Source organism: Bos grunniens, chromosome 7 (assembly GCF_055505025.1).
Source record: "Bos grunniens cultivar Pamir isolate PY7600 chromosome 7, Bosgru_T2T1.0, whole genome shotgun sequence".
NCBI classification, from domain to species: domain Eukaryota; kingdom Metazoa; phylum Chordata; class Mammalia; order Artiodactyla; family Bovidae; genus Bos; species Bos grunniens.
In genome coordinates this window covers 60,315,082-60,793,848 of record NC_141171.1, presented here as the reverse complement: position 1 = coordinate 60,793,848, position 478,767 = coordinate 60,315,082, and the positions used below count along the sequence as shown (strand labels likewise).

The following is a 478,767-nucleotide window of genomic DNA, read 5'->3' as shown; positions in this document are numbered from 1 at the left end:
TACATTTGCTCTTTTAACATATACTTAGCTATTTGAAAGTAGATTACAGAGTCATGATCCTTTACACCTAAGTGTAGAGTTCCTAAGAAATGAGACATGTTTAATATTGACCCAGTTTTCTAGGCCAGTCTATTCAGTTTCATCAGTTACCCTAATGTTTCATAATTTTTTTTTCCCCGAGTCCTGTCATGGATCCAACAAAAGGATCATTTATCTGCTTTGGTTTGTGTGTGTAGCATTCTTTAACTGGGGACAGTTCCTTACCCTTTATCTTTTGTGAGTTTAGTATTTGTGTGTATCCATGTAATGTTTCCTTTACTTGCCAGCTGTGTTCACTGAGGGCCTAGAAGACATGATACTGCAGTCACAATGAGTACTAAGACCTCAGTCTTGATTTCTAAATACTAAAAACATGGCTGCTTGGAGAAATGTCTGACTTCAGGGCTAGAGCAGAGAATGTACAAAATGAACCTGGAACTTACTATTGTGGCAGAGAAGAAATCTCAACAAGTGTTGGGTATGGGTTGGAAGGACACAAGACTCACTTGAAGGGTTCTTACTGGCCAGATCTATCACTTACATTATCAAAATAATGATAGCAAGTTAACTTACTGAACAAGGACACATGATTTCCATATTGATATAGAAAATGAGAAGGGGGAGTACGAAGCTAATAAAAGACGAATGATACATTAGAGAAGGCATTTAGCTAAAAGTAGCAAGTACAAGTTTGATGAGAGTAAACCTAAAAGTGCAGAATTGAGTTTATGTAAAACTTAATGATTTTTCAAAATTATGTGCAGCATGTCAGTTTTCTGAACTGTGTGAAAAAGTTACTGTTGTTCCCATTGGGTGACTGAGGACAGTGGGACTACCTTAGGCAAGACAGCTCAGTAAGTTTTGCAGAGCAAAGACCTAAACCTGATAACCTTTAGTTTTTCATCCTGTTGAACCGTGGTGTCCCTAAAAATCTAATATAGCACTTCATCACCATTTTAAACCCTGAGATTGGTAATGTTATTTAGTGCTATATGCCAGTCACTTTTCTAAGCACTTTACCTGGATATGCCTAACTTGCAGCTTCCCCTAAGGTAAGTTGTCTCCATTTACTTTTGAAGATAATGAAAGTAAAGGATTGGAGGGGGTATTTACGTTACTATTGGCTTCATAAGTGAGAGCTAAATATACCCCTTATAATTTATGGTCTGTGTCTTAAATGAGTATCAAACAGGATGGTAGTGTAGGAGGAGATAAAATCCAAACTGATAGGTTTTCATAAACAAGTCATCCCTTCAACTGTTGGGGCTATTAGTCGAGTCCATGTTTAGGACCAAATACTAAGTAGGATGCATTAATAAAGTCTGCATTCTACTGAATAAGAAATTTGATCAGGTTATTTTTACCTATGGTAAATATTTCATTTATAGTTTTGGAGCATTTCCATGTAATCAGGTTTATAGAGGTATGCTATTCTAATGTATTAGTATATTCACTGACAGGATTTTCTCACCCTCTAGTACCATAGTACATTTGTAGTCTGATTATTTATGGAGTAGAATGTATTAGGTAGAAAAATGTGGCCCTTTCTCACCATTACCATATTAAGTCAGCCTTACTAATGCAGGGATGTGAAATAGTTTGAATAACCATTGGAAACAATTTTGTCAGGCAGGCATCCATTGGTTCTCTGCCAGTGAACAGTGACACAAATCTTGGTGATGAAGTGCTATATTAGATTTTTAGGATTGGAAGAAAGGTGGGAGGTGGGTATTTTTAGAAACTGCTCTCAACAGTTGCTAAGTAAATATTTTTTCACTAATTGCAAAACTGGTTTGCACTATGCTAACATGCGATTCCATTTAAAGTGTAATGTTTTAGTCTCGATATAGACAGTAAAAAGAAAGAAATTAGTCTCTAGATAGTGTGTGACCACCAAAAAACATGAAGGTTAATACAATTTTTAATATCCTTGACTATACTCCCCCTTTGCAAAATGGTGAAGAAAGTGTTACTGCTTTATCTTGAATTTTATATGATGGTGTAATTTTTTAAGGTTGCGTACAAAATTTCGAGTTTTGTACAAACAATAGGGGTTAATATGGCACCCCACTCCAGTACTCTTGCCTGGAAAATCATGGACGGAGGGGCCTGGTGGGCTGCAGTCCATGGGGTCGCTAGGAGTCAGACACGACTGAGCGACTTCACTTTCCTTTTTCACTCTTCCTGCATTGGAGAAGGAAATGGCAACCCACTCCAGTGTTCTTGCCTGGAGAGTCCCAGGGACGGGGGAGCCTCGTGGGCTGCAGTCTATGGGGTCGCACAGAGTCGGACATGACTGAAGCGACTTAGCAGCATACTAGAAAATAGATTAATGTTTAAGAAATATTTAATGGGTTTCTTAAGTGCCAGGCACTGTGCCACACCCTGGGGATTCGGGTATTGACAGTTCACTTGAGACTGCGATATGGGATGTTAACCAAGATGGATTCAGTACTAGTGGTACAGGTGGCACGGTCAGAGAGGATAAATCTCTGAATTGCATCTTGAAGGATGAAGCAAATACCTGAGGGAAATACATAAGTCATATGTAATTTTTTTAAGCAAAAAGTTGAAATTACACAGAAGTTTAGGGAGAAGGCAAAGTTCCGTGCAGCCATGTCCTTATCCAGATAGTTAAACAAGCCTTTGCATGACCATTAAGGAGATCTGAGAACAATAATAAGATAAATGACCTTAAGTGGTAGAAGCAGAGGAGGGCGCTAAGTTGTGAGAAAGTCCAAGCAGCAACATGTAAGGAAATGCGTTGGGCCACGTGGGTGGTCGACAGGATGGTTTCAGAGCAGTGCCAACAGTAGTAGAGTTTCTAACTAATTCCCTTGCGCCAAGTCCAGCCCACTACAATGTTCGTGCACAAAGCTAACAGTTGCTTAGGTAACAGGGTCATGAGTTAGTGGTGGTGAGGACTCCAGGTTCTGTTGTATATTAAAGCAAGTCTTGGTAGGATTTTAAGGTTGTTAATCTGTTCTTGTAAGATAAATACTTTGTAATGTCTTAAAATGCCACTTGTCTAGTTTTTATCTTTAAAATGTGCTATATCTTCAACAACATCAAGAAGGAAAATGCCATAGTACACAATGTACACATTGTCAGCCAGGAGAATATTAAGTCTTTTGGATATTTTGCTGCTTGTGACATTTGGAGGTACCCAGCCCTGGTTTTTGTCTCTAGATAGTACACATGGAGTGATAGCAGGCTAAGATAGAAAGATAAGAAAATAGCAGTACATGGAAAGTTAATAATAAGGTCACTGAATCTTGAAGCGCTCTGATCTCCCTTTGAATAATACCCTGTTCAAGGTTACAGAGCTGATTAGCAGCAGAGCTAGGAAGGAATCCAGCTGCTTCTCGTCACCACTCCACGTTGGTGACATGGTGACCGAAAAACTGTTGGTAAATTAGAAAGCTTACCCACCATTCCCAGTCCGTTTATCAGTATACCACTGGTTCCACATAGCAGTTTATCTAGTTTCTTTGTCCTCACATCTTGAGTTAAAATTGGTGACTTAGTGACTGAGGTAGTAGAATCTCTTTACGTTGAAAATTTAGGGAAGAAATTTGATTTATACATCTTATTAGGACTTCACTATCTAAAACAATTATCCACAAATCCTTTAAAGCCCTCCAGGAGTGCATGTGTGCATGCACACACACACACACACATTTGCGCTCACGTATTTTGAATAGCTTTTAAGGCCAGCAGTGCCCCAAGCCAGAGATACTTGGACTCAACTGTTGATCTGAATGTGATGAGGGTTGAGCACAGAACTTTGGGGTGACAGTATAAAGAATAATGAGTTACTGAAGAAAAGTGGGGAGCAGTCACAAAGGAGGACATCCAGAAATTCATCAGGATCATATGGAGGGGTCAGGAAGGAAGCTGCATTGTTTACTAGTCAAGGTACTTGGTGTTGCTTGCTGCAAAAGACAAGGTGTGGAGTAATGACTTTATGCAAGGATAAGTTCTCTGTGAGGAGAGAAGCCTTCATCCTCCCAGGTTGATGCATCAGGGGCCAGATGCTGGAGGCACACTAGCAGTGAACTGCCTCAGCAGGATTGACATGTATCACTTTTCCCTACAGACCATTGACCAGGACTGGTCAGGCTCAGTCTATCTGCAGAGGAGGCTTATAAACTCTGGGGCACAAGTTGTTTGCAAGTTCTGTGATGGAGAAACCTGGGTGTGTCACCAGACTCTGGCCTCTGTACTCTCAGGTATCCAGGCTATATCTTCCAGGAAGCCAGAACTGGAGCCAGTAAACTCTGATGGCTTCTCTGGCATGGGTTCCTCGCCTCTCTTCAGGGCTTGTCACATAGGGAAACAAGCCATGAAGTCACTGTTGCTAGGAAATACATAAACACAGCAAGAAATAAACTTGCTGAGGGTTTAGCATTGCAACTTTCCCATAAATGACCAACAGCTGTTTGCCCTTTTTGGGAGATATATCCATGTTGGCATAGGAATAAGGAAGAAGAGTTTGTATGCATCTATTCTCTTAGAAAAGGGGTTTCTTGTAGAGCAGAAGCCATAACTTTTTTCCCTTGTATTCCTAGTTTGGGCTTGGCTCTGGTAAAGCATCTGCCTGCCAATGCAAGACTCACAGAAGATCCCAGGGTCAAAAAGATCCCTGGAGGAGGAAATGGCAACCCACTCCAGTATTTTTGCTGGGATAATCCCATGGACCGAGGAACCTGGCAGGCTACAGGCCATTGGGTTGCAAAGAGTTGGACACCGATGAGTGACTGAGCACATATGTACGAATTCCTAGTTTAGTACAAGATGATAGTTGGTAAAACCGCTGTTGAATATTAATGAAGACTCGGATAGTATTAGCTTTCTTTCAGCAGTAGAATGCTCTTGATTCATTGAATTTGTGGTCATTTAAAACCTGCATTATCTCTTTTTCCAAGATCTGTTGCCAGGCCACATCTATTTTGGACGTATGCAAAAAACCCCTATCTGCTGCTGATTTTAGATTCAAAGACTTAAGATGACTCCACCATTAATCAATACTACTCCCAGAAGAGATCAGGAAGAACTCACCAGATTAATAGAATTACCATATCCCTAACTGTTAAAGGAATTTAACCAGTACTTGATCTGGGGTGTATGTGTGTGTGATGTTGTGTTTTCAAGTGGTCAGTGTTGCAGGCCTACTTGAATCTGACAACTTTAGTTCTTTTTTTTCCCTCCGAACTGTGCTGACTCTTCAAGTTGACGTGAAAACCGAAGTCCTTTCTTATGTTTGCCTAATGCTTGCTGCTGCTGCTAAGTCGCTTCAGTCATGTCCGACTCTGTGCGACCCCATAGATAGCAGCCCACCATGCTCCCCTGTCCTTGGGATTCTCCAGGCAAGAACACTGGAGTGGGTTGCCATTTCCTTCTCCAGTGTGTGAAAGTGAAGCCACTCAGTCGTGTCCAACTTGTAGCGACCCCAGGGACTGCAGTCTACGGGGTTCTGTCCATGGGATTTTCCAGGCAAGAGTAATGGAGTGGGTTGCCATTGCCTTCTGCCTAATGCTTAAGAACCTGCTATTCCTCTACCCCTTCTTTCCTGAAGTCCGTGAAAGATGACTTGAAAACTTATTTGGATGTGTTTAATATTGGGCTTCAGAGCCCACACTGAAGGTGGCTTGTTACTTTAATAATATTGTGTACCTAATGATTTGCCACATATAGTGTGTGAGAAACTCACCTGTGGCTTTTGTGTAACCTTAGGTTCAAGATTCATGCATTGCAATGACTGAGTGTCAAGACTGATTAACTGTGTCTACAAATGAACCTACTATTTTGCCTCCTTAAACCTATTCTTTCAATTGTTTAAAAAATCTTAAAAAAAATCTTTGGCTGTGCCAGGTTAGTTGCTGCATGTGGATTCTTTAGTTGCTACACATAGAGTCTAGTTTCCTGACCAAGGAATTGAACCTGCCCCCCTCCCCACTCCACCCCCACCCCCACATTGGGAGCTCGGAGTCTTAGACACTGGACCAGCAGGGAAATCCCTAATTCTCCCTTGAATGGAAACTCCCGAACAGCCCTGGGAGCCATCTTGACTCATCTCTCAAGTCCATCTCCTCACTTTCCTCATTGGTTCTGCCTAAATTTGGCCTGTATTATCTCTCCTCTGAACTCTTAGATTAGCATCTAATATAGTCTCCTTACCTGGAATATAACTTCTCCAGTTCACTCTCCACTCCATTCGTGAGTGTGCCACCCCTTTCCCCCCTTACTTTCAGGATAATGACCAAACTCCATAATCTGTCGCCTGCTCATCAAGCTATTCAGCCTCATCTCTTGGTTTCTATCCCCAGCCCCAGTTTCCATCCCAACACCCTACACTCGAAGTTTCCAGCATTCACTGTGCTTTCATATACTTCTCTGTGCTAAAAACGCCTTCCACTTTTTTCTCCAATATGTCCACTTGTTCAGTTCAAACAGCCCTAGGAAGCTGTGGCACTTAGTGAGGAACTGGGGCCCACACTCTAACTGAGCAGCTCTGCTTGCTATTGTCCTTTGAATAAAAACACCTGGACAGATGCCAGTCAGAAATTTTACATCATTCCTTTTTCTCTTTGAACTCCTGTTTCCATTCCTTTTTCCCGACAGGATTTTATCATGCAAGCAATTCATTTTCATGCCCTGCTGTTTTTTAATGATTGCCATGTTATATTTCTTTGAAACAAAAATATGCATTTTCAATTTTAATTTCTTGTGACCATAACCTTGAAGTGTTATTTCTTCTGGTAGAGTTGCCATTACAGTTATTACACCTAATTGATCACAGTCACCTAAGTGCATTTTGATAACAATTTGAATATGGAGAGTTAAATGTTATTTATTGAGAAGGATTAAAAAAAATTTTTTTTTAATGTTTATTAGAAGTCTTCACAAAATTATATGTAACTGGAAGACGTTTTGTTATTGCGGTGTCACTCAGTTCTTTGCAATCTTTCCAAGATACATGCCTAAATCACTTAAAGATCTTTTACTGAAAAGTGAAAGTGAAGTCGCTCAGTCCTGTCCAACCCTCAGCGACCCCATGGACTGCAGCCTACCAGGCTCCTCCATCCAGGGATTTTCCAGGCAAGAGTACCGGAGTGGGGTGCCATTGCCTTCTCTGCTTCGTGGGTTGTTATTGGTGTAACTCACTTCTTTGCAATCTTTCCAAGATACATGCCTGAATCACTTAAAGATTTTTTACTGAAAAGCAGTGAACAACTCAGAACTTTCTTCAATGTTGTACCATGGCAACCTCTTTTCTCTAAGGCCATTCCCCTGAAGGAGCTTCTAGAACAAGGAAGAAAAGTTTTACAGTATGCCTACTGATTGGAGGCTCATGGGGCTTCTCAGGTGGCTCAGTGGATAAAGAATCCACCCGCAGTGCAGGAGACATCGGAGATGTGGGTTCCATCCCTGAGTTAGGAAGATCCCCGGGAGGATGGCATGGCAACCCACTCCAATATTCTTGCCTGGAGAATCCCATGGACAGAGGAACCTGGTTGGCTACAGTCCATGAGGTCTCAAAGAGTTGGACATGACTGAGCATGCACACAAGCACATGGAGGCCTATGAGAGTGGAAACTTCCAGGGCAGGGCTCCCCTCAAGGTCTCAAGCCCTAAGCCCACAAGGGGTCACCAATAGTTTCCTTCTAGCTCTCACTTTACTCCTTTGCCTCTCCAGGTTTGAATCTCTGCATCTGGTGCCTGAAACTCTCTTGGTCTGAGTACCTGGATTGTATTCTTCCTCCCACTATTAACAATCCCTCTTCCTGAGCTGACTATGCAGGACAAAGATTCAACTGGTACAATTAGCAAATCAACTCTAATCTAAAATGATGGTGCTGACAACATCCACAAAAAGATGGCCTCTGCCGGCTGGCCTACCACATTCACTTCCCAGGTTCAAAATGATGTGCCTTTTAAAAGACAAGTTTGCTGAAAGCGTTCAGTGTCAGCTTTGTGAGCCATTTACAATCAGCTCTTACACAATGTAGGAAGCTAGCAGGCTCTACTCAGTTCACTAAACCACTCTAGAAAATTGTGTGGTGCTGGCCCCAACTTGCCTCTGTTAGCGTTTTAGTTCAGGACATTAGCTTTGGTTTTGAATCTGAGCCTACTTGGATTCGTGCCTCTTTCTGACCACATTCATTACCTCAGGTTCCACCAGGGCCCTCCTTTTGGCTCACTCCCATTTCTAATAAAGATGGAGTCACAACATCAAAGCTGTGTACATTGGTGACTTCCTCCAGGTTTAACCTTTGCTGTGAAACAGAAACCAGAATCCTCTGTGTTGTTGGAAGGTGGCTTGATGCCTCAGAAATAGCACGGAAGCTGATGGGAGACAGAAGACCAAAGTTATACTCTCTAGTTACAGTTAGACATAACTTCACTCTCACCCACAGTTGCCCCGGTTAGCCTTCCTTCACCCCCGACACTTACTGTATCTAAACAATTGGATACAGTTTTTCACTCTGTTTTATCCTTCTACCCAGGATCAAGGGAAAGGCAAAAGTTGTGCCATATTTTGCTACAGCAGTGCCAAGCACACAGTCAACTGTGTCCTCACTATCTCCATAAGCCCATCATCAAGGCCTGGGCTGGGGGGCACAGGCTGCTTCCCCAGGTGGGACCAACCCAGCTGGTTTCCACAGCTCTTGGGGCGGGTGTGGGTGAGTCACAGTAGCCACATGTCTGGGCAGCACTTAGCCTACCTGTCTGGTGAAGGAAATGCTGAGGACACCTGGGAGAGCCCATCCTGCCCCAGGGTGGCTACCTAGAAAAGCCTGCACTCCCAGTCCCGAGGCAGATGATAGAAAATGGGCCAGTGGACCAAGGAAAAGACATGCTGGACAACCATGGCCCACACCAGGGTGGCTGAGGAGGCCCAGGCCCTGCCCTCAGACAATGGTGGTCCTTCCAAAGCAGAGACCCATCTGTAGACAGGGGCTGGGAAAAGCAGTGTGGATGGTCATCTCAGCGCTGAAATCTCAGATTCGAGTGTGGCTTCTGGCCACACAGCCTACTAACTGTGTGTGTGTGTGACTTTAGGCAAATCATTCAACCTCTCAACTCTGAAGAAAGGGCTGATATCTGTCCCCTGGGCTTTTGGTGAGAATTCAATGACATTTTGTAAAACCCACTTCAATATAAAGGTCTCTGCAGATGTCTTTCATTGGAAGGACTTGCTGAAGCTGAAGCTCCAATACTTTGGCCACCGAATGCAAAAAGGCAACTCATTGGAAAAGACCCTGATGCTGGGAAAGATTGAGGGCCAAAGGAGAAGGAGGCTGTAGAGGATGAGATAGTTAGCTAGCATCGCCAACTCAAAAGACATGAATTTGAGCAAAATCCTGGAGACAGCAGAAGGACAGAGGAGCCTGGCATACTGTAGTCCATGGGATCTCAAAGAGTCAGACACAACTTAGCATCTGAACGACAAGCAGATGCCTAGCTGATAGAGTTGGAGGCCTTCCAGCCAAAGTCAAATTAAGGGCCTGAGGCTGAGAAGTGATGTTCTCCTGAGAGTTGAGGAGGCAACAGAGAAACTCAAGGGGGTGGGTTTAGGTGAAGGAGGGGCAGGAGGAGTAGAGGAAGGTGCCTTAACTGTGGGGGGTCTTGAAGACCAGGTTGCAGAGACAGACTTCTACTCTTTAGGCCACAAGGACTCCTTGAATGTGTCTGGAGAGGGTAGGGATGCCTTCAAAGCACTGGAATGCAGAGCGGTACTATATTTTCAAGTGCAAGTTTTGGCACTTTTCCTTGGGGAAGTGACAGGGGAAACGAGGACAAGGCAAACCATGAGCCTACCTGGGCCACACCCACAAGCAGGGATCAGCTTCATACTTCACCCCCGGGGGAGGTAAGAAGCCAATGGGTGGCCAAGGTTTCACTCCAGGAGTCTCTGGCTCTGAGCTCCCAGGAGGCCCAGGCCCAGTTACACACTAGGCTCTCTGGTGTAGAGCTAAAGAACCAGGAGCCTCTGGCCCTGCCCTGCCATTTTTGAAGGAGAGAGAACAGGCCAGAGTGGGAACTTTAAGTGCACAAGTCACACAGCAGGCAATCACAAATGCAAAAGCTCCTCCCTTCACTCCAGCCCCGACCCCTGTAAATCACACCCCGCTCCACTTGCTGCCCCCACAGCCAGTGGGATCCCACGCCCACCCCAGGGAAAGGAGGTAAGGGCAGCAGCTCTCAGAGCAGGAGAGGAGGGTGTTGCGCTGCCTGTCATGGCCTGCCTGTCTCCACCTCATCTCTCCCTCTGGCTACGGGCTGCTGCTGCTGCCATGTCGCTTCAGTCGTGTCCGACTCTGTGCAACCCCAGAGACGGCAGCCCACCAGGCTCCCCCATCTCTGGGATTCTCCAGGCAAGAACACTGGAGTGGGTTGCCATTTCCTTCTCCAATGCATGAAAGTGAAAAAATAAAATGAAGTTGCTCAGTTGTGTCTGACTCCTAGCGATCCCATGGACTGCAGCCCACCAGGCCCCTCTGTCCATGGGATTTTCCAGGCAAGAGTACTGGAGTGGGTTGCCATTGCCTTCTCCGCTGGCTACGGGCAGGAGCTTCTGATAAACCTTGCTGGGCGACCTTTGCCTCCTTGGAAAACTAATCACAAGGAAACTGCCCATGCTTGCATTCTGTGTTCTCCAAAAGCCTTCATGCTCTCTGTCCAGAGAAGCTTGGGCCGCTCCTCACCCACTTTCCAGCCTGTCCTGGTAGCCTCCACACACAGGGAGGCCTTTCTCCTCTCCGCCACGCTGGATGCAGTCACGGTCCAGCAGAGAAGGTGGAGTAGGGAGAACAGGCAGTGAATGAGCCTCGGGACTCGCCTCTCGTGGCCCTCCTGCAGTCTCCTCCCAGTGCAGCAGCAACAGCCTAGTTTCCCTCTACAGATATCCAGCCATTCACATCAGCCCCCAATCAAAACCCCACCTCTGTCTGTGTGAAGCCCAAGTTTACACAAGCCCTGCCCTCAGGCCTTCTGACACCTCCCTGACCTCATCTCTGTGGCTCTCCCTTAACCTCCGTTTCCCTCCTCTCAACCTCTCACTACCAGCTTCTCAGGGAGAAGGCCTTCCAGGACCATTCTCTTGGCAAATGCAGATCCCCTTTCATTCCTCACCCCTCTCCCTGCTAACATACTGGCTGGGCTTCTCTGATGGCTCAGTGGTAAAGAATCTGCCTGCAACGCAGAAAATGAGGGTTTGATCCCTGGGTGGGGAAGATCCCCTGGAGGAGGAAATGGCAACCCCCTCTGGTATTCTTGCCTGGAAAATTTCATGGACAAAGGAGCCTGGTGGGCTACAGTCCATGGGGTCTCAAAGATTTGGACACAACGGAGCATGAATGCAACATACTGGTTATTTGACTTAAAATTCGCACTGGCTATTTTACTCATCATTGTAAAGTAACAATCATCTCAGCCCCAGCTATGATGACCGCAACATGAGAGCAGATGTCCTGTCACCACTATATCCTTGGAATGCAGTCCCGTGCTCGACCCACAGCAGGCCCTCCACGAATGCCTTTGAGCAAGGGGATGCAGAAATTAATTAAGAGAACACCATATGCTATTTTGCCCTCCCAGGCAGGGGAAGTTCCCTCCTGGTTATGGAAATCCTGAAAAATGCCAGATGTGGACTTTTGTAAGAGAGAAGGGGCCAAGCTGTGGGTCAGGATCTTAGCTGATAAAACCACCGAGTGCAATCATTCACTCCCCAACCCCATCCAAACACACTTTTATATATATATTTTTTTACAGAGCGCTTAATCCGCCCCTTTGGACCCAGTTGTCACTCTTGACTGAATTATCTCCAGTTTTTTCTTTTTTTTCCCGCATCTTTTTAATCATGGGTTCCATAAAAGGTACAGATCTGAAGCCTGCAGCTTGGTGAAATTTTACATGTACACCCACCTGGGTGACCACCACTCAATTCAAGATCTGAGCCGTCTCTCCCTCCGCACGAGGTCTCCCTGCGGGCCCCCACCCTCCTGACAATAGAATACAGCATGGCACTTTTGTGTCCAGCTTCTGCTCAGCATTGTATCTGTGAGGATTTCCTACATTCTCCTGTGTTACAGAAGTCTTTTTAATTATTGTTATCGCTGTTTATATTCCTCTTCACGGCTTCTTGAGTGTGGATTACACGTTGTTGTTGTTTTGTTGTTTTTTGGCCGCACTGTACTTCATGCCATGTCTTAGTTCCCTGCCCAGATTGAACCCCTGCCCCCTACAGGGGAGGCTCGGATTTCTAACCACTGGACTGCCAGGGAATTCCCTTGAGCATAGATTTTAAGATCTGGACCAAGTCTTTCATTAGCCTCACAAAGGACATGTGGAGCCCCCCACACTGGCTCAGCCCTCTGGTCTCTGGCTTTTCGTGGACACACAGGCTTGAGAGAGACTCAGTTGCTCTGCTCCAGACTTGGGGACCTCATCACAGACCATGGGAGGTGGACCAGTGTTGTGGGAAAGGGCTTGGGCCTTGGAATCAGGTCTGGGTTCAAATCGCTAATCGTCACTTCTCGGCATTGTGACCTTGGGTGAGTCCCTAAACCTTTGTTTCTTTTCTTTTCTTTCTCTCTCTCTCTCTCTTTTTAAATATTTGTTTATTTATGTACTTGGCTGCATCAGATCCTAGTTGCAGCACTGAGGATCTTCAGTCTTCGTTGAGGCCTGCGGATCTTTAGTTGCAGCATGCGAACTCTTAGTTGCAGCTTGTGGGATCCAGTTTCCTGACCAGGGATTGAACCAGGGCCCCCCTGCCTTCGGAGCACAGAGTCTTAGCCATTGGACCTGCAGGGAAGTCTCCCTTTATTTCTTCTATTCAACTGTAAAATGGAAATATAATTACATTACTGACTGTGGCACTGCTGTGAAGATTAAAGAAAATGACGTGTGAGTCTGGTGCTCAGGGCATTGTAGACGCTTGATAAATGCTAGTTGTTTTTATTACTGCTCACACCACCTGACGCTCGTCCAGAGCTGTCTACCAGGATCTTTGCCCCACAGGCCAAACTGTAGCTCTTTCCTGGCCCTCACTCCTCAGCCCTGCTGGGCTACCTGCTCAGGCTTCAAGTTTCCCAACTTTCAAAGTACTTTTATAAATTGGGACAGGGAAGCAACCGGAAACCAGAAGGAAGAGGAGGAAGGACACATATACGTTTACAAGCACCATAATGAAAGCTTTGTATCCTCACTGGCTTAGATTCATTATCAGGTCTTTCTGGCAGGACTTTGAACTTGAGCTCCGCAAAGTGCCGAGTAAAGAGGTAGCTTAAGTGCAGGAGGCAGGTAGCAATCTGAGATTCAATCTGCCCCCCACCCCTCTAGGGAGATGCCTGGGCTGCTCCCACCCACCCAGGAGGGGCTGTTGCCTCCCAGCTAGAAAGCTGTGGTCCCCACCTACATGGCCACACACGGAAGGGGCTGGGCACGTTATGGGGTTCCCAAAGTCACCCCATGACTCAGCTCCTGGGGCTCCCAGCCTGTCCACAACACACTGACATGGCACACACTGTGGCTGTGTCGAGCGTGCCTTGGGAGTGCTTAGTCACGCCACCTACCATCCGAGATGACTTAGGAACCATCCCGAAGGATTGATAGCAGTGGTGGTTCTAAATAGTATTTGAGATGGGCCACAACTGACAGTCCCTCAGTCATAGATTAAGTGGGACTCAGAGTGTCTTCAGAACCCTTGCTGTCTTTGCTGGTGAGGTCAGGGACATTGGTGAGCGCTGAGCCCCTCCACCCTCAAGGTCCTCCTTGCAGTGAGATTCTGGAGCCACGCTCCCGGAGAACGCTCACACTGTCCCTGTGGCAGTTGCCCCACAAGACACACTGCAGCATGCTGGCAGCCACTGCACAGCAAATAACAATATGATAATAATGAACATTTGTTGAGTGAGTGATGAATCTGCAGCAGGGGCTTAGTGCCTTGGCGCATTTAATCCACTCTGCGATTCTGTGAGGTGGTACTCTGGGTTGAATTGTGTCTCCCCTAAAAGATGTTGAATTCGTAACCCTCCGGTACCTGGCAATGTGACCTATTTGGAAACAGGGTCACAGTGGATGATGAAGTTAAGATGAGATCATAGGCTGGGCCCTCATCCAGTTCAACCAGCATCCTTATAAAAAGGGGAAATTTGGACACAAAGACTCACACACAGGGAGGTCATGTGGAGACGAAAGCAGAGATGGTGTGATGAGTCTAAAAACTAAGAAATGCCAAAGACTCTCAGCAAACCCCCAAGAGCTAAGAGAGAGGTCTGGATCCAATTCTCCTGCATAACCCTCAGAAGAAACCAACCGCGCTGACACCTTGATTTCAGACTTCTGGCCTCCAGATATACACCTCTGTTATTCAAACCTCCCAGTGTGTGGCACTTGGTTACAATAACCCTAACAAATTATCACAGTAGAGACTGAGGCTTGCCCCTCATGGGGCTTTAGAGAGTTGGGATGATAGAGGATCTGAGGTGGGGCCAGCAGAGCTCCCGAGGGGCTGTCTGTGCCCTGCCAGCTGGGCAGGTGTCCCCCTCTCCCTGCCAGTGGGGGTCCACTCTTAGGAAGTTTCACACCCAATCCTGGTGGCTTCTCTCTGTTCCCTCGCATTCTTAAGGCCTAAACAGTGAAGTCAGTGACTGGGGAAGGGAGCTGCTAACACAGTCCAGAGGCTGCAGTAGGGAAAGGGAAGGGCCTCACACCCACAGCAGGAGGGTCTGGCTTGAGGATGGGGGAGCTACCACAATACCCTTTCCTTTTTACTCTTTTACTCTTCAAGATCCTAAATGGACCTCTGGTGTAGGCGAAGACCCTGACAAGGCCACGGAGTGGAACAGCAAGAGCGCAGCCACAAAAGGAAAGTGTTGCCATGTCTAGAGGATGCGGTGAAGAGGGAGTAGGTGTGCCTGAGTCCAACTGTGTTTTCTTCACTTATTGGCTAGGGGAAGTTGGTCTGATTTGGCCTCAGTTTCCCCATCTGTAAAATGGAAATAATAATGTTATAGCCTTACCTTATAAAATAGTGGCAATTAAAAAAAACCCTCACTTAGACTCTCCTGGTGGTCCAGTGGCTAAGACCCCATGCTCACAATACAGGGGGCGTGGATTCCTGGTTGGGGAACTAAGATGCCACATCCTATGCAGAACTGCCAAAAAAAAAAAAAACAAAAGCAAAAAAACCTCACTTAGCACAGCCCATGGACATATTAAAGACACAGTGTTATTGATTGTTCTAATGATTGTTACAGGGATGACCCTGAACCAATCCTGAAAATAAATATAGTGTGGAGGGAGCAAGGTCTCCTGTGTCCTGTATAGAGAGGTAGAGCATGGGGCACCAGCTGCCAGGCCTGGGTTCATGCCTAACTTAGTCCCAGCTCCTTGGGTGATCTTGAGTGAGGTTGAGGGAGGCTGGGAGGGCCAGATTTTAGCTCTTGCAGCCTCTGAATTAGGCTGGAAGAAGGAAGGGGTCCCCGTCAATTCTCAGGCGTACATCCTTAGTGCCAGGGCTGTGCTAGCACCCGGGGCTCTAAACAGCTACTTGGCTGTTGCTTGTCTTCCTCAGGGTGCCAGAAAGAGCAGGGTTTTCCGGGAGTCATCATTTCTGGGTTTGACGTGTTCCCCAGATAGGGTGTGCTGGGAGGGGCAGATGATCTGGGCTCTGGTCTTGGCTCATTCTGGACTGGCATTGGAAGACTTGGGCCTCTATCTGCCTGCTCATAAACCAACTGATGGTTCCTTTTGGTGATGAAATTTTGGATGTTCTTCCATACCTCAAACGACAGGAGGTACTCACTGAGTGACTCCTAAGTGCCAGGGGCAAAGGTTCCCACACACTTCATCCATTTACTCCTCATAGCTCTAGGTAGCTGCCATTACTCTCCCGCTTTGCAGATGAGGAAATGGGTGTCTGAGAGGCAGGTAGCTTCCCTGAGGTCCCACAGCTAGTAACTGGCAGAGACGGAACTTACGCTTTCGTAGCTTTCTTCCAGAACTTATTCACCGCTCCAGCCCTCTGTTCTCCATCCTCACTCACCATGTGTCACTGGGGCCACTCCCCTGAGCACATTCGCCAGAAGTGCCTCCTTTTTGAATAATTTTTGAAGATGGCATTAAGAATAAGGTGGGGGGACGTGGTGCCACAGCCGTGACTCATTATGGAGAGAAGGCAGTCAAGGGACGGTGCTGTTTTAATACGCGTACTGCCTCACCAGGTGTGGGCACCACTCCCTTCCTGCCCTCCCCCACCCCCCTCCACCCTGACCTGAGCACCAGCCACAACCCTGCCTGGCCTGGGAAAAGTCCCAACCCTGGCTATAACTCGGGCCCTCTTGTGTCCAGGGTAAACCCACCGCTCCCGTTTCCCAGGACCAGGCCTTCCCTGAACCCTGGGGTCTCAAAGCTCCTCACCTGCTGCCTGATGCTGTATGCTTACCTGCCACCAGGCTCCTCTGACACCCTCTGAGGCCTTCATGTGTGGGCTTTCTGGAACGGTCTGCCTAGCCTGGAGGCATGTCTGGTGTTCGGACCCCTGGACTCCCTGTTTGGAGTCCAGCCCTGCATTGAGCAGTCTCTCTACAGCAGGGTTCCCACAGTAGGCTTCACAGTGGGTCCAATCTCGTTCTACAGCACCCAGTCCAGACCCACCCTGTCAGCCTGCTCTGTATGCTTGGCTCACATTTTGATGTGTTGAGAATGCTATGAAATGTTTGAATGGACCAACACTCCCTGGGCTGGCCTCATGTTACACTCTTTCCATGCCACTTCCTGGAGCCACCGCCACAAGAGTATGTGTGGGCATCCTGGCTGGTCACTCAGGACTCCAAAACGACCGAGAAGAGAAGCCATGCCCTGGGCTGATTGGATCTGCCTGGTTTCTATGATGACGAAGCGGGTGGCTCTGGAGCATGTGAGCACCCAGCAGAGCGTGGCTCTGGGAAAGCCTCTCTGGCCCTCACGGGAATGTAAACACACTGACACAGCAGCCCAGAGGCCGGCACAGATCAGAGCTCTGGCCAAAGGGCGCTAGAATCCGCAGTTTGGTTTCAGGCTCTGGTGTCTTCAGCCCTCGACATGAGAGAAGCTCATAGAAAACTCTGGAGGAAAAGACCTGAGATTCTTCCTCTAAGGATATTAAACACACACATAACAAATCGAACGCTGCAAGTGAAAATGTGTTTTCTGAATTACTTGCCACAATTTAAAAATATTTCACATGGAATCTGGATTTTTGTCTTCTGTTGAAAAATTGGAAACTCTGGCAACATTGGGACTGGGCTCTTGTGTGGAAAAATTAGCAGGAGCCGAGGAAAAATTAGCTTGTGTGGAAAAATTATCAGTAATTAGACTCTCTCCCCTGGGGCGCCCTGACCACTGGTTTCAGGCCCCACCCAGGCTGGGTGTTCTGCAAATTAGCACTCTGGCTTAGCTCTTCATGCAGGATCATTTTAAACGTGACCCATTCTCCTTCTATCCAGTCCTCTTCCCTCTTTCTGTTATCTGCATTCTTCCACAGGTAGGTGAATTTCTTTTATTTAAGTCCCATGTAGTCCGGCTGTCAAAATAAGTCCAGTAATTTGAGGAAGCCCTGCGTACCCTTCCTGCTCTTATTCATGCCCAGACCACATGAATATATTGAGGCTCTGGGAAGTCCTGATATTTCCCAAAGCATCCCCAGACAGGGAGTGGGTGCCTCCTCAGACAGTCCCTGTGCCTTTGGGCAGCTCCCTCCGCCCACCGCACCCCTGCCTGGTGAATGCTTTGGCATCTTCTCAAAGGCCTGGGCAGGTCTCCCTAAGCTGGCTGAGGAGCACCTGTTGATGTGGGGGATGTTGCCTGTTTGACTCACAGAGAGACAGAGACAAAATGAGAGCAAGTGATGAAGAACTTCAAACTCAGAGCCAGTGAGTCAGCGTCTCACCCTCAGCCTTTTCCTTGATCTGGACAGCCCCTCACGAGCCGGACTGATGCCAATATCCTAAGAGTTATCAGTAATTAGACTCCCTCCCCTGGGGCGCCCTGACCACTGGTTTCAGGCCCCTCCCAGGCTGGGTGTTCTGCTTAGGTGGGAGCGCTGACTCAGACACAAGCCGTGCCAGTGCCCAAAGCAACTCTAGAGATCTTCCCATCCTATCTAGTTCTTTCATGTCAGCTAGAATCGCTTGGCAATGGCTTCCTGGAGAAAACTGTTGATTCTGAGTCTGATTCAGCGCTCAGCTCAGTGAATAGATACCCGCAATCCACTGGTATCACCTGCCATGGTGGGAAAAGAAAGCGTGGTGGGTTTGCCCCAGATTAACATCCTGGCTCTGTGGGTCAGTTCAGGGGTCCTTCCTGGGGTTGGGGGCAGCTAGTGAGAGGGAGCTGGGTTCAACCGTTAATAAGGAAGCCAAGGCATGAAGGAGACAATTGTGGGCACAACCATCTGGTAGCACATTGTCCAAGCCAGCCTCAGCCTGCCTGCCACTCCCACAGTCTCCTTCAGCAGCAGTCATGTTGGTGTCACGTGATGCCTCCCCCCACCTCCCTGGTTGCAGCTGACTGGACCGTGGGTGGGGACCCAGTCTACAGTCTGATTCACCAGCCTTTGAGGTAGCTTGGTAGGAATGGTAGGAAATTAACTGCACCATTCTTTTTGGGGAACAGGAATTGAAGACAAAGTAACAGTTGACTGCAAGACCCAAAGCTGATCAACAGACAGAAGTGCAAAGAGAGAAGCTGCGTGAGGTTAGTGATATACCCTAGAGTGACAACCTCCCAATTCCTGCAGCTGACACACCAGTTATGGCAGTAACCATGGGTGAGGGTGTGGGAGGGCAAAAGCCATGCTTGCTGGTTTATCAATAATCAGGGCCCTATAGGGCTTCCCTGGTGGGCCAGTGGATAAAAATCTGCCTGCTAATCCTGGGTGCGGGAAGATCCCACATGCCACGGAGCAACTAAGCCTGTGCACCACAACTATTGAGTCTGTGCGCTAGAGCCTGCAAACCGCAACTACTGGAGCCTGTGCACCTAAAGCCTGTGCTGCACAAGAGAAGACACCACCATGAGCCTGTGCACCGCAGTGAAGAGCAGTCCCTGCTTGACACAACCAGAGAAAACCCATGCGCAGCAACCAAGACCCAGCACAGCAAGCAAGAAAGAAAACAATCAGGTCCCTCCAACCCACTGAATCTGTTTCTGACCAAAGGGGTTTTTCTTTCTGAGAAGGATGGCTTGTCAGGGTGGGCTCCAGAGGGCAGATCATGGGTGGGTTGATTAAAGTGACAGCCAACTTCCATTAGAACTCGTGCCAGACTCATTCCTGGGCCACTGTGGGCAGAGCACACTCTCTGTGCACCACCTCTCACTCCCAGGGTCTAGTAAATCTCTCTTGTGGGTGGGGAATTGGGCCTTAAGAGAACATGTGCGAACTCATCAGAGGCTGCAGCCTGGCTCTGCTGCTAAGCTGCTAAGTCACTTCAGTTGTGTCCGACTCTGCGACCCCATAGACGGCAGCCCACCAGGCTCCCCCGTCCCTGGGATTCTCCAGGCAAGAACACTGGAGTGGGGTGCCATTTCCTTATCCAATGCGTGAAAGGGAAAAGTGAAGTGAAGTCACTCAGTAGTGTCCGACCCTCAGCGACCCCATGGACTGCAGCCATCTAGGCTCCTTCATTCATGGGATTTTCCAGGCAAGAGTACTGGAGTGGGGTGCCATTGCCTTCTCTGGCAGCCTGGCTCTAGCCTTTCATTATTTCAATAAATATTGAAGATGAGCAGATAAGAGGCTGGGCTTACCAGCCAGATTCCCTGGATATACCACTTACCAACAATAAACTTTGGCTAATTCACGTAAACTACCGGTGCCTCAGTTTTCTCAGCTGTAAAAGGGGGGCAGTGAGGGCCCCTGACAGGGATCCTGTGAGGGATTAAAGTAGGATGGGCACACAGTAGGGCTATTTAGTGTTAGGCCCTGTGCCGGGTGCTGAGGGTACCAAGTGGATTTGGCTCCTGCCCCCACGGAGCATAGAGTTTAGAATTCAGTGGCTGCTGGGGACTCCTGCCCACTTCTGACCTCCATGCTGTGGGGAAACTGGTCTTTTCTGGGCCTGGTCTCAGCCAGCCCTGGTGAGGCTGATATCGTGCCCATATGTCTAGTACTGCTCTGCCCTTCCACCCAGCCTGGCTGGCAGAGCCCATGCTCAAGGAGAGGGAGGCATTCAGGGTTAGGGATAGGGTTTAGGGTTAGGGTTAGGAAGAAGAAGCACTAACATCACCAGGAGCCACGTGGGGGTGGGAGTCCTTCTCCTGAGTGACCACTGTGTAGTAGATACATGCATATAGACATCCCTGTAGGCATTTCGTAGGGCTGCAATAACAAATTACCACAAACTGGTGACTTGAAACAACAGGAATTTGTTTTTTCACAACTCCCAAGGCCAGAAGTCCAAAATCCAGATATCAGGTGGGCCATGCTCTTTCCAAAGCCTTCCGGGAGAAATCTTCCTCGCCTCTTCCAATCTGGTAGCTTCTGGCTTGTGGCCGTAGGACTCCAATCTCGGCTCCGTCTTCACACAGCTTTCTTTCTGTGGGCATTTGTTTCGTCTCTGCGTCCAAATCCCCCATAAGGACAGCAGTCACAATAGATTTAGGGCAACCCTACTGCACTATGCCCTCTTGATCACATCTGCCAGGACTCTATTTTCAAGTAAGGTCAAATTCACAGCTTCCCGTGGATGTAAATTTTAAGGGGACACTATTCAACCCAGTACAATCCCTTAGCTATCATCTGTCAGAATGCATTCAGTATTATTTCCCCCATTCTACAGATGAGAAAACTAAGGCACACACCAGCCCAGGGCCGTACGGCAAACCCAGGTCCCTGACCTACAAAAGACCTCTGAGTCTGCAATGGCGACCAGATGCTAGGTTGCTAGAGAAGAGACTGGAGCTGCACTTACGAGGAAGAAGGAAGCAACAACAGGAAATTCTTAGGGCAACGTCCAAGGCTGCTTATCAGCCCAGGGACTGGACTTCAGCCTCCCAGCCCTCTTCCCTTCTCTTTCCAGGCCCAGGACCCTCAGCCCTTCCCAGCAGCAGGCAGGAAGCAGCTTAGCCTGATACTCTGCTGAGATCTGGGCTGTGCTGATCTGGCATGAATAAGCCAGCAGCAGCTCAGGAGGCAAAGCTGGAAGGAATGTTTATCTGGGGCCAACAGAAGGGAGAGGGCTGGAGCCCACAGCCAGAGCTGCTTGTCTGGGAAGGGCCCCTATCTCGTGTGTGTGTGTGTGTATGTGTGTGTTGACCAAAGGCCCTGTTGCCTGTGCTGGGGCCCTGCCAAAGCTTGGACAGCTGCTGATTCGGATCACAGCAGTGTGCTCATCAGGGAAGGGCCCTTAGAGAGATCTCAGTGCAGGGGTATCAAATAAATGACAGGTCTACCATCAGAGGAGATAGTTGGATGGCATCACCGAATCAATGGACATGAATTTGAGCAAACTGCAGGAGATAGTGAAAGATAGGGAAGCCTGGGGTGCTGCAGTCCAAGGGGTGGCAAAAAGTCAGACACAACTGAGTGACTGAACAACAACCATCAGATTTCCTTCCTCTGAATCCTCCTCAACACAGTGCCGCATCCAGAGCTATTATCTACCAACTGGATCTGACAGAAGGGTTAATAGCTGCCCTGTGGTTCCAATCCCAGACTCAGGAGTCTGAGCCTCAGTGATTCCTCTCCAGGGCATTGAAGAGCCTCCACCAGATTCTACAGCTTGGAGAGAGAAGTGGGCCAGTTCTCCCGATCCAGACCCCAGGCTCTTTTTCCTGACATCAGACTTATTACATAGGGTGACACCCAAGCCTTCCTGTCTTCCCACTCCCTATGAATCATTGCTGGTTGCTGCCAAGAACCAGGTTTCACAGCTGCTGTGCTTGCAGCCCTGGCACTGGCTTCTGAGGACAGCTGCTGCTGCTGCTGCTGCTGCAGGGCGCACCCTGCCCCCAGGACAGCTGGTCTGTGTGCCGGGAAAGCACGGAGTGGTGCTGAGGTACAGGTAAGAGTCTGCCCAGTCCAGAAAGTTCAAGGAGGAAATTCTGCGCAGAAGAATCAGCATGTGTAAAAGGATCTAACAGAGCTGAAGGGAGAAGGGGGGTGGGCGGGGGGTGGAGGAGGACCTAGAGGTAGCAGCCAGAGTCTTGGCTTTAATGACATGACTCCATTGTCCACGGGACCTGGGTTCTGGTCTTGGCTTAGCTACCACCTTGCTGCAGCTCTTGGAGCCCCTGCCCTTCCAGGCCTTGGTTTCCCCATCTGTAGAGTAAGAGGGGGCTTTTTTCTTTACCTCTGGCTCAGTGGTAAAGAATCTGCCTGCTCTACAGGAACTCCAGGAGATGTGGGTTTGATCCCTGGGTTGGGAAGATCCCTCGGAGAAAGGAATGGCAACCCACTCTAGTATTCTTGCCTGGAGAATCCCATGGACAGAGGAGCCTGGCTGGTTACAGCCCATGGGGTTGCAAAGTCAGACACGACTGAGGCGACTGAGCACATGTACATAAGCACAGTAAGAGGCAGGATCCAATGCTTCTATAGCCATTCCTGACTTGTCAGCGGCCACCAGTGCCCTCCTCACTGTCCTGGCTGGGAGCTGGCCCAGTTGTCCCTGGGCTTCTGCAGGAGCAGGATGGGGAGAGGGACACGATGTTCTTCTCATCTTTGTGCCCTGGGGCAGGAGGCAGCTTGGCACAGGGCACCAGTCACCACACACCTCTCTGACCCTGGTGAGTCACACACCTTCTCCGGGCCCTTTCCTCCAAAGGGCAACAGACCACTGGACCCAAGGCCTTGGCAGCTGGTGGGGTGGTTGGAGCCGGGGGATGCCTGCGTGGCCAAGGAATGTGTTTACTTCCCCCCATGCTGAGAGGAAACCCAGCAAGGCCCCTGCTGGATTCCTTCCCAGCCAGAACAGCAGGACTTTCGGCCTCCTCCCCAGGCCGGCCACATGGTTCTAAGCAGCACTTCCCACCAGCCACTTTTCAGGACTATCCCGCATCACTTTATCCTTCCACAAATAGAAAACTGGGCCAGTCGGGGCCACCCACTGGTTTTTGGTCCTTGCCCTGGAACCAGGACCCTGCTCTCCCCTAGCTGTGTGTCTAACCACTGTGGAGCCCTCACAGGTGCCTTGCCCTCTCCGGCCTCAGTTTCCCCTTTCTCTTATGCAGGGGTAGGACTAGGTAAGCTCTGAGGGCCCCTTCAGGCCCAGGAGTCAGGGGAAAGTCCTGGGGAGGCTGATTTGGGGGCTGTGAGCCCAGGCTGCCATTCATTCACCAAGATCTCAGCACGGAATGTGCCACGTTCCGTTCTAGGTGCCGACAAACCAGCAGCAAGCAAGACAGATGCAATCCCCGGCACCAGCGACGGAGATAGGCATTGACCAGACACTTAAGTGTGTTGAGAAGAAGACTCCATATGAATAAACTATCAGAGTGGTGAGAGATGGCGGGTGGTGGTCAGGGAAGTCTTTGTCCTGGAGGTGACATTGAAGCTGAGATGCAGGGGAAGAGATGGTGCCCGTGTCATCAAGAAAGGGGCAGAAAAGAGCATTCCAGGCTGCAGGACTCGTCTGTCTGAAGGAGTGAGGAGGAAAGACTCGGTAGGGGACATGCAGACCAAGGTGCTAACTTCACCATTAGAGCCCCTGGGACCCTAGAAAGGACGCTTAACCTCCCCTAGGCTCATTGTCATCATCTTAAATTAGCCAAAATATCTAACTTGCAAGATACTCACGAGGAGTTAATTACATAGCTTATTCCAGGGCCTTATGAAGAATAAGTACTCAATAAATGGCAGCAAAGTATCTAGTTATGCCCTGTGTATATATGATTTATAGCTATTGTCTGGTTATATTTTGTAATCCATTCTTCTGTTTTTCTTTATTCCTTTGTTCCTAACTTTGCACTTTCATGCTATATTTTACATATTTCTTTAAATTTCTATAGAATAATGGGAACATTATTATTATTACTAATAGTAGTACCAATAATAGTAATAAAATGAGAATGTGGGAGAAAGTACGTAAGCTGTTATGCAAATAGGAGGAATTCTTATCACATATTCCAAATGTCTCAAACTTCATTGATATATAATACACTGCATCACAGAGTCAAAAGCTGCTTGCAAACCTGAAGCCTCACCCATGTGCGGGGAAGCTGCGGACACTGGGTCTCTTTTCTCATGGGGCTCTGGGAAGTGGCATAAGGGATACACTGAACACAGGCAGATCCTGTGAGGAAAGGAGGGAGTCAGACATAGAAGCTCTGGGCCCTGTGAGCACTGTCAGCAGGACTCTGGTTGACCCTCCTGAGGGAGAAAATTGGCTGTATGCAGATTGAATGAATGAAGATGAGGAAGAATTTTCTAACACATTCCTAACAATTCAATTCCAAAGATGAAATGACTTTGAGAGGTAGTAATTGTGTGAGCTGTCCTAACCCTTTAAGGAATGGATTCAAGCCTTGGATGGAAAGATGGTATTTTTGAGGGGTGGTGGAGGATATGGAAAATTTGGAAGAGATAATGCCATCAGTTAGGAATTGATTCGACTATAGGAAACAAGTTAAAAACAATGGCTTCCCAATATGGATGCTTATTTCTTTCTCTCATAAAAGTATAAAGTAAAAAATATAAAGATGGGAAGTCCAGGGCAGTGGTGGCTCTCCTAGCTAGTTCACATCCACCTTCCCTCTGGTGCAGCATTCATCCTAGTGTTACAAACAGGTGGCCATCATACCCACACTCCAGGAAGCAAGACTGAAGAGACAGAGAGGTGAACAGACAAGGAAGGAAAAACAAAGGAAGACTCAAAAGCTGCCACGTCTTATCTGCCAGAACTTAGTCACACGGCATACCTAGGGGCAAAGGGCCTGGGAAATGAAATGTGGTCTTTATTTTAGGTAGCCATTAGCATAAGCATGTGTACTCAGTCATGGCCGACTGTGCCACCCTAGGGACTGTAGCCCATCTGGCTCCTCTGTCCATGGAATTTTCCACTCCAAGAATACTGGAGTGGATTGCCATTTCCTCCTCCAGACTGGTGTCTCTTGCGTCTCCTGCTTTGGCAGGCAGACCACTGAGCCACCCGGAAGCGTTAAGTCGCTTCAGTCGTGTCTGACTCTTTGCCACCCTATGGACTGTAGTCCACCAGGTTTCTCTGCCCATGGAGATTCTCCAGGCAAGAATACTGGAGTGAATTGCCATGCCCTTCTCCAGGGGATCTTCCTGACCCACGGATCAAACCTGTGTCTCTAAGGTGAAGCCCCTTAGGTAGCCATGGCTGTAGCTAATAAATCCTTTAGAAGAAGGAGGGAATCAAGGCTGAGGAGCAATCAGCATGTTTCTGATATCCTTCAGTTCCAAAAGCCCATAAGCTTGTGATTCTTGACCTTGTATCACTGTAACTAAGGTCCACTTTGGACCCAAAGTGCGTATCTGAATGGAATAGGATGGGCTAAGACTGCTAAGGGAAGGCAGGAAGGATCATAGAAAAGCTGTATCCGAGAGGGAGCTGCCGCTCTCTTTTTCACGCTGAGTGCGGACTTGATATGTGGATCCTCTCTCCAGGGACCCAAGAGCTCAGCAACCTACAGAGTTGCCTTTCCTTGAGGTAATGAGACATTCTGTAGTGTGTGTGGTCCTTGTGCACGTTGGAAAAGAATTTCCAGAGATGAGGCGGAATGAGAGGAGAACAAACTTTATTAGAGTGGGAGACGCTGTTAGAACAGTGTGCTGGCTCAAGGGAGAGCGGAACCCTTTTGCAGGCTAGCAGCCAATTTTTATAGTCTCAAGACAGAGAAAACTGCTACCAGAATGGTGGCATAAGGATATCCAGAAGAAGGTCATCCTAACCAGGTGACTGGTTAGGATGCTATAGGGTAGATAATAGGGTGGGTATTTTACCTCATATTGGGTCAGGAAACTGGCCAGTTTTAATTCAGAGGCTCATGGCAACAATTGCTGTGGGGCTTAGTCGGTTCCAGAGATTTTTATCACGTGACCTTCATACAGAGCTTCCACACCTGTGACCTTGGTATATGGCTCCACATTGTTGGCTTTCACAGGTGGGCGATTTACAAAACACACACTTGAAGGGTGTTTCCAGGTCTGTGCCAAAATGGGGGTGAAGCTGCGGTCCACTATGTCAGGAAACAGCACTGGATTTCACTGCTTGTGAAGGGATCCAGTCTGGAATTTAGAATCAGGGGAATGCTTATCTCTAGCTGGGCTCACATGATTTTCTTTCTCTGTAACACATCAGATAACATAGTGGCCCTCTGTTGTGTGTGCTGGCTTAGCATGATGACTCCCCTTCCTTTGGTAGCGTCACCAGCTTTTATTCGGGGAACACCCCATTCCAACTCCCCACCGCAGCTTCCAGTGCGTGTGGTTCTGCTGAGGCTGGTTCTACCTCCTCTTCTCCTCCGGGGAGGGCACGATGTGCAGGCCCGGCTAATTGAAGTCACAGTGATTGCTTCCTGAATTGGATTATGATTCACTCTGGGATATTTACATGACACCCTTGAGACTTTTGCTGATATTATTGAAGAGTGGGAGAAGTACATGCTTTCCACTGGGGGTGTTAGGCTGTAAGACGCAAATCTGAAGTTGCTGGTGGCCATCTTTGCACTTTGTAGAAAGAGCTTGCTTGAGAAAAAGGGAATGAGGCAACACGGAAGATGGCAGCAACACATTCCTGAGGATGTGAGTTGAGTCTCTGAGGCCAGGCCAGCCCATCCCTGAATTTCCCAGTATTTCCGTAAATTTCCCTGTATATGAGTCCATATAGTCTCTCTCTCTCTCTCTCTCTTTTTTTTTTTTTTTGTTTAAGCCAGTTTGAACTCATTCCCATCACTCACAAATGAAATAGTCCTCAGTTATATACTAACCAAACTACAGTTCTGCCTGAAAGTAGAGATACAAGTTTTGTGATTAAGAATGCTAAGGTGCCAAAGATGCTAGATTTACCTGCTGCTCAGTTTCTTTCATAGGAAATATGTTGGGAGCTAATGAGCACGCCAACTGTGGCAGAGTGCCTGAAAAATGATTGCCAGTGATTCCTCTCATCCCTATCCATGGCTGCCACTCTTCCCATTGGGTAGTGAAATCGATTTTTCTCCTCTTAAACCATGAATCTTGGTTTGTTTTATGAGTTGCTTTGACCCATACAATGTGATTTCAGGGATGCTGTGATAGTTCCAGGCTTAGGTCTTAAGAGGACTGGTGGCTTTGGCTTTTGCTCTCTTACAACCTGAGCTGCTATATAAAGAAGTCTGGCTAATCTGCTAGAGAGATCATGTGAGAGAGCAGGTCTAGGCAGCCCCAGATGTTCTAGGCACCACAGTGGAGACACTAAGCATGTGAGGGGAGCCATCTTGGACATTTAGCCCCAGGCAAGCAGAGCAGAGACAGGAAGTGTGGTACATTCCTAATGACATTACTTGAGCCTCTGGATTTAGCCATGCCTGAAGGCAGTCAGTCCAGTTGGATGCAGCTGAATGCAGTAGCTGAAACTCCGATACTTTGGCCACCTGATGCAAAGAACTGACTCATTGGAAAAGACCCTGATGCTGGGAAAGATTGAAGGCGGGAAGAGAAGGGGACGACAGAGGATGAGATGGTCGGATGGCATCACTGACTCAATGGATATGAGTTTGAGCAAGCTCCGGGAGTTGGTGATGGAGAGAGGTCTGGCGTGCTGCAGTCCATGGGGTTGTAAAGAGTCGGACATGACTGAGCGACTGAACTGAATTGAATGCAGTAGACTGAGTAGTCCCAACACCAAATAGAGACCAAGTAGAGCCCAGATGAATCCACCCAAACCTAAGGATCACAAGAAAGAACAAATTGCTGCTTTTTTTTTTTGACACGAAACATTCGGGAACTTAGTTCCCTGACCAGGGATCAAACCCGTGCCCCCTGCTGTGTAACTGTCAAGTCCTAACCACTGGACCACCAGGAGACTCCCTCAGATTGCTACTTTGAGTCATTAAGTTTTGAGTCGGTTTGCTACACAGCGATAGCTGACTGAAATGCCCACTTGAGCAACTTCAAAATATCAGGATGTGTTACTGGGTGTTGTGTTTGAATGAGGGCCTTTTTGAGAGATGGTGGTGGGAAAGGTCAAGACTACGGGTCAGATGAATGGAGCTTGAGAATTGAAACTCTAGGACGATGAGGAGAGGAACTCTGCTTTTCTGTGGCTGGGAACTCAACTGGTGGGAGAGAGAGGCCAAGGTGAAGGTTTCAGCTCAAGAGGCTGACTGGCGGTGGATGGGAAGGCGAGTGCAGAGGGATGGTCATGAGACCCTGAGGCTGGTCCTGAGGCTCTGAAATCACAGATCACTGGGTCCTTACAAGGTTAGAAGGCCCAGGTCAGGAGAAACAAGGGTTACGCTTCAAAAAAAAATTTTTTTGTATTATTTTTTAAATAGCATCCACCATCCAACACACACTACTGTTTTTTTTTTTAAATTTTTGTATTGTTTTATTTTTTAAATAGCATCCACCATCCAATACACAGGTTTTTTTTTTTTTTAATTTTTGTATTATTTTTTGAATAGCATCCACCATCCAATACACACTACTTTTTTTTTTTAATTTTTGTATTGTTTTATTTTTTAAATATGGGTTACGCTTTTAATGCTTCTACCCTCTTGTGTTTCTTTTTCATTATCCTGTTTTATTTAGGATTTAACCTTCTAAATCATGTCAAATCCCTTTTGAAAGTGGGTGGGAGGCAATGGCTCACAGTCTTCTGAGAGCTGGGATTAACCCTGGAACCCAACATGAGGGACCAGAGCTGGCAGACAGCCCCCTGACTCCACTGGCTCTTCTTGAGAAAGGCCCTCAGGTGTGTGAATGTGTGAGTGTGTGTGAGTGTATATGGGTACAAGTTGTGTGTGTGAGTACTTGTGAGAGTTGGGTGAAAAAAATGGGTGTGTGCTTGTATGTGCTTGAGAGTATGAATGTTTGTGAGTTATGCGTGTACACAAGTGTGAGTATGAAGAAAGTTGGGTGAAACTGGATGTGCATTCATGTGTGCAAGCGTGTTTGTGTGAACGTGTGTAAGTGTGATCATGAAATGTGTGTGTTGGTGCGATATGAATGTGTTTGTGTGTATCAGTTGGGTGCGATTTGGGTGGAAATGCGTGTTAGTGTGAGTGTGTTGAGAGCATGCTGATGGGAGAACAGAAGTGTATGAGTGTGTGTGGGTTAAGTCCATCCCCCATCATAGCATCAGAGTGATCAGAAAACCTAGTTTTCTGGATTGGTTCACAGACAAAGAAAGTGCTGGGTGTGAGCTGCTTCTAGAACCAGCCCCCTATCCGACCCTGTGACCCTTCCCCGACAGATTGTCCCGGCAGCTTCCCCGCCCCCATCCCCACCCCCGGCCCCCCGCCCTTCCTCTGCCCTTGTGGCCTCCTTCCGCATGCTGATCACAGCTGGGCATCCCCACCTCGCCCCTGCACCACCCCGCCCCAGCCCCAAGGCTGCTCTGCCCCTCCGGGGGTAGGAGAGTGATGAGGGGTGGGCCGCCCCGGGGCCGAGATCCAAGAGAATGCCGCTGCGCCAGAGGCCCTTGTGAAAGTTTTTCCTGACAGCAGTGAGGCTGAAAATCCCCAGGCCTCCGCCTTCGTGGACTGACGAGGTCAAGGCTCCCTTGCGCTGGGATCCCGCTCTCTGCCGCCCTCTTCTGGGCGTCCGTCGCCGGCGGGCGCAGAGGGGAGCAGGCCTCGCACCGCACCCCACCCTCTTCGCTGGGTTTAGGGGGACGCTTTCCAAGGCCTAGGATCCGAGTTTATTGTCTCTTCGATGCTTATTGCAGGTCTGACACTCGCTGGATGCCAGGAAGAGAAAATGAATGTATACATTGGCTCGCTGCTCGAAGGGGAAACTGAGGCCCAGGTAGGGGAACCCAGTGAGCTGGTTGCTCATACAGAATGCAGACTATCAAGTGCCCAAGGCTTGCCCTCCCGTAGCTTCATAGATACGGGGAGGCGGGCGAGTCCCTGCCCTTTCCTACTCAGCATGAACCTTTCTCAGCTCACTGGCTGGGCTGTCCTACTAATTGGAGCAACTGGGCCAGACTGGGGAAGTGGGCGGTGAGGAGAAGAACGCAGCCTGCCTCTTCCGGGCGCCCAGGCCAGTCCTACAGCGACTTTGCTGAGCTGGCGGCCCACGCCCGGGTGCACAATGATGCTGACACAGACACACCCGGGAGCCTGAGGGTATGTGTGTGTGTGTGTTGGGGGAGGGGGAACCTAGGCGCGTCCACCCCACCCACTGCCTCTGCTATGGAGTCATTATCCCTCGGGGTAGAGGGAAACACCGAGAGGCCGAGTTGCCAATGGCCACTCCAGGTGTCCAAGCCTCTCCCACCAGACCCAGGAGCTCCCCAGGAGGGCTCGTTTGCTCTCACGGGCTGCCCTGGGCGTGTCCCTCCAGTGAGACAGGGCCACCTGGTTCCCAGCCTTGGGCTCCCAGAGATAGCCCACTCGCTTCTTTACTAGTTACTCAGTGCAGCAAAGTGGGAAGCACAGAGAAGAAGAAAGAAAGCAAAACCACCTGCGGCACCAACCAGTGATCAGCCCCACTCCCCAAATAGGTCCATTCACTCTGCTGTTGCCGGAGTCTAAATGGATTCCTCCCCGTCCACCTTCTCCAGGACTGAACCTCTCCTTCCTGACCTCTCTGGGCAGCCTCACCCAGTCCACCAGCCACTGTCACTTGAACCCAGATTGTCCCCACCTCAAGGATAGGCCTCTGTGGCCTCCCTCCTGTTTTGTCCCTTCCCCCATTATGCCTGCCTCCATGATGGCCCAGGGGCCCTGTGGGGCCGTAGGGTCTAAGATCTCATTTCTAAGTGAGATGACTGGGTCAGCCACTCTTCTGCTGTGAAACCTGCCCTGGGTCCCAGGCAGACAAGAGAAGTTCTCAGATAGATTAGCTTGGCCTTCAAGGCTCCACCAATCCTGCCTAAGGCCACCCCAGCCATTATTCCTTCCCTCTATAGGAATGTTTAGTTTCCTTTTTGCGCTGGCTTCCCCTGATGTTTTGTGATCTAAGTGAGCAGGAGCTGCGTCCACTTTATTTCTATGTCCCCAGTGCTTAGTTGAGGGCCTGGCACGGTTGTGGCCTCTCAGTAAATGTTCACCGGAAGGAACGTAACTGATTGGGGTTAGTAATAATAAGAAGCTTTTAGTCAGCATGTATTATGTCCAGGCATTGTGCTGTATGCATTACAAGAATTGCTCGTTGTCCTTAGAACTACTTTCTTAGATGATGGTATTATTTTCTTTACTTATTTATATTTTGGCTGCACAGCTTGTGGGATCTTAGTTCCCCCACCAGGATTTGAACCCAGGCCTTTGACAGTGACAGCACAGAGTCCTAACCACTGGACTACCAGGGAATTCCCCAAGGTGATACTATTATAATATTCATTTTCCAGATGAGAGAACTGAGGCTGAGAGATACTAAGTGATTTGATCAAAGTTACATTCAGGATTCCACCCAAGCCCGTGACCTGCTGTCCTAGACTGTTGGGTTTGTCTGCTCCTGCCTTGTAAGCACATTGGCTTCCTACTCCCTTTTCCCACACTCCTTCGTCTGGGCCCAAAGGCTCTTCCATTCCGCCTTCTCTTCAGGCTCAGCCCCAGGGCCTCGGCAGTGCAGGGTAAGGCTCTGAGGAATGGTTCTGTAGCGAACAGGAACACCTCTGTCAGAGGTCTCGACAAGATCCAACAGGTCAATTTTAGGTCCTGAAACAAGTTTCCGACATGAGCTTGAACTGATGCAGCACTGGAGAGATCTGGCCTGGGAATCTCAGTCCAGGCACAATTCCAGACTCTGTGTGACTCTGGGCAATGAGTTTAGCCACGCTGGGCCTCAGCTTCCACATTTGTACAATGGGCATGAGAATATACACTTCAGTGTCTGGGAAGATGATCTGTAAGCTGGCACGGGAAGGCACTTCATAAACTACAAAACTGCTAATGGAGGATGAGGGGATAGTGTTGCCTTGTGGGACTGGGATTGTCAGTGGCCTAGTTTAGAGGCTGGGAGAAGGGAGAGGCAGGCCAGATGCTGCCCAGACACAGGTTTTTCTGGTTAGGATGTGCACAGGGGGTGGAGGGAGAAGTAAAAAAGGGGCTGGTGAAGGTGGCAGGGCCTCTGTCGGGAGCTGCTGGGGATCCCAGAAGAGATGCTGAGTCACTCCCCTCTTCACTTTCCTTCTCTTTTTAACGTCTTTAATTGCCTTTTTCTGCTTACAAAAGCAGTGTATGCCTGTTGTATAAAGTTCAAACAACACCAAACTAATAAAGGTAGTTTCCTGTTCATGCTCCCCAGCTGTAAATGCTGTTGACATTTTGGTGTATGTTCTTCCAGATTTTTCTTTTGATAAATAAATAGATAGGAATTTCTATATTAATACAAAGTCATTTTCCTTGAAGATAATTCAAAGCAGGGCAGAACTAGAGATTGTGTAGTCCTTCTCATACCCTTCTCAGAATCAGTCACTATTAACAGCTCTGTAGGTATCTCCTTGAACTTTGTATGAGCATTTATATCCATAAGAGGGCATGAATGAGGAGAGGCAGTAACGATTATAGACACAACAGCCAAGACTGCCAGGGTACAAGTCCCAGTCCTAACAGTTACCAGCTGGGTGCCCATGGGAAAGGCATCTAACCTCTCTGAGCTTCATTGTCTTTCTCTGTAAGGTGAGAATAATGATAGCACCTTCTTCAAAGTGTGATGGAGAGAATGAAATGAAATAAAGCATGCAGTGCTCAGCATAATACCTCAGTGAAGATTACTATTGCTGTTGACACACCTAAAGAGAGTCATTTTCTCTCCTAGGAAATTAGGATCATACCATGCATACTGCCCTGTTTGGTTTGGAGGCAGAATTATGTGGAAAGATTAGTCACAGGGATCCTGAAATTTACACTGAAGACAAGAAGTCTTGCATTTAGAGTCAAAGCATTGGTTGCATAAATGTAGGATGGAAGAAACCTAGATTTCCCAAGCTGAGTCACAGCTACCTCTGTGATGTGGCTGTGATGTGGGCTTGCATCAGATGTTGAGCTTTCCAAACAAAGGAGGTGATGGGTTTTCTGTAGCCTGGGCTTGTTGTCCACCTGAGGCTTCTGATCCCTTGAAGGTTTTTGCAGGCCTTTCCACATACATCCAGCTTCCTTCATGGTAACTTCTGCTTTAAATGTCTACAACTTCTCCCTCCCAATCTCACCTCCTTGGAGCCTCCTTGTCTTCTTATCTTCCCAGACTCAGGGAAGGTACCAAAATCTGCCGATTTGCTCAAGCCAGACCCAGGAATGGTGGGGGCATGCTTTATGAGGGTCCCTCCATCCTGCAATAGCAAGGAGAGATAAGAAAGCCTTTCTCAGTGATCAGTGCAAAGAAATAGAGAAAAACAATAAAATGGGAAAGACTAGAGATCTCTTCAAGAAAATCAGAGATACCAAGGGAACATTTCATGCAAAGATGGGCACAATAAAGGACAGAAATGGTATGGACCTAATAGAAGGAGAACATATTAAGAAGAGGTGGCAACAATACACAGAACTATACAAAAAAGATCTTCAAGACCCAGATAATCACGATGGTGTGATCACTTACCTAGAGCCAGACATTCTGGAATGTGAAGTCAAGAGGGCCTAAGGAAGCATCACTAGGAACAAAGCTAGTGGAAGTAATGGAATTCCAGCTGAGCTGTTTCAAATCCTGAAATATGATGCTGTGAAAGTGCTGCACTCAATATGCCAGCAAATTTGGAAAACTCAGCAGTGGCCACAGGACTGGAAAAAGTCAGTTTTCATTCCAATCCCAAAGAAAGGCAATGCCAAAAAATGCTCAAACTATTGCACAATTGCACTCATCTCACACGCTAGTAAAGTAATGCTCAAAATTCTCCAAGCCAGGCTTCAACAGTACGTGAACCATGAAATACCAGATGTTCAAGCTGGATTTAGAAAAGGCAGAGGACCCAGAGATCAAATTGCCAACATCTGCTGGATGATCAAAAAAGCAAGAGAGTTCCAGAAAAACATCTACTTCTGCTTTATTGACTATTCCAAAGCCTTTGCCTGTGTGGATCCCAACACACTGTGGAAAATTCTGAAAGAGATAGGAATACCAGATCACCTGACCTGCCTCCTAAGAAATCTATATGCAGGTCAAGAAGCAACAGTTAGAACTGGACATGGAACAACAGACTAGCTCCAAATTGGGAAAGGAGTACATCAAGGCTGTATATTGTCACCCTGCTTATTTGCCTTATATGCGGAGTACATCATGAGAAATGCCAGGCTGGATGCAGCACAAGCTGGAATCAAGATTGTCAGGAGAAATATCAATAACCTCAGATATGCAGATGACACCAACCTTATGGCAGAAAGCGAAGAACTAAAGAGCCTCTTGATGAAAGTGAAAGAGGAGAGTGAAAACTAAGAAAACTAAGGAGAGTGAAAACAACATTCAGAAAACTAAGATCATGCCATCTGGTCCCATCACTTCATGGCAAATAGAGGAGGAAACAATGGAAACAGTGACAGACTTTATTTTGGGGGGCTCCAAAATCTGCCTCCTTCTCTATGGTCTGACAAATCTCCCCTGTGTGTCTCTTGTAAGAGCAGATGGTGACTGCAGCCATGAAATTAAAAGATGCTTGCTCCTTGGAAGAAAAGTTATGAGCAAACTAGACAGCATATTAAAAAGCAGAGGCATTACTTTTCCAACAAAGGTCCATTTAGTCAAAGCTATGGTTTTTCCAGTAGTCATGTATGGATCTGAGAGTTGGACTATAAAGAAAGCTGAGCACCAAAGAATTGATCCTTTTGAACTGTGGTGTTGAAGACTCTTTAGAGTCCCTTGGACTGCAAGGAGATCCAACCAGTTCATCCTAAAGGAAATCAGCCCTGAATATTCATTGGAATGACTGATGCTGAAGCTGAAACTCCAATACTTTGGCCACCTGGTGCAAAGAACTGACTCATTTGACAAGACCCTGATGCTGGGAAAGATTGAAGGCAGGAGAAGAGGATGACAGGGGATGAGATGGTTGGATTGCAACACCAACTCGATGGACATGAGTTTGAGTAAGCTCGGGGAGTTGGTGATGGACAGGGAGGCCTGACTTGCTGCAGTCCATGGGGTCCCAAAGAGTCAGACAAGACTGTGGGACTGAACTGAACTGAACTCTGTCCTGCCTCCGATCCTTCCAGAGTCCAGTGGACCCTTGCTCACATACATACCTGCCTCCCTTCACCTCCCTCCTCTGTCAATGTGCAGTCCTTCTGCCACCCCAGAGCTAGAGCCCCATTTTAAAGTTTACTTTGATCTTATCGGATAGGCATTGTGATGGATTGAATGGTGGCACACCAAAAGGTAATTCCACACAGTAATTCCTGCAATCTGTGAATGTGACCTCATTTGGAAAAGGGATCTTTACAGATGTCATTAAGTTAAGGATCTCGAGATAAAAAGATTATACTGGATTATTCAGGTGGGCCCTGATTCGATGATAAATGCTCTTACAAGAGACAAACAGGGGAGATTTGTCAGACCACAGAGAAGGAGGCAGAGCAGAGCAGAGTGACATAGCCATGAGCCAAGGAATGCTCCGAGTCCCCAGAAAATGGAAGAAGCAAGAGCAAACTCCCCTAGGATCTTAAGAGGGAACCTGGCCTTGCCAACACCTTGATTATAGATTTCTGGTCTCTAGAACTATGAGAGAATACATTTCTATTGTTTTAAGTCACCTAGTTTATCATAATTTGTTATGGCAGCTACAAGAAACTAACACAGGTAAAGTTTTCAGATCATTCAAATGTCAAAACAAAACAACATAATACGTAAATATGAGAAGTCTTGCTTTTCTAAGTAACCATTCTTTATTAAGTTCTTTTGTATTTTTCTAGTATTTCTCTATGCAGATATAAGGAAACATGAGAGGGGAATACATTTTGATTCCCTTCCCTGGTTTGAGTGATCTTTTCAAATGTATACCTGACTATATCACTCACTGCACTTAGATGGGACCCAGACTATCCACTCAGCCTGGCCCTGTGTTCCCCAGCCACGTCTTATACACCCTCCTTCACTCTAGGCTGTAGCCTTCCTGGTCTCCTTCTGCCTGAGCCTTTTTTTTTTTTAATTAACTAATTAATTAATTCAGTGGTGCTGGGTCTTAGTTGTGGCACACAGGATCTAGGATCTTTGATCTTAGCTACAGCGTGTGGACTCTAGTTCTTGGACCAGTAATCGAATCTTGGACCCCCTACATTGGGATCCCAAAGTCTCAGCCACTGGACCATCAGAGAAGTCCCTCACCTCAGAGTCTTGACACCCATCCTTGTTCCTGCCTGACCCCCACCCCCTTCCACCTCAGTGTCTTCTGCTCATCAGATCTCTACTTAAATATCAGCCCCATCCCAGCCCCCAGGGCCCTCCCCCACCTTCCAATTTAAAACAGCTCTCCTAATCCTGCCACTTCTCATTGTACCACTGTCCATTTTCTTCCTTGAATTTGTCACAATAGAAAATTAAAGATGTGGTGGCTGATTTGTTTGTGTCTCTCTCCTGCTCCAGATTGTAAATTCATGGAGCTGAGATTTGTTTTAATCACCCTTCCATCCTGGGCACCAGAAACAGTGCTTGGCATGTGGTAGGTTCTCTGTAAACATTTGTTGAATACATAAATTAGTACTAAAGGCCAACCACTTTCTGGAAACTGTGCCATGCATTAAAGAAAGGGCCTAAAGTAGTGAGTACTGCTATTTTCTTGGAGATGGTTGATTGTTTTTATTAGGCTCTCAAAGGACGTCCTGGACCCCAAAGAAGGGGTCTTGATTGTGCAGGCATGGAAACAAACTTAAATTCAGTCTCAGAGGCCCACTGGGAACCCTGGGCATGTTTGTCTTGGAGGAGAAGAAAGAAGCCAAAGCCACTGTTTGTACATCATGTGTCAACTACAAATTGGCACTTACCAAGAGCATCACCAAGGACTGAACAACAAAGGCATTTGCCATCTGCCTCTACCGAAATTAAACTCATGCTGCTACAGCTATTGACCTTCAACAATCCCTGAGGGAGTTGAGGGTAGAGAGAGACACTCTGTGCTCCAGGGAATCTGGTGGGACAGGTCTTGAAACAGATTTTATGATCTCAATCCTTGCATCTCCTCACATTTAAAGAAGCACTAAATCTCTTCATGGTGACATCAGATCCTTATGACTAACAAAAAAAACTCATTGTAAAATGAGTATTTCTTGGTATTGAACTCCCCCCTCACCAAGACCCTGTATATTGGCCTTCCCCCACTGCCGCTTTGGAGCAGTCTCTCAGAGCTGAGATGCTGCCTCCCAGGCTGCATCCTCATTTTGCCCCAAATAAAACTTCACTCACAACTCTCAAGTTGTGCATCTTTTTTAGCTCACATCTGTGGGCAGCAAAGGAGCTAGGGAAAATGACAGAGCTTTTACTCCAAGAGAAGGACTTCCTAACGATCCCTGCTGATCAAAGACGAGGCCTGGCTGGTAAGATGGTGAGGTCCTTGTCACTGGAGGTGTACAAATTGATGTGCATGCCCATCTGTCAGAAATTGTGGCATGAGCAGGCCAAGGAAACAGTTTTGGGATTTCAGAGTGGTATATGGATTAAGGCAAAGGGGACAGTTTCTAAATTAATATAGCTATATTTCTTCCAGGCTCCCACAGACTGGAGTGCAACCAACATGGCTCTTGATGTCCCCAAAGTGAGGCCACTTGGGTGCCATCCCCATATTTTACATAGAAGGAGCAAATTCAGACCAATCCCCTTCCTGCCGGGTTGATTTTCATTTTGCCTGCTTCCGTGACCTGGAGTGGGGCTGTCTAGGTCTGAAATGCCCAGACAGGCCTGAGTCCCCTCTTCTGGCCACTCTCCTTTCACAGCAAGGAGATTAGCTTGCACAGGCTGCCAGTCAGGCCCGTAGGACTCCTGGAGGCATGCAACCTTCCTTGGACTAGACTGTCTTCCTCTCGGCTTCTGGCTGGATCCCTCAGAGTCAGAGCAGTCCTTTTCACCTCCCTTGTCTGCATCCTCGGACCATGTGTTAGTCGCTCGTGTCCAACTCTTTGCGACCCCATGGACTGTAGCCCACCAGGCTCCTTTGTCCATGGGATTCTCCAGGCAAGAATACTGGAGTGGGTTGCCATTTCCTTCTCCAAAAAGCATCCTCAGACCATAGCCTGTAGCAATTTTGGAGTGCCCTTCTTAAAACAAGGATCAAGTGAGATCATGAGAGGAGAACTGTTTTGAGATGCAGCGTGCATATGTGCTAAGTCACTTCAGCCGTGTCTCACTTTACGACCGCATGGACTGTAGCCCACCAGGCTCCTCTGTCCCTGGGATTCTCCAGGCAAGAATATTGGAGGGGGTTGCCATGCTCTCCTCTAGGGAGATCTTCCCCACCCAGGGATGAAACCCACGTCTCTTCTGTCTCCTGCATTGGTAGACGGGTTGTTGACCACTAGCGTCACCTGGGAAACCCCCTTTTGAGATGCAGAATCCTATGCAAATATGTTAGATAATGGTCATTGATAATAACAACAAAAAGTCCTTCTTTCTAAGTTAGCCTGTCTTTCCAGGTTGGGCCACAAGAGGGCACCGCCTCCTTCTTGCGTGCGTCACGCCGCCTTCTTGGACACGCCCCCAGGAGGCACCTGGTCCCCGCTGCCCTGTCAGTAAAAGGAGGCGCCGGTTCTCACTGCTGGAAGATCTGTCACCAGACGTGTCAGGGGGTGTCAATTCCTGCTTCCCACAGGACAGAGGCCCATGGCTTGTCTGGGCATGTAGGGACGTATTTGAGAGAGTGTTAACACGTTATGGCTGTGTTCAGAAGTGGTCTCGACGCTGAAATTCTGGAAGAGGAGCGCGAGACCTCACACCTGTGTGTGTGTGTGTGTGTGTGTGTGTGTGTGTGTGTGTGTGTGTGTGTGTATGAGAGAGCGAGTCCTTCTCACAAGGCGGAGTTCTCTCGTTGTCTCGTTCACTGCTGTGTCCCCAGCAGCAGGCGCATACGGACGCCCAGTCAAGAAGGCTGGCAGAGGTAAATGGAGAGGACACAGCTTTGCTGGACATTTGCTGTTGCTCCCACCCACCCCTCCATCCACTCCGGGGAAATCTCAAACCACGGAGCAGAACCCGCCTGTGGGAGTCAGGAAGCTGCATCTTAGCGATAATTCCCCAGGGGTGTGAGGGAACGTTCTAGAAGGACTTCAGCAGGACCAGGCCCATGAGTTTGGAGAGGCCCCAGTGACTGATGCTCCAAAGCTGAACAAGAACAGGGTGTGTCGTTGGGGCGTGGAGTGTGGTGGACGGCTGGGTGGTGGCGGGGGAGCTCTCCCTCCGGCCTGCCTCTTCCTCGTCCCTGTGGCTCCCCAGCTGCTGCCCTGGGCCTTGTGGGACCTTGGGCTCCTCTGCAGTGCGGCACAGGCATGCAGGCCTTGTTTTGGGCCTCAAAGGAGCATCGAGGGGAGGCCCTGGGCATCTGGGAATCAGCAGGTAGGAAGTCATGTTGATTTTCTTCCCCCTCAGAATGTATCGGAGTTTGGAGGGTCAGTGCCAAAGGTAGAGAAGTGTGTTTAAAATGTCCGCACAGTTGGGCATGATGCCTGTGGTGCAGCTGATATTGTATTCACTCTGATTCCTGGCACCGTGTGAGGTGTGATTTCAGAGTCTGTCTCGCCTCCTCCACTTGGTCAGTCACACCTTTTTGGGACTGAAAGGGAGAGGCTGCTGCGCAGCCAGGCTCCTCAGCCTGCGCCTTGGCCCCTGCCCGAGGGGACCTCACCTTGTGGGACGTTCTGCCTCCCCTCTCTCTTTGGTGGGTGTTCTCAGACACAGCCTGGCACCTTCCTGGAGCTTCTGATGTGGGTCCTGGTTGCTGTGTAGCTGGCCCCTGGAAATGTCCAGCAGTGTGAAGTCACCTTAGGGTTACCTCAACTGGGGCTGTGCTGTGGGCTGGATTGTGTCCCCCCACTGTGTTCATGATGAACGTCTTAACTCCCAGTACCTTAGACTCTGACGATACTTGGCGGTAGATCTTTAAAGAAATAATTCATGTTAAATGAGACCTGAGGGTGGGCCCTAATCCAACAGGACTGATTTCCTTGTCTGAAGAGATTAAGACACTGACATGCACAGACTGAAGACATGGGGAGAACACAGCTGTCTACAAGATAGAGAGGCCTCGGAGGAAGCCAGTCCACCGACACCTTGCTCTTAGACTTGCAGAGTCTACAGCTATGATACAATAACATTCTATTGCTTAAGCCGCCCAGGCTGTCGCACTTTGTTACGGATGCCCTAGTGAACTAATACAGGCTGTTAGGCTGCCTTCACCTCCCCTCCCCTCCTCTCATGTTCCCAAAAGACACAGGACACAAGTCAAGAGTCTCACACTTTATTATTAGTCACAGAACACAGGAGGGACCACTTGGGTCTCACTGAAGGTTTGTTTTACCATCTGCCCCAGGGGAAGCCACAGGAGACAGCTCTACCAGCCAGACCAGGCCAAATGGGAGAGAGGGGGCAAGGGCAGGTGACAAGTATAAACCCAGACTTGATTTGACTCAGTCTTACAACTTGTCAGCTGTGTGATGTTAGACAAGTCTTTTAACGTCTGTGTCTTGGCTGCCTCACCTGTAAAGTGGAATAAGTGATAGAACCTATCTCACTGAGTTGGTGTGAAGATTGAATGGGACAACGCTTGTGAAAGTGTTTAACACAGTGCCTGGTAAGTTGCAAATACTCAGTAAGTGGAAGCTATTATTATCATTTGGAGCAAATCAGGTTTCTTCATGGTCAGGCCAGCTCCAGTCTCTGAGGAGGAGAGGAACGGGAATCTGATACTTTGTAAATTGTCTGCAGCATGGCCTGTTAAGAGAGACAGCCTGATACATAAGTGGGAGCCACCTGGTCCCTGGGAACATGGCTACTAGACCCCAAAGTAAGGATCCTGGGGTCATGGCACCTCTTGCCTCTACAAACTCCATAAAAAGCACTAGGAAGACTTTGTGAAAAGTTCTAGTATTACACCCGGACCACATCAGGTCTCTGGCATTCAGCCAGCATTTTCTGCATCTATTCAGATGTCTCCCTTTTAGTTTTTATTTTTGTAGTTTTTACTTTTGGCCGAGTCACTGAACTCGGAACAGATCCTGGCTCTGCCTAATGCTATCTGGGTGACCAGGGGCTGGTCACTTCACCTCTCTGAACTTCACCATCTCACTGACCTTCAGGAGTTTTGAGGACAAAGCCAGGTAATGTGAGTTAAATTAAACTGTAAATGATGGAGACATCATTGGTAATGAAATGATGGATGGGTCTTAAGCTGGTTCAGAAGGAGTCTGTGTGTGTGTGTGTAGGACAGCCCAGTGTTCCTGGGTTCTCCAGGGTTGTGGCAGGCGTCACCACAAGAGGGCAGTCTGAGCTCTTTTGTCTTCTCTACCTTGATGAAAAATTACAAAATTTTTCTGTGGTATTCCAAATCGAACTAAAACTTACAGATTTTGTTTACGTTAACTGATTTGGTGAACTTTTAAAATAAATTCTCATATATTTATTTGTTTATCACTAATGTGGATTTGATATTGTGACCCCACCGGCACCACTGCTTGGCATGCTGGAAAGTGAGATGGGGGTTGGCGGAGGTGGAAAGAGACACAAGCTTTATGGTGTCCTGGTTCAACCACTGCTCAACTGAGTGTCTGGACAAATTTCCCAAGAGTAGGACAGAGGTGAAGTTCCCATTCCAGCCTCACAGGATGTTGCGAAATGGACAAAATGGAAAGAAAAGCAATTTAAAGGTCAAGAACACAGTCCTCAAGTCCTCTTACCTCCAGTGCATGGCCTTCCACGTGACCTCATGCCGTGCTTGAGCCCAAGTCCCGCGGGGGCAACTTGGGGTGGGAAGGAGGCGAATCCAGCTGTTAAACCATGACCTCAAGAACAGTATTTCCAGGAATCCCCATCTTAGCATCTAAGGGATTCCTGGGAAAACTGGACCGTGAGGACAAGGTGAGAGAGTGGCCTTCAGCACCAAGGCCCTGCCATATCCCTAAGGACAGCTGGGGTTTTCTTCTGCATCCAGCCCCATCTGCAGAAGCCAGTGTGGCCACCATGTCTGGCGGGATGTGGATGATTGCTTCAGGGGAGGGGGTAGTGACTGGAACTTCAGTGGCCCTGGAAAGTACCTTCCTGTAGTCAGAGGCCATGTTGTCAACCAGAAGTCATCTGGTAACACCCCACCCCCCGCTTCAGTTGCCATGGATTGTGTGTATTCCTGAGCGTCCAGCCAGAGGGAGGGTTCTACTCGAAACCACCTGGACAGTTCTGGTTCCCAGTCTCTGTTTGGCACCTTCCTTACTGGTGACCTCCAGCAACTCACTTAACCTCAGTCTTCCCCAATTATAAAATGGGATGGTAATGGACCTACTTGAAAGGTGAGATAAATACAATGGTGGGAGGCGGGAAGAAGAGGAAGGAAGTCTATAGGATTACTGGAAAATGTCTCAGTCTGTCTTTGCTAAAAGTGACCCAGGATGTAAGGACAAGACTAGAATAGGATTTATTATGTTCTCCTCCTGCTCCCCCAATCCCAGGTTCCCAAGTCACACGCAGTGGGTAAGAACATGAATCTGAAGGCAGACAGATTAGGTTCCAAGCCCAGCTCAACATAGTTTATGTGTGACCTTGGGCAAGTTGCTTACCTGAGCCTCTGTTTTCTCATCTGGAAAATGGGTCAATAAAATCCACCTCCCAAGCTTGTAGGGAGGTTAAATAAAATTGTGCTTAGCCCAGTGGTTTTCCTCTGCTATTTCTGACTAGTCTGAAGCCCCTGAAAGGGATCAGATATTTGGGAGATGCTTGGATTAGTTTAGGCAACACCTCAAAGAGTAAAGAGCTGGACTCAGAGCCCAGGACCTTGTCTTTAGTCTGAAAGATTTTTTAGGAATTGACCAGTTCACAAATGATGAAGTGTTTCAGCTTTGGATCAATAGCAGCTCTCTAGGACTTAGCATTAAGAAGGATTCTGAAGCCGCATCTGAATGCTTTAAGAAAGGATACCTTGACTGATTAGCCATGTCTGCCATGGGCTCAGGAGAAAGCAGAGTCAGGGTACTGGGTAATGGCCACCACTGAATGCTCCAAAATCTCATATTACAGATGAACAAACTGCGGTGCACAGAGGAGTCAGGACTTGCCCAGAATCATGAAGCAGATAGTGACACAGATGGGACTCAAGTCCAGTGCTTCCTCAGCGGACATTCTGGAGAATGGAAACACTCCCGTCCTTCCTGGTGCCTGCAGGCACCACACCACTTACCACTTCTGGCGACGGCTGCAGAACAACTTCTCCCTTCCCGAGCTACAGTGCTTCATCTCAGACTCCCAACTGACCAGAGATGCAGCACTGCACCTCAGGCTGGGAGACAGGACGCCATACCGCTCTGCACCAGGGGCCGAAGACAGGGAGTCCACCCTAGACAGGAGAAGGGGCATTAGAGGGGCCTCGGCTCCTCCCTCCAGCTCCTGCCCTGGAGGCTGCTGCAGCTACCCTGGGTGTGCTTCCTGTCCTCAGCCTGGCATTTGAGCCCTCTGGGACCAAGCTTCACCCTTCCTTTTCTTTTTAAACAGTTTCATTGAGATATAATCCTCCTATTCAAATTACACAATGAAATGGTTTTTTAGTTCAGTCACAGAGTGGTGAGTTGGGTTTCCCTGATGGCTTAGTGGGAAAGAATCTGCCTGCAGTGCAGGAGATGCAGGAGATGAGGGTTTCATCCCTGGGTTGGGAAGATCCACCAGAGGAAGAAATGGCAAACCACTCCGGTATTCTTGCCTGGAAAATTCCATGGATGGAAGAGAGCCTGGCGGGCTACAGTCCATGGGGTCACAAAGAGTTGGACACGACTGAGCGTGAATCCAACAACACAGAGTGTCACAAGCATCACTACAGTTGAACATTTCATCATCGCAAAGAACCCTCTACCGCCCCACCACCCCTCACCCTGGGTGATGGTCTACCTTTTTGACTCCATACCTCATCTTTATGCTTGGTGTATCCCAGCCAAATGGCACATTCATGGTACTTTATATCATCAAACATTTGCTTCAGCCTCCCACCTGGCTTCCCTTGCTTCTGCTCCCGCCAACTTCCCACCCATCCTTCCCAGCCATCCTCTCAGAATGATTTCTCAAAATGCAAATGTGCCCATATTTCTCCTGGGTTTAAAATGGGCAAAGGTCTCCTTCTGGCTGAATTCTAAAACCCTTACAAAAGGCTATAGGCCTGCGCTATCTAGCCCAGCTGGGCTGTCCCTCTTGGGCCCTTGCCCTCTTTTTCCACTCCTCCAGGGAGTCCTGTGCCCACCACCTTGGGGCCCCCAGGAACCGTGTTACTCCCTCTCACTCCCCTGCCCATCTCTTCTTGGTGGGATGAGTCTCTACTTAAATGGCCACTTTTCCTGTGAAGCCCTCTTTGACTTTTTCAGACATCAGAATTCCCTGGTCCACATCCTTTGCCCTCTTTCCCTCTTTTTTAAAAGTTTAGTTATTTGATTGCATTAGGTCTTAGTTTCGGCACGTGCAGTCTTCATGCGGTGCGTGGTTGTGGCATGAGAGCTCAGCTGTTCGGTGGCATGTGGGATCTTAGTTCCCCGAGCAGGAATTGAACCTGAGTGCCCTGCTTTGCAGGGCAGATTCTCCACTACTGAACCACCAGGGAAGTCTTCTCTGCCCTCTTTCTCATCCTTTATTGCATTGTGATGGTAGATGCTTACTTAATATGTGTTGTCCGAGTGAATGAATCATGTTCTTCAGCCACATTCTCTCCAGTGTCAGAGCTCTTTGCCTCTGGGTCTGACTGGGGTAGAACTCCAGTTCCCTGAGGACAGCACCCATGTGTGTTTGTGGTGGGGATCCCTGGGCCTTGTGAAGCCCTTTGTACATAGTGAGGGACCCCAGGGAGTGCTGCTGGTAGATGACTGAATGGCCATGTAGATCATTCATTTTCCTCTTAAGACCTGCTTAGGTGGGAACCTCTGAGTGAGCAGGCAGAGCCCTGTACCCCCTTCTCCTGTCCCGCCAAGATCTCAGGGCAGCCCTCCTACACTGCTGATACCACTGTGATGGCCTCAATGCTGGATGACATGTACTTTCAGGGATGTCTAAAGGGCGGAGGGGGCCGGCAGCCTTTTCTCAAGGCTGGGAGAGAGCAGGAAAGCACTCACATCCTTCAAAAATTAGTGTCTCTTATGCCTCGGATGGAAATCTGACATCAGGCCCCAAACTGCAGAGTGTTTTCCTTTGGTCTGCCACTTGGGGCAGGTCAGCCCCTCTATGGGGTATTCCCACCCAAAGAACTGCCTTCCTCTAGTATGAGTAGGAACTTCTTCCAAACTGCATTTGGCTGGGGAGTGATTCCAACAACAGGACCCAGCCTGGGGGGTCCTGGACAGCCCACAGTCTTTCTACTCCACTCTCGGACTGCTCCCACTAGTTCTGCAAGAGGAGATGCCTGGCCTGGCCAACGTGGAGTTTTCAGTAAGAAGCAGGGAGGGTCGTCCCCCAGAAATGAGCCTTTGCTGTTGGGAGGCCAGCTGATAGGCCAGCCCCTGCATTCCTCCGTGCGGGACTCTTTCCAAAGCTCTTTCACCTGACCACTTTTGGCTTCTCACAATTTTGCTGCATATGTGGCCTGAGCACAGACTTTGGAAAACACAGTGACCCAGGCTGTTCCCTGTCAGTTTGCTTCCAGTCCTTCTGTTTTCCAGGGGGAAAGAGCCTCGGTTTGGTGCTATCATGTCTCTGACACTTTTCAGGCTCCTGTTTATCTCCCTCAAGTCCAGGACCTTCCAAGCCATTGCTCAAGGGGAAAGAGTAAGAGCACCGCTGCATATTTACTGGCTCTCTTATCTTTATTATCTCCTAATTATGGACAGTGTTTAGTTTCCTATTTTAGGTATTAAAAAAGACTCATCTTAAAATTTAAAATCTTATGATTGTTTGCAGATATGGCAAAAGTTAAAAAGGGGGCATCTAAGGGAAAAAAAGGGGGGGGTGGCATCTGAGTGCCTGCCATTTGAAAAACCGCCCCTCCATGTTTAATCTGCAGAACAGCTGTGCGGTGGTCAGGGGAGGCTTATCATTGCACATGGCGAGCCAGGAAGGGGAGGAGACGGTTCCAGGGTCACAGCCCTGCTTGCACTAGGGGAATTGGTGGCTATTTCCAGCACACCCCGTTGGGCTCAGAGTATTGCCGCAAAGATAGCAGCTCTCCTGGGTGCAGAGACAGGAAATGGATGAGAGGCAGTCCCACGCTCCTGTGGGAAACTCTGACACAGGGCCAGAGGTTGAGGCCTTTGACCAGGGGAAGGTATTTGCTTCCGTATCCTCTGTGGCTGTAGGTTGCCTGGTTCTGTTCCTTTGTCTCTAGAAAGACCACAGTGACGCTGATGGTAAAAAGAACGATCATGTTTTGAATGTTTTCATTGTGCTAATCCCCATGCATCTCAAGGTTCCATGAGAAGGGGATTTTCTAAGGGCACAGAGCTAGGAGCCCAGCTTGGGTTCCTATCAGAACAGCCACCTCAGGATCATGACTTTTAACCTCCGTGCTGAACATTTCCTCCCCTGACTACTATACCAGTCTATCAGGGTTGAGGACAGGGTCTAACCATTTCATCCATCCATTTAGCAAACCAAATGCGTCTTCCACATGCCGAGGGGACAGGCCTGAATCTGATATGGTCCTTACCTTGGAGGAGTGCAGTCAGGCTGAGATGGAAGGATAAATGCCCTTGGTGAGCTGAATAGGGCACAGACCCAAGTGGCCTGAGAGAGAGCCCAGAGAGGACTGCTGAAGGCTTAGGTTCCTCCTCCCTGGGGGAGCTAGGAGGGCTTCCTGGAGAAGAAGGTGGTGCAGCTGGATTGGGAGGAGGGCAGAGGTGCAGGAAAGATGTCATTCTGCCGCTCTCTGGCTCCAGGAACTCCTCCCTTGAGTTTTGCATCCTTGCTGGGAGGCAGACAGAGCTGGCCTTGACCCCATTTCTCTTTCAAATGAGGCCCCACTGAAAAGGGGGTCTATAGCTCTCCTGTTCCACTTACTCCACAAGAGGCCTCTCCTTGCTCTGGGTCCCCAGTCAGGAGATGGGTCCCACTAGGGAGACTCAAGTGGTGTGATCCCTTCTCACAAGCACCTGTCACTGCCTCCCTGTTTCCCATTCCATCAAAAGAGGCCATCGAACAGGTGGCCTCACAGTCTTACCTGGCAGAATCTTACCTGGTGCTGGCTGTCCACATCCTCCTACTCCCGGAGGACGGACTGTTTTTTCTTCCCTGTTCCCCACTGTCTTCAGGAAATGTCGCTTGGCCCCGGGGGGCAGCCTGTGTCTTCTGTCGGGAAGCTCTGGGGAGCCTGGGAAGGAGAAAATAAACAGTGGCTGTCTGGATTTTCTCGCCAGGCCTGAGCGAGGAGACCTTCCTGGCTCCTTCCCTTATATGGCCAGGCTGCTCTGGGCTGGGAGCCTGCCGCTAAGTGCCCCCACCCCCCGCCGTCTCTGTGGGCGGGGGGCCACCACTGGTCACCTGGGACTCTGGTGCTGCAGAGGCTGGGCAGGGCTCAAGACGGAGGGCAGGACCCAGGACATGTCCCTGTGGGCCCTGCACAAACTGGCCAGCTATTGTGGCTCTGGGCTGCTTAGGGTGAAGCAGGTCGGGGGGGCAGGGGGAAGGGATCCACCTGGTTATGACTTAACCCCCAGTGTGACCCTGGCTGAGCCCTTTCACTCTCCAGGCCCCTGTGTCGAATAAGCATAGGGGAAATAAGAATTAGTCCTCACAGTCAGTCTCATGAGGTGGGAGCTTTTGTATTTTCCATCTTACAGGTGGGAAAACAGGCTTCAAAAGACTAAGACCACAGCTATCCAGTTAAAAGGAGAGCAAGGCAGGATTTGAACTCAGGGATGTCTAACTTCAGGGTCTGTGTTCTGAATGGGCTGATTGCTAAGGCTCCTCTTGGTGATAATTTCAACTGCTCACACATGCCATATGGAAAAGGGATTCTGCTGGAGCTGCTCCCCAGGAAGATCGGGGGGGGTCCCAGTGCTCAGTGATCTGGCCAAAAGTTGACTGTTCCATTAAGCCACGCTGGCAGAGGCTGCAAGTCATTCCGGAGCACCACACATAGGGCCTGGTGCAGACTCAGGGCTCAGGACAGGAGGGCTATGGGATCACTCAATGAATGAAGCTCAGTAGTCACATCTGTAATATGGGCACAATGTCCTAACTCCCTGGCACATTCTGAGGATCAAATAAAACAACGGATGAGAAAGCATAGAGATGCCACTTTTATGATGGCGTCCTCTCAGTTCACAGATATCGTCTCCCCTCTGAAGTGCCTGTGTCTCAGCCCCAGGGCATTGTCTCCTAAGTGACTGGTTCTTGCTCAGTCCAGCTGTGGACCGAGATTTGGGGGTAGATCTGCTCGGGGTCTGGCAGCAGTGACCGGGTGACCGTGGGAGAGGTTGCTGGAGGGGAGGGAGGGAAGGGAGGTGGGGCTGGTTTGCTGGAAACAGCTCAGAAATGAGCCTCGCATAAGCACGAACATCCTGTGTGCTCTTGAGCTAGCCCTGGAACCTCCCTCAGCCCATCCATCATCATGGCATTCTTTGGGACCCAGGCCCCCTTCCCGGGGCCCGGGGGCGGGGTGAGGGGACCCAGGAGGCCGACCTGTCAGCATGGCGGAGAGACCACAGCTGGCTGCTCTGCAGGCCTGCTCAGTGTCGGAGCCGACAGCATGGGGGAGGAGGCGCCTGCAGCCCTCCTAATCCAATTTGTTTGGACCCAGTCTCCGAGGTTCATTTGCTAGTGAATGAGGGCCAGGTGTGTGCGCTGTGCTGGGGCGCACGTTTGCACGCACGTGTGCGGTGTGCAGAGGTAAACAGGTGTGCTGTGTTATATAACCCAGGCCTGGGGCACCCTGTGTCTTTGGCATATCAGCTCCTTCTCAGAGTCTTGCTTCCTCTGTTCACTTCCAAGTCTTCCTCTTTTTTCATCTTTGTGAGATCTGAGTGGAGTCCCTTCCCCACCCTGGGCCTCAGTTTCTCCACCTGTCTTATGGAGCTGGTCCCTAACCCTGCCTGCTCCACGAACAGCTGTAAGCGTGGGAAGAACATGATGGATGGTGAACACAACCGCGTGGGTTTCTAGAGCTTCACAGTGTTCCAAGCACTGTGAGTCCGCACACACACCTGACCCTCTCAGAGCCCTGAGAGCTGCTTCTGTTATCAGAGGCTGACAACCCGAAAGCCCAGCATCTACCTGCTTTCAGAATCCGACCCCGTTTACTCCTTTCCAGGGAAGATGACCACCATCCTTACAGCTCCCTCAAGTCCTTTGGTTTTGGTAGCATGCAGGCTCTGTGTTTGTTGGTTTGTAGGGAGCATGGGATGGGGGTGGATTCTTGGCTCCTGGTGGATTTTCCCTTCCTTGGTTCCATTTCTTTTCACCTACAACCCCAACCCAACAGCCCTGACTTGTCCTCAGCCCGTCAGTCAACAGGGCCTTCCTTGTTAACACTTCCCATTCTGAGGCCTGCTTTCATGGTCATTCTGAGGATGGGATGGGGAGTTTATTGCCGGCGTGGTGTAGAGGGGAGGATGTGGGTGCCAGTGGGTGGGGAGGGGTGGCACTCACAGTTCTGTGTCCTGGGAACCCACTGCCTGCCCTCCTCGGGTCCTCAGGAGGCCCTTCTCTGTCAGTGTGAGGGTTGAAAAGGGGTGGTTCCCACCAGCCAGTGCCCTTGCCTGAAAGGAACAAGGTTGCCCCCATCAGAGAATGTTGGGTTGCCTGTGGGTCCTGACCAGGCTGCTGGGCTCCGAGGGATTGAGGATGAGCCTGTGCTGCTGCTGGGTCCTTAGATGCCTCAGGCTGAGTCTGCTGGGATATTCCAGGCCTCAAGGCGTCTGTCCTTCTGTCCCTGCTGCTGCTGCTAAGTCGCTTCAGTTGTGTCCGACTCTGTGCAACCCCAAAGACGGCAGCCCACCAGGCTCCGCCGTCCCTGCGATTCTCCAGGCAACAACACTGGAGTGGGCTGCCGTTTCCTTCTCCAATGCATGAAAGTGAAAAGTGAAAGTGAAGTCGCTCAGTCGTGTCTGACTCTTAGCGACCCCATGGACTGCAGCCCACCAGGCTCCTCCATCCGTGGGATTTTCCAGGCAAGAGTACTGGAGTGGGGTGCCATTGCCTTCTCCGCCTTCCACCCCTAGGCTGCCATTCTCTGCAATGCTTGCCCGGCTTTCAAAGGGGGTCTTCTGAGGAGCTCTAGGCTCCAAGAGCAAGAGGGGCTGCCTATCCTTTTCAGTGCACCAAGACCCCATTTGCAGAAGTGTGGGTTTGGAAGGAAATTTCCGAGAGGCCCCGGTGACCAATGCCCCCACCTCTAGACTCACCCAGGGATAAGGAGCCATTTAGGAGTAGATGGAAATTTGTCGTTAACGCAGTAGCCAAGACTGAAGGGACAGCCCTGGGGCCACCTGTGACCACTTCCAGCTGCACAAGGCTTGCAGCCTGCAAAATGCTCCCCCCATAGCTTTGGAAATGCTCAAAACCCCTGCCAGAGGTAGGAGTGACTTCCTTGCTTATTGAGGTTCCAAGAGGCTCTGCAGTGTACTCAGGTCAATGCCTGGTGAGTATCAGAGGTCAGCTTGACCCCTGGGCTGTTCACTCTCAACCCAGCTCTTCCCTGAGCTTGGGCCACAGTCGGCTGGATGACCACAAGACAGAGCTCACGTCGTCATAGATGTTGCAAAAGGCCCTGTGCCCTCTCCTGGTCTTGCTCATTTCCAAGAAGTCCGAGGGGCTGGGAACAGGCCACATCTGCAAGCCAGATGGCACTATCCTGGGAGACGGCTGAGGTCGGGGCCCCATGTGAGTACACCCCCACCACCCCACGCCAGTCTTCTCTGAGGGGCTTCCTTACCCACAGCTCCCCTTCCTCGGCTCCCTCACCCAGGTACAAGTCCTCTGGCCTGTGTTCTCCTTGGGTTCCAGGGCCCTAGGGTTTCCGGCATATGTCTGGGGAGAATTGAGAAGACGCTAGCCCTGGAGCCCGGCAGACCTCTGTTTGAATTCTCACCCATAGCACTTTCTAGCTGTGTGATCTCGAGCTGGTGGCTTTGCATCTCTGGACTTTGGCTTGTTTGTGAAGGTCAAATGAGGTGGATGTCAAGTGCAAGTGCAGTTGCTGGCACATTGTAAGCCACAATGAGCAGCGGCAGCTTCCATTATGAGCCCACAGTGAGACACAGGCACGGGAGCAAGAGAAGCAGGAAGGATGAGGGCAAAGGTCCAACGTGGCATCTAGAGAAGATGTGGAAGCTGGGGTGGGAGCTACCGTGTAGGGCCCCTTCCCATGTCCCCTCCACCGTGCAGCTTCTCTGGGCCTGTGTTCCCAGAGCACCCTCCCACCCCCTTGACAGCCCAGCTGAGTTCACCAGCCTCACACGCTCCCCACTTCCTCCCCAGGGAAGGTTGCTGCCTGGGACTTTTGAGCAAGGCCTGGGAATGCAGTCTGAGGCTAACACAAGATGAAGCAGGAGAAAGGGAAGACAGGGAAGGAAAGGAGCCCAGCCCCACGGCCTACAATCCCAAGCCCAGCCTTGAGTAGCTTGGGCTCTGGGAGGCTGGGGGAAGAGACCAGGGTCCCCGAGACTCCCCGTCACCCTGACTTTCCAGTGTGAACAGACTGGCAGGACAGTGACAGTGGTGAGAGCCACCACCCACCTACCGCACTGGGACATGCCGTAATCGTAACAGTGGCCTGTACGTGTTACAGGTGACACACTGGGGGTCTTCCATGTGCTCCACACTTGCTAAGGGCTTTATTTTACACAGGCTTTTCTCATCCTCACCATTGCTTATGAGTCAGGTACCATTTTTGTCCTGTTTTGTAGATGAGGAAACAAGCTTTCACGAGTTATAGCAGTCCCTTGAGGTCACATGGTTAGTAGGCGTCAAAATCAGGGTTGCCAGCTAGCTTGTGTTTTTCAAGCTCCCCTGTAAGACCAGACTATTCATGGAGACAGCCTGAGTCAGTGAGTCAGTGTCTTAGGACATTCCGTCAAATGTGTGTTATGGAAAGCATCCTTATGGAAAGGGGGCTGTGAGCAGAGAGCACATTTTCAGTGTAAGTGAAGGCTCTGTCAGCGCTGGCAACGTGTGTCTCTGGAAACAGGGGACTTCCCACAGCATTTCTCCCTTGTATGCGGTCTATTTGAAGAAAATTCCATGATAAAGGAGTTAGTTCTCCTTTCTCTCCTGTCTACTTTGCAAAGAACTGAGACCTCCAGGGTTCCAGTTTGCTGGGCTGGGTGATGTTTTCTGGAGAATACAAAGGTTGGTTTCTTCTGGAAGGTTTTGGAAGGGAAGAGCAGCAGGTTAGGTACCGGGTCTCCTGTAGGCATGTTGTGTGATTGTGGGCCTCACTATGATGTGGGGAAAGGACTGGACTCTGGCATCCAGAGTCCTCCTGGGGTCACAAAAAGGGAGATGGTTTGGTTCCGCTCCCGCCCCCACCATTAAGGAATGCATAGATCTCCTTGGGCTGAAAGGCACAGGGCTGCAAGGGGAGAGGCTGGAATTCCCCTTGCCCCCATCTTACCCCATGCTCAGCCCAAGGTGGGCCCCAGGGACCTGGGCCTCAGGATTTTCTGCACTAGGACATGAAGTCTCAGAGCATTAGCGCTGGAGGCTCCCTAGTCGTGTTCCCACAGTTCAGATGAGGAAACTGAGGTGTGGAGAGGAGAAGCAACAAGCTTAAAGTGATGCAGCCCATCAGAGGCCCAGCTGGGACTGACCCCTTCCACTCACTGAAGAATCCTAATCTGTCAGATTTTAACAAAGGGGCCCTGGGAGGGAGGTGGGGGAGAGGGGGGCCTTTATGTTCCTTTGGCTTTGAAGATGGAATAATCATGACTTCCTTTTCTAAATATCTTTTGGCCCTTTCTAGAACCAGATGGCGGATGTTTGGAATTTATGTTGTAAATAGTGTTTAAGAAGGGTGTGGGGGGGTGCAGATGTGTTACTTTCTCCAACCACCAAAAACAAGATCTGCCGGAGGGATGAGGGGGAGGGGGAAGGGGAGCTGACTGAGAGGAGATCTGGGGAGAAGGGAGAAGTGAGGGGGAAGGAAGAGAGGAGGAGAGGGAGAGAAAAAAGGAAGAGAGATTGATGGAGTGAGAGTGAGAGCAAGACAGAGAGAGGGGGAGGGAGGGAAGAGACAGCAATGGGTGAAGAGGGAGGAAGACAGAGGGCAGGTGGGCAAGGGAGATGGGAGAGGGCTCCCTGGATGCAGGCTCAGACAGGCTCCATCTTGAGTTCAGGAGCAAACCCTAGAGTTTTCTAAAAATAGTTCCGCCTTTCCCCCAGTGGGGCTGGCAGTGGGGACCCAGAGAGGCACGCTTGCCCTTTTATGGTAAGAAAAATCCAGATCCTCCGAGGGAGCTGGGCTGGAGCCTGTAGATCTGGATGAAACCCAGTCCTGGGGTCTGGGGTGGGACCCGGCTGGATGGAGGTTGTGATCTGGTGGGGTTTCCTGGCCTGGGTAGCCCCACCCTCTGTGAAGAAAGAGCTGAGGAGGCCACCCTGGGGTCCTGGAGTGCAAGGGTTCCTAGAGACATCTGTTCCACTCCATCTCCCCTTTGGATAGAAGAAGAAACCAAGTCTCAGAGAAGGGCGGAAGAGCGTGGGCTCCCTGTGTGGGGAGTGTTAAGTGTCGAGTGGGTCAGTGCCTAGGTCCACATGAGATTGGCTCGTGTGCCTGTCATCCTGGAAGGCAGTGTGGTCAGTGAAAGCGCTGGTCTGAGTGTCAGGAGACCTAAGGCCCACTGCCACGTGACTTGCTGTGTGACTTTGCGTAGTCTGCGGAAGCTCTCTGGTCTCAGATCTCTCACTGGATTGATCATAAAAGCCTTCCCAGTTTTTTGCTTCTCTGGGAATTCCAAGGCTGGAAAGCAAAGCTAGGGCATAGAGGATGCTGCTCCCAGCAGAGGGGGATCTGCAGGCTACTGTTTTTTTCTGCTGTTCCTGGCCTACTTCTGTACCAAAGCAAAAGCTAAGATGGCTTGAGAGAGCGGGGAGGCACTCAGGAGACTGAGGCAGGTCATGGATGAAATCTCTGACCATCCAAGCTGGTTGGGTCCAGCCCCTCACCAGGCACATTGAGGTCAGAGAAGACCCTACCTCAGGTCATATTCAAGGTCATGTGGTGAGTTAGGGCAGAGCCAGAAACAGAACCTAGGGCTTCCCCTCCAGCCTTGGGCTCTCTCATCTGTAGGAGTTCCCTATCTGCAGCAGCTGACAATTCTGAGGACCGTGTCTGGCCAGGGAAAGCACCCTCCTGGGCAGAGCTCCCAGGACTGAAGCTGTGACACTATCCTCTGACTACCTCCTGGAGACAGTTATATCCTGGCAGGGCACCTGCCTTTTCTTTGTCTCCCTCCTTGGTGGGGAGACCATACCATAGCCTCCATCTCTGGCTAGAAGGCAGGGAAGAGGCAAAGAAAGATGCATAGGGCTGGGTGGCCTCTCTGGCAGTCTGACCTTAGGCAAGTCTCCTTCCATCGTGGACCTCAGGTCCTGCATCTGTAACACGAGGAGATGGTTTTGATGCACTTAAGGGTCCCTGTTGGCTCTAATAGGACTTTTATGCTATGAGTTTAGGATTCAACACGAGGAGTGTTTACTAAGCATCTCCCAGGATCACCAGGGTGAATGAGATGGATTTAGTAGTACTCTGTAGCTTTACAGTCCCTTAAGACCAGGCCCCAGTGTCCAATAGTCTCAGAAGAACTGATCCTGGTACCATCTGTCCTTCTGGGAAACTTGGCTGATTCTCTGACCCCAGCTTGAACCCAGAGCTGAAGTAACTCTGGTCTTGAGTGTCCAGGAATGCCTGCTGGTCTCATTATCCCCTTGATTTTGCCCTCCCCGTTGCCCTCTCCCATGTGGAGTCCACCTCCCCAGGCCCATCTGGGTCCCTTCCCTCTCTGCTCTGCAGCCCCATCTCTCCACCCTGGTCTTCCTGTGATTCTGCCCAACAAGGATGCTTGCTTTCCTCTCCCAGCCTCCTGTGACAGCCTCTCCCTCCCCCCAGTAAGGGGAAAGGAAAGAAAAGGGGACAAAAATAAAGCATTTTGTTCTAAATTGGAATCTTCCCTGTGACCCTCCTGGAATTTCCATGCAGTCTCTGTGGGGCGTGTGAACAGGGCCCCCAGGGATGCTGGCCCCCTCTGCCTCATTCCTGCTGGACAGATTGTTCCCTGGGGACCTGATCTCACAACCAGGCTCCAGGTCTGTCTGGTCAAGCCTAGTGCTCTCTGAAAAGGGCAGAAGGCAGCAGAGGGGTGGAAGGAAGTGGGAGGAAAGGGTGGGGGGTGTCCCTAGAGGCCCCTATGTGAAGTCAGGGCAGAACTGATGTCATGCCCAGCTGGGAATCTGACATCCAAGCAGCAGGGGCGGTTCAGCCCCACAAGACTGTCCCAGGGCCATTAGGGCTGTAATGTGAAGTCTCAGGCTGCTGGTGGGAAAAGCCATGAGGTCCAACCTCCTCTAATGCTGAGTTCTAGAGTGTCCCTGCTAAGCTCACATACCTCTCTGGTGACAGGAAGGTCACTGCTTCCCAATCACCTCATCTCTCTGTGGACAGACTGTTGAAGACTTCTTCCTAATATCCTGCAGATACTTGCCTCTCTGGGGCTGCATGCCCTGTGTTTTCAGGCTGCAAAGAACAAATTCCTGATCCCCAGAAAGCTCTTCAAATCTCAAAGATGATGACTGCAGCCCTCGGGCTTCCTAACCCCCCAGTCTCATATTTGAATTCTCAGAGTCAACAGTGCCCAAATTCCCAGGTCTCTCTCCTCCCCTGGGGCTCTTGGTCTGATGGTATTTTGGGGGAGGGTACAAATCTCCCTCCCAGGAACACTTCTTCCATCTTCTGGAGCTGTGGTTTCTGGTGATCAAAGCCACTTCATGACCAGATCTTCACCACTTAGCCAGCCTCAAATCATACAGGGTCTTGACCCACTCTTGGTTCCAGCCAAGTGGAACCAACAGCAAACCACTTGTTTGCTGTTCTTCTGAAAATGTTTTTCTAGTCCTGCCTCCCCACCTTTGCAGGCAGAACCCCCCTGGGGTGCCGTCTTCTCTCACCTCTGTCTGTCCAAAGTGTGCCCCTGCTACTCTGACCACCCCTACCCCAGGTTTTTCTTCCCTGAGAGTCTGAGTGTCCACTGTCATACAAGGGGTGACGGGAGCTGTCCTACTTCCATCCCAAATCATGGAGCATCTCACCCTACAGGGCCCAGAGGGATGGACTAACTTCTGTGTTGGCTGTAGAGCCAGGGCCAGCGTCTTAGCCTGTTTCTTTCCCTTTCTCCCCATCTTGTTCAGCTTATTTCATCAGATGCCCTCAGACACAATGGAGTTGTTGGGTCACATGCCTGAGGTCCGGCAGGCTCTGGGCAGACTGACCAGTGACCTTGGAGCCCAGCAGCCCTGCCAGGGTGGTGTCATGGCCACTATGGACGGCCTCCCAAGGCGGCAGCCTGCCTTTGAACACTTCAACCTGATCTGTTTCCCTGAAGGAGGAGCAAGGTAGGGGCAGGAGCTAGAGGCAGCCGAGCAGTGTCCCTGCCAAGCTTGCAGCGTCCAGTGTGTTTTCCATCTCCCTCGGAGCCTGGCTTGGGTCAGAGGAGGACCTCAGAGGAGGGCACCCAGGCCTGTGGCTGGAATGTGCACTCTCAGGGATGTGCAGGAGTGAGGCGGCTTCTTCCTCAAAGAACCGATGAGCTGTGCTAGTCAGGGGCAGCCCAGGACTGACCAGGCCCCGGGGGCACTCAGCCCACAGTAAGGTATGCTCACTGGTGAGAAGCACTGTCTGAAATTTTTTGCCCCTGAGCGGGCATGGGGATGGGAAAGGGGGGCTCTGTTTTTATCTTACTGAGGCATCATGCTTCAAATGGCCCCCTTCCTAAATGCCAAGACTTTTCCTACTAGACGAGTACAACCAGAGGTAGATTTTGCTCACAGACTAGTCGGGACAGTGCTAGGGTTTCTGTGCATGGGTTCTGGAGTCAGCCAGACCTGGGTTTGAGCCCCACCTGAGCCTTTTATAAAGCTGTGTGACTTTGGGCAAATGGCTAAATCTCTCTGAGCCTCTGGGTTTCCAGAGGGATCATGGTATTTACTTCAGAGAGTGCTGGGTGGAGAGCTGGCTGCTTGGGAAGACTTGATATATAGTTATTGTTATTTCTGAAGGAGCAAGAGTAGATTATCCCCCTACGTGGAGGGTGGAGTTGAGGCTTCATATGGCACCTCCTCCCACCTAAAGAAACTGCCTTTTGTCATCACATTTGGACAGTTATTTATTTATTGAGTACTATGTGCCAGTCACTGATCTAAGGACTTCATGAGTTGTAACTCATTTAATCCAGATGATTCAATAACCTAATGAGGCTGGTACTCTTACCTTGCCCAAGGTCACACAGCTGTTATGGGGCAGATCTGCGATTCAAACCCAAGCAGCCTGACTCCTCTCTGGCACCTTTAATGGCCAGCCTGCTGCATCTTGAACTGCGGTGTTGGAGGAGACTCTTGAGAGCCCCTTGGACTGCAAGGAGATCCAACCAGTCCATCCTAAAGAAAATCAGTTCCGAATATTCATTGGAAGGACTGACGTTGAAGTTGAAACTCCAATACTTTGGCCACCTGATGTGAAGAACTGACTTGTTTGAAAAAACCCTGATGCTGGAAATGATTGAAGGCGGGAGGAGAAGGGGATGACAGAGGATGAGATGGTTGGATGGCTTCACTGACTCAATGGACATGAGTTTGAGCAAGCTCTGGGAGTTCATGATGGACAGGGAAGCCTGGCGTGCTGCAGTCCACAGGGTCGTAGAGTCGGATACGACTGAGTGACTGAACTGAACTGAACTGCTGCATCTTAGCTCACCCTAGCAGCGCTCTGACCAGCCTGGTCTCCTTATCACCTGGGCATGGGGATTCATTCAGCCCACACTGGAAAGGTCCCTGGCTCCAGAGTCAGCCTCTGTTTTCTCATCCAAACAAAAAGGGGCCTGATGAGTGGGTGATCCATGGGCCACGAGAGTGGGTGACTCATGCGGTGCATTCCTGTTTTGAATTGGAGAAAAGGTTTCTGGTGATGAAGCACTGTCGCCAACAAGCCTCTTTTGCAAGAAGGGAGGGGGCCGGTCTCTGTGGGGTTTCACCATGTGTGGTGAAGCCCCGTGGGGCCAGGGTTGTCTAGACAGGCTGTTAGGAGGTGGCAGACACCGTGGGCTCTTTCCCCACCCCAAATTCCTGCAGACTGTCGCAGGCAATCTCCAATTGGCCCGAGGCCCCTGCGTACTGCTGGGCTGGGGGAGGGCCATGTGGGCTGTGCCCACCCCCACTCCAGGGCCTGCAGGCTGCCCTGCAACTTGGTGCATGTAGGGCAAGTTTCTAAATACCCACGTGGACAGTAGTGTTAAAGCACTTCTGTTTTTTCCTTCTTAATTATACAAATTCAGTAAGAACAAAGTATATAACAAGAATTCAGGTAATTTCAAGGCTTGTCAAGGAAGGGAATGCTCACCTACTGCTGGTGGAAGCTGTGACATGGATTGGCCACTTTGGAAGATAATCTGGTGCTTTCCTGTGAAGTTGATAGGCATGCACACCAGAACCTAGCAATCCCTCTCTAAATATGAACCCCAGAGAAACTCTGGCTCATGTGCTTCAGGAGATGTGGACAAAAATGGTCATAATAACCACAATTGGAAAAAGCTTTATCATGATCCTTTGCACAACCCATGGCCCTGAGCCCCAGGGCCTGTTTAGTTGGGAAATCTCTGTTGAGGCAGGGCCCAGGCGGAGCCTGGAGATGAGGACCTCAGAGGCTATCTTCTCCCACCCTCAGGGCTCACACAGCGAATAAGTCACAGCCCCACAGGTCAGGGGTGGCACCGGGACTGGAGCTTTGTATTCCTCAGGGCTGTGTGTGTGTCAGCTGTTCCCTGGCACAAGCCAGCCTGGGAAAGGGCTGACTTTGCCCAAAGAGCTGTCCTGTGGCTCCTAGGGACCAATAACAAGCAGACCCTTTTCTTTCTTGGCAGTGGTGGAGCTAAAGGAAGAGCGATGGCCTTGGAACTAGAAGACTCAGGTTCAAACTCTAGTGTGGTCACCCACTTAGCCTCGGTCTCCTCGAGAAGTGGGATTTCTCATCCTCGCACTCAGAGGTGTCCTGGTGGGCAGACTACAAGCATGCACTTTGCAGAGTGGGTTCAAACCCCCTCCGCCAGTTCTAGCGGTGTGACTTTGGGTAAACTCCAGTGGTTTTTTTCCCTATGGATTAGGATGGTGGAATGATGCTGATCCTGCCCCAGGGTAATCCTGGGAGGATTAAGTGATAATGCAAGAGAGGGGGGAGATTCCCTGTACACATTCATGAGGTGCTTTGGAGGGTCTCCAGGAAGTTATGGAGTGTGGTGTCCAAGGAGCAGGGCAGGAGGTAGGAGACTCCTGGGGACAAAGGGGCAGGAGCAGCGGATAGACATACTGTGTCCAGGTTAATAGTTCACCGGTTGTGTGACCTCATGCGAGCTACTTAACCTCTCTTTCTCAGTGTCCTCATCTGTGCAATGAGAATAATTGTTGTCCCTACCTTACAGGGTTGTTGTGAATTACTGTAATTTGTGTAAAGGCCTTAGGCCTTTGCCGTCGCAATCGCAGTGTGATTCTATCCATACCACCTTGCTGGCAGAGGCTTGTTGTGCTGTAGTTCTGCCATCAGCTCTCTGTGTGACCTAAAGCAATACTCTCTTTTTCTGGGTTCAGTGACCTCGACTATGTTTGTAAGGGCCTCGAGCTACTTGACAGCACAGCATTCTCCAAACTCCATACACCTGGGGTTTCCTGGAGAGGCTGGAGTACAGCTTCCTGCCTCAGCCAGGATTCTGTCAGCTGATGAGTGTGCAGTGCTTCAGACACCACACTTTGGGACACATGACCCACAAAATGCCCTATTATATATGCGGAAAATGAGACTTCACCTAGCCCTTTACACATTTCAAGCTGACCCCTCTCCTGTGCCTTGTAACCTCTGACCTCTGACCTCACCCCTCTTGCCTCTTTCCAGACCCTGTTCTCACTTTAGCAATTCAGGGTGCTCCCTGGCCAGTCCTCACTCTCACTTCTCTCTAAATATAGCTAAGGTTATCTTGCTTCACAAGAGGACTAGGGCCCAAATGTAATGAACATGAGCCCCATTTATACTGCTTTTAGGCTTCCCTGATAGTTTAGCAGGTAAAGAATTTGCCTACAATGGAGGAAACATGGGAGACGTGGGTTCGATCCTTGGATTGGGGAGATCCCCTAAAGGAGGAAATGGCAACCCACTCCAGTGTTCTGGCCTGGGAAATCCCATGGACAGAGGAGCTTGCTCTTAGGTACATATGTCCCTCACGCCTTAGGACAGCCAAGTGAGGTCAGAACAGAGATCATAGCTGTTCTATAGACGAGGAAGCTGAGGCTCAGAGATGGCAAGTGACTTGCCCAAGGTCATGTGTTCTGTAAGTAAAAACAAGCCAGAATTGGACCCAGGCAGTTGGTTCCAGAGTCTGCTTTTGGACTGTTGTGGCCTCGGATCTTGTGTAACCAACAGTGGGAGGTGAAAGTGCTGGGCAGGCTGACACTGGAGGACTGTGTCCATTCTGAGCCCTAGATGTGGCCAGAGCATATTCAGAAGAGCTGTGTCTTCCAGCCCTGCCTCCCACATTCCCCATTGCAAGTCCTCTGCTTTCCTCTGAATCCCCTGGCTCCACCACCTCACCTCACTGAAACTCTCTGCTGTCCCCAACTCCCTCCAAGATCCTGAACCCTTAGTACACTGAATTTAGAGACTAGCACCTTCCCCAGCAGAGGCTGCCTTGGGGCAGGCTCATCCTGAGGTCTCAGGGCTGTGGGCTGACCCTTCCCTTGGCCAAGCCTGCAGTCAGAGATGCTTCAGCTCTTTCCACCTCCTGAGGCTCAACCTCCAAGTACATCCCTGGGCTCCAGGTGTCAGCTTGGCCCCTAATCCTGTTGTCAAATGGCAGACTTAGCTCAGGGCCTCCTGGGGAAACTTCCCAACACCAGCTGCCCTCTAGGCTCAAACAGGGCTCAAAAACCACGTCCTCAGAAGCACAGAGACTGTGTTGTCTGATGGCCTCACAGTACAGATGGGAAACTGCAACCCAGAGAGGGTAGGGTGTCTGCCTGGGGCCACAGGACCAGGCAGTGAGAAGCAGAGCTGAGGCTGGAGCTTGCCACCATCCCCCAGCCACTGTGCCCTACCCACTGCGGCCTCTCAGCCAACACCCTGGCCTTCCAGCCTCGCTGCCTGTCTGCTGGAACCTGAGCTAACATAGCTTCTCCAACAGCTTTGTTTCTTGAAACCATTATTTGAAAACAATTTTACTTGCCAGAAGCCCCAGGCTCTTAGGGCTGAGAAATCAAACCTCATAGACAAGGAAGAAGCATTGTCTATAGCGAAGTCAGCAAGATGGGCCCAGACTCGGCTACAGTGGTGATGCTCAGATGGTGGGACATCGATGCCATCCCCTCCCTCTGCTCCCACCCCCTGCATTTAACCACAGCCACAAGGAGTCCCCAAAGCCAACAGGATCACAGATCTGCACATCTGGTCAGGGCAAGATGGGTGCTTAGAGATCATCCAGTCCAGGCTCTGCACAGATGCGGAAACTGAGGCCCAGAGGGGATTAGCAAGAGACCAAGGATCAGAACCCCGACGGAGCATCCCCTGGGGGTCTCCGGGGGGAGGAGGATACCACAGAAACACCCCCCCCAACACACACACACAACTAGACTCACAGACCCCTGTCTGCCACTGGTTCTTACCTCTCTTGGGGTCCATCCAGGTGTGGCTCCTTGTGGCCTGGAGACGTGGGCCAGCCCATTTGGGGGATGGTTGGAGGTATCACTGCTTCTCAACTAACTTCACTGGGCCTCTGTTACCCCTCACTGCCCCTGCCACAGGGGCACTTTTAAACAGCTGGCACTGGGCCCCCCTCCCCTTAGCCCCTTGCCCGCTGCTCCCTGGCCGCAAAGACCCCTCTGCCTTTTACCTTATATGAGCTGAAGAGGCGAGCCCGGTGTTGGGGCGAGGCGGGTGCTGAGTCCTCTCCGGGGCCCCCATTGGCCCAGGCGCCTGCCACGTGACTGCCTCGCCTTGACCTGCCCCCGGTGCCGAATGTTGCTTTTACCCCCTAAGGAAGGAGTGGTTGACAATTTTCATATTTCTTCTAAATTTGGAGATTTCAGACAATGCTGGGAGGCTTGGCTCCAGCTGCCAGAGGCCCATGTGGAAGTCATTAAGCTGGAGAAGGGGGGCTGGGGGGAGAGCGGGAGGCAGGGAGAGGAGGAGGAGGAAGGGGGTAGGGGCCAGAGTTCTGAGGGTTGCCAGTTGTCAGCCTGGGAACATGAGCAAACTCCCTGGGAGCAAGCTATGTGTGAGAATTTCCTCCCTCTCCCCTGGCCCCTGTGTCCCAAGGCTGGAGTGGGAGTGCTGAGATTTTTTTCTGGGAATCTCTGGCAGGGAAGATACCCGTCCTGACTCCTGGGGTCCAGAGGGTGGTGGGAATGGCAGGGGATAGGTGACCCCGAGGAAGTAAATCCTCTCTCTAGAAAGTTGGGACGCTGGGGGGCCAATCGCATCATTGTGCAAAGAAGGCTGGCGCCCCAGAAGGGTAGGGCCTGCCCTGGTCACACACGGGGCCTGCGACCGGCAGGAGAGGGAGTCTGAGGACCTGCCTCTAGGGCTCTCCTTCCCCTGAAGTCCTAGCCTAGAGAAATGCCTGTCCTTCGCCCTTTCTCATTATACTCTGGCCATCAGAGGCTCTTAGACAGTCCTTAACATTTTTCATGCCTCAGTGCCTTTGCATTGCAGTCCTCTCTGACAAAAGTGCTCTCTCCCTAATCTTCCCATGGCTGGCTCCTCCTCCTGCTTCTGGCCTCAGAAGTCACCTCTGGGAGAAGCCTTGTCTGGCCATAGTGTTAGTCTCCATCGCTGCCTCTGCTTGCTGCCTTCCAGGGCTGTGCCTATTTCGTATGTATCTACTAAAGTAGTTGCTTTTCATCTGGCTCTTCCCAGAGAGCACGACTCCCCTGGGGAGGGTGAGTCCCCAGGCCTCCTGCAGTGCGGGCGAGGGACCGCCAGGAAGATGTCTGTGGAGCCAGCAGCCGTGGGCAGAGGAGCGAGATGTCTGTGGAGCTGAGGCCGGTGGAGGGCTCCTCCCAGTGGCCTTGTTGCTCAGAGCTTCCTTTCTGTGGTGAGGCTGGCTGGACCCCAGTCACCTTCATTCAGACTCTCATTCATGGTCCCCTGGACCCCTGGCCCACACGGGGCTGCTGCCCTCCCCTTCCCTTTCTTGGGGCAGGATTACCTCTAGAATTCCCTCAGGCCGTCTTGCGTGGGGCAGCTAGGTGGCCCCAGGGGTGTGGCATGCTGAGCCCTACACTGTACCTGGTCTTAAGAGGCTCCTGGTCTAGTAAGAGGGTCTTCACCCCGACTTCGTTCCTTCTGAGGAAAGAAATCTCTTCTCGGGAGCTTGTGTTTGTTCCTCCCTTCGCAGTTTCTTGGCTGTGAGGTCTGGGTGCAGTTGTTTAGCTGCTGCTCTGTGAAGTGGGGAGCACAGGGCCTGCCTTTTGGTGTTGCCGTGAGGGTCAGGTGGGGTGCAGTCCTAGGGGATGGGCCAAGTCTGGAGCACTGCCTCTGCTGCTTCCCACAGCGGGTGGGGATGGGAACTGTGTTTAACATCTGTGACCCCCACTTTCCTCCTCTGTAAAATGGAGCCAGAAGCAGCCCTCACCTCCCAGGGTTGCTGTTAAGATGAAGCCAGACAGTGCTTATGAAGGGGTCAGTCCTGTGGGGCTCCAGAATAAGTGCTCAGTAAATGCCAGGTATCTACCCCACACCTGACACATAGCAGGCTTGCTATTCATGTCATCTGCTTCCTTCCTGAGCCAAGAAGATGGATGCCATTCACACGTGTGCCCCTGGGGTGTAAGACTGTGGCGACGAAGGCTTGTCACCCCCACCCTCTACCCTGCTCAGTGTTTCGTCTGACAATCCAAAGCACCACCAGAGGACCCCAGGGAAAAGATAAAGCCAGCCCGATGGAGCCATCAAAATTATGGAATGTCCACTTTGGAAGCTGTGAAACTTAATTTATGCTTCTGTTACTTCTGCTACTGTCACATCAGGATATTACATCAAGACGGAGAAGAAAACAGAAAAATAATCAGTGTAAGTCACGGAGAGACCCACTATTTGAATACTCACGAACTCTGTGCTTGGCCAAGCATGAGTCGGCCACCCTTGTGAGCCAAGTTTCCTTTATCAGGAAGTCTTTGACTAGAGGTCAGAGCAAGTATTTGAAATGACCTGGAGGCAGATCCTAGGAGAGGAGGTGTCCCGGAGCCATAATATCTCAAGAGACTAACTAAATGGCAGCCGTTTGTGATACAGTCTCCCCAGATCTGTCTCAAACATTTTGGAAACCATTTCTGCTTGCTCTCATGCCCTCTCTTGGGAGTTATTAGTGCCTTATGTCTATTAACCATTGTGTGATGTGGCTTTTCTCTCCACACTGTGGCGAGGCAGCCATGAAACCCCTCCCTTCCCAGGGGAAGCAGAGACTCTGGCTTTGTGAGGAGGCCAGAGTGAGGCATCTGGGGAGGTGAGGGCAGCTTCTTGTTAGGGGCTAAGAATGAGAGTGTCTGGTGAGTTCCCTGTCCTCAGAGGGTGTGTGCTGTCAGGGGCAAGGTAATCCCTAGTGGGAGGCGGAGGGGCCTGGAGACCAGGAGATTCGGGAATGGAGCAAAGCTACTCCACCTCTATTGGTGATCAAAGAAGAGGTTGAACTGGTGCAGTTGAACCTGAAGGAAGATGGGGTTTAGACCTACATCAGTTCAGTTCAGTCGCTCAGTCGTGTCCGACTCTTTGCGACCCCATGAACCGCAGCATGCCAGGCCTCCCTGTTCATCACCAACTCTGGAGTTCACTCAGACTCACGTCCATCGAGTCAGTGATGCCATCCAGCCATCTCATCCTCTGTCGTCCCCTTCTCCTCCTGCCCCCAATCCCTCCCAAAGACTTTTTTTGGCGGGGGCATGTGGGATTTTAGTTCCCAACCAGGGATTGAACCTTCACCCCCAGAGCACAGAGCTTTAACCACTGGACTGCCAGGGAAGTCCCAGGAAGGACTTTTTGAGTCAGTGGATTTACTCAAGGAAGAGATGTACTAATGGGGTATCTTGATAAATTGATGGGTCAGAGAACTCATCACTTTACCAGGACAGCTAACAGACTGAACGACAGCTTGACAAGTCCCTTCCAGCCCTTAGATCCTGTGAGCTTTATCTCACACCTCATGTTCTCACCCCAACCTGTCCCTGACCCCTAGCCCTTATTTGATGCTAATTTGGCCCAAAGGCAGAGCTCAGAGGTGAGCATTTGGGAAACATGTTTTCGAACATTGAAAATCAAGCTCGTATGTTTCTGTGATGAGCATACAACTTTTGTTTCATTGACCGAGTTTGATTCTGAGAGGTAATAAACAATTAGTGAAGAACTGCTTATAATTGTCATCAAACCAATTTTTAAAAAATACATGTATTTTAAAATATTTATTTCACTTACTTATTTGACTGTGCCTGGTCTTAGCTGTGGCCGTGGGATCTTCACTGTGGCATGTGTAATCTTTAGTTATGGCATGCAAACTCTTAGTTGCGGCATGTGGGATCTAGTTCCTGATTAGGAACATGGAGTCTTAGCCACTGGACCACCAGGGAAGTCCCTCAAAAATATTTTATAGATAGCGGCCCACAACATATTACTGAGGCTAAAGATCACAGTATAGAAGAAGATATATGGAATAATACCATTTAAGTAAAATGACGTGTTTGCCAAACTGCAATGAGATACCACTTCACACTCTTCAGGATGGATGGCTATGATAATAATAATAATTATCACCACCACCAAAACCCATAGATACTTAGACACTTGTTCACTGACCTCTGTAGCAGCATTAGTCACAATAACCAAAATGTGAACACAGCTGAAGTGTCCATAAATGGATAAGTGAATAAACAAAATGTGGTTCATGCATACAATGTAATGTTATTCAGCCATAGAAAGGAGCAAAATTATGGTACATGCAACAGCGTGGGTGACCTTTGACAACATTATGCTAAGTGAAATAAATCAGATACAAAAAGGATGAATACTGTATGATTCCACTTATATAAGGTATCTAGGAGACAAAGTCATAGAGACAGAAAGAATAGTGGTTGCCAGGCCTGGGGGGAAGAAGATGGGGAGTTAATGTTTAATGGCTGTAGAGTTCCTGTTTGGGATGATGAAAACGCTCTGGAAATGGATAGTGGTGATAATTGCACAACACTGTGAATGTACTTAATGCTGTTTAATTGTACACTTAAAAAAGTTAAAATGTTCAGTTTTATGTTGTGCATATTTTTACCATAACAAAATAAATGATGTATCTGTGTGGAGGAGTAAGTGTGGATGTAGCAAGATGCCCTCCTGGAGGTTAGGTTTGTGTTTCGACTTGCCTTAGTCCACAGACCAGGACAGAGGGTCATTATGAACTGCCCAAAGGGAGTATTTCTGGGAAAGGCAGGGAGAGAGGGACCTAACAAATCTTTTGTGCTGATCACTGGGGAGGGAGCGGCTGTAGGGGAGGGGCAATGGTGTGGTACAGTCCTTTGAAATTTCTGTGACTCTGTGGCATATGAATGCTGTTGGAAAATGGGACAGATTTGCCCTGTTGAAGGGCCCTAGGCAGTTGGCTTGGAGCCCTTCCCTGGTCTAGGGAGAATATTAGCTTTCAACTCTGTAGGCCCTTTGGGGATTGTGAACTTGACCCACAGTTCTGGATGCAACTCACCAGGAGCAGCTTCTGCTTGGACAGTCATATCCTTCTATCATGGTCGACACATTGATATAGCACCAGGTGGGGCTCATGACTGTCTATACCCCCAAGACACCTGTAAGGGTTAGGGGACCACTGGACTGGAGAAGGAAGTGGCAACACACTCCAGTGTTCTTGCCTGGAGAATCCCAGGGATGGGGGAACCTGGTGGGCTGCCGTCTATGGGTTCACACAGAGTCGTACACGACGGAAGCAACTTAGCAGCAGTAGCAGCAGCAGGGTGTGTAAGAGAATGGTGGTAAGAGCCTCTGGGAGAATGGCTGCATTGTGCTTTGCTTTGTGGGCTTACTGGCATATGAGGCCTTGAACATTTAAAGTCTGAGGAGCAATTGGGCCACAGTAACCACAACCTGAATGGTGCAAAGGAACTGCCTGTGACACATGTGAGTGTGTGTATGGTTGCACATGTGTGTGAAAATACACTGTTAGATGTTTGTAAGAATATGGGAATTTGGGTGATTTTGTCTTACTTCATTGTAGTTTTCTGTTTTTGATTTTTTTTTCCTGATTTGCACTGAGGTGATGAATTTAACTAAAGGGGTTTAGTTATATTCTATATTCTATTATATATACAGTTATTATAATATAAGGACTTATATTTTTATTTCTATCTAATTTCTTTTTTTGTGTGTTAAGAAGATAGAATATATTAGTATGTAGTACTTTTCAAAATTTGTAAAGATTTATTTTTGAAAATAACTTACTTAAAATATATTTGTTTAAATAACCATGGAGATCAAACCAACTCTTAGTCCATGTTTCCCCAAGGAGAAGGGCACTAATCATGACTGCTAATGAAAGGGGTCAGTTTTTTGTAGAAGCCAAGAGCAGTGTGCTCATTGTTTCACCTGCTTGCCACAGAGCAAGTTCAGGTTCACTGCCCCTGTATGAAAGGGTTATGGTAACAGAGGGCAGTTATTGGAGATAATTTCCAGACGGGAGCAACATGGTTGGTGGGATTAGGCGAAATTACTTTAATAGTCCCCTCCAGGCCTCGGCTTAAGTTGACTTTGCTTATCCATCTCTCCCCTTTGCCACAGAGGCCCCCTCCCTGCTCCCTACCCTCACCCCGCCCGTGTCTCCACATCTGACACTCCTCAGCAGCCCTCAGGACTGCAGGCTGACTCCAAGCCTTTGTAAACCACCGGGGATTATTAAACAAATCCTATAATTAGAAGCCAGGTTTCCTAAACGAAGTGAAAAATGTAACGTTACCCTTTGTTTGTTCACTGGATGCTCAACGCATGTCCCATGACCCAGAGGAGCTGTGACTTTGGGTTTCCAAGAAGCCTTAATAAGGTAATGTTTATAAAGTTCTTAACTTTACAACTCCATCAGAGCACAACTCTGTGAAATGAGGACAAGCTATAATTCCGAGATATCTGCCCCACTCCTTGCCCAGTGGTAGAGAATGTTGTTCCCTTATGTGATGTGTGGAAAGCCCTAAGGCTGGGATTGAAGGAAGTGCGTTCTGGTCTCAGCTATGACACTGAACTGCTGTGTCAGTCCCCTTCCCTCTCTGGACTTGTGTTTACCCTTCTGTAAAAGAGAGGTCATGATGAGACCTTCTTGTTTTAAAAGTCTCTTGTCACACTGACATTCTATAGTTTGATTGCTGTGTTTCTCTACCACAGGGTTGTAACTCAAGAAAGAATTCTCCAGATTTTACTTCTCTTCTCTGGATTTATCAAAAGGACTTGGTAATGTACCTTGAACTGGATAAATTGGTTGGGGTTGGAAAGACACATGGATGTATCCTTTTGTGCCTCAGCTTTGAACCCTTAAGGGCCTCTCTCATGAGATAAAGTACATTAAAAATAGTGTGAAAATGACTTGCATCATAAAAAAAACTCTTCAAAGGAATTCAAACTGGTCAACATGAGGAATAGTGGAAAGAACCACTGTTCTGTCTGGAGCTGGTAGGCACTATTCAGTTAACATAATTCCATGGTAACATTATATATAACTGACATTTATTGAGTTCTTTCTATTAACCAGACTCTGGGCCAAGGGTTTACATCCATCCTCTCAGTTAATCTCATAGCAAATCTGCGAGATAGGTACTTTCTCATGATCCTCACTTTATAGATAAGAGACAGAACCTTGAAGAGATGAAATAATTTGCTTGAAGAAAATAAGTGGTTGGAGCCAAGACTCCAGAACCTGTCATTGATCTTTGTAAATCCACTGCCTGTATACTTTTGATCTAATTATGGTGCTTGTGGAAGCAAGTATCATGATGAAACTTCCACCACACTGTGTTGCTGAGTGATTCTGATGAGCAGAGCCCACTCAGGCAGCCTACATAGGACGTGCAGATGAGAAAGGCGCCTTTCCTGGGCCAAGCCTCCAAGAGGATTACTTGCTACTGCAGCACAACTTGGCCCATCCTGACTGATACTACTTGTCACAGAGAGAGGGATCAGCTTTATTCTTTGTATTCTCAAGAGCAAATTTGTCATCAGCAGATGGAAGAACGGGGGAGATAGACATTTTTAAAAGAAGTAGAGACTAATAAGAAACTGGGAACGTCTGATAGGAGTATACTGAGACGCCAGCAAAATGACGTGCAAGGTCCCCTTGAGCCTGTGATTCTAAGAAATGGTCTAAAAACAAGATTCGTAAGTGATTCTGGAATGACAGGGTCAGAGCTGGCTCTGTGGTTGAGATAATAAGATAGAATGCAAAGGAATCCCAATATGGAAGACAAAAAATTATGGACATAGTTATGTGACTCCTTGACTGAAGAGCCAAAACCAGTTTTTTCCAAGAGCACATGATGTGGAGGTGGGGGGTAGGATGGATGGAGATCACGGTTAGCCTGACCTTTGAACTCTTTCCAGCGCTGACTCAGAAAACATATCCCTTGGGCACCGAGCCCTCTCTTCAGACGCATTTCCCTCGAACGTAGGTTTGTCCGTAGAGCATAGCCAGGCTGTGTCAGAAATGACCTGGATGGCTTTTGGTGCTCTGTGTGCACTGCCTAATGACAGGGTGCCCACTTCTAACCACAGCCTACATACAGTGCTCATTCCCTAACGGGCAAACGTTAGGGTTGGGTGGGGGTCAAAAGCGGCTTTGGGAGCCCGGCCTTTCATCTCAAGCTCTGCCACCCTTTTACCTACTATATGAACATGGGCAGGTTATTTCCCTTCCCTGGGCCTCAGTTTCAACTCCTGTGAAAATCTTTTTTTTTTTTTTTTCTTTTTATTCTTTTAATGTATAACCTCCTGTTAAATGTAGAAGTCTAGTTTCTGGTGTTTTCAGTCATCTGTGTTAACTTGGAAATGAGCATTTCAGATAGCACAGTAGGGTAATTAAGCAGAGATCTTAGGGAAAAATCTGAATTCTCACTGTTCTGCCTACTTATGAGAGCTCCTGTGAAAATCTTACATTTACATAGGATTGATGCCAGGAATAAATAAAGCCCCAGATGTAAATGTGCTTTGTAAACTGTAGAGTGTGACCAGTTGAGAGGGGTATCACTGTTACCACTAGTACAACTGCTTGCAGCATCTGCCTGGGTGCTAGGCCTGGACCACCTCCGGCTCCCAGGGTCAGAAAGCTTGGTGCTATCTTCTAACAGCAGAAGAATGGATGGGGCTTCTTTCCTGGGAACCAGACTTTGGAAATAGATTCCACGCTAGGCACTTCTTCCTCTTTCCCCACAAATACAGTATTTATGAGAACTGACCTTCCAATGGAAATTTGGCAAGATTTCACATTCTGGAGACATTGTACCTTCCTCCACATGCCCTGAGGGCTGAGGTCATGGGCTTCCCAGGAGATGCAGGAGTTCCCACGGATACAAGAGGTACAGGGGACTGAGAAGAGAGGGGCCCATCAAGACCCTAAGTCACAGGCTTGTCCTAAAATGTTGATACTGTTACCTCTACCATCCTCTAAAAGAATATGAGCTCAGGAAATGTTTTAACTGTTCACTGCTGTACACCCAGTGCCTAGAACAATGCCTGGTACATAGTTGGTGCTCAGTATATATGTGTTAAATGAAGGGAACAAACCCTTCTCAAGACTTCTTAAGGCTCTTCCTTGCTCCTACCTTGAAGGTCACAGCTCCTAGAAACTTACAGAGCCTCCCAGACAAGGTATGCAAACCCCCACTTGGTGCATCTTCTCAATATTGTCTCCCAAGAGGCTCAGACCACAGGGACGAGCTTCTGTTGAGAGGCCTGGGTTGAGTTCACTGCAGCTCTAAGAGCCTGCAAGTTTTGCAGGCTGTTTTCTGGTCTAGGGAGGCAGGGTGGGGACAGAAGCCTTGGCTGTGGCCATCAGTGCTCCTTGCTGAAGAGTGAAGGTGATGGATCTTGGAGTCTCTGCCTGTCCCCCAAATGCTGCATAGTGAGTAGCCTTAGGGTTTCTCTCTTTTCTCAGCAGATCCTGCCGTGGTCACAGCGGGGCCCAGACTCCGGAGTCAGGCACTTGAGAAGCACATATGAATAAGGTGTGTCCAACGCCTGCAAGAAGCTTCCGCCTGATGACTCTTCAAATCAATATTGAAACGAAACCCTCACAGGCAAGACCTCATCCACAAATTTGTGGGCATACAGGTATACTCCAAAACCTGGGCAACAAAAACAGCACTATCTGAGCCAGTAGCTGAAGCCAATATGTAAGTCAGACTTTGGTGAATACCATCCACTATTAGCTGTGTTGGGGGGAGCAGGTCTTTGAACCCAAGCTGCAAGGGAAGTGCCCCCCTCCCCCTGCCTCTCCCTCCCAGGACTCCTCTCCCATTAGCAGCTGTGAGACACCACTGCCTTCTCTGCTCATCCCCCACAACACAAGCTCCCTCCGCCTCTGGGGTCCAGGCTCTGGGAGACTGAAGAGAACATTTCTCACCCTTTTCCTGCTTCCCCTGGAGGATGGGGCTTCCCACCCAAAATAGGTGCAGACCCACCCAGCAAGAGGAGGGGCTGACAGTTGGCGGGGAGGAAATCAGAACTCTGGATTTTGTAAGTCCAGACGTCCTGTAAACTCTGACCAGAGTATAAACATCCCCTGGGACTGAGGGGAGGATATGCTGGTGGGCAGGGGGCCCGGCGCCTCCATCTGCCCTGAGGACAGGCTGTTTATCCCACATCCTTCACAGGCCCCCTTGGGCTCCTTCCTGTCTCTGTCTGGGCAAGTAGTGGCAGGCAGGATGGCCTGCCTGGAGGCCTGAGGCCTCAGACGTCAGACTCAACTTCTCTGGGTTGGAAGAGAACTTATAAAGCTCAAAGAGCCCAAGTCCCTGTTTTTCTTGAATTTCCCTCACAGCTGGTCTTCTGGCCTCCACTAAAACACCTCGGCTAATGGGGAGCTCACTCTTTCCCAGGGCAGTCCATGCTATTACTGGCACTCTGGCAGCTGAAAAGTTCTAGAAGAAAGTGCTTCTAGAATTGTTTGGTGTGACCTGATTGAGCACAGCTCAGAATAATGTGTAGCATGGCCATTCACTGAGCCCGCACTGTGCCGGGTGCTTTAGGTTCGTTTTCCCATTAATTTTCCCTCCCCTCAAGGAGGACACAGGCTCAGAAGAGTTAAGTTACTTGCCTGAGGTGACTCAGCTGTTTTGTGGTGGGGCTGGGATGCAGTTGCTATAGTTCAAAGTCTGTGCTTTAAATATTAACCTATTCTGGTTCTTCCTGATCAGAAAGCAAAAACAGCACACATATCACAAAAACACCCATACAACAAACACAGTCACACACAAACCAATCACATTACTATAAAAGCAACCCAAACTAGCCAAATCTTAAGTATCTATTGTATGCTGGGCAAATCATAATTTTTATGATAAAGCCATTTTAACAACCCTATGAGGCAACTGAGGCTCAATGAAGTTAGAGAAAAAAATGGACGTGGCAAGCAAGTGTTCAAGCACCATTTCTGAAGTCTGCAATTACCACTACACCCTATTGCGTGATAGGAGGAGACTGAAGTATAATGAAAGGCAAAACCTTTATCGCTGTTATTTTCAACAACTAAAGCTCTGAAAAGTGGGATGTGCAATCTCAGAGACAAATGATTGCCCTACACTGGAGGTGTCCAGCAAAGATGCTTTAAAAGGAGCTCTTACACTAGTAAGGGCTAACACAAGATATTCCCCAGTGTCAATCTGCAACCCAGAAACACAAACTTGACATTTTCAAGGCTGGATCCTGGGTGGAAGAGTGGCCTTGGCCACCCAGTCCCAGAGCACAAGCCCACTCTTAGAATCCTACCCTGCCTCCACTCACGTTTCCTTGACTGCCCCTGGAAACGGAGGCATTGGCTCCTGGCCTGGGCAGAGGGTCATGTGGACGTGGTGGGCCTTCTGCATATCCCAGTGGCCGCCCATTCACCCAGGCCTTGCCCTTTTTTGAGAACTGGGAGCTTTCTGGCTGGGTCTGTTCCCACCAACAGCGTTCCCGTCCAGGGAGCTTAAAATAGTGCCTCTTGGCTGGGGCCCTGAAGCGAGCAGTGAGGGAGGCATTTGTGCAAATATGGGCCTGGGAGAAGAACTCCTACCCCGAGAGGGTGGGGGATGGGGTGGGCAGCTCGGCAGGAGAGCCAAGACCTCCAGTGGAGGATGCGCCCTCTTGGCCACAGCCCCCTCCATCTTGCAGCAGAGGCGCCTGCTCGTCTCCTCCTGCCTCCCCTGACCTTACTGGGTCCACTTGGGCAAATCTCTACACTGAATCCCACAGGCCTTCCTGGCTCAGCCGAGGCTCCAGGGTGGGCCCTCAGGGAACAGGGACCTCTGCATTCTTCTGCTGGTTCTATCCTTGTCCCCCTATCACGATGCCCTTCCTACCCAGGAACATCCTAGGTAGCAACATTTTTTAGAAAAAAATTATGCATTTAGCTGCACCAGGTCTTAGTTGTGGCATGTGGGATCTTTGGTTGCAGCATGCAAACTCTTAGTTGCGGCATGTGGGATCTAGTTCCCTGGCCAGGAATCAAACCTGGGCCCCCTGCATTGGGAGGGTGAAGTCTTAGCCACTGGACCACCGGGGAGGTCCCCAGAAGCATTCTTTGGAAGGCCCAAGTCAAAACTTGTTTTAATAATCACAGTGACAACTGCAGCTGCCACTGATTAAGGGCTTGCTTTTGTCAGGTGCTCTGCTAAGGGCTATAACATGCATTATCTCGTTTGGTCCCCACAACCATCCACTGAGAGCCAAGTTACTATTATCTGTACTGTGCATGAGAAACTAAGTTCAGAGATGTCAAGTAACTTCCCTGAGGTCACACAGCTCTGAAGTGGCAGAGGCAGAATTAAAACTCAGGTCTGTCAACCTCTGAACTCTGATCTCCTGGGCTGCATCTCCTCCTCTGGTTCCCCGCTGCTCTGGCCTCCCATGCTCCACCCCAGCATTACCACCCTGTGTCACATATATATAGCTGTTTGGATTGAATGCGTCAGGTATTTAGTGAATGCCTGCTATGAGCCAGGAATATTGCTGGGCACCAGACCCATAGCCTGGGAACTCTTAGATCCCTATGAGGACTGTGTTTGGTCTTGGGTTCAGTGACCGCCCCAACATGCACGATCTGGTTTGACAATGTCAAAGTGTGGCTGAGGCAAGCATAGCCCCTCCTCAGTGACCAGCTGACCAGTTGGACACTTCTGCCTCCTTGCTGACTGTGATGTCCCTCTCCTTCCTGCATAGCAGGAAACAGCATGCATAGGAATCAAATCTGCTTTGAATCCGCTGTGACTTTGGGCTCTCTGAGCCTCAGTTTCCCCATCGGTAGATTCGGGATCAAATTAAGACTTCACCACAGGGTGGTTGGAAGGATTTAATAAAGCAGTGCATGTGGTACTTCCCTGGCGGTCCAGTGGCTAAGACTCCATGCTTCCAGTGCAGAAAGCGCGGGTTCAATCCCTGGTCGGCAGACTAAGATCCCATATGTTGAGCAGTGTGGCCAAAAGATTAAAAAACAAACAACCACAATGCACATGAAAGACTTATCACTGTACTAGGTGGTCTAAGTGGAGGAAGAAATGGCAACCCACTCCAGTATTCTTGCTTGGGAAATCCCATGGACCGAAGAGCCTGATGGGCTACTGTCCGTGGGGTTGCAAGAGTTGGGCGCGACTGAGCAGCTGAGCGTGCATGCATGCAGGTAGTCTAAGTAAGTAGAATTAAGCAGCAGCTATTATTACTTATTGTTTTCCTGAAGATTACGTTGTCCTGGTGCCAGAGGCCTAGGGCCTAACACATGGTAGGTGCTCCAAGTAAAGGCAGCCACTCACACAGCAGACAGAAGCCACCACCCGGCCCCTGCCCCCTCACTCCTGGCTGGTTGTATGTCATGCAGTTCCTGCTCTGATCTGGAAGGTGTCCCGGGCACTGGTCCTCATCAACGCTAGGGTTGCTCTGGCGGCCATGGCAGGCACAAGACTTTTACTTACCTGGTTCCCTTGTTTTCATCCAGGGAAAAGGAGTGGCTGACGTGAAAGTTCTGCCAGGGTGTGCCTGCTCCTCGGGGACATCTGGCTTTCTGGTGGTGCCACCTGGCGGTGAGTACAGAACGCTTCTAGCTGGGCGGCCTCCGAGGGACCTGGTAGCTCTGAGCACGACCATTTCCTGTCCCTTGCTCTCCAGCCCATGTAGCCCTTCCCTCATTCCCCTGTATTGATCACTGACTGTGAGAAAAGACCTAAGGGGTCCCTGTGGGGTCTCTGTTATCATGCCTCCTTCAGGCTTGGCTCTGACCTGGAGGGTAAGGTCCCTCAGGGATCAGCCAGGGTTCATCCTCAGGATATCCTTCAGGTCTGATGACCTCTCAGTGGTTTCTAGAAACCAAAGTTGGAAGAACGGGCCTGCTTCCTGGCTTGAGCTGGCCCAGGAATGGGAAACCCAATGATGGTGACTGGGTCCATCCTTGACTCCTCACTGTACCTGCTTAAGTATCCACAGATCCCCCTCCCCTCTCTGGGGCCACCAGAAGGACTGGCCTGGCTTCTCGGTTCTCTGTCTTTTTAAAAAGTATTTGAATTTATTTATTTGCCTGCATCAGGTCTTAGTTGTGGCATGTGGGATCTCTAGTTGTAGCATGTGAACTCTTAGTTGCAGCATGTGGGATCTAGTTCCCTGAACAGGGATTGAATCCAGGCCCCCTGCTTAAGAATTAGGAGAATAAATTGTGCTCGAACCAGCCTTACTCAGCTGTGCACCAAAATGCTGTGTGAGCTTGGGTAAGGCCTGTCCCTCCCTGGGCCTTGGTCTCCCTGTGGTAGAATGGTGATGGGGCAGGTGATGGGTGAGGAGCCCTGTAGTTCCCTGACTGGGGCCTTGGTAAGGTGCAGATTCCTGGGACTGCCTCATTAGAACTCTGGGGCCGGGACCCTGGAATCTGCGAAGTTGGAAGCTGAGGCAGCCAAGCCCTGTCTTTGGGAGATGAAAGCCCGCAGTGTGTGTTGCTGGCAGGCAAGAAGAGTGTGGTGGTTTCAGGGGTCCTGAGAAGCTGAGGAACCCCCTTGTAGCCCAATCCCCATCTTTTAATTTCTCCCTTTCTGTGGATGCAGGGAGGGCCCCCCCAGCTGCATATCTGTGGGACCCCACCACCAGCAGCAGCAGAAGCAGAAGGGCAGCAAGAAGGCTGCATAGGTTACAATCAGCTTGCCCCCATCCTTTGCCGCCTCATGCTGGCTGTTTCACACGTCCAAAGGACAGTGGTGTTGGGGCTGGGGCAGCCTGGGATGGGACTGGGGGCCTTTGTTGCTTGAGGAGGTATTTTCAGAGTCCCCCTCCCTCTGGAGTTTCCAGTGATAGAATAGAGCCCTGTCTAGTATTTGACCAAATATGGTGGTATCTCTATGAGCTCGAGCCTCAGCCAGCTTCTCAGTTATGCTGTGGAAACCTGCCCCGGACAGATTAATCTTGTGACATTCAGGAGCGCCTTGCACCCTGCGTTCTTCCCCTTGGCGATTCCTGTAAATGGCCACGAGTGGCCCCAATAGGACGGTGTAGTCCTGGAGCGTGCTGTCTGTGTTCCTCCCCTGTGCTCTTCACACCCCCTTCACCTCCTCCTCAGGGGAGCTTGCTTGCTCGCATTCAGCTGGGCTGCTCACTTGAGGGGAGAGACCCAGACTAGGTACATCCAGCACATGATTCTTAGACAAGAGGACCCTGGGGTTACCTAAGCTCATGAAATTTTGGCCAGAGCCCATGAGGTCCAAAGCTCTCAGCCAGGAGGGTGGGCCCAAAGAGGTAGAAAGGAGAGTTGGCTGGGCCATGAGAACTGTGCTTGCTCTAATGCTAAATAGAACAGCAAGAATTGATGCTTTTGAACTATGGTGCTGGAGAAGACTCTTGAGAGTCCCTTGGACTGAAGGATATCCAACTGGTCCATTCTAAAGGAGATCAGTCCTGGGTGTTCATTGGAAGGACTGATGCTAAAGCTGAAACTCCAATACTTCGGCCACTTCATGTGAAGAGTTGACTCATTGGAAAAGACTCTGATGCTGGGAGGGATTGAGGGCAGGAGGAGAAGGGGACGACAGAGGATGAGATGGCTGGATGGCATCACTGACTCGATGGACATGAGTTTGAGTAAACTCCAGGAGTTGGTGATGGACAGGGAGGCCTGGCGTGCTGTGATTCATGGGGTCGCAAAGAGTCGGACACAATTGAGCGACTGAACTGAACTGAATGTTCCCAAGAACAATTACACTGTTATTGTACAGTGATAGTCTTCATAATAAACAGCTATGTTTATTGAGCACATGCTACATGCCAGGCACTGTGTCAGCTGTTGAATGTGGCTTATTTCCCTTACTCCTAGTAACAACCCCTAGAGGTTGTTCTAGACACAGGGGAAATGAGACTCAGAAAGATTTCCAGGAGAAATGGGCCAGGCCACCACTGATTCTTGGGCATGGCTCCCATTTTACAGAGAAGGAAACTGAGGCTGAGAGAGGATGGAAGTCACAAGCAGCCACGCAGAGACAGGCCCTTGGAGTGGAGACCTTCTCTACATGAGGGGGAGCATTGCATCCAGAAGGCTGGGACAACCAGCCATCAAGTCCTCACGGACCTCATGGACTTGGCCCTCGTGAGAGCACACAGATTCAGAAACATGTTCACAGCAAGCTTGAACTGTGCAGAAAATATGCCAAGAAAAGCAACATGGGGGGTGGATAAAGCCCTGCCCAGAGACCAGGTATGAATCCCGGCTTTGGCATCCCTCACTCACTGTATAATCCTAGACAAGTCCCTTCTTCACTCTGGCCTCAGTTTCCCTGCCTGGGAGCTATGGGGGTGCCGAGGGCCTCTGAGCTCACCTGGGGCTGGCTGAGGCCGGGGTGCCTGAGGCTGTCTCCCTGGGAGATGGGGCCTGTGTCCTGCTCCTGGCCAGCGTGCTCCGAGGACATTTGCTGTCCTGACCAACGGACAGCCTGTCCCTCCTCCACCCTCGCCCCCTTGCCATCCCCCAAACTAACGAAGCTGATTGTCTTAGGTAGCCCTGTGGGTGCTGGCTGGGCGGCCGGCCGCAGGCCACAGGCGGAGGTGCCACCCGCCAGAGCCCCACCAGACACACAGGGCATTGTCCCTCAGTCAACAGCCCCTGGGCACCTCAGCCCGGCTCCTGGCTTGCCCCCACGCCCCTCACCGCCTGCCACTGCGCCAGGCCCGCCAGCTGGGAGTCCAAGGTTCCCAGGCGATGACGAGCCCACCCACCCACTCCCCCGGCAACCCCCTGACGAGCTATAATTGCTGCGCTGAGTCCTGTTGCTGCCATTCTCGTGGCGGAGGCATCTGGGGTTCCAGGCGGGCGGCAGCTGCAGGCTGATCGCCTGGCTTGCAGGATGGACTGGCCGCATAACCTGGTACGTGGCGATTCCCCACCCCACCCCCACTCCTTTTTAGGGCCTGAGTGTTTTTTTTACTTCTTCTCCATTGATTAATGGCCACCTCTGTTTGGCTTGGAATCTGCAGAGGCGAGTTCTCCCTCTGTCCTGTCCCCCAGGACGAGAGAGAAACAGAGACTGGTCTCAGAGCCTGCAGCCATGGCCAGCGGCTCCGGCTCCTGAGCTGGGTGCAGCCTGACTACACCAAGGCCCTTTCAGGCCAAAGGCAACTGAGGAGATCTTGGCAATCTCAGTTATCGGGGTTTTTCCAGAATCTCTCTGTCCTGAGATCCAGGCTGTGTGACCTTGGGCAGGGCCTTCTGTTTCTCTGTTTCCCATCTATAAACGGATGGAGGGAGATGGGTTCTCTTCTGAATTTCTCTGAGTGGAGAGCCAGGGTTTAAGAATGCCATGTGAGCAGCTCAGATGAGAAAGCCTATTGTTAGGGAGATGTCTTTCTGTACCAGTGACTTGAATCTGTCATGGATTTGGTGCCAAGAAATGGTTCTACCAAGAGGGGCTCTGCTGAAACTTGTTTGCAAGGGTCAAGACTGGCTGGGTAGGCAGGAGAGATCAGCATGGGCCATGCGGGTGGCGGGGTGAGGGGTACAGGGCAGGTAGGCTCAGGGAGGAGATGAAGTCCCCTCTGGAGGCTTCTCCCTTCTGACCAGCCCTGACTCCCACCCGAGTCCTGGCCGTCCTCTCCCAGCTTCCTGTGGAGTCTGCATTCTGCTGGGCACCCAGGTCCTCTCCCAGGTGAATGAGAGGCTTTCCTGATGCTGCTTGTTGTGCAGGGAGGAGTGGACAGCAGCGGGTGGGGGGGGACAAGGGGTCGGGAAGGCAGATGGTTGGGGCGTGGAGGAGTGGAGAACCAGTGTCATGGAGTTCATCAGGGGTCTTTGGCCGTGAACGGCACACATCACCAACTTCATCTCCTGCCCTCACCTCCTGTCCACTCTATTTCAGCCCCACTGTTTCCTTTCAGCAAAGTTTTAAGCCACTGAAAGTTCCTCTCACATGGTTCCCTCCCCCACCTCTACACCATGTTTAGGCTCCCTCTGCGCACATCTGCCTCTGTCTTATTCTTCAAACCTCACCAGACTTGCCCCCTTCCCCAGAAAGGCTTTGCAAGACCACCCCACTGCCACCAGGCTAAGCGGGTGTCCCTGTGTGTCTCTGACCACACGCTGTGTGGCCCCATCCTCACCCTGCTGCTAGCGAGGCTTAGGTGCTTGTTTCTTCTTCACCATCTGCTTTCCTTGCCAGACTGCAAGCTGCAGACGGGCAGGGCTGGTGGCAGGCATTCATTCACTCAGCAAATGTTCACTGAATACCTAGTGCCCAGTACTGTGCAGACATGGGGGACAAGGCAGTATGTGGAAACGGATAGAGTGCTGGCTCTCACGGAGCCTGTGCTTAGTGGGGGCCTGACTTGTGAAAGGATCACATGTACACTGGAAGACAGTAGTCATGAAGGAGGCATGGGGTGCTGAGAGCTCAAGAAGGTCCACAGAGGGCTCCCTAAGGAAGTGACACTGGAGCCAAGACATGTGGGGTGACTGTAGGAAGCAGCCTGTGCGAAGTCCTTGTGCGAGAAGAGGAAGGTTCGAGAGAAGGCCTGAGGCTGAAGCATGGGTACAAGAGGAAACCAGGTGTGATTTGAGGAAGGAGAACACAGCAGAGGTCTGGCCTGGGGAGGTGATGTTAGTAGGTTGGCATTCCAACCTATCATTGGGCAGGTGTGGAGAACTGATCGGAAGGAGCCAGGGGGAGATGGGGAGATATGGAGTACCAGGTAGGAGGCTGCTGAGCTGTCCAGGAAAGTGACAGGTTGGTGCAGGTAGAGAAGTGGATGGGTGGGGAGGTTTTTAAGAGGTGCAACAGGATTTAGTGATGAATGCGGCATGCACATGTATCAATACAGGTGTGGTGGGCTGGTGGGACCAGGCCAGGGCTTGACAGGTGGCTCCCCTAGGGGCCTTTCTTCTTCCCTCCTCCTTCCTTGTGCCCTGAGTCTTGGCCTAGGCAGTGACCTGTCTCTCCCACCTTTGACCTGTGGCCTTCCTTCCCAGCTGTTCCTTCTCACCATCTCCATCTTCCTGGGGCTGGGCCAGCCCAGGAACCCCAAAGGCAAGAGAAAGGGGCCAGGGCGGCCTGGGACCCTGGCCCCTGGGCCTCACCAGTTGCCACTGGACCTGGTGTCCCGGGCAAAGCCCTATGCCCGCATGGAGGAATATGAGAGAAACCTGGCGGAAATGGTGGCGCAGCTGAGGAACAGCTCCGAGCCGGCCAGGAGGAAGTGCGAGGTCAACCTGCAGCTGTGGCTGTCCAACAAGAGGAGTCTGTCACCCTGGGGCTACAGGTAGGCCAGGCCAGGCAGCCATGGGAAAGCTTTGTGTTGGGGGCTGGCGGGGATGCCCTGCCCACTCTCCCTGTCAAGAGTGAAGACCTTGGATTCAGAGGCTTAGGTGTGCATCCTGGCTTTGCCTTTTACTGGCTGTGTGGCTTTGGGCAAGTTACTTAGCCTCTCTGAGCCTCAGATTCCTCAACTATACGTAGAGGTGACAGTCGTATCTACTCCGCTGACTTGTTAAGAAATGAGACATCTATGCCGGGCTCTGATGTTGTGCTCTCCAAGTCTCCAGGGAAGGGCCTGAAAGGCCTTCCCCTAATGCCATGTCCTCCAGCTCACAGTGCCTTGTACACACCGCTGGTTACAGCACCTTCAGGCCGTGCTGAGTTGGCTGTGTGCACATCCATCCCTCACCTAGATGGGACCATCCCGGTGCCTGTATCAGAATCATCTAAGGATTCTCACACCCCATCCAATCAAAATCTCCAGGGATGAGGCCCAGCAAGTGGCAATTTCTACATCTCCACATGGTTAGGATACACTGCTGGGCTTGGGTATCAAGACCCGCTGCCCCTCGGGGACAGCAGTGGTGTCTTACCTTGGTTGTAGCTCCACTTCCCTGCACAGCACCTGCCACACAGAACGGGCCACGTGTATATGTGTTGATTAAATAATAAAGAAAAGGACTGACCCTGAGGGGTCCTCACTCACGAACCCAGGCCAAAGATTTTTAGCCACATGATTTATATCTTGAGACTCTAGAACAGTATGTTCATAGGACTTTCTGTGACAGTGTAAAGTCCAATGTGGTAGCCACTAGCCTCATGTGGCTCCTGGGCGCTTAGAACGTGGCTAGTGTCACTGAGGAGCTAGTTTTGATTCTTTTAAGCTCGAACAGCCCCATGTTGCTAGTGGCTCCCATACCTGGAATGTGGCAACTGAAAGGGTCTGTAAAGACCCTCTGAAGCCGGGCTTCTACTTTGCTGTGCCCTTGACCTTCTTGGGGATCTTATGAGTATGTAGGCACTGATTCAGGAGGTCTAGGGTAGGGGGAGGTTCTGAATTTCTAACAGGCTCCCGGGCAATGCCGACGCTGCAGGCCCACAGGTTCACTGCCTGTCCTCCACATGGCACATGCTTGCTGTGCAGTGGAAACCTGGGCCAGGAAAGGCAGGGGCGTGGTGATGGGTGTCGGTTTGTCCTTCCCGCAATCTTCCTTCTTTCTGCCCTGTGCTCTCTCCCGCGTTCCCACAGCATCAACCATGACCCCAGCCGCGTTCCTGCAGACCTGCCGGAGGCGCAGTGCTTGTGTCTGGGCTGCGTGAACCCCTTCACCATGCAGGAGGACCGCAGCATGGTGAGCGTGCCCGTGTTCAGCCAGGTGCCTGTGCGGCGCCGCCTCTGCCCGCCGCCGCCACGCTCCGGGCCCTGCCGCCAGCGCGCAGTCATGGAGACCATCGCCGTGGGCTGTACCTGCATCTTCTGAGACAGCACTCCCCATACCCCCTTGCCGAGCAAGGCGATGAAAAGTAAAGGCTGTCTTTTGTAAAGCAAGACTGTTTTTGCTCCTTGTGGCTCTGAAGCCAAAACTGGGTGGGAGGTAGATTTCAATCAATGTGGAGGAAGATTTTCCATCACCCAGAGTTCAACACTGAGATGGGTTATTACGAAAACTACATTCATTTATACCATTTAAGTGTTAGTCGCTCAGTCGTGTCCGACTCTTTGCAACCTCATGGACTATAGCCTGCCAGGCTCCTCCGTCCTTGGAATTTTCCAGGCAAGAATACTAGAGTAGGTTGCTATTCCCTTCTCCAGGGGACTTTTCCCACCCAGGGACTGAACCTGGGTCTCCTACATTGCAGGCAGATTCTTTACCATCTGAGTCACCTAGGAAGTCCTTTCTACCATTTAGGACAGTCAGATACTTTCTTTGCATTTGTAAGCCTTTATTTCAGTCACGTTATTGGAGCTTTATTAGTAGAAACCTATCTAGGAGTGAACAAGGGCTGATTCTCCCCGATGAAGTCATGGGCCATTGCAAACAAGCCCTTGCTGCCGGGGGTGGGGGGGAGGGGGGTTAGGGGGGTGGGGGCAGAGGAGGGTAGTGTGCAGCTGGGGGTGGGGCAGGGGGCAGGGGACTGAGACTTTGTGTTTCTAATGCAGTGGTTCCCAGGTGATACTGACGCTGCTGGTATGGGGACCACATTTTGAGAACTGCTGGCTTATACCAAGAATCTTTTCTGATCAAAAATGCAGTGTGGGGACTTCCCTGCAGTCCAGTGGTTAAACTCTGCCTTCCAATGCAGGCGGTGTGGCTTTGATCCCTGGTCGGAGAATTAAGATCCCACATGCCGTGGGGTACAGTCAAAAAGTTTAAAAAAAAAAAAAGGCTGTATGGACTCACTTGTCCTAAAGCCCCTGCTAGCTTCTAACCCCTGGATGCTAATCCCTTGCCTGACCCCATCCATTAGACCCTTGCAATCAAATCCTCCTGTGCCCTCCTAGCCCCTGAAGCAAATCCTGAATCAGCTGTTCTAGGGGCTAAAAATACCTAGGCTCTCTGAAGACAGCTGAGGGGCTCAGGCGGTGTTTTCTGAAGGTAAGAATAGCTGGCACTTTAGAGTTAATTTTGAGAAGACGGCCAACCGCCAATGTAGAATACTTGGCTGCTCAAACTTCAGTGCCTAAAGCAGCCTTCGTTCTGAATGTTTTCAGGGTCTAATTCATGAAAGGGCAGTGGTTAGGTATGTGCCTGTCTGGGCTGGCAAGTAACTTACCTTTTTTGGTATTGTTCTAGAGTGGATACTGGTTAAAATTACCCTAGGAAGCTTCGGCCTGGTTCCAGACACATGGAAAATAGACTTCCCGTGCCAGCGCGTGCTGATGCCTTTTCAGCAGCCGCTTCTCCTCCCTGGGGGGTGGCTCTTCCCTGTGGCCCCTGCAGTCTGCTCTCCAGGCCTTAAGACTTCAGCAGCACATGAGGGGCCTCCAAGGCCTTTTTGTGGGGTAAGGGCCTGGGAGCCCCCCCAGGGTGCCCGGGGCATAGGGATCGGGTGAGGAAACTTCTAATGTGGGTGGGACTGCCTGTCCTCCTCCTATGAGAACATCAGACACGCAGAGGCTGGTGCTCAACGAACGCTCATTAATTTTATATGGATGTTGCCTTTCCCTTTTTCTGGGCTTCAGTTTTCTCAATTGTGAAGTAAGCAGTGGGATTTAGGGATCTCCAGGGTCTTCTCTGGTTTTACCATTCTGTGACTTAGGAGCCTGGCCTCATGAGCTTGGGCTGACAGTTGGCCTTTTCCAGTTCCCTGGTTTAAGGGCAGCAATGGGAAGTTCAGGATCTTTGGAGAGCCAGGTCTACACTTTTCCCCCAACTTTGTGTGCTCTAAGTGGGTTTCCTGTTTTCCACTGTCTGGTGAGAGACTCCCCCTCCACAAGAACAGAGGCCTCATCTAACTCCTTCAGAGCTCCATCTCCAACATTAGGGCAAAATAGAGGTGTAGGGATTCGCGAATGAATGCATGCACTCATCCACAGAAGCCTCTAGGGGGAGCCCATGATCTGCCCTTTGTTCCTGTTGCTTCTTCAAAGGTGGGTCAGTAGCAAGGCATTCCTCTCTCCCTCACTATTCCTCAGTTCAGTTCAGTTCAGTTCAGTCACTCAGTTGTGTCTGACTCTTTGCGACCCCATGAATCGCAGCATGCCAGGCCTCCCTATCCATCACCAACTCCCGGAGTTCACTCAGACTCACGTCCATCGAGTCAGTGATGCCATCCAGCCATCTCATCCTCTGTCGTCCCCTTCTCCTCCTGCCCCCAATCCCTCCCAGCATCAGAGTCTTTTCCAATGAGTCAACTCTTCACATGAGGTGGCCAAAGTACTGGAGTTTCAGCTTTAGCATCATTCCTTCCAAAGAAATCCCAGGGCTGATCTCCTTCAGGATGGACTGGTTGGATCTCCTTGCAGTCCAAAGGACTCTCAAGAGTCTTCTCCAACACCACAGTTCAAAAGCATCAATTCTTCAGCACTCAGCCTTCTTCACAGTCCAACTCTCACATCCATACATGACCACAGGAAAAACCATAGCCTTGACTAGACAGACCTTTGTTGGCAAAGTAATGTCTTAGCTTTTGAATATGCTATCTAGGGTAGTCATAACTTTCCTTCCAAGGAGTAAGCGTCTTTTCATTTCATGGCTGCAGTCACCATCTGCAGTGATTTTGGAGCCCAGAAAAATAAAGTCTGACACTGTTTCCACTGTTTCCCCATCTATTTCCCATGAAGTGATGGGACCGGATGTCATGATCTTCGTTTTCTGAATGTTGAGCTTTAAGCCAACTTTTTCACTCTCCACTTTCACTTTCATCAAGAGGCTTTTAGTTCCTCTTCACTTTCTGCCATAAGGGTGGTGTCATCTGCATATCTGAGGTTATTGATATTTCTCCCGGCAATCTTGATTCCAGCTTGTGTTTCTTCCAGTCCAGCGTTTCTCATGATGTACTCTGCATATACCCACCCCAAATTCTACCCTCTAACCACTCCTCCCCACAAAGTGCTGAGATTTTGCTTGGGTTACCTGCTCTAGGGGTGGAGTCTAGGGGGGAAGTTTTACCTGTCTATTACTTGTTGGAAAAGACTGATGCTGGGAAAGATTGAAGGCAGGAGGAGAGGGGGTTGACAGAGGATGAGATGGTTAGATTGTATCACTGACTCAATGGACATGAGTTTGAGCAAACTCCGGGAGATGGTGAAGGACAGGGAAGCCTGGTGTGGGGCAGTCCATGGGGTTGCAAAGAGTCTGTCACAACTGAGCGACTGAATAACAATGTTGCACCCAGGACTACCGAGGTGGTGTGACCTCTTTCCTGTTTCATTTGGCAGGTTGTAAGGCTGTCTTTGCAAATGCTGTCTTCTCCCAGAGAACTCTGGGCCCATGGGGCCTCTTTCCTGGCCTAAGAAGGCTAGGGTGGGCTCTGAGACCAAGGTTTCCTGCTGGTTTCCACACTCCCTTCTGCTGCCTTCAGGAATCTCTGGATTTTCCTTATAGGCAGAGAGGTAGTGGGATCCAGCTGTCGTGTTTGGGCTTGTGGAAGAAGGTAGTGTAGGCATCTTGGCCTGTTTTTGTTCTGAGCTGTTCAGGCCTGCCTACCCAGACAAAGGAAGTTTCTGAGGACCAGTGAGCCCCACTGCAATCAGGCTGAGGATCAAGCGAATCTGTCCTGGTTGGCCTCTTCTGTGCACATAGCCTGAGGGATGCGAGGCTTATTAGGGACAAGTCTGATATTGGCCTTGGTCCTCCAGCCTAGTACCAGTGGTCATCAGTTACACCACGACAGCCCACAGCATCCTTATTTCAAACACAGGCCTTGACAAGAAATCATTGCATGTAGATTTCACCAGACCTGAGAGGAGGGGGAAGGAACAGCCCCATCCTGCATCTGGCTGACCTCCCTCCAGCACTCTTTCCACCCCTCTGATCTTGTATTCTGGAGATCACCTCTTCCTCAGGGCTGTTCTAAGCTGATTTGTTTAATCTCATCCCTTGTGTCCCAGGTACTGGTCTAGTAGCTAAGTCCTGAGCCATCTGCACGTGGTGTTCATTTGACCACAGGAATTGGTTCAGTAGGGGCCCAGTGAGCCCAGAGCCAGACTCTGCTTCAGGGGTTGTGAGAGAAGACCCTCTGGCCCTGGGAGCTGTTGGCGGCCATCTCTGACCACGAAAGAAATGATGACGCTGGCATTGCACTACACTCAATGCCTGCCCTGTGCCTGGACTTTAATAAGACCCTTTTATTGCTTAGGCTAGTTTGAGTTCGGTTTTTTACTACTGCCACAACCAAAAGTATTCTTACTGGTGTGTCGGCTTCCTATTTCCTATAATGACCAATGAGTGCACGCTATGTGCATGCACTTCAAAGGCACCATCTCTTTCACTACCATCACTTCCGCATAGTAAAAGCAGCTTCAGACGAGTTTGGGCCTCTGCTGCTTTGAAGGGTATTTTGTCCTATACTGAATTCAGTTAACTTTTAAGGAGAAGCTCTGGATTTCAGTTCTATGAATTCATCAAGAGACTGGGCAAATTTGTTCCTCACTTTGGGCTTTTATCTCCATCTCTACAAAAAGAGGGAAGTTAGCTGGATGATCTCTGGGACTCTTCCTGTTAGGAATTTACAATGCCAATGTCATTTGGCAGTGTGGTATCCTCATGGGGATCTGGGCCTTCCTCAGAACCAGCTTTAGCTGGTCTGGATAGGACTTGGGCATCCAGTCTCCAGCAGACTTCATCACAGCGTCCCTTTTCTCTTCTGGGTAGATATTTGGGGGGTGAGGCACAACTGCCTTCCACCAGCTGGGAACTTGTCTTCTTATAAGACAAGACTCTTAATGGACAGAATGGTTGTTTCTTCCAGTTGCCAAGGAAAAAAGTGTTCCTCTTCCTGTGGCCTGATATGTTTCCCTTTTTCCACTGGTTGCCAGGAGGCTCAGAGCTAGGCTGCCAGCTCTGCTGGGGTAACCATTTCTTCCTTGTATACTTCCCGGCATCTCCTTCAAATGCAGTGTTGTTTAAAAACTTGGATGGTGTCTAGTTAAAGTTCTTAACTAGGTACTTGCATCTAGGAAGCCTACCATAAATAGGAGCTATTATCCTGTCTTATTTATGTTTTCTCATCTTCCCTCTATTTGTAACTATCTGGTTACATATGTTTCATTGGAGGTGTTCCTTAGGTGCCTGTTGGGAGTAGACAATAAAGAAATTGGATTCAAAGTTTTCTGCCTTATATTCCCTACCACGGTTATCACCGTCTTCTACTTAGAAAACAAAGTCAGAAGCAGCTTAAGATGGACTTTTATTTCTTAAAAAAAAAAATAAATAAGTGAATACATTGGCTTGAATGTTCTTCCTCTTCTTTTACTCTCCCCCTTCAAAAAAAAAAACAAAACACCACTGTGAGAATCCTTAAGATGGAAAGGCAGAGAGTGGGTCACCAGGACCCACACTGGAGGCAAAGGACACTCCACACAGGAGGGGTCAGAGAAGGACTCTGTGGGTGCATGTGGCTTATATGATCTTGGCTGTTGTGAAGGGAGTCCTTCTTCAGCAGAGGCTGGACATTTCCAGCTCTCCTCGGAGCCCTCACAGCTCAGTCTTCACCTTATGCATCAAATCCTTTTGGTCAATCTTGTCTAGGTCCTGGTACCAGCGGTTGAAAGCCAGCAGTGCCACGTTCTTGGCAGCCACAGCCGTCACCTCCACGGAGCTGGCCGCCCACTCCAGGGCATTGAGGTGGAAGAGCTGGTCATGCAGTGTGAACCGTGGGAGGGGGGTGTGGGGGCTATGGACGGGGTGGGCCTGCCACTCGGCCGTCTGGACTGAGTAATAGGAGCGAAAGAGGGTCTTCAGCTGGGACCGGAGGAGGGGCTGGGGGGACTGGACTCGCCAAACAGCGGCCTCCTGAGGCTGCTTCCGCCGGAAGCTGGCTGAGATGTTGACAGGACAGATGTTGTCCAGGGCACAGAAGAAGCTGGGGAAATCTGTGGTAAGGATATTGGCAAAGGGGAAAAGCTTAGGGTCGGGGAAGCCAAAGTAGGAAGAGTTGAGGTAGCCATGGACCAAGGAGACGACGGTGGGCTGGAAAGAGCCCTGGACGACATCGATGGGTGGGTCGAATCCTTCAAAGGCGATGGTGCTGCTGTTGTCCAGGTGCAGGGGGGTGGCGATGACCACTATGTCATAGTTGTCAGAGCCCGTGCCCGCCTCATTCTCATACCTGACCCGATACAAGGGTTTCCCCTCTGGACGGAGAGAGAAGAGAACACAAAAGTCAACTTCTTTCTTGGCTTCTACCCACTTATCTGCTGTCCAGGGCCTAGCACCGAGGGGACAAGACCCTGGGTGCAGCCGTGCCGTCCAGCTGCTGTGTCAGTTTTTCAATGCTGGTATGGTGGCAGGGCGAGCCCTGGACCGGAATCAGGAAACCCAAACTCTTTCTCTGGCTGTGGTGCTGACTAGCTAGGGAGCATGGGCAAGGCTGTGGCTCAGAGTCCTCAGTGGTCAAATGAATGGGGCTAGATGAGTGCCAAGTCTCTGCTTTCTGCTCTGACATTTTAATCAGGACAACAGTGCCCTCTGGTGTCGCTTGGCAGTGCTGGGACCTGCACCCCAGCAGAGGAGTTTTAGGGATAGAGGAGGAAGTGTTCATTGTATAGGAAGGGAGTGGTTATGGCCCCTGCTCTGTCTATTTACCTGTTGGCTGCAGGGTCACAGTGGTCACCGTGGCATGGATCACGTTGGCCTTGGTGAGCTTCAGCAGACCAGAACAAACCAGCTTGTTGCCTCCCTCCACAGACCACAGGCTACCTTGGGCCCCCGCTAGAGACATGGCTCCTGGGCAAAAGGGGAGGGAGGGTGATCAGTGGCTTCTCAACCTCTAGGCAGTGGGGCTGGAGAGGCCAGCACCATCCTACTCAGGCCTCTGTCCCAGGCCAAGACTCCCCCCAACTCCCGCAGGGAGAGACAATACACAGAGATAGATACGATAGAATTCACAATGTTGTAAAGTAAAAACATTATGCTCAGTGCAAGAGCCCCTATAGAAGAACACAGATTGTATGATTCTATTTAAATAGACTGCCCAGAATGGGCAAATCCACAGAAACACAGAGCAGATTTGTGGTTGCCTAGGGCTGGAAGGCTAGGGGATGTTGGGGGAACTGATGGCTACAGGGATGAGTTTTGAGGGCAGTGAAAATGTTCTCAAATTGATTGTGGTGATGGAGACACGGGTGTATGTGTGTGCACACTCAGTTTCTCAGTCATGTCTGGCTCTTTGCGACCCTGTGGACCATAGCCCACCAGGCTCCTCTGTCCATGGGATTTTTTTCCAGCGAGAATTCTAGAGTGGGTTGCCATTTCTTCCTCCAGGGGATATTCCCGACCCAGGGATTGAACCCATTGCTTCTGCATTAGCAGGTGAATTCTTTATTGCTGTGTCACCAGGGAAGCCAGATGGAGACAAAACTCTGACTGTTCTGAAAGCCATTGACTCCTACATTTTAAATGCGTGCACTGCATGATACATGAATTATATATCAAAGGATACCTACAAGGTGCTGGGAGAATGAGCAGGGTCATCTTGCTGAGGGGACACTAGGCAGGACCAGAAGGCTGGGAAGGAACGAGCAGCGGCCAGAGGAAGAGTATCCTAGGCATGTGGGAGGTACTTGTTAATTATAATTATATAATTATAATTCATTTATTTAGCAAAAATGGTCTGAGTGCCTATGATGGTCAGCACTGTTGTAAGGATTTCTCAGTAAACAAAGGGGAAAGATTCCCATTGGGAAGCCTGCATTCGAGTGGGAGGAGATAAAATAAGTCAATTCAGTAGCCTGGTAGGGCAAGGGGACCAGGACTCCTGGGGGTGGGAGAGGTTATGCAGCTTCAATGAAAAGGCAACATCTTCACAGAGACATGGGAAGCAAGAGTTTACTATGACTGCGTCTCCAGGAAGGTTCTTCCAGGCAGAGGGATGGCCACACAAAAGCCTCAAGGTGGGAGAGTACCTGGGACGCTGGAGACATGGCAAGAAGACCAGAGTGGCTGGTCTGGGGTGCGTGAGTGGTGAGATGGTGAGGCCTAGACCACAGGGCCCTGCAGACCACTGGAAGGACTTTGGATTTTCCCTGAAGGAAAGTAGGAGCCATTACAGTCTTACACGCAGGCCTGTCAGGATCTGTCTTTTGTTTTAAAAGGATCATCTGGGTGAGGTGTTGAGCTTGGAGGGGCCAGGGAGTGGGCAGAGGGTGGGGGACCTGGTAGGAGACTTGTAGCAATCCTGGTGAAGGATGCTAGTGCTTAGACCAAGGAAGAGGCATTGCTAGGAAGCAGTCAGGTTCTAGGTATACATGGAAGGCAAAGCAGATGGGATTTCCTGACATATGACACAAAGGGTATGAAAGAAAGCAATGATTCAAGGTTTTGGCTGGAGCAACCGAAAGGAGTAATTACCAGCCAGCCTATGGGGAGGCTGGGAGGGGCAGGCTTGAGGGGAAAGATCAGAAGCTCAGGTTTGGGTGCACTGAGTCTGAGACGCCCATTAGCCGTTCCAGTGTGGACACAGGGTGACGGCTGACACATGAGCTTGCAGTTCTGGAGACAGGTCTGGGCTAGAGGTCATGTTTGGGAGTCAGGTGGGTGGAACTGAAGCCCCAAGACTGGCTGAGCTCACCAAGGGAGGCTGAGTAGTTGAGAGCAGAGGAGGACACAGGACTGAGCCTGGGCCTTCCATGTTAGGAGGCAGGAGAGGAGAAGAACCCAGCCAAGCAGGCCAGTGAGTGCCTGTGTAGTTCCTTGGCCTTGAATGCCCCTCCCCAGCCCTCACCGCCCCAATAAAATCCTACTGTATCTTTCAAGGCCCAGAATAGTTACCACACCTTGGGGAAGATGTGCCTTGATGTCTTTCTTGGGCAGATCTGTGTCCTGTGCTGGAAGATGGTGGGTGATATATGTGCCTGCCCACCCCAGTAATGAGCTGGGAAGATGCAGTGCTCTAATAAGTGGAATCCCAGGGGCCCAGAGGTCTTAGCGGGGCAGATTATGAAACCAATCCAAACAGGAGTGGCAGAAACACCCCAGACCTGAGATCTGAGCTTCCCTTTCACTGTGAAGTGAGGTGAACACCATCTCCTGCCAACTGAGAGGACGGATGCCAGAATCAAAGGGTGTTGGGGTGATGTCATGTACTGAGTTGGGTAAATGTAAGGTTATTACAAGGAGGGCTGGGGAAGGGCAGGTGGACAGGCTGAGGGCTGGAGGCTTACCGGTAAAGGCGGGCATCGCTGCTGACTGGCCGTAGCTGGCCCGCAGAACGGCGGAGACTACGTCGTCGATAAAGCGCTGGGTGACGCCCACCTGGAGCAGGGACTCAGCCACGGAGCGCTGGGTCATGTTGACGAAGGCAGATTCTCCCAGCGAGTAGAGCAGTTCCTCCACACCCGAGAAGGCATAACCGTGGGCCTGGTACTTATAGATCCTGGGAGACATATGGACCCAGAGCTCTTGTGCAGAAAGGCCTTTCTGCTGACCACCTGCCGCTGGGTCACTGCACCTGGGGGCCCACCCCTCCTCTCCATGTAGGGGTGGGAGAGGAAGCTTGTTATGTTACCTTGGCCTATTTGCTGGCTATGGTGGGCCCGTCCCACCTGAAGGGACAGCCCAGAGGGAAGGGCAAACACTTTGGATCCCACCAGAACCTGGCTTCACATGGTGGCTCCTCTGAATGACAATCATATCACCTCTCAAGTCGCTCCCTGATGAGGTTGCAGTCCTCTTCTCACTCAGCTGGGACTGCCAAGCAGTGGTCCATGCCCACCCCCACTGACATATCCCCTCTCCAGCAACAACAGCTCTTCCCTGGCTTCTAGGACCACACTGGACCCCATGGCAGCTGCTTTATGCCAAAGTTGTCACCCTCTCTGCTGGCTTGGCCTGTCTTCCCCTGTGTCTTGGTCCAACGAGGCTCCCACTCACCCCCTCGCTAATGTCTTCTTCCCCCACGACTCTCCCCACCTTGAGGACTGGCATTTGCCTGGAGCTGTCGGCTGATGGACTTTTGGATAGTGGCCTTTGGAATGTTGCTTCTGCTCGGGCTGTTCTGTAAATGTGCCGGGTTTGGTTGTTGACAAGAAGCCCAAATGGAGGTATCCAGAAAGCAATTAGAGACTGCTTAGGTAGTGGGTCTGGAACTTAAGGGGAAACTGGGGCTCACAGGTAGAGGTTGTCTACCACAAAAGGGAGAACTTGGTGCTGGGGGGTTGGATAAAATTGACAAGGGAGAAAAATATATGAAAGAGGAAAGAGAAGTGAAGAACTAACTTTGGGGATACCTGGAGAGTACAAGGAAGAAGTGCCATAAAAAAGCATAGTTACAGGAGTGGGAAGAGCAGAGAAGTGCCAGAAACCAGGAAGGAGGCCTGGAGGCCATGAACAAGTGTCTGATCCTGAAGTCTCTGCACCTAGGCCAGAAAACGGAGAACCTTTGGAAGGACTGACTGTCGGGGAGAGCTGGGGACTAGCCTGGTGAGTGAGTGGACTATGAGGGGTTGACAGAGTGACAACAGGATACTTATCCTTCTTATTTGGAGTTGATGCGGAGGGGGCTGGGGCATAAGGAGGAGGAACTGGTAAAGAAAGGTGTTTGTTCTAGATAGGCCTGGAGGACAGAAGAGTTTGTAAATGGTGGTCCACAGGTTGCTTGTGGCCTGCAGGTATGTCTTATTTGCCTTGTGAGATGAACTGGTTGCACATATTGAAAAACTAATCTCACATACAACTGGATTTCCAGTTTCTTCTGAAAAACCGGAATTTGCCCTGTAAGGCTGGCATTCCCACGTGGCCACAGGGGGTTTGAGCAGAGGGCTAGCTGCCCATTCCGATAGGGCCTGGCTCTTCAGGACCCCTCACTGCTTATCCTTCCCTTTCACTAAACTGCTTCATTTATTCATACCCCAGGCAGGCCCTTGAAGGTGGCTGAGTTTGCAACCCATGCTTTTTTTTGGCCAGAGCACAAGGGATGTGGGATTTTTTAGTTCCCTGACCAGGGATCAAACCCATGACCCTTGCACTAGAAACACAGAGTCTTAACCACTGGACCACCAGGGAAGTCTTGCAACCCATGCTTTTATTTACCAGTTTAGCTAAGGGAAAGAGGATGCCAGTGTGACAACACGAGAGACAAGTACCGCTGTACTAAAGTAAGTCCCTTCCTGATGCTGGGGGTGTGCTCAGAGCCTGGGTGGAATTCTCACACCCAGTGAGTACCTTTTCCATTTTGACAATGTACAGTCAAGTTGGTTCCTTCTGCACCTCTTTTCCTCTCTCCCTCTGGAAGGCCCTCCCCAAGGCTCTGCCCAGCCCTACCTCATGAACTTCTCCATGACCTCCTCCACCCACATCTGCAGTCTCAGGAAGCTGATGCCGTAGTGCCACCAGAGGCGGAAGAGGTTCAGCAGGTACCAGTCTGTCTCCTCCAGCACGAAGTTCTCCCCATTGAAGATGGCGCTCCTGCCTCCCACCTCGCGCCGGTGCCGCAGCCCTGAGGAGACAATGAAGAGGCCCTTAGGTCCCCTACAGAGGCCCCCCTGAACCCCAGGGGAACCTAGCAATGCCAGAAGCTTAAATTCAGGGCCATCCTGAAGGATGGCTCCACTAAAGGGAATGTGACACTATGTTTGGTGCATCTGTGCTGCTTGTTCAACAACAGTAAACAGTGTGCTGGGGAGATGTCTGGCCCGCCTAGTCAACAAAGAAATGAAAATTAAACTCATATTCCGTTTTAGATGTTTTCCTAACAGGGATCCACTCAGCCATGAGTGAGGGAGATTCAGTCGTCATCCTGGATCGTCTAGGGGCTGAGAGCCACGGGGCTTGCTCTGGAATGGTGGCCCGGGGCACCAAGGCCACAGGGAAGAAATCACAGCTCCTGATAACCACCTGCACTCTACAACTAACAGAGCACCGAAGCTTTGGATCTCACTTCATCCTCTCACAGTCTCGGGAGAGGCAGAACAAGAGTCAGTATCCCCCAGGTAAAGATGGATGGATGGAAAGTGAGGCTTAGAGATTATAGGGCCTGCCCTAAGTCATGGACTTTTCTTTCTTTCCCTCCTATTCCTGTCCCTAAATCACAAAGTTCCCCTACCCAGACGCAACCAGTAAGTATATTCCTTCACCATCCTTCTAGAGATATTTTGTGCCAACACTTATAAATGTGTACACATCTGTGAGCTGTCTCTCCCTCCACCCACCCCCATATACTATTAATATACACAGTGGCCTGCACCTTACTGACATGTGCATCTTAAGAGAGTGTTCTATACCTGGGCATACAGGACTTGGCTACTGAATAGTCTGCTGTGTGCTTAAACAATATTTAGTCTCAGATCCTAGTGGATGGGCAGGTAGAATATTTTCAACTTTTTACTATTACAAACAGTGCTGTAACGAGTAACCTTGTGTGTCTGCTGCTCTGTACATCTGTGAGCACACTTACGGGATCACTTCTGAGAAGTGGAATTTCTGCATCCAGTGGTACATATATTTGTGGTTTTGACAGATGCTGCTGGGGTTGAATCTCAGCTCTCTTGCTTATTAGCTGTAGGGCCTTAGCCCAGGTGTATGAGCCTCAGTTGCCTTGGGAGGAGATATAGCACCCATCTTGCAGGCTGGTAGGAGGATTAGAAGTAATGTCTATGTATGACCCAGAAGGATGCCAGGTGCTTGGCAAGCACACAGCATGTGGAAGCCGTTATGATTATAGATTACTGAGAAGCAGTAAACTGATGGGGAGAGAAACTAGTCTGGGGGTGGGGCTGTCAAACCTGAATTCTAATCCGGGCTCTGCAACTAACTCACTGTGTAACCTCAGGCAAGTTCCTTCCCCTCTCTGGTCTCAGCTGCTCCATCTGTAAAATGAGGAGATTGGGCACATGACCTTCTGGCCTTGACCATCTGGGTCACCTGGGAAGGGCCCGAGGGCTGCCGCCAGCCCAAGGATGGTGCACTCACCCAGCTGCTTGACGAAACCCTGCATGTGGAGGCTCAGGGAGTGAAAGGAGGCGGCGCCACTCTCATAGTGCTGCTTGTTGACGGAGATGGTGGCTAGGCGGCCGCCCACGGTCCCCTTCTCAAACACGTCGATCTGCACCCGGGGGCCAAAGTGCTGTTGGAGGAAGTGGGCCACAGCAGAGCCCCCGATTCCAGCTCCAACCACAGCTGTCATCAGGCCCAGGAGGCAGGCGTGGGGAGAGACAGAGCAGGGGTGTGAGACTGTGGGTCACTCCTTCTCAGTCTCCTGGGCCAGTGGTTTCCTAGGTACTCGCATCTCATAGGCTTCTAACATCTCAAAAAGGAAATCTGTAGACTAGTGCTTAGTAAAGTGTTAGCTTCTCAGTCTTTCCGACTCTTTGCAACCCCATGAACTATAGCCTGCTAGGCTCCTCCATCCATGGAATTCGCCAGGCAGTAAAGCTATCAAACAGCAAAGTACAACCTGCAAACTACCACCTACTATAACCCTTATTTTATAAAGAAAAAGACAAGTTAGCAGCAAGGGGGCAGGGAAGAATCTCAAAATTTATTTAAGGGAATAAATCTAGCTTTATACAAACTCATTGAAAGTCAAAGTGAAAGTCACTCAGTCGTGTCTGACTCTTTGCAACCCCATGGACTGTATGTAGCCTGCCTGGCTGCTCTGTCCATGGAATTCTCTAGGCCAGAATACTGTTCCCTTTTCTAGGGGATCTTCCCAACCCAGGGATCGAACCCAGGTCTCTCACATTGCAGGTGGATTCTTTACCACCTGAGCCACCAGGGATATTTTACTATGAATTGGTGAATACCTGGTCACTGCCAGGTAATTAGGTTAGATTAGTATTAGGAATTCACTCCTTAATCCAGGGGTTGGCAAACTACAGCCTGAGAGCCAAATCAAGGCAGATTTCTGTTTTTGTAAGCTGAAGCTTTATTGGAATGGAACCATGCACTTTCTTTTGCTTATTGACTATGGCTCTTTCATGCCAGGCAGAGTTGAGTAAAGTTGGAACAGAGGCTATAAGCACAGCCTAAAATACTTACTCTCTGGCATTTAACTTAAGAAGTCAGCCAACCCTTGGTCTATTGCAACTTCTCACCTGACACTTAAGTCATTTCCACATCCATGTTTGCCAAGCCTCGAATGCACCCTGTGACAGATAACTAGTCACTATATAGGGCACTCTATTCCACTTTGGACTCTTGTTATAGTTTCAGCTTTTTGACATCTTTTTGGGTCTTACCTACTGTCTTTACTTCTCCTCCTTCTTTCCTTAGTTAGTTGCAAACTTAGTTCATATACCACCAATATTCTGATCCAAGTCACTGAGAAAAGTGTGTTACTGGTCAGGGCTCTGAGGTGCTGCTAGGAACCACTGACCAAACAGATAGTAATCATTACACAGCACTGAGAGGATAGTGAAGCAGCTGTGAAGCTACTGAGTTGGACAGCCATGCTACCCACAGTTTTTGCCCACCAGGTATCTAAGACACAGCTTTCCTCTCACCTGACAGTCTAGTAACATATCAAAGAGAAGGAGATTTGTCCTTACTAGACCCATGTTGGGCTTTCCAGGTGGCACAGTAGTCAAGAATTTGCCTGCCAATGTAGGAGGTACAAGAGACGCACGTTCGATCCTTGGATCAGGAAGATCCCCTGGAGGAGGAAATGGCAAAACCCACTCCAGTATTCGCGTGCGCACGTGTGCACACGCACACACACACACACCCACTTGTTGGACCCTAAGACTACTAACTCTTGTCAAGAAGGCAAAACTACAAGGTTCTTTATGATCTGGTCTCCATTTACTTATTCCATGTCCTGCCTCAGCCTTGCAACACTCCACCTTTTTGTCTGCCTCAATTTCTTTTTTTGGCCATACCATGCAGCATATGGATCTTAATTCCTTGACCAGGGATAGAACTCGTGCCCCCTGTAGTGGAAGCACAGAGTCTCAACCACTGGACTGCCAGGTTAGTCCCCTGCCTCAGCTTCTTTTGCTGTGGAACAGACTTCGCCCTGTCATGCCTGTGCCTTTGCCCACGTCGTTCCCTTTGTCAGAAACGCTCTGTTGTCTTTTGCCTTGCTGACCTCTGTGGCCCTTATATGTCATTCTTAGCTGGCTGGCCTGACCTGCCTAAGACAACTGTCCCTCCTACATATTCCCACAGCATACTCTCCTTACCCTGGCCTGGTCCATGGGACACTACTCAAATGATCTGTCAAGGACTGAGGGTCCCTATGTCCCCAGATTCTGGCAGGCAGTAGAGCTCACTATTGCATTTTGAAAGAACAAATTACTTCTTTATTCTCAGTGTTTACAAAGCCGCTTCCAAGGACACCCTTTAACCTTTTAAACCAAGTGCTTCCCACCCTTTCCATTTTTGACAAAGCCCTGAATTACCCTTTTTTTTTTTCCCCCCAGAGAAATTGCTATCAGAAGACCTGGAAGCTGCCTAAAGGCTATAGGGAAGCAGAAGACCTCATCTCACTAAGAAATGGCTCCTTCAACACCAATGACCTGACACCTGCTCTCTAGTCTGTGGTAAGATTTGCTGGACATAGAATGAATGGAACAGAGAGGGCCCTGTAGCAATGTAGATTGGGATCCTGGAGGATAGTGGGTTTTACCAGTGAGCAGAAACCCATTCTCTGCAGAGAGAACAGCATAAGCAGGGGCCAGGTGGAATTCTGGGGGACTTTTAAGGGTCTGATGCCACACCGAGGTGTTCAGATTTGATCATGAAGCAGCCTGAGGGTTACAACATCTTAACAGGAAGCCCCCCATTCCCATTGTGGGCAGAGTCCAAGCCACCGAGGATGCACAGAGGCTCTTATCAGAGCAGTGAGGAAAATTAAGAAAGTTGCAGGAAGCTTGGCATTGCCAAATCTCTTGCCTTGATGATGCCTGGGGTGAAGTGGGTAGGACCAGCTGGAATGAGGCAGGCAGCAAGTTCTGCATTGGCAGAAATGGTTGAGCTGTGAGAATGTCCTACCCCTTCCTCAGTGGTCACTGGTAAATGCCATGCTCTGCTGCCCTTTCTCAAGAGATGCGGGAGCCCTGCACATCAAGACCTTGCCTGCCTCATTCTTCCCCATCCTTCAAAGCCTGGCTCCAAATCCATCTCCTTCATCAAGCCTTCTCTATCCACTCCAGCTCTCAGGATTCTCTCTCCTCTGAAAACCCTAAATGTTTAGTCCTAAATTGATTTCTGGCACGCTTCAGCCTGTCTTAATCCTTTATGGCCTGAGCTGGGGTTTGGTAATGCAGACCTTAGCACTGCACTGGCCCCATTATGTCTGTGGTATTCCTATGGGGCAGCCCTCCCTCCCAGTGAGAGTCACTCCTCTCCCACACCAGAAACCCAGCATCTCTGTCTACAGGAATCTGATATATGAGGGACTTGAAAATCTTTGATTCATGTTGAATTAAAATGACAAATGTTAAGAGAAAAAAAGTATAAACAAATATGGAATGTTAGTTATATACATGATGAAGTATTTAGAAGTATGTCCTCATGTCTGCAATTTATTTTGAAAAGCATTAAAATCTAAGATGGATTAATGGACATGTGATAGGTCTGTGATAAAGCAAATATAGTAGCAGTTTCTTAACAACAGAATCTAGGTGCTGGGTAAAGAGATGATCAATGTGTAAGTCTTTAAACTTTGGTCTAGGTTTGAAAATTTTCAACATAAAATGTTGGGGGAAAAAAAGCAAATAAATAAGAAGACTGCTGTGAAAAATTCCTCATTTTGTCATTCAACAAATCTGTCCCCAGAGGACTTACCATGGGTTCTGTCTCTCCTAGAACTGTCTCCTACCCTCCATGAGGTTTTTGGCTTAGATGTTGCTTCTAGGAAGCCCTCCCAGAGCCCACAAAGACGGGTGACTGCCCTTCCTCTATATTCACAGTCTTTCTCAGCCTCAGCACTAACTTCCTTGTATTGTGCAGTCTCTCCTCCTCCGGACAGGAACTATGAACCAGTGCCTGCTACACAGACGACCCTCAATAAACCTGTGTGAATGACATCATCCAGACAGACCAGAGTCCTGGGGGCACCTGGCAAAGAGCCAGGTAGAGGGCAGATACTTAACGCCCCTGAACCTTCTGGTGAGATCAGTGACCAGTCCTGCCCCAAGGGTCTTTTCTGCCCCAGGTAGCCCTGGACACAGGCCCACGCCTCCCTCCCCATCAGCACCTTGTCTACTGCGGTCCCCTTCCTCGCCCAGTCGCAGTGCCTCGGCTCTTCTCCACCCAGCTCCTCTCCCGAGGACCCCTCCCTCGTCCAGCTGCCTTCCCCTTCCCCCATCCAGCTGCTCCCGGCTGACAACCCTTTTCCCTCGCAGCCCTCCCCAGATCTGCACCCCACCCAGTCCTTCCCGCACCGATTTTACTGGGCCGGGCATCGCCTGTAGCGGCGGCAGCGAGGAGCGCGGCCAGCGCGGCGAGGAGCCGGGCAGCGTGGGCCATGGCGGGCAGCGATGGGGGCAGCACGCCGGGGCTCGGGCACTGGAGGGTTGGCGCTGGGCTCCCCGCCCCGCCCCAGCGCCCAGCTGGCTGTTCCGCCTTCCAGCCTCGTTGGTCACAGCTTCTTATTGGACAAGCGGCAGTCCCTCTTCGGCACGAGGCCCTCATTAGCCGCATCTCTCTAGGGGCAGGCTCTGTCATTGGCAACTTCTCCGTCCCGCCTCCTGGATGCGGTTTCCTCATTGGCTGGCTTGTCTTGCTCCGGCGCAGGTGCGCGCGCTTTGGGTACTCAGCATCAGGACCCGGGCCCAGCTCCGGGGAGATTGATGATAAAGAACTGCAGCTTTGACGATCTCCGTTCAAATCCAACCTCTGAGCGTTAGTAGCTCTGTAACGTGCCTTCTCCGTGTCCCATACAGTCTCCTGCTCTACCTTTCTAGGTGGTTGTGACAATCACGTGAAATAAGGCACGTGAAATCACTTGGCAGTGTCTGCAAGTGCTGGAGATTGCTGACCAACCATGCAGCCAGGATGGCTAGACGCTCTGCTGTTAGTTACCACGTGTCTTTGCGGCTTTGACACAGTTTGTGTCTCTGCCTTCTACTTCAAAAACAAAAGGTAAGCGTTTCATCCACTCTTAGAGGGGAGAGGAAAGGTAGAAAGGAAGAGATAAACTCCATTTTCACTCTCTAAGGAAACAAAAGCAGCTTCACTATGGCTAGTTAGCTACAGTATAAAGGACAGATTTCCTCTCACAGAAAATAAAATTGGGGATGAGTTTCAAAATAAAATAAGGAAAATTCGTGTGTATTCAGTCAGATTATGGCTAAGAATAGAAATAGAAAGGACTCTGTGAAGAGTAAAAGGTCATAGAGCTGAGATTACAGCCAACTTTGTGAGTCTTAACATGGCCAAACTGGATTATTAGTAAAATGGTAGATGAATAAATATGCATTTCTCATAAAAAAAAAAACCCCAAAAAACACTTTTTGGTAATATTTATGTTAAAATGCAAAACCAGACTCAAGATACTCCTTTAAATTACTATGTTTTCTTTTTGGCCTCACTCTGTGGCATGTAATCTGCATTTCAACTTGTGCCCCCTGCATTGGGAGCAGTCTTAACCACTGGAATGCCAGGGAAGTGCCTTCCTTAATCATCTTTTAAAACAAGCATTCGTTGATCGCTTTGTGCCATGTTCTCTTATGTGCTAACAGTATGATCCATGCAGTATTTTTTTAATAGGGTAAAATCATATTAAAACTCAACTTTGCTTTTAATTTTAGTTAAGTAAAGTAAACGTTGCTCAGTCATGTCCGACTCTTTGTGATCCCATGGACTGTAGCCTACCAGGTTCCTCCGACCATAGGATTCTCCAGGCAAGAATACTGGAGTGGATTGCCATTTCCTTTTCCAGATCTTCCCAACCCAGGGATTGAACCCAGGTCTCCTGCATTGTAGGCAGATGGTTTACCATCTGAACCAATTTTAGGGTCCTTGGTAATTCTAGATTTTACAGCTCTTTTCTCCTGTTAGGAAAAAATTCTTCCAATCCCACAATACCATGTGTATCAAAGTTGTAGGACAAATTCAAAATAGCTGTTTAAGAGGAAAAGCAAGGAGCCATAATTCTGGTGGCCAAGGTACTAGTAGTGAGACTGGGAGTGGGGTTGGGTGATTCCATCAGTTATTTATTGCTGCATAACAAACTACCCCAAAACTTAGTGGCTAAAGGTAACACTTTTTTTTGCCCATAAATCTGCACATTGGGCAGGACTCAGTGAGATGTCATCTGTTCCATGTGATGTCAGATGGGGCTGTTCCACTGGGGACTGGAAAGTCCACTTTCAAAGTGGCTCACTAAGGTGGCTGGCAGGTTGGTGCTGGCTGTCAGCTAAAAGCTCAGCCATGGCCCTTGGTTCTACTCCACTGGCTACCTGAGTTGGCTCTTTGGTTTGATGGCCAGGTATCAAGAGTGAGCATCCAGAGACAGGAAGGTGTGGGTCAGAAACCAGCAGTGTCACCTCCCTATAATCTACTGGTTCAGATTCAAGGAGATTTCAAAGCTGTTTTAAAACCTCCAGTGAATTTGAGAATGGAAAAGAGTAAGGATATACTTACCAACTAGCTCTGGGATTGTGAGAAACAATGGATTATGGAGCCAGGGTGGGAAGAATGATGAAAATGCAAAGCCAAAACTACAGAAAAGGCTGGCTACAAAGAGGGGCACTTAGCCAGGAGGCTGGGTATGTGGAAGCCAGTGGAGAAGCAGAGGTAAAGACAAGGCTAGGCAAAGGTTGGGAAGAGCACGTGGAAGCAGGCAGCCACATGCCAGTAATTGGATTGAGAGGATGGTCAGAAGTTCTGCAGTTCGAGTAAAATGATTAAAGCAGGTAAGATGATTAGAACCAAGAAGCAGGCACAAGAATATAAGGCAGTGCCAGACAGAAAGGCAGAAATAAATAGGAGTCTAGATTGAAGAAATACATAGAAATTAGAAGGAAGCAAGTCAAGGAGGTAAAAAAACAGACAAGACTTCAACACCAAGGCAAAATGACTGCACTGCATCCACTGGCCTGGGCAGCTGTGAGACCCCAAGTTCCCTCCACTGAGCGTCAACAGGTCGGTCAGCAATCAGTGAAGTGACCATGTCAATACACAGTATGATTCTGGCAGACAGTAAATACATGAAACGCAGTAATTTCAATTAAGGTTTTATTAACGTTTCTGAAGATTATATTTCACCTTTGTCTTCTCTGATTTTGCTTTAGTGTTTAAGGATGTTTCTTCATTTATTAAATCCTTTGCCATGAAAGAGCACCACGTAACTTATGTCAGTACAAACTGAATGATTCTTTTATAGTGGTAAGGAAAATCCACCAAAGATTCATAAAATCTAAGTACTAAGACACCAAGGTCCCTCTTCACATAAGCCAAAGCTTCCTTACACATATCATCTACATGCCAACAGTATCTTTTTACTTTACTATCAAGATGAAAATAAGAGAGCCGAGACCACCTTATTTCTCCAGTCTAAAAATGTACACTTCCTCAGTATAGTTTAAACAGACACACATAAAAAACAGAAGTTGAAAGGAAAATAATTCACTGTGACTGATTAACTTAAAATTATTTTTTTATAGTCAAGCACCAGTCTTCCCCTTCCCCTAGACTTTAGGCAACTATGAAAACAAACAAAAAACAATGTGTATAAAAAGCAATAAAAATAAATATTCGAGGGCCTACTGTAATAGGCAATTTGCACATTTCATTTAATCCTCGTAATAGTTTGAGAATTGTAACTATTTTACAAACATGGAAGCAGGCTCAGAAGAGTGAAGTGACTAGGCTGGGAATTATGTTCGAGTTGATGCTTACTAAGCATATGCTCTGTTATGCTGTGCTGGCTCCTGAAAGCCTTTCCACTTTTTGAGATTCTGTTACAGCTCCAGCTTCTAAATTTATACTTTTAACTCTGCAAAACTACTGAATAATAGAAGAATCTAAAATTATTCTCAATCTACTTGCTAAAACAGGAGGTTGCAAAGAATACTGAAAAACTCTTCAAGTAATCAGAACATTCCACACCTAAAATTATGGTTATTCTAATTCATTTGTAATGAATAGCTAGTGATCCAAGAACAAATGGAAAATCATAATTGCCTCACTTTCTTATTGTCACTATTTGTCATTCTCAAAGGAATGAAGGCAAAAGAGAAGAGACAAATTCCCATTGTGAAATCTGACTGCTCATTACATTTACAGGATGTACTTAGTGGAATGCCAAGAGGTTCTGGTTTTAAAATCTCACCACCAGTCTTGTTTGCATCTTAGAAGTATGCATTTGTTTTTTAAAGTGTCTAATCTGGTGGAGGTGGTAGTACCCATTAGGGGATGGTTTTGAGGATGCATCTGTGTCGTGTGCTGAACTATCTATGATGTCTAAGAGGCTGTTTCACCACCCCACAGAATGGGGTCATAGATTCTAGAAGAAATGGATTTATTTTATGGGAAAGTAACTTAAACCTAAACCTAACAACAGTTAATTGTCTGTTGGGGGTATATTTGCATGTTCATTATAGAACTGTTTAATCTTAAACACTGAAGTTAATATCTAGTTGTTTCTTACTTAAGTTCTCACTGAAATTTAGTTTACTAGTTTTAGAGATTTGTTTTTTTTCTTTGAGTCCAGTCCTAAAAAGACTGTTTTCACACATAGTCTGAAGAAACTGAAAGGGTAAGAATAGATCATTAAGGCGGCTTCTAACATTAAAATATCTATAAAGACCTCCTTTCTAATGTTCGATTGATATATACATCATTCATTCACTAACTCATTTACTGAATAAATTTTTTATAGAACACTATCTATAAGACTGAAATAAAAAATATACACATAGGCTCATTACCTCTAGGAGGTCAGTACATAAAAGGGGAGCTAAATGTTTACATGTGACATAAGACAGATAAAAAAACTAGGATATAAAGCTAGTTAATGTAAGAGAGGTAGTGAATTGTGAGTACCCCCCCAAAAAAAACCCCAAAACAAAAACTCCAAGCCCATTATAACTAAATGAAATGAGGAATCATAAGAACCTAACATTTTTTGGTCCTGACCGCCTCCCTACATAATCTAATCATGGATCACAAGATAAATCTGACAAAGTGGCAGAGGATTTAAGGGCCAGTGGAAAGAGAAATTATGGTAAACTACTTGCATAGACCAGTTTAGGTCATTAGCTGTTGGCGCTGCCTCAATTTCCCTGAAATGATTATACACCCAGGGAGGCTGAAAATAATTTGAAGACAACTCAGTAAGGAAAGCACAAGGTTTCTTGGCCAGACTTGCTTGCAAGGGACCTGGTATCTTGATTTCTTGCCAGTCTCTGTCTTCCAAGTCTTTCCTGGGGCCTTAGCCTTGTAAATGGGATTTGAAAAGGGAAATGAGTGTGAATATGAAGTCCACCTGGCAGAAACTATAAGGACAAAAGACGGTTAGAAGAAAAATAAGATGAAAAGAGTAGGCTCTGAAAATCTATGTGCATAAAAATCAATCCAAATGATTTAAATTCATACAGCTATAAAGCTTTATCATTTCAGTACCCAAATGTTAAACCAATCCCTACCACCTCCTCTTCCCACCAAATTCAAGATCGTATTCAATTTCTGTTATAGGGACCAGAAATGAACGTTTAGTTGAAAACACATAAACATACAACTCATTTCCACCTTTAAAAAAGATTTTGGATTGAAAGTCATCAGAGTACCAATTTTAAAATAATTTTCTTCAACACATTTTGATAAGGCCACAGGAACACTTGTCACATTGTTCAAATGCCCAATGGCAAGACTTCTGATGAGACCAAACAGGTCACATTAAATCAATAGAGTATCTCAGAAATAAAGCCAATATGACTAAATCCAAAACAGATCACATGAAGTACCTCATGTACAATACGAACCTAGTTTAATAAATAAAGGAATCACGGTGACTGCACTCTGGGAGAACATGCAGTTTCTCTGGGCCCATTCATAGTCTTCTCTGAGACTCTACTGCCACTTCCACCTGGGCAAGTCTAATGGTGCGGCCATGAAGCTTGTAGCCATCTTGCCTTACGAATGCCACGGTGCCAGGCTGCACCCCAACACCAGCTGGCACGTGACAAATGAGTTCATGCTCATGAGGGTCATATTTGTCACCGATGGGTGTCATCTTCTCCAGGCCGTGTTTGGCGAACACACTTTTCAGCTTTGCTTCTAAAAGTGACAATCCTCGGAAGATCTTCTCCAGAGTGAGCTTCTGGTCCGCAGGCTCTGTTTCTTCAGAAATACACTCTGTAGTCTTCTCCAAAATGTCTGCAACCTCCACCAAATCCTTACAGAAACTCTGAATTCCTACAGAGAAACCAGACACTCTTACTGTTTGTGAGGAAATCACTGTTCTTGAGAGCAGAGTTTGGGGAAGGCTCAAAGAGGTGGCTGGTATACTAGGTACCCCAGGAAATGCAAAGATTGCCACATGGGATTCGAGGATCATCACCAGTGATTACCCTCGCAACCAAACTGATGAGCCAACATTTCTCTTAAAACACATACATCTAGGAAGCCGCTTAGGAGATGGGGAAGATCGTTAGAACCCAAGAACTAGGTAAGACTATGTACAAAAGGTTCAGAAACGTGTCTTTTTAAAAACTTGACTTAGTTTTATATGCTTGTTTTATCTATGGGGTGAAGGACAGGGAGGCCTGGTATGCTGCAGTCCATGGGGTGCAAAGAGTCGGACGTGACTGAGTGACTGAACAACTCACCTTTACATATATTTTGAAAATTCCTGCCTGTCTCATTTGTGCTAAGGCATGCATTCTCAATAGGAAGAAGATGTTCATTGATGGGGGAATAATAAAAGAGGAGTTGACAAGACTGTACTAAGGAGGAGTAAAGGAGTGGTTTATTCTTGAGGATTAGCTAAACAGGAACAGGAAAGAAATATACTCCATAGATGAGGTAAGTCTCTAAATGCCTGCTACAAAGTTATATCTTATTGTTTGTGAGGAAATCACTCTGTTCTGTCCGCTGGAGACAGGCCACCAAGCTTGTCTAATTTTTTTAGAGTCACATAAACTTTATAAAAGTGAACTCAGTTGTTGAGAAATCTCATTACTTTCAATGCAGCATTCTTCATTTTTCTTAATAGAAATGAAGGAATATCATTTTTGTGTGGTAACACAAAAGCCCTGGTAGGAGCTGGTAAGGGGCAAAGGACTTTGTTGATCTAGTTTTAACCCAGGGACAAGTTTAAGGCCCTGTATCAAAACACACAGCCAATAAGAGAGATAATGACAGAGGAGAGACTTCCCAGGTATGTACTGTCTGGATGGAAAGGCTGCAGTTTGCTGAGCCCTGATAGTTGGAAATATGCGACTAAAACTTGGATGAAATATCAGAAACACATTTGGGGGTCAGTACTGAGTTATTTAGGAATACAATTTCAGGGTTAGTATTTATTCAGAGTCTTGAAACATGGTATCTAAAGCACTGAATGAGAATCAGAAGGCTAAGCCAAAGGAACGGCGTTGGATGGGACACGAATGGAGCGAATCTTGTGTATGAATAGCAGATAAAATCCAGAGAACAGGAAGGAGTATGAGTGATACAAGGGAAAGAAAAATAGATTAGGGATCAGGGATCAGTGGATTCATATCTACATCTGACATCAAATAACTTTTTCTAGCTTGCCTGTAAGAGGAGACTGGACTAAATAGTATCCAAGGGCCCCTCGGGCACTCCATTCTATGTGCAGTAAAAGTATAATGCTCCATATTAAATTGTGAGTATAGCAAGTCATCACAGATTACCTTTTACCCTTGAATCTCTGTTATTCAATTAACAGTTTCATGAACAGATTTGGAACAAGATGTGGTGCATTTAGGAAAAGATTTCTGAGAGACTTTGAAATGAACCAAGAAGATGATTCAACGCCATCAGTGAAAAAACAGATTGATCTAGCACAGCCATCAGGGTTATCTGATTCCATGTGGTCTGAGAGCCTCTGAGTTGTAACTGAGCAAGCTGTAGAACACTGACAGTAACACAAATGATTTTTGTCTCTAGTTGTGAAAGTTGTCTGGTAATTAATAGTTAATTATTACATTCTGGATATAGACCAGTTTTGCTAAGATGAAGCAAATTTTAGTATTTTCTTTGGATCCTTTTCTGAACATCTTGATGATTCACTTCACTTGTTCATTAAAGAGTTAAACAGAATTGCCTGTACAGGCACTAGAAAAACTGTACATGCTTGAAAAATAACAAAAGTCTGGTGAAAATAAAGGCAAACATTATTTCAGCAAATGGTTCATTTTCCAACATTCCCAATAAGCAGCGCAGAAAGCCTATGGAATAGAGGAAGGGTATAGTATAGGTTGGTTAAGGACCCAGATGTATTTTTTGCTAAGTTCAGTGTGCAGAACTGCTAGTAAGTGCCCTTAAACTAAAAAATATTTTTATTATTAATAAATCTCTCACCAAATATCTTGGCATCTTCTACACATCTCTGGGTTCGCCTTCTTATATTTTCACTGTCAGCTACAGCTCTCTGGTATCTCACCTGAGCATCAGAAGCAAAGTCAAAATGATGAGAAAACAAATGCTTATTGGTAGAAAAGAAACTTTTTGCTTATTTTACAAATTTTACCCTTGGTATAGATTTTTATTAAAACAAACAAGCAAAAACATTAGGAGTTGTATAGGAATCTTGTATCAGCTACTCCAAATTCCCAGAGAAGCAATCTCTGTTTACAACAGTTCTGATAGGCTGTCATTTAGGCTGCAGTTTGAATCCGTAACAACTGTTTTCAAGCTCATTATCTTCAGAAAAAGCTTTTTCTGAAGTCTTCACCCAACACTGCGACCCTCCAACTTTCTTTTGTTGAACTGAAACTCTAGGACAACCAAGAGTAAGTTTTTAAAATATGTCATCTTGGGACTTCCTTGATGGTTCAGTGGTTAAGACTCCATGCTCCCAATGCAAGGGACCCAGGTTCGATTCCTGGTCAGGGAACTAGATCCCACATGCTGCAACTAAGACCCAGCACAGCCAATAAATATGTATTAAAAAACATATGTCATCTATTTGAAGGCAATTATTTAGCCTCTTTAGTGTTTTTTTCTTTCATTCTTATAATCCCTGGTTCCTTTCATTATTCTCGTAAGACATACTCTCTAACCTCATTGCCCTTTCTGGGTGGTCCTGCTTTGGAATTACTCTATTTCTCAAAATCTGTCAGTACAGTACTGGCACATTAAGCCAGATAGAGTCTGATTGGCAGAATAAAATGATAAATGACCACATTAATTCAACAAATATTTACTGAGTGTCTACTACATGCCAGGGATTGTACCTCCATTGAAACTACCAAAATATCAGATATCTAAGTCCTGTGACACACCAGGAAACTGAACAAAGATGAGTATCCGTAGTCGGCAATGTTTTTGAACTACTACAGATTATTTTGCTCAGTATATCTAACAAGAGGGAGTAAAGAGCTAATTAGAGGAAACAGTTTAAAAAACTGACTTAAAAAACTTTATGTGAATATTTAAGCCAGAGAGATGTGACTACAGGTAACATAAACAGATAATAGAAAATATGATATATATTTCAGACGATATGAACAGATAATATAAAATCTACCTACTGTTAAATCTTGGACTTCCTTCTCCAGTTTAACAGCTTTTAGCTTTAAGGCTCGTTCTGCAAGAGAGGGTCCCAGTTCATCAGGGGGGTCCTCAGAATTGCAGTCTTCACCAGCAGTTCTCTGAGTGGCAGTGCTGAAAGGATGCAGCCATCCCCTAGCCATGACAAACAGCCAAAGTTACAACAAAGTTCAGAGACTGGAATGCTTCCCAGATTGACTCTCTCTAGACAAAGTGCTTTCAGTTTCAATAACACCACAAACACTTATAATGTGCTTGTGAAGTGCCAGATACAGTTGACAAGATTTTATTAAATCATCTTTTCATCTCACAATATGTGAGATAAATACTATTATCATTCCTACTTTATAGATGAGAAAACCAAAGTTCAGAGAGGCTTATGCCCTGCTCAAGATCACATTGTTAGTATACTGTTGAATCAGGATACTGAGCATCAGGCAGTAGAAATAGCTGGAAGTGGGGATACAAAAGTCAGCAAGAGAACACCAAATTATAGTACCTAGAACCAGCAGAACAATGCCAGAAGCAAGAATTCAAAACAAAAAGCCATACAGTTCAGGTTCAGTCTCTCATTTTATAAATAGGGAAAATTAACCCCAGTAAAGGTACCTTATCAAATTGGAGTAAGGCCTAGAATTCTAAAGCTTTCTTGATATACAAGAAAAAAAAGTTTGTAATGCTTTTACAAGCTCTAAGTAAAAGGCTTTTATAGAAGAGAATTTGCATTAGGAGAAAATGAGTTGGGAAATTACCATGTAAAATCAAATCAATCAAAAACTTACAAAACATTTACTATATGTTGTGGACTGTGAACAGGTGAATGAAATAGATCATATAGATATGTAGTTCAGTTTACACAAACATTTTAGAATAGGGGTTTGTAGATTTTGGATTGCAGCAGTTTTGAACCCCCTGTTCAAGGAAGTTTCCATTACACCTCCTGGGTCCTCATAATTTAACTTGAAGTAAAACCATCAAGAAAATCTGTGGGTGCAAAAGGTCTTAAAAACAAATAGTTTATTTATATAAACTGGCATATACTGAAGAGTGGCCACTAAGGTGAAATCTAAATGAACGCTTAGTAGGGGTAAAGGAGTTTAGTTCAAGAAAGGGAAGAAGGAACCATCAGTTTAAGTGTGTGGTCAAGATTACTTTTTATCTTTCATGCTAGTCCTGAATTCAGTTATTATAATCCTATGTCAAATTATACATGATTACCAATTTTTAGTTCAGAAAATGTGGTCATCAAACAGGGTGAAATAGATCCTTCCTCCTAAAGTCCTAAAAAACAACATTTATCCAATTAAGAATAGGTCAAAATATCCTCAGGGCCAGTTGAAGGGAACATGGCTAGGGCCCAAATCATGAGAAAGAGGGAAGTTGTGGTGGATTCATTCAATTGCTACTCTTTCAGAACTGGAGTGGGGAAAAATTTTATTAGAAGGAACCATTTTGCTCCCGATCACTTCCCTACACCAAAAACTGCCAAAAAGATTAGGGGAAAAAAGCTTGAAACCCAGAATTCAACCTCTCATCCTAGTGCTGGGTCAGGTGTGTTATGGTAAAAAAGGGGACAAATAGTTATGCAAAATTTTTGGATTTCACCCTAATTTACTTTTCAGAGATCCAACCTTATCCATCCCCCTACTCAGCAATTTTTATTTTTTCTGGTAAAGAAACTGTCAACAGGGAATCGTCCCTGAGAATAACGAACATTGGTCACTAATTAAAAGGGCCGATTCTACAGCCCTGACTGGTTTTCAGTCTGAATTCCACCACTTCATGGGTATTTAAGTTTGGAGACATTACTCAAAATTTCTAAACCACAGTTTCCCCCAATTAAACGGGAGAATAAAAAGAACTACCCATAGTTCTGCAATCGGCAAGATAAGTGATCAAAAAAAGCTGCTGCAATGATAAAAGCAGCAACCAGAACTTAAACTCCTGAAGGCAGGTGGAAGGGCCGTCTGGCAAAGTCCAACGCCCTCCTTTTTCTTACAGGAAAAGTGAAGCTCAGATATTGGTTCCTCATTATGTTCATTCAGGGTGCTAGGAAAAGAATCCCGTCACCTGTAAGCGCCAAAGCTGGAGAAAGGGGCGGGAAAGGCACGTCCCCAGTTCAGTCGGAAGAACAATTCCCACCTCCGAGGGCGTGACCTCGGATCTTCCAACGTACGTCGGCCAGACAAGGAGGCGCGGCTGTGAACCTCAGTTTCCCGCTCTGCAAGATGGGGCCGTGAGCGCCCAGTTGTAGAAGCCGAGAGGCTAGAGGGGTCCCCGCGTCCTCCAGCCCCAAACTGCCCCTTCAGATCGCTCGTCCCTCATTGTCCTCAAGTTCCCAATCCCCACCTGCCTCGCTTACCTGCCCTCGGACGCGGCATGGGCGGCCAGGGGCTGCATCCGCCGACGGACCGCCCACAGGAGCCTGGCGGCCATGTTCCCACCTCGGCTTACGGAAGCAGCGCATGCGCACTTGCCCCAAATGACGAGCTACGTTCGCTTCAAAAACCACGCTTCCCAGCAGCCTTCGCGGGCTTTTTTCTCTTAGGGCCCCGGATGGGAACGCCACTTGTTGGTTGCTCCTGTGCAGTTCCCTACCCGGTCTTTAAGCAACGCAACTCTTCCGGTCCCTGGCGTGTTCCGCGGGTAGGTTGGTTTCCTGTGGCAAGGGAGTGGGTTCAGTGCTAGGCGCGGAATACGCGGCGACCACAGGGAGTAACACTTGTGCCCTCAAGGAGCTTACATGAGGTTTTACACAAGGTGCAAACACCATATGAGGTCAAAATATGACCCTTATTTAAACGCGAGGGGCTTGGCGTTGCGGAACCCTAGAATACGATATGACCTAGTGTGGGGCGTTTTCCCAGGGGAAATAACGTTTGACCTGAAAGCGGAGTAACGAGTAAATGAAAAGAGAAGGCAAATGGTTCAGGTAGAAAGAAACAGCATCTGCAAAGTCTTTTTCGTCAGTTCCCCCTCCCCCCTCGACTTACTGTGATTCGAAATGTGTATTTTTTAATTTCTCCTCACTAATGTGTACACTCCATTAGGGCAGAGATTTTATTTTTTCTTTTTGGTCTGTTCATATTTAATAAACAGTGGAACAGTGTCCTAGTGTAGTTGTTCAAAATCTTTTTGTCTAAAGAACTTGAATGTTACAGTGCCATTACGAGTTTAAGGGGCCACTGACCGTAGTGTGGAGGAGATTGGGTCTAAGAAGTGGGGAAACGAGCTGTTGGACGGGTCCATGCAGGGAAGGGGTGTGTCCTGTCCTGGGATTACCTCACCAGAGAGACGTTTGTAACCACCTTATCTAAAATAACTACTATTTTAGGTATATCCAGCAGTTTGTTTTTGTTTTTAGTGTAAGCTTCATGAGAGTGTCTGCCTTGTTCACAGCTGTGATTTCTGACATCTAGTACAGGGGCAGGGGAGCCTGGTGGGCTCCCGTCTATGGGGTCGCACAGAGTGAGATACGACTGAAGTGACTTAGCAGCAGCATGTACTGCTGCTGCTAAGTCACTTCAGTCGTGTCTGACTCTGTGCGACCCCACCAGGCTCCTCTGACCTTGGGATTCTCCAGGCAAGAATACTGGAGTGGGTTGCCATTTCCTTCTCCAATGCATGCATGCAAAGTTGCTTCAGTCGTGTCTGACTCTGTGCGACCCTGTTGACAGCAGCCCACCAGGCCCCTCTGTCCACAGGATTCTCTAGGCAAGAATACTGGAGTGGGTTGCTATTTCCTTCTCCGGTAGATGTTCTAGTATTTGTTAAATGAATTAATGAAGTTGGATGGTGTCAGTGGAGATGGGAAGAAATGGATGAATTTTAGATTTAGTATGGAAAATTGACAGGTTGTGAGTTGTGGATACTTGGAGTTGCCAGACTAGTTACTGGATAATCCTTAATGTCAAAAAAGTTTTTTAAGGAAGGAGGAGTGTGCCTTCTTCTGAATCTTCACCTTAGCGTGGCTCGTTCGTACTGTAGCTGTTTGAGTCATAGTTTTTCTCTGCTTGTTTGTGAGTTTCATAAAGAGAAAGCTGGAGTCTCCTTATATTCTGTCCAAGGCCTGGCTCAAATGTGTTATAATCAGCAACCTTCTGTTTCCTTTTGACCTTAGGAAAACATGGGTTAAGGAGTGATCATGATTCTCTTACATAGGAGAAAACAGGCTCAGAGAGGTTGGTGAACCTGCTCAAGGACCCCCACTGAGGATACAATGATACTAGAAATCTAATAATCTAAATGCTTTGCAATACTGGGGAGGATGGAGCTTCAAGTCCACCTTAGAACCATGGCCCTACCCTTTGGAAAAACAACCAAACCAGAAGTGGCATCCACGCTGTAGCCATTTTGTTAAAGCGTCTGGTAGCTAAGTTACACCAGGTGTGCTGCATCCACTCATTAGGTGCTTGTGTGCTTCTGAATGCTGCACTGCGAAGGAGGGAGGACATGAGTGAAGTAGAACCTTGGAACCAAGAGGAGGGGGATTCTAGGGTCAGACTCCATGTATTCAAATGCCGACTCCACCACTTCTTAAATGTGGACTTGAATAAATTACCTAACTTTTCTGGGCTTCCATTTCCTGAACTGTGAAAACTGGGATAACAGAACCTATTTCACAGGGTTTTGGTGAAGATTAAAGGGAAAATACCTAGAGAAGTAATTAGCATCAGCTTTGGCTACATAAAAGGCAAAAGTAAAGTGTGGAGCCCTTTGCTCAAGATTACTGAGTGGGTAACAGAGCAATAAACCAAGCACAGAGCCCTGCTAGGCATGGGGCCCTCTGTGACTGCACGGGTTGTATGTCTTGTAAGCCAGTCATCGCTAACAGTGCCTGATGCATGGTGAGTGCTCAGTAAATGTTAATTATTAATTTTGTAGGGTAACCCCTTCAAAGAGCCAAGATCTATTGGTGGGAAAAGGCACTCAAAATAACTAAAAATAACTGTAGGAAAGAATGTGACACACATCACATACACAGTTGAATTGCTGGGTGCCATTCCAGGATCTATATTTTAAGGAAGAACATTGGCAGTGCAGTTTATGTGAGCTCCATTGTCATTGAAGACACTCAGGTGGAATTTGGATGAAAGATGTCAATTATGGATTGGTTACCTTTTAGCCTTTAATGGTTGTTAAAACCATGTGAAAGTCATTTCTTTAGCGGAAAGGACGCAAAATTTGAGTCAGGTGTTTCTTATCTAGCTAATAACCACTATGGCTGAACCTTTCCTATTTCTTGGACAGTGTGCAAGATGCTTCCTGTGTGTTATCTCATTGAATCCCCCCAGTAGTCTTGGGAGAAGAGTAGCATTGTTAACATGGTTTTCACAGGTGAAACAATCAGAGGTCAAAGTCACAGCTGGTAAATGGCAGAGGCGGAGCTCAAGCAGCCTTGTCTGGATCCAGGCTTATCAGCCCTAAGCCTCATATTCTGCCACTGACAGCTGGGTGCTTTTGGTCAGGTTATTTTACTTGCTTTGGTCTGCTGCTCCCTCAGAGGGTGATACAGTTTGGGTGAGGCTCAAGTGTGTAAAGCCTTAGGTAAGTAAAGTGTGTGCAGCCCAGAGTGTCCAGAGGCTTCTCTAGGATTTCCTTTCTTTCCCCTTGAGTTAACCTTTGAGCTTTTGCATTTAAATGATTTTTATCTTTATTGGAGGGAAAGGTGGTGAAGGCCTGTAATGGGCCTACAGTGTTGATAAAGTAATGAATGGCACAGTTAGAAGACTGCCTGGGACTTGAGGTCCCTGCTCTTCTATAAACATATCAAATGTTTATAAACGGTTTAGCACCCCTGTGGCATAAATGAGCCACCATCCTCTTGGTTTTCTGTGATAGGTTTACTTGATAGTAGGGTTGAAAGGGTGGATGGTGGGTCTCCAAGTGCGAAGTAAGGTTAAAGACATAAAGAGTATCACCTGGATATCTGATCATAGTAATCATAGCTCCCAGAGCCTGAGTGCCGTATACATTATGTAGGGAACTTCATTGATAGCAAATGATCCCACCTTACAGTGCCTGCAACATTCTGTGGACATTAGAAACCTGTGTTTCTGAGTAGCACTGTGAGCTTAAAATATGTCAGCTGCTGAACTTCTTGGCCTGCTAAACTCCTCTGTGCCAGATCTCTGATTTGAAAACACTCAAATCTGGGATTCTAGAATCTGTGTCATGAGGAATGATTGTAGAATTTGCATAATCTCTGTAGTTTTTGTTCACTTCATGCGAATAGGGATAATGGTATTGATTTTTCAGCCTGTTTTGCCTAGAGATTGTCAGTAAAGCCCAGTGTGAATCCATTTGGCACAGGTGTTGTCAGATGATCAAGTCCCATCTCTCTGTACTGCACCACTGATGCCTCAAGACCTTCCTTTTTCCTATGGACTGGGAATGGGATGCTGAGAAGGGGATGGAATGGCTTATTCACATGTGCTTTCATTTTTCTTCTTCAGAGAGGAAGGCAAAGACATTCAACAAAACCTTACAACTGTAGAGATTTCTGTCTCCCTCCGCCCCCATTTCCACCCTCTGTAAAGTTATAAGGATGCCCTCTATTTCCCTTTTCTACTTCTTTTCTTCCCATATACCCTATAATCATGCAGACAATAAAGGTCTTTGGGATGGCCAGAGAGTTTGGGCTACTTCCAGTCTTCTGATGTCTCCTTGTGAAAAGGCTTCGCCTTGGATGGACAAGGTGTTATTTCCTTTGGATGAAATCCTCATCTTTTTTCTAGGTCTTCTTCATTTCCCATTCCTGAATAACAGAAAAACAGGAAAAAAAATCGGTTTGTTGAATATTCAGATGTAACTTGCAGGATGAAAACAAGGTAAAAACATCCTTGATTTCTTTCTTTTCCGTATCCTCCACATCCTCAGCAGCAAGTCCTTCTCTACCTCCAAAACCAGCTACTTCCTATCACCTCCACTAAACTTTTCTAATCTCTCGTCAGAATTCTCCTAACTGATCTCTCTATCCCCCCATCCATTTTCAACATAGTAGCCAGAATGGTCTTTTAAAAATGTAATTCATACCCCAGAATTCCTTGGTCCAGATTTGCCAATGACTTTCCATTATGTTAGAATAAAATCCAGAGTTCATCCAGTGGCCCATAAGGATCAAGGAGAAGCAAACTCTGGCTCATGGATCAAATCTGGCTCACTACATATTTTTGTATGACCCATCAGCTAAGAATGGTATTCAGATTTTAATATTTCAAAAAAATTTTTTTTCACGACACCTGAAATTTATGTGATATTCAAAGTTGGGTCCATAAACAAAGTTTTATTGGGTCACTGACATGTCAGCCACTTCTTTACATATTGTCTATGACTGCTTTCCTACTATGATGGCAGAGGTGAGTGGTTGTGAAAGAGACCGTGTGGTCCACAGAGCATCAAATATTTACTGTCTGGCCCTTTCCCGAAAAAGTTTGCTGATGTCTTGTCTAGGTGGTCTGGCCTTGGGCTGGTTACTTCTCTTATCTCCTGTCCTAATGCTCAGGTATTTGTTTTCAGGTCCACACTTTCTTATCTTCAATTTTGAAACCAGACAGCTCTGAGACCAGAATCTTTTTCAAGTGTTTTGGCACAGATTCAGTGGCCTGGCCTGACCTGATATGAGGTTGTTTGAAGTCTGTTTAATGTGCTGTGAATGTTTGTGTCTTGCTATAGAATTATCAACATGTTTGCTTACAGAGTACCTCCTGAGAACTTGGGGTTTTTCATCATATATAGTATATGCACCACATTACCTTTCTAAAATTCAAAAAGTTCTGGAACACAGCTGGCCCCAAGTTTCACTCCAATCTCATGGAGTGAGCTGTTGACTGGGAGCTGGAAGAGATGGGTTTGCATCCCAGCTCTCTCGGTGATGCCCTGCGTAACCCTGGGCAAGTCCCTTTACTCAGTTTCCTCACCTATTAAACGGGGCCTTTCTTGTCTCAAGACATACTGTAGGTTCAGAAACCAAAGCTTGGTAGAATTATGTATTAAGAAAGAGTAAATAGCTTCCAAAGGAGATTTGAGGGTCTTGCTTTCTGAGCAAAGTTTGAGTTTTACTGCATGGATATATTGGCAAATCTCTGTCTTTCTCACTAGCTGGTTTTTTTTGTTCTTGGTGAGGTTCTATAGAAAGGAAGCTTCCGGGTCTCTGAATTTTGATTAGCCAAAGTGTCATGGTACCTTGGCTTTTTGTAGCACCCTTCCTTGATTGGAGTTTATGATGGATGGGCTCCTCTTCCGTAACTCGGAAACACAATTGACAGGGAGAGGTTGCTCTGGGACATTGTTCTGGGGTTTATTTGCAGTTTCCTGTTGATGACAAGACATAGTTACACTGGTGAAGTCTAGTACTCACACAGCCTGCCCTTCAAAGAATGCCAGTAGAAGACATTGTCCAAATATGTCAGCATCAAACAGGGTAAGGGGTGCAAAATACCTGAGGGCCTTGGAATAAATTTATGATTAAATGACTAAAATTACTAAAGTTAAAATATCTGAATCCTCACTGTGCACCAGACATTGCATAAATTGTCATAGTTCATTTAGCTTTTTCAGTATTTAAAGCAGATGCTTATTATATTGTTACATTTTACAGATAAGGAAAATGAGAAGGTAAAGTCACTGCTCAAGGCCATAAAGCTGGTGAGTGAGACAGCTGGGATTTAAATCCCACAGTCCTGTCTCTTAACCTCTCTTCTGCATTCCTTCACGTTTTTTACACTGCCTTTATTCCTTAAAATTTTCAGGTGATTGCTTAGTATCTTGCTGGATGTAGTTCCTTGAATGTAACATACCAATAGTTAAGCCTGTAGGGAATTTAGAGAAAACTTTGTCCAAAGGCCATCACAAGGATCAAAAGTGGAGGGAAAAGCTCTGTGGAATGTGAATGTCAGGGCATGCTGGTGGGAGGAAGCATCTGGGATGAGGGAACCACTTCTACTCCTCCACCAGTCCTCTGTGATTCTCGGAAATTGTTTTGTCCCTCTGAGCTTTTCTGTAAATGAGGTTGGAAATGACCCCATGGAGAGGAAGTGTAGGAGTAGAAGAAACTGCTCTGGCTTCTGAATCATGAGGTGTGGCCTGACCTTGGATGACAATAGGAATACTGTTTTCTTGTCTAAAAGCAGGTATAAACATTTATTAATTTGACAAGCATTTATTGCACTTCTACTATTTTTCAGATGTATATATGTACATACAAACTGTGGCTAAGTGCCATGAAGCAGAATAACAGATGGGACTGTTGGTAATTTAGACCAGTGGTTCCCAAATGGGGACAGTTTTGTCCTTCCTGGGGATGTTTGGCAATTTCTGGAGACATTTTTAGTTGCCATAACTGGGCATGGAACTCCTGGCATCACATGGGTAGAGGCTGGGGATGCTACTAAACATCCTACATGCACATGACAGGGCCTATACAAAATTACTAGTAGTCGTGCTGGGGTTGAGACACCGATACAGACTGAGGGCCCTGAAGAAATCCCATTCAGCATGAGGGTTGCTGGGAGCATTAGAGGCAATGGATGCAAAGCCCTGAGGATAGGGCCTGGTACACAGGGGATCCCAGGAGGGGGCCTGTACCAATGGCTAAAGCAAGCCTCTGGAGTCAGACTTCCTGGGTTTGGGATCCTGTAAAGAATGCTCAAACTACCGCACAATTGCACTCATCTCACATGCTAGTAAAGTAATGCTCAAAATTCTCCAAGCCAGGCTTCAGCAATATGTGAATTGTGAACTTCCTGATGTTCAAGCTTGTTTTAGAAAAGGCAGAGGAACCAGAGATCAAATTGCCAACATCCGCTGGATCATGGAAAAAGCAAGAGAGTTCCAGAAAAACATCTATTTCTGCTTTATTGACTATGCCAAAGCCTTGACTGTGTGGATCACAATAAACTGTGGAAAATTCTGAAAGAGATGGGAATACCAGACCACCTGACCTGCCTCTTGAAAAATCTGTATGCAAGTCAGGAAGCAACAGTGAGAACTGGACATGGAACAACAGACTGGTTCCAAATAGGAAAAGGAGTACGTCAAGGTTGTATATTGTCACCCTGCTTATTTAACTTCTGTGCAGAGTACATCATGAGAAGCGCTGGGCTGGAAGAAGCACAAGCTGGAATCAAGATTGCCGGGAGAAATATCAATAACCTCAGATATGCAGATGACACCACCCTTATGGCAGAAAGTGAAGAGGAACTCAAAAGCCTCTTGATGAAAGTGAAAGTGGAGAGTGAAAAAGTTGGCTTAAAGCTCAACATTCAGAAAACTAAGATCATGGCATCCGGTCCCATCACTTCATGGGAAATAGATGGGGAAACAGTGGAAACAGTGTCAGACTTTATTTTTTTGGGCTCCAAAATCACTGCAGATGGTGACTGCAGCCATGAAATTATAAGACACTTACTCCTTGGAAGGAAAGTTATGTCCATCCTATATAGCATATTGAAAAGCAGAGACATTACGTTGCCAACAAAGGTCCATCTAGTCAAGGCTATGGTTTTTCCTGTGGTCATGTATGGATGTGAGAGTTGGACTGTGAAGAAGGCTGAGTGCCGAAGAATTGATGCTTTTGAACTGTGGTGTTGGAGAAGACTCTGGAGAGTCCCTTGGACAGCAAGGAGATCCAGCCAGTCCATTCTGAAGGAGATCAGCTCTGGGATTTCTTTGGAAGGAATGATACTAAAGCTGAAACTCCAGTACTTTGGCCACCTCATGCGAAGAGTTGACTCATTGGAAAAGACTCTGATGCTGGGAGGGATTGGGGGCAGGAGGAGAAGGGGACGACAGAGGATGAGATGGCTGGGTGGCATCACTGACTTGATGGACATGCGTCTGAGTGAACTCCGGGAGTCGGTGAAGGACAGGGAGGCCTGGCGTGCTGGGATTCATGGGGTCGCAAAGAGTGGGACACGACTGAGCGACTGAACTGAACTGAACTCCCATTTAGCTGAGTGACCTTGAGCATGTACTTTGACATCTGAACCTTAGTTTCCTTGTCTGTCAGATAGGGTGAATACACAATATTGCCTCATTGGATTGCTATGAAGATTGTGTGAAATCGTACAGGTTAAGATGCTGCACTAGCCTGTGGTAATTTATCAATACAAGTTTGTTCTTATTCAGTATAGTATATTATCAGTAACCCCAAGGCCACTTCTAAGATTACATTCAGGATAAAAAGTCAAATAATGGTGCTTCAGTGGAGAGAACACAGGCCAGAGAACTTGCTCCAAAGAGTCCCCTTCACAGGTGTACCACTTATGACATGTTCCCTCTCAGGGTTTTAGCTTTCTCATTTGTAAATAAGGATAGCTCCTACCCCTCAAAGAACGATCACGAAAGCCTGTAGCACGTGAGGGGATTAAGGAGCAGCTCACCCCACTCTTGTTCTTGCTGTTGACGGAGAGCCCCAGGGCTGGGCCCCCTGCCAGGGACTGCTGCAAGCGCTCCTTCACAGTCACCAGCCGCAGCTCCAGGTCGATCCGGTGCTCCTCCTTTGCCCGACACTGAGCTTCGAGGGTGGCCAGAGCCTCTTCAAGAGCCTTTAACTTTGCCCCTGTGTCCAAAGACATCTATGAGAAATAGCTGAGCCTGGCCAGAAACATCAGGGAGTTTGGCAGCCCCACAGGCCATAACGTGCCTTCCCAGAGGGCCTTTCTAGCCTTACTTCTGGTTAAGGAATGGACTTGGGACCTGCAGTTCTAGCTCCGTGCTGGGTTTTGTGATCTTTATCTGCCCACTATCCATTTCCCCATTCCCCTCTCTTTCCCTATAGATTGAATGGGGTTGACCTCACTTCCAGTTCAGGAGATTGGCATATAACTTAGACCTGGCCCATAATTGTATCTCATTTTCTGGTCACAGTGGTTAAAGTGAATCCTAAGGTGCTTATGGGGCCCATTGGGAAGAGGAGCCTCTCTTGTGGAGTGGTTGCCTGGACTGTGTGAGGGCTAGAGTTGTGAAGCCTTTATACTACCATGAGGGACAGAGAATGAAACCAAAGTAGGGAGAGGCAGAAGCAAGAATTAGAATATGCTTCCTGGTGACATCATTTAAGTTCCTGGACTTTGCTATACCTGATCACTTAAGTTTCCAGTTATGTTTTTCTTTTCATTTCTAAGCCGGTAAGTTTTCTGACTTGTAACCAAGAATCAACACAGGGCTTTACACTGATCACAAGACCTTGCTAGGATTTTGCTGCTTATTCAGTTTAAGCCAACAAACCTGTGTTAGGAGTTTGCTTGTGTCAGGAGGTGTGTTGCATCTTAATAGGTTTAAAAATTAGTTCCATTGTTTGCCCTGAAAGAGGTTGCACTGGAGGGTTTTCTGGTAATGGTGATTCTCTTTATTCATTCATTCAGTAAATATTGAGTGCTTGTTAGGTACCAGGCCGTGTTCTATGCCCTTGAGATATATTAGTGAACAAAACAGGGAAAGATCTTTGCCCTATTGAACTTATAATTGTGTGTTTATATGTATGTGTGTGAGAGAGAGAACAATATAAATACAATAAGTAATCTGTTAAAAAGTTATATGCTATAGAAAACAATTGAGCAGGACAAGTTGGACAGTCAAGTCAACCTGCTTCAGACTCTAGTTCTGACTCTTAGAAAGTTCTTTATATTGAAACCAAACTGTCTTCATGTGTCTCCTTCCCATTGATTCTGGTTCCTAACCACATAGAACAAGTCATTAAGCCAGAAGTTCTCAGTTTGAGGTTTGTGAATTCCTAGGCAATCTGTGGCTCTGGGTGCACTTGAGCTCCTGAAATTATTTGCAACATTGTGATTTGTGGGGGTTTTCTCCCTTAGGAAAGGGTCCATAGGTTCCATCAGATTCTCTTGGGGCTATGTGACCTTGAACATATTTTATATAAGGATAGGACTTCCATTTCCCTGCAACATGTTCAGAAACCTCAGTCTGAAAGTGTGCTGAACTGCAGCTATAGAGAGAATTCAACAGAAAAATGGCAGAAAGTGGGGCGTAGAGGAGCCCAGGGTATACAGGGCCTGCCGAGGTCATGGTCCTGGGTTTCAGAAGGGGATACTGGTGAAGTGTCACTGTCCATTACTCTCAGCGCCTGGACCAATGTTTCACACATTTGGGTCCTTAGTACATAGCTGTGAATAATGAGTTAATGTGAGGTTCAAAATGATATCTCTTCCTTGATTCTAAAGCACACTATGTTTTTCATGTTTTAAATTTTCTAAAATCAGATCTCATTTTACCACATTAAGTATATACATTTGTGTTACTTTTTCATCCCCTCACTCTAAAAACAGTTACTCAATCAGTGGCACTTTCATTAGTCAGGAGAGATGGTGATGGTGGTGGTGGTGAGGAGGAGTAGAAAGGGGAGGAGAAACCTACCTGTTCCTGGTAAGAAGCCAGGTGGCTAGTACTAGGAGAGGTGTCAAAGCTCAAGTGTGAGCCCCTCATATGCTCAGGGCCACACCCCATAGATACCTGGGTTGTTCCGAATGGCTTCCTTTAGTTCCCTCTTTTCCTGCCGCAGCACCATCAGCTCTGTCCGGATTGTCTCTTTCTCTTTCTCCAGCTTCTCTTTTTCTACCAGGTACCTCCTGGCATCCTCCTCAGCTCGGTTCTTACCGTACTTATACTGATGGGCACCTGCAGAAATGAGGCAGGAAAAGGTCCTCAATTCTGAGCTCTGGTGAGAGTACTTGGGTGGTGCTAGCTTCTCTCTCAGCCTCAATCTGTCCATAAAATGGGAATATTTAGGTCCATACCCCTAGATATATTTAGTGTGAAGGAGAGGAAACTAGGAGCCAAAGGGAGGCCATAGTGCACAGGGGTGAGGAAGAAGGGCTTTGTTGTTGTTAGGTAGCTAGGTTGTGTCCAACTCTTGTGACCCCATGGCCTGTAGCCTGCCAGGCTCCTCTGTCCATGGGATTTCCCAGGCAAGAATGCTGGAGTGGGTTGCCATTTCCTTCTCTTGGGGATCTTCTGACCCAGTGTTGAACCTGCATCTCCTGCTCTGGCAGGCAGATTCTTTGCCACTGAGCCACCAGGGAAAGCCCTACAAGGGCCTTAGAACCAGACAGATGAAGGTCTGTGTTTTCTTTTGCCCATTACTGGTTGTGTGGCATCAGGCAAAGTGGATGTGGTGTTTTTGTGCCTTCTCCTAGCTTTAGTTTCCTCATTTGTCAATATGGATATCAATCAGATTTAGCTCTTGGCATTGTGATAAGGTTTTAAAGAGATAATTCACGAAAAGTGCTTGGTAAATAGTACCTGGCAAATAGAGCTTAGTAAATGTTAGATAATAATTTAAAATAGATTTTGTGATGTATATATATTTTTGTTTTAAAAGGGCATTTTTATAGTTAACTTTCAGTGCATAGAGGATAGACAGCTACATGTAACACAGATCTACAGAGAATTGAGACCTGGGGATAAAGTCAGGCATTGCCTGTTTTATTACTGGGAAAAGGAGGGGGGCAGGGGGAAGAGAGACCTAGTATTCTACTATAGGCTTTACACTATGGTGGGCAGTAACAACAAATTATTATGGCAAAAATTTATTGACTGCTTACTATATACTAGATAATTTATCTGCATTTCTATTTAATCCTCACAAAAGTTACTGTTATTTGCTCTGCTTTATTGTTGGGAAAACTGAGGCGCAAGAGGTTAGGTCTCACTGCTAATGATGGGAGAACCCAGGTTTGAGCTCATGTCTATCTGACTCAAGGATCCATGCTATGAAATACTGCCAAGCTTGAGCAAGGCCATAGTCTAACCTCTTAGTGAAAGTTTTATTTATTTATTTTTTTATGCTACAGTCAGTCACACATAGTCCTTTGTAAGTGGGTGTGGAGCAATTCCCACAGTTTGCTGGTAAATGGGGGATCTTGTCTCTGTAGCTCCGTAGGGATTGCAGTGGTCACCCATGGCCTATTTAAAAATCAGTTCCTACTTTAACTACTCTACAATTCAAACCTCATTATAAATAAAGCATGGAGGGCTGAGAAGGGGGCGCATGGCTCCCTGTACTTCCCAGCTATACAATAGCATCCCAAAGGAGTTGGCTTTCAGACTTTTGGATTTTATAAACTGGTAAAATTTAAATAGGGATATCCTGATTCACTTTACTGTACACTTGTAACTAACACCACATTGTAAATCAACTATCAGATCAGATCAGATCAGTCGCTCAGTCGTGTCCGACTCTTTGCGACCCCATGAATTGCAGTATGCCAGGCCTCCCTGTCCATCACCAACTCCCGGAGTTCACTGAGACTCACATACTTCAATTAAAAAAAAACGTAAAAAAATATTCACAGAAAAAATAGGGATACCAACAAAGGACTGTCAGCATTATATTGTTGACAATATAAAGACCTTAAAACTACCAATATTATTATTATTGCCACTGTTTAGCAGAATAATATTTTAACATCAGAAGTTGGACACAAATGTAGAATAGTCATTTATATTGAGTAGAATTAACTTTATGAAAAACTTCATGCACTATGCTTATTTTTCTCATTTCATTGCAGATGAGTGAAAACTTTCTTAATGGACCAAACCAGCAAGTAGACTCGCCTTTGGGAGCCACCATTCCGAGCCACCTTGCTGTGTCAGCACCGCGGAGAGCGGCTTACCTCACACCCAACCCTGTAATGCTTGAGTGTTAAAGATTTTCATCCTCTGTAAGTGATGAGTTGATTTTCTTTTCTACTTTCAAGATTTTCTCCTTGCTTTTGGCTTTAGCATTTTAGCATGATGTGTCTTTTAGAAATGGTTTATTTGTTGGTTGCGCTGGGACTTGGTTGCTGCGTGCCTCTGGTTGTAGTGAGCAGGGCTGCTCCTTTTTGCCGTGCATGGGCTTGTCATTGCAGTGGTTCTCTTGTTGCGCAGCACAGGCTCTAGGTGCATGGCAGGCTTCAGTATTTGCAGTGCAAGTGCTCAGTAATGGTGGTGCCTGGGCTTAGTTGCTGCACGGCATGTGCAATCTTCTTGGACCAGGCATTGGATTGAATCCGTGTCCCCTGCCTGCATTAGCAGGAGGATTCTTATTCACTGGACCTCCATGGAAGACCTCCAGGAAGTGTGATGTGTCTTTTGTGGATCTCTTTGCCTTTATCCTACTAGAACTTCACTGAATTTCCTATATGGTAAATTAATGATTTCAATAAATTTGGCAACTTTTCAGCTATTATTTCTTTTAATATTTCTTATGCTCCTCTTTTTCTTCTCTCCTTCTAATACTCCCTTTATGTATATGTTAGTACTCTTAATGGTGTGTCTCACATTTCTCTGAGGCTCTGTTTATTTTTCTTTGTTCTTTTTTCTGTTATTTTAAATGCAAAATCTCTATTGATTTATCATGAGGTTTACTGATTCTTTTGCCAGTTCAAATGTGCTCTTGAGCCATTTGATAGAACAATGTCATCTTACTTGGTTTTTTTTTTTTTTTTTAACCAACTGAAGCTCATACTTCATTAAATTTACTTAGAATTTATCCAATGTCCTTTTCTGTTGCAGAGATACCACATTACATTTAGTCATCATGTCTCCTCAGGTTCTTGGCTGTGACATTTCTCAGACTTTTTTTCCCCAGTTTTATTGAAATAATTGACATAGCACTGTGTAAGTTTAAAGTATCGGCTTCCCTGGTGGCTCAGATGGTAAAGAATTTGCTTGCAATGAGGGAGACCTGGGTTCGATCCCTGGGTTGGGAAGATCCCCTGGAGGAGGGCATGGCAACCCATTCCAGTATTCTTGCCTGGAGAATCCCATGGACAGAGGAACCTGGTGGGCTACTGTCCATGGGGTCTCAAAGAATTGGACATGACTGAGTGACTAAGCACAGCACACTGTGTAAGTTTAAAGTATACTGCATAATGATTTGACCTACATAAATCATGAAATGATTACCACAAGTTTAGTGAACAGTCATTATCTGTGTAGATACAAATTTAAAGAAATAGAAAAAAATGTTTTTCCTTGTGATGAGAACTCTTAGCATTTACTCTTTTCTCTTTCATATGTAACATAGAACGGTGTTAATTATATTCATCATGTTGTACATTACATCTCTAGTATTTATTCATCTTCGAACTGGAGTTTATACCTTTTGACTGTCCTCATCCAGTCCTTCTCCCCATACTCCCTGCCCCTGGTAGCCACAAATCTGATCTTTTTCTATAAGCTTGTTTGTTTTTGAACTATTAATGTATTGAACCTACAGTATTGTATATTAGTTCCTGGTATATAACATAGTGATTTGATATTTCTATACATTTTAAAATGATCACCACGATAAGTCTAGTTACCAGCTGTCACCATACAAAGTTATCATGTAATTGTTGACTATATTCCCTGAACTGTACATTTCATACCCATGGCTCATTTATTTTATAACAGGAAATCTGTACCTCTTAATCTCCTTCACTGCTCTCCTCCCCCGGCCCCCTCCCCTCTGGCAACCCCCTATTGTTCTCTGTATCTATGACTTTGTTTCTATTTGTTATGTTTGCTTGTTTTTTTCAGATTTCATGTATAAGTGAAATTATATGTATTTGCCTTTCTCTGTCTGACTTATTTCACTTAGCATGATACTGTTTAAGGCCATCTGTGTTCTTGCAAACGGCAGGACTTCACTCTTTTTAATGGCTGAGCAGTATTTCATTGTATATATGTATGTCACATCTGTATCCACTCTTTTTGTCTGTTTTTTTTTTTTAATTTTTACTGACATAGTTGATTTAAAATATTGTGCTTCAGTTGTACAGCAAAGTGACTAATTATACACATACATATATTCATTTTTTATCAGATTCTTTTCTCATATAGTTATCACAGAGTATTGAGTAGAGTTCCTTGTGCTATACAGTAGGCAGGTCCTTGTTGGTTTTCTATCCTCTCTATAGCTGTGTGTGTATGTTAATCTCAAGCTCCTGATTTATTCTCCACCCCCCATATTTACCCTTTGGTTACCATACATTTGTTTTGATATCTGTAAGTCTATTTCTAGTTTGCAAATAAGTTCATTTATATCATTTAAAGAAATAGATTCCGCATATGAGTGATACCATATATTTGTCTTTTTCTGTCTGACTTCACTTAGTGTGATAATCTCTAGGTCCATCCATATTGCTGCAAATGGCATTATTTTGTTCTTTTTTATGGTTGAGTAATATTCCATTGCATTTATGTACCACATCTTTTTTATCCATTCCTCTGTTGATGGACATTTAGGTTGCTTCCATGTCTCTAGCTATTGTAAATGGTGTTGCAGTGAACACTGGGGTCCATGTGTCTTTTTAAAATTCATTGGGGTCCATATATCTTTTCAAATTGTTTTTTTTTCTGGATATATGCCCAGGAGTGGGATTGCTGGATCATATGGTAGTTCTATTTGTAGGTTTTTAAGGAGCCTCCATACTGTTCTCCATGGTGGTTGTACTAATTTACATTCCCACGAACAGTGTAGGTGGATTCCTTTTTCTCCACACCCTCTCCAGCATTTATTATTTATAGACTTTTTGATGATGTTTTGATTTGCATTTCTCATATACTATGATGTTGAGCATCTTTTTATATGCTTTTTGGCCACCTGTAGTGTCAGACTTTATTTTTTTGGGCTCCAAAATCACTGCAGATGGTGACTGCAGCCATGAAATTAAAAGACACTTACTCCTTGGAAGGAAAGTTATGACCAACCTAGATAGCATATTGAAAAGCAGAGACATTACTTTGCCAACACAGGTCTGTCTAGTCAAGGCTATGGTTTTTCCAGTGGTCATGTATGGATGTGAGAGTTGGACTGTGAAGAAAGCTGAGCACCGAAGAATTGATGCTTTTGAACTGTGGTGTTGGAAAAGACTCTTGAGAGTACCTTGGACTGCAAGGAGATCCAACCAGTCCATTCTGAAGGAGATCAGCCCTGGGATTTCTTTGAAAGGAATGATACTAAAGCTGAAACTCCAGTCCTTTGGCCACCTCATGCAAAGAGTTGACTCATTAGAAAAGACTCTGATGCTGGGAGGGATTGGGGGCAGGAGGAGAAGGGGACGACAGAGGATGAGATGGCTGGATGGCATCACTGACTCAATGGACGTGAGTCTGGGTGAACTCCAGGAGTTGGTGATGGACAGGGAGACCTGGCGTGCTGCGATTCATGGGGTCGCAAAGAGTTGGACACTACTGAGTGACTGAACTGAACTGAACTGAATGTCTTCTTTGGAGAACTATTTAAATCATCTATCATCTTTTGATTGCATATTTTTAATGTAATGCTGTGTGAACTATTTGTATATTTTGGAGATTAATCCCTTGTCAATTGCTTTGTTTGCAGATATTTTCTCCCATTCATTCTATGGGTTGTCTTTTTGTTTTGTTTATAGTTTCCTTTGCTGTGCAGAAGCTTTTAAGTTTAATTATATCCTGTTTATTTTTTTTTAAATTTTCATTACTCTAGGGGGTAATGTAATCTTCCAAAAAGATACTCCAAAAAGATATTGCTGTGATTTATGTCAAAGAGTGTTCTGCCTATGTTTTTCTCTAGGAATTTTATAGTGTCCAGGCTCACCCTTGGGTCTTTGACTCATTTTGAATTTATTTTTGTGTATGGTATAAGATAATATTCTAATTTCATTCTTTTACATGTAGCTCTTCAGGTTCCCCAGCACCACTTAATTGAATAGATTCTATGCTTCATTGTATGTTCTTGCCTGTTTTGTTACAGACTAATTGACCAAGGGTGTTTGGGTTTATTTCTGGGCTTTTTATCCTTGTTCCATTGATCTATATTTCTGTTTCTGTACCAGTACCATACTGTTTTGATTGCTATAGCTTTGTAGTATAGTCTGAAATCAGGGAGCCCTATTCCTCCAGCTCCATTTTTCTTCTCAGGATTGCTTAGGCTATTCAGGGTCTTTAGGGTTTCCATACAAGTTAAAATTTTTTTTTTTGTTTCTATTTATGTAAGACATGCTCTTGGTAATTTGATAGGAATTGCACTGGATCTGTAGATTGCCCTGCACAGTATAGTCATTTTGATAATATTGATTCTTCCAAGAATATGGTATATATCATTCCATCTGTTTATGTCATCTTTGACTTTTTTCATCATTGTCTTATAGTTTTCAGAGTATGGTCTTTTGTCTCCTTAGGTAGCTTTTTATTTCTAGGTATTGCATTCTTTTTGATGCAATAGTAAGTGAGATTGTTTCCTTAATTTCTCTTTCTGATTTTTTCATTGTTAGTGTAAAGGAATGCAAGAGATTTCTGTGTATTAATTTTGTATCCTGCAACTTTACCAAATTCATTATTAAGCTCTAGTAGTTTTCTGGTAGCATCTTTGGGATTTTCTATGTGTAGTATCACGTCATCTGAAAACAGTGACAATTTTACTTCTTTTCCAATTTGAATTCCTTTTTATTCCTTTTTCTTCTCTGATTGCCATGGTTAGGATTTCACAACTATGTTCAATAAAAGTGATGACAGTGGACATTCTTGCATTGTTTCTGATCTTAGAGGGAATGCTTATAGCTTTTCACCATTGAGAATGATTTTAGCTGTGAATTTGTCATATATAGCCTTTATTATCTTGAGGTAAATTCCATTTATGCCCACTTTCTGGCGAGTTTTTATCATAAATCAGTGTTGAATTGTGTCAAAAGCTTTCTCTGCGTCTATTGAGATAATCATATGGTTTTTATCCTTCAGTTTGATACTATGGTGTACTACACTGATTGATTTGTGGATATTGAAGAATCCTTGCATCCCTGGGATAAATCCCTCTTAGTCACAGTGTGTGATCCTTTTAATGTATTATTGGGTTTGGTTTGCTAGTATCTTGAGAATTTTTGTGTCTATGTTCATCAGTGATACTGGCCTGTAGTTTTCTTTTTTGTGGTATCTTTCTCTGGTTTTGGTATCAGGGTGATGGTGGCCTCTGATGTTGATCCACAGAGGGTGCAGCCTTAGGCATATACGGTCACCTTGGAGGACAGTGATCTTAGCAGGATTTTCTTCCTGATCTCTCTGTTACACTGCCTGCCTCTTGGTATCATATCCAGCTGTTAGGTTCCACTAATTGTCTGCTGATTGTTCTATTGTTTTTGATAATGCTTTGTATCATCATTTGCTCCACATTCTATTCCCACTAAAGTCAGTTCTTTTGAAGGAGAGCTTTGGAGTTCAGTGTTTTTTTTTTTAATTAATTAATTTCTTTATGGCTGTGCTGGGTCTTTGCTGTGTGTGGGCTTCCTCTAGTTGCAGCAAGTGGGGTCTGTTCTCTTGTGGTGCATGAGCTTCTCACTGCGGTGGCTTCTCACTGTGGTGCACAGGCTCTGGGCTGCGTGGGCCTCAGTAGTTGTGGCATGTGGGCTCTAGAGCACAGGCTCAGTAGTTGTGGCGTGTGGGCCTAGTTGCCTTGCTGCAGGTGGGATCTTCCAGATCAGGGATTGAACCCATTTCCCTTGCAGTGGCAGGCAGATGCTCAACCATTGAACCACCAAGCAAGTCCCTGGAGTTCAATGTTTTTATGACTTGCCTTTCTTTTTATCCTGGGCACAAGTCTCAGAGTCACTGTTCTGAACAGTGGCCTGCTTCTCTTAGAGTGACATCTTTGTTTCGTGAGCTGGGTGCTGGGTGGGGACTGTTATCTCTGATCTTCTAAACTTGCCTCTCCTAGTGTGGAAGCCCTGCCTTATGAGTGATCTGGGGTGAGGGCATATCCTTGGCCTGCCCAACCTTGAGTACAGCATTTGCCATATGAATGGAGTCTGGGAGCACCCTACTTGTGGGCTGCACTCATCTGTGATTTAATGTCAGTAGTACATAATTGGTGGTAATAAGAAATGCTGGTGACTTGATCTTACTGGGGAGATACTGCTGCTCTTAACTGGGAATGAGAGGAGAGAGAGCCCTGTTTTCTTGTCCACAGCTGCCTAGAGTAGAGATTCTGCCTCACTGAGTTGGGAAAGAGGTAAAGGAATGGGTTGTGGCTCAGATGTCACAAAGTCTCAGTGTTTTAACTGAGATTTAGTAAATTATCTAGAGTAAATCTTCACTTGCCATATGCCCTTAGGACAGTTTCTGGAGACTTTAGATGACTGTTTTAGCAGTCCTCACTGGTTATGGTCGTTTTCTGGGAAACAGGTCTGTGGAGCTTCTAATGCCACCGTTTCCTCAGTAGTCCCTCAGTTCCCATGATTTTTGTGTTCTTGTGTTTGTGTCCTTTTGCCGTCCCCTTCCACTGTAGACAGGGCTGACCTGTGTAACCATTAGGATGTGGCAGAAGTGATCACAAAAGCCAGTCCACGAAAACAATGCAGCTTCTACTCTGTTCCTCCTTCCTGGGTCACGTGCTGTGGGGGAAGCCAGCTGTCTTGTCATGAGGACAAGCAGCCCAGTGATGAGGTCCCCATGGCAAGGAACTGACGCCTCCTTCCAAAAGCCAGCACAGACTTGCCAGGCATACACATGAACCACCTTGGGAGCAGATTCTCTAGCATGTCAAGCTATCAGATGATTTCAGGTGACCAGCTGGCTTCTTGACTGTGACCTCATGAGAGACCCTAAGCCAGAGCTACCTAACTCAGCTGTCTCGGAATTCCTGATCCATAGAAACACTGACATAACACATACTTATGTTTTGAGCTGTGGGATTTTGGGTAATTTGTTATGTAGCAATAGGTAATTAATACACGATCTTGGGTAAAACCTTTCTCTCCTGTTCTTGTTTCTTCATCTGAAAAACATTGCTGGGCTAGATCCATGGTTTCCAACCATCTTTGAGGAGCTGTATGATTTCACAATGATGGGTAACAGGCTACTGTGTGGAGTAAAAGGGAAGCCAAGCAGGTCTCTGGACTCCAGGAAAAGCAGCTCCACTTTTTCTCTTTCTTATAAACTGAGCCTCAGTATAAGATTTGATATGAAGAATTTTTTTTATCTTTGTTCTAGTTTTTTTTTTGTTACATTTTGTGATTTCTTCGATCTTATTTCATGCTTATTTCAATTCAGTTTCCCATTTTGAAATGGGTATTCCATAAGGCTGTGCATTTCTAGTGTCCACAAGCATAGAGCATAAGGAATGTTATAACAACCCTTTAATTGTTCAGAGAGGAAACTCTGGAGAGGGGAGGGACTTTTCCAAAGTTACATAGTAGTTTAGTGACCAAGTAAGGAATGGAATACAAATCTCCTGACTCTAGAAGAGATCATCTGTGCTAATGAAGTGGACTTCCCTGGTGGCTCAGTGGTAAAGAACCCACTTGCCAATACAGGAGAAGTGGGTTTGATCCTTGGGTGGGGAAGATCTCCTGGAGAAGGAAATGGCAACCCATTCCAGTATGCTTGCCTGGAGAATCCCATGGACAGAGGAGCCTGGTGGGCCTACAGTCCGTGGGGTCAAAGAGTCAGATACAACTGAGCAAATAAACAACAATGATATGGAGTTATCATAAAGTATTTTAAAAAATAAATCTTCAAAAAGCAAAGACTAGAACTTGACTCTGTTCGGGTACAGGGGGAAGAAAGTAAAAGCAACAGAAGACTCTTGGGACATGCTGTCCTACAGAAGGCTGGCTTGCTCATAAAGATAAATCATACAGGAGTAGAAATGTATGTTGGGAATCAAAGAGACCTTTTACCATAGGGTTTCCGACACAGTTAGTCATTACTTTGCAGTGTGGCAATCAGGCAGTTCAACAAACTTTTATGAAGTGCTAGGCAGAGCCTGAGCTGGGACACAGAGGTGAATTCTCTCTCTATATATATGTGGGTTTATGTAGTGTTAAAATTTTAAAATAATTGCTAACATTAAAAAATAAGTAGATTTCTGGTTTGTTTTGAATAATTGGCAAATCTGAGCTGGCAGTGCTGCCTGGGGGCCTTGGCTGGAGCTGAGTGTTGGCTGCCCCTAGAGCTGGGGCCTGAGCACTGCAGTTTCCTTCAGTCTCCCCCAACACATTCCTGTTGTTTTCCCTCTGAGGCCTCCTGCTCACTCTGCTTGTGCTGTTATTTTTCTTAAGAGTATTTTCTTACACCTCTCCTTACTCACTTACCACATGACCCCTGGAAGGATCTGATTTTGAGACCCCCACCCCACCCCGCCCTGCCTCTGTCCTAGACATTCCCCTCCCTTCCTCCCTTGCACACAGAACTTACTGGAGGCGTGGCGCTTGACTTTGACCTGTGGGTCCACCCGATGGGACTTCTCACTGCAGGTGGAGGCGTGGCGCTTGACCTGGGCTCCAGGGGGACGCTCAGGCTCCTCGTCCTAGGTGGGAGACGGAAGGAGAAGATAAAGCATGGGTGGGCTCTGAGCCCTCAGTGATGTGCACTTGATGGCTGAGTGCTGCCTGACCTCTGAGGTCTTGGCCTTACATTTTTAGTTGTGTGCAGTCTTCAGCAGTCTATAAACCACTTGCACTGGCAGTGTTACTTGATCCTCATACCTTCCTAAAGGCAACCCTAAACTGGAATTTCTGCTGAGTGGAAAATTAGGAAGTCTCAAAAGACTTTGGGTGACCATATTTGATTTACCATAGATAATTTTGTCAGTACATCAATTGGATGTATAAATTTTCTGAATTGCTAAAATAAAGTCTTAAGTTAAAAAAAGTCAAAGTTGAGATCAGCCAGTGATAGAAGTGGCATAACTTAATAGACTGGTTATACATTTTCACATGAAAGAGTAGTGAGAACACTCAACATCTTGTCAAAGCTCAGGAAACCATGAGTGGAATATAATAGTCATATAATAATGATATTGATAATAGCAGTATTATTTACCCTCATTATAAGACCTTCCAGTGTTTAGGTACTGTGCTGAGCTTTTTCCATAAAGTATTTCATTTAGTTCTTGAAAGACCTAGAGGTAAGAGCTCAGATGGTCACCTAGCACTGTCCAGGGCAGGGGTCCTGGCCTGCAGACACATCTGCTTTCCTTGGCACCTTGATTCCCTCTCTCTGTGCATGAGCTGTGAGGCCTGACTCACCAAACAATGCCTAGTCAGAATGTGGTCCTCTTGCTCTCCCGTGGCAGGAGGAGGCACAGGGCAGATTGTGGAGCAGTATGGGTCATGTGATGGCTACAGAGGCCTTACTGTAAGTTAATAAGCTGGCGTCTTCTTGGTTTAGTGAGCAAGACAGGGAGATTGTCCTGGGAACTGAAGCCCAGACTGTGGATGCCACCAGGTAAAGGGCTGTGGGGGCAGCCACTCAGTTATCATCCACCTGAGACAACTACTGAATCAGTCAGTTCACAGAGCTGTAACAGGGGTGGAGAGCCCCAGCCTGCTCAGACTGGAGCAGTGCTCTGTACCTTGCAGAGCCCTCTCTTCTTCCTGGCTAGGGGCTCTTTCCTCCACACTGCCCAGCCTCGTGTTCCAGAGATTCTCCCAAGCCACAGTCTGGGGCAAGAAGGTCCCCTCTCCCCTACCTTCCAGGTGCTGGTTAAACAGAAATGATTTCTCTGAGGCAAAGGAATAGGGAAGGAGAGGGGGAGAGCTAATAAGTGGCCTTTGCCATGTCTCCCAAAGAACCAAGGGACCATACCTGCATCTTTTCATAAGGAACATCATCATAGACTCGGGGCTCAGGCCACTGATCCTGGCAGGATCTTGCATATCTAGAAAATACAAGGGATGATGATGATGATGTGACAATGATACTTATGCAGCTTACAGTGCTTTCCTGTCCACTTATTTGATTCTGGCAGCAGCTTTTAATGGAGGTCAGAAAGTTAGTGATAGCAGCCATGCCAGGCAGCACTGTGCCACTGATGTGTTTAGAGCTTATAGGCAGGGATGCATGGGATTCTCACAATCCAGGAAGCAGGTTATTCATCACCTCCATTCTGTACGTGAGAAAACAGAGGATCCAGGCTGGCAAGCAACCAACCCACCCAAGCTGTTGCTCATGATAGAGCCGTAATTCGAAGCTGGCACTTATAATGCAAACTCTGCAGATGAGCCTCATGCCTGCCCAGAGGCTCAAGGGTATGGGGACCCTAAATTTCTATGGCATGAGAGCAGAGCCCAGGCCATGGTCCAAAAGAGCTTCTCCTTTCTGGCTCATTCCATCCACAGCATCCTCAACCCTGAGCCTCCTCCTTTAACCAGCTTCTCTCCTCCTGCTGGAAGAGGAAGGCACCCACTCTGACTTCCCAAGGAAGCAGTCTTTCTCAGCCCATCCTCCCTTCCCTCCCAATCCGCCTCTGAGAGGGAGCTGAGATAGGAAAGGTTGTAGGCAGCTTTGGGGGGCTGTGGGGTACTGGCCCTTACAAGAAGGAGTTGCGCCCTGCACTGACGATGCTGGTTAGGGTCTCCACATCCACATAGTCATAGTGCAGTGCTTCGGGAGTGACTTTGGAGCCCATCTCCACTAGCAGCAGCCCAAGCCAGCGGCCCATGTCCTCTGAGCAGCTTGCCTGAGGGAGAGAAGGCATAAGCTGAGTTCACTGTGGCACATTCAGGGTCTCTGGCTACCCACTCACTTCAGCCAAACCCATATACGTATAGTATCTGTTTGGACCCAATACTTAGGGATCCAAGAGGAGCAAGACTAGAACACTCATCCAGAAAACCAAGTTTTCTGGGTAAGAAATAGAGACTCCCTCCCCAACTACCTCTCTAAAACATATAACCTCACTCATTATCCTCAGAGCCTTCCAGACCGATTGGATAGGAAAACAAAATTTAGGTGTTCTCTGAATTTTTTTTTAATATTTGCTTTTTATTAAATGAGGAGGCCATTTATCACATAACCCACATGTTTTTCTTGTATCATAAATGCCAATTATATATAATATTGTATACAGGAGAATCTCTAAGAAGTTGCTGGTCAACTAAACACATGTTTTTATTTAAAGAACATTATCATAAAATAAAATATATAATATATATATTAGAAAACTTATGAATTTTTGCCTAACTAAAAAAGTTATGACAGTTTGATTCCACCTGTTTGACTTAGTATGAATAGAATGCTAGATTTCTAATTTTAAAAAATAGATATGCAACAAGCAACAAAGATTTGCTGTAAACTACAGTCAATATCTTGCAATAACCTGTAATGGAAAATAATTTCAAAAATAATATATGTGTATATATAATTGAATCACACACAAAAAGAATTCTACTTTTTGAAATTTAGGAATGTTTATCTTTTTGCCAGTTTTTCTAAATATTCTATGGACATCTAATAACAACATATGAGATGCAGACTTTTAAATATATTTGTGTAGGATATAAGATTAATATAAGCTAATGTAAATAGAAATCTATTATGTTTAAATTACTAATGACATCATTCAAGATGCTCCTATTCTTATTTTTTTTGCACTTGATAAATACTCTCAGAGAAATGTTAAAGAGCATCATCATAAAACCAAGTTAGCACACAAAAACTAGAAACTTGAATTTAAAAAGCACAGTTTTTGCCAGAAAGCTCTTTGTGAAGAGAAAGGGAAAGCTTTTTCTGAAGAAAAGTAAAAGACCCATCTCAAGCTATCAAAAGTAGAAGTGACTTACAGAATCAATATTTCCTTACATTTAATAACTGAGAGAGGCAGTGGGTACTGGGCAAAGAAAACAATACCAAGAGGCTGGGTCTTAGTTGTAGGAAAAAAACCAAGAGGCCATCAGTCCTCTGTGGAGCTTCAGGTGAAGCATGTGACTGCCCTGGCCTCAGTTTCCTTATCTGTAATATGAGGGGGTAGTTTTTAGGTTTTCCTCCAGTTATATTTTAAATTTCTAAATAGCTGAAGGATTGACATGTAAAGAGAGATTCAGTGTATTCTGTATGACCCCAGAGAGGAGGCCTGGTGTCAGTGGGTAGTTAGGAAAAATGAGTGGGTGAAATGAAATCACATTGTCAGTCAGCCATTTGTCCAACAGATGTTAATTGAGTCCTTACTGTCCCTCATTGAGCCCAGTACTGTCCAGCCCAGGATTGCTGGATATCAGGCTGGGTTCTGGAAAAACAAAAATATGCAGAACAGGTGTAGTTGCTTCCCACACAGAGTTTTAAGATTTCAACTCAATATGGAGAGAATCTTTGTAAAAATTTAGTTGCTTGGTGGGAGGAGCAATGGTTTATCTGAGATGAACAGTCACTGGTGGGAAGTAAATTGTAGAGAGGTTTCCAAAATTAGATCAGAGTTAGACTAGATGCCTTTCAGGCTTGGGACTATATTTATAAGGTAGAATAAACAAACCTTGGGTCTAGGGTTGCCAAATTTAACAAAAATGCACAATTCTCTTAAATTTGAATTTCAGATAAACAATAGTTTATTAGCATAGGTATGTCGCAAATATGGGATATACTTGTACTAAAAAGAATTAGTTATCGTTTATCTGAAATTCACATTTAAGTGGGTGTTCTATAGTTTAAGTGGCTACTTGGCGACAGTTGGCTCATTTTCCCTCTTCCTTAGTCCCTGTAATGTCAATAAGGTCCCCTGGACAAAAGCCAACCTCCAGGCCAGAGCTCCTCTTAGCTCCCACCCCTAAGCTATTTTCTCTTCTCACCTCTAAGATAGCGACCTCCTGCCGGTTGTGTAGGATCCTGAAGGCAAATGGGTGTCTGGGCCCAAAGCCTGGGGCCACCTCACAACCGCGGAGGGCAATGGCGTTCACGTGGGTCCGCAGGTCTGTGCGGTCCTTATGGAAATACAAGGTGTTGCACTTCAGGCGGCACCAGCGTTCCTTCCATCCGTGGTTCACCAGCACATTCAGATAACCTGGGAGGGAGAGACCAGCGATGCGACCTCCTGACAGTCCTGGGGGATACAAGTCAGGGTGCAGGGACAGAGGGCCTGGGTAACTCTTGTACTCTAGCTGGAGAGAAAGGCCTTCTGGGTCCTGAGTCAGCTCATTCCTGGTCTGTGACCTCAGGTTTCAGTTTGTTATCTTTGAACAGGGGACTGATAATCATATTTGTACATACCTGCACAGCCTTCAGACCATACCAACCTTGATGAAAAGGACAGAACTACTATATATAATGAATGAAAGACACAACTCTTCCTTCTGCCTTTCCGCCTAAAGTAGCAAAAACTAATTGCGGAGGACAGAAAACAATGGCTGATGCTGACACCTGGTGGCAGATGTGGGAACAAAAAACATGTAGCCAGGATGAAGAATTAAAAACAAGTGAGGGGCAGGCTGGTGGCTGATGACTTTAGAATTCCCTTTAATGTTTTAGGTCTTAATTTATTTTTTACCATAACAGTGTCCTCGTCCACTTACAAAATATTTCTTTATATCCATGTTCTTTATATATAATGTTCTTTCCAGGTTAGCAGAATATTATCGTTTACCTAAAACACATGATTTTTTTTATTGGATTCCAGTACATGGAACAATGGGTTTAGATGAACAATGTTTCTTTTCTTTCAAACTACTTTTAATTTGCATTTTATGTGTTTACAATAAAGTCCTTAAATATTTTTATTCAAGAAATATCCTTGTAAGACTGGACCATAACTCAAACACTTGGTATATTATATTATATACTGGGAAGTTAAGATACTCTCCTCTTGTCATAGCAAAGGAAACTGAGGCCCAGAGATGGGCAGTGATTGGCACGAATGTCATAGGGAGCATAGAAATAGGACAGTTGGTTGACTTTTCCTTCTGTTAGGTGTCAGGGCCTCATGGAGGAGAAGTGGTGGATGGGCATGGATTATTGATGGAGTGGGGGGTTAGTCGTCTAGGAGGATTCTATCCTCTGCCTTAGGAATGAGGTAGATTAGGCCTGGAGGGTCTTCTGGCTTGGCCCCATCAACAGGGTCTGAATTCTCTGCATGCATGGTACCCACCACAGCACGGAACCTCCTCAGTAGAGGACGCCTGCAGGTCATCAGCCAGTGCCTTCTTCTTAGAGAAGCTGATGATACGGGTGATCTTGCGGCCTGCAGCTCTGCTCATTGAACCCTTCAGCTCTGACAGGCTGCTCTTCTTCCCTTTGCCTGTTACCGTGGAGATGGGTTAGATGAGGGGAGGGAGCCCCAAGTTCCAGATCCACCTGCCCCTAGCCTTCCCCCCAGCCTTTGAATCTGCATACAAGGCCTAGCCCAGTATGGATAGTCGAGGTCACATCAGCTAGGTCTCCAGAATGGTCAGGACCTGATCTGCACTGCGTGTGCTCATGGCAAGGCCCCTCCCAGCTCTAGCATTTTCCCACCTGAGCCCCCAGAGGCTCCTACCATGTTCACGGCCCAGAGTGGAACAGCTGTCACCCATGCCTAGGCTGTCAGAATCCGAGGTCTGCTTCTCTTGGGACAGCCTCTGGGGAGGAACACAGACAGCCCCCTGTCAGAGGCACACTCAAAGTCTCCCTTTCTTGGTTCAGTCTCCCCTTGACCCCTGTACATGAGGATTAGCTAAAGAAATATTTGTCAGCAACTGTCATACTGGTATGAGGAGGACAGCTATGACTTAGGGTGGTTGTGTCTTCCATTTATTTGGAAGTGAGGAATTCAGTCTATTTGGGGAGTGAGAAATTCAGTATAATAGGCTGAGATTAGAATCCTGGGAGTTTGGACCATATTTGGTAGGTGATGGGGAGGTAAGAAGGTATTTAAGTGGGACAGTGGTGAAGTTGGTCTTGTAAGCCCCCCAGCTGCATCATGGGAGATGGACAAGGAGGGGGCAAGACTGGAAGCAAAAGGGGCAGTACGAATGTCATCCTGGGCAATGTGAGACTTGATAGGAGGGTGAGCCAAGCACTTGTGAGGATGAGGAAAAAGATGAGCTGGCATTTTCAAAACAGTCGTAACAGGACTCGGTGATCAGTAAATGTGAATGGTGATGAGAGAGGAATCCATTACAATTCTAGCTTGGATGAGAGAATGGCAAAGATACCACACACACACACACACCCCACCCCCACCCAGCCCATGGTAACAACTTCATGGTCAGCCAGCAGTATTTTTACTTATTATGCCAACTTTGGATCAGTCATTCATTCATTCCTATTAAGGAGTGGGATAGAATAGTCAAGATGGGCCTTGGAAGAAATGATGTCTCTCCTTAGCTGTGGGGATATGGGAAAATCCTTTCATCTCTCCAAGCCTTCTCACTTGAATTACCCTCCTGTCAGTGGGCTGCTGTGAGGCACTAGGGAACTGGCACAAGTGAAATTGTGAGGCCAATTGTTAGAAGTTGTCATTTCTAACATCTGTGTGATATGTGACTGTCTCACTTTAAGAAGCTAAACTGTGCCAGCCAGACTCAGGACAAGACTACAATGATACCTATCCACTTAAAAAGGTGAACTTACAGAGCTCTGAGGCCCCTAAACCTTTTCTGGGGATACCCCAGACCAGGCTCAGGGATGCTTTGCTATAAGCATAGTACTAGAAGGCAGGGGAAATGAGAAAGTCTGTGCATTCTCTCAAGTTTCCAAAGGTTGGAAAAATGGCAACTGTCAGAAATGGGACAGAACTGTCAAGTATAAAGAATCACCTCTGTAAATTGTGAAACAGAAGTTGTGGCTCCTGTTTGTTCTGTGATGATGTACAGATGTTAAGGTTTTCATCAAGATAGACAGCAAATATAAAGAAACACTGTGTGCACTTTGGAATTGGCTTGATGATGATGACAGCTCAATCACAGGAGTCTGTGGAGAGAGAGCCACCAGTAACACGTGCTCACTCCCACTCTTCTCCAGAAACGCCACCTGAACATTTTAGCTACCCTCCTGCTGTACACTCAGCCACCGGTCGGCTGGCTGGGTGTGATCAGCTAGCTCTGTTCTTATTATGTGTGACTTTGGGCAAATATCTTTTTGCCATGGCTTCCTTTTCTGAAAATGCAGTTCATCAAAGAATTATAGAAATTAAATTTGGTACACACACACAAAGCATTTAGAACAGTGCTGGCCACAGTCACATTTTCTATAATGCTAGCCTTTATTATGTCGTGCGAGACCCTTATGTGGGGGTCTTAACCTCCCTTAGGATTTGGGGCTGAGTCCCATGATCACCCACAGCACCTAGTGAAACATAGGCTTTTTAGCATGTATTTGCCGGTGGCCTGATAGAATGAAACGACTGCTTCATTTATGTCCCAGTGGACACTCCTTGTCTGACTGACTGATTCCAATTTGGTGTTCATGGCTTGGTTCAAACGTGACCTCTTCCTGTCCTGGCAGGGTAGGCACTCCCTCCTCTGGCTTGTGCTGCACCTTGGACATGGGCATTCATGAATTCAGTAGACGTTTATTAAGTGCCTGGTCAATGTCTGGCTTCACCAGCAGCCTGCACGTCCCTTGGGACAGAGCCTGTGCTGAGCTCCCACTGTCTGTCTCAGAGGGACCCTGTGAAGACAGAGGTACCTTGTCCAGGTCCGCCTTGCACAGGAGGACTGGGGATCTGGGCACGTCTGCCCCCTCAGTGCCCCCGACGGGTTTGCTGACCTCTCGGATGACCTGTGGAGAGGACACACACTGTGAGCAGGTGGCAGAGGTGCTGTGGAGACAGCAGCAAGAATGAGGCCCAGCAGAGCGGTTGGGATCACTGGGTGGGACACAGGTTGACAGGGCCTCCTGCCCCATGTGTAGGGCACATCAGGATCTGAACAGGCTTTCTCCTGTGTCTGTCCCTTGAATTGAAAACGTAAGGAGCTGGGAGCCTAGAGGCTTGGCTTCTAGACCTGGCGCCATTACTAATTAGTTGCATGGCCTTGGCAAAGCCATGTCCCTGCTCTGGGATTTCATTTCCCCATCTGTAACACGGGGATGCTATGGGTCCTCTGCTACCTCCTTGGGGGTGTGAGGACCAGTGAGATGATGGGTGTGAAGGGCCATGTGTATGCCCCGCACAGGCATGAGGAACTCACTTCTGTGACATGTTGGAACTTTACAACAACCTGCAGAATAGCCAGGATTATTCTCTTCATTTCAAAGATGTGGAAACGGAGACCCCAAGGCACTCCCCTGCGGCCATGCAGCACAAGCATCCTGATCATGAAATAGTAACAGACCGCTGCTGCTCATCTGTCAGGTGGCTTTGCCTGGATTATCCCCTTGTATATCCCCACAGCAGCCTTGTGGGGTGGGGTACTTTGGTCCCCAAATTACAAATGAGGATGATGAGGCTCTGCCCTACTGTTTGCGCTAATTGGGGTACCAAGACAGGCCTCTTTAACTCCAAGTCTAGGACTTTTTCTTACCCAACCACAGTCCCTTAGGACAGAGCACTCCCCTCACCCCCACCCCAGCAGGCAGGTTGTCTCTCTTCCTTCCCCTCCTGAGACAAAGGCAGTAATGAGAATCAGTAAACATCCCAGTGGGAGAGCTGGTTATCACAGGAAGGAAGAGAGGATGGGGAGGGAGGGAATGGGGGCTTTGGTTTCTTTGTTCGGAAGATCAGAGGTGGAGAGGTCTGCTGTAAGGGCCTGGGGGTGAGGGCTTCACCATCACCGTCACAGTAGTTGCTGACAGTTACTGAGGACTTGCTGCTTGGCAGGCTCTATGTCAGGTACGCTCTAGAATGCTTACAAGAGCCATTTTATAGAGGCAGAATCTGAGGCACAGGGAAGTGAAGTCCTTTGCAGAAGATCACATAGTCAGTAAATGCTGCTTAGGTCCGGGACTTGAACTTAAGGTCTGTATAGCACCGAAGTCTTCCCTCGTCAACACTATGCCATCCTGTCACCTTTGGGCTAGATTTCCTTAGATTTTCCTTGGAATTGGATTCACTTCCAATTCTGGTCCGAACCACTGGTGGTTGACCTTGGGTGAGTCACAGAAGCTCTTGTGCCTCAGCTTCCTCATCTATAAAATGGGGACAATATTAGTCCCACAGTGAATAGTAAATGAAGTCATGTGTATAAAGCTCTTACCACAATGCATGGCACAAAGTAAGTGCTCAGTGCATGGTAACTCTAATTGTTGTGTAAGATGCAGGAACTGGGTCATAGGTGGATCTTATAAGTATGCACATTTCATCTAAGATAAAGAATTTCTCCTTTATTAAAAAAAAAAAGGATTAGCCTGTCTAATGATAAAATCAGCTTCTTCTATAGGAGGTCTTAAGCTCTCTATTCCTGGAGATATACATTGCAGGTAGGATAAATGCACAGTAGGCATGTTAGGGGATTCACATAGCTAGAAGGAACATAGGTCTCTAGGCTGAGGTCTGTCTCCTGGAGATATCCGAGGCCCATTTCCACATAAAGCCCTAGCCATGTGAAAGGTACTGATCCTCTGAGCCAGGCCTGTTCTTCCAGTGACAGGGGCCCACCCCACTGAGGGCTGGGCCTGGGGAAGAGAGGAAGGAAGGGAGGGAGGGAGGGTGGAAGGGTGGGTGAAGGGCACAGGCCCTCCTGTACCTTCAGCCACTCCTCAGCCTGCTCCCGGCTCTGCAGGGCCAGCACCAGGACTTCAGTAGCCCCCTGGGAGAAGCGCAGCTCGTGCCTCTTGTGCCGGCTGTCCTTGGGCACATAGATGACACTGCAGACATCCAGCGCTAGCCTCAGATGCGGCTGCCGGTCCTTGGAGCTTTTGTAACACTGGACAGGAAGAGAAGGGGTTAGGGCCTCCTGGAGTGGAGAGTGGAGGGAGGAGACTGAAACTCAACCTACCCCAAAGAGACCTCCCCGCCCATCCCGACTGTGGGCACTGCATGAAGACAGGGCCTGTGACTGTTCACCACAGAGATGAAAAGCCTGGGAGGGGCATCTTTGGGAAAGCTCCAGATCTCAAGGGCTACTGAGCGGTCTCAAGGGTCACAACTACTTATTTAGGAAGAGGCAGGTTTTAGCACAATACCAGGAAGACCATTCCAGTCTAAAGAACCAGAGAAGAAACAGGCTGTCTTGGGAGGAAGCCAGCTCTCTGCTATTAATGGGCTACAAGGCAAGAATGTGGGAGAGAGTTATAGCAGAGATGGAGGGTTGGGCTTGGGAAGTCCATAGTTGATGAATAATGATTCTCACTTCCCAGTTCTTACTATGAGGCTCACATTACCTTGATACCAGAACCTGACAATGACATTAAAAAAAGGAAAGTCATAGGCTAATGTCTCTCGTAACATAGTTATAAAAACTATAAACAAAATATTAGCATATAATATCCAGACATATAAAAACCATATTGCATAGAGATCAAACTTATTCTAAGAGTGCAAGAGTGGGTTATCGTTCAAAAACTAACCATGTAATTTATTGTAGGACCAGAAAAAAGGAGAAAAACCACATGTTTCAATAGAAGCAGAAAAAATATTTGATAAAATTCTGTATTCATTTGTAACATAAACTCTTAGAAAACTCTTAGAGGGAAACTTGCTTAATGTGATAATAAGGAATACCTACGAAAAAACCCCAAAAGCAAACATTAGCCTTAATGGTACATTATTGAACTTTTTTTGAGATCTGGATTGAATACCTACCAAAAAACCCCACAAGCAAACATCAGCCTTAATGGTGAATTATTGAACTTTCCTTTGAGATCTGGATTGAGACAAATATGCCTACTCTCACCACTTCTATTTATATCACACTAGAGGTCCTTTGTTGTTCTTGTTTAGTCACTAAGTTATGTCCAACTCTTTGTGACCCCATGGACTATAGCCCGCCAGGTCCTCTGTCCATGGGATTCTCCAAGCAAGAATACTGGAGTGGGTTGCCGCTTCCTTCTTCAGGGGATCTTCCTGACCCAGGGTTTGAATGTGCATCTCCTGCATTGGCAGGTGGATTCTTTACCACTGAGCCACCAGAGAATCTCCACTGGAGGTCATAGCCATTGCAGTAAGTCAAGAAAAAGAAGGCATAATGTGTGGAAAGAAGTATGTCATGATTCTTGGCCTGATTCTGACCTGGGATGAACTTTTCATTGCTCCAAGGTGAGAAGAGGTCATGTTTCAATGCATACATGTTTAGTAAGATGCCAGGCTTCAGCAATACGTGAACCGTGAACTTCCAGATGTTCAAGCTGGTTTTAGAAAAGGCAGAGGAACCAGAGATCAAATTTCCAACATCCGCTGGATCATGGAAAAAGCAAGAGAGTTCCAGAAAAGCATCTATTTCTGCTTTATTGACTATGCCAAAGCCTTTGACTGTGTGGATCACAATAAACTGTGGAAAATTCTGAAAGAGATGGGAATACCAGACCACCTGATCTTCCTCTTGAGAAATCTGTATGCAGGTCAGGAAGCAACAGTGAGAACTGGACATGGAACAACAGACTGGTTCCAAATAGGAAAAGGAGTACATCAAGGCTGTATATTGTCACCCGGCTTATTTAACTTCTATGCAGAGTACGTCATGAGAAACACTGGGCTGGAAGAAGCACAAGCTGGAAATGAAGATTGCCGGGAGAAACATCAATAACCTCAGATATGCAGATGACACCACCCTTATGGCAGAAAGTGAAGAGGAACTCAAAAGCCTCTTGATGAAAGTGAAAGTGGAGAGTGAAAAAGTTGGCTTAAAGCTCAACATTCAAAAAAAAAAAAAAAAAAAAAAAGCTCAACATTCAGAAAACGAAGATCATGGCATCTGGTCCCATCACTTCATGGCAAATAGATGGGGAAACAGTGGAAACAGTGTCAGACTTTATTTTTTTGGGCTCCAAAATCACTGCAGATGGTGATTGCAACCATGAAATTAAAAGACGCTTACTCCTTGGAAGGAAAGTTATGACCAACCTAGATAGCATGTTAAAAAGCAGAGACGTTACTTTGCCAACAAAGGTCCATCTAATCAAGGCTATGGTTTTTCCAGTGGTCATGTATGGATGTGAGAGTTGGACTGTGAAGAAGGCTGAGCGCCGAAGAATTGATGCTTTTGAACTGTGGTGTTGGAGAAGACTCTTGAGAGTCCCTTGGACTGCAAGGAGATCTAACCAGTCCATTCTGAAGGAGATCAGCCCTGGGATTTCTTTGGAAGGAATGATGCTAAAGCTGAAACTCCAATACTTTGATCACCTCATGTGAAGAGTTGGCTCATTGGAAAAGACTCTGATGCTGGGAGGGATTGGGGGCAGGAGGATAAGGGGATGACAGAGGATGAGATGGCTGGATGGCATCACCGACTTGATGGACGTGAGTTTGAGTGAACTTCGGGAGTTGGTGGTGGACAGGGAGGCCTGGCGTGCTGCAATTCATGGGGTCGCAAAGAGTTGGACACGACTGAGCGACTGAACTGAACTGAACAGGTAAAGAGGTGTCATTTTTCCCCAGAAATTATGTCCATCCTTATACTTACTTTACTTACTTTGGAACTAAAAGTGTATTTCTTTTATGAAATGATAATGATGAGACATGATAAATTAAAAAAAATGTTTCAAGTTATATGATAACAAGTATTACATGGGCTCAGTTTCAGAAAAGACAGATGTATGGAAATGAGGGTGGAAGTTTATGCATCAAAACTTAATAGTGGTTAGCTCTTGGTCAATGGGATTTTTAAAAAAAAAATCATTTTTCATTTTTTTTTTCTAGGTTTATAAGTAAATACATTTACTTAGTGAAAAACGATAAACATTGTTTTAAAGTGATAAAAAAAATCATGTTTTGGAAAAACAAAACTTGGTAAAGTCGATCAGTTCTTCACGTTTTGTATTGTTTGTTTTTTTTTAATTCTGCCTGGGTAGGAGAGCTCTGTTCTCAGAAGAACTGTCCTTTGAGCCTCTGTGCACAAAGCAAACCCAGAGGAACAGAGGCAGGCACGCCTGCACGCACACACACATATGCGCACACACACGCAAGTCCATGTGAGGCCAAGAGGCTGTCGTCTGTGGCCACTCACCAGGAGCTGGTCCTCCTTGATGACGGTCAACTGCTTGGCCCACTGCCCGAAGCGCTTTTTCCGCAGCAGGAAGGCACATATCCTGCAGTCCCTCACCAGGTGCATGGAGGCCTCCTCTGAGGGCCACTGGTGTGTGGGCTGGGGCCCTTTCCCTTCCTCCTCCTCCTCATCGTACGACTCGTAGGAGCTGCTCATGGCGTCAGAGTCATTGTCTGCAGGAGCCACAGGAAAGGACCTGTCCCTGTGCTGTCACCCGGTGTGGGGGGAGGTGGGCCTTCTTACTCTTCTGCAGATATCCCTGCTCTGGGGCCCAAGGGGTGGGTGTGAGGTGTGATCCTGGTAATGACCTAGCTCCCACACGGGCCCTGTGTCTTTCAGATTTACCACTTGCTTTGTGATCTCAGTGACTTTACCTCTCGAGGTTCAGTTTCCTCATCAATGAAATGGTCATAATAAATTATAATACCTACCTCACTAGGCTATTTTGAGCAGCAACAAATGCAAAACGTTTAGCTGAGTGTTTGGCACTCACTGAGGGCTCAGTAAACATCAGCTATTGTCTTTATCCATCATCTTTGCATCTGTTGTCTCAGGTCATTTTCATGGCCCTCAGCAAGTCCCTGTTTGATACAGAGGAATCTGGAGGCTCAGGGAGAGTAAATCACTTGCATAAGGTCAGTCACCAAGAATCAGGGCAAGGGCTTCGTCGGGGGCTCCTAACTCCACTCAGCAGTCTTCCCACTGAACCCCAGGATCACTGAGAACAAGGGCTTTGAGGCCTCTGTGGTGACCCCAGGGAGTTGAGGGGGGCAGTGGGTATGGGCACGCCAAGGTCAGGTCAAGGTTTGCTCTCCCTGAGGACAGACCTGGACTGAACGTCCACCCAGTACTTACAAGAATTCTTCAGCTCCCCGTTCATCCTGGTGGCGGGGTAGCTGCTGTCTGCATCCTCATAGTAGCCGTCCATAAGCGAGTGGGCTGGGCTGCAGCCATCTGTGGGGTTGGCAGAAAGAGCAGTACTTGGAGAAATGCAGGCAGACTCCAGGTGCCAGGGCTGGCAAAGATCTTGGACACGGTGTCCTCCTCGGGAAGAGGGAGTGGAGCTTCTAGTCATTGCCTGGCCAGAGTGTGGGGCCTCCTCTCCGTATCTCATCTGCCTTAGACCACACCTGCCCCCTATGCTCCTGTCACCCAGAATGGCCCTACCAGGCCCTGTCACACTTCCAGGCCTGTGTTCATGCTCTTCCCTGTGCCCTCTTAGCAACAGCTAGAAAATTCCTACTCAGCCTCCAATACCCAGCTCAAAGATCTTTCCTCTGACCTTCCCAGGCACAGCGTGGTCAGCCTCTCTCCTCTGACCCCAGAACACTGGTATGTGTGGGTGTGTGTCGTGGTCACAGTTCCAGTCACTGGACTACAGGGCGTGGTGTGTCAGCACCTGGGCCCAGACCCCCTTTCTGCTTTGCCCTTGTCTCTTCTTCCACCTCAGCCCCTCTGCTCACTTCTTAATGCATCCACTCCCTCCTCTCCTTCTAAACCTGCAGAGGAGGAAGTGGACTAGAGGAAATAACAATAACACATACAATAGTGAATATATACAATACATACAATAGATGCTAATGCTGAATTTTGGTGCTTTTCCCATTCATGGGAGTCAGTATAATATAGGAATGGAGGTATCCTAAATTGTATTTTTATCACAACTACCAAGGGTCTTTTAATTTATTTTTCTTTTCCATTATTATTATAAGATACTGAATATAGTTCCCTGTGCTGTACATAGGATCTTGCTGGTTATTTGTTTTGTATTTCCTAGCTTGATCTATTAAATCCCAAACTCCTAATTTATCCCCTTCTTTCCTCGTTGGTAACCACAGGTTTATTTTCTATGTCTGAGTCTGTATCTGTTTTGTAAATAAGTTCATTTGTATCATACTTTAGATTCCACATATAAGCAATATCTTCAGGTATTTGTCTTTCTCTGATTTACTTCACTTAGTATGAAAATCTCTAGGTCTGTGCATGCTGCTGCAAGTGGCATTATTTCATTCTTTTTTCCTATGGCCTAGTAATATTCCATTGTGTGTGTGTGTGTATGTATGTGTATATATAATATCTTTACCCATTCATCTGTTGACGTACATTTAGGTTGCTTCCATGTTTTGGCTGTTGTAAATAACACTGCTATGAACATCAGGGTTACATGTATCTTTTCTCTTTTCAAAAAATTTATTAATTTGTGTTTGGCTGTGCTGGGTTTTTGTTGTTGCCCTAAGGCTTTCTCTTGTTGCAGTGGGCAGGCTTCTCATTGCTGTGGCATCTCTTGTTGCAGGGCACAGGTTCTAGGGCATATGGGCTCTGTAGCTGTGGCACACAGGCTTAGTTGCCCTGTGGCATGTGGCATCTTCCAGGATCAGGGATCGAATCTATGTCCTCTTCATTGGCAGGTGGATTCTTAACCACTAGACCACCAGGGAAGCCCTATGTATCTTTTCGAATTAGAGTTTTCTCCAGGTGTATGCCCAGGAGTGGGGTTGCTAGATCATAACTCTTATTTTTAGTTTTTTGAGGAACCTCCATATTTTTCCCTTAATGGCTGCACCAACTTACATTCATTTGGGGTCTTTTAAAAAATGCAGATCCCTATGGCTGACTCATGTTGATATATGGCAGAAATCAACATAATGCTATAAAACAATTATCCTCCAATTAAAAATAAAAAGGAAGAAAAAATTTAGATCCCTGAACTATATCTCCACAGATTCTGAGTCACTGGTGTGGGCTGAACTGAGGAATCTGCACTATGGAAAAACCTATTTAACTGGATAGTTTTAAACATATGTAAAAATAGAAAATGTATGGAATTCCAAGGAATCAGATTTTTTTTAACATTTAAGATTATTTTAATACGGATGGTCTCTGGAGCATACTTTGAAGCTCAGTGGGTTAATGGCATGTGCTTTGGGGTTAATGAGATCTGAGTTCAAATCTATCTCCATTATTTACTGAGTGACCTTGGAAAGAAAACAGTTTCTCTGCATTTCAGATTCTTTACCTATAAAATTGACATGAACAGTTCCTACCCTGGATTAGTGATATAATGCATATGAACTCTCAGTATAAAGTCTGGCACAGAAAACATCTTAGACAAATGCTAGACATCATTATAACTATCTTGATTTCTGTAGTGCAGGGAGGGAGGTATCAGACCCACTTCACAAATGAAGAAACTGAGGCCACACACTTTTCTAGTGATAGAACCTGGATCAGAACTGAAGTTGCTAGCGCAGGGGACAGGTGCCCACCCCCTCCTCCAGGAAGCCTGCCTGCTTTCAGACCAACTTGCTCTCACACCACGCTGTTCATCAGAGCACTGCTCTGGGCTCTCAGCCCTACTGTTTTTCTGAGGATGGCAGCACTCAAATTCCCAGTGACTGGGATGCCCAGTTATATCTCTCAAGTGAGGCTCACAGCCTGCTTTTCCCAGCAGACATCCTGAGGTCTCAGATGCTAGAGACATCCCTGTGGGGTGGAATGGGGTACTCAGGCCAGGAGTGAGGGTGGGAAAGGAGGAGGCGCAGGTGGGAGAGGGAGGGAGCACCGAAAGCCCTCAGACACCTGGCAGGCTGGTGAGAGGGGAAGGATACTTCCTGTCGGGCGTGGCACCCTCTTCCTGGACAAGGTCCCTGGCCTTTCCTGAGGCACTCCCTTCCCTCCCACCCCAGGATCCCCACTGCTCGAGGAGGCAGCTTCTCTGCCCCATCTGAGCTCTCTGGGGAGGGGAAAGAGCCTCACCCAGCTGAGGGCTTGTCCTGGGATTAAGGGTCTAGCAGCACTTCATCCCCTCCTTCTCTGTCCTCAAGTGGATAAAATAAAGTCAGCTGCTTCACATAAACAGCTGCTGGCAGTGACATAGGTCCCAAGTCTGAAGAGGGCCATGGATCACCTGGTCCAAGTCCACCATTTCACTAGTTTTGTTTAAACTAGTTTATTAATCATAAGAATAATATATCATAATAGCCCGAAGATGGAAACAACCCAAATGTCCATCAACTGACAGATGGATAAACGAAATATGGTATATTCATACAATAGAGTATTATTTGTCCATAAAAAGGAAGTACTGATACATGCAGTGACATGAATGAAGCTCAAAAGCACTATGCTGAGTGAAATAACGCAGACATAAAAGGTCACATATTGTATGATTCTGTTTAAATGGAATATTCAGATGAGGCAAATTATAGAGACAAAGCAGATTGGTTGAGAGGGGAATAGGAAGTGACTGCTTACTGGGTATGGGCTTTCCTTCTGGACTGACGAAGATGTTTGGGAACTTGATAGTGGTGATGGCTACACAACACTGTGAATGCACTAAACGCCAGTGATTGGACACTTGAAAACAGTTGGAGTGGTCAGTTCTATGTCATGTGTATTTTACTACAACATGATGAAAAGCACAATCACTACAAAAGAGTGTGAATGGGAAAATATGTTCCCTTTCACCCAGATTTCTGCTCATTCATTTCCTATAGGAAAATACTGTCAAGAGTTTCTTGCATATTCTAGAAAAACTGTTAAATGCATGTGTGAGTACCCTATTTAAAAGCAAATGGGATCATGTTATATGCAGTATTCTGATTTTTTTTTTCCAGTATGTATCCTGGGATTCATTTCTGATCAGCACAGACAGACCCGTCTCATGTAGTTTTTGATGGTTGAAGAATATTCCTCTGTGCTGCCAAATGATAGGATAGATATCTTATGCAGGCTCAACTACACATGGTGCATCACCCAAAACCGTAATACAGTTTCTTGTATGTGATGTTAAGTCCCTATACCCAGGCCGCAGCACTCGTGACCTTCCACCCTAATACCTTGATATGTGTGCATCTAGCCCCTCTTTCTTATTTCAAGGGTAGAGGAACAGAAGCCCAGAGAGGGGAAGAGGCTTGTTCAAGGTCACATAGAACTGGGTCTGGAACCCCAGCCCCTGAGCCCCAGGCCATGCCTACTGGCCCGCCCACCCAGGCTGTCACTGGAGAGGTCAGGGTCTCCCACGCTCTTCCCCAGTACGTGGGTATGGCGGAATGGTGCCAGGCTTGGCGCTTTAGCCCCAGCAGGACACACAGGAGCTTCAGGACAGGAGCCTTCTCCCCCTCACCCCCAACCCTCAGGGACCAGAACTTACTGTGGGAGCTGATGTACTCAGGGGACTTGCCAGGTCCCAGGGGAAGGGCCTCCTCATAGTAGTCCTCAGGCGGAGGCCTGTTGGGGAGTGGTGGAGGCAGGTCAGCTGTCTGAAAGAGGACAGAGGAGGTGTGTGAAGACCAGAAGACCAGGAGAGCATGGGGAGCAGGGTGACAGGGAGGGGCCTGGGGGTGAGAGGGACAGGAGCTCCTAGAAGGCAGGATGCAGTCTCTGAATATGAAAGGACATGCTGCTGCGGCTGCTAAGTCGCTTCAGTTGTGTGCAACCCCATAGACAGCAGCCCACCAGGCTTCCCCGTCCCTGGGATTCTCCAGGCAAGAACACTTGAGTGGGTTGGCATTTCCTTCTCCAATGCATGAAAGTGACAAGTGAAAGTGAAGTCGCTCAGTCGTGTCCGACTCTTAGCGACCCCATGGACTGCAGCCCACCAGGCTCCTCCGTCCATGCGATTTTCCAGGCAGGAGTACTGGAAGGACATGATGAGTGGTCAACAACTGGTGCCATTTATGGTGGTGATGATAGTGAATTATGCAGTCAACAGATAATGTTTGATGTGATTTGGGCCCCCTGCTCTAATTTCATGGCCCCAAAGGCTGGGAACTTCATTTTTGGTCTGTGATCCAGACCTTCATTTTTGTAGGTGAAAACTCAGGCTCAGAGATGGGAAGTGATCTGCCACACAGCAGAAGGGAGGAAGGCAAAGGCCATCCATCTTGTGATCCAGAGCTTTCCGCATCACTCCTCCTGTGCTTCTGAAATCAGAAGTTGGGGTGGGCAAGTCCTTTGGGCCTGAAGGGACAGGTCAGTTTACCACATTATCCCTGCTCGGCACTGGCACAGTGAGCTCATCATCATGAATCATTGAAATGTTCTCACAGTGCTGTTTATGCCCTTAACCATCACACTGAAGAGAGAGTAGATCTCTCATGGTCAAGAGGATCCCCAGCATTAGAGTTTAGAGTTTCTCTACCTCCTCCAGAGGAAAAGAGGGCCAGAGAGTGTAAGAACTCACGTGTCTCAGAGATGGACTCTTGGCTGGCTCAGGACTGGCTGCTTTGCAGGACTCCGCCTCATCCTCTGGCATGTCTTGAAGGCCGCTCAGGTCACAGTCTATGGGGAGTCGGGCCATTAGGACAGAGTAGGTGGAGGATGAGCACGGCAGGGTGAGAAGAGGACTAGATTTGGGATCAGGAAGCCCAAGCACCCCCTCCATTAGTAATCCGGGGCAAGTGACTTCATCCCTCTTATCCATAAAGTGGTCACAATAATCCCAGTGTTTCAGGGAATCAAATGGGATAATGCAGTTTGGTACAGTGCTTTGGAAGTTTTCAAGGGTTATTTAATGAAGGCACGGTGTTTTCCCAAAGTCTGTCAGTCCGTGAATCCTCTCATCTGACCCACAGCTTTCTCCCTGTGTTGTATAGTGCTGTTCTCCCTTGGGATAGATCAGGGATTGCACACACCCTGCACGAGGCCTGGCTTGGCTGCTCCCATATGCTAGGTGCCTCTGCTAGTCCCTCACAGCTCCATTTTCTGCTGAGCTGCCAGACCGCTCAGCTCAGAGACCAGGCAGCTACTAAGATGGATGTTAGCAGCAGACGAGACAAGGCCCTGTTGCCAGCATTCTTCGGCCTGTGTGTACATCCCTACCCTTCCTCAAATCTAGGGGATGATTTCCTGTAACTATGGATTTTGACTAGACTTCAGACCTGGCAGGGCCCAGAGAGGCAAAGGGACTTTTCTGAGGTGACTCAATTTTGTAATGTTAGAGCCAGACCCAGATGCAGGGGACCCTTCTAGAGACTGAGCTGGTGGACATGCATGATGCACATGAGCTGGAAGGACAGATTCCAGCTGAGGTCAGCAGAGAGTAGCTTACCAAATTCTTCGAAGAGGGACTCCACGAAGCTGGGCCCAGAGTGGAGGTCTGCTGTGTTCACATACAGGTAGGAGACTTCTTTGGCTGTGAGGAAGGAGGAGAGCAGGCCAGCAGTGAGGGGCATGGGGGCCAGGACTGCTGCTGCTGCTGAGGATGGCTAGTCCCCCCCGCCCACTCAGACTTCTGTCCTGCACAGGACACAGCACTCAGGTAGCAAAGCATGTGCTTATCCTAAATCATCTCCAAAGCTTTCAAACTTTGTTTCCTTTTTTCCATTGTTATTGAGGATCTCCTTCTCTGAGTGAAAGGATGCCCAGAGCCCAATATAAAGGACAAAGTAGAGGCGCTGCTCTGGGGACAGCTGGGGGCCAGTCGGCAAACTGCTGCCCCTTTCTTTCTCCAGCAGTCCTGTGAGAGTGGCTGAGGACATTGTCCATGGGAAGTGAGGCTCAGTTTCAACCAATGGTGACCCCCCCCGATGTCACTCAGACCCCTCCAACCCCGCGGGACAGGACACAGCCCCTTTAGAGTTTACTGAGCTCTTGATTTACACATACCATCTTGTGCGCTCACTTGAGGTTGGGGAAAGGCTGGAGCAGAGGAGAAAGCTTTGCTGCTGAGAACACAGTGAGGCAGAGAGTCTGTGGGGAGTTAGAGGGAAGGCCCGAGTGGAGATGGAGGGGCAGGCATACTACCCATAAAGCCAAGAGGGAGTGTGTGAGCGTGCATCTGAGTGCAGGACAGTGTGATGTGTATGTGATACGTCTGTCAGAGTGTGCATGAGTGTTGTGCATATATGCTATGTGTATGTGATAAGTGAGTGTGTTGATAGAACATGTGGGGTATGTTATGTGTGATGTGTGTTTGTTACTGTGTGAGGTCTATGTGAGAGCATGTTGTGTGTGTGAGTGTGTGGTAGTGGTGTGTACATGAGTGTGTATGGCATGTGTGTTGTGTGAGTTTGTAGAGGGCCAGGGGTGGAGGAGGACCAGGAGCACAGCCAGGGCTGTGGTGGACGAAGCTTGGAGTGCATGGGGACGCTGCTTAGACCATGAAGAGAGCTGAATGGCCATGCTGTGAGGTTTCCTTCCTCCTGCCAGCAGGCCCTGGGGAGTTACTGAGGGTTCTTGAGAAGCTCTGGGCAGCATGCTGACGGCTACCTGGGAGGGGCTGCAGGCTCTGCAGGATGGAGGCCACGGCCATCTTCTTCTCCAGAGTGGTGTCACTGAGGTACTCGTGGTCCAGGAGGCTGAGCAGCCCTGTGAGCTCGGGGAGGAGCTGCTCCAGCACTGAGGAGGAAGCCCGTGGAGCACAGTCACGGCTGTGTCCAGGGTGTGGGCCCCACCCCCACCCTGCGGGACCCGAGGAAGCAGGAGCCAGAGGACAGGGCCCAGGGCAACACGGAGACCTCAGAGGCCCTCACACAGCTGTCCCAGCGCTGGCCACCAGCCTCCCTTGGGAGAGCCCTGCTCAGTTAACTGTGACGTTTTTCCGGCCTCCCTGCTCCCCGCTTCTCCTCCTCAGACCTCATCTGGGCTTGGCCTGAGGACTGAGCCTCCCAGGTAGTTTGAGCAGAGGCATCGAGCCCTCTGTTTGTCCCAGCCTGCCCTCTGCTCTGCAGGCCCAGGGTCCTTCCTCCCTGAGCTCAAGGGTCAGCGGAGGTCCCAGGCAGGAGCTCTGGCCGTCCAGGACACAAGGCAGGAAGGAAGCCTTCCTGTCCCATCAGTCTATACACTTCAATCTCTGGAACCTTCTGTTTCCGGTGACTTGACAGGAGCCAAACTAAACATTAACCCTTCCCACCCCTGGCCAAAAACTCTTGTTGCTGTTCTTTTCTCTATGCTACACTAGTGTTTCTCAGACTTGAGTGTATACAAGGAATTACCAGGGGATTTTGTCAAAATGCAGATTCTGACTTGGGAGGTCTGGTGTGGGGCCTGAGATTCTGCATTGCTGACGAGCTCCCAGCTAAAACTGACGCTGCTGGTCTGATACCACACAGAGTTGCAAAGCCTAGAGCACAGAGTCCTTTAAAAAGACTGAAGCATACCAAGACCATGATGTCATCAATGTCTCTCTGTCCCAAAGCAATATCTTGGGACTTGGTTTGCCTTAGAGCCAAAGACTGACTTCTCTATAGAAGTAGTATTGTCCCTCTTTGCAGCTTGCCAATCACTTGTGCCTAATAATATGAGCTCACGTGTATTGAACAATTATTTCCAGCTGTGCTAATCCCTTTCATACATATTGTCTTATTTAAATCTCAGGCCATGTATTTTATTATCTCCATCACGTGGAGGATGCAGCTAAGGCTCAGAGAGGTTAAACAGCTTCTCCAGGGCCGTACAGCCAGCAGAACCTCAACAGAATTTCCTCACTTTGTACTTTATACTATAGCACTTACATTGCTTTGCAGTATTTTATAGGGCCCTACCAAGTTGAGATTGGTCTGATGGTCAAGCCCATTTTTTGGTTGAAGAAACTAAGGTTCAGAGAAGGTAAGTAACTTGCTTAAAGTTACATGGACAAGTAGAAGAGTCAAGATTTAAGCCCTGGTCTCTTGACTCCCAAATCCACGTGCTTCTCCCCACTAGGACCTTCTGAGAAAGAGGTGAGACTGACTTGCAGCTACAGGTCGGGTTGTGTAAGAGGGGCTGTAACATGGAGCATGACAGAATCAGTCCTGGAGCCAGATTTCCTGGGTTCATGTTCAGGCTCTGTTATTCATCAGCCATGGGACCTTTGGCAAGTTGCTTAACCTGTATGACTCAATTTCCCCCTCTGTAAAGGGGAAATAACAGCACTTGCCTCACAGTATCATGTATGGGAAGTGCCTGGCCCGTACATAGTAAATCCCACCCCAAGTCAGCTATGAATACTGTCACTGTAGTATCTGCCGTGCTGATCTGTGCTGTGAGGTCTGCATGTCTGTCTCAGGAAGAGGGGAGGCTGTGGGCTCTGGGAGGTGTGAACTGTCAGTCTTAGCTTCCTTAGCATCTAGTTCACCTGCTCAGACTGGGTGCTCTATATGTGTTAGATGAGAGAGGGAATGGAGAGATGACCACGTGAGGACTTTTTAAAAAACAGAAATTTTATGTACAGAGAGTAGCACTCATTGGAAAAATATGATGATGTAATCTTTCTGTGCCATTCCAAAATCACCCCAAATTTGTTGGAAATGAGCTTGAGGCTGTTACTGACAGCCCCTACCTCGTTGGCTCTCTCTAGCGCTGGGCTCTGAGTAGGGGCTTTCCATGCCATGTTTTATCTCATCCCTGCAGCACGCCTGTGAGTAGGTCCTCCAGGATACCTATTTTCTAGGACCTGACTCTCAAGCTGAGGGGGACCTGTGAGATGGTAGCACAGCTCAAAAGAGGAGGAGCCAGGCTGATCCCAGGTTTGCATGATTCTTGGAGCTGCTGTGTGGTACACCTCCAGGCATCACTCCAGAGCTCAAGTGAAAGGAGCTGGCACCCTCTGAGGTGCCACTGGGCAAGGGTTCTGGAAGGGAAAGGCTCTCTCTTTGAAGCAAAAAATTGTTTAAAGTCATTTTAGCCAGGTTTTAGCTTCCCTGGTGCTCAGATGGTAAAGCATCTGCCTGCAATGCAGGATCCCCCGGGTTTGATCCCTGGGTCATGAAGATCCCCTGAAGAAGTAAATGGCACCCTACTCCAGTGTTCTTGCCTGGAAAATCCTATGGTCGGAGGAGCCTGATAGGTTACAGTCCATGGGGTCACGAAAAGTTGGACATGACTATAGATGGGGAAACAGTGGAAATAGTGGCTGACTTTATTTTTTGGGGCTCCAAAATCACTACAGATGGTGATTGCAGCCATGAAATTAAAAGACGCTTACTCCTTGGAAGTAAAGTTATGACCAACCTAGACAGTATATTTAAAAGCAGAGACATTACTTTGCCAACAAAGGTCAGTCTAGTCAAGGCTATGGTTTTTCCAGTGGTCATGTATGGATGTGAGAGTTGGACTGTGAAGACAGCTGAGTGCCGAAGAATTAATGCTTTTGACCTGTGTTGTTGGAGAAGGCCCTTGAGAGTCCCTTGGACAGCAAGGAGATCCAACCAGTCCATCCTAAAGGAGATCAGTCCTGAGTGTTCATTGGAAGGACTGATGCTGAAGACGAAACTCCAATACTTTGGGCCTCCTGATGCGACGAGCTGACTCATTTGAAAAGACCCTGATGCTGGGAAAGATTGAAGGCAGGAGGAAAAGGGGATGACAGAGGAAGAGATGGTTGGATGGCATCACCAACTCAATGGACATGAGTTTGGGTAAACTCTGGGAGTTGGTGATGGACAGGGAGGCCTAGCATGCTGCAGTCCATGGTGTCGCAAAGAGTCAGACGTGACTGAGCAACTGAACTGAAAAGACTTCACTTTTTTTTTTGGCCAAGTTGTATCTGTTTTGGAGGAAATCTTTTCAAATGGAAACACAAACCTCTTTGGCACCAACAGACACACCAAAAGTCAGTAACTCAATTCCAAAATATTTCCTTATTTACTCTAATTTTGTGCCAGTCTGGCCACTTGGGGAAATTAGAAAATGAAAAAGATACTGTTCTGGGGTATCACTCTCTCTCTCTCCCACTGTATTTCTCCTCCATTCCTGTCATACACACAGACAGACACACACACATATTAGAAATTAATTTGTCACCAGGAAGGCTGTGGATGTGCTATAAGGAAGGCACCACAGGGTAACCATAGGAACTTTCCTGTGGCCTGCAGCCGTGGTTCATGTTTGAAAATCTCTGACGCTGCTCTGCTATCATGCAGGGGTGTCAAGGTTACAGGGTGCAGTGGCTGTTTATCTCTCTACCAGTGGTTGTGAAATTTTCTGGCCTCAATATTACTGTACAATTTTAACAATTATTGAAGACCCCCAAAGGGCTTTTGGTGTGAGTTGTATCTACCAGTATTGGCTTTGCATGCATGCGTGCTCTGTTGTCTCTGACTCTTTGCTACACTATGGAATTTTCCAGTCAAGAGTACTAGAGTGGGTTGCCATTTCCTCCTCCAGGGAATCTTCCTGACCCAGGGATTGAAGCCAGGTCTCCTGCATTGAAGGTGGATTCTTTACCACTGAGCTACTGGGGAAACCAGTATGAGTTTAACATCACTTAAAATTGAGAATCAGATCTCAATTAGGATTAGATCTAATAGAGTGCCTGAAGAACTATGGACGGAGGTTTGTGACACTGTGCAGGAGGCAGTGATCAAGACCATCCCCAAGAAAAGAAATGCAAAAAGGCAAAATGGATGTCTGAGGAGGCCTTACAAATAGCTGAGGAAAGAAGAGAAGTGAAATGCAAAGCAGAAAAGGAAAGATATAGCTATTTAAATGCAGAGTTCCAAAGAATAACACACAGAGAGAAAAAAGCCTTCCAGTGCTCAATGCAAAGAAATAGAGGAAAACAATAGAATGGGAAAGACTAGAGATCTCTTCAAGAAAATTAGTGATACCAAGAGAACATTTCATGAAAAATGGGCACAATAAAGGATTGCAATGGTATGGACCTAACAGCAGCAGAAGATATTAAGAGGTGGCAAGAATACACAGAACTATACAAAAAAGGTCTTCATGGTCTAGATAACCACGATGGTGTGATCACCCACCTTGAGCCAGACATCCTGGAATGCAAAGTGAACATCATTACAAACAAAGCTAGTGGAGGTGATGGAATTCCAGTTGAGCTATTTCAAATCCTAAAAGATGATGCTGAGAAAGTGCTGTACTCAACATGCCAGCAAATTTGGAAAACTCAGCAGTGGCCACAGAACTGGAAAAGGTCAGTTTTCAGTCCAATCCCAAAGAAAGGCAATGCCAAAGAATGTTCAAACTACTGCACAATTGGACTAATCTCACATGCCAGCAAAGTAATGCTCAAAATTCTCCAATTCTATTGAATTCACAATTCAATAGAATGTGAACCGTGAACTTCAGATGTTCAAGCTGGATTTAGAAAAGGCAGAGGAACCAGAGATCAAATTCCCAACATCCACTGGATCATTGAAAAAGCAAGAGAGTTCCAGAAAAACATCTACCTCTGCTAAAGCCTTTGAATGTGTGGATCACAACAAACTATGGAAAATTCTTAAAGAGATGGGACAATACCAGACCACCTTACCTGCCTCCTGAGAAATCTGTATGCAGGCCAAGAAGCAACAGTTAGAACTAGACATAGTTCTAACAGACTGGTTCCAAATTGGGAAAGGAGTACATCAAGGCTGTATACTGTCATCCTGCTTATTTAAGTTATATGCAGAGTACATCATGCGAAATGCCAAGCTGGGTGAAGCACAAGCTGGAATCAAGATTGCCAGGAGAAATATCAATAACTTCAGATATGCAGATGACACCACCCTTATGGCAGAAAGCAAAGAAGAACTAAAGAGCCTCTTGATGAAAGTGAAAGAGGAGAGTGAAAAAGTAGGCTTAAAACTCAATATTCAGAAAACTAAGATCATGGCATCCGGTCCCATCACTTCATGGCAAATAGATGGGGAAACAATGGAAACAGTGAGAGACTTTATTTTCTTGGGCTCCAAAATCACTGCAGATGGTGACTGCAGCCATGAAATTAAAAGATGCTTGCTCCTTGGAAGAAAAATCTATGACCAACCAAGACAGCATATTAAAAAGCAGAGACATTACTTTGCCAACAAAGGTCCATCTAGTCAAAGCTATCATTTTTCCAGTAGTCATGTATGGATGTGAGAGTTGGACTATAAAGCTGAGTGTTGAAGAATTGATGCTTTTGACCTGTGTTGTTGGAGAAGACTCTTGAGAGTCCCTTGGTCAGCAAGGAGATTCAACCAATCCATCCTAAAGGAAATCAGTCCTGAATGTTCATTGGAAGGACTGATGCTGAAGCTGAAACTCTAATACTGTGGCCACCTGATGTGAAGGACAGACTCATTGGAAAAGACCCTGATGCTGGGAAAGACTGAAGGTGGGAGGAGAAGGGGACAACAGAGGATGAGATGATTGGATGGTATCACTGACTTGATGGACATGAGTTTGAACAAGCTTCAGGAGTTGGTGATGGACAAGGAAGCCTGATGTGCTGCAGTCCATGGGGTCACAAAGAGTCGGACACTATTGAGCAACTGAACTGAAAACTGAGAAAAGCTTGAATTGAAAACATTGAAAAAATTGAAAAAAATACATAGTCACACATCCCATTAACCTTGAAAGCTACCACACTGTCACACATCATATAGCCTTTGGAAAACTCTGCTGTGTACCCGTAAGAGAGTGAGAATGAAGAGGGCATGTAAGGTCTCAATACTATGTAAAAGTAGGTGACCTTAGGGGTACCCCTGGAAAGCATCTTGGGGACCCCCAAGCATTCCTGTCCCCAGCCACATCTTTCTGAGAATTGCTGTCCTTCAATAAATGATCTCAGATTGCCAAGCCTTTGTATTCCTTAAATCAGTCTGTCTGTTTCTCCCTCCTTCCTCCTCTTCCTATCTCCCTCTCTTTTGTCTGTGAGGTTTTATCTCACAAATTTCCTCTTGCTGCTATCAGCAAGTGCCTCTTGTGGCAGCATTCTGGTTTCTAAAAGCTCTCCTGCTTCTAAAGTGAGGACAGGTAGTCTCCGAGTGAGATTCGTGCATTTAAAAACACGAGTTTAAGTACCCAAGCATTATAACACCTTTTTTTGCTTTTGTTTTTCCTGGTACTCGATAGGATTTCTAACATGGGCCCTTGACTTCTAAGTGTTTTTTGTTTAACTGATCTGTGATCACAAAAGTCCAAATAGAGCAAAGGAGGGAGCTAAGTAAATCTGGGAGTAGCACATGGGGAGTGAGGAGCTGCTTCATCCTGGTGGCATTGGTTTCTGGAGCCTGTTACGAAGTGGTGGGCAGCAGATGGTGGAGGGAGCGTGAGCCCTGGGAGAAAGCTCAGCCTGTAGCTTTAGTGGGCAAGAACCATTCATTGAGCTGAGTAGTTACCATTATGCTGGGCAGTTAACACACATCATCTCATTTAATCCTCGCAAACTACACAGGTGTCTGTGTTCTATGAGGGAGGAAGCAGAGGCTTAGAGAATTGAGGTCACCCAGCCAGTAAGTTGTAAGGTCAGGCTTTCTGACTTCAAAGCTTCCATTTCCCTGTGACTCTTGAGTCCTCTATCAGAGAACTTGGGCTCAGAGAAAGGGAGGCCAGGTTGGGGCAGGGAGGAGGCGGATGGCCCCTCAAAGCCTGCTTGCTGAGCTGGGTCACTGGGGGTCTTTATCTGGAAGTCCTCTCACTGGATGAGTGGGAGACCCTTATTGTGGGGCTGAGATCCTGCTCAGTGGGTCTTTCTCCACTGAGCCCACTGAACTTTAGAGCCCTAACTATGTCGATCTCAGAGGAAAAAAACAAGTGATTCAAGCTTATACCTGACTTACCAGCAGAATGTCATCCCAGGGAGAAGCTTCTACATCGTGGTTACAAGAAAGCTTTTGGCCAGTAATAGAGTTTTGCCAAGAAAATGCACTGATCATAACAAATACCCTCTTCCAACAACACAAGAGAAGACTGTACATATGGACATCACCAGATGGTCAACACCAAAATCAGACTGATTATATTCTTTGCAGCCAAAGATGGAGAAGCTCTATACAGTCAGCAAAAACAAGACCAGGAGCTGACTGTGGCTCAGATCGTGAACTCCTTATTGCCAAATTCAAACTCAAATTGAAGAAAGTAGGGAAAACCACTAGACCATTCAGGTATGACCTAAATCACATCCCTTATGATTATACAGTAGAAGTGAGAAATAGATTTAAGGGCCTAGATCTGATAGATAGAGTGCCTGATGAACTATGGAATGAGGTTCGTGACATTGTACAGGAGACAGGGATCAAGACCATCCCCATGGAAAAGAAATGCAAAAAAGCAAAATGGCTGTCTGGGGAGGCCTTACAAATAGCTGTGAAAAGAAGAGAAGCGAAAAGCAAAGGAGAAAAGGAAAGATACAAGCATCTGAAGGCAGAGTTCCAAAGAATAGCAAGAAGAGATAAGAAAGCCTTCCTCAGCGATCAATGCAAAGAAATAGAGGAAAACAACAGAATGGGAAAGACTAGAGATCTCTTCAAGAAAATTAGAGATACCAAGGGAACATTTCATGCAAAGATGGGCGCGATAAAGGACAGAAATGGTATGGACCTAATAGAAGCAGAAGATATTAAGAAGAGATGGCAAGAATACACAGAAGAACTGTACAAAAGAGATCTTCACAACCCAGATAATCATGATGGTGTGATCACTGACCTAGAGCCAGACATCCTGGAATGTGAAGTCAAGTGGGCCTTAGAAAGCATCACTACGAACAAAGCTAGTGGAGGTGATGGAATTCCAGTTGAGCTCTTTCAAATCCTGAAAGATGATGCTGTGAAAGTGCTGCACTCAATATGCCAGCAAATTTGGAAAAACTCAGCAGTGGCCACAGGACTGGAAAAGGTCAGTTTTCATTCCAATCCCAAAGAAAGGCAATGCCAAAGAATGCTCAAACTACCACACAATTGCACTCATCTCACACGCTAGTAAAGTAATGCTCAAAATTCTCCAAGCCAGGCTTCAGCAATATGTGAACCGTGAACTTCCTGATGTTCAAGCTGGTTTTAGAAAAGGCAGAGGAACCAGAGATCAAATTGCCAACATCCACTGGATCATGGAAAAAGCAAGAGCGTTCCAGAAAAACATCTATTTCTGCTTTATTGACTATGCCAAAGCCTTTGACTGTGTGGATCACAATCAACTGTGGAAAATTCTGAAAGAGATGGGAATACCAGAACACCTGATCTGCCTCTTGAGAAATTTGTATGCAGGTCAGGAAGCAACAGTGAGAACTGGACATGGAACAACAGACTGGTTCCAAATAGGAAAAGGAGTATATGTCAAGGCTGTATATTGTCACCCTGCTTATTTAACTTATATGCAGAGTACATCATTAGAAACGCTGGACTGGAAGAAACACAAGCTGGAATCAAGATTGCCGGGAGAAATATCAATAACCTCAGATATGCAGATGACACCACCCTTATGGCAGAAAGTGAAGAGGAACTAAAAGCCTCTTGATGAAAGTGAAAGTGGAGAGTGAAAAAGTTGGCTTAAAGCTCAACATTCAGAAAACGAAGATCATGGCATCTGGTCCCATCACTTCATGGCAAATAGATGGGGAAACAGTGGAAACAGTGTCAGACTTTATTTTTCTGGGCTCCAAAATCACTGCAGATGGTGACTGCAGCCATGAAATTAAAAGACGCTTACTCCTTGGAAGGAAAGTTATGACCAACCTAGATAGCATATTCAAAAGCAGAGACATTACTTTGCCAACAAAGGTTCGTCTAGTCAAGGCTATGGTTTTTCCTGTGGTCATGTATGGATGTGAGAGTTGGACTGTGAAGAAGGCTGAGCGCCGAAGAATTGATGCTTTTGAACTGTGGTGTTGGAGAAGACTCTTGAGAGTCCCTTGGACTGCAAGGAGATCCAACCAGTCCATTCTGAAGGAGATCAGCCCTGGGATTTCTTTGGAAGGAATGATGCTAAAGCTGAAACTCCAGTCCTTTGGCCACCTCATGCGAAGAGTTGACTCATTGGAAAAGACTCTGATGCTGGGAGGGATTGTGGGCAGGAGGAGAAGGGGACGACAGATGGCATCACTGACTCGATGGATGTGAGTTTGAGTGAACTCCAGGAGTTGGTGATGGACAGGGAGGCCTGGCATACTGCGATTCATGGGGTCGCAAAGAGTCGGACACGACTGAGCGACTGAACTGAACTGAACTGTTCTTTAAAGACAATAAGGACTCTCCCCCCAAAGCTAGCTTTCAGGTGTGGTGAATACAGATGTGCCTTTGAGAGTACCTTCGTCTTTAATACCGTAGAATTCAAACCACAAGGATTTAAGCTATCAAAGAATTTAATTTGGAGAGAAATCATATACGTATAATGATGCTTATGACAAATGGTCATACCTCTCCCAGGGTTTTGCTGGACCTCCTATCTGAGAGTCTCATTTAGTAGGCTCTATACTAGGACCCAGGAATCTACATTTTTAAGGAGTATTCCAGGTGATTCCAAGGTTAAACCTCTGAAAAATATGCCACCAGAAAACCTACTAGAGGGCATGTCCGTGAACATACAGACTGTGGGAAGACCTCCCTCTTCCTTAAAAAATTGTCATTAGACATCTCTTTCTGAAACAACTGAGTGAAGGTGGGAATAAGAGCCCCTGCAGACGACTGTAACTAGCTGGAACATGAAGTCTTGCTTGGGAGAGCACAGTGATTAGGGCTTTGGGGCAAGACCTCTGAGCTGGACTTCTTGTGCTGCCACTTCCGAGTTGTACAAAGATGGGCACATTAGAGAGCTCTGAGCCATGGTTTTCTCATGTGTAAAGTGAGAATACTGGGGTCCCAGCCTCCTAGGCTGGGGTAACTAGGTTAAGATTATGCTTGCAGGGCACTTTGTTCGGTGCTGTGCCTGGAGCCATCAACAGGGCCACATTATTGTTGTTGCTGCTTCCTAATATTCCCCAGAATTGTGCACATCCAGAGTATTGACCAGATAGTATTTAGTGACAGATTTGCTATAGTTGTGGTAACAGACTTTGTGAGGACATGTCTTAATCTGTGCCTCAATCACAGTAGATGCCCAACAAGCATCCATTCATTGAATATTTTGATGACCCAGTCTAACACTCTGATTTTAAAGATGTGGAATGTGAGGGTTCAAGAGTTTATGTGACTTAGCTACAGTCACACAACTAATTGAAAATAAGAATATCTAGTGTTAGATTTACACTAGGTTTGATGCTTGTATGTCATAGAAGAGTGGCTAAGAGCTCAGGGTATACAAATCTGGGCCCCCACCCAGCTCTGCCATTTTCTGCTTGGGGAAACGTCTTAACTTTTCTTAGCATTCAATTCTTCATCTGTAAACAGTGGGGGTAAAACAGTAGCTTCTGCGCATGATTGCTATAGAGATGAAATAAAAAGATACATATGGTGCTCAGTGATCTCAATGGCATTCTCTTCATTTGTGTAACTCCCCAACAGATTCAGGTGTGCTAGGCACAAGGGAAGGGAGTTCTCAGGGCAGGAGGACATTGTGGGATTCTGTAAGCACCCTCCTCCCCACATGGACTGTTCATGGCCCTGGGCCTGACACTGAGCGTGTGTGGTTATGGCAGTTGGAGGTGGTAGAGCCCCTTTTGGAGAAGGCAATGGCACCCCACTCCAGTACTCTTGCCTGGAAAATCCCATAGACGGAGGAGCCTGGTAGGCCGCAGTCCATGGGGTCACTAAGAGTCGGACACGACTGAGCGACTTCACTTTCACTTTTCACTTTCATGCATTGGAGAAGGAAATGGCAACCCACTCCAGTATTCTTGCCTGGAGAATCCCAGGGACGGGGGAGCCTGGTGGGCTGCTGTCTATGGGGTCTCACAGAGTTGGACACGACTGAAGCGACTTAGCAGTAGCAGCAGAGCCCCTTTTCTCAGAGTGCTCCCCTCCCAAGGACTCCCTCCATGCCATGTGGAGGGCCAGCATCTTTCAGCTGGAGGGGCAGTGATACAGCCCAGAATCCTGTCCCTGCCATCCCAGGAAAAATCTCCACTAGTTCCTACCCCACCCACCTCCCATCTTTGCTCCTGGTCCAGGTCATCTCTGGTGTCTGTGGGCAGACGGGGCATCAGGACAAGGTTTCCTTTTATGATTAGATTTTATTTAGAACCATGAATACATTTCATTGATCTTGTTTGGTTTAGTTGAGCCTTAGGGAGGTACAGTGAATTCCAATCAAGAAAAACCAGGGAGAAGTAGTCTAATCATTGTTATAAGTCTTCATTTTTTTTTTTTTTAACCAGGTGGGACAGAGAGGGGGCATAGAAATCCGAGTTGATAACTGTTCACAGGGATGCAAAAAAGTTTGTCAAATAAAATTAGAATCCTACTTAAAAATTTATCTAAGGTTATACCACTCTGTGCTTATTGTTCCTGGTGAATACCCAACTAAGACTAAGATCAGTTTTCTGTCTGCTCCTCCACCCTCCCCACCTAAGTGAAAACAGTATGAGGTGGTAGAGAGCAGAAATTTAAGCCACAGGAAAAAAGCACTGCCACCTGTTCCCAGGACTGCATCCCTGGTGCAGTCTAAGTGAAACCTTGAAGCAAAAGGCCTCCATTACAACCAGTATGGGCTCCCAGTGCAAAGAAGGTCAGATTTATTTAGAGATCTGAAAGGTAAAAGGTCTAATTTCCATGACAAAAAGCAAGTAAATAACACATCTTCAGCAAGCCACAGGAATAAGAAACCCTGTTTGGGTTCCTACCTAGTCAGCTGGTGGGCTCTTTGACTTGTGATCTCATTGCCGGGCACCTTTTAGTCTCTGAAATTTACAAAAATGCTTGGAAACAGCTTGCAAGTTATAATCTCATTAAATGCAAAGCAGTAGGAGGAAACCAATTTCTCTTTTCCCCACTTCACTACTTGACAAGCCTCTTTAGGACAAAAACAACTCATACTTCTTTGTTATCAAAGTCAGAGAAAATGCAAACAATGTAGTTGAAAAATGAAAAATAGGAAGAGTTGTCGGAATGTGGTTTTATGATGTTAGAGATGACATTTAGTAAACTGTTTTAACAGCCTAGCATGTCAATGAGGTATGACCCATTATAGCAGTGGGGAGTTAACTCACCTTAGAAAGGAAAGCAGTATACTTAGTAGAGGTGGTCTCAACAGTTGGGTAGGAGGAAGGAAGGAAAGAGGAGACTTTACTGTGGCCTTCCAACCCTGCATGCCCTTCCAGACAGACCTTTCTCCAGGCTGCTTTCTGCTCTGTTCCTCAGCCTCTTAACCCCAGGTCTCTGCATATGTGGTTCCCTCTTCCTGTCAGAATTCCCTTCTCCTCCTAACCAGTAATGGCCCCCTCCAGCCCTCTACTCACTCATGACTTTCTCACAGACCTACACTGTCCTCCTGACCACATACACTCCCTCTATTTTATGCTGTCATAGCATCACTCTCCCTGTGGTAATTCTTGTGGTGAAATGTTACGCTTTTCACTGGCTCTCTGGATGGATCCCTGGATGAAAAACTTGAGGATGCAGAACCCATGGGACTGACTGTGAGGGAATTGAGTATCTGAGGATTTTGGTGTTGGTGAAGGTCCTGGAACCAATTCCCTGCAGATCCCAGAGGATGGCTGTATTTAAATACGTATATCTCTTATTAGCATCTGGTATATCTCTGATTAGCATCTGTTTCCCCCACTTGAGCCTTAACTTCTTGAGGGTAAGAATAGGGCAAGCTTTTGCTAGTGCCTGACATAGAATACATGCTTAAGTATTTGTGGAATGAGTAAATTCTTGAAGCAAAGTTTTCTTAAGAGTTGATAAAGTCCAACAGCTAGTTATACAAAAGCTATGACAAACCTAGACAGCAAATTTAAAAGCAGAGACATTACTTTGCCAACAAAGGTCTGTGTAGTCAAAGCTATGGTTTTTCTAGTAGTGATGTATGGATATGAGAGTTGGACCATAAGAAAGGCTGAGTGCTGAAGAACCGATGCTTCTGAACTGTGGTGTTGGAGACAACTCTTGAGAGTCCCTTGGACTGCAAGGGGATCAAACCAGTCAATTCTAAAGGAAATCAATTCTGAACATTCACTGGAAGGACTGATGCTGAAACCCTAATACTTTGGTCACCTGATGCGAAGAGCTGACTCATTGGAAAAGAGCCTGATGCTGGGAAAGATTGAAGGCAGGAGGAGAAGGGGACGACAGAGGATGAGATGGTTGGATGGCATCACCAACTCGATGGACATGAGTTTGAGCAAGCTCCAGGAGATGGTGAAGGACAGGGAAACCTGGGTGTGCTGCAGTCCAGGGGGTTGCAAAGAATTGGACACGACTGAGCGACTAAATAACACTGACAACTAGTTAATGTCTAGGTAACCATGTTTGGTCTCATGGTGACTCAGGATAATAAAAAAGATGCTTGAAAGAAAAAAAAAACAACAGGTAGCAAAAAGCCCAGGGTACAAAAGGGAGCAGAAGCCCAATTTCTCATGTGGCTAAGCTCCCCAAACCCTGTTTGTTTGAACTTGTACCCCTCGTGTGAATATGGTTTCCAGTTGGTTTAGCGATGCATGTTTTGTAGTTTGTGGATTTTAATCCTAACATAGTAACATTAATATAGGAACTATGTGAGTTCAAGTCTTATTCCCGTTTTCTAGCTGTATACCTTTGGGATAATTACATAACTCCCTGATGTACATCATTGGTGACCTGTGAAGCTTATCTACCTCAACAGTGAGCCCTAGTACAGTGAGAATGTGCCTAAAACAGTGTCTGGCACACAGTAAATACTCAGTACATGTTAGCTGTTTACATTATTCTTCCTTTACTATTATATGTTATACCCTGCTTTAAGCGATTTACATGTGTTCTTTACATAATTATGAATTTTGGTAAATTCTTAATGAAATTCATAACTTAATTCTTACAGATGTGGGAACTGAGGACTGCAGAATGGGAAGAATCCTGAGGCCATTTGGAGATGCCTCTCCCAGTGCTCCTTCAGAATGCTGCGTGCATCTATGCTAAGTCCTGCATTAACTCTGCAGAGAGGCCCCCAGCCACACAGGTGAGGCTGAGGGAATTGACCCCTCACTTCATGGGTACAGAAATGCTTCATTCCTCTGCCCGGTTTCTTCCAAGTTATTGCAGATCTACCCATCTGGGGCCATGAAGATGTCTCACTTCCTTCCTCTGAATTTACAAGCACTTCACGGAGTCCAAATGAAGGCCAAACAGTGGGCAGGACGTTGGAGGGGACCTCACTGGTTGGACTAGCATTGTTGATCACTAAAACAAATACATCCTGTTGTCCTAGAGCATACAGGGAAGACCGTGGTTCATGTGGGCTGGGAAAGAATAGAAAAGGAGCAGTAAAGAAACCCAGCTGCAAAGCCAATGCCTTGTGCTGACTGCTTTCCAGGAGTTAAATATAGCTCCTGTGTGAGGCAGGCAGAGGGTTGTCGAGGTCACCTTGAAAGGCTTTTGTGTGTGATAAGTACAGCTTATGCAGGAAACAGAATATCCTTTATGCTGAAGAGAATAGTACAGTTTGACTCCTTGGGAGAGAAGCCCAGAATCCTGAGGGAGGTGGAAAAGAAGAGTGGAGGATCTGGGATTTGGTAGGAGAACCGACTCTTTGGAAAAGACCCTGATGCTGGGAAAGACTGAAGGCAAGAGGAGAAGGGGATGACAGAGGATGAGATGGTTGGATGGCATCACTGATGCGATGGACATGAGTTTGAGTAGGCTCTGGGAATTCGTGATGGACAGGGAAGCCTGGCATGCTGTAGTCGATGGGGTTGCAAAGTCGGACACGGCTGACCGACTGAACTGACCTGAGGAGAGTATCTGGTTTGGGTTCTGACTCCTCCCACTTGCTAGTGTGGAATTGGGTAAATCAGCCCCTCAGAGCATCATCTTCCTGTTCTGGAAGAAGGGATTTAGAATCCTTGTGTGTGGGAATCCTTTGTGGGAGGGGAAATGGGCAATGGTGGGGTAAGGGTTTGTAAACTGTGGGGATTCTTACTGGGGATCCTCTGTGGCACAGTTCTGTGATGTACTCTTGTTTCAGGAAGGTAAAAGGTCAGGGAGGTGGCAGGTCAGTGGGGAAGCAGGTTGTGGGGATGTTTTGGGGTGACTGTGTTCTGGGAGGTGGGCCAGGGTGACAAGCTCATGGAAGCCCTGCATCTTAATGGCCTTTTGAGCAGCAGCTCTGCCCATGTCTTGTCATCCACCAGGACAGCTCTCATTCTGAACACCTTGTTTCTCAGCCCTGGATGGCCAGGGAAGTGGTAGTTCCCCCTCATTAAGACATTTCCAGACAAGAGTGGGGTGGGGCAAGGAAATAGCTTTTGGCAGTGGGGCTAGATTCTCCCAGAATTGTTCCTTTGTGTGCAGATTCCTCCCTGTTTGGCTCACAAAGGAAATGGTTCCAGGAGGAAGTGGAAAACTGTGACACACACATGCTCAGCCCTCACACACAAGATGGCAGCTGTTTCCGCTTGGTGGAAGTCCCTACCGTCTCCTTCACTGAATGGGGTGGCTTGGGATACCGGATGATAAAGGCAGGGTGTGTTTTTGAGCTCTTAAGTGATGTTCCAGATGTTATGCTAAGCATTTTGCATGGATTACCTCATTTAATTCTCATAATGGCCCTGTGAGGTAGTTACTGTTCTCACCCTCTGTTTTATACATAAACCAAGTGAGGCTCAGAGGCTCAATTGTTTGTTTAAAGGCACATGGCAAAAAGAACCTAGACCTAAGTCTAGGGCCTAAACTCCTAACTGTCGCATCATAATTCTTTCTGGCCACCTTCTTCTAAAAGAGGTTCCCTATCTCTGAAGCTTGGTAGAACCACCAGTGAGCCACTCATGACCACTCCCCACTAGTGTCCCTTCATAGGATGGGTGCCTAGTCTGAGGCCTAGATGGAGCTGGGCTTGCCGTTCTGAGAAGTTTGAGTTTGAGAAGCTATCTTACAGTTGCCTGCAACAGACACTGAGGATGTCTGGCTAGGGGTTTGCGAATAATGCTGATAATAATAAAGATAGTCAACGATGACAGCGAACGTTTATTGAACACATTTTACAAAGTGGGCCTAGCACTTACATTTCTTTAATAAATTAGGACCTCAAGTGGACAAAAATTGGATTAATCCTAATCGTTGTTTCGTGAGATACTGTCATCATTGGTCCATGCATGCTTCATTTTTATTTATTTATGTAATCAGTTATTTTTGCTAATGTAGTAAGTACCCACAAGTCCACCATTCAAAGCGGAATCCTGGATCTAGACAATATCATACATCTAACTATGATCTCATGCTTCTGCTTACCCTTTCGCAGTCTGTCATCCTGAATGCTGTATTCACCACATCCTTGTTTTCCCTTATAGATTGCAACTAGATTTACCCATAAAAATTTTAGTTGTTATAAAAGCCGGGAGAAATATCAATAACCTCAGGTATGCAGATGAACCACCCTTATGGCAGAAAGTGAAGAGGAACTAAAAAGGCTCTTGATAAAAGTGAAAGAGGAGAGTGAAAAAGTTGGCTTAAAGCTCAACATTCAGAAAACTAAGATCATGGCATCTGGTCCCATCATTTCATGGGAAATAGATGGGGAAACAGTGGAAACAGTGTCACATTTTATTTTTGGGGGCTCCAAAATCACTGCAGATGGTGATTGCAGCCATGAAATTAAAAGATGCTTACTCCTTGGAAGGAAAGTTATGACCAACCTAGATAGCATGTTAAAAAGCAGAGACATTACTTTGCCAACACAGGTCCGTCTGGTCAAGGCTATGGTTTTTCCAGTGGTCATGTATGGATGTGAGAGTTGGACTGTGAAGAAAGCTGAGTGCCGAAGAATTGATGCTTTTGAACTGTGGTGTTGGAGAAGACTCTTGAGAGTCCCTTGGACTGCAAGGAGATCCAACCAGTCCATCCTAAAGGAGATCAGTCCTGGGTGTTCATTGGAAGGACTGATGTTGAAGCTGAAACTCCAGTACTTTGGCCGCCTGATGTGAAGAGGTGGCTCATTTGAAAAGACCCTGATGCTGGGAAGGATTGAGGGCAGGAGAAGAAGGGGATGACAGAGGATAAATGATTGGATGGCATCACTGACTCAATGGACATGGGTTTGGGTAAACTCCAGGAGTTGGTGATGGACAGGGAGGCCTGGCGTGCTGCGATTCATGGGGTCACAAAGAGTCGGACAGGACTGAGAGACTGAACTGAACTGAAACTTTATTAAAAGGGCATAATGTTATTGGTAACTTTTTGTGACTTTTTTCTTACTGTGATACTGCTAAGATTTATCCATATCGTTGCCTGTCATTGTGTTCATTTATTGTGCTGTATGATACTCCATTGTGAGGATATTCTCCATGGCTAACACTCTGTGCCTATTATGTTTATTTCATCTTTGCAGCAACTGCATATAGTAGGAGCTCTTCTTATCTCAGTTTTACTGACAAGAAACTAAGGCCTAGAGAGGCTGAAGAGCTTGCTGGAGGTCATAGGTGCCAGGTTCACATCTTTCTGGCCTTCACTGTTCGCTGTGTTTTGGTGTAGAGGGAAAAACACAGGAGTTGGAGCCAAAAACCTAGGGCTCAAGCTCCATGCTTACTGGCTGTGTGGGCTCGGGCAAGTTGCCTCTATGTCCTCAGCATTAAAGTGGAGTGATGGTAACTGCTTTATCTCTCAGGCCTGTTGTGAGACTCAAACCTGACAGTATCTGTGGAAAGTGATAGTAAACAGTCTGTAAACAGAAGTTTTTATAAATTGGTATGTTGTGATTAATGATCACATTAATGATCACATGTGTGTCATCTGCTCCACCTTTTCCTCAATCAAACAACAGAATGTGTGTAGGATTCAAGACATGAGCATCCCTATTCAGAAAAGCAAGGGTTAGGTTGACAATCAGCCCATAGAAACCTTCGTGTGATTAAAGAATTATAAAATTATCAACAGAGGCCTCAGGCTGCACTAATGGGAACAGTGTATTTATCTTTGTTCTGTTCAGTAGAGTTTAAAAACTTTTTTTTTTTTTTTTTTTTTACTATTTATTACCTATTTTCAATATCTGAGCCCCCACCCCACTACTGTTTGCTCGTGGTGTTTCCTTTGCATGTCTTGTTCTCCAGCTACTATACTGTATGACCCCGGGCAGGTTACTTCACTTTTCTGAGTCTCCACATCTGAATAATGGGGATAATAATAATTACATCTTACAGGGCTGTCATGAGGGTCCAGTGAGGTGTTGTATGAACTGCTTAGAACAGTTCCTGACACATACCAAACTGACTAATGTCATTATTTAAACTCTCCCCTATTCCCTAGATGGTGCCCATTTATTCTTTGAGAATTAGTTTAGAGGCCACTTCCTCCAGGAGGCCTGTCCTGCTCTTCTGGACAAGTGAGGTTACCTGTTAAGAGCCTCCAGGGCAGACAGTTCGTTCAATGACCTCCATTAAAGTGTGAACTGTGAGAGTAGAGATGCTGCCTGATTTAATATCTGCTGCTGCTCCCTGGTGCCCAGTACCGTAATGGGCACAAAGCACATGCACTACAGAGAGATTAACTAACAGCCCAGAATTCAGAGGAACAACCACAGGTTAGGCAGAGGGCTGCTAATTCTGCCTGTGACAGCCTTCTCCAAGAGCAGAAAGGCTTACAGCGATGGGGGAAGAGGCAAGAGGAGGCAGACTTGTTCCCTTGGGCTCTGGAGGACAGTCCAGACCAGCGGTGGCAGCTCCCAGACCATATTATTAGGTCCACTATATGTAGGAACTTTCCAGAAATTTGAACTAAGAAGAGAGCCAGCTATCCCTTCCAAGAGGGGCTGAGTCTTGGTGGACTGCCTCTTGGCAGGAAGGTGGGGGTGAGTTAGTATAGTGGGTAATTGTGACACCGGTGACTACGGTGAGAAGCACACAGAATCACACCTGGGGTTTGTCCTTCCTAGCCCAGCGACCCCGGGCAGGTGACATCAGTTTTCTCATCTGTGAGGCAGAGGTAATAAGACCACTCATGTCGGAAGGTTGTGGTGAGCAGAAAGGGAGATAACGTAGAAAAAGTGTTAAGCTCTGTGCCAAGCACATATGAGACCTCCTACAAAGGTTGGTTGTTACTATTAATGTTGTTGATGTTAGTAATCACAGGGGATTCAGGTATCTCCCAGAGTTTAGTCTAGATATTCTAGGTGGGAGGCTAAAGGTTCTGCTCAGAATGGCCACCCTGCCTGCTGCCCAGGTGGTAAGTCCATCCTCTTCCCTCTCTTCCTTCCTTCCTTCCCCTTGCTTGCAAAAGCCTTCCAGTGCTAACCTTGGATCATGTTCTGGGCCAGGCCCCTGTGAGTGCAGCCCACAGGGAGCCGAGCCACCCCTGGGAGGCTTTGGGAGATGCCCAGAGTGATTTCCTGCCTCCAGAGCTGGGGGTGAGATTGAGAAAATGATGCTTAAAGGTCCCGGGAATGACTGTCTTGAGTCTTGAAGAACCCTGGACAGATGTCTCCTCTGCTCTCCCATGAGATCAACAATTCTACATGCTCTCTTTGAAAGTGGACGGAGTGTGAAGTTTTCTGTTTTTCTGTTCTTAAATAGGAAGGTGAGGTAGTCTTACGAAGTTTGCTGCTCACATGCAGTATTTGCTGCAGTTCCTAACTGGTCTCCTTTCTCTAATCTCTCCCTTTCTACTCTAATGTGAGCTTTAATTTTCCCTAAGTGGCAACACACAGCATAACCCCCTCCTGCTCACACGGCTTCAGAGCTCCCCAGGGCCTAGACACCAGTTTCCTTTGTGACTCAGATGATGAAAGAGCTTCCTATGCTCCCTATACTCCCTGTGGTTTATTCCCTCTGTAATTCCATCCCTTTCCAGGATGGGCAGGCAAGAAGTGAGAGGAATCCATCCTGATTTTTAAAGAAAGGTGATCATTTAAAGAAAGGAGATCATTTATAGAAGTGTTGTTTAAACATTGGCTTTTTTTTTTTTTTAATTGTGTGCTTCCTGCATGCTGACTGCTTTTCTTGCAGAAATCCAATTGTCCCCCATAGTCAGACAGGAGATTGTTATCTCCATTTTTAGCTGAAGAAACTGAGACCCGGTATTAAATAGAAGGAGCAGAGGGGATTCAAACCCTGGCAACCTGACACCGCAGCCAGTGCACTCGGCTCCCACAGTATGCTGCCTCTATTATTAGTTACCAGTCACAGCCACAGTTGTGGACCTGGAGGATAAAGCCCTTCTTGAGGCCCCATTTACCTCTGCCTGCTTCTCTGGGCTGTAGGCACACTGACCAGCCTGTGCTCTGAGCACGGCTTCTGTGCCTCTCCCCTTCCAACTCGCCATTGTCTCTACTTAGAATGCTAATCCCCCAGTGTTTCTGAGGTTCCTGGCTAAAAAGTGTCCCTTGAGTCTTCTGAGCCTTTATGTATTCTCTTTGATGGACACTAACCAGATATGACTTCATGTCACAGACATTGGTGACAGTCTTAGTTTTTCTGCCTCACTAGGAGGTTTGGGGTGTAGGAACCCTATGCTTCCCCGTTACCCCTTAGAGCTGGTTGCTGGCTGGAGGTGAGGAAATGCGATCGGTCCCTCTGGCTTCCCAGCACACCCCTAGATCAGTTTTCTTTTTGCTTCAAGTAAAGCTTTAAAAAAAAAAAATCCCACTTGGTTTCATGTCGGCTGGATCTACCCTTTGCAAACTCTTCAACAAGAATGGGCAGGAAGAATAAATATTTATTCTACAAATGAATAAATCTGATTCCATCTTCAAAAGAAAGACTTAGTATAAATTATCATAATTTCTCCATTCTAAGATTTCACTGATTTAAAGATATTTTATCTATTAAATAATAGTTTTTTGAAAAAAGAAAACAGAAAAAATGAACAAATTGATGTAGCAAATTTACAATGTTCTTTCAAAAGTATGTTTGGTATCAATGAAATATTTTTAAGAATATGGTCCAATTCAATTTTGATTTTTTTCTTTTGATTCTGGTGGTCTCAGAAAAAAGTTTTCTAAGCCTTGAGTAGATCACCATGAAGCATAGGCAGGTGTCAGCGGTGTCCCAGCCCTGAACCCCTGGGGTTGCTGGGTCAGCAAGGGCATGTAAAGCCAGTCATGTACCAGTGGCAGCCCTGAGGCCCCCAAGGCCAGTGGACAGGCTTTCTCCCCAGCAGAACTCTGTGCTCCACTGACATCTCTTGACCAAGTCAGTGGTTCTGGGGAAAGCTGACTGGGAGTCCCTCATGTGATCTGAGGCACAACACCACCCCTTGAGCCTCCGTTTCCCCAGCTGTAAAGTGAGAGGCATAAGATTAGACAGGCGGTTTTCAAATGTTCTGCAGATGGAGCTCTGGGGTCTGGGAGGCTTCTTTGGGGGCTGCCTTGGGAGTAGGAAGATGGAGTGGACTGTACTCAGTATTTTCATTCCTACTTCCCCCAAAGCAACTCTTTGTTTAAGATTTTATTTGCAGAAGGATTCTGAGGCTAAATGCAGTTTGAAAAACACTGGTAAATGGCATTCTGGGGCCTTTCCAAATATTAGTCTTGAGTACGTACTCTTGAATGATCTGAGGACAGGGCTTCATTCCTCGGCCTGGACACACCCTCAGAATCTTTCTCACCACAGTACTCTAGGCAGACACTCCCAAACTCGACAGATTAATTCAGGGGTTGGCAAACTTTTTGTGTAAAAGACCAGATAGTACATATTTTAGGCTTTTCAGGCCACATGTGGGCCTCTGTTGCAACTACTCAACTCTGCTCTTTTGGCAAAAAAGCAGCCTTAGACAAAACAAAACGAATGGACGTGGCTGTGGGCCAGTACAACTTTATTTACAAAAAGATGTGGGGGTCTGGATTTGGTCTAACAGCCAAGGTGTACTGCTACCCATGCTGTAACCAACACCTCGACCTGACAGGCGAAGAAACTGAAGCCCAAGGAGGAGATTCAAGTCAGGATCCCTGTACCTTGGTCAGCGAACATGCGTTCAGCGCTCCACACTGCTCACTTAGCCACAACCCTTACCCTGATTTGGACTGTGGGCATCTGAGATTGCATGATTGAGGGAATGGTGCCCAGAAAAGACACGTGCCCCACTTATCCCCTCTCAGGAGATGAGTTTTCCCCTAGGTTCTTAGAGGGCTATAAAAAGCTCCTGAGCTTGCCTCCTGTGGGACGTTCTGTCAGTAAATTCCCCAGAGCTGGAATGACTGCAATGTGGTGCCACATTCTGCCCCCTCTGCAGCCTGACAGCTGTGCAGGGAGAAGAATCAGGGCAGGCAAGCTCTGCACCTCCACCCCCACTTGGGGTGTGGCTGGGATTCCCCGAATGGAATTTTAGGTGGAGGACAAAACCCTGCCTGGGCCCTCCTGGGGCAGGATCTTTGCCAGTTCCAGGAGGATGAATGTTTCTTGAATTCTAAACACCAGAACTACAAGGGCCATAGTGGGAGGAGTGTGAAGGGTAAGAAATAAAGTCTCACACCAGCTGCCTGGTTGTACCATTCACTGATGGAAGCTGTCCCTCCTGGAACTGTTTAGATTCCCTTTCCCTCCCCTGCTTCCCACCTTGAAATCTTCACCTATTAAGTCTTTGTGGCTTATCTGGCAAGTCCTTCACGTAATAGACCTGGGAATGCCTCTCTCCACTGGACAAGCAGTGGCGAGCATGGTAAAAAACTTAGGTTTGGAGGTGGGCAGGGCTGGGTATATAAATTGACCTGTCTAGGCCTTACGTCTTTTCATCTGTAAAATTGGGATATTAAAAAAAAATACATGTATGACACATTTTAAAGTAGGTACTGAAAATAAATTACAGTAAATAAACTTAAAATGCAAACAATGGCAAAGTCATGATGAACATTCCCATCGAATTCTGTTGGGAGGTGTGGTGATGATGAGACTGCAGGGCTCAGAGAAGATAAATATCACAAATATATCAAAAACTTCAAATTATTGTGCATTCACACACTGACATGGGCCACAAACATGCTTTCACAGGAACTGTACTTATCAGTCTACCAACCAGATTTTGCCATAAACTACAAAATTTTTAACACAAAGTTGTATTGACATCTTTCTAATTCATATACATGCCCTAGCTGTGATTTTAAAAAATAGAAACTACACATTGTACAAATACTCTCCCCTCACAACTGCTGGCAACATTTTTGGATGGAATTTCTCCCTCAATAAAATTAATGGCATATTTTATACACATGAAAGTCAAACTGCATCAGCTTCATGATTGTTGAGAGGATTAAATGGCTCAATGTACATATGTAAACTGCCTGACTCATGGTGAGTGCTCAGTTGGCAATTATTATTAAACATCTGTTACATGCTAGACCCTGGAAATAAGATGTAGAGACAGTCTCACAGCACAGGCTTCATATATACACAGAGGAGGCATTTAAGCTAGTACAATACAGTATTCTAAGAACTGAAACTGAGGAGGGTGGTGGTAACCTAAAGTCAGAGGGAAGGTCCAGGGAGGATGTGGCAGATCATTTTCATGGAGGTGATGCTGAGCGTTCTCTTTCAGGGAGAGGGGAAAGCAGAGGCATCTTTTTAACCTCAGTTTTTGCATCTGTCTAACTGGGAGAATGTCTCAGCTGACCAATTCACAAGGCTTTACCAGAGTTAAGTTATTGAAGAGAATCTCAAGGCTGAAAGGGTCCTAGAGAAAGGATTTTAGTGGTTAGTTCTCTGTTTGAATATCCCTGCTATTACACAGGTTCCTTCTGGCCCAGAGTGACCGCGCTGTGGATGACTGCTGAGTGAGAGAAACTGTATGACTGCCAGAGTTGCCCCAGCTCTAAAGGAAGCACTCTGATGAACAACCCCGACACTACGTGGGAATGGACACAATTGGCAAATGTGAAAAGGTTTCTAGAAGTTTAAAGCCTTATAAAAATGTATGTACCTATGTTGCAGAAGTGAGTGGCTGAGCCATTCACTAGGACATGGTATTTCTGCTTCTATGTCCAGATCCATTTCTCTGCTGGCACTGTGTGCTTGGTACATTTATTGTAGGTTTGTCCTCTCAGGCTAGAGTACGCATACCCTGGGAGTCCATGGTGGAAGGCAGGGTGGGGTTAGGGAAAAAACCTTGAGAAAAACACGGTATGTCTCTGCAAGTCCACTGCACAAAGATTTTTTTGGTGGGGGAGTGTGTTTGTTCAGGTATGTTATGGATGATATTAGAAATTTGTTTGGCTTTAGATAAAATGAGACACTTCAAGCTTTCAGAAGCCACTCTGGGTAACAGACCAAACCCTAGAATTTCACTTGGTTGAAAAGTGTGAAAGGCAGTGCTGGAGCAAGTAATCAAGGGAGGTGTTTGAGCAAGGTCAAGGGTCCTGATAAGCCTGTGCATGAAAACAGCAAGCACGTCAGACTTACCTGTGAGCTCTGCAAAAAGTACACATTCCCAAACCTCATTCCAGACCCACTGATCAGACCTCTGGGGGTATATTTTCAGTAGGATCCCTGGAAGATGATGATTCTTCCAGCTGGATTCAAGAACCACAGCTTTAGACAAATAGAGAATAGTTCTTACAGGAGGCTGGAGAGGTGTGAGGAGAAACAGGAAGCTCTTACAGGAGATGACAGGATATTGAAGAAGAAGCCATCCAAGATACATTTTTCAGTAACAGTTAACAGAATTGGGGGTCTGACTGCAGAAAGGGTGAAAGCAAAGGAAATGATGAATAATGACAAAGTCTATGTTTCTGTCCCTAAAATAGGAATCACTGAAATGGAAAATCCTGGAGCTGAAAGTGGCCTTACCCAGCTCTACTCTGTGAACTTTGTATTTTTTCTTTTATTTATTCATTATCTCAGCAGACATTTTTTTGCACATATACTACATGCAAAGCATTATGTTAGATGCTGGAAAAGAATCGTGAACAAGGTAAGAAGGACCCTGCCCTCATAGAGCTCACATTAACAGCTAATTAATTCCTATAATTAATCATTACTGTGAAGATGGCAAAGATCTTGCAAAGATGGGCACAATAAAGGACAGAAATGGTATGGACCTAACAGAAGCAGAAAGTATTAAGAAGAGGTGGCAAGAATACACCGAAGAACTATGCAAAAAAGATCTTCATTACCTAAATAACCACGATGATGTGCTCACTCACCTAGACATCCTGGAATGTGAAGTCAAGTGGGCCTTAGGAAGCATCACTATGAACAAAGCTGGTGGGGGTGATGGAATTCCAGTTGATCTATTTCAAATCCTAAAAGATGATGTTGAGAAAGTGCTGCACTCAACATGCCAGCAAATTTGGAAATCTCAGCAGTGGTCATAGGACTGGAAAAGGTCAGTTTTCATTCCAATCCCAAAGAAAGACAATGCCAAAGAATGTTCAAACTACCCCACAATTGCACTCATCTCACACGCTTGCAAAGTAATGCTCAAAATTCTCCAAGCCAGCCTTCAATAGTACACGAACGGTGAGCTTCCAGATGTTCAAGCTGGATTTAGAAAAGGCAGAGGAACCAGAAATCAAATTGCCAACATCCACTGCATCATTGAAAAAGCAAGAGAGTTCCAGAGAAATACCTACTTCTGCTTTATTGACTATGCCAAAGCCTTTGACTGTGTGGATCACAACAGACTGTGGAAAACTCTTAAAAGAGATGGGAATACCAGACTACCTTACCTGCCTCTTGAGAAATTTGTATACAGGCCAAGAAGCAACAGTTAGAACTGGACATGGTTCTAACAGACTGGTTCCAAATAGGGAAAGGAGTATGTCAGGGCTATATATTGTTACCCAATTTATTTAACTTATATGCAGAATACATCACGTGAAATGCTGGGCTGGATGAAGCACAAGTTGGAATCAAGACTGCTGGGAGAAATATCAATAACGTCAGATACGCAGATGACACCACGCTTATGGCAGAAAGCGAAGAAGAACTAAAGAGCCTCTTCATTTAAGTGAAAGAGGAGAGTGAAAAAGTAGGCTTAAAATTCAACATTAGAAAACTAAGATCATGGTATCTGGTCCCATCACTTCATGGCAAATAGATGGGGAAACAATGGAAACAGTGAGAGACTTTATTTTCTTGGGCTCCAAAATCCCTGCAGATGGTGACTGCAGCCATAAAATTAAAAGACACTTGTTCCTTGGAAGAAAAGCTATGTCCAGCCTAGACAGCATATTAAAAAGCAGAGACATTACTCTGCCAACAAAGGTCCGTCTAGTCAAAGCTATGGTTTTTCCAGTAGTCATGTATGGATGGATGTGAGAGTTGGACTATAAAGAAAGCTGAGTGCCAAAGAATTGATGCTTTTGAACTGTGTTGTTGGAGAAGACTCTTGAGAGTCCCTTGGACTGTAAGGAGATCCAACCAGTTAATCCTAAAGGAAATCAGTCCTGAATATTCATTAGAAGGACTGATGCTGAAGCTGAAATTCTAGTACTTTGGCCACCTGATGCAAAGAACTGACTCATTGGAAAAGACTCTGATGCTGGGAAAGATTGAAGATAGGAGGAGAAGGGGACGACAGAGGATGAGATGGTTGGATGGCATTACTGACTCAATGGACATGAGTTTGAGTAAGCTCTGGAAGCTGGTGATGGAGAGGGAAGCCTGGAGTGCTGCATCCATGGGGTCGCAAATAGTCAGACACTTCTGAGCAATTGAACTGAACTGTGAAGATGGTAACCAGTGAAAAGTACAGAGTGCTAGGGTTAGCTGTAATGGGGATGTAGTGTGGGAGACAGGGAAAGATTGTTTTGAGGAAGTAATATTTGAGCAGATTGCTAGGGATGAGAAGGAAGGAGTTAACCAGGTAAAGATACAAAGGCCATTGTGAGGAGAGTCCACAGTAAGACAGGGGCAGGAGCCCAAAGGGAGCTGGTAAAAGGCAGGGTGGTCCTTGAGGCCACACCACAATTGTAGTCTGTATTTTAAGAACAGTGAGAAAACCACTAAGCAGTTTAAGCACAATCAGATCTATAGATTTAAGTAACTGTCTTTAATTGTATCAGGCCCTCTTCTTCCCATATTTTATCCACGAGCATAGATAATTCATAAGTCCCATTAAAAGCTATGATAGATATACATTTGAATAAAAGATGAATAAAAAGTAAAATATATACATCTACAAGTTCTTTTCTCTATAGTTTTCAAACGGGCTATGCCTATGGAAACCTCTTGAGTGACAGTTGTTCTAATTTACTACTGTGGTCCCCATAGGAGCCATTCTAGGACTCCCCAGTCTGTGTCCACTCAGCCTCTGCTTCATTATGTCTCTGGGCACCTCTTACTCTGTCACTGAATAGCTCTTTTCATTTGTTTGCTTCTTCCACATTGTGCTCCAGTTAGTCTCTGTTTAACCTCTTGTATAGCCTTCTGAAGAGTCTTTCTAATACTCTTCTACAGGACAGCTAGTTTGAGAAATGATCGCATATCCCCCCCTTCAAATTTAGTTTTATTCACAAACAGCCCCATTTCCTTCAATAACTCCTCACATTGTTGTGTTGTTAATAGAAAAAAAGAGAAACAGGAAGGGTGATTTGATTTGGTGGTGAATAAGATGAGTTCACAATTGGGTCACTTGGAGGATGAGTTGACTTCCAAATGGAAATATACCAAAAGCAGGAGTCAGTGCAGGAGTGGAGCTCGACTCATAGCTGAAGATAGACACTGAGAGCAGCCCTCAAAAGAGGCTTGGTTGTCTGTAGCAGTAATGTAAAGATGAGGCAAGAGTCATCATGCAAGAAAAATTGAGCTAGAGAAAAAGATGGGAAATAACAATTAATAAGGGCTTCCCTTGTGGCTCAGCAGTAAAGAATCTGCCTCCAATGCAGGAGACGAAGGAAACATGGATTTGATCCTTGGACTGGGAAGATCCCCTGTAGGAGGGAATGACAATCCACTCCAGTATTTTTGCCTGGAGAATCTCCATGGACAGAGGAGCCTGGCAGGTCACAGTTCATTGAGTCACAAAGAGTCAGACACGACTGAAGTGACTGAGTATGCATGCAAGCACCTATCATGGGCCAGGCACTGGTTGCTGGGCAAATATTACCACATTGCTGCTGCTGCTGCTGCTAAGTCGCTTCAGTCGTGTCCGACTCTGTGCGACCCCACAGACGGCAGCCCACCAGGCTCCCCCGTCCCTGGGATTCTCCAGGCAAGAACACTGGAGTGGGTTGCCATTTCCTTCTCCAATGCATGAAAGTGAAAAGTGAAAGTGAAGTCGCTCAGTCATGTCCGACTCTAGCGACCCCATGGACTGCGCCTACCGGGCTCCTCCGTCCATGGGATTTTCCAGGCAAAAGTACTGGAGTGGGGTGCCATTGCCTTCTCTGATTACCACACTGCAGTTTCCTAATCCTGGGTGTCATTCTTCCTGCTTTGCAGCTAAAGGAACAAGACTTAGCTGGGTCACTTGCCTTAGAGCAAGAGAAGCCCTGAGGCTATGAGCACCTATAACAGTGGGATTGGAGGCCGTGGGGAAGGAGAGACAGAAAAGACTTCTGGCAGATGGATGGAGCAGTGGTTATTTAACATAGGTTTATCTGATTCCAAAATCCATGCTTTCTCCATCTTTGCAAATAGGAGAATCCATTTAGAAAAGAGCTGCAGGGAAGCCCAGGAGATGGGAATAAGAAGAGGTGAAAAATTAGACAAAATAGAAGCTGCTTGTGACTTTTAGGAGTGGGCTTTCATCAGAAGGTGTGATTGGAAGTAAGACTGCAAGGAGGGAAGGAAGTGTATGGGGAGAAAGAGGAGACTGTGGCGGTGGGGTTTTATTTTTCTGTTCAATTGCAAGGTTTTTTTTAGAAGGGTAAGATGGGTATGAGGAGCTAATGGTATCCCCAAACAGTTATTTTTCTGAACCTAAGATCAGAATGAAATAATGATAAGCTCTTGGCAGAGATTGGACAGGGAGGGCTTACTTGGCAGGGTACTCACTCATGTGAGCAGTAGAGTTTGAAACTGATATTTGAGGGAGAGGCAGAAAAAAACTCTGAGTGGGACAAGGAAATGGAAGTGGTGCCCAGTGACCAACAGAGGCCTCTACAGAGAATAGGGTAAGGTTAAATCCTATGCATACACCCAGTGCAGAGTGTGGCTAAAATCCAAGTAATTATATTTGATAAATGTAATATCTGTCATTTACTGAGTGCTTCCTAAGTGCTAGCTTACATGCATCACCTTTCCCCACAACACTCCAAATGAAACTGGTATTCAGAGAAACTAAGTAATTTACCCAGTTCATACAAGATCATACAGCTAGAAAGCTATGGTCAAGACATAAGTTTGTCCATTCCCTGAGCCATTCAGCTGTACTGAGTCTCCAGGCTAACAAAGATGACTTTATGAAACATGTTTGGAAGAAAACATGGGTGTGTACTCCTTTCAGAAGAACAGTAATTGATAGGAGTAGAAAATGAACTCAGATGTCAGGGAAGAGGTATGGGAATTCACAGCCTGGGGGACAGAAATTGGGCAGTGAGTCACAGAGGGGACATGGAGGGGAGCTCATTGTAGGAATGGCTATGGGCTGCTTGGCCAATGGAAGCCACAGATAGGGAAGATGTGACTTTCCTAGTACAGATGTCAAAGCTGGTCCACCAAAGGCAAGACAAGATTGGGTTCTTCTAGCATCTCTTGAATGATAAAAATCTCATTTAATGAGATAGGGTGCTCAGGGCCGGTGCACTGGGATGACCCTGAGGGATGGGATGGGGAGGGAGGTGGGAGTGGGGTTCAGGATGGGGAACACATGTACACCCATGGCTGATTCACGTCAATGTATGGCAAAAACCACTACAATACTGTTAAGTAATTAGGCTCCAATTAAATTAATTTTTAAAATCTCATTTAATGAAAAGCAGAGCTTCAGATTATGTCTTAAATTATAATCTCCCAGAGAATATATATAATTCAGCAAAAGAAACTCCCATCTTGGGTTGAATGCAACTAGTTGAAAAAGAACTAGTTGTGAAGTAGAAAGGAAGGGAACTTTGGTAAAATTGATTGCTTCATATGAGCTAGGCATATCAGAACCGTGGGCATTAAGAAGGGAATGAGGGAGAATTTAGACCAAAGACTTAAGCAAAGATGGCTTGAGAACACTACAAAGTTCACAAAAGCAAAATTGTGAAGATACAACTGTAGTCAGTAGGTACGAATAATAGCATAAATAAGAGAAAATAGACATGTTGACCTATAAATATTTAGTCACTCAGAAACACTTGTCAGGTGGTTCTGTTATTGCATGTCAGAGATGGAGTTTCAAGAGACAAGGACCATGAAAGAGCTCCAGGATAGAGAGATTATGACATAGCCCCTGTCTTTGAGTTGTATACAAAGTTGTCTAGCCCAGTTCTTAAAAGAGAGTAGGAACTCAAAAGTGTCCTCAGAGTCAGACCAGCTTGGGGCCAATAGAATTTTATTATGTTAAATGTGATTTAAAAAACACAGTTATTACTGTAACTAGTGTTTATTGAATGGGACTCATATGGTAGGCATTGTCTGAAGTATTTTCCATACATTTAATGACAACCCCATGAAGTAGGTATCATCAGTATTTTATCTTTATATTTTATCTTTATGTGAGGATAAAGAGTTAAGTGATTGGTTCTGTAGAAGGTGGTGTCCATAGTCATTAGTCTATAGTGAAGGTGTTACTTTCACCAGTGGCTGATTCTCTTTGTATGATGTTCATGAATTGGGGAAGTCCTGCTGGAAGGAATTTCCTTATAATGTAAGGTAAGTCATTTCTGTGTCTGTTACTGCATCATATGAATCCTCCTTTACTCATGGGAAGACACATCCTGTTAGAAGAGAAATCCTACTGCTTAGGTTTGTTTTCATTCTTAAGTCAGTTGACTTTGATCCCGAGCTTTTATGCTGTAAGATCTGAATGGTATGGTTGTGGTGTGATGGAGGTGCCTGGACCTGCGTTAAGAAGATGCGGTGTCCAAGCCCTGTTCTGTTCTAGGGCTTGGGCAGGTCACACGCCACTGTGGAGTCAGCCAGCAGCCAGTTTAAGATCAGGACTTAGATTCAAACCCAGCTCTGTCTCTCACATGATGAGTGACTGTACAAGCTAATGGCAGTGCCCTAATCCTGCTGTTACGGATTGAACTGTGCCCCTACCTCAGATCCATACACCAAAGTATGTAAATTCTAACCCCCGGTGTGACTGCATTTGGAGATAGGGCCTTTAAGGAGGTAATTCAGGTTAAATGAGGTCATAAAGGTGGGCCCTAATCCAATAGGACTGATGACCTTCTAGGAAGAGGAAGTGATACCAGCAATCTCTGTCTCTGTCTGTCTGTGCACAGGGAAGAGGCCATGTGAGGACAGAGTGGGAAGGCTGCCATATACAGGCCTGGATGAGAGGCTTCACCAGAAATCTACCCAGATGGCACCATGACCTTGGACTTCTAGCTTCCTTAACTGTAAGGAAATAAATCTGTTGTTTGAGCCACTGAATCTGTGGTATTTTGTTATGGCAGCCGTAGCTGACTAATACACTGCTAGACCTGCCTTCCTGTGAGGTAGGGATTAACAATGGTACCCAGTCATAGCCCTGTCCCATTGCTTGTTCCAAGAGAAGCCATGAAAAGAGCTGAGCATGTTGCCTGGCTCATGATAATACCCTGATGATTTCAGTTGTTACTGTTATTAATAGTGAAGTGTGGCTTCCTTCCCTGGGCATGACAGTCTCCCTCCTCACACGGTAGGTATGAGGGTGAAATGAGACCTGTGATTCTTAAAACCTCCCTAACAACATTACTTTGCCAACAAAGGTCTGTCTAGTCAAGACTGTGGTTTTTCCAGTGGTCATGTATGGATGTGAGAGTTGGGACTGTGAAGAAAGCTGAGCGCCGAAGAATTGATGCTTTTGAACTGTGGTGTTGGAGAAGACTCTTGAGAGTCCCTTGGACTGCAAGGAGATCCAACCAGTCCATTCTGAAGGAGATCAGTCCTAGGTGTTCTTTGGAAGGAATGATGCTAAAGGTGAAACTCCAATACTTTGGCCACCTCATGTGAAGAGTTGACTCATTGGAAAAGACTCTGATGCTAGGAGGGATTGGGGGCAGGAGGAGAAGGGGACGACAGAGGATGAGATGGCTGGATGGCATCACCGACTTGATGGACATGAGTCTGAGTGAACTCCGGGAGTTGGTGATGGACAGGGAGGCCTGGCGTGCTGCGATTCATGGGGTCGCAAAGAGTCGGACACGACTGAGCGACTGAACTGAACTGAACTGATGACAGAAGAGAGTGCTCACACCCTCCTGGGGATATGGGCACAGCAAATTTCCACCAGAATGATTTGTAAAGACTCACATTTTATCTTAAAAACCCACACAAATTTTGTATTCTAGTTCATATGCAGTTGTGTGTGCTTTAATTCCTACAGTTTTTGCAGTAATTTCTCAGGGTAGACCACTGAGTTTCTAGACAGATGACCTCGTCCTGTGTGCGTCATTCACTTCACTTGCATTTGAGGACGCCTTTGCAAGTCACGAAGCACTGTTCTGATGTGAGGATTTAGTGGTATGTATCTTTCAAAATCAGCATTACACCTGTTCAATTTGGGGTGCACTATAAAGTGTGCTTCATGTTGTTAGTGAACTACTCGAGCCACTGTTAGTGAGCACCGACTGTGTGCCAGGCAGTGCTGTCAGCAGGGTGGCTGCCCAGATCCACTTCCAGCCTTCCTGAAGCTTACATTCTGACAGGCTAGGTAGACACTGAACACGTAGTCAGATAACTGACTCTTAGAGGAATGGCACATCGTGACGAGAGCTATGAAGGAGAGAGAAAGTAGGCTAGGAAGGCCTGCAGCAGGGGAGAGAGGCAGAGCCCTAGAGCATTCTGAGTACTAACAGATTCCTGGGGAAGTCTGGCATCCTAGAAAGAGTGGTCTGGAAGCAGCCTTCTTTAGTGAGGTATCAGTTTTTAAGCATTTTAAGCTGGTCTGTCAAAGGAGGGCATAGTCTGCTTTCTACAACTCTGGGTAGGCTAGGTATGGATTTTTGTACTGGGGATTTTGTACTGGGGACAGGGTGGTATTTAGTACCATGTGGGGTGTGATGGGGTGGAGGGCAGTGCTGTTTGCTTTAAACATACAGTGTGGGAGATGGGGATGGGGGACATTAGAGGCACCTCTGCTGTCTTTTTCTCTCCCCGGCAAGTGTGTATGCTCTGTGCATACTTGTCCAGGAGTCAGTTAACAGGTAAGAACTGCTTTATAGATGAAGCCCCCCCATTTTCTGCCTGACTTTCCAACTCCTAATAGGAAAGGGTTGATGCAGCACTTGTGCTAGAGATGGTATGGGTGGGGAAGCTGTCCCCAGCACCTTGAATTGGAAGTTTGGGGTCCCCTGCAGCCCTCTGAACTCTGGCTGTACCCGTAAGAGGAGTGCGGGGAGGTTACCATGACACCTGCCCCCAGTGCCCTTCCTCATGGCTTCCACACCCCTGGCCACTCCTTTTTTCCCCTTGGAGGTCTCAGTGCAGCAAACAGGCAGATGGGGGAAGCGTGTAAGATTATGTAGGGAAGGGGAGGAATTTTCCACTAATAATAATAACAACAGCAGCAAGAATAATGATACTTGTCATGTTGGCAGCACTTGCCAGTTTACCAAGTGCATTCACACTTGTGGTCTCCTCAGTTTCCAGAGGTGGGGCATTGTGACACTGGTGTTCTGGTTCCCAGCCTTTGTCACTGCCCCCATGTTCAAGCAAGCCACTTTTTTTTTTTTAACAGCTACAAGCCCATTGAGGTGTCCAGGCCTTTATTTAAGCATAGCTTCCCATGAATGCGCCCCCCACAAATGCTCTCTCTATGCTCCTGTTGCAGTTTGAACAAGCACCCCCACCACGTCTGTGAAACTTTCTTAAATACTCTTCAACTCTTCAAACTGTCCAGGTAAGAAGAGGTCTCAGAGACAATCCAGTTCAACCTTGTCACTAGCCCAGAGAGAGAGGGTGGGCTAAGGTCACAGGGCTTATCAGGCTCAGAGCCAGGGCTGGGACACCCATGCAGGCACCCACAGGCACTCCTGCAGCTCCTCCTCCCGACACCCTGGGTCGATGCACACACTTCTGTCTCCTGGGGCTTTTCAGCGTGTGAACAGTAGGGGCTTAACCCGCCCCGTTGTTTTCAAGAGTGTGACTTGTTAACTCTATTCTACCCTTGGTGGAGGGGGTTGGGATGGGGTGAGAGGAGCTTCTCTTCCTCAGGAGTTCTTTTTGGGATCTTTCATGAAGTTAAGGCTCCGAGTGTATGAAAACTCTGGTTTCACACACTGGAGGCAACTCAAGTCCGGGACAGGAGTCCCCCTAGCACACCCCTAGCAGCCCAGGCACAGGAGGCACCTGTCCACACAGCGCCGGGTCTTCGGCCCCCAGCTTCTCCCTTCCTCCTCGCCCCCACACTCCTCGGCCGGCCCAACCCGCTAGTCTCTGCCTCCTCCTCTCTGGCTTTTAGATCGCGCGGTTCTCCCCTTACCGCCCTGCAAAGCAACAAGTGTGGGCGCCGCGTTTCTTCTTACCCCGGCCTCGGTCCATGGCGCCGGCGATAGGGCAGCAGGGCGCGGTGCCTCCGGCGGGCCTGGCAGCAGTCGGCGCGGCACTCTGCAGTCCGGCCCCGGCCCCGCGGGAGCGCCCTCCGCGCGTCCCCTCCCCCGACAGGATGCTCGCCCGGCGCCCCCGCCCGCCCGCGCCCGCCCGCGCCCGCCCCTGCGCTCGGCTCCCGGAATAGACCCGGAGCCCGCCTGGCCCCCTGGGCCTCGGGTGTCCCTCATCCCCACACACCCTTGCCACGCCCTGCTTTTCACAAGTCCTGGCGCCCCTCTGTGGAGGGGCTACTAGAGGACCCACATGCCGGTTCACGCTTCCTTTCATGCCCGTACCCGCGTGCATCGCACCCCTGCCCAGACCGAGGCACTATTGAGCTCTGCTTGCATTCCGCTAGTGACGAGAAGCTTACTACCGCACTTCTAGCCGGGTCCATTTTCAGATTGTCCAAACTGTTAGAATCTGTTTTTCAACAGTAGAGTCAAAAATCTCTGCCTGCTGCGGCCACACATTTCGTGTCTTTGGGTTTATCTTCTTCATTAAACATGTCTTTCCTGAGCACCTTCTAGAGCCAGACAGTGGACCAGACACTATGCCAATAATGGTGTAAAAGAGGAGTGAAATAATAAAGATCTTTTAAAAATGACCTAGGAAAAGGAGAGAAAGGATTGCTAAAAGGTGGGCAGTGGCTTGGGACACATCAAACTTTTGAGGTCCCCAGTGTACTGAATCTTAAAGAATGCCAACATGGAGTGTTAAAAACTGTGGAAATGAACACATTTTTAGCATAGAAGGGCAATGCAATGTTAAGTGTGCTCTTCCTTAAATAATTACAGGATGTAGAGAAATATTGCTATGACCAGCAGCAGCAGTGTGGTCAGGAATGGGATTTAAGTTTAAAGCTGTGTGAAGAATGTCAGCATCTTTCGTCCTGTTAGTGTGTCTCTGTGAAAGTAGGTCCAAACCGATTATAGTGAAATGTCTAAGGCCAAAAGTGAACTCAAGGCTTAATTCTTCTTCTAAACACTTCTCCTCCCCAAGATAGGCCAGACCACAGTTTGAAGTTTTGGCTAGGCCGCTCCTTTACATAGAACATTCTAGCATTGGGACCATCCTGCTTTTTCCTGGACTGGGAATATTTCCTCCATTCCCAAGTTGAAATTAGTGCCCTTGCTTCACCAAATTGCATCAGTAGTTTGTTTAATATATCTGTGTGTGAGCCCAGAGGAAATATGGTGTAGTGGAAAAACAATGGGATTGAAGCCTGAAAACTTGTGTTTGAGCTCTTGCTCTGCTGCTTACGAAATGTGTAACTTTAAGCCTATGAAGCTTGCTTGCTCATCTGTGCTATGGGAAAACTCATACTGACCTTGCAAGGTTTTGGGGAGGGCAAATGACATGATGGTACAAACCCACTTTGTAAACCAAATAAAGCTATAAAAATGTGAGCCATTATTATTTTCCAAGTTCCTCTTTGTTCTTGCCCACTTTTCCAGTTTGAAAAGGTCAGTTTAAATTCTAAAGCAGACAACCAACAATTTATAAGTGAATTAACTTCTAAAAGTTCACTGTTTTAATTCTGAAACACTTGAAAACAAGGCTATAAATTGTAGTTAAGTTCTCAGTCTAGCTCATTTACTACTTTAAAAAACACAATATTTCATTTGAAGTAAATTTTAAAAATGTATAAAATGCAACTATTGCAGGAACAGATGGAGGGCTTAGAAGCTTTAAGAAATTTTTAGACTGGCAGTTTATCAGAGAATTGGAACAGAAGAATAAAAGCTAAAGGGAATTTATATGCACCTATGAAATGGTATATGGAATGAGATTAACTGAGCTAGGAAAGATGTAAAATGGGAAATGTGGGCTAGGAAAGATGTAAAAATGGGGTCTAGGAAAAATGTAAAAATGGGAAAACATAGTCTGTGCAGTTTTCCTAAAGATTAACAGTAAGAAGTAGCTGTGAAGATGTAGTGGTTCTGGTTTAATAATTACCCACAGTGCCCACTAGGTGGCACTGTTGACTAAATTGACTACAGCTTGGTTGCTGGCTGTTTGTGGCTTTAGAACAAGGAATAACTACATATCTTTTCTGTACTTTTTCTTTACATAGGCCCATAGACACCATTAAAAACTACCCCTACTTTTGATTAGTCTACCTAGGAATATTTGTTGCATTCTGTGCCAGTTTCTATTGGGAGAACTACTTCCCTGTGGCTCAGACGGTAAAGCGTCTGCCTGCAATGCAGGAGGCCCAGGTTCGATCCCTAGGCCAGAAAGATCCCCTGGAGGAGGATATGGCAACCCACGCCAGTACTCTTGCCTGGAAAATTCCATGGATGGAGGAGCTTGGTGGGCTATAGTCCATGGGGTCGCAAAGAGTCGGAGACGACTGAGCGACTTCACTTTCAATGCTAAGTAGAAATGATCTCCATCCTTTATGAGTTTCCAATCTAGTAGAGGAGGTAAATATGCATAAAATAATTTAATTAAAAATTATTATGTGATAAGTACCAGAGGAAATATAAAGTGTTCTTGGAATTCAGTAAGATGAAGCAGGAATTTCTTACTGATCATGGAGACAATAGTGGATGACAGACACTTGGGTGAGCCTGTAATGAGGAGATAACGTTACAGACAGAGAAAACAGTGAGAGCAAAGACATAGAGATAGAAAACTGCAGGATGTGTCTGCAAAGCAGTTTGGCTTGGCCAGATTATAGGGTATCGGGTGGGCGGTGCTGGAATGGGGATGGAGGTTGTGGGTGCCTTTGCCTGGTTTTCTCCTCCCCTTCCCCCTTCCCTGTGTGAATGCAGTTCTCTGGAAAGGATTTTTAGGATCTGCCTCATATATTCCCTTTTCTTATTGCTGTAGTAATTCCCTTTTCTTATTGCTGTAGTAAGTTTTCCAGGTTTGCCTGGTGCTTGTCTAAAGAAGTCTGTGTGAAGAGTTCTAGCTCTGTAAAAAGATATCAAATTTGGTCCCACTGAACAATTCCAGGAAAAAAGCTTTCAGCTCCCACATGCTCTTAGTCTTGTGAAAACAACTGATAATCCCCATTCTCATTCTTAGCTTATCAGGTGGAACTGGGAAGCCCAAGGAAAGAAAAATTTAGAGGCTAAATGTTCTTTGTCCCAGTGAGAGAAACATACTTTAGCCTTTTAATCTGTCACTTTGCCTCTAGGTCTGCTTCCATCATGGCTACCACAGCGACCATTCCATGGTTCTAGTCAGATCCTCCTTAAAAGTATTTGATGGCTTTCCTTTGCTGTCAGTGCAGAGTTCAGATTCCGCATTATAGTATCTGCGGTACGTTCCTCTCTCAGCTCCAGCCCGCCATTCCACAGAGTAGTGATCTCAGGAGACCCTGGGAAAAGTAAGAAAAACCACCAATTGGGGTTCAGATCTGGATTCTTGAACTGACTCTGTTACTATGTTACTCTCAGTTCTTCCATTGGGTCAGTTCAGTTCAGTCTCTCAGTCGTGTCTGACTCTCTGCAACCCCATGAATTGCAGCACGCCAGGCCTCCCTGTCCATCACCAACTCCCGGAGTTCACTCAGACTCACGTCCATCGAGTCAGTGATGCCATCCAGCCATCTCATCCTCTGTTGTCCCCTTCTCCTCCTGCCCCCAATCTCTCCCAGCATCAGAGTCTTTTCCAATGAGTCAACTCTTTGCATGAGGTGGCCAAAGTACTGGAGTTTCAGCTTTAGCATCATTCCTTCCAAAGAAATCCCAGGGCTGATCTCCTTCAGAATGGACTGATTGGATCTCCTTGCAGTCCAAGGGACTCTCAAGAGTCTTCTCCAACACCACAGCTCAAAAGCATCAATTCTTCGGCGCTCAGCCTTCTTCACAGTCCAACTCTCACATCCATACATGACCACAGGAAAAACCATAGCCTTGACTAGACGAACCTTTGTTGGCAAAGTAATGTCTCTGCTTTTGAATATGCTATCTAGGTTGGTCATAACTTTTCTTCCAAGGAGTAAGCGTCTTTTAATTTCATGGCTGCAGTCACCATCTGCAGTGATTTTGGAGCCCAGAAAAATAAAGTCTGACACTGTTTCCCCATCTATTTCCCATGAAGTGATGGGACCGGATGCCATGATCTTCGTTTTCTGAATGTTGAGCTTTAAGCCAACTTTTTCACTCTCCACTTTCACTTTCATCAAGAGGCTTTTAGTTCCTCTTCACTTTCTGCCATAAGGGTGGTGTCATCTGCATATCTGAGGTTATTGATATTTCTCCCGTCATCAGTGTTTAAATTCCTACTTCTCTCTTTACCTCTTCTTGGCCCCCTAGACTGCAAGCACTATGCGAGTGGGTGTTGTGTCTTACTTGTTGCTAGATCCCTACAGCCTAGCACAGTGTCTGGAAACTATTAAGTGGTAGCAAGTATTGTCAGGTGTCAGTGAATAAATGCTCTAGGACTCAGGAGGTTTCTATTAATGCAGGTGTCTTGGGGCGTGATCTCCTTTATCCTCTGAGATTGTTTATTTGCTTATTTATTTGTAGAGGAAAATGAGATAGCAGTGATGTGTTCTGGGAGCATTGCCTCTCTGCTTCCCTTCCCACTGCCTGCCACTATGGACGTGCAGCCCAATCCATGGGGCTTCTCATTGGCTCAGGGCCCCACTCCCAAACTCATTTGTGCAGGGTGAGCCCCAGAGCCCCTTGCTTGAGTGTCTGCCCAGTGCTGGTCGCTGGATGAAAACCTCTCTTGTTCCACTCAGCACAATGTCACCATTATAGCCCCTATCCAGGGAAATGACACATGGCTGTTGGTCCACCCTGGGCCCCAGAAAGCAGATAGAGGTCTGAGTGGTGGCTACCGGGGAAGGAGAGTTTCATGGCTGGATGAACACCTCTTCTTTTGTTGTACTTTCTGGTTTTTGTTCCAAGGCACCAGGCTCCTACCTGCACCCAGGCCACAGGTTTGGTGTCAGCTGTCACAGAGCCCAGAGCACTGTTGTGTCACTGGAAAAGGAGCGTTTGTTCTTGTGCCCCAGTGCTGCACATCCCCACCCCTAGGATCCTTCAGGAAAAGAGCTCCTTAAGTGAGGCTCACAGGCAGAAGTACCCTCAGGACCAGTCAGGGGAGGTGTGTATGTGAGCCGACCAGCTGGAAAAGCAGAGCACGCTTGTTCCATCTGAATGCCAGGAGCCAGCAACTCAGTGCAGTGTGGCCAGCTCTTCAGACTTTTCAAGAAAACCCAGGAATCCAGATTTCAGCTTTTGATTTTAAAATGTTGGTAAATAGTCCAATTGTTTTAAAACATTGGAGGGGCCAACTAAAATACCCCTGTGGGCTTAAAAGTGGCATACAGGAACCCTGAGAAAAACTGTGGGCCCATGAAGACTTCTAGAGAGTCTGTCCAGCTGGTGCCTCTACCTGGGGGCCAAGGTGATGCCCATCCTTTAACCCTGCAGCAGGGACTAGCTCTCTTTTGAAAGGGTGCACTGCCTTTTCCCTCTTCATCTCTAGCATGCAGGCTGATGCCAGGGTACAGAGTGCAAAGTGCAAAGTGAATTTCTAAACCTTGGAACTAGAAGAACTTTAGAGCTGAGAGGAGCCCAGGACTTTAGCCAGGCTGGTCCCTTTGTTTGTCCAATGAGGATTGAAGCCAAAAGGGGAAGAAAGCTTGCCTGGAATCACAAAAGATCTCAGAGGCAGAATTGGGGAGTGGTGCCAAGGGCTTTAGACTTCTGTGACATACAGCTGTGAAACCTTGAATGAATTATGTATTAAGGGCTGTTTCCTCATCTGTAAAATGAGGATGAAAGTAGTACCCAGAGGATTAAGTGAAGTTTGTAAAGTGCTTAGTGTAAAAGTACAAGTTATTGTAATCAACGTGCATTTCCTCTGGAGACATTGTCAGACGCTTATGGAAATATTAAGGAACACTGAACTCTCAGCCGCACATCCAGGCTGCCCCCTGCAGGGAGTTTTGTGTAAGCCAGACCATTGGAAATGGGGTAAATTCTGCCAGCTTCCTCCTTCCCTGTGGGGACACCTGATACCCTCGGATACGAGGACTATGGCGCTTTCAGCTCCTGTTACCCACAGAATCTGAGAAGGGGTAGCAATTTGTAGTTATGTTTTTAAAAATTAAATAGTGCTGTTACTTTGTCAGAAGGACAGATTGCTTTCTCCTGATTCAAATAGGCAAGACCTGAGTCTTGGGCACATTTCTTTTGTATGACAATAAAGTCTTTATCCAAAGGAGGGCTTTGGGAGCAAGAAGGCCTTTGGTCCAGGTCCTACAAGCACTTTTCATGACTGAGGCACGTTTTGACTCCTCACAAGTGCTTCCCTAGTGAGTCACATGGCCTATCTCTTGTTCCTGCAGGAACCGATATAGGCACTACTGAAACTGGGATCGCGTGATTTCCCTAACACGGCAAAGCTGACGTTATTAATTCACTCTGGGAGTCAGTGTGTTTGTCACAACTCCTTTGATGCAAGTGATATAATAACAACTCAAACCAGCTAAAACCAGAAAAGGAATTAATAAATTATTAACTCAGAAGGTAACTGGGGATTTGAAAGGTGAAGTTGGATAAGCTCAGATTCAAGAACACAAAGCGGTTGCTACTTTCTTTCCATCTCCTGACTCCACCCTCCTCTGTTCAGTTTTCATCTTCCGGTGGTGTCTCAATCTGTGGCAAAGAAGGCCCCAAGGCTCGAGGTCTGCACACCTTTGCTGGTGGGAATTCAGGTAAGGGTAACGCACCTGATCTAAGAATGAGGGAGATGCTGAGAAACCCCCTCCGCCGCCCTTGCAGCCAGGTACTGTGCCTGAAGCACATCATTCAGTCCTTACCATCTAATGAAATAAGTGCTGTTCCTCCTGTCTTGAAAGTCTCATTTCATGTGGTGTATTAGTTTGCTATTGTTGTTGTAACAAAATACCACAGGCTGGGTGGCTTAAACAATGGAAATTTATTTTCTTCTGGTTCTGGAGGCTGGAAGTCCCCAAGCCAGGTGTCAGCAGTTACTCTCCTCTGAGGCTTCTCCCCTTGGCTTGCAGGTGGTGACCCTCCTGCTGCCTCATCACATGGTCTTTCCTCTGTGTACCTACATTCCTGGCATCTCTCCCTCTGTCCTAATCTCCTCTTCTTATAAGGACACCAGTCAGATTGGAATCGGGCCCATCCTCCTTCCTCATTTTGACTTGTCACCTCTTTCAAGGCTGTATCTCAAATACACCCACGTTCTAGGGAACTGGGGGTTAGGGCTTCAACATAAAAATTTGGGGGGGATACACTTGAGCCCATAACCCTCCAGGTAAATGGACAGGCTGAGGTTCGTACTCAGGGAGGCTGAGTCTAGCCGTGGTGCTGTCATGTTCCAGCCACAGGTCACAGTGGTGCCCAAGTAGGCAAGTCTTCACAACGCAGAGCAGCAGAGAGAGGGATGGGTCCAGTGAAAACCGTAGCAAACAGGAAGTTCTTGGACATGATGTCCTGGGAACAGGCTTGTGGAATATGCGAGTTTTGGCTCCCTGAGGTGGGGTGGGGTTAACTCGGCCCTGCTTGATTGTCAGAGTACTTGTGTTTTCTTGTCCCTGAAGCATCTTCAGATTTTTTTTTCCTTTGGTTTCCTAGAGAACAGTCATCATGAAGAGACTGAGGGGATACATGTCTTTCCTCTGCTCTCACTTATGTCAAAGGGAACAATAATTTGCAAAGTGTGGAATTCAGGCTCGTGGTGAATATGTAAGGTAGGTTTAGATGTGACTCAGGCCAACATATTTGGAGAGTTATGAATTGATCTGAATTTGTATTAAAAGCATAAAGTTGGTCCTTATTTGATACTGATAAATAGAAAAGTCAGGAATGAATCAATTGAAAGAAAAGTATCACATAAATAGCATTAAGTAAATATTAATAAATGATGAAAATTGTGGAGGTGGTGTTTGAGTGACTAAAATTTGGGAAACACTAGGACAGTTTCCCCCAAGGAGGAAACACTTCTGGACATGGGCATAGATGTGACCTTAATTTTTGACCTGATTCATCTGTACATTTGGCCCTCATTTACCGCAAGGACACAGGCGCGACTGCAGGCCTTTGGTTTTTCTGCCTGTGCTCCTGTGCCAAAAATCACATCAGAGGCCAGGTGAAGAGGCATGTGGATGCTTGGGTGATAGAGGCCAGCCCTAGTCGTCACGGCTTCTGGATTTTATTTATTTAGTCTTGCTCTAGGGCTTCTGAATAGCTTGGCAGTGGCTCACAGCTCTGTACGTAAAAGCAGATGTTTATCACTATGTGATCAAGAGTTTTAGCAACTTGACATCTGATGTGGAATGAAGTATTTAAAATTTAATTACACATGGGGCATTAACAGAGTTGGCGTAACTCTGCAAACTCACTTCATAATTGCTGTGAATTTTAGCAGGGCTTTGTTGCCCTTGAATTCCAAGCCCTTCTTCTCCACATTTGGCTCTGTTCAGTGGCCAGCTGCAGCTGCTGACACCATCCACAGCCGGTCCTCGGGTTTCCGCACCAGGTGCCTCGTGAGGACGAACAGCTCTGGGCGCAGGAGAGCTGGCGGCTTGTCTTGTTCTGCTCAATGCTCAATGGGCCTGTCTCTGTGGCTGCAAAATGCAGCCATTGCCTTGTCTTTAAGCTCTAACCTTCTGTGATTTCTGTGGCCCCTATTTTGAGTTCTGCTTTATTAATGTAAGGTTGCCCTCCAGTGTCCAGAGAAGTCATGTGCACAGGGAAAGGGCTCCCTTCTAGAACTTCAGGAGGTCAGACACAAAATGTTGCCATCCCTCTCCAAAATAGAAGGATGGTTTAAAGCAGCACTTCTCAAACTTCACTGTGTGTGTGACGCACCCGGCGGTCTTATTAAAATATGGGTTTGGATTGAGTAGGTTGGAGTGGAGCCTGAGATTCTGCATTTGTCACAAGCTCCCTGGTGACTCCAGTGCTGCTGGTTGGAGACCACACTTTGAGTAGCTAGACTTAGAACATTTCTGCCTGCTTCTGGTAGGTACAGCCACAGTGCAAGCCAGACGATCTTCACGTAGCCTGCGTGACTTAGAGGTGTCCTTCCAGGCCCGTTGCATATTCTGGTCTCTGCCTGCCCCCCAGCTCCCCTTCCTTTGCGTCTCTCCCTTGTATTTTAGTTCTACATACATCAAGCTCTTAGTCACCTCAGTGCCTTTACATACACTGCTCTCTGTGCCTAAAACGCTACCATCCCCGCTTTTCCCTTGGGCACTTCGTTGTCATCCTTCAGTCAGAGCACTGCTCCTGTCTTCTTCCCTTTTTCTGTTCACTTGTTTACAGTCTTGTTTCCTCTTTAAGACTAGAGCTGCATGAGAGCTCACCCCGGACTTGTACACAGTTGCGTCCTTAGTGCTCCTGCCTCACAGCAGATGCTCCAGAAGCAAATACTTTCTGAGTGTGTGTGTAGCCAGGGGGCAAGGAAACATTCTTGAGTTTCCTTTTATACATTTTAGCCACCTGTCTCAAGGGGCTGTGATGGGGGTGATACTTGGAGGAATCATAGAATGAGAAGTCAGGAAAGGAGCTCCTTTTAAGCCACATTTCATCATCATAGACATCAAAATGTGAAAAAAAGTTTATATCTTAGAATGGATATAATAAAGTAACGTTTCTTACTTATGTCACAAAAAGAACTTCATAGAACTTCTTGTAAGGTGCATTGTGATTCTCTGAGGGGAGAGAGTGACTGTGGTTGAAACCGTGTGATTGCTTAACCCAGAGGCCATTCCCCATCTGCCCTGTCTTTCTTCTTTACCAGCAGGGCATCAGCCTCCCACTATTGAGTCTGAAATGCAAAAAACAGATAGCAGCTGTTTTTGCTTCAAGGGCATGGGCCTGTTTTGTAGCTCTGCCAGCAGAGCCTGCAGAGAAGCCTACTGAGGACTTCTGGGAAGGTTTGTCTGCTTAAGAGAGACACACAGAGGGAAATTTCTGTCCTGTTTCTCAGTGTGATTGTGGGAGGACACAATGCCTGGCACCACAGCAGCCTCTTCTAAACCTGAGGAATCACACCTGAGGATGGTGGAACGGAGCAATGCCAAGAATCTGGGCGCCCAGCAGTATCACTGAGCTGCTGAATCGACTAGCCCTGCACCTGGGACCTCTTTCTAGTTGGCAAGGTAATGTGTTCTCATCGTTAAAGCCACTTTTAAGAAGGTACTTTTAAAAAAATACGTATTTATTTATTTAGCTGCATCAGTTCTTAGTTGCAGCATGCAGGATCTTCATTGTATCATCGGGGGATCTTTTGTTGTGGTGCACAGATTCTCTGGTTCTGGGGTGTGGGCTTTCGAGCATGTGGGTTCAGTGCTTGCGGCACTCAGGCTTAGTTGTTCTGAGGCATATGGGATCTTACTTCCCCAATCAGGGATCAAACCTGCATCCCCTGCATTGCAGGGTGGATTCTTAACCACTGGACCATCAGGGACATCCCTAAGAAGGTACTCTTTACTTGCAACTGAAAGCATCCTACCTGATAAGAGTGGTTGAACTGATTTCTTCAGTCAGAGAGGTAGGAATTGGCTCCTGGCACCACCACAGTTATTAAGCATCCTCTTTAACGCTGCTTCCTCCTCTATGAGATGCAGGTAAGAATAATGATACCTCTTGGGTTGTTAACAGAGGCTTAAATGAGATGATGGGCGGAAAGTCCTTAGCATAGAACTTGGCACATTTCATCAGCTATACTGCAATACAAAGTAAAAAGTTTAGTAATAAAAAAGAACTTGGCACACTCTTGGTACTTAATAATGAGGAACTATTACTATGATTATTAAATTGAAGTATAGTTGGTTTACAATATTGTGTTTTGGGTGTATAGCAAAGTTATTCAATTATATATATTATTTTTTATTCAGATTTTCATTATTGGTTATTACAAGGTATTAAAGTTGTTCCCTGTGTCATACAGTAAATCTTTGTTCCTTATCTATTTTATATAAAATATGTATCTATTAATCCCAAACTACTATTTTTCCCCCAACTCCCTTTCCCTTTTGATAAGCTTAGGTGTTTTTTAAAATTATATTTGTGAGTCTGTTTCTGTTCTGTAGATAGATTCATGTGTATTATTTTTTATATTTCATATATAAGTGATATAATATTTGTCTTTGAGTTCCTTCACATGTTGTGATATTCTCTAGGTCCCTCTGTGTTGCTACAATGGGCAACATTTCATTCTTTTTTATGACCGAGTAATATTCCATTGTGTTTATGTACCACATCTTTTTTATCCATTCCTCTGTCTACGGACATTTAGGTTGCCTCATGTCTCTAACTATTGTAAATGGTGCTGCAGTGAACACTGGGTGCATGTGCTTTTTTTGAATTATGGTTTTCTCTGGATATATGCCCAGGAGTGGGATTGCAGGATCATATGGTAATTCTACATTTAGTTTTTAAGGAACCTCCATACTGTTCTCTATCGTGACTGTGCCAATTAACATTTGCAGCAACAGTGTAAGAGGGTTCCATCTTCTCCATGCTCTCTCCAGTGTTTATTATTTATAGATTTTTTGATGATGGCCCTTCTGACTGGGGTTAGGTGGTATCTTGTAGTTTTGATTTGAATTTCTCTACTAAATAGTGATGTTGAACATCTTTTCATGTGTCTCTTGGCCATCTGTCTTTCTTCTTTAGAGAAATGCCTGTTTAGATCTTCTGCCCATTTTTTTGATTGGGTTGTTTTTATGCTGTTAAAGCCTCATGAGCAGTTTGTAAATTTTGGAGACTAATCCTTTGTTGGTCACACTATTTGCAAATATTTTCTCCCATTCTGTGAGTTGTCTTTTTGTTTTGTTTATGGTTTCCTTTGCTCTGCAAAAGCTTTTGAGTTTAATTAGGTCCCAGTTGTTTTTGTTTTTATTTCCATTAGTCTTGGAGATGGATTGAAAAAGATAGTGCTGCAATTTTTGTCAGTGAGAATTTGCCTATATTTTCTTCTAAGAGTTTTATACTGTCCAGTCTTACATTTAGGTCTTCAGTCTACTTTGAATTTATTTTTTCTGTATGATACTGAAGAGTATTGTGATTATTTATTTATTTATTTTTCCCATGGAGCTGTCCAGTTTTCCCAGCACCATTTATTGAAGAGACTATCTTTCCTCCATTGTATAGTCTTGCTTCCTTTGTTGTGGATTAATTGACCAGGTATGCATGGTTTATTTTTGGGCTTTCTGTCCTGTTCCATTGATTTATATTTCTGTGGGGTTTTTTGGTACCAGTACCATACTGTTTGGGTTACTGTAGCTTTGTAGTATAGTCTGAAGTCCAGGCACCTGATTCCTCCCGCTCTATTTTCCTTTCTCAAGATTACATTGGCTATTGAGGGTCTTTTGTGTCTCCATATAAATTAAAAATTTTTCTAGTTCTGTAAAAAATGCCATTGGTAATTTGATAGGGATGACATTGAATCTGAGATTGCCTTGGATAGTACAGTCATTTTGACAGTATTGATTCTTCCAATCTAAGAACATGGTATATCTTTCCATCTGTTTGTGTCTTTGATTTCTGTCATCAGTGTCTTATAGTACGAAGGTCTTTCATTTCCTTAGGTAGATTTATTTCTAGGTATTCTTTTTGAGGTGGTGATAAATGGGATTGTTTCCTTAATTTCTTTCTCATCTTTCATTGCTAGTGTATAGAAGTGTAACAGATTTCTGTGTATTAATTTTGTAACCTGCAGTTTTACCAAACTCATTGATGAGCTCCTGTAGTTTTCTGGTAACATCACTGGAATTTTCTGTGCATAGTATGCCATGTACAGACAGTGACAGTTTAACTTCTTTTGCAATTTGAATTCCTTTTGATTTTTTTCTTTTCTGATTGCTGTGGCTAGGACTTCCAAAACTATGTTGAATAAAAGTGGTAAGAGTGGGCATCCTTGTCTTAGAGGAAATGCTTGCAGCTTTTTGCTGTTGAGTATTATGTTAACTGTAGGTTGTTGTATATGACATATATGTTGTTGTTTATTTGCAAAGTCACGTAGAACTCTTTGTGACCCCATGGACTACAGCACTCCAGGCTTCCCTATCCTTTACTGTCTCCCAGAGTTTGCTCCAACTTATGTTCATTGAGTCGATGATGCCATCCAACCATCTCATCCTCTGTCACTCCCTTCTCCTGCCCTAAATCTTTCCCAGCATCAGGGTCTTTTCCAGTGCATCGGCTCTTCATATCAGGTGACAAAAGTATTGGAGTTTCAGCTTCAGCATCAGTCCTTCCAATGAATATTCAGGGTTGATTTCCGTTCCATTTCTATGGTTTGATCTCCTTGCTGTCAGAGAGTCTCAAGAGTTTTTCTCCAGCACCACAGTTCAAAAGCATCAATTCTTTGGCACTCAGCCTTCTTTATGGTCCAACTCTTACATCTGTACATGACTACTGGAAAAACCATAGGTTGGACTATACAGACTTGGGATCTAACCATAGCTTTGCCTTTATTGGCAAAGTGATGTCTCTGCTTTTTAATATGCTGTCTAGGTTTGTCATAGCTTTTCTTCAAAGGGTCAAGCATCTTTTAATTTCACGGCTGCCGTCACCATCCGCAGTGATTTTGGAGTCCAAGAAAATAAAATCTGCCACTTTTTCCATTGTTTCCCCATCTATTTGCCATGAAATGATGGGACGGGATGCCATAATCTTAGTTTTTTGAATGTTGAATTTTAAACCAGCTTTTCACTCTCCTCTTTCACCTTCATCAAGACGCTCTTTGGTTCCTCTGTGTTTTCCTGCCATTAGGGTGGTATCATCTGCATATCTGAGGTTATTGATATTTCTTCCAGCAATCTTGATTCCAGCTTGTGATTATGTTGTGGTATATTCCCTGTAAGTCTACTTTCTGGAGAGTTCCTGTTATATGTTAAAAGGTTTTTCTGCATCTATTGAGATGATGATATGATTATTCTTCAATTTTTTTTGAAGTGTATCACACTGATTGATTTGTGGATTGAAAAATCCCTGCATCCCTGGGAGAAATCCCAGTTGATCATGGTGTAGGATCCTTTTAATGTATTGTTGGATTTGGCTTGCTATTATTTTGTTGAGGATTTTTGCATCTATGTTATCAGTGATATTGGCCAGTGATTTTCTTTTTTCATGGTATCTTTGTCTTATTCATTGCTTTTAGCTTAGTGTTTATCTTGGCAATTCAGTTGTCTGGTTTTGATTGGTTCCTCTTTATAGTTTCTAGTTCATTGTTACAGTAATATGCATTTCTGTTGATAATCTTTCTTAATTCCTTTAGCATTTTTATTGCCTCCTTCTTGAACTTGGGATCTAGTTGACTGGAGAGGTCTGTTTTATTGTTTTGTTGTTTCAAGTGATTTTTCTTGTTCTTTTTGTTTTTAATTAATTAATTTATTTTAATTGGAGGATAATTACTTTGCAATATAACAATGGCCTCTGCCATACATCAGCATGAATTGGCCATAGGCATACATGTGACCCCTCCCTCCTGAACCCTCCTCCCACCTTCCTGCCTACCCTATCCCTCCAGGTTGTCATAGAGCACTGGCTTTGGGTTCTCTGCATCATACATCAAACTCCCACTGGTTATCTGTTTTATATATGGTAATGTATATGTTTTAATGCTATTTTCTCAAATCATCCCACCCCTTTCTTTCTCCCACTGTGTCCAAAAGTCTGTTCTTTATGTCTGTGTCTCCTTTGCTGCCCTGCACGTAGGATCTTTGGTACTATCTTTTTAGATTCCCTTCAGTTCAGTTCAGTTGCTCAGTCGTGTCCAACTCTTCGTGACCCCATGAATCGCAGCACGCCAGGCCTCCCTGTCCATCACCAACTCCTGGAGTTCACTCAGACTCAAGTCCATCGAGTCAGTGATGCCATCCAGCCATCTCATCCTCTGGAGTCCCCTTCTCCTCCTGCCCCCAATCCCTCCCAGCATCAGAGTCTTTTTCAATGAGTCAGCTCTTCGCATGAGGTGGCCAAAGTACTGGAGTTTCAGCTTTAGCATCATTCCTTCCAAAGAAATCCCAGGGCTGATCTCCTTCAGGATGGACTGGTTGGATCTCCTTGCAGTCCAAGGGACTCTCAAGAGTCTTCTCCAACACCACAGTTCAAAAGCATCAATTCTTCGGCGCTCAGCCTTCTGCAAAGTCCAACTCTCACATCCATACATGACCACAGGAAAAACCATAGCCTTGACTAGACGGACCTTTGTTGGCAAAGAAATGTCTCTGCTTTTGAATATGCTATCTAGGTTGGTCATAACTTTCCTTCCAAGGAGTAAGCGTCTTTTAATTTCATGAATGCAGTCACCATCTGCAGTGATTTTGGAGCCCCCCAAAATAAAGTCTGACACTGTTTCCCCATCTATTTCCCATGAAGTGATGGGACCGGATGTCATGATCTTCGTTTTCTGAATGTTGAGCTTTAAGCCAACTTTTTCACTCTCCACTTTCACTTTCATCAAGAGGCTTTTAGTTCCTCTTCACTTTCTGCCATAAGGGTGGTGTCATCTGCATATCTGAGGTTATTGATATTTCTCCCGGCAATCTTGATTCCAGCTTGTGTTTCTTCCAGTCCAGCGTTTCTCATGATGTACTCTGCATATAAGTTAAATAAACAGGGTGACAATATACAGCCTTGACGTACTCCTTTTCCTATTTGGAACCAGTCTGTTGTTCCATGTCCAGTTCTCACTGTTGCTTCCTGACCTGCATACAGATTTCTCAAGAGGAAGATCAGGTGGTCTGGTATTCCCATCTCTTTCAGAATTTTCCGCAGTTTATTGTGATCCACACAGTCAAAGGCTTTGGCATAGTCAATAAAGCAGAAATAGATGTTTTTCTGGAACTCTCTTGCTTTTTCCATGATCCAGCAGATGTTGGCAATTTGATCTCTGGTTCCTCTGCCTTTTCTAAAACCAGCTTGAACATCAGGAAGTTCACAGTTCACGTATTGCTGAAGCCTGGCTTGGAGAATTTTGAGCATTACTTTACTAGCGTGTGAGATGAGTGCAATTGTGCGGTAGTTTGAGCATTCTTTGGCATTGCCTTTCTTTGGGATTGGAATGAAAACTGACCTTTTTCAGTCCTATGACCACTGCTGAGATTTCCAAATTTGCTGGCATGTTGAGTGCAGCACTTCCTCAGCATCATCTTTTAGGATTTGAAATAGCTCAACTGTAATTCCATCACCTCCACTAGCTTTGTTTGTAGTGATGCTTTCTAAGGCCCACTGGACTTCACATTCCAGGATGTCTGGCTCTAGGTCAGTGATCACACCATCGTGATTATCTGGGTCGTGAAGATCTTTTTTGTACAGTTCTTCTGTGTATTCTTGCCACCTCTTATATATGTGTTAATATATGATATTGGTCTTTCTCTTTCTGACTTACTTCACTCTGTATAATAGGCTCTAGGTTCATCCACCTCATTAGAACTGACTCAAATCTGTTATAGTTGAGTTGTATTCCATTATGTATATGCACCACAACTTCCTTATTTATCCATCTGCTGATGGACATCTACGTTGCTTCCATGTCCTAGCTATTGTAAACAGTACTGCAGTGAACATTGAGGTACATGTGTCTTTTTCAGTTATGGTTTCCTCAGTGCATATGCCCAGTAGTAGGATTGCTGGGTCATATGGGAGTTTTATTCCTAGTTTTTTAAGGAATCTCCATACTGTTCTCCATAGTGGTTGTATCAGTTTGCATTCCCACTGTCAGTGTAAGAGAGTTCCCTTTCCTCCATACTCTCTCTAGCATTTGTTGTTTGTAGACTTTTTGATGATTGCCATTTCAACTGGTGTGAGATGATACCTCATTGTAATTTTGATTTGCATTTCTCTAATAATGAGCAATGTTGAGCATCTTTTCATGTGTTTACTAGCCATCTGTATGTATTCTTTGGATAAATGCCTGTGGAAGTCTTCTGCCCGTTTTTTGATTGGGTTGTTTGTTTTTCTGGTTTTGAGCTGCATGAGTTGCTTGTATATTTTGGAGATTAATTCTTTGTCAGTTGCTTCACTTGCTGTTATTTTCTCTCATTCTGAGGGTTGTCTTTTCAGCTTGCTTATAGTTTCCTTCATTATGCAAGAGCTTTTAAATTTATATTATTTTAAATAAGTCCCACTTGTTTATTTTTGTTTTTATTTCCATTCATAAAGGATCTTGCTCTGATTTATGTCAGTGTTCTGCATATGTTTTCCTCTAAGAGTTCTACAGTTTCTGGTCTTACATTTAGGTCTCTAATCCACTTTGAGTTTATTTTTGTGTATGGTGTTAGAAGTGTTTTATTTTCATTCTTTTACATATGGTTAACCAGTTTTCCCAGCCCCACTTGTTGAAAAGATTCTTTTCTCCACTGTATATTTTTGCCTCCTTTGTCAAAGATTTGACCTTTGTCAAATCCACAGGTGTGTGGATTTATCTCCAGACTTTCTATATTGTTCCATTAGGCTGTATTTCTGTTTTTGTGCTAGTATTAATGACTGTAACTTGGTAGTATAGTCTGAAGTCAGGCAGGTTTATTCCTCCAGTTCCATTCTTCTTTCTCAAGATTGCTTTGGCTATTTGTGGTCTTTTGTGTTTCCATACAAATTGTGAAATTATTTGTTCTAGTTCTGTGAAAAATACTGTTGGTAGTTTGAGAGGGATTGCATTGAATGTATAGATTGCTTTGGGTAGTATAGTCATTTTTACCATATTAATTCTTCTTATCCAAGAACATGGTGTATCACTTCATCTCTGTGTTGTCTTTCTTTCATCAGTGTCTTACAGTTGTCTGCACACAGGTCTTTTGTCTCTTTAGGTAAATTTATTCCTAACACGGCTGAAGCGAATTAGCAGCAGCAGCAGCATTCCTAAGTATTTTATTCTTTTTTGTTGCAATGATGAATGGGATTGATTCCTTAATTTCTTTCTGATTTTTCATTGTTAGTACATAGGAATGCAAGAGATTTCTGCGTATTACTTTTATATTCTGGGACTTTATTCATTGATTAGCTCTAGTAATTTTCTAGTGGCATCTTTAGAGTTTTCTATGTAGAGAATCATATCATCTGCAAACAGTGAGTTATACTCCTTTTCCAATCTGGATTCCTTTAATTTCATTATCTTCTATGATTGCTATAGCTAGGACTTCCAAAACTATGTTGAATAATAGTGGTAAGAGTGGGCACCCTTGTCTTGTTCCTGATTTTAGAGGAAATGCTTTCAGTTTTTCACTATTGAGGATAATGTTTGCTGTGAGTTTGTCGTATATGGCCTTTATTATGTTGAGCTTTGTTCCTTCTATGCCTGCTTTCTGGAGAGTTTTTATTATGAATGAGTATAGAATTTTGTCAAAGGCTTTCTTTGCATCTACTAAGATGATCATATGGTTTTTATCTTTCAGTTTGTTAATATGGTGTATCACATTGGTTGATTTGCATATATTGAAGAATCTTTGCATCCCTTGGATAAAGCTGACTTGATCATAATATATGATCTTTTTAATGTGTTGTTGGATTCTGTTTGCTAGAATTTTGTTAAGGATCTTTGCATCTATGTTCATCAGTGATATTAATCTATAATTTTCTTTTTTTTGTGGCATCTTTGTCTGGTTTTGGTATCAGGGTGATGTTGGCCTCGTAGAATGAATTTGGGAGTTTTCCTTCATCTGCACTTTTCTGGAAGAGTTTGATCAGGATAGATGTTCAGATCAGATCAGATCAGTCACTCAGTCGTGTCCCACTCTTTGCGACCCCATGAATCGCAGCACACCAGGGCTCCCTGTCCATCAGCAACTCCCGGAGTTCACTCAGACTCATGTCCATCGAGTCAGTGATGCCATTCAGGCATCTCATCCTCTGTCGTCCCCTTCTCCTCTTGCCCCCAATCCCTCCCAGCATCAGAGTCTTTTTCAATGAGTCAACTCTTTGCATGAGGTGGCCAAAGTATTGGAGTTTCAGCTTTAGCATCATTCCTTCCAAAGAAATCCCAGGGCTGATCTCCTTTAGAATGGACTGGTTGGATCTCCTTGTAGTCCAAGGGACTCTCAAGAGTCTTGTCCAACACCACAGTTCAAAAGCATCAATTCTTCGGCACTCAGCCTTCTTCACAGTCCAACTCTCACACCCATACATGACCACAGGAAAAACCATAGCCTTGACTAGACGAACCTTTTTTGGCAAAGTAATGTCTCTGCTTTTGAATATGCTATCTAGGTTGGTCATAGCTTTCCTTCCAAGGAGTAAGCATCTTTTAATTTCATGAATGCAGTCACCATCTGCAGTGATTTTGGAGCCCCCCAAAATAAAGTCTGACACTGTTTCCCCATCTATTTCCCATGAAGTGATGGGACCGGATGTCATGATCTTCGTTTTCTGAATGTTGAGCTTTAAGCCAACTTTTTCACTCTCCACTTTCACTTTCATCAAGAGGCTTTTAGTTCCTCTTCACTTTCTGCCATAAGGGTGGTGTCATCTGCATAACTGAGGTTATTGATATTTCTCCCGGCAATCTTGATTCCAGCTTGTGTTTCTTCCAGTCCAGCGTTTCTCATGATGTACTCTGCATATAAGTTAAATAAACAGGGTGACAATATACAGCCTTGACGTACTCCTTTTCCTATTTGGAACCAGTCTGTTGTTCCATGTCCAGTTCTCACTGTTGCTTCCTGACCTGCATACAGATTTCTCAAGAGGAAGATCAGGTGGTCTGGTATTCCCATCTCTTTCAGAATTTTCCACAGTTTATTGTGATCCACACAGTCAAAGGCTTTGGCATAGTCAGTAAAACAGAAATAGATGTATTTCTGGAACTCTCTTGCTTTTTCCATGATCCAGCAGATGTTGGCAATTTGATCTCTGGTTCCTCTGCCTTTTCTGAAACCAGCTTGAACATCAGGAAGTTCACGGTTCACATATTGCTGAAGCCTGGCTTGGAGAATTTTAAGTATTACTTTACTAGCGTGTGAGATGAGTGCAATTGTGCGGTAGTTTGAGCATTCTTTGGCATTGCCGTTCTTTGGGATTGGAATGAAAACTGACCTTTTCCAGTCCTGTGGCCACTGCTGAGTTTTCCAAATTTGCTGGCATATTGATGTTAGCTCTTCTCTAAACATTTGGTAGAATTCACCTGTGAAGCCATCTAGCCCTTGGCTTTTGTTTGTTGAAGATTTTTGGTTACAGTTTTGATTTTTGTGCTTGTGATTGGTCTGTTCATATTTTCTATTTCTTCTTGGTTTGGTTCTAAGAATTTGTCCATTTCTTCTTCCAAGTTGTCCATTTTATTGGCATGTAGTTGCTCATAGTAGTCTCTTATGATCCTTTGTATTTCTTTGTTGTAACTTCTTTTTCATTTCTAATTTTATTGATTTGAGTCTTCTTTTTTCTTGGTGGGTCTGTCTCTTGCTCTTTTAATTGGGAATATTTCCTCTTTTTCACTTTACTTAAATTTATGTTTGTGAATTTAGGAAAAACAGTTATCTACTGTGGTCTTAAAGGACTGTTTTAAGGTGGAAGTGTCCCTGTGTGGACTGTGTGAGTCCATTATTTTTGGTACGAATGCCAGCCATGTCTTTTTCGGAGTGGAAATTATTCCTTTGATAGTGGGTGTGATTGGTGTTATGGTAACTAGTGTGTGCACTGGAGAGTGTGGGGAGACCTCTGCTTAGTTCTGTGGCTGTCACAGCCCTGTCGGGGCTGGAGTCTGCTCTCCTGTTGTTGAAGTAGAAGCTCTGATGATTGGGTTCAGTAAGGCTGCCTGCCCTTAAGTGCATGCTCTTTCCCAAAGGATTTGAGTGCTGAAGCAAGTGAGGCCCATGCTGTCACAGAGAATCTCCGCACCACCTGTGCAGGTGTCCTTGGTTTTGCCTAGGAGCAGCCCAAGGCCATGTTCCTTTCTCCATTGTGGTTTTCTGAGACCTAGTGTTAGGCAGGTACTGGGGGCCAGGGCATTGTGGCTGCAGGAATTGAAGTGGTTGTGCTGCCGTTTAGCACCTGGGCTGTCTCGGTGATAGGACTCTCCCAGGGCTTGTCTACCCCAGATATGACTCCAAGCTGTGGTGTGAGGTAGGCAGGACTGGATTGCTCCCACTGGAAAAGGAACAGCTGCGTTCTCCTCTCCAGGGTCTACTGGGGGGTGGTGTGACTGTGGTCATGCCATCTAGTGCCCACCAGCACAGCGCAGGTGATGCTGGACTTGCTCTCGGGCCCACTCCTCGAAATGGCAGCCCTGATAGTTGGCTCTGACGTCAGTCTCACCACTGTCGTGCCCGGGCTCACAAAGTCTACCACCACTGGAGCTGCTTTCCTCTGTAAGCATGCTGACAGTGGGGGTCTTATGGTGGACTGTGCCCCTGTGGCAGGCACTGACAGTGGAGGCCCAGACCACACTCCAGGTAATCTCTGCACAGCTGGACTGAGTCCTCTCCCAGGAGCCATCTGCTCAAAGCCAGGCTTCAGCACCTAGCTGCTGTGCATACTAGCAGCCCTGCCCAGATGGCATTTTGGGTTGACAGTGTGAGGTCATGGTGGCCATCAAGTGCTGGTCCCTCTTTCCCTGACTGCTAGCAAACCAGCAGACACACACTCCTTGCAAGCAGAGACCAGGCCCCTTCAGCTCCCTGTCTGTTCTGGTAGACTTCCCAGCTGGCAAAGGTGGTTTCCAGGGTGAGAGAACCTTTCCTCTTTCATAAGTACCCCCCAGGGGTGCTGGCCCCTTCCTGATGCCTTATTTTTCTTTTTTGTCCTACCTGGTTGTATGGAGATCTTTCTTGCAGCTTTGGTTGTATAAGAGCTCTTCTGCCAGTTTTCAGTCGGTCTCCTTTGAGAACTGTTCAACATTTAGATGTATTTTTGATGCATATGTGTAGGGAAGTGAACTTCATGTTCTACTCTTGATCTCCTCTTGTGTTTGTCAGTAACTGCAACACTGATTCAGATGAAGTCAGGTGTAGGGGTGGGTGGTTTCTGGCTTACTGAGGATGAGAACTCTGATACTGTGCTTCCCCATCTCTAGGTTTACTACCTTTTGGAAATCGTCAGCTCACCTGGGTCTTACTACCATTATTTTTTTTTATCATAGAACACTATTCATTATTGCAACAACCTCTTCCATCCTCTAGGACCCTGCATTCTGCAGGAAACAGTTTGGGTAATGCTTACCTGGTCAGACTTTCTTATCAAAGGAGAAACTGAGACCAAGAGAGGGCTTCTCTCTGATAGTTTTATTTTGAAAAATGTGCATGGTTCAGCCTCTCCCCATGTCACTCATTTCCACTCACATGAGAAACAACAGAAGGACACAAGTCTGGGTTGAAATTATGTGCATTTATGGGAAACAAAGATATTCAACAACAATAACAAAAGCCCTTCAATCTCTCCAAGTTCTCAACCAGCAATAATGAGGCAGTTTCAATGATTGTGTCTGGCTGGGGTCTTTTCTAAAAGGGTCAGGGCAGTTGAGACATTGGCCAAAAAGAGAAGATGCAGAAAGGGTGGACGTTCTAAATGAGAGTATATTAGACCTCCCTTCTGGCCCTTCATCCTTTCACCCTTTCAGGTTACAGTCTCCTCCCTTCGGTCTCCTTCACCTTCCTCAACTTCACTTAGATGCAGTCTCTTGCAGAAAGCTGTCCTTGGTCTGCCCCAGCTGCATCTGCTTTCTTAGTAACATCACATACACTTTCTAATGCTGTCTCCTATCACTTTCTGCCTCACATCCATCATGTTTGAGTACATGCCTTATGACACCCATTTTTAGTAGGCATGCCCCTGAGATTGGGCCCCAGGTTGATCATTCTAGTATTCCCATTGCCCTCCCACAGTAAGTGCTCAGTATACAGCAGGTGCTCAGCATCAGCAGGTGCTCAGTGAGGGTTTGCTGAAGTCAGTCCTACATTTGCCACAACACATAACCTCTTGAGAGTCATAACTGTCATTTCCACTTCTTCATCCTTCCTTCGTGGTCTGACTCAAGCCATCTCCAGGAACAGATCTTACCATCACCAACTCATGGTTACAGATTTGGGGAGGGGAGGAGAGATGGTTAAGCTTTCATCCCTGTTCCAGAAGGCAAGGAGGCAGGAAAGGCAGCCACTGGGGAAATCAGGATGACTGTGAGCGACGTTGGCCAGTGCTCCATTTTGGAATCTCATAAGCAGTCATTCTTCAAAAGTTTCCCCCATGAAGCATGGCCAACTTTGCAGTGGGAGCCAAGGACTGGTGGGGGTATGGTTGGGTTGCTCTGCCAACCCAGAGACCAGACAGCATAGGCCAGGAAGCTTTCTTTAGGACGTGGTCTGGATTACCTTTGGAGGTGTGTGTTAGAGGTTGTCTGTCTAGTTGTTCGGTTGGAGCCGTGGTGGGAACATTAGCCCTGTGGCGAGTTGTCAGGCACATAGATTGTAGTAAGGCTGAAAAATACAGGCTGCGAAAATGGGCCTCTCCTCCTAAGGGGGAAGGTCCGGAGGTTCTGGGAGCAATGAGGGAGGGTCCCAGGGGTCCTGCAGCCCCGGCACTAACAGGCATCCCGCTCTGTCTCCTGCTCCTGGCTCCCACTTTCTCCCTCTGGTTCTTCACGTAGGGGCCAGGCACGGGGCCATGGGAAGCAATGATGCAGAAAAGGGAAGTGCTTTTTCTTTTCCTACCATGAGTCATAGATTTGGACTAGAGAGAGGTGAGGATCAAGGATAGGAGGATTGAAGAGGCGAGGAGAGGCCAAGGCCCTATCCATTTCTGTTTATTTCTGTAACGAATAGACGTGAAACCCACATTTCTAGCTGCATCACCCCCAGACAGCACTGAGGTCCTAATGGGGGGGGATAAGAAAATTCTTCAGGGCTCTCAAAGGTGTTCAGTGACTCGGGGAGAACGCTGTGGATCCCCCTTGAGAAGGGCCCCTCTGGGGCCAGTGAAGTGTGAAAACTGCACGGTCAGCATCGTCCCTGGAGGTTGGGGGAAGAGCCGAGAAGCAGAGAGAAGAGAGACTCCTTCAGGCACCTCTTTCAGGAAAGAGAGTTGGACCCTGGGGGACTCAAGTCAGGACAGATGTTTCAGTATAAAAAGGCTCCCCAGTAAAAGGATGGGAGTCCCCACAAATTCCTTCCCAAACCCCATTGCACTTAAAAAAGAGAAAGTAAGGAGCATAAAAATATCTTGATGATGTGGGCTTGCCTGACGATACAGAAAAGCAAGTCTCATGGCAGGCAGTGTGTCCCATTACACAAGAGGATTATACCGAGCTTCAGTATAGAGATTTTACATATATCTTTATATAAATGCATATATATTTATAGAGCCTCTGCCTAGAACAGCCGGGCTTGCTTCTTGAGTTCATTCCTCTTCCAGAGGGCCAGCCGGTCAAACTCGGAGATGGTCATGCCAAAGACCTGGTAGAACTCTTCCTGGGACAGGTGGCGCTGGAAGAAGAGGGGAGGAGACAGAGAGGGAACAACTTGAGGACGTGAGAGGCAGGTAGATGCAGGAGTGGTTCCTGTACGTTTCCTCTGGTTCTGCTGTGCCTGGCACAGTGCCTGACCCACGGAGGGTGTGTGATGAGTATGTCGAGTGGATGGCTGTGTGAGTGAGTGTTTCCTGGGAGGGACCCCTGTAGTTGATCTGGCTGGAGAGGCTTTCTCTACCCAAGACTCAGGCGGGACTTCCGCTTCACCTGAGTGCCTCTCGGTTGGCCTCCCCTTTCTGCATCCCTGCTCCATGCATTGTGTCCAGGAGTGTGTATGGAGTAATGTTACTGCTGTCTACTTTGGACAGAAAAGGAGGCATGTCCAAGATTTTAGGGTGTATTTCCTCTTAGTAATAAGTTTACCAAAAAAATCTGGAAGGTTTTTCCTTAGGTCAGTCAATGAAAAAAAAATTTTCTCTCTCGATTTCTCCATACCATACTCTTTGTTATATGAAAACAAGTATGCCACATAATGAAACATTGTTCTTCATGTCTTAGTGGGTTTTTTAACCCCTTTCTGCCTGTCCTTTCTCCTGTCCCTTCTGAGCAGAGTTGAAAGTTGATACAACTTTGATTTCTAAGCTTTGAGTTAGAAATATATGGCACTTAAAATGTGGCAAAATGTAAACAGTTGGTGAAGGATAAATGGATCCTCATTTTGCTATTCTTGAAACTCTTCTGGAGGTCTGAAATTTTATTTTTTAAATAAAATTTATGATTTTGTTTAAAGAGAGAATTAGATGGCCTATGTCCTGCCTGAAAGCTTACTGCATTCACTTGCTCTTGTTACCAGTTATATTAGCTCATCAGGTATTGAAGGAAATTCAATGAGAATTATGTGTACAGCCACATAACACTTAGCCAATTCTCTGGCTTGTTGGCACTGTGAATGAATGTTTTTGCCACATTTCCAAAACTTTCTTTAGGTAAAGGTAACTTTGATACTTTTGTTAGATATTGTTGGTTATATATCATACTTTTGTTAGATATCACTGGTTATATATCTGAGTTGATTTTTGGGTACTCTATTGCATTTTTATCATGCTCATATGTACATTCACTCTTTTCTCTTAATTCTTCTGACCACCTTGAAAACCAGGAATTATTTCTACCCAATTGGAAAGTGAGAAAAGCAAAAGTCAGAGAATTAAAATGACTTGCCCAGGAGGGAGGGGAGATCACTAGGCAGGTAGCAGAACTGAGTCTAGGGCTCCTGATGCCAAATGCAGTGTATGCCCACCACCCTCTTGGTCAATTTCAAAAATACACAAGAGAGAAAATAGCACAGTGCACACCCATGCCCCTCACCCAGATTCAATGACCATCAGAATCTACCACATTTTCTCTTTCCTCTCATTAAGTCTCTTAACTCTAGATACTGCCACTTCACTCCTACATACAGCAGTTGGCATCTCAAAGCATACTGGGTATTTGCTTTCTTACATAACCACAACAGCATGGGCAAGAAAAAATGACAATTCCACAGAATTACCTAATACTTGTCCACAATAAAATTCCCCTAATGGTCTCAAAAGTATCTTTTTAGAGCTGGTTTGTTTGAATACGGATTCAGACAGCACCCACATGTCACATTTGGCTGTTAGACTCCTTCAGACCCCACCTGGCTAGACAGTGTCCTTCTTTTGTTCTGCTATTGACTCGCCCAGATCTGTTTTACTCTCACTGAAGTGCTGAAAATATGTGGATATGAGAACATTCTCTGCCCCTTCCATAGTAAAGCCTGAGGGGAACTGTAATTTAGTCTAATCTGTTTTTTCTGTTGTTGGAGAGTGATGGTTACTATCGATTCTCTAGCTGGCTTTCGCCACTGTGTTAAAAAATCTTTAACATAGTATAAAGGAATTAAGCCGAAACTACTCAAGTAGCCACTGTAGGACACGCTGAGGAATCTGAGGCTTTCTTCTCTCTGTTGAGGGCCACATGGAGTCTCCTTTCTCCTGAGTTCTCAGAGCATTTAATGGCAGCCTGTCCACTTGACATCCATCACAGACTTTAATGGATGAAGATTATGTGCCCGGGCTTTAGAGCCAGGCAGATATGAGTGTGTGACCTTGGACAGGGTACTTCCAACATCACTGAGCCTCAGTGTCCTCTCGTGAGAGTAGAAGCATGCCAGTACCTGCCCTCATGGGTCCTGTGAGGATGACAGATGATGAGGGGCATGCTCTTGGCACAGTGAATTACTGGTGCAGGGATCTCTTCACGTGTCTGTCACACGATGTGGCCTGGTCTCCGTTTCCTTTGATTTCATCTCCTCCTCCTCCTCCTCTCTCCTGGGCTCACGTGGCCCCAGCCACACTCACCTCCTGCTGTCCTCCAATGCACCAGGTTCACTCCTGCATCAGGGCCTTGGTGAGGGCTGTTTCCCTGGCCCAGAATGTGCTTCCTTTCTATATAGGCATGGTTTGTACTTCAAGTGTTTGCTCAGATGTCATGTTTTCAATGAGCTCTACTCAGACCTCCCTATTTAAGCCTGCAACTCACCCCTCCAGCTCCCAATCCCCCTCACGCTGCTCTCCTCTTACTCCTTGCCCTCAGCCCCGTTACCTCCCAACACACTATTGTTTCCTTATTATTGTATGATTTACTATATGTCTCCTCACATGAGAACACCAGCTCCAAGGGGGCAGTGGTCCTTGTTTTGTTCACTGATAACACTGCAAGGACCTAGAGCAGTATCTGGTATATATAATAGGTTTGGAAAAATACTTACTGTGTGAATAAGTATCTATACTCTGAGCTCCCTGAGGACAGGGGGGTCTCCTTCAATGCCCACCCTGAACTGCTGCTGCAGGGTTTCTAGCCCAGGAGTCTCAGCTCAGGCTACGTATCAGACATCCCTGGGAACCTGCGAAGAACACTGATGCCTGAGCTCCTTCCCCAGATTGCAATTTAATTGGACTTGGGTGGGACCCTGTACTAGTATTTTTAAAAAGCTCCTCAAGTGATTCTTAGAGAAGGTTGTGTTTTCCTGGGTGTCTAGGAGCAGAGCATTTGGTCATCCAGGATGAACCAGGCTTGTGAATGTTTTCATCCCTAAATGCTGGCTCCTCTGAGCTGCCGAGGGAGCTGTCCCTGTCAGCACTGGCAGACACTTACGTGGGGAGAATCACTGGCTTCTGTTCCTGCTACCCCAGCCTGCTAGAGCTGGAAGGACTCACCGAGCATCCTGGCTGCCCACACCCCCGTCCTACGGCTTCAACCCTCTACTCTGGGCAGATTCCTTAGCTGTCAGGTGAAGGGTGTCCCAAGAAGTGCTGAGCCTCCTCTCTTACAAGCCTGCATTCAATTCCACAGACATCTCCTGACCCTTCTCCTAGTCCAGGCCCTGTGGTAGATGACAGCGTGTCAGACAGAGGAGATGGATGGCTTGAGCTGATGCAAAGGAGAAAGGTATTGGGTCTGTGCTCTGGACACAGGGCTGGAGGAGGAAGAGAAGGTCAGTGACACACCCTGAGGAAAGCTTTGGGGAGGCTTTGGGGCACAGGCGTCACTAGAATGGAGCCCTGAGAAGTGAAGGGGCTGCTGAGATGGAAAGGGTGTTCCAGGGAGAGGCAGGGAGGGAAAGGGCAGTGGATGCTTCTGGAGTCGGTGTAAGCAGGAACTGGAACTCCACGCCCAGTAGACTGGACGGCTCCAGAGCCCAAGGCCATGTTCAGGCCTCGTCTGTTCTGTATCGCTTGCTGTTGCTCCTCCCTCCTTGTCCATCTGGACCCGCCCACCCCAAGTCCATCCAGTTCCTCCCTCTCCCTGGAGGCCTGTGTCAGCACAGCCAGCCTGGTCGTCTTCTCCGAGTAACAGCACAGAAACTCTGGAGAGCTTTCTACTCAGTACACTGCTGGATTCCATGTCAAGGGCTCCTGTGTACTGTCTCATGTATGTCACTTGGCAACCTGAGGGAAGCATGACAATCACCCCGTCTTATAGAGGAGACAACCGAGGTTTGGAGATGGGCCAGTTCGTCACGTGGCCAAACTGTCCACCCAGGGATGGCAGCATCAGAGTTGGAACCTAGGGAGTCCTGCTCGAGACTTGCGTATATGTTTACCCTCTGCAGAGAACTGTCCCCGTCCTTTCCCACTGCAGACACTGGTTTTCTATACCGTCCTAAGTAACGCCAGTGCTGTGTTTTTTCTTAGCACACAGGCTGCAGGCCCTTGAAGGGCAGGAACCAAATTCAGCTCTCCTCTTACATCTGCAAAAGTATCAGCCCAGTTTGGAGACACGCTATAGCTGTGCACTACAGATGCTAACTGAATCAAGAGGCTGCACAGAACAGCAAGGAACAGCCTGGGCTAAGGAAACCAGGTAGGAGTGTCTGTTTTTTCAACCAGCTGTGTGACCCCTATGTCATTCATTCTGTCTGTCCCTCCCGAGCTGGGTTAGACCGGTCAAATTCTGCAATCACTTCAAACCCAGAGGCTCCTGCTCAGTTTTCTGTACCTACCTCTAAACGCGTCCGGTCCACATCCTTGGGCAGTCGGTTTCTCCCTCTTGTGGTCACCAGTAGCAGTTCGTAAGGGTAGATCTGAGGAGAGAGGAGGGGGTGTTTGCAGGCTGGGTGAGGGTGGTGGCTGCGATCCCTCTTCTATCCAGGAAGGGCCAGCGATTATCAAGTCTGGAGGAAGCACTGGTGCGTCCTCTTTGGGGTTTCCTGGCAGCCTCAAGGCGCCGTCTCCCAAAGGCAAGGCCCCACAGTCCTTGGATACTGCCAGGGATGAGCGTGGTGTGTGAGCAGAAGGGCTCCTGCATGTGAATGTCTCATATTTGTGATTGGCAAGCCTCCAGAAACGTCTCCGAGGCCTGGGGGAACTGTCTGGTTTCAGGAGGCAAGAGATGTAGGGCAGGATTCAGGGAAAGTGCCCAAGCAGGGACCGGAAATGCTAGTCCTGAGAGGACCCTTGGGCTTTTTTGTTGATGTTCCCTTCCCTGCATAGACAGTGCTGTCATCTTCCCGCTCGTCCCCAGTGTGGCAACTTGCAGGGTCCCAGAGACCCCCAGGGTCTATGTGTCTTTACCTTGTACTCTGCAGAGAGAAAAGAGACACACAAAAAGTAGAAACCATCAGTCTTTGCTTTGCATCCCTACACTGGCTTCTTTTTTTTTTTTTCCCTTTCACTTTTCTTTCTTTTTAAATTTAATTTTATTTTTAAACTTTACAATATTGTATTAGTTTTGCCAAATATCGAAATGAATCCACCACAGGTATACATGTGTTCCCCATCCTGAACCCTCCTCCCTCCTCCCTCCCCATACCATCCCTCTGGGTCGTCCCAGTGCACTAGCCCCAAGCATCCAGTATCGTGCATCGAACCTGGACTGGCGACTCGTTCCATATATGATATTATACGTATTTCAATGCCATTCTCCCAAATCATCCCACCCTCTCCCTCTCCCACAGAGTCCAAAAGACTGTTGTATACATCAGTGTCTCTTTGGCTGTCTCGTATACAGGGTTATTGTTACCATCTTTCTAAATTCCATATATATGCACTGGCTTCTGTTATAGAGACCCTATCCTTATTGAATTCATCCTAAATCAAGGCTGGTTTGAATACAGTGGAGAAAGGGGTTGGGCTGATCCAGGGACAGGTTTTTAGAGATATTTAGAATAGAAATAAGAAGAGCCTGGGGGCCATGAAGCAAATGGGTGAAGTCCTTCATCTTCCAGGGGGATTCCTCCAGGGTTTGATGTGGACCTGCCTGAGCCTGCTTACTGGAGCTGGATGAGGCCGGTGGAAGAGCATCACAGTGTGAGGTTCATGGAATTTTTTCTGGGAACAATGTGTCTGGCTTTGAGTGTTTCCCTCCACCTGGGGACTGGCAGGCAACTCCAGCTCAGCAGTACTGGGAGAAAAGCAAGCACTCTGTGATGGCTCTGGGAATCCAGATGGGACAAATGGGCTGGAGATCACCCAAGGCCAGGGACCTGAGAGGATGAGGGAGGAGCAGGGGAAAAGGGAGGGAATGGGAAATGAAAGGGAACTCGGGGTTTAGATAGAGCCCAGGGTGGGGCCATAATCGTTTGTCAAGTGGGCAGTTGTGAACAGCGCATTGTAACGAGGTCCCTGTGAAGTCCCAGGAGAGGCCCACACTCACCTCGCATGCCCCAGTTGACGGCGTTCATGCTGTCGTAGTGGAATAGGTCTGCGCTGGGTGTCTGCAGGGGAGACAGAAGCAGGGCTGGCCTGAGGTGGGCTCACCTCTGCCTCACTCAAGTCCTCACCCGTCTCCAGAAAGTGGACTGGAGCTGGTGGGACTCAGCGCTGTCTCAGAAGCTTCAGTCTCAAGTTGGGATGATTTAATTTGCTGCCGTGTGCCTAGTGCGTAGGCCTGGCACATAGTAGGCACTCCGTAAATAGTCATATGCTGGTGAACTGCAGCATACACTTTCTTTCATTACTCAAGTATCATTTTTTCTATGAGATCTACCCTGACAACTCTATCTAAAATTATAAGTCGCCCCTTCCCCAACTCGCCACCCTTCTTGTCCTGCTCAACTTCCCCCTTTTTTCCCATAGCACTTACTACCCTCTGCTGCTGCTGCTAAGTCGCTTCAGCCGTGTCCGACTCTGTCTACACAGTGTGTATAAGGTGATTTGCATACTACGTAGTCCTACTTGCTTTCTGTTTCTCTCTACAAGAATAGAAGCTCCAAGGGGCAGGGGTTTTTGTTTGATTTGGTCACTGGTATTCCAAGCACCCAGAGCAATGCCTGGCATACATAAATGGCTTTCAGTATAAACATCTGTTCATGAACAAATGTCCAGGCTCTGGGCGTGTTGAGGACAGGGTCTGTCTGTCCCCTGCTTGGGAGAGGGGATGGTATTAACACCAGCCATCTCTCTACCATGGAGCTCTGATCCCTTTTGTGTGCTTAACCTTAAAATTGTCTCTCATACAGTTAAGTCTCCCACTTCTGTCCCTTTGCAGTCTCTTCTCTACACAAGGGGGAGCCCATTACAAATCTGAGTTGGATGGTGCAGCACACCCACGGGAAACCTTCTGAGTCTTTACCAGCGCTGGGCCCTAATGACACCTGTCTGGCTTCATCTCCACGCTCACTCCATCCCCGCCTCGTGTCCTCTCCACCGAGGGACTCTGACACGGTGCTTGCCTCTATTTGGGTGGTTCTTCCTCATCTTGGACAGGTGAGGTCGTCCCTCCCTGCACTCAGGCCTTTGTTTAAATTCACCCCTCTCTGACCTTCTCCAAATACGCGTGACTGTTAACTTCAAGTCACACATGCACTTACAGGTCATCTGTCTCTCCAGCTAGAATGTGAGCTCCACAGGAGCAGCAAATATGTTCACCGTAGGATCCCCAGCATCCAGAACAGTGCTGGCCCTGTTCAGGGCCAGACAGTAATGAATGTCTGTCTTAATGTCCCTTCCCTCCCCCCATCCCTTGTCTAGTCACAGAGCCTCTCCTTTTGCCAACAAGCCATTTTCATTCCCTTTCAGTCCTTAAACAAACTCAGCTTCCATGAAGGTTTTACGCTGTAGGATATCTAAGAGTTCGGAAGGCTCCAGGCCACAGCAGGTGAGTCAGTCAGGTCAGGCTGTGAGGTCAGCTCAAATCCTGGCTCAGCACTTACTGGGAATGAGAGCTCTAGCAGGTCACTGCACCTGTCTGAACCTCCGTTTCTTCATCCACAAAATAGGTTATTAAAAATAGTAAGTACCTTGCAGGGTTACAATGAGTGAGTGCTCAGCATGGAGTAATTGTGCCATAAATACTAGGGGCTCCCAGGCCTCCCACGGGGGCTCTTTTGTCAGTGCACCTCTAGCCCCAAAGCCTCTGTCTAGGTTTCACCCGTTTGTCATCACCCACGAGCGGGTGCAGGAGCTGTGAACCGCTTGGGGAGAATGTCCCCAGTGCATCCTCTCTTACTTACCCTGTGCAGCCCGTTTCTTCTGTAGGCAGGCAGGGAGGCAGATTTAGAGATGAGGGGATCTGAAAAGGAGCCGAGACAATTACCAGAAGCCCCAAGCCAGGGTTCCCTCTCCCCAAGGTCATCTGGGCAAATGGCCAGTGTTACTCCCACTTCCATGGGAAGGGGCATGGACAGGGGCCGCCAGCTCCTTCCACTGCTCTCCAGGCTTACAGCTGACCATCTCAGGGGTGCCTCATCCTGGCAGAATTCAAGGCCCCCCCGAAGTACCCACTCACAGTCTTTTGGCCTTAAATGCTCGCATTTACACTCCTATGATGGACCCATGTGTCCTGGCTACAGGGTGGCTCTGAACATAGGCCCTGGGATTGGAGTCGAGCTCAGAACTCAGACGGGCAGGCTCCCACATGGTGGAAGATGTGTATGCTCTTTCTTTCTCTCTGGGAGCCATTGCCCTGGTTCCAGAACCAAAGATTAAGACCCACCATCTGACAAACTATGTCAGATGAGGACTGTGCTGGAACATCCATGCTGTATACTCATCACAGCTCAGGGGGCCCTGCAGCTGACTCGGCTCTGGCCCTCACACAACATGATGGTCTGAAGGTAGGGTGGGCAGGACGTACCACTGTCGGCCAGGTAGTGGGACCGAGGGGCTGCAAGAGAGAGAAGTTGGAGATCAGTGCTCATGTTGACAGACAGAAACAGCTCTCATTCCTGGGCCACCCTGGCCGGCAGGTCGGAGGGTGTCTTCAGTGCCTCTTCCCACCGGTCAGTTTCTAACTGCTGCATCTGCAGCAGGTCCCCCCTCCTCAGGCCAGCATGCAGCCCAGCGCAGGTGCTCTGTGATAGCTGCCGCACAGATGCCATTGATGGAGCTAAATTTTGACCAGCTCTGATAGAAAAATGTAGAGCCCAGAGCCAGGGGTTGAAAACAGTGCCCCTCAGTGGTCAAACAGGAAAACAGCTCATCAGTTCATCCCGGCTCTGCCATTAATAGATACCCAGCTTCAGATTAGTAAATCATGCTTATCTGTAAGACAGGGAAGGACAGTGTCTCCTTTATAGGGTTCTTGTGAAAGATATAGGGCACAATACAGTAAATATCAGTACAGTGTCTGACAGATACAAACCCTCCATAACACTGGCTTTATCAGCATCACTACCACTGTCATCTTTGACCTCACCTGGAGTCAAGGTGCAGTGCATACAGCCAAGAGGGGAAAAAGCTTATGGCCTGAGTCACTCTGTGTTGGGTCTGACTTTGGGCAAGGGCTCTCTCCTCTATGAACTGGGTGGTAATAATCCCTCTACATTCTGGGTCTTTGTGAGGACCAAGGCTATAGTGTATCTGCAAATGCCCAGCACACTGGATTGTAATTGGTACCTTTGTTTATCCATCAGGTATTGACCTGAGACAGGATTTCCTGGCAGGACTGAATCCCACAGGGGTAAGTAAGAGATGAGGCAGGTAGAGTTCTGTGTGGGTCCAGGAATAGGGAGGAGCTTACACTGAGAGACTCTCAGGGCAAAATGCTTGAACCAAGCCTCTGATTGTACACTTCCAGTGATGGAAGGCTCAACTACCTCAAGAGTCAGCCCCGTTTATCTTCAGACTATTAGAAGAGCTTTTTCTTTCTTTACATGGCACCTGACTGGAAGTCACAGCTTCAGATTGACCCAAAGAGGCAGAAGTGCCTCCTCAGGTCAGGGCATGGTCTTTAGCCTGTATTCTAGACCCCGGTGCGGCTGTGTAGGAGGTTAGATTCACTTAGGGAAGAACTGATGGGGAAGAAAGTGCCCCCCCGCGCCGCCCCCAGCAGGCTCCGGGGCAGTGCTTACAGCCATTTAGGGACACATCGTAGCCAGCTGTGTGCAGGGCCTCCCGGCTGCTGGTGGAGCTCCGGGGCGGGGTCCAGGGGTCTGCATAGGAACTGGACCTGGCCTTCATCTCTTCCTTCAGAATCAGTCTGCCAATTCCGCTCTGGAGCTGGGGGTGGGAGAGGAGGAAGATGAAGTTAGAAGGAAACAAAGAACACTGAGCTGAAACAGGCTTGGGAAGGGCTGAGGGACCAGACTCTATAGAGTGAACCTCTCACATTTTTTGCCTTCCCAGTGTCCCTCTACCTTCGTAGCATCCATGTTTTCTTTTGGGGGACTTCATTGGTCAGAGTGGGGCCCTGGTGGTGGGCACAGAAGTAAGACCCGGCCAACAACAGCATTGCGGACAATCACTGTCCACAGTGATTGGTTCAGCGATGGACAGATGGCACTAGCTAGGCCAGGGAGAGCCTTCCTGGGACTCTTGGAGTTGCTGGCACCCATTTTTAAAAAAGACATTTTTTTTGGTGGGGTGGGGGGCGGTGAAAGTCACAAACATAAAATTAACCATTTTAAAGAGACCACACAATACAGTGAGTGTCATTTAGTACATTCCTGATACTGTGTAGCCACAATCTCCACCTATTTTCACATCATTTTTATCATTTTACCCCAAAAGAAGACCCTCTACTCATTAAATGATCACTCTCTTTCCCCCCTTTTCCTTCTAGGCCTTGATAATCACCAGTCTCTGTTCTGTCTCTGTGGATTTAGCTCTTCTGGATATTCCATATAAGTGGAATTGTACCCGTATGTGGGCTTTTGTGTCCGGCTTCTTTCACTAAGCGTAGTGTTTGCAGGGTTCATATACACTGTACCATGTATCAGCACCTCATTCTTTTTTTAGCTGATACTCTGTCATATGGATATGCCACATTTTGTTTATTCATTCGTGAGTTGATGAACTTTTGGGCTGCTTCCACCTCTTGGTTATTGTGAGTGGTTCTGCCATGACCTGCGTGTATGTTATTGAGTACCAGTTTTCAATTCTTCTGGGTATTTACCTAGGAATGGAATTGATGGGTCTGTGAACCAAGAACATCTCCTGCCATATCAATAACAAAGGATGTTGCAACCATCAAACCAACCTCTGCAGCCGCCACCCCCCCCCCCACCCATGCACCCTGAGGGGATTCAGAAGGGAGTAAAACAGGATGCTGGCCCTAGATAGTTAAGGTACATAACAAATGAATCATTTCAATGAGCCCAGACTCTTGCATCTTCCCATACATAGAAAAGGGCTAAATTCATTAACGCGAGATGTTTGTTTTTTCCTTAATTATAATCTTTTGATGTTTGACTATTTTTTGTCTTGTTTTACAGAAACTCCTTTATCTCCTGGTTCCTCCCTTACCTTTTCAGAACTGTGCCTCAGAGATATCTGAGAGCTTAGGTCCTTAGTGTCTGCTGAATAAAACATAATTCTCAACTTTTCAGTTGCATATATATATATTTTTTGTCAACAGTTTTGGCAGCCACAGAGGGACCCAGAGCAGACTTTTCTCCTCTGCCTGAACTCTAAAGGCTCCAGAGCCTAGGTACCAGCAGAGGATTCTTGGGCCTGTCTGCCTCCTCAGAGTCCAGATGAATTTGGGTGAATCTCTCCTGCTATTGGGCTTCCCTTGTGGCTCAGCTGGTAAAGAATCCACCTGCAATGCGGGAGACCTGGGTTCGATCCCTGGGTTGGGAAGATGCCCTGGAGAATTCCATGAAGTGTATAGTCCGTGGGGTCCCAAAGAGTTGGACATGACTGACTTTCACTTCACTCTCCTATTATTGGCTGATGATCCTAAGTTTTATTCAGTGGTGTTAAACTCCTCACTGGAAGAGAGGTAGGTTATCCTTGAAACTTAGTTTCAAGAAGAGGTACCTGGGTTATCCTCTGTCTGAAGACACTGTGAAGACTTTTTGCCCAGTTTAGACACTGAGCGGGTTATCCTCAGTTGAAATACTGAGGAGACTTGGCTCAGTTGTAAGACCCTGAGTAAGGTTGGACGCAGTAATTATATAGACTGGCTTGTTGTTTTTCCTTGAATTGGATGCTTAGTAATAAAAGTGAAGATATTTCATGAGAGCTTTCAGCTCAGAAGGAACATCACCTCCTGGCCGGCAATGGCTTTCTGAGGAAACTGAGAAACTTGTGGGAGTGACAGAGCCAAGTCCTCACACCGTGCAGCTGTACCTATAGGGTAACTCACGCTTTTTAATTAAAAACTTGCTTTCCATGGACATGCAAAAGAGCCGACCACTCCATACTCCTAGCACCCTCAGTGGTCTCAGGCTACTGAAGGGAGAAACCAAAACACAGGGCTAAAAGGACTCCAGGCTAAAATCTAGAGGGGTTAAGCTCACACCAGTCATCATTAGTGACTTTATTTGGACAAACTGACCTTGGAATGGGGAATACAGCTTTCAAAACAAAAAGAATAAGGATCGACAGGTTGCCAGCCTCTAAGACCCCAGCCAGATTTCTGCATGTACAAAACTTAATATTTACAAGTACTTACTTCATTAGGAACTGAAGGAACTCTTGTCCTGAAAATGACTAAGGCAGGGGGTGGGGAGGGCCTCTTCTATTGAGTACACAGTTAAATTAAAGAAAGCCATCTTGATAAAACATCTTTACGGAATTCTGACCTTAAAGAAACAAAAGCCCTTCTAGGGAGAACTTGCATTTCTGTCCCCGTGTCTTTGAGATGTAAGTATTCTACCTGATTTTCTTAGGCATTTTGTGTATGTGTCATCAGTGTGGGCTGTATTCACATTTCTGATTTTTAGAAACTTGCAGGACAAAGACAGTTGCTTTTAATTCTCAAAAATGGTCTGCTGTCTAAATGATATTTAGTCTTTTTCACAAAGAGCAAGGCCATAGTAATCTGAGCAAGCAAATTTAATTTATTCCAACTGTTATTTATAAACTAGTAAGTTTATATTGTAATACCTGATTCATAACTAAGTTTTTAAGGTGAAGCTAATGTAAATATACATATACATTACATGAGGTGTGTCTACCTCCAGAAAATACTGTCAAAATTAAATTTATAAAAGAACTATTTAATTAGCTTAAAAGTAAGTGGTTACAAATTAAATACTTCTAAACAAAATGCAACTGGCCAGAATGAATTTCACGTTCATTTAGGAAATATTCAATATTAAATTAATACCTGGTATTAAAGCTAACTTAAGCTTGCTGGTTTAATAAGACAGACATTTCTTACTTTTGTACCAAGCTTTACTGAAGGTCAGTAAGTTCATGTTATTTCTGTTGCAGCATTTGTCAGCAAAAAAAAATTAGTATGATGATATTTTTGCAAGTTATAAAAATAAAGGTATATGAGATTAAAGTTTTCAGGTGAACCCTTTAGGAATAATTATGATTTGGGTTTTTAACTGCTTTTGAACTGTGTTATTGGAGAAGACCCTTGAGAGTTCCTTGGACTGCAAGGAGATCCAACCAGTCCATCCTAAAGGAAATCATTGGAAAGGCTGATGCTGAAACTCCAATATTTTGGCCACCTGATGCAAAGAACTGACTCCTTGGAAAAGACCCTGATGCTGGGAAAGATTGAAGGCAGGAGGCGATGGGGAAGACAGAGGATAAGATGATTGGATGGCATCACCAACTCGATAGACATGAGTTTGAGTCAGCTCTGGGAGTTGGTGACGGACAGGAAGCCTGGTGTGCTGTAGTCCATGGGGTTGCAAAGAGTAGGACACGACTGAGCGAGTGAACTGAACTGATGATTTGGGTATATTGATTTAAAATAGTTTCTGCAGATTTTTGGTAACTTAAGACTTTAGAGTTTTTCCTATTAATTAAAAAATTTTTCTTTCATACTGGAGTATAGGTGATTTACCATGCTGTGTTAGTTTCAGATGTATCGATAAATGATTCAATTATACATATATCCATTTTTCAGATTCTTTTTCCATAAAGGTTATTATAGAATATTGAGTTCCCCATGCTATACAGTAGGTCAAAAGGACAAAACATTTCAAAAACAAATACAAATCACTTATAGAAAAAGAATCTCACACAACCTGTCAAAAGCAGTATTCCAAGAAAACTTTGTTCTCTTAACAGAGAGAGGAAGCAAATCCAGTCTTGTACCAGCCTACCTCTAATAGTAATATGCAGTTACCTGTATTTGTTTTTGAAATTGTCACTTTGGTTAAGTAAGTATTGTTTCACAGTGATCTATGATCCTGTTTGGCCAAGCGTTTTGAAACCTTTGTGATATTTTTGACAAATTTCCCAAAGAACAAATTCTAACTGAAATTATTTGATCCCTAGCTAACTCTGGGATGCTTCAAAGAAATTCTGAGGCATCTCAGAAATTGCTATTTATTTGGTATGTTATTAATAAATCAGGGGTCTCCAGCCTCTGGGCCATGGACTGGTACCTTCTGTCAGATCAGTGGTGGCCAGATTAGAAATAAAGTGCATAATAAATGTAATGTCCTTGAATCATCCTGAAACCATCCCCCTGGTCCATGGAAAAATTATCTTCCATAGAACATTCCCTGGTGCCAAAGGTTGGGGACTGTCAAGGTTAAATTGTATGGCTAAATATCATTAATATAGATATTCCAAAATTTATATGGAATTCCTGAAAATCTGATATGTCCTACTATAAAGCTATAAGCCATAATTCTAGTTATCTTAAAATGTTCTATATCACAGAAATATCCAAGTATCTTGTGAGTTATAATAAGTCAGATCTTTAACCTTGCCAGTTTAAGTCTTGTTGTTTATAGACAATCACTGTTTTACTCTGACACTTCTATAAAATGAAAATCTTAAAAAAGATTCATTAAAAATGACATTTGATAAGCATAAGTTTCTGATAACTTTTAGATCATACTCCTGAACTGGGTAAGAAATTTAAAAACGAATGGAAAACCTAACAACTTCATCAAGATTAACAGGAATTAATTACATGGGACTGAATGATTGATAAATATGATTGATAATTTTATGACTTTTTCTGATATTTACTGATTTTTAATTTATGTTTTCCAGAAAAACTTTCCTCTTACACTATGACCTACAGCAAGTTGATAAAGTATACCTTTGTAAACAAAGATGAAACATTTACCTTTGTTTCTCTACCTGATCCTTCCAGAATTTGGCTTTTCCAGCTGGATTCCCTGTGGACTTGATGACTTGTTTTGACCAGATTACAACTAGTTATACTAATTACTCTTTTAGTTTGTTCTTTCTTGTTGTTTTCAAATTATTTATACTTTGTGCCTCTCTCTGGTGCACAATCAGTTTATTAATGTTACCAGCTGTATTGCTTATATTCTGTTTTATAAGATTGTTATCTCTTACATTACCAATGGGTAATCAAGCCTCCAACAAATTTAATGTTATCTCAAGGCAGTTGATCATGTACATAACTGTACATACAATAATTGTAATTGTGCAACTCTAGATATGGGAAGAAGGAACAAGGGAAAACATTTCCTGGATCATAACAGACTAGTAAGACACATGACCCAGAGACTTTTAGATTATCAGCAGGACCCAATCCAAGGAAAATCAGCACATTCAGTGGCCTGTCAACAGAATCTTTGCCTGATCTAGGAATGCACCTTCCTGGCACCAAGGGACAAAATCGGTCATGCAGTACCTCCCAAATTGGTCAAATTTATTACCAAGAGGAAGCACTGTGAGCAAAGGATGTCACCTGCCATATCAATAAACAAAGGATGTTGCTGCCACCAACCTCTGTGGCTTGTCTCAGTGGTATACCCTGAGGGGGTTCAGGATGGACAAAAACAGGATACTGACCTTAGACAGTTAAGGTGCAAATTAAGGAATGATTTCAGTGAGCCCAGTCCCTTGCATCTTCCCATACATAGAAAAGGGCTAAATTCATTACCTGGAAATGTCTGTTTTTTCTTTAGTCAGCAGCAATCTTTTGATGTTCAACTTCCTGATTTTTTTTTTGAAAAAAACTATATATCCTGGCTCTTCCCTTACCTCTTTGGAATACTATCTCAGAGCTATCTGAGAGGCTGAATCCTGGGCTTAGGTCCTCAGTATATCTGCTGAATAAAACATAATTCGTACCTTTCAGGTGGTGTGTGTGTTTTCCGTCGACAGTTCCTGTTGTAATTCCTGGAACTTTGTGAGGGCCACAGACTCCCTCAGCCGCTGCACCACTTTCCATTCCCACCCCCGATATACAAGTCACTGGTACCCACTGACCACCTGATGGCAGGAATAACCTACAGCTAATCCTACCAGCCGACTTTTCTGTTATGCCAAGTTTTGCATTTCTTTTTTTCTATCATAGTTTGAATTTGGTTTCTGTCCCTCACAAATGAAAAAACCCTCAGCGACATACCATGGCAGCATCTCATTCAGTGGTGTGGCCTGCTTACCTTGTGCATACTGCGGTCAAAGTCGTCCTCCTCTCCTCCAGATGAGAATCTTCTGGCTCGGGGCACTGCCGGAAAAGACACCTAGGATCAGCCCCTGCCCTGGGGAGAGGGCGTCGGGGGCAGCACAGCCTTCACAGGGGGTTTCTGCTTGGCGCTGCCACTTTCTAGATGGGCGACCCCTCACAAGTGCACTTTGCCTTCACCGTGGGCCTCCCGGTACTGAGACGCCCAGTGTCCCTTCCCGTTCTTAGGCTGGGAAGCGCCGGCAAAGCTAACAGCCCAGACAGAGTTAATAAACCACGATGTGAGGACTCTTGCTAACACTGGCAGGAAAGGTGTTCTCTCTGCCAAGGGCAGGGGGTCAGCCTGGACCCGCCAGAGCTCATCCTGGCATGAGGACAGTCAGCCTGAGGCTGGAGCCACCCAGCCCTGAGGACTGCTCGGGTCCTGGTGGTTCCCACCCACCTCTAGATCCAGCTGTACCCCAGAAACTTCCAGTCACCTGACCCAGGAAATCCTTGTTTCACCTCAAGCCATTTGGAGATTTTTTTAAAATATTGTTTCTCCTTTTTTTGTGATTGAAAGAGTCTCATCTAAGATTCCCCTCCGAACACTGTCTCCTGTGGACACTGCCCACTCCTCCTCTCTGGGTTACATCTGTGCTTGTGTCTAACTCTTTTCCAAATGGAGAATTCTTTGAGGGTAGGGCAGGGTCACCTCTGAGCTCCCATGAAACTGCTCAAATGGACATTCATTACTAAAGGTACATGCTGAAGCAAAGTGGCACTTAATGACAGCTCCTCCCCATACTTGAAAGAAACACCCTCTGGTGGGCTGGCACCTTGAGGACCATGAAGACCCCCCGCCAGGTGCCTATGAGAGCCTTCCATTGCCCACAATCCTCTCTTTTCCATTCTCTAAACCATTTTCCACCTACAGCCAAAGTGGTCTCTTAGAAACATAAATCTGATCACGCCACCACTTTTTAACAACTTCCTACTATTTTGGATAAAGATCAAAATCTTTAAGGCCCTGTGGTATCTGGTCTCTCACCCCCACCCTCGCCCTTCCCTCTCTGAGCTCAAGGTTAAGTTGACAGGCTTTCCTTTGCTCCAGTAGAGCCCATCCTCTGATCCTGCGTCTTTGCAGCTGTGTTTCTACATCCTGTAGGCTTACCTGCTCCTCACCCTTCCTGTGGCAGCCGAGGCTCTGCATTTAAGAAGCTTCTGTCATCTTCCAGGCTGCATGACACTCCCCTGCCATCAGCTCTCTACCTGCTGTACCTCACCACCCTCTCCAGTTGGGGCCTATGTCTTGTCTACAAGGCCAGGACCTGCTCTCGTTTGCTTTCCAGTGTCTCCTGAAGGCCTATGACTGCCCTCAGTACGTGTTTGCTGAGTAAATGCATTATTGTGTGAAGGAATGGCGACTGTCTGTCCTAGCCCTCTGTGTCCCTGGCGTAGGTGACAGGCCTCTGGTCCTGGCTCCCTTGTGGAGGGGGGTGGTACCTTTGGGGGACCCGTGGTAGGTCCAGTACTCAGACTCCGTCACATAGTAGGGGTCTGGCGAGTAGGCTGGACTGTACTTAGAGGCCTGGCTGATGTCTTCACTTGTTTTGCTCTTGGTTGCTGTCGACAAATCACCTGCAAAGGACCCGGAGAGAGAGCTTCAGGGAGGCTGATGTCCTAGGAAGAGTGTCTTGGACACACAGTCCCTTTTCACTGGGCTCCAGCCCAGGGGAGGGAAGCCACATCCAGGCCAGGGTCTGGGACATGGGTGTTAGAGCTGGAAAACACTGAGGTCAAGCCTCTCATTTCACAGTTGGGAATCTGAACACCTGAGGGGGAGAGCCTTGCTTAGACCACACAGCGAGTGAGACCGGAACTGGATCAGAATGAACATGTCTCAACAGTGGTTCCCTCTCAACAGTGGTTCCCACTCTGAGCACAGGTAGGAGTCATGAATGAAGCGGGTTACAGTGCAGAGTCGTGTAGGCTACACGGTTAGTATTTCTAATTAAGGAAGTCTAGGGCAGGGGAGGGGTCGGGGTATCTGATTGGTAAATAAATTTCGGGTGCAGGTGGTCCACAGGCCATTCTGTAAGAAACACTAAATGGATGAATGAATGAAGGCACCCTCAGCCCCTTTCTCATCCACACCCCGTCTCCAGGCCTTCAGGCATGTACTCCCAGGCCATGGTGACAGAGAACAGCTTAGAGCAGTGGTTCCCAAGCTGGGCTGGACATTAGAATCACCCGGAGAAACTGTTACAAATACACAACTTGGATTAAGTCCGGGGTGGGGCCCAGGAACCTGTATGCATCCCACGTGATTCTAATGGACCTCCAAGTTTGAGGACAGATGCCTGGGAGCGTCACTCTCCCAAGGCCCCTGCATTTGACAAGGGTTACTCTGACCATGGACCTTAGGACACCAGCCAGCAGGGAAGGATAGGGGTGAGGGGAGGTGAGATGGTGGGAAGGACAGAGGGGATACAGGCCTTCCTTGCCCTTTTGAAATGACACCAAACCCCACCCAAGGCCACCATGAGTGAGCAGCCAACACAGACTGAGTTGGATCCTTGTCAGCGTCCCTCTCAGTGGCCCTGCCGAGCCACCTGCACAGGTTATTAACTGCCCCTCCCCTTGCCGAGCCCTCTCCGCCCCTGACCATACCATGCCGCTTGTAGATCGGGGGTTTCCGGTAGATGTTACTTTCTCCAGCTGCCAGACAGACCAGGGAGGGACAGTGAAAAGGAGAGAGAAAGACAGGAGAACAGGAGACAGCAGTTGGTCAGTCGGTCCCAGAAGAGAGGTGCTTAGCAGCTTCTGAGGCTTTTCCCACTCCTCCCCATGGACTTCCTCTTCTAAAGGTGAGCCTCCAACCTCATCCCATCCGGTTCCAGGAAAGAAGAGGGGAAACGGGGCGGATGGATTCAAACGGGGCTGAGGCAGGGGCTTGGGCTGGCATGGTGGGCATGCAGGTAAAGGCAGGCTTGTGCTCAGCAAGACTCCGTGCGGGAAGGTGCCCCCACCTCCACCCGGCGGCCATGCCTCATTCCACATGGATGTCCCCAGAACCTTTCAGCCATGGTTCCGCACTCTCCACCCCCACCCTCCACCCAAATAGACCAGATGAGAACTTTCTGGGGCAACTGAGAATGGTGTAGAAGAAACGGCAGGACCAACTTCTGGGAAAAAGTGGGTGGGCAGTGAAAACCTGGGCTCAGAGCTGGGAGACAGGGGCCTAGGCCTGGCTCTGCTGAACTTACTAGGGTAAGACCTTTTCCAAGGGCCCCCACCCTCTGCCTTCCTCTACCTTCCCATCACCTTCCCTCATGCTCACCACCTCCAGCCACTCTGGCCTGCTGCAGGCAGTGTTTTAGGGCCTTTGGACTGGCTGTTTCCTCCACCCAGGATGTTTAACCCTGGGATATCTTTGGCTTCAATGTCACCTCCTCTAAGAAGTCCTTCCTGACTGCCTCACCTAGCCCAGGCTCCTCCACCCCGTCACTTGACCACAGCGCCCTGTCTTTATTTCGTTTAGCACCCATCTCCTGAAATTATACTTTTACTTATTTGTTTACTTATTTATTAGCTCTCTTCCCACATTAGAACTTAAAACACCCTGAAGGCAGGGAGTGGGCTGGTTTGAGCACAGCTGCACCTTCAGGATCCAGAACAGGGCTGGCTGTCCGGAAGGAACAACTCAGACTCCAGGAAGCTAAGTCCCGGGCCTGAGGTCACGAGCTTATAAGCAGCAGAATCAAGGATTCAGTCCCAAGAGTTTTGGTGCAAAAGCCCATGACCTTTAGCACGGTTACTGCCACGTCCCATCACAGCCCTCAGACCTTCTAGGCACTTCCCTGGACTGCTTCCTGGTGGTCCTGATCAAGGTTGGTTCTGTCTTGTGAATGGGCTAAGGTTAGTGGGCGTGTTGGAGCTGGAGGTGGGCTAGTGCAGGTGACTGGTTAGGGAGGGTCCCCAGCACCCATTTCTCCTCGGTGCTGGTGACCCCGTGGAGCATGCACCCATGCTGGGAATTCCAGGCTGGCAGCCTACCTGGGATGTGAAAGTGCTTGGGAGCCTGGTAAGAGGTCGGAGTGGAGGACCTCACATCTAACTGGCTATGGTATGGAGAGCTCCGGCCACTCTCGGGCCCTGGAGCGCGCAGGCAGTGGTCCCCAGAGAGAACAGAGGCACAGAGAAAACAGGCATTAATGCAGCGGCGGCAGTGACGGCAGCAGCGAGGTGGCGACGGCAGGATGCGGGGGTGCTGTGCTCTCATGCACGCGTCTGCAGAAACAGGCTTGGCCCCGCTGTCCTGCTTCACCCCCAAGTCAGATTTTGTGGGTTGTTAAGAACCAACAGCACTGAGTGTCTTTGCCCCTCTTAGCGCCCCAGCTGGGCCACTCCCTTAATCGCTCTGCCCACTTCATCCCTAACCACTGAGTGGCCCTTGGTTGAGCCAGGCCACTCTGGTCCTCTGGTCCTACCCTCTGGATGGGACAGGACAAACGACGGAGGTGCAGGCGTCTTCTCTCAGCCAGGGCGGCTGGGCGGTCTGCCACTTCCCCTGCCCCCAACCCCAGCAGCGCACCACCCACCTCCCGCGGCATCTCAGTGCCACATATTCCCTCCTCTTCCCCTGCCAGGGGCATCGGCGGGGACTTGGCAAGGCCTGGGTGCCACAGGCCTCCCGGGAACCATGCTGCGATGGAGATGTCCCGTGGAACCCCATGCTGTCTCCACAGCTGGGGACATAAACCACGGTGCTGTCCCTTGGCTTTTCCTGTCCCTTTGGGGGCTTCCCCCTTCCTTACCGGAGCGGTAGTAGTGATGAGGTGAGCGGGAGAAGGTGGGGGACATGCCCTGCCTGCTGTAGGTGGGGGAGTCGATGTATCCTGGGCTGGAGGCCCGTCTCTGCCGGAGGTCCAGGTTCTCATAGATGTCCTGAAGGGGAGGAAGCAGGGCCATGAGCAAGACCCGCATTAGGGGGGCCTGGAGCCAAGGGTCCGGCAGGCAGCAGGGGGAGTGACGTGACTCTGGGATCCCTGGGGGCTGAAGCACGGTGCTACCCTCCTGAATACAGACGCCCCCTCCCTGGGTGACGCGCAGCCCGAGAGGCTGCAGTGGCTTCTCAGGGCCTTCACTCGCTCCCACACACCCTTGAATACAACCCGTAGGTCAAGTCCCAGGGATCTGACCGAGGATCACAGAAGCGTTAGGGAGGCCATCCCTGGAAGGAAGGTTCTCCCCGCCATCTCTGCCCTTAAAGTCACTGCCACTTCCTCCAGGTCATGCTCTTAACTCTCCCCATCTCTGCTCAGGTTGTGGGAGCACCTTTGGAGGCTGTGCAAGAGCTAAATCAGGAGTCTGCTTGGTCAGCATAAAAGGACACGATTCTAGAAAAGGTCTCCCGGAACCAGCTTAATTACCTGGGAATAGGGAGATAAGGTTCCCAGCGACTTGGAGGCGAAGTTTGAAGGCAGCCGTGGAAGGAGCGAAAGGAGAGAGGAGGGTGAGAGGGAGGGACAGAGAGTGGTTACACGGAGCAGAGAGAGGCCTGCAGCTGCCCCCCAGCCCCCCACCCCGGATAACACTTCACCTGCCAGATGTCAGCGGTGCTCATGGGTGGGAGGGAACCTTGAGATCCTGTCCCCAAGAGGGGACGAGGGGGCTCGGGGCCCCTCAGGAAAGGATCGGTAGGGTCTTCACTGGGACCCCAGCTTCCCCACTGCAAGCTCAGGGCCAGTCCATGGCCCTTCCCTGTCCCTCCGTCAGTTCACACCCCCTCTGTGGTTCAGAGGACAGGGCCCAGGGCAGGGGTCCCAAATGCAGGGCCAAGCAAGAGCCAGGCTGGTGCCATCAAGGCAGGAGTGGGCAGGGAGCAGGAAGCTGGGGATGGAAGGCATTGCCCGTAGAGGGGATGGCGCTCAGCTCCAGGGCACCCAGGCCAGCCCCATGCTAACACAGCTTCTTATTTCCAAGACAAGACAGAAGAGCAGACACCTATGTGAAATCTCCTAATGTCTAAATGTTGATAACTAATTTACATTTTTAAAAGACACTCTGTGAGTGAAACAAAACACATCTAGAGCTGGCCTGTGGCCCCCTGTTTGCCATCTCTGGCTTCAGGAGACTCAGCCTCTACCAACTGCTTGGTTTCCTTTTACTGGTCCATTTCAGAGGCCAGAACTCAGAGAATCTCAGCCCTGGGCTCTTAAACCAAATGAAACCCCATCCTCCTTAAGAGAGGAAGAGGTCAGCAGCGAAGTGGGGACAAGGCCAGGACCCCTTCTAAAGTGCCAGACGATCTCAGCGCAGGGGCCTGGGATGGGTTGGACACCTCCCGGGATGTCTGCTGCCAGGACCTCTGGTAGTAGGACCACTGCCTACCCCAGAGAATGCCTTCTCCTGTCCAGCAGCCATTTAGTTATTTCAAAACCCTTCTGATGCTGCCTTTTTATAAGAGTGTCTCTTGCCCTGAGCATAGGCCAGGGGCAACACCCAGAGAACCTACCTAACCAGGGTTTATAAACTTAATTGGCCTCTGAGCCTGGCTGGTGATGAGAGCTGGAGGCTGTGTATAAAACCTCTCCACTGTAAGAGGAAAAACAGCTCAAGCAATAAGTGGTCACAGGTTCTTGGCTTTAATGTTGGGGTTCTCAGGGTGTAGTGGAGATCAGAGAGAATTGGGGAGCCGGTGTCCTGCCTACAGAGGGTGCTGCTCCCTATCTCCAGGTGGTGGAAATACTGGGGTAGTGTTGCCAGTTCTGCTCTTTCAAGAAAAGCCAGATTTTGGATGAAATGGCTTGATTTTTAAGTGTTGACTATAAAAACCAGTTTAAAAGAGTCTGGGGGCCACCACTATGGAGGCCTCAGTCTCTGTGATTGAGGGGCCTGGGGACCCCGTGGGCTCTCCTCTCCTCCAACGGCCCCAGAGAGAGGGCGAGACCCCGTACCTCTCCATAGCCACACCTCTCCAGCATCTCGTCGGACGTGTATCTGGAATGAGGCTCGTAGGAAATGAGGTCAGGGCGTTGTACCTCGTAGATTGACTTAACCTTGGGGAGAGCTGCCAGGTCTTTGTAATTAAGGATCTCATTATCCACTTTAGCCTGAGGAAGAGGGAAATGGATAGGAAAGAAGCAGAAAGATAAGCGGGAAAGGAGAGTGGAAATAAAAGCCAGGCACAGAGGGAATGAGCCTCTTCAGTTAAGATGGAAGACTCAGAAAATGTGAAAATAAGACAGGTCATTCATTCCACCCGGGCTGATGGTCACTGAGCACATGTGTGTGCTGTCCTGTGCTGTACAGGAATGACCTTTTCTAAATGTTAGGTCACTTCTGTGAAAGAAGGGTCAACATTGTTCCTATTTTTTAGAATAAAAAATTTTTAAACTTGTATGGAAACACAAAAGACCCTGAATAACCAAAACAATCCTGAGAAAGAAAAACAAAGCTGTAGGAATCAGGCTCTCTGACTTCAGACTATACTACAAAGATACAGCAATCCAAACAGTTTGGTACTGGCACAAAAACAGAAATATATCAATGGAACAGGACAGAAATGCCAGAAATAAACCCATGCACCAATGGTCAATTAATCTACCACAAAAGAGGCAAGAATATACTATGGAGAAAAAGTCTCTTCAATAAGTGGTGTTGGGAAAACTGGATCTACATGTAAAAGAATGAAATTAGAACATTCTTTAACATCATATATTGTTGTTGCTGTTTAATCCCTAAGTCAAACTCTTTGTGACCCCAAGGAGTGTAGCCCACCAGGCTCCTCTGTCCATGGGATTTTCTAGGCAAAGAAATCCCATGAGTTGCCATTTCCTTCTCGAGGGGGTCTTCCTGATTCAGGGATCAAAACTGTGCCTCCTGAATTGGCAGGTGGATTCGTTATCACTGAGCAGCAAGGAAGCCCAACATCATACATAAACTCAAAATGGACTACAAACCTAAACTTGAGACCAGATAATATAAAACTCTTAGAGGAGGCAAAATACTCTTTGACATAAATCATAGCAATATCTTTTTGGATCTACCTCATCAGTTCAGTTCAGTTCAGTCGCTCAGTCGTGTCTGACTCTTTGCGACCCCATGAACCGCAGCACGCCAGGCCTCCCTGTCCATCACAAACTCCCGGAGTTCACCCAGACTCACGTCCACCGAGTCAGTGATGCTATCCAGCCATCTCATCCTCTGGCGTCCCCTTCTCCTTCTGCCCCCAATCCCTCCCAGCATCAGAGTCTTTTCCAATGAGTCAACTCTTCACATGAGGTGGCCACAAAATACTGGAGTTTCAGCTTTAGCACCATTCCTTCCAAAGAAATCCCAGGGCTGACCTCCTTCAGAATGGACTGGTTGGATCTCCTTGCAGTCCAAGGGACTCTCAAGAGTCTTCTCCAACACCACAGTTCAAAAGCATCAATTCTTCGGTGCTCAGCTTTCTTCACAGTCCAACTCTCACATCCATACATGACCACTGGAGAAACCATAGCCTTGACTAGATGGACCTTTGTTGGCAAAGTAATGTCTCTGCTTTTGAATATGCTATCTAGGTTGGTCATAACTTTCCTTCCAAGGAGTAAGCGTCTTTTAATTTCATGGCTGCAGTCACCATCTGCAGTGATTTTGGAGCCCCCCAAAATAAAGTCTGACACTGTTTCCACTGTTTCCCCATCTATTTCCCATGAAGTGATGGGACCAGATGCCATGATCTACCTCATAGAGTAATGAAAATAAGAGCAAAAATAAACAAATGGAATCTAATTAAACTTAGAAATTTTTGCACAGCAAAGGGAAATCAAACAAAACAAAAAGATAACCCACAGAATGGGAGAAAATATTTGCAAATGAAGTGACCAATAAGGGATTAATCTCCAAAATACATGAACAGCTCGTATAGCTGAATATCAAAGAAAACAAAACAAACAATAAAAAAATAGGCAGAAAATCTAAGTAGACATTTCTCCAAAGAAGGCATACAGATGGCCAAGAGGCACTAAGAAGGTGCTCAACATCGCTAATTATGAAAAATGCAAATCAAAACTACAATGAGATATCACCGCACACCAGTCAAGTAGCCATCATCAGAAAGTTTACAGATAGTAATTTCTGCAGAGAGTGTGGAGAAAAGGGAACGTTCCTACATTGTTGGTGGAAATATAAATTGGTATAACCACTACAGAGAACAGTATAGAGGTTCCTTAGAAAACTAGAAATAGAGTTACTATACGATCAGCAATCAGCAATCTCATTCCTGAGCATATATCCACAGAAAACCATACCTCAAAAAGATACATGCAGCCCAGTGTTCACTGCAGCACTATTTACAATAGTCAAGACATGGAGACAACCTAAGTGTCCATCAACAGAGGAGTGGACACACACAGTGGAATCTCAGCCATAGGAAGAAGGAAATGATACCATTTACAGCAACATGAACAAACCTGGAGGTTGTCATACTAAGTGAAATAAGTCAGACAGAGAAAGACAAATACCACATGATATCACTTCTATGTGGAATCTAAAAAAATGATACAAATGAACAGACTCACAGACTTCAAAGCAGACTTATGGCTGTTAAGATAGAGGGGAGGGACAGACTGCAAGTTTGGGACTGACAAGTACTCACTAGTAGATGTGGAATGAATAGTCCACAGGGACCTACTATATAGCACAGGGAACTCTACTCAATATTCTGTAATGGGAGAAGAATCTGAAAAAGAATGGATATGTGTATATGTACAGCTGAGTAACTTTGTTGTACACCTGAAACTCACGTTAATATTGTAAATCAACTATTCTCCAATATAACATAAAAATTAAATAAAATATTATTCCTATTTTCCAGATGAGGAAATTATAGCCCAAAAGATCCTCTAACTTGTACCACTTAGCCAGCAGGGCTGAATCCAGCCTTCCAAGCCCACACAGTGAGGGCATCCTTGAAGAAGATGCTGAAGATGTAAAGACAGAGTTAATCATGACAGTAAAACTCCAGCGAACATGTGATGACCATCTATAATAAGCCAGACTGCATCCTAAGTCCCTTCTGTGGATTAACTGAGTTAATAGAACCCCCAGCTCTAACAGTACGTACTAATATTATCCTCATTTTTGCATAAGGAAACAGGCACAGAGAAATCAATGAACTCGCCCAAGGTGACATAGCTAATAAGTAGCAGTACTAGAATTCAATCCCAGGCAGTCTAGCCTGGGAGCCTGTCCCCTGCACTGGCCTCTCCTGGCTTCCCGGGACGGTGAGGTTGCTGCACTCAGAGAGCTGCTCCTCGCACTGAACTGAAGCGAGCCTCTATCAACCACCTGACTTCACCTGAGTGCAGCCCCCAGGAAGCACAAGGGCTGAGGGACAGCTTCCCCTGCTGGGGACAGCACCCGGCTCATGGCGCCCGAAGCCATGTCCTTTCTGTGTCTGCATCCTCCAGCCATTACCTGTTTCTGGCCACCCGGTTTCCACTGTGGTCAATCAGAATCTATCTCCCGAAACCACTGTGGCTTATGAGGTCCTGAGGTGAGGTAGATTAAGAGAGAATCCAGGGAGACTATATTATTGTATAATATTCTCCCAGTACCTAGGGGGTGGAAGTCTCAGGAGTCAAGACTTCCATAGAGACAGCAACTTTCATAAAGACCTTAGGACTGTTGACAATTTAAACACTTCCCAAGGCCCTTCCACTCCTCCATCCCATCCCATCCCGCTGCTGTCTGGGCACTGTGCTGTTCATTGTCTGCTCAACTGAGACTCACAGCCCACTCCTCCTGGCCCTGCTCTGAGCTCTGAGGTCCCACGGACTGTACTGCAGGCGCTCTGGTTGTCAGCTGGGTTTGGTCAACAGGGGGCGCCCGCAGGTTGACACTGAGTGGAGAGAGGAGCTGTGTATGTGTCTGCCTTGCGTGGCCCTGCCTGCCTTGGTGGACTTGACTCCTGTCCTGGCTGCTCTGCCACAGCTCCAGCCTGGCCAGTCCTTCCCTTTAGGCCGGGGTGGCGACACTCTTCTGCCACAGTAGGTCTCACGGGTGCCCTGGCCCTACCCATGCTTCTGTACATGCTCCCTTCACACTTACACCCCCTGAACCATGCCATCTCATTTCTGCTAGACCCTGCCCAGGTCAGATGCCCACGTCTGAACCAATCTGGGGGTGTGTGGGCAAGAGAACCTTATCAGGAGACTCCACTGGCTGAATTAACTGCTGCCTTTTGTCCTGGGATGCTAGATCTTGACCTTGAGAGCTCTTGGCATCTTACAGACTTGTCAATATCAGAAGCATCCTAACATAATTAGCTGGAAGGAAGGAAGGATGAGAACACACTGGGCTGGGGATGATTCTAGCAGTCAGTGGGGAGTGCAGCAAAGTTTGAAAGAACCTGCCCCTCCAGGTTCATGGATCATCCTAATACCAAACCTCCAAATTTATGGACATGAAGCCAATACTTGATCTTTCTGCCTATTATGAAATGCCCTAGAAGTGGCTGAATGGATTCTTCCTTGAATTTGGAAACCATGCTTTCAATGGTCTGACTTAAAACAAGGCTCACATGACAAGGGCAGTCACTTCCCAGAGCAGCTGGAGGTGACAGCAGGGGAATACAGGAGGAGAGATACACAGGCCGGTGCTGGGCTGCCAGGGGTGACTGGTCTCCGTGGATAAGCCCCCATTTGGAGGACACCATGGCAGGTGCCCCCAGCTCCTGCTGTTCATCTGGAGTGGGGCTGCTTCTCCAAGGGGCAACTCTATGAACTCAGAACTCCAGGGTGAACGTCATCAGGGCCTAACTTACATCACAAAGTTCGGGGGCTCCCCAGGGAGGGGACAGCCAGGGGCCAGTGGCATTCTGTGTCCCTGTGTCTGTCTGAGCTCCCATATCCTGGTAACGCTCTTCTAGAGACATGCTCATTTTTGTCAGTGACCTTCTCACCCTGTAAGCCCTGAAACTAAGCTCATTAATCCTACTTTGGTTTGACCCCATTCACAGCACCAGGGGGACTATTAGCTCTCTTGTTCTGGACCGGAATCTCCAACGAGGACAGCCTGTGATCAAAGTCGCTTGTCTTTTGTGGAAGCCATATGGCTGTACTGACCCATATTGAAGTTGCAGTCAGTGGTAACTCACATCTCTTTTTCACTTGAAAAGAGGACAAAAGGAGAGGAAATAGTCTCATCAATGGACGTTATCCAGGGATCAAGGAGGAAACAATGGGGGTCTGGAGTGAAATGATGATGAAGCAATGGTGGGCTGCTGGCTGTCTCCAGAGCTTCTTATGGGGAGGGGGTTTTCTGCTCTAGGCCACTTCCCTCATTTCTGGTCTTCGTGGCCCTTTGACTTGAGGAAGGCTGCAAGGCTCTGGAATCTGGGGTCTGCTGACTGTTGGGCCCCGTGGCTACTGACTGCAGTCTGCTCTGGATCGGCCCACCCCGACCTCTGTGACCTCACTTCCGTCTACTTCTCAGGCCTGAGCTAACTGTTTCTTCCTCAGGAGTCTTCTCCCAAATGATCCTAGGCTGTCAGGTCCCTCTGTTAATCTGCAGCATCAGCAGAGCACCCTGCACGTTTTCTTATGAGTACTTATTAGAGTGCCATCCTATTATCTGTGGAATTACGGGGTCAGTGTTACGAGGACAGGCAGCAGGTGAATGCGGTTCACCAGAGCCCAGCCCTTAGGCCAGAGGGGACACTGAGTACCTATCTGCTTAATGAATGAATGAATACATTACACATCAAAGGGGCCTGTGAGGTCATCTAACTCAACCCTTGTCCTTTCTGCCACATCCCTGCGAATGAGGGGCCTCTCCGTGTTTGAAGCATCTGGGGCTGGGAACTCAGACTCAGGCATGCAGTTTACTCCACCCCTGGACTCCTCACATGATCAGAAAGCTCTTCATGTTTGCAGACCCTTTACAGCCATGTTTCCACATTCCTATGGCTTCTTCCTCCTGTCTGCCTCTTTACCACACACCATCATCTCCACATCAACATCCCACCCAAGACCTACTCCAAATACCACTGTGATCCAAGCTTTCTTCTTGCCCTATACGATCCCTGTAACTATTACGAGGCTGTGGGCTCCACAAGGGCAGGGCCCACGTTGTCCCTGTGCCCTGCTGCATCCTCAGGACCTAGCACAGAGCCTGGCACAGGACAGGCACACATGAGATACCAGATGGATGGAAACCTGACTGCCAACTTTGCCTGTCTTTAGAGACTCTTTGGGGCTTTCCTGGCAACTCAGCAGTAAAGAATCTGCCTTCAATGCAGGAGACGTGGGTTCAATCCTTGGGTCAGGAAGATCCCGTGGAGGAGGGCATGGCAACCCACTCTAGTATTCTTGCCTGAAGGATTTCATGGACAGAGGAGCCTGGCGGGCTACAGTCCATGGGGTCGCAAAGAGTTGGACATGACTTAGTGATTGAGCACGCATGCAGAAAATCTTTAGTTACCAGGCCCCGGGGAAGAAAAGGGGTTAGTGGCTGCAAAGTGATACATACGCAGATGACTCGGTTGGGTGACCCGATGCTAGAGCCAGGGGGTGAGATGGAAGTTTCAGACGTCCGCCGATGCTGTGGGAGAGAGGAAGGCAGAGGGTGAGAGGCTGTGCCTGCCGCTTGGTGGGGCGGGGAGATGGGGTGTAGTTCTTTGGGACACATTAGTAATACTGCTAAAAGCACTCTCTAGCTCTTTCTGTACTACCTCTTTATAGTCTGCCTTTTAAATCAATGTCTGACTGTGAATGAACATGGAAATGCACAGGACCTTACATGGTTGGACAGAATTTGTTTTTCAAGTATTTTTAACTGGCCTGTTAGATAGTAGTAAGAGTCGCTCAGTCGTGTCTGACTCTTTGCGATCCCATGGACTGGAGCCCACCAGGCTCCTCTGTCCATGGAATTCTCCAGGCAAGAATAATCTACTCATAAAAACTTGTCATTTTGGCTTATCCCAGTCAATAATGTGTTTACTTTAAGTGGATAGAACTGCTTAGCCTCATTCTTTAGCAATTTGTTTATACAAAAAGGAAAGGTAGGTTAAATGTCGCATAATTTGCACAATATGCTGATTCTTTTTATAGTGTACCCATTGCAAAATGACATCAACCTAAGTGAGAAACTTAAAAACTCTTTCTCTGAACAATGGCAATGATGGATTAACGGCTCCCTTAACAGAAAGGCACTGTGTTCATCTTTGGTGTGTTTAAACGAGTGGTAGCAAGTGTGGTTAAATAGTAAACAAATTGGAAATCAAGGTTCACTGTTAAACTATGTGATTTTAGGCATCTCGAATTCCTGATCTGTGAAATGAGGGGCTTGTCTTAAGGACTGCTACACTCCCTTCAGGATCTCTCATCCTACAAGTTAAAGCCACTAGGGAAGCCCCTAAAGCATTCTAAGTTGGACTACATGGCACTGGTTCCCAAACGTAGATCATGGACTAGTGTGTCTCTGGGGAGATGAATTTAGGAAAAAATTTGATAATACTGAGTCATAGAGTGAGAGAAATGTAAAATTCTATTTCAATCCTCTTGGTTAGATTAAGGAAGAAATCTTAATTTGGTCCTAATACATTTCAATAACAATTGCTAATTCTGTTCCCCAACTCTCTCCCCCACCGTTTTTTTTAGAAAAAAGAAAGTACAGGCAACATGATTAGCTAAAATTTCTAGAGTTATTCTTCCAAAATATTTCATTTTCAATGAATTTATTTTAGGGTTGCCTTCTATTTATAGAAAGCAATACTGATTTTCCACTGGGTGATACAAAGTCTCATTTTAAAATAAGTTTGATTAACTAAAAAGGAGTAAGTGATTTCAAAAAAAGAAGTACATGATTATATAAGTGGTACACAGATATAGCAAAAAGCATCAGGTTTGTAGACAGGTAACTTAAGTTTGAGAAATGCCAACAAAGAGAAGGAAATTGTGGAAGAAAAGGACAAATATGTCTTCTTACACCTTAAAAAGGAGAGGCCTTGGAAGAAATTGGGGAAAAAACTCAACAGCTCAAAAAAATTTGCATCAATAAACCAGCTCTTTCACAAATGGAACAGACGAGATGGCAAAGGATATAGTTTAACCAGCTGGTCAGAAACTGTACACACGCATTTTTAGTTGAGATTCCAGCAGGTAACTTTCACAGCGTCCCTACAGCCGAGTTAATACCGGGGGACCAGGGTGGAGAGACACTTTAAGAGGTCATCGGGGGCCCCCAACACACACCCCAGGGCTCCTCTCCACAGCATCAAGGACTAAGGAGCTGTGCCCCACCTCCCCTGCAGTCCTAGGATCAAGAACCCAGATTCATGGGCCTTCCTGGTACTTGTCAGCACACGGTCATTCAGAGGGACACAGGACCTCAGCTGCTCCAGCATGTGTCTGGGGAGGCTGGCTGTGCTCCTGCCTGGCTGCATGACTGCTGGACAGTCACCACCCTCTTTAAGGCCCTGGTTTTCTCACAAGCAAAGTAAAGATACAATTCCTTACCCATCTGCCCTGCGGTATTAAAACAAATCAGAGGGTGGCTGTGAAGACGCCTTGCAAACTGTCAACTTCTGTGACAATTTTAATCACTATTATTAATGAATGACTTTAGGCTGGGGAAAAACCATGGCATCTGTGCCTCATAGATGCCACCATCCTGGTGAGTAATGAGAAGGGTGTAGCCTCGCCCCAGAAACATGAAAAACTCATATTCATACAGTGCTTTACAGTTTTCAAAGTGCTCTCACATCCAATGTCTTAATCCCTTCAAAACCTCCATGAGGTGGATGTTACTGTTAAGGAAATCCAAGGATACAGGCACACATTTGAAAGTGTGCACACTAAGGTGTGATTCTCTAGCAAAGTGCAGTGCCTCCAACCTGGGACCAGAAGTAACTGGTTTGGTATTATCACCACCTTTGCTTACCTTTAACTTCTTCTCTGCCCGGGCTGCCTGCTTGCAGATGGGGTGCCAGACCTCAGAACCTAAGGGACCAGGAAAATAAAAATTTCAGACCTTTCACACCCATCAGAATCCTGGGTTTCTCCTCATGCCCACCTCCATTTACTCCCCTGTCAGCACATGTGCCTGACAGCAGCCAGGAGGACCCCTTGGTTTTCCTGGATCTCAGCTGCAACGTCGCTCCAGCCACCCACACTCTCTCTGCCTGTCCACGCCCTGCCCTCCCCAAGGTCCACATCTCATATGACATCCTGTGAAGCTTCTTACCTGCCAGCTGCGAGTGACTTGGCTCTCCTCTGTGATCCGTCATTCTCTGTATCATTCCCAGCACATATGGCCTTAAAACATAGTAGCTTGTGGATTTATCACCCCAACTAAATTAAGAGATCCTTGTGGGTGGGAGCTGAGCTTACTTCATTACTGGGTCTCCCACAGCATCCAGCATGGGGCTTTGCTCTCAGCAGAGGCTCTGTACATGTTCGTGGGGTGATGAGATGAGTGGACGATTGGCAGTGAGTGACACATAGCAGGTGGTCAATAAATATTTGTCGAATGAATGAATGGCAGTGGAGGTGAGATAAAGGGACAGCCTGTGTGAACTCCAGCCTTCCTCTCTTCAGAGACTTAGGGCAGTCTACCAGAGCTATCACGTTCAAGGGGAGGAGGTGTCATGATGCACATTCTGCTTCAGAGCAGAGTCTTGACCTGCTAAATCCTAAGAGACTTCAGACTTCTCAAATTTAGTATATTCGGCTGCCCATGTTTTCTTGTGTAGGGGGAGTCCAGTTGGCCAGGCCCCGACCGGACAGGCCTATTTGGAAAGGCATGAGCAACAGGTGGCCAGTCACGTGTTAAGAAGCCCCAAATATCACACATTCCCCAAAGAAAGGACAGGTGTCCTGGATTAGAAGGAAAAATAGGAACATGTTATCCCTCTGGTGCCACTGTTCCTGTAATCAACCCTAAAAGGAAAGGAGCCAGCAAATGGCTAGATTCCTGAGCTCCCAGATGGCATTTGTTTGTCTGACTTTGTTTTTAGAATATCTTTTCCATTACAGTTTGTTGCCTGGAACCACTAGGGCTGGAGACTGAGGAAGTGACAGCGGGTAGTGTAAGGTTGAACAGTGAGGTGGAGACAGGAGGGGCCCAAAGCAAGCAGCCCTCCTGGGCTCTGCTCCGTCCCAGTTTCTTCATCTGAGTAACAGTGAGGTAGGCTTTGGAGGGTCTCAGACGTTATTTTCACCTCAAAAATTTGAATTCCAGGGCCAGTTTTGTCACTTGAGGGATAGGGATCTGATTCTTGTTTGCTGATGTTTGCAGGTGTCTGCTTGCTGATGCTAAATGGTTCTACATGAGTGTATTTCCTCCCAATGTAAAGTGCAATGGCTCTCGGAACCCAGTAGGGGGACTCTGGGTCTGCAGCTGGAGCCAGCGATCTTAGGGTTGTGTCCATTACCAAGTGATGGGTGGGGACCCCAGCTTTGGGAATAATTAGAGACAGCATTTCCGGGTCCTCTCTGAGTTGCCTCTGAATCCACCAGGGGTTGTTTATTGCAGTGGCTCTGGCAGGAAGCACATGTTACAGGTCATTGTAGGAAATGGATGAGGGGGACACAGATGTCTCGGAAGGTCATGAGATTAAGTGAGAGAGGCACAGGGAAGGTAAAGGGTCAGACGGAGGTTCTCACGGGGGGAAATAAAGCGCAGAGGGAACAGGTCAGACTGGATGATCTCTGCAGGCCACAGACATATCTGTTCTGAAATAAGGCCGAGCCGCAATTGGCTTCAGCATTCTGCATACAGGAAAGCAGATTTTCATAAGTAGTGTGTGTGTATGAAGGGGGAGGGAGGGATCAAAAGGAAGAAATAAACTGTAATTAAATAGTTATAATCTTTAAAAATTAAAAACAATTTTGAAATTTTTAAAAATCAGAAGTTTGGGTTTTGGCAGTATATCATTTAAAGAGGGAAGGGGGACTTCCCTGGTGGTCCAGGGAGACTCTGTGCTCCCAATGCAGGGGGCCCGGGTTTGATCCCTGGTCAGGGAACTAAATACCACATGCCGCAACCAAGACTGGGCCCAGCCAAACAAACAAATTTACATATATATATAATATAAATAAAGAGAAGGGATTTGCTGGAGTTAGTGGCAAACTTAGATAAATGAAGGTAAGAAAAGATGATTTGTTCATAAAGACCTCTGTGAGATTATGGTCTGCATATGTCATCAGTCAATAGCTTTCTTCCTAAAATAGTACCTGATGCAGATGAATGAATGACTGGTTGGAGCCTGTCTTTGTATTTTTTTAAAAAAGAGAGACAGACTGATATGTGCCCACAGGATAATGGTGACCAGGATGGTGAGGGGACCCAAAATTAGGCCTTAAAGCAGGGTCTTCTCCATGGAGAAGAGGAGACGTAACAGAAAGGAGGAAAGGACTTTTGAATATTTCAAGGCCTCTCCAGGGGAAGAGAGATTAACTTGCTCAGTGAGTCTTACAAAGTAGAACAAGGATTAAGGGCAGGGGAGTGGGAGGTACAAGGTACTGGATATAAGACAGGATCAAGGTTGTATTGTACAAGACAGGGAATATAGACAATATTTCATAACAAATGTAAATGGAAAATAGCGTTTCAAAATTGCATACAAATGAATTAAAAGACTTTCAAAAATTGAAAAAAAAAAAGTATTAAGGGCAGAAGTTTCAGGGAAGGAAAATTTAACCTTTAAAGACTGAATGGGTTCACTCAGAGAGTGAGCCTCCTGTCCCTGGCAGTATTCAAGCACACATTGGGTATATAATTGCTCAGCAGGGACATTTTTGAGGAGACACATCATGTGGTCCTAATAGATGTTTATTATCTCTCCAAACCCTTAGAGATTCTGCTTCCAACTTAACAGGCACCTCTGTACAGAAAAAAAAAAATAATTTTCCCCATTCAACAATCTGGACAAGAATGTAGGTTCTGCAAGAAGCAGGATTCATATTTGTTTTATCTATGGACAAACCTGAAGGAACCGCAGATTCTTAATAAATACTGAATGAATGAAGAAACAAGAGAAACATGATACTCTATTTTAGGCCGTTGAATTCTCTGAACTGGACTCAGAGATTTGGACAACTGGTATAGTCTAAACTCTGATATGACAGCTACAATTCCAGATTGAGTGTCTGTAAGATTTAGTAGATTAGGGCTTGTTAAAATGGGACCTGTGGACCACCTGTCCAGCAGCCTGGTGAAATGCAGAATCCTGACCACTCCCGCCCTGCCCCCAAGAGTTTCTGAAGTCAATTTTCTAGAGGGGGGCCTGGGAATCTGCAGTTTAACAAGCTCCCTAGGTGATTTTTGATTCTAAATTGGGGAACCACAAGGCTAACTATCAGTTAATACTTCAAATCTGTTCCCCTGGAATGTCATGGGGTAAAGAAACCAATGTGACATGACAGAACTAACTTGCAAGACTTCAACACTGTTAGTAAGACTAGTGATGTCACGAGTCACTCTCTCATCCTCCGAGACTATCACCCACAATTCCAGATTCTGCAAATGTTATGGAAGTGAAAGATTAGCTATTTATGATTCAGCTGACTCAGAGTCAGAAATCTAAATCTCTAAAACTGTCCCTCAGCCGAGCAGTAAGGCTGTTCTGAATCCCTAGCAGAGTCAGCATTCAGTCTTACCTCTTTGACTGGTTACAATACACCTCACCCCTGTAACATTTTGGCTTATTTAAGCTTTGGGGACCCACCCACATCTCTGCCAGACGTGTAAGTTCAATTTGTCAACACCTTTCTTTTTTTGCATTAGTGGAGATTTATAAAACCCAAAGCTGGAGCTGGTGCCACAGTCTTCCAGAAGCCCAGCCAGGCTTATAGATGCAGCAGGGACCGAAACTGGCCCAGCTGAAGGTTCTGTTTGGCAAACACAATGTTTTTATTTTAAAGTATTTTTGCATATGAATGCCCTTAGACCCTGCAGGAGGCCAGGGACCCTCCCTGCAGTCTGCCTCCCTGCCCTTCTCACTCATTTAAGCAGGCATTTGAGATTTCAGCCCCTGATCCCAGCCAGACTGTTAGGTTCCTTCTCTGATTGTAACAAGTGAGGTTTCTGAGTTCCACCTTTATGTTAGAAGCACTATTTCTGTGAAACAGCCTTGCTAGGACCTTAGAAAGGCTCCTTTAAAATCCCCACTCAGATGAACAAGTATGGCATATCCATAAAATGGAATATTATTCAGCTGTAAAAAGGAAGGAGACACTGATACATGGTACAATGTGGATGAACCTGGGAGACATTATGCTAAGTGAAAGAAGCCAGACACAAAAGCCCACATCTATATGAAATACCCCAAATATGCCATCTGAAGACAGAAAGAAACTGGTGGCTGCCAGGGGCTCAGAGGAGGGGAAATAGGGAGCAACTGCTTAAGGGCTGCAGGTTTCTTTTTGGGGTGATGACAATGTTTTGGAACTAGATTGAAGCAGTGGTTGCACAGCATTGTGAATGCACCAAAAGCTACTAAGGTGTTCACTCTAAAATGGGTAATTTTATGTATGTGTAGACCATGGGGTCGCTAAGAGTCAGACACGACTGAGCGACTTCACTTTCACTTTTCAGTTTCATGCATTGGAGAAGGAAATGGCAACCCACTCCAGTGTTCTCGCCTGGAGAATCCCAGGGACGGGGGAGCCTGGTGGGTGCCATCTGCGAGGTCGCACAGAGTCGGACATGACTGAAAAGCAGCGGCAGCAGCAGCATACTACCTCAACTTAAAAAAATTCCCCATGCCCACCACTAGGGGACGCTTCTGTAGACCAAAGGACACTGTTCACTTATTACTAAGGGTTCTAGTTTTATCAAGAGGAGAATGGGGAGTCAGCCCTTTTGCGGAATTTGACATGTAGTAATAACAACTGAGTGAGTGAGTGAAAGTTCCTCAGCCGTGTTGGACTCTTTGTGACTCTTTGCCACTGTAGCGCACCAGGCTCCTCTCTGTGGGATTCCCCAGGCAAGAATACTGGAGTGGGTTGCCCTTCCCTTCTCCAGAGGATCTTCCCAATCCAGGGGACGAACCCAGTTGTCCCTCATTGCAGGTGGACTCTTTACCGTCTGAGCCACCTGGGAAGCCCACTAACAACAGGATCATCATTATAATCTTGGCCACTGGGAAATCTTCACCATATATGAGGCAGTTTATACATTATTTAATGTGATATTCCTCAAAGGTTCAATCCTGGTTATGACACCTACTAGTTTCATTGCCTAGAGCAGGGCAGTGACCGCTCCGTGCCTCAGTTTCCCCATCTAGAACATAGAGACGGTTATAGTACCCGCCTTGTACATCTGCTGTATGGATTAATGTGTTAATACGTGTAGAGCACTGAGAACAGTGTCCGCCAAGAGCAGGCACCATGTAAGTGTCAGTTGTTGCTGCTGTTTTTTTTTTTTTGGTCAAACCCCGTTGGCCAGGATCTAGTTAGGGTGAGGGGAAGGCAGTAATGGGGAGACCTGAAGGGGGTGGGTGGTGCTTTACTCTCCTCCTCCCAGAGCTGGCGCCTGGCTGGGCGAGGGGCACGCAGCAAGCAGAGGGCTGGTTGGGCAGGTGCAGTCACTGAGCAGAAGCCTGGCTTGGCGGCCAGCACACCTTCTGGAAGGCTGGGCTGGTGCCCAGGGACGAGGGCACTGGGGAGAAGTGGAAAAGACCAGTTTGCCTGGGCTTGACATGATCAAGTAGGCCTGAAGCTTAATAAAAAGTTTGAAGGAGGAAAGTGCTTGGCCACCATGATGCTGGTTGCCACAGAGGCAAGCAGGCAGCACAAGGCAAAGAGAATGGGTGGCCTGGAGGCGCCTAGTAACTCACAGGATGCTAACAATAGTAACAGCACTGTAATTCAAGTGTACTGAGTGCTTCGTCTGTGGCAGGTGCTAAGTAGTCTTATTATTCTTATTGTTATAAATAGTACTTAGAGACTGCCTGTGCCAGACTTTATGTTACATACTTTACAACAATAGTAACTGAGTAAAAAATAATAATGATCACTAACATACGCTGAGCCCTATGCTAGGTATTGATAATGATGATAATATTAACAGCAGCCAGCATTTATTAGTCATGGCTGGGGGGAATGGCCCTTTTGACGTGACTGGGTGTTTACCACGAGCTTGGGCTGGTGGTGGCAGGTTTGATGGGATGGCTTTTCTGTGCACTTGTTCATTTAATCCTCACCAGAGCCTGGTAAGATAGGGCCTGTGGTTATCAGTGTTTTCAGAGAGGGAAACTGGAGTTTGGAGGCTTAGATGTTTTCCCTGATCGCCTATTGCTGCCTCCCCGCCGGTGTCCACATGTGCCCAGAGCTAGGCTCCCTGGCATCACTTTGGGGCTTCTCTGCTGAGCCGGGCAGGAGATGCTGCCTCACTGCTCCCACGGTGCCCTGGGGGGGCCCTGGTGCTGGCCACACCCTCCTTCCCCTGACAGGCAGGCAGGCAGCCTGGATCTGCACAGGGGAAGCTGCACACAAAAGGAACAGGGAGAAGACCCACCTGCTGCCCCCTGTGCACCCCTCAACCCAGCTGGGCTGCTCCTGGATACTCCCAAGTCTTGTGAGCTCATCAGTCCCCTTTTACCTGACGTCATTCGAGTTGAGTTCCTGCCACCTAAGAAGTCCACACCAATAAAACATCTCATTGAGCTAAAACCCGAGTATCTGACAAGTTCTTGACTTCCCCAGCAGGCAATTTTGTTTCCTAGAAAATAGAGGAAGCAACCAGGGAAATTGCTACTCTAGACCTAATTCTGACCAACATGGACAAATTGGCTGGTGAAGTTGATGTGACATGTAACTGGCGAGAAAATGGCCACGTCGTCTCGAGTTTGTGGTGCAAGGAGCAAGTCAGAAACAGACTATACACGTACAAGTCTTAAACTACCACGCTATAATATTTTCTATATGATTCAAGATGTTTGGTAACCCTAAACATCTAAAAAAAAACTACAGCTCATCAAAAATTAAAATGTACTCTATTTAAAATGAAATATGCTTCGAGGACTCAGACTTGAGGAAATATCAATTTAGTACAGTTAGGCTATGTTTGAAGAGTCTAAAATTATGTAGCAGGATTGGGGAAACATAAGATTTAAAGTTTTTAAGCATGACTCCTACAACCTAAGCTGTCAGTAGAGAGATTCAATTTAAAATAACACTGCTAAACTACTAAATTATAGCAACCAATGTTTCATTAGTGCTTTTTAAAGTGTAGTTTGATGAGATGTGGAGACGATGACAGAGGGCTGGTGTTCCAACATCCATCATGATGGGCGGCCCTCTCTTGAACAATCTATGAGCTCAGGGCACCTCTTATGAGGTACTTGTCAGAGGGAAATGAGGCCTCAGCTAAATATCAAAGGCTTCTCCAGCTGAGCCAGAAAGACACACCTCCTCGTACCAGGACCTTATATCATCTAAACTGGAAAAAAAAAAAAAGTTATCTGAAACAGAGTAAGTTTTCCAAGAGAAGTGTATGGTGTAATTACCAAAGCGTTCAGGGCTCTGTTTGGGATTTGCATTAAAACAGAACTAAAGCTTTTTTCACTTTACTTTGAGCCATAAACAGCTCTGAAAAGTTGATAAAAGCCACACACCCTATCCTTAGAGAAACGCACCCATAAGCAAACTCCAGCAGGCAATGTCAGGGGGTTTATTGAATTCAGAAGGCCAACTGTGAACCACAGGTTAAGAATTCTGATAATAAGTGGAAAAAATGCCTCTAACAAAGCAAGACAGGCTAGCTAACCTTGGCTCAGAGATGTAACTTTTCTAAACTTTCTTGTTCTCTGAATTGAAGATATGAATGACTTTCAATTCACAGGGTTTGAAGGATAAAATGAGATACTGCATTTAAAACTCAGAAATGTGCTGGCACACAGTAAGTGCTCAGCAAATGTCAGCTGATGGCATTTATTCTTATTCTTGTTAGGACCTACGATTTGTTACAGTATTTTCCTTAGCAGCAAGATTTGTCCTAGGATTCTGTGAGTGATTTCCTGCCTGGTGTGCTTTAATTAAATATACAAATGGTAGCAGAGACCTATTTAAAAACATACAGCTGAAATCCAATGTTTCTAGTGTTATTCTCTGTCTCAGGTCCTCAGAAAAGGAAAGCATTTAGTGTAGACAGAAGGAGAGAAAAAGGCCCATCTTTCCTTTTTCTGGGGCACAGGCACAAGAATAAGAGCAAAATCTATCTCCTGAGCCCCATTTTGGGTTTAGAAAAACTCCCTCTAATCTAGCAACTGTATGCAACTTTTGTGATATTTGTATAAGTTTTGCCCATAACCCGCAGCATTTTGGCAAACATTTGCTGGACAAAACCGGTGACCTGATTTCTTGGTGAAGTCCAAATGAAGGGTTTGGACAACAAACAGATTAGAAATCTGGCATCTTTACAAAAAGACTTAAAAGATGAATGCACAACAGAACGTGAAACAAATGAAAGAAAACTTGCTCTTGTCCCCTGGGGCCCCGGAAGTTCTTATCCAGACAGATGTCAGACCTCTCCCAATTAGAGCCCATCAGAAAGCCATCACACAGTAATTAAAACACAAACTGACCCAAATGTCCTCCTGAGTAACACAGTTGCCAGTAACATAGTGCCCTGCCACGGGGATGACAAGACTGGGTTTATAAGCTTTGCAGGCTTCCTAACCCACCCTCTTATGTGCACACTGTTTTACAGGGCACTTAGCATTCTCACATTCACCCTGTCCTTTAATATTCTGGAGGCCCTCGCTTGCTGTCTGTGCACAGGGTAGGTGGGCCTGTCTCGGTTTCTCCACCACATAAAGCTTCCTCCCGTTTGGGCCTTTGCACCTGCTGTTCTCTCTGCTTCCACACTCTTCCCTCCCCTCTGTACCCTCCCACCTCCTACTCAACATCAAGATCTGGGCTTGAACGTTCCCTTCAGCAGCAGAGCTTCGCCAGACCTCCCAGACTAGATGAGGAGCCTTATAACATACTCCAGTTATTTCCAAGCTTCCCCGTCACAGTCTTATCACAGCTTGTCCCTGGATGTTTGCACTTCTGTTTGATTAAGTCAGTCTCCCGCTCTTGATAGTAAACTCCACCACCGAAGCCAGCACCCTGCCTTGTTCATCTCTGGGCACCCAGCACATAACAGAGAGCCTGGCACAACCATGACCTCAGTGTGAATGTTTGAATGAAAGACAGTGACAACTTCCTCATTTTACAGGTGAAGGAAGAGACCTCAGACAAGGAAGTTATTCTCAAGGTCATAGCTCCTTAGCGTAAGTGCTGATGCCTGGACCCAGGAGTCTTCTGAACTGGTCCCCACCACTCCTGTGCTGCCTGGGAGGACAGTGTTCTTGCCATTTCTGGGAAAGATCATTTTGAGTCTTGGTACCCTGCCCAGGGAGAGTGTCTAAGGCGATCACAAGCCCAGTTCCCAGTGGAAGCAGAAGCCCCTGGTGGCTGCCACCTCTAAGATGCCCATAAGCCAAGTCAGCAGGACTCCAGCAGTGGATGGCCCAGACCCTCTCATTCCAGGATCACTCAGCATCCCTCGAGGCAGGTCCCTGAATGCCCTGCAATTACTCCCACTCTCTCAGGAGCCAGGGAAGTAGGGAAGGGGATAATTAAGGAGGAGGGTGACAAACCCTTCTTTATCACCAAGAATATCTCCACCTCCTGGAGACATTTGTGCACTCTCTCTCCTGATCACAAAGTTACTCACTTCATCACTTAACTCTTTCAGCAATCTGTGAAGTTCTGGTCTAATGCAGGGCTTGGAAGATACTGGAACAAGAGGATGTAAGCTCCAGGAGGGCAGGGGACTTACTTATGGCCACATCTCCAGTTGTTAGAACAGCACTGGATACATAGGCGGTGCTCAATAGGCATCTGCTGCAGGAGGGAACTAAGAGCTCCCTGCATGTCAGGACCCTGGTGGTGGTGGTTTAGTCCTTAAGTCGTGTCCGACTCTTGCGACCCCATGCACTGTAGTCTGCCAGGCTCCTCTGTCCATGGTTTCTCCCAGGCAAGAATACTGGAGTGGGTTGTCATTTCCTTCTCCAGGGGATCTTCCTGACCCAACAATCAAACCCACGTCTCCTGCGTTGGCAGGCAAATTCTTTACCACTGAGCCACCAGGGAAGTCCAGGGATCTTACTATAGGCTATATTATAGTGACTGTTACTACCTCCTTTTACAGTCTAGGAAATAAGGGTTTAGAGTTTTTAAAGAGGTCAAAAACTTACTAAACAGCGGAGCCAGGATTCAAAGCACCAAATGGGCAAATATCAGCATTGGGAATTCAGACAGGAAAGGAGGGATCTTAATTTCCAGTGATACAAACATGAGGCCAGTTTCAATACTAGCAAAGGGCTTCACCAGAGAAGGGTGAGAGGAATTTGTTGTTGTTCAGTTGCTAAGTTGTGTCCAACTCTTTGCGACCCCTTAGACTGCAGCATGCCAGGCTTCCCTGTCCTTCACTATCTCCTGGAGTTTGATCAAACTCATGTCCATTGAGTCAGTGATACCATCCAACCGCCTCATCCTCTGGGGAGGGGAATACCATGCAGCAAACTTTCAAACCAAGCGCAAAGTCTAGATTCTCGGGGCCCATGAAGATACCATGCAGCGTGCTGAGACTCACATGGGCTTCCCATCACCTAACACGGGGTACTGCAGTAGGAACCACTTAGGGACCCAGGCACTGAGGGACCAGTGCTTCTGGAAAGAGGGAGCCTAGTCCCTGCAGGCACCTGAGTAGCTCTCAGGGCCTGGGTCCCAGGAGGCAAGATGGGGAGAGCTCTGGGGCGGAAGTCGTAAGGCCAGCTTCCCCACCTTTGCCCCTCAAGTTCTCATGAGAATCTCTTCTTCTTTCTGGGGCTCACTTTTCCCTTCTATACAATGAGGACGGTTACTTCACAGCCTAGAGTGACTCCTGGGGTCTATTCACCTCTAACACCCGTATGACTGTACATACACGTCAGTGGTTGTAGGGTCAAAGCATCTTAGAGACGGTCCCCTTGCCTAGTCCAGCAAGGAAACCATGTTTTAGCTTTCCTAGCAGATGGTATGAGATTCCGCTGAATAGCTCTGGGCTAGTGGTTCTCAACCCAGGTTGATTATGCCTCCTGGGGCAATGTCTGAGATATTTTTGGTTGTCACAACAAGAAGATGTACATTATGCATTTAGTGGGCAGAGGCCAGGGACGCTATTGAACATCCTGAAATACACAGGGCAGTCTCCACACCAAAGAATGATCTGGCCCCATATGTCAACAGTGCTGAGGTTTAGAAACCAGCTCTAGGCAAAGGGGATTCATTACATCTTGAGGCAACTCCTGGCGTGGGCATGTGTGGCTTGGACAAGCTTGAGAGGAAGCTATGCTCCTCATAATAGCCTTTCTGACCTTCCATTTGCCTTGCGAGGAAACCAGGAGGAAGGTGTCTCCCAAAGAAATGCCCTCCCCAATATGACTATTCAAACATCTGCAGATGGCTAGCACAGAAATTCAGCCAACAGTGATCAGCAGTCGAGTGAGTGCATGGGGGTCAATGCCAGGGCTGAGGGGCCAATGTCAGAGGCAAGGCTCTCAGGGAGGTGGCCAATGGCTCAATGCAGGCTGGAGGGGACCAGGTGCAAACAGAAGGCTCAGGGGGTTCGGGGGGGACTAGTGAGCTTGGGTGGGGGTTGGGGACATCTGGGGGGCTTTAGAAGTGGGCAATGCCTCTAACTTGGCCTACAATAGTAGGAGCTCTGCGAGTGAAGAGTGGCTACTTGGAGGCACCAGGACCATGAAATCATTTGAGGGTGAATACCATCCCTGCCAGAAGGCCCAGCCTAGCCTGTCCTGCGGAGAAGGCAATGGCACCCCACTCTAGTACTCTTGCTGGGAGACTCCCGGGGACGGGGGAGCCTGGTGGGCTGCCGTCTATGGGGTCGCACAGAGTTGGACACAACTGAAGCGACCTCGCAGCAGCAGCAGCAGCCTGTCCTGCCCTCCTCTCTCACCTCCTGCTGCACCCGGCCACACTGGCTCCTCTCGGTCTCCCACACTTGCCATTTCTTTACCCGCCCTCCCGCACCCCCACTGCCAACCAAGAGGCCGGCAGATTCTATGCCCTTGGGTTGGTTAATTCCATCCCTCCCTCTTTGCCCAGTTAACACTCACTCCTCCTTGGAACCCTGGCCCCTCATCAGGGACCCGCCCAGCTGCCCCTCCCCACCCCATCATGTGCTCTCACAGTTCACACTCCTTCCCGCCATACAACTCATCACAGTTGACTGTTATCTGTGTGACTATTGACCACGGTCCACCTGCCCTGCGGACATCAGAGCCATGGGTATAGGGCTGGAACTCACTGTGGACCCTTCAGAGTCTGCTGGTAGGTATCCGGGAGTTTTTGAATGGATGAAGGAATGGTTGCCAGTTGGCTCTGGCAAGCTGAAGTGTTGAGCTTATTCAAGGCAGATGGAGTCCTCACTAAGAGTGTCTTAAATACTAGGCTGAAGTGTTTGCATCTAACTAGTCAGCCCAGAGGTCTCCCAAAGACCCCTCAACAGGGCTCTGCCAAGAACACTGATGCCTGAGAATGATGGACTGGGCAGAGGAAGGAGGACTGAGCAGCGCCTGGAGACTAATGGGGAGGGGGGCAGGACTCCTGGGGCCAGACGGCTGGACCCTGGGAAGTGGCAGAGGAAAAGCAGCTCTGATTAGCTTTTTGGTGACTCCTGGCTCCCTCGCATTCCTTTTGGTCCTTCCAGAGAGGGGCGACCAGGCAGTGGCCGGGTAATGCTCTGAGATGTGGAGGGAGGGGTGGGAGAGGGAGGCGGCGGTAGGCGCTGTGATGGTGCAGACACTCTGCAACCCTGTCATCCTCCTGTTCTCTGACCCCTTGGCCTGAAGGAGCTCAACCTCCCACCCTGAGGCAGAGCCAGGGGAGTCTGCTCAGAGAGAACTGCCAGGGAAGTGGGCCAGCCGAGCAGCGGGGGGAAGTGCACAGGGACGGAAGGCAGATTACATGTCACTTCACATTAGCCACACCGGCAACTTTCCTGAACCACCCAGAGAGGGCCGAAATAATCACAGAGTTGAGGACAAGCCAACAGCACAGACAGCACCGGGACGGAAGGAGGCTCTCTCCTTTCCAGTCATAAGCGGAGAGGAACGCCTCCCCAAGGGTCACATTTGCTTACCTGTGAGGTACATCTCCTCCCCCTCGGTGAACATCTGGTGGCAGCGCACACATCTGGCGCAGGTGGGGTGGTAGTGCTTCCCTCCCGCCTACGGGAATAAAAGATAAAAGAGGAGGTCAGCGCTGTGGCTGCCATCCAGCAGGGCAGGTCGAGTCTAATGTTTCCTGACTCATTAGTGTCAATGGCTTCTTCACGGCCCTGAGGCTGGCTGGGATCTACCCAAGGGAGTCCCCCAAAACAATCTACACATTTGCCAGAAGCTTGGTGATTCCATACCATGGGCATCTGAAAGCTTTCAGCGGACCTGCCTGGACACCGTCATATCTATTGCAGCAACGGAAGGGCCATTTGGAGGCCTCTGGTCCTACTGCCTTATTTCCTGATGAGAAAATAGTCTTACTTTGAGGACATCTCAGCATTTCCCCAACAATAGGCCCTTACTGCCAGTGGTTCAAGACATGTTTTAAAGGGATCCTCAGGTTTAATAACACTGAATTCATGGGGGAAAAAAAAAGAGAGAGAGAGATTTCCTTTTCAATCCTCTATCTATTCTTTTGATTTTTTTTTCAAGGAGAAAATATCAGTTTGGTCCATAAGGTAACATCTATCCAAACCTTACTAATCTACCTTTTAAGGCATGAGAATAGGTAAGAGTCTTGAAGCTTCCACTAGAACACCACTTTTTAGTTACTGGCAACATGGCAAGTGATCCTGGTTTTCCTATTATGTTACACAAGTTTTCTTATTTGCAAGAGAGCCAACTTGAAGATAAGATAAAGCATTAGGTAAGAATGAATACATGAGGCTCATCAGATCAGATCAGTCGCTCAGTCGTGTCCGACTCTTCGCGACCCCATGAATCGCAGCGCGCCAGGCCTCCCTGTCCATCACCAACTCCCGGAGTTCACTCAGACTCACGTCCATCAAATCAGTGATGCCATCCAGCCATCTCATCCTCTGGCGTCCCCTTCTTCTCTTGCCCCCAATCCCTCCCAGCATCAGAGTCTTTTCCAATGAGTCAACTCTTCGCGTGAGGTGGCCAAAGTACTGGAGTTTCAGCTTTAGCATCATTCCTTCCAAAGAAATCCCAGGGCTGATCTCCTTCAGAACGGACTGGTTGGATCTCCTTGCAGTCCAAGGGACTCTCCAGAGTCTTCTCCAACACCACAGTTCAAAAGCATCAATTCTTCGGCGCTCAGCCTTCTTCACAGTCCAACTCTCACATCCATACATGACCACTGGAAAAACCACAGCCTTGACTAGACAGACCTTTGTTGGCAAAGTAATGTCTCTGCTTTTGAATATGCTGTCTAGGTTGGTCATAACTTTCCTTCCAAGGAGTAAGTGTCTTTTAATTTCATGGCTGCAGTCACCATCTGTAGTGATTTTGGAGCCCAGAAAAATAAAGTCTGACACTTTTCCCACTGTTTCCCCATCTATTTCCCATGAAGTGATGGGACCGGATGCCATGATCTTCGTTTTCTGAATGTTGAGCTTTAAGCCAACTTTTTCACTCTCCACTTCCACTTTCATCAAGAGGCTTTTTAGTTCTTCTTCACTTTCTGCCATAAGGGTGGTGTCATCTGCATATCTGAGGTTATTGATATTTCTCCTGGCAATCTTGATTCCAGCTTGTGCTTCTTCCAGTCCAGCATTTCTCATGACGTACTCTGCATATAACTTAAATAAACAGGGTGACTATATACAGCCTTGATGAACTCCTTTTCCTATTTGGAACCAGTCTGTTGTTCCATGTCCAGTTCTAACTGTTGCTTCCTGACCTGCATACAAATTTCTCAAGAGGCAGATCAGGTGGTCTGGTATTCCCCTCTTTCAGAATTTTCCACAGTTTATTGTGATCCACACAGTCAAAGGCTTTGGCATAGTCAATAAAGCAGAAATAGATGCTTTTCTGGAACTCTCTTGCTTTTTCCATGATGCAGCGGATGTTGGCAATTTGATCTCTGGTTCCTCTGCCTTTTCTAAAACCAGCTTGAACATCAGGAAGTTCACGGTTCACATATTGCTGAAGCCTGGCTTGGAGAATTTTGAGCATTACTTTACTAGCGCTCATAGGCATGGCAAAAATGGTGAGAGGGCACAGGACAGACACATTTTGGGGGCTCACTGGGCAAATGAGACCCACAAAGCCAGGACCTGTCAGGAAGTCTCTGACCCCCAGGCCAGTCCCATAACTACTGTGCTTGGGAGCCTCTGCCTCAATCTGGCATTGATGAGCCCCCTTCCCTATTCCCACTTTGTTTCCCTACGCATCATTTCAAGTGAAAATGGAAATGATCTGAAGCCGAGAACTCCTTTCTAGGTGGAAGAAAGCACCTCGGAGAAGGTTGTGACTCAAGGTCCCAATGGAAGCCAGCAGCCACGTGGGAGCTGCTCCCCGGAGGGCAGACAGTCCTGACACGACAGCCTAACTGAGAGTACCTGACCCATGAGGGCCCTTCCCTGGTGGCTCGAGAACTGCTGTATGGAGGAGCTTCAGGCAGCAATGGGGTTGGAAGGTGGGGCTCATTTTGAAGGTGTATATTTCAGGTTAGGGCAAAGTTTTTTGGGGGGTATGTTGTTGCTGTTGTTTAGTCGCTAAGTCGTGTCCGACGCTTTGCGACCCCATGGACTGCAGCATGCCAGGCCTCCCAGTCCCTCACCATCTTCTGGAGTTCACTCAAGTTCATGTCCACTGGGGCAGCGATGCCATCCAACCAACTCAGCCTCCCTTTTGGGGGGATATGCTTGGGGCAAATTGATGGATACTGGGGTATTGTTAAAGGACCCTTCCCCAGCCATCACTTGGTCTGATGCTAATAGGCTCCTTCCAATTCAAAAATTGTAGGGACTTCTGGCCACCATTGGTTAAGGCTTTGCCTTCCAATGTAAGGGAGGGGGTGGGTGTGGGTTTGAGTTCCATGACTGGTCAGGGAGCTAAGATTTCACAGCCAAAAAGCCAAAATATAAGAGCAGAAGCAATACTGTAACAAATTCAATAAAGACGTTAAAAATGGCCCACATCAAAAAAATCTTAAAAATATTGTATTATAATTGCATAATGCTGAAGGCTTATCCCCAAATCTTGTGTGTGTGTTTGAGTCGGGGGGTAGTTGGGCATGGGTTTATCTATTTGGGAGATACTTGATTTATTCTAAAAATTAAGCAAATGGACGGAAAGGGCAGGCTTTTTAAAAAAGAAAGAAAATCCCAAATCCCCCTTTTTTTTTTTGCCATCTTGGTTGTTTGCATAGCTCCCACTAATGAGAGAATGTCCTTATTGTCACCAAAGCAAACGGTGTTCAGACTCTGGAAGGACCTGCTATTTTCCCAAGCTGCGATGTCGTGGGACTGATTCTCCCACACCATGACAGGGATAATCGTTTTAATTAGTAGTCTCTTCCTACTTTGTGTCTCTTTATCATTTCAATTATAGATCTGTTTCTAGAATGGAAACAGTGGGTTGGCAAAACTGAAGCTGGCATCTTCCTAAATGTCACACCCCAGCACCCTGCTCTAGCCGAAAGAGGCTCTGTGCACATCTCAGAAACTCTGCCAAGGATGGCACGGAAGCCACCTGAGGGAGTGGGAGGGAGGCCACATAGCCGCTGGTGCCAGCACAAGGGGAACCAGTCAGGGGGATAAGATGAGACATTCTGTTAACCAGCCAAAGTCCAGAACACAGTGTTCAGGACAAAGAATCAGTAGCTGGAAAATGGGCCCCCTTGGCGAGGACTGAGAACCACAGCAATGTGAGGCAGGCAGCATAGGACCCCAGGGCTGTGATTCTCCCCAGCAAGGACACAGACCAGCAAGAAAGGAGTGTGGTCAGTGCTCAGCATGCTGAGTTCTGTCACTGAGGAAGGGACTGTGGGCTGGGAAGGGGACACGGAATTTAATTAAGTGCCTACTGTGTACCCAGAAACATACCAGGACCCATAGCAGGAGGCTGTTGTTTTGGTCTGGCCGACAGCCTTCCTCCAGAAACAGCATCAAGCTTTTCCTGGGTGGGAATGACTACCCGTTCCCCATGTCAATCCATGTGGTTATTCCAACACTATGCTCACAGTGACTGGTCTGGAGACGGGCCTGAGGTTCTCCAGTGAGAGCCAGTCCCAGGATGCTTGCTGAGCTATTAGGAAAGAGAAAGCTCTCCTTCCACTGGAAATGCTGGCAGACAGGATGGAAGCCTAGAGTGACTGGTGTCCGATTTCCACATCATACAGGAGAGAGATAAAGCCAACCCAGAAGAAAGTTGCACCAAGAGGGCAAGATATTCGAACACATTTGTGTGAGTGCTGGATCCAGCTGTGCCTGAAGCAAGGACGACTCCTGGGTTTTTCACTATGGGAGTTGATAAATTTCCTTTTTGGTCTGAGGTAGTTTCTGAGTATAGTTTCTGTACTTGCAACCAAGACAGTCCTGACTAGCTATAAAGGAAAACACACTCCTGTGTTTGTCCCTTACTCTCAGACCACTACCACACTCATACTTCTGACACCAGATGTGTGGGTTTTTTCCTCTCCCACACCAAGCAGTTCTCTGTGACACCAGCTGAGTGTCCTGTAATTTAATTGATTCTGATACTCTACCTGGACAGAGTGTCAGACCCCACAGGTTAAGGGCTCAGACCCGTCTCCCCCACATCACTGTCTCCCCCAACCCTAATTTAGATAACAGTCGGTAAGTCCCAATTGTCACTTATTTCTGACTGACCAGCATTAAACTGGGGTTCCCATGACCCCCATCTAGGGTTTATTAATTTCTTGGAATGGCTCAAAGAACTCAAGAAATAGTTATGTTTACTGGTTTGTTATAGAATGATAGAGATGAACATTCAGACAGAAGAGGTTCAAGGTATATGCGGAGGGGCACGGGGCATCCATGCCCTCTCACTGAGTACCACTCTCCCAGAACCTCGGGTGTTTACCCACCTGGACACTCTCTGAACCCTGTGCTTGCGGGATGTTCACAGAGGCTTCTTTGTGTCGACAGGATCATCATTAACTCAAGTTCTAGGCCCTTTCTCCTTCCCAGAGGATGGGAGTCGGGGCTGAAAGTTTCAAGCTTCTAATCATGGCTTGATCTTTCTGGTGACCGGCCCCCGCCCATGAGTCGCCTCATTAGAACAAAAGATGCTCCCATCGCTCAGAAATTTCTGAGGGGTTTAGGAGTTCTATGTTCAGGAACTGAGGTCAAAAACCAAATGGTAGAACAAAATATGCTCCTCATGTTCTTATCACTTAGGAAATTACAAGGGTTTTAGGAGCTCTGTGCCAGGAACCAGGGGCAGAAACTATTATATATATTTTCCATGATTTCACACTGGCATATATATCTACTAGGAGTTAAATAACAGTAGTATTCTCCATTGATAGATAAAGACTCTAAGACTCAAAGAAAGACTTGCTTGGTTTCATGGCTAGAAGAGATAAAACTCGAATTCAAATCTGTTTAACTCCAACTGTGTATTTTCTTGACATCCCACTGTGTCAATGGCCCTGGAGAACTGAGAGCTGTGGGCACTGGTGTGGAATACAGGAGGCTGGAGTCCTAGGTATCAGCTCTGTCTTTACCAGAAATACAGCATATGACTTTGGAAAGAACCACATGTCTCAGGCCTCACTTTTCTCATCTGTAAAGCAAGGAGGGTGAACTAGTTGACTGGCAAAATTCTCTTACAGATCTAAGGTAAAAAAAAAAAAAAAAAATCAATACATCCAAGATGCTAATGGAGCCTCATACAAATGGAATCAATGGAAACCCAGTCACAAGAGCTGCCCAAGAAGAGGGGGCTCCAACAATGCTGAATGACAGTAACACTTGGGGGAAAGACAGGTGCTGACATGATTTCAGAGCAGCCTGGAAATGCTGGGACAAATTCCTGTCTGAGGCTCTGGCCCTGCGTGTAACTGAAGTCTCTCCCTTCTGGAAAGAAAAGTCTGCTTTTATGATTTCTCAATGACATATGCCAGTGACATATGGATTTGTCTGGTGGTGAAAGTAAAGTCTGATGCTGTAAAGAAAAACATTGCTTAGGAACCTGGAATGTTAGATCCATGATCAAGGTACGTTGGAAGTGGCCAAACAGGCGGTGGCAAAAGTGAACATTGACATTTTAGCAATCCGTGAAAGTGGACTGGAATGGGCGAATTTAATTCAGATGACCATTGTATCTACTACTGTGGGCAAGAATCCCTTAAAAGGATTGGAGTAGCCCTCACAGTCAACGAAAGAGTCTGAAATGCAGTACTTGGGTGCAATCTCAAAAATGACAGAATGATCTCTGTTTGTTTCCAAGGCAAACCATTCAATATTACAGTAATCCAAGTCTATGCCCCAACCACTAATGCCAAAGAAGCTGAAGTTGAACAGTTCTATGATGACCTGCAAGACCTTCTATAACTAATACCAAAAAAAAAAAAAAGATGTCCTTTTCATCTTAGGGGACTGGAAGGCAAAAGTAGGTAGTTAAGAGATACCTGGAGTAACAGGCAAGTTTGGCCTTGGAGTACAAAATAAAGCAGGGCAAAGGCTAATAGAGTTTTGCTAAGAGAATGCACTGGTCATATGCAAACATCCTCTTTCAACGACACAAGAGACAACTCTACACATAGACATTACCAGATGGTCAATACCAAAATCAGACTGTTTATATTCTTTGCAGCCAAAGATGGAGACACTCTAAACAGGCAGCACAAAACAAGACCGGGAGCTGACTGTGGCTCAGATCATGAACTCCTTATTGCAAAATTCAGACTGAAATTGAAGAAAGTATGGAAAACCACTAGGCCATTCAACTATGACCTGAATCAAATCCCTTATGATTATACAGTGGAACTGACAAATAGATTCAAGGGGTGAGATCTGATAGACTGCCTGAAGCACTATGGATGGAGGTTCGTAACATTGTACAGGAGGTGGTAATCAAAACCAGCCCCAAGAAAAAGAAATGCAAAAATGCGTAACAGTTGTCCGAGGAGGCCTTACAAATAGCTGAGGAAGGAAGAGAAACGAAAGGCAAAGGAGAAAAGGAAAGATATACCCATCTGAATACAGAGTTCCCAAGAATAGCAAGGAGAGATAAGAAAGCCTTCCTAAGTGAACAACGCAAAGAAATAGAGGAAAACAATAGAATGGGAAAAACTAGAGATCTCTTAAAGAAAATTAGAGATACCAAGGGAACATTTCATGCAAAGATGGATACAATAAAGAACAGAAACAGTATGGATCTAACAGAAGCAGAAGATACTAAGAAGAGGTGGCAAGAATACACAGAAGAACTATACAAAAAAGATCTTCATGACTCAGATAACCACGATGGTGTGATCATTCACCTAGAGCCAGACATCCTGGAGTGCAAAGTCAAGTGGGCCTTAGGAAGCATCACTAAAAACAAAGCTAGTGGAGGTAATGGAATTCCAGTTGAGCTATTTCAAATTCTAAAAGATGATGCTGTTAAAGATGCTGGGAAAGATTGAAGGAGAAGGGGACGACAGAGGATGAGATGTATGGATGGCATCACTGACTCAGTGGACATGAGTTTGAACAAGCTCTGGGAGATGGTAAAGGACAGAGGAGCCTGGCATGCTGCAGTCCATGGGGTCACAAAGAGTCGGATATGACTCAAAGTCTGAATGACAACAGGCCACTGACCCCCGCTACTTGTGGGTGCCCCTGCCCACAATTCTGCAGACCTGACAAGTGGTTCTCCTGAACGTGACCGTGTCCCACACCCCACAGCTTTTTCTCAGCCTGCATATCACTAACTGCTCTTGCAGAATCTGCCCAACGCTCTGACTTACTTTCCATCTTTTCTGGAGTTCTGTCCTCTCACCACCTCTCCCCAGTCTCACCCAATCCTGCATCCCTCAGCGCTCCTCCTCTTTTTCTGACTTCTCAGTCTCCTTCTGCACTCCTGCAAGCTGCCACTCCCCATGTTATCTTCAGCCCTCTCCTCTTTCTCTAAGAAATCCTGATGACTCCCAGGGTGCTGACTATTATTCAAATCTTAGCATTTTGGAGACTGTTCCCTCCAGGCCTGAGCTTTGTCCCTCACCTCTGGTCCACGTTCTCATTGTCCTCTTGAAAATTTCCTGGTGTTTCCACCACACTCCTTCCCAAAGGGAATTCACGTGTTTCTGCTCAGATCAGCCTTTCCCTGCCATCTGCACTTCCGCAATGGCAACACCAGACTTCCTCTCACCTGGGCCTCACACTTGGGTTCAACCTTTGGCCTCTTCCCCTTTGATGGCTGCATCTACAAGCGGCCCCATGGTTGCAAAGCTACTGGAATTCAACTTCCACAGTGTTGCAGACAGGCTGGTTAACCCTGCCACTGCCACAGTACCTCCCAAGCCCTTGGGGGGTCGAGGTCTTCTTGCAGGTCTCCTGCTTCCAGTTTCTTTCCTTTAAATTTAGCCTGTGGACATCATGTTCTTCTCCCCAAGGCGCAGCTTGCAGCAGGTCACTTCTGCTTGGCCTTTCCCCAACCCTCTGCTATCCTGTGAATTCCAGACGTCTCGCCCTGGTATCAGGCCTCAGAAACCTGGGCCCAAATCCTCCATGTACTTGTGTTTCATGCTTTTTCTCCACATTGCACTCCTACTGCTCCTTGGAAATGCCTGATGGCTTATCCACTCTGTGCATTTATCTTATTCTCTGATTCCCTATAGTCTCTTAATGGAAATCTTACAGTGTTGCTCTTTGGTTTAAAATTCTCCAATGAATTTCCACTGCACTTACTATAAAACATAAACTCCTAAACAGGCCTATAAAGCTTGATATGATATGCCCTTTATGATCTACTCCATCTTCCTCTAGCTCTGATTTATAGAACTCAGCCACACTGGCCTTCTTCTCTGTTCCCTGAAAGGGTCAAGCTCATTCCTCCTCTAGCCCTTCACAGGGCAGCTTCCTTCTCACCCTCAGGGCTCAACTACACTGCATCTCCTCAGAGTCCCTTCCTGGCTGCTACACTTTCTCCCGAGCTGAGGCTGTAGGATCCTTCTCAACACACTGCTAACTCCAGGCAACCTCGGTCTCCCAGCCAGCTTTGTCAGAATTAATGATTCTGTTCATAAGCCCTGACCCAGTCTGTTGTCCCTCAGCCACTGTCAGATGAGAAAATGTGGAACTAGAAAGGCAAAGACACTCACCCCAAAATCTGAGCATGAGTAAGCAACTGAGTCAATATTAGCACCCAATTATTTGTACTCTTAGGCTATTGTTTTTCATTTTTTGAGATTTGAACAAAATCTGTACTTTAGTTATTAATACTGTATCACATGCTAATTTCCTGTCTTCTTAACCAACAATATTTCTTTATGTTCTCAGAACTGGGTTAGGAGTTTCAAGCCTCATTCAAGTTATTTTAATCACTAAGATAATTAATTTTCTAGACTTTTAGCTGTGATTCTAGATGCCAAAATACATGAAACTACATCAAAATTTTGAGTAAATATAAATTAGAAAGCTTTTGTATACATATATATAAATAGAATGTATAATAGAATGTATATATTTCAGAAAACTTTAGAATTTTTGCCTAGCAAAAGAATGTATGACATTTCGATTCTACTTGTTTGACTTGGTATGAACAGAATACTAGGCCACTGCTTTTCATTTGCACCAAACTCTTTCCTGCTTCTGACTCCTCAAGGTGGGTGGTCCCAAGGCATAGGAAGACAACTGCCTGGGCCCAGAGTGTGGGAGGGAAGGCCAGGAAGGCCAGCGAATGGGGGCTCGGGGAGGGGCTCAGCATGGGTGCTGCAGGTTGTCTGTCACTGGCAGAGCGAGCTGTGCATCAGAAGCAGAGGAAAGTTGTTGCCATGGTGATGGACCAGCCAAAGAAGGGCTTAGGGAGCAGGCTGCTAGACAAGCTGGTTCATAAATCAGCACATTACCGAATGCTTAAAAAAATAAAGGCTCTATCCTTTAGGCAGGGCAAAGAAGAAAATCATAATCATCACTCCCCAGTAATCTATCTGGGTCTGAATCCAGAGAAACAACTGATATTTCCAACACGACATTTTTTGAACAAGGAGTAATTTCGTCCAGCTTCTCATTTGAGGGGTACCTACAGAAGCAGGGTTATCTGCTCAAGGTCATGTAGCAAGCTAAGCTGAGGTAGAGAAAGCAGAGGAGGTAGAAGCTAAGGAAAAAGGGGTGTGGGGTGACTTTCCCCTTCTTCAGGGATGACTCTGTGGGGTCATAGGCCACCTGCTCAATCATCTTCACAGGTACTTGTACCCACTCACCTCCAAGACCCTGCCGCTGATGTATCGGTCACAAGTCTCGCACTTAATGCCAAACTGGGAGTGGTAGTCAGACTCACAGTACGGAACGCCATCCCTGCAGAGGAAATCCACACAGGAAGAGGAAATTAGGGGGGTCCGCGGGGGTGTCACGTGGAATTTCCCAGACCCAAAGATAACTGTGACTGGACCAAGATTAGAAGCACTCAGGTAGCTGTTCCAAGTGCAAAAACTGCCCAGACACCCCTCAGATCTACAGGATCAGACAGTCCCTGGGGTGAGAGGGCTGGGGAACCTGCATCTTGACAAACTCCCCACGCATGCCTGGAAAGTACTGTTTGCTGTTGGCTGTGAGGGCCCCTGACTCTTCTTCTTTACTCTCTCCTCAGATTTTCCAGACCTAGTCTCTTCCTTTTACCCTAAAGGACTCTTTTAAAAGGTCATTTAAAAAAAAAGCTTCCATTTAGAATAGGTAATATCTGCATTTGGCACACTGCAAAGCCACAAGGGGAAAAGTCTGTACCCTCCTCTCAGTCTCTCCCAGTTTCCCTTTCAGGAGGTCATCAATGTGATCAATTTTTTGCATATGGCACCCCACTCCAGTACTCTTGCCTGGAAAATCCCATGGACGGAGGAGCCTGGTAGGCTCCAGTTCATGGGGTCGCTAAGAGTCGGATACGATTGAGTGACTTCACTTTCACTTTTCACTTTCATGCATTGGAGAAGGAAATGGCAGCCCGCTCCAGTATTCTTGCCTGGAGAATCCCAGGGACAGAGGAGCCTAGTGGGCTGCCATCTATGGGGTCGCACAGAGTCGGACACGACTGAAGCGACTTAGCAGCAGCAGCAAGGGTTCCTTTTCTAACAAAACACTGGTACAAAAAGAATCATATGACTATGCTCTTACAACAGTAGAAAACAGGAACCCTTGCCCTCCCCAGTCATCTCCTAAGTGCTCAATCTTGCCCAGTGCTTGTAACTTACTGGGCAGTAATAAGATTATTGTTAGTTATTCTTACACTATCCCCTACTACAGTAGCCATTGATATTTACTGCTCGGTATGTGTTGGGCTCTCTGATGGTATTTTACATAGGTTATTTCATTTAATACTTGCAGCAGTCCTGTGAGGTTGGAATTAGTGGTCTTCCCATTGTGTGGATGAGAAAACCCAACTCAAATGATCTAGTGCTGGTTCAAATCCACATGGTCTGGTTTCTCAGCAGGCTGTCATGAGAATTAAAGGATGTGGCTCCAGGGCTCAGCAGGGCACCTGTCCTAGGGGGATCCCCATGATGGCTGACAGGAGTCCCCAAAGGATGTCTGGGTTCAGCTTTCAAGGGCCAAGGTGGGGATGACTGGGGGCATCAAAGCGCTCAGCCCAGCTCGGGCCCGGCCTAGCTCTAAGGCCCAGATCTGATGACATCTCTCTGAGGTGCCGATGACATCTTCTGTATGGGACAGAACTCGCTAACACGCAGAGAGGCCTTAGACCAGGCACATCCATGCTGCTGCCCTGTGGGTACTGCTGGGATCCCACCCTGGGCAGCAGGGCTGTCAGTGTTTCCTGAAGGAGAGGCAGCATTGAGGACTGGTGCTCAGCAAAGTCATGAGGTGACACTGTTGTTTGTGGGTCCATGAGACAAGCCTCCCTCACCCTCAACCCTTTCACACTCTGTGGGGTAGGAGGGTAACCCTGCAGGGGGATAAAGTCATTTGTCAGGAGGTGGGTGCAATGAAACAGCAAAATTTGGGTATAAATGCCAACACCTCCTAATTTGGGCCCAGGGAATCTGCATCTTGACAAGCTCCCCATGCATGCCGGGGAAGCACTGTCTGCTGCTGGGTGAGGCGACTTTGGGAATTAGACATACATGATTCTAAAAAGAGGCAGAGTGTAAAAATTAATATTTACTGGGTATTGATTAGGTACAAAGCACAGATCTCTGAACCCTATGAGGGTTCTTCTTTTTAGCCCTGTTTCTATAAATGAAGAAAACTGAGACTCAGATAAGCTGAGTCTCTTGCTGAGGTCAAGTGGGCTGGGCTTCTAACTTGGGCATCAATACCAGAGCCGGCGCTGCTAAGCACCTTCCACTCTGCTGGCAGATGGATGAAGAGCCCAGAGACCAGCTGCAGAGGCCTAAGGCGTGGTAGATAATCTGGGTTGGACCTGCTCATAAGGAGCTCTGAGCAAACCCTTACTGCCCCAGAGAATTTGGACTTGAATTCACAGACTCAAGGACTCCTGGCTGGCATCTCATCAAGGGAACACCTTACTTGGCAGGCACAGAGATGCATGCCAAACTCCCACTAATATGTGTTCAAAGCGCTCGGGCTGTGACCTCAACTCACCTCTGCAGCCTTGGACTTCACCTGTGCACACACCCGAGTTCCAGCAAACAGGATGGATGTGGCCAGCAACTCCCTGCCCTTGCTCAGGCTGGGCATTCTGGCTACAAGCTCTCCTTTGCATTTTCAAATCTTATACCCCTTTTCAAGGTCCAGCCCAAATATTACCATCTTCCATAAAGCTCTCACATATTCCAGATACCACTTCTGCTAGTTAGAAGTGAACAGTCACAGCCACAGCCTGTGGCTTAGACCTCTGACACAGACAAGGGTTGTTTGGCTAGTACCTACCTCCCTTTTTGATAGCAGCAGTACCTTGCCTGAGTTCTGGGAACCAGCCCTTCCCACTCACAATTACAAAGGGCTGCTCTCTGACTCAAGGGTTTAGATCCTTCTGGCCAGTGATTGGTCAGGGATTGTCATGTGACCCAGTGGAGGCCAAATCAGAGGCAGTTGTGGGACTTTTGCTGGAGTTCTTGGGAAAGAGGCCTCTCTCTCTTTGCCAGGTTTATGAAGCTGCTAGAAACAAAGCTTGGAGTTGTTGGTAATCATCTTTGCTACCAATTGGAGAGGTCCTGCTTGAGAATGAATCAGACACAGAGAAAGGCAGAGCTGAGAGAGACAAGAAAGACTGGGGAAAGGGTGAGGCTTCTGAAGGGCTAATGACAGCTTTAAGCCTCTGGATTCAGCCATGCCAGAAGCCAGAATGCCACTGGCCTTTCCATTTCTATGAGTCAATAAACTCCCATTTTTGCATTCAGGGAGTTTGAGTTGGGTTTTCTGTCACTTCTGATTGGAAAGGTCTTAAAGAACAGAACTTCTCTTGAGCTCTGAATCACATGTACCCTGGAGTCATCATATTTTATGCATATAGCCTGTCTCTCTTATTTCTTGGCAGCAGAACCATGCATGCTACAACTTTAATGCTTACTACATCCTAGCATCAGGTCAGAGAGTGATACTAGAAAATGTCTGGATCAAAGTGTAAAAAGTTCTGAGGGCTAGTGGCCCTAATTTTTTTTTAGGTACTTGAGTGTGTAAATATGGTCATAAGGCCCTGGCACAAGGGGCCTTGTCTAGTGTTCAGTGTCGGGGCTAGGCCGTCTCTCCTGACAACAACTCTTATCTCATTTCAGTCAACAGCTGTATTATCGACTTTGGGTCAGGCATTGTGCTAAGGCTGCAGTGAATTAAACAAAGTCCCACCCTGGTGAGGACAGACACTAAATATAATCACTGTGGCAATAACTTCCTGAGACTCAGTTTCTGCAGCTTTTCAAATAGGGGTTAACACCTAATGGGGGTAGTCATGGGGCTTAATGTGATAACTTGTACAGAGCAGTTATTACATTCCTTGTCCATACTAAAAGCTCAATAAATGACAGCTAATATTATTATCCTTATTAAAAAGGTAACATGGTTAAATATACAATCGGAAATGGTGTTGACCTACCCGAAGGAAACCAATAGGGCCGCTGAGGGCCACTGGGAGGGCCAATGTGGAGGGCCTGTAAGAGGTGGTATGAAGCCAGTTCTGAGGGGAGGGTATGGGACCTGAGACCAGAGGAAGGGGAGGAGCAACATGCTCAGAACAGAGCAGAGCATCTCAGAACAGAGGAAGCACCGAGTGAGGGCCCAAGGTGAGTGGGGTGCCATTTGTGGCAGGAGTGTGGCAGCCGGACAGAAATGGAGGGAGATGCTGCTGGTGACTCAGGCCAAGGGCCATGTGGGGCCAGGCCTGGGGCATGCAGAGGTCAGGCAGGCGGGGCGGGGAGAGACCTACTTGCTGATGTACTCCCCAGTGAGGATGACACTGCAGGTCTGGCATTTGAAGCAGCTGACGTGCCACTGCTTGTCCAGCGCCAGGAGCGACTGGCCATGCTTGATCTCCTCCTTGCACCCAGCGCAGTCTGCAAAGACAGGAGGACCCGATGAGCAAAGCACCTTGGGCTCCGGGACCCTTGCTGTCGTCTCGCGCCTGAGTCTAGGCAACCCCTCCTGAATGCTGGCTTTTCTGTAACTGCTCCCACCTAGGTACCAGCGCCAGTCGAGACTGTGTCAGGTAAGCGAAAGGCCAAAGGCACCCTGGCCTCTTGACAAGGGGTACTGGTGTGAGGGAAAAAGAAAGACCTCATAGGGTTCCTCCAGAAAGTTCCTTGCTGGTCATCCTGACCATGGTTCATCCAGAGCGGACCCTGAACTGCTCCTAGCCTGTTCTCAAGTTGCTAACAGAGCTCATGCAACTCTCTGTGACCTGGGGACCTGCAGCATCAGTGTCACCTGGGAAATTGCAAATGTGTAGAAATGTGGGCCCCATCCAGATCAACTGAATTTTTATTTTTAACTATTTTATTTTTATTGAAATACACTTGATTTACAACGTTGTATTCATTTCAGGTAACAGCAAAGTGATTCAGTTACACACACACACACACACACATATGTAATATATTTTTTGTCAGGTTCTTTTCTATTATAGGTTGTTACAGGGATTAAATATAGTTCCCTGTGCTATACAGGTCTTGTTGCTAATCTATTTTACATGTAGTAGAGTGTATCTTTTAATCCCCAAACCCTAATTTATCCCTTTCTCCTTTGTTAACCATAAGTTTTCCTATGCCTGTGAGTCTGTTTCCGTTTTGTAAATCATTTGTATTATATTTTTAGGTTCCTCATATAAGTGATATCATATGATATTTGTCTTTCTCTGACTTATTTCACTTACTGTGATAATCTCTAGGTCCATTCATGTTGCTGCAAGTAGCATTATTTCATTCTTTTTTATGGCTGAGGAATATTCCATTGTATATATACACCACATCTTCTGTATCCATCATCTGTTGATGGACATTTAGGTTGCTTGCATGTCTTGGCTACTGTGAATAGCACTGCAATGAACACTGAGGGGCATGTATCTTTTTAAATTAGAGTTTTCTCCAGGTAAATGCCCGGGGGTGGAATTCCTGGATCATACGATAGCTCTATCTTTTGTTTTTTTGAGGAACCTCCATATTGATCTTCACAGTGGCTGTATCAATTTACATTCCCACCAACGTGAAGGAGAGTTCCCTTTTCTCCACAGCCTCTCCAGCATTTGTCACTTGCAGATGTTTTCATGACAGCCATTCTGACCCATGTGAAGTGACACCTCATTATAGTTTTGATTTGCATTTCTCTAAAATGCAAAAAGTTTGAGCAACTTTTCGTGTGCCTGTTGGCCATCTGTATGTTTTCTTTGGAGAAATTTCTATTTAGTTCTTTTACCCGTTTTTTTGGCTGGGTTATTTTTTTCATATTGAACTGCATGAGCTGTTTTATATATTTTGGAAATAGAGCCCTTGTCACTGAATTTTCTCAAGATCTCCAAGCACAGCAGAGTTTGAGAATCCCTGCTCCAAGCTTAGGTTCTACTTTTTCTCACCTTTAGGCTCACATGCTCAATGGTTTGTGATTTGTGTGCTTTTGGTTAAACCTATTCTCTTGCCTAGCACCATGTTCAACACACAGTAAGAACTTAGAGCAGATGTGCTGAATGAGCAGCCCTCCTAGCCCCCAGGCAAAGGATATAACTTACCACGCACACCTCCTCCCTTAGAGTCCAAAATGCAGTACTTGGATGCAATCTCAAAAACGACAGAATGCTCTCTATTCATTTCCAAGGCAAACCATTCAATATCACAGTAATCCAAGTCTATGCCCTAACCAGTAACGCTGAAGAAGCTGGAACGGTTGAATGGTTCTATGAAGTTGAATGGTTCTATGAAGACCTACAAGACCTTTTAGAACTAACACCCCAAAAAGATGTCCTTTTCATTATAGGGGACTGGAATGCAAAAGTAGGAAGTCAAGAAACACCTGGAGTAACAGGCAAATTTGGCCTTGGAATAAGGAATGAAGCAGGGCAAAGGCTAATACAGTTTTGCCAAGAGAACACACTGGTCATAGCAAACACCCTCTTCCAACAACACAAGAGAAGACTCTACACATGGATATCACCAGATGGTCAACACCGAAGTCAGATTGATTATATTCTTTGCAGCCAAAGATGGAGGAGCTCTATACAGTCAACAAAAACAAGACCAGGAGCTGATTTTGGCTCAGATCATGAACTCCTTATTGCCAAATTCAGACTTAAATTGAAGAAAGTACAGAAAACCACTAGACCATTCAGGTATGACCTAAATCAAATCCCTTATGATTATACAGTGGAAGTGAGAAATAGATTTAAGGGACTAGATCTGATAGATAGAGTGCCTGGAACTATGGACTGAGGTTTGTGACATTGTACAGGAGACAGGGAGCAAGACCATCCCCATGGAAAAGAAATGCAAACAAGCAAAATGGCTGTCTGGGGAGGCCTTACAAATATCTGTGAAAAGAAGAGAAGCGAAAAGCAAAGGAGAAAAGGAAAGATATAAACATCTGAATGCAGAGTTCCAAAGAACAGCAAGAAGAGATAAGAAAGCCTTCCTCAGCGATCAAAGCAAAGAAATAGAGGAAAACAACAGAATGGGAAAGACTAGAGATCTCTTCAAGAAAATTAGAGATACCAAGGGAACATTTCATGCAAAGATAGGCTCAATAAAGGACAGAGATGGTATGGACCTAACAGAAGCAGAGGTATTAAGAAGAGGTGGCAAGAATACACAGAAGAACTGTACAAAAAAGATCTTCACAACCAAGATAATCACGATGGTGTGATCACTCACCTAGAGCCAGACATCCTGGAATGTGAAGTCAAGTGGGCCTTAGAATGCATCACTATGAACAAAGCTAGTGGAGGTGATGGAATTTCAGTTGAGCTATTTCAAATCCTGAAAGATGATGCTGTGAGAGTGCTGCACTCAATATGCCAGCAAATTTGGAAAACTCAGCAGTGGCCACAGGACTGGAAAAGGTCAGTTTTCATTCTAATCCCAAAGAATGGCAATGCCAAAGAATGCTCAAACTACCACATAATTGCACTCATCTCACATACTAGTAAAGTAATGCTCAAAATTCTCCAAGACAGGCTTCAGCAGTACATGAAACGTGAACTTCCAGATGTTCAAGCTGGTTTTAGAAAAGGCAGAGGAACCAGAGATCAAATTGCCAACATCCGCTGGATCATGGAAAAAGCAAGAGAGTTCCAGAAAAACATCTACTTCTGCTTTATTGACTATGCCAAAGCCTTTGACTGTGTGGATCACAATAAACTGTAGAAAATTCTGAAAGAGATGGGAATACCAGACCACCTGACCTGCCTCTTGAGAAACCTATATGCAGGTCAGGAAGCAACAGTTAGAACTGGACATGGAACAACAGACTGGTTCCAAATAGGAAAAGGAGTATGTCAAGGCTGTATATTGTCACCCTGCTTGTTTAACTTCTATGCAGAGTACATCATGAGCAACGCTGGGCTGGAAGAAACACAAGCTGGAATCAAGATTGCTGGGAGAAATATCAATAACCTCAGATATGCAGATGACACCACCCTTATGGCAGAAAGTGAAGAGGAACTAAAAAGCCTCTTGATGAAAGTGAAAGAGGAGAGTGAAAAAGTTGGCTTAAAGCTCAACATTCAGAAAACGAAGATCATGGCATCTGGTCCAATCACTTCATGGCAAATAGATGGGGAAACAGTAGAAACAGTGTCAGACTTTATTTTTTGGGGCTCCAAAATCACTGTAGACGGTGACTGCAGCCATGAAATTAAGACACTTACTCCTTGGAAGGAAAGTTATGACCAGCCTAGATAGCATTTTCAAAAGCAGAGACGTCACTTTGCCAACAAAGGTCCATCTAGTCAAGGCTATGGTTTTTCCAGTGGTCATGTATGGATGTGAGAGTTGGACTGTGAAGAAAGATGAGCGCCGAAGAATTAATGCTTTTGAACTGTGGTGTTGGAGAAGACTCTTGAGAGTCCCTTGGACTGCAAGAAGATCCAACCAGTCCATTCTAAAGGAGATCAGTCCTGGGTGTTCTTTGGAAGGAATAATGCTGAATCTGAAACTCCAGTACTTTGGCCACCTCATGCGAAGAGCTGACTCATTGGAAAAGACTCTGATGCTGGGAGCAATTGGGGGCAGGGGGAGAAGGGGACGACAGAGGATGAGATGGCTGGACGGCATCACCGACTCGATGGACGTGAGTTTGAGTGAACTCCAGGAGTTGGTGATGGACAGGGAGGCCTGGCGTGCTGCAATTCATGGGGTTGCAAAGAGTTGGACATGACTGAGCAACTGAACTGAACTGAACTGAACAAACCAAACATCTGCCTCCCCAAGCAGTGAGGGTTAAAGAGTCTGATGAGGTTGTTCCAGAGCAGAAAGGCACCCTTGCTCTCCGTTTCCATCACCCTGGATCATGCACTGAGGCCAATAGCATGTAGGGGGGCCCAGAGGCTGCTTGTTGCTCAATAACGTCTAGGGAGGGGCAGGAAATGGAGGCAGGTCAGAGGTACTTGGGAGATGCTGGGAATTCAGGCTTAGCTGACCGGATGTCCCACTCTGGAGGAGGAAAGGGTCAAGGGGCAATGTTTACCAGAGCACAGGCCCCCTTCTTGGCACCAAAGGCAAATGCACACTTGGGAGCAGTAGAGGAGGAGAGAGACACACAGCAAGTTGGGAGAGGTTGGCTGAAGCTCTCTCATCCAGCTCGAAGCCAGTCCTGGAGAAGAGATGAGGCATCTGTGCCTCTAGGAAGGGGGTGTGTCCAGCAAGCTGTGGAAAGTCTGGGCCCTGATGAAGTGTGTGTATGAGTCAGCTCCCATAGTCCACGCCTTTTGGCTACACAGCACCTTTCTAATGTCTCTTAGCACAAGCTGGGGGCAAGAAGGTCTCCCATTGCAAAATGCTTCAAGTCCCAGGGCTTCAAACGGGGGCTGGTAGAACAGATTTAGGATTTCTTTCTTTTCCTTTTTTTTCTCCTGGAATAAGTCAACTTCCACTCCATCCCAATCACAGTCTTTGGAATGTCATTGTTTAGAGGTCAGTACCCCCTCTTCTTTTATAGATAGGGCCTCTGAAATTACTTGTCCATGCTCTGTATAGGAAAACCCGAGGGCTCAGGCATCTGGTCCAGCTTTCTAGGCCATAGGTGCTGAATTTGTGTCTCTGTGGGCTTTCTTGATAGGGTTAAATGATTCCACAGAGGCTCAGAGTTCACATCAAAGTCCCACCCAGCACAGTAATCCTCAGCATTCTCAACAGGTGGGCATCTTCCTCTAAATCACTGCCTTCCGGGGTAAGCAGCTCACCCCCTCTTGCCTCTGGACAGGTATGACTGTCATGATGGCCTTTTTAATATGAAGCTGAGGCCTGAATTCTTGTGACACCCCCTCTTTTAAGCAACCAAGGATTATCTACCTCTTACCCTAAATGTGTTTCTTCAAATCTTTTATGACAACTACAGTTTCTCGCTTCTCCTTTATCTCCTGCACTTCACTTTTCCTTGCTTGACATGGTCTGAGCAAATTCACTTGTAGATTCCATGGAGATAGAGAAGTTACTGGCTAACACCACCATTGTCTATCTTTTCAATAAACCTTACTCAAAGAGTTGCATCCTTTTGTGGCCACAAAAGAGATGAGCTCCATCTCTTTAAGTTGCAGTGACACATCTGATATGAATTGGCATCTTGAATTAAAATTTAGGAGATGGTACAGTATAGTGGTTAGGTTGAGCTGAGAGGTTAGAGTGAATGGAGGGAGGCTGGCCAAGGGGAGAATCCCAGCTCCCCAGCTGATTACTTGTGCAACTGTTCAGGTCCAGCTTCTTCATCTGAACATGACTGGTGTGAAGATGAACTGAAGTCAGGCCTGGAAGGACTTTGCACAGTGCTGGGCATGTATGTACCCAATAAGTGGTTCTTATCATTATTATTCCACATTCTCATGGTTTTTAACTCATACTCTGTACATTATCCAATCTCTGATATGAGGTCAGAAGCAGTATCTCTGATGTAGGGAAGGCCTGCTAATTCCTCCAGAGAATTCTGGCACACCTATTCCACTTTTTTTTTTCCATATTATATTGCTCATCCTCCACTCAACTGGCTTCAGATGAAGGATCTTTACCAGGATCTTTTTCTCCCCTCTTCTTCCAACTTTTACTTATGACCAACATTGGAGCTTCAGACACTGCATCCGGGAGCCCATGGAGCCGGTGTAATAAGCAAGGTCAGGACACACCCTGTCCCAAGCTGGATTCTGCACAGCCAGCTGTCCACTCCATTCCTCATACGTTCTTCTTTATTCCAAAATTACCACCTTCAGCTGGCAATAAGCACGATGCACCTGCTCCTCCTAAATCCCTCCGTTTACTGGAATCTCTGAAGACCCCAGACAGTTATTTTTAGCTTTTTCTGACTGTGTCATTCATTACAGCAAAAATAGGTGGGTGTGTGCGTCATAGCAAGCTCCCCACCTTGTTTTAGGCAACTAATCCAGAAAGACAGGACCCTTCCTCTTAGCAAGTCATGTCTCTGGTATAGGGTGTTAAGGGAGTAGGCTCCAAAGCCAGACTTGCCTAGGCTCACACTCTGGTCCCATTACCATTATCTGAGTGACCTTTGACACTCTTAGAGTATCTGGTTTCTTATCTAAAAACCATTGCTCTTGTCTCCCTCATAGAGTTGTGGTAATGATTCAGTGAGATGTTTAGAAAACTTAGTGCAGTACCGACAATAGTAATGGCCAGTCAATGCTAGCAGCCGTGATGGCAGTAGTTTTGGTGGTGATGGTACTACTGCGCTGATTCTTTGCAGTGAGGTCTGTGCAGTGCCTGGCACTAGGAATAGTCAGTCAGTGTTAGCAGTGGTGATGGCATGTTGGTGATCATGACGGTGGTGATGGCAATGGTGCTGGTGATGCTTCTGCCCCCGATTCTTCTCAGCGAGGTCTGTGAAGAAACAGTTCTCCTGCCTGTGATAAGTAACATGATTCCCATCTCTTAACAGTTCCCAAGTATTCTTGATCTCTTCTGAGTAGATACAGATTCTGCTTTTCCACAGTGTCTTGACATTCCAGGAATGAAAATTCACACTCCTCTGGCTCAAAAATACAGCAAGCTTTTCGTCCTTAATTTTCCTTTTCCAAGCTATGTTTGTCATCTTAGCACTCTTTTGAATCTTGTTTCAGTTTCCTCCATGCTCGGGGGACTCAGAAGCCTTTCCAACCTCCCCTCGAGTCAGGAGACCACTTCGTGTTTGCAGCATGGACAATGACCACCTTTGGGGAAAGAACATTTCTCTGAAACATATTCCCCACAGATCCGCACATTGATGTCTAGACTTCGTGAGTAGCAAGAGGAGCCATGATCCTCGGCATTCCCCTGGAGACTGCCCACATGCTCACTGTTCTTCTGTACTGATTCTTCTTTCCCTTCTTCCACCTCCTGATCTGAAGAATTATGGTGGAGACATTTAACAGCCTCTCCTCGTGGACATGCTCCCATGCAGGCCTCCCACACGCAGCTGAGGAAATCTCCCACCTGCCTGAGATCCCCAGGGCACACAGTAACACACAACACAAGCTGAGTGAAATAACAGCAGATTCAGGAATTTATTCTCAGTTCTCCTCTGGCATGTTTTCTAGATTAGACCACCAAGCCAACAAAACCCCTCACTTTATATTTAGAGAGCAGTTTACACACTATGATGTATGTTAGTCTGATTGCTGAATTTGCTTTCCACCAAGTTGGGTAAACTGAGCCACAGGGAGGCTGCATGACAGGTATGCATCACACAGAAGGAACACAGCCTCCTGACTCCAGCTGGCTTCTCTCTATGGCCTCACACGTGGTCTCACTGGTGTCCGGGTACCTGAGCAGCATGGTCCTGTGGTCCTGCATCCCAGCATTCCAGACTTGCTGTCATTCTGGATGATGCTTTCAAGCAGTTAGGAAGGATAACTGTGTGCACTCAGCCTTAGCCACCTCGAGATGGAAACCTGCTCAGAGCAGCAAATTTTTCTTGATCCCCACCAAAGACACTGAAGGAAGGTCTAGGAACAGGTCTGAATCAACTGAAAGGAGGGAAGGATGATGGAGGGAGCACCTCCTCCAACAGGCTCCCTTGCTATTAGAGCCTCTGGGAGCTGAGTCCTGCGGACTTGGGGGAGGTGGTTCTATGCTCACCCTCCTCGAGTGGACACAGCCCCAGCATGCTGATTCTGCTGGTGCTGTGGCTGACAGCCCCTACATGGCACAGTGATGCAGCACAGGACGCTAATGGGCTTTCACTGATTCTGCTGACAAGGCCAGTGAGAGTGTCCTGTAACATGAAAGAATGCTGGAGCCTAACCTGGCTTTGGAGAAGGCGATGGCATCCCACTCCAGTACTCTTGCCTGGAAAATCCCATGGATGGAGGAGCCTGGTGGGCTGCAGTCCATGGGGTCTCGAAGAGTCGGACACGACTGAGCGACTTCACTTTCACGCATTGGAGAAGGAAATGGCAACCCACTCCAGTGTTCTTGCCTGGAGAATCCCAGGGACAAGGGAGCCTGGTGGGCTGCCATCTGTGGGGTGGCACAGAGTCGGACACTACTGAAGTGACTTAGCAGCACAGCAACCTGGCTTATGAGACCCTGGGTGTGTGTGTGGGCACATGCAGTGAGGGGTCTGAGAAGGGCGTTTTGCAACAGTGATTTAGATATCTTACAGCTAGACAAGCTGGAATGGAATGGACATTCCACAAATTAGAATGACTGTTCTAAGGTACACCTCTGATTCTCAGCTTCCCTCCATGCCCCAACCTGTATTTTAGTGATAGAACATGACCTTTATGAGTAGTTCTCAGTTTTAGGAGCAGTGAATGAATCATTCAGGAAGCTTCTTACGGTCATATATTTCTAGGTCCCATTCCTATAAGTCCAAAATGGGCCTAGAAATCTGTATTTTTGCCAGTTTTGCAGTGAAGCTAATGCTGCAGTCCACAGGACACACCCTAAGAGACACTAAACACAGCCCTTGTGGCTTTCTCCCATATTCCATCTTTTGCTAGGATATGTCTGCATATAGTCTTTTGGGGAATTTTAAGAATTGAGAGCCACTGGTGGAAAACACCTGATCAGCTCTGTTGGGGTGCTCCAGGCAGCATGGACCAGAGGGGAGACAAGCAGGCCCGCTCATCCCAGGAGAACCACCCAAGCGGCTGAAACATGGCCCAGGCCATCCCTGTTTACTGTTGGGCAGCCTGTTTTTCCTGCATTTGTATGTAGGGAAGCTCATGAGTCTGGGCTGTCTGCCAATTGGGTCATACTTCAGGAGTCCTCCAGGGTGGGAACTGCCCCCACTTCCCTCCAGGCTGCAGAGGGAAATGGTCAGTGAAACTGGGACAGGGGAGCCCTGGGAGATGTGCTTGCAGACGGGGAGGCACCCAGCGGGGAAGACTCACGGCTTGGTCCGCGGATCTTGATGGGCTTACTGCTGGTCATGGACTGGGAGCATGTCTGACACAAGCATTCCTTCCCACTGAAGGTCACCTTGTCTCCAATGGGGAAAGGCTTCCTGTGAGGAGGAAGAAGAAGAAATTCAACACCTCCTCTCCAGAGGGCTGTGTGTCTATAGGTGACTTGACGACATGTACTTGAAGATCTCTGGTAGCACATACAGAGTACCAGCGACATTCACAGGCTGTTCCCGAGGCAGAGCCAAACCACTCAGTCAGGATCAGGACTGGAAGGAGATCCAGTTGGGCCATTTACATGATTTTTAAACATTGGGAAAATCACAACACTTATTTGAGCTTACATTTCTCCTCTATACAACGGTGGTGGTGGTGGCTTAGTTGCAAAGTCGTGTCTGACTCTTGTGACCCCATGGACTATAGCCTGGAAGGCTCCTCTGTCCATGGAATTCTCCAGGCAAGAATATTGGAGTGGGTTTCTATTTCCTTCTATACAATAAAGAGGCTAAAAGCTCGTCTCAGGTGTGCTTCCTCCTGGAAGGATGTCTTCCCAACTTGACCTATCCCTGTATGTCAGGCAGAACTCAATTCAATTTGCCAAAATGTCTTCCTTTTACTCCCCAGGAATCTTAGACACCCATAGAGAACCTCTTCCTCTGCTCATCTGCCTTTGAACAGTTGGGAGTTCCATAGCTCAGGAATCTCAAGCTTGTCCTGTCCTGCCTCCCTAACTAAATATAAACTATTTAGAACCCTCAGCACAGCCAATCCCATCACACAGCAGCTCTTGCTCATGTAGTCTAGAATGGCTGTTAACATGGGTTCTGAGCACACGGCCCTAAGCCTGCCGTGGTTCTACTGCCCTTACATTAGCGACATGAACAATGGAGCGAGTGCTGGGGAGGGGGGAGCTGTGCTCTTGTCACAGCCCAGGCACTCACTACCGGTAAAAGGACATGGATCATGACCTTGAGAAGACACCTCACCTCCATGGGGCTTCACAAAACCTCCACTTTATACTATATGGACCCTACTGTGCAAACTTCCAATGGTTCTGGCATTCTAGGACCTAAGGCCCAGGTTTTAAGGGCTGGATGAAAGAATGAATGCCACTGAATGATATTTTCTTAGGCACTGTGCCATTAGTCTCAATCAAAAACCCCAAGTGGTTAATAATTCTAACTGGTAACAAAGAGGTGGTTATTTTATGAGAAGAATAACTGATCTATAAATTACTTTCCCTATTAAAAAGTACATACATATACTCCAATAGTGCTTTACTTATGACTTAGAGCAGTCCATTAAATGTTAAAATATTGGTGGACAGGGTTGAGGTTTTCTTTATTTTTTGTCTCCTTAATATGGTATTTGGTATCCAGTGGGTCTTTAAGGTACATTTGCTAAGTTAACAAGTGATGGGGATGCTTGGGGTAGGGAGGAGGCAGATGGTGAGCTTTCCATCACCTATCAAAGGTCTTGAGAATGGAGAGAGTAACATGGAAACATATACACTACCATATATAAAATAGATAGCCAATGGGAATTTGCTGTATGACTCAGGGAACTCAAACCAGGGCTCTGTAACAGCCTAGAGGGATGGGATGAGGTGGACGGTGGGAAGGAGGTTCAAGAGTGGGGCGGGGGGGGACATAGGTATACCTATGGCTGATTCATGTTGATGTATGGCAGAAACCAACACAATATTGTAAAGTATTATCCTTCAATCAAAAATAAATTGTAAAGTCTTGAGGAGGTGGATGATGAACATTAAGATAAAGAAAAGAATAATAAAATCAGACACAATTTGGAACCAGTCACTGAGCAGGTATCATCTCATTTATTTTCCTGAAAACCCAGTGAAGTTAGACTGGTTTTGGTGCCCATTTTACCAATGAAGCTGAGGCTTACAGAGGTGGGGTCACCTCCAGGGTTGTGGAGGAAGGCTATAAATAGACATCCCAGGACCACATGTGGCTGAGGATGTGAGAGCCTGAGCCAGACCTGTGGATTCCACACTGAGTATTGAGAGGCCATGGCACTCAGTGGTTCCTTTGGGGCCTTTTGATGGGAAAAAGGAGACTTGAGTGTAGGGGCTCAGATCTTTACTCTGCCTTCATCTTGGGACAAACTAGTGTTTTGTATTAGACCACATCTAACAGACAGGATTCAGCTGTTAAATGTTCAAAACCATTTGCTTGTCAAGTCCTCCCACCCCTGAGATTCTAGGAATGAAAGTGTTCACCTCGAGATCTGCCTGGGAAAGGCCATTTCTTCCCTTCCCCAGGGACTGAGGCAGGGGGCCCCAGCCCTCACTGGCCACCCACTTACTTGCACAAGCTGCACACGAAGCACTTGGGGTGGTAGGTGCGGCCCAGTGCGGAGATGACCTCGCCTGTGATGAAGTCCCGGCAGCTGTCGCAGCGGGTGCCGTAGAGCTGCTGGTAGTCCTGCGTGCAGATGTACTCCTGGTTCTTGAAGAAGAAGCCTGACTGGGCTAGGCCACAGCCACACACTTGAGGAAACAAGGGGGAAATAAAGGCAGGTGAGTCCAAGGAAGGGTCTGCGAGCAGGAGGCTCTTGCTGGGGATGAGGCTGGAGGCTGACTCAGTTACAAGCGACCAGAGAATGGTGACACATGGGAACTCACGGGCCTCTGGGGCCAGTGCTTCTTAAAGGATTGTCTGAAGATGACTTGCAACAGAATCACCTGGAAAACTTCTGGAGATGCAGCTGCCGGGGCCTGAATCAGACTCTCTGGGGTTGCAGAGCCTAGGCACCTGTATTTTTAGCACAACTCCCTGGCTGACCCTGATGCGCACTGACACCAGCCATGTTGTACAATCCTCTTAAGATATAGGCCATGCGGCTCACACAATGCAACACAGCTAGTGATACCATGATTTAATAAAAGAATTATTCAGTTAAAAATTACCTGGGCATTTCCTATGTGCACGAGTCTGTGCTAGATGAAGACAACTTAGAATGTCAATGGGATATATGATTTGAAGATTATAATCTGTCCGCATCATACTTTATAAAGTCTTTTGGGATATCCTGGTGGACAAGATGAAGTAATGTAGGACGGATAATAGAAGAGCACGTGGACATAATTATAGGTGTCTGAACAACTAAATCATGAGGGACCCCCTCCCCCAAAGGACTTAGAAATGTGGGGAATGAGATTTCCCTCTGAGAGTTATGAAATCAACACATAATGGGAAGAGCAGAAAGAGGCTAAGTTTCCTTCAAGATACCGAATGACTCTCAGGGCCACCAGAACTGCTGAGTATATTGATCCAGTTAAAACAAGGATGGGTCAGCCAGGAAAGGACCAGTCAGCAACAAAGGAAAGCAGCCGGAGAGCTCTTTCAAATCCCCCTCGTTCAGAGTTTGCATTCACCCTTGTCTGACAGTTTGACTTTCTACATAGGTTGCCTTTGGGAAGAAGCAGCTGGTCAGGGCAATGTGAACTGATACAACAGAGAGTTACAGCTCTTGTTTACGGTAATAAACAGGCACTTAGCTTTAATACATCGGTTTCCCAAAAATGTAGTTAGCCTGACTCAGCTTTATCAAGGACCTGGCCTGGACCGGGTGACATCACCCCAGTAAATACCCTCTCATTTTTAACAGGCAAAGTTGTTTTTCAAAAGCAGCTTGGTTAAAGGTAGGAGGGACTTCCAGGTGAATGTCAGAAGTATTTCACAAGTGTTTATTTACTCTGAAGGCCAGAGGTAGGATTAAAGGGCCAAGGTGAGCGAGCAGGGCAGCTTCAAAGTGAATTCACATGTCACAGCACCAGGGAAAACAGTCTAGGTCAGTGACAGACTCTACTCTGGAAGTCTGACGACCTGGTTTCTGGTCTTGTCACTGCCACTAACTCCCTGGGTGACAATGACCTTGGCTGTCTGTAATCTGGGGCCTCTGTTCACTGCTATGCAAAAAGCAGAAACTGGACAAGAAATGACCTGAGATTTTCTTCTGATATTGACATCCTGTGAGTCTAGAAGAAGGAGAGCTTTATTCAGGGCTGACTATGTGTCTAAACACTTAAAACTCTGTATGAGGTAGAGCTGGAGGCCCATAGAGACCAGCGCTCTGGGCTGGCGAGTGGAGGAGGTGGTGGTGGAGGTAGCAAGTGGGGCAGGGTCCATCTTTCATCAGCATTCATGAAAACTCATCACATCAAACAATGCCTGGTCTGGAGGGCAGGCAAGGCCAGAGAACAGGCTGTTCTCGAGTGTGCAGGTGGCAGATCGATTGATGGCTGTGGAATTAGTTAGGTCATGGCCTATGACATCCCTGGAAAGAGCTCCTGTTTTTTCCCTTCTTTTCTCTCCTTTGTGTCCCCTGCCAACTCTACTCCCAGAGCCACCTCTCCCAGTGGAGAAAACCAGGAGGCCATACAAAAACTCGGAACAATCAGTTCCTTCGTTTCCCCCAAGGAGCTGAAGGAGGAAGTTTTTGGTAGAAAGGATGTAAGAGTTGATAAGAATCCCAGGTTCCTGGAAATACAGTGGGGAACACGACGTGGAAGGTAGGCTGGACCAGCATGACAGATGTGTTTGAGCCTGAGCAGAGGTCTTCATTCAAATAACAAGAAAGGCCACGGGAAGGGTCTGCAGTATGGAAGTGACATGGAATTAATATATCCAGGGCAGTCATTATTTTGTGAATCAAAAAATAAAATCTTATAATTAAAAGAAAGACCATATGGTCTGACAATGGGACAGAATATGAGAACTCAGAACTGCTTCAAGAAAATAAAGAATGAAAGCTCACTATAAATATAATGCCTAGAAGAGGCTTTACACCCAGCCTTACTGTGTTTCAGTGGAAAACGTACTATTTTGAGGGTCACTGGATCTTCCTCCATATTTCTATTCTAGCACTCAGGTGCTGTGTGACTTTGAAAAAGTGACTTCACCTCTCTGGAGTTCAGCTGCCTCATTTGTAAAATGAGGGAGCTATGTGATAACTGAGGACACATCCAGGTCTAAGAGTCTAGGATTCTGTCATATAATTCTGTTGATTTTCAACTTTTCAAAAGAGACAGTTTTATGGACTTTCAGAGTCCTTTCAAAGCAGGTCCCCTGAGGGGGATTTCACTCATTATTTTAGACATTTAAATTGTGAAATATACATATAGAAAATGTAATAAATACACTACACTGTATACTGTACAGTGTAAACAAGAAACATAAAATACACCCCCAGGTATCCATTAGTGAACTTATGAAACATTACCAGCACCTTGGAATCTTGTTCATCACCCTAAGAATGCCTCCTCTCCACACTCCTTTCCCGAATCATGAGTTTATCAATCTCTTTGCTTTTCTTTCCAGTTTTACTACCTTTGCTGCTGCTGCTGCTAAGTCACTTCAGTCATGTCCGACTCCACAAACAATATATTGTTTAGTTTCGCCTGTTTTTGAATTTTATACAGATGGAATCATACTGCATTAACTATTCTGTGTAATTTACTGCTTCGTTCTCTCAGTGTTATGGTTTTGAAATTCATTCATGTCGATGCACCTAATTGTGGTTCTCTTGTTTTGCTGTGCTGTATTCAACTGTGTGACCACATCTGCTGCTACTGCTAAGTCGCTTCAGTCGTGTCTGATTCTGTGAGACCTCATAGACGGCAGCCCACCAGGCTCCCCCGTCCCTGGGATTCTCCAGGCAAGAACACTAGAGTGGGTTGCCATTTCCTTCTCCAATGCATGAAAGTGAAAAGTGAAAGTGAAGTCACTCAGTCGTGTCTGACTCTTAGCGACCCCATGGACTGCAGCCCACCAGGCTCCTCCGTCCATGGGATTTTCCAGGCAAGAGTACTGGAGTGGGGTGCCATACCACAACTGGTCTATTCCACCTGTCCTAGATACAACTCCTTTACAAGTATCAGTACATGATTTACAGATCCTATCTTTCATTCTGTGTGTTTACTTTTTACATTCCTGATGATCTACTTTGAAGCAAAAGAATTTTAAATTTTGATGATGTTTATTTTTCCCCAGTTGCTTTCTTTGTTATCACGTCCAAGAAGGCTTTGCCTAACAATGTCATGAATATTTGCTTCTATATTTTGACTCACTTTGAGTTGATTTTTGTGTGTGGTGTGAAGAAGACTCCAATTTTACTTTTTTGTGTGCACATATGTTCAGTTTTCCTAGCATCATTTGTTGAAGACTATTCTTTCCCTATTGAATTATTTTGGTTGTCTTGATAATATTCAGCTGGCCATAAATATAAGACTGTATTTTTAAAATTTAATTATTTAATTGATTTTTGGCTGTGCTAGGTCTTGCTTCTCTATTCACGATGAGCAGGGTCTACTCTCTAGGTGCAGCGTGTAGGGCTCTCGCTGCAGTGGCTTCTCCTGTGGGGCACAGGCTCCAAGGCATGAGGGCTTCAGTAGTTGCAACACATGGGCTCTGGAGCATAGGCTATTATAGAGCACCACTGAACAACTGGGCTCTACAGTATGGGCCCAGTGGCTCCACGGCATGTGGGATCTTTCCAGATCAGGGATCGAACCCGTTTCTCCTGCACTGGCAGACAGATTCTTTACCACTGAGCCACCAAGGAAGCCCAGGGCTTTATCTCTGCCTCTCATTTCTACTTTCTATGATCTCTATGTCTATTGTTGTACCACACTGTTGTGTTTATTGTAGCTTTGCAGTAAGCTTTTAAAGTGGGAATTTTGAGTCTTCCAACTTTGTTCTTCTTTTTAAAGATTATTTTGGTTTTTCTATGTCTCTAATTTCACATACATTTTAGAATCAGTTTGACAATTTCTGCAAAGAAGTCAGTGGGGATGTTCATAGGGATTACATGTGCTATGAACTGAATAGTGTCCTCCCCCAGATTTGTATGTTGAAGCCCCAAGCCATAACGTGATGGTATTTAGATAGGTGGCCTTTAGGGGATAATTAGGTTTAGATGAGGCCATAGGATGGGACCTTCATTATGGGATTAGTGCCCTCATTGGAAGAGACACCAGCAAACTTGCTCATTCTCTTTCTCATTCTCATCTTCCCTCCTTCCCTCCCTCCCCTCCACCTCTTTCCCTCCCTCTCAGAAAATGTGAGGACACAGTGAGAAGGTACCTGTCGGCAAGACAGGAAGAGAGCTTTCCATAACCTGACTATGCTGACACCGTGATCTTGGACTTGCAACCTCCAGAATTGTGAGAAAATACATTACTGCTGTTTATGTCACCCAATCTTCATTTTGTTATGGCAGCCTGAGCTGACTAAGATAGCACCAGGTTCGTAGACTGACCTGAGAATATCGCCATCAAAACAAGATTTCTGATCCATGAACATGGTATATTTTTTCACTTATTCTTTAATATTTTATAGCTTTCAAAGTATAAATTTTATGCCGTCATTAAATTTATTCTTATGCATTTTATTTGATGCTATTGTAAAGGGAATTGTTTTCTCATTTTTATTTTCAGATTGTTCATTCTAAGTATATAGAAATACAACTAATTCTGGTAAACTGATCTTGTAACTTGAAATCTGATCAACTTGTTCCTTCTAATAGTTTTTTAGTGCATTCCTTGGGATTTGTATACACAAGATCATGCCATGGGCAAATAGAGGTATTCTTACTTCCTTTTCAATCTGGGTGTCTTTTATTTCATTTTCTTGCCTAACTGACCTACCATGAACTTGCAGTATAATGTTAAACAGAAGTGGTAAGAGCAGACTTTTTTTTTAATTAATATTTTTGATCTCAAAGGGAGGCAGTCAATCAGTCTTTCACCATTAAGTATGATGTTAGCTGTCGGTTTGCCTTTGTTCTTGAAAGATAGTTTTATTGAATACATAAATTTTTAGGTACTTCTTTCAGTACATAAAAATATTATTTCACTGTTCTCAGATTTCCTTGTTGCTACTAAAACTTTAGCTGTCAGCTTATTTACCATTCATATGCAGATATCCTGGCTCTTCTCTCTGGCTACTTTTAAGATGGGTTTTTTTTGGGGTGGGGTGGGGAGGGGAGGTTGTTTTTGGTGATCTGCAGTTTCACTATGATGTGTGTAGGTAGATTTCTTTTATATTTTCCTACTGGGATTTATTAAGTTTCCTAGATTCAAGGATTTATGTCTTTCAACAGTTCTACATAATTCAAAGATGCTATCTCTTCAAATATTGTCCTCCTACTCATGTCCTCTATTATATCTCTGTAGAACTTTGATTAGATATATGTCAAACTCTCTCACTATACTCTCCATGTATAAACTTCTCTTTTATTTTTACCACTTTCTTGTATTTCTGGGCTGTCAATATATACCACTCTCTTTACTGAATCTTCAAGTTTATTGTCTTTTCAACAACATCAGATCTGCTATTTAATCCATACACTGAGTTTTAAATTTTAAATACTATACATGTTTATGTCTAAAAGGTATATTGTTCCTTTTTCAAATCTGCTGTTGTTATAATGTATTGTCTCTTGTTCATTGTTTTTGCTGGCTTCTCTTACTTGTTTAAATGTATTGAAAGTAGTTATTATACAATGTCAGAAAACGTCAATCTAAAGTCTCCAAGGTTTCCATTCTATTCTCCATCATTCTGCTGGCTTTCTCTCATTATGATTGGTGCATTTTTTACTGGAGTTATTCATTATGATAATAATGTTATCTGTAGAAACTCTTTGAGGTCTAGAATAAACCTCACCTTTGCCAAGTGTGGGATCACTTTAAAATTCTGTTTCACTTTTAAAAATGTCAAATGTATAGCATGAAAATAGAATGTGAATCCATATAAAGAGTGGGTATGGTTAGACATTTTGTTACAAATTTCCCTGTCTTATACCCAGTGCCTAAGTTGGTACAGGAAAGTTTCAGTGCTGTTTCCTTTACTGGTTTACTTCTCATCCATCTATACATTGGGAGTAATCTTTAGTAGGAGGAAATTTAGTTTTACTCAGAGGTCTCCTGTTAGAATCCTATGTTGGTCAGGCTCTAGGCTTTGACTTTTATTCTCCATGATCCATGTAGCTGTCAAGGTAAAAGCTCAAGGTCTTCAAGATTTAGCATAAAACATGAGGATTAAATCTGGCATTGGCAGTCACACCAGAATTTCTGCTTTTATTTTATTTTTTTTCACCTCTGCAGATTCCTTCCTTTCATGTCAGCACAGTTGTGCACTTTAAAAGGGTTCTAAAAGAAATTCATAGAAATTTAGGGTTATTTAGGGTAACTAATCCTTATACCATTTACTGATGGAAACAAAAATACTCTCCAAGTAAAGCTGACATTGAAAATATTCAGAAAATGATAAATTTTTTGGTCTGAAAATCTCTCTTAAAAGATTTTCTATTATCTCCCTATAGTAGACTGTCAAAACGGCCAAATTCTTCATTTCTCTGTATTCACATTATTGAAATCTCATGTTGCATCTCCTCCCACAAAAATCGAAGTTTATTTTCCATGATCTTGAATCTGGGTTGGCCATTTGACTTGTTTTGGTCAGTGGGACATTAACAAGTATAACACAAGGTGAGGCGCAAAACGGTCTTGCTTACTAAAGCCTGCTCTTTTGTCACATTTAGAACTCAAAGACTACCATGCAAATGAGTCCAAGCCAGTCTGCTGGAGGACAAGAAGCCATATGGAGGTACTCAGGTCAACAGCCTGCCAACCACTGCCAGCTGACCCATCATATCATTACAATGAGGTGAGGAGAGATAAGCAGAGCCAAGTCAGATTGGAATAACTGCCCAGCCAACCCAGAGAAACATGAGCTAAATAAAAGACTGTTTTAAACTATTAAATTTTGCCTTAAAGCAAAAGAACAAACACAATCTCTTAAGAATATAACTGTAGATTCATAGCTCAAACCTCCTTATAACAATTTTATTGTTATTACTCTTTGTCCTGTCTCAGTTTCTGGGGATGTAAAAATGGTCACACACCAAGATACTCTCTTAGGTCAACTAGTACTAAAGGGGTTTACCAATTCTCAATATAAAATACCAACCACACAGAACTTTGCCAAGATGGAGTAGAAGGACAAGAGCTCACCTTCTCATGAAAATACCAAGACCACAACTAACTGTTGAACAACTACCGAAAAAAAACCACTGGAACCTACCAAAAGAGATATCCTACATCCAAAGAAAAGAAGAAGCCACATCAAGATGGTAGGAGAGGAACTGTTGCTAAGTCGCTTCAGTCGTGTCCGACTCTGTGCAACCCCATAGACAGCAGCCCACCAGGCTCCCCCGTCCCTAGGATTTCTCCAGGCAAGAACACTGGAGTGGGTTGCCATTTCCTTCTCTAATGCAGGAAAGTGAAAAGTAAAAGTGAAGTTGCTCAGTCGTGTCCGACTCTTAGCGACCCCATGGACTGCAGCCTACCAGGCTCCTCCGTCCATGGGATTTTCCAGGCAAGAGTACTGGAGTGGGGTGCCATTGCCTTCTCCAAGGAGAGGATCAATCATGATCAAATCAAACCCCACAGCCCCTGGATGGGTGAATCACAAACTGAAAAACAATTATATCACAGAGTTTCTTTCACAGAAGTGAAAGTTTTGAGCCCCACATCAGGATCCCTAGCCTGGGGGTCTGGCATCAGGAGGAGGAGCTCCCAGAGCATCTTTTTTTTTTTTCTGAATCATCAGTTTAATTTCATGAACTGGTCACATGTGACACATTGCCAGACATCATTAAAATTTTTAGCAAATTACACTGAACCACTTTTTTCTAGATGATTATTTAAAAATTTTTTAATTTTATATGTAGATAGAGTTAACATCTATCCTTCTGAAACTCTTCAATATACCACACTAACAAACTGGAGAATAAAAACTTTATGATTACCTCAGTAGCTGCAGAAAAATCTTCTAATAAAATTCAACACCCACTTATGATAAAAACTCTCCAGAAAGTGGGCATAGGTGTAAGCTTCCTCAACACAATAAAGGCCACATATGACAAACGTACAGTTAACATCATATTCAACAGCGAAAAGCTGAAAGCATTTCCTCTAAGACCAGGAATAAGACAAGGATATCAACTCTAGTCACTTTGATTCAATACAGTTTTGGAAGTCCTAGCCATGGCAGTCAAAGAAGAAAAAGAAATAAAAAGAATCCAGATTGGAAAAGAATAAAACTGTCACTGTTTGCAGATGACATGATACTATACATCAGATCAGATCAGTCGCTCAGTCGTGTCCGACTCTTTGCGACCCCATGAATCACAGCACGCCAGGCCTCCCTGTCCATCACCAACTCCCGGAGTTCATCCAGACTCACGTCCATTGAGTCAGTGATGCCATCCAGCCATCTCATACTCTGTCATCCCCTTCTCCTCCTGCCCCCAATCCCTCCCAGCATCAGAGTCTTTTCCAATGAGTCAACTCTTCGCATGAGGTGGCCAAAGTATTGGAGTTTCAGCTTTAGCATCATTCCTTCCAAAGAACACCCAGGGCTGATCTCCTTCAGAATGGACTGGTTGGATCTCCTTGCAGTCCAAAGGACTCTCAAGAGTCTTCTCTAACACCACAGTTCAAAAGCATCAATTCTTCGGCGCTCAGCCTTCTTCACAGTCCAACTCTCACATCCATACATGACCACTGGAAAAACCATAGCCTTGACTAGATGAACCTTTGTTGGCAAAGTAATGTCTCTGCTTTTCAATATGCTATCTAGGTTGGTCATAACTTTCCTTCCAAGGAGTAAGCGTCTTTTAATTTCATGGCTGCAGTCACCATCTGCAGTGATTTTGAAGCCCAGAAAAATAAAGTCTGACACTGTTTCCACTGTTTCCCCATCTATTCCCCATGAAGTGGTGGGACCGGATGCCATGATCTTCGTTTTCTGAATGTTGAGCTTTAAGCCAACTTTTTCACTCTCCACTTTCACTTTCATCAAGAGGCTTTTGAGTTCCTCTTCACAAAATCCTAAAGATGCTACCAGAGAGCTGTCAATACTATAGCTCATCAGTGAATTTGGTCAAGTTTTAGGATACAAAATTAACATGCAGAAATATGCATTCCTATACATTAACAATGAAAGATCAGAAAGAGAAATTAAAGAAATAATCCCATTTACCATCACATCAAAAAGAATAAAATACCAAGAACTAAACCCAGCTCAGGGGACAAAAGAACTGCATTCTGAAAGCTGTAAGATACTGAGGAAAAAAATCAAAGACGACACAAACAGATGGAAATATATACCATATTCTTGGATAGGAAGAATCAGTATTGTGAAAATGACTATACTACCCAAGGAAATCTACAGATTCAAGGCAAATCCCTACTGAATTACCAATGACATTGTTCACAGAACTAGAAGAGAAAAATCTTAAAACTTATATGGAGACACAAAAGACTCCTAATTGCCAAAGCAATCTTGAGAAAGAAAAATGGAACTGAAAGAATCAGGCTCTGTGACTTCAGACTGCACTACAAAGTCACAGTCATCAAAACAGTATGGTATTGGCACAAAAATAGAAATACAGATAAATGGAACAGGATAGAAAACCGGAAATAAACCCATGCAGCTATGGTCAATTAACTTATGACAAATTGACTACACAATATCAGAAAGACAATCTCTTCAACAAATGGTACAGTGAAAACTGGAAAGCTACATTTAAAAAGTGAAATTAGATCATTCTTTAACACAATACACAAAAATAAGCTCAAAATGGATTACAGACTTAAACATGAGACTGGACATTATAAAACTTTCAGAGGAAAACATAGGCAGAACATTCTGAGATAAATCACAGCAATATCTTTTTCAATCCATCTCCCAGAATAATGGAAATAAAAACCAAAATAAACAAATAAAACCAAATAAACAAACGGAACCTACTTAAACTCAAAAGTTTTTGTAGAGCAAAGGATGATCACAAACAAAACAAAAAGACAATTCACAGATTGGGAGAAAATGTTTGTAAATGATGTGACTGACAAAGCATTAGCCTCTAAAATTTATAAACAGCTCATGATGCATAACAGCATCAAAATAAACAACTCAATCAGAAAATGGGCAGAAGACCTAAATAGACATTTCTCCAAAGAAGACATACAGATGGTCAAGAGGCACATGAAAAGATGTTCAACATGTCTAATTAGAGAAATGCAAACCAAAACTAGAATAAGATATCACCTCACACCAGTCAGAATGGCTATCATCATCAAAAAGAAAAATCCACAAACAATAAATGCTAGAGAGTGTGTGGAGAGAAAGGAGCCCTGCTACACTGTTGGTGGGAATCTAAACTGGGACAGTCATCATGGACAACAGTATGGAATTTTTTAGTTTTGTTTTTTCCTTACAGAAGGAAAAATAGAGCTACCAGATGACCCTGAAATCCTACTCCTGGGCATATATCCAGAGAAAAACATAATCCAAAAGGATACATGCACCCCAGTGTTCATTGCAGTGCTGTTTACAATAGCCAAGACATGGAAGCAACCTAAATGTCCATCAACAGAGGCATGTATTAAGAAGATCTGGTACATATATATAATGGAATATCACTTAACCATTAAAAAGAATGAAATAATGCCATTTATGGCAACATGGATGGACCTAGAGATCGTCATACTGAGTGAAGTGAGTCAGATAGAGAGGGAGAAATATTATATGACACTCTTAAATGTGGAATCTAAAAAGAAATGATACAAATGAACTTACTTACAAAACAGGAAGAGAACCACAGACTTGGAAAACGGAACTTATAGCTGCCAGAGGGAGGGGTGGGGGAAGGGATAGTTGGAGAGTTTTGGATGGACATATGTACCCTGTTTTGTTTAAAATGGATAGCTGACAAGGACCTACTGCTCAATGTTGTGTAGTGACCTAGATGGGAGGTGAGTTTGGGGAAGAATGGCTACATGTGTATATATGATTGGGTCCTTTCGCTATTCACTTGAAATTGTCACAGCATTATTTGTTAATGGACTATACCTGAATACAAAATAAAAGTTTTTTTTTTTAAATGCAAGAAAAAAGTATTGTCAAAATGACTATACTACCCAAGGTAATCTACAGATTCAATGCTGCTGCTGCTAAGTTGCTTCAGTCATGTCCGACTCTGTGCGACCCCACAGATGGCAGCCCACTAGGCTCCCCCGTCCCTGGGATTCTCCAGGCAAGAACACTGGAGTGGGTTGCCATTTCCTTCTCCAATGCACCTAAGTGAAAAGTGAAAGTGAAGTCACTCAGTTGTGTCTGACTCTTTGCGACCCCATGGACTGCAGCCCACCAGGCTCCTCTGTCCATGGGATTTCCAGGCAAGAGTACTGGAATGGGGTGCCATTGCCTTCTCCGATGCAATCCCTATTAAATCACCAATGGAATTTTTCACAGAACTAGAACAAAAATATTTAAAATTTGTATGGAAACACAAAAGACACCAGATAGCCAAAGCAATCTTGAGAAAGAAAAATGGAGTTGGAGGAATCAGGCTCAGACTTCAGACTATACCATAAAGCTATAGTCATTGAAACAATATGGTGCTGGCACAAAAACAGAAATAAAGATCAGTAGAACAGGATAGAATGTCCAGAGATTAACCCATGTACCTATGGTCACCTAATCTAAGAAAAAGGAGGCAAAAATTTACAATGGATAAAAGATAGTCTCTTCAATAAATGTTGATTGGAAAACTGGACAGCTACATGTAAAAGAATGAAATTAGAATAGTCCCTAACACCATACACAAAAATAAACTCAAAATGGATTAAAGACCTAAATGTAATGTTGGATATTATAAAACTCTTAGAAGAAAACATAGGCAGAACACTTTCTGTCATAAATCACAGTAATATCTTTTTCAATCCACCTCCTAATGAAAATAAGAACAAAAATAAACAAATGGGACCTAATTAAACATAAAAGCTTTTGAGCAGCAAAGGAAGCCATAATCAAAATGAAAAGACAATCCTCAGAGTGTGAGAACATATTTGCAAATGAAGCAACAAATAAGTGATTAATCTCAAAAATACACAAACAGCTCATGTAGCCCAATATAAAAAAAAAAATCAAATAAAAAAAATGGGTGGAAGAGCTAAACAGACATTTCTCCAACAGCACTAATTATTACAGGAATGCAAATCTAAACTACAATGAGGTGTCACCTCATACTGGTTAGAATTGCCATTATCAAAAAATATACAAACAATAAATACTGGAGAGGGTGTGGAGAAAAGGGAACCCACTACTCTGTTGGTTGGAATGTAAATTAGTGTAGCCACTGTGGAAAACAGTATGGAGGTTTCTTTAAAAAATTAAAAAATAGAACTACCCTATGATCCAGCAATCCCAATCTTGGGCATATATCCAGAGGAAACTATAATTCAAAAAGACACATGTGCCCCAATGTTCACTGCAGCACTATTTACAATAGCCAGGATGTGGAAGCAACCTAAATATCCATTAACAGAGGAAACAAAAAAGAAGATGTGGTAATATATACAATAGACTATTACTCAGCCATTAAAAAGAACCAAATAATGCCATTTGCAGCAACATGGATGGACCTGGAGATTATTATACTAAGTGAAATAAGTCAGGCAGAGAAAGACAAATATCATATAGTATCACTTCCACACAGAATCTAAAAAAATAATATAAATGCACTTTTTAATAAAACTGAAACAGACTCACAACCTTAGAAAACAAACTTATGGTTACCAAAGGGGAAAGGTTGGGGGGGGGGTGGGGGATAAATTTGGAATTGACATATAAACACTATTTTGAGTTTGGAATTGACACATGCACACTACTATATTTAAAATAGATAACCAACAAGGACCTGCTGTATATCACAGGGAACTCTACCCTATATTCTATTATAATCTAAATTCTAAATGGGAAAAGGCTTTGAAAAATAAGATATATATATATATATATATATATGCACATATATAACCGAAGTACTTTGCTTACACTTGAAACTAACAAAACATTGTAAATCAACTATACTCCAATACAAAATAAAAATTAAAAAGAAAACCACATAATTAAAATATATTCCATATAAGCTTCCATAGATAAATTAAGGAATATGTATATGAAATTTATTTGCTCAGTGAAGAGTCCAGTTAGATCCTGGGGAAAGAAATCTGGGACTTTACTTGATGGCAGAGGAAGTCAATCTCAGATGCATGAGGCTGAGGTTAGTAGTACACACCAAAATGAAAAGATCTGACGGTTTCAACTGACCTTAAATTCAATATATATCAGTGGTTCCTCAGGAAGTTAACTTAGTATCAGTCACATTAAAGAAATGTAGTCCTTGCTGTATTTGGTAGACCTTTAGGAATGATAGTGACACACTGGAAAGAATCAGGGAGGAAGACTCTAGGATGATTACACAAGTTGGAATCAATTCAGACGAAGCCCAGTTTCAGGACCTGCAATATAATCGGGTGTGGGAGAGGCTTGACTGCAAGCATGTGTAGGGCAGCCATGGGGAAAAGCAATCACAAAGAGCTCATAAAACCCCATGAGGACAAATCTAAAATCAGCAGTGGAAGTTACGACTTAGAGGTCAAACATGCCCTAAACCCAAAGGCCAGTCCAATATCAGAATGGCTTCTCTGTGGAATAAGAAGCCTGGAAGGAAAGTTCAAAAAGTGGAGGCTGGAGTGGCATTAGTCAGGGACATGTGGGAGGGAGGGTGGCCTGCTTTGAGAGGGCCCACAAGGCTCCTTCAGCCCAGTTCCTCTTTTCCTGCCACTAGTGAGCCTTCTTTGGGAATGCTTAGCTTGCTTGAGCAAAGGTTTAATGAATTATCCATGGGTAAGCTGTCACAATTAGAGGTTACCCAGCATCTTGCCTGGAGAATCCCAGGGACGGGGGAGCCTGGTGGGCTGCTGTCTATGGGGTCACACAGAGTCGGACACTGAAGCGACTTAGCAGCAGCAGCAGCATCTGTCTGCTCCCAAATTACAAACCTTACTGAAGATGTATCTTCTCCCTTGTTAAACCTCACCTCTGAGGACTCTCACCCTTATCTCAGAGCCATGCCAAATTTTAGCCATGACAGTTTTGCCCTTTCATTGGCTCTCAAATTGATTTATAGGCACAAACCAGGAGTCTTCTCACATGTGTAAAGTAAGCTTGCAGGATTGCCATTTTCCTTCTGGGTGAGCACTTCCACTCCAGGATCTCCAGGCTCCCTCTCCCACCCTGTATCCCACATCCCTTACTCTACCCTCTCGTCTCATGCCACACTGCTGAAGAGAGAATTCTTATAGCCAGCTCAAGGAAGGTCTTTTTAGGCCTCTGTAGGTATCTTAACTGCCTATGTTTGTTTGTTCTGCCTGCCCTGTGGCATGTCCTGTGGTGAGAGTACGGCCAGGAATCTGAGAAGGCAGTTGGGAGACTGGGCCTCCTACCTTGACAGGTGAAGCATCTGATGTGGAAGTGGTTATTGTGGACACGAACCACCTCCCCTTTGCAGGTGTCTCCACATCGGTAGCACTGGATGACATTGGAGCTGCCCCGGGGACTGTAAGGATTCTGCTGATATGGAACTGTAGAAAGAAACAAAGAGATCACCATCCAGAAGGCTCTTTTCCTTTAAAAAGTCTGCCATAACACACGATTATAATATTAACTGGCAGAAAAAGCAGAAAGGGTGAGCATGATTAGCAAAGTACCTTTAATACATCATTAGGCTGAGTATGCCAAGCTAAGAGATCTTTAAAAGGTGAGTGGCATTAAGACAAGAGTTTATAAATCTACTTAAGCAGGCAGAGACTTCTGAGTGAACATAACCTTTTCTTGTAATAATAGAGCCCAAATTCACAAATGAAAAATAAAAGACGAAGTAGAGTATTGCAAGATAAATGATCCAGAAATACCATTTCTTGGGAGATCTCTGGATTAATACCAAGCTCCAAAGGGAATTTAGGTCTTGCCATTGACTCATGGGTCTTGAGGAAAGGGGTGGCTGACTGCCTCCAACTAGTCTTTCTGTTGAGCAAGTTCCAGCTCTTCTCTGCCTCTCAGTTTACACATCTATGAAATGAGGATGCTCAATAGCGGCTGACTTTCTGAAAAAAAAACGGCACTCAAGTTGGAAGGAGGTTGATGACGTGACTTACCTTACAACTTCCTTTGAATAGCACTTTCCATAACATTGAGAACCTTGTCAAATGTGTGTAGTTGGGGGAAAGAGCTGGTGGAGACTATAAAGGGGCTGAAGTCACTGGGATGGCAGTGCTATGGTCAGCATTTGACGATACTGTAGACCTGCACTTGCCTTTTGAGGCTACTGATCTCTTGCTTAGACTTTCTCATAGCTCCTTTTCTAGATTTTCTTTCCCTGGAATATACTTTGCATGGCCACTCTATAAACTGGTCATCTAGTATTTAATAATGGTAGGAGCCTGTCTAGAACACAAGTTTCAGGGTCAGAAGGGATATTGATAGCTGTCTGGTCCAACCTCTATATATAAACTGTTGAGACAACTTTGGGAGTGAGGAACCCAATCTTCTCTTTTGGAGGAAGCCCCTAGGGGTCCTGGGGAAAGAATCACTCAACTCCTCAATTCTTACTCAAGGCTGAAGTAATTGTCCACAAATTTATGCTCATATCCTATTAGGAGAAGGCTCACTCTTGTCCTAATTTTAAGGATGACCACTTGATTGGAGGGGAGGGGAACTGGTGTCCGTCATTTAGACGTGTAGACTTTCTGGCTAAACTCTGAATAAGCATAAGTTAAAACTGTACTCAAAGAAATTTTTAACTGCCAAGGAACCTAAAGAACACCTAGATCAAGGGTTCTTGACCTTGTGTGGTAACTGTTTTGTCTGTTTATTGAAATTTGAGTCTTTTATTCTTGGCACATGGAGGACTACACGTAGTGTCTTGCTTGACAATGAAACGTGAATGAAAATTGTGTGTCACTTCCAACTGGAAGCCCTGGGAGCCAGTATGGGATCTGCCATATTGCCTTTCCCATAGCCCAGCGACCAGTGATATCCCAGATGGTGTGCAGGGTGCAGCAGCTTGGATTCCTGATGGAGAAGTCCTGGAGCAGAGCTCTAAGCTAACCCAGGATGAACGTCGATCGTGAGCAAGGAGGAATTTTTGTTGTCATAGCCTCTAAGGCTTTTTTTTTTAACTGCAGCATACCCTGATACACCTGATATCTAATATTTCTAATGAAACATAAAATTTGGTGTTATACACATTATACTATAGTTTTCTTCAGATTCTCAAAGATGATCTCCACAACTGATCTCATGTTCCTTACACTTTTTGAAGACAAGGAACAGAAATGCCGGACTTTCAATTACCTCCCACATCTTGAACCATAAGTGCACTGAAGGGCAAAAAGCTGGTGGATTATCCCTGAAACTGCTAATACTGACAACTTTTATCTGAGGTGGGAGAATAATATCTTTCCTACAGTCTTTTTCTCAAGAAGTTTATGCCCTTTATTTAAAGTTTCTTTTTCCTGTCTTAAATTTAAGACAAAAGTTAAACAAGTTAGCTAGTTAACTAAATCATTAATTAACTCAGAAAATGAGTTAATACATGTAAAGCATTTAAAAAGTTCATGAAATACTCCACAAATATATTTCAGGGCTCCACTGGTATCTTGACCATCATATCCTCCCCAGAGCTCAGAGCAATCCTTTCCCACTCCCATAAGGTCCACAAACATTCTCCTTGGTCTTATTATTTTTTTTTGCTTCTTTTTCTAATTCCTGCTCAGTGTCCCCTGAAAAATATTTCATTCTCCCATCTCCCCCAAATTTGTGAGAAAAATATAGATTCTGTTTATATAAGCAATGTAATGATCTACTATTGCTGAGGGAAATAAAACTGTGAGTCTGAAAATAAAATAAGAAAAAATAGTATCATCACCACCATCAATGATGAGAGCTCTTGAAAGGATCCAAAAGTTCCTCCAGAATCACTACACAAATTTCATCTACCTCTTCTCTGTTTTTTAAAATGTTTAATCTATTTTTTTTCGTAGTCAACAAAAGAGTCCAAAATGTAGTACTTGGGTGCAATCTCAAAAATGACACAATGATCTAGGTTTGTTTCCAAGGCAAACTATTCAATATTACAGTAATCCAAATCTATGCCCCAACCACTAATGCTGGAGAAGATGAACTTCAACGGTTTTATGAAGACCTACAAGACCTTCTAGAACTAACACCAAAAAAGATGTCCTTTTCATCGTCAGTTCAGTTTAGTCGCTCAGTCGTGTCTGACTCTTTGTGACCCCATGGACTGAAGCACGCCAGGCTTCCCTGTCCTTCACCAACTCCTGGAGCCTACTCAAACTCGTGTCCATTGACTTGGTGATGCCATCCAACCATCTCATCCTCTGTCGTCCCCTTCTCCTCTTGCTTTCAATCTTTCCCAGCATCAGAGTCTTTTCCAATGAGGCAACTCTTTGCATGACGTGGCCAAAGTATTGGAGTTTCAGCTTTAGCATCAGTCCTTCCAATGAATACTCAGGACTGATTTCCTTTAGGATGGACTGGTTGGATCTCCTTGCAGTTCAAGGGACTCTCAAGAGTCTTCTCCAACACCACAGTTCAGAAGCATCAGTTTTTCAGCACTCAGCCTTTCTTACGGTCCAACCCTGACATCCATACATGACTACTGGAAAAACCATAGCTTTGACTAGACGGATCTTTGTTGGCAAAGTAATGTTTCTGTTTTTTAATAGGCTGTCTAGGTTGGTCATAGCTTTTCTTCGAAGGAGCAAGCATCTTTTAATTTCATGGCTGCAGTCACCATTTGCAGTGATTTTGGAGCCCCCCCCAAATAAAATCTCTCACTATTTCCATTGTTTTCCCATCTATTTGCCATGAAGTGATGGGACTAGATGCCATGATCTTTTCATCATAGGTGACTGGAATGAAAAAGTAGGTAGTTCAGAGTTAGGCTGGAGTAATAGGCAAGTTTGACTGTGGAGTACAAAATGAAGCAGGGCAAAGGCTAACAGAGTTTTGCCAAGAGAATGCACCAGTTATAGCAAACACCCTCTTCAACAACACAAGAGATAACTCTACATATGGACATCACCAGATGGTCAATACTGAAATCAGATTGATTATATTCTTTGTAACAGAAGATGGAGAAGCTCTATACAGTCAGCAAAAACAAGACTGGAAGCTGACTGTGACTCAAATCATGAGCTCCTTATTGCAAAATTCAGACTTAAATTAAGGAAAGTAGGGAAAACCACCAGGCCATTCAGGTATGAGCTAAATCAAACCTATGATTGTACAGTGAAAGTGACAAATAGATTCAAGGGATTAGATGTGATAGAGTGCCTGAAGAACTATGGACGGAGGTTAGTGACACTGTACAGGAGACAGGGATCAAGACCATCCCCAAGAAAAAGAAATGCAAAAAGGCAAAATGGTTGTCTGAGAAGGCCTTACAAATAGCTGAGAAAAGAAGTGAAAGGCAAAGGAGAAAAGGAAGGATATACACATCTGAATGCAGAGTTCCAAAGAATACCAAGCAGAGATAAGAAAATCTTCTTAAGAGAGCAATGGAAAGAAATAGAGGAAAACAATAGAAAGGGAAAGACTAGCAATCTCATCAAGAAAATTAGAGATACCAAGGGAACATTTCATGGAAAGATGGGCACAATAAAGGACAGAAATGGTATGGACCTAACAGAAGCAGAAGATATTAAGAAGAGGTGGTAAGAATACCAGAAGAACTGTACAAAAAAGGTCTTAATGACTCAGATAACCACGATGGTGTGATTACTCACATAGAGCCAGACATCCTGGAGTGTGAAGTCATGTGAGCCTTAGGAAGCATCACTACAAACAAAGCTAGTGGAGGTGATGGAATACCAGCTGAGCTATTTCAAATCCTAAAAGATGATGCTGTTGAAGTGCTACACTCAACATGCCAGCAAATTTGGAAAACTCAGCCATTACCACAGGACTGGAAAAGGTCAGTTTTCATTCCAGTCCCAAAGAAGCAATGCCAAAGAATGTTCAGACTACCACACAATTCTGCTCATTCCACTTGATAGCAAGGTAATGCTCAATATCCTTCAAGCTAGGCTTCAACAGTATGTGAACTGAGAATTTCCAGATGTACTAGGTGGATTTAGAAAAGGCAGAGGAATCAGAAATCAAACTGTAAACATCTGTTGGATCATAGAAAAAGCAAGGGAATTTCAGAAAAACATCTACTTCTGTTTCATTGACTAAGCTAAAGCCTTTCTGTGGATCACAACAAACTGTGGAAAATTCTTCGTGAGATGGGAATACCACTTTACCTACCTCCTGAGAAACCTGTATGTAAGTCAGGAAGCAACACTTAGAACTGGACATGGAACAATGGACTTGTTCAAATTGGGAAAGGAGTATGTCAAGGCTGCATACTGTCACCCTGCTTATTTAACTCATATGCAGAGTACATCATGAGAAATGCTGGGCTGGATGAAGCACAAGCTGGAATCAAGATTGCAGAAGAAATAACCTCAGACATGCAGATGATGCCACCCTTACAGCAGAAAGTGAAGAGGAACTAAAGAGCCTCCTGATGAAGGTGAAAGAGGACAGTGAAAAAACTGGTTTAAATCGCAACATTCAAAAAATGAAGATCATGACATCTGCTCCCAGCACTTCGTGGCTAATAGATGGGGAAAGAATGGAAAGAGTGACAGACTTTATTTTCTTGGGCTCCAAATCACTTTGGACAGTGACTGAAGCTATGAAATTAAAAGATGCTTGCTCCTTGGAAGAAAAGCTACAATGAACCTAGACAATGTTTTAAAAAGCAGAGACAAAGGTCTGTCTAGTCAAAGCTATGGTTTTTCCAGTAGTCATGTTTGGATGTGAGAGTTGAACCATAAAGAAAGCTGAGTGCCAAAAAATTGATGCTTTCAAACTGTGGTGTTGGAGAAGACTCTTCAGGGTCCCTTGAACTGCATGGAGATGAAGCCTAAATCCTAAAGGAAATCAACCCCGAATATTCATTGGAAGGACTGATGCTGAAGCTCCAATACTTTGGCCACCAGATATGAAGAGCTGACTCATTGGAAAAGACGCTGATGCTGGGAAAGATTGAAGGCAGGAGAAGAGGGCAACAGAGGATGAGATGGTGGATGGCATCATCGATTCTATGTATACGAGTTTGAGCAAACTCTGGGAGATAGTGAAGGACAGGGAAGCCTGGTGTACTATGGTCCATGGATTTGCAAAGAGCTCAATATGCCAGCAAATTTGGAAAACTCAGCAGTGGCCACAGGACTGGAAAAGGTCAGTTTTCATTCCAATACCAAAGAAAGGCAATGCCAAAGAATGCTCAAACTACCGCACAATTGCACTCATCTCACACGCTAGTAAAGTAATGCTCAAAATTCTCCAAGCCAGGCTTCAGCAATATGTGAACCGTGAACTTCCTGAGGTTCAAGCTGGTTTTAGAAAAGGCAGAGGAACCAGAGATCAAATTGCCAACATCCGCTGGATCATGGAAAAAGCAAGAGAGTTCCAGAAAAACATCTATTTCTGCTTTATTGACTATGCCAAAGCCTTTGACTATGTGGATCACAATAAACTGTAGAAAATTCTGAAAGAGATGGGAATACCAGACCTCCTAACCTGCCTCTTGAGAAATCTGTATGCAGGTCAGGAAGCAACAGTTAGAACTGGACATGGAACAACAGACTGGTTCCAAATAGGAAAAGGAGTACGTCAAGGCTGTATATTGTCACCCTGCTTATTTAACTTATGTGCAGAGTATATCATGAGCAACGCTGGGCTGGAAGAAACACAAGCTGGAATCAAGATTGCCAGGAGAAATACCAATAACCTCAGATATGCAGATGACACCACCCTTATGGCAGAAAGTGAAGAGGAACTCAAAAGCCTCTTGATGAAAGTGAAAGGGGAGAGTGAAAAAGTTGGCTTAAAGCTCAACATTCAGAAAACGAAGATCATGGCATCTGGTCCCATCACTTCATGGCAAATAGATGGGGAAACAGTGGAAACAGTGTCAGACTTTATTTTGGGGGGCTCCAAAATCACTGCAGATGGTGACTGCAGCCATGAAATTAAAAGACGCTTACTCCTTGGAAGGAAAGTTATGATCAACCTAGACAGCATATGAAAAGCAGAGACATTACTTTGCCAACAAAGGTCTGTCTAGTCAAGGCTATGGTTTTTCCTGTGGTCATGTATGGATGTGAGAGTTGGACTGTGAAGAAGGCTGAGTGCCGAAGAATTGATGCTTTTGAACTGTGGTGTTGGAGAAGACTCTGGAGAGTCCCTTGGACCGCAAGGAGATCCAACCAGTCCATTCTGAAGGAGATCAGCCCTGGGATTTCTTTGGAGGGAATGATGCTGAAGCTGAAACTCCAGTACTTTGGCCACCTCATGCGAAGAGTCAACTCACTGGAAAAGACTCTGATGCTGGGAGGGATTGGGGGCAGGAGGAGAAGGGGACAACAGAGGATGAGATGGCTGGATGGCATCACTGACTCGATGGACGTGAGTCTGAGTGAACTCCGGGAGTTGGTGATGGACAGGGAGGCCTGGCGTGCTGCAATTCATGGGGTCGCAAAGAGTCGGACAGGACTGAGTAACTGAACTGAACTGGACACAACTAAGTGACTGAACAACAACATTTATTTATTATTTTTGGTCTTTTGGCCACACTGAGCAGCATGCAGGATGATTCCTGGACCAGGATTGAACCTGGGCCTCCACAGTAAAAGCACTGAATCCTAACCATCTGGCCACCAGGGAATTCTCTCATCTACCTCTTCTAATTGATCTCAACGTATTTCTCAAGAACCAGATTACAAGATCAATTAATTTTTTGTGATTTGATTTTCTAGGAAGATTGTTTAGTGATCCTGGTTTTCAGTCAAAACTCAATCTTTGAACGATTCAGATAAAAGCCATAAAATCAGAGAGGTGATGGATTGGGAAAACAGACCTTTGGGGGCAGAGTAGCCTTGTGCTCCCTGCCCTAACTCTACTGCTTCGTTCATCATGAGGGTGCTGTTTCAGTGATCCTGACTATGACTGGAGTCCACAAATGTCTGATATTTATAAATAGTCCCATAAACAGAAATGCATGCATTCACAGTCAAATAAATAAATTAAAAAAAAAAAATGGGACATCCCTGGTGGTCCAATGGCTGACTCCAAGCTCCCAATTCAGTGGGCCCAGGTTTGATCTCTGGTCAGGGAACTAGACCCCACATGCCATAACTAAGAGTTTGCATGCTGCAACTAAAGATCCCGCGTGCCCCAACTAAGATCAAAGATCCCACGCTGCAACTAAGACCTGGCACAGACAAATAAATATTAAAAAAAAAATTAATACATGCATCATTGGTTCAAGTTCTTCCAGATTGCTGATGTAAGCCGTGACTATAAATGGGCAGCGGATGTGTAAGATTTGAGCTTCCAGACATTTTCTTATTTAGACAGTGCCAGTAGGAACTGTAGGGGTCAAGGGAAGTGCCACTGAGATATGCTACATCTGCTCTTGCCCTGGAAGCCACCTCATTTCCAGTAAGATTTTGTTGTACTCTTGGTTAAGTCAGCAACTTAATCTAATCTTATTCTGTGAGTGTATGGGGGGTGGGGGCGGGGTTGTCATTTCTTCCTTCCAATCTGTAACACCCTCTGAAACTCTAAAATTTTACTGTTGATTTTCTTCTGGCTATTATTTCCATTAAGTTTTATTTCAGAAAGTACTAAAATTCAGTCATGTGATTTATAACATTTATCTTATGGGCCAATAACTTTGGAATTCCAAATTGACTTATACATGAAGTTTTGAGCTGCTTCATGCTAGGAACTGCCTATCTTTTAAAGCAACATTGGAGAGCAGGACATTAGCTCTTCAAAGCCTCAGAGGACATTAGCTCTTCTCACTTGTTAAATAATCCATGAAGTTAACAAGTTTAGACATATGGGTCATATGACATATTTCTAAAAGGCAGGAACCTCTAGCTTCCGTTTTATGCTACTTGGATACACTTTGTTATCCAGGAGAGACATTTCCAATTATTGGTTCCTAAGCAGTGATGTCCAATAGAATTTTCTGAGCTATGAAAATGTTCTGTATCTACACTGTCCAATGTAATAATTGTTAGCCATATGTGGCTGCTGGGCACTTAAAATGTGGCTAGTGTGACTGTGGTACTGAATTTTTAATTTTGTTAATTTTAATTAATATAAATTTACATTGAAATAGCCTCATGTGACCAATGGTCATCAAATTGGACATTTTTGCAGCCTTACAGTTTCACAAATGGAATACCAGGCATTAAGAATGAAGAAAAAGAAATTAAACTTGGTTGAATCCTGTTTATACAAAAATCACATGTACAAATTAATTTAGGAATACCACCTCACACTTAAATTATTCCTTTATATCCCTGAAGAGTTTTAAAGTTGTATTTAAAAAAATATTTGCAATAAGAACCAGTTACACGCAGATTCACCCATTCTGAATTTGATCTGCATACTACAGGTTCTGAGCAGAGAAATAAATACTGATTTTTTAAAAGCACATTTTCTTCAGGCACTGTAAGACTTAATCTTAAGAACAATTAAGATGAAGATTGTTCTAAAATTAAGAACAATCTTAATCTTTCCAAGAATGAAAGAGAATCAGTTGTCAATGGCTGTCAGAATAATTTTTTAAGAAAGAAAATCAGCTGGTCAGTACCTATGAGATTAAAAATTAAGGTTCTACATGCTTACCAAATCTTTAGTGTTCTATGAGAAAATACATCTTAATTCCACAACTAAATTTGTGAGTAAAGCTCTTTCCCAAATGCTACCAAGGAAGTTTAAAACTGCTAGAGCTAAACAACATACTGGAAAGGGAGGGGTGACTGCCCCTCAGAAGTTAGAACAGGAGCACAACAGTTGAACACAGCAGGAGACAAATTGCAGCGTCCGGTTCCTCCTGGTTCTTCCTTGCTCCCTGTCATTCCTTAGTCCACGCTTCTCTCTCTGATAGTACTGCTGGGGGTAACCCGGGTTCCAATCCCTTTCTGCGGTCATCTAGTTTTCTACAGGATTGCAAAATCTTCCAACTTTTCTGGCTTCAATTCCTTCCTTAGTTGTCAAGAAGATTGGACAAAATGATTTAAAGTATCTCTCCCATCAAAAACTGCTTCTGTCTCTGTGTGTTCTTTTCTGTGCCTCTCTCTTTCCCTCCACCTTTTCTTTTCTCCTCTAACTGGTCCCACTTTTAAACTAGACTGTGCTGCCTGTTATCAGATTTATTAGTCTCTCTTAAAAGCAGATAATGGCATGATTCTTCTTTCATAAATAACACAACCTAAGTCAAATGTTCTCTCTACTGATGTGGCACCGGCACACATTTTTTTTCCTCTCCTGAGGGTCACTTGATTTTGTGGGTAAAAGTGTTCCCACATTCTAACTGAGTCATCTTTAAAGCAATCTTTAAAAGATATTATAGAAGCACCTATGTAATGCTGGGGTATAATTTAAAGAGTGACAGAACTGGCATGGAGATAGTATAACAACTGTGAATAACTGGCTAGAGGTGTAATAAAAACAGTGGAGCTTCTGTCTTAACAGTGAAACATCAAGCAGAGAATCAACTGGTTCAGCAATGAGCTTTCCGTAGCCCAGGGCCCCAGAAAACAATCGAGTGAGGCAGCTGGCATGAGCTGCCCAGCTCCCAAAGTACCCTTAGTGTGTTAACAGGTATTCGCTAAAGACCCAGGAGGAGACTCAAGTGAGGATCCAGGCATTTCACAGGTAGAAAGCTATCTGCCTGGGTCTGGATATAAGAGTTGTCTGGTAGTTCAGAACAGGGCCCTTCGGTTTGATTTTGGAGTTGAATCAGAATGCATGCACCAATCCTGTTTCCTCTAGTAAGACCAGAGAGACGCGGGTTCCCTGTGTGGCAAGGGGTGCTAAGAAGCTAGAGGCACAGAAGTTAAGAGTGTGGATGCTAGAGTCAGGAAGGCTGCGTTTATGGCCCAGTCCTGCCACTCACTCACTGTGTGAACTTGGCCAAATCACATGACACTGCTCTCAGTCTGCTCATCTCTAAAGTAGGAATAACTCTGGTCCTTTGTGAGTATTAAATTACCTAAATGATACGCAGATGCTTAGTACGCTGGCTGGCATGTCACTTGGGCTCCGTAAGGTATAAGCAATAATTAATATTAAAGAATCCTCAGGGCTTCCCTGGTGGCCCAGTGGTTGGGAATCTGCCTTGAAATGTAGGGGACACCAGTTCGATCCCTGGTCCAGGAGAATCCCACATGCCTTGGAGCAACTAAGCCCGTGCATGACAACTGAGCCAGTACTCTAGAGCCTGTGAGCCACTACTGAAGCCTGGAGACTGTGCTCCACAAGAGAAGCCACTGCAACGAGAAGCCTGCACAAAGCAACAAAGATCCACCACAACCAAAAAATAAAATAAATAAATAAATAGACCTTTAAAAGAAAACAAAAAAGAATCCTTAGAGTCATGTACCCCAACTGCTATTCAATGCAGGAGTTCTTTCTAAGTTACTACGCCTACCAGCTTGCCACTGAGCTTTGCTTGAGCATTATTAAATCTGTTTTTGGACCAGTCCAGCTTGGGCAAAGGTTTTCGGGTTTTCCCTCCCTGCTGACTGTCAAGAGAAAAGCCCTTGGCTGCAGCCCATTCCACTGCAGGCACCTCCTTTTACCTCCCCAATCTCCAAGTTTTCTCTGTTTATAGGTTTCTTTGAGCTGCAGAGGTGGGTGGCTGACATGCTTTTGATATATCCTGCAGAGGAATGTGTGAACTGGGTGTTTCCTGTAGTGGGAATGAGAGGTTATGATCTATGTTGTCGTGGGGTGGTGTATTTTGGGCGCATCTGCTGTTTCCAGGGGGACGTGTTAGCGTGCTTGTCCTCTGTGCATGCTTCGAGTAAGTGAGTAATTTGTTTGCTGAAAACTCCGATAGGGAGACTATGAGAGCTGCTTTTGGTAACCCCTTAGGGTCAAGCATTTGTCATGTGATTGTGTCATTAACATCTCTGTTCCTCCCACGAACACCTGGAACCAGACTCTAAGCACTGAGGTTTAATATTACAACAGGTGAGCTGGGGGTTAGTGTTCCAAGATGCAGAAGCATAGGAGGGAGTTTGGAATGGAAGGTATGCATGAAGAAAATGGAAGGGTAAATGAGTAAGGATAATAACAGCTAATATTTAGAGAGTGGTTACTCCAATAGGAACTGTTGCAATTTACATATGTCAGCTCACAGAGTTTTCCATAATTCCAGAGGAGCTATTATTATCTTTATTTTACAAATATATTATCTTTATTCTACATATTTTATTATCTTTATTTTACAAATGAGGAAACAGAGGCCCAGAGAGCTGAGGTCAGTTGTCCAAGGTCATACAGTTAGTAAATGGTAGAGGCAGGATTTGAACCCAGGCAGTCTGACTCTAGAACCTGTGTTCTCACTACTGAGCCCTACTGCCTGCCATGCAAAAAAGCCAACAGCCGCTGCCTCTAGGGAGAAATCAGGCTTTGGGGGAGGTAAAAAGGCACCTAATTTCTTTCCCTCAATAGCAACCACCCATTACTTAGCTAAATATTTATTTGTGTGTGTGTGTGTGTGTGTATGTGTGTGTGTGTCTATATATGTGTATATGTGTATTTGGGCTTCCCTGGTGGCTCAGACATTAAAGAATCTTCCTGCAATGCAGCAGACCCAGGTTTGATCCCTGGGTCGGGAAGATCCTCTGGAGAAGGGAATAGCTACCCACTCTGGTATTCTTGCCTGGGAAATCCCATGAACAGAGGTGCCTAGAGGGCTACAGTGAATGGAGACACAATTGAGTGACTAACACTTCCACTTTTTTTCATATGTGTATTTATGCATATATAATGGCCTAAGAATAATGATGGCGGGTACTAGAGTGCAGATCAGGAAACCAAGAAGAGTCATCCTGAGTTTCTGGCAGATGATAAGGAAGCTGTGATTGCTGTCCCCAGGCCAGGGGGTGTCAGCCTTGAGCAGCTTCCCTGGCGTGGGCAGGTACAGCCTGACAGGTGTGCGTTGCGGGTACCCTGGGACAGGCAGGCTCTGCAGGTGCCAGCAGCTGTGGAGAACAGAGGCAGGCACCCTCTGGGAACCTCACAGATGGCCCTGCCCTGGCCACAATTTCCGGAATCAGCAGGTCAGTAAAACAGTCTGTCATCCCAAGACGATATTGTAAAACCTTTGCTGCAACGGAAAGTCCTCCAGAGCCTCCCTCTGCCAGGCTCCTCAGCATGTACTGTGGTCAGAGTGAAGCTGGCAACACAGTTCATACCGCTTTCTCCAGCAACATGTTGTCAGGACATGTGTCAGAACCACATGCTCTTGGCCAGACAGACTGCTCTTGCCTGGCAGCCAGCTGCCACGCTACAGCGACAGCAGAGAGGATCTGGGCTAGACCCGGACAGCCATCCCCAGGGCGAGCATCACGGGCCAAGAGGCTGGAGCTGCAGTCCATGAAGGGATGGATGGATAGATTTCTCACTTGTGAGTGAAGTTAACTCAATAAAATGAGAATGGCATACTGGTTATTCATTCGCAAATTTAGAAAGTCGGCTCAGGTATAATGCCATAGAGTTAACTTTTTCCTTTTTTTTAACTTTTTACTTTTTTAAACCCCAAACTGTGTACTTTCAATTGAAGTCAAAGATTAAAAACAAACAAACCAAACTCAATTCTTCCTTATAACCAACTTGGTTCCTATTTCAAGACAAGCAGAAGCTAAGTTTGGGTTGGTTTGCCCCTCTGCCCTCGTGCTCACTTCCCTCCCCTCATCTTGTTCACTGGGGCTGTGTCCCTGCTTTGGCTCAGAGGGCAGGTAGCACACAGCCTCTTTCTAAGGACTCAATGAGATCTGTGTATTCTCTTCTTTCCCTGAGATCCTTCTCCGCAGTTCTGGGCCAGGGAATCAAGTTTGTTAGCTGTGGGGTAAAGGAGCCCTTTCTCCCCTCCCTAATTCATGGTTTCTTCAGAATATTTAGCTTTGTAATAAACCCTTCCTGTTCTAAGGGCACAGACGTCTGAGATTCAAAAGCCAGGAAGCGACCCCTTTTGTCTCTGCCTGCTGTCCATCCAGTCCCTGAGGCAGTACTCCCAGAATGAAGGTCGGGAGGGGGAAATACCAGTTAATGTTTCAAAAATATCATCTTGCCACACTTGGTCATGGGGTTTTATGAATATAATATACAGAGCTGTGTAAGAATGACTGAGGAACAGACAAGATTTGATGGAGAAAGGGGAAAAATCCCAGCCTGTGGTGGTTATCCCACTTTGGAGTGGCTCTTGTTAATCAACACCAATTCTCTTGTCACTGCTGACTCTGTCCTCAATACCTTGACCAAGCCCCTAGTCAGGGATGCTGAGGAGCCGTGAAAATAGCTAACAACAGCTAACATGAATTAGGCAAAAAATTACTATGTGCCAGGCCTTGTGGGTCACACCTATCATCTCATTTACTTTTCACAGCCACTCCATGAGACAGACACTATATGATCGATCTTGTATTTTATATATAGGGAATCTGAGGCACGGAGAGGTCAATCTGCTTGAAGCCACACCACATGTACACGGGAGTTAGGGTGCAGATAGGCATCAGGAGGCCTAGGAGACGCTCAGTTTTCTCTCCTATCCTCAGGGCATCCCCAGCAGGGTCTCCTCTGCGCAGCAAGCCTCTCCTGAGAGAAATAAGGGGATCTGCCAGGCACCCCCAACAGGGAGAATGGTACTGCCCTGTGCTGTGGCCTTGTGGCACCCTCTCCTTATCTGAAAAATACTATTTGGGTTTCGTCTGGGGCCCTGGAAACCATGTTGGAAATAGAGGAACTTCAGGAAGCCAGCGATTGTCTTTGCACTTTGAGTGACTCAGTCCGTTGGCCTCTGGGCCAGAGGTTTAAATACTTATACAATGTTTACTCCCCGAGACTCTGGCAGGCCATCAAGCTCTGAAACGTTATGGGGAAATCCAAGGAATAGCAGCTGTCACCTGGGTTCCCCTTTATTTCAGGTTTTTAGTATCACAGCAGAGAGCACAGAGAAAACATCTATATATCTGGAGGTTTCTCTCCCCAACCCCCGACTTTAAGCTATGAACCCTTTATTGAAATGATGAGCCGGCCACTAGGCTATATTGATTCTATTCCAAACCATGCTTGGAATGCAAACACACGATGACCTGGTGGCCATTCAGGGAAATCCCCCACACCAGGGCTGCCCGGCTTTGGATGTGGCTCCCAGACGAGGTTTACTTGTGAGGCCTGGTGTTGTTTTTTCAATCCTTCCAGATCACCATGGTTCCTACCTCTTCCTTTTGCCTCACCTCTGGTCAGCTTCTCTCCTATGTTGCCACGTGCTTGAAGGCTCAGGTGTGATTCCTGCCTAGGGCTCCAGAGGTGCTGTGACTGCCTGCAGGTAGGGCCTGGAGAGCCATCTGCTTGGAATCCCCATCTCCCCAGTGTAGCCCCCAGGGCACTTCTTGCCCCATCTCATCACATTCACAGATACAGACTTGAGGCTCAGAGAAGGGAGGAACTTGCTCAGGGCCCCCACCATGCTGGCCATACCAGGACCAGCAGGAAAACACCTTGTTTCAGATCAGGGACCGTTTGCAGGGCAGGTCAAAATGAGGTGTAGGTGACATAGGTCAGGTAATACTCAAAGGCAGCCCATGCAGCCTCAATTCTGAAAAACACAGGTCTCCTGGAGACCAGAGACCTCCTCTTTGGTATCTAAAGTGCTTGTCCCATTGCTCAAAGCTCCACAGGCTTCCCCTATTGGCCTCTGCAGCCATCTACTCACTGGAAGCCCCTCCAGCATGATTACCACCAGAGGGGCTCCACTTGCAGAATTATGACCTGCCGGTCAGGCCCTCTCCTCCTTTCCCAGGGCTGAGAGGATGGCGTGCGATCATTCTACTACATGCCATCTCCTTCCCTCCTCCCTCCCACCCTCTCTTCTCTTCCTCTTTTTCCTTCCTCCTTCTTCCTCCCTCTCTCCTTTTTTCTTTCTATCCCTCTCTCCTCCTACGATTTTTCTTAATATCTGGAGCTTCCCTGTCAGAGGGAACCAATCCCTTCTAGTCTTTACTCTGCCATTAACTCTTGGTGAGGTCTCAGGCAGTGACTCCCCAATTCTGGGTCACTGTTCTCCCATCTATAAAGTAAAAGGGTTGTATTTTGTCATCTCTCCGTTTCCTTTCAGATCCAGTAGTCTATGCCTATTAACACAGATGCAACACAAAACATCTTCAGGGGCTGGGCATGTAAAGTCAGTGAAACACCATCCAAAGGGTTCAACTGGAGACACTGGGCCACCAGAAGGGGAAGAAGCTACTGGGCCCCAGTGGGTTATTGTTATACAAAAACACGTCAAGGTCCCAAAGAGGGCTGTCTGTGGGAGCTGGATTCTGCCTGTGGGCCACCCAAAATGTAGGATTTTGGATCCCTGCATCCAGATGGATAGATGACCACAAAGTCACTTCCAATTACCATTGAGAGAAGTTACATGCCCACTACATGCCTGAAGGATCTAGAGGAATAGAACATTCCTGAAATGAGGTCTTGCAGAGCCCCAGGCTAATTAAGGGAGCACCATGCAAGCATGTCACTCTCAAGGTCTTAACGACATTACTCAGGGACAAACAGAGGTTTTCAAACATTTTTTTTGACCATGATCCACTGGAAGAAATTAACTCTAAAAAGTGACTGAGTACACAAACATGGGACATAAATGTCTCACAAACAAAGCTAATTCTTAGTATATGTAATACGTACTAATATTTTCTTTTCCTCCATTTTAATACTTTATGCCATTTCATTAAAAAATGTTGTTTGCAACCCAATAATATGTACATGATCAGAGGTGAAAGGAATGATAAAGATTATTCTAGGTTTGTGGGGTCTAATATGGTAGCCATTTATTTTATGTGACTATTCAAACTAAAATTAATTACAATTTAAAGAATTTTAAAATTCATTTCCTCAGTCACACTTGACACATTTTAAGTACTCAATAGCCACATGTGGCCAGTGGCAACTATACTGGATAAAACAGGGAAAAAAAAGTTTTCATTATATGTTGTATTAGATATCCCTAACCTAAATCTCTTGATGAAAGAGCGAAAGAGGAGAGTGAAAAAGTTGGCGTAAAGCTCAACATTCAGAAAACTAAGATCATGGCATCTGGTCCCATCAGCTCAAGGCAAATAGATAGGGAAACAGTGGAAACAGTGGCTGACTTTATTTTCTTGGGCTCCAAAATCACTGTAGATGGTGACTGCAGCCATGAAATTAAAAGACGCTTACTCCTTGGAAGGAAAGTTATGACCAACCTAGACAGCATATTCAAAAGCAGAGACATTACTTTGCCAACAAAGGTCCATCTAGTCAAGGATGGTTTTTCCAGTAGTCGTGTATGGAAGTGAGAGTTGGACTATAAAGAAAGCTGAGCGCTGAAGAATTGATGCTTTTGAACTGTGGTGTTGGAGAAGACTCTTGAGAGTCCCTTGAACTGCAAGGAGATCCAACCAGTCCATCCTAAAGATCAGTCCTGGGTGTTCATTGGAGGGACTGATGTTGAAGCTGCAACTCCAATACTCTGGCCACCTGATGAGAAGAGCTGACTCATTGGAAAAGACCCTGATGCTGGGAAAGATTGAGGGCAGGAGGAGAAGGGGACAACAGAGGATGAGATGGTTGGATGGCATCACCAACACAATGGACATGGGTTTGGGTGGACTCCGGGAGTTGGTGATGGACAAGGAAGGCCTGGCATGCTGTGGTTCATGGGGTCACAAAGAGTTGGACACGACTGAGTGACTGAACTGAATCTAAATCTCACAGTCTGGCCCAATGAAGAAACCAAGGCCAGGGTCCTTCAAAGAAATATATCTGAAGGTGTGGATATATGGGTTGGCATCAAGTGGACATAGTCTCAAAAATGTCTGCCAGGGGTCACAAGAAGAATTCGGATGAAGAATGGGTCCCCTGCAGATTTATCCTCATTATAGGATTTACAACTCAGAGTCCATCCTGCAAGGTGGTATACCAGAGCATTAACTTTCACAGAAAAACAGAAGCAAATTTTCACTGCTTGATGGGGCTTTTACGGAGCAATTTCTGTGAGCTTGAGAGAGAATGGGCTCTGGAACCTGTTGGTACTGGGTTCAAATCCAGGCAGGTTGGATGAAATTTGGCAAGGTGCTATGTCCCTGGGCCTTAGTTTCCCCATCTGTAAAATGGTGATAATAATGTCTACCTTTCAGAACTTTTGAAAGGAGAAGTAATATATTTATAAAATGCCAAAACATCGTCTAGTATATTGTAATTGCTAAGTCAAAGTTTTGCTATAATAATAATGATAATGACAATTGTGGTAACAATTTAAAAATGCTGAATATTGTGGAGAACTAAAGATAAACACATCTCTCACTGCAAAGGAAATTCCAGGGATGGAATAGGGGAGTTTTGTAAAAAAAATTGTATCTCTAATGCTAAACCCAGTACTTGGTACTAGTAGGCACTCAACTCATACTTGCCAAGTAGATGAATGACTAAAATATATCCCTAAATACTACAATCTCAGGTATAATTGGATAAAGGAATCAGAGAGATCCAAACATGAAGTGCTTAGATTCTCATGAATTATTTCTGATTGGGTAGGGGAGGGGAGGGAAAGAAAAAAAATTGGAGAGATATCATTTCTATATTTTTTTTTAGTAGGTTGTTGATACATAGTAATGAGATGAAGAAGTCAACATACACAGTAACCAAGAAAAAAGAGAGAAGACAAAGACCAAAAATAATAGGAAGAAATACAAAGAATATACTTTCTTCTGAGATTAAAAACTTTTTTAAAAGCAAAGATCCTCCATAAAAATCAGCGAATGAAAGTTGCTTTTTTATCTTTAGGAAACAAAGCATCATTCAAAGTTTCAAACTGAATTTGTATGGTCTGGGGAAAAGAGGGGAAAATGTTTACATTCTGTGTGTATCAGCAAGTAGTTCTCAATTATTGTTGGTCCATGTATCATGCCCTACAAGCTGCTTTTTTTTTTTTCCATCCATAAGTGTAGTGGACATCTGCTGTTTTGCCTTTTCAGCATCTGCTGTCTGCTTTTTCTGGCAACATAACCTCTCTTTCCCATGGGGAACCCATTCTGTGGGGCTTGGTGGGCTGAACCTGTTCCAACACCGATCAGCAAGTAGACCAGTCTGGCCACCCAGAGAACCCCATCTTCTTTCCATGTGATTGGCTGACCTCATCACCTCTGGGGTTTTTCTACAGGGGCTCTTGGAGAAGCCATCTGGGTTGCTAAGTCAGGAGGAGGCAGTCTGAGGCCCTTGGCCCCATCCTGCCTTCAGATCAAGAGAGAGCATTATACAGATGGAGAGAGTGAACAAGTCCCTGATGTATCATTTGAGTCTGTGGATAAAAATGGGCCTGAAGCCACTGTACTTCTGAACTTCCCAATTATACAAACCTATATAGTTCAGTTCCTTTTTTAAAAAAATGAGTTCGTTTGAGTTGGGGTTTCATCAATTGCAATGAACTACTTTATGTCCTCAGTTTTCCATCAAAATAAAAATCTGCTATTAATTTAAACAAGCATTCCAGGAGCACTCCATACTGGATCTCATGTATCTAACATAGCCTGTAGCATCTTGCTGAGGAAATGATGAACCAGGCGGCCATGGTCCCTGTCCTCACATGACTCGCACTCCAGTGGGGGAAATGTTGGGAAAAGTGCTGCAGAAGAGGAAGAAGAGGCCTGTAGCAGACACGAATGATGCCATCCCAATGGCCATTCCTCTCTTCATCTGCTAAGGGAACCTCTCTCCTCTGCGGGGAACCCATTTTTGCTTATCATCCCCTGAGCATTCATGTCTTTCAGGAATGGCTGTGACCTTTCCTGGAGTCAGAGAAGGAACCTTGATTGGTGAAAACAGATTCTAGTACTCTCATTCCTTTGCCAACTGATTAACTTAGGCAAAGGCATGTACACATTCCTGGCCAATGAGACATGAGGGGAGGTCGGGTGGGGGTCCTGGGAAGGTTTTCTCCCCTCTTCCTGGCCTCTGGGATGCTGGAACTCCAGCCCTGGTGCCTATGGTGAACTCTACAGGGAGCCATCTAAGATAGAAAAAATCTGGGTGTCTGAGGATGATGCTCAACCTCTGTACTAACCTGTCTTGGATCTGTCCCTCCTCGGACTCACTGTCCTATAAAATAGATGTGTCTAGATTGTTTAAGCCACTTTTAATTGGGAGCTGCCATTTGTTGCTGCAGGCACTCTATGGAACTAAGGCTATGCTATGGGGTCATCGGAGCCATCAGGGAAAGCCTCCTGAAGCCACTCTGAAGATGGGCAAAGCTAGCCAAGCAGGGGCGGGGGGTGGGATGTGAGATGAAGTGGTCTTAGAGCAGAAGTCAGTGGTGGAAGCAAAAGTGGAACACATTCCATCATGGTGCTTTTTGCTATGGGAGTGTTTCTCAAACTGACCAGCTAACCACCTGCTTCAGAATGTCCAGGGGTTGGTGGGCGGGGGGAGATCGGCATGGATTATCAAAATGCAGATCCCTAGGCACTGCCCCAGACCTACTGAGTCAGACTTTAAAATTTAAACAAGCTCCTCTGAAGAGTCTTGTTCACTAAAGGCTGAGAACCCTTGGGTCAGTGACTAGAAGACTCATACAATCTTTGGCACTGAGATGAGAATTTTAGAAATCTTGATATATTAATTTGTATCAAAGTGCCATCATAGAGAATGTACCAATATCCTTCTGAGTATTACAAAGTATATTTTCTCTGATACGTTTGCCAACCTTCACAAACATTAAAAAAAAGTCAACTGGCATTGAAATAATGTCCTAATACAGCTAGAGTAAACACACATTTAATTCACTCAGCCCTGGCACATGGTTTTTCTTTTCTAAAGTTGTCATTTCTTTTAGGAAGAGCTGTTTCTGATCTGTTATTAGAGCCACCCCCATCAGGCAGAAATGCACAACACAGGTGGTCGTGCAGACAGGGAGACAAACAAAGGTATTTCCCCTCTCTCTTTAGTGTATTCTGAGGAGTGTAGCTGTGATGTCTCAGAGCCAGCTTGCCCAAACCAAAGGCAGTCCTTCAGCATGATAAGCCCTGAAATCCTTTGTTGGCCTCCCCACATCCACTCTCATGGTCCACCCATCACCAAGCTGTGCAGATGAACCCCTCACACAGCTCTGCCATTCAGCTCATCTTCATCTCCATCAGCTCTGGCCCAGTGACAAGCATCTTTCCTCTGGGCTACCACAGTGGCTTTCCTACCATACCTCTTTTCTGCACCAGTGGTTCTCAACTCTGGGGCAATTCTCCATTCCTTCTTGACTACACCTGCCAGGAGTCATTTGTCAATGCTTGGAGACATTTCTGATTGTCACAATTGAGGGGTGTGTGTGTGGGTATGATACTGACATGTAGTTGGTAGAGGCCAGGGATATTGCTAACTATCTTGTACAACATAGCTCCTCTCCAACCCAATAAGGAATTATCTGGTCCTAGATAGTGTCAAAGTTGAGAAATCCTGCTTTAGATGTATCCCTTACACCCCATAGACCTCAGGTCAAAGGCCCTTCTCTGACTTACCTTCACAGTACAAACCCTACTGTTACTGGTTCTCAGAGTCCTGGGTACCCTCCCTTGACTGTATTATTTTCAGTATGTATTGATATAACAAGTTGTGATTATTTGCTTATTGTTTTCTCCATTAGACTCTAAGCTTGATAAAAGCAGGGATGCTGTTTATCGAGCTCACTTCTCTAATCAGGCCAAGTACAATATCAGGCACACAGCACATTTATAATAAACACCTTTAAAATAAATGAACTTACTTTGTGCAAATTCATGTGCAATCATGGAACACAACGGTTAGCATAGATCCTGACTGCTAGAAAATTACATTCTTGTAAGGACTCTTTGAAAGATTCATATTTAAGATAACTGTTTTGAAGTATAAGAAAATCACAACGGCAGCAGGTTGGAGACTCTCTGGTTTCAGGATTCCTATACACCCCTGAAATAGTATTGTGAACCTCAAAGAGCTTTTGTTTAGGTGCTTTGCATCTATTGATATCTATCATATTAGAGTCACATCGAGAATTTTTTAAAAAACAAAAAAACAGAAGCACACATTCCATTAGCTGTCAGTGGTGACTTCATCAGACATCACCTCTGGAAAACTCAACTCTATCCTCCTGAGAGACAGAGAGTGAAAAAGGCAAAACACTTCTTAGGATGGTTACAAAAATGGTATTGATCCTGTGGACCACTCAGAGGGCCTCCAGGAGTCTCAGGAGTCCCTGTAACATGTCTGAAAACTGTTGCACTATAGGAATCCTAATGTTTTAGAAATAACTTCCTGCTGAGGAATCAGGGCAATTGATTCCTACTCAGAAATGGAGTTGGTCCTTACAAGATGGAAGGCATGGGGACACCAGCAGAGACACACTCCTCTTCTGCTGATCCAGTCTACAACTATAGCAGACAAACTATGGCTCGAAGATCAATTCTGGTCCACTGCTTGTCTTTGTAAATAAAGTTTTATTGGAACATTGCTATGTCTATTCATGGATGTTTTGTCTATGGCTACTTTTGCGCTAAGATAGCAGAGTTGATAGTTACATCAGAGCCTGCAGGACTTACAAAGCCTAAGAGACTCGCTATCTGGCCCTTTCTAGAAAAAGTCTGCCAACTCTTGTTCTTTAGAATATTTACGAAGGCAAATGCTTCTGTCAAAAATAAAATTGATGTTGAATGACATTTCTCCAAGTACCCCTCTGCCCCTAAATTGGACTGGGCATTAGTGAGTGAATAAGGAAGGTGAGAAAGAACACACCTCTGTCAGGTGGGATAAAAAGGCCATCAGCTTGAGACCTTTGCTTCTAATCCTCCAGCACACTAGGAGACTTAGGGCAAGTCATCCCAATCTATTTGGGGATGCTGAGGGGGATGGGCTACACGGGGAAAGCATTCCCAAGAGTCAGAGCTGCTCAGAGATGAAATGAGCTGCCTTTCTAGACAGTGAGTTTCCCGTATGTGGAAGCTGGTTGAGGTTGGAAGGATCAGATTGACAGGAATCAGATCTTTGGGAATCAGATGGGTGACTGTATCAAATCAGGGAACACAAACTCAGTGCTTCAGGGGTAGGAGGTCACATAAATGAGTGAGTGGACTGGGATGAAGGGAGTGAAAGATGTGGCCAAAGAGGCATGGTTCCTACTCTATTTCAACTGACCCCTGCCGTATGGGGATATTGGCTTGGGGTAACCAGAAATCTGGATTTTAAAGTCTGGATTTTAAAACCTCTTTGTGTTTATAGTTTGGCTCAAATACCCAAAAATAAAGAAGAACAGTACATGAGTCAAGTAAAACACATGTATGGATCATTTTGTCACCCAGGTCACCTAGATAAGATAAACTTCAGGGCCTTTCCTAGCTTAAATATTCTTTGATACTAAGAGAATAAAAGAAATCCCTTATATTTATTTATTTATTTTTAAAAATTTTCAGTGTGTCTTGACATCTTATTTCATGCACATTTCTGTATTCAAGAGCACAGTCAGAGCTAGAACCCAGGACTTCTGATGCCAAGTCTAGTGCTCAAAGCTATGGCTGCAGGATCCACTATGCCAGAAAAAAAGACCTGAACTTAGCAGAGCAGACTGGGTGGAATGAAATGGAAATGGGCAGTGAGGGCGGAAGAGCTAACCAGGCTGAGTGAACAGGGAGAGAGCTTAGCAGCAGGAGGTACAGTAGACATGACCAGGGCAGCATGGACTAGAAAAGACAGTCCATCTGATCCCCAGAGCAGCAACTTCACCCAGACCTCCCCTTGATTTCAAAGGTCCAGGAGCTGATGGATTCCTGTTTAACTTGAGCTAGTTTGACCTGAGTTTTGGTTACTCGTGATCTAAGAGTTCTTGCACAATCTTAAGGATGGATTAAAATGTTGTGCTACTGTAGTATAAAAGCAGTCTTAGACAATAAGTAATGAACGGGCATGGCTGTGTTCCAATAAAACTTTATTTACAAAGATCAGCAGTGGGCCAGAATTTACCTTTGAGCCATAGTCTGCTTATCCATGCTATGGAATCATTCACTGGTCTAGTAGAAATGCTACTATGCTGAGTGTCCTGAGGCCATGTATATTTCAAGGCCAGCTCACAGGTTATTTGGCTGGGTTATTAGACTAGATGATCTTAAAGATCCCTACACACCGTGAGATTCCAGGATGCTTTGATTTTTGCTTAAATCCTTTAAGGATTTAAAGGTAGACTGTAATTCAATCTATGTTGGGAACAGAAAGTCTCCTCCAACAAAATGCCTCCAATCATAATTACCAGCTCTATAACTGAGCATATGTTGATGGAAGCCTCCATTCATACCGAGCCAGTTAAAATGCACGGAAGGGACAGCTAACAGATCTCTCAAGTTAAGAGTCCAGGCTGTTAATTACTTTTGTAAAAGAAATATATAAACATGCAGATGGCAACTGTAGTAAATATGTTCATCTACATATAAATACCAAAATCCAGCCCACTCCTCCAGGCCTATCTCATATGCAACATACTTAGAAAGACTTACAGATTTCTTCCTCATCCCCCCTCCATTATCTCTCTTCTTTAAAATCTCATGGCATGTACTTCTTATGACTAAGCAGTGGTTCCCAAACCTAAGCATGCATTAGAACCCTGGATGTCTTGTCAAAACTCAGATTGCTGGGCTCCACTACCAGGGTTTCTGATTCAGGATATTCAGGGCTGGGTGAGAATATGGATTTCCAACCAGTTCCCAGGTGATGCTCATGCTGCTGGTTTGGGGACCACGTTTTGAAAACCATTCACCTAGAGCACAGTCTACCCTATGATATCATCACTTTTGTGCTTGCCTTATTTCTCTAGCAGACTGTACATTACTTTAGGAGGGATACTGTTTATATTCACAAACCCTGGAGAGTATTCTGTAGGCTTTCAAATTGTGGTGCTGGAGAAGACCCTTGAGAGTTCCTTGAACTGTAAGGTGATCAAACCAGTCAATCCTAATGGAAATAAACTTTGAATATTCATTAGAAGGACTGATGCTGAAATTCAAGCTCCAATACTTTGGCTAACTGATGTGAAGAGCCAACTCATTGGAAAAGACCTTGATGCTGGGAATGACTGAAGGCAGAAGGAGAAGAGGGTGACAGAGGATGAGATGGTTAGACAGCATCACCAATTCAAGGGACATGAGTTTGAGCAAACTCCGGGAGACAGTGAAGGACAGGGAAGCCTGGTATGCTGTAGTCCATGCGGTTGCAGAGTCAGACACAACTAAGTGACTGAACAACAACAACAATTCTGTGGGCGCTTCGCAAACATTTAGATACAGCCATGGGATGAGTTGAGGAGTTACGTTTTTGGCTAAGGTACACCTGACAGCTGTTTCCTACAATAGGAATTTATGGAGACCACAAGGAAAGCAAATGCAACAGACTTGTTCTCAAGAAGTAACCAGTAAAGGAAATTTCTGTGGCTAAACCATGCTGTAATAGAATTCAAAATTCCATCAAGTTCAGTATTCTGGTGGAAGACCAAAACCCAAATGAAATCGATCAAAGAGTTATACAACTTTTCCTATACATATTGCAGTTCTAGGTACGTGTTTGCCTAAGGAGAGTGAGGTGGGAGTAGATAATGATGAATAATAGAAATACTTCCCTGATAGCTCAGTTGGTAAAAAATCTGCCTGCAATGCATTAGACCCCGGTTTGATTCCTGAGTTGGGAAGATCCTCTGGAGAAGGGATAGGCTACCCCACTGGAGTATTCTTGGGTTTCCCTTGTGGCTCAGCTGGTAAAGAATCTGCCTGCATGTGGGAGACCTGGGTTTGATCCCTGGGTTGGGAAGATCCCCTGGAGAAGGGAAACGCTACCCACTCCAGTATTCTGGCCTGGAGAATTCCATGGACTGTGTAAGTCCATGGGGTTGCAAAGAGTAGGACATGACTGAGTGACTTTCACTTTCACAGGTTACCTAAATACCCCTTATAGGAAAATCAAGGAAAAAACATTTGCTGGGAATTAGGATGTGGCGGTATTTGGAGGCAGGGTCTTTAAAGAGGTTATTAAGTTAAAATAAGGTTGTAAGGGTAAGCTCTAGTCCAGTATGACTAGTGCCCTCATAACAAGAGAAGATGAGGACACAGACGCACACAGGGAGAAGCTGGCCATCTACAAGCCAAGGAGAGATGCCTCAGAAGAAACCTTGATCTCAGACTTCTAGTCCCCAGAGCTATCATTAAATATATTTCTGTTGCTTAAGTCACTCATGTGTTAAAGGTTGTGATGGCAGCTCTAGGAAACTAATACAGACTCCAAATCATTATTTTAAATAGTATAGAGATATAAAACCTCCCAGGGCATCAAGACCATGCAATGCTCCTGGAGTGGAAAGTGCCCTGACCAATCTACTCCTAGGTTAGGCCCTAATATCTCCAGCCTGGAGGATCCCAACAGGTCCTAACTGGTCTCCTTTGCCCACTCACTTCTCTACACAGTCGCCAGAGTGATGCTTTCAAAATGCAAATCCAATGATGCTTACCCCTGAAGTGCTGAAGCGCTCACCACACTTCAGAGCATTTAACACCATTTAATGGCTTCACTTGGCTCTTGGGATAAAGCCAGACTCCTTGCCATGGTTGACAAGTGCTTGCATGGCCTGGTCCCTGCCAGCCTCCCCCATCTCCTTTCCGACCCTCCTCACCTCCAGCAGTAGATGACAGCCGCCTGGCTTTTCTTGTCCTTCCAATGCACCCTGCTTCCTCTCAACACTAGGAGACTCCCAGTCCAAAACAGACATGACAGAGGTGCTTTCACATGCAGATGTGTTGCACGTCCTGGAAGATTCATCTCAAGGCAGATAGCTTTCAGTCCTGACTGCTCTTGCCCCACTGCCTCTTTTAGGCTAGTCACTGGTAGAGACTGTCTCAACAACAGCTAAAAGCACTGTTTACAATAGCCACTGGGAAATAATCCAAGTGTCCATCAACTGAATTCGGGTTAAGAAGATGTGATGTGTGTGTGCGTGTGTGTGTGTATAAATACAGTGGAATATTACTCATCCACAAAAATGGAATGAAATATTGCCACTTGCAGCAGTGTGGATGAATCTAAAGGATATCATACTAACTACATCAGAGAAGACAAATATTTCATGATATCACTTACATGTGGAATCTAAAAATACGATACAAATGAATCTATGTACAAAATAGAAACAGACTCACAGACATATTATAGAAAGTGAATTTATGGTTACCAAAGGGGAGAGGGATGGCAGTGGAGGGGAAGGATAAATTAGGAGTATGGGATTAACAAATACAAGCAGATACTATACATAAAACAGGCTTCCCTAGTGGCACAGATGGTAAAGAACCTGCCTGCAATGCAGGAGACCTGGGTTCAATCCTTGGGTTGGGAAGATCCCCTGGAGGAGGGCATGGCAACCCACTCTGGTATTCTTGCCTGGGGAATCCTCATGGATAGAGGATCCTGGTGGGCTACAGTCCATGGGGTCGCAAAGAGTTGGACATGACTGAGCGACTAAGCACATACATAAAACAGAGAAGCAACAAGGATTTACTGGATAGCACAGAGATCTATATTCAGTATCCTGTAATAACCTAAAACGGAAAATAATCTGAAAATATATATATATACCTGAACCCCTTTGATGTACTCCTGAAATTAACACAATATTGTAGATCGAGTATAATTCAATTAAAAAAAAATTGAAAAGTGAGGGGAGTAGTAAACAGTAAAAATGTACCAAGGTGTACAAGGGTATCCTTCCCAAACTAGGCATGGGTGAATCCTGTGATGGGTACCATTCATCTGGGAATTGTAAAATGAGCTGAAGGGTGAAATTCTGGGCCTGTCGGCCAAAACGAGTCACCTGCTCTGACGGGCACGATGAAAGGGCTCTTTCTTTCTGGTCTAGCTTGCTCACTGCCCTTCAAGACACAAAGAGAAGAGCAAAGATTCTATCCTATGGTTACTGTCCTGTGTCTCTCTTTATCGTCATTTAATTATAGAGACCACGCTTTCTGAATGATACTGAAACACATGACTGGACGCATGGCCTAACAATGGGATGAAAAATTTGAAATGAGGACAGTTGTACATAAGGACACTAGAGGCACAATGAATGGACTCTTTTTACCTCGTCCCATTTACCTATAACCCAAATAAAGCTAGATTTGCCTTGTGCTCAATTTCTGTGCACAGCTGTATTAAATTCTAATGACGAAAAGAAACATATCTAACAATCCAAAGCAATAAGAAAAAACAATTCAAACATTTGCTGGATTCTCTTTCAAAGAAAGTCAAGGGAGAAGGCATCTATGTAATAACTAGCGAAATAGAGGTTAACTGAAAGCTTCTCATTCATTGCAATAATTATATCACAAAACATGAGTCAAGGGAAACGAGATCACTCCACCTATTTTACAGATGAGAAAACTAAGGCTCAGGGAACTGAGATGGTCCCAGACTCCAAATCAAGACTTCCGACTCCTAGTTTAGTGAGCTTGCTTTTCTACACTTGTGCACACACACACCACCAGACTTCCTTTCCACCATTCTGCATTATAAAATACTTTTAAAAAATTTCTTGACACTAATGGCAGCAAAAAATGATGATTGTCAATATGAGTTCAAGAAATACTCAGAGATTCATTGACATTTAATTCCCAAACCTCAGCTAAGTGTGGCACCCAGACAAGAAGAAACAAACATCAACGAACCATACACACATTTTCACTCTTGCAACCTCTCTAAACTAGATTAATGCTTCATAAAAAAAAAAAAAAAAAAAACAACCTACCAGAATACCTCTTTTCCAGCCAAAGAGGCATTCTGTCCCCAGTCGACTCTATGAACCCTGGGACAATAATTAACATGTGGGCCAAAGGCCCAAACCCATTGGCACAGGACAGATTCTCAGATGAGAAACAGAGAAGCCCCAAATCCCACTCACATAAAGGGCTTATTGACACTGGTAGAAAGAACACAGACTACAAGGGAGACAGTGAGGCAGAATTTGGGCTATAGAGGAAATGGGTGGGAGGACGGGGTAGACTTCTTCCCTATTTCAAAGCCCCTTAGATTTTCACCAGAGCCTTTTCTAAGTTTACACCCTCCATTGGACTTTGCTCCTGGCTAACAAGCATTTCCCCACAGCACAGAATGATGTCACCGAAGCCAAAGTAATCCAGGTCTGCTAACACATTCCTGTGGTAAAATAGAAGGTTTTGGAGAGCTCCCGTGGACAGATCAGCTCAGGGTGATGTCCAGGTGCCCTGTACTTGGGGCTGATGCCCAGGAGAGAAACCACTTCAGTGGGGCAAGGGCATTCACATCCAGAAAGCCCCCAAAAGGTGATTTGATTATTAGAAGGGGAGAGAGGAAAGCAATTAGGGCTAAAAGGCCATGTGATGGACCAGAGGTCTGAAAAGTGCTGAGTAGGAGGATGAATATGGAGACAAGCGTTCATTCCACCTGATCTTGGGCCCTGTGCTAGGCGTGGGACACACAGGGCCCTGGAGAGACAGGACAATTCCTGTGTGATAGTTAAGTTAGCCTGTGTGTGCTTCAGACTTTTTTCAACATGTAGATAAATGTAGAGCTCTTAGGTTATAGCCCAACAGACTCATGAATAGAAAGTGTCCTAGCCTTCCTAAGGACAAGATATCCTAAGATTTCCTTGAGTCCTTTGACATAAAAAGCTTTTTCTTATTGAGTATGCTACAGTGATACTAGCCCTCCTGATACCCACCAAGCCCCAGGGAAGACCTGGCTCCAAGCGGAAAGTCCCAAGTCAGAACTGCTGCTGCTGCTGCTGCTTCTAAGTCGCTTCAGTCGTGTTCGACTGTGTGCGACCCCAGAGACGGCAGCCCACCAGGCTCCCCCGTCCCTGGGATTCTCAAGGCAAGAACACTGGAGTGGGTTGCCATTTCCTTCTTCAATGCATGAAAGTGAAGAGTGAAAGTGAAGTCGCTCAGTCGTGTCTGACTTTTAGCAACCCCATGGACTGCAGCCTACCAGGCTCCTAACAGGTTACAAAGTCCATTTGCTAATGCTAATACCATCTTCGTTGGTGCAGTTATTTATTGGGCAATATTTACTGGGTAATTCCTATGCACCAAGGACTGGAGACATGCTGGTGAATAAAACAAGCACGTTTCCTCTCTTTTGGAAGTGCATAGTTCCACGGGAAAGATATGCATCCCTGGTGGCTTAGTGGTAAAAAAATCCACCAGCCAGTGAAGGAGATGCAGGTTTATTGGAGATGCAGGTTTAATCCCTGGGTCGGGAAGATCCCCCAGAGAAAGAAATGGCAACCAATTCAGTATTCTTGCCTGAGAAATCCCATGGACTGAGGGGCTTGGCGGGTTACAGCCCACGGAGTTGCAAAAGAGTCGGACACGACTTAGCAACTAAACAACAAGAAGCAACTAAAGAAATAGATAATTCCAAAGTGTGACAAGTAGAAAGAAGAAATGAGTAAGGCTTGGGGAGAGGCAATCTGAAGGTAAAATATTTCATCTGTGACTGTAAGCAGGCAAGGAATCCAGCCATGGAAGACAAGGGGCAAGAACAATGCTGATGGGGAAACAGCATGTGCAGAGGTCCTGAGGCTGGAAAGTGTGTGGTGAGTTCAAGGAGGCCAGTGTAGCTGGAAAATCAGGGCCAGGAAGAGACCTGCACAAGACCATCTGAAGAGGAGGCTCTTGAAATGCACAATATCTGAGCATTCACCAAGCACTTTCCCAGGTGTGATGATAGTTGAAATAGTCCTTTGTGGTAAGCAAAGATGAATAGGATAGGCCCACTGAACTGATGAGAATATCAACAGATGTCACTGAGTTGGTAGGAGAGCTGAGATTAGGAGTCAGTTCTTCTGTTTCTAAGCCTAGGAATCCTTCATACACAACACACACATACACACACACACATAAATGAGTGAGTGAAAGTCACTCAGTCGTGTCCGACTTTTTGAAACCTCATGGACTACAGTTCATGGAATTCTCCAGAATTGCAGAATACTGGAGAATACTGGAGTGGATAGCCTTTCCCTTCTCTAGGGAAAGGGTTAGGTTGATCCCAACCCAGGGATCAAATCCAGGTATCCCACATTGCAGGCGGATTCTTTACCAGCTGAGCCCCCAGGGAAGCCCAAGAATACTAGAGTGGGTAGCCTATCCCTTCTCCAGCAGATCTTCCTGACCCAGGAATCGAACTGGGGTCTCCTGCATTGCAGGTAGATTCTTTACCAACTGAGCTATAAGAGAATAATTCAGTGTAATTTACAAATAATGAAATACATACATCTTAAAAACAAAAAGTTTTGACAAATACATAAACACATGTAAACAACATCTCAGCCAAGAAAGGACACATTAACGTAATATGGAGATAATTTGCTGTAACCTTTTGTGACCAATCACTCCACCCCCAAACTAGAGGCAAACTCTGTTATGATTTCTGTCCATATAGATTAGTTTTGCCTGTTCTTGAACTTCATAAATGGAATCATCCAGTATGTGCTTCTTTTTGTCTCGCTTCTTTTACTCAGCTTTTTTTTTTTTTTGAGATTCATTCATGCTGTGGCATGTATCAATAGCTGCTTTTTTTGTTTTTGTTTGTTTTGCTGAATAGTATTCCATTGTGGAAATGTAACCAGATTTGCTTATCCATTTGTCCACAGACGAACAGTCCAATTGTTTCCAGCTTTGGGATATTATGAATTAAGCTGCCTGGAACATTTCTGCACAAAACTTTCTGCAGATTTATGTTTTCACCTCTCATGGGTGGAGTTGCTGGATCTTCATTTTATTGTGTTGAGTTTTTATGAAACTAACAGTTTTCCAAAGTTGCTGTACCATTTAACATTCCCACCAACAATATATGAGAAACTTAAGCCATTTTTATGGGTGTAAAAAGGTGGTTTTAATTTGCAGGACTGATGCTGAAGCTGAAACTCCAATACTTTGGCCACCTGATTTGAAGAGCTGACTCATTAGAGAAGACCCTGATGCTGGGAAAGATTGGATGCAGGAGGAGACGGTGATCTGGTTGGATGGCATCACTGACTCGATGGACATGAGTTTGAGCAAGCTCTGGGAGTTGGTGATGGACAGGGAAGCCTGGCATGCTGCAGTCCATGGGGTCACAAAGAGTCGGAACAACTGAGTGACTGAACTAACTGAACTGATGACTAATGATGCTGAGCACCCATTTGTATATATTCTTTTGTAAAGTGTTAGAATTTCTTGCCAATTTTTGCCGCTTTTAGTGTTCTGAGAAGTCACTGCCTACCTCCAGATCATAAGATAATCTTCAATATTCTCTTCCAGAAGCTGTACAGTTTTAGCTTTTCATTTATTAAGGTCTAAGACCTATCTCTGGAGAAGGCAATGGCACCCCACTCCAGTACTCTTGCCTGGAAAATCCCATGGGTGAAGGAGCCTGGTAGGCTGTAGTCCATGGGGTCGCTAAGAGTCGGACACGACTAAGCGACTTCACTTTCACTTTTCACTTTCATGCATTGGAGAAGGAAATGGCAACCCACTCTTGGGTTCTTGCCTGGAGAATCCCAGGGACAGGGGAGCCTGGTGGGCTGCCATCTATAGGGTTGCACAGAGTTGGACACGACTGAAGCGACTTAGCAGTAGCAGCAGCAAGACCTATCTCAAATTTTGTGTATTGACTAGTGATGGACAGGGTTATCAAGTATAAGGTATAAGGACTCCTTTATTTATTTATTTATTTTTTTTACTTTTTATTGTGGTGTAACTTGTATAAAGTGTATAAATCTTCAGTGTAAAGGTTAAGAATTTTACATTTGTTTATATCCATGTAACCACATTCAGATCATTGGAGGATTCCTTTTTATTGTCAAAAATATTAGCCTCACTATGTTAGTAACAATTAGTATTTAAGTAACAATTATTTTACCACATTGATTTTCCTTCTATGCATGCATTTGACAGAATATCATGCATTTGCATTTTGGTGCACATATGGATGTGTAAGCTGCAGCAATAATGCTCTGACTCCGCAGTGGTCTGTTGCTTGTAGCTGTAGAACAAATGCACTATTCCCTACTGACATCGTGCTCCTATTTTCAAAGAGCTTATAGTCTAAGAAGAGTGCTAGGAAATGCACATGAATAAAGCTGTTGAGTTACAGCAAATGACCCATAATCATAAGAATGTTTTAAAACAAGAGTTCGGGACTTTAGAAGAGGAAATAAAATAACTTCAGGAGTGGAGGAGAGGAAGTTTTTAGCCTAAAGATGGCTAGAATTTTGATAAATGAAGATAATTATATGAGGTAATTGCCTATGAGAAAAAGGGTAAAATAACAACAGCAAGTGCCTTAGTTAGGGTCCTTCCCATTGTAATTTACAGAAACCCAAAATTAGTTTAGGCAAAAAAGAGAATCTGTTGGTTCTTACAAGTGAGAGGTCTCTGGGTGGGGTGGGCAGCCTCTGCATTCAGATCTAGCTGGATTCAGAGGCTTTACCATATAGTAAGAGCTATAACTTTTTTCAAACAACTTCTTCCCACATGCCGGACAGGAATGCCCACTAGTATTCCAAGAGCCTTAGCTCAGCAACCTTAATGGAATGAATACTTTTTCCTAGTATTTCCCTATACAATTCCAGCGAATACTACGGTTGACCTCCCTTGGGTCTAATGTCCATTGATGAACAAATCCTTGTGGCATAGGTAGATGGGATACCCCAATTGGCTGGTCTAGGTCATGTGCCACCACCTAGGGGAGGGGCAGAACACAACTGACAGCTCATTTGTACTCCAGGGAGTTAGGGGCAGTTCTTGCAAGGAATCAGAAGCAGGGATGATAAAACACGCTGGACAGACAATTCGGCTATCGCACCTCATTACAGAGGAAGGGGGGCTTTGAGCAGGAAATGTGAACAGGGAGCAAAGTAGGAGGAGACTTCGCTTTGCGCCTGGAGGCCCTGGCATGGATACTGCCCTGTATATTTTTTCTCAAGTGGAGAGTCTCTGACCTGAGTATCAAGAGCTGTCTGCTCAACAGACCCTAGGGCAGCTTGTGCACCCTGGCATTTAGTGGTCACATGAGATGAGTCAGGTAATCCCAGAGTATGAATTATAGGCTGTGCAGAAAACAAAGCCACAAAGAGGATGGAGCCTTCTAGAGTCCTTTCTGGGTCTATCTTTCCAGTGTAATCCTTATCATATTTAAGGTGAAATTCTCTTATAGTTACAAAGATGAACTAAGCAAGAGAGATTAAGTATTTGTGTCCTCCTTTTAGACTTTCAAATTTAGAATTTCAAAGCTGGAAGAGACATTAGAGATTATGTGGCATAAGGATCAGCAAACTGGCCCACAGGTTAAATCCCCCTCCACCTTTACCTTTGGAAATAAATTGTGACTCAACTGCTGCCGCATCCATATGACCACATATCATCAAGGGCTGCTTCTATGCCTCAGACACCATATGGCCCGCAAAGCTCCAAATATTTACGACCTGGCCCTTTACAGGAAAGGTTTATCAATTCCTGGCCTGGTATGACTCTCTCCCTATTCAATTAAGATTGTCTTCTTCAACATTAATCTCATTCCTGGCTCACACTTGGATCAAAAGAGACAATTCACAGAGAGTTTAGAATATAGTTTGACATATAATAAATAAATAAAATTAAATGTTAGTGAAAGTCCTAGGCTATCAATACCTCTGTTCCTCTCTCCAATGGAATGATTAAGCGGTGACTGGTCCTATCCATGCCATGTGCTGATTAATTTGTTTATTGAAAAGGGTTTTTTCCAACACATTCAACTGCATTTCATTAATTATTACTGAGTGTGTGCTAAGCATCTAACACCCATTCCCTCACTCTGCCCTCCCCCATCCCAACCACCTTGAGAGGAAGCTGAAGCTATGGGGGTAAAGAAAGTCACAGAAGGTTGCACAGCTAGTTCGTGGCTGAGCTGGAACATGAATCCAGGCGTTTTGACTCCACAGCTCAAGTGCTTATCAAATACACTATCGAAGGCATCTCACTGTGGTCAGTAACCTAATTTTCAAAGTATCAGTTCGCACAGTCCCAGCAATCAGAATCAGATTAACAGGTCCACTTGAAGGGACAAGAGCAGTGACACCAACACCGATGCACAGCATGCCTAGGGAACCCGCCAGCTCATCCTCTCTGCTCTGCATGCCTTCCCTTCTCATCCGTTCACACCTGCTCCACGGTGCTCAGCCAGCCTCTGCTGCCTCTGGGCTCTCCTATCCATCAGGTATGTGTTACCAGGGAGATCTTCCTAAATAATGCACAGCTCTGAGGAGGGGCTCACTGCTCGGCTCGAAACCTCTCATGGCTCCTCATTGGTCACAGACTGTAACAAATACTCTCCAGCCTGGCATGTACAACTCTCAAAGATCTGATCCTTACCAGCCACCCCCGCCCCCACCTTCTTTCCTCACTGTCCACCTCCTCATACTTCATAGATAACCAGACCTGCTGACATTTCCTGAAACCCTCTGTTTACTTTGTTTTTGTTTATTTTACCCTCCACACCCAGCCATGGGTCTGGGATGCAGAACTTGTGCAACAAGCGAACGTGGAAGCTAGCCTGCGAGAGTGGATGGATGAGCCCATCAGGAACGGCCTTCTTCCCCATCCAAGCTATCTCTCAAGATCTGCAGTGAATGCTACCTTCTCCACAAAATAGTCCCCGGCTCTTTCAGGGGAATCTGGCCTGACTCCCTCTTCACTCTTTCCTGCTCTTTCAACAGCCAAGAGGGTTTTATTGTATTACAGTCACCCTTGCTCGTGTCTGCCCCTGGGTGATGCTGGAAGGAGGCTGTCTGAGGTCACATTCTTTCCTGTGCATCTCCAATCCCTCAGCACCTGGTACACCGCCATGCAGAGAGCAGGGATTTGTGTCATTGCCCTAGTGAACAGGAGAGTAGTGCTGGGACATCCAACAGGAAAAAGACCAGCCACCCCAACCTGTACTTCCCCTTCACCCCGTAACTCTCATCACAGTAAAATGGGGAAAGACGGTGAAGAGGAGGAAGCAGGAAGGAGGGAAAAGATCCTTGGAGTTGGCTCGATGTGGTTTCAAATACCTGCTCCACCACCTCCCAGCTCGTGTGACTGAGGCCAGGAGACTGTACCTCTGAACCTCATTTCCCTTTTATGCAAAATGGGAGTATTTAATAGTCTATGTTAGATCCTCCCATTCACATATTCATTCAAGGTGTCATTACTTGTTAAATATGAGATTTAGGACCAGAGACCTGTTTTCTGAGCCTTGGTCTGCCCGTCTGTAAAACAAGGATATTATTAGCATTTACCTCCTAGGTCTTCTGTGAGGGTTAAATGCATTCATGTCTGTGAAGACCTTAGCACCACGCCTGGCACACAGTTAATGCTCAGCCAACATGAACGGTCACTGGCGGCCATCACTTTGTGCCAAGAGTGGTAATGAGTTTGGAGGACTCAGCAGTGAACAAAACAGGCCTGTCACAGAGCCATCATGTGGCTTATAGTCCAAAAGGGGATAAGAGACAGAAATGACAAGCCAATGGCTAATACAGTTACCAACAATGGTGAGTTCTGTGTAGAATGGTGAGAGTCCATGTAACACGGGTGACCGTCCTTACATACAGAGCAGGGAAAGGCTTTGCAGGATTGTTGCAAGAATTAAATAAAGAATATTTGTAAATAATTGCACTCAGATAGGCTATAATTGGAAAAGAATGTCTCTTGATTAGGAGGAGGAGGAAAAATGGGTCTAAGGCTCAGGCATTTCTGATGGGGCTTGAGCTTCTCTTTGTTCTGAAATGTTGCCTCCTAGGTCCCTTTTCCCTACCTGAAATGGGCCTGGGCTCTGTTTCTGCCCTTTGAAAGAGGAATTTATGGTCACTCGAGGTTCCCGTGCCCTATATTTCTGACACTATGGGCAATTCTCCTTGCAGAATACCTCATACTGACTGTGAAGATATCTAATTTTACGGTTGCTTTAGATCGTCCTTGGACGGGCAGGGTCTGGATCCCTGGGCTGCTTCCCCAGATTTCAAAAAGCAGCAGCAGACCTCGAGCTGGCCCTGGCCCCGCACGCTGAGAGCAGCTTGCTGCGGGAAGATTGGCACTTGGTGGAGTGTGCTTCAGGTGCTTAAAATAGATCAACTGTGTCATTAGACCATTGCAAGGCAGTCTTTTCATTGGCCCTGCTGGTGCAGGTGAGGGCAAGAGATAACAGCCCATGGAGAAAGACCTGTGCCTTGCACAAAATCAAGCAGATCCGAGGAAAAAGCTTTTGAAATGATACAGGCAGTAGAGAGTGGAATTCTGCCAGAGAAGGGGGTGGGGCTGTGGCACGAGCACACAGCAGTAACCACAGCACAGGGAGCAATAGGACGGCAAAGTGGAGCCTGTCTGGACCTCTTGTCTGGCTGGCGAGGCACTCAGAAAGAAGGCTAACACTTCTGGATTGCAGGCCACAATCCAGTAGCATCATGTGAAATCACCAAGGGATCATCTACACTCTCTGGGGGACACAGAACCAATGTGTGGGGCTGACTCTGGAGGATCCCCGCTGCTCCTTCAGGGCCCTCTCCTCAGGGTGTTTCAAGTCCCTCCACCATTGCTGGGCATGCTCCACCCTGCATACAATGCTCAGACACAGCCTAATCAGGGTTCTGCAGAGCAGCACTATGACCCCTCCTGCCCCTTGCAGCCTGGAATCACACTGTCCAGCAGCCCACATGGCTCTGACGCCTGCGACTGAACTTGAGCTCAACCCACCCCTCCCCCAACCATTTACTCCAGTGGCTGCCATGGCTGGTGCTGGGGACACTGGGCAGTGATGGCAGCTGAGGAAGGAAGAGTTTGGGTCACATTTGGGAGGTAGGAATGACCAGATGTGGACCCAGACTGAACACAGGGGAGTGGAGGAAACGGAAATGCAGATGAGGGCTAGTTTCTGATTACTAACTTCCTTACTGGGTAAATGCAGATTCTAGCAATCAACTGGGACCACAGAGTAGAAGGTTTTTTTTTTTTTTTCCCCCATTTAAAAAAATTTTATTAAATTTTAGTTTGAATTTGAAGTGCCTTGGAATATCCAAGTGGGCAACATAGCAGATGGTCATAAAGATGAAACTAAGAGAGATCTTCATAAAGGAAATGAGAGTGGGCTTTTCATTAATGAATTAAATCATCAAATATCTTTTGAGCAACGACAATGTGCTACGTACTGTGCGTTGCTTTCTATGAATAATTTACTATCCTGATTTCTTCCAGAGAAATGAAGAAAAATCTGGTCTCCACTGAAGAAATTTTGTTGGCATTACCCAATTTCTCACCGTTCTTTCTCAAGTAGGCGATCCCCATCATAACAGAGAGGTTTTATGCAGCCATTCTGGGTCAAGGTGTGACCTTTCAGTAATCACCCCTTAGCTGAGTGGGTGTATAAACTGACCTTACAGATACGGAGCTCATGCTGTCGACTAGATGTCCTCCACTGGACCAGGCATGTCCCATATGTCACAACAAGCTCTGGAACAGTCCAGCCTCCCAGGGTCCTACTTTTGGGCTGATAAAGGCACCCAGAACTGGGACCAGGTATCCAGAGCTGCTTTACTTTGGTCTGTGCCCATCCCCTACTAACAGATTCCTCTGGAAGTGAAACTGACCTCTAGGAGTTGGGGGTGGGGCACTGTTTGCCCAACTGTATCCAAAAGGATATGATATCACCCTCTGGGAATGTGTCAGCTGGGGAAAAAAGGCCATGAGCAGGATCTGGCTCACTTCAAGAGCACTTTATGGCATGGCGGTGTTAATCAACTGCTAACTCGAGATAGAACTTTCTCCCATGATGAACAATAGCTGCGGTTTTCTCATCTCTGTGTTTGATGTTATATGAGTCATATACTAGACTAGAGTTTAAAAAATTCAAATGCCTGCATATAAAATAGATAAACAAGCATTTACTATATAGCACAGGGAACCATACTCAATATCTTACAGTAACCTGTAATGGAAAAGAATTGGAAAAAAAAAATATATATATACACACACACACACACATACATGAATCACTTTGCTCTGTACCTGAAACTAATATAATATTGTATGTCAACTATATTTCAATTAAAAATAAATTCAAACACCTACAGTGGCAAGGTAATAGAAAAGTATTAAGCTGTCCTTGTGTGACACCTCTCTTCCTATAGAGGTGGCAACTATGGCTCTCTAGAGAATAGTACATGCCCCCTCAAGGCAGGCAATTCTACTGACTATTGTCTGCCATGTAGGAACAAAGGGGCACGGATGCCAGGTCTTTCAGGCTGTCCTTAGACAGAAGCTAGAAATCCCAATTTTGATTTCTGAGTGTTTGTAAATAATTAAAATTCACTGAAAGCCTGGTGTTGGGCACATAAAACATATCCTATCAGGCAGGCCACCAGCTGGCCCCTTTTGCTGACCTATATGATCCACGAAGGCAAGGACCATGCCTGTTATATTTACGGCTGTGTCTCCAGCAACATGCTGGGTGCAGGGTTGGTGGTCAGTAAATATTTGTTGAGTGAACAAATGAACAATCTAATTCTTGTTCCCCTTCTTGGACATTCCTAGGAACCAGGCAGACTGAAAAACAATTCCACGACTATAAATTCTGTTTCACTGCTGAAATGCTACAGCTGTGCATAATGACCAAAATGAGGGGTAAGGTGGGGAGTGTGCGTTTTGCAGAGAGACTGGAATACTGAGTCACCACGGTCCTCTTTTCTGGGCACCTCCTACGTGTGATCACTCCCTTCAAGCTCTCTGGGGCAGGCTCCATCTCTGCTGGTTAGAGGTGGTAAAATCAGAGCTTAAACATCAAGACTAGGTAGACAACCAACTATCAGCGTCCTACACTAGCCCCAGGGTGTCGCTGGTATTTGGGAAGACTGATCCACAGGGAAATCCTCTCCTTGAGGAGTCATTTACTTAACAAACGCCTTATGGATTGAATTGTGTTTCCTCAAATTTATACATAGATGTCATAACCTCCAGTACTCCAGAATGTGACCTTATTTGGATATGTGGTCTTTACAGAGGTAATCATGTTAAAATGATGTCATTAGGGTGGGCCCTTATCCAATGAGACCTTATTGGATAAGGTCCTTATGAAAAGGGGAAATTTGGGCACAGAAATACGCATAGACAGAGGCGATGTGAAGAGACACAGGGAGAAGACAGACACCACAACCAAGGAGAGGGGCCTGGAGCAGATCCGTTCCTCACGGCCCTTGGAAGGAACCAACCCAGCAGAAGCTTTGATTTTGGACTTTCAGCTCCAGAACCATAAGACAATATATTTCTATTCTTTAAGCCACCCAGTTGGAGGTACTTTATTACAGCAGCTCTAGCATAATACTATTTTTATTCATTTTATAAACACTTGCTATATACCAGGCACTGTTTTAAGCAATTCACAACTGTTAACCTATTTATTTTTTATAACAACTCTATGAGAGAGGCACTATTACTATACCCCTGTGATTATGACTGGAGATGAGAAACGGAGGTACACAGAAGGCAAGTGATTTGCCTAAGCACACACAGCAAGGAAAGGGCAGGGCTGGAATGTGGACCCAGCCATCTAGGTCCAGTCTATGCCCTTAAGAACTGCAGGAAAACAATTTAACTGGCAAAGCACCCAGCAAGAGGTGCTTACACACTTCTGGTTGTTTTCTGTTCTTTACAATGGTATCTGGCTAACGCTGGGTACTGGCCAGTTGTTCACATTCACGACACCAGATGATATCTCAGTCAGATAAGGCTTTTTCCAGAGAGGAATGAAAGAGTTCAGAACTGATATCACTTCCTTTATGCAATGCAAGTACTCTTGAAATCACATTGTGATTTGAGAGATGTGTTATACTCATTTGGGATGGTTTAACATTGTTCCTTATATTATTCCTCTAACGCTCCCTTAGCTTCAAGTGGTCATTTGTCAACAAGCGCTCTATTCATTTAGGAAGTACTGTTTTATTTTTTAAAATCTCTATTCTTATAAAGTATATAATCATCTCTACTCCACCTATTATGCGAATTTAGAATGTCATTAGCAGGCATCCTCCTGTGCCATTTACAATAGATCCTTTTCTCTAGAAATTCTTAGAGTTCCTGATGTGAGCAATGACATGAACAGAGGGAGGTCTTGCTGCTCCTGAGCTGGGTGTCTTGGATGCTGAAATCCCTTGCCTCCCCAGGTCCACTCTGCTCCCTCTCTACCCTGGGAGGCTGACTACGGTGGGGGCTCAGCTGCCTTCCTTGCCCTCTGGCTCCTGGTTGGATTGGGTACCATAGGAAATCCAAGGGAGGAAGGAGAGAGAGGTCAGGATATTTATTCCCCTGGTTCCTTCCTTGGGGTGTTACCATGAGCTGCCTGCCTGCCAGGAGCAACAACTCCCACCAGACAGTGCCTTCCCTACAGCTGACTGGGTCTCTGGCTTCCTTTTTTTTTTTTTTTTCCCTCTTTCAGTCTGGGGGAAGGTGTGGTAAGAGTAGTAAGGGCCACTGTTTCTAGCCTCCTAGTCCTTGGCCATCCGGGCTTCTTGTTTATTTCTCTACATCCTTCTCACATATTTGCAAAGGCTCCTGCTTAAATCCCCTCAAATCACACATCTGTTCCCTGCCAGGACCTAAGATAGACTCCTCTTCTTTTTCACCCTATAACTCAATCAGGTACAAGGCCATGCGGACTTCATTCTCTAAAGGATCTTTCCCCTTATTTCTATTGTTGTAATTACTCAGTCACCCAGTCATTTCTGATTCTTTGCGATCCCATGGACTGCAGCATGCAAGGCCTCCCTGTCCCTCATCATCTCCTGAAGTTTGCCCAAGTTCTATTCTTACAGCCACTCAAATCCTGGCCCTCAGACCTTTTCAGAACTAGGTTAATTATCTCTCATCTAGGATCCTACCTTCCTGTCTTGCCCTTTTAGACTCATATACAATACCAGGTTAATCATTTTCCTGAAGGTTTCCTGAAAGCCACGGCTCTCCTGTGTGTTGAACCCAGTGATGGCCACAATACCAGCAAAACAGGCTAGTTTTGAACCAGAGGGTTTGGCTCGTATGACACCATCATTTCAAAACTTTGCTCTATTCAGTGGCCAATGCAACTTCAGGTTCAACTTCATTCCCTGAGACCTACCACCAAGGAGTTTCTCATGCTATTTCACTTCATCTTCACAACAACCCAGATAGCATATTCAAAAGCAGAGACATTACTTTGCCAACAAAGGTTCGTCTAGTCAAGGCTATGGTTTTTCCTGTGGTCATGTATGGATGTGAGAGTTGGACTGTGAAGAAGGCTGAGCGCCGAAGAATTGATGCTTTTGAACTGTGGTGTTGGAGAAGACTCGTGAGAGTCCCTTGGACTGCAAGGAGATCCAACCAGTCCATTCTGAACGAGATCAGCCCTGGGATTTCTTTGGAAGGAATGATGCTAAAGCTGAAACTCCAGTCCTTTGGCCACCACATGCAAAGAGTTGACTCATTGGAAAAGACTCTGATACTGGGAGGGATTGGGGGCAGGAGGAGAAGGGGACGACAGAGGATGAGATGGCTGGATGGCATCACTGACTCAATGGACGTGAGTCTGAGTGAACTCCGGGAGTTGGTGATGGACAGGGAGGCCTGGTGTGCTGCGATTCATGGGGTCGTAAGGAGTTGGACACGACTAAGCAACTGATCTGATCTGATCACAACAACCCATCTGGCACTACTGCCAACATTTTATAATCATAAAAATTTAGGTTGAAACATGATCTATCTTGTACAAGATTATAAAGAGAATACATGATAGATGTTGAATTTGAACTCAGGAATCCATACCCCAAAGCTTAGGATTTTATTACCCCAGTGTGCTGTCTGCTTATCCCGTGACACCTTTGTGAGGTTTCTATGACTCTTTTTGCTCTCATCAACAAAACAATGCTCAGATATGTCTGACTCTTTGCAACCCCATGGCCTGTAGCCCACCAGTCTCCTCTGTCCACGGAATTTCTCAGGCAAGAATACTGGTGTGGGGTGCCATTTCCTACTCCTGGGGATCCTCCCAACCCAGGGATTGTCAAACCACGTCTCTTGTATCTCCTGCATTGACAGGCAGATTCTTTACCACTAGTGCCACCTGGGAGGATTTCAACAAAACAAAGCCTACTCCAAAAAAGTAGCTCGTTGGCATGCCAATCCATAATAACAGCCAAGGAAGAGACCATCAGGGGAAGCCAATAAAGGGAGAATGGCTCTTGGTACCATTTTATGTGGTATGCAGGTCACTCTCCAACTTCAAGGATGATCCAGTGCTGGCTTTGTGCCCAGGAAAGCCATGGTCTTCAGGAGCTCTGGGAGCTCCAACCCAAGTGAAGCACAGCATTTTACGACACACGGAACTAACTCTGGTGCTCAGGGCATCTGATGCTCTGGGGTCAACTCGGTCTCCCCTGGCTTTGATTCCCAGGACTTGGGAACTCCTGGGGCCAAGACAAAATGGGAGACACTGACAGGAAATAACCAAAGATTCATTGTTGCCTAAGAAAATGCACATAAGGTGGTGAGGCCTTTGGGGCTCTGCGGATTATGGAGAGCAAGAGGTCTGGGACCAGACTTTCCTTGCTCTGTAGGGTCAGGAAAATGTGACCACAGGTGTGAGTGTGTTACACCAGAGACAAGGTTCTGAAGGAACAGGAGGAGAACATCATCAGGGGAGTTGTTAGCTGGACTGGGGTCGGGGTGGGGGTGAGGAGGCCAGCCTGGTGAAGAGGGGTGGTGGGCAGAGGGGCTGGTGCTAGAGACAGGGAGCCTTCCCAGAGGTGAATGAGAGGAGGTGGACATGATGGAGCTGCGGAGAAAGTGGATGCATGTGTGGATGAGCTGGGGCTGTGAGCAAGGCTGGGCCACGGGGGACTCTGCAGGCCTTGCTGAGAGGTCTCCTCTCGCATCTTAAGAGTAATGGGATGTGTGTTTTAAGCAGAGGGTGATGCAGAGAGTGGATGGGGCACTGAAGTAGGCTGGAGTGGGTGAAGGGAGACCAGTTAGGAGGCTGCCTCAGCACATCAGGAGTCAATTGACAGATCCCTGGAATTAGGCTGGGTGTGTGCAGGGGGACAGAAAGGCTGGAAGGTAGACCCACCTCACAGAGCCCAAGGTAGAAATGATGGCTCTGTTTTCCCTAAAGTCCTTGGCCCATGCGGGCCACGATCTCAGTACTAGCCCTGGGTGTCCTGCTCATGCCTTTGGTGTTTTGTTCTCTCTGCAAGGAGACCTCTTTCCCCTTCTCTTATTGGTTCAGATGGCTGGAGCCCACCTGTTGCATTCTCCCAGGCCTGGACCACCACCCTACTCTACATCTCCAGAACTACTGCTTTCTCTCACAGCCCTGTTTTGCAGCATGCTAAAGTTCAGCAAGTTTCAGAAGAATTCTGATGAAACTAAACCAAAATGTACTCTGAGGAGTCACTGACTGGGCACTCCCCTATTTTTTTTTTTTTTAAAACAACTGAGACATGTATTTCTTATTAATAAAAAATTTACATATATTTACAAAGCAATCTCTCACCTTCCTGTCTTGTCCTCAAGATCCCATTTCTACTTTCCTTTCAATTTATGACAAAGGTGTGACATCTGAGAGGTTGAGTGACTTGCTTGCTAATGTCATAAAGTCCACAATGGTAAGAACCACAGTGACTACAGCAGTGACAATGACAGCCTGGCCACCATCGCTGACACCTTGCCAGCTATGTTGCGGGTACTGCTCTCTGAATTGTACATGACACATGAACACTTATCTCCATTCCATGTGGAGGAAGGTCCCATCATTCCCATTTTGCAGATGAGACAACCATCCCGAGGACCACATAGCCAGCAAGTGAAACCACAACTAGAACCTGGGCCCACCTGACGGCAGGGCTCGAGCTGTCTCAACTCTTACACGCTGTCCCAAGCTTATACAGCCCATGCACCTCTACTCCAGATAAAGTGACCAGCAATATAATAAGAAGCTCATGATCTGCCCCCATCTCAACGGTGACATTGAACAGTTGATTAGGAATGGCACACACTGTTGATAATGTTATGCGTCCACGTACCTTTCACAACCCAAAAACTAGCCACATGACTTGATGAAGACTGCAAAACTGGAGCAATAATGCTCATTTGACAGGGTGGATGTGAGAGAGGTGCAGGTGAAATGCGTAGCCCAGTGGCTGGTAGAGTGAGGATTCAGGAAGTGAAAGTGCAAGGAAAAAACCGAGTGACAGTTTCTCTTAGGTTCAATTTCAGGCATGAGGATTGAGTTAAGAGTCTCACATGGTAATGGGGCGAGCACTTTTGCTTACAGCAGGTCACCCCAAGGGCCACATGCCCATGCTCTGTCCCTGTGACCTGTGACCCCATCACACCATCACTTCTGCAAGGTCTGATTTCTACTCTTTCCTTCTGGAGGCTCCCAGGGTGGGGAGGAGCCTCAGTGATGAGGGAGCCCGGCCCCAAAGCCCTGAGCAGGAGTTTCTCCACAGTTTGCCTCCAGGTAGCCCTTTAGAGAATCACTTCCTCATAGGGAACCTCAGGGACCCGCAGGCTGCCTGAGTCACTCTGTTTATTTTCCCCTGCTCCTGGAAAATAAACGCGCTCTCCCCACTTAGAAAAAGTATATGAGGCTGGAATGGCATTTCTGTTAATCCTTCTCTTCTGCAGTACTCAATTCTACTACTTTTTTTTTTTTTTTAAGTAAAATCTATTTCCTTCTTTAGGGGATACTCAGTGTTGCTAATGGTACAAGAGTTTATGATTCTAAAGAGAGAAAAAAGCAGAGTCTGTTGCTTGTTACCTTCTTTCTTAGTTCCTTGAAAAATAAATGAGCCATCTTTCTCTTCTGTCATTTAGTGAGAAAGGACTCCCATAAATACATTTTTCCCTGCCTAGAGATAGTGAGAAGTGACAGGCACTTCAGATTCTTACTTGTCTGAGAGCACAGATGGATGCAAATTTGTGGCCCACTAGGTGATCGGTTCTACCTAATTTTGCTCTTTTCCTGAGCCTCAGGTGAAGCCTCAGCCTTGTTTCAGACTGTCAAAATCAAGAAGCAAAATTCTTGGGCTGTAAAAGGCAGAGGGAGTCCAGCTACACTTGCCTGCCTAGCACAGCTATGCAATACACAAAGGAAGACGGCAGAGAGATGACTCATACAAATATATAGTAAATAAATATATTTCATTTCCATCTCCCTGGCTTTGTTTTCCTCCCCTCCATGCCAACAGCCTTGAAATGGAAGGAGGTTAAGGAAACCTGATTTGGTGTCAAACACAGCCTCAGAAGGTACTGATTTTTATGACCTTGCTTCTCAGCTGTAGCTTTTTTAGAAGGAACTTGCAGATTCTTAGACTAGGAGAAGCTCAAATTCAACCCTTCTCATTTTACAGATGAGCAATCGGAGATCCAGAGAGGAGAGAGCCAAGTCAAAGACCCAGGGAAGTGAATGTTCCTAGGCGTTCTCTGGTTCAACAACCCCACATGCTGCTAAACAACCCAGACAAGTGAAGCTGGCCAGGAGGGGGATTTGAATCCAGATCTCTCTTTCAGGGTGGTGCTCACAACACCTGCCCCAGTGGGTGCCCATGGTCAAAGGTACTGAATTGAAGAGAAAGAGCTTAGGCCTCCTTGTATCTCTCACTGCATTTCTCAGCAGCTGAGGCTCAGCCCAGCAGTAAAATGTCTGGTCCTGCCTCTGCAGAGCAGTTACTGCTTCTGGCATTTTAGAAACATTGGCTAAAGGGCTTGTCTCTTTTCTCTTGTTCTCAGGATGGCTAAATGCAGCCTTCAGGTATGTGAAAAATATCAGCCCTAGGTCCATGGGGCTGCTTGCACGCTAGAGCGGGATATTTCACAATCTCCATCCAGACCCAAAGGTGGCTTCCTGACGATTTGTTTATCAAACTGCTCGTTCCTATCCCACAGTCTGCCCACACCCACCCACCCACCAGCCCGAGGCCAGTCTCCCTGCCTTTTTCCAGCTCCAAGACCAACAGGGCCTTCCTCTTCTTTCCAGCTGTCTGCCGGGAGGTCTCCTCTGAGCCCCCTCAGTCAGACAATGGCTACACTTCTGCTTCCTAGGCCTTCTCAGGCATTGCTAGAAGGAGACAAGCAGCCTTCCCAACGGAGACAAGTGGCGCGGCCAATAAAACATTAGCAAATACCATGAAAACCCGGAGCCATATCCCTGTGCTCGGGAGGGAGCACAGAAAAAACCGAGGAGGAGTCTGGGGGCATGTGTCCACCCCGTGCCAGGCTTCCTTCCTCCTTCCAGGCAACCCCAGCGCCGGCTCCTGCACCTCCCGCCCCCACCCTGTTCCCATGGCAAAGAAGAGGAGGACCCACTTACGGCTCGTGTTCATGATGATGCCTTTGCACTGGGTTTTTCATTCAATACGGAGACTCCAGATGCTTTTTAAATCTTCGGATCTTTCGACTTCACTCATCACCTGGAGGTGAAATAGTCCGGTGTTAGCTCTGTATCCTCAGGTGCCCTCTCCCCTTCTGCTGTCCCTCTCAGTCTGGGCTGTAGCCTCTGGCCTTGAAGGCAAGTGGGCTAATAGCTCAGGTGAGAGCAGGGAGGAGGAGGCGGCAGAGAGGACGCGGGCGCCTGGGTCCGTCCGCTCCTGGGACCTGACTGCCCGGCAGAAGCGGGGCCGGCAGCGCCTGTTGGCGCGCACCCCGACTATTGCAGCTCAGCGGCTCGGGAGCCCAAAGGGGGTGTGGACCACAGGGAGGCAGGGCGGGGGCAGCGCGCTGGGTGCCGGGCTCTGCTGGGCAGCGCGTCCCCGCCCGGCGTCCACGAGCGGCGACCCGCCCCGGGACCCACCTCTCGGCCAGCGTCGGGAGCCAGAGGCCCCTGCCCGGGCCCCTGAGACCAGTTCATGAATCCTGGTCCTCGTCTGGGGTCTCGAATTCTGAGGCGAGCAAAGCGAAATAGGAGAGCTCGACATCCATGATGCGGGCTCGCCGGGTGGCTGCGCGGGGGGCGCGGCTGCTCGCTGCTGCCACCTGCTGGACGCGCCGGCGCGTGTCCAGGCCCCGCCCCGCCCGGGCTTCTCTCTGGGTCCTGAGCTGTGAAGGGGAATGGATGGAATCCTGTGTCCTGGGGCGAACGAGGGGGTGCTTGAGCGTTGCTTCCCTCCCTCGATACTCGGGTCTAAGAACTAGACAATGGCAGGAAAATAGACCCTCCATGAGAGGGGCTGTGAAGAAAGGATTGGCTTCGCAGGAAGACAGTGTTCACTTCCAACTCCGCTTCTGACGAGCTGGGTGTAGTCTGGTCTTGAGCAGGTCGCTGCTGGCTTTGCCTCGTGTTCCTCAAGGGTAGAAGGTGGGGGCTGGACAAGTGGATAAGAGATTATGGTTCCTCCAGTCTCCTAACCTCTGTCCCTACCTCCCCTTCATACCCCTTATCACTGACTCATTTGTTACATTTTTTTTTTTTTAATATTATCCCTCTCCTCCATGAGAATGTTAGTTCCATCGAAGTATGGGTCTTGTCAGTAGGGTTCACTGCCAAGCCCTCAACACCCAGAAAAGCACCTGACACATAGTGGGTATCAATAGATATTCACTGACAGACTACCCCAGTCCTTCCTGCATCTAGTATCACTCAGTCCTCAGAATAGAAGGTCCAGAAAGACCTACTTTGAAACACTTCCCTGTGTGAGGCAAGTATCAGGTATGAACCCTAGTGACTCAGACTCACTGGTTCACCCAGTTTTGTATGGCCAAATGTTTTTTTTCCCTGTAGTTAGTTTTTGCAGGTGTGTATTAAAGAAACCTATATTCTGATTCTGCTGGTTAATTCAGTGGGATGAGATTCTTGACATGCCTCTGACTACTTACCCTGTCACCTTTCTGAACCTAGTTCATGGTCACAGAACCATTTCTTTTGAGCATAGAAAAACAAGGCTGAGAGGACACACAATTCCTGTCTATAGAAGGTCACTGGTGTGTGTAGAATAAAAAAGCTGTGAACCACTCACACCCCCGACTTGCAGACAAGAAACAGAGAGGCTGCACCACCTGCCCCAGACACACAGCATCTGGTGGCTGAACTGTACCAGATCTTCTCATTTCTAGATTGGTCCTTTGTGAGAGAGAGTCAGTGTACCAGATGCTGAGATGCCAGGATAAAGGTAGGTAGCCACCCTCTTAAAACTGGGGAAAGAACACCTCCTAGATAAATACAGTGTTTCTACCTCACCCCCTGAGATGTGATAACAACAAAAGGATCTTTAAATAAACTGAAGGGTCAATGGATTTGAAACACCTTGGGATAGCTTACTAGGAATTGTTGCCAACAGAGGGGGAATAACCCTAACCTCCTCACAATTTTGTTTGTATAACAATCACCTGGAGATCCGCTCTGCATGTTAAACAAGGATCCCAGGTGATTCACATACCACTCTGCTACGGAAAAGGCCTGGGATAACTCTGAAAACACAGTAGTGTTTAATAAATACGTAAGTGATTCCCAAAGATCTCTTTAGAGACCCCCTACATTTTCAGATTGTGATTCTTTATTCAATTCCCAAGTTACCTGTAACTTGCTCGGTTCTAAGGCTTGGAAAGAGATCATTTTTCACCCTGGGAGAAAGTTCAGCTAAACTTAACATGTAAAATTAAAAAGACTGTTCAGTGAACATATTTAGTTATCACCCAAAACCTCAAAGTTCAGAACTTTTCAGATTTACAAAGTCAAATAAAAACATATCACTCATTCATTTATTCACTCAGGAGTCATTTATTGCCTACTTTGTGCTAGGACGACTGAGCGACTGAACTGAACTTGTGCTGGCAGCTGGGGTAGAAGAAGACAGACAAGACCCTGGCCTCCTGGAGCATAAATCTTTTGGTAGGAGTGAGCAGGACAGTAATGAACTAAGCCAAGTATGAATTAGGTAAACCAGATGGTGGCTTGGTTAAGAGCCCAGGAGCAAATTCCAGCCTGGCTGGTTTTCAATCTCAGCTCCATCACTCACTAGCAAGAGACTCAGCCTCTATGAGCCTCAAATTATTCATCTATAAAATGGTTATAATATGGTACTTATCTCACAGATTGTTGTATGAAAATATTCAGAGTAATGCTAGGCAAATGAAGATGATATAAGTTAATTATTAATATCATCCCTCACTTATACCTACCTTCGGAGAGAGTCCTGTCATTTTCTACTTTTCCATAGAGTGATGGCCATGAAAATATGCCTCAGAACTTTCCAGCTAAGGAGGGGCTTAACTGACCAGTTCTTCTTGTTTGGGTTGCTTTTTTAACACTACACCCATCTGGATGCTGGTGAATTCAGCTCTTTGGAGAGACCATTGGTCCACTCTAAAAGCCCCAATTACCTTCTTTTGGGGAAACAATCTTATCTTTCTTGCACAGTTATTAGGATAGGAAGAAAAGGGTTAAAAGAAGCTTGAAAAGCTATACCAGTGAGGATGTCCATAACAATCGGAGGTAGCCGGGAAAGACGCAGGAGGAAGCTGGGGGTGGGATCCTTGGTGGAATCGGCTGTGAAAATCATTAGGAAAGCAGAATCTTGGCTCTGCCCTCGCAAGAGAATGGGGCTAAGAGCTGCAGAGCAGAGGGTCCCTTTGTTTGGAAGTTTGTTTGGAACTTTATGACTCCAGAATGGAGATAAACAAGTCGCACTCGGAAACAGACAAATGCTCCTGGGTGTTGGAAAACCAGGTGGCTAAATCATCGGGAGACAGATTTCAACCTTCTTTAGTGGGAAAGAGGAAACCATGGGGCCAACTGGACCCATGCTGCTCCCCCATTATGTTTCTCTTCTCCCCAAAGAGCTGTCGTCTTTACTGACTTCCTGTCCCCAGCTGGGGTGGTCTCTGGCTCTCCTCCTCAGTTCCTGCCCCCTCGTGGCTATTATTGCCTAACACAGCCCTAGGCTCCAACTTTCCCTTGTGGTTACACTTCTCTGTTCCCATCCAGCTCCACCTTATCCTTCTGTCCTCACATCAGCCTGCCCCCAGCCCCACTGTGCTGCTCCTGTCCATTCATGAATACTGAATATGCTCTCATCCATCCTCATCTTGAATACAAAACCCTTCTGGCCTATGAGGGATGGCAACGGTGGGCAGAGGTGCTTGTGATCTGATATATTTACTTGCCATTCCTAGACTATTTGAATATACCTCCAAGAGGGAATACTACACTTACTTGCATTTGAAAAATAACGTGTAGTTTTCAGCAGCATGAGAGATCTACATCATGTGGTAGTGAGGGAAGATTTTCATTGTATGTGATTAAATAAAAAAAGAAAATTGCAGAAATACATATATATAGTACAGCCTTTAGGATAATGTATATATTTCAGCACATTGCATTATATATGATATAGTAGGTATATAATGTATATAATAATATGTAGATAATGTAAAGAACATATAGAATATACATGATATACAAAATAGTGCTAAATCATCTTTTCCACAAAGGGGAACCTATATAGGCGCTACATATATATAGACCTGTAATGTGTAAAGACTTGGAAGGGCACACTCCTAATTACCAGACTCTTGGATCAGGTGAGTTTTTGAATTACATAGGTTTAACAAAATCATTGGACAAATGTAAGCTGTGAGAGATTTTGGCAGAAATGTATTTGAAGAACTAAGGTATTTCTTCATTTTTTAGTTCATTCATTCATTTGTTCTTTATTCAACAGCTTCCGACAGGGTTTTTATTCTGTGCCAAGCACCATCCTGGCCAGGGACAGGGGGAGGGGACAATACATAAACACACAGACTTATTATTACAATCCACAGAGGAAGAGAAGAGCGGGGGCTCATGGACACTCAGGGATGGGTGTCTCCCAAACAGGTGACATTCGAGCTGAGGCTGAAGAGGAAGGAACCACCATCCTGGCTTGGTACAGGGTTGGGGGAAGGGGAGGGTGCAGAACTAGGTGGCAAATGGAAATCACAGGTCTGTGGGAGAGGCAAGACAGGACCAAAGTGATGGGTCTAATGGCTTCTCGGTGGAAGAGCTGAGTGGGGCACACACAGTTGGGATCACGTTCAGGATTCATGGACCTGGGATGGGAGTGGCTACATGGACAGGGAGGTCAGAGGTCCTGCTTAGAGTCCTGATGCTGCAGGAGTGTATAAGCCTGGAGGTGGTAGAATAAAGTGGTCTGGATAAGAGTCTTGGGTCTACTCTTCATAGCTGTGTGACCTTAGGCAAGTGACTTAACCTCTCTGGGCCATAGCTTCTTAGCCTGTAAAGCTATACCTCCCTGTCTGTGAGCATCACCAGCAAAGACAGATATGATGGCTTAGCACCGTGTGAGGCCTTGAGTACGTGCTCACACACCTGGCTCTTGTTTGGAACAACCAGACTGACTGGTAAGGTGACACTCTCTGGGCCAGAGTTTCCGTATTTACAAATGGAAGTTTCAACCAGATGAGTCCTGAGGTTCCTTTCACTCTAACGTTCTTGGTTCTAAGCATTTGAGTGTCCTGTGGTTGGAGTTTGGCAGAAGGTCTGACCATGTTCTAGGCTGGTGCAGGGAGCCTTGATTTCCCCCAACCCGCCCAGGGGCTCCACTGGTCTGTGATGAGACCCAAGTCCGAGGGAAGTGTGGTCTTCCCACCAGGAGATGTGTGGTAGCTCCTAATGCCATGTTTGCACCTCTTTTCTTCCTGGGGGAGCCCCCCGAACTAAGGGGATTTGGCAGGACAGAGGCCTGTTTTTCTGGTTGAGAGAGCTTTGAGATGGGGCCATGCTTTTTCCTTTTGTTCCTCATATTGTTTTGTGGAGAAATGTTAAAAAAAACAAAATCAAAGGGGTTCCTGAGGTCTTTGGGAAGCTTCTGGGGGGAACAAAGGAACTGGCTCTGAGATCAGAGTGTTGGGGGCTGCAGTGCTGGCAGCGGGGGAGCTCTGAGCAGACGGCCCCACCACGGGGTTCTGCTCACATCTGACCGCAGCCTGAACCTCCTTCCTGACAGCCGCCCTGCCGGCAGAAGCAAGGAGCTGGGGTGGAGCCAGCTCCGCATGGATTCAGCCTACCATTCCCTTGGCCAGCCTTCTCTAGGCTTGGTTTCTGTGCTGGTAAGCCCAATCTAAAAGGGACCTCAGTGAGCCTTCTATCTTAATCCACTTTTGCATTAAGACACTGAGTCTTACCCATTATTCACCAATAATTTCTCTTCTGTCTACAGTTCTGCTAGTGGTGTCCGCCTCTGCTGTGCTTCCCTGTATAAAGCCGCTCATTTCCTGAAGATTCCCTCAAGTCTGTCTTCTCCTGGAAACATCCTCTGGGCCCCTTATCTTACACCTCCGTCTCCTTTTGGCTCCCTGCACAGAGGGATACCTTGGCCTTTCAGTGAGTGTCCATCTTAGAAACTGTGCCCATGCTGTCTGTTGCCTGTACTTGGTTTGCTTTTCTCCTGTTTCCTTGCAAAGCTGGAATCTCCTCATCCCCTAGGTTGTAGTTTAATTGACACCTCCTGAGAGAGGCCTTCCATGACCAGCTAGCTAAAGTATCTGAGAGAGTATTTCTAATTAATGGGTGGAGGAAAAGTCTCTCAGACAACATGGATTCATTCACTTCTTTTTAGAGTTTGGTTATGACAGCCCTCATGCCCTCTTCCCCCAAATTTTTCTGTCTTCCCTGCTTATTCACTTGGCTCTTTAAGAACTAAATTTTATTGTAAAAAGAATGTATAAATGTGTATAACTGAGCCACTATGGTGAACGGCAGAGATTGGCAGAACGTTGTAAATCAACTATAATTCAACTTAAAAAATAAATAATTAAAAAAAAGAAATAAAAGAACTAAATTCTCTCTCTGAATATGGTCTTTCACTAAATTCTTCAGAGACTACTGAGGATGCATGTCTTTCCTAGAATTAGGGATCGGCACATGAGTGGGTCTTCACAGTTACACGGTTGGCAAGGCCATGCTGCTGTGTGCAGACGAAATGGACTGGGAATTAGAAGATCTGGGTTCCAGGTTCGCTCTCAGTTCCTAGTTATGTGACTTTGGGCAATCAGTTAATTATTGTTGTCTCGGTCTGCTCAGCTGTAATGAATAACAGTGTCCATTAAACCTCAGTATAATATGTATTATTATTCTCCCTTTCTTGTGTGTATCTCGGAATTGTTCCAGGAATGAAATGAGAAACTGTGTGCTTTGTAAATGAAAGCCTATGCAAAATAAGTGGTGATCATTTTCCTCTCATCTCATTATAACTCAGTGATTCAAGCTCAGTTATTTACACAGAATTTGCAAAAAGTGACATCATATCCCCTGGTATCCAGGAAGGCCATGGAAAAGGGCAGGCAGCACTCGGCAATATACGTGCACTAGTCATTTCCCCAGGAACACCATTAGAGTGCTGCCGCTGCCTGGAGGGACACGCTGCAATCCGCAGGCCTCCTGCAAAATCTTGTAACCTCTGCAAGGGAATCAAACCTCTGCTTGTGAGAGAACCCTGCAGGTTCACCATCTGCGGTCATCAAGTTTTAGATCACAATTACTGTGGATGTTCTCAGAATTCATCAAAAATAAGTTCCTCTTTCTACAGAGTCCCAAAGGTGATGGGAATTGGCTAACGCCATGCAGTGAACTAATGGTGAGGAAAGGTCTCTGGGGTCTAGATGACCACTAGGTTACTAGAGATTCTCATGACTGATTCTGCTTCCATTTGGGAATTGCATCTAAGAGTAAAGTCCCACTTCTGCCACAGAGGAACACTCACTAAGGGGACAGAGAGGGAATCCCACTACAGCATTTATTTTATTTATAATACAAAGAGAATAGGAAACAGTTTAAATGACAATTCATAGGGAGGTGGCCCGACCCTGGAGACCCCATGGACTGTAGCCCATCAGGCTCCTCTGTCTGTGGGATTTCCCAGGCAAGAATACTGGAGTGGGATGCCATTTCCTTCTCCAATGCTAAGAAATATACAGCAATTAGCAAAAAAGAGGTGGGTGTTTACATAACATGGATAGTTTTTCAAGACCTATTTTCTGATGGGGGGAGCAAAAACAAATTGCAGAGCCACTACATACAGTACGCTATAATTTATTAAAATGGACATAAAAATCACACTATCTTTTACCAGGAGTACATACATATGCATTTTAAAGCATAAGAAATGGCCTGGAAGGCTTCCCACTTATTGATAATCATGGTATTTGGCTCTAGGTGGGATAGAGGTGTAGGGCTGACAAGATGATCAGGACTGGAGGAAAGGAGCTTAGGGTCTGTATTCTATTTCATTCTTTTTTTTTTTTTTAATTTATTTATTTCTGGCTGTGCTGGGTCTTCATTCCTGTGCCTGGGCCTTCTCTAGCTGTGGCGAGTGAGGCCTTCTCTAGCTGCGGTGTGGTGGCTTCTCTTGTTGCGGAGCGCGGGGTCCAGGCACGCGGACTTCCATAGTTGTAGCACACAGGCTTTAGTTGTCCCGTAGCATGTGGGATCTTCCAGGACCAGGGATTGAACCCATCTCCCCTGCACTGGCAGGCAGATTCTTTACCACTGAGTCACCAAGGAAGAACATTGTTTTTTCTTAAAGAAAAGTATATTCATGAGCTCTTGTGTGATTAAATGTTAATAATAATGATTAAAAAAATTAACCTCAGACTCTACTGAGCCTCTGGGCTGGCAGGGCTGATTCATGACCCTTGTATGGGTCATGGTGACTAAAGGGAAGGGAGGGTCCACTTTCCATCGCCGTGAAGTCGGGTCACTCTGCTCCTAGGCGCTCCCTTGGTTTTCAGAGGCCTGTCCCATGCCAAGTCCTGAGAGTGAGCACAGTGTGGCCAGAGTCCAGAGTGGCAGGGTTCTCCTGTAACTGACGTGGTCACATGATAGTCTGCCCAGCACAGTGGACACAGAACCATAAAAACGAGAGGTTCCAGTTCAAATCTCAAGCCTGCTTCCACATCCTAGGGGGGCACCTGGCCAGTGCCTGAAGTCCCAGGAGGCTGCCTTGCCCAGGCCCTGACCTCTTGTCCTGGCATCCATCCCTGACTCTGTTCCACCCACACAGGCGTCCTTTCTGTGCACGCCTCCCTCCCACACTTGCCCCGGTTGCTGTTCCCTCTGATCGGAAGCTCTTCCCTCCAATGTCCATGTGAGTGGCTCCTTCCTGTGGCTCAGGACTCATTTCTAGTGAACTTTCCTCTGAGAGAGGCCTTGCAAGTCATCCTTCCCCAGTAGTCCTCCTCTGCCACAATGTGCTGTTTTATTTCTCCCAGGGAATGGACACCACTAGAAGTTATGTTGGTCAATTTGTTTGTGCACTTTCTCCCACTGGGTTGCCCACTGGAAGGGAAGGGCACTAGGAACAGGCACCTGTCCTGTTCTCCTCTGGAACTCAAGAGAATGATGTCTGGCACATAGCTGATGCTCAGTAAAGATTCAGGGAATGCACAACCTTTATGAGCCAGTGAGAAGAGTGCACTTGGAGAAGGACCCAAGTTATTTCTGGTTCCCTCCAGTCTGGAGTTGAATCCCCAAGTCAAGTAGGATTGGACAAAGAGACAAGCCCCACAGTTCCTCTTCCCAAGTGGGCCACCACAATGCTGAAGGTGTGGGGCCTGTAACTTAACGCCCAGATGCTTCAGTCTGCTCAGCTGGAATGTGAAGGAACTGGACTTGATGCTTCTTTTCAGCTCCAAGTTTTTACTATGCCATAAAATATAAATGATTTGGGCCCACATGCTCAAATCAAGATATATGCTTGAATACACTTTCTTTAATATGCCCTTAATATCAATTTAGTGTTGTTTTTTTTCCTCCATTTTCCTCTTTCTCATAAAAAATAGAATGCAGAGTGTGTGGCAGTATGGTCTCTGGCGCACTGTAATATGGAGCCCTTTATGCAAAATTCATTACTGAGTCAAAGACTGCAGTTTTCTGTCCTCATTTGTTTCTGTGCTTTGCAAACGGTTTTCAGTGTTGACATCTTTATTAGTGTCCTTTGACCTTTTAGCAGAATGAAAATTCTGTGTATCTAGTCATGAGGCAGTATTTTGAATATGACTAAGTGGGTATAGAGAAGACTATGGGATATTCCAAAACTCCTCCTTCAGGCACGTGCAGTGTGAATAAGAAGGCTGAGTCCCCAAATTTCCATCCAGCAGAAAGGAGCTGGGTCAGCATGGCCTCTGGGGCCAGATTTGGATTGCTGTGCTGGGTCTCTACTTCTCGTTGGAGAGGTAACTAAGCATATGCCCTCGATTGGAGGCTGGAGGCCAGAAGCATTATAAAGCCTCCTTTTATTAAGAGCTTGCTGTGTGCCAGGCACTGGACTAAGGGCTTTGCAGACATTATTTAATTTAACTTTAATTCTTTCAAGGGCCCTATGAGATAGGAATTATTATCCCATTTTTCAGATGGAGAAATTGAAACTAAAAGAGGGTAAATCAAGTGCCTAAGCTTATGTAGGACTGGCGCTCAGATTTAAACCCAGGCTTAAACCTAGAACCTACAGTCTTTCCCACTACCGATACGGGGACATGTGTAGTACAGGATACTATACACACCCCGCAGTGCAGGTCTGGCTCTGCTAGAACAAGGTATAGTCAATAAAAATAATCCCCAACATTCAAGTTTTCAACAAGATTTTAAAAGCAGCAATCAATATCAGATTGCAAAAAATGATTAGGTTATAAGCAAAGTACCATTCCTTCCTTCAATAAACACACAAACACTTGCTATGTGCCAGAAGAATGTACATATTTCATTGCCCCAAACAGAGGCAGTCCCTGCCCTCATGGGGTTTATAGTCATTTGACATCTGAGAGAATGAAAGTTGAGAGATTTCTTCATAACATATCCATTTCCAGCCAGCTTGTCAATGAGAGAACTGGCATTCATACCCAAACATGGGACCCCTCAGCCACTACATTTCCTGCTCAATGGAAAACAAGAACTCTAAGGTATCTGATGTGAACTGCCTATCATCTATTTCTTTCCCCAGAACAGTTGAAATATTTAGATAATTATTCGGTAAGTTGACAAAGATACAGATTAGTGTAAGAGGGTGAAATAGGACAGCACCATTGATATTTTGGGCTGGGTAATTTTTTGCCTGGAAAATCCCATGGACAGAGGCGCCTGGTGGGGTACAGTCCATGGGGTTGCAGAGTCGGACATGACTGAGCAACTAACAACAATTTATCGCTATGGGGCTGTCCTGTGCAGTGTAGGATGAATAGCAGCATCTCTGGCCTCTATCCACTGGAAGATAGTAGCCAGTTGTGACAACAAAAATGTCTCCCATCAAATGTCTCCCAGGAGGCAAAACTGCCCCTGGTTGGGAACCACTGGAATTGAGTAATGAAAAATAAAACACCGAAAAACTCTGTTGCTTCACACTGATGACAGCGTTCATACATGGGATGCACATCATACCAGAGGTTAGGACTCCAAGTCTCATTTAGTTAAAATGATCCTCAGAACGACTTAGAAGCCTGGGGTTGTGGTAGGACCGTAGTTTCCTCAGTGTGATTGGTCTCTGTAGCTCAAAGGCCTGGCCCGTGCTGCCCCCTGCTGGTTAAGTCTTTAAAATTAATTATGGTATGGATCAGAAGATGAAGAAAGGAGAGCTAGTCTGTTTAAAGATTCCTAAAGTTTATACCTTGTCCTCATCCCTCATCCCTGTGAAAGGAACCCCTGGGGCAGTATTTGCCAAAATTCCAGCTAATCAAAATAATCTAGGAGGTATATAAAAAATTCCCAATGACATTATTCTCTCCAGAGATTTTGATCACCATTGATGTAACCCTTGAAGGAGATACTTCATGCCTCCTTTCCAAGGTCACCTCTGCCACCCCACAGTTAGCCATGAATTTCTCCTCCTCTCTTCTCCAACAACCTTCTTCTTTTGCTTATTTATAATGACACATCCACAGGTAAGTGATTGTTGCTAAAATCCTCAGATAACACAGAGTACTTAAAAAAGAGAGAGATAGTACTGTTTTCTCTTCTCCTACTACCACTGCCTCCTCACCTGGCTACAGGAGGCAGGGATGTTGTCTTCCCTGCTCTCTGCTGATCCTCTCATCCAGCCCAGTGGAGGGGCACAGGGGCCCTCCATGAGCATCTATGGAATAAATGAACAAATCGTCATCATCAGGCTGATGTGACCCCTTCATACATTCAGTCACATATATAGTATGCTTCTGTACATAAATGGGGCCACACCATATGCACCATATACAGGTTTCTTTAGTTTTTGCTTCATAATACATCTCAGAGGTCTTCCCTTGACTCTCTATCTAGACCTGCTTCATGCTTTTTCACTGCTGACTAGATGCACATCATTATTCGACCACTTCCATATTGACAGGCATTCAAGTTCCTTCCATTTCTCACTATTTCCAGCCATGCACCTGCATAGGCTGTGGTACCTGGACACCCAACAAAGGCACCTGAGACAGACTCACTGAATAGAGGGGCTCCTCCTTCCTCTCCATTCCTTGAAAATTCAAATTTTTCTTAAAGATAAACTGGACAGAGGAGAAATTCTTTTCCTTGGGAGTGGTGGGGAGTGTCAGCCCTAGGGCTTGTACTTGGCATGCACAGTCCAACTGCACACACACACACACACACACACACACCCCATCCTATCCTAGCCTGCTCACTAGGGAACCTAATTTTGAAACATGAACCGATTAATCTGTCACGTTCTGTGGAAGCATGCTGAACTGAGAGTCCTGAAGTTTGAGTTCTGATACAGACTCTGCCACAAAATTGTCTAAAAGTATTGACCAAATGATTCAGTTTTTACGGGACTCAGTTTCTTTACCTTTAACTGGGGTTGGGGAGTGGACATACTACTGTAAGGACACTTTCACTGCTATCCTTCCAGGGTGAGGCATCAGTTGCCTGCCCTTGACTCCACGTTGGTTGTGGGAGCCAAGAAATAGGAAACTGATGTTTTGGAAAGAGCAGTCAGCAGTCCTGGGTGAGGTCAGAGCTGGCAATGTGGTGACCTCTGCCCTGGTCAGCAGATCAGCAGCCAGTCCTCCTCCCTGAGCTGCTGGGCCAGTTGCTCAGCTGACCCCTGGCAAGGGCTCGCTTTCACCCCATGCAGAGGGAAGTCTGGGCATCACCTTGCCCATGGTGTGGTGGCCTATCTACACCTCTGACAGCCTCCTGGCTACACGGCACAGACGGGGATCGGTCCTCCTGGCAAAGCTTCAGGCACTAACCAGAGTGGTGAGGACCAGGGCCCTAAAGTCACCCTCCTGGGTTCAAGCCCTGACTCTTGCTGTGCCCTGTCAGTGAGTGAATTTGGGTGAGTCACTATTTGCTGATCTCTAAACTGGGGATAACTCACTCTAGTATTCTAGCCTGGAGAATTCCATGGACAGAGGAGCCTGGTGGGCTATAGTCCATAGAGTCACACAGAATCGGACACGACTAAGCGACTTAGCATGCATGCACACAAACTGGGGATAATGTTAGTATATTTCTTACGGGGTGTTATAAGGATCAAGTGAAGTTTTTTGTTTGTTTGTTTTATACTTTATTGACCGAAGTTTATTTATATTATTACATATAACATATAAAGCTTTCATCCTGAAAATATAAAATTTAAATAAAATGTTAGCTGTAAAAACTGAAGAACTGGCCTCTGGGAGCCTTGATATGGAAGGTAGAGTAAACAATAGGTAAGAGATTAGTGGCTGTTGGACTAGGGCTGTAGGTGAGTCTCCAGAAAGGACCCTTTCTTGCCAGGTGGGTCTCGACTAAAGCTGCACAAACTGCCTTCTGAAGGTTCCACAAGATTAGGGACCTTGGTCCATTTCATTCCTTGTTCTGTGCCTAGCACCTGGAAGAGCGTCCAGCACAAAGCTGGTGTTCTGTAAACACTCTTGCTCTTTGTTTTTGGTTTTACTATTTTGCATATTTCCTTTTAAAAATGACTTTTCTTTTCCAGTATCATTGTTGTTGTTTAGTCACTAAGTTGTGTCTGACTCTTTGTGACTCCATGGACTGTAGCCCACCATTTTCCTGTCCATGGGATTTCCCAGGCAAGATGATGACATATGACATTAGTTTTTGGTGTACAAAATGGTGATTTGATATTTGTACATATTGCAAAATGGTCACAGTAAGTCCAGTTAACGTCCATCACCTCACAGTTACAAAATTTTTTTTTCTTATGAAGAGAACTTTTAAGATCTTCTGTCTAAGCAACTTTCAAATATAAAAAGCAGTATCGTTAACTATAGTCACCATGCTGCACATGATATCCCCAGGACTTATAACAAATGTTTGTATTTTATGACTACCTTGACCTGTTTTGCCCACCCAATCATCCCCTGCCTCTGGCAGCTGCCAATCTGTTCTCTGTTTCTGAGTTTGCTTTTTCTAGATTCCATATGTAAGTGAGATCATACAGTATTTGTCTTTGTCTGACTTCTTTCTTTCAGCATAATGCCCTCAAGGTTCATCCATCTTGTCACAAATGAGAGGATTTCCTTCTTTTTCACAGCTGAATAATATTCCACTACACATATCACATTTTCCATTTATCTGTCAGTGGGTACCAAAGTTGTTGTCATGTCTTGGCTATTGTAGATAAAGCTTTAATCAACATGGGGATGCAGTTATGTTTTCGAGCAGTGACTTAATTTACATCAGATACGTATCCAGAAGTGGAATTGCTGGATCATACAGTAGTTCTATTTTTAACTTTTTGAGGAAACTCCATACTATTTTCTATAGTGCCAGCACCAATTTACATTCCTACCAACAGTGCACGAGGGTTCTCTTTTCTCTGCATCCATGCTGGCATTTGTTATCTCTTATCTTTTTGATGATGACCATTCTAACAGGTGTGAGGTGATATGTTATTGTGGTTTTAATTTGCATTTCCCTAATGAATGGCAAAGTTAGCATCGTCTCATGTACTTGTTGATAATTTGTATGCCTTCTTTGGAAAAACATCTATTCAGTTCCTCTACTCATTTTTAAATTTTTTGAGTTATTTTTTGCTCTTGAGTTGTATCAGTTCTTCATATGTTTTGAATATTAACCCCTTATTCGATCTATGATTTGCAAATAATTTCTCCCATTTGCCTTTTTTATTTTGTTGATGATTAAGTTGTGTTTCTTGCATTGAGTGCATAATTACTGCACAATAAGTGTTATTATTATAACATCCAGAACGGAGCATATCCCCTAGGCCAAGTAGGTGGTAAATAAATATTTGATAAGTATATGACAGAGGCATGAAAGAACTAGAAGTGAGGAACCACATTCTAGTTCCATTTCTGCCCTGATTCCCTGAACAGCAAGGCTACAGCCCTTCCAACCTGGCCTTCACCATACATGCCTCCAATTTACTATTCCAGCCCTTTTACTAATGACATTCCCTCCATTTGGAATACTTTTCTCATTTTTTCTGCTGTCAAAATTCTATCCTTCAAGATGCACACTACATGCCACCTCCTCTATGAAGCCTTATTTTTTTCCCCATGTGGAAGTGTTTCAATTCAGTTCAATTCACTCGCTCAGTTGTGTCCAACTCTTTGCAACCCCATGAATCACAGCACGCCAGGCCTCCCTGTCCATCACCAACTCCCGGAGTTCACCCAAACTCATGTCCATTGAGTCAGTGATGCCATCCAGCCATCTCATCCTCTGTCGTCCCTTCTCCTCCTGCCCCCAATCCCTCCCAGCATCAGGGTCTTTTCTAGTGAGTCAACTCTTTGCATGAGGTGGCCAAAGTATTGGAGTTTCAGCTTCAGCATCAGTCCTTCCAAGGAACACCCAGGACTGATCTCCTTTAGGATGGACTGGTTGGATCTCCTTGCAGTCCAAGGGACTCTCAAGAGTCTTCTCCAACACCACAGTTCAAAAGCATCAATTCTTCAGTGCTCAGCCTTCTTCACAGTCCAACTCTCACATCCATACATGACCACTGAAAAAACCATAGCCTTGAGTAGACTGACCTTTGTTGGCAAAGTAATGTCTCTGCTTTTGAATATGCTATCTAGGTTGGTCATAACTTTCCTTCCAAGGAGTAAGCGTCTTTTAATTTCCTCCTCATATTTTTGATATATTTCTCTGTTGATAGTTTCCAAACTTAGGTTTTCAGTCCAAATCTTTCTTATGAACTCCAAACTAGGCTATTCTACTATCTACTTGGCATCTTCATTTGTACAATAATAAACTCAGGCTTAATATATCCACTGCCCACCCATCCACCCATCTATCCACTTAAATTAGCATCACTTGCAGGCTCTCCCATCTCAAAGACAACTCCATCTTTCGAGGTGCTCAGACCAAAACATTAGTCACTTTTTGATGCTTGTCTTTCTCTTACATCCTACACTTAATCCATCCAGACTTTTTTTGTATCCACTTGGATATACCCAGAATTAGAACACTTCTCACCACCTCCACTGCTACTACTGTGGTAAAAGTCAGGACCAACAGCCTGTACCCCTGCCTTTCTCTCACCCACAGTCAATTTCTACAGAGTAGCCAGAATGAGTCCTTACAGAGTAAAGGTCAAATCATATTACTCTTCTGCTAAAAATCCTGCAGTGGCCCCACATTTCAACTTAGAGCAAAAGTTGACATTAAAACCACAGGTCTCTGACTTCAACTACTCTCTCTGTCCTGTAGACTCTCCTTTTGTCCCTCTAGATTCATCCTCCAGCCTTTTCCACTCTCCTCTCTTTGCCAGGAGACTGGCCACAGGTATCTTCAAAAAACCTCCACTGCCTTTTGGCTTGGAGTTGACCTGTTGATAGCAGGCACTGGTACAGGGAGGAGAAATGGGAGCTGAGAGAAGTTGAGCTGTTTAGACCTCTGTTTCTTTCCTTGCTAAGCCTGGTTGTGGCCATGACTGTGTTCCTTTACCAAAGATCACATCTGCCACAGCCCTCTCCCACAGTCAGCCCTCTAAGGTCCAGAAATTCTGCTCTCTGATGTCTGCTTCTGAGTGCTAAGGTGGCTAGCTATTGCTACCTCTCCAGGGCCTGACCTTGCTGGTTTATCTTAACTCTGTGCACAGCTTTGTAAATAGCATTTTTACTTAACACTCTTCAATTACTCCCTTTTAAGGTGTTCTCTGCTTCTTGTACAACTTCATCGATTCCTCTTCACCTTAGGTCACTCCGTTCAAGCAACACTTTCTACTCTGGTCTTCCTCTATCATGCCGGGAACACTCCTGCCTCAGGGACTTTGCACTGGCTCTTCCCTTTCCTGGTATCCTCTTCTGCGTATTCAGGCATCCCTTCCTCATGTCCTTAAATCTTTGCTCAGTTATCACCTTCTCAGTGACCACATCTCTCTCTTTCCTAGCAAAAACTATAGTCCCTCTACCCTGGCAGTTCCAATCTTTATTTATTTATTTTTTTAACTAAAACGTAGTACATAATAACATATAGGGCTTCCCTGATAGCTCAGTTGGTAAAGAATCCACCTGCAATGCAGGACACCCCAGTTCAATTCCTGGGTCGGGAAGATCCACTGGAGAAGGGAGAGGCTACCCACTCCAGTATTCTTGGGCTTCCCCTGTGGCTCAGTTGGCAAAGAATAAGTGGAAAGAACCATTCATAACTCACTACATTATTTATTTGTGATTTTTCACTATCTTCTCACTTGACTAATAAGATCCTTAAGAGCAAGGATTTCATTGACGAGTTGCCACTCTCTAGAATAATACCTGGAATATGGTAGGTCCATCTAGTCAAAGGTATGGTTTTTCCAGTAGTCATGTATGGATATAATACAGAAAGCTGAGCGCCAAAGAATTGATGCTTTTGAACTGTGGTGTTGGAGAACTCTCTTGAGAGTCTCTTGGACTGCAAGGAGATCCAATCAGTCAATCCTAAAGGAAATTAGTCCTGAATATTCATTGGAAGGACTGATGCTGAAGCTGAAACTCCAATACTGTGGCCACCTGATGTGAAGGACTGACTCATTGGAAAAGACCCTGATTCTGGCAAAGATTGAAGGTGGGAGGAGAAGGGGATGACAGGATGAGATGATTGGATGGCATCACTGACTCGATGGACATGAGTTTGAGTAAGCTCCGGGAGTTGGTGATGGATAGGGAAGCCTGGCATGCTGCAGTCCATGGGGCCACAAAGAGCTGGACACGACTGAGTGACTGAACTGAACTGAGGGGCTTCCCTGGTGACTCAGTGGTAAAGAATCCACCTGCAACTCAGGAGACACAGGAGATGTGGGTTTTATCCCTGTGTCAGGAAGACCCCTTGGAGAAGGAAATGGCAACCCCAGTCCAGTATTCTTGCCTGGAGAATCCCATTGACAGAGGAGCCTGGTGGGTTTATGGGGTTGCAGTTGGACATGACTGCAGGTCAGGAAGCAACAGTTAGAACTGGACATGGAACAACAGACTGGTTCCAAATAGGAAAAGGAGTATGTCAAGGCTGTATATTGTCACCCTGCTAATTTAACTTATATGCAGAGTACATCATGAGAAACTCTGGGCTGAAAGAAGCACAAGCTGGAATCAAGATTGCCGGAAGAAATATCAATAACCTCAGATATGCAGATGACACCACCCTTGATGAAAGTGAAAGAGGAGAGTGAAAAAGTTGGCTTAAAGCTCAACATTCAGAAAACGAAGATCATGGCATCTGGTCCTGTCACTTCATAGGAAATAGATGGGGAAAGAGTGGAAACAGTGTCAGACTTTATTTTTTGGGGCTCCAAAATCACTGCAGATGGTGACTGCAGCCATGAAATTAAAAGATGCTTACTCCTTGGAAGGAAAGTTATAACCAACCTAGATAGAATATTCAAAAGCAGAGACATTACTTTGCCAACAAAGGTCCATCTAGTCAAGGCTATGGTTTTTCCTGTGGTCATGTATGGATGTGAGAGTTGGACTGTGAAGAAAGCTGAGCACCGAAGAATTGATGCTTTTGAACTGTGGTGTTGGAGAAACTCTTGAGAGTCCCTTGGGCTGCAAGGAGATCCAACCAGTCCATCCTAAAGGAGATCAGTCCTGGGTGTTCACTGGAAGGACTGATGCTGAAGCTGAAACTCCAATACTTTGGCTACCTCATGCTAAGAGTTGACTCATTGAAAAGACCCTGATCCTGGGAGGGATTGGGAGCAGGAGGAGATGAGAGGATGAGATGGCTGGATGGCATCACCGACTTGATGGACATGAGTTTGGGTGAACTCCGGGAGTTGGTAATGGACAGGGAGGCCTGGCATGCTGCGATTCATGGGGTTGCAGAGTCAGACACGACTGAGCGACTGAGCTGAACTGAACTGGGCATGCATGCACATACATACCTGGTAGGTGATAAATGCATGCTGAATGAGTGAAAGTGTGAATATATTCCACATTTTGTTTTTATCTCTCAATGGATCCCACCACATTTTCCCTTGAAATGTGTAAACCAGGTGCATAGCTCATTACTCCAACTAAATTGTGAACTCTTCAAGAGGAAGAATTAGCATTTATTCCTGAGATTGCAAAGCAGAGGCCCTTGGGCTAGTGTTTGCCTGCAGGCAAGTTTGTTTGTACTAAAGTACTGGCCCACACATTGTTTCAAATATCATTCTGATTTACCTTTCCAACATTTAAAAATAGGGATATTTCACTTGAAGATGTGGATTTCTGGTTTCCATGCCAAATCAGGTTGAATCACACTTCAGATCATGTTTCTCATTTCGTAATGGCTGAGCAGGGCATTCCTCTTTAGACTGGGCATGTTCCCTCCTGGGCATCAAGGCTGTATCTCTTCCTATTGTTTCCCTGACCTCCACAAAGCTAGTGTCACCCAGCCAACTCCACTAACTTACTCATCTGCTTGGCCCTTGTAGAAACAGGACTTTGCAACCCCTCACGGTGAAGTGTATTCCAGGAAGCCAATAAATGTTTAAGGATGATGATATGATCATCATCATAGGGAGAAAAATGGGTTGAACTTCTACTTCTTTTATTCTTTTCTCTTGTACCTTCTCTTCATCTACTTGTTGGATCAATTAGTATTAATGTCTCCAGATATAACTGTGGATTTTTCTTTTTCAAGTTATATCATTTTCCTTCTTGTAGTCTCAAATTCTACTATTAGGTGCATATATATTTGTGATTGTATGACTTCTAAAGAAGACCTGAAGAACACTGAGGACACTCTCAGCCAACTTGTGGTCAAACACCTGAAGGACATTATTAACCAACTTGACTTAATTAAGCCCCTTAATTAGGGGCTTCTCTGATAGCTCAGTTGGTAAAGAATCCGTCTGCAATGCAGGAGACCTGGTTCAATTCCTGGGTCAGGAAGATCCTCTGGAGAAGGGATAGGCTACCCACTTCAGTATTCTTGGGCTTCCCTTGTGGTCAGCTGGTAAAGAATCCACCTGCAATGCAGGAGACCTGGGTTTGATCCTTGGGTTGGGAAGATCCCTTGGAGAAGGGAATACTAGCCACTCCAATATTCTGGCCTGGAGAATTCCATGGACTATCCCACAGGGTCGCAAGAGTCAGACATGACTGAGGGACTTTCACTGACTTAATTAACATGTACAGAACACATAACAATAGCAAAGTAAACATTTTTTTCAAGTACATGAGGAATATTCATCAAGATAAGTCATATTCCAGGCCACAAAACAAATCTCTGCAAATTTATAAGGATCAAAGTAATACAAAGCATGTTCTCTGACATAATAGCATTCAACTAGAAATAAAAGAGAGAGAAACAGCAAGAAATCTCTAAATAATTAAAAATTAAAAGATACATTTCTAAATAACCCATGGACCAAAGAAGAATCATAAAGGAAATGCTAATTGAATTAGACAAATGAAAATTAGACAACCTATAAAAAATATGTGTGATTTATAGGACATTAGCACTTATAAAGAAGAAAAGTCTCATTACAATTATCTTAGCTACCACCTTAAGAAATTATAAAAAGGAAAGGAAGTTAAATACAAAAGAAGCAGAAAGGTAGAAATAAAGATAAGAGCAGAAATCAACAAAATAGAAACCAGAAAAACAACAGGGAAAAGTCAACAAAACTATAATTTATAAATTTCTGTCCAACATATTTAATTAAAAACAAGAGAAAGATGGTACCAATTACCAATATCAGAAATTAAAAAGAAGACTTTATTAGAGATCCTACAGAAATTAAAAGGTTAATGAGGGAATATTATGAATAGCTTTGTATTAATTTGAGAATTTACATGAGATGAAAAATTGCCTGAAAGACCCAAACTCCTAAAACTCACTCAAGAAGAAATATATAGCCCAAACAATGCCATACCTATTAAAAATTAAATTTCTAGCTAAAAACTTTTTAACAAAGAAAACTCCTAGCCCATGTGAATTTAGTGGTGATTTTTAAGGAATAACACTAATTCTAGAGATTTTTTTGGCAAAATATTAACAAATTAAATCCAGCAATATATAAAAAGGATAACACATGATGAACAAGTGGTTTTATCCTTATAATACAAGGTTAGTTCAATATTTGAAAATAAATTAACAAAAAGAAAATTAATCATGTAATCACCATATCAACAGATAAAAAAAAGATTATCTCAATAGATGGAGAAAAAGTATTTTAGCAAATCCAACATCTGTCCATAATAAAATCTCTCAAGAAATTAGAGATAATAGGAAGGTTCTTCAGTCTAATAAAGATCAACCATGAAATGTATAGCTAGCATCACATTTAGTGTATGAAAGACTGAATGCTTATTCTAAGATCAGGAACAAGGCAAGGATATCCACTTTTACTACTATTCAAAATTGTATTGAAGACAAGAACAAGAAATAAATGGTATTGAGATAAGAAAAGAAGAAATAAAAATTGTCTTCACTTGTAGATGACACAATGATCTATGTAGGAAATCCTAAAGACTCTACAAACATGTTACAACAGTACCCAAAACATGAAAAACATAGAGACAAGTCTAATAAAATACATGCAAGATTTATATGCTCACATTTACGAAGGACTGATGAGAGAAATTGAACTGGACCTCATAAATGGAGAGACATATTGCATGCATGGATTGGAACAGCCAATGTTGTCAAGATGTCATTTTTCCCCAGGTTGATCTATAAGTTCAATGCAATCCCAAGCAGAGTATCAGCACTTGGATGTGAGCTGGTGCCTGCTCTGGACACTGCTGACCAAGCCTGAGAGGCCAATGCCCAGGGAATCCGCAGTAACAGAAGGGGTCTTCCCAGGATATAAACTGGAACAGGCTGCTGCCCTCCTTAAAATGATCCTGAGGTTTCCATGTAGCGTTGAGGATCAAGTTCTAAATCCAGGCAGCCAGAAACACAGGTCCTGTAATCTCACAACCTGGCCCCACCCTCTCTCAGTCTGCATGTGCTTACTCTTCCTCAAAAGAGACTCTGCACTTGCTGAAGACTTCTATTTTGGGCAGACTGATTTAGAAAACTTTCTGTCACTAAGTGGAAATCTTGGTTCCTGTTATACCCACCCTGGATTAGACTCCCAGAGACCACTGAAGTATAATCTCGCACTCTCATGAGAGCCTTTAAGTACTGGAATGTGACTATTGCCTCTGAGTTTTTTCTCATGCTTGCTAAATGTCCTCTTGTTAACTGAGGTATTCCTTGATGTACTGACTTGCTTTAGTGAGTCATTAGTGGCCCTTTTCTCAAGAATTTCCAGTCGATAAAAGTCTATTTTAATATCTGTCACTTAGAGCTGAATGCATAGTCACTTTAGTCAGCCCAGAGTCCAGCAGGAATTGCCATCTTGTTTTCTTACACAGTATGTCTCCTCGTGTAGTCTAAATTGCATTAATGTTTGGTAGCCTCATTTACAGATAATTCTTGCTTGGAGATTGAGGGTAAGACTCTGACATGTTTCTTCTTTGTGTTGTTTTTCAGTCATTTCCCTACCTGTACTGTGTCATTGTATTTTTGAGTGTACTTTGAGTTAAGATTTTTACATGTATTTTATTTGCTTGTTATCTTACTGTGCCATTTCCTTCAAACTTTTGAGATAATGGTGAATTCTGATTCTGTTTCTGTTCACCCTCTGTGCCCCCTCACCAATGGCTTTCACCAGCTCATGTGCAGGAGTTCCTCACCAAGTCCCCTAAACACTTCTCAATACTCTTCGCTTTGTTCCCTCTGCAGTACCCCCGTTTAGTTTGATCTTCATCCAGAAACAGAATGTTTATCCTGGCTGATCACACACATCGAATTCCTACCTCCTCCAGTCCTTTCTCTAGCCTGAAGACAGGCTAATCTCTACAAAACAGTTCGTAACTTCCCAATGCTTGAAAAGTCGAAGTGTTAGTTGCTCAGTCATGTCTGACTCTTTGCGACCCCATGGACTGTAGCCTCTGTCTATGGAATTCTCCAGAAAAGAATACTGGAGTGGGTTGCTATTCCCTTCTCCAGGGGATCTTCCCAGCTCAGGCATCAAACCTGGGTCGCCCAAATTGCAGGCAGATTCTTTCCTGTCTGAGCCACCAGGGACGCCTCTACAAAACAACGTCCCATTGCCTAAAAACCTACAAAATCTCTTACATACTCATTAGCATCCATCTATCTCTCCATTCATTCTCTCAATATTTCTCATAGTACCTACTATGCAGTAGGCACAGCTCTAGGCACTGGGGATACAGCAGTGAGAAAAATAATTCAAATCCTCTGCCCTCATGGAACTTACATTTCAGCAGATGGATGCAGGTCCTCATGGCTCCCACACCCTTGGCTTTCTGGCCTTTCATTCCTTCACCCTAGTCACACTGCCTCCTGGCACAGGGCCCGGAGGGACAAGCTAGTCCCTCTCTCTGGAACTCTTTTTCCTCTTGTCTTTGTAGCTCTTATGTATCTTTCAGATATTAACTTAAAAGGTACTTGTGTAGGGAAGTCTTCCTTGATTGCCCCTACCCGCCCTGAGATGAAACTCCCCTTTGATGTGCTCTGACAGTACGGACCTTCCTCCTTGTCACAGCCCTTACTGCACAGCCATTTGTGTTTCACTCTGATTGACCTCTATGTCCTCGGTGGATGGTGGGTTCTGTGAGAGCAGAGGCTCTGCTTTCATTCAACAGTGCCATGAGTGCCCTGTGCAGAATAGGCACCCACTCAATATTATTTAAAGGAGTGAATTTGTGCCTTCATCCAAGAGTATTAAAATTTGGCCTGGAATGGAATGAGAGCTGCAACTAAGAACCTACTCTGAAGAGAGCATCCAAGGAAGCATTAAGTAATTTATTAGTAGTCTTTAAATCAGTCATCAATCTGTCTAACCTTATTTGGATTCAGTCCATATTTTTTCCATCTCATTTGCAAGATCTCATGGGAGGCTTTTCTAAAGTTCAGCTCACTATGTCAACTGCATGCCCCTGCTCTGCTGACTGTCCAAAAAAGCAAACAAGATTTATTTTATGCAGTTAGAATTCGTGCATAGCCTTAACATACTTGGTCCTCCATCCTCTCACCTGTAAGATGCTGGACTACATCAGGTGATTTCCTGGATTCCTTCTGACCAAGACTTTGGGAGCCAGGGCTAGGGATTGGCTCATGGATGCTGCTGGGGGTGAGGTGAGACGCCATGCCCACAGATCCAGCTTCACCCAGATAGCTAAGGGAGGTGTTTGCAGAGAGAGGCTGGTTGGTGAGCCCTTTCCCAGTGGCAGGTGAACCAGTGTGGGCCAAGCCAGTCAGGGAGGGAGTAAGCTTTGAATCCTGGGATGCTGTCTGCCCCCCTCCCATACCTTGGTGGCCCCCACTGGTACCAAACTGTGTATCTCAATCCTAGAATGGGTGGAATGTGCCACAGCCTGATAGGCATGAAGCAATCTGCAGAGAGGCAGGGAGGAGCTCTGCTCCCCAGTCAGAGGCCCGACAGTGCAAGGACTATATGGGTCCTGAGGGCTGGGTGGCCCCTTGCATCCTCCCTGGACCTCCTGCTGCAGCCAGGATATCAAATGCAGAATTGTGCTTTGAGCAGAACTTCGGGTCCCTCATGTTTCTGGTGACCTAGAAGAGCCAACGCATTGAAAGAGAATAGCAAAGTAGGAAGACTGATGTCACCTGACTTTAAGACTTACTATCACGCTACAGTAATCAAGATAGTGAGGTACCGGCAAAACAAAAGACGAGTAGATTAGTGTAACAGAATAGAGAGTCCAGGAAATAGACTCCCATAAATATGGTTAACTAATCTTTGACAAAGGTGCAAAGGCAGTACAATGGAGCAAAAATATTTCTCTTTTCAACAAATGATGCTGGAGTATCTAGACCTGTATCTGTTTTAGACACAGACTTTACATTCTTCACAATAATTAACTCAAAATGAATCATAAGCCTCGATGTAAAATGTGAAACTACAAAACTCCAGAAGATAACACAGGAGAAAATCTAGATGACCTTGGGTATAGCCATACCTTTTCGGATATAATACTGAAGATATGATCCTAGAAGAAATAATTAATAAGCTAGAGTTCATTAAATTGAAAAACTTCTGCTTCTGCAAAAGACAATGTCAAGAGAATGAGAGGATGAGCCAAAGCCTAAGAGGAAATAATTGCAAAAGACACGCCTGATAAAGGATTGTTATTCAAAATAGACAAATAACACTTAAAACTCAACAATGAGAATCAAATAACCCAATTAAAAAATGGGCCAAAGATCTTCATGGACATCTTAACAAGGAAGAGATGCAAATAAGGCATATGAAAAGATGCTGCACATCATACGTCATTAGGAAATGCAGCTCAGTATACCACTAAATACCTATCAGAATGGCCAAAACCCAGAACACTGACACCACCAAATGGTGGTGAGGGCATGGAGCAGCAGGACCTCTCATACACTGCTAATGAGGGTGCAAAGAGTACAACCACTATGGAGACAGTTTGGCAGTTCTTATAAAAACTAAACATACTCTTCCTATATGATTTAGCAATTACACTTTTTGGCTTTTACCCAAAGGAGTTAAAAACTTATGTTAAAAAAAAAAGCGCACAAAGATGTTTATAGCAGATTTATTCATAATTGCCAAAACTTGGAAGCAAACTAGATGGCCTTGAGTAGGTGAATAAATGGTGGCACATCTAGACAACAGAGTGGTTTATTTGGTGCTAAAAAAGATATGAGCTATTAGATCACAGAAAGACATGGAGGAATCTTAAATGCATATTACTGAGTGAAAGAAGTCAGACCTGAAAATGCTACATACTATATAATTCCGACCATATGACAGTCTGGAAAAGGCAAAACTAGGGGGACAAGAAAAAGATCAGTGCTTGCATGGGTGGGGGTGGAGTGTGATAGACAGCATAAAAGATTTTTAGAGTGGTGAAAATATTCTGTATATTTAATGATGGACATTTGTCATGATATGTTGTCTAAACACAGAGAATGTATGACACCAAGAATGAACCCTTCGATAAACTATAAACTTTAGATTATAAAAAATTTTTTGCTCTGTCAAAGTAGATTCATTCTTGGTAAAAAATGTACCATTCTGGGGCGTGATGCTGACAATGGGGGAGGCTATGTTTGTGTGTGGGCAGCGGATGTAATATGAGAAATCTCTGTACCTTCCTCTCAATTTTGTTTTAAATCTAAAGCTACTCTAGAAAAAATAAATCCTTAAAAAATGACATGGGGAATGATAACAAAAGGTCTAACACTGTGTAACTGGAGTCCCCAAATGAGAGGAGAGAGAGAATGAGGCAGAATCTTTCTTCAAAGACACGAATGCAAGAAGCTCAGTAAGAGAAATTAGAGAAAACTGTTGCTAGTCACTTAATAATCAAACTGTTGAAAACCAAAGGTAAAGAGAAAATGTGGAAAGAGCTAGAGAAAAAGACATTACACACAGTGGAATATGACAGACTCTCTCCTTTGATCAAACTTGAATCAAGCTTCTCTGAGACCTCTTTTTGACTAGATCCCACCTGCGGGCACGCTCCTGATCCACTTACTGCAGTATTAGTAAGAATCCTGCTGAGTCAGTTTAGCAAAATCCTCCACTCAGTCTCTGATCACTCCCCATTTCTGATCAAATTCCTCATCCCTGATCCTCAATATCTTATCACCCTAGTGTGGCTTTAGCAAGAATCCTTCCATCCCTGATTTTTCCTCTTAGTAATTTTCCATTACTGACCCCATCCTGTTCCTTGGGTATCAATGTCCGCTTGTCCTTGTTGTGTTTGGAGTTTAGCCTGCCCTCTCTTCCCTGCTGCAAAACCCCACTGTAGTAGTTCCTCCTTCTTGAATAAAGTCTTCCTTATCATCTTTAGCAAGTGTCATGAATAATTAAAAAAAAAAAAAAAAGACCTCTGACTTCTCATTACGAACCATGGGAGCCAGAAGACTAAAAAACAACACTACTTAAAAGAGAGAGATTGTTAGAATTGACTTGTAAAAAGATCCAAATGTATGCTATGCTTCAGATACATATTTTAAATTTAAAGATAGGTTAAAAGCAACTGGATCAAAAAAGATATCATGTAAGGTGTAAGCATAAGAAGGCTGAAATGGTATATGAAGACATATAATCATTAATGTGTGTGCTGATAATCTCTGAAACAAAGAAGCAATTGATAAAATCAAGGGGAGAAACAGAAATTCTACAATCACAGTTAGGGATTTTAACACTCTCAGCAATTAAAATGACAACAAAATAACATACAATTGAAAGAACACAAAAAAATCAGTAAAAATAAACATGATATTGAAAACAGTTGATCATTTTGACATTGTGTTTGACAAACACAATATCCTATAACTAGAGAATAGACATTTTTCTCATGTATGTAGTACATTTACCAAGACAGATCAAGTCTGTGGGAGAATATGACTCACGTTCAAACTCACACCTCATCTGAAGATCATCTAGACACCACGGCCAAATACATCTTTGTAAGGACATTAATTTTCACTGTGACATTTACTTAATTACAAATCTTTCATCACTCTCTATTGCATACAAGGTTAATTTAAGTCTCTTCATGCTGACATATAAAAAGTTGCACAATCTGGCTACCATTCCCCCCACCATGTCATGACTCATTATGCTCCACTCCATATCATTTATTTTTGGTCACAGTTGAGACGGACTCTGTATTATCTGCTAGACCTACATTGTACATTTGACTGCCAAGTCTTCATCCATTTCATTCCCACTTTTAAGCTCTCCCTCACACCTTCACTCAGGTTGGCCTGCATCCTCCAAGGTACAGCTCAGTTATCTTTTCCTTCATTGTGTCTCTTCTAATCAGAGGCTGGAGCTTCCCTCTCTCTCTCTGCTGCTGCTAAGTCACTTCAGTCATGTCCGACTCTGTGCAACCCCATAGACAGCAGCCCACCAGGCTCCCCTGTCCCTGGGATTCTCCAGGCAAGAACACTGGAGTGGGGTGCCATTTCCTTCTCCAATGCATGAAAGTGAAAAGTGAAAGTGAAGTCGCTCAGTTGTGTCCGACCCTCAGCGACCCCATGGACTGCAGCCTTCCAGGCTCCTCCGTCCATGGGATTTTCCAGGCACTCTCTCTTTCTACTGAACTCAATTCAATCTCGAGCTGAATTGAGCTTCTGTCACCTGTCACACGCTGGTTCAATTGGTTGAGTCTTGACAAAATGACCTGACCTTGAGGAAAAGTGACATTTGGACCAATGGCTAGTTATAGTCAAAGTAGAATTTTGGGCAGGCATGGAGCAGGCAGGCAGAGACAGCCACTTCCTAACTCAGCCAATCTGTAGGACTTGACATTAAGGAATTAATCTGGCTCTAAAAATTGTAAGAGGTAAATCCCTGAAGAGGACGTCGCTGGTTGGCTTTTTGAAACATCTCCACTCGTCTGTAAATAAATCGAAAGTAAATGTTAACCATTCTTCTGAAATGCCATGTGAAGAATCTGGCTTCTTTGTCTCCAGGGAGATCCTTCTTTATTAGATAACCAGTCAAATTTGGCAAAGAGTTATTGATCACCTACTAAATGCAAGGTACTGAGATTGATGTGTGATTAATAGCTTCTTAAAAATGAGGAACTAGTTTTGAACAAGAGCAAAGAAGCAGTTGCGAATATAAAAGTATCAGATACTCTATGCCACAGCTTTGGGTGGGAGACGGCACTTCTCTGCTTACAGCAGGCTCGGGCTGCAAGGTTTTGCAGAAGGTAAATAAGGATACTGGGGCACAGCACTGTGGTGGGAAATGGTTCACCTACCCTCTGCATGGAGAGCAACTCATGATAGGAGAGTTACAGTTACAAAGCAAAACGAAGCAAGGCAAGGGAATGCCAACTGATTTGATGTATCTTCAATATCATCCAGAAAATACTGGCTTCATGTAGCTTTACACAGGAAGCAACCTTGTGCAAAGGGTAAAGGGTCAGATGGCTCATGGTTGAAGGAATAAGGGAGAGATTTTTCCATTTGTAGTGTTGGAGATCTTTTGTTCTCCATGCTAAACATCTCTTGCAGTGAATATTACAGACCTTCACTATTCAAAGTGTGGCCCACTGACCAGGAACCTCAGCATTACCTAGAAGCCTGCTAGAGATGCAGAATTTCAGACCCCATTTCAGACCTACTGAAAACAGAACTTGCATTTAATGAGATTTTAGACAATTTTTTTGCATATTAATGTGTGCAAGCAGCATTGTCATAATACCCACCTGAGGGCTCAAAATAGCCAGAACAGGGGGAAAAAAAGGCAAAAAAACATGTATTTGTTTTTTAGAAATCAAGCTTAAAGGAGGAAAATATCAATACAGATAAATCATGTTTATAACTATGCTTAGAGGACTAGGGATTAATAGAATTTCAGAATTTCATAGTTTTCAGTCTGCTTTTTACAAGAAAAAGCTTACTGGATATAGGATGAGAAGGAACACAGGGCAAGCAAGGATATTAGAGTAAATCCTGGCTCTAAACTGTCTGTGATCCCTTGTATGGGAATTTGAGCCCAAGGCAGGAGAACGTTAAGGAAGGCAACAGGTGGCGGCACTCAACATTTTCAGTCTGGAGCACTCCCATCCTGCATGTTTTAGAAGAAGCTGAATTTGGTTCAGACATTTCACTAAGCATTCAGAGAGACCCATAACATGTTAATGGGGCTTCTCGGATTGCTCGAACGGTAAAGAATCTGCCTACAATGCGGGAGACCTGGGTTCGATCCCTGGGTCGGGAACACCTCCGGGAGAAGGACATGGCACCCACTCCAGTATTCTTGTCTGGAGAATTCCGTGGACAGCGGAGCCTGGCGGGCTACAGGCCATGAGTCACAAAGAGTCAGACATGTTACATGTGAGTAACATTTTCATAACATGTTAATAAACGTATGCTATTTTGATGTAAGGTAAATGTAAGATGTTTTGAAAGATAAGTTCAAAACAATTTATATCTCCAAACTAATGTATGGGAAAACACATTCATTCTCGAAATTTTCTAGCTAGCCACTCCCAGCCAACTTTCTCATGTTCTTCTAATTCCACCACCAGGTGGAGCTAGCGTGCAGCCAAGGTAAGACCCACTGCTTTAAACAACCCCCTGACTTTACTGCAGGAGAAGTGAGGACTCCAGGAGTGAAAATGATGGACCCAAGACCTTGGGTATGGAACCCCAGTGTCCTGACCATTAAATTCAAGGAACACTTCAACCAAGGTCCTCGTGAAAAGGAGAAAGAATAAAGAGACTGGAAAATAGGGTTGGTGGGGAAGAACCTTGGAGGATGCTTCTATTTACAGAGCAGAGGAAGTAACCATAGCAAAAGAGACAGGAGCAGGCTGAGAAGGAAAGAATGGGAAAGACTAGAAATCCCCTCAAGAAAATTAGAGATACCAAGGGAACATTTCATGCAAAGATGGGCTCGATAAGAATAGAAACAGCAAGAACCTATCAGAAGCAGAAGAGATTAAGAAGAGGTGGCAAGAATACACAAAAGAACTGTACAAAAAAGGCCTTAATGAACTGGATAACTGCAATGGTGTGGTCACTCACCTAGAGCCAGATATCCTGGATTGTGAAGTCAAGTGGACCTTAGGAAGCATTACTATGAACAAAGATAGTGGAGGTAATGGAATTCAAGCTGAGCTATTTCACATCCTAAAAGGATGCTGTGAAAGTGCTGCATTCAATATGCCAACAAATGTAGAAAACTCAGCAGTGGCCACAGGACTGGAAAAGGTCAGTTTTCATTCCAGTCCCAAAGAAGGGCAATGCCAAAGAATGTTCAAACTACCACACAATTCTGCTCATTCCACATGATAGCAAGGTTATGCTCAAAATCCTTCAAGCCAAGATTCAACAGTACGTGAACCAAGAACTTCCAGATGTACAAGATGGATTTAGAAAAGGCAGAGGAACAAGAGATCAAATTGCCAACATCTGCTGGATCATAGAAAAAGCAAAGGAGTTCCAGAAAAACATCTACTTCTGCTTCATGGACTATGCTAAAGCCTTTGACTGTGTGGATCACAACAAACTGTGGAAAATTCTTAAAGAGATGGGAATACTAGACCACCTTACCTGTCTCCTGAGAAATCTGTTTGCAGGTCAAGAAGCAACTGTTAGAACTAGACATGGAATAACAGACTGGTTCAAAACTGGGAAAGAAGTACGTCAAGGCTGTATATTGTCACCCTGCTTATTTAACTTCTATGCTGAGTACACCATCCGAAATGTGGGGCTGGATGAAGCACAAGCTGGAATCAAGATTGCTGGGAGAAATATCAACAACCTCAGATATGCAGATGATACCACCCTATGGCAGAAAGCAAAAGAGGAATTAAACTAAAGAGCCTCTTGAGGAAGATGAAAGAGGACAGTGAATAAACTGGGTAAAAATCAAAAAGCTAAGATCATGGCACCTAGTCCTATCACTTCATGGCAAATAGTTGGGAAAAATGTGGAAACAGTGACAGATTTCATTTTCTTTGGCTCCAAAATCACTGTGGATGGTGACTGCAGCCACAAAATTAAAAGATGCTTGCTCCTTGGAATAAAATCTATGACAAACTTAGTATATTAAAAAGCAGAGACATCACTTTGCTGACAAAGGTCCATCAGTCAAAGCTATGGTTTTTCTAGTAGTTGTGTATGGATGTGAGAGTTGTACCATGAAGAAGGCTAAGTGCTGAAGAACTGATGCTTTTGAACTGTGGTGCTGGAGAAGACTCTTGACAGTCCCTTGGATAGCAAGGAGATCAAACCAGTCAATCCTAAGCAAATCAACCCTGAATATTCATTGGAGGGAATGATGCTGAAGCTGAAGCTCCAATACTTTGGCCAACTTATGTGAAGAGTCGAATCACTGGAAAAGACCCTGATGCTGGGAAAGATTGAGGGCAAGAGGAGAAGCGGGGGTGACAGAGGGTGAGACGGTTGGATGGCATCACTGACTCAATGGACATGAGTTTGAGCAAACTCAGGGAGATAGCACAGAGAAGCCTGGCATGCTGCAGTTTGCTGCTGCTGCTAAGTCACTTCAGTCGTGTCCGACTCTGTGTGATCCCATAGACGGCAGCCCACCAGGTTCCCCCGTCCCTGGGATTCTCTAGGCAAGAACACTGGAGTGGGTTGCCATTTCCTTCTTCAATGCATGAAAGTGAAAAGTGAAAGGGAAGTCGCTCAGTCATGTCCAACTCTTCGTGACCCCATGGACTGCAGCCCACCAGGCTCCTCCGTCCATGGGATTTGCCAGGCAAGAGTACTGGAGTGGGGTGCCACTGCCTTCCCCAATGCTGCAGTTTATGGGGTCACAAAGAGTCAGACACAACTTAGCAACTGAACAATAGCAACAAGGCTGAGAGGAAAGAACCAGCCCCTGGGGAGGAGAAGGGATGGTTAACACTGTTGCAGATCTCAGAGAGGTAAAGCAGGGTGGACTGAGGGAAGCCCTTTGGGACTGGCCATTGGGAGGTCATTTGGATATAGTGCAGCTTAATGGTTGACAGAGTTCTAGAGACAGACTGCCTGAAAGGCACTCTGGGGTTCCATGAGAACACCATGTGTCCCATTAGCTTTCCAGCTCGGTGACTTTGGACACATTAATTTATCTTTCTATGCTTCAGTTTTCTCATCTGTAAAATATTAGTACTTGCCTAATAGGATTGTCATAAATTTAAAAGAGCTAATACATGAAAAGCACTTAGAAGGGTGGTGCCTCGCACAGTGTGTGTGTGTGTGTATTGTCAATATATACTAGTTTTGTTGTTGTTGTGGCTATTGGTGGTGGATGATGGGGGAGGTGTCAGATTTTACAGTGTTGTTACAGTGTTTGCATCTTGGCCAGCATTTCTGCAGAATAATCTCCAAGCTGGCAGTTGCTAAAGAGTTTAGAAAGATAACTACAACTCTGTTTGGAGAAGTGAGGGAGACCTAACCAGGCCTCACTGAGGCTTATTTCTGATATAATGGACTGTCTACACTGGCAGTCCAGTGTCTTATACCTGCACCTTGAATTTCAATACTACCACTAGTACTACCAGTATTACTAAATTAATCTTATCAACACATTTTAGCTTAGTTGTACAGGATACACTGACCCTGCAGAATATCATCCCCTGTATCACAGAGGTGGTAGGAGACCTCCTCCTTACTTACACAGTCATCTGTTGGCCTCTACCTGGTCACCTGTGGGACCTCGTGCACCAGAGATTGCACATTTGGTAGGGAAGGAAGTGGGGAGAAAAAGAGGTAAGAGAGGGGAGAGGAGAGGGGAACTGGTACGTTGCATACCCCCAAAGCACTCTCTAGATTACAGACACTCTCAAAACACAGCAATTGGAGGAAATCCCCACAAACAACCTGCTGCCTGCAGCAGTCAGGGTGTGGACCACCACTATGTGCTGTGCTATTCATGTGATCAGGCCACTGGGTGTCAGTCTGTGTTCCTTTGGAGTCAGATTTCTGAAGATAGCCCAACCTTTGCTGAAGTCTCCATTGTCTTCCTCTAGCTTCCCTCCCTGTGCTGGTGTATCTGCTTTGGAAGGCTTTTCTGACCACATGGGCAGTAGACTGAGAGTAAAGCTGCCCTGGAAGCTGACTTCTGATTAGCACATGGGGGAACAGCCTATCTGTCATGGAAGCAAGCAGAGCCCAGCGTAAGTAACTAAAACAGCAGCAGCAGCTTGAGAATGAGTTCTTAAAATAGAGAAATATTTCATTATTTTTGTCACTGTCATTGTTATCTCCTTCTTTCTATATTCTTTGTTTTTCATTTTATTAATTTCTAGTCTTACATTTTCATTTAATTGTTTCATTCTATAAAATTGAACACTTAGATGAAATGGAAATTAAAGACTGGAGGAAGGATTGGAAGGAAAAACAAGAACAGATAAAACCTGTAGAGAAATATAAATCTACAGGTTTTATACAGGTATATAATCTATAGGTAAATAATAGAAATTATTTACCCTCTTGAGAAATCAATGTGCTTTTTCAGCCCGAAGAGTCATGTCTTCATTCTGGAATATCCTTAGTCATTTTCCCTGTGATTACTGACTCCCTTTCAGTAGTTGCTTTTGGAAGTTCTATTAAATTATGTTGGGCTCCTCATTTTCTATTCTCTATCTTGCTTAATTCTTTTGTAGTTTCTACAGGCTTCCCTTGTGGCTCAGCTGGTAAAGAATCTGCCTGAAATGTGGGAGACCTGGGTTCGATCCCTGGGCTGGGAAGATCCCCCGGAGAAGGGAAAGGCTATCCACTCCAGTATTCTGGCCTGGAGAATTCCATGGACTATATAGCCCATGGGGTCGCAAAGACTCAGACACGACTGAGCGACTTTCACTTTTCACCTTGTTTTTACAGCTATATTCTGGGTTATTTCTGTAGATCTGTGTTCAGGTTCAAGGATTTTTTTCCCTCTGCTGTGATGAATATTTTGTTTAACCTATGAAGTGAGTCCTTAATTGCAGTGTCTTTTAATTTGTTTGTTTATAGGAGTTGTATTTTAAAATTTATCAAATGTGTCTTTTTTTTAAAATCAAATTTGTATTCTGTCAAATAAAATTTTATCAAAAAAATTTTTGGTTGTTCTACCTGGTTATTTATCAGATTTGTCTGTCCACAATGCTCTATTCTTTCATTATGGTTCCTAATTTTAAAAATCTTTTAAATAACCTTAAACACTTATTTTAGGTGTCTTTCATTTTCAGTTCTTTTATTTCCCATTTTTGCAATGCTAATTCACTGGCTGGTTACATCTGCTGGTATTCTCTCCAGATAGTTAATTTCCTTGTGAGATTTGTGTCTCTCTTACTGTGAACTACCCTGAACTAGTCTTCAACCTATGTACCCTGCTCTGTGACAGTATCCTTTAGAATAGTGTTTGCAATTGTTTCTATTGTCTTCCTAGAGAATCAACATTGAAGGGCCAGTTTTTATCACTTACTTCCCTGACTGGAATTCCTGTGGATCGCAGGGCAAATTCAGATCCTACACCTTCTCAAGTAGTGGTTCTGAGGATTTGACTCGCCCTCACAGGTGTGTGGTTTTTTTCAGGGTGTCCTTGGAAGGTTGAAGTAAGCTTTCTAATGACTTTTTGATGGAAAAGCAACACTTTTAGGCTTCAAGCTTCATGCAGGGAGCAAATGTCCAGCTCTCCTGCTTTACATAGGCCCATGTCTAATAATGGAGGTGGTGGTGGACATTAGAAGACCAGCCCAGCTCTGAGGACCAGTGTTCAGGCTAAGAACCCCCAGGGTCCCCATGGCATCTACTCCCATGAGCCCATAAGGCTTTGAATCAAGGCTTGTTTCTGGCTCCCACAGATTTGCCTTTCTTTCTCTAAAACTAAATATGAATTAAAATATTTACCTTTGTCACATTTTATCCTATCTGGTTTTAGAAAAGGCAGAGGAACCAGAGATCAAATTGCCAACATCTGCTGGATCATGGAAAAAGCAAGAGAGTTCCAGAAAAACATCTATTTCTGCTTTATTGACTATGCCAAAGCCTTTGACTGTGTGGATCACAATAAACTGTGGAAAATTCTGAAAGAGATGGGAATACCAGACCACCTGATCTTCCTCTTGAGAAATCTGTATGCAGGTCAGGAAGCAACAGTTAGAACTGGACATGGAACAACAGACTGGTTCCAAATAGGAAAAGGAGTTCGTCAAGGCTGTATATTGTCACCCTGTTTATTTAACTTCTATGCAGAGTACATCATGAGAAACGCTGGACTGGAAGAAACACAAGCTGGAATCAAGATTGCCGGGAGAAATATCAACAACCTCAGATATGCAGATGACACCACCCTTATGGCAGAAAGTGAAGAAGAACTAAAAAGCCTCTTGATGAAAGTGAAAGTGGAGAGTGAAAAAGTTGGCTTAAAGCTCAACATTCAGAAAATGAAGATCATGGCATCCGGTCCCACCACTTCATGGGAAATACATGGGGAAACAGTGGAAACAGTGTCAGACTTTATTTTTCTGGGCTCCAAAATCACTGCAGATGGTGACTCGTTGGAAAAGACTGATGCTGGGAGGGATTGGGGGCAGGAGGAGAAGGGGATGACAGAGGATGAGATGGCTGGATGGCATCACTGACTCGATGGACGTGAGTCTGAGTGAACTCCGGAAGTTGGTGATAGACAGGGAGGCCTGGCGTGCTGCGATTCATGGGGTTGCAAAGAGTTGGACACGACTGAGCGACTGATCTGATCTGATCTGATCCTATTTTGAACTTGAGTGATTCAGTTTATCTTCTGGTTTTCTTATCAAAAGTTTTCAAACAGGGTTCTCTGAGCTGTGAGGGAGAAGAAAAAATGACAGGGTTGTTGACACCTTCACCACTTGAAACCCTTGCCTCTCCTTGTTTAAACAGGCAGCTCTTCTTGTATGCTGCTCTATGACAGCCTTGCATTGTGACCCTGGCAAATAGCCATTCTGTCTCTCTGTTTCTCTATCTGTAAAAAGGGAACAATTACAGTGCTGCTTCACCAGGCTGTTGTGAGGATTAAATGAGGTAATATACATGAAGCAGTCATGTCAGTGCCTGGTTCAAAGTAAGCACTCAGTAAGACTGCAGATTGTGATCGCAGCCATGAAATTAAAAGACGCTTACTCCTTGGAAGGAAAGTTATGACTAAGCTAGATAGCATATTCAAAAGCAGAGACATTACTTTGCCAACAAAGGTCCATCTAGTCAAGGCTATGGTTTTTCCTGTGGTCATGTATGGATGTGAGAGTTGGACTGTGAAGAAGGCTGAGCGCTGAAGAATTGATGCTTTTGAACTGTGGTGTTGGAAAAGACTCTTAAGAGTGCCATGGACTGCAAGGAGATCCAACCAGTCCATTCTGAAGGAGATCAGCCCTGGGATTTCTTTGGAAGGAATGATGCTAAAGCTGAAACTCCAGTACTTTGGCCACCTCATGCGAAGAGTTGACTCATTGGAAAAGACTCGTGCTGGGAGGGATTGGGGGCAGGAGGAAAAGGGGATGACAGAGGATGAGATGGTTGGATGGAATCACTGACTCGATGGACATGAGTCTGAGTGAACTCTGGGAGATGGTGATGGACAGGGAGGCCTGGCGTGCTGCGATTCATGGGGTTGCAAAGAGTCAGACACGACTGAGTGACTGAACTGAACTGAACTGAAGTGGTCTTTGTTAATTATTGAGCTTCAAGTTACATTTCTTTTTAAAAATGATTCTGAACGAAACAAACAAACAAACAAAAACAGATTATTTTTAGAGCTAAATGGGGCTTTCAAAACTATCCACATACATTCTAGACTGGGTACTTTCTAAAAGATCTTCTAGTTTGAATATTCTTTACTTCTATATCAACACTATAGTAGGAAGGTTAGTTTTAGCCAAGCTTGGAAACCTAGCAGGGTGGGCATAAAGATCTCTATTGTTTATGATCACTTTCTTCCAGCCCCCTGACATTCCTTCAACCCCACTTCCCATCCCTAGCAATTCTATTTTAATGGTTCACAATGAACTTGTTGTAACAGTTGTACAAGCTTCCTTCTGACTAGTCAGCTTTGCTTCACAGTTTCTCAATGTTTTATCATCTATCCCTAGATTTTTTGCTAAAATAACCTAACAATAAAGAAATTCCACTTAATGATCTCTCTCTGATATTTACATATATGGTAATCCCTACTACATTTCCTATAAAAGTGGGGACCATGTAGTCTCAAGGAATAGATAGGGTTAAGAGAAGGGCTTTGTATGTTGATGAGAGAAGGTGAAATTAGGAGGGGTACTTTCATTTCTGCTCTGATCTACTCAGCGATCTTCAGCTCAGTTCCGCATTCCTGAGTCAGTAACAGCTTTTCTTACTTGGGAGCATGACTACATTATGAACCAGTGAGATGATGAGTCAGGGCTGAGCCAAAAGCAATGAGGGTTGATGGTCTCCCACCACATCCCAGAGTAAAGTGCATAAAGCAGCGGTTCTGTGGCCTAAGTCAGGGGTAAGAACTCTGCCATTTTCAGTGACAAGGTAGGTCCAGGGAAGAGAGAGGAAGTCAGAGTGTGCCAACTCCTCTGCAGGTTGCTCATATTCATACAACATCTGCCTACCGCATAACATCTGCTTATCCTGTAACATCTGCCTACCACATAACATCTGCCTACCACCTGACTGTACCTTCCTGGTCTCTTCTGAAAGTCCAAGCTCCTCTAGATCAATAGTCTTTTTAATTGTGAATAGGTTGTTCTAATGCTACCAAGAATTTGAAGCTATAGTCACAATTGAGGTTATGACTTAGGTAACCGTTGATGGGTACAGTTGGTATAAAACATCCAGAGTTACCTAGGGGATGCTGTCAAATGTCCAGTGGAAGTAGTGAGAATATTAAGCCATGTGCACCTAATCTCTTAATGCAACTGTGGTTTGAGGATATAATGTGTTGAGAGTAGGACAGGGGTCTTAGTAATAGAAGGTTGTGATTATGTGAACTCAGACAGGAAGCCGATCACATCAGTTTACCATGGAGTATCTCAGCTTACTGTCTCAGCATTAAGTGTGACATTCTAAAACTTAGGGTGGTCAGAGTCAGTCCTGGGATATTGTAGATATCATGTCAAAGGCAGGACAGCAGGAAAAGTGGGGGCTCTTTCTTCCCAGTCTTTTAAACAGCCAAAGCCTGACACTCCTTTCAGGAGGTCAATAGCTGCCTCATTGCCAAAGAAATCAGGACCTCCTTGGTCAAAAGCAAGGGTATAATTCCATCACTGTGAGTTACCCTATACGTACGATGTAAGGTAAGGACTCAAATTCATTCTTCTTCATGTGGCCATACAGTTCTCCTGGCACCATTTGGTGAAAGAGTATTCTTTGCTCCATTGATTTGGTATCTTTGTGGAAAATCAATTGATCATAGGTACATGGGTTTATTTATAGACTCTCAATTCTATTATGATGATTTATCTGTAGATGGCACCAAACTGTCTTGATTTCCACTGCTTTATAATAATTTTTGAATATTTATTTTCAAGACTATTTTGACTATTCTGGGTCCCTAAATCTCCATTTGAACTTCAGAATCAGCTAGTCAATTTCTTTTTTAAAAAAGGAAGCTGCTGAGATTTTGGTAGGGATTGTATTGAGTCTGCAGATTAATTTGGGGGTATTGTCATTTTAACAACATTACATCTTCCAAATCCATGAACATGAGATGATTTCCATTTATTTTTCCCTTTAATTTCTCCAAACAATGTTTTATAGTTTCCAGAGTGAAGTTTTGCATTTCTTTTGTTAAATATATTTCTATGTGTTTTGTAATTATTGGTGCTTTGGCAAATTAAGTTGTTTTCTTATTTTCATCTTTGGATTGTTCATTGCTAATGTATTGAAAACAACTGATTTTTTAAAAAATGTATTTATTTTTTATTGAGGGATAATTGCTTTATAGAATTTTGTTGTTTTCTGTCAAACCTCAACATGAATCAGCCATAGGTATACATATATTCCCTCCCTTTTGAACCTCCCTCCCATCTCCCTCCCCATGCCACCCCTCTAGGTTGATACAGAGCCCCTGTTTGAGTTTCCTGAGCCATACAGCAAATTCCTGTTGGCTATTTTACATATGGTAATGTAAGTTTCCATGTTACTCTTTCCATACATCCCACCCTCTCCTCCTCTCTCCCCATGTCCATAGTCTATTCTCTATGTCTGTTTCTCCATTGTTGCCCTATAAATAAATTATTCAGTACCATTTTTCTAGATTCTGTGTATATGCATTAGAATGTGATATTTATCTTTCTCTTTCTGACTTCACTCTGTATAATAGGTCCTAGGTTCATCCACCTCATTAGAACTGACTCAAATGTGTTCCTTTTTATGACTAATAGTCCATTGTGTATATGAACCACACTTTATCCATTCATATGTCAATGGACATCTAGGTTGCTTCCATGTTCTAGCTATTGTAAATAGTGCTGCAATGAACAATGGAATATATGTGTCTTTTTCAATTTTGGTTTCCTCAGGGTACATGCCTAGGAGTGGGATTGCTGGGTCATATGGTGGTTTTAAAAAGCCCCTTGATGAAAATAAAAGAGGAGAGTGAAAAAGTTGGCTTAAAGCTCAACATTCAGAAAACTAAGGTCATGGCATCTGGTCCCATCACTTCATGGCAAATAGATGGTGAAACAGTGGAAACAGTGTCAGACGTTATTTTATTGGGCTCCAAAATCACTGCAGCTGGTGACTGCAGCCATGAAATTAAAAGATGCTTACTCCTTGGAAGGAAAGTTATGACCAACCTAGATAGTATATTGAAAAGCAGAGATATTACTTTGCCAACAAAGGTCCGTCTAGTCAAGGCTATGGTTTTTCCTGTGGTCACGTATGGATGTGAGAGTTGGACTGTGAAGAAGGCTGAGCGCCAAAGAATTGATGCTTTTGAACTGTGGTGTTGGAGAAGACTCTTGAGAGTCCCTTGGACTGCAAGGAGATCCAACCAGTCCATCCTAAAGAAGATCAGTACTGGATGTTCATTGGAAGGACTGATGCTGAAGCTGAAACTCTAGTACTTTGGCCACCTCATGCGAAGAGCTGACTCACTGGAAAAGACCCTGATGCTGGGAGGGACTGGGGGCAGGAGGAGAAGGGGACGACAGAGGATGAGATGGTTGGATGGCATCACTGACTCGATGGACATGAGTCTGAGTGAACTCCGGGAGTTGGTGATGGACAGGGAGGCCTGGCGTGCTGCGATTCATGGGGTCGCAAAGAGTCGGACACGACTGAGCGACTGAACTGACTGACTGACTGATGGTTTTATTTTTAGGAAAAAAACTGATTTTTGTATATTGTTATTTTATTCTGCAAACTTACTAAACTTGTTTATTAGTTCTAATAGTTTTTATTTTTAAATTAGACTCCTTATGATTTTCTACTTAGAAGTTTATTTCACCTGAGACTATAGTTTTATTTCCTATCCAACCTGAATGTCTTTTATTTTATTCGACTTCACTCATCACCTGGGGGTGAAATAGTCCAGTGTTAGCTCTGTATCCTCAGGTGCCCTCTCCCCTTCTTCTGTCCCTCTCAGTCTGGGCTGTAGCCTCCGGCCTTGAAGGCGAGTGGGCTAATAGCTCAGGTGAGAGCAGGGAGGAGGAGGCGGCAGAGAGGACGCGGGCGCCTGGGTCCATCCGCTCCTGGGACGTGACTGCCCAGCAGAAGCGGGGCCGGCAGCGCCTGTTGGCGCGCACCCCGACTATTGCAGCTCAGCGGCTCGGGAGCCCAAAGCGGGTGTGGACCACAGGGAGGCAGGGCGGGGGCAGCGCGCTGGGCGCCGGGCTCTGCTGGGCAGCGCGTCCCCGCCCGGCGTCCACGAGCGGCGACCCGCCACGGGACCCACCTCTCGGCCAGCGTCGGGAGCCAGAGGCCCCTGCCCGGGCCCCTGAGACCAGTTCATGAATCCTGGTCCTCGTCTGGGGTCTCGAATTCCAAGGCGAGCAAAGAGAAATTGGAGAGCTCGACATCCATGATGCGGGCTCGCCGGGTGGCTGCGCGGGGGGCGCGGCTGCTCGCTGCTGCCACCTGTTGGACGCGCCGGCGCGTGTCCAGGCCCCGCCCCGCCCGGGTTTCTCTCTGGGTCCTGGGCTGTGAAGAGGAATGGATGGGATCCTGTGTCCTGGGGCGAACGAGGGGGTGCTTGAGCCCTGCTTCCCTCCCTCGATACTCGGGTCTAAGAACTAGACAATGACAGGAAAATAGACCCTCCATGAGAGGGGCTGTGAAGAAAGGATTGGCTTTGCAGGAAGCCAGTGTTCACTTCCAACTCTGCTTCTGACGAGCTGGGTGTAGTCTGGTCTTGAGCAGGTCGCTGCTGGCTTTGCCTCGTGTTTCTCAAGTGTAGAAGGTGAGGGCTGGACAAGTGGATAAGAGATTATCGGTTCCTCCAGCCTTCTAACTGTGTTCCTACCTCCCACTTCATACCCCTTATCACTGACTCATTTGTTACAATTATTTATCATCATTAACTCCATGAAAGAACAGAGGGGTCTGCTGACTTTACCTCTGTACCTACTTTCCTTCCTAAACTTGTATCAGTGAAGGCCTGTCCCACAGTTGGTGCTTAATCAGTATTTGTTTAATGAAGCCCCCAGGTCATCGTCAATATTTCTTCCACTCTCCATACTTCAAGGTTCTATAAATGTCGGTTGCATTATTCTTTGCCAAAGCATTAATTAGGACAACTTTATGGTGTTCTAGTCAAGAGCCCCCAGTTGGGTGAGCTCAGCTTAATGAAACACACCCAGTGCTTCCCAGCACCTCACAACTAACAAAATGCTTTCAAGGATCTTTCTGATTTTCTCCTCCCAACTACTCTGTAAAGCCCACAAGGCAGGGATTACATCTGAAAGCCCAGGAGCCCCACTCTTGGATAGTCAGCTCAGCCTTGCTCTGAGGCAGGGGGAGCTCCACAATTGAATGTGATACTCCCATACCTCTTTGTCTATGGCACTTTTCCCCTTGCCTAGCTGGCTGTGATGAATTAGGCTGTTGAAACCTGGACAACTGAAAAACCCCAAATAACTTCTAATGGGAAAACAATCTTCTCCCTAAATAATTATGAGGACATGAAGAAAGGGGTCAACAGAAATAAGATGCTTCAACCCCAGGAGGACATCCTTATCAATTGGTGGCCACTGGGAAGGGGCAAGAGGAAGCCTGTGCCAGGTTTCTCTGGGAGGCTTGGCTGGGAAAGTTTGTCAGAAGACTTGTATCTTGGCTTATTCCTTTCAAGGGAATGGAATTGAGACCTGGGAGCAGAGGATCCTTTTAGAAGTTTGTTTTGATTCCAGGAAGGGTGATGAACAATTCTTACCCGGAAACAAGGAATTATTCCTAGATGTTGGAAAACCACCTGGAGAAAGCTTTGGCACACACTTCTTCTACCTTCAGCAAGAGAAAACAGGAAATCTCTCTGGACCAGCTTCACCCACGGCCATCACCTCCCCCTTCATGACTGCTGCCTGGGCTGCCCTCTCTAAGGCTTTCTACTCCTTGGAGAGCTCCTATCATTCCTATTTGAGGGGTCCAGCGACAAGTCAGGTGCAACAGGCCAAGTCAGAGTTGTCATCCTTACAATAAGGGATGATTCCAGTGTTGAGAGTGAAGCAGTGAGCAAACTGATGCATGGGATAATATATATTATCCTATTTAGGAACATTTATACATAATGTACATATATAACATATGTATATATAATATTTCTCACAGAAATGGGATCATATATACAAGTGTCTGGAATGCAGAGCCAGACGTCTGGAAGGATGCTCAAAATCACCAGTGAAATGGCAACCCACTCCAATATTCTTGCCTTGGGAATCCCATGGACAGAGGAGCATGGCAGGCCACAGTCCATAGGGTCACAAAGAGTCAGACATGACTCAAGCAACTTAGCATGCATGCATGCCTCCAGAGAGGGGACTGAGCTTTGGTTAGGGATGAATTGGTTTAAAGGGGACTCACATTTTTACTTCATGTATAGTTTGAACCTTCCCATGCATGTATTACTACTGTAATGATGCCATTTTAGGCAGATTGCTTAGTTTTCCTGTAGGATGATACTTGCCTGACTCCCCCTACCTTGTAGGCACTCCCTCTTGCCCTGCACCTTTATAAACACCTCTGAAACTTCCCTCTGTACTCTCTGCCTTTCAGTTATCACTCTCCCTGAATCCTCCCAAATATGCCGGAAATTTTTCTTTCACGTCATCCCAATTCTCATATCCCTTTCTACCCATCTTGGCCTCCTCATCCAGCCTGACTTTGAGGCACCCATTTTGGTGACTCTCTCTTCAGCCACTGATTTTTTTCAGCCCAGTGTCTCCATGCCATGCCTGCTTTGCTAGCTGGGAACTGTCTGTTCTCCCATTGGAAGGACTGATGCTAAAGCTGAAACTCCAATACTTTGGCCACCTCATGCGAAGAGTTGACTCACTGGAAAAGACTCTGATGCTGGGAGGGATTGGGGGCAGGAGGAGAAGGGGATGACAGAGGATGAGATGGCTGGATGGCATCACTGACTCGATGGATGTGTGTCTGAGTGAACTCCGAGAGTTGGTGATGGACAGGGGGGCCTGGTGTGCTGCGATTCATGGGGTCGCAAAGAGTCGGACACGACTGAGCAACTGAACTGAACTGAACTGAATCAGTTTCTTATTCCACTGCCCCATGTACCCTTCTCCCCTCTCCCTGTTTATACATGGCCCTACCTGTGACCTACCCCAAATGCCCACCTCTTTCCTCCATATTCTTTTTTTTTTAAATTTTATTTTATTTTTAAACTTTATAATATTGTATTGGTTTTGCCAAATAATGCCTTCACACATTACATCCTGCAGTTGGCCCATCTCAGAAAACATTCTGCAGTCGGCCCATCTCAGAAGACCCCTGTCTCAACATAAACTCTTTGGGTACACCCTAAGGTCCACCCCAGTTTTCCTTCTCTGGACCCTTCTGTGTCAGCAATCTTTCTCTTTCTTTCATCTTTAGTCTGTTCCTCTCTGGTTCATATTGGTTTGACACAGAGCTGTATTCTGGCTTTTAATACCTCCTTTTCCCCTAACAACTGAGGAAACAGGTGAGTGTTGTGAAGTCTTCTTAAATTCTCACCTATCACCACTGGCCCATACCTGCCTTCAGTTCTGGGAAGCTTTCGAGGTTGACAGCTCTTTGGGGCTTACAGAGAATTGAAGGGTGCCAACTTCAGGTTGTGCCTCCTTCTGAGGCAGCCCGCCCTCAATGACTGGTTTTTCCAAGAACGTAACCAGTCCAGTGACTGGTTGTTACCTGGCACCCTTGGCCAGTTAAGGACAAACCTGAAGGGCCTGCCTGCTTCTTGTATGAACTAGTGTCTGCACTGCAGGCCATGCCCACCTCTCCGCCTAGTCCTGTTTCCCCCATCTCCTTTCTGTATGGAACCTATAAACATGTCCCCATAAGCTTCCTGCCTGCAAAGCTTCCAGTTTGCTTTGCAGGAACTAACCTGCTATATATATAGCAGGCGTTTCAAATTTGGGGAGAGATCTTGAGCATGGGTGAGTAAGATCAATATTCAGATTGATTTCATTTGCTTGAAACACAGATTCCAGTCTAAGAAGATAGAGCTTCTTGGGTCAAGGTAAACTTTTGGATTCTGTAGCTTAAAAAAATGTCAGTTGTACAAAACAAGATGTGAGAGATTCTGGCATTTATTTGAAAAAGAACTGAGTCATTAATTCTGTAGTTCATTCATTCATTCACACAGGAGAGCATGTTCTGTGCCAGGCACTGTGCTGCACAGTGAGGGTGAAGCAGCAAGATACAGCATGAGGGGGACAATAGGCAAAACACCCCGATTTATGCTTACAGTCTGTGAGGCAAACATATGGGGGTGGGGGCAGGAATAGAGGATGAAAGGGGGTAGCCCTCAGAATAGGTGACATTAAGTAACAAGAATGACAGGGTACCTGCACCATTTTCAGAGGAAAGGAACTCAGGGGTCTGTGGGGTCAACGCTTCCATCCTTTGCCAAGGGGAGGCCCAGTCATTGGAGGAACAGCTCTATGGCATTTCCCTATGGCCTTGCTGTTCCAAGTGTGGTCCAAGAACCAGCATAGGTACCACACCACGCTCTCAATAGAGTTTCCCACTCCTTCCTAGATGTGGGATGAGAATCTGCATTTGACCAGTTCCCAGGTGTATTCCTTTCCTAGGGCTGCTGAACAAATTGCAAACTTACTGGCTTAAAACAACAAAATTATCCCATCTTAAAGTTCTGATGTCAGAAGTCTGAAGTGGGTCTTACTGGGTTAAGTAAAATCACGATGTTGGTTGAGCTGTGTTCATTTTGATGTTTTAGGGGAGAATCCACTCCTTGCATTTTTCAGCTTTTAGAGGGTTCCCACATTCCTTAGCTTATGGTCCCTTCTTTCATCTAAAACCAGGGTCATAATAGCATCTTCAGTTGACTTTCTCTGATTCTGACTTTTGCTTCTAGTTCTGCCATCACATCTTCTTCTGACTCTGACCCCCTTCCACTTGTAAGGAACCATGTGATTACACTGGGATAATCCAAACAACCTCCCATTCTCAAATTCCATAAGTTAAATCACATAAACAAAGTCTCTTTAACCAGGAAAGGTAACATATTCACAGGTTTTGGGGGTTAGTGCATCTTTGGGGGCCACTGCTCTGTCTACCACACCAGATAATTCACATCCGTGTTAAAGTCTGTGTGAAGCCCTGGCCACCTTATTTAAATGGTTTTTCTTTTTTTTTTTAATTTTTTTTTTAAACTTTACATAATTGTATTAGTTTTGCCAAATATCAAAATGAATCCTTCACAGGTATACATGTGCTCCCCATCCTGAACCCTCCTCCCTCCTCCCTCCCCATACCATCCCTCTGGGTCATCCCAGTGCACTAGCCCCAAGCATCCAGTATCGTGCATTGAACCTGGACTGGCATCTCGTTTCATACATGATATTTTACATGTTTCAATGCCATTAAATGGTTTTTCTTTCCTACTTTCCCTGGGTGCTCACATGTGGTTGAAACCTTTTAAGTTATAATGCACATATGATAAACTTGTTTTACTTGTTTGCTTGACCCCTGTACATACGTGGTTCTGTGTAGGTTAAAGTAATTATAATCTTTTACTATTAGACAGGTGTTGCTTGAGGAAGGGGCTTGGAGGTTGGGGCTCTGGGTGTTATGTCCTCCTGGATGTCTTAAGTGGTGAAAGCTACTCTGTGTGCTGGTGCTGGGTGGAACGTTTGGGAAAGTCCATCTCTGCCAATTACTAATAGTAAGACCCTGGAGAAGTCATTTATATCACTGACAAAATGGCAGGTCCAACCTCCGTGTCACAGATGGTGTGAGGATATAATGAGATGGAGTAATTTGTCAGGAGGGAACTCTTGTACTCCTGTAGGTCGTTATTTGGTTATCTGTGGAGCCTGAGGAATAAAAGGGACACTCTCAAGAGTCTTTTCCTCTCAAAGTGTGTCGCCCCTGCCTCTGCTGCCCTCATATGGTCAAGGCTTTTACTTAACTTTGGCATGGATCAGAAGATAAGAAAGGAGAGATGGGTATGTACACCCCTGAAACACACACCTGCCTGCCCCTCATCCCTGCGAAAGAAACCACTGGGGTATTGTTTACCAGGAGAAGGCAATGGCACCCCACTCCAGTACTCTTGCCTGGAAAATCCCATGGACGGAGGAGCCTGGAAGGCTGTAGTCCATGGGGTCGCTGAGGGTTGGACATGACTTCACTTTCACTTTCATGTATTGGAGAAGGAAATGGCAACCCACTCCAGTGTTCTTGCCTGGAGAATCCCAGGGACGGGGGAGCCTGGTGGGCTGCTGTCTATGGGGTCACACAGAGTCGGACACGACTGAAGTGACTTAGCAGCTTAGCAGCATTGTTTACCAAAATCTCAATGCACAGTAGAATCATTTGGAATGGATCTAAAAGGAGACCTACAATCACTCTGTGTCCAGAGACAATGATACACTGAGTCTGGGCAAGATCTAGGCATCTGAATTTTGATAACTCTTTCCAAGTGAATAGAATATGAGCTGTATCCTGACTCAGTAAGATAACATAAACTTGAGATTCATTAATACAAGTACAGTAAGTGAAACAAAGGAGGGAACAATGCCTCAGAGTCATATACGGATTACAAAGCCGTATTGGACACTAGATGGAGATCTGGGTACCCTACTTCCAGAGGAACTTGGGCAAAGTCTTCATAGGAGCAAGACCTAAGTGGTGTGGGGACTCAAGGCTACATTACATAAGGAAGAGGGGAAAGCCCTGAAGGGGACATGGCTGACTGACTGTCACCGGATGAAATTTATCAGTGAAAACACCAGAAAAGAGAGAGAAAGAAGGAGAGAGACAGTCACATTTCTTTGTGCTTGAGATCACAAGCCAAATATAATGATGAAAGTAGTTGAGCATGAGATTTTGCTTTCTTTCTTAAGTAAACACCTTGAAAAATTCCTTTCTGTTGAAAATGTTAGCCAATGGAGAGGTAAGGACCGAAATGCAGCTAGGGTAGCCTAGGCTGGATGCCTTTGCCTGAAGTAACAGAAAGGAATCTTTCTGATTATCTCTGAAGACAGGCAGATATGGTTTTACTTGGAACTGAATTTTGTCTCTGTCACAGCTACCAGGCACATTTTGGTCACTTAGGATGTCCCTTTCTTCTCAGAATCCTACCAGCTCCAGATGTATGGAGAAAATGCCCAGGACTAATAGGACTGTGACTGTGTGTGTGGAAGTGTGCATGTGCGTGCACACACACACACACACACACAAGATTTGCATAAGTGAAAAACAAACACCTATAAACACTTTTCTATATCCTCACAACCACTTTGTGAGGGAGAACATTTTTGTTACCTCCATTTAATTATTATTACTATTACATATAATAATAATAATTATTGTTGCTGTTGCTATTTACAAAGGAAGAAATATGCCAGAGAGTATATACATCTTGAAAATGGCAAAAGCCAGGATTTAAACTTAGGTTGTCTAACCACAAATCCAAGTTGATCACTGCGATGTAAACACACAGAGTGGTGGTGAAATTTCTGTTACCTTATTGGCCAATAGCTTGTTTCCCTAGCTCTCCTGCTCAAAGAAGACAAGCCCAGGACTGGGGTTGCTCGGGTGGGGAGGGGCATGCCTCTCTGGGCACCCATGTAACGGACTGTGCGATCTGCTCTCAGGTAAACTGAGTAGAGATGTGGCACCTTCAAGAAAAGAAGAGGCTTGCTCTGCTTCCTCTGCCATTAGTCATGGATCCCAGCACCAGGGAGGGCCCTCTAAATAGGTCACTGGTCAGGTGGAAGCATGAGGAGGCGGGAGGAGGGAGGCCATGTCTGCAAGACTACATTCCCAGAAGACAGTGTAGCTATTAATATTTTCATGGCAACAGCCCCAGAAGATGATCCTCGGATTAAAAAGTTACCTCTTCTTGGAGCTATAACCAGCTACAGGCCATCTGAAGGCCAGCAAGAAACTGTGGGAAGTTACAGGACTTTGAATATGCCCTCTTACTTCAAAGATGCTGCAGACATTGTGTCTGGCATTCTCTAATTGATATTGTCCTTCTGTGGTGCTCAGTATGAGAGACCCTTCCTCAAGTCAGAGCCAGAGTGTCAACAGCTTGAAAGTCACCCTCTCACGACCTCCCCTGACACATTGTATTTACCTACACACCTCCCCTCCTCCTTCTCTTCCTTTTCTGCCTCTCTTTGCTCCTACGTTCTGTATTTATTATGACCATGAAACATTCTAGCTGGAAAACTTGCCTTAACACAGAAGTACATAAATAAAAAGACTTCATGTCCCTTTTCCCCTACCCCTACCTCTTCACCTGGCTACAAGAGGCAGGGATGTTGTCTGCCCCGCTCTACGCTGATCCTCTCATCCAGCCGAGGGCTGGAGGGGGGCGGGGGGCTCTGTGAGCATTTGTGGAATAAATGAACAAATTGTCATCATCAGGCTGATGTGACCCCTTTATACATTCAATCACATATACAGTATGCTTCTGTACATAAATGGGTCCACACCATATGTACTATGGACAAGTTTCTTTAGTTTTTGCTTCATAATATATCTTAGGGGTCTTCCCTTGACCCTCTATCTAGACCTGCTTCATGCTTTTTCACTGCTGACTAGATGCACCGTCATTATTAGACCACTTCCATATTGACAGGCATTCAGCTTCCTTCCATTTCTCACCATTTCCAGCCATGCACCTGCATAGGCTGTGGGCACCTGGACACCCAAGAAAGACATCTGAGATGGACTCACTGAATGGACGGGGCTCCTCCTTCCTCTCCCATTTCCTAAAAACCTGAATTTTTCTTAAGCTGGATTGAGGAGAAATTCTTTTCCTTGGGAGTGGTAGGGAGTGTAAGCCCTAGGGCTTGTACTTGGCATGCACAGTCCAACTGCACACACACACACACACACACACACCCCATCTTATCCTAGCCTGCTCACTAGGGAACCTAATTTTGAAACATGAACTGATTAATCTGTCATGTTCTGTGGAAGCATGAATTGAGAGTTCTGAGGTTTGAGTTTTGACATAGGCTTTGCCACAAAATTGTCTAAAAGTATTGAACAAATGACTCAGTTTTTATGGGACTCAGTTTCTTTACCTTTAACTGGGGTTGGGGAGTGGACATGTTACTGTAAGGACACTTTTCACTGCTATCCTTCCAGGGTGAGGGATCGGTTGCCTGCCCTTGACTCCGGGTTGGCTGTGGGAGCCAAGAAATAGGCAACTGATGTTTTGGAAAGAGCAGTCAGCAGTCCTGGGTGAGGTCAGAGCTGGCAGCATGGTGACCTCTGCCCTGGTCAGCAGATCAGCAGCCAGTCCTCCTCCCTGAGCTGCTGGGCCAGTTGCTCAGCTGACCCCTGGCAAGGGCTCGCTTTCACCCCACACAGAGGGAAGTCTGGGCATCACCTTGCCCATGGTGTGGTGGCCTATCTACACCTCTGACAGCCTCCTGGCTACACGGCACAGACGGGGATCGGTCCTCCTGGCAAAGCTTCAGGCACTAACCAGAGTGGTGAGGACCAGGGCCCTGAAGTCACCCTCCTGGGCTCAAGCCCTGACTCTGCTGTGCTCTGTCAGTGGTGAGCTGGGGTGACTCACCCAGACCTCGTTTGCTGATCTTTAAGTAGGGGGTTAAGATTAAATGGGGACTTTTCACATGAGCATAAGAGTTCAGTAAGCATTTATTATTATTAATGTCCATGACAAAAATAGCTGTTAAAGTAGGTGACCAGTAATGCTCAATGAATAAATAGATAAGTGATGAAAGAAACAGAAGTTAAGAGGCTTACACTTGGCTCCCTGCATCAGTCTGGCTCATTCAAATGGAATGACTGTTTCCTAAACTTGTCCTCAGTGACAATCCTAGCACATTTGCTAATGGCTTTTCCTGAGTCTGGGATTCTCTTCCCATTTAGGTCTGTCTGTCAAAATTCAATCCTTCAAGGCCCTCAGTCACACCACTTCCTCCATGAGGCTTCCTTTGCTTTAATCAATAGGATATGCAAACTTTCTTCTCATGTCTCCAGTATATCTGTATACTGATGATTGATTCCAGTAGAGGCCTTTACCTTGAACTCCAGACTTGTGTACCCTCCTGCCTGTTCAAGGTCCTCAGGCAGATGGAGAACAGACTTTTCATTCTCACCCTGTCCACCCACCCACTCAGCCAAGCTTACTCCCCCTGCAGGACCCCATCTCGGGTCATGGCTACCTTGCTTCTTGCAGGAGCTCAGGCCCAAACATGGGGAGCCATGATTTACCCTTCCTTCTCTCACAGCCTGCATCTCATCCACAGGTAATTCTGCCTCTACCTTCAAAATAAGCTGGAATCTCAACCACACTCACTACCTTCACTGCTACCTCCTTGACCCAAGTTGCCCTCTCCTCTTGCTCGGATTTTTGCAGTAGCCTATGATAGGTCCCGGAGAAGGCGATGGCACCCCACTCCAGTATTCTTGCCTGGAAAATCCCATGGATAGAGGAGCCTGGTAGGCTGTAGTCCATGGGGTTGTGAAGAGTCGGACATGACTGAAGCGACTTAGCAGCAGCAGCAGCACGATAGCTCCTCTGCTTCTTTCAGATCATAAGTCACTCCTCTGCTCAAAACTCTGCAATGGCTGCCATTTCACTTATAGTGAAAGCCAACCTCCTTAAAGTGGTCCAGTAAGCCCTGCATCTGCAGGATGATGTTACCACTCCCCTTGTATTGGATAATCTTCAGTTATCCTCTGGAATCCTCTCTCCACCTGTTTCTCCACTGCTCTGGGCCCCTTGGAGGCTGGCCTCTACAGGTGTCCTCAACTCAGCTCTCTCACACTTTGGTTTTAAGTTGTGTTCAGTCAGTGGAAGTTGGGAGGTGAGAGGATGGAGTATTATTCCTCTGGCCCATGTGCGCACATGGCCTTGGCTAGGCCACAGCTGTGTTCCACTATTAATAACACAGGGCCTGTCATCAACCTTGGCCTGCAGCCAGCTCTTGCTAGGTTCCAACAATGACTCTTTCCTTTTGTCCTTTCAGGCTTCCCTTCAGGATGTTAATGGCTTCTTCATCTTCCTAGCCCTGCAGTACCTCACCATCCTTGCTGGTTTTCTCTAACTCTGCCCACACTTTTGTAAATAGCTCCTTCTTTAAACTGTATTTAATTACTCCTTTGGAGGTACCCTCTGCTTCCTGCCCCACTGTTACTCTGCTCAAGTTACACTCTCCCTGGCTCTTCCCCTAGCATGCTGGGTACTCTCTTGCCTCAGGGCCTTTGCACCGGCACTTCCCTTTTCCTGGCAGGCCTTCTCCTGGATGCCCATGATCTCCTCCACCCCCCAAGTCACTCAGCTGTCACCTTCTCAGTGACCATTTCTTTTTTTTAACTAGATATTTTTTTTAACATTTTATTTTGTATCGGGGTATAGCCAATTAATAAACAATGTTGTGATAGTTTCAGGTGAACAGAGAAGGGACTCAGCCATTTAGTGACCATTTCTTTCTCCACCCTTTGGAAAACTGCAGCCCCTCTACTCTGATGGTTCCCCCCCCCACTTTTTTTTTCTGTAACACTGTCCACTGTCCAACACACTGCATAAATTACTTATTTATTCTGTTTCTTGTCTTTTTTCCCTTATTAGAATGTATGCTACACCAGGGAGAGTCGTTTGTCTGTTTTGTTCACTGCTGTGTCCTTACAACATAGATCACAGCCTAGATTAGTGGGATGCTCTATAATTTTTTGTCCACTGAATAATGTGATTGAATAAGTGGCCTGTTGTTCTTATCTCTCATGTAATCTGCATTTGTTTCCTTGGGCTGCCCTTACAAAGTACCACAAACTGAGAGGCTTAAAACAACAGAAACTTAGTGTCTCATAATTCTGGAGGCTAGAGGCCCCAAATCAAGGCATTTGCACAGCCATGCTCCCTCTGCAACCTGCGGGGAGAATCCTTCTGTGCTTCTGGTGGTTTCTGACAATCCTTGGTGTGCCCTGGCCTGCAGCTGCAGAATGCTAATTTCTCCATTCATTGTTACCTTCTGTGTATCGCTTCATAGGGTGTTTTTGTTTGTTTTTTAAAAAAGGTAACCACTCATATTGGATTAGGGGCCTATCCTACTCCAGTATGAACTTATTTGAACCTAAATAATTACATCTACAACAATCATATTTCCAAATAAAGTCACATTCTCATGTACTGGGGGCTAAGGCTCCAATATATCACTTTTGGGGGCCACAATTCTGCCTATAAGATGGTCTTTCAGTTCTTCCAGTGAATTTTAATATCCAAGTACATATCTTATTACCCAACTAGATTGTAAATTTTATGAGAAAAATTCAATTTTTCATCTGATGTAGCAAACTGGCTGGTCTCAGGCTGGATGTGACCTACATCTGCCCTGAAGTATTGGCCCAACCATACAGTGATTTGGAAAATGTTCTGAATCAGTTTGTGAACATTTAAAAATTTGGAAACTATACCTGAAAATCTGAGCGGCTGGTTTTCATAATAAATCAGAATGTCTGGTCACATACCAGAGGAACATTGTGCCATGTTCTTCATTGCCTGAAGCCTAGCAATGGTTTGTCCTTGGACTGGATAGTACCTTCTTCCTTACACACACACACACACACACACACACACACACATCTATATCCTAGTGGATTTGCTTCTCTTAGAGAACTTTGACTAATATAGTCTTCATCCAAAAATGTCCATTACTATTACCTTGGTTCAAGCCATCATCATCTCTCTTCTGGATGTTACAATTGTTGCATACTTGGAATTCTAGTTACAGCCTATTTTCCAAGGAGCAGCCAGAGAGACCCTTTATAACCATAAGTCAGTCATGTGACACCTCTATTTAGTGTCCTCCCTTGGCTCCTATCTCTGTCAATGTAAAAGCTGAAGTCTTTAGATGGCCTTCAAAGTCCTACACAATCGGCCTTCATCTCTACACTCTGCCCTGCCTCATGAGACTCCAACCACACACGCTTTTCCTTTAGCTCTCTAGGCAAGTTCCAGCCTTAGGGCCTTTGTACTTGCTGCTCTCTGTCTGGAAAGCTCTTTGTTCTGGCTAATTCATCTGAGCTTCCCATAAGCAGAACACCGCTTTCTTGTATCTCAAGAGAAGCAATGACTTTTTCCAAAATGGACCATTTAGTTCAGATTTGCCAAAATGTGTGTCTCAACCAACTGCCTGAGGCTGTCCTCTCTGAGCTGGCCTAGGGATCCTTTCATTGGTTGGTCTTGATCATTTATAATTTCTGACCTTCATCGTTGCACCTGTATAGAAATGGTGTTCAGCCAAGTCAAGGAGAAATGCTAAGTCTGAGCATTCGACATCATTTGCAAATTATACCATGGTTTCTCTTCACCAGTTCTCACATATCTCCCAAAGTTCTGAGTGGTTGCTTTGAAAAAAATCCTTGCCCTTTTATCTTAGGCCCAAGAAAACATCCCAATTCATACGTAAAACACTGTGCTTTGGTGAGGGGAAAAGATATGAGACACATTATGGGAAGTGGATACTTTAAACTGATTTGTGCAGAGAAAACATCTTCCATGGTAGTTCTGTGATCAGAGAAACCCTGTGTCCCTGCATTCCTGGCCCCACTCCAGGCGTCCACTCCTGTGCCCTCTGTAAGTGGTCAGCTAAGCTCCAGAGAGCTCAGCATCAGATCACCAAATCCTTTCTCATTGTAGTCATGGAAAGATCCTGAATATTAGAAAAGTAAAGCTCCTGGACTGTGGAATCAACAAGATCTGGCTCAAGCCCTGAATCTGACATACATAAATGGTGGGGCCTTCGGCAAGTTATACATGCGTTAGCTTCCTCACTTACAAAATAAAGATGATAATGCTAATATTATGGGTTGTTATGGGACTTAAATTAAGTAATGTATGATGAGTGCTTAACCCGTAGTGAACATTCAGTCACTGGGAATCAAGATGGGTTAGCACTGAAACTGAAGTCAGACTTTGGAGATATGGTGGAGAACCCGTCACCTGGGACTGAGCTGGGGTGTGTGATGGACACCCCTGATCACTCCAGTGAGACTGATATCTAGGTGCTCCTTCATGTTGTATTCCCAGTGCTCCTCCCAGAATATAAAATGGACCAGGCCACCTCCCTCCTTGAAGTGGTCATGTGACTGGCTGCAAGTTCAACCTCCAAGTAGTCTGCACAGCAGGACTACTTGCTTTCCCTAGGCCACACCTCCTCACTCTTTGGACCACTCAGGAGTGACCTTTGCTCTAGGCATTAAGGAAACAATAAGTAACTTATGATCCTTCAGCTTGGTTGCTGGATCAGTCATGCCTCTGTCTAATGTTACTGGCATATGGCCATATTTTCTCCATCTTCCTTAGGAGATGCCATGGGAGGTTTTCTGAAATTCAGCCATACTGTCTCAACTACATCCTACTGCTCTGCTCCTTATTGTTGTTAAGTTGTGTCCAACTTTTTGTGACACCATGGACTGCAGCATGCCAGGTTTCCCTGTCCTTCACCATCTCCGGGAGCTTGCTCAAACTCATGTCCATTGAGTTGGTGATGCCATCTAACCATCTCATCCTCTGTAAGCCACCTTCTCCTTCTTCCCTCAATCTTTCCTAGCATCAGGGTCTTTTACAATGAGTTGGCCAAAGTGTTGGAGCTTCAGCCCCAATCCTTCCAATGAATATTCAGGGTTGATTTCCTTTAGGACTGACTACTCCTTAAACAAGATGGAAAAGAGTTTGGTCTGGTGTGATCCATTTTGTGTGCATATTTGTAGCCTTAACATACTTGGTCTTCCAACCTCTCATCTGTAAGATGTTCGGTTACATCAGGTGACTTCTTGGATTTCTTCTGACTTTCTGATTTTGGCAGCCAGGGCTGGGGGTGAGGTGAAATGCTGTACCCACAGCTCCAGCTTCACCCAAATAGCTAAGGTGGGGTGTTTGCAGAGAGAGACTGGGTGGGGAGCACTTTCCCAGCAGCAGGAGAATCAGTGTGGGCCAAGCCAGTCAGGGAGGGAGAAAGAACAGAAGCAGCCTTGATTCCTGAGATGCTCTCAGCCTCCTCCTCCTGTGCCACTCCCCCACACCGTCCACCCGCACAAGAACCAAACTGTGTATCTCAATCCTAGAATGTGTGGAATGTGCCACAGCCTGATAGGCATGAAGCAATCTGCAGAGAGGCAGGGAGGAGCTCTGCTCCCCAGTCAGAGGCCCGACAGTGCAAGGACTATGGGTCCTGAGGGCTGGGTGGCCCCTCCCATCCTCCCTGGGCCTGCTGCCGCAGCCAGGATATCAAAGGCTGCATTGTGCTTTGAGCGGGACTTGGTCCCTCGTGTGCCAGGGAGGAGGCGGGAGGAGGGACACCGCTGGGAGGCTGTCTCCTCCCAGTGCTCCTCTGGCTGGTGTTCCCAGGGGCCTCGGCCTGGGGAGGATGGTGCACACATGGGTGGCTGCTTCTGCATCCCTGGGGAGCCAAGTCTGTCCTGGGGCCCAGGTGAGTTTCCTGGGGGGAAGGGGGACTCCGGCCTGCGGAATGCCTGAGGCGGTGGTGGGTCCACTGAAGGCTTAGGGATCTGCTGGGTTGGGGAGCTACTCTTCTCAAGATGGGGAGATGGTTGCACTTTCTGGCTTCTTCTCCTCCCTTCCTCTTCCTCACTTAGTATTTGTCATTCTGACATTGTGAAAAGGGAGTGAAACCTGGGAAGCATCTACTTTTCCTAAAGAAAGAGGCTTTGAGCTCACTCTAGGAGGAGAGAAGGCTGCTTTTGGCTGCCACTCCCAGGGTGTGACTAAGCCCTTCCTTCCTTTTTTCCCAAGATGCCCCAGTTCAGGAATAAAGCTCAGGCAGTTGGTTCCTCTGGGGACCAGCAGTGGTCATAAACTTGGCCTTAGTCACTCAACCCTATTTTTGTCAGGGTTAACGTTACTGGAGGAAAACAGGCAGTTTCCTGCCTCCTACCTGTTACAGTGTGTGTGTGTGTGTGTGTGTGTACGTCAAACTGAGGTCACTCAGAGTTGTTGCTCTAAGAAACTGTCAAGTCATCTGAGGCTTGACATACAGTGACCAACCCTGCTGGTTTCACTGGGACCAGGGCTTTCCCAGGATGCATTCAGCGCTAAAACCAAAACAGTCCCCGGCAGACTGGGGTCACTGGGCACCCTAATGCAAGCTCCTTGCTTCTTTTCAGAGGGAGACCAAGGTGAGGCCCAGTGGTCTCATGTATGGCATTCACCAGGAGCAGCTGTGGCTCTGTGGGAAGAGTGTGGATTGAGGGAGGACTCTCTTGGAAGACAAATGAGCATTAAACCAAGAAATTATTCCTAACACTTGTTAGGATTCCATGTCTTCTTGGAGCACCACCATGTTTCCTTGGAGGGGGAGCCCAGGAGAACCTCTATCGAAGGTTTTCTACTCTCTGATAGATAACTTCCCCCTGTAGTTTTGTGACCTGGGCTCGATTAGGTGGAAGGCACTACAGGTTCCTAAAGCAAATCTGAAGCAGCCATGTTCTGCTTCCTCTGCTTGAAGTTCCAGCCTAGGCACCTTGGTATCTCCAGCAGGGAGAGGCTCCCACACTAAAGGTAACCCAGACTTAAAAATTCCCCAAATAATGCCCTTGGCACTAAATGCACGACCTATAGCTAAAAAACATTTTGCTTCTCCAAATGTCTAAAATGTACACGCTTTTCAGACCCTCTCCCTAAATCCTGCTGTCCTTGTACCCCTTGGGAGCAGACATTGCATGGCAGCTGCAAGAATATGAAGGACCACTGGTCTGTAAGGCAGGGAGCTGCATTCTAGATCTGATTTGGTTTATCTCCTCTTAGGCATCCTCACAGTTAATCACCCAGTCTTTGAGGTTAGGTCTTGTCTGGATTTGCCAGACAAGGTCTTGGTTCTTTGATTTGCCTTGAGCAATTTATTTATTAACCTTTCTGTGTTTCAGTTTTCTCATTTGCAGATTTTATGATATAATTATGCTTTCCTTATAAAGTGTTGTGGTAGGGATTAAGTCTACATGAAAAACAGTTAAAACAACCTGACACAGTTAATTAAGCCCAGTAAATAAAACAAGGCACATTAATCACATCTCTATGACTCTGGCATATCACGCTCTCTCTCTAGGTCTCCCTTTGCTCATCTATAAAATGAGGGGGTTGTAAACTCAGCCTGTGGAGGTAAATTAGGGAGCTCTGCTCCTGGTCCCTGACCCCCCAGCTTCAGCCTGAATAACCCTGCTTCTGTTTGACATCCTGTTGTTTAGCCCAAGATTTCATGTAAAGAATTCTGCAGCTTGAAAGAAACAAACCAACACTGAGGAAAACAATCTTAAGTTCTTATGACACTATCATTCAATTACCTTATTATTTCACCACATTTTTGCTGTTCAATTGGTTAGCATCCTGGATTCACTTTTTCACCAATAGTCAGCCTGATATTTATTTCTATTGAGGCTTTTCATGCCATCTCCCCAGTTTTCTGTACTTGTCAGGGCCTTTCCCTGGGGAGGATGATATGGTATTGTAGGTCTGAGGTCAGTTGTTGTAAACATCCCCTTCTAGGTTCCCCTATTTATCCTAGAGAACGGGAACAAGGTACACAAGCTAGAGTGACTTAATAGTATGTGAGTTTGGCAAGTCTCTTATATTCTTTGAACCTCAGTTTTCCTGTCTCTAAAATGAATATAATGATAGTATCTGTCACACAGAGTTTTTGTGAAGATTAAATCAGATAATTCATCTCATGGATTTAGCAGGGTCTGGCTTTTGATAGCCGCTCAGTAATTGCCTGGAAAATCCCATGGATGGAGGATCCTGGTAGGGTCAGACACGACTGAGTGACTTCACTTTCACTTTTCACTTTCATGCATTGGAGAAGGAAATGGCAACCCACTCCAGTGTTCTTGCCTGGAGAATCCCAGGGATGGGGAAGCCTGGTGGGCTGCCATCTATGGGGTCACACAGAGTTGGACACGACTGAAATGACTTAGCAGCAGCAGCAGCAGCACTAATTGCCGGCTGTTTTGTTAACTAATAAGGACCACTCCAACATCCCTTCTCCTATGCCTGACTCCACTGGAGTAGGAGTCGGTGCTCCTCTTTCTTCGGCTGCTTCTGCCATTGTGTCTGTTTCAGTGGGAGTAAACAGTTAGGACCAACAGTCCTCAGGGGTTAGGGAGGCAGGAAAGGAGAAGGCCTGATAGCACTATGCCCTGGACCGCTGCCCAGCTGGTCTGCAGTGGAGTGACAAAATGAAAAACACTCTTCCTGACGCCCCCCAGGTGTGCTGTATTCTCACACATGGACTCTGCCTGCAGCGTTTGTTCCCATGATGCTTCTTACTTTGGACATGGGCAGGGGGTAGGTTTCTGGTAACTGCCATTATTTCTGACTTCTGGACCCCTGGAAATTCTTGCCACTGTTAAACCACAGTTGCTTAGTTAAGATCACAGAGCAAGCTCATGTCAAGATTTGTTGGCCTAAAAGCTTCTAGCACTGCCGCCTTATCTTTCAACACTATCTTGAAGAGATCTGGCAGATTTATACCCTTATACAGAGGATGTGGGAGAGATACATTTGCCTACATTGATTGCTGTTGTTTGTAACTTTCCTTTCAACCTTTGTTGGTAAATATGAATCATCAGTAGAATTATAAGAGATGGAGGGATGAATGCTGACAATAGTAAATCATGATTCACATTTGAGCTTTAACAAACTTGAGACATTTTGAATATACTGATAATAGATAATATGAGAACATTATGCAACTTTCTACTTTATGTCCTATTAGCTTCAGAGCTTCTTTATTTCTTTCTTTTACTTTTTGGAAAAATAAAAGATTACAGATACAGTTAGAGTCCCCTGGTAGTTTTTCCCAATCTTACTCCTCACTCTCCCTCCCCCAAACTAATCACATTCATGAATTCAGTGGTTCTGTGCCCTCACTGCATATCTGTATACTCACGAGTGTTCATTGGAAGGACTGATGTTGAGGCCGAAACTCCAATACTTTGGCCACCTGATGTGAAGAGCTGACTCATTTGAAAAGACCCTGATGCTGGGAAAGATTGAAGGCAGGAGGAGAAGGGGACAAGAGAAGATGAGATGGTTGGATGACATCACTGACTCAATGGACATGAGCTTGGGTAAACTCCGGGAGTTGGTGATGGACAGGGAGGCCTGGCGTGCTGCAGTCCATGGGGTTGCAAAGAGTTGGACACAACTGAGTGACTGAACTGAACTGAATTGAATCTTGTAAAGAATTTATTATTAAGATTTTTTAACGTAAAGTGATATTATTATGCAGCCTTTTTTTTTTTTTTTTTAATAATTCAACACTATGATCTAAGATGGGCTTCCCTGGTGGCTCAGATGGTAAAGAATCTGCCTGCAATGCAGAAGATTCAGGTTTGATCCCCAGGTCGGGAAGATCCCCTGGAGAAAGGGAATAGCAACCCATTTCAGTATTTTTGCCTGGAGATGTACAGAGGAGCCTTGTGGGCTACAGTCCATAGGGTCACAAAGAGTCGGACATGACTAAAGGACTAACACTACTAAACTATGATCTAAGATACATTCATGTGGATAAACATAGCTGTAATTCTAATTTGATATTTGTCGCAACAAGGACAATGTCGGTTCACATCATAAAAACTGCCGGTGGTATGCTTGTCAAGTCAAAGAAATAAAATGTGTGTGGAGAAAAAAAGCATGCAGGGAAATCTTTACTGTTTAGTTTTCTTAAATTTGGGAGTGGTGGTGAACAAGTGGGCCCAAGGAGAGACTGAGAGAGAAGTGGGAGTATATTCTCATTTCCAGCAAGTTTCTGTGACTGAAATATCTCCTGAGTTGGAGACCTTAGACTTCAGTGTTCTGAGGTTGGGTTTATGTAGTGGAACCGGCAAGATCTACACCCATAATCTGGATGGCCTCTGACTCTGTATGACTCTGGTAAAATCACTACTTCTCTCTGGGCCTTAGTTTCTCAACAGTAAAATTAGGAGTGGAATTCAGTGATCTCTGTTCCTTTCAAATATTCATTTTCTGTAATTATTGCCTCTCCTCATTTTTATGTCTCATATTTAAAATGTCAAGATGCCTTCCCTTTTCTAACTTTAAAATACAGTGTTATTCACTGTATTCCCTGTCTCCTCATTTGCCAAGATCACAGTCCACATTCTCTCTCACACTGTGGACTGTCACACAGTTTTCAGCTATGCTCCCTGCCTCTCTTTCTTGCCTCTCCCTGTCCTTTCAGTGCCATCCCAGGTAGAATTTCCACTTTTGTTTTGCCACACCCATGCTCAAGAATGTTCCATAGCTCCATATTGCTTGCTATATCCATTCTAAATTCCTTTGACTTCTTTATAATGTTCTCCTTATCCTGACCCTACCATATTTATCAATTTTAGCTCCACCATCCTGACCTCTCCAGTATGTTGTCAGCTCATGTGCATGCAAACATTTGCTCCTGTCCTGCTGATCTCTTTACCAGTAATCCCATTTTTCTACCACCTATATAAATCTACCAACAAAATAAAGAGGGAGCCATAGACTGGGAGATAGTATTTGTAAATTACATATCTAATACTTGTATCCAGAATAGAAAAAAAAAACTTATAACTCAGTAATGAGAAAATAAATAATCCAATACAAATTTTCAGAGAGTTTCATTCAGAAAATATAGGGATGGAAACCATACATGTGAAAAACGCTCAGCATCATTAGCTGTGCTCAGTTATGTCTGACTCTTTGTGACCCCATGGACTGTAGTCCCACCAGGCTTCCCTGTCCGTGGAATTTTACAGGTGAGAATACTGGAGTGGGTTGCCATTCTCTTCTCCAGGGAATCTTCCTAACCCAGGAATTGAACCCAAGTCTCTTGCATCTCCTGCATTGGTAGGCAGACTCTTTACCACTAGTGCCATCTGGGAATCCCTCATTAGTTATTAGGAAAGTGTAAATTAAAATGAGATAAAACCACACACCTACTAGAATGACTACAATTAAGAAGACTGATACTAAAGTGGTGTGGATGTGGAGAAACAGGAACTTTCATGTGTAGCTGATGGGAATGCAAAAGGTACAGCAACTTTGGAAAGCAGTTTGGCAGGTTTTTTTGAACTAAGCATTGGTAATTTTCTCTGACCAATAATAAAAATAAAACTAGCTTCCAGAAAGTAATTTATTGATTCACAAATGAAAAGTCCAGGGATTATTTGTTTCAAGTATGTCTGGATCAAAGTATTTAAATGATTTTAACTGATTCCAGCTGAGCTATTTGAAAACCTAAAAGATGATGCAGTTAAAGTGCTGCACTCAATATGCCAGCACATTTGAAAAACTCAGCAATGGCCACAGGACTGGAAAAGGTCAGTTTTCATTCTAACCATGAAGAAGGGCAATGCCAAAGGATATTCAACTATTAGGCTGATTTCACATGCCTCCCATGTGATTTCATATGCTTCCCTGATTTTACCAAGGTTTCCCTGGTGGCTCAGCTGGTAAAGAATCCTCCTGCAATGTGGGATTCCTGGGTTTGATCCCTGGGTTGGAAAGATCCCCTGGAGAAGGGAATGGCTACCCACTCCAGTATTTTGGCCTGGAAAATTCCATGGACTGTATAGTCTATGTGGTCGAAAAGAGTCGGGCACGATTGAGCGACTTCACTTTCACAAGCTAGCAAGGTAATGCTCAAAAACCTTCAAGCTAGGTTTCAATGGTACATGAACCAAGAACTTCCAGATGTACAAGCTGGATTTAGAAAAGGCAGAGGAACCAGAGATCAAATTGCCAATATCTGTCGAATCATAGAAAAAGCAAGAGAATTCCAGAAAAACATCTACTTCTGCTTGATCGACTATGCTAAAGCCTTTGACTGTGTGGATTACAACAAACTGTGGAAAATTCTTCAAGATATGGAATACCAGATCACCTGACCTGCCTCCTGAGAAACCTGTATGCAGGTCAAGAAGTAATAGTTAAAATTGGACATGGAACAACGGATTGGTTCGAAATTGGGAAAGGAGTACATCAAGGCTGTATATTGTCATCTTGCTTATTTAACTTCTATGCACAGTACATCATGTGAAATACTGGGCTGGATGAAGCACAGGCTGGGATCAAGATTGCCAGTAGAAATAACAACAACTTCAGATATGCAGATGACACCACCCTAATGGCAGAATGTGAAGAGGAACTAAAGAGCTTCTTGATGAAGGTGAAAGACAAGAGTGAAAAAGCTGGCCCTAAAACTCAACATTCAAGAAAACTAAGATCATGGTATCCGGTCCCATCACTTCATGGCAAATAGATGGGGAAAAAGTGGAAACAGTAGCAGATTTTATTTTCTTGGACTTCCAAATCACCACAGACTGTGACTGCAGCCATGAAATTAAAAGACACTTGCTCCTTGGAAGTAAAGCTATGATAGACCTAGACAGAGTATTAAAAAGCAGAGATATCACTTTGCTGACAAAGGTCCGTATAGTCAAAGCTATGTGTTTTCAGGCAGTCATGTATGGGTGTGAGAGTTGGACCATAAAGAAGGCTGAGCGCCAAAGAACTGATGCTTTTGAACTATGGTGCTGGAGAAGGCTCTTTTTTTTGGATAAGACTCGAGTCCCTTGGACCGCAAGGAGATCAAACCAGTGAATCCTAAAAGAAACACACCCTAAATATTCTTTGGAGGGACTGATGCTGAAGCTGAAGCTCTAATACTTTGGCCACCTGATGCAAAGAGCCAACTCATTGGAAAAGACCCTGATGCTGGGAAGGAATGAGGGCAGGAAAAGAAGGGAGCAACAGAGGATGAGATGGTTGCGAGCATCACCAACTAAGTGGACATGAACTGGGCAATATCTGGGAAATAACGTAGGTCAGAGAAGTGTGGCGTACTGCAGTCCATGGGGTCACAAACAGTCCAACACGGCTTAGCAACTGAACAACAATTCCAACAACCTTTCCCACTCTGTTTAGAAAATCGCTAGCTACCCCAAGTCATGCAAATACTCTTCTATATTTCGCTCCAAGTTTTTTTGGTATCTTTTAAAAAACAAGCACCTAAATAATTCTGATGCAGATCATCCACAAATCACATTCTGGAAAACTGTGATTTTTCTTCTCTATACCTCACATGTTCTTTAAGAGCTGTGCGCCCTGCCTTCTCCCCCAAACTGAGGTCAACATCCTGAACTTCCTTATTCAAGATGGGATCATGCCACAGACTCTCACGGTCCTTAGGCAACTGTCTCTTCTCATGGACACACAAAGCTTGCCAGGACTAGGTGTAAATAAGTGAGCTGGCATTTCTGGGGACCATGATGGCCAGAGAACAAATGCCCCGTAGAGGTGGCAGCAACCACTCAGTGCCAGCTGACTGTTGCCAGATGAGCATGAGGGCCCCAGACTATAGTTCTTCCAGTATTCAAAGCAAAGCCAAGCATCTGGGTTATGTAAAACATCCTGACTTCTAAATGATGTAGAGCAATTTAAATCTTAAAAGTGCACAGTGTAGAGGAAAAAAAAGAAAAGAAAAATGTTGGTGGGTTTTTATGGCCCGTGGCCTCTGGTATACCAGTTTTCAAACTCTATCCTAGAGTAGGGAACCAGGCTGCCACTCAAAGTGATTCTAGGACCTGCAGGATTATTACCTGGGAGCATATTAGAAATGCAGAATCTCAAGCTTGCAACTACTGAGGCAGAATCTGCTTTATCAATGAGTGCTGATAAGTGTTACCCGCTCAGTCGCATCTGACCCTTTGGGACTGTAGCCGGGCAGATTCCTCTGTCCATGGGATTCTCCAGGCAAGAATACCGGAGTGGGTAGTCATTCCGTTCTCCAGAAAATCTTCCTGACCCAGGGATGGAAACAGGGTCTCCTGCATGGTAGGCAGATTCTTTACCGTCTGAGCCACTCGGGCAGTTTATCAATAGCCCAGGTGATTCATTAAAGTTTGAAAACCTCATGCAGATATGTGGTTCTTACTGACTCAAATCAGAATCATTTGGGGAACTTAAGAAAAATACCTGCATCGATGTGGTGACGTCGCGCTCTTCCTGTCTCGGCTTAAGCAGCACCTGACAAGGAACAGACGTTCAAGGCAACAGGACCACTCTTCTCATTTGCCCGGGCCCCTCATCTCCCCTTCCTGCCTGTTGGTGGTGTGTGTACGGCAGGTGCTGTGTGAATCACGTCCCATCTGGGTCTCCTGCCCCTCTGTCTCAGGGCATCGGCGGGGCCGGGTGCTCAGACGCAGCGCGGACATTCTCACCTCGCTTTCCCGGAGGGTCTCGCGAGGCGTCGCGCCGTGCTAGCCTCTCTGTGCGTGAATATCCCATCTGCCCTTGCGGTGCCCCTGGAGCGCTCCAGTTTTTCCCTCAGCGGGTGAAGCTTTCAGTTCCCAGCGAGCCCCTGGGGTCCCCCCTGAGGTGGTGCATCTCGTTGAATAGCTGTCTTGGAGTGTCGAGATGATAAGGGAGGCAACGTGCCTCGTGGTGGTTGTCCTCACTGTGTGCTGTGAGGACTGACTTGGCCCTCGTATTCTCCCTTCTCCGGGGTTGCACGGGGGAGTTTGAGCGACCATGGAGGGTCCGGCGAGGCGAAGCGGAGCCTCTGTGAGACATTTCAGCTCCTTGTGAGGTAAATGGAGGAGTCTGAGGCCTCATGGACGTTTCGCTTATCTTGCCTCAGGAACCCCCTCCTCGCAGCCCTTCCCCAGCCAAAAGAGAACTGGCCTCCCTTGAAGTGCCTCCGTGGGCCCAGTGGGGAGACGATGGGTGGAGGACGACGCTCCCTGAGTCAGAAAGCCTTCTCTAGCCATTCGAGAGCGAGCCTAGGGGCACTGGACCTCCCAGCCTCCGCCCCTCCAAAGCGCACAGAGGATGAGGGGTGGGCTGACCTCGCGGTGGGGTGGAGCACTGCTCTTCCTGGGAGAGGGGGAAGAAAAAAAGAGAGAAATCAAAGGAAAGGAAGAGAAAAGAAAAGTACGTGTGACTGGGTAGCATGATGAAGGACATAAATTAACATTTTTGGAGATGAGGCCTAGGCACTGATATTTTAAAAAGTCAGTTTTTTCAAAAGCCAGTTGGGTGACTTAAATAGGTAGACAGGGTTGAAAAGCACTCAGATCAAGCCTTCACCTATAATCGGGAAAAGTGAAATCTGAAAAAAATGGACAAATGAAATATCCTGACCAGTGTCACTTAACCAATGTATGGGAGAATCTGATTTGTGCAAACTCATCTCTCATGATTCTCAAGCCAGAAACTTTTCTGCTGCAGTTACTTTGGTTCCTGGGGGCAGAACTACAAAATGATCTTGGTAGACTATAGCTCATTACTGTTGGCTTCCAGGTAAGCTGCCTAATTTCAGCACTAACAAGATTGCTACATGAAAAGCTGTGAGCTAATGACCCCGCCTTCAGCACATTCAAGCCTAAATTCATTTCATTCTCCCTGTTCATTACCCTAAAAAAGTGCTAACTGTTCCTGCTATGAAAAAATGGAAGATCCTCAGCTTGGGATCAAAATCCCACTGAACAGGCATGGAAGAAGGCAGACTTCTGGCAGCAATATGAGGATTTGGGTTCAAGGTTAACCAGCCATGATTGGATGGTGCGTGATTACTTCATTCCTTATCACTCTTGGACTGCCTGAAGCACAGGTCCAGAATGCTAACCTAATAGATCTGCTTGACTTTGATCCACCAGCATTTTACAAATGAAGAAGTTGGATGGATTAGATGACTGACTGACAATTAGTAGCTGAGCCCAGATTCCTAATCCCTATTTCCAGTGTCAGGTATTGCTTGATAATATTCTGACCCCATGGTAGAGTCCTTGAGCAGTGTCATGTTCAAAAGAACAGAGCAACCAACAATAGTGGGTTAAGAACTTGAGTTCTTTTGTTGTATTTTGAGGATACATGAAAGAGGCCCACATTCCATGTCAATACTTTCAAATTTCCCTTCTGTTTTTTTTTAATCTACTGCCTTGTGCTTTATAACTGCACTTTTCTTCTCTTTTCAACTCTGTGCCATCAAAATAGCCTCCTCCTTAACCCTAGTATGTGCTATGATCTTCTCTTTTTCATTCTGGTTTTACAGCTGCAAAGACTGAGGAGGAAAAAAAATCCCATACAGCAACGGTCTCCAACCTTTTTGGCACTAGGGACTGATTTTGTGGAAGACAGTTTTTTCCAGTGACTGGGGGTGGGAAATGGTTTTAGGATGATTCCAGCATATTACATTTATTGTGCACTGTATTTCTATTATTATTACATCAACTCCACCTCAGATCAGTAGGCATTAGATCCTAGAGGTTGGGGACCCCTGCCATACAGAAGTCTGTATAGTGGGCAGACAGAAGGATAGTTTGGGGCCAATCATAGATGTCAGGGCCATTACAACCATGCCCTAGTTACCTCCCTCAGGATGTTACTCTCAATTGCTCTGCTCCAGCATTTCCATTATTCACCTTGCTGTAGTCAGATTTGTTATGACCTTGTAGGCCCAGCGTATATTGAACACGTAAGCCATGGGACTCACTCTGACCTGTAGGTGGGAAATCTGTTTTTTTTTTTTTTTTATTTCCCCTTTTTTAAATATAGTGGAGATATCCAGGCTGCTGTAGCATTAGGATAGCATGCTTTAGTTGAGAACTAAATAATTCTAAGGCAAAAGTGATAATAATTAGAATTCTTCTGGACCACCAGCCTGGAGAAAAGAATGATTTCTGACAAAAACTTGTAACCCTTGCTTATGGCTTACTTACACTCTCACAAATGACCTTTCATTTGATCTTCTCCAGGTAAAGATACTTCTTCCAAGGATCCAACCATATCGAGTGAATTTATATCCTCATCTGAAAATAAGGAAAAATGTTTCCTGCCACAGAACATGATTCCAGGTATCTAAACCCCAAAGACAAAACTTATTTAAAAATATTTAAAAATATTTTTCATGTAGAATGAAAAAAAAGGGGGTTACAGTAACCCCCTTAACAGTCTCATCTTCAAGTTCCCTCCCTCTGATCCTTCCTGGGCACCACCATTAAATACATCTTTGTAAGCATGACCTTGACTATGATATTCACTTGCCCACAAATATTCCACTGCTCTTCATTGTCTGTGTGATTAAAGCTAAACCACTCAGCTGACTCTGAAAGCTTTTCACAACCTGGTACATATTAGGAGCTCTATACATATTTGCTGTATTAAATAAAGTATATATCACCAAGTAGATTTTAAGGTGCTGAAGGGAAGGTGCAATTTTTTGAATAATTAAGTGTTCTACATAGTATGGCAACCCACTCCAGTACTCTTGCCTGGAAAATCCCATGGACAGAGGGGCCTGGTAGGCTGCAGTCCATGGGGTCGCTAGGAGTCGGACACGACTGAGCGACTTCACTTTCACTTTTCACTCTCATGCATTGGAGAAGGAAATGGCAACCCACTCCAGTGTTCTTGCCTGGAGAATCCCAGGGACCGAGAGCCTGGTGGGCTGCTGTCTATGGGGTCACACAGAGTCGGATATGACTGAAGCGACTTAGCAGTAGCATAGTACCTAAAAGAGTTGTTTGTACATGTGTAACTGGTGCTCAGAAAATGTTTGGTAAATAAATACATGAATGATTGAATAAGTCCATGGAGGTCTTGTTTGTCTTCTATATACCACCTTATACAGAGGTTATTAAATATATAAAGGAATAAAGGGTTGAGTATGTGGGATGAGATTGGTTGAGCAGAAGGGTGTCTGAATGATTCTTTCAGAAGGGAAAAAAAAGATTTTGAAATTAAAGTAGAAAAAATCTTTTTCTTAATACATATTTTTCACAATGTTATCCTTAAGAGACTTTAATGAAACTGGCAAAGACAACCATCCTCAGAGAGAGAGGTATACCTGAGCTGAACCTTGTACTGGAAATTCTGAGGATAAACCTGGGGAAAACCCAGTTTCTATTATCCAGTAACAGGTACCGTTTTTAATGGCAACTCACGTACAAAGCACATGCTAAGTCATGCCTGCATCTACTTCTCATCCTCACATACTCACTTCTAGGAGGTGGCACCACATTCTGCATTTCAAAGGTGGCAAACAGAGACTCACAGAGTGTGGTAAGTTCCCCAGTGCCACACAGTTAATACACGAGGAGAAAGGGATTCAATCCCCGGTCCTTGTTTGTAACCATAATGCCCTGTTGTTTCCCAAACATGTACTTCTCTACAGCATACAAAATCAAGATTTGTCAAAAAAGATCCGCAGTATGAATGTTTCAAAGGATATGTACTATGTAAACAGATAGTGTATAATGTCATGCCACATTCTTTCCCCCATTTTAAATTCTGTCAAGCTTCTTTGTTGACTATGAAAAAACCTTGCCCTCTATTTTTTTGCTGTTCTGTCAATCTGCTTATCTGTCTGTCAGCTTGGGCCATCTCTGAAAAAGCTGAATCGCCAACCATCTGTTGTTTCATGAACACAGTGGAGTCAGCATTTTATCCTATCAGTGAATGAAGGCAAGTGAACAAAGGGTACGTGTAGGTGAAACTTAACCTCCTGAGCCAGAACTTGTCCATCTTTCAGCATTTTCTGCCATGATGCTGTTTCCAAGAAGGTCATAGTGTGGGAAGGGGAGACTCAGCTCCAACTGCCAACCTCTTCTTCATGAGGAAGAGTCACAGACAGTCAATCAGATACATTATCACGATTAAACCGCTAGTTTTCAGAAAGATTAAAGAAGTGACAAAATGTACTTTGCACTAAAAGTAGAGTGAACCTGATTTATTCCCTTGTCCTCAGTGGGCACTGTAGGATCCCACATTGGCCTAGAGGTGTTGCTCTGAGTATCAGCTCTCACTGGTTGAGATCCAAAAGCAGTCTGCTTGTTTAAATACAGGTCTTTTGAGTTCCATAACCATGAACTCAAGTGCATGGCAAGGAGATTCACTTTGAAGGGGCCATCACTTATCAGGAGCTTTTCTGGGGGAGTTTCTGGAGAGGAGTGTGGATCAGGCTTTGGAAGGACAAGAAGTTTAGTGAAAAGAAATCACAGAATCAGTTAGTGTCAAGGTTAATTACAGTGTAACATGATGAGGGCAGTGAGCAGAAACTGCTGGAGTACTAGGGTAGGGATGGGGGTTTGTGACGGACAACAGTTAATGCTTAATGTGTTTGTTGAATGTTTAGTATGTACCCAATACTGAACAGAATGCTTTATGCACATAATCTCATTTAGTAAGCCTCTTAAAAATTCTGTGGGATTGTACTGTAAAAGCTCTTCAGCTAATGAGAAAAGTCAAGTGTAGAGAGGTAATTAACTGCTCAGGGTGGCACAGTTAACAAAGGCAGAGCCAAGCCTTGAGCCCAAGTCTGTGTGACTCCTCCTCCCTGGGCTTTACCTCCTCCCAGAGATCAGTGTTCAGTGAGGCTACCAGATGAACATTGGACCTGGACTGCTGAAGATGGAGGACTTGCATGAGATTAGAACACAGGCCAGGGAGGAGCGGAGTGGAATAAACATCCACCTGAAGCTCTCGCCGATGTCAGGTCAGTGGGTATTGTGTTGGAGCTGGCCTGCAGCCACAGCATTCCCGCAACTTCTGCGTTAGAGACAAGCCTTTATAAAGATAGAAGTTCAGGCTGCCTGTGTGCTCAGGCGAGCATGACAAGGACTATCTTTAATGTGTTCAGGAATTTGCAGAAGCCCTGGCAAGTTAAGGCTAGAGGACAAACCTCTGTGCTTATCCAGTTGATGCCTTCATGGTTCATTGTGTTTGAAAATTATTAATGGGATTGCTACTTATTGTCTAAAGAAGACACATGGCAAAGTGCAGTTATAATGATGAACCTCCTCAGTGTGGCCTTTCACGACAGCACTATCCACTCTCCAAAAGCTCCATCACTCTGTCTCTTTACCCTATTAACATTTTTTTACTCATACCCCTTTTCTCCATCTGAAATTATTGTGTGCACAGAATTGGTTACTTGCCAAGAACACAAGCTCCATGAGAGCAGGACCATGTTTATTTTGTTCCCACTGTATCCTAGCACCTAAAACAGCTTCTGTTCAGAGTGTTGGTTTGAATGAATGTGCATTTTGAAGATATTAAAGATAGGTTATAATATATTAACCATTTATCCTGACAAACAATAAATGCATTATCAGAAAGAAGCGTGTTAGAGGAAATACATGTGTATAGGTATAATGCATGGGCTTCCCTGGTGACTTAGTGGTAAAGAATCAGCTTGCAATGCAAGAGATGTGGGTTCAATCCTTGGGTTGGGAAGATCCTCTGGAGAAGGAAATGGCAGCCCATTCCAGTACTCTTGTCTGGGAAATGCCATGGACAGAGGAACCTTGTGGGCTGCAGGAGGCTGGTGCAACTCCATGGAGTTGCAAAAGAGTCAGACACAACAACAGCAATGTATAATGCATAAAGTACTTTATTACATATCATAAATCTGACATATAAATACTCTTCCATAAATACAGATAAATTTCATATTCTTTGGAAACTTTCACAAATCATCCACAGGAGGAAATATATGTTTTAGCTGATTCTTTGTGGTACTGTTCCCTCAGGGCCAGCCAGCTAGGAATATACCCTGTACAAACAGAAATAACCAACCCAACTGTAGCAGTTCCTGAGATTCTAGGACATTCTGGGCTTCACCATTTTTTGTTTTTTGTTTTTTTTTGAGGGGGGAGAAGTTTCAAGAATGTGCTCAGAGAATTGTTAAGATTACTTAACAATTACTTAACAATCTCTAATTGATGAGACCGTCACTTTAGGGAGTGGATGTGGGAATCATTGGGGGTTACCTAATTCTTTCTTCCCTATTACTACATTTCCATCCTGATCTTTCTCCCTCTATTCTCTTTAAGATCTGACACTCTCCTTCAGTGTGAAGAGCCGCTCCAGAAGGTGTGTAAATGGCCCCTTGCAAGAAGCAGCCAGGAGGCGGCTCTGGGCGCTGGAGAATGAGGACCAGGAGGTGCGTGCATTGTTTAAGGTGAGCTTCTGGGAGCAGTGCAACCTCATCTTTTGTCCTTCCACTACCTACACTCTCCCCAGCACCTAGGACAGCGCCAGGAACAAAGTCCCTCAAGAAAACTTCTAACTGAATGCACAATAATGTATAGGTTCTCTGCTCAGCAGGAATGGGTCAGGAGTCAGAGTCAGAGAAAGCTTCATTTTAAGTCTATTAATTTTTGATCTTCATACTTCTGTAGAATGGGAATCATTATAATATAAAGTATATTTTTAAAAAAATGCTGTGAATTTGACTCTTAAAATTGTGATAAAATATACATAACATTTTCAGTTTTAACGATTTTTAGTGTACACATCAGTGATATTAAATGCATTTATATTATTGTGCAACCATCACCACTATCCATTCTGGAATTTCTCATCATCCTGGACTAAAACATTGTACCCACTAAACAGTAACTCTCCTCTATCCCCTTTCCTCAGTCACTGGTAACCTCTAAGTGTACATTTTTAAGTACCAAAGTTACCAATCAAAAATTAATAGCTATAAATTTTAGAATGAGAGGAGGAAAAGACAATAAGATAAACCAATTTCTCATCTTTCATAGTAGGTAGATAGTATCTTCAAGTTCTAGACCAAGGAAAGAGGGTATAAGTAAATTATTTATATTTTAGGGGGTACTTCAGTCAGTCAGTTCAGTCACTCAGTCATGTCCAACTCTTTGCGATCTCATGAACCGCAGCACGCCAGACCTTCTTGTCTATCACCAACTCCCAGAGTCCACCCAAACCCATGTCCATTGAGTTGGTGATGCCATCCAACCATCTCAACCTCTGTTGTCCCCTTCTTCTCCTGCCCTCAGTCTTTCCTAGCATCAGGGTCTTTTCCAATGAGTCAGCTGTTTGCATCAGGTGGCCAAAGTATTGGAGTTTTAGCTTCAACATCAGTCCTTCCAATGAACACCCAGGACTCATCTCCTTTAGAATGGACTGGTTGGACTTCCTTGCAGTCCAAGGGACTCTCAAGAGTCTTCTCCAACACCACAGTTCAAAAGCATCAATTCTTCAGTGCTCAGCTTTCTTTTTAGTCCAACTCTCACATCCGTACATGACCACTGGAAAAACCATAGCCCTGACTAGATGGACCTTTGTTGGCAAAGTAATGTCTCTGCTTTCTAATATGCTGTCTAGGTTGGTCATAACTTTCCTTCCAAGGAGTAAGCATCTTTTAATTTCGTGGCTGCAATCACCATCTGCTGTGATTTGGGAGCCCCAAAATATAAAGTCAGCCACTGTTTCCACTGTTTCCCCATCTATTTGCCATGAAGTGATGGGACCGGATGCCATGATCTTAGTTTTCTGAATGTTGAGCTTTAAGCCAGCTTTTTCACTCTCCTTTTTCATTTTCATCAAGAGGCTCTTTAGTTCTTCTTCACTTTCTGCCATAAGGGTAGTGTCATACTTGCTAGGAGAATTAAAGTCAGAAATAGTTAGAAGTTGCTGCAAGTTGTTAAAAGAGATGGGGGAAAGAGAACACTGCTTTACATATTAAATTAGCATGTTCTAGTTATTTTACAGTCTCTGTATGAATTTGATACAAATTTAAAAGAGGAACATACTCTCTTACTCAGCCTTATAATAAAAAATAAAGTGTTTGGTTTTTTAGGAGAAGTAAATGAGATAGTATCTGCAGAGAGCTTGGTGTTTTGCTTGGGTGGTAGGATGTGCTCCAGAAATAGTAGATATGTTATAAATTGCAGAGTGGTTTTGTTTTTAAATTTCCAGAACTCAGGAACTTGGAGAGAGTTGCACCACTGAGTTTCTTTTAATTTGAGTCACTTTTGACATGGGCAAGAACTGGGTTTGGTGGTGCAAACTGGCCTGCAGGGGCTTACAGTCAGTTGAATCTGAGATCCAGTTTGGGTGTCATGGCCTCCTTGACTTCCCCTGTCTGCGCTCTGGCATCCTTGAGTATAAAACAGGGATAATACCATTTCCTATTAAATCTGAAATGCCATTTGATTATAAATTTATTATTTTGAGAAGGAAAATAAGTGATGACAATTATTTATGATGTCACGCTTCCTCTTATTTTATTTCAGAAATGGTTAAATGTGATAAAAGTGTATTTGGAATGGGTTAACTCCTCTTTTCATAGGGTTATTGTGAAAGTTAAATGAAGCATTACTTATCAAACTGTTGCTGAAGTGCCTGGTGTGTAGTAAATTTCTTGTAAACCAATTTTTACCAATTTTTACCTCTTCCCTGACTACAGGATCCACATCTCCCGAGGACCTGAGGCCTCTTGGGGCCTGGGATGGGAGAAGCTCAGAGATGACTTTGCTGATGTAGGGGCTTTTTCTTTGATCCTTCTGTCCTCTTCTTTCTCCAAGGTTGGATTTCAGGGGTTGATGAAATCAACCTCTCAGGATAGGATTTCAGGGGTTGATCTTTGATGGTAGGACCTGGCCTGGAGGGAGAGGGACTTTCTGATCATAACTTGTTATAGTCAAGTCCAGAAGCTTGGACAAACAGAAGAGAAATGTTTTAGGGGAAAACCAAGTCTGGGCAGTGATTCAAGCCTTTTTATTCAGGTATTTTAAAAAGAGGGGTAAGTGTTGCAGGTCTCTTCTTGCTCTGTTTGTGTGTAAATTGTATAGCCTTTTGAAGGGTAGTTTGGCTCCTGTATTTTAGGATTGAGAACGTGTATTCCCAATTACACTTCTTGGAATTACTTGTGTCAGAACAATCAAGGATGCATGCAAAGATTTAGATATGGGGTGTTTATCACAGTACTATTTAGGATGTTAAAAAATTAAAACAAGTCAAATGTCTAATCATAATAAAACATTAAGAATTAATTATCTTAATGTGACAATGGCACATATAACCATTAAAAATAATGCAGATTATTTAATGACTTGGGAAATGGTTCATAAAACATTGTTTAGTGACAAACTATTACAGAACAACTTAGTAATGTGATTCTATTCATATAAAAATAGTTATGTAGAAACTCATGTTCAGGATAAAAGGTTCAAAGTTCATAGACAAAGTTGTTAACATTGATGATCTCTAGGAGGAGGGATTATGGATACTTTTTATTTTTGTATGCTTTAGTTTGTCTGTTGGCTGGTTTCATAAAAATAATTATTAAACAGAGATTCACAATTGAATTTACTTCCAAAGTGCCTTCTGTGATGCATTCTTCACCCTCTAACATGTACTTTTTTTTTTTAAACACAAAAGATAACATTTTCTGTGCACAGTTCTACACTTTGGCTTCTTTTTGTTGCTGCTGTTGTTTCTTTCAGAGGGTACATTTGGAGCCTATATCAGTTCACAAAGAGCTTTTTTATGGATATATAATATTATAATTTTATAATATATAATGTATCCATTGAATGGATGAATCATAATTTACCTTAACCAGTCTCTTATTGATGAACATTTAGGTTATTTCCTTTTTGTTTTTCTGGTGATGTAAAAAATCTACACCAGAATTGGTGAAAGTGGTTAAAAGGTACAAGCTTCCAGTTATAAATAAGTGCTGGGGATGTAACATATAGCATGGTGACTGTAGTTAACAATACTATATTGAGTATTTGAATTACTAACAGAATGGATCTTAAAAGTTCTCATCATAAGAAAAAATGAATCTGTAATTATATGAGGTGGTGGATGTTAACTAAACTTACTGTGGTCATCATTTCATAATATATACATGTGTTAAATCATTATATTGCACACTAAAAATTAATACAGTGTTATATGTCAATTATATCTCAAAAAAAGAAGTTCATGCACAGCATGTTGTCATATGTGAACTTGTTCACAGAATACTTCTGTCATCCCAGACTGACTCACTGTTCTCTTTATTCAGGACCTCTCAGCCAGGTTGGTGGGTATCCAGTCCCAGAAAGCCCAGTTCCTCATCACCTTTAAGACTATGGAGGAAATCTGGAAGTTCTCCACCTACCTGAACTTAGGTATGACATGGAGCAGGCAGGTAAAGGAGCACCTGTGTCTCAGATCAGCCATTTTGTAGAGCTTGACATTAAGGAATTGGTGTGGCTCTGATAATTAAAAGAAATAGCACTTAATTGGATGCTCTAATTGAAATATCACAAAGTTCCTGGAACTAAATCTAAAGCAGATACTGCACTGAAATGTCACATGCAGCACTTCTTTGTTTCAAGGAGATATTATTAGATGATCATTTAAAACTGCCCAATAGTTATTGTTCATCCACAAAATTCAAAATAGAGATAGACTGAAAATTTATGGTTAAAAAGAAAAAGAAACCAGCCTTAGGTAGGATCTAAATAGCTGTTCAAAATAGTTCCAGTTCCATCTTCCATGTTTTTGTAAGAGTCAAAGAAAGATATAGGGGAATTGTCTGCTAAAGGGGCCGCAGGATGCAGGGTTTTCTACAAGGTAAAGAAGGATATTGGGGCACAGCACCAGTACCAGTGTGGTGGGAAATAGTTTACCTATCATCTCCATGGAGGGTAACTCATGATAGGGAAGTTACAATTGCAAAGCAAAACCAAACAAAGCAAGATGAGGCCTCTTGAATTGATGCATGTTTTACATCTCTTAGACAATGCTGGGCTCCATGCAAAGCGCAGGAAGTGATTTCATGCAGGGGAGGAGGGTCAAGATGGCTCTTCACTAGAAGCCGTAAATTCTTCTCTTGTAGTCAGGGTGATTTTCTGCTCTCCATTCTACCCATTTCCTTCTGTGACCATTAGAGATCCTTATTATTCAAAGTATGCTCCGTGGACCAGCAGCATCAGCATCAAGTGGGGCTTGTTAGAAAAATGGAATCCTTAGCAAATGAACAACAACAGGCCCACTCTAAACCTACTGAACCAGCATCTCTATTTTAATAATGTCCCAGGTGATTTTTTGTGCACATTAAAGTACGATAGGCACTGTTACAGAAGATACACAGGGCCTAAATCAGTACAATGGAGAGTCAGAATGGAAAAAGACAGGTTTTGCATCTTATGAAAGTAAGGAAGTCTAGAGAAGAATCAAAATTTTAATACAAGTCATTTAAATTTATAGGAATGTTTAAAATACTATCCATTATCATTACAGTTTTGCAATTTGCATAGTTTTTAGTCTGGTTTTAACAAGTGAGATCTTACTGGGCATGAGGTAAGGGGAAGGTTAGAGGAATGTTAAAGTAAATCCTGACTCATTTATGGATCATAGAGAATCTCCCTGGCCACTGCATCATCAGGGATATAAGAATTTGGATTTGATCAGGGGAACTTTAAGGGGGAACCAGGAACCCCCAGAGTCAACATTGTAATCTTGGAGATTCCTCTATGTGAATATTATAGAAAGGTAGTTTGGTTTGATAATCTCATTCTGCGTTTATGGAGACTCATAATATGTTGAAAATAAACATGATTTAAAAATGATTTGTACTTCCAAACAGATGCTGAGAAGAACTAATTAGTTTTAGAAAATTTCTAGCTACCTCTCTATGCTCTTCTAATTCCAGTTAAATGTAGTCAGGTTAGGGATGAAAGTCTGGGGGAGAAATTCAAGTGGGAAATTGCTCACCCTAATGCTCAGCTAAAGGCAGGAATCATGTTGTTGAGGAATCCTGTTGGGCTTGACTTAGGCTATGTATCTACATGTCTGGAGCATCTCCTTTTTGACCACAAGTACTGGCTCAACTGCCGACTGGTTGAGGATACAGAGATCCACGTGTCAATAGATGATAAACACCTGGAAACCATATACCTGGGACTCCTGATCCAGGAAGGTGAGTATGGTGTAGGGGTGGGAATGAGGGTCTTATCTGGATATTTGTTATCAGAGTCCTTGCAATAGGATACAGAGGGAAGCAAAAAACCATTCAAACATGAAAATATTCACAAACGAATCCACCTGTTATAGTGTTATTTCAAGCGTCTCAGTTTAACATCAATATCACATGAATAGCTCTGTTGGCCAGCCTCACTGATTGTCTGATGTTGGAACCACTTAAGAATTTTTAAGAAGATGTCCATGTCAGGGCTCCACTGGGGTCAGTTTATCTCCAGAGATGGGGGTCAGGCTTTGATATTTTTCAAAAGTTGCAGATTATTCTAATGTGCACCCAAAATTAAAGAACCACTCTTACAAAAGTTGCATAATTTCATGAGATTGAAGAAAGTGATGTTGGAAAACTTCTTGGAACATCCACTAATCTGTTTACAAGGAAGGATCAATCCAGGCTGCAACTAACTGTTTAACAACTGATGACATCATAGTGAAAGAGTCAATTCCTAGGCAGAAGTCCAGGGTCCCCAAGGAGGAGATAGGGGTCTGGGGCTCTCGAAGTGAAGATAGGGGTCTGGAATTCTCAAGGAGGAGGAAAGGACAAGCTTTTTTGTCTACATTCCTTAGTCTTAGTCAACTACACAACTCAGTTTAAACTCTGTACTAGGGATTATACTTTCATGCATTGGAGAAGGAAATGGCAACCCACTCCAATGTTCTTGCCTGGAGAATCCCAGGGACCGGGGAGCCTGGTGCGCTGCCGTCTACGGGGTTGCACAGAGTCGGACACGATTGAAGCGACTTAGCAGCAGCAGCAGCAGCAGCAGCAGCAGGGATTATACAACAACAATGTATACTGCTTGAGGACAGTTCCTCCTTCCTGTAAGATTAGTGACAGGGGGGTACTCTTTCTGCCCTCTTCTGATGTCTATGTCAGAAGCTTTCTCTTTTATACTATAATAAAATTTTATTACACAAAAGCTCTAAGCGATCAAGCCTCATCTCTGGCCCCAGATTGAATTCTTCTCCTCCGAAGGCCAAGAATCCTGGTGTCTTTCGTGGTTCAGCAATAACCTTTCAATAGACACAGTGAAAGAGCCAGATTTCTGTAGAATATTTTGCAGAATAATTCTCTTTCTGATTGTATCACATGAATCATACATGAAAGAAAAACTTTCATACTGTACAACTATAAAATTTAGTTGGAGAAATTATATTCACCCAAATCAACTTAATTTATTCTTTTTTGATCTTAAGATTAAGCATGAGGTTGCAATTATAACTGAAGTTCTCTTAAATATATTTTCACTAACTTTGTTTCATATTTTCTCAAGGTTAAGTCCCAATTAAACCTCATTCTTGAGAATTATTTGGAATTTTTGGTGCCTATTTTAAGTGAATTCCCTCTCAGTTTTTTTTTTTTTTGAACCTGGTACCAGTTTCCTGGGGTCACAAAGACCTCCTGTAGTACCTCTCCCTGGACTGTGTACTTTATTTTCAGGAAGAAAAGTATTTGGGCTCTGATGGAAATATACATAGTGGATACTCCCTTTTCACTGCCTGCTACTCCTTGGAAAGAGCTTTTCTCATTATCTACAGGTCACTTCTTCTGCAGAGCCATGTGTTCTGTGGCTCAGCCAGCTGAGAAGGAAGGGGAGTATTTGACACTTTGCAAGAATGAGTTAATCTCGGTGAAGATGGCTGAAGGCGAGTCTGAGTGGGAAGCTGTGTCCTTGGTGACAGGTCAGCGGGGCCTGGTGCCAGTGTCAGCCTTGGAACCCCTGCTTCTCCCTTTCCACCAGTGAGTAGCCACTCAAATCCTGGGAGAGGGTCCCAGAGCACACTGAAGTCTGCACAGAACAGACTAGGCACATTTGTAGATATGGACATGCATGGTGCCAGGGAGGGAACAAACCTGGATGTTTTTTATCTTTTTTGTTTTTTTTAACAGTCAAGATTTGCACAATTAGATGAAATAGAGAAAACCCAAAATTTCAAATGGACGTTGCATCAAAGAATAAATACACTGCCTGATCTCCAATACAGTGTTTGTGGGGACTGGGGACCATTTGTACCAGAGTCACTTGGAGATTTTACTACAAGTTTACACCCCTGGTCTTTCTCAGTCTCTCTTGGGGTTGAATCCAAAAATCTTCAATTTATGTAAGCTCCCCTTAAATATCAGGGGATGTTTTTCACACTAAAGTCTGAGAATCCTTGCTGGGAGGAAGTATAAATTCCAGCAGAGTGACAATAAACATGATTCCAGGTCATGGGCCCTGTGTGTCAGAGAGTCTGACAGTAGAATGGAGTGGGATCCTTTGTTAGTTATTTAACTGGCAAACTAATTGCTGAGCTAGAAAATACCCTAGGCCTGTTAAGCTTCCCTCTTTTTCATAATGCTTGATAAAAAGTAAGTTCTCAATGAATGTTTGCCACTATTAAAATTAGAGTAATCTAAATGACAATAATACTTATCATTATTACCATCATTGTTATTTTAATGAATTATTCTGTTCACTTTTCAAATTTTTTGAAATCCATGTTTGCAAACACTGTGTTTCCATTTGCAGGTGGTTCCTAAAGAATTATCCAGGAAACTGTGGCCTTTCCAGGAAGAGGGATTGGACAGGCTCTTATCAGATTGGTATGGCTGAGTTGAAGACAGTATTAGTAGGGAGATAATATTGCTCTGCCTCCTACTTTATCCACAGATTTGGAGTCAGTTGATGTGAATTCCTGTCTTATCTCTGCTGTTGACTCCATTTGGGGAAGTCAGTTATACCATCTGTAGACATGGGTTCCCTTGCCTGTGAAGTGAGAGGTCTCAGATCAGGGCTATACTGTAGCTATAAATGCTTCCAAGGGCAGGCAGAACACACAGATGCATGGAGGGCCTGAATGGAAGATGTTAGGAAACGGTGGGGACCATAGGGTTTTAAAAATATGTGGGTGAAAAAGAAGCCCCATGTAGGCCAGATGTGGTCTGCAGCTGCCTGCTTTCAATCTCTAGTCAAAATGTTTTCTAATTTCCTTTAGAATTTTGTGCTTAGGAAGATTAAGAATGCTTGACACATAGTGGGTGCTCAGTAAATATTTGTTGAATAATGAAATTCATGCATACATATATGTGCATAAATATACACATACATTTTAGTTAATCTCTCTATGTATGTGTGGGTATATATGGGCTTCTCAGGTGGCTCAGAGATAAATAATCCACCTGCCAATGCAGGAGACACAAGAGACATGGGTTCGATCCCTGGGTTGGGAAGATTCCCTGGAGAAGGAAATGGCAGCCCACTCCAGTATTCTTGCCTGGAGAATCCCATGGACAGAGGAGCCTGGTGGGCTACAGTCCATAGGTTCACAAAGAGTTGGACTTGACTGAGCATGCATGCGATGCACATACTTATATATACATATACACACATAAATATATATACACACACACATATATATACATAAACACATACATATATATCTGTAAGTATATTTATATCTACTAGATAATAAAATTTAATGTTTTCATCTTCATCCCTGGAGCTGCCTTACCACACCTAGCACAAAGTGCAATTTTTAAAGTTCTGAGCTCAAATAACACTTAAAAATATGCAGAGGGAATTATCAGATCCAGACAGTAGATCTAATCAATAATTGACCATAAACAAGATTTTTATCTATCTGAGGCAGTATGGTCTTGTAGTTAGGAACATGGGGCTGTGAAGTATGTTCTGGGTTCAGATTCTAGCCCTACAACTTAAAACCAATGTGACCTCAGCCTATTCGTGATATGCCACAACTTCCTCAATAGCAAATGAGGTTACTGTAAAACCAACTTCAGATTTGTCATGGGAACTAAACTAAGTGACATCTATAAATCACTTAGTACAGTTTGTCACATTGTAAGTGTTTAACTCATGGTAGATACTATTAACCCCCAATGCAGTGGGAACTTCTGATTTTGAAGACACAATCAACAGCTAGGGAGTTGGACAGTCATAATGGCCAAAGGAGCCAGAAAGAAGTGGAGAGATCCTACAGTGGTCCGCACCCTGGTCTGTAGATCTGTGCTAACCATGATGAAGTGTTTGCATGGTAATGGCAAATAAGACAAAGAAAGACAATATAGTGAGCTTTCCAGTTTTACACAAGCTGCCTTTATTCTGTTTTAAGAAATACCTAGTATTCTGAGATTATATTTCCTACATTTGTTAAAGTTTCTTTTATAAAACAATGGTAAAAGTAGATGATATTTCCTTTTTTGAATTTCCTAGATTGGCCAAATGAAAAGCCAGTTACCCTGGATCATTCCTGCCAATTTCTTTTTTTTTTTTTTGAAGAGGGGGGAGAAATTTCACTGGTCCTTAAAGTTCTAAAGTCTTGGGAACACTTCATTTCATATTACATTGGAAGCTAGTGAGTGGCTCAGCTGTTTCTGCCTTATTTGGTTGACCTGTGTGCTGTTTTCCCACAGGCAGAGGAAAATGTAAGGCCTGGAAGGAATATGAGAGGGAAGAAAAGGACGAGCTGAATTTCCACCAGGGAGAAAGCATTGAGATCATCGGCTTTGTCATTCCTGGGCTTCAGTGGTTCATTGGGAAGTCAGCGCTCTCAGGAGAAGTGGGCTTTGTGCCTACCAGGATCATAGATCCTGATTCTTATTCCCCAGTGTAAGTATGACAGATAGACCGTCTGGGATGTGCTGGAGCAGGGCCACTTTCCCCAGTGGTCCTGTCCCATTCTGTGCAGGTTGCAGATGAGCTTCAGGGCTTCCTAGTAACACAAAGCCATAAGAGCACATTCTGACAACCTAGACAACATGAAGAGTGATAGGAAGGGAAAGATGAGTGACCAGGAAAGGAGTCAGTTCATTTCAGCAGATGGTCATTGAGGCTTTCCTCTGTGCAAGGAGAGAAGCACAACCCTCCAAACTCAAGGCCCGCTTTTAGACCTTCCCATCCAATCAAGGGGCCCCATCAAGGGAGTGCATGCACAGGGACCTGTAGACTACTGCTTAGTAAATGGAGGGTTCCCTCTCACGTAGGTCTGTCTGCTGAAAGTTCAGTGTGGGAAGTCAGTGTTGGCCAGGATGACAGAGTGCCTCTTTTACTGTTTCCTGCCTTAAATCCAAAAGGCTTGGTTCTGAGGCACAGAGCTACCATGTGACCAGTCAGCAGCAGGTGGCAAGGCTGCTCCAGCCACCCTGTCATAGAGTCCTAGAATACCTCCAAGTCTCTCTGGGTGAGCGTCTTGCACTGGGATAGGAAATAGTGAAAAGCCTGGGTCCAGGAAGTACTAGAGGAAACACCAAGTAGGTGGCTAAACTTGAGACACTGTAGCCCTCCACGTGGGGAAAACATGGCCCAAGCAATGCCTTAGGCTCTGAACACTCAGACTGGAACTCCTTCCCTCACTGAAAGAGCCACTAAGAGTGAGCCAAGAACAAGCTTTTTCCTTTGTAGGGAGAGGGGAGAGAAGGTAATTTTCCCTACACAAACATGTGGGAACCCAGGTACCTCTATAAGAGGAATGAAATGCCAATGTAAATGCTCTGTAAATGGGAAGAACCATTTACAGAGCAGAAGAAGAAAGAATGTAGTGAAGGAGACAACTAAGGAGGAGGAACTACTAGCCATGTGGGAGATTGGGGGATGCTTAACACTGTGAAAGGGCTTTGAGATTGACCATTGAGAAGTCACTGGTCATGAGGAGGTCACTGGTCATTGGAAAGTAGCATAGCTCAGTAATAAAGAGTTTCAGAGCCAGATTTCCTGATAGGCATTTATAGCCACAGGAGCACATCCTGTGTCTCCATTAGCTTACCAGTGGGTGACTTCGGATATGTTAATTTGTCTCTCTAAGCTTTAGTTTTCTCATCTGCAAAATACATAGTGTTAGTATTTGCCCATAAGATTGTCTTGAGTTGAAATGAGCTACATGTAAATCCCTTAGAATGGTGTCTGGCATAGTGTGTGTGAGGGTGTGTGTGTGTATTATGATCAATATGCATTAACTCTTATTATTGCTGTTACTGTTGTGGGTGGTAATCTTTGAGAGGCCATTAAATAGGCTATTGAAGGTAGGTGTCAGATTTCATCAATTATATTGGACTTCTGTACCTCATACCATGGGCTTCCCTGGCGGATCAGCAGTAAAGAATCTGCTTGTCAATGCAGGAAACACAGGTTCAATGCCTGGGTCAGGAGGGAAGCTCCCCCAGAGAAGGAAATAGCAACCCACTCCAGTAGCCTGGCAGGCTACAGTCCATGGGATTGCAAAAGAGTCAGACATGACTTAACAACTAAACAACAACCTCATACCATGCCTCAAATGACAATAACCCAGATTAATTAACATAAATTAATCTGATCATCACATTTTAGCTGGCTTAGTTGCACAGGACACACTCATCCTGCAGAATATCATCCCCTGTATCACAGAGGTGGTAGGACACCTTCTCCTTACTTGCACAGAGTCACCTGTTGGCCTCTACCTGGTCACCTGTGGGACCCCATTTACCAAAGATTGCACATTTGGTAGGGAAGGAAGGGGAGAGTGGACAGGAAACAGAGAAGGGTGGCAGAGGGAGAAGGGAGGGGTACTTGTTCATTGCACACCTCCAAAGCACTCTCTAGATTACAGACACTCTCAAAACACAGCAATTGGATGAAAACCCCACAAACAACCTGCCTCCTGAAGCAGCCATGGTGTGGACTAGGAACCAGCCATCCCTGTGTGCTGTGCTGTCCCTGTGATCAGGCCACTGGGTGTCACTCTTAGTCTGTGTTTGTTTGGGGTCAGGTCTCTGAAGATGGCCCAGCATTTGCTGAAGTCTCCATCCTCTCCTCTCAGCTTCTCTCCCTTTGATGGTTTTTTACTCTCTGAAGTGTTACTACAACATATGTATGTATGTATGCAGGCATGCATATATTTTTTGATTTAACCAAATCGGCTGTGTATTGACAACGAAATTTCTCAGAAGCTGTTTTCTGAGTCAGATTTAGGTCATGCCTCTGACACATGGGAATGGGATCTTGCTTATCCATGGAAGCAAATTTTTGTGGGTGTCTTTTTTTATAGCTCAGGTTTCAACATCAGCTACCTAGTTTCACAGCAACAGTAGCTGGAAAACCCGTTCTTAAACCTTGGGCAGGTCTGTCTGAATAGACAGTCTGTGTTTGACAAGAGTGACTTTAAAGACTATCACCCTTTTGAGAGTGACAGAAGGCCACATTTGTCCTCTTTTTTTTTGTTTTTAAGCATTTAATGTGTTTGTGTTTGAGTTTGTGTGTGTTTTAAGTGAAAAAAAAGTCTTTAGATATAATTGAAGATGCCTTTTTACGCCCTCATACTTCCATTCTCTGATCCTGATTCCATCCTATAGGCCAACACTGTTTGAAATTTCTAGTCTTTATTCTGATACATTTAAAAAATTGACATTTGTTTATAAATGAAAATACTATGGTTTTGTGTATTAAAATTTTATATAAATGTTTTTTCTACAACTGGCATTTTCTGCAATTGACATTATAAATTTAAGATTTATTCATGTTGTAAAAGATATAGCTCATTTTCATAAAGTGTTACTTACAAGAAATTTATATACTCAAATGCCTACATTTAAAAATAAACAAGATTGAAAGATTAATGTACTTGAAACCAGATATAAGAGAATAGGAGAAAAGCCAATATTTCGTGGTATTAAATGTTAAAAAATTTCTTTGTTAATCCCCTCTTTTATTCTTATTGTTTATCTGTGTCTTCTTTATAATTCCATTTCTTGTGGCATCTATTTTTGTTGATGAGAAGTTTGCTGTTTCATAACCATTTCTTTGCAGTAGGTAGCTTTTATCTCGCTGTTTTTGTTAAGGTTTTGTTTTGTTATTGATGTTTTGCAATTGTACCGTAATATATCTAGCTTTGATATACCCTATTATTTATAGCAAGTTGTCTGCTTCCTTCTCCATCATGTACGCCTCTAGGTAGATATTTCAGTGGAGATCTGTGAGTTGGTAAATGCTTTCCATCTCTTTAAGATACTTAAAATATACTCTTGAGTGATCATTTACATAGGTGTAGAATAATATCTTCAAAGTGTAGAGTGAAAATTAATTATTAATATAAAATTTCAAATCCATTTTGCCAGAGTTTTGTCAATCTTATTAGTCTTTTCCGAAAACCATTTTTTCTTTTGCTGACCATCTTTATTGTTTGTTTCCTATTTTATTAATTTCATATTTACCTTTCTAATTTTTCTACTTTGCTTTTATTTCATTAATTTATGTTCCTATCCTTTATATTTAACTCTTTTATTCCATGAGTTGAATAATTAATTGATAATTGAACCCAGAAAGAATGATTAGGAGAAATAGAAAATCCAAAAAGACTTATAACCTTAATGAAATAGAAATCATGTTTAAATTGTATTATTTTTATTTATTTTGCTTAGGACTTGGTGTGCTTCTTCAATCTGAAGACTCATGTCTTTCTTCAATTCTGGAAAATGCTCAGTCATTCTTCCTTTGAATATTGCCTCTCTCTCATTCTCTTTAGTCTCTCTTCTGGAATTCCTGTTAGAGGTATGTTGGACTTATCATTCTATCCTCAATCTTGCTTAATCAGTTCCTTTATATTTTTCATCTTTTATCATGCTAGGCTATATTCTGGATGATTTCCTCAGAACATTCTTCAGTTTCACCAATTTTCTTCTCTATTGTGACTAAACCTGTTGTTTAACTTTACTCATATGGTCCCAAATGTCCATGCTTTTATTTTCACTTCTAAAATTCATATTTTACTATTTTTCACATATTCTGTTTCTGCTCTTATAGTCCCATATTTTCATTGCAGCTTCTATTCATTCTTTTTATTTCATTATTTTAACCATGCTTATTATAAATTATCTTCAGATTACTGTTAGTTCTATTGTAGTGTTGATCTACCCATTTGTGCATTTGCTGACTCTCTGTGTCAATAGTTCATTTTCTTGTGTGGTTTGTATTTTCAGTTATGTGAATGAACTGTCAACATTTTAAAAGATGGTCTGTGCCTGAAGCCTTGACTACAGAAAGCATTCCAGCAGAGCAGTTTTGGCCTTTGCTTTCCCTGGAAACTTAGAAACTCAGTGGTTCAGATCTGGTTCTCTGATAGGGTACTACATTGTTCAGTGTAAATTCATATCCCACACCTTGTAATAGTGTAAGCCTAGGTGTCTTATTTTTTCCAGGAACTCAGACAGACAGAAAGCATGTTCTTGGCAGGTTATGAGAAGTTTCCAATCTCCTTTTATAGAAGTTGCAGCACTTCTAGATTTTAGGCCACAGGGAACACAAAGCTATTTTGGGAGCTCCATTCAGCTTCCCTGCTTCACACAGGTCCAAAGTCACATTCTGTCCCTAAGTGGTATTAGCAGGTCAGCCCCACCTCTGAGGGCCAGTGTCCCAGCTGAGAACCACCAGCATCTCTGGACCATCTACCCTAACTTACCAACTTGGCTTTGGTTTCTCCTTTTGTTTCTGGTTCCTAGGAATTTCCCTTTTTCTCTTTAAAGTTAAATACTATATTAAAATGTTTATCAGATTTTATCCATGCTTTGTCTATGTATATGGTGGCAAGTAGCCCTGTGCTTCAGCCTGTTGTATTTCTAGAAGCTCTACCACACTCCTTCTAAGGATCTCCATGCCGGCAAGCCCTAATGTAATTTGTCAAGCTTCTTGGACTCTTAAGTATCTGGGACTCAGGGCATTAGCATATTAGCCATAGGCAATGGACACAGAGGCAGAAGACCTCAGCTTTGATCTCAGCTTTACCACTTTCCAGCTGTGTAATTTTGAGCATGTCACTAAACCTTTCTGAATCTCCATCTACAAATATGAATAAAAATATCTACATCATAGGATTGTTATGAAGAGTAAATGAAATAGTAAATTAAGGAATGGGATCATATCATTCTTTTTATCTCAAACAAGTTTAGATGTAGAATTCAATTACATGCTCTTGTAAGAATTGAATATCTTAAACTTCCGGGGAGAATCTGGAGGTCAAGCCAGAGAGATAGGGGTTCCATAAGACAGGGAGGCTTGGCGTACTGCAGCCTAGGGGGTTGCAGAGTCGGACACAACTAAGCAACTGAACTGACTGACTTAAGTATTTTGTCAAGAGCTATAGATGTCAAGACAAGCTTTAGTGCCAGTTCTGCCTCTAATCAGAGTTATGACCTTGAGCAGTTCACATTAGTGGCTAGTTTTCTCAACCAGAAAACAGCCACTAAAGTGGCTGACTTTCAAACTGCATTTACCTGAGCTATGGAGACAATGGGTAAGTGGCAGACCATGGCACTGCATCCCAGCCCCTCCCTTAACCATGCTTGAAGTAAAGAAGCTCCTCTTACATCCTGCTTTATGGTTACCTAAGCACAGACTTTATTTTTTTGTACCTCAGTCTCTTCCTCTGTAAAAAGGGAATAAGAATAGTATATGCATTATAGGGCAACTGCATGCATTAAATGAGTATCTGATTCATAATAAACAGCCCCCACAAAGTATTAGCTGGTATTAACACTTAGGCTTCCAAGTTATTTTTGTTTTAAAGCTGGATTCTGAAGTTAAAAATATATTGGGAACAAAGAGATATTTATTAAATGTTGTCTATATGGATACTGGACTGAATACTTTCCAAGGCACTTCTAGTTTTCATGTTCTTTGATTTATGACAGGTATCTAGCTGACAAATTGGTTTTAACAATTAGTTTATACAGTAAAGTGAATATACAGAGCTCTATTATTTATAATCATTTCTTCTAGCCCCCTGGCCTTCCTTCTACCCACTTCCCATGCCTTAGCCTTCTTTCCCTCTCTTTATGGTGCATAACACTGTTGTGCTGTGTCATGGAATCTGATGTCAATATCAGCTGTGAAGGGTTTCTTCTGACTATAGTCAAGCTTTGTCCGTTGTTCCTCTAAATTGTGTCATCAGTCCTGAGTGTTTTCTTGAAATAATCTGTCAAAGAAACATCTTTTAATGGTCCTTTTCCAACCCTTGCATTTAGGACAGCCAGTTCCTATTTCTTTCCTTAGAAATGGTCACCATGTGGTCTCACAGAATGGGTAGGGGTTGAAGGAAGGGGTTTTGTTTTTCTTGAGAGATGGAGATTTAATTGGAGGGTTGTTTTCATGTGCCACTTCTTCAGCCACCACATAGGTCGGTTCTGCACAGATGAGGTGCCTCCAGCTCTTCTTTGATGTATAAATAAGAGCTTTATACAGATTTCAGCTCTGACTGTGTAGGTTGATGGCTTCTCTGTGTCCTTCACTGCATTCTAGGGTGAAGAGAGGAGGTCGTGTCTGAAACCTTGCAGTGATCTGTGTCCATGTCTTTTGCCTCAACACAGGAGCAAGAACTCTGCCTTTTTCAGTGATGAGGAAAAATGCTCTCTGGGGTTCCTGGGAAGTGACAGGAAAGCTGAGTGTGTCAGCTTCCTCCGCACACTTGCTCAGACTGACATAACATCTGTCTACCAGCTTAGTGAGTATTTGCTTCTCAACTGCTCCCCCCTGCCCTGAGAAAGCCCAAACTCCTCAAGATTAAGGAATTGTTCCTAACCAAAAAGTACAGTATCTCTAAAGTCTAATCACATGCATGTATGTGGGGCTGTGATCACAGTTCAGTTGATGACCTGGGTCATATTTGATTAGCAGCATTTTCACTTTGGATTTCAGATGATTCTAAAGTCACAAGGGACTTGGTGCCTAAAAACTATGAGATGTAATGAAATCAATTCAACTATACAATGGGAGGCTGGCCATATTGAACCTTCCATTCTAAACTGGAGAAGAAAACTTCCTGGGTTGTGGCTGAGGGTCTTCCTCCTAGGGCTGAAGTAGGTCTGGCCCCACAATAATAAAGGTGGGGCCATAGAACATTATAGCTGGAAAGACCCTAAGAAATGACTTCTCTCATTTTATAGATTAGGAAGCTGAGGCCCAAGTGAATTAGTGCCTGAACCAGGATAAGAACTGCCCTCCCCTGTCCTCTAGTCAGGACAATTCCTACTTCACCACATTGCCCCTGACACAAAATGACTTTGGACTGTTGGATATGTCAGCTTTGGGTGAGTGAGGCGCCTCAGTACCTAGCACAGTTTCAGTGGTGTCTGAATGACTAACTGAGTGAATGAATGACACTCCTTTCCCTTACTTTGTGAGGGGTCCCCTGCTCTGTGTCAAGAAGTGCTTCATCCAATGACAGGGTTTGAGGAAGGAGTCCTATTTCTCCTATCTCTTCAGTGATGGGGATGCTGTGTCCACTCCTTTGTGGCCACATTAGATGGCACACATTTCATGGGTATGGCCAGAGATTCTGCAGAAGGACTCACAGGCTAGCCTCTGGAGCAGAAGTGGGAGTTAGAAACTTTCTCCAGGCACAGGAACATTTGTGATTAGCACCTTGCCCAGGTATCAGCACTAGCCCTGGCAGCACTTTCTTACTACAGGCAGATCACACTGCTGCACCAAGCTGAACCAGGAAGCTGAAGTTATGAATGTAGCCTGGTAGTTTGGAGCCAAGGTCTGAAAATCAAGGATTAAGGGCCTGCTTTGGAGGTAGGGGTGGTTGCAGACTTGGATCCAAGGTATCTGCCAACTGTTGACCCAGTGCTTGAGGGAAATCCAGGGACAGGTCTCAGGCAGCCCATTAGCTCTTATCTACAGACCAAGGGTGCATCTCTGCTGGGTGGCGGGCTGCACTTCATGGCTTCACAGGTTGTCCCTGGCACCAGGGCAACCAGCAGAAGGGGCATCCTATCGGTAAATTCCAACTCCCCCAAGGCCTATGCCCTGTAATTCTTTCTCTGAGAGGAAGCATTTTAAAAAAATTCCTACATTATTTGTGTTCTTGGGGGTCCTGGCCTAAAGAGAAATGGTTGCAGTAGGGCAGGCACGTGTCCCACAACATCAGTGAGGGACAGGTGCAGGAACCCAGAGTCCAGCTCTCTAGCTCTGCTGTGTTTGGCTGTAGGACCTTTGGGGGTTGCAGATATCAAGTACCTTCAATGACACTCACAGAAGAAACCTTCTCCTGAGAATAGCAAGTGGAGGCTTCACTTGGTGAGGGGCCTGCTACCCTCAAAGTTCACTGGAGAGCTTAGAGTAGGGGCACAGGTGGCTGGCTATTGCTTCTTTGCCAGGAAGAGGTAGAATCTTTTTTCTAGCAGCCCCTGTTCTATGGAGCACAAACCTGGCCTTCACCTCCACAAGCTCCACTGTGGCTACTTTGGCCAAGGGGGTCAACTTCTTTGCTGCCAACCCCAAGGTCATCTTTTTGGTTCTCACCTTATCTTATTTCACTTTTGTTCACTTTTGAACACGGTGAAATGTGTTCACTTTTGTTATCTTGTTCACTTTTGTTCACTTATCTTGTTTCACTTATGTCACTTTTGTTAGATGGCTGCACCATAAACCACCCTGGTCTCCATGACTCCTCTTTTCTCTGTGCCTTTCCAGTCTCCTGGATTGTCTCTCATCTGCCAGTAAAATGCTGATGTTTTCCCAGCTCATTCACAAATCTCCTATAACCACTCCTCCTCCACCTGCTTTGCTTTTCCCTGCAAATCCTTCTTTTGGGACTTTGAGACATTCTTTGTGACATAGTGTCAGTCACAAATCCATGTTTGCAAGTCTCCACTTTTCTGCTTGGCCACAGATCTATTTCATTCTCTGCTAGAGCTCCTTCAAGTACTACAAATTCAAAATGTCTAAAACTACTAGAGATTGTGCTTTCTCCCACCTCATCCCACCACAGTACTTCAGGGAACAAGACTTAGGAACCTCAGATGCTTCTTTACCTTCTTTTCTTAATTATTGACATTTGATCACCTCATCCTATCAAATTTACAAAGCACATTGTGCACACTGAATCTATCTGTTGAATGGGTGGATGACAGGAAGGAAGAAGGAAGGCTGTACACATGGAAACGAGAGGCAATGCCACATGCCAAGAGCGTGCTGCTCTGTCATAGACTCACTGAAAGATTTGGGCCTTAAGATTCTGTCATCACTCCTGCCCTGCATACTCACACCTCTTGGCATACAGCTCCTGTTTCTGTCTTTTCTTCTCTGACTCTGTTCTTATTTCTACCTCAGTTCTCAACTGTATGGTGAGTGGGTTAAACCAGATAATCTTTAGGTCCCTGCAGCACTGATGGTGAAGGGGAGATGCTGTCTTGTACTTTAGGGACGGCAGTTGGTCTGAAACACAAAGTTTCCAAGGGGCCACTGGTCTAGGGAACGCGTGCAGGCATAGGCATGCTGGACCATTCTGACCTAACTCAGGTCTGTCCTTCATCTCTATCCAGGTGGGTTTGAATCCATCCAAAGTCTTCCAAACGATCTGAGCGGTGAGTAGAGATCATGCTGAACCAGACCTCCAGTCCTGTGGGACAGAATCTTGTCCTCTTGCCAAGAGCTGGCCACCATAGTTGCAGGTACTTAGTGTTGCTCAATTCTGCCCGTCCCTTACAGTGTCCCAGTCCGAAGGCTTCAAGGAGACCCGGCCTGGTGGAGCCTGGGAGGAGCATCAGGCCATGGGCTCCAGACAGTCCAGCAGCTCTGAGGACTCTAGTCTGGAGGAAGAGCTCCTTTCAGCTGCCTCAGACACCTATCATCTGCCAGAGCCTGATGACCTCGATGACCCAGAATTGCTCATGAACATGAACACTGGTCAGGAGGAGGAGGAGGCTGAGAACTTCGCCCCCATATTGGCTTTTCTGGATCATGAGGGTTATGCTGACCACTTTAAGAGCCTCTATGATTTTTCCTTCTCTTTCCTCACGTCTTCCTTTTATAGTTACTCTGAGGAGGACGAGCTCATGGCCTACCTGGAGGCCTCGAGGAAGTGGGCCAAGCGGAGCCACATGACCTGGGCCCACGCCCGGCTCTGCTTCCTCCTGGGTCGGTTAAGTGTCAGGAAGGTCAAACTCTCTCAGGCCAGGGTGTACTTTGAGGAGGCCATCCACATTCTCAACGGGGCATTTAAGGATCTGTCCTTGGTGGCTGCCCTGTACATCAATTTGGCGGCCATCTACCTGAGGCAGAGGCTGAGGCATAAAGGCTCATCCTTGCTGGAGAAGGCAGGTACCTTGTTGGCCTGCCTGCCTGACCGGGAGTATAGTGCCAAAAGCGAGCTGGATGTGGTGGCCTATGTGCTGAGACAGGGCATCGTGTCAGGCAGCTGCCCCCTGGAGGCCAGGGCCTGCTTTCTGGCCATCCGATTGCTCCTAAGCCTTGGCCGGCATGATGAGGTCCTGCCCTTCGCCGAGCGCCTGCAGCTCATCTCTGGACACCCTCCCACCTCAGATGCTGCAGCCACCATCTTGAGTTTTCTCTATGACAAGAAATATCTGCCACACCTTGCAGTGGCTTCTGTCCGGCTACGTGGAACTCCAAGTGTCCAAGGGATGGCCCTTCCAATTTGGCAGGTCCACCTGGTCCTGCAGAACACCACCAAGCTCCTTGGCATCTCCTCCCCAAGCTGGGGTGAAGTTTCTTCCCTGTCTTGCCCGGCACTCAGGCAGGCACTGACTTCCTGTGAGGAACAGGCAGACTGGAGCACCCAGAGGGTCCTGTGTCTCATCCTGTCCAAAGTGTACCTCCAACACAGATCTCCTGATGGTGCCATCCACTACCTGAGCCAAGCTTTGATGCTAGGCCAGCTGCTGAGTGAGCAGGAAGCTTTTGAGTCTTCCCTCTGCTTGGCATGGGCCTATCTCTTATCCAGCCAGCCAAAGAAGGCTTTGGACATCCTTGAGCCATTCTTATACTCCCTGAAGGAGACAGAGAGTGTTATCCACAAAGGAGTGGTCTATAACCTCATGGGACTTGCACTTCAAGGTGAAGGCAGGGTGAACAGGGCAGCCAAGAGCTATCTTCGGGCCTTGAACAGAGCCCAGAAGGTAGGGGATGTGCGCAACCAGGCAGTGGCTTTGGCCAATCTTGGCCATCTGACCCTTAAGTCCTGGCCTCAGCAGCCGGCCAGGAACTATCTTCTACAGTCTGTGCAACTCTATTCTACACTCCAGGCCAGCATGGAGACAGACATGGAATTAGTACAGGTGCTTCTCTGGTTGGCTCAGGTCCAGGTATATGGACGCCAGCTGGCTAGTGGCCGCGTTTGTTATGAAATGGCATTGCTGTTTGGCTTAAGGCATCAACACCTGAAGAGTGAGTATGTCCTGTGCTGCTGAGATGCTTTAGAGAAAAGTGTTAGAGGACATTTTTTTCCTTTGTCCTGTCTCCAGTCATCTCATCCATGTTCCTGCTTTATGTTCAGGTCAGCTTCAGGTCACCAAATCCCTCTGCCATTTCTACAGCTCTGTGTCCCCAAACCCCGAGGCATGCATCACCTACCACGAGCACTGGCTGACACTGGCTCAGCAACTCAGAGACCGGGAGATGGAGGGGAGGCTGCTGGAGTCCCTTGGACAGCTCTATCGGAACCTAAATACATCCAGGTGAGTGCAGGCTCAAGGACTCTCCTAGAAACATCTTTCCTTCATTAAGGAGACTCAGTATACTTTCCCTCACAAAGTTAAGTCCAGATGTACATGATGTGTTTGTGGCATCATGGAAAAGAACGTGGTCTTTGCAGCCAACCCACATTGTAAACTCAGTGCCACCCATCACTTATTAGCTGTGTGACTTTGGGCAATTTTTACATTTGCCCATGCCTCTGCTTCCTCACACGGGACACTTGGACAGTGCCTGATAAGGCTCGATCATGTTGGCTGTGTTACAAGTAATTACCTGTGTGTCTCAATCCATCAGATGGATGTGGCTGACGATGCATAATTCAGAGAGGTGGCAATTACTATACTGAGGACCATGGAACCCTCAGGAGGTCTTCATTACCTGAGGACAGTTAGTATTAGAGAAAAGACACAAAGTAAATAAATGCACAGAAAGCAGGGGTATAAAATTTCACAGTAAAAAATTTTGATGGTAACTTACCTTTAAAATGAAACTGGAAATGATGAAACTAAGTTTATTTTCACTTTTTAGTTAAGAAGCTAAGGTTATAACTGCAACTGTGCACTAAGTCATAGACTAAACATAACAAAAGAAGTGTTTGGTGATTGACTTTTCGGGACTCTCTTAGAAAGGCTCATTTTTCAAAAATATCCCAAAACGTAACTGTTTTACCCAAAGGCTTTTTTTTTTCACTCTTGATATTTAAATTATTCTCAAGTGAACTATCCTGCCATCTCTTGCTGATTTTCCTTTCTGTCTCTTCACTGATCAGATCTGCCTGATCCTCATTTGCCAGTGGCATGGCCTGCAACTCTGCTCTCTAACAAGCCTTTAATTGATTCCATTAAACTCTGCATGGTTTATATTTAATTATATACTTTGCAATAGATTAGCATTGTAGCATTGTATTCATAATTATGAATGACTTCTAACATGGGGTAGAGATGATTGCTAGGGTTCAGCAAAGAGAAGTAATTGAGGAAAAGCTATTTAAATGATAATTTTTGCTTTTCTACGCAATGTGGTAACCTTGGGCACCTGATAAATCGGACCACTAATAATCAGATAATGAAATCTTTCTTTGTCTTTCTTTCTCCTATTCTGTCTCCCTCTCCCTCATCTCTTCCCTCTCTCACAAGAATCAGGTATCCTCCAAATATCCCATTGTCTTTAGTCCCAGGAATGGAGTTTTGGATCATTGCAGGCTGTGAGGGGCCACGAAGGCTGGCCCCAGCCCCACTTTGTTTCTGTTTAGAACACCTTAGGGATCTGTATAGTTTTGGAGCAGATCCAGAAGGTAGGCTTAAATTAACCTTAGAGATGAGATAGTCATGTATTCATGGTAACACATAGTGAGAATGGGCTTTGGGAAAGTTGACTTTTAAGGGACAGGAGTATGGGTGGCAAATATGTGTCAGGTTTATTGCCACCCTTCCCTGTGTGCAACTTCAATCTCAGATTAATTGCTGTGCAGTGATTAATCACCAACCCAGCTGCCATCCTTTCTTTGCTCACAGCCTTCCTCCTGCCTCCAGTTGTCAAAAACCACTGAAATTCTAAGTGAAAAGCCAAAGAAAAAGCCCTTGTTGCTGTCAACAGAGTGCAGAGGCCTTTCTTAAGGCAATATGAAGGACCACTGGATTTCTTAGGTGTGGGGAGTGATAGAGAGAAGAGAAGGTGTGGAGCTGGAGTTGCTCCAAGAAGTGTCTGGAAGTCACAGGCCACAGAGCAGTGAGAGAAGAGATCAAAACTGGATTAGGAGTCAGGAAACCTGAGCCTGCCATGAGCTTATAATGTGTCCTTAAATAAGCCATTTCTCTTCTTGGTTCCCCCATTTATAAGGTTAAATTGAATAAGGTGCCTTCTTGTTCTAAAATGTTAAGTCTAGGATGAGCCAGCTATGCTATGCTGACACTGGTAATGGCCGTGTTAGTATAAGAATTCCTGCTGCCTCCAAAGAGTCTTGAGTTTTGGAGGCAGATTCTTAAAGTTATGGGCCTTCTAGATCAGAGACCTAAACTTTTGGGGATTTTTAAAGACTCTGCAGTAGCTTCAGAAGATCATAATGTAGTGACTGTAAACTCCAAGTGGGTAGACCTGGTGTCTAGAACAGAGAGACATACATATTTGTGTGGGCATAAGATGTTTACCCCTTTTCAGGATGCTCAGTTTGTCAAGGAGAACATACTATAATGCTACATTTATTTAGCGTCTATCAATCAACTACTCCTGCAAAGCCTTTGTGTAAAAGAATAGAACAAAGACCAGCTAACAGAAATAGATAAACAAGTGTTTCCATGCACCTGGAGGTGGTTACTGTAATTTAGCTCTAAGCTTCCTGGTAGCTGAGGTAAAAAGGGAAAAACCATATGAGGTTCTCACTGTCTGATAAAAAAAAAATATAAACAAATGTATCTGTTGGAGCAAATTTGTTCCTGGCACTGACTTCTAGGAAGAATTTATTAAGTGGGTTTGATGTAATGGTTTTTTCAACTAAATTCTCCCCATGGGATTTCCATTCTTACAAAGCTCAAAGCCATATCAGGCAAAGGCATGAAGTGTTCATGGGCGAGATGGCAGGCATCTGCCGGGGCAGGTTTGGAGGGAGAGGAAACAACACTTTCAGCTAAGGGTTGGTGGATCTGTCAGGGAACACTTCATGAAGGTGATAGCATTTAAAGATGCCCTTGAGGGATAAGAAAGATTTTGAAAACTGGAGCAGGGTAAGAGAAGACCATTTGGGGCCAAGGGTCTAACTGTAGCAATGGAAAGGGGAGGACACATTTGAAAAACATTTTGTAGATTTAACAGACTGAGTTTGATGTTTCTCTGGGTATAGGTACTAAAGGAGAGAGAAGATTATAGCCTACCTCCCGGAGAGGGATATGGAGGTTAGATGAGGGTGCAGGGGGTTACGGTGGGCCTCTGGACTGGCACAGTCAGCATCCGTATTGAAAATGGTGGTCATAATAGTAACGGAAGACATTCAGTGAGCATGCACTGATTACCAACCAACGTGCAATCTCAGGATGACCTTATGAGGAAGAAAGAGTGAGTCATTTTCACTACCCATACTGCTTTTCTGCTCATTTACATTCCTCCTGTTTGAAAGGTTTTCTCTAGTGTTCAGTGATGGTGAGTAGGAAGGCAGGGCAGTAGATGATGAAAACTTTGGCTCAGCCTTCAGAATTTTGTCTTGAGACACTTTGCTGTCCCTTTGTTCAGTATATCTTTTGAGTCTTGCTTTCTTTGCCTTCATGATGATGACTACAGAATCTAGTTTGATGAAGTTTTTCAGTCTCTCAATGAGAAAGGTCATTAGGGGTCTTGTTTTCTGTCTCAAGGTGACACAATATAGACTTTAGACTGTCTATAGACTTAGCTGTAGAGCTGAACCAGGTGGGTTCCTTGAGAACTTTATGGCTCTATTGGATCATTCGACTAATACTTGCTGAGCATGTACTATGGCCCAGGCCCTCTGTTAAAAGCTGACAAATGTCAGCCCAGTCCCTGAGCTGACAATGCTTATCATCTAGTTCAGGAAGTAGATATTATACACATACTAACTGCAAGTATCACATAAATGGTGCTAAGAGACACAAAGGATGTGCATATTTTTTTTCAGAAAGAAATGCCTTGCATGCAACAGGCCTTTGCAAAGTAATGATTCTTTGCATATAATACAATCCCTAGATGCCTAGACGTCATTTTTCATGGCTTTTATTCTTATTCTTGTGCATCTTACTCCTGTGGAACTGAAAAAAATGTTTCAATGTTTGGTTTTCAGTATAGCTAATATGACTAATCCCTAACATTTTTGGAATCATAAACAAGGAAAGAATTGCACTTGCTGACATGTTCTTTTATCACAAGCCTAGGATGTACATCACCATCCATCTTTTTCCAATGGGGGTACTTTGTTCAAGGTTTGAGGTTGCTTATGTCCTTCAAAATTTTGAAGTTGTTAAAGTGGCAAAAGAAACAAAAGCCTTTCCACAGTTGATTTCTGAGCCAGAAATTGAGCACTGTTTGAGGGTCTTGGGGGGGCTCTGGAATTTGATTCTCAGGGTTAGATCCTCATTTAAACAGTTTATTACCTGGTCTTTATTGCTTACCCTTCAAAGCCTTATTTTTCCCATTTGCAGATGGATATGATAATAATACTGTTCTCTTAGTGCTGTTGTGATGATTAAATGAAATTATGCATGTCAAGCCCCTAGTGCATGCTAAGGTCTCAATAAATCATAAGTAACAATTACCGTCAGTGCTGTTATTAAAGACAAAACAGCAGAAAGCTACACATAAAGCTTTAGAAATGAGGAATGCAAACATGGACAAGTTTTTTTAAAAGACCCTTGGGTTTCTTTATTTGCAAAATGAGCTAAGAACTTTCATGGCTGGGGATTTCTTGAGGATTAAATAAAAGGATGTGTAACTGGAAATTTGTATCCCAACACCTGGCCCAGGGTCAGCCCCTGGTGAGTGGCAGTTCTTATTATGGAAATTGGATGAGACCAATTAGTGGAGGCTGGGCTCTGGCCAGAGGTCCAACATTCATCCAGGAAGGGCAGGAATCTGGAAAACCCCAGCAGGGGTTGGTAGGAGGAAGTCTAGGAAGGCAGGTGTACTGAGGTCACCTCACCACAGACTCATGGCTGATATCCACACAGGAAGGAAGAAACAAGGATTCAGCCACAGAGATTGAATTTTAGGGGCAGAAAAAAATGAGAAAAAGAGAAAACTGGGGGTTTAAGAGGAGAGGAGATACTATGGCAGGGCCTGGGCATAGCTGGCTAGGAATTCATGAGACTTGGGATCAAGACTGATTTCATAGTCTTCCACCAGCTGTTCTCCTTACTTATTTGATTTGGGAGCTGAGCCACACCTAGAACCTGCAGGTGTTGACTGGAAGCATTGGCATGCTGGGACATTCCAGGCCAAGCTAGTGACTCGTCTTGTGGGTGATATAGCATAGCCACTGGTAGATGTAAATACATGAGGTGGTGAGTGATGGTAGGAAAGAACCAAGGAAGCTGGAGACCACTTCCCAACTTTAGACCATAAGGTGCTTGTCTTATACTGGAGTCATGAATCAGGTATAAGTCTTGGTGGAAGCAGTGGTCTTTGGAAAATCCATGCACATAGAGTGTTGATAGAGTTATGTGAGCATCTGGGTCTCTCTAAGTCCTGCCTTCCCCCTTGGAGTATTTTTTGAGGAACGCTGACCTCCTCTCTTTCACAGTCATAGTGAGCTCAGAGAGAAAAATTCTAAGATCAAAATGCCTCCTTGTGAGTTGATTTCTCTGTGATAACCCACATCTTGCTCCCTGGGGGTTTGGAGAAAATAACCATATCCCAAGAATCTCCCGGAGAAGGCAATGGCACCCCACTCCAGTGTTCTTGCCTGGAGAATCCCAGGGATGGCGGAGCCTGGTGAGCTGCCGTCTACGGGGTCGCACAGAGTCAGACATGACTGAAGTGACTTAGCAGCAGCAGCAGCAGCAAGAATCTCCCAGGATGAGATGTATGGGTCCTGTCTTCATTAATTGTTACAGTGGGACTAGGGAGAGAAGTGGAGGCCAGGCCTGTAGACCTGTTATCCCTGTTTGGCGTTTAAGGGGTACAGAGTGGGCGAGAAAAGGTCAGGGCTTCCTATAGTGAAGGAGGTCTGTGGTTACCAGGCCAGGGAGGTTGGTGACCACCTCAGCATTGCGTACAGCTTCTCAGCTCACAGCACAGTCTCAGCAGCAAATCTGACATTCTGATTCTTGACAGAGAGTGGCCACTGCCCATCCTTGATGTCTGTAAATATTATATCAGAAGCAGGGCAGCAGAGAACGAGAGTTCTTTCTTCTCAGGACTTACAAGGGCCAAATGTCTGGCAGTTTCTCTGAAGGCTAATAGCCACCTTGTTGTCAAGATGAATCAGGGCCTTATTAGTCACAAACAATGCTTATTTCCAACACTGTGAACAAGGGGGCCTGGGGCCTGGGTTGCCTATCATGAGATGGAACCATGTTTGATAAGTGAAAGTGAAGTCGCTCAGTTGTGTCCGACTCTTTGTGACCCCGTGGACTGTAGTCTACCAGGCTCCTCCGTCCATGGGATTCTCCAGGCAAGAATACTGGAGTGGGTTGCCATTTCTTTCTCCAGGGGATCTTCCTGATCCAGGGATCGAACCCTGGTCTCCTGCATTGCAGGCAGATGCTTTAACCTCTCAGCCACCAGGGAAGCTCAATGTTTGATAAGGACCTCCTAACTATTTACAGACTTAGTTGGTAATGGTCAGTGTTCCTAGAAGGATTTGCATGGTTTGGTGTTTCCCAAACTTCAGTGCACAGTAGTATAATCTGGGTGTGTCTTAGAAATTCAGATTCCTGGCTTGCTATTGTGATGATTCTGATTCAGTCAGTCTGAGAGATCTCTGGGAGTCTGTTTTTAATAAGCTCCCCAGGTAATGTTGGTACAGGTGAGTCATGATTTACACTATGAAGAACTATGGGTATTATGGGATGAGTCCTGGGCTGAGACTCAGGAGAATGGAGTTCTGGCCTTTGATTGTTCCCCGCTGTGGTGTGCAGTCTTATGCAAGTCACTTCCCATCTCTGGGCCTGTTTTCCCTATGAAATAAGGAGAGAGTCTCAACCCAAGTTGCACAATAGAGTCACAATAGTAGCTGATAAGGAGCTTTGACAAAATGCTGCTGCCTGAGCTAGAGTGTACCAGGCTAGCATGGTATGTCAACACATTGAGGTGATGACTTTGCCTGTGGATGCATGTTTAAAGAGTTTCTAGACGATTCTAATTACTGCTGAAGTTGGTGATACCCAGTGTTCCTTCTTGCTCTGGAATTCTGAACCTGTACAACACTGTATTACCTACACCTCATTTCTTCATTAATCCCTGACATGAGGGGAAGAGTTTTCTACATGAGCAATTTCCAAATAACTGAAGAGTAGTCTGTTAAACACCAAAACTTTTCTCCTTCTTTGATTTTTCTTATTATACAAACATCAAAATCTTTTTAATGATTTACAGTTACCACTATGGTCATTCTTTTGTGCATTTACTCAATAAGTATGCATTTGTCATCCACTGTGTTAGGTTCTTATGAAAAATGTTATAGTGTTATGGAAAGGTCGTTGGATCATGAGCTAGTAATCATAAAAATGATAACTAACATTTAAACATTTATCAAGTGCCTACTCTATGGTAGGCACTTGTTGGAAACACTCTATCTCATTTAATTCTCATAAGCATCCTCTGAGGCAGGTACAGTTATATTCCCATTTTGCAGATGGGGAAATCAAGGCACAGAGAGATTCTGTACTTTCTCAATATCTCACAGTTAGTTTAGGCAGATCCAGATCACAGCTGGTTTAGATAGATCCAGATCACAGCTGGTTTAGGCAGATCCAGATCATAGCTCAGAGAAGGCAATGGCACCCCACTCCAGTACTCTTGCCTGGAAAATCCCATGGATGGAAGAGCCTGGTGGGCTACAGTCCATGGGGTCACTAAGAGTCGGACACGACTGAGCGACTTCACTTTCACTTTTCACTTTCATGCATTGGAGAAGGAAATGGCAACCCACTCCAGTATTCTTGCCTGGAGAATCCCAGGGACGGGGGAGCCTGGTGGGCTGCCATCTATGGGGTCGCACAGAGTCGGACACGACTGAAGCCACCTAGCAGTGGTGGCAGCAGCAGCAGCAGATCATAGCTGGTTTAGGCAGATCGCCCTGTGTGATCTGAAATAATGTTGTTCCCCCACTAGAGTTTCAGTGTCCTCCTGTGCTGAATGACTCTAGGTCTCTTTGAGCCCTCATACCTTATGGGTCCCTGTTCATCCCCAGGTCCCTCAGGAGGTCCCTCACCTGCATCAAGGAGAGCCTGCGTATCTTCATTGACCTGGGGGAGAGAGACAAGGCTGCTGAGGCCTGGCTTGGAGCTGGGCGACTCCACTACCTCATGCAGGAAGATGAACTGGTGGAGCTGTACCTGCAGGTAAGTCTCCAGCAGAGCTTATCTGCTGGCCTGGACCATGGGAATGGGGGCAGCTGTACCCTCCAAAGTGGTGAGCTGGAACTAGGGAGAGGTGATGTTCTGGTCAAGCTCTTAGAAGGACAGTCAACTCTGGGCTGCTCCCTGGAGTCAAGATGGAAACCAGGGCAGTCTGGTAGGCTAAATACAAGCAGCTGTGGGCCAGTTCCTGAGTTCCATATGCATGTGTGAGCTCTCAAAGAACATGATGGGAGACTTACTCATCTGTCTTGGCAGAATTATCCATCTTTCTAAAGCTCAACACACAGCTTGACTTCAGGGAGGTAAGGAAGGTTGATGTTTGCAGTGTATTAACATTATTATTTTCTTATTTTTTTTTGCACACCTTTAACATCTGTAGTATATCATAGTGTAGATTAAGTACCTCTGCTTTAAAGAAAGATGGACCTGGAATCAAATCACAGGGCCATTGATTATGAACCGTGTGACCTATCTGAGCTCTCTGGGCCTCAGTTTCTTCATGAGGGGATCTGTCTTTAGTAAATATTAAGTATAACATTTGCATAGTAACATTAACTATAACATTAACTATACTATTTGCATAGTAAACACATGTACATAAATATTTACTAAGTACGTGGGACTTAGTAAATGCTTAATAAGTGGTATTTCATCATCATCATTATCACTATCTGCACAATATTGACATTATGTTGGTATATAAGAAGATGTATGCCTGTTAGTCTTCACTTCCTTCCCATTTGTCATTTTCTTCCCCTTTACCCAACTCCCTTACTCTGTTACTTATACTCACACAAATTTGCTTCCACTGAGTCTTAATAATGATTGTATAACATTGTTTGAAGGCTTACTTTGCATGAGAGACTTTGTTAAACACTTCACATGCATGATGTTGTTTCATCCTCATTACAAATGCTGCAGGAATTTCTATTGGAATTTACACTTTACAGACAATACTCAGTGAGGCTGAGTAACTTGCCTAAAGTGATACAGCTAGTAAGTGGTTAAAACTTCTCTCCAGCAGTAGGACTTAAAGTTTTTTCTTTCAGAGACTCTATTCTGCCTTGGGATTTTAGAGGTGGAAGAATTATCCGAGAACAGACAATTTGGTCTTGTCTTTCTCTCTCTAGGAGACAAAGGCCCAGAGGGGGCTATTGGGGTTGTTCATTGCTTGGTGGCAGAACTCCTGATTCCAGGATTTCATCTCACTGCCTCTATCTTTGTGTATCTGTATATGCAATAAAAATAACTGAGGGACCTTGGCCCTGTAATTCACAGACCAGAATTGGTCCCAGGTACCCCTAACCCTAGACTACCACCTGACTTGATGTTCTGCAGTCATTCCCATTGAGGTAAACCATTCTCTACCTAAGGATCTTTGAGATACTGTAGCTGTGCTGCAGGTGTGGTACATTCTTCTCTTCTATGTCTTCATCACATTTTGTTTAGGTGCAAAATTAAATAGCTTGTTTGAGATAAAGAGATCATAGGGGCCAGGAGAAGGGTAATGGAATCAAAGACACTAGCTTCTGTTTGCCACAACTATTGATGTAAACTTGAAAACTCCTTATTCTGAGCCTGTTTCTCCATCTGGAAACTGTGTTGGATGAACTCACTTTTTCCAAACTTCAGTCATTTATACATCAGGTTTATAGTTTTGCCATAGCCAGTACCTCTATACTATTATTTATTTATTTATTTTTCTTTGACTCAACTTCAAATCAACTTAACTTTTTACATTAAACAGTGCTATCTAAAATCAGAGATTATGATGTATTATTTTTTTAATTTAAAAAATTTTTAATTGGAGGATAATTGCTGTACAATATTGTGTTGGTTTCTGCTGTACAACAATGTGAATCAGCTGTAATACATATAGTCCCCTTCCTCTTGAGCCTTCCTCCAACCACTTCCCCCATCCCACCCATCTAGGTTGTCACAGAACACTGAGCTGAGCTCCCTGTGTTATACAAGTTTCCCTCTAGCTATCTATTGATGTATTGTTAGTCTTTTTTCTCTGAAACACATTAAAATAAATATTCAACTATTACAAGATGTTTGTGCTGCTGAAAACCATTTCTAGGGCTGTCAAAGTAAACTTATCATCTCATCAAATGGTCTCATCTCCATGTCATCAAAGGGGAAATGTAGAACTAGGGAATCCTGAAGGCTTCTTACCAGCCGTAAGAGTATGGAAGACAATTTAAGGTTCAGGGGACTTTAACAGAGGGTTAAGCTAGATGGTCAGGATGTCTTTCTTGCCAGTCCTGTGGACATTCAGAAGTGCTTCTCTCCGCCTTTGACAGCAGTCTCTTTTCCACCCAGGCAGCCATCCAGAAAGCCCTGAAGTCAGAGGAGCCCTCCTTGGCTCTCAAGCTCTATGAGGAAGCGGGTGATGTGTTCTTCAATGGGACTCGCCACAGGCATCGTGCGGTTGAGTATTACCGAGTGAGTCATGGGCTGCATAGTCAGCAATATCCCCAGCCAGGCTGTGGCACAAATGTAGGCAGGTTCACTTGGACTTTGGCCTGGGGCCCCATTCCCCTCTCTTGATGGTATTTCTTTGTCTTCCCTTCTTCATTCAGTGCCTGCAGGCTCTCCCTCTCTTAAGTCCAGCAGGCTCTCAAAGAAGGAGCTGATAAACTCTGTCACTCTTGGGGTTGATAAATAAAGTATTCTTCCTGAGAGAACATACCATAATAATTACAACTTTTAGGTGCATGGTACTATACAGTTTGTAGCACATATCTTTGTCGACCAGAATGTTTCTATGTACATGGCATGGTGGGAGATGATTGGTCTATGGATGAACACTTTTTCTTTACTATGTTTTATTATGTATTAAAATATATTTTAAAAATTAAATATGTATAATACCAGTTCATCAAACACATGATTTCACAGATATTATTGCAAAGAATGAAGCAAGAAAAAAAAAGACAATTTAGGAAATAATAGTAATTAAATAAATGTCCATATGTTAAGTAGATATGTAAAAAATCATGATTGTTCATTACAGACTGAAGTTTGGGAAACTTGTTATCTTACTTGATCCTAAAATTTCACTTATTCCAATACTTACTCATTTGCTTTGTTTATTCAGTCATCAAACATTCATCAAACAGGCAATGTGTGCCAGGCACTGTGGTAGGAGTGAATGAAAGACATGTCTCTAACTTTTGAGGTTCTCATGGTCATACATATTTTATAGATGACAAAACTGAGGCTCAGAGAGATGAAGTGACCTGCCCAACATTCATAATAAAAATAACAGAAATGACTATTTCCTGGGGACTCTCAGGCACTGTGCACATACTCCATGTATGTACTTCGTAGATTAGCACTGTGGGTGCTAAGGGAGTGCATAACTGGAAGGTGAATAACTTCCCATGTGGCCTTGAAGAAAGTTGTCTTCTCTTTCCTGCTCTCAGTTTCAGGGTAGCCTGATGACCTCTAGTTCTTCCACCTCTGAGGTCTGGGCAGAGCAACCAAGAGCAAGGATCAGAAGAGAGTTGAGAAAAGCCATGCATGGGAAGTGCCATCTCCCCCTGGGCTTCAGTCACTGCCATCCCTCAGTCCCTGGCAGTAAGATATAATATAACCTTCTAGAATATGGTATGTGTTGATGATTCTCAGCTAGACTGTTTCCTTGTGCCTCTGTTCTCAGACTGGGGCTGTTCCCTTAGCAAGGAGGATGAAGGCAGTGAGAACCGAGCTCCGGATTTTCAACAAGCTGACAGAGCTGCAGATCAGCCTGGAAGGCTATGAGAAGGCTTTGGAATTTGCCACCTTGGCAGCCAGACTCAGCACAGTCGCAGGTAGGTGGTCCTAATTGTCTGGGGGTACTGGATGGGAGGGGCTGACACTCCCTGAGGGACAACAAAGTTGTAAGAGCATACCTGTGGAGTCAGACTCCATAGGTTCAAACTAGGTCAAAGTGTCAAGGAGCCCCCAGGTAAGCAAGTTGCTTAATTTAATATCTATAAGCCTCAAGTACTTTGGCCACCTCATGCGAAGAGTTGACTCATTGGAAAAGACTCTGATGCTGGGAGGGATTAGGGGCAGGAGGAGAAGGGGAGAGGATGAGATCGCTGGATGGCATCACTGACTCAATGGATGTGACTCTGGGTAAACTCCGGGAGTTGGTGATGAACAGGGAGGCCTGGCGTGCTGGGATTCATGGGGTCGCAAAGAATCGGACACAACTGAGCGACTGAACTGAACTGAACTGAAGCCTCAAGTTTGTCATTGGCATATCAGGATTAAAAATGACACCCACAGCATACAGTTGTTATGAAGACCAATGATAATCCAGCTGAAACCCACAGCACAGTGCTTGGTATATAGGTCCTTGATAAGTGTTACTTGTGCACACTATTATAGTTAGTATCGTTGGTATTATTCTGAGTCCAGGGTAAATGGTATTTTATCCTATGCACATATGGTATTTTATCCTATCCTATCCTATGCACTAATGGCCTATTACAAAAGCACTGTGCCTTAACCTTTTTAATTAGTTGATTATTAGTCAAGTGCGTATTTTCCTATGGTATTGAAATATAAATGAAAGTCAGATTCCCATAACTCACTCAGTAGCTGAAATAGCTTGCATTTACAACAGAAGCTAATGAGAAACAATGTAAGTCATTAAAATAGAAAAAAAAATGCAGAATATAAAAAGATAAACTCATCTCAAATATTGATGCTTGAGGAAAAGCAGGTTTTATTAAAGGATGCTTGATTAGATGTAAGGGCAAATGGAGTCTTCTGTGATGATTCTAGAAGGGACTTCTGGGCATTCTCAAGGGCATGAGATGTGGATGGTACTGAACTTTATTGTGTTTAATTGCACTTCAGAGCTCTCTTTTCTTTTCCTAACTCTTCCTTTACTGCAGAAAACCTTATTTGTGCAACTGTCTGCTGGTCTTAAGAAGGCCTTGAGAGCCCAGGCAGCTCCCTCTGGAGCATTCTTATCCTTCCTTGGACGGAAGCTGAAAGGAGGATATATTCACCCTTTCATGCTATTCCGCATGACTGGATATTTCCATATCAGACAGTTGGATTTTTCTCTTTTAGCTTTGGCTTTTGGCTCTTTGAAGCTTAAAAGTGATGTTTTTAGATTGCATCAAACAGCCACCTTGTAAATATTCCAAAAAATACAATTGGAAGCCTTTGTTCTCTTTAAAAGTCTGTTTTGTGCTAAAAGAATTAGTTATTGAAACAGTAAATCCACCAAAGACAAAACCAGTCATAGACCCATTAGACCCCAAGATTCTAAAGCATGAGTTAAAAGCGAAAGGGTCTCTAAACTGTACAGAATGAATAAGTGAACTAATGATGCAAGGTGTTGGCTGTAGGATATCTCTCTCAGTCTTTCAATATCTAGGAGATCAGCGGCAGGAGCTGGTGGCCTTCCACCGTCTGGCCACTGTGTACTATTCCCTGCACATGTATGAGATGGCTGAGGACTGCTACCTGAAGACTCTGTCCCTCTGTCCACCCTGCCTGCAGAGCCCCAAGGAGGCCTTATACTATGCCAAGGTGTATTATCGTCTGGGCCGACTCACCTTCTACCAGCTGAAGGTAAGAACCAGGCTTGTGAGGCTGTCTGAGAGCTGCTGTCCAGTTATATTCTTCCCTTACCCTGAGCCTTCATGGTAAAGTAGAGAGAAGTAAATTGGGGAGTGTTGTCTCATAGGGTGGGGAGTGGCTCCTCTGGGAACACAGTGACAGTCTCCACTTAAGCCCCCCTTGGAGACTTCAAAGAGGCTCCCATCTCTGCTGAGGAGACATGTTCCTCTCTTTCTTTGCCCCGCTGGGATTTCTGGGCCCATTTCATTTATCAGATACTATGGGCACATGTTCTAGTGCCTGTGATCGCCTCCACAGGACCTGTGAAAATATATGAGACCTAAACAATACACGAGACCCCCAAACAAAAGAACTATAAGCTTCAAAATTAAAATTAATTCCTAACTGTATGTCTAAAAAATGTTATAGATGAACTAGTCGGTTGAAACTCACTTCTTATGAGGTTTTATAAATGATATTTTAGATGAAATCTAGGTACATGTTGGCACGTTTGAGATAATAACATGCAGGGTCTTAGAGTGTAAGCATGCCTAGGTCCTGAGAAGATCTTAGCCCTGATCTCCTGTTTGCTCTGCTGGAGTTGAATCCAGAACTTCTTATTTTTCCAGTGACTTCTATTAATAGAACTGTGTGTGTGGTCTATAATTCTCAGTTGCATTCTGGCCCTTGAACTTTGTCCCTAGGCACTGGCTTCCCTTACCAGATGTCTCTGTCTGCTTCAGCACAGCCCTTACTCTCTTCACACAGAAACAGTGGCTTCTGTTTGCAGACCCTTAGGGCAGCTCTGCTGTCTTTTTCTTATTTGCCAGAGTGTTTCTGGTCTGAATTTATTATTGACTTATGAGGGTTAATGAGAACCAGACATATCTTTTTGAGTCTCACCGGAAGAACCATATGTTCTGCATCCCAACCATGGAGGGAGGAACGATGGGGTAGTGAAGGACTCCCCTCAGTGATCTTGCCTTTGATCCACAGCTCCCAGGAAGTGGGACAAAATGTGTATGATTTGATTCCATCAACCAAGGACTCTAGGCATTGCAAGGGAAAGAGCTCAACTCAAACTAGCTTAAGCAAATAAGGAGATTTATTGGCTCAAGGAACTGGGAAGTTCAGGTATAAGTTTAATTTCAGGTAGTTCTGGAAGCTGGTAGTCAGATGCCATCATGGATCTGAGAGAGACGTGGGGACCTCTCTCTGTACTTCTTGGCTTAGAATGTTTCTGCTGCTGCTGCTGCTAAGTCGCTTCAGTCGTGTCCGACTCTGTGCGACCCCATAGATGGCAGCCCACCAGGCTCCTCTGTCCATGGGATTCTCCAGGCAAGAACACTGGAGTGGGTTGCGATTTCCTTCTCCAATGCATGAAAGTGAAAGTTCAAAGTGAAGTCACTCAGTCATGTTCAACTCTTAGCGACCCTATGGACTGCAGCCTACCAGGCTCCTCCGTCCATGGGATTTTCCAGGCAAGAGTACTGGAGTGGGGTACCATTGCCTTCTCCGTAGAATGTTTCTACTTCTCTCTATTACTTGGCCTTTTTTCCTTCTATTATTGGCAACTTCAAGCCCCCATCTAAAAGGGTGAGGGACCATTTTCTCTCTTAGGTCACACTTGAAAGGTCCCAGGGAGTGACTTGGGACAAGTCAGCTTGAGTCATATTCATATACCTAAAGTTCTGTGCCCAGGATGATGCTGCTTTATGATTGTCTGTGTCTGGGTAAAATGCCATCCCTGTGCCTGGGGAGGAGGGCCACCGAGGTTAGCAATGCCACAGAACTGCCATGGACTTGGTGAGGGAACTCCCCCAAGGAACAAGGAGAAAGGGATGGGAAAGGATGTCAAACAGGCAAAAGCTAGTTTTCTTAGATTTCCCGGCATTGCCTCCAAGCCTCTCCTGGAAATGTCTGCTAATGCTGTCTCTTTTCTGCCCTCATGCTGGGGGTTAGGATGCGCACGATGCCACCGAGTACTTCTGGCTGGCCCTGGCCGCAGCGGTCCTGCTTGGTGACGAGGAGCTGCAGGACATCATTAGGACCAGGCTGGACAACATCTGCCAGAGCCCCCTGTGGCATAGCTGTCCTTCTGGGCGCTCCTCAGAGAGGGCACGCTGGCTGAGTGGTGGGGGCCTGGCCCTCTGAGGACAGCTGTCCCATCTCCAACCAGTTGCCATGGTCAGAAGCTACCTCTCTTCTTAGCCTCTTAGACACTAATCTGGGGAGTTCAAGCCATGTCCTGGCCCATCGTCTCATCTCAGAATGGGAAGAGCACAGTCCAGAGGGAATGGGCTCAACTCAGTGACACAAGGAATGGATGGTGGAGCAGGGATTAGGGTCCTGGCTTTGTGTCTAGAGCCTTTTCAATAGACTGTGGCCCTTCCACACATGCAGCCCCTGAAATGTACTTTCTAGACACACAGTTCTAGAGAAAATGAGAACTTTTGCCCCTAGAAAAGCTGTCCCCTTCCCTCAGTGAAGAAGTCAGGCACTGCACTGGAGAGAAGGCAAGCAGATCGGATTTTGTTCCCTTTACTGACTTTTCTCAGGGAAAGACCCCTCCCCTTGCCAGCAGTGAAACTAGTCATTTCTTTCTTCTCTTTCTTCAGCCAATGGAGGTGCTACTCCTCCTGTCACAAGGACTGGCGGGTGAGAATTCACCATGCTCTTAGTGCAAAAGACACAGCCTCAGAATGGCCAGGTGGAGTGCACAGAGGGTGAGGTCTGATGTGGATGCACCATCCCCATCCTGCCCTGAAGCTCTGCTCCCCCACAACCTCCCTAAAACCCAGGGGAAGCCTCCCCAGGGTCATAGCTTAAAAATTGAGCAATAAGAACATTATGACATAAATCACGTGTAAATAGTGTGTATTATTAAACATTGCTCATTTATGTTTATTCACACATTTGTCTCCTTAATAATATGGAAGATGAGATGAAAGACTTGAAGGATGGGTTAAATACCAAGGGGTCATATCGATTCCAGGGTTGCTCATGTACAAAGTATCTCTATTATCTATCATTGCATAACACATCTAGTGACTTGGATCACTGATTGTTTCACAGCTTCTGTGAGAAGGCAGGAATCCAAGCTTGACTTCTCTGGGTCCTCTGGCTCAGAGTAGCTCACAGGTCTTCCATCAAGGCATCAGCCATACCTATAGTCTTCTCAGGCTCATCTAGGGAAGGATATGTTTCCAAACTCACTCACTTTGCTATTAGTAGGAGTTAGTGCCTTGCTTGCTATTGGCCAGAGGCTGCTCACAGGTTCTTGCCTTGTGGGACTTGCCATCGGGCAGTTCATAGCATGGCAGCCTCTTCATCAGTGAGCATGTGAGAAGAATAAGAGCAAGGGTGAGAGTGGGTAGTCACTGTCTTGGCATAACTAGTCACTAGTTATGACTAGTTATGTGACTAGTTGGATGCCACCTCTAGTCACACTAGAGGTGGCATCCAACTAGTTTTGCATACTGTATTCAAAATATGTGAATTTTATTCAAAATATATGTGAATCACTAGGTCCAGCCCACACAAAAGGGAAGGATTTACCAAGGATGTGGATTCCAGAAGGTGGGGAGTCATTTGGGGCTACCACAGTATCTGAGTTCTTTGATGACAGAATCAGGAATTTTCTAAGGCAGTGAACTCTAAGTATGGCCCACTGACTGGACCAGCAACATCAGCGTCACCCATGAGATTGTATGAAATGTGAATATTAGGGCTCTACCTAAGACATCTGAAGCACAGTCTCTGGGGCCAAGGAGCCCTGGCTTTACCCTGTTTTCCAGGTGATTCTAATGCACACTAAAGCATGAGAAGCAGTGCTCTGGAACCATGGTTCTCAGAGAATGTGAAAAGGAGTTACCTGAGAAACTTGCAGAAAATGAACTTTCTGGTCCTTACCCCAATAATTTTGATTCAGTAGGTCTGGGAGATACCCCAGGAACATGGATTTTTAATGAGCATCTGAAATACCCCAGATGCTGGTAGTTCACTATTGTTCTGAAATGTGGAAACATACAAGATCTAGCTACAGGTCTCACCATCTGATCACAGACGGCTTAGATTTACTGTAAGATGCTCTGCCCTTTCTTTCTAGCTTCTTGGGGCAACCGGATGATTGGTGGTGTGGAAGGGTAGGATAGAGGTGGTGAGTTGAGTCAGCACTGCATCTTCTAGTCAGGAATATTGTGCACATACTGGTACATCTTATTTTCTCTTAGGAGCTTGATTGGTTGTTAAAATGATCTCTACTCTAGAGTATTCTTCTTCAGGAAGGAAATGAAGTGACCTAGTCCACTGCCATGTAAGATGGATGTGGTTTTGCCCCCAACACAAACCATAAAGACCCCAAGGGAGGGATGTTGAAGTTGAGTCTAACCTCCCATGCAGAAGCCTTTCAACAACATTGCTGGGAGGCACATGCATTCCAGAATGGTTACGAATCTTGTAGTTGGAGAAGACTTGCTTCTCTGGGATCTTTGGGATCCAAGCCATGAACCATTCCCCACCTGTCTCAGGTTACAGACCCTCTCCTTTTCCCCTTTTCCCCACTGACCTATTACTGTCCTCTGGCCAGATGCCAATTCCTGTCCCTTTGATAGTGTGGTTCTTATAACTGGTATTAGCTGGTGGGTAGAGAGTACTGAGGGTCATTACTGTACTTCCCCTGCTTCTTCAGTTGTGTCCAACTCTTTGCAACCCCATGGGTTGTAGCTGCCTCCCCACCCCCGTCCATGGGATTTTCCAGGCAAGAATACTGGAATGGGTTGCCATTTCCTTCTCCAGGGGATCTTCCTGACCCAGGGGTCTAACTTGGGTCTCACGCATTGCAGGCACTCTTTACTATCTGAGCCACCAGGGAATCCCATTACTGTACTTAATGTGGTTTAATATCGTATTTTAACATTGCATTAAGATTTTTCTTCTCCCCAACAGCTACATCTTATCATTGGCTCACATTGAGCTTATCATCTGCGGTCTCTGCTCATATGAGTTTCTGTTTGGCCAAGTATTTTTCAATTGTTACAAATATACATATTTGTATACATAAATACATACACATATATACACATAAATACCTACACACATGGGCTTCTCAGGTGGCTCAATGGTAAAAGAATCTGCCTGCAATGCATGAGACATGAGTTCAGTCCCTGGGTTGGGAAGATCCCCTGGAGAAGAAAATGGCAACCCACTCTAGTATTCTTGCCAAGGAAATCCCATGGACAGAGAAGCCTGGTGGGATACAGTCCGTGGGGTTGCCAAAGAATCAGACACGACTTAGTGACTAAACAGCAACAACAACACCCCCCACCACACACACATGTATTTGGGTGAAGAGCATTATAGCTACCCATTTTACACTTCACTGAGAGATTTGGTTAGACTTTTCTGATTCTGCATACTTTTAAAAATTGAATTATAGTTGATTTACAATGTTGTGTTAATTTATGCTGTACAGGAAAGTGATTCAGTTATATGTACACACACAAATATATATTCTTTAAAAAATTCCTTTCCATTATGATTTATCACAGGATATTGAACATACTGTGCTGTTCCCTGTGCTGCACAGTAGGACCTTGCTGTTTATTCATTCTATATATAATGGTTTGCATCTCCTAAACCCAAACTCTCAGCCCATCCCTTTCTGACCCTCTCCCTCTTGGTAAACCCAAGTCTGTTCTCTATGTCTGTGAGTCTGTTTTTGTTTCCTAGATAGGTTCATTTATGTTATGTATTAGATTCAACAAGTGATATGGTGTTTGTCTTTCTGACTTACTTCACCTAGTATGCTAAGTATGATTTACTTCACCTAGTATAATAAGAATGATCATCTCCAGGTCCATCCATGTTGCTGCAAATGGTATTATTTCATTTGTGTTTTTTTATGGCTGAATAGTATTCTATTGTATATATGTACCACATCTTCTTTTCCATTCATCTGTTGATGGACATTTGTTTCCTAGTTATGGCTACTTTGAATAGTGCTGCTATGTATGTGTGGGTGCATTTATCTTTTTGACTTGTGATTTCGTCTGGATATATGCTCAAGAATAGGATTGCTGAATCATACGGCAACTCTATTTTTAGTTTTTTGAGGAACCTCCGTACTGTTTTCCATGGTGGCTGCACCAACTTACATTCCTACCAATCGTGTAGAAGGGTTCCCTTTTCTCCGCACCCTATCCACTATTTGTTGTTTGTTGACATTTTAATGATGGCCATTCTGACTGATATGAGGTGGTACCTCATTGTAGTTTTGATTTGCATTTCTCATAATTAGCAATGATGGGCATATTTTCATGTGCCCGTTGGTCATCTGTCTGTCTTCTTTGGAGAAATCTCTATTTAGATTTTCTGCCCATTTTTCACTTGGGTTGCTTGTTATTTATGTTGTTGAGTTGTATGAGCTGTTTGTATATTTTGGAAATTGAGCTCTTGTCAGTCACAGCATTTGCAAATATTTTCTCCCAGTCTGTAGGTTGTCTTTTTGTTTTATTTATGGTTTCCTTTGCTGTACAGAAGCTTGTCAATTTGATTAGGTTCCATTTGTTTATATTTGTTTTTATTTCTTTGGGAGATGGACCTGAGAAAAGATTGGTACGATTTATGTCAGAGAATGTTTTGCCTGTATTTTCTTCTAGGAGTTTTATGGTATCATGTCTTACATTTAAGTCTTTAAGTCATTTTGAGTTTATTTTTGTATGTGGTGTGAGTCATTTTGAGTTTATTTTTGTGTGTCAATGTAACTTCATTGATTTCTGCGAGGCTGTCCAACTTTCCCAGCACCACTTACTGAAGAAACTGTATTTTTTCTACCGTATATTCTTGCCTCCTTTGTCAAAGATTAATTGACCGTAGGTGTGTGGTTTTATTTCTGGGCTCTCTATTCTGTTCCATTGATCCATATGTCTGTTTTTGTGCCAATGTCACTGTTTCAATTACTTTAGCTTTGAAATACTGTCTGAAGACTGTGAGGGTTATGCCTCCTGCTTTTTTTCTTTTTCCCCAGGATAGCTTTGGCAATTCTGAGTCTTTTATGGTTCCATATAAAGTTTAGGATTATTTGTTCTAGTTCTGTGAAAAATGTCATGGGTAATTTGATAAGAATCTCACGAAATCTGTAGGTTGCTTTGGATAGTATGGCCATTTAACAATATTAATTCTTCCAATCCAAGAGCATGGGATATCTTTCCATTTCTTTGTGATTCTGTGTACTTTGGTTCACCTGTAAATCTGTTAAATTTGCCTTTAACCAGGTCAATTATAAAAATGTCCAGCACATTTCCAAAGACAAGGATAAGGCTATTTTTCTTAGATGAAAAGAAACATTGCACTGTATCATTGCAGTGACTACACTGTGTATGCAAATTACTCTGCTAAGATGGTCTTTAAAAGTGTCTGAAAATTCCATTTAAAGAAATGTTGGTGAACTATTACCCCTGGAATCATGTTCATGCACTTTTTCATGATCCATAGACAATGAGTAAAGTGGTGTTTGGGTCTGGTTTCTTTTTATGCAGGTTTTATTATTCCTAGGTAGTAGCTAAAGATGAATCAATTACCTGCTTTATCCTAATCCTCCCCCAAAACTTAGCAACATGCCTGGATCCTGGCTCTGGGTTCCTTGCATCTAATCTAAATAAAGAACAAGGAGGGAATTACAACATTGTGGAAAACCCATAACGTATTTTCTCAGCTTTCAGGTACATTACTTCCCTATTCAATCATACTAATGCTTTGAAATCTAATATTGCCTTTATTCTTTTCTTATTTACTTTGCCATCATTTTAAGATGTCTTTATATTATATCTGTCTGTGTTTGCTTATACTTTGTAAATAAAACATAATTCTTTTCACAAGTTTATCTGGGGAAAGAACTAGGGGTGCAGGGTTTCAGAAATGAAGAGAGAAACAGTTCACTGGGGGTTGGGGAGACTTGGATTTTGGTCTTGCATTTGACATTAAATTGCGATGTGACCTTGGACATGTCACTTAACTTCTATACACTTTGAATCTCTGATCTCTAATAGAAAAAGTATGACCTGCTTCAGGTTCCTTTTCAGCAATGTTATTTCTATGCCATATGAGCAGGAAGAGAGATGAATCTGGGAGATGAACTCCTGTATTTTTATGGCCCAGTTTTTTTTCTCTTCTTCCCAGGTGTCGCAATGGTAAAGAATCCACCTGCCAATGCAGGAGACACAAAAGACATAGGTTTGATTCCTAGGTCAGAAAGATCCCCTGAAGTAGGAAATGGCAACCCACTTCAGTATTCTTGCCTGGAAGATTCTATGAACAGAGGAGCCTGGTAGGCTATAGTCCATGGGGGTCGCAAAGAGTTGGAGACCACTGAGCACACACATACACAAACTGAAAAACAGAAAAGTAATTTTTTCCCTGCCACATAGGTAGCTGTGGCAAAGAGCAGTACCCTGGATCCAAGGACTTAGCTACACAAATGATTACTTCAGGGCTGTTTTCACAGTTAAATGCACATGTGCATATGTGCATGTTTGTGTTCATATGTGCTCATGCATATGCACACGTGCATTTACCACCATATGTGCCACCTGAAAACCCCCTTACCAGTTTTTTCCTAAATTGACTTACTTCTTTACTCATGTAAATTAATTTTATAAAGGATGACTGGTCTGTGCAGAAGAGAAACTTCTGTATTGCTTTGTATAAACAGATTTTTATAAATAAAAATAAACACGGTGAAAACAGTGTACCAAATTCAAGTTAGATCCTGTTGCTTATGGCAAGTGCCTAGCCTAGGCTTGATCTAGCATTATTTGAAAATAAAGAGATTAACAATTGGCAGGGAGTGTTGAAGACCAGCTAACACAGTTCTCCTTGCAATCAGGAAAACAGCAAGCAGCGCAAACAACTGACCTCCTCACAATGGGAGTCAGTGCTATTTAATGCCATGCCTGAGTGCATGCTTCCCATTTCAGTTGTATGAGAGGGAAGGGGCAGATATATATATGATCCAGGATAGAAAGCACTGTGATGGGAGCTAACTACTGGGTGCAATGAGAACTCCGGGGAAAGGACTTAACCCAGCATAGGAGTGAGGGCATCAGGGAGTGGTCCCCAGAGGAAGTGACATCTAAACTGAATCCTGAGAAAGAGAGATTTCTGTTTAATTCTAGCTGATGCCTGGGCAGTTGACTGACAGGGTATGTGACAAGAAAGGTCCAGAGGGTGGAGAGGGCTTGTTTTCTCAGAACAGCAGTGAGTTGAGCAAAGCTGGAGCAAAGTCAGGGAGGTAAGGAGGGGAAGTAAGAGCAGACTTTGGAGACGGGAGCTGGAGACAGACCCTGAGGTGAGGGTGAGCCACAAAAAAAGTTCTAAGCAGGAGAGAGAGCACGCTCAGATTTGTCCTTTGGAAAGATGAATCTGGAAGCAGCATGAGAATGGATTACAGGGCAGCAGGAGGGAAAGCAGGAAACCCATTAGCTGGATATTGCAACAACGCACTTCAGCCTTTATTTGGATTTCACCAGTTTTCCCCCCTTAAGTCCTTTTTGTGATCCAGGATCCAGGATATCACATTTCATTTAAGTTGTCATGTTTCCCTAGTCATCTCTGATCTGTGATAGTTTCTCAGTCTTTCCTTGTTTTTCATGATCTTGACTTCCTTTCCTTTTGATAGTTGCTGCCATTGAGATATGTGGATGAGGAGATGGGAGGAAGCAATAATTCAAGGGGATAAACCCTGCACATCACTGAGTTCTTTGTTGGGGGCAAGGAAGTCAGGGATACTTGGGTTAGAATCTGTCTCTTACTGTCTGTATGACCTTCAGCAAATTAAGTTCTCTGAGCCCAAAGTTGTAAGAATTATATAAGACAGCACACGTAAAACTACCAAGCACTCTCAATGCCTGGCACATAGTGTAGACACTAGATGAACTGATACACTTATTTACATTCTTTATTTTATAGATGAGGAAATGGCTGAGGCACGTCTGTCTTTGTGGACAGGCCTTTACCTGAGGAAGAAAGAAGTCTGATCCAAGACTTAAAACAAATGAGGCTATTTTTAAAGCAAATTAATAGTTTATGTTCTTAAAAAATGCCGATTATGACCCAGTCATTATTTATTTTAAAGTTAAGATTAAACTCTTTTTCATACTGGGTTTTATTTGTCACTCTGTAATTCAGTCAGTTTTTTTCTTTTTTTGGTGTAAGCTCTGAAGTTCGGAAGTGTAGCCAGACTTAGCGCAGTGGCTGGGAAAGCTGGTCCTGCACTCAAGGGGGTCTGGGTCTTAAGCTGGCTGAGTGACTGGACAAGTTACTCTATATACTTCAGCCTCAGTTTTAACTCTGCTTCAAGTTTTACTTCAGACTTCAAGTGTGGATGACTAGGTATGAGCCCTCAATTAATAGTAGCTCTCATACTGAAGCAAGGCTAAATAGATTCTTGGTAAGTGTATCTGGTTTTCTGGGCTTTAACATCTTAAGACAAGGGTGTGTATTAGGGGTGCTCTTCTATTGTGGTCTTTACCTCTTGGTGCAGGCTTACCTCTGGGGTGGGACAGCATATCTTTCCAAGTCTGTGCCCCTCTGGTCTTCCAACCCTAGTGAGTTACTTTAGAATTCAGGGGCGTTAGAGGTTGGAGGCTGCTGGCAGTCCCAGCTCTGAGAACATGCAGTTGGTTCACCTTCCTTTGAGGGGTGTCATCTGCCCAGAGAAGAAGAGACATGCCCCTGCTTAGGGGCTTGGAAGGCTCTGCCGGGCTGTGATGTGTGACAGGGCAGAGGTGAGACCTAGGATAACTCAGTTATGGTGCTGCTCAGTTTAGTTTCTGGGAGAGACTGTGGGAGGCAGGTGGGAGGGAGGGACGCTGTATTTTTAAAATTATGTTAAAGGTGAGAACTCTGGCTCCCACTTCTAGTGCTGCCTTGGACTCACGGCCCAGGGAGTCAGGATAGCTCAAGGGGTGCATTCCTCGCAGGCAAGCTTCCAAACAAGGTACTGGTAGGATGGATGAGGTCGTGGTCTAGGAGAAGGAAGGCCTCTGCCATTTTACGGTAGTTCTTCTTCATGAGAAATAGAGTTCCAGCAGAGGGCAGTAATGTCTCTCTTAAATTGTATCTCACCAGAGTGTGTTTGGGAGCTCTGGATCAGCCTACAACAATGTCTTTCAAAACTTTTTTTTTTTTTAAACCATGACGCACAATAAGAAATGCATTTTACATTGTATCTCAGTATGCATATGCACAAACATACATATAATATTTGAAAAAACATCATTTAATGCTTACAATATGAAATGCACTTTAATATAGTCTATTCCATTCATTTTAAAGAACATTCTATGCTAATTAAGAATATTCAGATTATGACCTCCTAAATTGATTTCTAGGCTTACTAACCTACCGTTTGAAAAGTACTGACCTTGAGGGCTCTGGCTTTTGTTCTTTCATATACATCATTTGCTGGGACAACTTTATTGAGACCAGAGAATGTGTACATTTCAAAATAAAAACAACAGTTGACATCATGAATGAATATTATGTGCTATACCCTATGTAAAACTTTTTGAGAACTCTCTCATGTAATTCAACAGCATTTTGAGGAAGATACTATTGTTGTTATCTCAGTTGAGGTTTAGAGAATGATATGTCCGAAGTTAGTACATGGTTGAGGTGAGATTTGTCTCCCAGATGCTGGAACTAGAATGGAGAAACTATTATGTTATATTGTGCATCTAAGTCAGGGGACACATCTTTGGGACAGATACCACCACTAATATGATTATGAAGAGAAGCAAGGTTAAAACTTGTTTCAGCAGCCTGGAATGCTAGGCTGAAATCAATATGGTGATTCTGGTGGGTCTAGAATAGGGTTGGAGAGAACTGATTTTCTAGGGGATCTTGAGAAAATACGGAGGTTTTCATGGATTACAGTTAAGTAGCTCAGTTGGTAAAGAATCCACCTGCAATGTGGGAGACCTAGGTTCAATCCCTGGGTTGGGAAGATCCCCTGGAGAAGGGAAAGGCTATCCAGTCCAGTATTCTGGCCTAGAGAATTCCATGGACTGTATGGGGTTCTAAAGAGTCAGACACGATTGAGCCACTTTCACTTTCACCCACTTTCAATAGTCCAGAAGAAATGATAGACCATCTTTCCCAGATAGAAAATGAGAGGAGAAATAGAAAGCTTATAGTCACGCAATGGCGATACATCAGAACAAATTATAAATTCGATTTTAAAGATTCCAGGTGAGGAATGGGATGAATTTGCAGGAGACCCCAGGGTCAATAGTAGAAGACTGTGGACACCTGAGTAAGTGAGACAGCCAGGTAGATGGAATTTTGTGGTACTTGAAAAGGCAGCTCAGAAGGGAGGTCACTGACATGAGAGAGTTTACCTGCTTTTGATATCCTGGAAAGCTGGTGGGGATACCCTTATCTTCCAAATGTGTCTTATGAAACAAATAGCCAGAGAGAAGTCTCTGTTCATGTTGAGATGCTTTAATTCATATGCATGAAGACTGTTAGGAACAGGGTTGTTGTTTTTTTTTTTTAACCAACTCACAATATTTAGGAACACATTTATTCTCTTAAACTTCTATATTATTTTTATTTGGGATTGCAAATTTTTGCCTATGCAAATTTTTACCTACTGCAAATTCTTTATCTATGGAAAGAATTTTAAGTAGGTGATCTCTTCTGTTTTTGATTCTAACATTTTAGATCTAGAATATGATTTTTAAACATGATTTATATGACTCAATTACTTTACCTCTTGCATGGGCCAAATATTATGTGTGAAAGTAACATTTTTGTTTTTGAACTTTCTTGTAAATTGAGAGCTTTGATGTTTGTTCATCTGGGAGTATACTGGACATCTGCTTCACAGAGATGCTCATAAGAACACCCCTTATGTCTGCACATTGCCCCAGACAGCAGTGACACTAGCCACATCTGCTTTCTTCCCCAGGGGGACTGCCAAGGGCCAGGCTGAAAGAACAGCTGCACGGTAATCCTGACAACCAATTACTTATTCATGAAACAAACAAAACAGATTTTTGTCTATCCTAGAACATGTAGCTTTGGGACTGTACTGAGCAGAGAAAAGGATGGCCAAACAGAGAGATGACATGGAGGATCTGCATTTTTGGTAGTTTTAAAGTTCTAAGGGATTATTCAGATTTATAACCTGACCCTCTTCCAAGTCCCATGGCATTCCTTTCTTTTCTTTCCAGTTATACAAAGTCTGTGTCTTCCTTTGTTCTTGTATCTTTATATTATGCTCTCCCTCTTTCATGTGCTTGTAGATCCTTGCACTTTTCCATTAGGACACTTATCATAGTTTGTAGTTATACTGTCTGTGTGACTTAAAAAAAATTCCTGTGCACCATCTAGATTGGAAGCTCCATGAGAGCAGGGACTTTGTTTCAGTCACTCAATTCTATATTCCCAAAGTCATACCAGTGTCTGACATATGGTAGAACCTCAATAAAGGTTGAGTGAATGGGTTAATAAAAAAATGAATGAATGAAACTTTTGATTCAGGTTGTGGCCCCTTCTTGTTAATTATGAGAGGGAGAAAGTATTAAGACCATAATCTACCTGCTTTTTGCTCATGAGAAACATAAAGAATTAGATAAGACTGCTCACATTCATAGCGGGTGCTCAGTAAAAGTTTATTGAGAATAATAGACATAGTTTTTATTTGCTTAGGATGTATTGTTCTAGATGTGCTAGTCTCTTCCTGATTTTCAACTCAGTAACAATTATGATCAGGGATGATCACAGTCTTTTGCTGAGTCCCTGCCCTGTACTAGGCATGGTGTTAAGTAATATACTTACGGTATTTGACTTGATCCTTCAAATGACCCTACAAAGCATGTGTTATTATTCCCACTTTCCAGATGAAAGAGTACAGGTTCAAAGAAGTTAAGACACTTGCAGAGATTCAAATCCAGTTCTATCTGATCTGAAAAGCAGTGCTTTCAATAACCATGCAATTCTGGTTTCACATTTTCTGTTTAGAACTTAGGATCCTAAAGAGAATGATTTCCCTTGTGAACACTTGATGGTTCCCCTTTGTCTTAAGAAAGTGAATGACCAGGAAACTCAGTTTTTATAAGCATTAATTTACCAAGCATTACAGGAAATCCCTTTAGTTCTGAAAGTTCTTTGGAAGTAAGGGTAGCAGGGAACAGGTGAAATTTTAGGATTTCTTGAAGCCTGAGTGGGCAGTGTTGTTTCAGACTTCCAAGGCTCCTTCATGGGTGAATCATAAATTGGGGCTGTGGTGAGATGTAGGACAAAAGACCTGCCTTTGAGTATCTGTTGGTCTTCTTGGGGGAGAATGGATTCATGTATGGGAAACTCGCGGAAGGAGAATCTGAATTGGGGCTAGCTCCTGTGGGACAATGGAAACAGAACCATCCATCTATCCATCCAACCAACCAATCACTCAACCAACCAATACTCAACATCTCTTATGTGCTAGGCTCACATTCCAGTGAGCAAGGTAATCAAGGTCCATGACCTCAAGGAGTCTATGGACTCTTGGGTGGGCCAAGGTCCCAGATATGCAGTCCCGTTATATCACTGACTCCTGTTAATGGTCTCACCCTACCCAGGAAGTAACTGCATAGTATAATTGTTCATATAGAACACATGAGGAAACAAGTTCAGCGAGGTTAAGTAAGAAATTAACTCTTGCCCAAAGTCCTTCAGGTGGAAAGTGGCAGAGTCAGGATACCTACCATCTGAAACTCATCCAGACTGCAGGTATTGCATAAAAACTGAAGCTCGACATTTGCTAAATTTCATGGAATTTCAGCTGGATTGATCTTGTTTACCTGAACATCCTGCCCAAGGTGCATAGTGGTACCATTGAACAATTTCACTGCTTATCAGAGAAGCTTTTAAGCTCTTGGTAAAATGAAGGTGATAATAGGTTTAATAATTCTTTGTGGGAATTTTGTGAGGAATAAGTGAGTTAATGTATGTAAAGTATTTAGTGCCTGGCACATGTCATATAAGTAGTGGCCATGATTGCTGTGGTTCTATTGACAGGCATTTGAGAAGAGTATTTGTGTGAAGAAAATAATGAATTTCAGCTTGGAACATGTGGAACAAGCACTTAGAGTTTGCATCCAACTGGATGTAAAACCATTTAATGTCCATATTGTCCACTTGACATTATGCGCCATGGGGTCAGAGACTGCCTGGGTCACCCTTGTACCTACAGCACAAGAAAAGTGCCTGACTCACAAAGGTACTCAATATTGATTTATTGGATAAATGATTGAATGAATATGTGATTGCATGGTAGGCATTATTTAGGATATAAGTTATACATGGGTAAAATAATTAAATAACTAAGTATGATCCCCCTCTCCCCAAAAGGACACCAGCAAATGAGAAATAGAGAGGAATGTGAGTGAGTGTGGTCTTCCTACAGAGACTCCAAACGGTGTATTGCCTAAAGGAAGAAGTGGGGTTGTTCTCTTTCCAATTCTTGTGCGAGCTGTCCTTCCAGGGCCTTGAGATGTTCTCGGCCAGGGCTTCATAGTGCCCTGGCATTCTCTGCCAGCCAAACTATGTTGCCAATCATCATGAAAGTAAAGAATCTTTCTTCCTGTCCTTTGACTTCAAACTGGGGTCAAAGGCCTTAGGCTGGTGTGAAAATAAATAAAGGCCCAGAGCAGACAAAGGCCATTCTGCAGCCAGCCGTCACTGTAAACACTGGCCTTCCTTTCCTCTAGTCTGAAGCTCCCAGTACTTCCCTGGGCCCATCATGACCTCAGTTGGCCTAGTGGCCTGGTGGCTGCAGCAGGTCCTGGTCTCATGGTAAGAGATGGGAGGCTTCTGAGGGACGTCAGAGGTAAGTGACAACTCTGGAAATGTGTGTGTGAATGCATACTCAAGGTTATGATACTTTTTACTTTTATGAAGGATGTACAACACCCAATTTACAAATAATAAAATGTAAATGCTAAGGTAAATTCCATATTAATTTTCAGACAATGCATTCCTTGATAATTCAGAACTCTTGTATCTAGTGTCAATCATGGTTGCAGTTGGATAACGAGAACAGTTTTGACAAGAATGTTCATTGATATTTTCACTAACAAGTAAGACAAAAGTGAAACAACAAAGAGCTTGGAAACCACTCATTTGTCAATAGTGTGAGTGACTTTTTTTCTGAGTTTGAAAGAATATTGCCTGCTTTTTGTGCTTATTACTGTGGAACAGCTATAGACTTATCAGCTTTAAGTATAATCTACATTATTAGTTTCACTTTCTTAAATCTAGACAAACAACAGAACCATAATTAAGTCTCTATTTGTAGCATTTGCAATTTTCTGTGGTATAACTACTCCTACTTTGGCTAATTTCGATCTACTAGTGTGATGTTACTGAATATGGGGCTGGGAAAGATATGCACACCACCATATAGTGACTACCATACAGATGTGATAGATGTAAATGACCTTAGAAGCAGATTCTACTAAACTAATCAGGAAGTGATGAGTTTTGAATATTTATTACCTATTTTTAAGGTGGTATATTTGATCATAAGTTTCAGTTCAGTTCAGTTCAGTCACTCTGTGTTCAACTCTTTGCGACCCCATGAATCGCAGCATGCCAGGCCTCCCTGTCCATCACCAGCTCCTGGAGTTCACTCAAATTCATGTCCATGGAGTTGGTGATGCCATCCAGCCATCTCATCCTCTGTCATCCCCTTCTCCTCCTGCCTCCAATGCCTCCCAGCATCAGAGTCTTTTCCAATGAGTCAACTCTTCGCATGAGGTGACCAAAGTACTGGAGTTTCAGCTTCAGCATCATTCCTTCCAAAGAACACCCAGGACTGATCTCCTTTAGAATGGACTGATTGGATCTCCTTGCAGTCCAAGGGACTGTCAAGAGTCTTCTCCAACACTATGGTTCAAAAGCATCAATTCTTTGGCACTCAGCTTTCTTCACAGTTATAATTTCACTTTTAATAATGGCTGTGTTTAACACCCACCTTATCAAATCCTTAAAATTTAATAGCTGGCTTTCAGGAGTGGCTTTGAACCAGCTCTGGCATACCACTGACTCCAGCCTTGTTAAAGAAGATAAGAGTGCACAGGCATGAGGCCCAGAGGTCTGGTGGATAAGCCAGTGCCTAGCACTGGAGATGACCTGGAGCAAGTAACTCCTGGGACCACCAGAAAAGGAAGACAAAGAGGAAAGAGACCTCTCTTGTTCAGGAAGAAAAGTAAATTCTCCTGGAAACCCCTTGCAAGTTTGAGAAATTCTTCACTCACTCCACCCATAAAGATAACATTTATTCCTTGATGTTTTGTGTCTTCATGGAACTTGTAGGATTAAAGCATGCCTAAAATAATATAGTCTGTGCTAGTTGCTTGGCTTTTCAAGTGAGCTTTGCAAAGTCAGTGGCCATGTCGGTTTGTCTGCCTCATCAGAGCATTGCCTGCAAATGATTGCAAATCCTCGCAAAAGACTACGGGAAGTTTTGATCTCCCTCTATTAGCACTTTCCTTTTGACATGTGTTTAACATGGCAGACATTTTGACCTCTGTCCTTTGGCACCAAGGATGCTTTGACTCCATGTTTATAACTAGCACTAACATGGTTGATTTTTTGTCAAGAACGTATTTTTCTTAATTAGTCTCATTAAGCCATTTCAATTTAAAAATCAATGTTCAGTATAGTACAGTGAAACTATTTCTACTTTTTGTCATTTCTTATTTTATCAAAATCAATTTTACAGGAATTCACTCCTTTATGTGAACTTTTACAAGGAAGGCTTAATTATCAGTTGTGATTTATCTGTATCAAATGTAATTGTATCAAATTTTAGCTTCTTCCAGGGTGAATTTTCTACTGTGGCTTTACTTCTACTAAGTCCAGTTTTCCTGAAACACATTTGGTTGATCTGAACTTTGTCAGGACAATGTGATTCAATGTTTAGTCATTAATATATTTTGCTTTATGTAGTTTAGCTGTTGTCAGTTTTCTTTTGAACTGATTTTTTAAAACAGAACAATGAGAGAAATTCCCAGCTAGGCATCTATACAGGTCAGGAGTGAAGCTAGTAAAGGCAGACTGGACCAAATATGAATGAAATGCCATGGGCTAAGTTTTTGTGAATAGCAGACAGGCAGATCAGTGGTAATTATCAATGACAAGAACTTTAGAGAAACAATGAAATGCCATTTTGCATTAAGCATGAAGCATGACAATTTTCTAAAACTACTCAAAGTCTGTGAGCTGTGTGTGTAATCCCCATTAAGGCTTCTTGACCCTGGCAGGCCCTTGATGCATGTTGAAAAGAATTGAGTTGAATGGGCATGATGTAGCCAAAGAGCCCAGGCTCTGGGTCAGGTGATCTGGGGTCTGAACCCAGCTCTGTCACTCCTTGCTGTGTGTACCTGGTCAGGTTCATTTTCATCTGGTGGTCTCAGACTGTCAAAACATGGGTTGATCTCTAAAAGTTTTTAGATCTTCTTGGAAATTTGAAGAAATCTATGACATTTGTCTTCAGAATTACACACACCCTTATTTTGTGTATAACTTTAGAGAGTTTATGTGCCCTTTAATGGCTGCTCAAGGATAATGAGTTAAGAACACCCAACCCAGATGATCTGTTAGGACCTGTCTGGCGTTGACATGCCAGTACCTAGGTAGGTGTTTTGTATGTACATCTGCCAGCTGATGCCTGAGAGCTGACACACACACTGTTGATGGCATAGAAATGGAGAAATCCTGAAAAGAAGCATCTGGAACCCTTAGTTTGCATGACTTGTTCATTAGTGTTTTCATTAATAATATTAATGATTAAGAGCATAGGCCTATGGGTTGAGCTGCCTGGGTTAAAATCCCAGCTCTGCACAAGTGTCTTGGGCAAAACACTTCACAGTCTGGGCCCTGGTTTCTGCATCTGTAATATGGGAATATTAATAGTACCAACTTCATAGTGTTGTTGTATGAAACAGTTAGATATTAAATTATTACTTCTTACTACCTCTTAAAGGAACCAATGCTCAGAGAATTTTCTATCATAACATGTGGTAATATTACAGTCCATGGGCTTCAGAGACCATCTAGTTCAACCCTTCATTTTACCAAAGGAGAATCAGAAAGGGAAGAGCTTTCACCAAGGTCGCTCAACTCACTGGAGTCTGTGTTGCTCTCTGAAACTACCCTTAGACACTGGGAAAAATGTCAACTCACATGATGTCATCGGCATGCCACTTTTCAAGGCAAGAGAAGGCCCATCTCCTCGGACCAAATCCTATGTGTTTCTGTAATATATTTATCGAGTTCTCTGATGCCAGCTGTTCCTGCTTTGAGTGTAGAGTGATTCAGGGCAGGTTGGACATTTGAGGGTATGATTTCTACAAAAGCAATTTGTAAGAGTCTCTGATTCTACCTGGAAATTAGTCACCCCAATTCTAATAACAAGGCTGTTATGACCCCGGCTTTTGTGACTGGCCACCCCTCCCAGAGCAGGTATTTCAACCACCCATCTGCAACATCTAGGGGTTGCTTAATATCACCACCACTCAAAGAACTGGAGCTTCTGGGGGAAACTTTTCTGACCTAATCACCTTAGTATCTGACTCAAGGTAAAAACTAAGGTGGAAGCCCACCCAAGACATTTCTCAGTTCTACTGGGCACCCAACGATACAGGATGGTCCCTGAAGACTGGGGTTAACTTTGCTGTTGAGGAACTGTAGATTATAGAACTGGTAACAGCCTGTGTTGCTACTCTCTCAAAAGAAGTAGACTCCTTCCTCAGAGCCCACCCATTAGCACATTACCCACCCATGAGTACTTCACTGCCCTGCTGATTTCAGCAGCTGGTAGGACGTTGTGAGAAGAACACTGCCAGCCCCTAAGGGGTCCTGAGCAGGGCACCCAGGTTCCCCAAGTCATGGTATCCTTGTCTGTATGGTATAACTGTTTTGAGAATTAAATATTAATAATAATTACAAATAACATTTTTGAACACTTAACAATCACAGTATTATTATTAGGAGTATTAACCAAAGACTTCCCATTTGTCTTGCACTGTGTCATGTGCTTCACAGGGATGACCTCATTTAATCTTCAGAAACATCCTCTGGGGAGAGGTGTGTCCTGTTACCTATAGAGATGAGGAAGCAGGCTCACAGAGGAGAAATGAGCTGCCCAAAGCTGATGAAAGACAGACAGAGGGCTTGAATGCAGGGTAGTCTGACTCCAAGCTCTGAGCAGGTATCCTTCACGCTCTCTCGCTGCCTCACTTGCTCTCTGCCATGTTCACCGTGTGTCAGGACTTGCAACATCTTAAAAGCATTTATAATAAATACATTTATCCTCACACAATATAGTGTGTGGGTGTGAAAGCTCATAGAGAAGAAAGAGTCCTCTACACATGCTTGTTTTTACCTCATGTGAAGTTATCTGACTTCCACAGTGGATACCCCTGTATTTTATTTTTTTTTAATTAAAAAAAATTTTTTTTTTACCCCGGATGTTTTAAAGGGCCATAAAGGTTTTGGGGAGTTCAGAGGGATTGGGGTCCTGAAAGGCCTATGAAAAGTGTAGACAGATGTTCAAAGAAACTCTGCTCTGGGTTTTAGGAAGGTAATTTTGTGTGAGACTTGGCTAGACCTCAGACTTGAAGTCAGACCAACTGTGCTGTGATACTTAGTAACACTGGGACCTTGCAGACATGACTTAACTTATTTGCATCTGTTTTCTCATTTGGAAAAGGGGATATTCTAGAACAGGGTTGCTGTTCTAGAAGATTAGGGTTGCTCTGAAGATTGAGAGAGATAGTGTATTTAAATAGCCTACAGTCTTGTGTGTAGAAAATATTCAATAACTAATAGGTATTATAAATTTTATTCTGTGTTCTATATAGTAAATGACAACAGCTAATATTTACTGAGCATTTTCTGTGTATCACTCATTGGGTTAAGTATTTGGCATGTATTGACTTATTTCATGTTCAAAACAACTTTGAGGGTAGGTACTATTAATATCTCCATTTTACTGATGGGAAGCCGGGTCTTGGAGAATTTCAATAATTTGCCTAAGATCTCACACTCTGTGAGTCATAGGGGTGGGGTTTGCAGTGGGCTGGTCTGACCTCAGCCCATGTGCTTTCCAGGCTGTCCTGATAACATTTACTCCTGACTTGGCTTCTTTGCAGTCTTGTCTCCAGGTAACCCTAATCATCCACTCAAGTCTCTTTTCAGTTAATTGAAAATACAATGTAGTGTGTGTGTGTGTTGACAAAGGCCAACTTATGTGGGAGGACAAGTATGGACATTTACTCACAAGGAAACTGAGAGTCAGAGTCACATGTTTGCATTTCCAAAGAGGAACTATTGATTATTGTAATATAAATATACTCTACTTATTTTTGAATATATTTTAAATGGCAAATGTCCTAGAGGGAAAGAGGTACTGCAGTTATGACTAGAGATAGGAATAAGAGAAAAAGAACAAATAGAGCAACCCATCCCACCCCTGCACATTCTACCATGAAATCTCATCTGAGGCTGTCTCAGTTTCTCCAAGATGGTTTGGCTATGAAAGAATGCAGAGAAAATTGGTTTGAAGGGACACAGATGGAATGAGAGGAAAGGT

The 478,767-nt window shown here is 45.2% G+C and overlaps 7 protein-coding genes and 3 long non-coding RNA genes across 102 annotated transcripts; 5 read left to right on the top strand and 5 right to left on the bottom strand.

Moving 5' to 3' along the window:
- The first annotated feature begins 18,638 nt into the window (after window positions 1-18,638).
- On the top strand, window positions 18,639-19,339 carry LOC147369655 (uncharacterized). 2 transcript variants are annotated; one of them, XR_015168476.1, is made up of 2 exons: window positions 18,639-18,786; window positions 19,026-19,339. It is a non-coding gene; the product is annotated as an uncharacterized LOC147369655 (long non-coding RNA). The 2 variants fall into 2 exon arrangements; XR_015168477.1 differs by having other exon boundaries at window positions 18,669-18,786; window positions 19,038-19,339.
- Window positions 19,340-21,263: 1,924 nt separating this feature from the next.
- LOC147369654 (uncharacterized) lies at window positions 21,264-43,529 on the top strand. Of its 2 annotated transcripts, XR_015167726.1 has the most exons (3): window positions 21,264-22,094; window positions 29,922-30,001; window positions 38,749-43,529. It is a non-coding gene; the product is annotated as an uncharacterized LOC147369654 (long non-coding RNA). The 2 variants fall into 2 exon arrangements; XR_015167725.1 differs by lacking the exons at window positions 29,922-30,001; window positions 38,749-43,529 and adding an exon at window positions 23,407-23,901.
- On the bottom strand, window positions 31,269-62,325 carry LOC147369653 (uncharacterized). 10 transcript variants are annotated; one of them, XR_015167723.1, is made up of 4 exons: window positions 62,120-62,325; window positions 49,862-49,971; window positions 47,448-47,582; window positions 40,550-43,646 (listed from the first exon to the last, which is right to left on the bottom strand). XR_015167723.1 is itself a non-coding variant. In XM_086412388.1 (4 exons), the coding sequence occupies exons 1-4, from the start codon at window positions 62,133-62,135 to the stop codon at window positions 46,389-46,391; spliced, it is 528 nt and encodes a 175-aa protein (XP_086268514.1). In that variant the 5' UTR covers window positions 62,136-62,325; the 3' UTR covers window positions 44,721-46,388. The 10 variants fall into 10 exon arrangements, 2 of the variants coding, with proteins under 2 accessions (XP_086268514.1, XP_086268515.1); XR_015167724.1 differs by lacking the exon at window positions 40,550-43,646 and adding an exon at window positions 44,721-46,597; XM_086412388.1 differs by lacking the exons at window positions 40,550-43,646; window positions 49,862-49,971 and adding exons at window positions 44,721-46,597; window positions 46,923-47,090.
- Window positions 50,009-82,985, top strand: IL17B (interleukin 17B). Of its 13 annotated transcripts, none has more exons than XM_086412384.1 (9): window positions 62,678-62,730; window positions 63,372-63,549; window positions 64,249-64,526; window positions 68,871-68,936; window positions 71,632-71,770; window positions 75,661-75,745; window positions 78,124-78,390; window positions 81,151-81,440; window positions 82,686-82,985. In XM_086412384.1, exons 7-9 carry the CDS (start codon window positions 78,268-78,270, stop codon window positions 82,915-82,917), a joined length of 645 nt encoding a protein of 214 aa, XP_086268510.1. In that variant the 5' UTR covers window positions 62,678-62,730; window positions 63,372-63,549; window positions 64,249-64,526; window positions 68,871-68,936; window positions 71,632-71,770; window positions 75,661-75,745; window positions 78,124-78,267; the 3' UTR covers window positions 82,918-82,985. The 13 variants fall into 13 exon arrangements, with proteins under 13 accessions (XP_086268505.1, XP_086268507.1, XP_086268508.1 ...); XM_086412376.1 differs by having other exon boundaries at window positions 62,692-62,730; window positions 71,632-71,804; XM_086412379.1 differs by lacking the exons at window positions 62,678-62,730; window positions 63,372-63,549 and adding an exon at window positions 50,009-51,094 and having other exon boundaries at window positions 71,632-71,804.
- Window positions 82,986-88,271: 5,286 nt separating this feature from the next.
- Window positions 88,272-100,777, bottom strand: PCYOX1L (prenylcysteine oxidase 1 like). 3 transcript variants are annotated; one of them, XM_086412365.1, is made up of 6 exons: window positions 100,422-100,703; window positions 96,007-96,213; window positions 94,360-94,534; window positions 92,262-92,473; window positions 89,686-89,826; window positions 88,272-89,234 (listed from the first exon to the last, which is right to left on the bottom strand). In XM_086412365.1, exons 1-6 carry the CDS (start codon window positions 100,678-100,680, stop codon window positions 88,576-88,578), a joined length of 1,653 nt encoding a protein of 550 aa, XP_086268491.1. In that variant the 5' UTR covers window positions 100,681-100,703; the 3' UTR covers window positions 88,272-88,575. The 3 variants fall into 3 exon arrangements, with proteins under 3 accessions (XP_086268491.1, XP_086268492.1, XP_086268493.1); XM_086412366.1 differs by lacking the exon at window positions 96,007-96,213 and having other exon boundaries at window positions 100,422-100,704; XM_086412367.1 differs by lacking the exons at window positions 88,272-89,234; window positions 89,686-89,826 and adding an exon at window positions 90,497-90,643 and having other exon boundaries at window positions 100,422-100,777.
- A 2,424-nt stretch (window positions 100,778-103,201) lies between these two features.
- GRPEL2 (GrpE like 2, mitochondrial) lies at window positions 103,202-112,173 on the bottom strand. Of its 3 annotated transcripts, none has more exons than XM_086412368.1 (5): window positions 112,082-112,173; window positions 111,790-111,940; window positions 109,701-109,854; window positions 108,529-108,610; window positions 103,202-106,398 (listed from the first exon to the last, which is right to left on the bottom strand). In XM_086412368.1, the coding sequence occupies exons 1-5, from the start codon at window positions 112,098-112,100 to the stop codon at window positions 106,034-106,036; spliced, it is 771 nt and encodes a 256-aa protein (XP_086268494.1). In that variant the 5' UTR covers window positions 112,101-112,173; the 3' UTR covers window positions 103,202-106,033. The 3 variants fall into 3 exon arrangements, with proteins under 3 accessions (XP_086268494.1, XP_086268495.1, XP_086268496.1); XM_086412369.1 differs by having other exon boundaries at window positions 111,862-111,940; XM_086412370.1 differs by lacking the exon at window positions 111,790-111,940.
- LOC147369648 (uncharacterized) lies at window positions 112,162-231,060 on the top strand. 40 transcript variants are annotated; one of them, XR_015167682.1, is made up of 21 exons: window positions 112,249-112,365; window positions 116,457-116,549; window positions 117,238-117,343; window positions 118,319-118,365; window positions 125,247-125,399; window positions 170,079-170,216; window positions 179,903-180,053; window positions 187,491-187,607; window positions 188,576-188,712; window positions 190,022-190,090; window positions 197,383-197,467; window positions 198,357-198,472; window positions 200,716-200,887; window positions 218,500-218,595; window positions 219,342-219,510; window positions 220,874-220,955; window positions 221,724-221,796; window positions 222,136-222,353; window positions 222,666-222,744; window positions 224,501-224,547; window positions 225,649-231,060. It is a non-coding gene; the product is annotated as an uncharacterized LOC147369648 (long non-coding RNA). The 40 variants fall into 40 exon arrangements; XR_015167689.1 differs by lacking the exons at window positions 118,319-118,365; window positions 220,874-220,955 and having other exon boundaries at window positions 226,301-226,409; XR_015167687.1 differs by lacking the exons at window positions 198,357-198,472; window positions 220,874-220,955; window positions 222,666-222,744 and having other exon boundaries at window positions 226,301-226,409.
- Window positions 114,709-190,826, bottom strand: AFAP1L1 (actin filament associated protein 1 like 1). Of its 6 annotated transcripts, none has more exons than XM_086412352.1 (20): window positions 190,716-190,826; window positions 181,314-181,412; window positions 155,715-155,843; window positions 154,555-154,638; window positions 153,688-153,785; window positions 152,656-152,764; window positions 148,359-148,547; window positions 147,465-147,676; window positions 144,048-144,227; window positions 142,051-142,143; window positions 139,919-140,000; window positions 139,532-139,681; window positions 138,240-138,451; window positions 135,993-136,138; window positions 135,265-135,337; window positions 133,873-133,984; window positions 123,190-123,354; window positions 121,101-121,279; window positions 117,904-118,032; window positions 114,709-116,476 (listed from the first exon to the last, which is right to left on the bottom strand). In XM_086412352.1, exons 3-20 carry the CDS (start codon window positions 155,755-155,757, stop codon window positions 116,453-116,455), a joined length of 2,280 nt encoding a protein of 759 aa, XP_086268478.1. In that variant the 5' UTR covers window positions 155,758-155,843; window positions 181,314-181,412; window positions 190,716-190,826; the 3' UTR covers window positions 114,709-116,452. The 6 variants fall into 6 exon arrangements, with proteins under 6 accessions (XP_086268478.1, XP_086268480.1, XP_086268475.1 ...); XM_086412354.1 differs by having other exon boundaries at window positions 148,359-148,457; XM_086412349.1 differs by lacking the exon at window positions 181,314-181,412.
- ABLIM3 (actin binding LIM protein family member 3) lies at window positions 213,029-349,775 on the bottom strand. Of its 8 annotated transcripts, XM_086412364.1 has the most exons (24): window positions 349,573-349,775; window positions 349,093-349,192; window positions 301,935-302,072; window positions 286,883-287,066; window positions 284,543-284,655; window positions 274,952-275,078; window positions 270,822-270,915; window positions 260,563-260,650; window positions 247,306-247,364; window positions 244,894-244,965; window positions 238,335-238,490; window positions 236,808-236,837; window positions 236,193-236,322; window positions 235,432-235,530; window positions 234,046-234,093; window positions 232,879-233,013; window positions 231,371-231,435; window positions 224,939-225,086; window positions 223,723-223,752; window positions 223,100-223,158; window positions 221,302-221,362; window positions 220,221-220,228; window positions 219,650-219,730; window positions 213,029-215,137 (listed from the first exon to the last, which is right to left on the bottom strand). In XM_086412364.1, exons 2-24 carry the CDS (start codon window positions 349,103-349,105, stop codon window positions 215,024-215,026), a joined length of 2,052 nt encoding a protein of 683 aa, XP_086268490.1. In that variant the 5' UTR covers window positions 349,106-349,192; window positions 349,573-349,775; the 3' UTR covers window positions 213,029-215,023. The 8 variants fall into 8 exon arrangements, with proteins under 8 accessions (XP_086268490.1, XP_086268482.1, XP_086268485.1 ...); XM_086412356.1 differs by lacking the exons at window positions 213,029-215,137; window positions 219,650-219,730; window positions 220,221-220,228; window positions 238,335-238,490 and having other exon boundaries at window positions 221,216-221,362; XM_086412359.1 differs by lacking the exons at window positions 213,029-215,137; window positions 219,650-219,730; window positions 220,221-220,228; window positions 235,432-235,530; window positions 238,335-238,490 and having other exon boundaries at window positions 221,216-221,362.
- A 55,595-nt stretch (window positions 349,776-405,370) lies between these two features.
- SH3TC2 (SH3 domain and tetratricopeptide repeats 2) lies at window positions 405,371-460,037 on the top strand. 15 transcript variants are annotated; one of them, XR_015167675.1, is made up of 18 exons: window positions 405,371-405,722; window positions 417,037-417,135; window positions 421,114-421,241; window positions 425,106-425,211; window positions 426,864-427,007; window positions 428,606-428,807; window positions 429,580-429,653; window positions 431,484-431,679; window positions 438,399-438,532; window positions 441,360-441,401; window positions 441,526-443,223; window positions 443,373-443,513; window positions 451,385-451,535; window positions 453,879-454,001; window positions 455,221-455,371; window positions 456,940-457,136; window positions 459,087-459,311; window positions 459,743-460,037. XR_015167675.1 is itself a non-coding variant. In XM_086412340.1 (18 exons), exons 1-17 carry the CDS (start codon window positions 405,389-405,391, stop codon window positions 459,276-459,278), a joined length of 4,152 nt encoding a protein of 1,383 aa, XP_086268466.1. In that variant the 5' UTR covers window positions 405,371-405,388; the 3' UTR covers window positions 459,279-459,311; window positions 459,743-460,037. The 15 variants fall into 15 exon arrangements, 11 of the variants coding, with proteins under 11 accessions (XP_086268466.1, XP_086268464.1, XP_086268470.1 ...); XR_015167676.1 differs by having other exon boundaries at window positions 456,925-457,136; XR_015167673.1 differs by having other exon boundaries at window positions 443,333-443,513; window positions 457,065-457,136.
- Window positions 460,038-478,767: the final 18,730 nt, after the last annotated feature.

Bases quoted from the DNA above. Each gene is read 5' to 3' on its own strand.
- LOC147369653 (XM_086412388.1), bottom strand. The intron at 47,091-47,447 runs GTAAGATTCTGC...CTCCCAATCCAG, and splicing joins ATGTGGACAGCCAGCACCAG to CTGCACCACCTTCTTCTCCA. The intron at 46,598-46,922 runs GTAAGGACCATA...TGGTCTTTCTAG, and splicing joins CCTGACTGCACTCCTCCAAG to AGACAAAGGAACAGAACCAG.
- IL17B (XM_086412374.1), top strand. From the start codon at position 78,106: ATGGCTCCCATTTTACAGAGAAGGAAACTGAGGCTGAGAGAGGATGGA. The intron at 78,391-81,150 runs GTATGAATCCCG...CTTCCTTCCCAG, and splicing joins AAGCCCTGCCCAGAGACCAG to CTGTTCCTTCTCACCATCTC. The intron at 81,441-82,685 runs GTAGGCCAGGCC...GCGTTCCCACAG, and splicing joins CTGTCACCCTGGGGCTACAG to CATCAACCATGACCCCAGCC.
- PCYOX1L (XM_086412365.1), bottom strand. From the start codon at position 100,680: ATGCGGCTAATGAGGGCCTCGTGCCGAAGAGGGACTGCCGCTTGTCCA. The intron at 96,214-100,421 runs GTGCGGGAAGGA...GCCTGATGACAG, and splicing joins TGCCCGGCCCAGTAAAATCG to CTGTGGTTGGAGCTGGAATC. The intron at 92,474-94,359 runs GTAGGGCTGGGC...TATGTCTCCCAG, and splicing joins GTCATGGAGAAGTTCATGAG to GATCTATAAGTACCAGGCCC.
- GRPEL2 (XM_086412368.1), bottom strand. The intron at 109,855-111,789 runs GTGACGGGATTC...TGTCATGGCTAG, and splicing joins TCCAGCTTTGGCGCTTACAG to GGGATGGCTGCATCCTTTCA. The intron at 108,611-109,700 runs GTAGGTAGATTT...TCTGATGCTCAG, and splicing joins AGGAAGTCCAAGATTTAACA to GTGAGATACCAGAGAGCTGT.
- AFAP1L1 (XM_086412349.1), bottom strand. The intron at 142,144-144,047 runs GTACAGGAGGGC...TCCTCTCCACAG, and splicing joins AGGCTGAGGAGTGGCTGAAG to GTCATCCGAGAGGTCAGCAA. The intron at 121,280-123,189 runs GTATCTATGGGG...CTTTGGACACAG, and splicing joins AGCCATTCGGAACAACCCAG to GGGCAAAGTTAAAGGCTCTT.
- ABLIM3 (XM_086412364.1), bottom strand. The intron at 275,079-284,542 runs GTGAGTCTTCCC...CTGTCTTTGCAG, and splicing joins CAAGATCCGCGGACCAAGCC to ACTGCGCTGGGTGCAAGGAG. The intron at 234,094-235,431 runs GTAGGCTGCCAG...TCTGTCTGGCAG, and splicing joins CAAGCACTTTCACATCCCAG to CTGGAGAAAGTAACATCTAC.
- SH3TC2 (XM_086412338.1), top strand. From the start codon at position 405,389: ATGAAGCAATCTGCAGAGAGGCAGGGAGGAGCTCTGCTCCCCAGTCAG. The intron at 428,808-429,579 runs GTGAGTAGCCAC...TTCCATTTGCAG, and splicing joins CTGCTTCTCCCTTTCCACCA to GTGGTTCCTAAAGAATTATC. The intron at 455,372-456,924 runs GTAGGTGGTCCT...TATCTCTCTCAG, and splicing joins CAGACTCAGCACAGTCGCAG to TCTTTCAATATCTAGGAGAT.